Source organism: Labrus mixtus, chromosome 14, assembly GCF_963584025.1.
Source record: "Labrus mixtus chromosome 14, fLabMix1.1, whole genome shotgun sequence".
NCBI classification, from domain to species: domain Eukaryota; kingdom Metazoa; phylum Chordata; class Actinopteri; order Labriformes; family Labridae; genus Labrus; species Labrus mixtus.
Window position 1 is genome coordinate 4442207 of NC_083625.1, and position 408985 is coordinate 4851191.

The window sequence follows — 408985 nt, forward strand, 5'->3', positions numbered from 1 at the left end:
ACGTTTAAGGTGATTTAAAGTCATGAGCACATGCAACGATGCATGAATTTCAGAAACATGTATTAACATAATTGAATTGAGGAGTATTTAAGTACAAGATTGGCATGATAACATTTTCAATGCATTGTTCATTCTGCCGAAATGCTCCTTAGTGTGGATGAAAATACCAAACTTTATAAAGTGCCGCCTCAAAGAACTTAGAAAATGTCTTAAGATGTGAAATTGAAGTTAAAAAGTAGTAATTTCTGCCTTCTAAGACTATCATATAAAGAGCTCTGGGTGTTAAAAGACCCTGCTTGGCTCCTCTGTATGGATCAGTCTCAAGTGGTGTGCAAAATAAATGAGGAGGAGTGCAATCAGAACTGCTTGCAGATTAAAGGAGGTCCCAAAAGATGGGATCAGCAGTGTACAATTTGACCCCTGAACCCATAATAATGTTCTGAAATCCCCGCTGTAATCGACTACAAGGCTCCCGACAGGTTGTTGGATCAGCTCAGCCCTCCGAGAAAGTCACCACGAGGGCTCTTCACTTAATGAAATCTCTCAGCTTTCTTATTGATTTGCCTCAGGTACTTTGCAGTTGTGTGCAAAACAGGGCTTGTTTGGTACGGAGGAAACACAACAATGTGCGTTTTTTTTTATGTATCCCTTAGTGTGGAGCATTCAGGTTCTTTCCTTACGCACATCCTCTTACACTTTGAAAAACTTCTCTGTACAGATTTTTTTTTTTAAATCTTAAAATACAAATAAAAAATTCTCAACAGCTTATCTTTTTCTGCAGAGTGGATGTGCATTGCTAATGATTTGAATTGGGTGATGCTCATCTTCAATTGACAAAGGACGAGTATTAAATCCTTTCATCAGATGAACTTATTCATAGTGTTATTTAATAATGCATGTATGAATGCATTAAAGGCCTCTGATGTGTATGTGTGTGCAGTATTTATAGAATCCTTAACGTTATGAGATTGTAGATTTTCTGTGTTTTTTTTTGCATTTGTCAAGCAGTGTATTCATGATTAAGTGATTCAAATGTCTGCGAGTGTGTCTGGGGATTAATTATACTACATTTTAAGGATAAAGAAAAGCCTATGATGTCAGAACACAGCTGTGGTTTTGTTTCCCTGACATCTCTAATTCTATTCACAGTCTTACCAAGAACTTTGTTTTGCTTGTATTTTGATTTTGCCCTGCAGCTCCCATCGTGTCCGGGCACACAGAGCTGCAGGAGAGGCAAAAATGTTTGCCTAAATTAGACTGACGTGGATGCTGTTTCTGTAGGGAGAATCGACTTTGTTAGTTTTCAAGATTGTGATTCATTCAGGAAACAAAAATGTTAGGCCGCAGTTTCACCCACATGCAGAGCTAAGCCTGCTTCTGTTTCTTTTCAGCCAATGTTCAAATTATCCATTTGTTCGCTTTAGTGTGATCACAAACACTGAAGGCCTAATTAAATTATACACTTTTTAGGTCAGAGTAAATACAACTTCAGTTTACTTTTTTCTTCTGAAAACTTTTCAACATTAGAGTTGCTTAATGTTCCTACTTAAAATGTGAAAGAAGAAGAATAGTGCTTATAAAATGTTAAAGTAAGAGCACCAACTAATATAATTCATAAACCAAATCGTTACTTTTCACTTTTCTTTTTGGCTTAAAGTGATTATAAAAAAAAGAGGGTCATTTCTTAAAGGCAGGGTTGGACATTTTTGAAAACTAGCATGATTTTGAGCATGATTTTGTTGCCCTTCTATTTTTGGGGGCCTGCTGGTCCTACAAGTATATCAAAAATGACAAGTGGCTGTGATTTTATCACTTTTTGATTGCATAGCAACCAAAAAAAGGCCGCTGTGTGAATATAGCAAATTGGCAGTGTTTTCAGGTGGGGGAAACCAGGGCAAAGAGAGAAAGAGAAGTGGGCAGGTGTATCCAAGTGCTGCAGCCCCTGCCTTTGTTCTTCTGCCTATTCTGAAAACAAAGCATTTAAACCTGTGCTGTGCGTGAAAACTTTGTGTGAAGCATAGTGAAATGTGCCACACATCAGAGACCCTGGTACTCCCACATTCAGCCAGTTCATTCAAGTTGATCATATTATAGCCCTAGAAAGCAAATATTCTCCAGCGAGACTTTGGTTTGATGTCCTCTACAATGATAGCACATGCACACCCCTCTTTCAGCCTGTCTAATGGTGGTGGGAAAAAAAAGTGACACAGACATGGCAGCCTGTCAGTTGGCAGCTGTGCTTTTGAAAAGCTGGTTGTTGCCTTTGGAGCGGGTTCCACTGAATGTGCCCCGTTTTTCTGCATGTATCGCTGGAGCCGACTTTATGATCAAAATGATAGTAAATGAGGTGTGCCAGGGGAGACGGAGGAGACAGAGAGGTGAATGTATTAGTTGCAGCGTTTCAGAGTCAGCATAAAGAAATGATGGAGATGGAGATTCAAAGACTGGCAGGCCACTTTTTCCATTAGCATGCTCGTGGCGTTGCATCCCTCCTCTTCCCACAAAAGTACATGTTGGCTGCTCAAAAAGGCACTATAGACTTTGCCAAATGACATCAAATGCTGATTTGCATATCAATACCTTTGCTACAGCCCCCTGCACTTTGGAGAGGAAGGGGCTACACTTATTACAGGAGGCAGTGTGACTATTAGTACTTGATGGATTACACAAGTAGATGAACAGAGTCCTTGCACAGTTACTTGGTTTAGGAGTGGTTAATGTTGTTACCATTTTTTTTCCCTCCAGCTAGTAGAAAGCAGCCGGGTGAGGTAGGTGAAAGTTCTGCAGCCCAAGACTGTTTTAAGCCCCAAAGACCCTTTATTAGGGGTGGGTGGATTGGTACCAAAATATTGACATACAAATACTTTGTATTTAGAGATATGATCCATTGTCAATAAAAGGCCATTTTACGATTTACTCATTGGCTGTCTGGTTCAAACAGTCAGTGTGTTTCCTTGATCCCACCACTAAGCCACAGCTGCCCCCCAGACAGGTAGGTTCTGATCTTACAATATGTTACTACATATACTACTTACTATATCTTACTATGTTGTACAGGGGGGATTGACATGACGGAACCATCAACCATAAAGGTTAGCTGGTTGTCAATAACAACACCTAGGTACTGGGCATGAGTTTGGTTGGTCTGAGCTGGATTTTGAGCCGTGGTTGCATTGAATGACTTACTTGGATGACTAGGATTTCAGTCTTAGATCGGTTGAGTTGAAGGTGGCGTTCATTCATCCATTACGAGATATCGCCACGGCATGACAAAATTCTTACAGAGACTAATGTCATCTGGCGGGAATGACAGGAAGAGCTGGGTATCGTCTGCATAGCAATGTAATGAGAAACTCTGGGAACAGATGATTGCAGCAAGTGAGGTGGTATATTTTTACAGGTGGAATAGTTGCTGAGTTATTTGGCCATGTATATCATTAAAACAATATCAGAGAAAATGTCAAGGGCCTAAGGGTTGAATATGCAGTTTTTCATGACCTTTTCCACCTGAAAACATCTGTATATAACCACATTTGAGATTTACAGTTGTCTCTCATCTAATTAGAGAGAGTTAAAGTTGCTTGGTAGCCTGCAGGGTTACTCAATCAAGCAACAACGTTGTTGAGGTGTCAGAGTTCATTGAGGGATGTTACTTAATTTTTCTTCCATTTCAGCTTCATGCTCTGAAACTGGGTTTATATTCAAATTATCATTCTGCAAGTCTTGTTGCATTTGCCTTAATAAACCTCTAATAGTACATCATTTGTACTTTTGCATTGTACTTCTCTTGCACATCAGGGGACTGATGGTGTGCACAGCGGTGGGTTTACACACAGATATCATTGCCAGAAATTGTAAGGGGCCAAGGCCAAAAGTCTAATTATGTGGAATAACAAAAAAGGATGAGAAGCCTTAGTGAACCTGACAGCTAATTGAAGGCTTACATGATAGAAACTGGAGCTTGTGCACAGGTTGATATAATACTACACCTTCAAGTCAACTGAAAAATGTGAATTACCTCTCCCAAGGAGGACTTGGTTTTTTGCTGCCTGTTCGGTAAAGATCAGAAACTCATCACATTTGAAGCTGGGAGTTCTGCAATGCTTTAAGTAGCAACAATAAGAAATAAAATACTAGGGGGATACAGGGCAGCAGATTGGAATTGAAAGCATCATTTCTACAGATCTCAACTGTTTCAGAGGTTTGTACTCATGTCTTATTACTCTGACTCATCAGCTCAATTGATGGAAACCAATATCCGTCGTCTCACAGACTTTATAATCCAGAACAATCATGATAACTTCATTCAAATGTTTGTTCAGGACTAATATTGAATTCGATGAGGAGCACATGAGGATTTATTGGAAACTGGAAGCAGAAGTTTTCTCAATTTCAAATGGGATAAGCCAATCTTTACTTGGACTCACTATTGGTCTAAAAATGGGACCTGCTCCAGCTGGCCCCTCTGTCGGCCAAGTATTAGAAGGCAAGTTTACAAAAGCTTCAAGTTGCTTATAATGATTTCATGAGGATACTTTAAAAAAACAAATTTGATGGGGTAGTGAAAGTGAACTGTTTTCTTAAAGTAGGAGTCAATACTTTTCTTGCTCTTTTGAGAAACTTTATTTGGCTATTGAATGATCCTCAGTACTTTATTATAATGCTGCTAACAAATCCCAGTCATAGTTCTGTCCAATACCAGTCATCCCTGTGGACAGCTGTCTTTTATAAAATTGGACATGTTTTGTTTGTTTGTCTGCTTTTACCTTTTTTTTTTTTACCATGTTCTTTGTTCATGTTTCTTGACAACCCTGTCACGTAATTTGTAATTTTTGTAATTTATTTCAAGGATAGCCCCTTGAGATGCATCATCTCATTTTCGAGGGGATCCTTACAAAACATAAATATAATCATCAGTAATGCAAAATCAAAATGAAAGGTAAATCCAAAACATAATACCAAACATTTAAACACAAAGACACCCACACCACACACACTCACAATCACTCACACTTAATGCTCCCCCAAGCCTAGCCACCCACCCACCAACCAGCCAATATTACACAATCAGAAAAAATCTGAAGAAATAAAGAAAAGAAAAGAAAAGAAAACGTGTATGTCAATGATGGTGATGAGAATTTCAAACTGTAACAATTACTCGACAAACACATGCTTGATTGTAATCCATTATCACTGCAAAACAATAAGATCATGTTAAGATGTTCAACCTCAGAAGTTAAAATATGTTTTTTGAATACCGTCAAAGCTACTGTGAGGAACCTTTGGTTTGTATTGGTTATGGCGCCCCTGGTAGACAGCACAGTACCTCTTATCTCTTTGCTGATCTCGCCCTGAACATACTTAAGATTCATTTTAAGATGGTTACAAATCCCGTTCAAAATGATCCTTTCACATGAATCTTCTTGTGTGTAAAAAAAACAACAGTTTTTTTTTGGCAAGGTTCTGTCACTTGGCTCGTTTGAAACCTTTACCCCACGGCAGCGTTTAAAGGCATTAATAATAACTCTCTAGAATAAATAGATCTTGATGTTCATGCTCTCTTTTACGTGTACCTCACAATGAGGCATCAGTATTAATTTCAGTCAGTTTTGTAACCAGCTAAAAACTGCTCACTCAAGCTTTAAGGTGCTTTCCAATTATTATTTTTTTGCCTAATACTTTTTAATCAGTTATCTAAAATAATTAACCCAAATGTGGACCAAAAAATATCTTCTGGACTCGTTTTAAAACTAATTTACCACAATGTACCTTTATAAAACAGTTGATTCATGGAGTCCTACTAATGAAGAGGAATTTGGAAAGACCATGTGAACATGGGGATGAAGATTGGGGTGACAAGGCAGCACATGTACTGTACACTGTGTGCTGCATGTCCTAACTGAAAATAATAACAGGTTGTCAGGAGTAGTTGCCCAAGTCACTTTAAGATGCTGCATTCTTTGAACAAATGAAAAATAGGCTGATTTAAGTCAGCTTCCGACAAACGATAAGTGATCAGTCGTGGAGTATTTGCTATTTTCCAAACACACCGTGACACTGGACAGACTCTGTCAGATCTGATGTGTTTTTACATGAAACTGCATATCTGCGCTTTCAACACCACTAAGCACTAAAGGCTTGTTTTGGCAAAAATAGAAGTAGCTAATTGCACATGTTTTTTGTGACGACCCTGATCAGCTTTTAGTCTGTGATGATGTTGCAACAAGAGGTTCGCGAGGCACAGATGTCACTAAATTTAGAGTCATTTTGACACATCTGGCTGAGTACTGTGTGGAACATTTTCAGGTCCGAGATACAAATTAGAATTTCAAATCCATCACCTGATGTAGCAGGATCCTAAGAACCTTTTTATTCTCTCTTTTTGTCACCATTGGTGACAGTCTCTTATTCCAGAGGTGTGTCTGAACTTCTGTTCACAGACATCACCTGTCAATCACACAATTTGTTGCATTGCTCAAACAAAATACTCAGGCCTTCTTCTGTTCATTCAACACTAGATAGAAAAATACATTTCTGATCTTACCTGTCCACTAGATGATGTCGTCTTACGCTAACACCTGCAAGTATTCCCATTAGTTCCTTTAGTCATCATAACCAATAGAGATTTAACAATTCAAATCCCACCCAAGTTGTATTCTTTCCAAACTGAATCTTAGTGATGAAGCAATTTTTAATAGAAAGTTAAACCCACAAGGAGCCCTGTTCTGTTTTTTATGTATTTGTTTTGCAGTAGTCTACAAAAAGTAATTGAGATAACAAAATACGAAACAGTCCATCCATCCATCCATCCAACCATCCATCTCTCCATCCACCCATCCATCCCTGTTCTTCCACTTGTCCGAGGTCTGTTCACGGTGGCAACAGATGAAGGAAGTCTTCCCTCTCCCCAGCAACGTTTTCCAGCTCCTCCGAGGGGGATTCCAAGGTGTTCCCAGGCCAGATGGGATGCATAATCACTCCAGCGTGCTCTAAGCCTATACCCCGGGGTCTCCTCCCAGTTGGGCGTGCCTGGAAAACCTCCAAAAGGAGCCGTCCAGGAGCCATCCTAATCAAATGCCCAAACCCCCTCAACTTGCTCTTTTCGATGCCAAGGAGTAGCGGCTCTACTGCTGAGCTCAACCCCGAATGTCTGAGCTCCTCACCCTATCTCTGAGGCTGAGCCCTGCCAATCTCCACAGGAAACTAATTTTGCCCTCTTGTATCCATGATGTTATTCTTTTGGCCACTAACCATAGCTCATGACCAAAGGTGAGGGTTGGAACGAAGATCCCTTACCCCCCCTTGTGAACAAGACCCCGAGATACTTGAACTCCTTCACTTGACTCACTCCCCACCCGGAGTGAGCAATCCACTGTTTCCTGGCTCAGAACAATGGCCAGGGAGAGAACAAAAAACGACGCAGGAGCTTTATGAAGGAGAGTTAATGGGATGCATTAATAACACTGGATACTCATAAATACAGTATGTACCATATTTGGCTGTAATATAAAAGAAGACAATGAGCATGTTGTCGAATGTATTTCATGACGTACAGATGCAATGCCCTTCTTAGTGTCTTTGGGAAAGCCAGTGACTTAATACTCACATCATATGTTGTGTGATGAGGTGCCAGAAAACACTTTGACCTTTACTGAGCAATTATGCAATACTCAACGCATTATGTGAATTAAAACACACTATTATGTGTGGAGTTTTGATTTAGTTTAGGATATTTCAGGTTATCCTCAACAACTGCAACTCCTTTTAAGAATCCTAAAACTAGTGTATAAACAGTTAAAAGGCCACTTCACCCATTCAACACATTAATGTCAGTTAGCTAATTACATATCCTTTGAAGAGTAATACTCTCCCGTGGCTTTACAGGAACTTTGTAGAGTCAAAGGATTATCTTAACTTGTACTCGGCGAGTGATGGGTTTAACTGTTGCGCTACCCTCCTCCCTTCTCCGTTGTTGAAAATTCTACATGTTAATCTTCACTTCAGCATTTATATGATTTGCAAATGGGAAGCGTGTGTGAGTGTGAGTGTGTGTGTGTGTGTGTGTGTGTGTGATTCCAGCACGTAGAGACGCCTTTGTGTAGTATGTATTTTCGCTGTAAGCCAGATGGCTTTACATTACTCGAGCTTACAACGAGTGTGTGCAGAGCTTGTTAGAGGCTTGTTTATGTGGATGCGTTCTCCTCTCTCTCTCTCTCCTCTCTCTCACTCTCCTCTCTCTCTCTCTCTCCTCCTCCTCTTGTTAGTCTCTGCAGCCCCCGGAGCTCCCGCGAGCCGCCTCCCCGGAGGCTTAGCCAGATTGAGTCAGGCGGACGGTTATCTAGGATGTGCACAGCTTTGTCATAATTGCCCCCCTCATGAGCTCACCGCTGCCGTTATTCCGCACGCTAAACCCTATTAACTGTTGCATATGTTACCATGCCTCCCCTTTATTGTGAGACTTTGAACGCCAGTGCCAATTAGCTGGCCACGCACCAGGCCTCTCCTGGTGACGCTATTAGGAGTGCGTCCTTGGAATTACGGCTCATTAGTTCATTTGTTTACCCAAGAATTTTTTATTTTGCAGAAAGGTTTAGTTGTTTCCTTATTTGGTCTGACCTTTTCCCAATTAGTTTTGAGGAGGGTACAACCCCTATAACTACATTAAACCACCAAACGCTGCAATGTTTGCTTTTTAATGAGGGGTGGTATACTCCTGTTGAAACCTGGGTTTTTAAAATCCAAATAAAAGAAGCATAATTAGTTCTGAGGTTGGTGCTTTGTAAATCAAGTCTCTATAAATACTAACAAAAGATATTAAATAGTTAAAATGCTGATGAGGAATGCATGCCAACGAATCATATCTCCTACATTTTCTAGTGTGAGCTCATAGATCTTAAGCAAGGTTATATTAACACACTTGTAACTCTGAAACAATGTGGGGAAAGCAAGGATAACACTTTATGCCCTCTTGCAAATGGAGAAGGAAACATGTTCAGTGGGGTAATAATGATACATCAAACAAAAACTAAAGACATTGCATCACGCCCTTTTTTTTGAAAAATCAACGATGTAAAGAAAAAAAACCTACAAAACCTCAAACTGGTGCGGCTGTGTGGCTCAGTTGGTAGAATTGGTCGTCTCTCAACCAGAAGGTTGGGGGTTCGATCCCCATCTTCTGCAGCCACATGTCCGATGTGTCACGGACACTTAACCCCAAGTTGCACCCACTGCTTCATCAGCAGTGTGTGAATGTGCATGAACGGTTTACATAACAGCCCTGTGGTGTAAAAGCAGTTTGAGTTGTCAGAAAAGTGCTATACAAGCTCAAGTTCATTTTGCCATAAATAAAATATATTTTCAACTTCTAACCTTTCTAAACACATAAATAACTGATCACAGGTATTTGTTTGGTTTGTTCAATAATAGAAATGTTGTATCAAAGATGTTATGATTGCAGTTATTCATCCTGGTGTATAGCTCCACTTGTATCTTTGCTCCTGGAGGAAGGATGTATTGTGTTATTTAATTTGAGATCGTGTAATCACTTTAAAAGCCCAACAATAGACAAGAGTCGGAGATTAGCTGCAGCTATAAAGTCGAAGTGAAACACCTCTTTTCTGTGATAAAAAGTGAAATGCAATCCTGCTAATTGCACTGTCACTATCAAAAAGAAAATGAAAAGCGTTTATTTGATCCTAAATATCTGCAGCAGCATCACAACCACAAGTGTGTGATGTCACCCTCATCCACGCTATTGAAACACATCATCCACATTGTGTTTTTTTTTTTTGTATTTCCAAGAGGGCAAACCGCATGAAGAGTGTACGCGAACATGAATTTGACAAATTACAGCACAAGATGTCTCCTTAAGTGGAACGGAGCATGTTAACCTCTGCTGCTTCGACTGGAAGGCGCAGGCCTGAGCGAGTCCTCAGAGAGTATGTGTCCTCCTTTGGCATTCTGTGCAGTCCTTCGCTGACATACTGATACTTTCTTGTCATTGATCATGTGCGGGGAAGCAGGGCATTGCGTCGGTTTCATCATAGTTGCCAGACCCCGCTTGCCGCACTGGTTAACCTATCTCCGGTCATTCTACTGTACATGGTGGACTGGGACTTTTTTAAGGCCACAGCTATACTTCAGGAGGACGTCCAAACTTCTAGTTGTTCTAGTGTGACTTTCTCTCGTTTCTATCATTTTTTGAAAGCCAGTAAGATAACAGTATAGTGCCCAGAATGAGTGTAGTATCTAAGTCGTTTCAGAATGATAATCCAGCCATGTAATCCTCACAAAAAGGCATGAAAAGACACTTTAAATTGATTCTCATGCTGTGTCTTTAACTGGAGTCCAGCCTGGTTATGTGAATGGCTAATCCGCTTTGGGTTGAAATCACCACGCCACCTACTGTGGTTTCGCTTCCAACTGTGGCGCTCAGCGGGTCACCAAAATACCAAATCAGACCATGCTGAAAATTAAAGTGAAGTATTTTTGAAAGGATCCTCCAACGGGAGTCATTCGCTTTAAGCTTTAAATGGAACATTTTAAAATATCTGAATGTGGCGCTCCCAACTGATATTTTCAAAATAAGACACAAACGAAGACGCAAATGCTGCAGATCTGACAGTGGTGGGGGTGTGTTTGATTTTGTGTACTATTAATGGCCTGAATGCTGACATTTTTCAAACAATCACTTAACTAAGAGATGACAATCAAGCTGTCACTTCAAATGTGGTTTGACTTTTTGAAAAAAAAAAACATGCCATATAGAAGTAGAAGTTGTGAAATTAGATCAACAGCTGTCATTAACCCTGCCATTAGCGATAAATAAAGCCACCATTAGGGGCGCCTGAAAGCCTAGCTGTTATGTCATGTGCCCCATGTATGGAGGCTATAGTCCTCGTTCGAGTGACCGCAGGTTAGAATCCGACCTCGGACCTTTGCTGTATGTCATCCACCACTCTCTCCTCCATCATTTCCTGTCTCTCTTCAGCTGTCCTATCCAATAAAGGCGAAAATCCTTTTTTTTTAAAAGAAAGAAATGCCACTGTAAACTGGACTTTTGGTACAGCTTTGACCTGAATGTGTCTTCTATATTTAATGGATGAAAGGTGGGATTGACAATTGACAATGTCCATCTGATGTCTGAATTAAAAAAGTTATAATTTGTGTTATTATTTTTTTAATTGATGACATTACTTTTCTTAATTGTTATAATTGTCCCAGTTCTTTATCATTGGGTAATTTTGCTTAAATCTGCCAAAAAGCAAAAACAACGAGTTGTTAATGTGCCTGGCTGTAGCAGTGACTCAGCCCTTTGAACAGACTTCTCATTTACAGCCGCCACCACAGGCTATATGCAATGTGCAATCTCCATGCAAGTGGAGATGTGCTTTGGGAAAGGTTGTTATTGGGCTGGACTGAAATGCAAAAACACTGCACAGACAGCCCAGAAAATGAGACTTCAAGAGTCTGCTGATGGTTGTGAGTTCCAAGGGGACCGCTCACTACAAAGCTAAACTTTTTGTCTACTGTCTGTCCAATTTTTTTTTTCAGGCCAGAAGGGAACTAGAACAAAACAGATTATAGTGCTATAACTGTTCACCCAACATGGCAGAGAGAGCGGGGACAAATAGAATTGTGAATAAGGTTTTCTTATTTAGCTTCTTCTTCCACTTTCTCCCTTACTTTAATTCTTTATCTTATAACCGCACATTGTAATTTATCTCCCTAATCTCTTTTGGAATATTTCATATTAATATTTAATCAGTTGCTTTGCTACAGTTCTTTGCAAAAGTAAGTTATTGTAGTATCCCCCTGCAATCCCTCCGTTCATTTGAAGCTTGATGTGAAAATCTAAAATGTCCTCAGATGGATAACAGTCTTTCTCTTGTTTAGTCTGGGTACAGTTCCCATGGGAATACACGTGACCTCAAATACCATACATAACACGAGCTATTCAACTGTATAAAGTCTGTATCTTATATGTTGTTTGTAGAAGAATGCTCCCAGGGTCAACATGATAAAATGCCCAATTTGGTTTCCATAAAGGCAAAGACAAAAATTCAACCTCAAATACAAAATCAAACAAGAGGAAAGGGTCGAAAGTGATTAAAATGTTCAATAAACACAAAAAGGTTTAAAGATCCACCAACTCACATAAAGTGCTCCAGGCCTGTAGGTGGTGCTAAGTGTGACAGTTTAACAGGAGAGAGAGTAGGCACTGAATTTGATAATCTCAATGACAGGCCACAGGACAGGATAAGACTGAGTCTGGGAAAGAGACTGTATTGATTACTCTGCAAAAACACAACTCTATAATTTGCACAATATAACAAATGAAGTTTCTCACTTTGTTCTCTCTTTTTTGTTTGGTTTTTGAACAAATGGTTTCTTCTTTTCCTTGCCCAAATCCCTTAGGCAAGGACAAGGGTAACCCCATGTACATTTCAGTTCTCCCTACAGACCTGGAGCACTTCCGTTTGGGATGACTGCAGACTGCATATGCAGCTTTTTTTTTTTGTGGTTGCATGTGTTTGCTGGGCTGCACGGCGGCGCAGTGGTTAGCGCTGTCGCCTCACAGCATGAAGAACACATGCATGTTCTCTCCTGCTTCCTTCACAGTCCAACGACATGCTTGTTAAGTTAATTGGTGGGTTTAAATTGCCCTGTAGGTGTGTATGTTTCTTTCTATATGTCAGCCCTGTAAACGAATGGCGACCAGTACAGTGTGTGGCCTCCAGAACACCCAACGACCCACAGCAGGAAAGGCAAAATAGACAATAGCTGGCTGGATGTTTTCTGGGTTTGTGTGTTGTTCTTACTTTGCATTATGTATGTAGTTGCAGAGTGTTTGCTGTTCATGGATTTGTTTTGACTTTCTGCATTTTTTTTATTTATTTGCACCACATTTTGTGGTTGTATCTGCATTGGAATTGTATATATGTTGTCTTGATTTGGCCGGGTGTCTGACATTGTAGCCTTTTAGCGGCCTGATATCTTTTGGGCTGTTACAGTGTGTCTTAGCCTTGTTGGGGACCAACGTTTTTACTTATGTGGAACAGCTTGTGTCTTTAAAACACGTGAAATACAAGCGGAAGGGATGGAGAAGGTGAAAGTTCCCATGAATTCTGATTTAATTTTCTCTCATTGTGCCCAACCCCTGCCCGCAGTGACAGGAAATTAGACTAAAATTAGCATAGTTCTCTCTCTCTTTCTCTCTGATAGAAGGAAGCAGATTCAGTAATTTTAAATGTGTTAAGGCAGGACATCAAAAAAAAAAAGAAAAAGTATACAGGCAGAGAAATGAGAGAGAGAATTCTGAGAGACAAATCTGAACATCTGGTGTGAACAACAGCATCCGGTCTGGTGTGAGATTTGAGGGTTGAAGCTCTAAATATACATGTCATAGTGTGAAGTTCAGTGTGGTTTTAAGTTGCATGTCGTGTCTCTGTTTGAACAAAAGGATTTAGGTTGAACATTTGCAAAGTGCTCGTCTAATTTTAACTCGCCGCAGCTCAGATACGGGGAAATTCAAAGCGCATTAAAATCACACTCAATCTCTACGGTTATTAAAAATCATGGGATGTCCTGAGGTCCCATTCAAATAGGGTATTAAATTAGAATAATAGAGGTTTGATATTAGATTTATGGAGCTACTGGACTGCCTGAAGAAAAGACAATCTCTCAATTTACGCTCACTTTGCATATCTGATTATTATACTTGGAGGATTTGACATGTTATAATTTATATACGTCTTATTTCCAATAATGGGCCCTAATATTACATTCAATGCAATTACCGTGTAGAAGACATTCAGCAAAGGAAACATACTCTTTACAGTTATAGGCTGTCATGATGTTCACAGTCACTTGTGTGCGTATGTAAAGTGGGACTCGTCACACAGCCACACATCCCTGAGTTCTCAAATCCACTTCTCTTACACACTCGTGTATAAATATTAATGATGAGCAACAGAGGTAGGTTTGTGAGGTGGTCAAGGTTCTTTGCGCCCCTCGGAGAGCAGTGAGATTTTAAAAGTTTTTTTCAAGCTATATGTGTCTGGAGAGTGGGGTAGTTTGAGGAGAAATGGAAACAGGTGAAGTGGGGACAAATTAGAGATGGCACTTTGAGGAGTATTCCTGAGAAGTCTTCTTTACTTTATGCAAGTGAAAATCACCCCGTGAATTACATCGAGCATCTCTGCTGTACTCTGTGGCTTCACGGCAACGCTGCCTCAAGGCAAGGTGGCCCGAGGTTTTAACCCCATTCAGACCCAAAAGTCCTTTTTTTGTGTGTGACTTGCATGTTTTACACTTGTTCGAGAGAGTTTCCAGTACAATTTATTAAACTGTCAGAGCATCGAAAGACTAGTTTGCTTATTTCCAAAAAAGGCCATAGCACTTAAAGCAATATGTACTTATTTTTTTTTTAAATGGTGCTACTAATATTTTATACAAACGCATGTGTGAATTGGCTTTAATGAGTGAATGTGTGCAAGCAGTAAATGTTATATTCCTTTTTGGAGATGCTAGGCAAAAACATGTATAATGTGCATAAGCAATAAATGCACTCTATTGTTTTTTATTCCGTCAGAGAGATCATTGGTCTTACATGCAGGTTAACAGTACACTTACATAAAAGAGAAGTCATCACACTGTTCTGACAGCAGCACAGTAAAGAGTGGTATCCAGTCACTGTAGACAGTTAGGCTTCTCTTAATCTGTATTCAGGTCTGTACTTGTTCTTGAAGACATTTGAAAGGCCATCAGTCATGGAGAAAGTGCTGCACCAAGTCTAAATCTGTATGCGGCCAAGTGGAAGTCCAAATGCACAGAAGTACTCTTGCCTTGGACATTTCATAGCAGATGTTTTGGGAGCAGATTTGTATGAGCTCTGGCTGGTTGTTTTTTGAGAGCCTGCTTGAGCAAAAGGAGGAAACTGTGATTCTAACAGCCAGGAAGCCAGCTCTGTTTACAACATGTTAGGCGTAATCTACAGTATGGTCGTCCTCAGTGAGAACCGGACCATCATGATATTTCTGTGGCATCAAAAGATGGGATATGAGAAATTTGGCGAGATTCATGCACACAGAAGAACAGATTGAAAACGCCATGCTGTTATTGTAAATACCAAATGAGCAACTAATACCTGCAATCAGTGAATTCGAAGCAAGTTTTTTTTTCCCACACTGTCAATCATCTCACCCTGGCTGATTCCAAAAGTGCAACCTGCTTAAAAATTCAGCCCATATGTTTATTTTAATTGTTTTCTTTCTGCCCCCAAACCTTTTCTCCCAATTTGGCATGCTTCTTCTTCACACTTCTGTCGACCTGAGGGGGGGGAAAGAGAGATGTGTGGGTATAACACATGTGCATTGTGCTACCTCCATATGCACGTGAGGGCCAGATTTGCATATGTGAAAGTGCACGGCGGAATTACCCCGTGCTTTTCATTGAATTTGCGCCTGCAATCTGCGTGTAATTAGCGCTCGAATTGAGGCAGCAGGTTATTACACAGTCGACACCTGGGACCGCCTTCCAGAACATTCTATGAGTAAAGGAGAGCTCGGTAGGCTCAGTTCAATGGTGGGATTTTCTCAGAGGTACTCAAGCCGAGAAAATACATCTATATATTTTTGATTTTATAGAAATAAAACGATGGGGGGATTTTGGGAAATGAAGGAAATCCCTAACTGTGCTTCGAGTTAGCAGATTCAAAAACATGCACCTCACTGAAAAGTAACTCCTGGTCTGGAATACTATGAGCAGTGGCGATTCTATAGTCTACTGGGGCCCCAGGCAAGAAATAATTGGGGGCCCTACCACACGCATTTATCACAATTATGTCGGTCATTGTCCCGACGCTTACTCCTCTTCCTCTTTTTTCCTGTTTCTGATTTATCTCCAATAGACAGAGAATTCCTTTAAAATTTTCTTGGTTGACTTTCTTTGACAAACTTTGGTTTTCACAGCAATAAGGCACGCATCGCTGAGCAACGAGAGTGAGTGCTGTCAGATGGGGCACCCTTAGGGAGGTTTCCTACTGTCATTGCTAAATTTGCACATTTTGGGCCGCCGCTGCTGTGGCTTAAAGTTTGTGAGCCCTCAGGTGCCCCCTACTGGTCTGGGGCCCCAAGCTTCTGGCTGCCTTGCCTGTTGACAAGCAACGCCTCTGGCTATGAGCATAATATTCAATAACATACCGGTACATTTATTACACAGCTGTGTCAAATACTTGATTCTCATTGACAAATTATACAGAAAAAAGGCAGACGGTTGCTGTGAGCTGAGAGTACTTTACTTACTGTTTAAATTCAACCCCACTTTTATTTTGAAATAGAGTAAGGACCCTCTGGTAGATCTCAGGTTAGGACATTAAAGGTCCCATATTCAGCTTTTTCTGGTTTTATATGCTCTTTAGTGTGTTTTCCAAGTGTCCTGTGCATGTTTAGGCACATCTATGTGCAAAAAGTCAAAGTCCGCGGAAACGCAGCTTCTCCTATGTCCTCCTGTTAGCTGCAGCATTAGCTGCATGTAACGCTCGGTTCTAGCCCCCCTCTAAAAAAATTGCCAGTGTGACGTCTTGTCAGTGTGATATCACTGATCTAAGCCCATTGGCTCGTTGTGGCAAGCCCAGCAGCTCATGTTGCACGCCCATTAACTTCTGTAGCCCACGATATGCCGTAGCCTGCGGTAGCACAGTAGTGCTAAGGTGCTAATGTTTTTTGCTCCCTTTGGAGCCAAAGTGGCTGCATTCCCAATATGGTGAAAGGGGCGTGACATTTCCAAGAACCGTGCTGAGCGACTGACCAATTACAGCAGAGCCGACAGGCTGACCAATCAGATCAGACTTGGCACACGTGGGCACTCTGAACGTGGGCACGTCAGAAGCGAGCCGGTGCATGGAGCGGCAGTACCTGAAAACAGACACTTTTTTTAAACTTTAGCGATTGTGAACATACTTTAGTAGGTACATAGATTAAATATATGAACCCCAAAAAGGGCAGAATATGACCTCTTTCACTTATCTACGTAAAAACAAACTCATTACAGTTCAAAAACTAAATGAAAACAGTTTAAAGTGAACGAGGTTTGTTGTCATAAGGTGGATATTACTTTTGAAAGATTCGCCTAAAGGGAGAAAATAGACCGGGGTGGCTGGTGGTTAAAAACATAAATGTGTTAATTTAAGACCTTAATTAATCGCAATTAACTAGTTAATGCTGACAGCCCTCAATTACAAACATTTATTTCACAGCTTTGGCAAATACTTTATTCTTTGATTATCACATTATGCAGAGCAACAGATGGTTGCTATGGGAACGCAGCTCTAAACACAGACTCTGAAAGGCTAACTGTAATCACATCAATCTGCTGAAGGAAGTCTGGTCAATATGACGTCACACTGTTCACTGTGTAAAAAAGAGGAGATGAAAACAGCAGAGAAAAGAGAGAAAAAGTGGTATGTGTAGTAAACTGAACACGGCTTGGGATACAGCAGTGTTTAAAGACTGGTGAATCAAAAAGAAAATGTCTTCAGATTCTGACAGTGACGAGGCAGAAAACTCAGCCAGGTGCTACGCTGATTCATGCGGACATCTTCACATTTTCTCACCTCGACATCAGTGGAAATGTTTAATAAATGTGAGTGATGAAAGCTAGTGTAGCTGATTTTATTAAAGCTAATGGTATTAGTCGGAATGGACAAAGATGTAACTGTAGATTCCAACGGACTATACTTTATCAAAAAAATTATTTGCACATTAATATTTGGTCAAACTAGCGATTGTTAAAGGAGCAATATATAACTCTGACACCTAGTGTTTGAAATGGGTACTGCAGTCCAAATTCAAATCATTGCAGAGAGCTGTATCCCCCCGCCCCCTCCTCTCTAGAGTGGCTGCTCATGCAGGTTCCCATGTTGCTGACAATGAAGCTTCAGTGTTTATCCAGCTCTGCATCACTCTGTAAACCTTTCTGTGTTCTAACCTCTCTCCATTTTTCAAAAATCATCTCCAATATTGATCCTAGTTTGAGCACGTTTCTGCTCGTGGAGCTTATTAGAAACATGCAGAGGCTTTTTAGGTCGGGTACAATCACTTCTATCTGAACCACTTCTCTTGACCGCTTCCATCGCTGCAACACCTGTTCGTTTGCTGCAACCCGAGGGGGCGTCCTAAATGGCTGTGTGGGGGTGCCTTAAAACCGCCTACCTTGTCTCGTCCAAACAAATCCAGACAAAGGAGGACATACTGTGCTGCTGCATTGAGAAGCCAGCACTTCAACATAGCATGTTTTACTGAACGTCTGATGATATAGTAAGTTCATTTTATCATTTAATTCAGTAGATATTTTACTGAGTAGGTTCTTTAAGTAATTAGCCATGTAATAAGCTGGATAATTTAGTGAGTGAGTTGTCATAGTGGAGGAACCTGTCTTTGCCCTGAGGGTTTTTATTCTGCCAATGAGAGTAGTCAAGCAAGTTGTTAACCCCTGTAGGTAAATAGATTCAAGATTAATTTGAGACAATCCCTAAAACTTTGAGAGTTTCAACAAAAGACAAAGATTTTGACACCCACTGTAACCAAAATGCACCAACACTGTGATATTTTTAAATCAATGTTGATAGTTTGGTAATTACTGTAAACAATGATCCAATCAGTACGAGAAACAACAGCCGCAAAGGGATGGACCAATTATTTTCACAACAAAGGAATTCATTTTCACCGCCATTTCAGATCAAAAATGTTTTAAGAAAAAATTCAACCTTGCAATGAAGTAGAAGACTGAACTTTATTTCACACAGGCCAGACTTTGACGGACAAGTTCATTCGAGGATTGCTCTGTGCAGATATCTTCCTTAACTTTAAGCTTTTAACTCCATCAAGAGACTCTCCGCAGAATTTAACATGAAGCTCACTCAGTGCAAACATGAATTGCAAACTTGACTTCAAGTACCTGGTAATATATGTTTTGTAGCCTGAAGGCACCGACTGCTCATCAAAGGTCCAGGGCCTCAAGCAAAGTTGTTATTGACAGATGACAGTTTTGCAAAAAAATATATACATCAAAGTGTGGTATAAGTGTGGGTAATAAAATGGAGAGATAGCATGTTTTGAAGAAAGTTTCTCAAAATATACCTGCCAAGCATCAAATAATAGATAAACAAACTTGTTGACTCTTTGTTGGCTCTCTGACTGGTCTGCTGAACCAACAATCAGAAAGCTTCCTCTCATAGCAACCGTTGCTGCGGGCTACTTCCAGTTTGACAAACTTTTGCCTTGGTCAAGTCTTTTTCAGTGTGTCGCAGTGAAATTGTGACCTTCATTTTGTTACTACAACATGGTTGAAAGGTGTGCTTGAGGTGTCGGCAAAAGTGACTCAAGATATTCACATTGTAATCCGGGAGTTTTTTCCCCCACATGGATCTGAAGCATTTAGCACTAAGTGATGTTGCTGTGATTGTGTTATCATGCACATAACTCTCAACTGTATGTTGAAGGCCTTGTTGCTGACATTTAGAGGATATTTTAGACTGATCAGTTAAGTCAGTGGAGGTAAGTCAGCTAGCTGTTACAGGAGGACGGCTAATATTAGCCGACATTACTAGCATCAGACATAAATCATATTTTAAACTCTTTCAGAGAACGGAAAGCAAGTGGCAACCAGCGGTTTTGAAAAATGAAGCCAATGCAGAATTGTATAAACTGCAGTTCCTTGAATGTCCACTTGAGGCTGGCTATAAAAACAAGGAATCTTCATTTGGTCCCATATTAAATTGCCCATTTTAAATAAAAAAACTAAAAGTAAAAACACAAAAATAAAAATGTGTTTAGCCCAATTCAAAAATGTTTTTATAACTCATCTGTCTGATTAGATATGAACCCTGAGGTTTATTTTTTTATTGCACAATGAGGGACGGGGCTGAGTTGACCGACAAGTGGGCGCGTTTTGTAGCTGTTTGCCAGGAGGGTAAAGGCCCACCCCTGGTTTACATCTTTGCATGTTTTGGATTAATCCAAAGTAAAGTTAAAATATGGCTTCTGTGGTTGTTGGGCTTCAAAACAACTCTTTAAAAGCCAGAACTTCACATCACTGAGGTGACGCCCATGTTCTAAACAATCTCTGGTGGCTAGGGACCTTAAAAAGTAGGAATTTGACTGTTGAGTACGGTCAACGAGGCTGTCTTTGATATCTTATAAATTGACCTGTGCAGGTGGCTTTGTTTGTTGATACTGTAATTAATCCAATAAGATGTTTTCAGCATGCCCCAAAGTGACAAAAAAAAACTATTAAGCCATCTTTTGGTGTATGTGCAGTGTTATTTGATTTAAAAATGATCTAAATACATAATTAGAAAAGAAAAAATGAATTAACAAATTAGCATATAATCTGTATGAAAAAAGACAATATTTGTAATTAACCTTTGTGCAGTTCAGACTGCTCAGTTTGGAGAGAGTCCAAAACATAAAAGATGATAGGCCTAAAGGAAAAGAAAAGAGCACCATGTGTAACACTATATTCTATCTTATTAAAAACATCTCATGTCCAGTGTGGACTGGAACTGCTTTATTGTTACTGTGAGCCTCCCCGCGCTGCATGGCATGATGACCTTGTGATTTATTACACAGACGGCAGAAAATATGAACACAGCGCCTGAAAATAGCATCGCAGAAATGAGCATTTTTCATCGCCACTACATCAGTAGCTTCTTGACTTCACAGCGCATGGACAGCTGCCTGCGCATTCAGAGGCACTTTCAAGTCATTTCCTTATATATGAGCCCTCTGAATGAAAAGCATGCATAAATATAAATGCTTATTTTATCAAACTAATGCATATCAAGCCGGCGTTATAGTCTGCCGTGCTCATAACAAAGAGGGCTGACTTCGTTCATTTCGTTTTTTATGGACACTCAGTTCAACAACTGAAATTAAAAATATCTTCACAGCAGCTATCTGTGTGTCGCTTTGCAAACCACGACCAGGGGCTGTAAAAGTCTCTGAGCAATACGTCTGTGAAGGTTGGATTTAATGAACAGTCTTATCATTGAGCTTTTAGTGTGATTTCATGAGCCTGGCTGAGTGAGGGGAAACTACTGAGAATAGTTTTTCTCTGTTGTCTAAACAGCTGAAACAGCTAGATGAGTCATTATTACACCATTTAGTAAGTCGCCAACACGTGGGACCCCTGAAGAGCTGAACAACAACCCAGCTTCCGTATTCCGTTCACAGATTCATGCCACTGGTGTTAAATGTGCACTCATGCTGCATGTCCACAACATTAACCTCTAATACACAGTATGGAATTAGCTGGGTTTGAGATCAGAGAGACTTTGAAGAAGGCTTTTCTTTCAACAAATGGCAAGCTAAAATGTCCTTCCTAATGTAGTGTAATGGCTTTAGAGTGGCCAATAATCAGATTTGGAGTAGTGCTCATGAAGTATAATTGCTGGGAAGTATAAATGTACTCATCAGTTTGAGGGCAGTCCTAATTTTTCGTACCTTATCCTCTCACTGCTCAGGTTATTGGACAAAAATATGAAATATGTGGTTAAAGATAATCAGTAGGCCTTGGAACAGCTGTTTTCATTGGCTGTTCTAGCAGCACACGAGCAGCCCTCCCCTAACAACCCTGCAGAGTTCTGCCCCCCTGGAGCTAGCCAAAAAGAAAGAGGACACGAGGGGAGGGGGGCGGGGCTTAAAGAGACAGCAGGTTAAACGAACAGTTTCAGGCCGATGCTGAAACGAGGGTTTTACTGACGCCATGTATGAGATGAGGAGTTTTTTTGAGCTGCAAACTTTAGGTACTCTTTAGGTTTCACACCATGAAAGGTGAAAATGTGTATAATACTGGATCTTTAATTGCCTCTTATTACCCAGTTTCCTACATTTCACTCCAATATTATCGAGACTTACCCCACTAATTATAACAAATTATTACATGGCTGCATCAAATACTAGATTCTGATTGGTCAATTATGATAGGTCACCGTTGTTAAGAACCCACTGTTACTAAGAAGCAGATGGTTTCTAGGGATGGGGCTCTAATCACAGACTCTGGAGGACTGGCTGTAATCATATCAATCAGCGGAAAAATATCCAGTTAATTTGATGTTTGTCTGTTTACTGAGACAGAAAGAGAAAGAGGATAACAGTGGAGAAAAGTGAATACAACTGCAGGCTGCAAGAAATCTACAAAACTAAAAATGGCAGATGAAGTAAAGTCATAATGGAACAAGCTATAGGATATAGCGGTGTTTAAAGACTAGTGACTAGTTTAAAGACTGCTGCATTGTTACAACGAAGGCTACAACCAGAGACTGTAAATATGAATGGCCGAAGCCTGAGTGACGTCAGCCATCTGTTCCTGCAGAGGGCTCTGGAGGCTCATCGGCGGCAGACGCCATGCTGGAAATGCTGTCTCAACCTAACCTTCAGTCAACCTAACGACAGGCTGAGAGCTGGAGCTGAGGCACGTTTTAAGCCTATTGATGAACCTTTACACCGGGCCCACCTGTCAATAATGTCAGCCACCATCTAACTATGGATAACACGTATCGTTTTCAAAATCAAAAGGGAGCCATTTAAAAAACAAATCATCTCCTGTACAGTGTGTGCCAGTGATGACAATAACTAATCAGTTACGATATGATACACTTTATTGTCCCGTTGGGAAATTTGTCTTGTGCTGCCAAACCTTCAGCTGCTTCCATTAGAATCAATAAATAAAAACAATAGAAAAACCACATCCGCACATAAACAAAAAGGCACAACCAATACAGAACAGCACAACATATATTGCACAAGAAATGAGTAAGCATGAGAGATAAAGTAACAAAGGTAAGAAAATATTAACATAAAAAGCATACAGGGTCACCATGACGCTATTGCACAACCCACACAGTTATCCACATTGGCTTCATTTCACAAAGACGAAAGTTGTCGCAACGTTAACAGTTGCAATGGACACGGCTCTAACTGTAGATTCCAATTGTTTTTTTTTTGTTAAGCAGAATAAATAATAATTTTTAAATCAATAAAAGAATTTCTACATCAATATTTTGACTGATTTCCAAAGAAAGTAGCTGGGTATTAAGCTGGATATCCTATAGCGGTGGAAAATGGATGGATGGAAAAAAAGATCGCTATACGTCATTTCTGAGGCCAATCATAGTCAAGTAAAACGGCGAGTATATTTAGTATATTTAAATCACGAACGATAGAACGGGATGTAGACGAAGGTCAGCAGCAGACAACATCAACAGTGACAGGTTTAAGAGGTGCTTCGTCTGATCTGATCTCAACACTATAATAACCCCTTGAAGTGCTGCCATACATTTAGGTATGTTTACATTTTGCACGTCCTGAAGGAAGATATTCTTGATGTCGGCTAAGTTGGATTTATTCCTGATCTGCCCAACTTGTAAATATAATCTTAAGGACTCCAGGTGCACACAGATTGTGAGGATGCTCATGTCTCAGCTGCTTGAACATACAGATGAATACAAGTATGTATATTATAAACCCTAGTCTTTACAATCATGTTGGATTGTAATCATTTAAGGCAAAAATAGAGATGCTTCTGCAGCCGGCGTAAGTGATATTCATGCCTCTCTGTTCTACTCTTTGGTCTAAAGTCATATCATTAGCAGCTTCTAAAAATAAAGAGGAAAGTGGATACACCTTGTGTTTTCTGCAAGTAGGTAAGCAATTACTGGCAATACAGTCATAAGGACATGTTTAGCTCTCAGTCTGCAGCGTTAGCCATACAGCACAGTGATTTCTAAATGCAGCATTAAAGTCTCTCTGCAGTCTTTTCAAATTCTCTGTGCTGCATTGTGTTGTAGCCGAGATGACAGCGCGGCTCCATTTGCTACTTCAGAGGAAACTACATCAGTCTTCTGCTGATGCCTCCGCAAGGATTAGAACTGAGGGAACAATTTCCCCCAGAAGGACTTGTGCTGTTTTCCCACAAGTGAGATAATGGATGCATGCAAAAACGTCAGGAATATTTCTTTCTGTGCAGCAGACAGCTGAGCCGCTTCCAAACAGCCAGGCAGCCCGTTAGTGAGCTTGTAGCCTGGGACAGGTGGTGCATCCTTTAGAGTTTGAGTCTCACATCACTGAACTGAAGCACTAAGTGTTTTTTTTTTTCTACAGACAGAGACTTTCTGTCATACTGCTCTGACTTCTTTTTCCCAAAGGGATTCATCGCCCAAAAAGGCCCATGCACCAAAAAGAACCACCACTCGGATGTATCCACTTTTACTTTTCATCTCAGGATCGAGGGGGAAAACAGAACTTTCAAGCAGCGCTCATTAGGTTGTTTGAAAAGCTGATTTAAATATAACAATAGATCTTTAATGTTTTCCGGCTGGCTTGGTACTTTGGGATTGAAACGGTTTGGAAATGTATAAAATATGTTTATTAGTGTTGTCTCAAAGCCAAGAGAGAGTTATGCATTGATGTGTTTGTCAGCTCAGGACTTCTGAGTAACATCTTTACCTACACTCCCAGCTCCTCACTGGCAGGTCTCCTTGTCCTTGTATGCATATGCAAACCTCTGCAGATGATCCAGAATGCAACAGTGCCAACCCAAAGCAGCACCTGTCACTCTGCTGTTCATCTCCCTCTGCTGGCTCCCAGTTGCCCCTCAAATTCATCAAATTCAAAACCCTGTTGGCTGCTTACAAAACAGCAACAAAATCGACTCCTGCTTACCTGAACTCCCTCATCCAGGTCTGCACTCTTTACAGCCGACTTAGCTATGCCAATGTAAGGTGCCTGGTCCTACCTAGTTGCTGGCTAGACTCTTCTCTTCTTTAACCCCCCCCCCCCCCCCCCCCCCCCCCCCCCCAACTCACCTTGTGTTGGAATTGTGTCCTCCTGTCTAGATCGCATGTGTTGAACTTCCTCTCAGATGTATCCCACTCTAGATAAGAGCGTCTACTAAATGACATTTCACATTGAAACACATCTTAGAGTTTAAAGGGAGCATGTCTTCCACTTTCACCTCATAAATGTTACAATCTGACCATTTATCATAAACTTAAAGATTGTCGTCTCGTCATTGCTGGCATCTAAACTGCATTTAACTACAAAACATAATCTCCTGATCATTAACCCTGACTGCATAAAAATCAGTGCAGGTTCAAGACTGAAACTCGGTAGATGAAACATCTATATCAACTTTTGAGGGTCTTTTCTACATCTTAACTATTGTGAATGAAACTGAAACTGTTTAACACTGATGTACAAAACATGCTCACATTAAATTGTTTGCAATCCCTCGAATGTTTTAAATTTGGACTGCAGAACCCATTTTAAACACTAGGTTTCAGAGTTACACTTTGCTCCTTTAAATAACTTTAATTTTGTGTTACACCCTTGAAAAAACGTGTTTTTGCAAATCAAATCAAACAATTTTGTGAATAGAAATGTTATTTTCACCTGTTGATAGTTGAATTTTTTTGAAGCATCAAAAGTTTGTTTTTTTTACAATCAAAAAAAATATTTTTAAAGTTAATAAAGAGTTAATTCATTCAGCCAAATTACTTCTATCATTATGACTTAGAAAGAAACAAATCCAAACAAACTACTATAAAGTCCTTGATTGGGGCACTGGGTCCCTCCCCAACTAGGACGCCCATGTGTGTTGTAAAAAGCCCTGCTGCACAGAGTGAAGCTGCCTTACAAACAAAAATAATATTGCTTGTTAGATTCTGTCTCTCACCTCTTCTGTACACTTTTCCAGATTACTCTGCTGGTGGAAAATTGTGTGTATCTGCAGCAGGATATGCAACACCAGGTGCTCGCAGTCTCACTGAATCTATTCAGATATATTTGTCTCGGTGTTACATGCCTAAACTCTGCAGTTTGGAAAAAAAAGGGAAACTGGTGTCCTTGGGCAGGAAGCACCAGATCGCCAAGAGCAAATCTAAGGCTCTGCAAACGAGCCGCCAAGGACGGAGGGTGGTAAATTAGCTGAAGAGGAGGGAACAAATTTGGTTAATTGCTCCTCTGGCCCTCCTCAAACAACAGCTCGATGTAGGAAGAGATTTAATGACATAGGAAGGCCAGCCAGGAATCAGCCGGAGAAACAAAATGGCAGCAAATCGTAGGAGCCGCTTGATGACAGGGTTTCCAGCTGAAGCATTTGCAATAACTTCCTACAACAAAAAGAGTGGGTTTTCAGGGTAGAGGTCAGGATTTCTTGTAAGAAAAGTTGCATTTTCGAACAAATTCAGAGTGAAAAGAGAGAGAACAGAAAAACATCAAGGAAATGTGGGATTGTGTTACTCACTCACTTGTAGAGAAAGGTCAGTACATTGACTTTTTGTTGGAAATGGAAATGGTCTATTAGTCATGACAAAAAGAAACTTTGTAGAGAATTAATTTTTGAAACTAAAAGCTAGTCTTTATGTTTCTCTTTCTCTTGTTCTACCTGAGGAGGCAGCGAGGAAGTGAGAGAGAGCAGAGGAGTGTTGCATGACTTCAAAGGACCTGAACGCAAGTAAAATGAAACCAGATATTTTTGGTAAAAGCAAAGATTAGAACATTATTGATGAGCAAAGACGTAAAGTTGCCCAACAAAACAATAAGTGAGGCTTAAGTGAAACAAAATAGAAACAATACCTTCCAAACTAAACAACAAGTGAACAGCAGCCCTAACCTAGTGTTTCAAAAAACAACAAAAAAGGTCCAAACATTAATGGGTGGTGCTCCCAAATCTTGGCCCAATCCATCGACTTAAAGAGTGCCTCAAAACAACGAGGAAAGAATGAAAAGCAATAGAAGTAGTTCTAGTTGTAGAACTAGCCGAGTGAATTTACAACTCACTAAACAGTAGCAAGCTACTTGCACGCAAGGCACAGAGAGACAAGTTGATCTCAAAGCAAAGCTGCCTTTAGCCCTATTCGCATGGAATTAGTTTCAGACTCTTGTACATTTATTTTTATGCCACCAGTTGGTTGGCTGTTGAGCTCCACCATTGGTAAGTCCGAGAGCCACAAATAATTCTGACCAATCTAATATACATCTGGGTATTCACAGATTTCTGCATTTCTGCTTGTGATATTTAGTTGGAAGCCTGTGTTGGAGTCAATGTTGGACATTTTCATCTCTCAAAACCTAAAAGTTGCCGTGTACATCCATTCTCCTCTACTTCAATAAACAGGCCTCGTACCTCCTTTTGGAGGTTTTCCAACTCAATCCTTGATTCCATACTCCTCAAACAGACTGGCTTCCTAAAGTTGTTAAGGGGGGAAAAAATCAAAGACAACCTCTTCTGAACTTTCTTTGCCTAAAGTGTTTTGTGTTATGATCCTAACATTAAGGGATGATTTAGTTTTCCTTTATATGCAGGATTTGTATTAGTTCCCATCGACCTCCACCTATACACCCACTGAGTTTAACAAGGGCATCTCCTTTTTGTTAATAAGGTTAAAGATAATAGAGCAGTGATAGTTCCCACCTTTGCGCCACACTTCACTGATTTTACACTTTAGCTGGCGGTTCATCATGTTTTATCTTCCTCTGCTTCTCATTTTGCAACCTCTCAAAAATGCACTGACCCCTTCAGCTTATGTCAAGAGTCCTTAATCAAACCATTTACTTTACTGAAGGTTTTTTTTCCCCGACATCAATATGAAATCCCCTGCCTCAGCCATTGTAATGAAGGCAATAGAAGTCTTGAAGTCTGGATTTTGTCAACTAGTTGTATATTTTCGAGTCTTTGCAGGGGACTGTATTGCATTGGTTGCTATTATTGGTAATGGGGTCCCACAGGGTTTAGTTCTTGGTCCTTTTATTATTGACTTTAAATGTTTCTAAAAAAAATGGCTTTATTTGTCTCCATTTGAGTGGTTATGTGTTTATCTATCCAACTTTTTAGCAGGGCTGGCTAATTGTTTATGCTGCTGGCTCAGTTGGTAGACTCGGTCCTCTCTCAACCGGAAGGTTGGGAGTTCGATCCACAGCTCCTGCAGCAACTGTCTGATGTGTCCTTGGACAAGACACTTAACCACAAGTTGCTCCTGCTGCTTCATCAGCGGTGAATGAATGTGTATGAAAGGGATCAGTTACTTCTGATGGACTCTTTACAAAGCAGCCTGTGCCATCAGTGTGTGAATGTGTAGGTGTGACATGCGATTTAAAAGCGCTTTGAGTAGTCAGAAGACTAGAAGGGACAAGCTTAAGTCCATTTACCATTTACTAAGTGCATGCTGGAATGAGCTCAGGACCCATTTGTACCTACATAAATGATAAAATGGGACTGGACAGACAGTTTATAACTGAAAAGATCATTAGTCTTTTCAGATAAACCAAAACACTGATATACCTGAACTTTGCAAATTATCTTATTATAAATTTGAAAACATTATTGTTGCTATGTGATGCACATTCATGTATTAATTGGTTCCGAATTGACAAACCATCAAGGGTGTTAGCTCTGAGTGAAAACTCATTAAATCAAGAGTGTTTAACAAGAAATGTGATGAACTTAACGTGATGTTAACTTAGGAAAAACAGGGTTTTAAATCTGCAACACTAATTGAAAGTGATCAGGATGTAGAAGGTAAACTCGTACAGCTGTGGTGACTGACAGGAAACACAGGTTGTTGTCATGTTTGCACAATGTTACAAAAACTGACTATAAATGAGGAGCCATTAAACATCTGTGTTTACTGTCAGGCCACAGTCTAGACGCCAACATTAATTTGATGGATCATGACTGGTGTGAGAGCAGCCAAAATGTGTGTCGTTTTTTATAGTACCATAAAAAAAATGTGTATAGCAATATGTTTTTGTTGGCTTTATTAATGTTAGTTTGGCATGTCTTATTATATGTGCCTTATTGTATTACATCCTTGTTGCTTTTTATTGTTATTTTTCTATTTAAGTGAGCCTCTTTAAAAGCAGTTTATAGCCCATCTGCTTCCACTCTAGAGTACTTTTAGTCTCATCCTGTCATTTTTAAAAGCCTTATTTGAATATTGTCTTGACTTGACTTGTTCCTTGAAACACAAATCCCTTTAACATTGCATGTAGAACATTTGACCTTTCGTCAATTTTGTTTAGTTATGTATATGTGTATTCATTTGTCATTCACCCTTCTTTAAATCTGTGGAGTTCCAACTTCATGTTTGTGTATTTATACACCTTGTTTTCAAATGTGCATTACACATCTTATCTTTAAATAATTACCTACACCTGCCCAGTTCATTTAGTTGTTGTCTTTCCCTGTCTGTGCCAGTAATTATTTTTTTGACTCAATTGCTGATGTCTTCAGTTCGTCTGAGTTTTTTCACTTTTTTTCGAGACCTTGTTGGTGTTTCTTTGTCATGTTTTATTCTTGTCTTTTTTTCATGATGTCAGTCACAGTAAGCCACTTGTTGTAAATAGGGCTTAACAGTCTGCCTTTCAATCAATCAATATTTATTGATATGGCGCCTATTCATAACAAATGTTATGTAAAGTTACTTTACAAATTAGCAGGTAAAAGACCTTACTCTTTATTATATCATCTACAAAGACCCAACATTGGTAATCGTGAGTATTAAACAACATTTAAAGTTACAGTGACAAGAAAAAAACTTCCTGTTAAGAGGTAGAAACCTCGAGCAAACTTCTAGGTCCATTTTCTCTCTGATCATACCAAAGTGGGTAACATTAAAAGTTTTGGTCTTTACGGCACTAAACCACAGTCGGACCAACTAAACCGGGCAAAACACAACAATAATGCTGGATCAATTACAAGGCAAGCAAAATTTGTGCACATTGGTTTCAAGGTCTTTCAGGTAGTGGTGTTTGACTCTTCAGAGCATTAGCATAACGCTACACGTCCGACCTATAGGTAATGCCACCTGATGTGTGTCCCTGCCTATATTTCAGTGGCTAACAAAGCTCGTCAGTCAGCACACTTGTCAGCTGGCCTCAGTGCTCCACCAATTAGCCAAGTTATTATTAGAGTTCAGTTTTAATAGCAGGACATAGCATTAATTATAGGGAGTTGAATAGTCTATTGCCATGCTGTCAACAAGGCTTCACACACTACAAGAGAAAGTGGATGCTTTGAGAGTTAATGGTGCAGCAGAGCTATTAGAGAGCTGTATAACAGAAGCACGACGGCAGCGTCCTGCGGGTCTCAGGAACTGGAGGCCCAGCAGCAGTGAACGTCTGTGAGGCCTCAAAGGAAACAGAACAAGACTTCACAGACTTTAGTCTTACAAAAAACCATGAGGAAGAAAGGGAAGGAAAAGGATCTGAAAACACGTAGAACTATCATGACTGCTTTTAAATTATCTGTGAATGTTAAAGCTGAGTGCTGATAAACCCACTGGCTTTATTCTCTATTTATTGTCCCCCATATTATAGTAATTTTGCAACATAGATTGTAATGAAACCTTTACTATTTGGAAGCATATCTTTGGGGTTTTATGGTTAAACTCTTTATGGTTTAATTGTATAAAACATACTCTATATCTCCTGGTAGTTTGTCATCATTTGTGGAGGAGCCTGCATCATGTACATTTACATGCACAGGTAAGTCGAGTTAGAGTCGAAGCTTAATAGGGCTGAACAGTGTGTCTCCAGAGGTAAAAATCCCTTTCATTTTCACCATTGCGGATGATTAGATTATTTGCCAAAATGTTATAACCTTTCAGGTAGACTTACCATGAGCTACCGGAGTGTGAATGGATGGTTTACGCTCCTCAGAAGACACAGAATTGGTATGACATCAACCTCGTTTCAAGAAAAATATGGCTTCACAGCGAGCAGATCAAGTCAAGCTGGTCTATTCATGTGTAGTTTGTAACTTGTGGATGGTGCTTTCCAATTGATCTCATGCCAGCCTGATACGTCTTCAGGAGCGCCCCCATGAAGTCAGAATTCAGACTCGGCCACTCTGTGAACCTTCAGTAGCCCGAGTTAAAATCCAACAAGGCTGCTACATGCATCAGCAGTAACGTTTAAGCTGTAACTATTGTGTGTTTTTGTGTGATTAAATCAATCACACCATGAGTATTGTTAATTCTACCTGTGGACATGTTGTCATTTTATTTTTAATGCACAAACTATCAGGTAGTGATGAAATAAATACTCCTGGATGGACGTGTCCATGTTGCTTGGCCGACTTGCAACTGGAGCACGGTCAACTCGTGTGTGATGTCATTCGCAGCTCCAAGTTCAGAGGTAAATGGAACGCACTATTAATAAATTTAATTAAATACCAACTTGCAAACACTCAGAGAGTCAAACAGGTGACCAAGCTGCATTTACCCAAATTAGCTTCCACTTTAGTTAGAGTCGATTACATTGAACCAGGAAGCTGGATTGTTTTGAGTCACTCTTTAAGTCGCTGGATTGGGCCAAGATTTGGGAGCACACACACACACTCATGTTTGGATCATTTTTGCTGGATTATTTACAACAAACAGTTACCATAATTAATAATTATGTGACTAACTGTTCCATTTTTTTTACATTTCTAAAATGACAACAATTCTACTTTAATATCTTTAGCCATCAGTTCTATCTGTTATGACAAGACTGTAGTCACCAAAGTTTTAATAAATCATGTTTTACCCTTAAAAGAATCAGAATTCTATTTTAAAAATCAAAGTTAATAATTCAGATCTGCTCTTTTTCCTTCCTTAAGATGAAGTATTTGACTGATTTTTAAAGCCTGTGTGACTAACCATGTTTATAGTGAAATAATTACTCATAAAAAAAATAGAAATGTGTGCTTTCTATGGAGAAGAATGTGCAATTAACTCAATCTTGTGATAAAAAAAAAGATGAATTCATGTTTTGATCAGCTTTTTAAGAGCTTTATTGTTCAGTCAAGTAAACAACAACATAACACAACTTTATGCAAACCTAATTTTTTTTTCACATCCAATGCTTATTGTTTTTAAAGTTATTGCTTATGCAACAAGGATGACTGAGAAACGCGGAGAAAGAAGCTATGAAAAGAAGTTGAAGGGTTACGTAACTCTGAGCAGCACACTCATTTATGTGCAGAGTTGCTTTATTCAACCGTGTTTCCAAAATTAGTAACCCAACAATGTTTACTCATTCCAGCTGGGTTTTTTTTGGGCAGGAATTACCTCGGGTGAAAGTGTTATATTGCTCATCAACACTCTGGCTTTTTTGATTTATTATCTCTGCAGGGTTTTTTCCCCCAAACATGCAGGTGAGTCACCCTGATAAAAATGAGAATAGATTCATAATTATCTTATTTTATTATTATTATTATATATTATTATATTATTAGAACCATGTGCAGAGCAGTGATTGTGCCTGCCTCCAGAGACAAAAGCATCAGTTGTCTTAATGAACAATATACAGAGACTAACCTAAAACAAGCTGATTGCATATCAAACTGAGAGCGTCACTCTTGCTATCAAATGTTTGTGAGGGACGTATGTGCGGTGAAAATGAGAACAGGTAAGTCATATGGATTGTCATGGTTCACAAAAAGATTGCATGAGCTAAAAATCCAATTGCATGAAGATGAAAATCGAAGTGAGACCTGTGGGCTCGCAGGTAAAAGCTGAATGACATCCTCCACATTGACAGAATCCAGTCTGCGGAGGGTATTCACAGGCAGAACGTCGATAAAGAGACTTTTCACAGGGTGGTAAATTCATTCATTTGGAGCTCGTTTGACACTGAAGGGAATGTCATCCAGATTTGTATACCTTGATGTTTTAATAGAGATTTCAGATTTCTTCATCTCGCCTCTGCTTGTTTTAAAAGATCCGTTAATGCTCACAAACTCTAATTGAACAGTTTTTGACGTCACAGGAGTCCTCATGTGAACTTTGGCTCTGAGACAGCGGCGGTGTGAAAAACACCGCAGGGTGGAAGTCAATAAGTCTTCAAGGGGTATGTTTTTCGATTTCATCTTGCACCATGTGGAGTTCGGCTTTTAATGTTAGGACGCTGTTTCAGAGCTGGGATGGATTTCTTCTTCCTTTTCTAATCCTGAATATTTAATTGACATCGTAAGAACTTGGCAGGCATTAATACACAATAACTCTCTCTCTCTCTTTTTTTAAATTCTGGGCAGGGTTCCTCTGCCGAGAAAACAAAGACACACTCCAATTTTTGAAATAAATAAACGCCGTTATCATAGAGGCGGGAATAAATCTGTCAACTGCCAAATAAGTCCACACTTGAACAATGGCGTGCCCTAACATGCGGTGATATCCTCGATGTAGGGAAACAAGGCCGTGTGCCACCTCTTCTTCCTCATTATGAGCCCGCGGGGGGAAGCACCGGCGTCACTTCCAGAGATAATGTGACAGCCCAGAACAAAGAAGCAGGTAAACAAAAGGCCAAGCTTGAAAAAACACCCACTTTCTCCCGAGGGACAGTGTGGTAAGAGAGGGAGGGAGGGGGAGAGAGAGGGATGTGCAGCCCTGCACAGAAATAGAGAGTGTTTTTATACTGTATTTTAACGCCACACTGAACGCTACAGATAGACAATCTAAGCTGACCATCGGTAATCCATCTTGCAGATTTTGCCTGCGGTGCGAGGTTGCTGTGAATCATCTTGAGTAAAGACGCCGTCTTTTCATATTTATCATTCATAATGTGTGCTTATGTTCATGCTCATTCTGGTATATGAAAGTGGCCTGTATGTCTGAAAGGGGGCATCATGTTCTCAAATATAATTGCTCATAAACTGAAGGGCTCAATTCGCAACAACAGATGAGCAACAAACATTACTGAACTATCAAGAGGTAGATTTATTTTTCTTTTAGAGCACACAAAAACAATAATTTACAAAAAATGCATGAAGGGAAAACAGAAGTGTCTGTGCAAATCAACCAATCAAAATCATGAAAAATGAAGTCAATGCTTGAGTGCAAAAAAAGTGCAGTTTTGTATAGTGTTCTAAGATCTAAAATTTTTTACAGCCTGATAAAAGAAACTGTTTTTGGTCTCAATGACTTATTGTCTGATGACGACAGCTGAAAAAGGTCTGTGCTTTATGAAGAGGTAGGCTAGAAAAGCACAAAGACTGCTGACATTTTACAGAAAATTCCAAGACATTCAGGCAAGGATACACTTTTAGGACCTTTCCTTTCATTCATGTACTTCACTTACAAAGCTGTACAAAGCTTTGCATTCTCACATCTTAGAATACTCAGGTTGATTAGGGGTGGGGTTGTTGTTGGGGGTTAAGCCTGGGTACAGTGAGCAGGAAGAGGAAGAGCAACCATTTGTTGCTAAAGAGAACTTCTCAACATGGGGAATTTTTTCTGTCTGCATTCACACCGCCATGGTACCTACTCTAAGGAGGTAAAAAGGTTCCTCTGAACGGGGTTCTAGGAACTAAAGCAGTGCATAGTTCCTGCTGTGAGGAATCAATTAAAAAAAGGGGGGAGGGTTCCAACAGTTCCTAGAACTATGGAAAGGTTCCTGCAGACAGAAAAAAAAAGATCATTGATGAGAGAACTTACAACAGAATGATTGAGGTTGTGTGTGAAGGCCGACGCTTTGGTGACAGAACCAATGAGAACGCAAGACACTGGTTGTGGGTGGTGCTTTTTGCCTGGGCATCAAAGTCTGTCTCCCTATTTGTTGGCCAGGACCTCGGTAGCGGCGGCACATTCCTGATGAAAACAACACTGGTAGTAGAAAAAGGGATTGCTGTAACCTGCTAATTATGAACAATGTAACTATAACTAAGAATATATACAAAACAATTTAACACAGAAGATATTTCACAGTCTAGTGTCTCCTCTGTAACTCTCCTCATTCATATTGACCAAAGTGTTCCCGAGGTGATGATAATCAGTCGACTGATTCTGTTAACTAGCAGAACAGTGAGTGTGCATGTATCCATGTTTCTAGTTAGGCAGCTCCTCCGCACGAGGAAAGTCTTCTTATTGTTGAAGTCAAGGCTTTAATGTTTAATTAATGCCCCTGCGTTCCAGCTCGCTTAATGCCTTTACCAACTAAACTCGCAAATGCTAATTCAGGAAAAAAAATAACCCCCCCAGGCAAAAAATATGGGGGAAGGAAAGATGATTCATAAAGCAAACTGGGTGTTGAATCCCAGTCTAATTGAACTTTCTTTTCTTTCCTTTACTGTCTTTGACTGTGAAACCATCGCCCCAATTCACAGCAAAAGGCTTTTAAATATCCGTTTAAAGCGCTTGTTTGAATTATAACGCTTGGTTTTTATCTGCCGCCTGCAAATAGCCGAGCACTCTAAAGCTGAATGTCTGCCATCCGATGTGTCGCGACGCCAGAGCTGAGTCAGTCAATGGCGGAGAATACAAAGTTCCTCACAGTCAATGGGCTTTTGATTTGGAAGAACTTTGGCGGTATATGATTATTAATATGATAATTTGACTCTGCACATCATTAAGTGTTGCTGCTTAGCTTTCCCACATTTATTGCTCTTCTCTAATCCTTTGCATTTCTTAAAGGCAGACTGAACTTTTCATAATGCTTTGGAATAACATGTATTCGCTTCATTTTCAAATCCTGTGGTGTTTCATGTCATCACTTTCTTTCAGCTGTGAGGCGAGATTTGACATATAATAAAATATAATATTTCAGTAAAACAGGAACCCAGGGGCGCAGGTGGCGCAGTGGTTGGTGCGCACGTCTCTTGCATGGAGGCTGTGGTCCTCCAAGCGGGCGGCCCAGGTTCAAATCCAACCTGTGGCTCCTTTCCCGCATGTCATTCCCCTCTCCCTTTCTCTCCTTAATTTCTAACTCTGTCCACTGTCCTATCTCTCCAGTAAAGGCCCAAAAAGCCCCAAAAAAATCTTTAAAAAACACACAGGACAAATACTGCAAAGAGAGACGTCGTATTAGAAAACGCTTCGATGCTTTACTCAGAGAGACAATGAAAACGTTAATGCCTTGTGTTTTTATTTGTCGTCGTCAGTCGGTTTGATGAGTTTGAGTGGCAGCGTGACGACAACCAGCATCAGCGAGTTGTTCAAATGCGTACATGAACTGTATGTTGACCATCTGCGCCGGAACGGGAAAGCTCTAAAACACCAGTGAGTACTCTTTACTAAAGATGATGAAACACTGCCCGGCCTGGCTCTCATCCAGTTCACCAATTTGTTCACGATTCCATGAAAATGTAATTCCTCTTTGTTAAATTTTTCCACACATGACTTCTTAACCCCGATCACATTATTTCTAGCCTCCATTGTGTTCATTACATCGTGTCTATTTCTGTACGTCTTGTGTGTGCATTTTAACTTGCAAACAATGTGTGTGTGAGTGCTTTATAAATAAACTGAAGTTGAGGTTATTTTAGTGCTCCTGCTAATTTATGATATACTGTCTATCTCTCTTTTTCTCTCTCTCTCTTTTTGTGTTTATTATGCCCTGAGGATTAAATTACAACTCTAATATTTTCTTCTACATCTTTACTTTTTTTTTTTTTTCCCCCTGCTCTTTTAGTTCAACATATTTATAGCAACATGACAAGTTTTCTAAACTGGTAGAAAGAGCGAAACACGGTCGAGTTCGACAGTCAGTTCAAAAGAGGAGCAAGAACGAGGACCAGACAGAGACTTAGGAAAATCAATCGCGCCGTGGAAAAGAAAGCAATCTGTCAGAGCACATAACTACAACACAGTGATTGTAACACATGCAGTCAGGCAGAGCATGTTTGAAGAATGGCTTCGCCTGCTTCTCTCTATTGAACTGCGTCGGCCTATCAGGGGATCTCTCCATCGCTGAGGGTCGACAAACACCAGTCTCTATCTGAACCTTTAGCACAAACATCTGCAGCATTTTATCTCCAACCCCAAATGCCTAAGGATCAATACGACATCCCTTTGTGATCGATGAAACTTGACATTGAATGATTTTGTCATTACATTAGATTTTCAGTGCAAGTCTAATTGTGATAAACATTCAGTATTGACTGTTTTCTCAAGCTCAAGTTTAGCTTATCAAACCAAAACAGAAACATGATTAACATTCAATGAAGAGAATAATAAAGGGATTTTGACATAAACGCATAAACTGAAAACATTTGATAACATATGCAATACAACTGATCTGACTTTCTACAGAGACATGGTTCAGAGCTTGTAAAGTCTTATTCTATTTAGTGGTTCTTGGTTGGTTCATATAATAACGCTAACAATATCATGACACAAAAGATGTAAAAAACAAAAAAATGAAAGCATCGGCAGATTTGTTTTTTTACTGATTGAGTTTGAACTGAGATATTTGAAAGCAAAAACTAGAGATGAGCCTGAAAAAAAGGTGAAAGAGGCCAAGAAATAACCTTTGCCCCCATTAAGGTAGGTTTTGGTATTGTGTTGTATCGTATTGGGTCATTTTGTATTGTGTTGTGTTGTATGGTATTTAGTTGTATGGTATTGTATTGTATCATGTCGTATTGTTATTAAAATTCCCCCAGAAAATATTGTTTAATTTTTCTCTTTCCCTTTTTTAAATGTATCAAATGTTGGCCGGCCCCACCGAAGTTGCCAATAGTTATGGGAAATAAGCGAGAAAAGACATAACCAACATCATGTTCACCGGTTTGTAAGCCGTATGTTCACATTTTCAAACATCTTAATCACTTAAATTGTGAAGAATAAAAGATACACCGCCTAAACTGAAATGGTGGTTAGCTAGCAGGATGACAGAATCTGAGTCACTGTCCTTATATAAACCAACTTTGACTTGAATATCAGATCAGTGAACGTGCTCAAAATCCCACAGTCTAATGCATGCAAAGATAATGTATATTTGTGCCAATAACAATCAGCCTGAGTGAAGCTTCTCCTTCAGTTCTCCACTTTAGATTAAACTAAATGCTTAATCCATTCAGCCAGCAGCCTAAGGAGTTTCCTCTGTTCTTTATGTCCCCCGCTTGACATCACTTGGCATGTGATAGATGACTTTCAAACGTCTGACCGTTGGTGAACGAGCATCCTCTCTTTTTACTCTGACTGTGTTCATTTATCTGTATCTACAGAGGTCTGTCTCCCTCTCTGATATATTGGAGACCACAGGGACAGATTTATAAGCAGAGCACATGGCTATACGAGCTTTTATTTGGAGTTTCTTTTTCAGTTAGTGTGCTATGAGACTGTTAGCACTTTTTATATCTGGCACCAACTCTCCTGCAGAGGCATGTTGGAAGTGTCAGCTTCACTAAAGAAAGGAGCTCTTTAGGTTCCTGACACTAAATATGGATAAAATAAGTTGATTGTTCATGTTGTGACCTTAAGTAGTGGGATGTCAGCGTGCCTCGATTTATACAACTGCTCTATATTTCCAGTAGTATGCATCAGTAGTCAGCTAACTTTACAATCCAATAAAGAGTGTAGTTTCAACTGGGAGCATCAAAGACTTTTCTGTCACTTAATATCGGGTCTTTATCAATGACACTTAGGCCACGTTTACTTTTTTTTTTGATTCTCTTTTTATTGAATGGTTTTTTAAATTAAAACAGAAACAGGCAATGGGAAAAAAATACAAGGAAAAACTCTTAACATAAATTATTCAGAGGCTATATGTTCCCAAGCCTGTCTGCGAGTAAACCTCCTTGTGACATGATATGTTGTCAATGTTCCACATTTTAAAGAGCGATTGATTTACCTGTATACATTTTTAGTTAGAGAATACAGTATTTTATAAATTCCTGCCTGTTTATATATGTCTCTAAATACATACATATACACATATATATATACATGCACTTACTCACATTCATATACCCATCCTCACACATACATGAATACACATACTCAAAATGCACATATACAGTATATACATACATATGCAAGTGCCGACCATATACATACATTATTATTATAATATTCCCCTTTTCTTTTTTCTTCTTCTATTTTGCTTTTTCTTTCTTTCTTTTTTTTCCCATTTATGACTCAAGAACAGTTGTTCAATCGCAGATCAGAGTCAATACCGAGTCATATCATAAAAGAGAGAAAAGGGCCCCAGATTATGTCATATTTGTGCACACTAACACTTTTTCCAGTTTGGCTATTTTTCCAAGTGCGTGATAGTCTAGGGTGGTGGGAGCTGAAACGTCTTTCCATCTACAGTATATTAGCTTTTTAGCGACTGCAAAAGCCGTAGCCAGCCACTTGCTGTTAGTTTGAGATTCAAGTCTGGAAATTACACCAAGCAGGCGACTGCGGGGACTGGGTCTATTTGCTTACTTATTATTTCACTTACTTTTTGACGTACCTCCACCCAGAAGCTCTTAATTTTTATACAATCCCAGACCGTGTGCAAGTCCCTGCCTCAGATGAACATTTCCAGCAGGTGCCTGTCTGTCTGAGGCCTACTCTATGTAACTTACTAGGGGTCCAGTGGTATTGGTACACGGTTTTGAGTTGTGTTAATTTCAGTGAAACGTCTCTGGAGACTTCTCTTCTTCAGTTATGTCGCACCCTAAATCTGTACTCCACAGTCTCCTTGTTCCCTGAAAGTTCAATGTTATCTTGTTAATAAGTTCTTTATAGATTCCAGGTGTGTTTATTTTAGATTGATCTCGTTCTAGTAAGCATTTGTCCCAGTGTGTTGCAGACGGGTTCTTTTTACTATTATTCCTGAGGGATAGGCCACGTTTACATGAAAATGATCCACTGGAAACAGAATCGTTTTTCATTTAAGACACAAAATGCAGATTCCACCACCAGGGGACTCTCAATCAATACTACATAAACCAGCGATACTCAACCCAAGGCTCTCGAGCATTTGGGACTAGTTGTGGCTTTTTCAGGTCCTACTTGGAGAAAAAAAATCCAAAGTAATTATTTGAAAAAAAGGGAAACATTGTCAGCAGAAATTATTTTTTGCAAGTCATTTCAGTGTCTTTCCCACATATTTTTAGGAAAGAAAGAGATTTTTTGGTCAATGTGGCTCTTCAGTCTAACAAGGCTGAGTACCACTGACATAAACAATAGATGCAACGAGGCCGGCGGGCAAAAAGTAATAGACTGAATAGTTGTTCACCGTTAGACATCAATACAAGTCTGCATCAGCATCTTTATAAAACTTACAACCACAGGTCCTTACCACGACTCAGCAGTTTCACAACAATGAACAGCAAACAAATGGAATCATTAACCCTTTAACAGAACCGTATTAGCTGAAGAAACTACGAGATGTGTAATGAAGGAGATGAAAATGGTCGATGTATGACTTGAGTCGGTGCAGGTGCAACTATTCTCCATATGTAGTCTGTCAGTCGTGGGAGGAAACTGTAATCAGTTTGGGCCGAACATGTGCCTCACCATCACTCAGTTTCATCTGGAACTATTTCTAGAAGGTTGTGCTTCCTTTATCCTCATTGTCTCACTCATTGCAGTGACAGAAAGCAATATGTCCAGCTTCAAACAAAAGGTCTTTAGAGTAAGGCTGGATTGTGAACCTGACTAAGAGAACGTCTGCCCTCTCTAGGTTCATTTTGCTTCACTCAGTTTGTGGTAATTTGCAATGAAATCTTTTCCTTTGTGTTTGACCTATTGGCTTGCAAGTTTAAACCAGAAGCACCCTCCCAACTTAACTCATCATTGTTATTATATAACAAAGGTGTGGAAGGTACGAAAGCCCTACGCAGACATACAACTTGTGACAAAGAATGATCGTTGTTTTCTCGAGATCTCGACTTCTTTATCTTGTTTCCAGAGGGTTGGAAAAGCTTTACCTACCTCATTAGTGTGGGCAATGGTCTGGGATGTCACAGTGACCAGAGGATTGTTTCTAAGAAAAAGAAAAAAAAGTATCCCATTACCACAAGAAGACAATCTGTGTTATCTACAGATAATGGGATAAAGTGATCCATTATAATGGGTAAAGCAGCTGTGTTATCCCACGATGATAAGGAGATAAATAAGTTAAGATCTTTAGAAAACAGCAGAAATAAACTCATTATCACAGAAAATCTGCATCGTTATCTCAGGATAACGAGATAAATAAGTCTAAATACTCGTAATCTTGGGAAAATGTTTTGTTGCACGTCCAATCTGGACTTCCATTGTTGGCAACTTTTGACCATGGCACTGATAAAGTCCTAAATCAACTTCAACTTTATTTGTCCCCATAGGGCGATTGGTTTCGAAAAAGGACTCAGGACATTTAAGGAGCGGTACAATGTAAGAGGCAGTGAATTTAGCAGCCTTCAAGAAACAACAGTGATCCCTAACCGAGGCTCTTAACAGCTTCCATTAGAATTAAGTGCTGAGTCAACATGAAATATAAACAGGTCCCTGTTAAATATTCATCACTGGTGATAAAATTCAAAAGTGCACATTCCAACACATTCAAACACATACCAAAACAAAACCACAATAAATACAGACGTTGGCCTTAATAGTTTGACTAAATTAAATCCATGTATATCTCTACGCGTTATATACATTATATGATATACATACTATAACTATGTTATTACATTAGCTAGTTTATTATCTTTATTAAAACACATGCTGCCATATGAAATTGAATAAATTAAATATGGCACGTTGAGGACTTTTTTTTTGACTGGGGTGTCTCAACTGGGCCACTGACTTGTGCAGTGGTGGCATGAAGTATGTGCATACATAAGCACAAATATATCCTCAGTGGCAACATTTAAATCTTCTTGACTCAGACAGAAGATGTATCCACGCATTCACATTTTAAAGGTTGTCCCAACATGCAAAAAACGTTACAAGCAACTCGAATGAAATAGTTGATTTAGCACAAGGTCCCGCCTCTGACAAAACCCATAGTGCATCATAGATTAGGAAATTCAGGGTGGTCAATACGATTTCTAGGGTGGCCATGGCAACCCCTGGCCCCCCACCTGTGCAATTATCGTTTTCATAGTACTCAATAAGCACAGCACACCTAAAGTATCCAACGCATGTATTGGATAACAACAAAAAAATCCAGCAGCACTTCTTCTTCTTCGTCTTTGATCTTTTATAACCCTGTTTGTGATTCATTCATTTGGGTATTGTGCTCATCAGGTGCACATGAACAAGTAGTGCGATGCCTCAACTTGTTTTTTAATTTAATTGAACAACAACTAAAAACTAGGCCATATATATTTATAATACTTTTCAAATACAGGTAACACAATGTTTCACAGCAGGAAATAAACCAAAACAAAAGCAATGAAGCATTAAATCAAATATAATCATGGAGTTTGTAAAAGTAAGTCTTGAGTAGAGAAATAAATCAAAGGACTGAATCTACAAACCTGATCTCCTCTGACAGGCGATTCCAAAGTCTGGGTACTCTGACGGCATAAGCCCTGTCCCCCTTTAGTTTTCAGCCTGGACCTTGGAACAGCCAGCAGAGCTACCAGGGGATCTTAGACTGCGTCCCGGCTTATGGGGGGGGGATACATTTTGATCCCTTTATTTTTATATGTCACTGTAAAAGGAAGCACATAGGTATGGGAAGAATAAACCCTGCAGCTCATTTGTGCCCTAAAGCAGGATGATGTTTGTCTGTACTTCCCTGCACATTATTTTCCTGTAAGTGTTCACAAAGCTCACGTTTCCTTCTTCATTCTGTCTTTGAGTCCATCAGTATGCAAAGACAGCCGGAGATGTATCATATCAAAGTGCTTCATCCAGCTGTTAATGGCGCTTTACCAGCCCTATAGAGTCATTGTTTGTCAGACTAATGTGGTGATGATGGCACTTACTGTACATGATATGAACATTTTCATGTACAGACTCACTGGAGAATTACTTCAGCTTGTCACACACAGATCTGCCCGCACAACCAACACATCCTCACCATACTCTGCAGATAAAAAAAAAAATGCTCACGGTGTGTGTTACATTACTGCCACCATTTGGACACTGGATAAAATGCTCGGTCAATATTTAATTCCAGCTCAGCTCTGAACTTCCCAGAGCACATAAAAACTGGACCAAACAGCCTGATTTACCTTGATATTCTCTCCCTCATTAAAGTAAATTGTCTGTTGTTATACGAGAAGGTGCAGAGCCTTGGTTTCTTTGGCTGGATACTCCTTTTAATCCTAAGTAAAAGCACAACTTCCTGCCTTGTTATACCATAAAATTAAACTACAAAGTGACATGAGGCTCAGTATTAAAAGTCATAGCTCTACCTTTATCCCCTTTTTTTTGGTCTGTGTGAGCCTTTATTCCATATTGGGTATTAATGGTGGACTATTTTAACAGCCTTTGCATGACTAACTCCTCTAATTACAGCCACTCTTACTTTCTCCCAGTTCATTTGGCCTTTCAGCCCAATAGGAATCCAGTCTACTGTTGCTCTCCTTCATCTCTCTTTGCAGCTTTAACATGACAGCCATGTTGTCTGGTGTGTTTCTTTATTGTCCTCTGCTGAGTGGAGCGTTATTGTTTGTCCTCTACACTTTTATGTCGGACTACAGATGGAAATGAGCGGCTAAATGTGGTGCAACCATCTTTTCATTTTACTTTGCATAAATGATCAATGTCATTGCATACTGTACCTTGATGCATAAAATAAAATATGTGCAATGAATGGAGAGAAGGAGAGTACAAGTCTGAGTATCTGTGGAAGTAGAACTGTAATATAAATGTTTAGCATTGATCAGGCTTTTAATTAAATAAAAGAGAAACTAAATATAATCATGTTTATTCATGTAATGACCTTGCAGTGCCTCCAGTGATGATGACCTTCTGCTTGTTACCGTTTGATTTTTTTTTTTTCTGAATACAAGTGAATTACTTTTGCAGGTTTTTGGCTAGGAGTTACTTCAAGTGATGAATCGTAACAGTAAGATATAGGGCTGTGTGATTAAGCTCTGTAATTTATGTCTTCATTTTTAACACATTAATCCAGTACTGTTTGGTCTCTTTAGGCGCACTGTAGGTAAGCCACCGTGGCTTCTCCCTGTGGAACCAGTGAGCGAAACGAATCGCACTGCTGCTTCTTTGAATGGCTCATTTCACTTAAAAAAAAAAACTCCCAGAAAGCTCAGGTGAAAAGCAAAAGTAATATCAACTTTGTGACATCAGACATTTAACTTTTTCTACCCTTCCCTTTAGCTGACATGTTCCCTTTTCTATGGTTAAGTTAATGATGAACCCTTCAATCCTAATGAGGTTTTTACCCAAACAGGAAGTAAAATACACTCAATTTAAGACATTCAAAATAAAAGTATGATAAAAACAATTTTTGAATGCAAAATAATATACTTCATGTTCAATATACTCCATCATGCAATTAAAGATGCCATTTATCACAATTAACAACTGAAATTTAGATATTTGCGATTTAAATTGATTTATTCCATTTGACAGCTCGAGTTAAATCCACCGCGTCTAGATTACAGACGCTGTGACTTTAATTACTGATGACAAGGGAGGGTGGATGATGTCAGTATGCAGATGCAGTAACATGGATACTTAATGGGGTGGAGGCATCGTGTTGCCAAAGAGGTTAATGAGGACGATGAAGAGGAAGACTGTATGAACTGAACTTATACTGTAACTGAGTGTTGTGACCTTAAAGCTCGTCACTTTCAGTCGGCTGTTCGGCCCAGGCTAGCGATGGCTACAGCTGATAGGCAGCTGCTAGGTAGCAGCAGACATAGCGAGAGTACAGTACAGCTTAAGTATTAAATAAATCCACATTAACTTTTTGTATTGGCCTCGATGGATGACAATGTGTTTACTGTTGCTATGTTAGAAATCTGTCATTTCTAATGTATTCCTGATGTAATTGTCCTTGCACTGTATATTCTTCTTTTTATTTGACATGATAAATGAATCTCTATTTTCTGTATTTTGTTGTTTATCGTATCACGAATCGTTAGCCCCTGGTATAAACAATCATTAGCCACTTTGTCTTGTGTTTAACCAATGAGAGAATTTACAATCCACTATTATCCGCCGGACAAACGGCCTCCAGCTTCTCTTATTTTGTCCTTAAATGTTTTATTTTGTGCTTCAGACTCCTGATATCGCCTCAATCTTGAGTGGCAGTCCGATATTTGACTCCGTTCTGTCTTCTGCACTTGGCTTCAGCTGCCTTGCTCCTGATCAAACCCGATATCGCGGCCCGATTGGAAAAGGAGGCAGTCTTTACCTTTGCTATCTGTCAGCTTAATCCCCATGGAACATAACTTCATTTTCTCTCAACACTGTTTTGTTAGCCACCCTTGACTCCTTCCCCTAAATTCTCTTGGTGTTTCAGCACTCCTAATCATTAAAAGTTTCTCAAATCCTTTTCCCCTCTTCTTTCAAATCCTTTCCCCTTGATAGTGGAAGTGGCGGTTTTTCATCCCACACATCCAACAATGAGATTATTGCCTTATTTTCTTCTCAAACAAAGAGGCACCTCAACCCCAGTCAATTGGTCTCCGGTACCTGCTGCGCCTGAAGAAGGATCACACTTAGACGACAGTGTTTCCATTTCTTTATTCAAAAAGTCTAATTCTAAAATGTCATCAGGAGCAGACGTGACTTCACAAAGCTCCAGGGGCACAGCAGAGAAAATGAAAAGGGGATAAAAAAAAACAACCGCCCACATGCTGTCAAACATCAATTCAACTCAAAAGAATCGAGTGACAGTCAAAAAGTCCGGCTGTTTGCTTGTTACTTTTACTAAGCAAAGAACTTGTTGTCTGGCTTTGTTAGACTTTCTGACAATTCTTTATAAAACGAAGCGTTCAAGTCAACAAGTCTATTATGGCTTTTGTCCACAGACAGTGCTTTTTGCGCTGAAGACCTCCGTTTCAGAACGCTTCTCCCAAGTGCTCACTGTTGCTAGGTTACATTAGTTAACTTGTGCTTCCCTCGGTAATGTCCGTTAGGTGTGTTTCAGATATTTCTGTGTGCTTTAATTCAAGTAAATATCACCAAGAAAACATGAAAACGATGTAAAGTGGTCGTGCCCTGACATCAGCAGCAGCTCTACATCTGTAAATTGTAGCCTCGAAAATACGAGTCGGACTAGTGTCTTGTCCGCCATTGTTGTAAATAAAGCCTGATGTTGTAAGTCCCGCCCTGTCTTGATTCTGAAGAAGTGACTTTGACGAGCGTGGTGCTTTTCCAAAAGTTCAACTGTTTTCAACCAAGAGCGCTGTGAGTGTGTGTGTGTTAAGTGCCCCCGGGCGCTGAGCTACATTGGTTTTGTATTAAAAACATTATTGCCATCGCTAAAAAATGCTGGTTGTTTACAAAGGCCGTAAAACTACCCAACACAAAACAATAATTTGTAGAGTAATTTAATCTGACTCATTGTTGGCAGGAGGACTTCATTTGTTAGAGTCTTTCAAAACTGTTAAAAATCTGTGTTGGAGAAATAAAACCCTGATCATTATCAGTCTCTCCTTGAGTATGTTTACAGAGATATCGTGGAAAGGGTTGTCAAAGATAATCATTTTAATCACATCAACTGGGGTAGCTTCAGACCCCCGAAGAACATTTTGTCAGGTGCTTCATCTTACAATTCTAATTTTTCTTGACTTGATCAATCAATTTGTTTCGAAAGAAGCCATGTAATTGTTTTTTATTTGTTTTTTAATTAGTGCTTTCTAAGAATAGCAATGTATTTTGGTCCTGGGGGACCGCAATCAAAAGCACCCAATTCTGCTTATACAGTTTTAATAGATACAACTATTTATAGTCAGACACCTGGGTCCAGCAGACACACATTTCCCACGAGACACAAAATGTATGCAAGGTAAGTTTTTAATAAAACAATAGCTTGCCCTATTTTAAGATGGTTTTACATACATAACTAAGAATGTTCTAATAAGCAATAACTTATTGTTTTTCTAGGGTCAGCAGACATCCCAGTTGGTAATCATATTTATTTGTGAAATATCAAAGTGCCTTGATTACCCATCATGCTTTGTGCTGGACTAAATGCCTCATTTGTTAACTTTGCTGTTTATGTTTTCAACATGGGATTGTTACTTATTGTTTGTGTAAGTATAAAACTTACATACATGACATATAAAACAAGCCTAGCTGCACATTTTACAGAGAGAGGGACCCTAAACTGTATTTAAAAAATGGGCGTAGTTTCAGTGACGTCACCCATTGGTTACTGAAGGGGTGTTTTGAAGCCCAAAACAATGGCGGTCACCATATTGAAAATGATATCTCAACCTAACTTTTGGTCAACCTAGTGACAGGCAAAGAGGTGACGCTAAGGCGGGCCTTTAGCCTCCATGCAAACAGCTACAATGTGCCAGCTTGAAGTCATATCAGCCTCACCTGTAATTATGCATAATTTGTATCCTTGATAAAAGTGTAAACCAATGAGTTATGAAGAAAAAGACCCCCGTTGACCAGAGTCTGCCAGATTTTTCTGTCCTGAGTATTATTTTCCAGCTGTTTCCATGTTATTCTGTTCTGTTTCATGTCAGTCTAGAGGTCCCTGCACCAGGTGTTCTTCGTCCGGCCTTTCCATCTCATGCCTTGTGGGTTACATCTGAGGGCCTGGGTCTGCCTGGTAATGCTGTTACTGGGTTTCCGGAGTGTGTGGCCAATCCTTCCCAATTTTTCTCTCCTGATTTCCTCCTCCACAGGTTTTTGACCAGTTCTCTGCCAGAGGTCATTGTAACTGATGGTATCTGGCCAGTGGATATTCAGGATCCGCCTCAGGCAGTTGATAATGAATCTTTATACTTTTGTTATCGTGATCGTTTTAATCCTCCATGTCTCTGAACGATAGAGTAGTGTTGATTGGATATTGGAGGTGTAGAGTCGGAGCTGTGTTTGCAGGCTGATTATTCTTTGGAGCTCCAGATGTTCTTGAGTTGTATGAATGATGCCCTTGCCTTGCTGATTCTGGCTCCAGGGTCACCGGGTCTTCAACAAAGTATCAACCCATCCATCCATCCATCTATAGAAGCAGGCTAGCTAATGGTTCTTTGTCACTCTTGCTTTAAGTCGTTGAAAAACTCAAACGGGGACAGAATTTTGCTAACTTGGTTCATAGAGAAGTTATTTTTAGGAGCGAGCCTCTCACTTAGCTGTCAGAGAGAACATCATATAACAGCTTTCACAAGTCCTCCTAGAACTTCATGTGTGAAAGTAGTGGAGCGCCTCTTTACATGTGAGACTCAGCACCTTTAACAGTTTGCATTGAGGTGGCTTGGATTGTCATGTGTTTGCATTATTCCTGGTGAAATATTTCATCATAAATGGGTCGTAGAAAAGAGTCCATTTGGAGTGTCAATCAAAGTACACCACAAATACCTTTGTGAAAATACAGAGATGATGCAAACAAACTGGCTCCTGTGTGTTATCCATGTTCTATTTCTGTCAGTCATCTGTCTGTCTTTACTCCACACTGATCAGAAGGTTTCAAGATAAGCTCTCGACTACTTTTTTTTTCTTCCTTTTTTTGGTTTTACCCTCTCGATTTCAGCGGCAGAAGCAGCAGATGTTGAGCCTCCAGCTTTACCCGCAAATTTCTCTTTTGATTGAACACATGCGGGAAAAGAATATCACAAAGCCTCATGAAGCATTGAGGACGCCAGCCAGTCTAATCCGGACAAAGATCAGGAGTCAATCAAACATTTCTGTGCTTGAAAGATGTTCACTATGGAAAGTATGAGGGTTCAGAAGCTAAAGGATGTGGCTTTGAAGAAAGAATGAAGCGGACTCGTTTCAGACTCCAAAACCCTCCTGGGGATCTATCACCATTCCCTCTCAGTGCACGAATGAAACCTAAACGCTGTCATTTGCATATATTTCTCGTGCAGGCTGGAGAGAGAAGCAAGAAGCACATAGGGGAGGTTTTTAAATTAGGAATGTGTTTATTTCCTGGACTAGCCTGTTTAGCATTAAACGAAATCCAATCTCTGTTTAGACAGCAGCAAATTAGGCACAATTAATTATTTTTTCTTGTCTTGCGTATTGGGATTAACCAGCGCTGTTTATATCCATCCGTCTTCACTGATGCTCTAAAGTATTCCAAAAAAGGAGGCTGAAATGTTAATGTGCGCTCTAACAGATTTACTGTACACTGGTAAGGGGATTAAAGATGTTCAGCATGGCTGGGCTCAAGGAAATGACGAGAAGTTTTAAGTCCAAAAAACGTCTCGCACACACATCCAGAGTTCATTATCTCATTGAGGTGCTTTCCTCAGGAAACACAGCAGTGTTTTGACCACAGTGCTCTGATGTCTCCTTCATTATCTGACTGCTACCTCTAAGAGAGGCTTCAGTGTGCTCCAAGGCAGGGCCGTCTATTCTCACACACACAGAATAAGCATCAATTATTTAGAGATATGGTAGTTAGTGCAAAGTATATTTTGCTGACTTGGCACATCTTTTGGCACAATCAAAACCGTGTCATTTCTAAGCAAAGGGATGGATGTATGCAACCTAAATGATGAATTTACTAGTAAGCAAGGATGTTGAGTGTATTTAGAAGTGATTTTTAAACCTCTGGGGAGTTTAGTGAAACAGACTGAAATGTAAGACAGTGGCTCGGTACTTTGTAGTTATCTGCAGGAAATGAAGGGGTGTGGATAAAATTATTGTTCAAGGAGATATTTGGAATGCTGCCACAGGTTATGATGAGACTCATGTGTCTAAAATGACCCAAGCAAAACCATGTAACGGGTCATTTCTGTAACCACTCCAACCTACAGGGTCGTGTCAGAAACAAGTAGAAGTTACCGCACGCTGCAGAAACAGCCATAGCTTCTTTCTTTTTTGCTTTTTACGGGTTATTTGTTTGGTGTTTATGCCTCTATTGGATAAAACAGCTTGAGAAGAGAAGGGCAGGGAATGGGGGGTGAGAAAGTTGGGGGGGGGAGGGGGGGGGGGCATGCACTTAACAGCATCAGTAGGAGAACCAGGTGCCAACAATTTAAAAAGGTACGACACATTGCCGAAACATGGACATGATGCCGAAAGTTCATTTAGATTTGGATTATGTCCATCAGACCTGAAAAAATAAACATTTCTTTTGAAATTATTATTTATATATAATTTATAGAATTATTTTTTTAAATGCAAACAAACATCTGCACACTGAAAACTACGAGCTGCCTGTTGCAACACAGCCTAAGCCCAACATAAGTCACACTTCAGGCAAGGCAATTAGCCAATAATAGTCAATGATTTTGGGGGGGCCAATAAGATTTTCAAGGGGGGCCCATGCCACCCCTGGCCACTTCTCTGGACACGCCCCTGCTTACATTAGACGCTAAAGGACAACTTGTGTGTCTGAATTAGAGGCTTTAGGGATGCAACAAACCATCTGTGTATGACATGGGATCACAATCGAACATGTAGTTAAACCATTCATTACAGTCCATTGCCTGTCAGTATGCTAGGAGGTTTTCTTAAATTACCTTATTTAGGAGGCGAGCATTGGATGAGCAGATGTGATTATTACAGCATACACAGCATAGACTCATACAATCTGTGTCTGAAACTAGCAAATAAAAGAAACGACAAAAAAGTTCTTCCCACACTCAATTGAACTTTCCTTCTTTGAAGAGTCTCAATCTTTATTTTTTCCGCTCTCTCTGAAATGCGCCTGTCTGTGCGGCTTGTTTACACCAACACCATTCATAACAGCAGGATCAGCAGCTCTGCATTTAATACACACGTCCCGCAAAGATCTCCCAGCCAGCCCTTCTATGAAACTTCCCTTATTATTGCAGAACCTAAGAATGTAAGCACTGCATGGGATACTTTCAACTTGTATTCGATTGTGTTTGTTGTGACATTTCCAGTCCTATTTATTAATCATCCTCACAGATAGTAAACCCCAGTCTTTCAATAGTTCTCTGATCTCTTTGAAGCAACGGTTGGATTTCACCACAGGCAGACTAAAGGAAGCAACGTGTAGAGATCAGTTGCTCCATGCTGCTGCTCACTTCAGTATCCTGGTAGTTATGTTCTTATTGGATATTTACTTACCCTCTGCATACAGTATATTGTACGTTAAATGAGAATGCATGAAGAAGTGAGTTCTGTGTGTAGCAAGGTAATTACATTTCTGGATGTGGGTGTTGGTTGGCTGAGTAGCATGTGTGACCTCTGTGCAGGGAGCTGGATTTTGCATCCCATTACAGTCATACAAAGTCAGCTTTTGGGATAAACAAATTCTCACCCTTAATTGGGACCATTATTTGGTTGCCGCGGTTTTTTGATCACCTTGTGCAAACACTGAAGTAAGACAGATGAAAGACATGGCATGCAATGAGCAAAATCCCAGATGTTACAAAGCCATTTATTATTCTCTCTGCGAATAGGATTACCTGACATTACCTTACCCTTGACAACTCCCCTCCAACAGAGTTCCATGTGTATTCTAGTATGGGCCCACCTCTCCAATGGATTTTAGAGAAACTCTGCAAACACATTGCTATAATGAAAAATCCTGATATCCTAAGTTTATGGTATTTTCCATGTCAAATTGTGAGAACCCAATCCCTCTCGAAATTTCCTGGAATGAATAGTTTTTTTTTATTGCATTCTTTATTTATCCCCTCATTATGTACTTGCATTCTCTTCTTTGTCAGTTGCTGACAGTCCATGACATGCCGTAACAGCAAAGACGCTGCATTGCGGAACTTAGCAGGCTTTCTAGGATTTTTATGAAAAGGATTTTCTGGGATTTCTTGTTTTTTACAGCCTGTCATGCTGCCTCTCTCACTCCCGGGATGAATCCCTCCCTCGCCCCCCAAGAAACCCCCTCCACTCTGTCAGTCCTGTGCCTTCATCTGCAGATGGAGATGGGTTCTATATTTGATACACTCAAAAGTTTCCAAAATGACTGCTTGAGAGACTTAGAATTGGGGGATTTTACCCCCGTTTTGTTGTCTGGTGGAAATGGAAATAATTCAACGGTTGCATCTCCTATTTGGGGGGGATTTTCTTGCACCGAGTGCATCAGGGTGCAGAATGTAAATGGCCTAACTTAAACAAAAAGGCAACTATGAAGTAAAAACTATATATGAATGTACTGTAAAGATGTGGGCAAAAAGCAGGAACATATGACCCAAATGCAGACTGCACACAGCACAAAGACTGAAGAGCAGTATCGAAGATCAAGGTATGTTCAAAAAGACCAGCAGGCAACAGGTGTGGGCAGGGAGGTAAGCAGGCATGCCGGCAGGTTCAGGCTCAAAGGCAAAAATACCATAAGGTAAAACAGGAACAAAGCAACGAGGCACATGGCAACCAGGACGAACTGGCAAACGAACAAAGGAAACGGACCGGTTTGAAGTGAGACTGAAGAGGGAATGGAGAACAGGTGAGCAGGTAAATGAGAAAGTATGGTGGAAAAGTCTGAGGGCATCTGGTGGACAGCTCAAAGATAGGGAGCGGGAGACAAGTACAGGAAGTGGAAGGGTTTTATAGAGGGAGCTGGAGGGATGAGAGTGTCTGATATTTATAAAGATTGAGGCAAAATACAATTAACATACATGTGATCTCGCAGATAAACACATAAGCTCAAAAGCCATCAAATCTGTCAGGACAGATCAAAATATCACTTCATATATTGTTTGACATAAGTCACTGACAACAAAGCTAGTCATTCTTTGTTGCAGTGTCTGGCATTAACTTGGTCTCTTTGATTGGTCATTCACACATTCGTTTCTTAAGTGTTTTAATTTTTCACATGTCCTAAAGCCAGTGCTGAAATATACTGTTGTACTCTTTTGATAGAAGTACTTTCAGAACATAACTGATGTGGCACCTGTTAAGATTTGCCAATGTAATGAAAAGAGGTATGAATTTTAAAATTGGTTCCTAATCCACTTCAAATCCTCATCATGACTGTTTTTGAATTTAATCTCAAAAGTAAATATGATCTTTGTAAAGCCCCTCGGCTCTCAGGAGGAATAAAGCCTGGCTGCAGGGTACCCAGGTTTCATTATGAGGGTAATCGAAATGTAGGTTTTATTTCAAGACACCAAACTTATCCATTAGTTTTGTTGCAAATTGCTAAAAAAAAAAAAAAAAAAAAAAAAAAAAAAAAAGAATCGTACAGATTTGTTATTTATTTTCATTATTTAGTGGCAATTCCTCTTTCATGATTTTATCCTGCTCGGATTTCACAAGAACCAAACGAGACACAGAGACATGCCTCACTGGATGTGTTGAAGACTACCAGAGACCACTTTGAGCATTTGCAACCAACCTCAGGTGTTGATAAATGAAGCAATGCAAAAACCTGATGTTCCTCGAGCGCCCAAATGAGGCTGGCTGCAAAATCCCCAGAAGTTACACCTCATGGTAAAATCAGCATTAAACTTCTTCACAGTATGGTTCAAAAACATAATTTACACACAGTACACACGGGAGGGAGGGGGGGGGGGGGTCTGACTGATGGGTGGACACATTTTAGCTGTTTATCAGGAGGCCTAAGGCCGGCCTCAGCTCAGACTCTTTGCCTGTTACCAGGTTGACCGAAAGTTAGTTTGAGAATTTCCAATATGGCAACCACCATCCAAGGGCTTCAAAAGTGCATCCCAATGGGTGATGTCACTGAGACTATACGTCCATGTTTTATACAGGCTATGTTTAACGAAAAAAAAAATTGTTAAATAAAGTTTATCTTTATCTTTGTGAAACACAGTAATAGTGTTCCTATTTAGCTGGTTACGTTAACTCTACGAAATATGGAATCCTAAGCAAAAGGACTGAACATCACTGAATGTTTATGGAAGCAGAAATCTGTCTCCTGCATCTGGCACTGATTGCTCCATGTTTTGGGAGGTCAGATGTCTACAACATGAGTCTGTTTTCAATATACAAGAACCAAATCAGAATATAAGAGAGTTTCAAAGCCATCTACGTCTGCATCTAGTTTCAAGTTGTGGCTATGTATATGTAAATCAGGTCTGAACAAATCTGGAGAGAAAAGTGTGGACTACACAAAAGCACAAATTAGGTAGTACTGAGAGCAGCTGCGCCTTGTGAGAGAGGCAGCAGGAGGGGAGTGATGAATAGAGGAGCCACAGGTGTGTGAGGCTCTCTCTCTCCGTGTGTTTATCGAAGACGAAGTGAGTTTATGCTAGAACATTACACAATAAAGTATACTTATGGCAAGGAATCATGACAAAAAGAGCGGGTTTAAATGCAACGTTGAGAACCACTCCTGTTTCAAAGTGCAAGAAATGGACAGTTAAAGGGTCCTAATGGAGCTATAAGTGCGGCTCGACTTAACTGTGCATGTTAACGTACCGGGTGACAGCATATGCACAGGTACAGCACACAGTTAAGGAAACAAAGTGGATAAAGTCCTTTGAGAGCGTTATTAGAAGCTTGCACTATTGAAAAGAAAATAACAAACACAAAGGCTTACACCAATGGGATGTACAAACTTAATTTACTAACCCCCTTGTCAGGAGTGACAAGAGGATTTTATCAAGTTTTCATGTTAAGGATTGTTATCTTGTTGTTCAATACCTGTTTTCTCCATGCCAAGAGACGTCATACTGTAAATTCAATTGGAGTGGTAGCGCCCTGTTTTTGTCCACTATAAGAAAATGTAGCTTGCCATTAAACATTTACTATGTACCATCTGTCGTCATCCCTGTGTAAGCAGTATAGTTGTGTTAAAATAATCAAGATTTTAAAATGCCCCTAAGGGAACATGGACTTCACTGGGCACTAACACCGTTCTCAAAAGAAGGTGTCTTGTGCATATAAAACTCTTTGAGATATCTCTGAGTCACAGAGATGGCAATAGACCATTAGGGTCATCCTGTGAGACAGACGCTTCCTGGTGATAGCAAGACACTTTACCTCCTCATGACCGCGAGAAACTTTCCTCTGCTGCTCACAGAAAAGTTTCTGGTGCTCATGAGATAGTTTTCCTTGAGCACCTGAAACGTGATCTTCTTTTCTGCCCATGTCCCCCTTTTCATCTCTAATTGAAGAAATAATGATATTTGAATTGCGAGTAATGCATATAGGGCCCCCTCATCCGGTGCTGTTAATATGTTAGTATTTAGCAAAGCACAAATACACAGAGAGATACATTAAGGATTTCATGACACAAAAGGTTAGCAATAATAAAAACCTCTGTCTTTTTCCCACACCATGTAATACGAGGGCAGAGATTAATTCCCATACAAAACAAAATCTGCATGAAGTTTATCCATTTACTGAAACTTTGGTGATCCCTGGCATGCAGATTTGACTGTTGACTGATTGTCTTGCCAGCGCTGACCTTTGAGTGAACCACCAACAGCAAGAGTCTAAAACCGAGCAGGCTGCATTATTAGCTGTGTCAGACCCTGTTCTGCTGGGGTATAAACTTCTGTTCCAAAGATATGCTGTGTGGTTTTTCAGTAAATTGTGAGAAGGGAGTTGATGTAGCAAATCCATCGTGTTCCCTCGAGTTCACTGGATTAACATTTTGTCCTGTGAGCTAACCAGAGTGCAAGCAGTCTTCCAGCACTGCATTCTTCATGGGAAAGGGTTTTTGATTTGCTACTCTATGATTAGAGGGGATTTTAAGTTAAATATGAAACAGATTAGAAGCAATATTAAACATTACAGATTTAAGGATTAAAGGTTTGCTACAGTCCAACATATGAGCATTACTGGCCTCTCAATGCAATCTCTAACCCTGTAACTGTGCATCAACTAGAGGTGGGTGGTACACGGGTATCAATACTGTCCCCGGTATTACGTTCTGCCACCACATGAATTTTCTCAATACTGTCATTAACAGTTTTACTGCATCATTTGGTTGTAGTACAAACACGAGGCAACACCGATTGGTCAGCCACGGTGGCGGGTAAATAAAAGAAGTGTTACATCCGGATTTCGATTGAGACCCCCAGTACTCTGCATGTTCCAATCTGGCACTCATCGCCGGTCTCACACGCTCACCGACCACAGGGCTCCGCCTCCTCCTCGTGTCAGAGTGGGTGTCAATGTTTACAATGAAAGTGAACTGTGGCAAAGCAAACTTGGATACTCCCAAGGCTCAGCAAATGTGAGAGCCCAAGATATTTGACTCATTTTCGTTTGAAAAACCAAAGAAACAGAATTATCTCGAGATAATGACATTAATAACTTGATAAATCAGTAACACAGGAAAACAGAGTTTAATAAATGTATGGATGTACATTAGTCATCTTAGGGCTTTCGTGCAATAGGTATATCAGTTCATGCAGAATTGTAAATAATTCCAATAACTCTTCCTAGATATATCTCCTTTTCTTAAATGTTTACACTTTATTTATGTATAAATCATGAACATGGATGTGAGAGTTTTTTTTTTTTTTTTAGTCATGCCTACACCCTCTCTCAAACTCCGGACTAGCCCTTGACCTTGCCTCTGGTTGTGTCGCCTCCTCAGGCTTAAAAACAACCCTGTTTAAGAAGAGACTTTTTTTATATATATAAATGGATGCGAGGACAGAGAATTGATCAATACTTCATGGGAGGTCAGTCAGGTCAGTTGGATGAAGTTCAGCAGGGAGTATGAGCTAACCAGAGCTAGCGCCTTAAAAGAATCTTGTGAGAAGGAAAAAAGACTAAAGCTCTGACAAACAGGGTCTAGAGGGCAAAAGAAGCAGATCTGTCGGCATTGACCTCAAGGGACAGTGAGTAAGGCTTGTAAGGCAGGGACTACGAATGAGCACTGATATCAAAACACAGTTTGAGGAAAAGAATTGTTCAAAATATATCTGGTCTTGTTTAAGATAGGGATTTGGTTGGCCTTAAAGTTGGTCAATAGCAACTTTGTAAACAGAAGCAAGAGTAAACATTAAAGTATCATACTGAAACATCCCAGCCATGACTCGGCCATGGCTCCCAACTCAGGCCTTTATTTACACATCATCTTTCACAAATCACTCTCTATTCACAGTGTTTCGAGTCTCTCTTCAGCTGTCCTACCAAATAAAGGCAGAAATACAAAAAAACATTTAACTTTAAAAGAAGACAAAGTGGTGGAACCGATTGTCAAGCATGTAACCAAAGGTCAAACATGGTATCCTCACAAATACAAACGTTAATGTAAAAAGGAGAACTCCTGCAGTGACTTCAGGATTGTAGTGAGGCCAGTCATTCACTTCCATTACCTTGAAACCTCGTCCAACCGGCACCTCCTTCTTGAAGCAGTTTTCATACATATCCCCTCAAGGCTAATCTCACTACATTGCACTTAGCAGCAGATAGGAGCTCTGTGTATCAAACTGCCTCCCTGTGCGATGGTTAACAAGTCATGAAGATTTATCAGTGAGTTGGCACAGGGAAAAAGTTGTTATTGGATGCATGGGAATAGGAAAGGCAAGTAGACATAGGCCGGTAATTTATAGTCCCAGTACAGTTATTCTTCACGGCTGAGGCCATAAAGTTATATTATGATCAGACAGTCTGACGCATAATGGGTATAATTTAAATAACCGACTAGAGATTGTATTTTTCCTCCAACAAGGGGTTTGGACAGAATCAGCTGCATCGATTCATATGTACTCAATTAGGTTTTATTCTTTCAGTTAATGAGCCCAGGAGAGTCCTCAGTCACTGGTGTGTCTTGGGAGCTCTGTCAAAAATACCCAGGGCCCTTTTTGAATAAAAAAAGTGACCCATGCTGTGAGTTTCTGAGGGGGTTTTGTGATTAGCACTCGTTTCCTGTCATTCTCTGGCCCTCGGTGAAGAATCCAAATTTGGCTAAACAAATTGGAGCCTAGTACAAGCTGTAAGGGGGTACAGTCAAGCTGTCAAAGATGTTAAATCAGCACACATGCCCCAAAGCATACTCATGAACATCTACTTTATGGAAAAGAATTCTCAAAGAACTGCCAGGAGACATTAAAATCAACGATTAGTGGTCTCGTCCGGCATGACTTGTTCCAGTCAGACAATGGGTCCAGTTAACTGCATATGGAAATTATATCTCCTTCACCACGTTCAGTCCAGTTCAAACCTTATCATTAAAAAGCCCTGCTGTTAACAGCTCAGCAGCCACCTATCTGCAGCAGATTTATGACGTTGTGATTATACGTGGGGCTTTTTCAGTCACCCAATACGCTTTTTAACTGGGAAGTAAAACTCTCGGCTCAGCTGACATTGAAAGTGCTTTCAATCACCAAAAAAAAAAGGGAGCTCCGGAGAGAGAGAGAGTCTAAAAAAGCTACTGATGCAGTCAGCGGCCATGATTATTCAGTAAGCTCAGTTCAGTCTGAAGATTCAGAGTGGACTAAACAGTCATTTATATCCTGGCAACTGCAGCAGCTCACTTTCAATAACATTTAGCTCGAGCAACTGATCACAGGAGGGAAGAAAAAGGAGTGGAGAAAAATCACCTGGCCCATCTGTTTCTGTTATGTCGCTCATAAAAGTCAAGCTTGTGAATAGTTCTGTTTTCTGTCTTTGGGGCCATTTTTGCCTTTTTAGCTAAAGAGAGACGGGAAATGTTGGGAGGGGAGAGTGGAGGATGAGATGCAGCAAAGGATTTGAACCCAGGGCTGCTGAGACCATAGCCTCTGTACATAGGGCGAGCAACATAACCACTAGGCCATCAGGCGCCCAAGCTGCACTAAACTCTATTAGATCTTCTTGTGAATGGTTGCAAATCTAAAGTTACCCTCTCTCACAACACCTTTGCCGACATCAGAATGGCTGTGCTAAAAATGTATTCTCCTGTGTTTGTTTTTTCAGTCAGAGTTGTAACTTGTACACAGCTGCCTGAAATGAGAAATGTGAGGTTGCGGGTATGACATGCAGCGAATAATACCAGCTACAGTCACCATAAAACTCACCCATGAAGAATATGTGCCATAGCAGGTACAGTCTCAAGGACGCACTCACGATAAAGTTGGAGAAATAAAATTCTGAGACACACTGTATCGTGCTGATAAATACAAATCCTTAGCATGCACCTGGGATAGCAGCCTGGTTATTCAAGGATTTTATTGACTTGAGATAGGAAGTCGTGCTAAAACCGGCAGCTGACAAATTTGATGTTTCCGTAAATGAAAGTAATATTTCCACCTCGAGGTTTACTGTTATGGACACCTGTGTCATAGAAGCACAGGGCTGGTGATTTGGTTGTTTCATAGCCAGCTGCATTATGAGGATAACACTTCTACAGTCAAAAATAGCAAGCTACATTTGTGTGCTTGCAAAATGTGAGACTTTTGAACAAATTGACCCTAAACCAGGGATGCAGACGGCTTACTTTGCACAAGACAAATTGATGGACTTTGTATCATATCCGCTCTATGGATAGCTAAAAGTTAAAGTGTGGCTTGATTATTAACTCTTTGTCATTATAATGTGTTGTTTTGAATTAAACTGCATTAAGAGTGCAAATAACAATGCAGGTTCCTCAGTGGGACAGTGCAGATAGACACGTTTTTTAATGTTTTATTTATACTTAAAGGTAACATATTCTCCTCCTTTTCAACAAGTATAAATAAGTCTCAGAGTTCCCCAAAACATGTGTGTGAAGTTTCTTGTTCTAAATCCACTCTGATCCTGTATTTGATCATGTCTATAAACCCCTCTATTTCAGCCCTGATCAGAACAGACTGTTTCTGTGTCTGTAGCTTTAAATGTAAATGAGTTGTGTCTGACCACGCCCCCTCTCTGGAAGGACTTGGGTGGCTCGGGCTATCTTGCTCAATGCCCTATTGTTTAAGGTGAGAAGGCGGACTAACAAGGCAGAACCAACACCTAGCTGTGGGAGTGTCACCCACCTGGGGGAGGGGTTACTGCCCTTTGTGATGTCACAAAGAGAAAATCTCTTAACGGCCTGTTTGAGCACACATTTTCTGAAAAGAGGAGCAGGCAAAAGATGGACAGGATGGACTTTTCTATTTAATTGGGGGATTTGTAGACAGACTAGTGTTTGAAAACTATGGTAGAGTGTATTTTGCAAGTGAGCCCTTAATATTTTCAACCACTTTTTTCATTCATCAGCTCCTCTGACCCGTGGGCCGCCTGTGTGTTCACTCCGAGCGGCAAACTCTTGTGTTGAAAAATGAAGCCAATGCGAAAGTTATACTGCATAAATACACTTTTAATAACAATACCATTACATGATTTGTCCACCTCCTCTCAAGGCTAGTTTGAGCAGGCTGAATCAATCTGACACCTAAATACCCAGCATGCACAACCACCATTCATCAGTGAGCTGTGGTTAACAAAACGAAGTGGTGAAAGGTTGGTGGGCATACAACAAAAGTGGCTTAGTAAAAAGTTTGATGTTGATTCACCGGAATTGGCCTTTGGTTTTTAACGTGTGCAGTGTGCCTGTGTTTTTTTTCTGAGCTTTGTCTCTTATGAAAGCAGCTAATGGTGAATAGTTAAGGTGATTGAAAGCCTTTTATTAGTGGAAAAATGAAAGTTAAAAGCAAGGACAATTAAAAGCAAATATGGATATTTTTCCGCCAACCTGACCATTCCACCTTCCCTTTTTAAAAAAAAAGACCTATTACCCTTTTTGTGGGTTTTTATTCTGTTTGTGTCAATGCATGTCAGATTAGCGGATGTATGAAACGATGATAAAATGTGAAATGAATACATGAATAGAGTAAAGCTGTATTGCAAAAAAAAAAAAAAAACGCACGATGGCCTAACAGGATGTTAACACAGTCCTGCAACAAGATTAACCATGACATTGATTGTGAATGTGTGGCTGTGCCAGTGTATCTGATGTTGTATGTGATGTCAGAGTAATTTAAGAGCCTCTCTGTCACTGTCATAGTTACCAGCAGCAGCTATTGTGGCTGAAGCAGCTGAACGGACATTTGCGGGCTCTTTATTGACAGTTATCTGTGGGTGTCAGTGTGTCTGGCTTCAATCTTTCTTCCAAGCAACACTGTTAGAGCTCAGGTTTCCAGAAGGGGGGGGGGGGGGAGGAGTGAAAAAGCAGAGAGTTGTGCTTGAAAATAGCCAGTGGAAAGACTGAATTCAAGGACGTGATTTTGTGATTTCGTCTTTAAAAAAGTTACCTATGTGACCGTGTTGGGAAGGCCCCAATATGAATAAAAATCAACGCAGCTACAGCCAGCTGTAGAACATACTTGTTCTGGGTTCTGGTGCAAATATATTTTTCTTTGGGTCCTCCCAATTGCCCCCAATAGATGCGCACACTCGTTGGCACAGACGCACACAACCTTTCCAGACAATTCCACAACGGGCGACTTACGTCACCATGAATAAAAAACACCATGAAACCGTCATCCAAACCAGCCTCTGGATCAGCACCACGGACAGCACATTCACCCAAGCTGATCTAACAACCTGCATCAAACCACCTCAGTCTGATTAATTAACCCACCAAACATCTGGAATTGGTTTAATAGGCAGATTATACTGCATATTGTCGAGAATTAAACAAATTCCATCATACTCCGTATCCAAGGAAAATCTGTGCTCACCAATTAGAAGTTCTTCCTGCAGGCCCTGCACTCAGCAGAGTCTGACACAATACTGTTTGAATCCAGCTTCCTGGCTCTGCTGTTCTCTATTGACTGCATTGCCAGTCCAATGAATCTTTCTTGACCACTACGGTGAAATTATGAGGAAAATGAAAAGCAATGATACAATAGCTACTTGTGTTGTTACGGCTTGTCAAAAATAAATTGCCTTTATATGGATTCTGTTGTCTCAAATTTTCCAAAAGCATGTACTCTGACCAGCGTTACTCCCTGAAAATCTTCAAGAAAGCATGCAATCCTTCTTCTCCGAGCGTTCACTCCTTAAAAAGACACAGAGAAGAGTCAGGCAGTGAGCGCTCATTTTCAAATACACTCCGACACCCTAACTGGATACAAAAAAGAAAGACAACATCCAACACGAGAGGGTGTCAGTTTGAGTGGAAACCGCTGCACTGTAACATCCACATGGTTCCTACTACCTGCTTCACATCCAGGCGTGTTCACAGTCAGTCATTTTAATTAGCCTTCCCTGGCATGGCTGCGATGCGTCACGTGTGAAGAGAGAAACCGCTCTGAGGGGCTAGTTGTTAGCGCTAACAGCAGCCATGGTGGGGGCTTGTAGTAGTCTGTGAGCTTTTCAGGCAGATAGAAAGTGAGTCACGGCTGGTAAAGTGAACATAATTAACCTCAAGGGAGCAGGATGGGAGGCTGGAGTCTTAGCCCCTGATCTCAGGCCTGGCAGCTTGCAGGGTGAAGGAGTCAGTATAGATGGGTGTGTGTGTGAATGTGTGTGTGTGTGTGTACCTGATATATGTGATTAAAGTGTGAAACAGCTTCATTGGGTAACGCGATGTCATTTTCTCTCTGAATAACAGGAACAGAAAAACAGGAATAGAGTGGTATTGAGCCTTTCCTGCCAGATGTAGCTAGCCAGACATTACAGAGCGGATCGGCATGTCACCATCAGGTAAGATGAAAAGCTCTCGAAGGTTTGTTGATTTCTAAAGAAAGGCTTATTTACTGAAATGTCCGACCTCTTTAGAGGTCAAGGACTACTAATATTTACTTTTTATCCTGAACACTCCAAGGTTTCTTCCACCTGCACAACTTGTTCTCTGATATTTTATTCAAAAGATTCAAGCTGGGGCGCCGGTAGCCTAGCGGTTAGTGCGCGCAGCCCATGTATGGGCAGCATACATGTGGGCAGCCCGGGTTTGAATCCGACCTTTCCCGCATGTCATTCCCCACTCTCTCTCCTCGATTTCTGACTCTATCCACTGTCCTATCTCTCGAAAAAGACTTAAAAAGACCAAAAAATAAACCTGAAAAAAAAAGCTTCTTCAGATGACAGACAGAGCTGAATGCAAAACTTTGATCAAACCATAATCGCTACTTACAGATTTAGTCACACTTTACAATAAGGTACCTACATTTTGCTGAGGTACTGAGGTTGAATGAGGAACTAACTACTATGTTTGTTAATTGGTAGATATTGAATAACTTCCCATCAAATTCTATAGAGAAGCTAATGCATACTTAAAAGAGAAGGAAGTGGGACATTGTAATTGGTAATTACTCAGGAGTGAATCATTAGCTAATCATATAACAACATCACCAATCATGACATACCAGCTCCTATCAACAGTATTTTGAGGATGATTTATTCATCTTTATAAATATATATCTGCATAAAAGTTCAGCTAACAGTCCATTAGCGATCGAACATTTCAACTTGAGCCCCATCATGCACGATCAAACCGACTGCCATTAAAACATTTAAAAAGAGTCGATTTCTTCTCCTCTCGAGGGCAGACCTGACACAGTTTGACCGTTTTACTTTTTAGAAATCTGTATCATGATGTTCAGTTGTTATTTTGGCAAACTCGATTACTGTTTATTGACAGTAATGCACAAGGAAATGGGTTTCTTTTTTCCGGCTCAGACAGCTGAAACCAGAACTTTTTCTTTGTCTGCTCTATGGATTAGATTGTTTCCCTTTCAACGACCGTCTAGACTGTCCAATGGCTTTCAGAATAGTGCATCTGATTCAACACTGCCACTGCTGGAACTTAACTGTTGGACAATATTGAACCGAAGTTAGAGCAACAGGGTTCTTTAACTCCAAACGGGTCCATTTTTTCTACTCCACAGGAGCTCCTTCACTGGCCGGAGACGTAAATATCACAAAGAGGAGCAATTCATCACCATAAACTTGTGTGATCTTCTGTCATGCTAAAAATTACAAAATTAATACTATAATCCATCACAATTTCCACTTTCCTTTATCATGCTTCCTTCCATCCTGCACATTATAAAAAGCTGCTAGGACTCATTTTTCAGCTTTACATTATATTCCCTTATAGCAATTTCTTCCCCTCACCATTTGGGATTAATTATTTAGGTTGGGAAATAAAATTCATCAATCTCATCTCAACTCGTTTATCCATTTGTTACTACATGGCTGTGTTGAATGCTTGATACTGATTTGTCAGCAACTGCATTGGTCTGCTAATACTTCATAACTGACTGTTGCTATGAAGAACAGTTCACTTAGTGATGAAGCTCCCATCACAGACTCTCGAGTGCTAATCGTCATCATATCAATCTGCAGAAAGAAGTCTGGTTGATTTCACATCAGCTTGTTTCCGATGGCAAAAAAGGGGAGACAAGAAAGCAGGTGAAAACTCATGGGAGGTCTAAAGACACCATAAGGTGGAAGACGCAGAAGTCAATGGAATTGGAGATAACACTAATCAGAAATGGGGTTTTTGATTTCTTCTTTTTTTGGTTAATGGAAAGAAACATGTCAGACCTTAATCATGTGCCACAGTGAAATGTGGGGTCCCGTTCATTCTGTCCCACTTCCTCATTAGTGGAAATCTTGAGCTTTATCAGCAAAGTAGACGTAGAAGAGTAGAAGTGTTATCGGTCCCTGCAAGCAGTTTGAACAACGGGACTTTTTTTAAACAATGAAACAATTTTTGAAAATTTTGTGTCAAGTTTAACAATTGTGATAATCAGACTGTATATAGAAATGGACGTAGTCCCAGTTGGAAGACAACCACCTCTACCACTGATCCACAGCCGTAAAGTTTTCATCCGGGAGCAACTAGACAACTTTGTCCCAGACTGTTTGGACATCACATCTGCATGGTTTCTGCGGTCTTAAAAACAAACCCCATCTGTCACATCACCTCTCCATCCTACAGGGACAACCCAGCGTGTTTCTCAGTTAGGGTTTCCAACAGCAGGATTTTCTAACACTACCAGTGCCTCCAATGGATGACACATTCCTGCAGTGAGTCCAAGCTGTGCATAGAACAAGCTGAATGGGAGGCCGTTTGGCTCCAGGTATTTATAGGGCAGTGTCACACTGAACTGTTATGTGATGTCAGAGTGGGCCACCTGGGAAGCTGCCATGATTTAAAAGCCTTTCACCTTAAAAATGTTGGAGCAGCTTAAAGAAGATCTAAGGTCCTGGAAGGAGTGTTTTTGCTGACACACCTCTCCCCACAGTATACACTGTGCATAGGGCCTCTTCACCTCATGTTTGAACAAGTGTAAGTCTCTGCATCGGGCCCCTACTTTGGCCAGAGGCAGTCCTGCTCTACAGCTTCAGTTTATGACAACTTATGCAACAAAGACAAAAAGGTGAAAAAGATGAAACCTCCTATACAGGAGGCTGAATACAGAGGTGATTTTACATAAAGGTAAGTAACATCATTTTGTTAAGTAATGCAACTCAGTTATCACTTATTGACCTCCATTAGAATACAAAATGTAAAATTTCCAGGAAATTACAATTTTCCATTTTGAAATCTGATGTTTGTTTTTCAGCCTCTGAATGCTGCACAGTCACCAACAACTGATCTCCCATCAAGCAGTAACTGTGTGCATTTTGTGTGTTTCTGAAAACCAGCAGCCGCCCCTCGTCGTGAGGTCCTCGCTGCTCACGTCAGCTTGACACCACGAGCAAGTCAAGTGTGCGATATGGAGGAAAGTGCTGTGATTGATTCAGTGCAGGTCTGAGTCATCTTAAACAAACTTTTCATCTCATCTTCCAGTCCGAGTTTCAAAGGAGGCCACAGTCGTCTTTTTGCTCTCTTGATCTTGCAGCCAAGCATCTCTCATTATAACGAATACATTAGCGCCTTGGACCTTTTTTCTTTTTGTGTGTGTGCGCGCGCGTGTTTCTCTCGCAGTGTTCCTTTGCCAGCGAAAGATTCAGTGCATAATGTGTAAGCTGTGCCATGCATGGTTTAAACTTCACATGAGCGTTTGCCTTTCTTATAACAAAGTTTTAATAGAGCAGGATAACAATGGTAGAAGAGTCCAGGTCTGGTGGGTCAAAGATCGATCGCGGAATTTGTTTGTAAACTGGGATGTTCAAGTTTGGGTGATTATTTTACCAAGTTATAAAAATATGACCTTTTCGAAGTTTGAAGTCAAGAAGAGCGTTACACTTTCAGTTAAGCAGTAAATAATTGGTCTTTTTTATAGAATATAGTATCTAGGTATAAGCTTTTCAAATATTTTTGGGCTGTTGATGAAGCAATCTCCCTCACCTGGAGGCTTGTAAGAATCTGTCTCAGGGTCTTGCAGTTTAGACTTTTGACTTCTTTTTGGCAATCTTAATAAATGACCAACAGGGTACGCCGTGCACAGCAGCCTATACATTCTCAGGTGCGTACGGTTGCAGGAACATACCATGAAAAATAAATAAAACATCCATGGCACCCTGAAAAAGACCTCACAATGATGTTTCATTGAAGTCTTTTTCAGTGTGCCACAGATATTGATTTATTCTTTTTAGTGAAGTTGAAATTTTAACAACAATTGCATACAATTTGCACATCAAAATCTGAGTGCAGACTTCAAAAGTATATAATTATGTGACTTATATGTCATTGGAAACATACCTCTGCTAAAAAAAATAAGGGGCACTGGTGGCGCAGTGGTTAGTGCGTGCCCCCCATGGATGTTGTGGTCCTCCAAGTGGCTCCTTTTCCCGCATGTCATTCCCCTCTCTCTCTCCCTGATTTCCGACTCTATTCACTGTCCTATCTCTCCAATAAAGGCTCCAAAACACCAAATAATGAAATCTTTAAAAAATAAAACACACACCTCCTGAGCGGGCATTCACTGATTTACATTCTGCAGTATCCAGATCCACTGGTTTTACATCATTTTAGTCTAATGGTGCACATCATTTTCCATTTCATAAGTCAGTGTAGACCTCAGGAAAAGGAACACACCCCACACCCTTACTAGTGTTTTTTTTTTTCTCCTCGAGTCTCACACTTTTACAGAGGATGCTTCAGTAGTTGGTGTTGTGATTTTTGAAGCATCAACTGAGATGTTATACAGCAGCTCCCTCTAGTGTCAGGCTGAGGTACTGCAATAAGTAAGGCTGCCATGTCTGACGTTGAGGATTTTTTTTTTCCTCTTAAAGGAAGGACCACCATGACACAGCACAATTATGATTATGATTTTTATAGTTCTACATTTCTTTTTGTCTAAATATTACAAATGAGTTCATGTTGTTTTCTTATTAATGACAGGTTAAATAACTGGTATGGTTCATAATGGTTCAGTAATACCAACTTTAAACATGAAGAGCTACATATTTGGTGATTTGTTAGTAGATATTGAATTTGTTTCACATTTGATTTTGAAGTAATTGAAGTTTTTATATAAAGTACATTTTTCAGTAGTGAACGCTGCCTACTAAAGATAAGTATTTCCAGCCATCCATTTTCTCTACTGCTTTTTCCCGTTCGGGGTCGCAGGGGGGCCGGAGCCGATCCCAGCTGTCATTTGAGAGAGAGGCGCCAGGCAATCAGGGCAGACATATTTCTGTTAACTCTAAAAATGAGCGAGTGCTTAAAATGCTCAAAGTGCTCAGAAAACTGGTAAGAGAGACTTGAGTTGGGATTTATTTGTCAGGCAGGTTTTTTTTTTTTCCCCCAAAGTCAAGAATGAACTTTTAACTAAATGTTTGCTACTGTATTATATTTTTGTTCAGCCAAAAGCCAAAAAAAACAATGTCAATCAAGCCATGTCAATCAAGAAGCGGTTATCCCAGTTGGATAAGAAGTTCATTGTGCAAAGCCCTGGATCTCATCCCACTGGACGCTTCAGGGAAAATCTAAATCCCCGTATTAGCCAATAAGTAAATCTGACACATTAGAGACTAACTCTTACAGCTGATTTGGAGACACTATCTGGTGTAAGGACTCGAGATCATGTGACAGGCCTCCTACAACTTTCATTGTTTTCTAAAAACTTGTGCTGGAGTTGGAGAGAGAGCTGGACTATTTATTACTTTCCGTCTAAACTCAGCCAAGATGTGGGGTCGACTAAACCATTATTTTACAAAAAAAACAAGTCCTTCAGTTTCAGTGTACCATTGATACCATTTCAGTAAAGAGATGTTCAAGAGAAAACTCCTCAGTCTGCTCTCTTTTTGTTTCCAAATCAACCTTTTCTTTGTAACATTTGGCTCTTGTTAGGGTGATGCTATATATTCAATTATTTAATCAAAGAGAAAATAAAAACTTGGTAAAATCCATTCTTTTTACAACAATTGCCTTTGCACTAACAGGCTTGCAGAAACCAGGACAGCCAACTGCTTATCCTGCACCGCCACCTAGAGGAAATGTTATAAAACAGCATCTTAATAGAGCTGAATGACATTTTTGAATGCATTGAAAGCATGAGGACACCATTATCAACAACATGGAGGTCCTTGCAGAGAGTATCCTTTCAGAAGCTGATGGGTTTAACAGTTTAGAGTATTTTTCAATGGCTTTGTGTGAGAACATCTTTTGAAATGAGAAGTTTGGATGCCATGGTTTACTGAATAATGTTCTGCTCCGCTGTTCCACGCCATCATCTGTACTTTAATATTTAATTTCCACACAGCTTCTACCTTTATTCCTCCGTTTGCAGGAGAGAAAATTGGTTATCTAACAGACAGAAATGATTCAATTTTATTTTTTTTAAAACCAGAGTCTGAGTGTCAATTTGCATCTAATGTTTCATTGCCTCCAGATATTTAAGCTTCATAGTGGGCAAAATGATATTGGATCAGGGCGAATTCAGCAGACTGTGGACTCATTTCAAACAAATTAATATGAAGTGGTGCTGCACTTCCTTGACATTATACAACCCATTGTCCCATTTGGAAAGTCAAATCTTTTCATTTAAAAAGGAGATTGAAAAGGAAACCATCACCTAGAACTGTGCATGGTAGTAATTTCACTTATTTATCAAGTTTGCAGATTTCCAGTTCCGATTGTCCATAGGATGGATGATTGTGTTTTCTCAAATTAAATCAGAAGTATCTAAAGAAAATATGATAGTGTTAAATTATTTCCAAGCTATAGACTATGTTACTGAACTGTTCCATATCTAATGGAGCTTTTTTAAGTGGGGCAGCTTGTTTGCTTGGAACAAGAACCCACTTTTTTTCTTTTTTCTTTTTTGCAATTAAACCTTTTATTGATTTTCGCATCATTTACAACAAAAGTACAAACAAAAAAAGATAATATTGACGTTTTTAAATGTCTGGAATCAGTAAATTAAAAAGGAAGGAAAAAACAAACAAACAAAGGAGACACCTCTCATAAACACACAGAAAAAAAAAAAAAAAACACAACAACAAACAAAAAAATAACCATAAAACCCCTAGTAGGCAGTCCCTCATGAAAAAACATATGTAGTACCTATACACATGTGCATACGTATAGGCCTACCTACAAACAGGTAACCCTATCTCCCTATATTATATTTCATATAGTGTAAGATGCATTTGCACCTTCACTATTTTATCATTAGGGTTAGGGTCTCCACTTATCATACTTTACCCACTATTAAGGGTTCATAAAGTTGATATGTGTACAAATGTAAAAACACACAACAGAGTGGCAACATAAATCATCTATTATTCATGCATCGTACTCAAAGAGTAAATATTTGTCCGATAGTAGAAACAAACAGCTTCACTTTGCATCAGAAATAATTGGGGAAGTATCATTGGCCAATCATTATTGACTATCCGTCACACTGATATCTACTGCTTATTCATTTAATTTGAAGGTGAGGTGCATTCACTTCCTGTCAAACATTGGTCCCTCCTCCTTCACCTTGCACAGGATTGAAATCTCATTAAACTCTGACCTCCAGCCCGATGAGGCTCCCGCGTCCAAACATATCCGAGTGAGAGGGTGGAACTGACCTCTGAGTGGGGATAACATCGATTGTTGTCACGTCCCGTTTGTTCAGCTGTCTGTCAAAGAAATCCTGGAGAATAGCTGCAGGGACTCTGGGAGTGTATGGACAGTGATACATGGTGTGCATCTATTTATACGTATAATGCATCGACAGCCACGATAATAACAGACGAGGGCTGGTGCTTAATATTGCCTCCCATTCTAAAATGTTTTCATTCAGAGTGTGGGAGTCTATGATTAAACCACAATTAGCTGCAGACAGAGGAATGGAGCATCTGCTTTATGTAGATTTCGTTTCACGAGGGTTTTGAATGAAGAGAAAAAGCAAGTAAGTTAACAAAAGAGTGGAAACAAAGGGCAGAAATAGACAATGAGATAAAATAAATGCGGCACACTACAGCTCAAGCGGCACATTTTCAGAAAAGCAGACCCATTTCCCCGCAGCAGCACTCTTTACAACAGACTTGCCAATTAAAGGCAAGCACACTACTTACTGTATTCATATTGCAGAACAATCAGCTGTAGAAAAAAAAAACAATCGTGCAGTGATTGGACCTTTCACTTTCAGGAAATGAAGTGTGTTCTTCTGAATGAGAGCTTACAAATCATTGCACTGATTTTTTATTTTTTTTTTTTACACAGTGCCAGCAGCTATGTCATTATCTGCGTTTTCACACCGCCACAAAACTCCTGAAAATTCAGGATGAGCTGCATGTGTGGATGCAATTAATAAGGGGCGTCCATAGCGTAGTGGTTAGTGTGTGTACCCCATGTACGGATGCTGTAGTCCTCCAAGCGGGCGGCCCAGGTTCAAATCCGACCTGTGGCTCCTTTCCCACATGTTGTTCTCCACTCTCTCTGATTTCTGACTCTATCCACTGTCCTTTCTCTAAATAAAAGCTTAAAAAGACCATAAATTAAGTCTTCAGGAAGTCAACCCGACTTTAACTTTATCTTGAAATGTTCCTGCAGGTCTCCAGGTTAAGTTTGCCAATGTGTGAATGCAGCAGGCAACAATCAGGACGATTCACTATGAATGAGCGTGCAAGGGTAGTGAGCGTTGTGCATGTAGTGCAGCCGCTTCATATTCTTTCTTGTTTGAAAGTTTGGTCCCCTTTCCTTGTTCAATGATACTGTGACTACATTGATTAACTTGCAACATCGACGTAGAGTCAGAAGCTGTCATCATAGCGTTGTCTGCATAACCTTTTATTTATCCCTATTAACAAACATCTGCATATAATAGCAGTGTGGGAAATATCTGGCTTCTACCATCTTATTCCCACTTTAACTCATCATCTTGTGACTAGAGTTTCTGGTCGGACCACAATGACCATCACTCTGAAACGGAAGTCAAGATCTGGGTATCCTTTGTCACTTGGTTTAATAACTGCTGATTTGACCAGAAGCCCTGACAAATTGTCGGTCATTCCAAGAGTCTAAATTATGGTTGAAACAATGACCAATAAACTCTGAGATTGGCTTAAACATGAAAAGATTCTAGTCATTTCTCATCTACATGCCCGATGCCTGTACCATTGTTTCACATTGATCTTCTTTACCTCCGTCTAGCTTTAAGAAGTCACTCCAGCAATGCTTCTCAGTCAGTATGTTTTCTTTTCATTGCATTGTATTTTTATTCTCTTGCAGACTGTGAGGGAATTTAAGATCTACTGTTACATAATAGCTCTCATTGTGTTAGGAAATGTTGGATCAGATAAAGAAGTTGCGGATAAATGGTTTGAAGCCGTGCAGTTAGTGCTGTTTCCAAGTTGCCAGAAAACATTTTGTGTCAGCTCTGAAGCAGATAAGCCCCACCACTCATTCAGGTCCGCATGAAAATTGTCTGAATGAGGTATGTGGCTGGCAGATAGTTAGTGTCTATGGGATTATTTCTTCTTCTTTTTTTTCCTCGCTGGCTGCAGCTCACAGTGGAGTGTACTGTTCTCTTTTCAAATTGTCAGCTGCAGCCCGGCAACATGTTGCAATCTTCTTCCCTTGCTTATTATTTTTCTGCTTTATGATTGGAGCCAAATTGAACCATAAACATTCGTTCCAACATCTCGGTTTTTTTTTTCCTCTCTCTCTCTCTCTCTCTCTACAATCACAGCACTCCCTGTTGTCTACCTCAATCCTGCTCCTTGCTGGGATACTGCAAAAACAGTGTTCCAGTGGTATTGTGAGTCTGGAAAAACTAAACAGAATTCATAAAATGAAGTGGAAAAAGCACATTGTGACTGCAACACAAAGCTGTGGATAGGACAGTGTCTGTCGCTTTTAGACATCGGGTTTTAGAAAGATGTGTTTGGATGGGATGCTAGTACTACAACTGTTCTTTTCTAATATCCAAACTTTACAATTATAGAATAATAATTTAGCACAATACACATTCAAAAGGGTGGATGGATGGCCATTTAAAGATTTGTTGCACTATTTCTGGATTCTCGACTGTTTGTTTGTTTGAGTCAGTTTCATCATACTTTCTCTCACTATTTTTTTTAGAAAAAAAAGGCGCCATAGACACTGATTAATTGGAGAGTATGCGTAAATGTTACTGTCTTGGTGTGAAAATAGCCGGTGGTTATTGCTGCTTCCGAGCCAGTGGAAGCGACTAAAAGGTCAGTTTTCAGCTCACTTGAGGGTCGATCTGTTGCATCCAAATGAGGAAAGATCAATAGCTTTTTTCCTAAACTATTAAACCCTTTAATCACTATCTTTTATTTGACCTCCGCTCCTCTGTGTGGGGCTTCAAAAGGCTCATTTCATATCTTATCAGGTCAGCCCCTCGCTCCCTGTAAGGGCTGTGGTTTGGGTCCGGCTTCCACTACCACCTAACACCGTGATGAAGCTTTGCGGTGATAATAAGGGGTCGAAAGGAGGAGATTAATTTTTAATGAATGACTCCCCAAATGATAATGGTTTCCTGAGGACTATCATTAAATACTTTAATGATGACTTTGACCATTGCCATCCACAGGGCAATGTGCAGCAGTCCTTGGGGGTGGATGCTGTCATTAAGGTCTGATTTAAGATTTGTAATTTAAACTTGGCTTTCTAGCAAACAATGGGGTGTCAATGTGGAAACCACTGGGGATGAAGTGCAGTTCCTTAAATGGCCACTTGAGGCTGGCTCGAAAAGCAAGTCCAACCCAATTAGCTCCCATGCACAGCTTCGCAGGAGAATTAAACATGTTTACAAGTTTTAAAAAAAAGAAGGATTTTAGTCTTATTTTTTGGAACCCTAACTCAACATGTTTCAAGTTTTATCAAGGGTTAACTTTTTGCTGATTCGGGGCTTTGCTACTTTTATACTAACATTGGGACTCTGATGCTTTTGAGTTTGTGTTGAAGGTCATTTTGGCATTTTTCTTTTTCAGATAACATGGCTTGCAGTGTGGATTATTGTTCCAACAGACCATCAAAAGAATTTTGCTCTGGTTTTCTTGAGAGTGAAATGTAGTATTTGGCCAACATAGTTTTTAGTACTAATTGGCATGTTTCTGTGCTCACTGTATCTGGCGTTCTAGATGTTTGTTGTTGTTTCCCCATACATTGATTCATTTGTGGCAGCCAATGCACGGGAGTCAGGTTTGTTGTTGCATTTTGGCCTTAGTGGTGAGTACACCAGTTCTTTCAAATTCCTTGGTCTGTGTTTTACCAAGCGCTTGCTAACCCATCAAAAGTGTGGCTGCCAGATTGGGAAGTTTTTCTGCATTTTCAAGCTGTATCAGCTTTTGGTCTGATAATAAAATTACAGAAAAAAAAGAATCTTATTTTTGGGCATAAAGGTGGCTAACTAGGCCATTCACCATAGCCCGGGAAGCTTTGATGACTTGGTGTTTTGCTTACGCCTCTCCTGTGCAACTTTCTTGTTCAAATATGGTCACTTCTGATTCCAGAAAACCAACATGGACACAGCCAAAATACTTTGAAAATGCAAGGCAAGTTTATTTATATATCACATTTCAACAACAAGGCAATTCAAAATGCTTCACACAAGACATCAAATGCATCATGACAGAGGGAAAAAACCCCTGCCGATGCCGTAGAAAAGCCAATAGATGCGGCCATGATTCTGTGTGTTGTTGTTGAGATGTGCAAACGTTGCGTCATAGTGAGACAACCAGACAGGTTATAAAGAGTTAAGCATGTGTCAATTTTAGCACGAAATGATAAAAGAAATGCACCAGAAATAACAATTGCATATTGCCCAGTCTAAGAAAAGGTAGGTAATGCTAACACATGGACAGCGGTTTTGTGAACTGTGACATAGGACTAAAGCTCAACGTTTCAGCAACAGTTTTTGCTGCCTTCTTAAGTTTTTCCCCCCCAAAAAACTGCCTCATCTTTTTTCTTTGATTGATGCCATCTCAACTTGTTTAATGTGCAAGCAATGACGTCTTAACCCAAGAAAATATGATTTGTTTTGAGTTATTTTAGAACGAAATGGGCCCCATTGAGTTGACTTTAGATGATTGAAAAAAAATCCAAGAACAACAACACATTTACCGAGAGCAAAGTTAGAGTCTGTAGCCTACCTGACTTGAATTATTAGGACTGAGTTAGGTGCTTCAAATTGAATATGATGTGCAGGGGAACTCGTCACATATAAAGTGACAGCTGAAGAAAGACCAGAAAACCAAATGGATAACCCCCGACAGCGAGGGCAGAACCGCTTAGGCCACGGTGACATGCAGACAGAAACAAATACGTTAACCTCTTCTCTGGGCTTCCATCAGCTCCCGAAGAGAAAGTAAACACAGCCAAGCAAACCTTTTAAAAAGCCCCACAGAGAGTGACAACGGGAAATGGAATAGCAATATCTGTTCTTGTAAATAACCTGGACGCCCTTGTCAGCCGGACTCAGATCAGCACCTTGAGGGGCGTCTCACTGTGTGTCTGCATCCTGGCGAGGTGCCTACATAATGGAGGGCACATCAGACCAGGGGACTGCCAGCCACTCGCTGAAGTGGAACTGAAAGAGGAGGAGGAGGAGGCATGGACGGACTGAAGGGGGTGATTTTTGAAGTGTGGTCAGGCTGAGTTACTGACTCACATTCCTGCCTCCGTGACAGCCTGTTGACAAGTTTCAGCTGCGGGCCGAGGTTTCCCCCGCTGCTCTGAGGGAAGCTGCTGATGGGCGAGCACCGCTGGAATCAACATTTTGAGTTTCGTCTCTCTCCCTCGCCTGCCATGATGCACATGATTTGTTTGAGGCATCTGCAATTACTGCATCTCAGGCTCACCTTCCAGTTTGTCAAAGATGTCAATGATTGAATTTTTTTTGCGTCACTATTTTTCTGAACGGCTGATTTATTAGTTGCCAAGCATGGGTGAGGGAGTAGTGACCATTGTGTAATCAAACAAGCTGTTTAAGTCATCGTGCAGTAGTTTGCTGGTTGTGGCTGTGGTCCTCCAAGTGGGCGGCCGGCGTACAAATCTGACCGATGGCTCCTTTCTCGTGTATCATTCCACACACTCTCTCTCTCTCCCTGAGTTCGTTTTCTTTTTCAGAGTACATTCTTCTCTGCTCTTTTGTTGATACTGTGAATATATGAACCACATGAAGCACTCATATACTTGGATATAAAGTCAAAAATGTGCATTATTGCAGCAGTCACTGTTGCTTCGTCCAACACTTCCATGGCATTGTTTTTACATCATGTCCTGCCTCCTGAGAACCCCCCACACACACTGCTGTCCAACAGGCATTGCCTCCCACTGAGGTGCATGTGATGACAAGCAAGTCAAGGAGATTTATGATACAGCTAGCCTGAGTTTTCTAGAAATTGTTAGGAGTGTATATGAAAACGGCTAAAGATTTTATAACACCAGCACTAAAGCATACAGGTCAGACAGCCCGCAGGAGAGGATGTGGGGGAGCAAGAGCAAACCATCATCATGTCTTCCCTTAGATTCAACACTACTGGAAAACTGTCAGAAACAGCATGGAAAAGGTTTTAAAAACTAAGTCTGATTTTTGCTTTAAAGTCTTGTATCTGGGAAAGATGTACAGAATAATGTTGTTTCCTAGTAAATAAAAGCCATAATGGTTATGTCAAGGCCCACCGGTACTAGAAGACTGGTTCAATGTAATGCATTACATATTTAACATTTATTTTGAGACTCAAGAGTGATGTATTTGATGAATGTTGGAAAGGATGGACTGAGTTTGTAAACCCACATAGAAAAGGATTTCAGATAAAGAAGCTGAAGTTGTATTATAATTCATCTGGTTCTCTGCTACACATGGATTATTGCTGCTTTTTATTTTTCTGTTCTTCGTCTTTTATCGTCAAAAAATAAAAGAGATGTCTATTTAAAAATGGCATTCACCAGTTTGTCTTTTACTTGAATAAAAAGAAAATGTAAAAGAGACAGAGATGGCGTTGACAAAGTATCAGAGAAAGTGATATTCAGAAACGGCTGATTATCCACGAACAACAGCCCTTTAAGTTTGGCTCTTAAGCACCACATATTCTGAAATGACATGCAAATAAATAGTGGGACACTACCAAAGTTGGCATTACCAAAATATACCATCAAATTATTATGGTAGTACTAAATTATTAGTACTGCTAATGAGGGCAGCATGAGGCTTTTTCCCCCTCTGGTTCCAGATGAGTACCTTTAATCCTCCAGTTGTTTCAGACAGGAGACTTCATACCAGATCAAAAACTTTGTCCTTTAACTACGGCACATACTGCAGCTGCCCTTGCTGGGGAACATACTTTCCTTGCAGTATTCTTACAATGGGGGCTTACAGTTTCATCAGATCTCCTTGGACCCTCTTGCTCATCAGTGTGCTCGTACATCCGTCACAATCTGTTGGGCACCAGTCTGTGTTCTCTCAGCGGCTCAGTTGAAGTGATGCAACTTCAGCTGCACAGAGAGCTGCGGGTTGGAACAGCAAGGAAAGCTCAGTGGCAGGCAAACTGCAAAATGTGACAACATGCTGAGTATAAAACATCCTTGTGCTTTTGGGCTTTCTGCAGTTAACAAAAATGTATAAGGACATACTTAATAGGATGCATCCTATGTCCATTATTTCTCATCTTCACACTCTTCTGTCAACATTTGAACCACACATTGATAAAAATGACTCTTTTAAATTTGTATTATTTGGGCTTATTGGCCCTTATTTGATAGGACAGCCTTGGAGAGACAGAGAGTGGGGGCGACATGCACCAAACAGCGTCAGGCTCAGAAGTCGTACCTACGACCAGTGTGACGAGGACTGTGGCCTGTGTACATGCCCCGGTGAAAAATTAATCGACATCTGGGATTTTAGAAAGATAAAGGAGTTATCAGAATTAAATTAAGTACCATCCTGATTCCTGAAGGTAATGCACAGACAAGTTTGCCAACCTCCATTTAAAGTACAAGAAGAGATGAATGGGTCATGTTGAGACCAGCTTTTGGTCATATTAACTCAAACCAGAAGACATTGTGAAGCTGTGGATTATTTTGATCAGGAAGAAAATAGAGGACATGTTACAATTCACTATTAAAAATGTGAGGCTATGAGAAGGTAACTGATATTACCCTAAATAAATAAAATTTGATTGACATGCCAGGGTCTAAGGACATTTGTTACACATTTTGATTCAATGTCATAGGACACCTTCGTAGCCCCTCAAGGATCAGATAAGAAAAATGAAAGCAGTTTGTAAATCCATGACCATGGTTTACAAATCTGTGCGCAAGGTTTATAATCTGTTTGTTAACCGTGTTCAAGGTTAATGAAACAATGCCCACATTACAAAACTGTGCACACTGTTTACAGTTTTGTGCTCATGGATTTGCAATCTAATGTGTGCAGTTGTCTAATCTGTGGTGCGCACAGTTTTGGAAACCGTGCCCACAAATTGCAAATCCGTGCACACAGATTTTTTATTTGTGTGAATGTATAGTTCCTGATTTGTGCCCCATTCCAGTTGTTTGGTGGGGCTGATGCACCATAAAGTTATCTGCCAACAGCCTTGTCAAAAACAAAAGAAAGAAGAAGACAGCAAAGGTATAAAAAGCTTGAAAACCCCCTCTGAGGGTTGAGTGGCTGACCCTCAGCTCTGATGTGCAATATAACAAACATTATGACAGCAGTGTGCACAGAGGGGATGGATTAAGTTCTCTACGGTCTACACTGGGAGTTTACAGGTTTCATTCGTGTGCCAGGAATCACAATGACCAACTCTTAAAACATTCGGCTATCACTTCTGGTTTTACATGCGCTCAATCTCAAAGTCCTCATTTCTATTTTTTGAAGGAGAATCAGACAAAAGGGCAACACAAACTATTTCATCAAGAAAGAGCTGGATACTGAAATCCAAGAAGAAACATGAGCACCCAGCTTGTTTTGATTGTGAATGACAGCTGAAGCTGAATAAAGGAACATAATATGCATATGTGGAGAAAAGGAGGTGACTTTACAAATAAGATGCAGACGTGGTTGCTAACTTTAGCATGGCATAAAAATGCTCGAGGCTCAAACTGTTATTTTTATTAGACAGTTATTTGGAAAGAAAATTGAAATATTGAGAGATGGATGACAAAATGAAAGAAACGTAACATCTACAGTGAGGGGGATGTCGTTTAACAATACTATTAAATACATCGTCTTCTTATGCACGCTCTTTTCTTGTCTTTTAACTGCTGCAACAATCGAGTTTCTCCTCTGGGGATCAATAAAGGATTATCGTATTTTAATCACATATGGCAGGTTTTGGAGCAAGATGCAGGACTGGGCTCACCGCCAACGTCATCAAAACACCAAATGAGGTAATACCTTTTAGAAGAAGAGTGTTCGATCCATCTGGTAGAGTTTCAGAGACTTTATATAAAGGATTCGAGGCCCTACTCAAACAAATCAGTGAAACTTATTGACTGAATAAGGCGTTTCATAAATTTTGTGCAATAGAAAACGATTTCAGGGGTGGTCAACTAGGTCCTAAGCAGGAGTGGTAAAATAGTAAAATAGCTCTCAGGCCGATATTTTAATTCCAATTTCTTATTTATGCTTTATGATGTTCTTATTGCTCTGTTTTTTTAACTGTGTAAAGCATCTTCAGTCGCTCCATGTATGAATGGTGCTCTATAAATAAACCTGCCCTGATTTGAAATCTATGTCAAGGAGCATTTCAGCTGTTCAAGACATCAAGACGTTTGATGTTGGTTTTTCCTTCAGAGCAACAGAATGTACTGGAGTTTCAACGTCAATCTAGTAGAACAACTTTCAACGGGGTGAATAATATCTCCTCCATGTCCACAGCAACCTATTATCAGCAGTATGTAACTTCGAGGTCATCTCATGAGAAGTGTGAATGGCTTCATGGCACTGGTTCACACACAAGTCTTCATCAGCTTCAGTACTGTTTGATACAATGGCTGAGGGTTTAGAGGAAGAGGACAGTGATGGATGAAGCTAAGAGGAGAAAAAGAGAGAGCGACCGAGCAAGAAGCCGGACGACAGGAAATGGCTTGGACAGGTTGGTGGGAGCTTTGCGAAACAGCTGCTAGTAATTCCCTATGAGAAAGTTAAAATGTTAGATGTGGTAGAAAAACTGGTCACACTACTGCCCAGCAAGTAGATATTTTGATCTGTCTCTCAGTTTATTAGAAAGTAACAACCTGACAGCAGAGTGTGCATCCCTGCAGATATTACTCAAAAGAAATTGTGACGTAATGTTTGGCTGTATTGTTATGTATAATCGGTTGTCTCTTGTTTAGCAGCTTTACCAGGTAGAGAAAGTCATGAACACACACACATACACATACAGGATCCTATTGGACATGCATTAATGGAGAGGTCTCAGAGTGAGGGGGCTGCCCACAGCGAGCCCAGTGCTCAGGAAGTGGACTGGCACCTCTCCAGCCACCGGGCTAATTTCCGGACTTGAGCCAGCGACCCTCCAGTTCCTAACCCAGGTCCCTGCAGACTGAGCTACTGCCGCCCCAAAATCTGCGCACCGCTTGCTAGCTGAACATCTTTACAAGCGATACATTTGTAATTTTAGCCTTACAGCCCCTCTCTAGTCATTTAGCCACGGCCTATAGACCCAATGTAACAGCTGAATACACATACTCCACATGCTAATTGTTTGCAAACAAAGGGCAGTCCTCCAAGCAGGTGGCCGGGGTTCAAATCCGACCTGTGGCTCCTTTGAATTGAATTTATTTATTTAATAGGGACAATGCAATTTAACATAATACAATACAAAGCATGAAACTGATGTGCTGCATAAAGAGTGTATAGCTATTGCTAATTTCTCCCTCGTGTCCCCAGTTGGGCCTTTGTGTAAACAAACAGATTAAAATGTTCAACATTCAGTTACATAAAACCCCAAAACACGATATGAGGATACATTAAAATACATGTACAACAATACAAATGCTATAAACCAGTTTAAAATAAAGTTTGAAGATACTATTTAACAGTGGGTACAGCTCTGGCTTGCTTTGAGCATTTCACCTGTTTTATAAAAGATTTTAAGTCCGAGATTAATTTTATTTCAGGTGGTAATGTGTTCCAGAGTTTACAGCCTTTGATGGTGAAGGCTGATTGACCAAACGTAGATCTACGATGTTGTACGCTACAGTCTCCATTCACAGTGCTTCTTGTTACCCTGTTTTCGAACATCTCTTCCCGCATGTCCGTCCCCACTCTCTCTCTCTTTCGCCAATTTCCAACTCTATCCACTGTCCTATCACTAAATAAAAAGGCACAAAAAGCCCCAAAATAAACCTTAAAAAAAAAAATAGTCTTGCAGTATTAATGTACCTTGTCAGTGAACCTAGCTCTTTGGCCAATCACAACGTCTTTGCCCTCTGCTTGTCAAGAAAACACATGGTCCGTGAGGGGCAAGCAACAGCACTACTGTGTGTGTTTTACGACAGTGCAGTTGCATGAAGAGGCCATTGGGCGGCACCAAAGCGCACCAACCTGAAGTCCTACATAATGTTGCTACAACGTGTATGTGTTGTTTTCTGTCTTTTGTTATCCTTAAACATTAAGGCATCAATGAGATATACACACATGTTTTATAATATGTTAGTACTTATTAGCATTTTAAACAGGGCAGTAATGTTGCGCCACATTCTGACTCTGTCTGGTGTTTTACTGTAGTATTAAGACAAACATCTTAACACGCCATTTGAGGCTTCAGTCCCATTCTATCTCTATCCTCTCCATTCAAACAGTGGGGGGACTTAGTCATTCAGACACCTCTCGCTGTAATTTTCTGCCTAGTAAGCACACTGTACTTGAATCACTAAAACCAGTGGCCCAGAGTTAATTCACGTAGCATGTAAATTAAGTCCTTCTCCCCCGCTGCAGTGTAGCCGCTCTCGCACGTCACATTTTAAGACTTGATTTTCTCCTCGTCTCTGTCCCGGCTTTGCCTGTTGTTTTGTTTGACAGCTCTTTCAATCCATCTGATTTCCTTTTTGCATGTATTAATCACGTCACAGTGAATCAGGCTACTTGAAGAAAACGTTCCATTCACCGCCTGTGGATTAACCTCTTTTCTACGTGTCAATCAATGATATACATTTTGCTGTTAGACTGACTGCCGCTTTTTTTTTTTTTTTTTTTTAAATGTTGTTATTAATATACCACTTCAGTGTAGGTGTGATGACAATGTAAAGAACCAAAGATGAATTCTGTGTTCTTATTTGTAACTACCTTCTTCTATCATCCGCTGAAGCATCATAATAGTTCATCACATCTGTTGAATTGCCTGAAATCCTTCATAATAAAGTGTGATTTACCGGTCTAAAGGTCAGAAATGCTGATAGATTTGGATGAAATCCTTGTGTGCAGGCTCTTAAAGAGGCAGGAGCCATGGGGCTTGAACCTTTGTTGCTTCTTTCATCCTCCGTTCTTGATGTTATCTCTGTTTTTCCCTGTGAACGATTTGATAAAGAAATTCTAAAATATACTTTTAAAAAGGGCACTTCTTCAGGAACCCTGAAAAGGCAGAGGAAAAAGCGAACACACTGAGAGACTTTTGAAAATCTGCTGCTAAGCTTTGCTTTGCACAATGGCTTGAAAAATAGCCTTTTCAGTCTAGAAAGCTAACGTACATTCAATTTAAGATAAGAAAAACCCAAGACCTATCAAAACCAAATGGTCAGCTGAATATGTTTAGTTAAGAGATTTGTAGATAGAAACTACTTAAAATGAACCCAATACAATTTAAAGCAACACTGAGAGGTGAATTTTATTGATCTGGACGTGTTTCCTTGCGAGGAAATAAACCACTGTCCAATGCACTCTTTTAGTTTTGATTGTCAATCCGTTTTAAAGCCTACAAACGCTGCATGCCAACATGGTCACAAATGTTTTGCTTTCAAACCTTAGACTGTACATACAGATATGTCCCAACTTGCAACCAGATTATGCACAGTAGGGGTCAGCTGGAGGAGCCGCGGTATCAGCTAAAAACCCTCAGGTGGGTTTGGTCTAGAGCAGAGCCGATTCTTATGTAAGTCAGAAGCAGACACTCACCGTATGGAAGATCAATGACTCCTGTGTTGGTGCTCGTAATGTTTCCTCGTGCCGTTTCTGGTGTAGTGCAAATCTGGTCCACACAGTGTTGCAGGAGCGTCATTCATCAACAGAGCTGTCAATCAAGCTGGCATTTTATAGCATTTTATAGTGTTACGGCTGTGTGTTTCCCTGTGCTGTGTGTTCCTTCTCCATTTCCTGTTGTCTCCAGCCCAGGTGAAGCCACTAATTGAACAACGAGGCACACCTGGCCTCAGAGCTTAAAAGGCCAGTGCTGGCTGCAGAAAGAGAGGCGGAGTGGGCCAGCTGGGCTGATTTATTTGTCCTTCCAACGGTTCACTATTTGTTATTTTGCCTTTTTTTATTTTTGGAGGTAACCCTGGGTGGAGACCTGTTCTCTGTTGGGGGTAGGCGTGTCAGACATTTCAGTTACGACTGAAACTCTGATGTTTGTCTTTAAAGTCGCCTTGAGCCCGGCGAGCCTCTAAAGAAAGTCAGACTTTAGTTAAAGATACCAGGTGAGATTGCTTTTTGTTGCAGCACTCGGGAGCTTGCTCACTTTGCTCGCTGATGGAAGCTGTTGTGTGTTTGTTTAGCTGCAGTAAGTGCTTTGTGCGCAGTAACTTTTGGTTGTGACATTTTGAGGAGGCATTTGGAGTTGGGACTGCTGTGCCTCTCAGTCAGGGATTGTCTGTTGTCTTTTGTTAAGTTACTTTCTAATTTGATCTTTGTTACCATTGAGTTTAAGTAATTGTAATGAATCCCTTTGTTTTGACTTTTGTTACGGTGTTTAGTGTCTTTTAATGGGTCAATGTGTGGTTTGTTCTTAGCCCCATAGGACCGCCTTATGGCGGGGCGTAACAATAGCGTCAAATAACTAATTATAAAGAAACTTCTCAGACCAAATGATGACTTGAACACAAAATGATGAGATAGTATCATGACATTATTTGGTGTGCATTTTTTATTTTATAGTTTGACCCATGTCCTATCTGTGAACATAGTGGAGGCGGGGTTTATGACTTAGACTGCAGCCAGCAGGGGGACGCTCGATGTCTTTTAGCTTCACTCCCAGGCGGCTGTTTTTGCGTCCATCTTAATATACAGTGTATGTTCCTAACACACAGCTGCCTGCAATTACCTGGAGCCATGGTTTTAGGCACAACAAGGCTCCATCTGGTGTTCCTTGTCAGTACTTTGTGCATTTAAAACATTCCTTATGTCTCATTTAACAGTAAGTGTTTCGCATCAGTTGTGGTTGTGCAGAGCCAACGGAAAGCAGAAGAAAAACTGCACACTTCTACAATTCATGAAGCATATAGCAGCTTAAAGAGTTGGCGGGGGCATAAATGCAGCTTCTGAGCTTCACTGAGAGTGTTTCTCAGAGCTCCTTTTTCTAGGTGTGAAAAACTGTGACTCAGCATGAGGCAGGAATACAGACACAATATACAGGAGAAGATGCTTTTTTCCGATTTTGCCCAGCTTGGTGTGAACATGCTTGCGGGCTCCCCTGTCGTCTCTGGCAAAGAAACCCAACTCATCAACACCTATTCAGCATGTGCAAAGAGCCTGTGTTCATGAGAGAGGCAAGCAGAGCATGTCACAACCTGCTAAAAAAACATATGAGAAATAAACATACAAAACATCTGTATGCCAGACCACTTCTGCATATACAACTGCAATTAGTTTATCATTTAAGCCATCATGCACAGATGGAAGCTTTGCACCATTGAGTCTTCAGCCAAGCACATCCACCAAATATGTGAGTGAATGCCTCCGAGAGCTGCTGCTAGATCACTGATGTGACCTGATTCTGCTGCAGCTTTTTAGGTCTGCAAGTCTGCTCTTACCTATGAATCAAAGCCATGCAAATACATTTATTAGAGCCGTATCTTCCATGATATGCATTGATTTATGTCTTGATAGCTATCTTTTTTAGCCTATTGAATGTGAGTTTCTTGTAAAGAAGATCTCAAAACAAAGTTGTGATTTATCCAAATGGGCTGTAATTAGTGGTAAAGCCTAAGTATGCCTTTAGCACTGCAGTGCATATTTCTGAAGACAAACTATTTCACAGTGGTTCCAAATGTTTAGCATAAATGCATTTTCATTTTTCACTCCAGCTTCTCTTTTTCCTAAGTATTTCACAAGATGTCAGGAGCTGTTGGACATTATTGGTTTAGACGAAAGCCAAATGTCCAAATGACTTTTCAAAACTTGAAATAATGACCAGGTAATGTTGACTGATAAATGTTCTGGTGTTGGATTTGGACTGTGCTTCGCCTGAGGCCTGTACGAAACCAAACTTGAAGTGGTAAACTATTACACATTAACATAAAAACAACTGGCACTCCAGCCATACACAAGTGGTGATAAAGGCCTCGAAGGAAATGTCTCTGGTGCATCTTTACTGAGCTTGTCAACAGAGGTGTACTGCTGAGGTTTGTTCTGCGTCTGCTCTGTTGGATTAAAGCTTATTCTCGGTTCAAAAGGACATAGATAGGGCTTTCACACTTCAAACTCCTGATATTTGCAGGAGGAGCTGAATGTGTGAACGCAAACGGCAGAATTTTTCCCCCAGAGTTTCTCCTGCCAGACCCCCCCCTAGTATTTTTTCAGCAGCAAGTCAGCGTGAGCTGATGTGAGAACGCAGCAGAATATTATCCAGAGTTTATACACTGTGACTGGAGTTAGTGCATGGACTGTATACACGAGGTGTACTGCTGAGATTTGGACTGTGTCTGCTCTGTTGGATTAAAGCTTATTCTCAGTTCAAAGGATGTTAAGATGCTTTAAATGCCGTGTTGTTACTGTATCTGTGTGTCCGTAATGTGCATGTTGAAAATAGCTGAAATGATGCAAGGAGAACTTCAGACTGTGTAAGATAAAAAATCCTATCATGTCATATTACAATCAATTCATCTTTATTTGAATAGCGCCAATTTGTAACCAATGTTATCTCCAGACACTTTACATGAAGCAGCTAAAAGACCTTACTCTTTGTTATTTTATCTACAAAGACCCAACCTTGAATCCATCATGAGCACGAAGCAACATTTAAAGTCACAGTGGCAATGAAAAAACTTCCTTTAAGAGGCTGAAGCCTTGAGCAGAACCAGACTAATGATGAACAACCATCTGCTGAGACTGAGTTAGGCTTGTAAAGTGAGATAGATAAAGAGACAAGCAGAGCAACATCAACAGTGAAAACAAGATATAGCTACACTGTCAGTGGTAATAGTATGATGACATGTCGTATAAGCAGTAACATGTAAATGGATAATAGACTGATCAGCCTTATACTGTATTTACGTTAGTAACTGTAATGATGATGAAACAGGGACTCATTAAGTTATTTATTTGAAATGAAGCACTTTAATACTTATATTAACATCATAACAGATGTAAGGCTGATATTAATGGTTGTAGCTCTTAGATTCACTTTAATATGTATATAATGATAATAGATCTAAGACCAATTCAAAGTGCTTTAAAGTAAGCACAAAGAAATGGATTAGAGGATATTTGTTTGTTTGTTTTTGTTTCTTTGGCAGGCTTGCTAACAAAGACTTTCCTTTTCTATGTTGGACTACGTTTCTGAACAGCTGCCAGGAGGCATTTGTTTCTTGTTGTTGTAGATTCCAAATGTTTGCCTTTTAGACTCGTTTCATTTGTTGTTTTGGATCATTCACACAGTCGACTGCTTTTTGTAGTCTGGGAATTATTCATTGTAATATTGAAAAAAACTTTATTCGGTTTTGTAAGTGAAGTCACTTTATTAAACTTGAGGTAGTGCTTTAAATCACAGGTAAAATTAGAAATAGATCGTTCTAGTAAAAGTCATGAAGCTATGCAAATGTCTCTCTGAGTCATGACTACGAGTGAGAAGGATGAGTCGAGCCAGCTGTGTTGTTGTCAGCGCTGTGTTTACATCATGATTACATGGACGGCCGTAAGTATAAAGCTGTTTAAGTCAAGGACTAGAGAGAAGAAGATAACATAACATGCTCACTGCTTATCTCGATGGCATGTAAGTGTGTTTAGATCACGGTCATTCTGTGTCAATTTATGTGCAATATGAAGCTACGAGCTAACCATAGCGTGCTAACATTAGCCTGCTAACGCAACAACGCAGGACACGGGTGATTGCAGCTCGAGCAAAGGACAATACTGTCTGCCGCTCTCACTTAATGGTGCTTAATTATGGTGCGTTCTAATTCATAACTCCTTTGTGTGCCGCTGGAGGAGAGCGGAGGCTTCAGAATAGCGGAGGTGTCTCCAAACAGCAGTTTGTTCTGTTTGTTTCATGCTGGTGCTCAAGGGAGACATCTACTGGATCAACAAGTCGCACATTCTTCCTTTAAAGTCATGAATCCACAACCCCTTATGGACACATCAATTGAGCCATTTCATGATTTTGTCAGTTTTTGGATGTTTAGACCGTGTTTTTTCCCATGGTTTGTATTGAACATTGAACATGTGTAATTAGGGGGCATGACAGATTAGGATGGATTTGTAACTAAGGCAAATCCAAATTAAGCTCCATGGGGGGTCCTGGGGAAGACTTCTAATTTTACCCAAGAAGACTGTCTGAATGTACATCGTACAATTACACAGACTTGATTTTAAATGTTTAATTGCCATGTCTATTTGATTGGATTTGACACAGATGACAACATGCTGAATTAGTTACACATGTTTGTTCTTTAAACAGTTGGGCGGCGGTTCATCAGCCTATGACAACATTTCAAGCATGAAACGACGCGGCTTTATCAGGGTGTCACCTTGGATGTGTGATCGTCAGTCACGGGTCTAACTGGTGTAGATAGAAGGTCGCTCTGTGATTAAAATAATTTCAAGCTCAACTATGGTTTTTTTTTTCTCATTCAAAAACATCACACAGAAGTATATATATGTTGCTTGCTACCTTTACAGAAGCCTTTTCTGCTTTAAATCCACATGTGTCCATTCATGAGATTGTTGCAGATTATTTTAAGTGCAGTGGAAATCTAACCTCCTGTCATATATCATATTACATCATATGCCATTAATACTAGCGCTGTCAAATGACACATTTTTAAAAAATCCCATTAATCACTGAATAACCAGCAAGTATTTTTACATTTTTACATTGAGTTGACAAGCCTGAATAAATGTTGTTTTTCATTTTTCTAACCAGTAAGAATGTTAAGATAAATCCATAATGTATAAATCTCTTCTTATTCTTATTTTTTTTAATATTTTAAGTGCTTATTTACTATGTATCTATTCTTATATTGTTTTATTTTCTCTGATAACTTGCTGCTGTAACCACAATTTCCCAGTTTGGGATCAATAAAGTAATTCTATTCTATTCCTATTTCAACAGAAAATTGCAATAATCACATTTTTTATTGCATATTTGAAATTCAATTATTTCAAAACAGTTATGGTATTGTCTTATTTTAAATGTCTACTATAAAACAACCTACAGCTTTTGCTATAATATCGCAATCAACATGAAAAAAATGGACTAAACCTATGATTATATATATATTTTGTGTTGAGTACATACATTACCTCAAATATCTCCAACAGTTATGAAAGCCAGAGAAATCTGTATAGTTGTAATGCTCCTTGTCTTTCGTTGCAACCGCCATGACAGACAAGACATGTTAAGCGTTGCCGTGGAAACATCAGATGTTACGTCAAAGACAGCTTTATAAGGAAGTGTGAGCTGCTACTGAAAGCTGCCTTGCTGTTGCTGTATGTGCTGCTGTGATAAAACACCGTCTCTTCCCCACGTCTTCACTACGGTCAAGGGGGTGGAGTGGCAGAGAGAATCTCTCCCATGATCCCCCGCCAGCCTCGACGTCATATTTTGTCATTGTCTCAGTTACAAAGTGCTTCACAAGGGTACACTCCTTCCTGTTTGAATACAAATCAGATTTTATTTCAAAGAAAATTGCATCATAATTAACACTGACAGCCCTTATTAATAGATGTCAACGTTTGAGCCAATGTTCAGCACAAGTTTTCCATTTTGGAAAGTTAGTCGACCTTGTGAAAGGTGTTCTGCTATATTTTAAGCTCCAGGTCAGAGAGGCTCATCCGGCTCTATTTCCCCTTCAATGCAGCTAATACAATTAAATGCAAACGTGTTGAATATGTATCACATACTGTCTTTTGTTTTCAGTAGGGAGAAACTTCTACTCACCAATCAGCACCTAACTTTCAAGGAACATTTTTTAACATCTAGTAAATTGCCAAACTGTGTGAACTCAAAAAGATCATTCTCTTTCATTCTTCAACTTTTCAAACTCTATAAAAGTTGCGGGGAGAATTCTTGGCACCTTTCAATATCATCAATCCCAGCTGCCAAAAATGTTGGTGCAATTGTTTTTGTGTGTGACCCAAGTTTTGAACTCCACGTCAAAACAGAGCTGTTTCTTTCATCTGAGAGTTATTGTGAAAAATATCACTATTTGTGACTTTGCGCAACCCAGGATTGTTTTTGCTCTCCGCCTAGACTTCTAGATTTGTCCTTGCTGGCTTTAGTTCAAGGTCACTCTACTTCTCCTACGAAATTCTGTGAACACATCATCTCCACAAAACTTGGCTTCACTCCTCAGGCTTCCTGTTAACAAGAGGAAAAATAACATGGTTGTTATTACCTTAAAGCACATTTAGGTTTGGCTTCAGCTGTTTGCCACCTTAGACCCTTATAGCGTTTTGAATCCTTAGAATTTGATGCCTTGCGGTTCAGAAAAATCCACCATAGACCTTTAAAATGTAGGTTAAAATAACTCTGCAACATTAAATTTAATACTATCCTCTATGGTTTTGGTGCTTCCCCTTTGATGTGCAAAGGTTTAATGCAAATAACATGAGAAAGCTGTTCTGAGTGTCCTTTGAGGGATTTTTTAAAAAGAGATAAACTGAGCCCTTTTTAGTTCAAGGAGACTCTGGGATCACAATGCAGAGGGTGTCCTATTTTTAGAGGAAGTGCTCTAATTAGGCTGTGGATTTAAGCATCTTTTCAGACCCATATGACGAGACTGATCTCCTCCAGGCTGCGGCTGATTTTAATACTGTGAACTGAATGATGCAACATTACTTACTCACAGGTTACCCACACAGGAAATGTCATACGCCTTTTTTTTTGTTGTTGATTTGTTTTGTAAGGTTAGGCAGTTCAAGTATTCATTGTTTGAATTTAATATGTTTGCATCTAAGCTGCACCTAAACATTGAAAACATCATAATTCAGATTCTGCATCCCATTGAATCTCAACTGCATTAAAGCCTTCCCTCGTTCAATAGTGTGTTTTGCTTTCTGTCTCACCCTTGGATGTTTGACCTTCACTCTGCAGAATTATGTTTTTGGACAAACTTCAAGAAGGCTGCTTTTTGAATACAAGTTTAAAACATGCAACAACATGCATGTCTAATCCTGCTCTCATATGCAGTAAAGGCCTAGTACACATGTTTTTTGGAGGTTTTTCTGTGGTTTTTGGCTTTTTATACACACACAAACGGCGTATTAAGGACACTGACAGCTTCTTCTGGGGTGAAACTCCATTTAAGGTGTTTATATGTAGATTGGAAAAACAGAGATTCGGGATTGTTATGTCACACTATGCGCCAGTTTCTCCTCCGTTTAAAGTCATTGGACAATGTTGTCCCTTTTCTTTACATGCAGATTAGTGCAATAGCAGACGTGATCAAACTAATGCTGGTGTTAACGTTGCTAACTGGACTTTTTACATACCTAGACATATTGTACATACACAGTCGCTCTCCCACTATGTACAGAGACGCCTGAATGGACTATGGAGGTCACAAACCCAGCCGCCAACGTTGCCAGTTTTGGTAAAGACCCGGTCAGGACTTTGGGTGTTGGGACAACTTTAAAAATGAAAATGTCATTGCTGAGGGAAGGAGAGAAAATCTTTGCATGTGGACGAAGATGTTTTTGAGAACTGAACGTGTGTGGACGGGTTTCTTTTTTAAAACAGAGGAAAACCTCTGTTTACCTGCCTCCGTGTGGATGAGGCCTTAAACAAGTGGCATTTATAATCTTTTAGTCTCCAGTAAACAACTTTTTGATGTTGAGTTAGAATTTCCAAATAAAAATATGCATATCTAAGAAGCCTGAGCTTGTCGCTGAGGGAGAAGGAGTTGATGTCATTTTGTGTTTTCTTTTTTGCCTTAAAAGCACATCAGACACATGAATATTTTAAGCAAAGTATTTTTGAACATCTCTTGACATGGCTGGAGGGGATTTTGAGATTGTTGTAATTTCGGTATTTTCTTTTATTGAACTGCAATCCTGTTTTTCACAGCAACAGTTTTTCTGCAAATAAAAAACCTCTGATAAACCTTCTGATGGTTATCTGTGCAGCACAAAAAGGCAAACACTTAAGCATAGTGGATCATTTAGCTACAGAGCTATTTTTAACAGGATTTGTTGGAAACTAAACGGATACAAAAGGAGAGTTAATATCAATCTGTAATTTGTCAAATGGACGTAAATCTAAACTGCAAATTAATCTTAAAGCTAAAGCTTAGCCCGACTTACAAGTGTGTAGCAATCAATCACACTGACCTCTCTTTTCTAAAAATATCACTGGAGAAATCAAGTTTTTCAAGTGTCAATGAAGGAAGGTGCTGCTGGTGAGGCCGGCAGGCAGGCTGCTGGTTGGTGTGAGCCCCAGGTGTGCAGGGCAGAGGAACATGATGAGGACATCTGGTGGACAGGTGAGAAAATGACACAAACTTTAGTTCATTTATTTATTTTATTTAATATTATTATTATTATTTTGTAATTGTATTTCTTTTTTTTTTATAGTCATAGGTATTCTGGCCCACACTCCAGCATACGTAGGCGGCGGTGATGCATCTTCAAAGCTAGTTGCCACCCGCCATTAAAAAAAGAAGTAGAAGAAGAAGTGACAAAAAACAACAACGTTTTAATCAGTTTTTTCAGTCGCATATCCTAGTGCTTGTACAGATTCTTTGTCACACTCAAAGTAAGTGAAACTAGTAGGTTAGAGTTATCATAACAAACTGGAAATAACATTAACAAAGGACCTTTAGCATCAACACAGTCAAGAGGATTCACTGAACAAAATGGTGGACGGTAGAAAGCTAATCAGAAAAGTAACGACCCAGGTCAGTAACCGTATATCTGTCATTATTTAGAGTTGAGCAAACAAACTTCTGCTGCTGAAGTTGAATTAGATTAAATGTAGGCCATAGAGCAACCTCCTGAACACATAAGTGGGTTTAGATTAAATCCAAGATAATCCTTATGAAACTCTCGCATGCAGCGTGCACATTTAAAAAAAAAGGTGGGTCCATGTTATTCTTTAACCTCTCTGGCTGTGAAGCAGTATTAAGAGTAACTTCAGTGTGAGAACCTTAAAAGTTCAGCTGAAACTAAATCAAGGTCAGACTGAATTAGTCAAAGTGAGTGGCTCCCTCTCATACAGAGAAGGTATTAGCCTGTGTTTCATAGCAGCTAACGTGAGCTACAGAAGTTCTGTTAGCTCCTAATGCTAGGTGTCTCAGGTTGACTGTTCCTGCTGGTTACTTCAAACTAACATTTGAGCTCATCCTCTCTGATTATCAACTTGGTTTGTGGTTCTACTCAAACATTTTTCGGCACTCTGTTGCATGTTTCGCAGATACTGACTGTAGAACCCGCTAGCTAAACAAAGAGTAACATGTGGCACTTTATATCATTAGCCAATAGTACGCTAGTTGAGTTATTTAAGACCCTTTTTTTCTAGTATTTTGTTGTATTACATGTAATAATAGATGCTGAGTTTACTGCTTTAGATAAAACAGTTAATTTAAGGAAACACTCATGGAAATAACTGCACAGATTTTACGAGCAAGTTGTTCGATTTAGTGTCAGGAATTTAGAAAATGTCCCCATCTTTAAAGTGCTTAATATAATTACAAGGTAGGCTGTACCGTACCTGTACCTTTTAATATTTATATTTAACTTCATTAATATATGGCAAGCCGTTAAGGAAATTAATATATTGAATGAAACTTTGAACATATTGAATGAAACTTTGAACATATTGAACGAAACTTTGAATATATGGAATTGAAGCTGATTTCAATTATCCAAATCCACCAGTTTCATTGTTGTCATCCAAAAGACTTGGCTTGCCATAACAAGGCTTGCCATACTAACAGCTCTCATCTGATGTTAATGCATATTATGCTGAACAAAGCATGGAACTTCTCCCCAGTGGTATATAGACAATACCTATTACCTCTGAGGTGGAGTTAACGAGGTGCAGCTGGTGATGCAGGGAGGGTTGATGAGGGAACGAGCCACAGGTGTGCAGGGTAGAGTAACACACTGAGGGCATCTAGTGGGAGGGTGAGGAACTGCTGCTGCAGACAATGAACACAAATGTGGTCAGTTATGACATACTGCTTGTGTGTTTGTTGGTTAAGTTTAAATAGGTGAAACTGAAAAAAATAAAATGTAAGTTTGGAGATAATATTATATATACATATATATACATATATATATATATAGGTTATATATTCCAAGAAGATCCACTTAACAAAATGGACAACAAGGAGCAGAGAGCAAACAGAGGAACAGTGGCCCAGGTTGGCAAACACCATCTGTTTCTATTGATCTTAGCAAAAAAAAAAAGCTTTCAGACTTCTTGTACTAAGAGCCTACGTCTATCCTTTTGAGACTCTAACATTCAAACAATTTTGAACCATGTAATTCACAACACTGGCTGAGATGCAAATTGATTGTAGAGTAACAGCCGTGAAAGAAGCTCCAAAGTTTGACTTTTAAAAAGCTAATATTTGGTTGGACTGACTTTAAAATTGAGTGGCTCCCTCACACATTTTATACAGATAGTCTAGTGTTAGTTTCTATTAGTGTAGGCTACTTGTCAAAGCTTCACTGCTTCTTCTAATTTCTTTAGGGCTGTTCCTATACCACCTTCTTAAATCTGCAGCATTTTCGTTCTTTGGATCAAAGTAAAAGCTTTATTTCATAGGCTAGTTTTAGACTGGAGAAGCTAGCTGGCTAACAGGAGAGAAGCAGGTGGAAAGTTTCAGAGTTAGCAACCAGGTAGGCTACTGTAGCTAGTTTCTACTTTTAAGATTTTTATTTTTGGGCTTTTTGTGCCTTTATTGGAGAGATAGGACAGTGGATAGAGTTGGAAATCAGGGAGAGAGAGAGTGGGGAATGACATGCGGGAAAGGAGCCACAGGCTGGATTCGAGCCCGGGCCGCCCGCTTGGAGGACTATAGCCTCCATACATGGGGTGCACGTACTAACCACTGCGCCACCAGCGCCCCAGCTAGTTATCTACTTTTAAAGTTAAAGACGGACACGTTTACTCAAGAGTAAGGGACCAAAACAAACCAAACAAGGGGACACAAACAACGCCACCTCAAGTGAATGCTAATGCATGCAGCATGTAGTGAAGAGTTTTAACTATAGGCTACAAGCTAACTCTTGCAAGCAAGTTGGCCATATTATCAGTTTATGGTCGAAGAGGTTGTTGCAGTTTGCTTCACAGCTATAAAATAAGCAGTGCATTTAAAAAAATACATCTGGAAATCAGCAGCTGATTATAAACTCCATCACTTACTATTACTGTCAGATATAGCTAGCTAGTTTAAGCTAGAGTTGGGACAGTATTCAAAGAAAGACCTTGCATGACAGTCTGTGATGTTATGTTCCTTTTTCAATTTGACATTTTTTAATAAAACGTAGAGCCTTTAAGGTAGCCAACCAAAAAGCTCTTGCATATAAATTGTATGAAATTGGACTCAGACCAATTAATCAAAAATACCTCACCTTTTTTTTTTTTTTAGAAAAGTAAACTTGCTTTAAACTACTGGAAATAAAATGTAACATTACTTTATTTATTTATTAATGATTATTATTTATTTATTTAAGATTATGTGTTTTGAATTCAATAAAAGTGAGTTAAAAGTGAAAAAAAAAATTCACTATTTTAATTACCTTATTGGCTTATTTTTATTTATAATTTTATATGAATCAAAGCTTTAATTAGTCCACACATCGTTTCTGAAATAGTGTTAGCTGGTTTGGTGTGTAAGCTCAGTAATCCCAGTTAGAGCCTCCGGTGACCATCTGCTGTCTACACACACTGTGGCAGCTCCGCGCACTACTTTGTTACTGCATCACCTCAGCCCGCCCCCTCGGTGTTATGTATGTGTGTGTCTCCGAGTGTGTGTGTGTGTGTGTGTGTGTGTGTGTGTGTGTGTGTGTGTGTGCAGCCTATAGCCTACCGGGCGGAGTAATTCGCGCTGGTATCTATTGAGTGCATGTGTGTGTGTGTGTGTGTGCGAGTGCGTGCTACGGCTGCTCCTGCTTGTCACTCATTGTGCCGCGAACACGGGTAGCGACAAGGACCAAAATTCCGTCCGGTAGCAGATTGTCGTTCCTTGGGGGAAAAAAAAAACAAAAAAACAACCTGATATCTGTTTTATCCCCTCTTCAGTAGAGACACCTCGCTTGTTTAAAGTGCGTCTTCAAGGAGAATATCTGTGACACATTACAATGCTTCAAATAAGGGACCTCATCTGGGGATTGCTATTCATTGGCTTTGCAGGTAAGACGCTGACTTATTTATCATTCATACGAGGTTATGTTGGAGATTAATTTTCCAAGGCTGTGGTCGGTGCAAAATGTGAAAAAAAAAAAAAAAATGCAGGCCGAGCTGTGTTGATTTCTGGAGCAGCATCCTCTCTGGTCCCGCAAGCGGCATCCACTGCCACACTGACTCCGGACTACAGAGCCGAGTGCTCTGCAGAATCCACCACGTTTTGTACCAAAAGTTTCTGCAAGAAGTCGGAGATTTACCCGCTCTGTTAGCCGAGTGAAGCGTGAAATAAGATAGCAGTCTGCACGCATTTTTTTTTAAAATCTAGTTTCAGGGTGTTTTTTTTATTTTTTTTATCCCCGATAGTTTTAACCTCACAGCAGTCGCTTGAATCTGTGCAATTTTTTGAATATGTCCGCGCACTGCTGTTGCCATCACCGGTCCGGTTACTGAGTCAAAGAAAAGTGTGTGTTTATGACATTTCGATGGGAAATTAGTATCGACACGTGCTGCTGCGTCTTTGTGTGACTTGTGAGTTCATTTCTGGAGCTAAAGGTTTAGTGGATGCTGGCGGAGATGAGGACTTGTGATTCAGGGACGCTTTCGTAGCCTTCCCCCCCTCCTCCTCCTCCTCCTCCGCTCTCTCTCACTCGTCGCATATTGTTTATTCCCTCACTTTTTGCTTGTAAGCCACTGTTTTCGAATATATAAAACGCTGTCGCATAACCTTTTACTTATCGCCATATGTTCACATGTAGAGAAGCGAAGTCCCCCTCTCCCCCCTCTCTGGTTTCTCACTTGGTGCTTGGGTCAGCCCGTGACGCACCGAGGATGGAGTGTGTGTGCGGAGCGTCGCTCGGCTCTCCTCGGGGATGCTTTGTTTCGGTTCACAAAAAAAAAAACAGATTTAAACACATTCATTAGGAAGAAATTCGGTTTATTGTGTGTGTGTGTGTGTGTGTGTGTGTGTGTGTGTGTGGCTCTGAAGCACACACTTGAAGACTTCTCGTGGGGGTCGGATGAGATGTGTTCACCATTTTCCACCCTAGTCATCATCGGATTTTTGGCACACAAGCAGAATTCTGCGCGGACGTGTCAAGGAGGGATTTTTTCGAGTTTAACACCAGTGTGTTCATCTGGGTTACCAGCCTTTGACCTCCTTTGTGTCACATTATACTCTCTGTTTCTCTTCTGTTTTATATCTTTTAGTTTTCTGACTTCTTCTTCTCTTATTTTTTTTGGCGCAAAATGATGTTGACATTTGTTCAGAGTATTTAATTTTAGGGGGGGGGGGTCGTCGTCATCCATTGAAGACGACTGAATAGTCATTCAGTGTATACAATGGACTCCAATCCAAGAGGTCCCATAGTTAGAGCCTATAGAGCGGGAGGGGACCCCATTCTCCCCCATAAACCCCCACCCCCTCTGCTCCTCACATCCTCCTTCCCTCACTGCATCTGCTCCTCTTTCTATAGACTGCTACTGTGGGCTGCAAGTGGATTTCGAGGACCCCCAGGGGTCCTCAGAGAGGGGAAAATATACTTTAATAATAGAAAAGGTTAATTCACTATTTACTCCAAACATAATAATGATTCTAACCACACGTTTTGATTTCACAATTCCACCTGTATTATCTAAACGTCCAGAGTGTTCCTCTTGTCTGTTTATTCTCTGTGTTCAGCTGCAGTCTAACTTTTACACTTAACACTGAACGATTAAGCCCCTCAGATACTTTAATAAAGACATTATGACCAAAATATGTTGTTATTTAAAAGGATACTGACATTATAAAGTTGATAAATGAAGTTGTCAGTACCCTCTAGTGGACACACTGTTCTCTGTGGTGTGTTTAACTCTGTCAGTACTATTGACCTGGCTTGAATATGGGTCAGCATTGAATTAAATTCAGCAGAAACGAGGGTCTAAAATGGTTTGTGCATTCTGGATTTTTCTTTGATTCCTACAATGAGGTCTGTGGTGAAATCAAACTTGTGCATCCTGCTTGTAGGTTTCAATGGTTTTACATGTCTGAAGAAAGGCTGATGTGTAAAGCTGGATGAAGGAGGCTACAAATATTCCTTTGGCTTCTAAAGATGATCAGCAGTTTTGTTTCTTTAGTGGTGTTGGCTTTTTGCTTTTGGTGTTGCTTAAGTGGTGTTCAGTTGCAAAAAGAAAAAGTACAACAGTGTGTTTCCCACAGGGCTTGTTTTCTGCAGTATTTCAAATTTTGATGGAAAATGATGTTATTTTTTGTGAAGGGAACCAAAACCAAGCCATCCTGCAGCACCATATGTTACATAATGTGTGTAAACTTTCGGATATTTGGCTTGAAAATACTCACACACAAACATTTTCAACTGGACTGCAAATTTTTGAGTATTTTATTTTTGAGTATTTCCATATGAACTGCATTTCTTCCCACCTTTTCCACCCAAACACTGTCAGGGTGTCACTGTCAGTATATCGGCAGTGTAGAGGGCGGTGTGGCACCTATAAGACCTCTGGATGTGCTCATGCTTTTCTATATGATTCATGGTCCTGCCAGAATATTCTTGACGCCCTCACAATTCAGTGCACCTCATATGGAGGGAAAGTGAACGGAACCCAGAGGGAGATAATTAGACAGCTGTGCTTCAGCTCTGCCCCTGTTTCAATAGGGGCAGGAATTCAAAGAAATGGATCACATTATTTGATAGGCCCAGGGTTTATTAAAAGGGTAATGACAGTATCGCACTAGTCTGAAGGCTGAGCAATTTAATTACTCTTATTGATTTCCAGTTCCTGTTCCAGCTCAATGGTAATTACATTTTGGAGGTTAGTAACAAATACCGGAAGGGAACATCTCCAGCTTTTCAAGAAATGACGGACTAATGCCCTTAAACAGAATTTGATTCAGCAGCATCATGAGTCTTTCTTATCTTGTTTGCAGTCAGCTGGATGGAGTCCACTGTGTAATTCTATTTCTGACATTGTGTTATTGGAGCGCACTTTCTCTTGGTTTATTATGGATCGCAATCATACCCATGGTCATGATTCTGCAGCCTGAAATGTGTAAGATCAAGCAGGTTAACGAGTGAAACCAATCTATTCGTTACACCTATTGGATAGCGTGTCACACCTAAAGTTAAGTTCTATTAGGATGACATATTAACGAGTGTTACTTGATGACGTTTAATGCTGGAAAAAGGATTTAGATTATATTTTTGGCCGCAGAAATGGACTTTACGTTGCAGCGCTTGATCCAGATTTCTTTTGTCTTTGTGATGACTTGTTATGAAATCCTTGAGCGTTTGTAAAATCCCCTCTGATGGTATTATAAACCGCTGTCCAGCGTCTGGCGTCTGGCAGACTCGCATGCCTCTATGACTCAAACATGGACTTCCTCATTTGTATTTCTTCATTTCATCCGTACCTGAAACAACAAGAACCCCAGCGCAGCAGCTCTTGCCCGCTTAGGTGCTGACCACCCAGTTACCGCCATGCACCTGCCAGCCGGTTTATACAGCTTCCTGTAACTCAAGATACTATGAGCTCAAGAGCAAAGCGTAGCCATGTGTTTTCCCATCTTAACACAGAGCGAACTGTGAAGTCTACCGAATGATCCTCTAGATCTAAAACAATGTTTTCGGGTACCAAAACATAGAGCTGAACCCCTAAAAAAAGACGAAAAAGTTCAACTCCTTGAGGGAGAGAAAATACACAATTCCTAAATAGCTAACATATGGGACTTTAACTGCTGTGGGGAGTTCAAAGCCACAATGAAAATAATACAGGCTATTTTTGACTTATGGGAACTGGAAAAAGAAGCCAAACAAGGGGAAAATTATAAGGCGTTTTTTTAGTCTGCTCTCTGAATAAAACTCGTTTCTGCAGAAGTTCAGAGCCTCGCTCTGCAGTTACAACCAGATCCTCACTGAATTCATAGTGACATGTACGCATTTTGTATCAATTTATTACAGCTTTACGTTGATCAAATTCTCATCAGCACTGGAGCCGCTCAGATTACAGCGGCACCCCCCTTTGGATTCAGCTCGTAGTCAGCTATATACTGCATAGCTATACTGTACAGTTATTTTAAAAGCAAAGACAGCATCAAATGACTTCTCATTGAGTCATTATTGCAAGTCGAGTTAAATTGCCAGATGTAAATTTGACGCTGCTGCTGCTGAAATCTACACGAGCTTATTTCATAACTTTGCTTTCATCTTGTTCAATACATGTTTGATTCTTGTTGTACTTTGTATTTCTTCCCATCTTTGGTGTGTACTCTTATTATTTTCTCTTTGTAATTAGCTTAAGTGACATCAAATGTGGACCTACAGTAGATAGCCGATCGATGCACTTATGAATTTAGATTGATACAGTTTATGGAGGTGTATTCAAAATAAAGATTGATGACACTGCTGAAACAGGTGTGTTCCCCAAAATGTCAGACTACTCCACAACCAAATGTAGGCTGGGGCCGCTGAGGCTCAGTTGATAGCGTCATCGTCTCTCAACCTGAAGATTAAGGGTTCGAAACCCCAGCTCCTGCAGCCGCATGTCCGATGTGTCCTTGGCATACTCAAACCTGAATTGCTCTCGCTGCTTCGTTGGCAGCTATGAATGGGAATAGTTACCTTCTGATAGCAACCTGTGCCATCAGTGTGTGAATGAGTAGGTGTGACTTGTGGTGTAAAAGTGCTTTGAGTAGTCAGAAGACTAAAAAAGCGCTTTATAAGCTCAAGTCCATTTACCATTTATTCTGTTTAATTACATTTAAATGGTGTGCGGTAAGAGTAAACTTAAATAGAGGGGTTGGATCAAATTGAAACCCCTGATGTTCTCTTCCAGAACAGCTCCACAAAATGCTCCTCCTTACCTGAACTCTCTCACCCACTCCCTCTCACTCACTACAGGAAGTGACCTCACCTTCACAACAGGAACCTCAGGCACTAACTAGACTCTTCTCCTCTGTCGTCCCCCCCGGTGCTGGAATGAATGACCAGACTCTATTTGGTCTGCAGAGTCCCTTTAGACCTTTTTAAGAAGACGTTAAAGACTCAGCTCTTTCATGAACACCTTCACACTCGATGATGTTGATGATGATGATTTAAAAAAAAAAAAAGTTCTCATCCACCCTGTTCATTGTGTCTGTGCACTGCAAGCAGCACTTCCAATCTGACTTAAAGCTGTTTGTTGGCACCAGATATAAATATTCACTTTGGACTAAAGAGAAATCCATTTATGAATTGTGGTTTGCACAAGATACTTTATTAATATCCCTGATGTGACCTATAACAACAACAAAGAGCTGAGGAAACAGAGTAATACTTGACTAGTCTTAGCGTCATCAGTGACGTTATGCAGATTTGTGAAAATAATGTAAAGGTCAAATATTCTTTGAGGTTAGTATGAGATGTACTTCTTATCCATAAACTCATAAAGTCAACTCGCAGCGCTTCTTCACACTGAAACAAGAAGTGCAGATAGTTCCTCACAGAGAAGTTCAAACTGACTCTGCTGGCTGTTACACTTCTTCTCTGCTGACTGTTAGATGAGCAGAGGCCGTCTGTGCATATTAATCAGTGCATGAATAGGGACCATGAGTGATTTGCATTGTTTGTGCAATGATGGCGTCCTATAGGGAATTGAATGTAGGGGAATAAAGGGAAAAATGCAAAACGGGGCCTTACTCCCACCCCCCCTTCATCAACTCTTCTTCCCTTCAATGAGCTTTTTTTTTTCTTCATCAGCACAACATTACTTAGCAAAAATTGATTACAGCAAGTTAATGTGTAAACCCAAACAAGCTTTGATGTTTTTTTTTTTTCACTTGAAAAGTGAAGTCTCATTTTCAGTGGGCATTTCCACAAAAGAACTGCAAAGCCTTTTCCGAGAGATCCCTTTTCAACAAACACTTTCTGACAGATTAAGATAAACTTCAGACCCATGTTGGTGGTCCACAAAGTATAAAACATACTTTTGGATGAATTGCATCAGCTCCAACACTAAATAACTCGTCAGTTCTCTTCAAAGTTGGCTCGGCCCACTCAGCAGGGTCACATGGTATCAGCTTCTAATGGATTCGGATGAAGTGTGGCTTGATGCGAATGTGCCCCGAGCGCACATTCAGCCAGGTAAAATATGTCTGGGAGTGGTTCTGATTCCGAACAGTCTTTGAAGCTGCTGGCGCCTGAAGGCTAATAGCCCCCGCAGCGCAGCGAGAATGATGCCGGTTGATGGTGGACAGCAGTTGTTTGCTGTGACACGGAGCATCTTCAACAGAGTCCTTTGGCCTCACCTCAGCAGGCTTCCCACATCAGCACTGATGATCTGTGATGCCTTGGCTCGCAGCCTCCTGCAGAGCTCTGTTTAAGTGAGCCTGCCAAATCTGCTGAGGGAGCCCAAGGTGACGACGGACTACTTTACTGCGTAACAGAATCCCAGCATGATGTCTCTGTCCTCCTTCAACCGCCTGGAGAACTACAAGCACCCATTTTATTTGGAATAGAAACTGTTTGTATCGATGTTCCACTTTTCTTTATTGTCAGCAGGGGGGGCCCAGCGTTATTTATAGTGTGTCACTATTCTGACTTACTTCCCTCTGGACTGGCACTGGTGACCAGATGGTATTTTTATCTGTGAAAGTCACTTTGGAAATGTTCTTGTGTTTTTAACGTGGTTGAAAAAAAAAGAAGGTGAATTTATATTTCTTGAGTAAACAGCTTAACAGCACCAACAAATCTGACGCATCTGGCAGGAAAACAGTATCTATAGAAACAAACCCATTCTTCAGCTGCAGTTGACTTCAGTGTTTATACATTTTAATGTCATTATGATTCATAGTAATGGTTAGTTGTCATTTTATCTTTCTAAGCAACAAGTTCAGAGAATAAGCTTTCAAGTGATTACCAAAGAAAGCAGCATCATCTAGAGCCCGACCGATTAATCCCCCAGCCGATGACATCGGCCGATATTAACATATCCAATGACTATCGGCGCCCTTTATCGCAGATATGCACCGATGTTAATAGATTTATTTACCAGTGAAATAGCATTCAATTTGAGTTTCATTGTATGACACTAGCAGTTCTCGTTCACCAGCAGAGGGCGCTATATGGATTACTCCCCAGGGTGTCGAGAGGTGACTGAATGTTACTTTCCAGTTGAGTGACCGTCTGTTCTTCATTATAAATATTTTTCCACAAGTGTTCAATAACTGCATTTGAGGGATCAACACAACACATTTATCTCTACGGATCGAAGATAGATATCGGCCGATATATCGGTATTGGATTTTTTTCTCTCCCTAACATCGATATCGGTCCGGCCCTTGTATCATCCACATGTGTGCCTGGAAGAGGTGTTGCCAGTGCTTTGAAACATGAGCATACACTTAGTGCATATGCTTGTCTGCTGCAGGTTTTATCTTCTGCAAAGCTAAAAGGCCAGAAAAACTGATCTATGTGTGGAAAGTGTTGCAGATTTGTTAAGAGATTGTTGAAATTTGCAAGAAGTATTATGTATTGTAAAAGACTTGAGGCCAACACATACCAACCGCATAATTCACACATCAAAACACCCACCCGTTGTTTTCAATGCGGGCCCACACAGACGACATCTTCACACACTTTTTTCCTCGTCACCTCGGCAGAAAAAGTTTTTTTTTTTGAATCAATTCACTTTCCTGGTTTGGCATCACAAAACCGTGAATACTGCTTTTTTATAAACTACTTCTGTCTGTATTGTGAGTCCAGTGTGCCATACCATGTAGACACGAGTCAATGAATCTTTGATCCCACGACTTTTCCTGCAGCACTGCCACCTCGTCTCTCTTTTTTCCTGGACACACATCAGCTGCAGATGTAAACACTTCAGTCCAGGCACCCATCCAATTTAGTATAAACAGAACTGCTTGAGTGTCCATTGCCTGCCCTGCAGTCTAAGCCTGAGTCCATTTTAGACCCGTTTAAGCTGCTGAAAAGAAAATGCTCCAATATGACCTTAAACATCAGATTTTAGTTTCTCCTCTTCAGCCATCAACCTTGTACTAAATAAGTCGACCTGTTAGAGAAAAAACGATTTTATTATATTCATTTGAGCAGTTTATGAACTCATCATTGCACTTGTCTCAATGTCTCTGTTACCTACACTCCCTCTCTTTTTATCCCATGGTTTATTGGGAATAGATTAGGGAACTGATTTCGGGTTTAAGATGTATTTATTCTGTAGGGTCGCACATGAATACTTAATTTGACTTACAATCAGATGACTTAATTTGCGCATATTCAAATGTAGCACGCATCAGTAACTGACTTTCTTGTTGACATGATTGTAACCTCAAGCTCTGGCTTGATTCATAGTTGTTACTGAGATGGAGAGTGCCAGTCCTGTACTATTTTTCTTCCTTACTTCTCGACTTGTACTGCAGCTTAGGGACTCATTGAAGTGAAGGTGTACGGCAGTTGGAGGCAGTTTGTTCCTGGATTTCAGCAGCCTCTCTGGTGTCACACCTGCTGTATTTGTCTTCAATTCGAGGGAGGATTTCCAGCTCTGAAATCCTGCTTTTCAAAACCACCTGGAGCAGCAACTCATTTTCTTGTACACCTGGCGTCTACAGGGATAATTGTTGCTCATTTGAGATGCATGCAGCGATGTTTCTTCCTGTTCACTGTGATCGTGTCTCAGTTTTTGAAATATTTTCTTCTTTTTCATTGAATGCCTTTTTTCGTTTTGTTTGATAATCTTATTGTTGTTTTCTGTACTTTTCCTGACAAAGCTTTAATTAATGTCCCTTACAGCTAAGGTGACAGCGTGTTATCATACACTGTAGCTCGCTGCGGTTGATTGGCTGATCTGGTTGTCAGTCATTAATCCCTGTGTTTTCCTTGTGCTTGCCTAAGATGAATTGTGGATAAATAGAACTCCAAAACACAACTGCTGTCGTGCCGGTCTATTCTACACACTATTTAAATTCCAGACACAAGCGACACATGCTGCTTACCGACCTGAATAGACGGCATGTGCAGCAGATAGACAAAAAGACTACAAGAATGCAAGCTGCATGTCAAACAGCAGAGACTTTTGAACGGATTAGATGTTGTCCTCTTACTGGCAACACCTAAGAAAAAAATCCAACTTTTTCCTGCGGTAGTTGAATAAGTTGCTATAGACTATAGTTTCACACAGTAGTACACAGTTTGTTCCCAACCTTTGTTTTTTTCTTTGCCCCCTCTCTCTACTTGTGTTGAGGAAAAGCTGACCCACACGCAAAAAAGTAACGCTGCTGTCAAAAATAATAATAAGCATCAATATGCACAGAACTGTCTTCATGAGAATCTTAAACTTTGATAAATGTCTCTTCTTGGCGAACATTTGTTCTACCTACAGACCAATGGAAGAGGCCTAGTTGTTTTTTTTTTTAAATTTTTTTACCTAAGCCCTATTTCACAACTATCCAGTAAATGTGTTATCATTTTTAAAGTGAATGTGTGAGAATCATTCTGGCAACCTCAGAGCAAAAACAGACTTGACCTCCACCCCTCAGGCTAATTTAGAAGTTCTCCTCAACAGATGCTGTAACACTAGCCTGCATGTGCTCTTAGTGTATATGCAAAGTATTGATGATTGGCTAGAATTACCAAAGACATCTGTGCCACCACCCCCACCCCCATCAGCCCCCGACCCCAAACCAGAGATTTGCCAAAAGGACCACAACCAATTTGTATTGCTAAGCTGAGCTAATTAGTAGAAGAGAACATTGGGTTTTATTTAGATTTAATACCTCAGCAACACAAAAATGACTTTAATTATGCAAATTTGTCATAACATTTCGAAAAGTCATATAAAATAGGTTTGTCAAGATGTTGAAAATGTCCATACTGTAGTGGTGTTTGCTTGCTAATTATGGGACCTAAAATGAACAAATTACCCAATTAAAGCGGTTGATATTATCATATCAAAGTTTAAAACTGTAGTATCTTGACAGCCCTAATGTAACATTTTAAATGATTGTAATTAGAGGTGGGGAAAAAAATCGATTTATGTAAAAATCCAGATTCTTATCTTTATAAGAAATGATTTTAAATAGATTAATAACTTCACTAATCAGTTACTCGATGCTAAGTGCTAAGGCTAGCTCGTTAACTGCCAAATGGAGCAGCAGGAAATTCAGCCGGTCTCACAGAAGACTGGAGTGGATCCTAATGTTTGTTCTAATTAAAAAATAGACTTTGAATCCATGAATCCAGAAACGTTTTGAATCGAAAATATGTTCTGAATCGAATCATGATGCACCCAAAGACCCCCAGCCCTACTTCTAATAAAAAGTAGGTTATGGGGAGACACAGTACGTCCTTCTGTTTTCTGCCACAGCTGACATTTAGGGATGTTAAGGTGGCCTTAGGCGATGTGAGTATTTTGTGTCAACACATACATTCTGTATGTTTGGCACCCCACACTGCAAACTCAGCATCTTTCCAGCATCACTTGCTTGGGATGTCTTGGCACTGATATAGTTTACCTGAGCTAAAGTCGTCTGACACAATTTACGTTGCTGCAGCTCAGTGAGCGACTTGAGGATTATTCTTGCCTCGGTGATAGAGGGTGTTTATTGGATGCACATTACGAGCACAAAGACGGAGCGGGGCGTCTCGTGCGATTCTTACAATCACTGCTACATCATCCCACTTCACTTTGGCTGAGCTGTCATGGAGACGCACGCCGGCCCCATAATGTATTTGTTATGTATGCCTTAACCGTCTCTCGGTCCCAAGGAGTGACTCACCATCATGATGTAATGCCTAGAAACGGCAGTTAGCTCATCTCCGCGGCCTCTGTGATTGGCTGGCTTCCTCAGGTGCCAAGCTGCTGCAGCCTTTGTGTGAAGAAGGAAACAAACAAAAAAAAAAAAAAAAAAAGTGCATCTTCGGGGAGATAGAGAGAAAAAGCGAGATGTGCAGAATTCAGTGACTTGTTTACTTTCTAAATTGGCACGATCGTCAGAGAGCACATTCTTGCGGCGAGCGTCCTCTGTGGCTCGGCGGTGTTTTCAGAGCGTGCCAGCAAAAGTCCAGCATGACTTATTTCACTGCAGACTGTGTGCAACCTCAGGTGGCCGGCTCTCTTAACTGTTCTCCAAACTGCCTTGTCTCAGATTTTTATATCCTGTCCGTAGGCCCTAATTTTTAATGAAAATGTGACCACTATGAGTGATGTAGACGCCGTGCTTCCAATTGTTATTCAAGACTTGTGGAGATCTTTTTTTAAGTCTTGCTGCGAACTCAACCGGCTGTGTGTGCAGAAACAGCAGTCTAAAGACCAGCTGCAGCTGTGAGGAAGAAAGCATAATGAATACATTATTAAATCTTCTATTTTGTGGTACAATAAAAGAATATTAAATCAGTGTTTCCAGGTAATGGCCTCGTAAGAAAACTATTCTTCCCTGCAAAAGAGCTTTTCCTTTGCAGTTGAATCAAAATGGTAAAAAGAAGGCTGAGGTGTAGAACCAGCAATTATAACCTCGCCTGTTTGTGTGCATGGCTGTGAAATCCGCTGGGGGGGGTAACGCTATGGAAACGGGAGGAAACACAGAGGCACATCTAGGAGCTAACTTGTCAGCGGATGCAGCACAGACTCCATGGAGCGTTTGATCAAACTGGTGTGTCAGATATCATCTAATTAACTGGTAAAAATCCAGCCCACAATCTAATACTGGGAGCTGCTTCTAACCGGAGACCTGCTGCTGCCCATATGGAAATCACATGCTGAACCCTGATGAGGTCAGACTGATCAAAATAAATGGTGTTTTTGTTGTTGGGGCTGGTAGCAGGTGGTTGCAGGGTAACATCATCTCGGTGCCGAGAGGGAGGGGCTGTTGTCATAACAGAAACAAAGACTACCTGAATACATTTCATACCCTAAACCAAACCCACCTGTGTGTGAAGCCTCAAAACTTCAAATGAATGGAAAGCTGCCGATCAGAAGTTTGCTTCCCAGGCTTTGTAGAATATTTGTCTTTCTCTGTTATGCTTTGGGTTTCTTTATTGATGCAAGTTTCTGATCTAAATAAAATGGACTTGAGCTTGTATAGCGCTTTTCTCTTCTGACCTCTCAAAGCAGGTCACACACATTCACACACCGATGGCAGAGGCTGCTGTGTAAAGTGACCATCGGAGGTAAGGGTGGGGGAAAAAAAACGATTTATGTAAAAGTCAAGATTCTTATCTTGTGAGATTTTAAATAGATTTATAACTTCCAAAAATCATTTTTTTTGGGGGGGGGGGGGGGGGGCTAATCAGGCACTTCCTGCTAAATGCTAAGGCTAGCTCGTTAACTCAGTAGAATGACAAATGGAGCAGCAAGAAATTCAGCCAGTCTCACAGGTGACTGGAGTAGATCCTGATGTTCTCATTCATAAATAGACTTTGAATCCAGAATCGTTTGGAATCGATAAAAAGTTTCTGACTCGAATCATGACCCCAAGAATCGAAATCGAATCGTGAGACACCCAAAGATTCACAGCGCTAATCAGTAGTAACTAAACCCATTCGTACACATTCATATGCCGCCGACTAAGCAGTGGGCGCAACTTGGGGTTAAGAATCAGATCAGACAACACATCAGACATGTTGTTGCAGGAGCTGGGGATCGAACCACCAACCTCCCGGATGAGACAAAACAGACTCTACCATCTGAGTCACACCCTAGAGAAATGAAAATGAAGAGTTCTACTTGCAGAGCAGTGTGTCTTTAATCACTGATAACTCCGGTATAATGTAGGCTGGAGCATAAGCTACTTCATTATAGAGTGTATTATAAAGTGCCACTTGGGCTTTTCATACAGGAGGAAAAAAAAAATATTGATGCAGAGAATGTATTAGCAAAACCAGACAGCAGGATTACCACACCAAGATCAATTATTAATTTTCTAATTTGTGTGCACAGATTTATATGCTGAGCACTCAGCGTGACAATAAAGCGCACATAAATCAGGACGTGTTCATCGGGAGAGTGAGGGCTGTCGATATGAACCTCTGACCTTCTGAATCAAAGAGGTGAGGTGTTTTTATACCAACTCCAGGGGAGCACAGGTTGATAAACAGACGTCTTCTTTGATGCCTTCTTTACAGCATGTGCTTGACGATATAAAGTAAAAGCGTGCAATAGGTCACGCGCTGGGACCGATATCTTTTCAGGTCCGTTCAGTACAACCACCCCCATCTCCTCCTGCTGTTTCTTCAAAAGACTTATAATTCCATGTTTTTTTATTTTTATTGAAAAGAAGAAGTAGATGCATAAAGCACGAGCCTTGCTTCAAAATGTCCCATAAACCGTACACTAATTTTTCGACGCCAGTAATATTCTCCATATGCCCCCCAGCTTGTTCTGTAGCTTTTTGTGAATACAGGATGAACTGCTTTAACTCTTAGCAGAGTCTTCCTGTTTTTTTTTTTACGCATGAAAAACTTGACCCATTAAAAAAAAAAAAAAAAAAAAAAAAAAGGATTTGACATCTTTCTTCTGTGCGCTTTTTGATTTTTTCTAAAAGAATAACGCACTCAAGCTTTCATCCGAGTATCTGAACGCACAAGCACCACCCGGTTTAACCCAAACACAAACCCCCTTGAAGAGGTTTCTCTCTCCGTTATTGTGTGTTTATGGTCCGGCTGCTGCGTTTGATGAGATCAGGAGAGGTCTGTAATTTATTAGGGCTTTCACACTAACAGCATTGTGTAAGGTGCCGCTCCTGAAGAAAAGCTTCACGAGGGGGGGCTTGCTGTGAGGCGGGGGGGAGGCAAGACAAAGGTGAGGGTTGGCGGCAGGAGGGGAGGAGGGGTGGAGGAGGCGGGACACAATGCAGAGTGTCGTCAAGGAGGGACCACGGGGGCTGGCAGGGCTCTTCAACCTCTGGATTCATTGTTTCTATTTCTGTCGCTGCAGCCTCATTTCATGTCATAAAAAAGGAGCAGTAGGAGTGTTAGACGTGGATAAACGCTTTTTATTCTTTCATTTAATCCATGAATACAAGCGTTTCTTTAGTATCACTTACACACGTTACCTGACTCAACGCTAGCCAGTCTTTACATTTCAGATCTTAAACAATGTTTATAATTCCATTTCTAACACTTTTGCAGCTAAAAAAAAAGAACATTTGTTACTAAACTGATTGGAATGAAAAACCTCATTATGAAAAGAGAGATCTTTGCGTTGGAACGGTATGTGATCCATGTCTTTCTGTTCTTCATAAAAAAAAAAGTCTATAAATAAGGCGAGGTTGTTCTGCAGCCAAACAAACTGCTGCAAAGGGAGCAACTTTTTTTTTTTTTTTTTTTCTTCTCCTGTGTTTGGTGGCCTGATTATGTCAGTGGAAAAGAATAGCCGCTCTCCTGACTGACAGCTGTCTTGTTTTATCTGTGAGTCTTCTTCAGCATAATGCTCTGCTCGGCTGCTTTAATAAGCCTCGGTAACGGCAAAGTTCTGTAGCTTGCGTAATTATTTTGCTCGGTGACAGTTCAGAAATTATGCCTGCTGCACATGAAAATGGATACAGTAGACATTTTTTTTTTGGAACAGAATGTGTTCTGTTGATACATGAATGTTGACGGCTGATAAAGAAGCGCTCTGTAGTTTTTTTCTGCCCCCCCCCCCCCCCCCCCCCCCCCCCCTTGTTTTGTAGTTTCCCCCTCCCCATAGTATTTGGCAGCTTTTGCTGCACGACTTTCTTCAAATACTCAACATTTAAATGGAAATCCCTCCAATGAGTAAATATGAACTTTTGAATATCTGCAGCCTTCACTCGTTGCCTCATGGTATCGTTGCATTTTTGGCTGAATAATGCACCATTTGAAACGCTTTTACCAATCTATAAAACCTTCAACTTATTTCTCTGAAGTCCTTTAAAAGTTTAATTTCATGCCAGCAGCGTCTTCTTTCACCCCCCCCCCCCCCCCTGCCAAGGAACACGACCACAGAGCAGACCCAGTCAAACTTCTCGCTCACAGTTTAGAATGGGGAAGGCAGACCAATGAATCTTTCAAAAGGTGTTTTTTTTTTTGCTTTCATGCCTTGCGTATATTTTTGATGAAGCCTGCAGGTGAGAATAATCAAGAAGACCAATTCTATTTTCCTCAATAGTTCAAATGGAGTGTTTGATGCATTCACATGTTTAAATAGGATTTTCAGACTTCTCAGCATCCATTCGGACGGATTTGAAGGTAAAAGTCAAAAAAAGACCAGCGGCTCGTCTCGTCTGAACACCAGAAGGATTCAAATATGTTTACATTGCAGAAACAAAAGGGAGCGTGTCATGCTGCATATGATTGATGCTGGCTCGCGGTGCAGGGCAGCCAGATGGGGCGAGCTCGGGCGCTTCAACATGAGGGGGGTCGAGGGGCTCGGCCTTTTTTTTCTTTTTTAAACCAGCCAACAGCGGCCTGAGAGACTGAGCTGCCCAAAGGCTCCTGCACAGAGACTTGTAATGTGCTTGGCATGCCTCAGTGGCCCTCTCATCTCAGTGTCACTGCACTCGATCTGAGCATCAAACAGTCTATACTATACGATCTATATAGACCTTGAGCAGCCGTATATCTCTCATTAGATGCGCATATTGTAAAGCTGCCAATGTGGAGAGATAATTGCTCTTTTTCAGGAGTTTTTTTTTTTTTCCACTTGTAAGTGTCACTCTCCTGCAACACAGAGTAGGGTTATTTATGCCGGTCCATCTGACACCATCTTGACAGCTGTCTCTTGACACCCACAAGATATTAAGAAGAGAGATAAAAAATGGTCTGCTTGGTGTACAACTTTTTGACATACTTGCACTGTATTGTCATTTCCAAAAAGACTGCAGGGCTGTGAGATTTGGATGCATGCTCAATATGTTCAAAAAGCCTGAATATGCATCACAATAATCTGTAACATGTAGCATACAGTCTTTGTGTGTGGTAAAGTACCATCTTTCCACGTCTCCAGAGGAAACCTGAACCTAAGCCGGAGAATAATAATAATATAGATCCAGTGAAGTCCAATACCTGGAATGTCTCCAGTGCGAGATAATTGGAATATGGCTACCAAGAGGTTTTTACTAATTATCATATTCAGGTAGCATGTGCTCGTCTCTGCTGTTTCTACCATGCTGATATATAAAAGTGGATCTTTGACCAGATGTTGCCTCGCTGAAGTTTTAAATAGGTTTTGGTGCACATGCAGCTCGGCCTTATTGGTAGACATCCGTCAAGATTGACTGCTCTCCTTTTGAAAGCGATGGCAGTGTGTGTGTTTACTGAGTTATTGCTTTGCTCTTACAAGAATCCTTCATCTCTCTTGGCCTGTAAAAACAGTCCGCCTTTACTCCATCAGACGGTCTGGCAACCAAAATACTTGATATGATTTGTGAAGTTTTCATCTCTTTTTTTTTTTTTTGTGCAAAAATGAAATTTCAAATGAGCATTCATGCCCTTCTTAGGATGTATCCGTTTAGACACAGCTCAAGTGTCAAATGCAAAGATATCTCATTACGGAAGGGACAGAATGCCAATAAATTTAACGAGTGTCTCCCGTGTTGGAGACAGAACACTTAAGACGTTAATTATCCCACAGCCTTTCCTCCGGTGTGCACCCTGAGATTACCTCGACTGCAGTCGTAATAGCAGGGCTCTGAGATGCTTTACGATACCATCATGATATGGGGGTCTAATGAAGATTGTAGCCTCTAGGGGCTCCTTGCAGGACTTTGCAGGACTAGCCTCTGTCTTCTTCATTTCTCTGTTTTCATTTTCCGCCTTTTGTGAAACATCTATCTTTACTTTGAATACGACAGCATGCGTAGCTTATCTGTACACTCCTTTTTGTTTGGGGAATCATCATCGCGGTATTTTGTGTCTGTGGAATAACGATGATTTATCTCACGGCTGCTGATATCATTATTCACAATCACTGCGACTAGTGAGCCAAAAGGTAGATCACTTATCAGTGTCTGACCCACTGTTGGCATTGAAAGAGCAACTCAAAATGCCACATCACGCTCCATTTTTTTCCAGCGTGTCTTTCTCTGAATTTTTTTTCCATTCTGCAGTCTCAAAGAAAAAAGCATACTCTGTAGTGCCTCGACACAGAGAGAGAGAGAGAGAGAGAGAGAGAGAGAGAGAGAAAGCCCGCTGTTGTTTTCAACTGTGCTGTTTGATTCAGCTCCACTGCGCTCTGCAGCCGGCCAAGCACATCACTTAGTTCGCCACCCTTTGCCACAAGAAACCCTCCTGGGACTCTGTAGACTCCCCTACTCCTTGGATGCATCCCCCTAAAGGAGCAATCCAGAGCAAGAAAGAGAAAACCTCAAATCTTGCAATTGAGCACTGTGCAAGTCCGACCACAAAGCAAAAAAAATAAAAGTGAAACCGACTCAACGCTCCCTGTCAGGAGATAACTCGGATGATAATTTCCATGGGAAGCAGAGGACAGAAAATGAGGGAACAATGAAAAGTGGGAGATGGAGGGACACAAACGAGGCCTGGTGAGAATGGCTCGGTTGTTAGCCCTGAGATGCATGAGACCGGGGTTTGGATACAGTTTGTAGCTGACATGGCCAGTTTCCCAAGGACAGAGCCCTTTTTTTTTTTTTTTTTTAACAGAGGCATTTGCTCATTAGAGAGCACATCTCACATTGTTTATGGACTTTAATGAGCCTTGCCGCAACCAAGGCTAGAAAACAAAAGACAAGAAAATACGGACTCTGCATTCAAAAGTGCAACAGGTCCGCCGGCCCAGGACCGAAACAGAGGGAGCTGGTAATCCTGCCTCCACAGAGTCTTTGCTGATCTTTCTTTTTTCTGAACAGTACACAATCTTTATGCATTCGACGACACAGTCTCCAGGCCCCACCCCCACCTCTCCCTGTTTTTTTTCCCTCCCATGTTCCCCCCTCTGTCTTTCTCATTACTGCTATTGCAGAGAACAATCTCAGGGCACCATTTCTGCTGAGGACATTGAGGAGGCTTAATTAGTTCATTCGCGGATATGGCTTCTTCTCACTAGCCCGATGGCTTTTAGTGCCTCTGGAGGGCCTTAAATGCCAGCTCCCTCTCGCAGAAAGGCCTCAAACTGCACCAAATATAAAAATCTGTCAGGTTAATAAGGGAGAGCCCCCCCCCCTGCAACCCTCCTGCATTTATTTATCACATTTGCACCTGTTTTTGAAAGAAAGCAGAGTGGCTGTCTCTGAGCACTGAAGTGGAAAAAAAAGGACATTTACATCTGATTTCTATAATTCTCCTGTGGACACAACCTTTTAAAGTCTCTACTGTCTTACTGAGTTGATTTGCGGAGTTCAAAACAAGGCTAAAGAGACTGCTTGTAGGGCATGGGGTTTAAAAGTGATGAGGTTCAGCTGAATGAAAACTCTTCTAAAGGCTTACAAAGTTACACAACTGAATTATATTTTTCTGAAAGCAATTTCTTGTGGCAGGAATTCAATTATATGTATAAACTACTGACATGGCCTTCAATAACCACGTGCTTAAGAACGATCTGATAACTGTTTTTTTTTGCCTTTGATAGTAATGAAATTATTAAAGAAAAAAACAGACACAGTTGTATCTTCAACCCACAGCTGCTGTGAGCGAAAGAGAGAGAGAGAGAGAGAGAGAGAGAGAGAGAGAGAGCAGTGGTTGATTGACAAAGTGAGCACTAATGACAGCAAAGCAGTGATAAAGAGGAATGACATATTATATCTTCTGCTTGTTTCATAGCAGTGAGGCTCTAATGATCTTAGAAACACTTCCACACCTCTGCATGAACTCGCAGAAAGGTGCTGAAGTCACGCTCCATCCTGCCCGCGGCGTGTGTTTCTGCTCCGCCCTGCGTCACAGCCACTAAACCAGTAACTGTTTTATTCACCGGTCGACAAATACCAACATTTTGTGAAGTTCTCTAGGCATCTTGTAAATACAAACAAGTAAACCATAGTGTCTGAGGGTAGACGAGAGAGACAGCAATGCTACCTGGTCCCTATGTTTTCTATAAGCGCCGACCTGTGGCATATCAAAGACGCTGACACCCAGAAAATGTCCTAAATAAGAAAATGAGACCCTTTTTCTAATGTACAAGGTTGAAATCACTATAACAAATTCAACAATTTTTGAGTGCCTAAAAGTTTTTTTTTGTTGCTGCTGTATTTTTTCATATCATAGTTCAAACTTCTGGTATAGCAACAATTCTATTCTCAAGATTTAAACAGGGGAATCAGAATTCTCCCTAAAACTGAGGCTATGAATGATCGAAAGAGAGAAAAAAATGACGGATGCGTTTGCCCAAATTGTCTGTTTGCAGGATTTTTAGTATGACCCTTAAACTAAAGCAGCAGCTTCCAGTAATGTGATTTTTAAATTACAGAGCTAACAACTCCATTTGCATTGATTGAACAGTAGGTTTAGGTCTCCAGTGATGGGAAAATGATACCAAAAACTCAATAAATGCTGAACCAGGTGCAATTATGTCCGTCTTTTCATCCAATCTCCACTTTTCCAGTGACATCTGAACTCTCATTAGAGAGATGGGCTTCAGAAAATGGATTCAGCGGTTCTCGGGTTGAGATGGAAAAAAAATCGAGTTTGGAGGCTCGGGCTGTTTGCTGGGCTTCCTGTAACACTATCCTGTTTGTGGAATGGGGGGTATTCCTGAAATGACATTCAGTTTCTGGGCAACAGAGCAGCAGCTGTGCATATCTCTGTGTCCGGGATGGGGATGGGGATGGGGATGGGGGGGCTGCCGCTGCGTTGAGTTAAAAGCCCCTTGATGCAGCTGTGTTTGAACAGGGAGATTGCAGTTCGATCAGTGGCTCGAGGGTATTCTCTGACCAACAGTGTGCAGGGACAGAACTTCATAAGATTCCCATGGAGTGTTTTTTTTTTTCTCTCCAGATAAAAGCGGCACTAGTTAAAATACTGGAGCCGACCATAGAGTCTGAATGGATGACAGGTTTATGTTGCTTTCACACTGGGTGCTTGAATAAGAAAGCATTGTTTTTTTTGGCATCATGTGATGTCTTTAAAGTGTAGGGCCAAACTGGTTGGCATGGCAATTTTGAGAAATGAAAGACATTTAGTGATATTCCCTCCTACAATAAAAAAAGCCCAGCGTCACTGTTCTGTTCAAAGAATCTGTTTCATTTACAAATGCATATTATCCCTCGGAAATTGGTCTCTGATTTCAAATATCACAAGAAAAGAATACTTCACTAAAGAGTTGCATAACCATTTAATAAAATTAGGTTTTTCACAACATTAACTTGAAATGGAGAACCAGTTGAAGAAACATCTTCACTCACAAATCTTTGGTTGATTAGGAAATAGCTGAAATGGAGCTCCACAATTATGGGCTCATTCAATACAAATGATATTATTATCTATAACAGGTCTTGGCGATAATTCAGTTTCAGAGTTTATGGACCTTAGTTGGAGTTGTACCAGACTTTTTCATGAAATTCATATTTCTTTTATCCAATCAGTGCTTTTGGATTGAGACCATATACTCTTAACACATCCCATTTGATGTTACTGCACAGATTAGCCATGTCAGGAAATGTCATTGTTTAGGTGACATTGCCTAAATTATATAATGAATTTACATTTCAAATTCTAAAAATATCTAATCTCTTATATATCTCTTATAATATCTTATCTAATCTAAAGTTAGATGAAAGGCTAAAAACAACATGTTAAGACATATTTTCCCATTGCTGTGAGTGGGTAGATATTTTCTTTGTCTTTGGACCAATTTCATGGTACTTCTTTGGCATTCTTATCTGCCATTAATCATCTAACTTGTCCAGATATGTCGGCATTGATCGGCAGATTTGGCAAAGACCAACCATTTTTAGCTTCATTCTGTTCTAGCCAACTCCAGCGGTCTCGCCAGTGCGGCGGGAACTTTCTCTCCTTTCTGTTTTGTCACGCTCTCTCAACTCTACAGGTGATTTTCTTTTCTTTAAATGTGGATTATTTAGCGGACAACTGGTGGTTTCAAAAACATTTTACCATACTAGTTCTACTCTATATCTCAAATATGTGTCTTAAAATCTGAAGAACCAGTTGGGTTGGATTCTGGTTTTTCGGGGGGTGGCTGTGGTTCACTGGAGTCCATTGTCTCTCAACCGTAAGGTCGTTGGTTCGATCCCCGGCTCCTACAGCCACATGTTGATGTGTCCTTGGGGAAGACACTTACCCTCAAGTTGCTCCCGCTACATGAAAGTGTATGAATGGGATACGTTAATACTAAAGGACACTTTACATAGCAGCCTCCGCCATCAGTGTGTGACTGTGTAGGTGTGACCTGCGGTGGAAAGGCGCTTTGAGTAGACTAGAAAAGCACTATACAAGCTGAAGTCCATTTGGGGTTTAATATAGAGGCCCCTGCATAACTCAAATTCATTGACAACAGGTAGAACAAAATTCAACCTGTTTACCATTACTGCAGTCGAGTGCCATTGTCAACCTCTAATATTCTTGTTATGAAAATAATAAACATCTAGTTTGCCTCCAGCCATGTACCACCACCGTGCGACTGCAGCATTAAAACTGATAAGCACCGTTATGTTTCCAGGAAATGTATAACAGCGGACATCTTGGCAGTCATTAGTTACTTGTTGACACTCTTACTGCCGCAGCAGAGACAAGACTGGAGGTGGAGTATAACGGAGCCACTCTCCACTGGTGTGGCCTCATTAATCACTGTCCTCTCGCTCGCCATGGGTGGAGGGGCTCCTTTGTCTCTGTTTGGAGCTTTCTGATGCCGTGCTCAGATGCTGTAGCCGGCATCTCAGTCAGTTGGTGTCCAGAAAAATTGGCTGAAAAAGGGAAGTGTTCTACCTGCCGTTTGTGCTTTTTTTTTTGGTCTACAATATGAGTCTAAATGAGGACTTCATTAACCTACATGGAAGTCATGCAACATGCGCTGAGACTTTGCTGGTGGGTTTATATTACAGGCTGCTCTCTCTCTCTCTCTCTCTCTCTCTCACTCTCTCTCTCTCTCTCTCTTTCACTCTTGTCTGATCAGAGCTGTTTTAGAGACTTCTATTGCAGGGTGACGAGATTTGTTTTCTATTGTTCCTTCGTGCAGAACGCTGATGAGTTTCTAATTTTTCCAAGGGGAGGTTTTTCATATTAGAAAGGCACGAAAAAAAAAAATCCCACGGGAGTTTCATTATCATTTTATGAGGCAAAAGTGTCTTTTTAAGACAGATTAATTAAAATGAAAGATACAGAAACTGCAGCAGACCCATCATTTTTATTACCAAATTAAACTTGGTTTCTTTGCAGACTTCATCAGTTTAGAGAAGATATATGACGATAATTTGTCACCAAGCTCCACAGCTCTTAGTACTTGGGTTTTCACAAAGTACTCAGGATAGATGTGAACAAAAGCTTTACAAAGATGGCTGCTCTGTTGGTTCATACACAGAGCTCAGAAACCTTTAATGTTTGAGTATTTTGTCAGGGCCTTTGTGTCCTAACGACACTAGTTACTTCTGATTTATTGGCAGCTTAACCTGCTTATCGGGGTTGTGGGTGATGATGAGCATTAGGTCTGAAGGGGTCTCCATGACGAGGCTACAGCCCGGAAACCTGACAAGCATGTAAGGAAATCGATCTTCCACGGCCACTTAAACTTGTACATTCCTTGGTCTGACCTGCACAGAGTTGTAATCGTAATTTGTTGGTTAGATTGTGAATGGAAGTCATCTGTGAACAAATAGAATCATGTGTTGATATTATTGTTCCTCTGCTCAATGAATGGCTAAAAGTAAGATTTGAGAAACAACGATCTCAGAAAGCTCTAATTGCTATCGATCAAAAACCACTTTTAGGTTCATAATGGTCAATTTCCAGCCATAATTATTGAGAAAACCCTCCAGTGAATTAGTGATAATAAAACCACTTTACAGTGCAGCCTATTAGGATTCAGTTGCTATTGAGAGATTTTTTTTTTGTGAGAACCAGAATATGTCTGACACATTGACCTCCTCTTTTACATTTGGTGCTATGCATCAGTAAACCCAATGGCGAGTTCATCTGTTCAAGAGGAACCAATTAACATCGGGCTGCAGGATCCTTCCACCCTCGCTATAGTGTCCACAGTGGATTCTGAAAAAAAATTAACATTTCTCTTCAGACCATTAATCCAGAGTCCAGCACTGTCACCAGAACTGTATTTGATACTGGAGATTGTGTTTGTGCCAAGTGAGCCCTTTTGATTTGAAGGCGTTTGAGGCTTGAATCCATGGCCCATTGAAGGAGAAATTTTGGGTCGAAAAAATCTGCCACTTTTTTTCCATAACAACCATCGTCAGCAGAAGGAGAATGTGTTAATCATTGGCAGATCCCAGTGTGAAATTGTGAAACCATTGGAATGTGAATGAAAATATTGCTCAAAGTTTCGTCTATCAGATGATAAAGTATTGGTAACAATAAAACACTCAAATGTTTAAGGCAATTGTCTGTTTGCATTCACCAAAAAAAACCAACAAAAGCAGTAGGAGTTGTATTTTTGTCCAGCTGAGAAATGAAAGTTTAATATTCATTTTTGTCATTGTTTTTTTTTTACCCTCCTGCGAGTCATTAGGTACTGGGCTTGAAGTTTACAAAGTCTTAATCAGAACTTGAAGACATTTTGGGGTTATGACACCAAAACAAGGACGTAAATACAGCTAAAAACCTCAAACATTTAGGGTAAGAAGAACCAGAGTGGTAATTTACTCTGGGGTTTGCACAGCCCTTTAGTTAAATGATCCTTTGAAAATATTGATTACTGAAGCATTAAATTTACCCTCGGTGAACCCGGTCCTTTGACTAGCCAGCCAACTGAACAACAACAGAAACTAAACTAAAAGCAGAGATATCTCGTGTGCCATTTCTAATGCTGGTAAAATGAATAAGTAATGCTGAACGATGAGAACGAGGAAATGGCTTTGAAATGACATCAGTATAATACAAACACTGTTATTATATTTGCAGATGCTCTTGTCTTGAATGAGAACATTGTTTGCTGTAGTTGACAGTGTGATTAGTGAAAGGGAAGCAGGCAGTAGACAAATAGACAAGTTTTCCCCCCATTAGACTTTGGGAGGCAACAGCACCGATCACGCTGTCGCCACTGATCACAGTGCCCATAAACAAAACCCAATTAGAGATGTGGAAAAACAGCAGCGGAGGGAGGGATGGGGGGGGGGGGGGATTGATGGAGTGGGCGGGGCTGACTACTACAGGACCTGCTTGGGCTCCAGAGACGCCACAGATGCGACAGTGTCTGGACTTCGTCTGGAATATAATGCAATTCTGATGAATTAGTAATCATTGGGAAAAAGTCATAAATAATGAGGACCAATGTCTGCTTGGTGCTATAAGTTGAGCCATGCCGAGCCATGCTGAGTAGGGGTGTGGCCCGCACCACGTGACTCCTGACAGTGGCGGGAAGAAAGGCGCCAGACCGATATGCAATGTGATCCCAGAAGCCCCTGAGCAGACAGGGTAGAATAACGGGATTCCCTGGAGTGGGGAGGTTGTGATGGTGAGGAGGGGGGTTTGTTGTTCACAGATATGTGGGAAGGCGGGGCACTGAGGGGTTGGGGCGGCCATGTCTTCTGCTTGGCTTCACCTGAGACAATGAGTCAGCCTGGCAGATTAGTGCCAAAGGGGGGCTAAAGGTGATACTGAGCCAAGAGAACTGAAAACAGTGCAAACAATGTAGCACGCCAAGCGTACTCAATGTACATTTTCCACATACTGTGTATTCTTAAGCTGCATTTATGGATTTTCGTTTTGCACCAGGGAACAGAAAAACATCAGACACACAGCCCTAATTAATATTTTTCCCTGTAAAGTTCTAAGACTTCATTTACCTCTACATTGAAAGTTTGCTGTTTGTGGTGGACGGTTTTATCCGAGTTCCAAAAAGTTAAGATTTATAATATTATATTCATAGAAAAACTGTTTTTTCTCTGTTGTGTTTCAAGGCATCAAAGTAGTTTTGCCATACTGGTGAAAATCGTTTAGAGATTAGTTTTCAACAGTTGTTCAGCATCTCTAGGTTTGAAATGTCTGAATTCCTATTTGATAGACCATTCACAACAAATAGAGGAATGCAAACTTTCTGCTAGCTTAAATAATATTTTCCCATTTACATTGGACAAATATGAAATACAAATGAAATGTACCACTGCCAATTAAAATAAATCAAGTACAGTCCCTGCAGACATGATAGTTCAACAAGAATCTAATAAGCAGACGCCCACACCACTCAGAATATTATTTTAGTTTCCTTTTGTGCACCTCATCTTGTCTTCTTTCTTTATTTTATTCCTTGTTTTTTTGGGGGGGGGATCTGTCATATACCCTCTGCTCACTCCTTCCCCACTCTCAGTGGCCCTCTTTCCCTCGGCATGGTTCCCCCCGGCCGCGGCCCGTCATGGTTCCTCCATGCTTCATTTCTTCATTAGAAGTTCAGAGCATTTTGCAAAATAGATTTCCACTATCTGGGATCCCATGCTGCTCTGGAAGGCTGGAAAGTCTAGACAGTTTGGAAAAAGTCGGACAATTCACCTTCACACTTTGGACTGCAGTTGCTGTGAGGGGGAGAATTGCATCTGTAAGGGTAGCAATGGAGGCACACTGTTTGGTTACAGGAGTCCACGGGGATGATGAGGCGTCAATCGCTGCCAGACTTTCATCAGTTTTGATGGACGTAGAGGTTAACTGAGTTTTACCTTCACGTCTGCACAGGATGGCTCAATTAGCATGAAGCCAGGCTTGTTTTGGATAGAATTAAACAGAATTAGAATTAATCAAAGCAGGCTTTTACAGGTACAATGCAAAGATTAACTATTCAAAAATATAGTTTATAGTGTTAAAAAACAGAGTCTTAAGGAAAGTCTGTGCAGCCATGTTTTCTCCATTACAGTACCTCTTCTACACTGCATGATGCAAGCTGAATCTGATCCCTCAAAAGTTCAGTTTTATGGATAAAATCAATGCCAACCTTGCAGAATGATAAGATTAAAAACTGCAAATATCAGTGTGTGAGAATTTAGAGTTGACCAGAGACATTCAAGAAACAGGCACTTAATTGTAAAAGAAATATCAAGGTTTTTGGAAAGCTTGGCTTGTCCTTGCGCGGTTTCTCTCACCTTGTCTGCTCCTTTTAACCTCCAGTGATCTTGCGTTGCAATATCCGGACTCCATTAGCATGCATATTGTTCCCTTTCCCGTCAAATCCCTCACAATCCTTAAATATGTCAAGACAATTTACAAAACAACCCACAAATGAATCAATTGCATCTATAAAATGATCCTTTATGGTGCTGAATATGAGATTACAGCAACTTAAGTTTCCAAGGGAATAAACACTCATAAAATGTGTATTAGTCTGCAGTCTCTAAGTACCATTATTTATCTTTATTGAAAGTTTGAGGACCTTAGTGATTAGATCCAGCAGTAATTATTAATGTGACATTATGCTTAGTACAAAAGGTCGGATGAGAAATGAAACATGTTGGATGTCATTGTGTCGACGCCGGTGATTGGCTGAACAAAGCTACATTAACTACATGTTTCAGTCTCCTCGGCTTACCTATATCTTAACTAGAATATTCTGTCATTTCGCCCACACAAAAGCATTTCCTCTAAAATCCGATCCGTCTCAGGGATTTCATTGTCACTGGAAATATTCTGTATCTTGATGAAACACTTGGGTGAATTATTGTGGCTTCTGTTATTGGCAACAGGTTTAGCATTATTTAAAGCAAAATGTATCCTCCATAACTGATTTGACACTGATTTATTCAACTGACTCACTGACATGGAATTTGTGGAAGATGTACTCCTGTGAATTACATTGACGACAGACGCGTTTTCATATCTGTCTTAAGCTCGTTGCATTAATTTTCTGCTTGCTCTATCATTGATTTTATCTGGCTCTGGTTGTGATGGTTGTACCGGTGTTAATCCACACAATAAGCTTGATAAGACTGGGTGTGGTTGTACTCATTCCCCAGGAGCTCTAACACCTTCATAGAGATGTGATAACACTTGGAAAGTAATGCGTCACTGTCCTATGGGAGGCTTTTGGTTTGATCATCATTTTGGCAAATTGGCAGATTCGATCAAACTGATACTAGAGATGTTCCTATGGGACTAATTTTGTGACTAGTCTAAAGGTAAATCAACACTAAAAAAACATTTGAAATTGGCTCAATATCTGCAGGTAAACAATGTTCTTTGGTTTTCCAAGTGTGGCTAATGTTAGCAGTGCTAGCACCTCGAGCATGCGGCCCTTCCTGCAGGTTGAAGTGTGCATGCTCGTGCTAAATGTGAATAACACATTGATCCGGTTGAGATGCCAGTTTAACCTGACACAGCCTAACATTATATCTTAATCTAGTATATATAAATACTGCCAAATCTGTTTCATTGGCTCGTTTACATCTGGGTAGAAGAGCAGGGAGAGCAGGTCTATTAACTGGAGCTACGGTAATCATTGAATTGTTGGAACATTACCGTGTCATTTTCTAAATTAATTCTAAGTTGTTCTATTGAAAATATTAATCAGTGAAGGTTAACATCAAAATGTTTCAAAATTATATTTCTAAAGAGAACTTTTAATCAGCTAGAAGAGGTTTTGTGTGAAGCCGAAAGCAATTCTATGTGTAGGTTTTGAGTGTTTGTCGTGTGAAAAGTTTGTTTTATTTATTTTTTCTCTCATCATTGGTTATTACAGCCCTCATGGTGCTTGCAGCACAAACAATAAAAATTGCCGGTTTTGCTTGGAGTTACATTGTATTGAGTCCCTTGGTGGCTTTGTATCTTTAGGAGTATTTCCATCACTGTTTATGACCAGATGTATGTGCCATTGCCAGGTTTTTGAGTACCCTGGCAGATGTGCTCTTTTAGTAGCTCCTATTATCTATGGTGAAAAAGAGGAATAGTGTAGTCTCTCAAGCGATCCATGTACACACAATGCACAGCACCATTTATTTACTTGGATGCCACAGGATGGTAAAAAAAAAAACGGAAGAAGTAAACAAACACTTTAATTCAAAATGTCCTTGTTCCTGTGTGATTTAAACTATTTAGGGCTTCACACAGTGTCTCATGTGTGCTGTCACACCAGCCTACAGTAATTGCTTGTTCTCCTTACATCCCCTCTCTTTTTTGGAGAACAAGCAAACTATGTGGACATACAGTCTGAGCTGCTGGCACAGTCCAGTGAACCTAAAAGGGATAACAGTTGCACCTCTTTTCCATCAAAACTGAATTTGGAGAGAAGACAAGCAGATGTGCCTTCTATGTTTAAAGAGTGGAGTTAAAGCAGGGGATTGCTGGCAGCCTCTACCAGACTGTCTTTTTGAAAAGATGGCTTTCATTTTCCACAGAGCTGCATTAACTCGTGACTACTATTCAATTTTTGCACCACTGCAGATACAGAAAGCCATTCAATCCTGTAGCTGTGACTTTCCACTTGTTGCGCCATGTCTTGGGCGTAAATTGAACAGGACCCCTGCAAAACGGTGCATTCTTTTCCCTGTGACACTGCAAACATTAGAAATCTGGTAGTCAAAGCCAAAATTGCCCTTGGACCCTTCCAATGTTAGAGAGGTACCAGCATGAAAAGTATGTTTGTGTAGGACTTCCATAAGCACACAGAGTTGATATTGAGAAAATATCACTTTGTCTGCTCCGTTTGCATTACTGTCAGGAGCGGTAACTGGAGATGAGAGTTTCAGTTGGTGGTCCTTTGCCATGAAAGTGCGGGAATGTTGGGGGTATTCTCTGGGAACGTGGAGTCAATGTGGGGGTGAAGGGGGTGTGAATATGTCAGTCGTAGTGGCAGGAGTTCAATTTCACTGTGGAATGTGGTGTTGGTATATTTATGCTGTCGGTAAGGCCAACATACCTCGCCATGTACCCCTGCACAGTTCCAAGTGCTGTCCACAACTCATGCCAAGATATAAACGATTGGGTTTTTTATTTCAGAGCTGGACTTAGCGCCCTGAACCAGGCTGCTTGCCTTTCCATGCAAGTTGCCTGGTTAAGGGTGATAATACACCATCATACTGAAATATACTGGTGTTCAGAGAACTAACAAACAACACATCAGGCCTATAATAATCACAACAGCTGTTTGTTTCAATCTTTAGTGAAGCAAAGAAGTGTTACTCTTGAATTATTTAGATTTCTTTGTGCACAGTGTTGCAACCTAAGCTTTGAGAAGGCATCATAAGAAGGATGAGCAGTTTTGACAGACTATAAAAAATGGACATAGTCGTAACCCATTGGTTTCTAAAAATACTTTTTGAAGCCGAACAGTGATGGTTGGACATGCTATCTCAACCTAATTTGAAATATGTGATAGAGAGGTATAACTGAGCAGGCCCTAAGACTTCTGGTAAAAGGCTACAACTGCCAACTCATGTCCGCCCTTCTTGTTTTAAAAATCAAAACTAACGAGTTATAAAAAAACAATTCAGCCCTGCATTGTACGAACAGTGGGTGCCAGTGATGACAACAACTAGTCAGACCTATTTAGTTTTTTGTACCAAGCTGTAAACATGTTTATTTATGCTGTAAAAACTGCTTTTTTGCCTGTCACGTGTACATGTGACTTCCGATGTTACTAGAGGAACTGCAGGATTTTGCGCTTCCGCATTGGCTTCATTTTTTCCAAGACCAGAGGTTGCCGCTTGGTTTTTAAGCTACAAAGTTGTTATCGGGTGCTAATCAAAAAAGGCCATGATCCTATCTAGATCTGTACATTTAATTCCATGATTACATTCTCCTCAGTAAGTGGATATTTCTTTTAGTTCTAACTATCCTCCCCTTAACAAAGAACACTATCATATCTCTGAAAAAGCGTTAACTGCTGTAGTGTGGAGAACAAATGGCAAAACTCTGTTTGAGTTGCTGGGAAATAGCCCCAGTGAGCAGCCTCTAGGAGGTCGAGATAAATGGACTTGTCTCTTTGCAGCTGCTGTCCATTGTCTGACTGGACGACGGCTAGAATTCCAGCCCTGATGATGTTTCCTTTGTTCTGTAGCTGTTTGTCCAGAGCAATCCCTGTAGAAGGCTTGAACTTGCCTCAGTATTGCTTCCATTTGAACTCAATTGTCAGATCTTTTTTCCTGCTTTTGGTGGTTGAAATATATTTATGTAAAAAAATTGAGTCTTAAAAATTCATTTTGTTGGATCTTGAAGAGTTTAGCAGATCTCTCACGCTTTCATCTGCATTTTCTGCGTATAAAGAATTCGAAGCACATACTCATATCTCTGCTTCATTACTTGTTCGATTCCCTCCAATTTTAGGGTCGTCAATGATCATTTCTCATGCACTTATTGAAATGCCGTCCTCCAGCGAATTCACACTGCAGTCATTAACGGCTCTTGTCCTCAGTGGACCTCATTTATAAAGGATGCTTTAAAATAGTCCTGGGCACTACAGAGGAACACATTTATAAATATAGACAACTGTTTATGAAATCTGACACACCGTTATCCACATAGTCTAAACCACTGTGACTCACCGAACCGTCCTCTGTGTTCATCTCTGCAGCTTTAACAGGAAAATGAACTATTAGAGTTAAAGTTCCTCTTTAGAAACGCAGCTAATGCTCTTACAGCAAATTACAAAGAGTGCAACGGGCTTTCAACTTCTCTTTGGAAAGAAAATGATTGCAAATCAAGTCAGACTGTTATGATCGCTTATTTAGACTTCACTGAGTCCCAGCTCTTAGTATATGCCTGAATGATGGTTGCACTTAAAGCATATTACAGTGATTTACTCATGCAGGAAAATACGAGTAGATTTCTTCTTCTGTTCAATGCTCGTGTTGAGTATATTAATACCACAGTTGTTGAGATGCTTTGAGCTGCTTTAATAAAGGAGTACACATCTGCAATCATTTGTATGGCATAGTATACACTATGACTGGATTTTACAGTTACTGTATAGACAAGACGAGACGATTGAATAAGGGACATTGTTCCAGTGCTGATGCATTTTCCCAGTGCCAGTTTTGACATGTTGTTCTGTGATAAATCGATTTTTAGGTTTTTATTCTAGTCTATTTTCAGTGGTCAGTCTTCCTTTTTTCTATAAACATTCTCAATGCTTTTATGATTCATGCAGGAAAATGGCTGTTGATGGTGTTTTTATTATGTCTTGCATCCTTTTGTCAGACAGACACTTGAAGTAATGATGGCATGGGTAGATGAACTAAGTGGGTTAAAATAGGCAGTTTGCTTTTTTGAGTGAAATATCAAAAGCTGTGATACCAAAATGTTTTGCCTTGATACTTGTCTATAAATATTCCCAACAAGGTTTCTGCAAACATGAAATTACATCATTTAACAGTGAGCTTATCGAGTGTAGAAAGATGACACCTGTGCATCTGCTGACTTTAAAGCTCAGAAACGTTTCACTGGAAATAATGTGACATCTGATAATTAATGAGCCATACCTCTCTTATGAGCTGTGTGGACAAACATTGCTCCGCAACTCTCCTTCCTTTATCCTATTAGACCTTTTTATAGAAGAAATCCCCATGATAATATCCACAACCTGTTCAGACAACAACTCTGTTCAACACTCTTTGAGTTATTGCTTTTCCATTGCCGGTAAACATAGCTAAAAGTATGATGACAGATGGAAATGTTTTCTGATTGCCAAATCCTACTGTCATGTCTGAAAGCAGATACCAACATTGACATTTGAATCATCAGAGGTTAACAAGAGTTACTGATGGGCTGATAGGATGAAGTGGAATCAGCAGAGGCCTGACATCGACTTCGACTCGTTTGGTTATCAACCCAAAAACTGAGGAGAGGCATCATAGCCTGAATACTAAATTTCCACTTGTTTCTGCTTCATTATTCAGCTTAACTCTGTTCATGTAAGCCCTGTCTTACCTCGACATCATCTTCAGTACACACAAGATGTTGTTGCTTTTGCAGGCAGCAATCACAATTTACATTTGTCATATTGATCAAACCCCAATTTCTATCTCGGTTGTAGCTTCTGTATTGTGTAGTACTGGACATCCCTGTGGTACTGTAGCTGCAGTTTGGCTACCACCTCTCATTATTTTCTCACCACAGACATAAGAGGAATTCAGTTCAGCCTACAACAACTTGTATAGCTGCTACAGTCTCATCAATAAGTATGAAGACGTTTGAATCACTGATAATGGGCTGGTTTGTAGGTCTATAATCATGCTAAGGCCAAAAAGAGTGTGTGAGTGTCATTAAATGAAAATTTGCCATGATGGATCATGAAATCTGTTTAACATTTGTCTGAATCTGCAGGTGAGCTAAGGTAACAAAGCACCCCTGGGTTCTGCTGTATCTCTGGAATTTTCCATGACTCACCTCGGCAGTATTCCCAAAGCAGAGATCCTCATCTCCCCAGAGAACTTGGTTGACTTGATCTCTGATACATCGAGGTGGCGAAGGCTGGCAGGCTCCCGACTTTTCAAGGCCATTATCGCGACCACTGCCGCGTCACTACCTTCATCCACACTTCATTCCCTTAAGTGTGATTGATGGGAACGTCCTGCCTGGCCTAGCACCGTGTCATGGCACACAGCCCAGGGCAAGGACTCTTCTAAGAGGAAAGGAAAGGGGGTAGAGGGTCTGAACTTTCTTCAGTGCTACTACAAATCAGTGTGAGCGGAGTTTACACTTTACAGGATATATATACGAGCAAAGCCATGGCCTGTGACAACATGACGTCATGCCAGCAGAGGCTATAATATCTGAGGGACTCTGAGGAAGAGGCAGCACACGTCCAACAAGTTTACTGAGAGTTGATGAAGTACACCTGTGATCCTTTATCAAATAAAGGTCACAAAGCTACATTAACAGTTAGGGGAATTTCCAGAGGAATCCGCTGGCTGTCTTTTAAATAACATGTATTTAGTTTGATCCAATTAGTGTGTGCAGAACCACAAAAGACAGATTGCTGAGGAAGCGACATCAAATGTGGTGGTTGAAACTCATTCACTCAAGAACTTTAGTGTCAAGAGAATTTGTGTATAGGCTTCAGTAGACTTATTATACTTTTAATTCCAGTCCATTTATTTCAAACCTCTATATTACTGTAGTTCCTGCGTCTTTAGATTGAATGCCCCCTAGAAAGGAAAAACATCTCTTACTGTCCTTTCTACTTACAATCAAGTGAAGGGTTTTTGTTCCACCAGCGCCAAGTTGTGAATTGTAAGGATCAAAAACTCACCCCTGCTAAGTTTAGAAGAGGCTGAGAGACGTTTCCACATTCCTCAGCTGAAATTCCTTAACTCAAAACTGACTCCATTGGCGAGACCAAAAGTAGCAACCAAATCTGTCAGCAAAACCCTTCAGCCTGCTTTCCTTTCCATCCGTATGCTCAAATACGACTGATTCATGTCGTTGACAGGAAGAGAGAAAGAGTCAATGGCCGTAGCCGTACACACATTAAATCTGTTACTGTTGTTTACATCCATCACTAACTGAGGAGAGTGGGGGAGCCCATTCTTTTCCTATGGTGTAAACATAGTGATATTCAATACCCCTTCATAGAGTCGTTACTCCCAAAGGTGAACTGTGACCGTTGCCTTGGTGACCTGCATTCGCCTCACAGAGTGTCTCGCTGTACAACCACCAGCATCGATTCAAACATTCTCCAAGGTTGCTGTCTGCTGCGGGTCATGTGACTAACAACTGTTAACCTTGATTACATGGCATCTCTTTGGGAGGCACACTCGACATGCAGGGCCGGTGTGAGCGGTTGTTTGTGTGTTACTCGACCTCGTCCACAGACAAATGGGAACACAATGCACACACAATTAAAGCGTTACAATTTAACAGCAGTTATTTTACTCTATTGAATCCATTGTACTCAGTTGAATGTGGCCCTACGTGACTTGGCTGATCTATGTATTGAACATAATTTCCTCAAATTATACCATGCATGGTACTGTGAGGCATTTAGAAAATGTGTAATTTCATGTAGCCGATAGCAGCAGCAACGGAGTTACTTTTGTGGCCTTGTTTAAAGTTTGGGGCGTTCAATTTCAATAAGCTCAGCACAAGAGGGTTGACACCAGCAGCAGAGTAATTGAAAACACTTTCCAGGGTCAGGCGGCGTATAGATCTGAGGAGTAATTTTAGCCAGCCGAGATGACAGAAACAGAAGTCAATGGGAGTTATCGCCCTCCTAGTGGGGGAGTTCATTGCTGAAGATCAGAGAGGAGACAAATGACAAAGCAGGGAACCCAAGGGAACATCTAACTCTTAAACCCTCGTCCACCACCACGGCTGGGTGTGGAACCACAGAACCTTTATGAGCACTGACCGAGCAGTACCCAACGCAAGTTTGGAAATGTGTAAAGTACTGGAAATAGGCACAGAATGCTTGGACAGAAGCTGGGTTACTTGTTCTTTCATTGCTTGTTTCTGGGTAGAACTCATTGCTTTGTTCTTAATATTTTTGTAAATATGAGGAGTCTTTCGATCTTTCAATAGTCAATAGCAAAGCAATGAATACAAAAAATACAGATATCCAAGGATATCTATGATTCAACATAACGTTGGTCTCTATCATTTTTAATTATTGGCATTTATCATTAATGTTTATTGTGTATATTGGAAAACCACACGATTGGTCGACCAAGAAATACCATAATAACTAAGGAGCATTAGGATTTTCAGGCTGTTTTAAAGATCCAGTTTATGTCCCTTATTTGGAGTCAAAATTGAGAATGAGAAACAGAATTACAGTAACAATCCGTCATTGTATTCAATTGGTTTTTAAACTATAATGAACCAATATTTGGGTAGTTATTTGTTTCCTCTTTAAATGTATTCTTTGCTGTAAGATGTGTCTCATGCCTTTCAGCTGGGGTTTCTTTTCTTTTGCTATGTTTCATCTTCCCCAGTGATGGTAATTAACTGGTTAGCATAATGCTAAGTTATTTCATCAATGTCCAAAACTTCTCAGATAAGACTCCAATTTAAAGTCAGCATTCTTTTCAAACACTCACAAAATGACTCAAAGTCTCTCTTCACCATGTTTGGTTTGATCTATTTGTTGAATAGCCTGTCTACTCTGGTTTTCTTGTTATTTTATGCCTGTCACAGTCATTTTATGGCCTGTTGGTTTGATTATATGCCGTGTTTCCTCTTGCAAAGTGACAGAGTACACAGGGAAAAGCATGGCGCATCACAATGCATAATGACTTTATTAAAGGCAGGCAGTTTGGGAGAAATAGTGTGATTGCTAAACAAAGCTATGCTCTCAAGGGGGTTTGCCTAAAAATACTACATTCAAGGTTCATTTCATCTAATACCTTCACAGTAGCTCTTTTCTCCCGTTTTATCATTATCCAAGGAACATCAGTTGTGTCTTCGAGTATATTCTCGAGTAAAATAACATTTGGAAGTCTCTTGGGTTTTTCCTACAGGTAATTCTGCTGGTGATGGTGGAGATCAATACAGCACTCAAATAAACAGGGAAAGCATCTATTGTATGCTTTACCGAGTCGTCTTCCTTGTATTTTGCTTGGTCAAGCTCTGAGCACATGATCTCAGGAGAGAGGGATTACAGGAGTACTAAGCTCCAGATATTTTTTTCTATCTTCCATGGCTCTAATTAATCAGGGCAGGCTTCTACCAAGGGGCTTAGTTGGCCCCTTGTCAATTTGCAGCTATCGGCTTGCTCTGACAGGCCTCAACACCACCAACCCAGCTGCCATCTAAAGTACATTGCAACCTATCAACGGGCAAAGCTTCAAAAGCCGCTGTGATGCTGATAAAACAAAATACAACCAATGACGAATCTATGTCGGGGAATATAAGATGTTTGCCCTCTAAATGGATTTAATCAGTACTGTTATTATAAAGCTGCTATCGTATAATATTTAGTGATGCACAGATTCAACTTTATAAGTTCCGAAACCGTTCCGATACTTGGGCTTTGAGTATCTGTGAAACGTGGCAACAGGTTTAGCTTCAGGTATCTGCAATAACGTTCATCGTCTTAAGTTTCCTCTCTTGATAAGTATTCTCATACGATCTTCTAGAGGTAAGGCCGAGCCTAGAGTTTGCAAAATGCGCCGTGGTTCCAAGTGTTTGTCCCTTTAAAACCATCACTGGGAAGTTTCTTACATCTTTACAATTCAACCGACAAAGTTTTCTTTGTTCCTCTGCACCTCCTTTTGAGGTCGGACTTCTTGTTCCACCACCGATCTTATGTTCTACCAGCACAAGATTTGCAAGTAGCTGTAGAAGTTGTTGGCGTAACAAGCGAAAAAACACCTCTAAACTGCTTTTGTAGTTACCATCCTCCATGATGTATTGGCTCCACCTCACCAAATGAACAGGCCGACCAGAGCACTGATGAGAGTGACGTAGTAAACGCACATAAAACAAATTGATTCTGTGTTTATGTTGATGGTCCGCAACCATAAACCGATTCTCGATCTCGTTATTTGAGTCAGTATTGGATGGGTTCTCGATACCAGGAGTGGATCGGTGCATCTCTAATACTATTTCAGAGATGTTGTGAGTGTGCATCATTTCACAAGAACAGTGTTGAGAGAAAGGTTCAGGTCATGTGAATAGGCCTCAGTTCTGTGCAATTCACATAACTGTTCCTAATCAGGAGAAACGGGGGGGAAAGAATGTGACTTTATCTTTTACTGCTAACACAAACACCTTGGCTTGGACTGATTTCTCTGGTGCCGAAAGATTTACAAGCCTCAGGAAGAAGTGCATCTGCACTGCTCTGCATCTGATATCAAGTAGTTTAAAAGTGAAGTGTGGGTGGGTGGTTTTTTTGAATTTTTTATTCATATGTACTTTTTTTTTATCCTCAGCTTAATCTTTTAAAAAGCCAAGAGAAAAGCAAGATGTCAAGGTTTTTGGCAGCCTTTGAAGTAAGAGGGTATGCATTGACGTCACATTTCCTCCTGACCACGCCCCCCTCTGCCTGATCGAGTGGCAAAATATTCTGAAAACACTGCTGCAGTCAGTAGGGAACTCGACTCGACAAAAGCAGCACATTAGGAGATCCTAAGTACTAACTAAAGACACAGTGGACTGTGGACATTTACATTTCCGAAATCAGGTTTTCTGACTTTTATAAGCACCTGATTTCAAAGCCATGGCATGACACAAAGCAAAGCATGAAGACACACATAAGCAGGTTCAATCAGTGATGGGTGCAAAAATGAATAAACCTCATTTATTCAGAGTGTACTGATCCAGTTGTCTTTCAGTATTTCATGTATCTATTTGTTACCTTTTTTTCACTTTATCTTTCAGATGTGATATTAACAGAACAATCTTTTTACAGAGGGGACCTGGTGTAAATAACAAAGTCTCTGGAGATGTAAATTCTCATTTATTCCCACTTGCTCAATTTTTTTCTCTATGAATGGGATTCATTTGTCAGGCCTTATGAAATGCTCCATTACCTTTTTTTCTCCTGAAAAGGGGCCCATTTAGCTCATTAATAGTCCATTAATTGTTTCCTTTTAGTAGGGCTTCAAGCTAGAGCCAAAAAAGTGTCAGCAATGCCCTACTTCTATTATTGTTTTGTGAACAGAGCTGTGGAGCCAAGTCATAATGCAACACTTGTAGGGTTTAGTCTGCTAATCCATCTATCACTGCTAAAAGAGGGGCTTTCTCTGGAGAAATTCATGGGGGACAAACAGTACTTTTTAATCTGTTCACCTGAAAAACTTTTCAAGCTAAACATGACTAAAGTTATCTGTTAGACACAAACTGTAAGTGCCAACCTAAAAAACAAAAAGTGAATGAGTCTTTTAATCAACCAGTAATTCTTTAGTGCCTAGGGCGGGAGAGAAGCCACTGTGAGCTTTGACTCATCATATCAAAAACCAGAGATAATGAAATCTACTCAAAGCTAATAACAGACTGAATATTTCATTGGAGGTAATTTATCACCTGTTGGGCATTAATTGGCTTCTCCTCTGATCCCCTGATCCTGCGACACAAGTAGCTTCTGAGCTGCAGACACACACTCGAATGTGAAACCAAATGGTGCATGTTTTCTTTGGCACCGCTTACCTCGGGCCTTCAGGCTCTGTTGACAATCCAGTAGTATGTTTCAGATTTACTGGTTCATGTCCAGCCAGCACTTCTATTTTTACAGTAAGTTGGATTGTAGGATCTGAGGGGAGGAACATCTGTGAGCAATTGAGACCAAAGGAGGACAGGACCTCATCACGCGTGCCACAGACATTAGGCTGCTTTCTGCTTTATCACCACCCCCCCCCCCCCCCACCCCCCTCTGCCAGGAGTGTGCTTAAAGTGAAATAACAGCGAATGCTATAGTTGTGACTACTACCAAGGAAAAATTAAAAGGAAATGGCTGATACACTGGGCATTAAAAGAAAATGAAGAGGGGTGCATGTGACAGTATATGGATATTGTAATTTATATCATTAATGTAATAATGAACATGATTGGCAGTGGAATAAAGATGATCTACAATCATAAATTAAGTATTAAGTATAATATATTGAATTGTTAGGATTTTGGGGATTCCCATTGGTTTGTAGTTGCGTTCAACATTAGCTGTAGCTGCAGTGTTAGCCGTTTGATTCCTGATGCACAAGTCATACTCTTGGATGTTTACTTACAAAAAAGTAGATTTGAAACTATTAATAGAAGATTATTGATGAATATGTTGCTCATTGGCTGAATTTACCAGAAACAAAAAAGTTGTAAAAGTCTTCGTCCTTCGTTATCAAATTGCTTGTTTCCTTCCTTCCAGCTCTCCAGGATTAAAGTACGATCTGTTCACTGTAACATAAACTAAAGTCCAATTTTGAGATGCTGGACCCTGAGAGTCTTTGGCATTTCTGCTTAAAAATTAATTACAAAAAAAAATCAATTTTCATATAGGTTGCTCATCGTTTTCTTTTAACGGTCGTTGACTTAATTTAATCAAACTATCATTTTCAGTTCCACAATAAACGGCAAAAAGCCAAAAGTAAAAAATCCCTAAACAAGACTTGAAACATTGCTCATGTACCCAGACTAAACTCTGCCACAGGCCGTTGTATCTTTTGGCATCTGTCTCCTATCTTTGCCAATATGCATCTTTGCAGAGTTTTTTGAAGATTTGTATTTGCTGTCAAAGCATCGCAGACTGGCAGGAGGCTCTATCTGTTTACCGGCCAGCTGGAAAGGAAGAAAGCAGCGTTGTGATTAAGTGTGCCTATGAGGTGGAAGGCAGGAGATAGTTTAGACATGATAAGCCAAGGGACCCAAGCGTTGTTGTGTACCAGATGGATAGAGATATTGCACGTGGCTTAAGGCGGCGTAGAAAAGATGAAGGGATTAAAGCAGCCAATCTTTCCGTCAATAAGTGGTTTGGAGGCTAGAAAAAATTTACCTACAACAGAGTTTCCCTGAGGCGGCGACGTACACAAGCAATTCAATTTCAGTTGGAAAAGATCTGTGAAATAGGTTCCTGTTACATTTTATCATCGTGATGTCTCTAAATTTTTTGCAGATGCTTTTATATCCCGACTCAGTCGCTGGAAGGATTCCCCAGGTCTCCTATGTCTCTTTTGCCCACCTTCACTCACAAGAAGATCAAAAGTAAAAAAAAAAAAAAAAAAAAAAAAAAGTTGTTCCTCAGATTCTATCAAACAAACTGCACAGATTTGCAGTCTCATTGTGTTTGTTCCATCTGCAGCAGAGTTTGAATGACAGAATTCACAGCAGCCTAAACAAAGCAGCCAAAAGGAAGAATTCTGAACTTTTGAACTGCACTAAAAAAGGTAATGTGGGAAAGCTTCATTAAAATGCAACTTCTAGAAACAATGACAAACTTTTCAAAGGCACTCTATAATGCTGGGGGGGCATGAGGGAATATTAGCAAATCAAGAAGCAATTCTTTGACATTCTTTGTTACCACAGGGATTAAGTCTGCCAAAAAAAAAACAAAAAAAAAAACGACTTGAGCATCCTGTCACATTGCATTATTCCGTCTCTGCAATGCTCAAATAATCATTATTGTTTACATTCCCGGCTCCATCCGTGGTGATTTCTTTGTCCCAATAAAACCAGCTCTAAACCTTTAGAGCAGCATGCCATTAAAGGTGACAGGTCGATTGGAAAGGATATTAGACTGAGGTTTGGAAGCCATCGCTCACTGGTTCCTGACAGGTTAGTGATGAGAATCACAACTATTCCCCCCCCCCCCCCCCCCTCAGGGATATGTTTCTTGGAGTTGGGGTGGGGGGATGGGTGGGTCGGAGTAACCCCGAGTGATAGTGGAGGTGGCACTGACAAAGAGCATTTGCTTTTAAAAAACAAGTGTTGAGGACGCATGCAAGGCCTCCTCTTGTGGAAGTCTTCCGAGTTTCTTTTCAATTTTCATCAAACAGGAAAAAACCCTGGTGTCTCTCTGACCTCGAAATATTCCCCACATCTGAAACCAGTACTGTTTATTTTTTTGAACTCTTAATTTCCTGAACATCCTGGAACTTCCAAAAACAAACCCTTTTTTTAGACTATCAAACTGCAGATTTCAGGGGTTTCAGCTAACAGTGAAAACATCCAGAGATCTCATACTCAGTATTTGAAAACACTGCTGGAATATATTCCCCCTTCACAGCTTTATTTTCCTCGTACCTTATTATGTAACACAACACAAATACGCTTTTGATCTCCGTCTCATAAAAGAACCAAAAAGTTGTGTTTACTTTCTATCAGTACTAGCTTTTTAAAACTTTCATTTTACTCCCTTACTTGAACACATTTTCCCCATTAATAGACTTTTTTGAGATGTCTCCATTGACTGTATTAATATGGACAACATGTCTGTCAACTTCTGTTGTACAAAAATGAAGCCAAAATACCCTGAAATATCACCCTGGAGACATTACTTTGACTCAAGACATTCATAGAAGGGATCTGGCTGGTTGAATGATGGGATTGACCCCCCCCCCCCCCCCCCCACACACACACACACACACACACACACACACACACACACACACACACACACTTCTAACCCAGTCGCACATTTAATCTACCGATAAAATGTCAAAGGCAACCATTCGATTGGTACAGTCAACAACAAAAATGTTTTTTTTGTGATGGTTATGGAAAGTTTGACGACCTGTTTGTCAGCATTCATTACTCTTTCTTTCACCTTTCCTCCTCTCCTCAGCTGATCCAGCTAAGAACACTGCAAGGGACTGCTTTTTTTCATTGTACTTGATGACAGATTAATTTACAAATTGTCATCCTCTGTCGTAGATGTGCTCTATGTAGTTATTGTCCTTCGGCTGGACAAGTGACAATGAAAGCTGTTGGACACTTCCCCCCCCCCCCCCCCCTAGTTTGTTAGATGGATTCTCTTCATTTAAATTCCTCTGGCGCTGAATATTTGAGCGGATCTCTGTTTCCACCGGGCAGCAGTTTGATTGTTCATCACATCCAATACACTGCATTTCTCCCCTGATTCTGTCATATCAGGACTGGAAGGCTTACTGCAGTAATGATGGCCCTGTGTCGCTGCTCAATCATCAGCACTTCCAAAGGCAGGAAGGACATTTGGCTGTTGTCAGTGGTACAACACAAATACACACCGTCCTGCCTCAGAGTGGAGGAAGCAGTTATAACGAATTAAATAACTTTAGACCATTGCAAAGATTTCAAACTTCAAAAATGATTCAACTGAAGCATGGTAGAAACAATTCAAAAGCTTTACCAATCCAGTTAAAATAATAGTTTTGAAGGATTATCTTCAAGTCTGCTTTTTAAATTGAGAAAAACAAAAAGGCTTTAACACTGTTTTGACTCAAATATGTACGATGACAGCATTCTAGAAACTGCCTTTGCTAAAATAAAAGATCTTAACCCTCTTAGAAAAATCTCAGCAGCTTGATAAATGAGTACCTTTTCTTAGAACTGTATCTGAATCTGTATCTCAACCTTTTGTGGTGCATGTGAAAGATAAGCCCCCGTTGTAAGTTCTTCAGATCATTTATCGGAAGACACGAGGGTCATTGGCCCTATAAAAGCCTCTAATGATGTTACAATTGAATTCGCCGGGATCCAGGACAAAAGACAAAGGTACAGATAATAGAGGTTCCGATTAGGCATCTGGCTGTCCGGGCAATAATGAGATTGCAGAGGTATGAGTTGATTATGCTGTCATATTGATAAAAAATAATTGCATTTTCCATAATCCCCACGAGGCCTTGAGGTTGAGAGTTTTCAAAGTGATTCAACAGGGCAAACACACACGAGTTGTGTTAAATGTTCTCCGCTTCCAAAGGGCAGCTCATACCGGGTTTGTTAGCTGAGAAGTTCACCGACAAATCTGAGACACGGACCCTGGAGAGTTATTCTCAGATATCTGACCCATGTTTGAGGAAATCTGTGATGTCTGGATTGTTCTTAGTGTAGTGTAATTCATTTATTAAGATTTTAATCTTAATAAAACCTCGATCTCAAAGGTGCACCATCCTCAGTGTAAAACATGAGGAAAATAAGCGTTTGTTTTAGTATTTAATTCTTCAATCAGTCTCATATCAGAAGAGAAAGTTCTTAAACCAGAAAACACACAGAGTTCTGAATGCTTGTGTAAAATGTAATATAGAGAGGTAAAACAATAAGGTATATAGATGAAACAGATATGTAAAGAATATGATTCTTATGACCGTGATAGTGCAATTATAACGTATATGACATTATAATATTATATCTTGAATTCTAGTTCTTAATGCGTGTGGTGGAATGATATGTTTAGTAAGGAGATGAAACGCGGTATTGAATGATTTAATCAGCAAATGAATAAAGGATAGAAGGTGATTTTGGAAGGTGAAATGTTGGGATTCAATTTAGATTTCAAGGGGCTTGCTTTTTCTAGATTCGACTTATATGGATATTTTTCATATAAGTTGCTTTTTTCATGATGATGAGCTAATGTCTTGAGATCTTGAGAGAACAACCAAAATGTACTTGTATCACGGAGAAACTGTAAAATAAAAATGTTTGGATTCCTTTCATACTGAACAATGGTTGTTGCAAACTATTATTTATCATTTGCCAAATGGAATGGGAAATTACAAAGTAATTCAGCTTTGAACAGAGTGAGTTGTGCTATAAATGGTAAATTATGAATGTAAAAAAAAAAAAAAAAAAAAAATCCTCCCTAACATCCTGGTCCTGGTTTTTGTTGTTGGATTAACACTCAGCATGGTTGTTTGATAGACTCCACTGTCCCCTCCTGAGTTTTAACAGCAAGCTCATTAGAGGGAAAGCCGATTGACAGTGTGTGCAACTGCTTTGATAATTGCATACATAATTAAAGTTTTCAAAATTCTCCAGCCTCTTGTCTAAAAACTGATCGTTATTTTTGATTGAATGTGAGGCACTAATGAAACAGAAATGCTAAACAAATGAATTTGATGCTCTCCTGTCGAGTTTCAAACAGTGCACTGCTATTGCGCGGCAGTTCCTCGCAGCAGTAGGACTGGTTGTAGTGGCGGTGGCATTAGCATAATACAAGGCACTCGAATGTTTACCCACGTTGTTCTAAAGTATTGTCAACACCGTGCGCTTCAAAAGACAGTGTTTCTGGACGGCACTGGCCATAAATTACACATAGCCGTGGACTATTAAACAAACAGTGAGTGGAACAACAGGACACACTGACAAGTAAATGGGGTGTAACTTGGAATCAGCGGGGGGTTTATGTAAAGCGATGGCATGCTCCTCTAACCGAAGGTACTTAATAAACAGCATTTAAAATTTGTCGGTTTACCATCGAGACCCATCAATATTTAATGACAAACAATGTTCTGTCTGCTTAGCATTTCTATCTGAAGATGCGTCTGCTCTCTGTCTCAGCTGGCAACACTCAGATGGGAAACTCATGGGCTCCTTTTTCAGCTCGTATCCTGTCTGAAGCATCAGACACAGAGCAGCCTCACTTTTGACTGCTTACTTTCTTTCTAAGTCAGTCTGGCCTCTTTTTAAGACAGGGCCGACCTGACTTGTCTGACATCCTATTGATTTCCAAGCCTCGACTCCAGTAGCATGTCCTTCTAGTGCCCCTGTAGGCAAGTTTGCAAAAAATGAAGAATGTCTTGCTAGCCTTGGACATATTGAAAAGTTGGTACAGGTATACTGTAGATGTAAATGGTGTCAAGTAGGGATGGTACCTTGGGAGAAAGAGGAAAACCTGGTTGACGTGGTTGCTCTTAACTTTCTGATAGGCAGCTTAAGACTACAGGAAGCAAGAAGTTGGGTTTTCTGAAGTAGACTAGATTGCAATCGTAACTTTTTTCCGTTTTAGAAGTGTTTAAGGTGATTATTAAAAAGTACAACAGCATCTGCTTCCAACATGTTTCAGCTTTGAAAGACGGTTAAATCTGAGTTGCCTTGCACTGTCCTGTAATGTATACTTGCATATTTCTTTTGGCTCTGTCAAACAGATGTGACGCTTCTATGCCAAGTAAGTGTAGAAACAGTCAGGTTGTTGGTTGGTCCATGCCCAGTTAGGCCTGGACTCGGAGCAGTTTGGTATTAAGTCAGTGGCTTTGTTGGATCCACGAGAAAAGGTTTGAGGTCTTAATACGTCTCAGCCAGTGCTTAATCCTGTTATCTGTGCCTCTGCCACTGGCACACATTCTGCTCTGTTGTGCTTGTTTTCAGCCGTCAGCTTGGATGCCACCAAACAGTTAAGTTGGAGCTGTGAAGAGCCGACATGGTGGTGACTTCTTCAAATCACAAAAGCCAAGCTCTTTTGTGTTGTAGAAGCAGCAGCAGTTTGAAAGAGGAATCAGTTCCTTACCGTTTTGATTTACTTTGTTGAAACTTCCAAAAAAAAGACAAGCAGAGCGGACTTCTGACCAGTAGCTTTAAAGACGAACTGGATGCTTAGAACAGGAAGCTGGCTATCCTGTATATCATTTCATTAGCTCTGATTAATGCACTGGCAGAATAATTAAATACATAGAACATCCAGCCCTCGTTTATTTGTTCTTACTAGAAAATCACTGATAGTCTATGACGCTTGAAGTATGGATGGATGAAATTATTTGGATTGGTTTCTATAGACATACATAGCATCCTTGAATTACAGGTCATACACAATTGATCAAATATTGGACATTTTCATGTAGAAGCTTGACTGGATACTATTTTCCTACATTTGGCATTTTGAAGGTTTAATAACCATTACTTTGTATTTCATCATGGCCCCCTTAAAACCCTCATCTGCTGCTTTCTCATAGTTCCAAGTGCAAATTCATTCATTGTCAAGTTATACTCTGTCAGATTTCTGTCATATTGAACACATCTTTGTCACAATTCTCCATCTCAGGGCAATCAACGAGCTTCCACCTTGGTGGGAGTTTTCATAGTCTTTTGGAGAGTACACCTCTTCAGTACAGGTTTCTCATTTTATACTCAAGCACCAGAGAGTCCTAGAGATGACAACCTCCAATATCTTCCACCTGGTCTCTGACATGAAGCTAAATTCCCCTCGATGGCATTCGGTGAGCGCACATCCGAGCCAGCCACTTGGAGGGTTAACACCACCGGGTCACGTAGAATTACAGGTCTGGCAGGGGCACAATCATGGAGTATAGAGTCAAACCTGCCTAACTGGAACTTAAGCGGAACTTCAATTCTCAGGCTGTCTCCTGAATGAGTAAAGTGTGACTGCTTAGAACTGCTGAATTAGTAAAGCTAAAGCAGTTTCCTCTTGAAGAGGCCTCATTTACTCCACAAAGAGACTTCAGTTACCTCATGAAAAGATGCACAAGTAGGGGAGCTTTTTACATAAAGAGGACGTTTGTCCTAATAGTATGGTTTTCTATTACTATTTAACTTATTTAAAGCAGAATAAGTGAAGAGACTCACAATTTCCCTTTCATACAAAATAAAAACAACTCATTAACGTTACTAATTTGTTTTCCACACAACCAACTTAAAGTCTGCCCACGGACTACAATCGGTTTGTTTTGCAATTTCAAAACAGGCTGGCCAAATTACAAATATACTCACTGATGTATTTATCTGTACTGACAGACAATAACAACAATCCAGATCTCAGTTTCACAAGACTCGTCTCGTGACTTTGCCAGCTGTGAAATTACAGACTGCACACGCATTCTCAGAGTGCAATCAGAGCTCAGTGCTTTGTCTTGTGCAACACCGCTCACCAGCATCCCATCAACAATAAAAAAAATTAAAAAAAGGGAGTCCATGGTGGAAACACAAACCAGGTAAATTTATTGCCAGCTGTATTCATTTGAACATCTGACAACAGGTCTTCATCAAATATATATCCAATCATTTGTATTGCCATGAAATGGCCCATCATGGTGCTGATAGTAATTTCATGAATGTAATTGAATGTTGTGTTGTTTTGATATGACTCACAATCATTTTGCCAGATGATGTCAATACTCTAAGTGTGAATTACACACAAGGTTCTGTATTGGCGCTCCATATTACACCGACAGGTCAATACCATCTGCAAATATCAGGCGTGTCATATTAGCAGATTGCACAGGCATATAGAAATTATCAGATAATTGCATACTGTATGTGCTCATGTCAATTTCAGCCGGGTTACATTTTCTTTTTCTACTCAAGTCCCATGAGTAGAAGAAAATCGACATTTGACTGTACTGACATGTTCCATACATTTTCCAAAAAAAACCGATTAACAACCCTCAAGTAAACAAATGATTACAGGTGCAGCTCAAACACAGATAAACTATACAAGGACTAATCTAACAATACTCGACAAAAGCACACGGTCCCTCTTGGAGAAGCAGCAAGGCAACAGTCCATACTCCAAATGCCTCTCTCGTACTACATACTATCAAATGATTCACGATGACGTCAAATTAAGTATGTTGTAGGTTCTCAATTCATAGAGTGCAATTTTGTGAATGCCAGAAGTCCCCGGATGAAAACTAGATTGGCCAAAATTTTAAGTATGATATGATATAGGAGCTCACTTACTCAACAACCCCACATTACATTATGGCTCTTCAGTCTATCCATGGCAGAACTCTCTGACCAGCCACTAGGGGAGTAAAAAGAAAAAGAAACGTACTGTCATTCATCTACATGTGGTCAAATAATTAACATATTGTTGTTAAACTCTATATACGGCCCAATGGTTGAGCTAGCTTATTTAGCATAGCCTGGCCCACAAATACAATAGAGAGGGAAATTAGTATGGTGCAAATGGCATACTAAACATCAGGTTGGTTTGCAGCATCATTTGAGGTTTTTATCGGGCACAACTTGAGTATGTGGCTTCAGACACATCCTGGGTTTTTCAAGCACTGAGGCCTGTTGCACGTCGTTGTGCAATCAGTAGCTTCACCTTGGCAGAGCAGGAGACAACAGATAAGAGAAGGGTCAAACAGCACAAACAATACTAAATGCATATATGAGACAGTGGGGGTGCCCGTGTTTCTCGATGTCTGACTTTAGGTCTGCCCGATTCCACTGACGACATCATTTTCACGACTTCTTCTCTGGGTGCTTTTTGAAGTAAAACTCGTGTTGAGACTTGCAAAAAATATCATCAGAAGAGCTGAGAGTGACTGCAGATAGAATTGTTGAAAGATGATATTTCTGGCTGCTGCAAAGTGATGCTGCTTATGTGCAATCAAAACTGTGGGCGGATCCGTACAAACCGATTTCACTTGGAAATATCTGTGACCCTTTCAGCTTTTTTGCTTACTCCTATCACCTCAGAGTTACTTCCCCCCCCTCTCCCTCTCTCAGTTGCCCTCTGTCTGCCCTACTTTTCATGAGCACTTGAGAGGGCTGAGATGATTACCACTTTAGAAAAAGGAAAAGGACAGAAGGGGCTTTTTCTTCAGGTAGATTAATAAGTTGACCTTGGCCTTCACTTTCCTCAGCCTTTTCACTCGCGCAATACTGACGTGATTTGCTGTCTATTAAAGGGCATGAAAGAGGAAGTATTTTTATGGAGATTTCAGCTGGAGGAAACGGTGTGAAAGGGGACAAATCTATCGTCCAATCCACATGCAGCGGAGTAATTAGCACAGACAAGGAGCTCCGGCTGGTTGATTGCATGGCAAAATGAAGGAAATTATAAATTAACCAAAGTGGAAGGAACAAAAAAGTCCAGTTTTTAAACGAGTCAATATGTGGAGAGTATAGGGAAAAAAATCAACTCAGAACCTGCAGTCGGGTCATAATGAGATGTCGGCCCTTAAACCCTTCAAACTCATTTGTGCAGTGTTTACAGCCGGCAGCAGAGGATCACTGACCCCTCACCAAGACAGACGAGATGGAGCAAATATGTGTATTTAATTCCTCGTATGAAGCCCTGATTACAGCGCGACCTCTGTAGTAAAAAGGTTGTGATGTAACCTGAGACAGTGTTAATCCTTTAAGCTGACTTAAATTAAACGAGCAAACAATACCACGCAGCGCTGCAGGGATTTATCAGCTGGGAAAACACTGCGGCTCTGACATCACACCCTCCAAAAGTTCGCTTTCAAGAAATTGGTGCAACTTCATATTCCCAACGAGGCCTTATGCCACCGTGCCCTTGCTGCCGAGTTATTACCGCTAATGCCGGAGAACAATCATCCTTGCACAGGGTAAAAAAAGTGGTGAAAAGCTAAGACCTGACCTGCGGTTCACTCCAAAACTTTGACTTTACTCAAAGGTCAGCTGTTAATAGCTGTCTTTTTTTTTTCCTCTATCTCTCTTCAGGAAATGATCCAGTTTGTTGTTTGTAAAGCTGTTCTGCTCAAAGGCGTCTTGGCTTCATTCACCTTGAATCTGAAAGGCTTTTCATCTCTGACTTTGTGCACTGCATGTACCGTTTGAAAGTTGTTTACTGTGTGACTAATTTGTATTTTTTTTCCCTCCCTCTCTTCCTCCGCTGCTCCTCTGGATCAATTGGTGACTTCTTCTTCTCATGTCTTCTTCAATAGGTGAGTTTTTACTTCATTTCTACCATCAGTAAATAAGCCCTTAGGGGGAATCTTTGTGTTCAAACAGGGGTAAAACTACCCAAGGTGACTCTTTCTTGTGGAAATCAGAAAAAAAAGCCATTATTTATACAGCTGTTGCTAAATGCCAATTTCAAACTTTATTGTCTAGTCTTAAAGGTGGTGATTGTGTTCAGTCCGTCAGCCGTGTGTCTGCCCAACTCTTGGTTCAAAGCTAGGTGTCTTTAGGTGGAAAATCAAGATTTCCATTTTCTTACTTTGTTCCTAGTCCCCAGAGTTTGAGTTCTAACACTTTGATAAATACTTTCTAATAACGCCACCATCATTCAAGTTTTTGAACTTACGACAATATGTTCATTTAAATAGCAGACTTCCACCAAATTCCAGTTCAGGCACTGAGAGCACTCTTAAAGTAAAATCTCAATGATCTCTATTCACACGAAATATCTGTTAAAGCCACTCTCTCCAAATGAGACAAAACAATGGTGATTGACCAAATGGCCCCACGAATGAAAGCTCTTCCATTTGCCACATTGTGAACTTGATGTCTGTGGCACCATGTCGGTCGGAAATACTCTTAAGTGGCACACTGGTAATGAACCGTTTCCCATCAACCAGCACCGGTTGGTCTGCTTTAAAGAGGGTTAGTGGAGCTAAGGCAACAGGCTCTCTTCAACGCTCTCATGTTTGAAGTCGTGTTCTGATCTTTGAAAGTATCTCTGCTGATGTAAACAGATACCAAGGCTGAGGTACCAAACGCTTTGGATCACCTTTTACTGCTATAGATTTCACAGTTGAAGTTAAAACTCAAATCTGAAAAGTGTTGACTGAACCCAACCATACACAGGACACAGGGAAGCTACTATAGGGTGTCAATGTCACCCTTGTACATGAATGTGCACTTGACTCTTGCAATAACGCTACCTACAGTATATTCCTGCAAAATAGAAGAAAAAAAAAACAGTCTTTATAAAAACCTGTTTTTCTGTGAAGACTTACAGTGTATCATAGTGGTTTCTGGTACACTGGTCTGGGTGTAAAGGCCATGACAAAAACATCAATGCATCAAGGAGTAAATAATGCCAAAATGAAGCTGTCAGCATTCCTGTCATGGCTGGGTAAGTTGTAAACATGGCAGCTAGTGAAGGATATAACACATGACTGTAATGATTTCCTAGCGATAATGTTTCAGATAATAAATAGTATACAGCACACACACACACACACACACACACACACACACACACACATGCACAGGCCCTTGTCACAGTTGCCGTCTCACCTTCCAAAGACCTCATAAATTTTACAAGCTTCCCCAGTTTTGTTTTCATCTTACATTTCCAAAATCTGCTTGTGATTAAGCTACCCAGCGAGAGCCTCTGGATGTCATCCAAGCCCCCTCGCCGCACGGGTTCCCTCCTTAAACGCTCCCGTCTGCTGCCGGCAGTTCGCCACTGTGCACTTATTCAAAAGAGAGGGGCCCCATCAGCCCGCTAAAACCAATGTCTAAGGGGCCGGGGTCGTCTCCACGGGGAGTATCCCGTGTCAACCTCCTGATCCACGAGGCGATCCGTGATGGAGCTTTTGCTCAAAGCACTAAGGTTTCAGCTCTGAATTCATCATGGTCCACTCTTGCTCTCACAGCTTGGATTGCACAAAGCCACATGAAGGCTATTTTAAACGGAGCTGCTTGTCAGGAGAACTCCCCTGTCTAAAATTCAAGATTATGAAAAATATTAGCATTTTGAAGCACCAAGCTGTGTTCTGAATGAATGATACTCATATTTCTTTTAGCCTTGTAAAGGACCAGTTAATAATGATTACAAAATTGAATCTTATCATGGACTGGGATTTTCTTTCTTGGGTTTTGAGATTCCTGTCTTTGAGATTTCGGCCAAAACCAAAAATACAAACGTGGCCTAGTTTGAACGTAAATTCTACTTAAGAGGTTTAAGCACTGCTATGAAGTTATTGCACCAACTGAGATAGTTAAAACGACCTAGCTCCTAGAAAGTGTCAGGTCCTTTGTAAAATATGACATATGTCATGGTGTATCATTCTGAAAGGTGGGATAACTTGGAGGTTGAGGAGGAGCAGAAGGTTTTTACCGACTCTTTGACCTCCGCAGTATCTTCTTCTCTGCGATAGATTACATCAATTAGAAATGTACTCCTGCCGACATTTTCAGTTCATTGTACAATAAGGTTGTAGAATTCTTTATCACCTTTTCATTATTCCGTGTCATATTTACATTTAACATACATTTTTGTTGCCGTTTGTGAATAAATGGCAATTTAAAGAAGTTATTATCAGCCCTGAACCTCTTCAGAGACAATATGGCTCGAGGGGCGACACCTCGACGAACACTCCATTTAGAAAAAATACTTTTCACTGATTGGTCACATGAGGTTAAAACGTAATTCCTGCAAGAATATTTCAGTTAGTTTGGACGTTGTTCCCTTCTAGGTAAGATGAACCTTACGTCTCCGTGGTGCAACCAAACAATCACACAACTTAAGTTACTAACTAACTGATGTCATCGTTAGGTCTAGTTCTGACTTTACACAGAACATCACCGAGCTGGTCCATCAGGTCATCGCTGAGTTGCACCTCGATCGTTGCTGTCGTAGAAATAAAGATAACAGTAAAAGAATTGTGGTACCCCTCAGTCAAAGCAGTGCTGAGCAGCAGAAGAAAGAAAAACCCTGCAGCAGTGTGTTCAAAGCAAGGGGTTAAGAGACTAATAATGTGGGGCTAATTAGAAATAACGAGCTGCATGGGGAGCCCCTTCATACTAATAGTCATACAGAAATATTGGTTCACCATCATCAGCTTTGAAGACAAACAAATGTTAATGTATCTACAGCTCCTGGCAGCCATTTGTCCACTATGCAGGCTGAGTATCTAATTTCATTAGCAGACATAATATCCATATCCAATTCTGTGCACATTAAAATAACAATCCCCATTGTGGTATTGATTACGCCTATTATATAGTCATGGCAGGAGAAAGATGTATTATATTATTGAACAGGACTGCATGAAAAATGAAAGCCTCATGCGGTCGGAAAAATGCTGTCAAGAGGGACTGAAACATTAACTTAGAAGAATATCTGTGGAGCACTTATTCTTGGTTCTGTACAATGTAATATCCCTACTGTCTACCCCAACACATAATCCCCTATACTGTACGTCGAGTAATGAGGTCACCGTTTCTAGAAAGAGAGCCTGCTGGGATTTGGTGGAAAAGTAGAAATCTGACACATCTCCAGATCATTGTGTTGTTTGGTCTTTCATATAAGTCACAACACATAGCTGCTGTCAATTTTCTGAGGCTTTGAGTTGTGTTTTTCAATTTTAACATTCTTCAGGCACTTCAGGCCTCTATAAAGTTTCTTAAAACTTCAAAACTGTGTGATGGGTGCTCCATGACAACCAACACCATATCTCGGGTGGAAATAATCGTTTCATTTTGACAAAGAGCTCTTGATCGTTTGTTGTAAGTAACTCTCATATCGTAGCTGATTTGTTGAACTTGCTCTATTGACTGAGATTTGAGCAACAAATCCATTAAACCTCAACAATCGGCTCCCGCACCTGAGCGCCAAATGTGTCTTTCTAATTGGTACCATCAGAGCACAATAGTTTTCTTTGTACAATAATTCTCTGTAATGTGTAGGCGACCTCTAAGTGATGCGCACGAGCGAGCTGACAACTGTAATTCCAACTGAATACTGATTACGTGGCCCCTAGCATCAACCCGGGGGCTGGATTGACAGCTTCCTTTCAAGTCTGTATCACCTGTGCGTCACGTCTGCAGTCACCTGTATGCTCCAGGTTAGGCTGCCAGACAGGATAATTGCCAGAGAGAGGGTATAACCTAGGAAGAGAATGTTGAAAAGACTAAAAAAAAATAAAAAATAAAAAAGATAAGAAAAACACTTCTTGCTGCATCAAAACATCTTGGCATCTTTTGGCTTTCATGTTTTGAGAAGTATGACAGTGCATTGTTTAAAAGCTGTCATGGCTGACGTATCTGTTAGAGGATTACCTGCTGATGTGCAGAGTCTGCTGTCTGGGAAACGGAAGAAGAAAGTGAGAAATGCACTAAAAGTCTCCCGTTGTCTACAGACTGAAAGATATTATATAATCTCACACATGCACAGAAAACAAAAAAACAAAACTTAACAACCCAACACAGATATTTTCAAATGATTGGAAGCCAACTTTGAACTCACAATTTTGTAAAAAAAAAAAATGTCAATCTCAGTTTCCCTGAATGCAGTTATGTTTAAACGTTGATAATGAAATATGTGACTGATTTTATTCTATTCAGTTATTCCTATATTATACATTCCCTACATACTAAATCCTTTCCCTCTAATTCTTGACAATTGAAGAGGAGGCCTGCTGGTATTATCCTCTCATGCCTCCACTCATGTCACATTTTTTTTGCGGAAAAGCTCACAGTGGGTGACGAGTGGGTGTGGCAGTCGGGCATTGCTGCTGGGTAGAAAATAGCAGTAAGAGATGGTTGCCTTTTTAAAAGGTGGAAAAAACCTGAGGTGCTCAGGCAGGGGGTCCGCAGTCCCAGCTCCCCGCCTGTGCGAAAGCGCTCAGAGGCCTGTCTAATCATCCTCCGTCACAGCGCCCCAGCGAGCCCTCTCCGAAAAGTGAGCGATGAGAATGTTTACTCCTCCATTCCACACGGCCAGCCGTGAGCTGCTGTGGGCAGGCCCTGCTATTTTTGCACGCCCTCGCCCTATTGGACAGCTGTGAAGGATTGCGTCGGCCACTTGCAGCACATGGCATTCCCCCTCCATCTGTCGCCCCGTGTGCTGGGCCAGTCGCAAAGCAGGTCGCGCCAACAAACCCCCCCCCCCCCCGCCTCCCCACCCATCAAGTCGCCCTGCCCCGCCTCCTTCACAGCCATGATGCGGTAATGACTCCCCTACTCCAAAGACATCCAGATCATTTTCCAAGTCCCTCCCACAGGGCTGGCACACCCATCCCCAGCTGTCAGTCAAAAACACCAACATGCCAAAAACGTTGTAGACATTGTGAAAGGCCCTCATCGTCTAACAACATATTGCCGGTGCCCTTGCTTTTCAAACACGACCACACTCACACTGCCCCCCTCTAAAAAAAAGGGAACATGGGCTGCTGCCCTCAAAATTGCCCCCCTAAGTAGCCACAATTACAACCTTTAGAGGTTCGCTGAGCCTGCCAGCATGAGGGAGGAGGAGATGTTTTTTTTTTTTTTTTATTCAGAAAAACAGAAAGGGATCAGACGAAATGCGGTTGAGTCAAAAGACTTGACTGGTGTCGTAGTGTAGGGGGCTTTCATCTCAAGTTTAAAGAACATGTCATTATACAAGACAAGATATTTCCAACTGTATGAGCACGGAGAACAACAAACATGTTTTCCAGTGTCAACACAGATCTTGTTGTCACATCTTGATTTAATGAAAGCCTTAAGATTGCAAGAATCTCAGTCAGTCAACATTGTGCTTCCTCTCACAGATGGTGCACATGTAGTGTCCAATTACACACAACATTACATTACATTTTTTTTAATGCATATGCTTAAGTGTTAATTATTTCACTAACATTATAATCCCCCCGACTGTTGCACAGGGCTCCAAACTACTACAAGCCCAATGTATCAGCGCTGCAGAGTGTGAGCCCGTAACAGGCTCGTCCTCTCTGAGGCTCTGAGTCACAGAAAGCTGTTTACGCCTCAGACAAGTCAAATTGCACTGTGTCCCTTTCTTCTAAATAGATTACAGCTCAGCTAAAGTCTTTGTGTCTGGCGTGTAAACGGATAATTCTCATCTTTTTTTTCCACCCTAATCTCTCTTCTGTTTGTCATCGTAATGATTGATAGTGCTCAAAGTTTTTTTTTTTTCACTTTTAAAGCCTGACCGCTGTGTAGCTCCCAGAAGAACAATGATGTACAGTGAGCTTCAGGAGAGAGACTCAGTGTTCAAAAGCTACCCACAGAAACCCTTTTTCCTTTCAACACGATAACATCAGCTGCATGACGCGCTCTGGATTCTTTATTTTCAGCATTTGTTATGATGTTACATCAGTGCAGATTGAAGATATCTCTTATCCACTTCACTCTTCAATCATACGCAAACTTTGTCAATACTTTTTATAGGCTCTGATATCTCCGAACGCTTATCACAAAGTGTCGCGATGAGGGGAATGAAAACAATGTCTGCATTTGCAGGTAGAAGGATACGATGCTGAAACGAAGCTACATTTAATTTACTCAACATGTCAAGTCCAATTGTACGATTACAATAGATTGAAATGAAGTTCAGTTATTTAAAGGGGAAGTTAATGGCAGTACTTTGCTACCTTTTCACTAGAATGTACTAAAGCTGCCAAAAATAGTGAACACTTTTTGATACCACATGATTTAAAAATATACACTCTGGTATTTAAATGATCCCTGTTATTGAAAAATACCACTGCCTCAAAAAATCTGTTTTAACTAAAAGCTCCCACAAGCCATAGAGAGAGTGTATTTAATATGCAGGAGTTTACCTGCAATTTTTGCCAATTGTAAACTAAAAAATTACTCAAAGGTGGGTGACTAGGGCTGTTTGTTGCCGTGGTAACAAAACAGGTATCAATGTTGTCTTATTTTACAACTCTGGTGTCCTGAAAACCATGTGTGTGTGCGTGAGCAGAGCAGCCTCTTTCTCTTTGAGCTAATAAGCTTCAACTTTTCAATATTTTATGATAAAACAAAACACAATTGAGATGAACAAATGTCATGTCGGTTTTCTTTGCAGCAGTGTACAAGAATAAAGAAGCTGCTAAAATTAGAATTCTCCGAGGCGTCCACTCATGACTGTGATGAATGTGTTGAGCAACAATGATAACAGTGCAGAGAGGAAGCACAACAAGACATCTGCCCCCCCCCATACGTATTGACCAGAGCACAGATCTCTGCTGTCAGGATGAGCCGCAGCAGCTCGGCGCACACACATCACAGCAGCTCCTCTATGTGTGGGTGTACACTTTAATTGCATGAAGGCTAATATCAGCCTAATGGAAAACAGCTGCCAGGGGACCTGACCGACAGCAAGCTAGTACACGATAGCTGCTCGGTCAGAGATACTCCACACGTTAATGTGAGAAGCAGACGCTGAAGAGAACACTGGGACCTTGTCTGCTTTTTTTTTTCTTTTCTTTTTTTTTTTTTGAAGTGCAAAATAATAAAAAAAAAAAAATGTACCGGTAATGTACGATGAAGGCCTCCCACCTCCAGCTGCTCTCCAGACAATTTATAACCCTTTTTTTTTTTGTTCAGTTTTTCAGTCAACTCGAGCAGTCGAGTCAGGGAGGACAACATTAAGATACGATTTGTAAAAGTTGTTTCTGCACAGCGTCACGACAGAAGAGGGAATCGACATGAGGGAATTTTTGCAACATCGGTGTAAACATGTCGAGGCGAAAGGGAGAAAAACAACTTTGGCTACCTTACATCTTTTAATTCAGTCCTTGAGCCTTGAGGAAACACAACAGGAACAAATATAATTGATTTAATTCAACATTTTATTACTGGATTTGTTCGGAACCACAATCAGAAATTGCATGCTTGTATCTGTGTGATGCAGGACTGGAGATATCTGGTATTTACAAGTCCTACAGAACACATGGGAGAGCATGTGTGCCACTATGAATTGCGTTCTTTATTTTATTGAGTTTTTTTCCCAGGCCAACCTGAGCCTCCAGTTAAGCTTGTGTTGACATCAGGGATGTTCCAAGCAACTAATTTCCATGTTGATTAAACACAAATTTAAATTCAGACAATAATGAGAACATTTGAAATATCGGCTAATACAGGATCACAGTGTCTGCAGGTGAATGTCTAATTGGTTTGCTGAGTTAGCTAATGTTAGCAATGCTAGCACCACCGGCCTCTGGTCCTCCTAGCAGCTTAACGTCCATGTGTCTGTGCTAAATGTGGTTGTTTGGCTCCGGTCGAGTGGTTACATGCCAATTTGACCCGACACAGCCTACATACAACTTTATTTCCTTTGTCTAGATCACAATACTGCCAAATGGAGCGAGATGCAGTCAGTCTACTGTACGGGTTTACATCCAGGTAGTAGAGCATTAAAGAACCCATATCATGCCCTTTTTGGGGTTCGTATGTTTAATCTATGTTCCTACTTTTGTACGTTCACAATAGCTAAAGTCCAAAAAAAGTGTCTGTTTTCATGTACTGCTCCTCCTTGCTCCCTCTCCGCTCTGAGTCCGTCAGCTACGCTCTGTTGAGACCCCACGTGGGCCAAGTCTGCTCTGATTGGTCTGCAGATCCACTCTGTCGTTATTGGTCAGTTGCTCAGCACGCTTCTCGGAAATTTCAACATGAGCTGCTGGGCTTGCCACAACGAGCCAATGGGCTTAGATCAGTGATCTCACACTGACAATGACGCCGCACTGACACATTTTTATTGAGGGGGGCTAGAACCGAGCGTTACATGCAGCTAATGCTACAGCTAACAGGAGGACGTAGGAGAAGCCACGTTTCCGCGGACTTTGAATTTTTGCACATAGATGTTCCTAAACATGCACAGGACACTTGGAAAACACACTAAAGAGCATATAAAACCAGAAAAAGCAGAATATGGGACCTTTTAATGCACAAATTAGAGCTACAGTCCCGGCTAGTGGCGGGCAGCTACATTTAACAGGCCTCCCGGACCTTGATTAATAAAATGCTGCCCTTTAATTGTTTAGGCGGCTGATTGTGCACATCCCTTCTTGTCATTTGTAAGTTTTTGACTATTGTCAGGAAGGGTTAAAGTTGTTCTTCCTCCAGAGTCCATCATTTGGTTTGGTGACTGCTGAGGAGCGCTGCTGTGATCACCGATTAGACTTTTTTGTTTTTTTTTGGAGTGTTTTCTGTTGAAGTTCATTTGGATTGAAGGGAAGCCCATATCTGTGTCTTAACTGTTTAGTGCTTTTCTCAGTGACTCAGCATTCTTCTAACTTTCATCCATTCATCATTAAGTGAAGAGCGATCCTTAGGGGGTTCTGTCTCCAAACAAATGTTTCTTCTCCATCTAAAACCTACCAGACAGCTCTAACAGCTTTTTTGTATCATCTTGTTTCCCCTGGTTCCTCGAAAAACAATAACAAAGACAAAAGTTTAGCTGTATACCTTGATTGAACCTAATAAAATGAGCTCAAATCAGCTTGCCTTTTTTGCTTCTGCTGTGAGGCTGGCAGGAGCTGTGCTCATAGCCTGCACCATATGGTGCATCCAAGCGGTTGGAAATCCATGTGCTCAGGAAGCTGCTCAGCTGCCATCCTGTGCCTGCACCTTGAAGAGTGATGGGATGGGGGAGGCGAAGGTTCGGGAGGTTGAGCAGAAAAAAAGTTTGAGCACCCTATCCCACCCACATTCATCATAGGGAGCTCGTTGTCTGCATCTAATCAGATCTCTGCTGAGAGCCCCACCAAAAACTTGATTAAAGGCTGGACTCTTGCCGTTTTACTAGCTTTCTGTGCCACTTAAGCAGCCTTTCACCACCTGCCCCTGTAAAGTATCTGCTGCTATAATGTTTATTTATGTGTTTATTGGCTTTGAGCCATTAAGGGAGCTCTTCGTCTCGCTCTCTCTCCAGCTCAACCTCTGCACTACCCCACAATTTCTATCCCATAAACGGGCATGGCCTGTGGATGGGAGGTTTGTTGGAAAGCTGTTGGGGGCTGAGCTGCTTCGATTTTATTTAACCAGCTGTACTCATGTTTTCTAGAAAAGCGGATAATCTTTTCATTTTTTTCTCTTGAGCTTCAGATCTGAGCTATATGTATACAATGCAATTGAAAATGTATCATATTATAAAACCGTATGTGATTTCACCGTACTATAAAGAGGGAAACATATAGATTGACTGGTTGGAGTGTTAGCCCATCAGCTACTATTTGACGGTGCAAAAGCCTTTTTTTTTTCTTCTGGTGTAACTAGTGGCTATAGACTAAAATAGCGACTAGGGTTGGAGTTGAGGGACAACTTCAACAGGAAGACTGTTAGCTGCACTTAGAAGCAGATGTCTGTTTATATAGAGTCATAAAAAAGCTTTAGCTGATGGCTAAGGGGATTGCAATATGGCGGATGCATTCCACCTTTTATGCTCTCTGTACTGTTTGCCTGCATACAGCAACAGCCCCTTGAATTTATATTGGATCATAATACTCAGACTACAAACCAAAAGAAGGACACAACCACCTTCAAAAATGGTTTCCCCTTACCTTCACATTTTGTACGCAGATTTTGTTATAGTCTGCAAACAGCATCATTCCTATCATTGCACTGAGCCATGCCCCCTCAAAAACATCAAAGTTTCTCTCCGTTCCTCACTCAGTATGTGTCTGATAGCTTTTCTGAATCGTTCCTGAACAGGCCTACTTGCTAGGAATTTTCAGTCAAAAAGGCTCTCTGCGAGTATTCTCTTGCCCGCGGTCTTTTAAGTCATCGAAGGGAGCCAACTTCATTTTCCCATTCACAAATTGGGTCCCATTTTGCCACTGACTGTCAGTCGGCTCTGGGCATTTCAGCATCAGTAGTCGACAGTCTAGAGACAAGGTTGGGTCTCTGCATGACTTGATGTTCAGAGGAATATGTGTAGGCCTATTAATTAGCTGTCAAGAGAAGGCCAATGGCAAGACATTTCAGCTTATTACAGATAATGCCATGGATTCAGTTAAAAATAATTATGATGATAATGTTCAATCCAAGTCGGTGCCGCCATAAGAACAGATGGCAGATAATCAGTGCCTTCTCCAGTGTCGTGAAATGGAGCGAGGAAGAAAGAGCTGGTTGCCCTCATGCTGAAATTTAATTTGTCTGCCACTGTATACGTAATGAGTGGAAGTGTCTTTGAAGGGCAGAAATTGTCGGGGCTCTTTTCAAAATGAGTTTTACAACTGGCTGTCCTTCTGCTGTCAGGAGAAGTCTTCTTGTGCCCAGGAAATTGTCTCCCGAGTGTCCTGAAATCTGCTCTGTTAAATATTTGGATATCCAGATTGAGGTGGCAACAAACCATCGACTTTTGTTTGCTTCATTGGTTCTTGTCTCGGCGCGGCAGACGTGCTTCTGCTTCAATATGTGTGGAACTAGTGGTGGGACTTTGTGACTTAATTCACTGAGGGCTGCAGTTTGCACAAGGAAATGTAACAGTTAGATGGGCTTGAAACTGAGTTGTATCAGTCGAGGTTATTGAAGGGAATAATGGCTTCATTTATTCCTTTTTTTTAAAGTTGACTGACCGTAAAATTCAACTCAAATAATTTCCATCTTCACATGAGTATGTGGTGCAAATATCAATAACTGTTTCCATACCACAGCAACAGCAAAAGTCCTATGCAGCCCATATATGGTCATTTATTCTTTTTAATTAGCAACAATTACAAGCAAGCTCCTGAACGCTTTCTCAATTGCACAAATACATTGGCAATGTATCTGTAATGAAACCTTCCCAATATGAATTTTTGCGTCACTTCTGTTGTCACCTCCTCTTGTCTGTTTTGTAAGATACATAAACATTATGAGAAGCCATTTAGACTTGAGAAAAGTCGGTATTTGCCAACCTGTGAATTTGAACGGTCCATCACTGCTCTTTTACTTTGCTTTAAAAATATGACTGAAGATCGTTAGTACTTTTCAAGTTTGATACTTTTTAATGTGATCAAACAATTCTGATATAGTATCATTTAAAAACATGTGATATGGAAAATACCAAAGTATTGAACATTTTGACAACTATCTGCTCAAAAATCTTTAAAATGATATCTGTACTGACCCCAATGTAGTATTCCTGTTAAAACAAAGAGTCCATTGGATGATTCTTTGATTATGCTCAAGTGGCAGGAACCATTGAGGATTTAGATGATCTGGTACTATCCACCACAGCCTCCAATACAGTAGGTGCTACTGTAGTATTCAACCTAAAGGTTACATTGATAGCCTTCTATATCAGCATCTACAATCTGCCAAAATGATTTGCAAAGACTTTGCATATTGGATATTGGTAAAGCCAATGTATGTACTCAAAGTTGAGTTAAAAATTGTAATAAAAGAACTGCTGCCCACTTCAACATCCTAGAAAACTCCACTGATGTCTCGGGCCCACACTTTCAAGACTCTCTGCAATTATTGATCTTGACAGCCGAGGAAAAACTGCCAGATGCCGGCAGTGACAGCAGATCTCCAGGGCAGCTCACGTCAGTCACAGACGGCACCTAAACTCCTGTGGAGATGTTTTTGCAGGAAAGTGAAAAAGTATTTTCAAGCTGGAGAAGTACTTTAAGATACAAAGCCTGGCCTCGACTATTGAATCATTCGGGAAAAATAACTTAAGACTTCTTTTTAGATTCTTTTCAAACTTGGATTGGAAATGTGTTGTGAGGACGATATATATGAGGAATGGTGGTGGCATGGCATTTTTAAAGATAATGATCAGTTTGAAAAATGTACAAAAACTGAATAAAGATGATAGCAGTACTCGGACAGCAAAGACCTCATCAATATGATGCAGAATCCCTTGAATTTGCAGTTGTTGCAACAAAATATTTAGACGTAGGATAAGATACTTTAATCTTAATAATGATCTGCATAGGGATTGGCTTACAAAATGTTTTTTTGTATCTATCATGGCAGTATGTTTTGAAGGGATACTTGTGCACCAATCCTTGCCTAGAATAATCAATAAAGCAAAAGTCCAACATACAGTAAGAAACATAGGTTACAAGTATAGTTATCTCCACAGATGATTGTTAGAAACACTTTCACACTAAAAGAGGAGCTTTAGACGGAGAAGTGAGGAATATCTTGGGGGCATGTTTGCTTGACTGACTGGTAGCAGTCAAAATATCTCCCCTTCAAATGTGGTTTGTATCACCAGCCTGTCTCATCGCTTTACCCTCATTTTGACACAAAAAAAGAAAGAAGGATTCTCTTGCTCTAGTCAGATTGTGGGGTTGCAGCGATCAACTCTTCAAAACAAACCATTTAGAACTACACAGGAGACACAGACCGCACATAAAACACTATGATGTATAATGCCATACTGTTTAATGGTTGACATTTATCTCAAAGAAGTAATCTTCAGTTTGGACAAGCAAAAAAAAACAAGTTGATCTATTATCTTGATAAAAACACTGCCAGATGTGCTCCTTCTACGAGATGCTGTACAATCAATGTGCTTGTTTACATCAGAGCTCAAGAGCCAGAAGAGAAGTGCCCTCTATCAGTCAGTCTATGTCCACTGCCCCGGCTAGTGGCAGGCAGCTGTGTTTTAGCTTCGACATAATATTTGACAGGCATTGTGGGCCAACAGTTAAAAGTAGTAAGGCTGGTTAAAAATATTGATTCATCAATGCATTGCAATTATTATTTTTTTCCCAAATTCAATATTGATTCAGGGAAATCCTGAGATTGAATAGTTCAGTTGTAATGACACCCCGCACCAGTGGGGGCAATGTGGGCACCACTGTACTTCTGCATATTGTACTTGTGTTGCTTTTCTCTTATCAAATGATAACACAGCAATAAAATACACTTTTGAGTCAGTTTGTTCTAATGAACAAATTAAATTAATGAACAAATTAAATACGGTGATTAGTTGTCTGGGTATTTCTGACATCTTTGCGTATTGTTAAAACGAAATTGAAACATATTGATCAATATCGAATCGAATCGTGACCCAAAGACTTGAAATCAAATTGAATCGTGATATTGTGGACAATACTCAGCTCTAAAAAGTAGTAGTTAGCAGTTTAACCAACAGATCATTCTGTTGCTGACTAGAGAGGGTGACCATGTTTCACTGTTACTGTTACACTGAGTTGACTAAATGTTTAATCTTTTAATGAACTAAACACAAACATCCCTCATCCTAAGTAGCTTTAGATAAACATGTTTATCTTTCCGCTAAAGGATCTTAGCGGTGAAAAAGTTCTTTTGTGATGGGATAAAGATCCTCAGCAGCTCTTACCCTCTATCTCGCATATTACGCAAGCCTCAAAACCAGCACTCCAAGCCACATCACTGTGTTGTGGGACCCAATTTTCTACGTTGCTGTAATGAACTCTTATCAACCCCCCAGAATTTATTTCCTCGCAGCAGTACTTGTTTGAACCTCCCTAGCTGAGGGAGTATTTGTGCGAGCTTGCTTGTGGCCTGGTGTGGAGCAGTGGGGGATTAGAAGGTAGTTAATGCTTTCCATCCGTCCTGTGCGGTTAGGCTGAAGAATTGTAAACACTAATCCAAGCGCTTGCTTACTGACCATTGAGTGTGTTCTCCTTGATGTGAACCTCAAACGGTGTGAAAGTAAACTGTTCTAGATCTACTACAAAGGTTGGAAATAACAAACCCAGAGTAAATGCAATTCACTAAACTGCTGATTGGCAAAACACCACCTGGAGAAGATTGCCATGTAGGAATTACCAAGCTGATTTTAACAGAGTCCTGGGAGCTCAGGTAGAAGGCAAAGGGCTGATAGCTTTTTTATTTTTTTTTTATTTTTTATTTTTTTAGAGCTGGCTGGTGGGTTAAAGTGAGGTACTTTAGAAAAAGTAATCCCTGAGACCACAGTGTGAAGGATTGTTTCATAAATCAAGAAGCGGGCCTCGCAGCCTTGCCAACAATAATATCATCCATCCATCACTCCGCAATATAAAAAAAATGGCCCTTGCTTAAACAAACTGCATTAATTCAACTGACAATCCGCTGCCTTCAATCATCTGTCTGCACCAAAGAACTGCAGGATTATCTGTTTCCACTCTGTTCTACAAAGACTCTGCAGCTTTTTTGAAGGTTCTGTGGTTTCTCTTCAGCGGTCATTTACAGCACATGTCAGAGGGATTGCATTAATTCTATCACACTTGAAAAAAGGGAACAAGATCTCTCCTCTTCCACACTAACGAAGACAGGGAGCAGACGATGCCAGCCTTTTACTTTCCGCACACTTGGCTCCGAGAACAAAGCGAGAGGAACCTTAGCCGGCTCCTAGTTGTGCAGTTCCCCCCCCCCCCCCCCCCCCCCCCCCCCGGTGTCTGGGGGCTGATAGGGCACATGATAAACACTGAGAATGACTTGAGAGCCCAGAGGACAGCTAAAACAAAATGAGCTGACACTTCTCATTTTCACCGGCCCCAAATTTAGATTGTTATGATTTCAGTAATGATTCCCACTCTGCTGCTGTGGGAAAGTAAGTAATTAGACGTAATGAGAGGGAAATGTTAGAACTCAAAAATAGGCTCGCTTCTGGGCTGTTATTTTTAATACTTTGTTTTTAGGCACAGGTAAATGTTTTGTCAGCTGGGGCATTCCCCGAGCTAACGAGATAAATATCCATTTAGTGTGAGGGCTGCCATGAGCCACCCAGCTTTAATGTACATGTACAGCTATTGAGCAAATGTGAAACCAAACGCTCTTGATCTTGCGTGCACTCTTCACATTGCGTTTACGCTTCCCCTCTGCCTTGTGAGGAACAAAATTAAAGGCACTCAAAGTCCATAACTAATAGGATCAAAAATGGTGGGGCAGACTACATGTGGATAAGAGCCTGGGATAATTGAGTTTGAGCACAGAATCAAAATGGACTGCATCTGAGGAATGAAAGCCAGTAATCTCACTATCTATTGATCAGCAGCCCTGACCACACAGTGTACTGAGATCATTAAAAATAGAATGAAAACCTTTCAAACGTGCTCCATAAGACTCCACTGCTCATATTCTGCCTTTACACTCTGCAAATAAATAGATCAGCACCTTTGTTCCCGTCTCATTATTTTTCTCCAGCCAACGGAGAACATGCTGTTCTATAGTTCCAGTTCACTGCTGGGGGGGGGGTTGCTGTTTTTGGGTTCCATACTTGGTAGCCGGTCCAGTGTTTTTCACAATTCTCTTTCATGTGCAGTGTTGTTGTTCACTCACTGCACTGCACTTCTCCATCCTCATCCAACCCCTCAGCCCCCCTGCACAGATGGAAAAGCCCAGAAACATGTGTTGCGGAGTAAGGTTACATTTTTTAAGGCCTCACGCCTCCGCTCAAGTCCAGATAACTCTCCTCTGAGCTTATTGAACTTTGGGCAGTTGGAAACAGTAAGTCAGCCTAAATGAAGGCCTGTGCTCTCAACATGAGCCATTTGAGCAGCGGAGTCAGCCGTATATCCTTCTGTCCTGGTGTCCAGTTTAACTTCATTGACTTCATTGGATTTTTTCCCTCCAATTCTCGCCTACTTTTTTGTCTAGACAGCTGTGCACTGCTGGCGTCTTTGTGCTCTTATCCCATACAAGTGGTGAAAGGCAGAGACCCCATATGCTACCAGCTGCTAGACACATTTTGCTCTCAGCGCTAGTAACCCAACCCACCGAGAAGGAGGGGAAAACCTCTCTGAGCTGCCCGCCATAACTGAATTAAAGGGCAATCTGAGCTATTGCCTTATAGGTTATATAATGTCCCAAAAATGCTTCCTGCCATTTAGAGGTTCCCGTAACGTATAATAACATTTCAGGAGGTAAAATTGTCAGCATCACTGTAAATTTGTTTAGCATTGATTCATCCATCCTGAACATGACTTTTAGCCCTCACAAAGAAAAAGCAGAAATTTTCCCTCCAGGGCTGGTTAAATTCAATAAATTGTTTGCCTAAAGAACCGCAGGCTCCGTATATGGGTGAGTTGGCCTGTTTGTAACAAAGAGGGCCAGCTGCATCAGCCACGCTCCCGTTTTAAGAGGCTGCTTTATGGTAGAAGACATCCCTTTAATTTATGTCTCCACGTGGGCCCCCTTAAGGAGCGTATGAATCTGAGACACATGGGATGGATAGGGTGTTCAATGCCCCACAATGGATTTAAGACCCTCCTCACTGATGGCGGCAGGGAAGTACACATTACTGTGGTTCAGGTCAAGGGCAGCTTTAGAACAGGTCAAAACAGAATCAGCTCTCAGGCCAGAGCAAAGCATATACTCATAAGAGATTTTTAGTAGTTTGTGTTTTATTATCAACAAGTTATACTAATCAATGAAAAATATGGGATTCCTTAATGTGTTTGAGATTATCCATATATGAAGGACTATAATTAAAAAAACAGATAGTAGTATAGACAAATAGTCAAACTAATGCCTGAAATCACACAGAGATGAACTGAACACTTCAAAGCTGAACTCACCACAAACATCTGAGCTTTTTATTCTTAAATGCAGATGTTCTTTACTCCCCATTGTGTGCCTGTGAAAAAAAAGACGACAACAACATTGGCAAAGGCTATTTGCCAAATAGTAATTCAGACATTGCTCTCTGCCCAGAATATCACAATCAGTGCCATCCGCTCGTGGGAAGAAAACGGGAAACAAACTGCTGTCTCCTGCTGGAAATAGCATGCTTTTTACCTGTCACTTCTCTTTGACCTCGTGCCTGGGAATTTTTGGAAAGTCTTTGTAAGTGGCATGCTTTCTCCGCCTTTGCTCCAGACAGACAGGAATCCACTTGAAGTTTCACCCTAAAGAAGTGGGTGATTTTTTTTATACCCCCATTCGACTTGAGATTCTTTTTTTTAATGTTTTCCAAATCTCAGGAAACTCTCCATGGTGTGAGAATCACAGGGTAATTAAAGATGCAATACAGTACGTGATTTTTGGCCCCTGAAGACGATATCCCGATACAGCGTTTGTTGCCATAATTGATTTATTGCAAGACAATCGTGTAATGATACATCAGAATATCTGATTGAGTAAAGAATACAAAGTGCAGGATTAATGAAGTTCTTTCTCTACTATTTGGTGTCGGTTTCACCTCTGATCATGCTTCACCTCTTTACTACTTGACATCACTGTCTGATATTATCTTGCTGTCTTTTATCCACTGGTGTTATCTTCTCCTTTATCCGATTAACTGTTGTCCACATTACCCCCCGACATGTCATAAGCACCATGAGGTTCTTGAATTTGTAACACAGTGAGACAAATTGGCAGGGAATCTTGTTTAGAGCTCTGTATTAATTTTTATCATAATATCTATTCGGCACCAAAGATTTGAATGTTGTATTACACCAGTCTGGAACGACGATATGTTGCTGCATCAATATTTGGTCCTATCCCTAGTTCCAATGTCACCCACACGAAAATAAATAGTTTAATGTTTACAGATTAAAGATCTAAATATACCACATTTACATAATCCCTTTTTTTTTTTTATCAAACCCTACTTCCTCACGCTGCTAAGGTACAAATAAGCCCAGTGATGTTTAATAATGGTAAACATTATGATTCCAACAGAGGGAGCTTTTATTTATAACCCTGTCACCATGTGCTCTTTTCAGCTGGCAGCGACAAATTTCACTCCATTTGTTTTCAATATCCCAGGCCATAGGTCGACATTAATAACTACTACTGTTATCATTATTATTGCCAGACAGCTGTATAGATTTTTCTTGCTGTGTATTACACAGTGTTGGTGCAGAGACCTTCTCCTGATAAACCAAGCAGCAGACCAACATCTGTTTAGTGTTGAGCTATTTTTGTAGAGGTTTCTTTTTTTTCCCCGCCTGCTCTTTACCAGAGGGGCTTTAAAGTGGATCAGTTAGAATCCCAGCACCAACTATTTGCATCGTCTGTCTCATTGAAGCAGTGGAAAATTTCACTCCAGGCTTTTTTTTTTTTTTTTAGAAGCAACAGTCAAATATGGCATCTCCGACAAGTGACATAATACTATAGCAGCAAGAGTTGTAACTATTCTCGGGCCGCAGGGTAAGTGTGGGTGGTGTGTTGTTCCATCAAAGTGTACAAAAGCTTTCAGTACTGTCCAAACGGCCTTAGCAGAACAAATGAACAGATATCTATTTACATATCAGTCCACAGGCTTTTGTGGATGTCGTTGTTGTTTTGTGGAGCATGATTACGCACATTGTCATGATTTCCATGTATATTGAAAAAGCAGCACCAACCGGAATGCAAATTCCACCAAGGAGCATGAGGCTGCTGAATAAAAATGCCTTTGCCCTGCTTCTGCATTGTGGCCTCGACAGCTCTCTTTTATAGAAACCAGCTGTGACCACTCTTGGTATCGGCTCGCCTTGATGAAAAGATTATGGACCCCGAGCTTTGATGTACACACTCTTATACTGTAGTAACCGTCTGCTCAGGCTGAACCCACTGTTCCCCAGCTGCGGTCGGCATCAAATACACAGAGTCCTATTTGAATTCCAAGAATGGGTTATTGTTTGCAAAGATATTCTACATTTTCCTCACCCTCTTCCACGTCTTTGCAGCTGTGTACACTTAAGAGGATCCTGAAATATGTCATTGGTTCACCAGACCCCAACAGTCGTTGTTCTTATATTGTGCATGGCAGAGTCCTGGGGGATGTGACGCCTCAGAGGTGTGAGGAGTTTAACAGATGACACGATAGAAATGAAATATATGTCTGCTCTACCGGACCTGTGGCCTGGGCTGGGAGTTTGGGGGGGGGGGGGGTTGGAATGAGTGTGGGGGATGGAATTGACTTCATACAGAAATGCTTGCTACCAATTTCCATGTGCTTTGCAGCGTTGAGGCAGACTGTCAACTGGTCAGCCATGCATGGATCGCATTCATGCCTGTCTGTTATTCAGGCAGGAAAATTCTTCCTAGCTAATGTATCCACTCAATTTTTCTTGGTAGTCGTCATTGAAATCCAGTACAGATTATTTGGTTTAATTATATCATGCTTTATATCTTGGATTTCTGTTTCCTTCCTTAGGCAATTGATGTTGGAAATTAGACATAATACTAGAAAGAAGTTTGAATTGCTTGGCACGCCAGTTGTATAGAACCCAATGTATTATCTGAACAATCTTATGAAAGATAAGATCATTTCTCTTTTCAACGTAGAATTGCATGTGGTAAAAACTATTTGCCTTCGTCTCCCTGAATTCAAATCAATGAAGCACAAGTTTGTTTTACTACTGCCATGGACATTAAAGACTAGAAAGCTTACCTTTCACTCCTAATCCAAAGATCTCAGCCCTATCTTTATCTAAACTTTGTCCCACATGCAGCCTTGCCCTTTCGACCTCTCTTGATTTGTTTGGAACCACAAACCTCTTTGACTGATAAACTATTCATGGGGCATGGGATTTCACAAGCCACCCATTTGCCCACATGCAGGCCACATAGATAACTAGAATATAGGCATAGCCTTTAAGGAGTTTGGCAAGAGAAAGAGAAGGGAAAAGGTCGCTCTTATTTTGGATGGAAAAAGACACAGGGAGTGGGAGGGGTGGTGGTTCATGCTCTTTTGGAAGCACTTTGGAAAGTTATAAGTTACTTCCTAACCTCTGTCTAGACGGGTTAACAATTCCAGAGAGTCATCTGGAATATATGTGTTTGCCACACATGATCTAATTGGCATTTTACTGTACTGCCAAATATATTCAAAGATTTGTTCACTTGACTTAAAAAAAAAAAAAACACTTTTTACACCCGCTCATTCCTGATGACCGAGATCATTGGTTTCCATCTGGAAATCTTTTTAGGAAACTGGAATATTTTTAGCCTTCTGTCACAAGGGAGTCTGCCTCTTGAATTATTCATGTTGAAAATCAGTGCCTTACGCTGTGTGTTATCTTAAACTGTTTGGTTAAGAGTACGGTTTTAAGACCAAGTCGCAGCAGTGTAACTATAATCTCCATGTCAACTTCTGTGGAGCGGGTATTCTGTTAGAGGAGGCTCCCTGAGGCATGCTTTCAAAGCCTTCCTCCCGTTCAAGGCATTATGAAACAATAACAAATCAAGACACCCGAGAAGCGAACAAAGTTCCCATGCCCGATAGCACTTGTCACACTTAACCTCGTTGTTCTGACAAATTTTCCTGACAGAGCATTGTCGAGCAGCATGTGAGAGCCTCCCATGCTCCGGCACTCCTCTCATTCACTTTTGTCTCGTTGGCATAGAATTAAGAGGCAGCCATGTAAAAGCTCCCTATGAGCCTGGAGGATGAGAGGTTGTTTGGAGGTCATCACGGAAACCTGCAGAGTTGTAGGGCGCCAAAAGTCTCTGGGAAAGTGGTACAATGGATGCTTTGGTCATTTCAGAGGCCATTGAAGACAATGGACCTGATTGTCATCCCACCTTTGACCTTTGCTGCATTTAGCAGCAACCATGTAGACCACAAATTAATCATGTTGATAATGTCTCCATTCAAGCTGTGGATGGGGAGTCAAACTCATGGGCTTGTTTAAGTTAATGTTCAATTCTGTCCGTACACTCAGCGCTTTTCCCAAGACTCCAATTCATTTGTTTTCATCAATAATGACCTGTTGGAAACAATCATGCAGAGGAGAAACACAAATGGGGCATCACTTCAGATGTTACAGCCCTCATTGTAGTGTATTGATGTATTTTGCACCTCCACGTTACCCAGAGTTTTCCTATCTCATGTTATCACATGTATTCTTATGGGAAGTGGTGTCATTGGGCAGGAGCAAAATTAACAAAATGATGATTTTAGACTCTATAATGACAGTTGTTGCCTTTATATCAATGCTACATGTCATTGGACATTGTTGGTGTGTATGTGTAAAAGCACCATTATTCTTTCTTTCTTTTAGTTTTTAGTTTCTTACTGTTGTACTGTTCTGTTCTGAAAGCACATTTGTACTTATTATTTTCTTCCTGTCAGTTCAAAGCTAGGATAAATCTCCGAGATGATAATATGGCAAACAATATAAGAACAATACTGAAACAGAAAAAGAATACATTTTCAGCCTCCAGTCTTTGTTTTGGATGAGATAATTGGTAGCTTTTGGACTTCAAATGGAACAAGTGTTTGCCTTAAGCGAGGCTGAGCAAAAGGGGCAATCACACGATCTGATCTTTGGCAAACAGTCCTTTTTAAATTAATTAAAAGTGTGCCGCTCTCAAAATTGGGCCACTACCAAGCAATGGCATTGGAATCAACTGCCTCATTAATTGCTTGCGGAACTCGGCTCCGTGGCTTTCCATCACATCACTGAGCATGTATAGCCACCACGGAACGGTTGGCCAGCTTATACAATACAAATCCCTGTCTGTCATTGGGGGAAGGGCAGCAGTCGTAGATTGGTCGCCTGCCACAGTGGATAAATTGCTTCTGTGACTGAGTGAACATGTGTTCGCCATCGGGAAATCCATCATGCTCTTTTCTCCCTTAAGGTTTCAAGTGCTAAACCGTGACTTTTGGGCCACTGCTATGTGTAACTTACATGTGTAACTAAAGCACCAGGGGCAGTGCAGTCAGGTTTTTTGTATGAAAGACTTTTGGTAGACATACCTGTAGGTAGAGAATTCTTTAAATTCAGTCAATCCAAAGCTGTGGCAAGCCTGTCAGAAAGCTCGAAAGGCTCATTTTTAAGCTGAGTGGATTCATTAGTGTTGGTCAGCACTTCCCTCTGTGAAGACTTGTCCGCCTGAATGACTGTGCAGAGTGAATGAAGAGGTAAAACACAGTCTAGACATGAGATTTCTTGTGATTTCTCATGCCTCCCTCACAGTGTGAAGTAAGGAGCGCAACCAGGATGTTAACACGCTTCAATTCAGAGACCTTTAAGCAGGGATGAACCCAAGGCTTTCGGGCAGCGGTCCCGAGTCATCGGGGCGTGTCGAAAAATACAGAATAACAGCCAACATTGAATAACCAGAACATCCATGTGCTACACCAGTGCTTATTTGTGCCAGCGCTGAACTATTTCAGCGCATTTATTTTTTTTGCTAGTTAGCAGCAAATTCATCTCTTCTGGGATGAGCTGTGGTTGCCAGTCCCGAGTTTCTTTTATTTTTTCTGCTTCTTAAGCACATTGCCTTCGTCCTTTATAGCATTGTGAAACTAAGTGGCTGTTCTTTGGTTGTGAAATTTATCTTGCTTTAGCAGGTGGTGGAGGGAATCCACGAAAGGATAGTAAAGCATATCACATTTTTCATGGCCACGTTTAAATTGGCAGTAACAGGGTGTTGTTTTTGTTTCTCCCTGTGTGTTACACTCGAGGTAAATAAACCCTTGTGGGCAATTACTGTCTCTTTCTGCTGTGTCTGTCGGGTGTATGTTGTACACTTGATTCACATAATTAAGAACCAAACTTTTCTTGACTCCCCCCCCCCCTCCCCCACCCCCTCCCTACTGGATCAGTTCACTCCCCTGATGTATGACCTTTTCCTCAACACCCATGCAAAAACTCTGGATTAAGTGATCCGGTGGCACAGAGGAACTCTTGTTAACCGTCAGCAGCAATCATAATTGTAATCGTCACTGCTAATTGGCTGTACGGTGACCTTTCCGTCAAGTGTGTGCTGAAGCAAAGGGAGAACAAGGGGAGATGGAGCACAAGTGCAGGACAACACAGTCACGTCTGGGCACACGTTGAAGTATATTCTTGTATTTTTTTATGTTTGACTTTGCAGTTCAGTTTTTTTACATTGATTCTCTTGAACTCAATCTTAAATACAAAATAATAACAGCTAGCAGCTCAAGTCTATTTGATCCTTGTTTGCATAAACCTGTTCAAAGTTATCTAAATTCAAAACCCCAAAACTAAAGCATAGCTTACAAACTGTACATAACCATTACACCAGTGCTTCTCAACTGGTCGAGCCTCAGGACCTACCTCCAACTCCTTCCTTCCATTGCGACCAATATTTCTGGGGGATGTATATACGTATATATATATATATATATACGTATATATATTTCTACCTCTGACGGTAGAAAACATATGTCAGAACAAAGAAACTGAACAAAACAAATTCTTTTTCCAAAGGGTTTCATTGACTTTTGGACACAATTCTTTTTCCAGGCACACGAGTGCTTTTGGGACCCAAAAGCAGCCACCCACTTTGGGTTCCAACCCACCAGTTGGGAACCGCTGTATTACCCTGTATACAGATTTAAGGGATACAAAGAATTTGAAGCTGCTGAAAGAAGGAAATCACGGCAATTACTTTTTCTTTACACATTTGTTGGTTTACAAATGTAATGTACAAAATAATGGTATGTGTTAACTTAGCAATGTGATTATGATAAGTTGTTTGTTTTTGACACATTTCCAGTACTTTTATGTATCATTAATTATTCTTTTGCATATCCTTTTAGCTTGAGTTCCAGGGTTTCTATAGGGAAGTGGAGCATGTTGTTTATCCAAGAAAATATATCCTAATGAGCAAAATAACTCATTTTAATTGAATCAAAAGGTTAATTCATTGATCTCTTATTTGTATTGACGTACTATTCAAGGTACATTCGAGATAAGACTTCCTAGCAATTTTCATTTGCTTGTTTGTACTGGATGCAATAATCAGAAGTGAGTAATTGTGCATCATGAATAAGCTGTGGCCAAACAATCAGAGTCCCCAGCTCTACTGGTGTCGCTCATCACTTTTTACATCATGTTTATGACACATCGGATGTTGCAGCAGAGCCTGTAGCTAAGGTACCTCCACTTTTGACACTTGCTATTGGTCATCACAAAAATTGGCTTGTCAGAGTTCCCCAAAGTTAAACTCTGCACAAAAGCACTGCACCAATTTACTTTGTTTCCTCAAGCATCTCCGCAGCACTGATTTGATTTCAGTCCAGAAGAGCACTGTTTCAAATTTGAGTGTGACTGAGCCTTAAGCCAGCATAAAAGGCAGAGACAAACCAGAAAAAGGGAAAAAGATGAGTGGATCAATATGAATTCCCTGTCCTGGTATACAACAGAGAGGGCTTAGCAAGCAGGAGGGGAACTTATAGCCCAGTTCCATCACATTGCACACAACAGATTTGTGTTTATCAACCTTTAAGTTTCCATTTGTCACTCCCTGTGGGTCGGGAGCACTTACCGCCAGTGTTTATACACATGCCAGATGTTAATTTGTGCAAATAGCAGTAGGTCTGTGGCATTTCAATCAGTAGTATAGCTGCAGGTTTCTGTACTGCAGCCTTACTAATCACTGATAACCCAGCTGTACTTGTTGGAAGTACTATCCATCACAACACCTGCACTCAGCCAATCACAAGACTCATATTAACAGCATCTGCCTGCGGATTAGCTAGCCTCTCCTGAGGGTTTTGGAATGTGCACCAGGCGAAAAAGAATCCACACGTCTTGTCAGTTGCAATATTTCAAGTAGCCGTGCCGCGACGTTTATCACAAACCGTCAAGATGTCGGCACATCCAGTTGATCCATCTCCCCTGACAAGGCAGTTCTGGATGTGTAAGTCATAATGTCGGGATTCAGCCTGCCCACTCTGTGGAATTGATGCTGTTTGTCCACAGTTCACTTCTCCCCGGTTAATGGGTGATTAAGCTGGCACAGGAGACCACATGACTGATGAGGCTGCATGACTGAATTGCCAACTACAGTGAGAACTGGCTTTTTGATTTTTGCAGGGATATTCCTGTGTGTTTATGATTATATCAGGACTCTGCAAATTAGGTGAAAATGTGTCTTCATATATTTTGTAGAAATATATAAAGTCACGGTCGGTCAGTCAGTAATGGATAATGAAATGAATATACAATGTCACCAGCCTCTAGTATATTTAGGGTTCAAGAAAAAATCTGTCTGCTGTTAATGAGTTTTGTGATTGGCAAAAGTTACTTTTTTAGGTTATTTACCCACTGCTGTTATTTGTCAAGGATCTGATCAAACATCAAGTTCACTTACGATTAAGTTACATCAACTGAATAAGAAGGACTCACTGTAAAGCCCCTTCTCCTTTCAGTTCAAAAGTCTTTGTCCCTTCTTAAATCTAACAGCCCTTATGGAATGAACTTGATGAAGATTATGCACCCTGTGAAAATTGTCTCCTCAAGGAACTCGGCCAGCTCAACAGATATGCTCAGTCACCTGGCTCATAATCCTCCTGATCATTTGGGAAACTTGCACAGTTTGGCACAAATTGAAGCATATCAGGTGCAGGTGTTTCCATCCTTCACTGCACACATTTAAACCCTGGAGCCAGACTAAATCCCCATCAAAAAATATAGTGAAAAAGATGGCCATTTAGTGTATTCCTTATAGTTTTGAAAGCGAACTTTAGAATTACACTTGATGGGTGAAATTACATATCACAGAATTACTAGTGCGATATGTCTGTTACCGAAGAACTCAACATTTATTTCCACACTTTCTAGACAATACATTAACCCTCTGCCTTCATTTTCTCTTTCAAAAAAGTTGAGTGTTTGTTTAAAACCTGTCTGTTCCGCTGAAGACTAATTTCTCGCCCTGTCTCACTCCTTTTAAACAAGTTCCCTGATTGGGTTAATTACACATGCGTGCCATTTCCCCTGGAATCATGGCCAAAACTACAAACCGTCACAAATGAGCTTGTTTGTACAGAAGGTAATGCTACCTTAAACCCTAATGTGTCTCGTCGAGTTGTTGTTTTCATGCCTCCTACACCCAGATGGCCCTCAAATCTGTTCCATACTCGGCCAGTGTGCTGCAGGTTTATATCTTAAGTATTTAAATCTGAACACCAGGGATAACTTTGATGTTAAAAGGCAGCAATTGAACCCTTGAACCCAGCTACCTCGCACAACATTCCTAATCTAATTCCTAAAATCCACAGGGGAGTGTTTCCCTCCAGAACTGACCACATAGAGCCGAATGAGCCAGCACGACTGCTTAACAATATGTGTGTTTCTATGTGTGTGTGTGTGCCAACTACCAATGAACAGTCACAATCCCCATAACCCCTCTGACGTTCACAGGAGATATTAGGCAAAATCAATAGCCAACATCAAAGTGACCATCATTTACCATAATATTTGCCACAGCCAGCACATTCAGGGGATATTAAACGGTTTCAGTCCGTGCATTCCAGAGAGCAAAACAACAGATGAAGCAGATAACGTCAGATCCAACCTGAATAAAGACAACTTTGCTCTGCATGGGAGCTTTGTGCAATTCCAGCACCGAGTTCTTTCAACGCAACTACAATACAAGTTGTTCTTGGTCTTGTGCCTTCCTTTCTGAAGAAGTACTTCTTGTTTTTCAAAGCTGGGTTAAAAAGGGCAAACTGTGTTGTCATGGTAAGCTTTGCATTCTGTCATTTTAAACTGATGTGTTCTGATCCCATTGGTAGTAATGTCCTCGGTCTATATGTCCATTCAGAGCAAAACATCTCAACAACTAAACTGACCAGATGTAAACATATGGGTTTCCAGATGTTCAACAGCAGGTATCGGATTGATTTTCATGACCACTGATGTTTGCTTGGTGCCAACATTGGATCAAGATTTGTCCGTCATTTTCAACTAAAAGATGTGTCAACACACACTGGTCAGGATTACATAAAATGTTTGCTGGATGTACTGTACATTGTCCCCCAGTGAGGTTGTACAGTCATACTTTTTGATACCACATGTTTAAAATGAAACATCAGTCATTTTAATTATCCATAGCATCCAGCCTGTGACTTTTATAAGTGTTGCAGTGGAATTGAAACGGGTATATTGTTTGATTTGTACCATATGGTATCGAAGTTTAAAATACAGCTGCTGTGACAACGCTAGTCCCTGGTGGTTTGAACACCTGTTCAGGCTGTTTACCCACTGCCTTTTCCTTCATTTCCATCAACCCCCCCAATTTCTATAAGACTAATGGAATGCAAAACCCATCATCCATTGGTCTGAAATGAAATAAGCCCCTTAATTTATATGATTCTAGACGTTTCCCCTGTATAATCCCGAGAGTCATTTCCTCTCTCTATCAACCTTTTAGATCTAATCCTATCATGACATTTTCAGAACACGTCCTCCCTTCTGAGAGAATAACGTCTTTGATTGTAATAACCCCTCGTCATTTCCTTTTACTCCAAGCTAAGGACAAAGTTGCTCATCCCTATTTTCCACATTATCCTGTGTACTATTCTTGTATTGTAATGTAGCTTCATAATTTGAGCTGTTGTAGATACTTAAACCTGAATGAGCTGCTAGAGTAGCTTTTAGTCCTGTTTCACTATTGAGGAATATAATCCTTTAAATGTATCCACTCCCAACACTTGCATTGATTCCATGCTGATGACTAACCGCTCCGTCTTTGAATTTTACAGACTTGGTGTTGAATGTCTGAAGGTTTTGTATATTAACAAACAAGTCAACACTAAGAACAACTAATACTCACAGACGTACTTTTGTTACTACAATGATAATCCAACACACTTTTTATTTCCCTTTTGCTGTGCAGCCTTTACTCAGCCTGCACATAGAAGTCGTCTCTTTATAGCTGATGGTTATTGTGCTGGAGTTGTTCTTTTTCATTTTAAAGCACTTTGTATCATTGTTTAGTACTGTTCATGCGCACTGCTTGTACTTGCTTTGTAGACTTGCATATTGTTAACTTGAATAGTCTCCAACATGTTTATGATCCACAGTCATGGCATCTTGTGTGTGTGATTATCTAACAGAAGGTAATTTACTTGATGTGTTTGGAAGAGGAATGTGTTCATTTCCATATATATAGTAATAGTTACTATATAATATATATATAATAGTAATCAGAATGGTATATAATGCAGAATTGTATCTGGAAGACATTACTTTATATTTTAAAGTCTTGCTTTTATCATTGGACATGGAGTAATCCAACATTCACACACAGAAGCAAACACATTAGGAAGATGTTTGTGCAGTCCGACTTGGTGGATAAAAGTCTCCAAATGTTAATTCTGTGTCCATTGCTATTTTCTGTTGACCACCAACCACGGATCCGACCATTCAGCCCCATGGGCCATGTGTGCATGTGCACACAGGCAGAATAAAACCCTTTCTGAGTGCCATCTTTTTAGATTTTCCCCCTGCATAGGAAGGTCTAAAGGACTCATTTGCATATTATGTTTCTCCTTTTCAGCTTCCAGACCTCTCTGATTTATGATGACCCTATAAAAAGCCTAACTGTCAGGGATAGAGGCAGGGCTGACACATGCAAATTGCTGCCAAGATTTATTGACGAGCCGCTGCTTTGCAATGTTACTAACAAAGTGTATCAGTTTCAGTGCATTGCAAAGCCTCTACCACTTTCAATTTTAGTAAAAGGGAATCCATTTGCTTTAATAAAGCATGACTCCCGGGAACTTCAATACTTGGATAATTTACAGTCCTTAAGACTATTTTCTAAGTGATGGTGGCCAATGGTCCGATTAATTTAACAATGCTATAAAAATAACTGCTTGCAGTCACAGTTAATAATTTACAAGCTTTTTGTCATTAATGATTTGAATGAATGTTAGTGCCAACTAAAACACGACCGGTTGAGATATTATAAAGGGACAGTCCTGAAAAATCTGAAATGTTAGAAAGTCGAGCACAGAAAACGAAAAGTAAGCAAATGCAAAGAGTTTGAAAAGTATTATGCAGTTGGAATGTTTCTTTCACTGAAAATATTGGATTACTGTTCAGAACTGCATTAGAAGAGTTTTCAAAATGGTCCCTGCTACCCAGCTGCTGTTCTTAGGAACATTAAGTACAATACATTTCAAGTCGCTGTGAGTCGTTTTTGTATTGTCGAATAAATAAATCAAACCCTCGGAAACTTCTGGGAAACTAAGAAATCAAACTTAGAAAAACCTACCGTGTGCTTTAGAAATGTCTCAGCAGGAATGTTAAGTGTGTGTGATTTGCAGTTAATGGACTAAACTATGGAAAATGACTGGTACGGTCTTTTCCACATTGTTTATACAGCGCACCTCATGTGTTACACTTTTACAGTGAATGTACCATAAACTACAGCCCATATAGTGCGGCGGGAACTCAGCCAACTCATGTCTCTAGCTGTGTGTGTGGTGTTTTACGAGCAACAGGATGGTCTTATGCCTGAGCTAATAGTGATGAATGATTCAGGCCAGCATGGCACCCAAAGGCTAAAGGAAATCAGTAGCCAGTAAACACGAGAGCGCAGTGCTGCAGTTCATGAAACAAAAAGCTCTCCATCTGCATTCTGTTGGTGTCTCACACCCTATTTGTGTTGATCTTGTTTACTATCTGGCTTATTTTCAGAGATATAATACTTTTTTTTTCCGCTGCAAAAAATCCTACATTTTTCGATGAAGACCATTCCTGAGTCTGATTATGTGTTTATGACGCCTCGGATTCTTATTGTATCAGGATCGAGGGATGATGTGTACTGACCTAACATGGTTGGCATGTGGTGCAAAGGTCATATGTCAAAAGCGGCCTGACATGGTGCTCTGGTTAAGCTCAGTTGGTGGAGCGGGCACACAATGGGCCACAGTCCTCATCGCTCTGGTCGCTGGATTGACTCCCGCCCTCAAAATACAATCTCTTTAAATAAAGTAGGCTTCAATAGACATGTCTAGAGAGAAGGTCAAGAGACCATCAAAAACTTTTATTGAAACATCATGAAGCATGATATAAAAATCAATCTGAAAGGTGAACAAAAAAACCAAGCAGCAACTTCTGGTGTTGAAAAAGGAAGCCAAGGTGCAAATAACTGCAGTTCCTTGAGTGACCACTTGGGACTGGCTCGAAAAGGTGAAGAACTCTCATTATGTCCTATATTCAGTATTCATGTTTAGGATGGATGGATGGATAATTTGGTCCAGAGTCTAGACATATCATTTCTTTCTTGGTAAAAACTATACTGGGGGAGAAATACATTTACATAATAATAACTGTATGGGTAAGTTGACTGACAATCATGCATGTTGTAGCCGGTGTAGGCAGTGATTGGGCCGTTGTTTCGTTGTTTGTATACTTGTAGGGAAGTATTTATATTAATATCAAGATCGTCTTGTTTAATTTGCGGAGGACGTTGTTGGTCTGACTACCAGCTTGCACACCATTTACGACGTCATTTAAAGACACAGCATGACTGCTTACATCTTGAGTCACTCTTCAAAAAACCCACTAGAGCTTTGTAATATATGTGTACAATGTGTCATTTAACTAATGTTCTTTCTTTTTTTCTCTCTTTCTTTCTCCCATGTGGTGACCTGGATGGTTCTTTTTTTTCATCATGTCAAGGTAAGAGAACTTTATCCTTATCTCGCTAAGATTTTCTTTGTATTCATTTCAATTCAAGTCATTTCCTGGAGCTTTTTCCGAAAAACATGCCGAGTGAACTGGAGCACAAGAATAAAGCCAATACACTGCATTACCCACAAAGCTGAACCACCGCGCTTATCGCCCCAAGATGTCCCTGAAACCTCACCAAGCCTGGTATACATACCATACCTGCAGCGGGGAGTTAGTGAATATTACGGTATCCACTGAAGAAGGACGGTTATTATTGTTTCTGTTCCCAAATCCTGTAAACCCTCTCTGAAGTTCAGAGAGGAGCATTTCGCTGCGGTTCAGTGCCGGGCTCAGCCCTTACCAGCACACTGTACCTTGAGCGTCTTCATCCTGCTGGCTCTGTGGGAATTTTCTGATGTTCAAAGGAGTCCTAGTTTAGCTTCTCCTGTGTCATTTTGAGCAGAGACGAGAGGAATCTATCCCCCACCTCGAGTTTTTTTCCTCTACTTGTCTCATCCTCAGAGAAATGCCACTATTTGACTCCGCAGAGGGATGGTGTTTTTCCCTTTTGTCTTATTAACAATGTTTTTGTGGTGCACAGTATTCAACAAAGTGCATGTTAGAAAGCTGCAGCTTCTGCCTAACAAGCCTGTTTACTCTGTAGTGGAAGAAATATGTGTTTACCCTTGAACATTTGTCATTAGGGTTAGTTAAAACTCCTCCCGAGAGCTGGCGATGGGTCACTGAAGACATCTTAGCCTGTAACTGTTTGACTTCTTCCGTGAAGGCGAGCTAAATTGTTTTTTTTAAAGCATAAAAAATTCAGTAAAATTTGTCCCGAGCTCATTTCACCCTCTGAACCAGATTGATTTGAGTCGTGTCAAAGATGACTTTCTTTCTTTTCAACAACAACTTGTTACTGAGAGAGCCACACAAATGTCACACACTTACTGCTGGAATCTGCTTGACTTGTCTTTTCCATTGAACCTCGTACATTTTGTTCAGAAGTCAGAAAAGAAGTCACTTTTTTTTGAGTTTACAAACATGAAACATGTCTAACCTTGAGTCACAACCTTACCCCCCTTTTTCCCTCTTCTTACAAACTTGAAAAATCATTTTCAACAGTGATAAAGCTCAGTCTGTGTGAAACATATTAAATCTCCTATTCCCAACAAATACTCACATTTCCAAAATATTTTTTTCATAAACACTGTCAAAGTACATGTCCTTAGTAATACTCGACTCAGCTCAACTCAACTTTGTTTGTCCCCGAAGGGCGATTGGTTTTGCAACCATTCAGAACAAGATAGAATAGAGACAAAAGTACATCCAAAAAGCCAAAACGGCAAAAAGCACTGAATATTTCGAGAACAAACCGAGGCTCTTGACTGAGGCTCTTAGCAGCTTTCATCAAAATAAAGTGCATTAACATAAAATAAATGGCATACCAACTGACGTTATTTTTAAGTTACATAACCTAAGAATTATAGAATAGTTGGTAGGGTTGGGAATCTTAGGGTGTCTCATGATTCGATTCAAAACGATTCTGGATTCATTGATCCATGGATTCAAAGTCTATTTATGAATCAGTACATACTTCAAGATCTACTCCAGTCATCTGTGAGACTGGCTGAATTTCTTGTTGCTCCATTCGGCATTCTACTGAGTTAAAGAGCTAGCCTTTACACTTAGCAAGGAGTGACTGATTAGCCACATTTTTTTTAAATACAAATAAATAAATCGATTTTTGGAAGTTATGAATCGATTTTTAAATCTTAGAAGAGAAGAATCTTGATTTTTACATAAATCCTTTTTTTCCCCACCACTAATAGTTGGCATTCCTAGTTTTCCTTTAGACTAATGCATTAAGCCTAAAGAGCTCAATACCAAAGAAAACCCTGATATAAAACAAACGACACCTTTACAAGCCGTTCACTGCTGGCTTCATTACCGTTTGAGGACATTTAAATGGACTAAAGTGATGGTAATTTATGGGGCACAGTTAGAATCAGTGTCAGGTTTACTTTAGTGTAAGTCTTCTGGTTGAAGAAGTGAGCATGGACGTGGAAAAAACAAAGTATTGAGTATAGTAGTGTGAGCGTGCGTGCAAGTTTTAAGTGCATGTATGGCCTCCCATGACCTACTTGTTTGTCCTCCTTTTTCAATTCTCAGAAGGTGGGATTGAAATTCAGGTTAGGTTTTTTTCCTTTGGCTAAAGGCAAGTGGGGGATTCATTGTCTCCAGTCTAACAAGTCGTGGTTCACGCAGGGCAAGGCTGCTGTTGGTTTAATAATATTGCTACACAGACTGGGCAGCCGAGCTTGAACGTATTGAATTACAATATCCACCTCCGTGGTACCCACTATGTCAGAAAATACAGATCCGTCATATTTCTTTCTCTCTTCTCTTCTTTTGCAATCTCCAGCGTGACCACAGCCATGATCACGTAATGTTCTGGCTAAATGAATCTCCCGTGTAGGAAAAAAAAAAAAAACTTTATTTCCGAATTGGTATGTGTGATGCACAGCAGTGTGTGTTTGCTGTAAGCTAACCGAGGACCTTGCTGATGACTTTAAAGGGTTTGTACTTCTCCGTCTGGGAGGAGACGAGAAAGAAGGTTAGAACGGGAGAGGGTAGGTTAGAGGACATGTTAAATGCAAATACCTCTCCTCCCCTCTCCCGCGCTCTCGCAGAAACAATGGTCTGGTTTTCTGTTTGACATGGACGAGTAGTGCACTCTCTCTCTCTCTTTCTCTGCCTCCGTCTTCTTCCCTCTGAATATATTTCACAGCTGTCCAAGAGGGCCGAGGCGGGAGCTCACTGCAAATATTAGCATGCTGTAGCTGTGTCTTTTGTGGCAAAGTGTTCTAAAGCCACAGAGGCTTAGAGGACAAGATAGAAATGCGGTCCTAAGACTAGCTAATACAGATCTGGTAATGAGAGGAGGAGGAGGAGGAGGGTTGAATTCATGCCAGATTCACGTCACAGCTGAGGGAGTGGAACAGGATGCATTTCATGGCTCTCAATTGGATGTATTCGAGTGTTTTCACTTGTTGGGATTCATCCAGGTGCAAGACAGATGGCTGCCTCTGTTTTAAAGCTGACATGACATGACCCGAGAGTTACATCCACGATATTCCTGGACCTGTCAGTAGGGCCGTTTCCTCTTTACACCCAATAAAACACAAGTTGTGAGTCATCTGTACAGAGCTTTGTTGCCCTAATGTCTGCTAGACCCTGGCTGTTATAGCTTTTAATTGGAAAAAATCTCAACTTTTGCCTTCTGCCTTTGAAAGACAGACTGGTTTTATAGCCAAGTTCACTGCTGAATTGAGTCTTTTGGAAATCCCTGATCCATTAAGACATCAAGAGAACAATGGGAGTAGCACTTGTCCAAACCAGGCTCTCCCCTCGTGGCCACATTTTCAAGCTTAGGTAGATTTGCCAAATTAAAAGTCAATGCAAAGTAAGTGCTCTGTAAATAAGTGAAGTATCAATTAAAAACTGGGAAAAAAAAATTCTCTAAGTGGCTTGTTTTCTTACAAACTTTGTTAACAGCAACCCAAAAGTTCCTCACAGGAGCTTTAAAGAGCCCATATTCTGCCCTTTTTGGGGTTCGTATGTTTAATCTATGTTCCTACTTTTGTACGTTCACAATAGATAAAGTCCAAAAAAAGGGTCTGTTTTCATGTACTGCTCCTCCTTGCTCCCTCTCCGCTCTGAGTCCGTCAGCTACGCTCTGTTGAGACCCCACGTGGGCCAAGTCTGCTCTGATTGGTCTGCCGATCCGCTCTGTCGTTATTGGTCAGTTGCTCAGCACGCTCCTCGGAAATTTCAACATGAGCTGCTGGGCTTGCCACAACGAGCCAATGGGCTTAGATCAGTGATCTCACACTGACAATGACGTCGCACTGACACATTTTTATCGAGGGGAACTAGAACCGAGCGTTACATGCAGCTAATGCTACAGCTAACAGGAGGACGTAGGAGAAGCCGCGTTTCCGCGGACTTTGAGTTTTTGCACATAGATGTGCCTAAACATGCACAGGACACTTGGAAAACACACTAAAGGGCATATAAAACCAGAAAAAAACATAATATGGGACCGAAAACACTGACAAGCATCCCAAATGAATCTGTGTTAAAAACCAGATTTTCTTTTCGTCTGATTCTGTTTCCCAATAAAGTGCACCACAGTTCTCTTAAAGTGCACTGATTTCAACACTTCCAACGTAATCTGATTCCACCTTAAGTAATAAGTATTGTTACGGCATTGAAATACAAACAGAACTTTCAAAAGTCCACGTCTTAATGTGTACACAAATGGCTCAAAACGTGCCCAATGAATGGATGTAGGTCCGTTATTCATGCATAACAATGATTTGCCATTACATAATATTTGGATTTGGGCATCTTTTGTAATAAAGCTCACACAGTATCACACATAGTCAATATCCAAACATGCAGCTACTGCAGCTCTCCCACCATCCAGTGACTCTGCTCGGCCTCTTCTGCCCAGGCTGGGGGTGAACACATCAGAAGACCGAGCAGTACAAAAGATGTCTGTAATGCAATAAGGATGAATAAAGGGCTTTTTAATGAGGAGGCCCCCCTTCCGCTGCCAATCCAATTGTTTCATTATTCTGAGTGGGAAGGAAGAGCAGCAGGGCTTGGAGCGCTCGGTTTTACTGGAGGCTCAGGCCAACAAGGTCAGAACACAATCAGATCACCAGTCGAAAGGACATTTGATCATGTAGAAGTCATCCTTCACCTTGATCCAATACTGCAGCCAATATCCAATGCTCTGTTTCAAGTTTGTTCCATTTGATTAGTCATGGGATGCTTCCAGGAAATGCTTGATGTTCATTCATCTAAAAATAAACCACATTTGCCTCGAACAATAAATCATCCATGTCGTGTGCGCCATGTCAGACATCCTGAAGTGAAGATTTGAAAAGCTGAAAATCCAAACTTGGTCAAAGGAATAGAAGCTCTGAGAAGAGCTCACAGGCGATCGTGGCAGCATGTGAGGCTGGACGGCTGACAATGATAATCTGAGGCATCTGTCAGAGAAGCAAACAGACCCCGGATCAGCCCCCTCTGTTTGACTTGCCTTCACCACCCTGATGAAGGCAAGATGGCTCAAAACGTTTTGGTGTGTACAGTCGGGGGGGGAGCGGGGGAGGAGTTGTGTGACATGTTTTAATTTTGATGGACTTGCATTGAAGCTCACACAGTTCTGCACCTCAAAAGAGACCCAGATGTCTGAAAATAGAAACTGTGACATTCATTTCGCCTGACATTTGATGTCTTTAGGATGTAATGATCATTGTAGTCTAGATGAGTCACTTTCGATGCTATAGGTTTCTTATCTTTCTTTTTTTTTAAACCTTTATTTTACCAGGCAGAATTGCTTGAGATCAAATGACCTCTTTTTCGAGCAAGGCCTGGCCTGTTGTGTCATGTTGCATCAAATACAATCTACAGGTTTTTATGCCCATGAATTGGCATTGACATATGAACATTACACAGGTGCAGGGCAAAGAAAACTAGAACACCACCAACTACAAGGGAGTCCCTCACACTTAGACAGGGCATACACTCTCTGTGAATTCAGGCAGATTCTGACACCATTTTTTTGGTTTGAAGACTGCTTTTGAAGTCTGGCCGAATGACAGCTTGATTGCATGATGATGGCCATTAAGTGTACAGGGGAGTGCCCGAGCTGACATTTCACTAGTACAGTGAGAGTTGACATTCCCACACATCATCGAATGCCTGACCTTACTCCATCTCATAAAAAAAATATTTCGATGATCTGAATGTTTGAAAAATGGAAAACACCACCAAAATATATACATATATATAGATTATGCATCCCAATAGGATGAAAAACTCGGTCATGGTGGGTGGGGTTAACCATCTTCACCGCTTAAGGTTCCAAAATTGATATGTTATACAATAAGAAACAAATACAATACCATATTTTTACCAAAACCCCCAGAAACCACCATACAGTTTATCCCCCAAAATACACTCAGCAATCCACATTTCCTACATACAGAAGACGTATTTAGGACAATGAAAATAGGTAAACTTTTACACATTAAAGGCAATTTTACCCATAAATCTTAATTATGTTAGTTTTCTAGATGTATATATCTGATGATGGTTTAAGTGGTATGAATATTTTGTAATAATGAAACCATTTGAGTCGTGGATCGAGAGTGCAGGCCCGCTTTTCTTGTGCAAACGAGACAATTTTTCAACAGTAATGCTCGACTACTTCATTGAAACAATCGATAAATCCCCCCTCCAGGGAGTGACTGGCCCTAGAGCCCTTCTCGTTTTTGTGTTGGCAGCGTTATTTTTGTAGCTTTTAACCCATTTTGCAGGAAAGGGCCCCTGTGCATTCACCTCACACGCAACGTGTTGTTTGAGTTGGTCTTTAGTGCTCACAGAGGAATGGAGCGTTTCATTTCGGTGCCGTGGCTGCAGGGCATGGCTGCTGTTCAACTGGATTGAGTTATCAGCCATCTTTCGCCTTGTTGCACACCAGAGGGGGAGCTGTTTTGAGTCATTCAATCACTGATCATCCCTGAGAGCATTCAGGCTGCATGCAAGGGTCTGAGTTGATTAATCTGGTTCTTTGCTTTGTATCTGTATCTGTGTGTTTCCATTCATATTCATTGGGACTGAATGGGAGTGGAATGCTAGAGCAGCAAAGTTGTGTCAGCTATCAGATAATTGCTGCATGTATTTGCTGAGAGCTGCTGTACTGTGGATCTGAGAGCTGGTTTCTGACCAAGGTTCAAATTCACCCGACCAAATCCGGGGCAATTTTCTGAGCTATTTCTCCTTCGCTTATTTTTCATTTCACCTGAACTTTGAGGGGGTCAGGTTGATTAGAATTGGTGTTGAAATGGCTTTTTCTGGGACACTAGCTAAGCATTCTACAGTAGTTTCATGCTACCTGAGCTATTTACTCTGGGGCTTTTTGAAAGTTCTTGAGGTTCAAACTTTCTGTTTGGTTTTTGGAAAGCCCTCCCCCTAAATAAAAAAGATTTGTTTTGGAAGTATCATGCCTCCTTTTCAAGACCTGGCACCTCACCTACGCACTTAATGATGATGGTTTTATTTGATAATGACGATATTTAGGATGGTTTTGAAGAATTCTCCAGAACAGCTGCCTACGTTGTGCTTTGCCTCTGTGCTCTGCCTGTCAGCACCTGTTCCTGATGGTACTTAAATCTGTTGGTTTGCACTTCCTGACGTTGTTTCCTCCATGCCATCATTGCTCCTGTCTATTCTGTCAGTAAAACTATTCCTCACTTAAGCAAATCCACCGTGAGAAACAGTCCTGGTTCTTTCTTAGGCTTCTGGTTTATGAGGCTACAGCTGATTCAAATGGTTTCCTCTGTCTGAGTGTTCACATTTTCATTGTTATTGTCAATTGTCTGACTTCCAGGAAGTGTCATCATATCTAACACTGTCAGGGAAACAGCAAAAAAAAAAGGCATTTCAAACTGAAAAGACTTGTCTAACTTTGTCTAATCCAGATTACTGAGGTCTAAAATGAGTCTCTCCTCAACTTCAGGAGATGTTTGTTCAGGGAGAGACGACTGTGAGTTTTGTCTCTCGTCTCTATTCAAGGTGGGAGGGATCGCTTCACTGCCAGAATGTACAGGATGACATGTTTAAAGTCTCATTTAACGGCCTTAATATAAACAAGGAATCATATTTGTATAGACGTACAAGCTCAATTGCCTTTTATGGTGAATGGAGTTGTACAAACATCCCAATCTAACATGTGTTTTCTTTTGTTATGAAATATGGAGGGCTGGATTTGGGGAAAGGAATGAACCTCAATCTTCTTCATCCCTGGTCTTTTGAACAGCATTAGATTTTGTGAAGTAAGGCAGGTTTGTGTCCTTGAGAAATGGATGACGCCACTGTAAAGGGGATCAATTGAATGTATGAGAGGATTTATTGCATTTTCTGGTGAATGATTTTTTTTTTTTTTTTGGCCGGGAAGCGGAATAAATTAAGGTCTGTGGGTGAAACAGTATTGGATCTGATTTACAGTATGTAGCTGGAAAAGGCAATATAGTGTTCACCATGGCTTTCCCATGTGAGGTATGGTAAGTAATCGCTCCCAGTGGATATGCCTTCTCCTCTCATAAACAGAACACATAAAACAGCCAAAATTGATCGCAGCTCCTGTTTATGTATCCACCTCCATTTTTTTTTCCGGCTTTGTTTTTGTATCCTTCATGTTCTCAGACATTTTCGCTGCAAAAACACTTTGATGGATTTTTCGCTCCGAGGTGGAATTCCGCATGCAGATAAAAATCCTTCTTGAGCTCTCCAAAGGTCACTAAGTGCTTTGATGTTGTTTGACGGCAGAGTGCACAAATAACCCCTACCTGTCCTAAGCAAGCACGTCTGACATTTTTTCTCAAGAAACCGTGATGGATTGTCTGGGTAAACAATATGCATGAGGCTTACCATTCCTGAACGTCTCGCTATAAGGAGGCGGTGTCTGGAGACGGACCGGCACGTTAACCTTGGAAAGTGGGGGAAATGAGGAGTCATAAAATGATGGCTAAACAGTTATCATGAAATGTTAACAACTGTTTATCAACTTTTTACAATTAGGAATGTGAAGGATTTACTTAATCTTCTTTTGGAGTAAACTTTGTGAAACTTTCCTTTTAAAGGGAAATGTTTGCCCCATTTAACATCCATGTCTACTCAGTATGAAGCTGAGTGTAGTAAATTAAAGTAATACGTTCCTTGGTAAGTGTTGTATTCGCTGTGAAAACCAAGGCCGGAGATGTTTTACTATGTGTACTAGGGCTGCACCATTATGGCAGAAATCGTCGTCATGGTTACTTTGATTAATACTGAGATCACAATAATGAAACACTCTTTTCTGCACTTGTGAAATGTACATCTTGAGGTCTTAACTTGCCTGTCCCTGTCACGTAGCAAAGTGTAACTGATAACATTCGTTATTTCTGTGTTAAATCCTTGATTCTGATTGGTCAGTTACGCATAGCAACGGTCTGATATCCCTTGGCAGATCACAGTTGTTAAGGATACACCGCGACTAAGAAACGCAGACGGTTGCGAGGGATGCGGCTCTCATAACAGACTCTAGAGGACCCACTGTAATCAGATCAATCCGAGGAAAGAAGTCCGGCTGATGATAGACCCCTCCGCTTCGTGTCAGGGTCCTGCTCATCCTGCCCAGCGCTCCATTCCACAATAACAACGCTCACTTTAAATGTCCTTTAGTAAATGGTAGAAATGCACCGATTGGGAAAATCATGGCCGATATAGATATTTGAAATAACAAGCCTTTAGCTGATTCTGATACCAATGTTTGTTTCCTGACTTCTTTCGGTGTAAGACTCCCACAATGCCGCCAACTTTGTCTCATTTTTTTTGACATGAAAACAAGTCAGCTTCATGAACAGGTAACTCCATATGCTCAATAAAAAACCTACTCTCTGAATCAGTAGTTAGGTGTACAAGATGTCATCATTACATTGATTTGGCACAACAAATAAGCATCGGCTACTGACATCAGTTCATGCCACATTATCCGCCCATGTGTTGATGCCTGTCAACAGAAACCAACATCAGCTGATACCAGAGATATACCGATACATCGGTGCATCCCTACTTATCGGCCCTTCATCTCAGACCATTTTTGATAACTGAAAAATATTCTTAACTTACTAACAAATGTGTAAAACTATTTAGTTGAAAGCAGCCCTAAGATTTCCATTAATCATCATCACGTTTTGCACTTTGTTGCAGCCCTGCTCTGCTTGTTCTTGCATTATCATCTCAAACCACCAGCAGGAACATGTACTGCAGGAATTGTCTTTCTGAAGAAGCAAATCTTTTCTGACTGGTTACAAGATGCAGTGACTTTGAGTTTCTAGAATGATGTGGACATTTCTAAAGAGAGTACAATACATCCAACCTGGATGTCACATTAGCCGTTGTGCACCTTATCAGGCTCACTTTGGCTTGTGGCTGCTAGTTGGGTGCAACATCTGAAAACATACCTTTCATGTTGGTTTCTGTGCGGCCCGACTGTGTGATATGCTCTAATTTGCAGTCTGCCTCCTCTTCTTGTGGCTCCTTTGTAAATGAATCGCGTATGTAAATGCTGCGTGCGTTGGGTTTATTGCCCAGCCTTGGCAGCGAACCCTTATTACCTATGACAAGCAAAAGAAAAAGAATTGCCAATTTGGCTACTCTGAAATCCCTCTTCTTCTGGGAAAGCTACTTCAGAGAGAGACTGAGCCTGCTTTGTCTTTCTTTTATAATCACTCTCCTTTCTTATACAGTATATCGCCTCGCCTTGCGTTCCCTCCCTCCTCGCTCCCTCCCATCGCTCAGTTTTTCCCTCTATATCTTTGTTCTTACCTTTCTCTTTATACTTTAACTCCCACTTTGTTCTGTCCTTTTTTTTATCTGCTTCTGTTTCTCCATCTCTCCCTCTCCGATTCCCCGTCCCTAGTTTTCCTCTCTCTGGGGGAGTTTTGGATCAGAGAGGCGTTTTTTGGTGCCGGGCTGCGACAATACTTCACGTTAATAAAAAGGATGGTTGGAAACACAGTGGGAGCTGCACAGGAGCCATTTTTTTGTCCCCAGCTATTTCGCCATGCCCCGTTTTGTTGTGGTCTGAGAAGGAGTTCGCATCTGTTACGGCACTGCTCCATCATCATCACAGGAACCAGTTTGCAGCCGTGCTCATACTAATATTGTAGCTGCCGTGGATTTATTCAGAAATGACCTTCTCGTAGTTACACAGCTATAATGAAATTGATTTGAACTTGAAATTGGAAACAGAGCTACAAAATTCCCTAAATTGGCCTTCAGCAGCCAGTATGTCGGAGAGGTACCCAATGGGCTGCTACCTGCAAAAATTGCCTCTGTTATTGAGTGAGTTTACAGAGATATGGGGACATGTAGAGGCAACGCTTCAGCCTGCTTTAACCACGATTCCACCATTTCAAACACGAGTGACTTCTTATTAACCCGTGTGCTCCGTGTCATTACGCTCATCACAAACCCTGTTAGGGTGTTCCGGCAATTTAAGAGGTCCTCATTCTTACAAATCTCTAACCCACCCTCCTCCATTCCATCTTACTTTCCAATAACTTTCCACAACATTTCTTCCCAAAGCGTTTTTCAGGATTTTTAGCTCGTCAAAATGTATTAAAATGATATTTTAAGTGAACATGCTGCATAATGAATTTGTACCAACCTCTGGATCAGCATGGGGAAGTCAGTGCTGCATGCCTTCAGCTGCAGAAATTTAGATTCCCATTAACTACTGGCTCTAAATAAAGACATACAGAACAAAAAAGTTTAAGGCAGAGTGCTCTAAAAAATTGCAGGATACATATTTACAGACGTACTGTTTGTACTGTTTTATTTTATTATTTGTGGTGAGATCATTTACAATCACGAGGCACCTCTGACATTTCTAGATCCGCTGTTTTCCCATGAATCCAGCTTTTGAAATGAAAAAGATTTCAATTTCACAAGTCATCAATAAGCGGTCACACGCAGTCTTTATGGGCTGAGTCATCGTTTTGTAAACTGTTCCCATTGTGGTTGTTTAGTCACATCTCTGAAAAAATGCCAGTATGTGTCAGGACTTGTTTCACTTTCATTTCAAAAGAGAGACACTGTGATGAACCTGAGTTCAGCAGCCCATGTGTGTTCTTTAGGTCGGCTCCACTGAGTCGGCTGTAGATTTGTCTGCAGTGCAAACTCCTGTGGTATGGAGGGGATGGAGAACCGTTTCATTCAGTAGCAGTGTGTACACAGTGAATGTGGACAGTGCACACACGAGTCTGTGGAGGAGATGACTTTGGGAAAGAAACCGTGAGTTTGCTCAGACCTCAAAACCGCAAAAAAAAACCAGAAGAGAAGCAAGATGCTGCAGTCTTTACCCAAATCAGCATCCTCTGATAGAGATGGAAATATAGAGTAGGGAACCAAAAAAAAGCATGACTCAGCGTGTCTCTTCAGAAACCATTTAATGACATCACTGATGCTTTTTTCACATGTCAATAAAAATCTTTTCAAATAGATTTCAAGGAAAGCAGCTGCTTCAATGGAAATTCTGATGAATATAGATAGATACAAGTGCAGTGAAGGGCGGCTGTGGCTCAGTGGTAGAGTCGATCATCTCTCAACCAAAGGGTTGAGGGTTCCATCCCTGTCTCCTGCAACCACAAGTCCGCAATGTATGCATGTGCATGAATGGGATTACTTCTGATGGCCACTTTTCACAGCAACCTCCTTCTCGAAGTGGTCATCGTCTGAAGTCAGCACTGCTACTGTACTGGGCCATATTGTTATTCACGTAGTGTGTTCAGCTGCTAAAGAGGTTGTCATGGCAACCTAGTGTGTGTGTGTGTGTGTGTGTGTGTGTGTGAGTGTGAGTGAGAGAGAAAGGTGAGGTTGATTTCTAATTGTTGGAGCAGTTGACCTCAGGAGCTTTGTGTCTCTCTCTCTCTGATCCAAAGCTGCTGATGACACAATGAATCATACCAATGCAACATCTCTTTATCCTTTCACCGCCACTTCACAAAACATTGAAATCACAGCGACTAGATTGGGATCATTAATTCACCAAAAAAAAAAAAAGATGTCATGGAAGCAGCACAGACGCCTGTTGTCTCATGCCTGGAGCAGGGATGTGTCTGTGATCTGAAAACTGAATCGCTAAAAAGGACACCAGGGGAGAGTTTGATGTCTCGCATAAATTTGCATCCAAAAATGTTTGTGTTTGATTCATAATCTGTAAGTGAGACAGTTCCCTAGAAAGCATCAGCAAATGGATCGCCTTTGTATTAGTCTTTAGTTTTTGATTTGCGTCGTCTGCAGCAATTAACAGAACCGTAAGTGTTTGTCCTGATGTCATGGACAGTACTGCTTCTCAACTTACGCTGAGTCAACAAAGGACAAACCAAATATTTGGGCCCCAATTTATCTACAAACAAGTGAGATAAAAAATGTGTGAGCAGGAGATTAAAACAGTTCTTTACTAAAAATAAGAAATGTGAATATTTATCAAACAACATGCTTTGACTCAGAGCAAAGTGTTGGGGTTAGATTTGAGCTGTTGAGCCCAAATCAATTATTCTTTAAAGAAAATACTTTATTCATCACATTTAGTCTGCAAAAGCCGAAATGATTTGTTTTATGTTTTTATGAATTCTTTATTGAATTTCGTTGCAACATCCATGAATATCACTTGAATTAAAGACAAGAAGTTAATTGACGAGACATTTGCATAATGTCATAATAATACAACTTTGCGCTTGAAGCTTCTTTGAGGAACTTCCAGTTTGTGTCATTTTTTGGCCCCCATGTGGACACAGCGGTACGTCTCATCTCTTTACTGATCCTGTCCGAAACACGCCAAGTCAAAAATATAAATTTCATCTTGCTGTCAAACATATCAATCATTGAGAATCTTTGCCCTGGAAAACAGAAAAAGACTGTTCTAGCAGCGCACTGTTAATAACTCCATCTGACACCTACCCTGCAGCAGTGGCTTCAGGCATTAAAAAAACCTTTTGAAAATCCACTTTAAAAGTAAAGCGGTATCAATATTAATTTCGGTTTGTTTTATAAACAGAAAAATGATCCTCACAGGAGCTTTAAGGTCAGCATTTCATAAATTCAATCCAAATGTTGCCAAAAGAACAAGTTTGACTTTTACATTCTAATCAGACAGCCTTCTTCTTTCTGTTTTATATGTTGTTCATGTTTCAGTCTATTCCAAAAATGTATTCACGTTTGAGGCCTGGTCCTGGTGTTTCCATGGTTACTATATCTATACATTGTGTTTCAATTCAACAACACTCTCATGACATTTCATTTAATACAGGTTTACTGAACTGAAACATCATGCCTTATATGATCTGTATGAAATGTATTACTATTATTAAAAGTTGAGGCTTTTTAAAGAGTTCTTGCTTGTTAAAAATGACAGAAATGGTAATAGGCAATAGATATATAAAGGGTGGGGGGGTGTAGGGGAATACAAACGTCCCTTATGCACTGGCGTCGCTGCATTCCTTCCTTGTGGTGTACATCAGGTGACACATTCTGCTCTCTGGATGCAATTCTTCACCTGGCTTCCCTTGTGACACTTTGTGGGTTTAGAGACTGATGTGCTGTGTGACACAGACCACTTCTCCCAGATTGTTTTTTTTTTTTTTTTCTTTTTCTAAAACTACAATAGCGAATGCAGTTTGCATTTACTGCTCCCCCCAGCCTTGAAATGCTGGAGTTGCAGAGGAAGGAGGGGGTTACGGGGGCGGGGGTATTGCGTTATGATAGTGAACATTGCTCCAGATAAAGAAAGGCAAAACATGTCAATTCCAAATGATCGACATTAATACTTAAGAAACAAAACGTTGGTGGGAGGCAACATCCCTGATGAAGCTGAACATGCTGAAGCTTAACTGTAGACTGTAATAAATAGTGTTCAGTTGTGATGTAGACAACATGACAAAAGGGTTAGGCTTCAATAGGTTGTCACCAAACAGGGTGTAATTAATCTGAGGGTATATCAATATGAACATGGCGACTTTGCAGCATACACTTAGAGGGCCAATCGGGTCTTTTTAACATGACTTATCTATGTATATTAGAATTATAAATCTTAATGTATATCTTATATTGCATTTGATTGTGAAAACAGAATATATAACGTGATCAAGGAAGGTTTAGGCTGATGCCATATTATTAAAAATCTGTTTAGATCACAATGTAAAACAAATCCATGAAAGGGTTATTTGTTTCTCCGAGTTGTCGTCCTACCTGGTAACATTTCTTCAGAATACAAATCAATTGGCCAAATTGAAATCCCTTTTTACATGTTTTTAAAGGTGAGTGGTCCTTGTGGTCTTTCCTGGGATCATGGATAAAGCTTTACTGTACTGTGTGTTTTCATAAAAACATTTCAGATCAAAGGACTACAGCAAACAGACAGAAGTAGACTCGTGGAGTGTTTGTGGACATTTGTTCACCTAATGCCTGATAACTCGAGAGTACTTAGCACTTCTATGAGCTCACAGCAAGAGAAACATGAGTTAGATCAATAGCCCTCTCTTCTGTTCTTTTTATGTTAACAACAAGGTGCAATATGAGAACCATTTCAACACTAAGCCTTTGTGAATTTAGTTACGGTGCATCAAGAATGACTGAGCTCTTTTGCCCCGTTTGGGGTTAGAAAAACTGTTTGATTTGGTATTCCAAAGAGCTTGTTGAACATCTCACCAGTGAAAGTGTAAGAAAGATATATCTGACTTCAGAATGACAAGAACTTCTAATACATAACACAAATAATTGATCTGACTTTTCCCTTATCTGCTAATGCTAATATAAAGCTTTGTGTAGGTTTAACCAACACTAAATCATCCAACGTCGGCAAATCATTTACGTCATATGTCTTTGGTGTTTCACTTAGAAGCACCAAGTGTCCTTTTGCCTGTCAGCACATGGAAGCCTGTCTTCTTCCTGTCAAGTGTGGAAATACAGTCTGTGTGGTTAGATGGAGGATATAAAACAACAAGATGGTTAAAGTTAGCAAAAACACCAACAGGTAGGAAATCAACAGAACATTAACTTCTGTATTCACAGGAGAGTTGAAACCTGCACTGGCTTTCACACGCTATGAGTAAGTTACAAACATAGCTTAGTTTGAACATAATTTCTACTTTAGGACGGAGATTACACTTTACTAATATTTAAGGTGCAGATGGTTCATGAAGCACAACAAAACCATTTTGGAGATTCTTTTTCTTTTCTTTTTTTTAAGATTTTATTTTTGGGCTTTTTGTGCCTTTATGTTAGAAATAGGATGGATGATAGAGTTGGAAATCAGGGAGAGAGAGAGAGTGAGGATTGACATGCGGGAAAGGAGCCACAGCTTGGATTCCAACCTGGGCCGCCCGCTTGAAGGACTACAGCCTCCATACATGGGGCGCACACACTATAACCACTGCGCCACCAGCGCCCCCATTTTGGAGATTCTTTTAGGGAAAAATTGTTGCATTGCTTCAAACAAACCAAAGTTGACAGTCACTCAAAGTAGAGCTCAGTGGTCTCCGGTTTCATCCACCTCAACTTCCTTCGACCATTAGGACACTTCCTCCTTTATTTCTTACAGAAGCAAGTCATCACTCACATCGCCTCCAGAGGTCCTTGTCAAGGAAACACAGATTGTTCTAGCCAATTGAACATTGGATTAACGCTGTCATTTATCTTTCCAGACAGACTCTAACCTTTCCACGAGTCGAAAGCTAGAACTAGTTTGTGCTTGCTTCATTTAACACTCTTGTGAGAGAAAAAATATGCACCAGGACATTTTTAGAGGTGAGCTAGTAAATCAAGCTCTAAACGTGTGAACACAATACAGTGTGGATATAATACGCTTGTTAATACTGCTCATGACTGCCCATGTGTTAAATCAGTCACCAGAAAGCTTTTCTGCCTCGGCTGCTCATTGCTCACTGGTTTGTGACTGCCATACAACACAGCCTTAATGCAATATGGCGCTCTGTTAAGCAGAAGGACATCTGGTGTTGGTCACATTTAATACTGTTTCCTGATTAATAATGCAAGGAAATTGAACCCAACAATATGTTGCGTTGTAATTGCACGAGAGGAATTGGGAGCATTGTGGTGGAGGTGTTGATCAGGGCGAATGATTAAAACGTAAATAACATAGAAGTGGACCACAGTACCTCGATGTTGTAATAATTAAGATGTTCCCATTGGGGTCATTTCGGGGTGTTAGGAGGTTTAATGGGCTGGCGTAAACGCCGGCGTCTGGGGTTGCAGGATATGGCTCATAAGCCATTGGCGAGCCCTCCAATGCCTGGATCAATGAGGAACAAGGCAGCACAAGCCCATTAGTGGATCACCGCAGCTTCAAGCTACTGTGAAACACTTTTCTAAGCTCGCTCGCACACACACACACACACACACACACACACACATCACAAATGGCCAGCTTTATTTATCCGCTCTGTCAGATGAATCAATAGCTGCTGATTTTATAGCAAAACTGCGCTGATCATCATCCATCCACACGCGAGCACACACACACACGCCCACACACACACCCTACGGCCTTCCATTTTTTTGAGCCCCAGGGGGCCGGTGTGGGTTTGTGAAACCATTCAAATGAGCTTTGGATCAAGGCTGTTTTGTGAATTCTGTATGGAGATTCTCATCCTTTTGAAACCTTGTCTGATCACAACTTGAGAGAGAGATACCTTGACATTTGAATTTCAGTGTTTTTCAGCAGGGATCAGTAACCAAAGCTGCAAAGTCCTTTTAGGGAAACAGCAGGACACACGCCGAAACTTTTTCCTCATAAAATTCAAAATACCAAGCAATTACTTCGAGTGCTCTCGAGCTTGATTACCGTCTACTTTTTACGCCCCCATTATGCATGATACGAGTGAAACGCCTGGAATTGGATAACCTCCTGTGATCTGACCAATCCCGTGGGGGAGATGATGACACAGGCAGAGGCATTTGCAGAAAATATAACTTGATCTGTCTTTCTCAGTGTAAACCAAATGATCATCTCCCAGTTATGGAGATGATTGCATTTCCTCACTACATTACCCAGTAGTTCTTTGATTGATGAGAAATGATGTCAAAGCCGATTAAATTACAGTCTTAATATAAAATGGCTGAAAAGTAGTTATTACAGTAATTGCGGTACAATTTATGACCACAGGTGTTCTGATGTATGTTACATTTATAGCCAATGTGATTATGGTATTTATAGGTGACCCCATTCACAGGGGCGGCTGTGGCTCAGTTGGTGGAGTCGGTCGTCTCTCAGCTGGAAATCGGGGATTCGATTCCCCAGCTCCTGCAGCCACATGTCGATGTGTCCTCGGGCAAGACACTTAACCTCGAGTTGCTCCTGCTGCTTCAACGATGGTGTATGAGTGGGATTGGTTAATACTGTAAGTAGTCTAAAGAGTGGGCGGCTGTGGCTCAGTTGGTAGAGTCGCCTCTCAACCGAAAGGTCGAGGGTTCAATCCCCAGCTGGGCAACATGTCCGATGTGTCCTTGGACAAGAAACTTAACCCTGAATTGCTCCCGCTGATTCAGTGGTGTATGAATGGATTAGTGTTGTTCTTACTCTCTGATGTATGTTGCTTTGGTTAAAAGCGTCTCCTAAGTGAATTGAATTGCAAAGACTAGAGAAGTGCTATACATGCTCAAGTCTATTTGCCATACACATAGTCCAGCTTGGGTCTGAATTGATGGTGCAAAGCAGGATGGCCAGACTACATTATCATGTTTTTACACTGGTAAGGACTGTTTAAGTATTATGGTGCCAGCACTATTTCAATGTGGCCATGTTCAACTAAAAAAACAACAACATTTTATTCTTGCAAAATATGAGCAGACACCATATGCTAACACCCAACTTTTCAAACTTTCATTTTTTTTTCTCAACATTGTTTGAAAAACACCAACAATACCAAGAGTTTTCCCACCCTGGAAATGCCACCTGTTTCGGTCCCCACTGATAAAGGCTACCTCACTTGGAGCCGTACATCATTGCAGCTCCTATCGTTCTTAAAAATCTAATCTCTTTCTGTGCGCAAACATTTCCAAAACAGGGAAGGATTGAATGGCTGAATGAATCAGATATCTTTCTTCAAAAAAAAACTGAAATAATAATGTGATAAAGGCTAAAGAAACTACGATATGCCATCTGGATAGATAGCCAAATTTTGACTGTATCAATTGTTATTATTGTTACTCAAGATGGAAGAGACAGATGGCAAGGGATTTGGCCAAGCCATGTTTAAATAAAGACTTTATTCAGCAGACTCGGGTCAGATAGATGATGGCAAAACAAACTTTCTTTTCCATTCATACAGCTTCATTTATTTGTTAACAGTACAGATAAATATTGTCACAGAGGAAATGCAACAGAAGTAATGTATGAGTCCCATCTGGCTCAGGTTGATGTAGAGAAAACTGGAGAACAATGTTTATATTTTTTGGTCACACTATGTCCAGTCAGTGTCCTGATTTGGCCTCTAGCAGACTCGTCATTTGTGCTCATAAAATCTGTTCATTCTGATATGCTTACAGGAGTCTCACCGAGAGCGTACCTTGTGATGCTGCTGGATAAATATGAGATACGATGAGCTGAGTTTATCCGCATTGTCATTTGGCTGCTTGTGTAGCTCAAGAGCAGGAGCCTCTGAGCGGGTCACACATCGGCTGCAGACAGAAGGTTCAGTTGGACCGAGTCCATTTGGCAACCGAGGATGTGTTCCGCAGAGCAACTGTATATACAGGATGTTGGACAACTAAACAAAAGATGGTATCATGATGAGCCTCTAATAATCCATAATTGCATCATGGTACACAAGGTCGCGTGACAAAATGTCATCTTGGGTGACATGGCTTAAATTATCTCTTTTTTTTGCAAAGGAATAAACACTTCAGATACATTTGGAGCACTTTTTCATATATCATTACAGTTTGATTAGATAACATGCACTTGGTCTAAAAACTGATTAAAAGGAAAACACTCCATCGTGCTAGCTCATTATTCAGAGACAACTTTAAGTCTGCTCATAAAAACTCAAGAGCTCGGCTCAGACAGCCCCGATAGACCGATCAACCTTTGATCTGTCTAGTCTGAAAATATGAATCTACAGCTTCTCTAAGGCTAAATAATTCAGGTCTAGATTATTTGTAAAAACACCTCATCTGAAACATACTTTACTCTCTCTTCAGTGTCGACACTAACTTGACATGTCGGTTGCTTTTACTTTACCACTTACACTTTCACTTACACTTCGACTCCTTCCAGTGCTTTTACTTCAATTGACACTCCATACTTTTTTAATGCTTCCAATGCGTTTGGCTCTGGTCGCTATGGTGGCTATTTTAAAATCTCACAGCCACTGCAGCAACTGCACACAGATGATACATGCAAATAAATAACATTTCAAGACATGAACAACACACTTAAAGACACTTAATATGTCTTAAATAAGTAATTAGTTTTAAACATTTTCATTACATGCTTTATTTTTCCCCAAGGGGAAATGCTAGTTTACAATCTGTTATTGAGCGACATGCTTTTCCCACACAGGCCGAGCTACACGCATGCAAAAACATGATCTATGGACATGCATTTAATGGAGAGGTGTCAGAGTGGGGCTGTTGGGAGCACGCCATAGCTGTGGGGGGGTTTGCTTTGTGAATGATTTTATATTTGAGATTACAGCAATGCCTGCCTTTCAGTCACACAACTCTAATAGAACACACACACACTGCAGGTAAACAGCGCATTTATTGATGATTCAGCTGCTGCTGCTCCTGCTGCTGCATCGATTAGCATGCACTCGCTCCTGTGTGCTTCTGCTGCTCTTTGAAAAGGTTACTCTTGACATGACAAAGTGACTCTGGAAAACAACAATCTCAGGACATGGTAGAAAACGTGTAGTCGTGACACTTGTGCCGAGGTCTGAAAAGACAGTTTTTTACAAGAACAGGCAAGGTTAAACATTCACTTTTACTCGATAAACTACCTGCCTGCTCAGGGTTGCTCTCTTTTTAAAGGACACAAATTCCTATTGAACAATTGGCAGTAAAGATACAAAGCTGACTGAAATTGAATTCTGTAGCCCGCCCATCAGAATCCTGCTAGGACTTTATAAATGATTTGCAAGTTCCTCTCTTTGTGAAAATGCATTTTTTATATCAGTCCACTCGGGGTAGATTTTATTTCAGCAACACTGTTCAGGAGAGTTCTCCCCATAGACTGTATAAACATGGACGTAGTCTGTGTGACATCAGCATAGTCCAGTCATCCATTGGCTTCTGATGAAGCGTTTTGATGTCCAACGATGGCAGTTGCCACATTGGTAACGCTTTCCCCAACTAACTTTTGACCAAACTAAAAACAGGCAAAGAGATGTGGCTGATGCTGTCCTTAAGCCTCCTTGCTGCAACATACCATCCTGGCTGTCCACCACTCCCCTAATCGTGCAAATGAATAACTCTTAGATTTTATGCAACGAAAAAGGATGTGTTATTACAAACAAAAAAAACCCTGTTGAGTTTTTAACAATAAAATAAATATGTACTGTACCAGACTGCATACATGTTTTTCTTTCTGCTGTAAAAGTGTGCATTTAATCATGGGACCTAATGGGGATTCCTTGGCTTTTGGAGCCAGCCTCAAGTGGACACTTATAGAACTGCAGGTTTGTAACCCTTTTGGCATTGGGTTCATTTTTTAAACTCCAGAGGTTGCAGCTTTGGTCTCCCTCATTATTTTCTTCAAGGATTTAAAGCTCACTCGGATGTCATCAAGTTCGGCCACTGAATAGCAACAGTGGACTTTCCCAATGAACTTTTAGCCTAAAATATTTTACAGCCCCTCCCTCCTATAGACCCACACTGTACATCACATCAATATCTCCATCTGTCACTGTAACAAAAGCAGGGCTGCAAATGTGACCAGTATTGACTGTGTTCTACCTCTCACTCTCTCATGTGAGGTTTTTTTTTTCTCTCTCTCTGATTATGGAACAGCCAGGATCAATATTTTTCCATTAGCAACAGCATGGAGATTGGACGGCTGCATGGTCACAGATGGGCGAGCTGCAAAACAATAGGCAGCGGCTACAGCCACTTAGTTAATTACAAGATATTTGGTTTAATTCCCCTCTGAGAACCGCGACAGTGAAGGTCTCTTTGACCAACAGAAAAACCACCTCTGTGAAAAAGGCTTTTCAACATTCAAGCAAGGAACCAGAAACTGTGCAGGGTTTCTGCTGTGGCGTGCACCCTTTTTTTATAAGGATCCCAGAAAGCCACAGGAAAACACAGTTGTATAAAAAGACAATAATGCTGTGTGAAACATAGAGAAAAACAAGCTCTTAAATATGTTACCCACGGACACACCCAAGTAGCAGTAAAGGAGCTAAAAAAGCAGTTTAATTTGAACTACACTCTGGTGATGTTTTCATTAAAACACCAAACCGATAAAAGTGGCTGTGAACAATTGAGAGAGAAATCAATAAAGCTGGCTTTACTTTAGCGACAGATTGGTCCTATAAAGTCTGAGAGATGAATAACTTGTGCATCGCGAAGCTCAGACAGAAAACATTTGTTTAAGCGCAGCTGCCATTCTGGTTTAATTAACTGTACACAACAATTCCTCAGAAAAAACACAAACACAGTCGGAAGAGCTTCAAAAAAAAGTTTGAAAATTTCACACCAATAGTCACGCAACATCTTCATCATAACAAGCTTGTTTTTGTGTAGACAGGCAGTAAAAATAGCTTCAACAGTCGTCATTCTTTTTGAATTTCCACTACTCAAAGAAGATTAGCTGGCGATGGTTTCTTTCCGTAACTCATTTTCCAACAATAATCTGAAAACTCGTTTGCAACATTGTGCAAACATTGTCTCATGAGTTGAGAAATAGCTTTTGATGGAGTCCCCTTTGATGCAGTACGCTTCGTGATTGTTTAAAATGGTTTTATGCAGAGAAACTGAGGAGTGTTTTTACACACAATCTGAGGCTTACAAATACTTTGATAAAAAGCCTGTTGTGTCATTATATAACCATTATAAGCTACACTGGTGACTCATCATCCAATTGAATTTCTCTAATAGTCATTGTTTTTGTTGCTAAGTGTTTTTATTCCAATGGTCTGGTTCGCAGCACCAAAACATGTTTTTGTCTTCTCTTGAGGACACAAACATACAACGTGAAGGTATTCGCCATCGAGAGTGGAGGAACCAAATACACAAGAGATAACATCAGGGACTGAGAAAAACACAGGCCCATTTTAAGTGTTGACATAGATCTAAAAACAATTCCACAGAGACAATCAGACCACATTTGAATCCCCCAAGCATTCATGGGATGTTTTCTTTACTGTTGCATCAACCTCGGCTTCATATCTGGAGCGTTCTTAGCTTTAGGGACACACTCCTCAAATACTTCTGGCAGCTACAGCAATGTTTAAAACCATCATTCTAAATGATTTGGTACACTATGTAAGACGTGTCTCAGGATAAACTTAGGATGCAATGGAACCTCTGAACCCAGCAGCCCACCCAAGACTTTGAACCAAAATACCCTGACCAGTCTGCTCCAGTGCTCGGCCCTGTTAGCATTGTTTACTTACGTGTGAAAACTATTATCTTACATTTAAGGCCATCTTTTCAATGTTCAGATTCCCTCAGATGGTACCATATTTCACTACCGTACACTGGAGGGATTAGATTATAGAATATGTTAAGAAAGTACGATTGGTAACCATGTTGTGTGTCGTTCCTGTGGTGTTACCATTCATTGTGTTGTGCCAAGGTCAAGTCAATGCACGGTTGGCCCACTGAGCAATTAAACATCGGCACCCTTGCCAGTTGGACACACAATTACTAGTTGGGGAAACTAATAATTATATTATTAATAATAATAGACTTTATTTGGCATGGACATCACAGATACATTGGACGAACCGGATGCATTGTTTAAGTGTTTTAACAAGCATGCTAGTTCTCAACACCGGTCCACGGGAGGCTTTTGAAAGGAAAACAATTAAGATAGGGAGAAAAACAATAAGGAGAGAATAAATAAATAGACATAAACCGTGGGGCAAAGGCAGCATGATCAAACAATAAACCAGTCAGAAGCTGTTCATGTGAGCGCCTGTTGTTTTGATTTCAGCCATTGTTTGAGTCCTCTGTTAAAAGCATTACTGTTGCTCTTTAATTTTATGCCAGTGGGCAGAGAGTTCCAAAGTTTTGCCCCCTGCAGAGAAAGCAGACTGGCCAAAAGATGTCTTGTCTTGTTGCTGATTGAATATTTTCCACTAACCAGGGCTGTGGCTATGGTTAATGGGCCTACTCTCCTCTCTCTACTGTCGGGATGTCAACCGGATAGCATCTCATAAGTGGAGAAGTTTAAACAAGAAAATGGAGATACAATTGTGTGTAGTCTTGTCAGGTAATAAAAACCACTCAACTGGAACAATGCATAGCCTCACACGGGAAACAAATCTGACATCGTTTACCCGCAGACGCAGTGATCACCAGGTCAGCTGTGATAAAATAATATGTGCTCAATTTTGACTGTTGTCTGAGTGTCTTCTTAACTTTAGACGAATCAACTTGGCTGAATTTTAATTTGAGTTTATTCAACTGTGGAATTAGTCGCTATGAACATCCTTAGTTACTTCACAAATCCTTCTACATTATCCATTCTAACCTACCAGTAATCTCGACTATGTGACTGCTCATTCCCAATCAAAAGCTTTCATTTGGGGCATTAGGTTCAAATAGGAGTCCAAATGAGGCACCTGCATTTGGAATACACAATGAGAATACAGTGGCTGGGTAAGAGCGTGTTCAGGCCTTTCGCCTTTCACTGTCCATCTACAGCTTCATAATGCAGAAGTACTTGTCATTAGTACAAAAGGAAAGGAGCGCCTGCCCCTGTTATCCAGCCTGTTCAATGAGGAGTTTCAGGGGGTGGCGAGTTTCTTGAACAGTGGAGATAATCTGATTAGTAATGTGATACACTGCCCAAGGGAGGGAGGAAGCAGTAAGCCTTTTGAGGATAGAAAGTGGTGCACACCACTCCTCACGTCTTTGAAAAAAGGAGGACACACCATTGATGTGGCTAAGTGCTGTATTATGGGAGTGATAGACAACAGGCCCCGTTTTGTGTTTTTTTTTTTCTGTCCTTAAGAGGGTTTTGCAAGTTTCTATTTCCAGAGTACTCCACTGTGCCAGCAGGGATTGACACTTCAGCGATATGCACCATCTTTACATGAATATTTAAGGGGAACATAAATGGTATACTATTATCAAACTAAGCAATTGTATAACCATAGACTTCGCCACCTCTCACAGTTTCAAGTTTTATAGTGGCAGCTAGCCAAGATGGGGGTTTTTTCACGATCCCTACCAAGCATCAAAACGAAACCACACAAAGGCTGGCACTTCTCTTTCAAGGCCTCCAGGCTGTGAGCAGCAGAACATTTGACAGTGAGTACATACGTTTGATGCCCACTAAGAGCTTTGGATGGATTTATCCTGCGTATGGTGAAAGATGTTTCGTGGTCCTTTTGGACAGCAGGAGAAACTTTGACAGCTGTATCTACAGGCAACTTTGAGGCGATCATATTAAAAGTTATTTATTCAGGTTTTTTTTTTATCAGCTTTGCTCGGCTACGGGGGGAATCTGACAGGACAGCAGCAATTTAATCCTGCCCATCGGGGACTAATAAGATGTAGAGGAAACCTTCAGCATGTAAACTGTCTTTGCCATGCATGTTATCAGCTCTGCACATGAGGCCTATGTCCAGTTTGTTCTGCTTTACTTTAGTTAGTTGAGTGTGTGGGTAAGTGCTGCACACTCTCCACTGGGACATAGTAGGTAAAATGTGCTGGGAAGATACTGGTTTGCTGCAATGCAGAATGAATGTTGAACTCATTTATTTAAAAAAATGGTGTTGTCCTGCTTTTATTTATCATATCAAGACTTGCAAACACAAAACTACAAATGGTTTAATTTCCCGTACATTCAAACAGAGGCTGATAAATTGTTTTGATGCAATTAAGAGTTTTGTTGCAGGCATATTAGGGACATTACTGTTTTTGTTAACGAGAGCCCTTTAACATCATGTCCTCACACAAGCTCTCCCAGCGCATCAGCTTGCTTTTGCGTAGGTTTCCAACTCTGTAAATCAATTATTAAAGGTCAGGAGTGCTTTGCATAATTGTACATATTTTTGCTGCCTTCTGTTATCACCATGGACTATGCCAATGGCAAAACAGTGCTGCTTGTTGGTTCAGGCAGCTTTCGCTGGAGGCTTAATAGAAGGCCCAGTACCCCAGATGGACTGCTGAAGTTCAAAGTCTGAATGCTTGAGCTGTTAATGTTGTTTACACAAAGTTTTTGTATACTGTATGTATTTACATGTATTCATCTGTTTAATTTCTACAGGCCCCTGAGGTCTGTGCATCCTGGTTATTACTTATGCATAACCCCTAGACAAAAACCTGATTTTGTGTAGCCAGCGAAGGCTTTAAATGTAAACATCTTTTGGATGTCTATAAAGCTTCTGAGTCTATCAAATAGATGAGTCAAAGGCATCTATGGTTGCATTTTGGTCTTTTAGACGTCTGAACTCATCCAAAAGGGGAAACCAGTATATTTGACGAAATGGGAATGCCCCCCAAAAGTCAGTATGCCCAATTACTAGGACAATAACTAATCAGACTTATTTAGTTTTTGGTACCAGGCTGTAAACATGTTAATTTTAGCTGTAAAAAACGGCTTTTTTTGGCAGTGGTGTGTATTTGACTTCTGGCCTCTTGGAGCCAGCCTCAAGTTGATCCTCGACAAACTGCAGGATTTTGCATTTCCTCGGTCCTAGCTCCTCGTCTTTAGAAACAGTATTTAACATGTGAGATAGAAACACGTCTGTGGTTTAATAGCAAAAGATCCTTCAAAGAGTTACAAAGATCAAAGCTACAAGTCAAACAATGGCAGACAGCTCTAACCAGTAAACCCAGTGTACTTTTTTGGCTTGCCAAGTCACTTCGTTTGTTCCTCAGTCCCAAAAAAGTTAAAAAAGTAGAAGTTTTCTTTTTTAACTTTTTTGGGACTGAGGAGCATAAAGTCAATAAATAAACTAGCAAAGCTCTGAGCTTGGCTTCTGCATCACTTTGAATAATAAGAAACCATCTCATTCTGTTGGATCCTGCATAAGACACACTGGTCCATTCCATTCATGTTCCTGTGTCTGAGGCAGAGTTACATTCATAAGCCTCTTCTGCAATTCAAGGCTGCATTTGGGGCCTTCTAAAATGTTTGCCCACGGATGTTGTCTTCTCGTGAGTCTAGGGGAGGGGGGGAATCCCCAAAATACCCAGATGAAAGATAGCTGCCAAAGTGAATATTGTTTCTGATTTATGTGAAGCGAAGGGGAGCAATATCCTTCATCGAATTTCTTCCCTTCCAGCAACGGAATGAAATGCTTGTTTCCAGCAATGTGTCTGGCAGTTCAGCACAACATGATAAAGTCTGTATACTTTTATATCTTTAGTCTATATCTTTTTTTTTTTGCAGGTGTTTTCAATAGAAGCACATTGCATTGCCCCAAGGGAAAAGGGTAATTATGTCTTTCCTGACATTTCTGTCTGCAATCACGAGCTCTTTTATTGAGCCGTTGGATCTTTATCGTGTATTATGTGATGCTTTGTCACACATTGCATAAACACATTTGGATCCTTTTTATCTTTTGGTAAATCGGACCCTTTTTTTTTTAAAGAAATCAGAATTTTGTTGCCTCTGCCTTTTTGCAGGTCAACTATTCATGAAAACTCCCAAATTCCAATGTAATGCATGAAAACGTGACAAAGAAAGTTAGATTGGCTTTGCCAAAGCTTGCAAATTGCTTCAGGGCTGAACAATATTGGAAAATGGACATTGCATTTTCTTTTTCCTTCTGCAATATATTTTTTAGATTTTTCAAAATACAAAATGAAAATTCGAAAATATCTTTTTATGTGCATCAATTACAATTTCAGAATATCATACTTTTTATTATTTGGGTCTTTACGTCATATTCTGATTTTATATCCCTCCTTCTTTTATCACACTCTAGCCCTCTCGCAGCGTCTCTGGCACAGAGAAGTAGGGACAAACATGTGAACTGAGAACAGGAGGAGCGACATGTTTCATCAAAAACTTGCCAAATGAACTTTGTTGCTTGTTATTGTGTCCCTTATACAACATCGTCCATACTTACCGTCTTGGCTGCCTGACTCACTTCAATGTGTGGCCGCTAAACGTAAACGGTAAATAGTTTGACTTCAGCTTGTATAGCTTCTTTCTAGTCGTCTGACTTCTCACACCTACACATTCACACACGGATGGCAGAGGCTGCTATATAAAGGTCCATCCTTATTAACTAATACAATTCATACACATTCAATTTTACATTCTGCCAAGGAAGCAGCAGGAGAAACTTGGGTTTAAGTGTCTTTAAGGACACATCGGACACGTGGCTGCAGGAGTCTGGATCGAACCCAGACCTTCCGGTTGAGAGACGACCGACCCTACCAATGAGCCACAGCAGCCCCATTTGTATTCACCACAAATATATTTCATTTCTGCATGACTCTGCTACTTTTGTCTGACTTTGTATATGAACTGCATGGAGAGGATCGCTTTCTTGTGTCAAACAGGAAACTGTGGTGTTAGTTGTTTTGGTATGGATCAACAGCCTCTCAAATATATTAGACTAACTGAGTAGTATGCCACATTAAAAACCTTGACTTTACACTGAGTGTCTATACTTTATATGATGACATTAAGACTTTTCAAAGGATTGCTTAATTGGTGCTTTTGCTGCGTGAGGGTTGAGCATCAATTTATAGAAGCAGCTCTTCATTTCCCAATCCCAGCACACTGCTACATGGTGGCATTGAAGAAGTCTGGGTGTCTTTTCAGAGGCAGTGTGCTGATGCAAATGCATGCTGGCATTTGCTGACAATGGGGAAAAATCAGCCTCTAATGTTGGCTTGATGAGCCGTCCTGGGAAAAAAAAAGAGGAGAGCTCGCAGACTGGATCCACAAGAGCAAGCTGCGTCTGCACACATCCTCTGTTCATCAGCTGTGAAATCACGGTTATCCCCCCCCCCCCCCAACAGCACAATACCCCAGCCCCAGGTCTCAATTAAAGTTTGTCGCTGAAATGAGCACAAATAAGCTGCATTTCAGTGATCTGGTGCGATAAAAAAGGCGTCATATTCACTGTTCTCTTAAAGTCTCTGGGGCTTGTACTCACGTTCCAGTCACATAGAGCTTCAGGAAAGACTTATTTTTTTCTAAAACTTTTCCACATGAAACACCTCTGTTAAGATAAGCTTTAAACGTCACAACCTGCTTTGGTAAAGGATTTGTTCCAGGAAAGCCCGCTAGAGACTTTAGTTTTATTTTAGTTATGTAGGGAACATTACAGTGTCAGGAATCGATCCTCAGATAATAATAATCCCTTTTTATGTAGAATCTGACCATTAAAAACGTAATATCCTAATGATATGATCAAACGGCCTCATTGAGCAGCTGTTCTGAGAAAATGTTTTCTTCTCATTAAAAACCACTTCAGCAGTTTTCAAGAAATTCTGACATTCGTCATCAAATCAAAGAACTCTTTAGAACGCTCTTATGCACTTATGCGTGCTGATATGCAAGGGAAACATTCATTATTATGTTTTTTTCACATTATAACACTTTAATATTAATAATATTAATTTATACATGCTTTAAATATTCATGCAATGTCTGATCTTAACTGCAACATTTGAAGTTAAATTGCAGTTAAAATGATTTTGGTTGGGGCGCCGGATAGCCTAGAGTGCGTCCCATGTACAGAGGCTATTAGTCCTCAATGCAGCCGCTGTGGGTTTGAATCCGACCTCAGCTCTTTGCTGTTGGTATTGAAATGACAAATCATTACAGCGTCAGCTTTTACAATTAACCTATGTTTCTGTCAAATTGTATTGATTTAGAAACTTACTTTTTTACTCAACTTAACTTTTTTTTATTCACTACTGACACTACCAAATACAGTCTGTTTGTGTTGAATTTGAAGCAGCACTACGTCCTCTTTGAGACTACTTCAGTATTTCTTGGCGTTCAGTGTGCAATCTCTTGAAGATTAAACTATGTACATTCATGACGTCTCTCGACCTCTCTTTTTAGTCCAGTGCGACCTCTGTGTCTGCTGTGTGCACACGGCAATGCAAACTCATGCCCGTATATGGGCGTAAAAGAGGCATTATTCTATGCTAAAAAATCAAGAGCTTCCAGTTTACGAGGAACTGGCTTTTATCAAATTAGAAACTGTGAGTGCAAATTTAAGAAAAATCTTGAGAAAATATTCCTGAATAAGGCACATTGAGTATACTTTGGGTTCCACCAACAACAACTCTGCACATGGTGTCTTAAAAAGGATTAAATAAATATTCAACTAACTGAAATTATGCTAGGGACCCATTGGAACTGTGTCAAAGACCACCAGAGCTCCTAAGGCCCCACTTTGGCAACCACTGCTGCAGGAGATGAAAATACCAATTTAATTCAACCATCTGTTAAAATACAGTTCTGGAAGATTCTTTTCTCCTCCCAGACTTCTGTTGCCTCAATGCCCACAAATTATAAAAACAGATCCCCTTAATTAGAAACAAACGGTTCGTGAAATCTGAGGGGGCAAGCTCCTTAAATGTGAGTGGACTCTAATCCCAAAGACAGAGAACGGCAGTCATTGGCTGGGAAAAGTACCCAGGTCTGTGTGCGTCTTTTGTGTTTGTGTATATTTCCCAGCACCATTTATTTTTCAGAGTGGGTTGGATCGTCTTTGTTTCCTGCTGCTAAGAAAACATGCAGTCCATGTGAGGTGTGTTTATTTGCCATATCTGGTGCCCCTCAAGATTCCAAGGTCTGTCTTTGCCTTATTCCCTGTTTATCTTGGTTCAGTGTCTCATCTCAGGTTTTAGAAACTCACTCACAGAAAGCCTTGTTATCCTCCAAGGCAGCCATGAGCAGCCACATCACAACAATCCCACATAACCATGGTTGAATGTTGTTTTACCTGGTATCTCCAGTTGTTTGGTACACCTTGGAAGTTTGTTGAATTTTGTAGAAATTCTGTTGAAATAACAGGATACCCTATATCAAATCTAAAGACTTGTTTTCATTTCTAGTGATTTCAACCACTTCTGACATTCTTAACTGGTCCATTCAGAGTTTTCAGTCACTTGAGGCCTGCAGGGTAAAAGGAGTTTAGGAAAGTGGTGGAAACCGTTAAACACAGTGTGGAGCTGCAGCACAGGCATTTCAAGTGCTTAAAATGGTAAGGTACTTGCCAAACCACTTCGGCTTTATGTATTTTTTACATGGCTGGGTTGATAATGCTGCTGCTTGGGAAGGGAAGGCCAATAACGTCTTTATCATCAAAACATAGTTGAGTACTAATTAGATAACGATAACTATCAAATGCTAGCTAACAATAGTAACAGGATCAGTCAGTGTTCTGGGACAGTAGTGTAGTTAACTAACAGGCAGTAATATTTAGCTCAAGTTAACAGGCTTAGGAGAAGTCCGTTATTTTGTTCCCTCAATGGACAGCGAAGTGTCTGATAGCAATGTCGTCTTCAATCTGAGATGGGATTCTGTAGAAGCAAAACCCGGGCAAGTATCATTGTCAATTTGTGCAATTAATTGAACAACAACTGTCTTTCATTTAAAAGATATCAAATCAAACTGGTTAAAACATGTGGTACGCAACTGAGGCCTACACTGTCTCTGTAGCGTGCAGCAGTAGGTAGCCTATCTTGCCCTGTGGGTGGGTGTCTCCATTGGTGTGTGATGTCATGTGAAAAGAATAAATTAGTCAACTTATACCCTCGTGATAGACTTAACTGTTATCGATAGCAGATATTAGCTACCCATGGACACCAGGCCAAAACTGGAAGGGAGTTACAATCATTGCAAGGATGGCAGAGGAAAGATAAAGGATGTCATGCTAGACAACTTAGGAACACTCTTGTTGATCACTTTTATGAAACGAGTAAAGAGTCTGATGCAGTTTAAGTCCAATAACACCAACAGTTAATTTTACTCAACCCAGCCTTTTCCCAAGTTCTGAGAGAACACATGAAAATAATGCTCTATGAGGAAGTTTTGCAACCACCACACTTGCACCGGGTCCAATACAAATGTAGAGCCATGCTCAGTAGGACATGCACAGAATGAAATGGAGGTATTTAGGGGTGATAGGGTATGACACTACCAAGTCTCACATTACCAATTTTCCCTCCATGACTGCTGCTATAAGCTGATTCCAGGATGGAAACCAACAGTTGCGTTTGCCAGCTCTGCATGCTTGTGGCCCCACAGTAAGAAGTAATAGCAGGTAATCCTGAAAGCTGACTTCAGTTACTGTAGCTACACGCTCATAGGCTGTCTGTGATTCAGACATCAAAGAGTGCCAAAAGCAAAAAAGAAAGGCTAAGGACCGCTCCCTCTAGACAAAGTGCTTAGTCACTGCTGATTAGGAGGCACAGTATTTCACTTTAAAGATTCAATTCATTAGGGGTGTTGAAGTAACCATGCTGACTCAACACTTTCTCACACTGTTCTCTGGGGCAGAGCAACAGCTTGATTCAGGCTTATACAAATGTGAGTGTATTCTCTGACATACTTAAAAGGCAGTCTAGGTCATTAATTTCCAAGGAATACGTTTCTGATCTGCATCCTCTGGGTTACGGCCTACTTAAGTTGAACCGAAACTGCTTAGGTCGTAAGGGGAGGGCATGCCTACTAAATTTGGATGTCACAATTCTTGTTTACAGAGTAATGAAATTCTGAATACAAGACATTTGACGATAAATTTTCTCTCTCCCATATGAATATTTTACAACTTCTGACGACGGACTCAGTGACAGAACCTCTTAATATAATATCTGAACAGTCTAAAGCTGGATCTTTGCTGATAAACGAGATGTCAAAATTAGACATCTCTTGATCTGATGTGACGGGCAGAATGGTGACCAGCAGGCATCAGAATTACGTGTGGAAGGTTTCCAACTATTTCCTGGCCCACGCTTAAAAATAAATTCAAATGTTAACAGATGTTGAAAATGTAAGTGACCCCACACATGAGGACAAATGATGATAAATGTGTTACTGTAGTGTGTGGAGAGCAAAAAATGGAACCATACCACACATTAGCAGAATCAGTTCAACAATAACCAGCTGACTCAAAACTGGAAATGTTGTGAAAATCTTGATGTCAAACACGAGTTTACCAATGGGCTATGTAGCGCGAGCTGGTGGTGACTAAAAATGTATTTACAACGGCCTTTCTTTCTTCTTCAGTCAGCTCGCTTCCCAATTGGCTATCGTTATGTCCACGTGACAATCAAAGGAGTGCATGCTCGGCTGCCCTTGGGTCTCTAGCCAGGATATAAGATTGTTAATTTAACATGTTTAATGCATTTTGATTTGGCGTCAGTAGACTAGTAGTTAGTTTGCACACACCATTCTCCAATCTCTCTGCCTGATTTAAGACACTATACACTGTCCTGTATCTCTAATAAAGGTTTAACAGCCGAAAAAGGAATCTTTAAAATGTATAAATTTACAATTTCAAAATTGCGCGCCCCTGATGTCCTTCCGATTAGATCAAATCAGATCACTCTTAACACACCTCCCTTCACAGGACAATCTGTCAAATAATCTTTAGAATCATAAAAAATGGGACTTAGTTTACCCTAACCCTAACCCCATACTAATCCAATCACAAGTTTATATCTGTAACACAAAAGCTACAAATGCCTGCGGCCTTGAAACTGTTTCAGAGTTTTCTGCTCCACTTTAAATCACACACACGTTTCGTCTAATTGGACTGGCTTTCCTTGAATAGCGTACCTTACAATATAACCAAAGTTGTGTCAATGTCTTCTTTCAGTTCATTGGTTTTCTGTTTGAGTTTAGGAAGACTTCATCTCCTCTTCCCTGCTACAAAGACAAATGAATCTTTCATGCCTCAAAAACAATTCTTTTGGTTCCAGTCAAAATATTGTCTGACTGAGTTCGTATTGAGTCCTCAGGAAATTAGGAAAACACTGAGGGAAACTGCTGTATTTACTTGTCCCTATGTTCCTACCCAGGGCGTTTTGAGGAAACTTTGAAGAGCTCTGTGGCACAGAAACCAGACAATATTGTCATTTTGAATGGCTTATTCAGGTTTTCTTTTACACAGATATTGAATTCTGAAAGTGTATTTGCTAGCAGCACTCTCAATGAAGGGCTAAAACCTGTATTGGGCCTTCCAAGCAATAATCTTTGAGGCCAGAGAAGAAGCATACGAGAAATAACATCTGGAATACCTCATCTTTGCTCCGAATTTTCCCTTTTCTTCTTTATGCTGTGTTGGCTTTTCCAGTCATAGAGGAAAAATGAGTGCACTCTGGAAATCTGAGGACTCCACGTGGTTACCGCAAGTGGTCAAACCTTTCAGCCAGAGCCGGTGCTCTCATCATTGTGCTATGTGCGTTTGCATAAGCGAAACCTGTATGAAGAACTGTCTGAGTCATTAATAATAGTGGTCTCTGAATGACCGAATGAATGCATATGAGGTGGCTTTCTAACAGAAGCTCTCTCTGAATTGATGATAGCATAGAACACTATAATTGTTAAAAAAAAAAAAAAAACATCTGTTGGAAAAGACACATCAGATCACAGCAAGACCAGATTTCAACTCAATAAAACCTTTAAATAATATTGCTTAATCTTACACATTACTGATGAAAAAGCATCAGTAATGTGGACTTCTATTACTTATTTTCTGTTTTCAAGCTGTAACCATTAAACACTGGAAGTAGATCAAAGCTCCATTTGTTCTGTGTCTCTACTTGAACACATTTTTGCTGTCATATGTTGCTATTGCTGCCTGCAGCTGTAACAATTGCCTTCCCTTTGGCGGTTGAAAACAGTTTTTTAACTTGGCTGATGGATGCCTTTTCTTGATCGCCACATGTCTGCCTTATGTTTGCCAATCAAATAAACCAGGCAGGGTTTTTTTTGTTTTACAGGAAAACTTCCAGCAGTCCATCTGAAACTGCATTATCTGCCCCTGTTTTTGTATACAATGAATATGCAACAGCCCAATGGGGTTGCAAATGAAGTGAAAGTTAGGGAGAGTGCCAAAAGAGAACAAGCTGTGAAAACTTTTTGCCATCTCCGGCTTTCTTATCACCTCCTCAGGGACTTCACTCAGCTCCCAATTCAGGACTTATTTATTTTACCCTGACAAGACTGCAGGGCTGGCACTGAAGACATTGCATTATGCTAGTAATTGGGTTGTGCTTGTATTTACAAAGTGAAACCATGAATGAATTGAAACAGTATAGACAGCCACATTTAAGAGTTCAATCCATTAGATAGTTTTTTAATCTAATACTTGATTAATAAAAACATTTTATTCTGCCAAAATCGCCAAAAAAAAGTCTAAAATAGCAACAGAATATTTCTCATGTCATCCCCCATGTTTTGTAGCTCTTTGCCAGGAAGCGTAAGGCCCACTGCAGCTTCATCTCTTTGCTTGTTTCTAATGTTATTGCAAGATAGGTTGATATAGCATTTGCAATATGGTGACCGCCATTTTTGGGCTTTATAACGCCTCTTGGGTATCCAATGGGTTGCTTCCAGAGAAATCCACGTTTTATGCAGTCTATGGTTGTGAGAGTAGAGAGGCTCAACTTCATCCACCAATGAGCAAGCACTTGGCAACAGAGGAAATAAAAAAAACTGTCCGGGTCATGACAGGTGGCCGTCAAACATTTCTCATAATGCAAAGAATAATAATCTCAGGTTGGTATTTTATTTGACAGGTTATATGGAAACATTAAAAGTTAGCTTAGAAGCCGTCTTTTCTCCATTGTTGTGCCAACTAAGGCCAGACTACCTCCAAGTCTCCGGTATGCCATCATGTGTACAGTAGCATTAGGATTGCTGCATCACTTGACTTTCCAAACCAGGACAGATTGCTAACCTCCAAAAAGACTAGTTCCAGTTTTTATTTACTTTTCATTGACTACACAATAACTTCTGTTCCTGTTGTGTTTATGTTTTTCCATTGACTTGTGTTTTGCCGCAGTTCTTTCAGTTACTTGCTCATTTTCAAAATAAGAATATCATTTGTACAACAGTGGTTTCCCTTGTGACTTCTCCGTTAAGTGGAAGAGATCTCTGTCATGGTGGCTTCCTTTAATTAAAGAGAAAATGTATTCTAGTTTTGAGGGCATAAAAAATTGGACTGTACAAAGATGCTTGGCTCTGACATCCCGAGTTATCATGAAATGTGTGTAATGCACAAAGATAAATGATGTGAAACAATATTTTAATAAGCTCTCTGGGGCGGAAAATAGTGAGGCCTCATTTAAATCAGATCGGACATGCTTGTGATCTTTTGTCATGTTCTCTATTTTCTTTTTGCAGAAAAGAACAGCTTACATTTGCGTTGCAATATGAGATCTGTGTATTCATCATTTCTCTAGCCCTTGTGTAGCCAGCTCATGGTGCTGTGTTTAAATCCAAACATATTGCCTTGACGACATCGCACCACGAGATGTATTACATAGCCATTGACTGATCGTGTTACCCCCGGCCTCGCTTTGTCCTTGATGGCAGCACCCTTCCTTAAACTGTAATTTATTTGTTGTTCACTTGTCACTTTTGTTCGTCATCCACCATGCATTTTACCTCTAGCGACAGCTCATCCGTTTACAATTGCCTTAATAAGAAAGATGTTTGTTGTGGAGAGTAATCCCTTCAGCGTGCACAGGATGAAATGGTTTTCAGAGAAAGTATAGGGCTATTTTGCTGATAAATATGAACGATATAGAGAAGATTAAACAGTGCTCTCAGCAAAACAAGGGCCGGGAGGGATGAGGCCCTCAGTGGTGGATAAAGAACAACCAAAAAGACTGCAGACAATTATGAATACCCGGCTCCTGTGTACAGTAGAGGTTACACAACTGGCGTTTTCTGGTCAATAAACAAACAGACATTCAGATCAGCTCCAACATCTGTGCCAGCTTTTCTTTGTAGCCAATCGATAATTTTTCCATTTCTCCATGCCTTTTCCCGTTTGTTGAGTATTTGGCTGATACGGCAAAACATACTCATAAATAATTCCCCGAACTCACCTTGCAAACCACCACACAAACAGGCAAAATATATACAACTCAGACATGCCATGCAACAACGGCTCTGTGCTCTACTTTAGATTCCAGTTGTTTTTGGAAGGTAGGGGCATGGCTGAAAACTTGTGCAACCCTTAATTGTCTGCATTCAGAAACCAGAAAGACTTGCATCACAAGTAGGACTCCTCGTGGAAGAATTGATTTGTCACTCCAACCCCTTTCTCTCTCGCTAGTGCTGCTCATTTTCCTGTGTTACACAACTGCTATTGACAGTGGGTAAAATAGTAACCCCCTGTGAGGGAGGCATTGTAATAAATGGAGCCCTGTAACAATATTAAAGGTTTCCCTTTTGGGTTCAGGGTCCCAGGCTGTGATAATCACTTAATATGCATGCCTTAGGCCAAACAGTGATCACAGATTATCATCCTGTCTGCTAATGAGTTTATTTTCACAAAGAGCCTGCCCTTGTGTCTTTGGCTAACACTTGAATATGATCCATTTGGTGGTACAAAATGTTTCTATTCTTATTCTTATTATGCAGTATTTTCATATAAGAATTTAGTCTGCAAAACTAGGTTGCAAAAAAACACACGTGTGAGGTGGCCCAAGAGGACTCTGGGAGGAAGTGATAAAGTCGCTTGTTGTTCGACAGCATCCAAGGGTGAATAACACGCCCTGGTCACGACAGGAAGCTACTTGTGTTTCTTCCCAGTCTGTCATGGAGGCAGTTGTCTCATTTTTATGGAGGAGAGGCCCAGCAGGGACGGGGAGCAGAGATGTACTGTAGATTCACCCGGGCGATGCTTGTGTTTGCCTTAGGAATGCCGAGTTTGACACCCACATCACACTCACCCTCCACAGCCAGGCGGATCCCTCGGGGGAAGGCCCACTTCTCATTTGTAATCTTTTAGAACTATAGCCTGTATTCCAGAAACTAAGGGAGAACTGTGCCTTACATGCAGATCCTCAGAAAGAAACATCACATTTGTAAAGTCGTTCCGAAGAAAATAGGCTTCAAGAAGTCGTAAACAATGTGAGTTAAATCAGTATTCACCATTTGTTCATGTACTGAGGATGATTTGACATCTCGGAGAAGAGCAGAGGTAGCAACACATTGGAAATAGAATTAGTCTTTCCGAGAATTGAAATGTTTTTCAGTTGAGCATCACAGTCAGCGAGCATCAGTATTCTCGCTGTGGCTTCAGCTTTCCTAGATCATCTATAGAGACACTGTTTATCATCCCTCCTTGGTCACATTGCTGCATACTCACCATTTCAGCAACTCTGGCCTCAAACCGATTAACTTTGGATACGAGGGATGGGGAAAGCGGGATATGCGTGGATTGCACATGGAATGGAAATTGACCAGTGGACGCACATGACATGTCTCGTCACATGAAAGTGCTGATCCATTGCTGACTTTACTATGTGGGAGCCTGGGAAAAACTGTACTTATGATGGAGATTGGCCTTTGGTCGTTAAACCTTGTCCACATGTGCATCACCTGTTGTGGTAACGGAATATTGAGTGAAAAAAATGTAGGAACCCCCTTATATTAATAGATAACGGTAATGTTTTACCATATTTTCAATAGTCCAACCCTCCCCTCCCAGAATCCACCTCAACCATCACAGGTACAAAGTCATTCTGTGGGAAACACCGTCACACCACATCTGAGGACAGCCAATATTTCCAGGATTTCATTACAGTTGTTGCCTCTCATCTCTTTAGCTCTCCCATTGGACAGTTTTACTGCATACAACTTGAGACTGCTTAAATGCAATTGGAAGATATTATTCAGACTACAAATGGAAACCAGAAATCTTCTGAGTCCCTTACCTTCGAATTCTGCATCCAAATTCAGAAAATTGGTTAATAGAGATCATAATCCACCAACTAAGTTTTCCTTACCGGAAGGTTTGTTTGTCGCCTGCTCATGTGTCTTGCCCTGTCAGACTTCTGCACCTGACACATAATCGGTTTATCAGTATTGATGAACCTCTGCAGAAATGTCACCTTTTGTTTGCGCTTTGGGACCGCAAGCTCAAGCAATCAAAAAACCCGAGCTTGAGCAGCATCAATTCTAATCACTGCTAGCGTAATGCAATTATTCATTTCCCAAATACAGTTTGTGGTACAGACTCAGAAATTCTGCAGCAAACTTATCAGAAATCTAACCGCTCTCTTTATCCACTTAAAAAGCTCATTTCTGCCTGTATAATTATCCGGGCTTGCTACAGAGCTTTAGATCCCTGGACGGTTCTGTGACCTGTTTCATGAACTCCAGTGTCCCCTGGAAGCAAAAGTGAGTGAAGAAGAAACTGGATTGCCTGGGTGAAAGATCAGTGCATTCATTGGTGCAGCGGGTACTGCTCTGCTGCTCCGGTTGGACTGTTGCCACTTCTGATGGGGATTCAGACAGACACACAAGGCTTCTGGCATAAACACAGTCCTTTCCTCTGTACTTTGTGTCTTGTTGCTGGTTTTAATCTTCATCAGGAATCATGCAACAACAAAAGAGGCTTCAGCACTCATAGAAGCAAAGCTAGCCCTTCTCTCCCACGCCCGTCATGCTGTCGCTCTGAAATGTGTTGCAGGGCGAGAACATACGCTCGTGTCGTCACCCTGGTGCAATGCAGACGTTTTGCTGGATGTGTTACTCATCATAAATTGTTGAGGAGGATGCCGCGACAGTTTACACCGCTGCTGTATATCTCACACCTTCAGCAACTCATAAATCACTCACTAATTATCCCGCCAGGCTATTTCTGAGATGAGACCCTTTCCAGAGTCAGTCAGCGTTTGCAGCTTGCATCATTTTCCAGCACGGGAGTTTTATTTTTCCATCATTTTGTGATGCAACACAGTTTAAATGAGTGGTAACCTGTCTTGGACGTTGCATTGGTCACACTGGTCAACACTAATAGAGCTTTAAATCTGTTGCAGTAACTGCGGCGGTATATTTGATCTTGTCTCACGGTCTGTTTTGAATTTCTTTGAATTGCCAAGCATGTGTTTTTTTCCCCCTTTCGTCAGACTCGTGGCACATCACACATTTAAACATCATATGCAGTTTTCCTCGTTAAAATAGATGAAACCAAAGAACGCTCAACTTCCCCCAAGAGGACATTGGGACTAAGGAAGCTGAGCAATCCTCAGGTCTCTGAACACCTTTAGCAGAAGTAAAGTGCTATTAGGCAGCGTGCCCCGTATCATATTTCGCACTCCGTGAAATATTCTCTTTATTAGAATGCCAAGACATCCCACTTTAACAAGGCTCGGAGGACTTTCATCGTTCTATATCAAAACGACTTGAATGTTCTCGATGGCTGGTTCGCCGCCCAAAGATGTCGGCTGTGCCAAGTGAAAGATCCAGTCAGGAGTGAACTTGGTTCCACCAGAGATTTCACCGAGCTTTCCTTTGAGTTGTTGAAGAAGGGCATCTTAAGTTCCTTGAAAGATAAGATGTAAATTGAACTCTTAACAAACTCTACACTTTCTGCAGGAAAAGAGATGTATTCAAATTTTTGAAGAGCTCTGTAACAATTAAAAGCAGAACTTGATTGTGTTGGGTAACTTTTAATACAACTTTAGCAGTACACCATCGGTTAAAAAGCACATTTGCTAGAGGTGGTGCCCCACACTTCTCAGAAGCCCACTGTCATTGTGCCTAAACCAACCATAGTTTTGACACAGTTACCTACTTAAATTCATGATCTCAGTTGATTTTTTGGATTATAACTTTCACTATAGAATTGGCTGTTCTCAAAGCCAAGCCAATTCAACCTGAGCTCTATTTAAAAAAAAAAAAGAAGGTAACATCCTGTACGCTGAATGACATGATAAAAGGAATATTTCTGTTTCATGTTTAAGCTTCTACTATTAAATATGAATGGAGTATGATGACTAATTTTATCATCGTGTCTTAGTCATACAGCAGTCATAAATATTCATAGACATGCAGGAAAAAGGCATTTAGATATATTTTCAGAATCCCGTGGCAGAGGACTCTTTGAAGCCACTTGTGAAAATGAATCCATGCTTCAGATCAAATTGACAGCGGTGGTGCTGCTGTCGGAGATGTTTCCAAATTACGAGCTCAAAGCATGGCGGAGCCACCGGATAATGTGCGAGCATCGATTCAGCAGATAATCAGACGCATTGGACAGAAGATGTGTCCTGTCATTCATCATTTAGCCAAAGACAGGCTGTGCCAATTTGGCATCATGTCATTTATCATAAACATACAAACCCTGACTACTGGAAGACAGTGTAATGGCTTTATCAATAAGTCATCATCTGTGACCAGTACATCAAAATTACTGTTTGCTTCATTTTACTGAACAGGAGTCCATTCAATTCTGCACACAGATAACAGCTTGTCAAACAAACCACCTCGATGAGTTAGACAGGACCATGCGTTGCCATGGAAGTGCAGGTCACAGCTTTTAAGTGTGATATCTCCTGACAGTATCGACATTAAAAAAAAGTCTGTCACTGCCTTTTATAGAAGCAGCCACATTAGGCTGATGGAAATCTCTTTACAAAACCATTCACGAGCCACAGGAGAATGCTTTTGTTTGCTGTTCAAAGCATGGTCACAAAGAAAAAAAACCCTCCAGCAGGACATCTTTAGTCACACAAACGAGATTTTTCTGTTGGAGAGATGCGATCATGAAGCTTGAAGCCATTTGTCATCTCCTTATTTGCGCTCCCTGGCTTTTTCTCTCAGATGGAGCTATCTGTAAAATTGCAAAGGAAGTGGTCATGCAGCAGAAACAGAAGGTGATGACGGGCGTTTCCCTCTAAGTGATGAGATTTTGCCAGATTGAAAAAAAAAAAGAAAGTGTGCTGATAATGGAAACGTAGCTGTTATCCAGCACCAAGCTCTTCTACATCGACATAAGAGTTGTTGTTGGTTCACACCTTCATGGCAAAGTTGATTTCTCTTTTTGTCTTTCTCCGTCTGTTCGGCTGTGAAGACTTTCTGTGCTCATGTTAAGTGACTCTTTTTTTCTAACAAATCACTGTTATTTCCGACAGAGCCAGCACAATGTACACACGTTTTCTAACTTCACAACGCTTTGACAATCCTGCTCCGTGTGCAATCGTGTTATATGTATAGAAACACAAGTGATTTCCCCCGGTGCATTACAGAGTTCTTGCCATTGAAATATACCACTTCAGAAAAAAAAGCAAAGAAATGTTACTACCTTAAATTATATTTTACAAAATAATGGCACCAATTTTTAACAAAGAATTACCCTAACAGAAGTAAAACAGTGCATTTGTCAGAGATACCGCTTTTCCCATTCGGGGTCGCGGGGTGCTGGAGCCGATCCCAGCTGTCATTAGGGTGAAAGGCGGTACATCCTGGACTGTTCACCAGTCAATCACAGGGCTGACATATAGAGATAGACTACCAGCCACACTCACATTCACACCTACGGGCAATTTAGAGCCCCCAGTGAACCTAACGAGCATGACTTGCCACTATTGGAGGAAGCCGGAGAACCCGGAGAGAACTCCACTGAGAGGCTCCTGTCCAACGGGGATTTGAACCAGGAACCTCCTGGCTGTGAGGCAACAGCGCTAACCAATGCATCATCAGTGCACAGTGGGGCTGCACAATGGGGGGCCAAATAGAAGTCATATGTGCTCAACATTGGGTCATTTCTTGTTTTGCACACTGTCTAAATTGCACATAAACTTTGCCAACTCCTGTCAGGATTTTTTCTTTTTTTTTGTTGCAATTTTTGATGCACTGATTCCTCTCCTACTCCCCTGCCCTATGAAACAGTTTCAGTTATTTGTAAAGCTTCTGTACTTTTTGATGCTGTCGATCATTATAATAATGGAGAATGTTAAAACGTTAAAAAGTCACAAAGCATCGAACAGTTTGACAACTTTTCATATAATCACACTGTGTGTGTGTTGCTAAATAGGGACTTGTTAACTTTATGTGCTACTTCATAAAAGGTAGCTGTGTAAGTGTATTATATTTCTAAAAACAGTCGGGGACACAGTGTGCCAGACATAAAAAAAAAAAAAAATTAACCAGATCACATCAGTATATGAGTGTGCGTCTGCTTATTAGCGCTACAGTGCTGGAGGACAATTGGAAGTAAACAAACCTTTAGTTATCGAAAAAGTAAAACAAAGCTACCATGTGCTCATTAAACCTTCACGACTCAAGGCTTTAATAGACTTTGTTCTGTCTTTTTATCTCCTCGCTGGCCTTCTAGCCCACTCCTTAAAAAAACCTCTTTCACCGACGTAATTGGGGTATTATTTTTGCTCCTTTTATAACGACCTAAAATGGCCAATGTGCTTTGCGAGTGAATGGTCTTGTACAAAGAAGAAAAGAAAAAAAAACGAAGAGCGCTAGAGCTTTTTTTCTGATAATGGACAACAACTCAATCAGGGCAGCTCTCACACCATACAGTCTGTCTCTTTAGCAAACCCTCCACCCTCCCTCCCCTCTTCCCCTCATCCTTCATCCATGTTTGTGTTGGAGGTGGAGCACTGCTGGCTGTGAAGCATCTGTCTCTTCTCAGGGTTTGGGATTTTCTTCCTCCCTATCTCTTTCTTTCCTCCCATTGATCCTGTTTCTTGTCACGTCTCCAGGCCTGCTTATCCCTCACTTGCACAAACACCCCACCACTTTCGCATCCTTCCTTCCCTCCATCCCTCAGCAAATTCCACCTGCCTCCTCGCCTATCGAGACACGAGTGATCCTAAGCTCCCCCTCTTCGCTTGTGTAGAAGGGAGGGAGAGAGACATGAGCCAAGCCACAACAACATGTGGCGGGATTAACAACCTGCAAAACTTAACATGTCAGAACAAAGCTCTTAATGAGTATATTGAGACGACAACACTAAAATCAAACACTGGATTATGTGCATGTCGTTCTCTTTGGGTGCAGCTACTAGGTTGCATATTTTAAGCTAAAAACCCACACGTTGCTCTGTGATTTACAAGACTGCCAAACACTTCTCAAAGCATGCAATACATTTTGTAGATTGATTTCCTGCCATCCATTATTTTCAATGTGCTATAAAAATCATCCTGTAAAGAACGAAGGCTCATATCAAAAGCGTCATTCATCACAGGAAACATTAAGTTGCCTTTTTTTTCTTTCTTTTTCAAAGTGGTGTCCTCATGGTAATGCAAGTGGAACCAGTCAAGGACACTCTGAAGCTCACTCTTATCTGACATTTGGCCAAAGAACAACGTTATTAATGGCACAAATTATGTAATTTGCGTTATTCATTCATATATTATTGTAATGACAATGTTGGTTTCAGGACTTGATTTTAAGACAAGACGAATTAAATGCTGTTTGGCAGCTAAGTGTCGATTCCTCTGATGACCTTAAAAGCCCAACCGAGAACATATGTAGAAAATAATCATGCTGGGAGAACACAAAGAAAAATAACCAAAAGAGAAAATGCTACAGATTTCATGAATTTCCCAACCAAATTCTGAGAATACCCTCAAACAATCGAAGAAGAAGACAGAAATATATTTTGACAAATATGTTTTTAGTGGGCTAAAACAAAGAAAACCTTTTATCATTCTGAAGTAGAAACATTACAGTATGGTCAAGGTATTTCTCAGTTTCAGTGTAGTGTAGGTATCTGATGTTTTCCCAAAAAGCATCAGTGTGATTCAGGGTCTCCAGAGTGGAAGCGGAGATGAACATATTTCACAGGTTGTTCAGACTAATGATTATAAATCTACAGATTCCTTGATAGCAAAAACAATCATCTTGTACAGCCCAAGTAATTGTTTACTGTTCTCAGTCCAGATCAAGTCTTATTAAAACGTTGATTCCAAATGGAAATATCCCCCAACATCAAGGAGCAACATAATGTAATAGGCCAACAAACTAGTCCCCTATTTTCCCCAAAATAACAGATTTACTCTGTCAGACTCTGCCAGATGATTGCTCCCCTCATTTTTGCCTGCAAGGCTCCAGAATCTGTCCGTGTGTTTGTTCCTCCTATAGCTCAAACCTCCCTTTAGAATACCTCCATCTCCACCAGTCAGCATCCGACATCAGCTGAGGGCACACGCTGCTCCTTTGACTTGTAGCTATAAACTGTCCCAGGCACCCTGTGGGCAGCGGCTCAGTGGCAGGTGTATCTTTGTATGAATCAGAGGCGTGCTTGTGCCTCTGTGCCTGAGCTTTTGGACGAAACATCTTTTTCTTCCCCTGCGCCTCACATAAATTCTGTCCTGCAGACCCCGCTTCAGGTACAGTTTGTGTCAGAGAGGCTTCATGACAAAAGAGGAGATTTCAGCTTTCTAAGAACACACAGCTGCACCCGTACCTGTGTTTGCTTTCTTGTACCACCTCTACCCTCTTTTCTTTATATCACCGCTCAGCTGACAGCAGTTGACAGTTCTACAGCAAGTCTACAAGGCCCACAGTGGAGCCTCTTTCTCACTTTAAAGCAAGCGACTTTTTAATTTGTTAGGTTGCACTGAAGGAACTGGCATATCCAGGAATTAAAATAATTGGACTGGCATACTTTCAAAGGCCAACTGATCTATTAATCACTTAACTACTGGAGTGACAAAGAGGAACGTTACAGGGGGAAAATAGGAAGTTAGGATGTGGCGTTGATTTCTTTTGTTCATGCAAATGGAAAATAACATCCCTCGAGAAAGCTAAAACCAGCAATGATTAATATTAAGGGCTGTGAATGTGGTGGAAACCTTGGAGTAATTTTAGTCAGGCGTCGTAAATGTGTCACTTATTAATAGCCAGAGAAGCAGAAGTGACGGCGCCTGAACCTTGACAGTTCGACATGGTATTCATATTCATTTCACCTCTTATTTATATACTCTGCTGCCTTCAACTGGCCCTGACAAGCCATGTATGGACTATAGCTCTGATTTATTGCTACACATTCTCAATCCCAACTTGTCAAATAGAACAGCTTGGTCTGACGCCTGAAGCTAGATCAAATGGAGGTTAAGGTTTCCTTTAACATCATCTTGGCAAACAGATCTCTGCAGCCCAGGAATTATTTTATTACGCAATGTTTGTTTAGACAATCCTATTGAAAGAAGTCAAGCTAGCGAAATACATTGTATGTTACATGAAATACATACTTAGCTCATTAATGACATCGCCCAATAGGGACGTTACAGGTTACATACTAGGGATGTTCCAAGGCACCTAATCTTCAAAGTGGATTAAACACACATTTAAATTCAGAGCAGTCAACTGGTCTAAAGGGAAGAAATCAACCAGAAAGCAGTCCAATGAACGAGGCTTAACGCTAGACGAGACGCGATCTGAGGATCTCCAAGTGTGGCTAACGTTAGCAGTGATAGCAACGACCACCAGCCTTCGGTCCTCCTTGAAGGTTAACACTCACATGCCAGTGTTGGTGACACATTGGTCGAGTGGTTTAACTTGACACAGCCTTGAGACAACTTCATTTCCATTTTCTAAATCAAAATACTGCCAAATCACGCTGCTACGTACGAGATGCCATCCGTCCGTCCGTGGTTGCTTTCAACCAGTAGAGAATTATGGCAGAAGACATAAACCAGAGCTACAGCCCCAGCTAGTGGCAGGTGTCTGCGTTACAGTTTAGACATTGCATTTAACCGCCATTGAGTTGATAAAAATATTAATGATTAGTAATTCCTGGTGCCAGCTAGTGACAACATGTAAAACATTAGGACAGTTTAAACACATTTTCAAGAATAACATATTTAACAAATATAAAATTGAACAGTCAATGGGAAAAATGGAATCATTATCAGTTGAAAGGTCTGTACCATCTACCAATGAATGTGTGTAATACATTATATCTGTTGCTTTTGTTACTAAGTTATCTGTATTATTCAAATTTATTTTGTAAAGCTTAGCCTTGGATTAATTTATTAAGCTTAAAAAATAAAAATGGTAGGACTGGATAAGTTATTTAATTTCATCCTTTTCAAGTCACTACAGAAAGTATGCTTTGATTGCTGTTTGCTTTGTTTGTAATGTATATTATATATTAAATCTATATATATATATATATATATATATATATATATATTTAAAATAAATTGAGAAATGAAAAAAACGAGATTGTCGACTTCAATTGTTTAGCGCGCAGAGTCATATTTCGATTGGTTGACCTCTGACCAAACTGGTCGGTAGGGAGGTAGATGTCATTCTGACTGCGCTTGTCTCATCTGTCATGTATTTAAAAGGACCCATCTGTATTAAATCAAACTGTCAGGCTCAGTTACCGACATCCCTCTGCTTATTACCAATCCCTTACAAGGTTAAAATTAAAAAAAATTAAAAAAAACAGTTGACATGTGAGTAAAAAAATGCTTTTTGTCTTAGAGTGCAGCAGACCAAATCACCTATGCCGGACGTTGGGGTTGTCAATGCTGGTTCGGAGATCCGTCTGGAGAAATTTTGCCAATGCTGCAGTTGTGTCTGACAAGACAGCATTCCTCTGAGGGGTTAAGCATCATTCATATTCATGAGGGCGATGTTGGAGAGCTGCTGGGAGCCGAGCACTCTGTGGAACAACTGCAAGGCTTTTCCAGGCCTGGTCCCGTCATGTCATGTCTCCCTTTTTCTCCCCTGCTGACACACAAACAATACAGACCGCCGTTTTCTGTGTTAAAATTCATGAAAATAATCAAAAGCTGCACTCCCGCATTTACAAAGGCCAAATCAATACTTCACAGCCGCCTCAATCTTATTTTTATTTACTGAAGCTGATGTTTTCAGGAGGGAGGCAGTTTTATGTTATGTTAACTGTAATCTGTGTTTCATCAATTGTGTGCCTATCTTCAGGGCTGTTGTGTTGGCTGTTGTTCTCTCTCAGTGCCGGATTTCCCAAAGATCACCTGTCAGTCAAAGATGGCTCTATAGGGGCTTTTCGTTGGATTTTGAATGAATCACTCTTGAGCTAAGTTCTCTTCAGAAACACATTTGTTATTGATTAAACATTAACTGAGCTAATTTCTCTTATAGGGTTTGTGTTCATGTTTTTGCAACACTTCATAGAGTCAGACCTCTATGAATACCAAAATGTGGGTAAATTTCAGTTTCCTCTTCGAGCCAAATCAACCCATCCAATCCATCCCTATAATATATGTGCATGTCAAGGACCGGGCTGAAAGGGTGCAGGACACCATCCAGACCTCTGTGGGGGGCGTGGCACTTGACAAATGAGGTGTAATGAGGTACTCACAACAGAGATTTGTAAACACATTATGTGAATGCTAATCAAGGTTATTTGGCATGAAATGTCTGAAAGAGAATGAGGTTTTGGCTCACAGACCATTTGCAGTCATTTGCTGAGTTTTGGCAAAAATGTCTCTCTGCTGCAGGGTCATACTGCCACCATGGCACCAGATGAGAGCAAAAGTTACATTAGCCAAGTGAATATCATCGAAACTTTCCTGTGTGATCTGGATGCATCTCGGCAAGGCAAGGGTCCGTGCTCTACACTGTTTGAAAACAGAACATAAGGAACATCATGAAGCAAATTTAGATATGCGCGTTTTGTTGACCACACGGTTTAACGTCATGTCCATGTAAACATGGCTCTGACAACAACACTGCCAGTGGGACCCGAGCTTCTCACTAATTGTAGACAGTCATGAATCAGAGAGACATTTTCACAGGATATACTTGATTTTTGCGATATTTATGTTTTAAATGTCTCACATTCTTTCTTTAAAGGAATTGGTAACATTTTGGCCCAGAATGCAGATCGAATGTTATACTCAAACTGCAAACAGCCACCCACCACAATAGCCAGGGCTGTAGTCATAGACTGGCTGTTGAATAAGCCAATGTGCAAGAAACTAATTGATAAGTCTGTCATGTAATTTTTATGTGTCTAATTGTTGCTGTAAAATAACACCAATGATTAACTTTAGTATAAAGTCTCTGATGTAAATAATTTCAAATAAATAATGACATCTCACCACATGGCGTCAGGAAAACAACTGCTTGTTGCTCTCTTGTTTCAAACATGAATGCAGAATTAAAAAGGACAGGAGACTTTTTTTCATCCTTTTTATTTTTTTTCCATTTAATTACTTTTCCTGTGGAAATTATATTAACTGCTTTAAAGCTACCAGTTATGCACATTTAATTCCACATCTGGTTTCCAATTAAGGTCAGAAATACCCCAGTGATGGTAGATCTGTGAGGAATGTACTCCTCAGTTCAAAAACCTCCTCTTTTGTTTGAGTGTCGGCGTTTTTTTCTTGGAAGTCATATTAGTCATTCGGCATTTTCCATGAAAGAGTGCGTCCAAATGTCAGTAATTCATGCCTGAGCAGCCTGTCAGACTGTGACAGCTGCAGTAACAAGCCACAGTGGGTGAGAATATTGAATAATAACGAGGAAAACTCTAAAGTGAAATATTTCCTTAATCCTTAGCATGATGACTCATCCTTATGATTCAGGGTGGCAGGAATTCAAAGGGAATTGAATTTGTCCCTGAATTTGTTCAAATAAATAAAGTGAATGTGTGAGCTGTCGATGGTGCTGTTTCTGAATTAACAGGCCAATCAGGCAGTCTGTGGTAGAATTGTTGAATTGAATAATTCAGAGCAAAATTACTCTTCAGAGGGGCAGCGTGAATAATTCAGTGTATTATGACTTAAAAGAACTATCGGCTGCATACTGAACGGAGCGGGATGATGATTAATTCAACATCTGGATTAAAAGCGCTTCAGTCAGAGCGTCAGTTTACATCTCTGGCTGTCCCGCTCACCCTTCTTTACCCACTTTGAAAAAAACAGAGAGATTATTCCCAGCATTTTTCGGGCTCTGTGCCAGTTCACTCGCTGCGCCGCGTGCCAGCAGAAGAAGCAAAACAATCTGCTGAGATCCAAGTCTAGGAGTTTGACTTTTGTGGGTGACGGCGCAACGCAGCGAGTGCAGTGTGCTGTTAAGCCGTCGAGATAATTGAAGGAGACACGTCTAGCGCGCTGCCCATAATCACTGGAAATTATGGAAGGTGGGTAGTCATCCCAGCCAGAGAGACCTGCTATTCTGGTCGCTGTATATCATAAGTGTAAATATGAAAAGCAGCAGAGCAGTTATGTGAATGTACACACAGCGGGGAAATAAATCTAGAGGATGGAGGTGTGGCCAGAAGGTCAAACATTGCAATCAGCATACAGTACTGAGCAGAGAAAGTCCAATGAGTAACCCTCTCTACTCCCTCCCTCCTGACTCAAGTGCCCTCCAGCAAGGCTTTCAACACTTATTTGTGCAGCTGGAGTGGACTGTACCGTACTCTGCGGATAATTAGAGACACTTTATGTAGATTTTAAAGCAATTTATCATCTTTCAAGTTATTCTTGTATGTCCTCTTGGTGTCAGGCGTGACTTCTTCTGTGTCCTGCAGTGTGTGTTACCTCCTCGTGATGAAGGGAGAGAGAGTGAGCGCATTGAAACAGTTGGAATTGTATCAGACTCTTGTCTAATTGGTTGTTAATTGGCAGTGCCAGACTTTGCATTTCAACTGGACAGGTGCTTCCAAAAACTCTGCCAATAAATCTTCATAATACCTGCTCATGTGAAGTCTTTTGATCAGCATGCAAATGTTCACACACGCGAGCCAAGTGGATGTCTTTTCAGTGCTCAGTAAAGCAAGTTTTAACACGCCACAAAAGGAATACAGAAACTTTTTCAAGTATGGAGTTTAATGTGGCATTATTAAAATATCCAGATTGAAAACAAAATGGAAAATTCAGGTTCCTCCCAGTGATGAATATGCTCATTAAGGTTTTCATACAACTCTATTTCTCAGTGTTTACATACGCTTTGTTCATTTCCAGGCTCCTTCTCTTGGCTGAGAAATAAAAAGCACAGTTTTCTGGTTTTTGGTCCTTGACAAAGAAAACTGAATAATCCTTAAAAGAAAAAAATATCTTGCTGCATAATGGCTGCAGTTCCAGTTAAGAGATATACACCTGTACCCGACCTTCCAGAGAGGGGCTCGGTCAAACACGACTGATTTGCATTTAAAGCTACAGACACAGAAACAGCCTGTTCTGAGCAGGGCTGAAATAGAGGGGTTTATAGTCATGATCAAATACAGGATCAGAGTGGATTTAGAACAAGAAACTTCACACACATGTTTTGGGGAAATCTGAGACTTGTTTATACTTGTTGAACAGGAGGATAATATGTCACCTTTAAAATGGACAGCACTAAGTGCAGATATAAAACCGACATAGGCACTTGGTCCTACGTTTAACTCCACTGTCACAAAATTGAATGAATACATCCACCAATTAAACATGTTCTTGCTATTAAAGAATATATATAACGAGGGGTCTTCACACCCCATTGTCAGTTCATTAGCAAAGCAAACTATCACATTATCAGGATGTGGAATGATAGCATGAGGCTGATAGCTTTGGGCTCATTTGCTTGATCTGGGCTTCAACTCTGATCAGATCTGAACATAATGTAATCTGTAAAGGACTTAAGGACACAGTGTTGAGCTGTGCTGCTGAGTTAAAAGTTTGGCTATTATTGTGATGCAACTAAAGAAAGAGAATAGTTCATGTGATGAACTGGTCGTTGACTCCATTATTGTTATTATTCTGTATGTTTGGCAAGGCTCCATTCATTGATTTTTGGGTCGGGAGTGTGTGTAAGGGTTGCATTTGTGTACAAAAATTCAATTTTTGGATTTTGTTTTCTCTCTTGAAAAATCAATTGCCCTCCTCCACCCGCTGGCAGACAGCGAGTTTGTCACGTCCACAGCTCAACGCGTGATGAAGCACTTTCCTACTTTTCCAAATGGATCGGCTGCTTGTTTCCAAGGTCACTGCTCTAACTGCCATCTGTGGCTGTGTGCTTGTGCACACACTATAGTGAGGTGTGTGCAGACAGACATTTGTTGCTGTTTTTGTGCGTAGAATGCGGAGGTGATTCTGGTACATCATTCAATGATTCACACAGGATGTTTATGAATCACTGCGTATGAATCATGTTAGTTTGTGTGCCAGAGAATGATTGTAAATAACCATGGCAATGAGTGTGAGGATGCTGTAATCATTTGATATTATGAAACACGAACATTGTAACAGACACTTACTCTGTTTCTTCCAATAAAATCAATGGTAAAATGGTTTATTTACCCAAGTATGGTCGGCAACTGGTGAATATTTAAAAGTTCATGTGTTTTTGCCGTGGCTTCTTTCAGGGGAAACTTACATTTTTCAAGCTCAAATCAAAAATCTTAATTGAGCGACAGAATGGCCTCCATAATGAGGCTATTTCCCCTCTTCCCTTCACATGTAGGTCACTTTCAGCCTAACTGACCGCTGCGCCCTGACTGGCTTCTCTTGTTCCAGTTCCTCACTGTGTGGTTGAGAGTTGACAGATTCAGTGTGACACTTTGGTTTGGAACAGATTCCCAAAGGCCAGAACTGTGCTCTGCTTTATTTGTGTGACTGGCACTTAATATTCAGTTGACAAAAGGACACGGACACATGAACTCCGTCACTGTTCCAAACGTCTGGAGATTTAGTAACCTGCTTGTATGCCTCTTTACAAGTTCTCACATTCATTTGAAATTCTGGCATTTTTTTTTAACACAGTGTTGTTTTAATATTTCAAGATGAAGCAGTAAGACTTTGACAAAGAAAAACATTTGAAGTTAACTTTTATCAGCCCCCTTTTGAAAACAAAAACAATTCCTTATATGATTCAATACCAGGCAAGCTATTGAAAAGGTCTTTCAGTTTGTGATGCCATGATAGACACAATAATACAGAGAAGATATGCCCAGACACTGACACAACTTGAAGAGGTTCATCTACAGAGAGGGATTAATTGAATATGTAGACAAGGCAGGACCGTTTTTATTCACTATAGCAGTTCAAAATATGTACAAATTAAGTATTAATGCATTGAGAATAAACAAAGAAGTTGTCCTAGCCCGACAAGTGGTATTTTGACGGCAATTATATTTTGCAACCTGTTTGTTTAGTAGTTGTCAGAAATGTCCTTTTAAAAAAGTCTCTTCTTCTCAACATGACTGGTTTTTAGTTTCAGAACATATTTGAACATAATCTAAATCTTTTCAGGGTTTAGTTGTAATAAGGCTGAGGTTGGAAACTGATGCCAAACTCAAAGACCCCTGCTTAGTTTATTTTTATTTTGCAAGAGTTCATTCTTTCACTTTCAAATATAGATTTTTCTATGCTCTGGAAAGTATGCAAATGGGTTCAGCGAGTTTTTGCACAGCTATACTTCCAAAGTACATGTTGGAGCAACAGTGTAGAGAAGTATACACAACAACTTAATTGTGAGCATGCTGTGTTTGGATAGAACTAGAGTTATGAGATTAAATAGTCATGTACAGTTGAGTATCGTCTGCATAGCTATAGAATTTCTTGTTGTTTAGAAAGGTCTGGCATTACAAACGCATTTATACAGTTTATTAAAATAAAGAGGAGCTAGTATCATTCCCTGTTGTACTCCCTGGGCCATGTTGACTTCCTTGAACGTAAAATTCAAAATTTTATGGAGAAATTCCTATTTTGCGAGACTCAGACTTTAAAAACAACATGAAATAGGAAATAAGATTGCATCATGTGACAACAGTACACCACGGGTATATAAAAACGTCTGTAAACCATCATTAAAACCCACAATTATAACCATCAGTCATCAGAAGTGAGCAGGAAAACATCTAATCTACAGTATTGTCCTTACAATTCAGTAGTTTCATGGCCTGAGTTATAAATAATTATTCCCTCCTGTTGGACTTTACGTTTTGTATTCTGTATCTCCTGCCTGAAGGCAGAAGCTGTAACTCACCAAAGAGAGGATTTCAAGGACACTATAGGATGTAGCTGTCACTCTCTTAGGTTAGAGACATTCAGTTTATTTAACACCAATGATCTTATGAAAGTATTCATCACGAAAGTTTTATTAATGGTGCCAAACTTTATTGAAGTGAGATCTTCTAATGCCAGGGAAGACACTTTGGCTGTCCGGTTTCCACAAATGTATGATTGTGATAACCCATATGATGTTTTACTACAATGTGTTTTCTGCAGTATACATCTGTTTTTAATAGATTCAGACAGGACCAAAGCAGAAACCAAAAACGTTACCTTATTTGTCTTGAAAGACTCAGTCGCACAGCCAGTTGACCGTTTTTCCTCTGCAGGCTGTGTCAGCTCTGTGGGTTGAGTTTTTGGACGTCTTCTGTTCATATTTTCCCGTATGCACTGATTTGTTCACCAGTCACACTGTGCATGTATTACAACCTGTGTTTTTACTCACAGTTGTAGGAGAAAAAAGCAACAGTTTGGATTCAGTGAAGTTGAGTTTAGACATTTGGCGATCAACAGGAAGGCTTTTTAAAGTGTTCTAGGAATGATCATCACCTGCATGTGTTCACCAGAAAGTAGAGTTAGAGCAATATCAGTGGGCGGATTCGAGTTTCTTCTCCAGATACATGGTGGGAATATTTCTGCCATCTAATTTTCTCTTTGAACAGTGCTGAATGTTCCTGTTTTTAGTCATTGATATCACTTTTTTTCCACTTTTCAAACCATTCAGCTTCAGTTCATATCTTTTTCAATTCTTTTTTTTTAACCATTCATCGGAGAAAAAGAAACGGAATAGCCAATCAGACTGAAGTTCAATGTCTGAAGTCCTTGAACAGTGAAATGGACTTTTAACTCTCAGATTGAGGTCTTGTGTCAGAAAACTAATTTGAGTCCTTTTTCCCAACTCTTTATAATTTCAATTAGCATGTATCCCATCTGAAGGTGACATTCAAAAGCCTCTTACTCAACACATGTGTAGGGCATTGGCCCTGAATACTGAATACTGAATACAGAATTTAATCTTTCCAATTCTGCTTCAGAAATATTAATATTTCTGAATTTATTATAACTCTAGCCCAGGGCATTTTAAGGAGCTGCTAACAATGGCTAATTCATCAGCGCTAATTTGCTGTATTAGAAAGGGATTCTTGGTTACATTTCCACTTTACTTTCCATACCTTCCTTTTCCTCTTTTTCTGCCTTCCTTCAACAAATCCACTCAATCCCTTTTCACCCCCTTATTCGGAGCCCTGCATGTGGTCCAGACATGCATATTTGATGTCCTGCACATCTCACCCACTATGGGTTCCTGCTGAAAATGAATTCAGCTGCACATATATCCCAGAGTTGAGAATAATATTTCTAGGTTAGTTTAACTTTTTGGTGACGTTTTAAACTCTCCTGCAACAACAACTGGTTTTACAAAAATGATGTTGTCATGCAAAGATTCATGATGTGTTTTGGGAGCAGGTCGATATGGGTCTTGTAGCCAAGTAGCTTTGGCTCCTGAACTAACCGTAATGTGATGGCAGGTCAGGAAATAGTGACAAGAATCATTTAAGTAAAGTAAGTTGTGAAGTCCTTGGGGATGCATTTCTCTTACAAGAAAGAAATAATCTTAATTTGCGTTCATTGGGTAATGGTGACATCTGCACTTGCAGTCATGACGGTGCATGTCTCAGCATTTGTTTGTATGTTTGTTTTTGTTCTTTTGGCATATGCGGGCGACTGTTACTCGTTCTCATTTCTTCTCGTTTCCACCCACTTCCTCCGAAGCCATCCAGGGATTCAAACCAGCCGCCTTCTTCTCCGACCTTCATGCTCTATACAGGAGAAGTTTCTTTTGTCTTGACTTTCCTGTGGTTTGGGCCCCCGCCGAGTGTGTTTACTCTCATAGTTTGACACACAGTATGCCAATTCTACACACTCCACATCCCTCCATTAATATCTGCTGCTCATCTGGAAAGAGTGTGAAGGTCTGTGGAATATCTGAGGCCCTGGCATTCACTAGAAAGCATGGCTCTACTCCACAATTGTTTTATGAGTACAAATAAACAGCTGTGCTTTTAAAGAAACAAATGAGGTTGCCCCAGGGTTCATTACTCATTGTTGTGCAGAAAAAAAAACAGGTTGGGTTTCGAGGAACGGTGTTACTGAGAGGGGAGAATGTTTGTGTAACCTTTTCTCTTCTTTTCTTCTTTCATTGTTTCCTTCAATGTGTTGTTAGACTGTTTGCTCATCATTCCTCCCACTGCTTTTCTTCTTATTAATGTGTAATGCTTTCATTTTGTAAGGATAGGTTAAGGCTGTATATTCACATGCGGTGTCAAAACTGTGACTCAGAGTAAACTGAGAAATGTGAATTGTTGCTTCTGCATGAGTTAAATTAAAACCTAGTCAAATGGAAAATACTCCAAAGCCCAATTTTCGAGATCAGGACTGAGGAGTTATGAGGAGCCAAAATGATACAAGGTTACCAAGAAGGCACAGACCTTCTGTAAGAGTGCACATCCAATTTGAATTTCTTTTATTTCTGCATTTGGGTTCTGCGTTTCAATCAAAAGACTCAAAACTGGCAATGCTATCTTTCTCACAGACATGATAGTGTACTTACCCAGTGGAAGCCCTCTGTCGACCCAAACACACCAGGTTTCAGTATACCCAACATACCTAAGACAGGAGATAACAAACATAGTGATGCTATTTCTAGAAATGTCTAATTAACATTAAAACATTTGACTTGGTGTGGATAAAGGTGGAAATGTCTTACTTTGAACGAACACGCTTTTTTCTCTTGGTATTTCATCATTTGAGCTGAACTTACTTAACAAAACAAAAGAGTTGATTCATGCAGAGGAACAAAAAAAATGTGGAGAAGGTAAAAACAGGATCATTGGTCTTTTCTAGACCTATGGCCTTTTCACCAACGAGTAGCCTGTTCATCAATCAATAAATCTGTATTTGTATCGCTCCAAATGTATCTCAAGACACTTAAAAAAAAAGAGCAGATCCATACTACACTGTATTATTTGCAGAAACCAGGCATTAATACATCATGAGCTCAGCACTTGGCAACATTTGGCAACAGTGGCGCAAGGAAAGACTTCCTATTAAAAAGTCAAGACAAACTTTATTCAAACAGAACATTTCATACACAAGGCAACACAATGTGCTTCACAATAAGTGAAAAAATCTCAACAAGTCAACGACGTGCAAATAAAGTAAAAAAGTTCTACAAGAAAAAAGAAACCTCGATTAGAACCAGACTGGTGGAGCAGCCACCTGCTGGGACCGTGTTGGGCTTGGAAAGTGGGGTTAGAGGGAGATGTTGAAAGTGAGCAATAAAATATGTAGATGTGTATTACAAACGTTCTACATGTCTGTAGTTGCTGATTGGTGACGTAGTTCTGGTCTTGTGCGCTTTGGGCTTCCATAAACTCTTCCTATAAGTTGCACATGTGCATTAGCTCTAATTCAATTGTAAAGATTGGCGCATCGAGGAGGGCAGGACAATGAATGCAATACACACAAACACCCATAAGTAGGCAGCAGAGGGATACGTCCAATGAACTGAGACATAAAGAACGAGCCATGCAGCGTCACTGGATCAGAGCAGAGACTGTTATTTAGATCAGAGCAGCAGACCAGACTAGCATGACAAATGAGTTAGCATCAAGCTAACGACCTAAGATGTACATCCCAATCTATCTGTGAGTAACAGCACCCCCCCCCCCCCAAGAGAACAAGGCGCTAGCCGCCACTGATCTTTACACGCACTGTGAAAGATGGCAAAGAAAGGATCACTTTTCTGAGCAAAGCCTTCAATGTGTCTGTGCTGCTTCATCTCAAGGTATCTTTGTTTTTAAAGTTTCAAAAAAAGAACTTTATTACCGAAGACGGGACCTTTTGCTCTGCCGAGGCTTTGTGAATATGTTTCCCTTCAATGAACACACTTTCTTGTTTCTTTTTTTTTCCCAAGTGCTGTCTCATATGTGAGTTTCTGTGCAACTGTGCCCCAAATCAAACCCATTCTTCTTTGAGACAATTCCAAACGATTGAGTATAGATCTGTGCTCACAGAAAAGATGAAATATTTTTGTGTGATTATCTAACCGTTTTTTTTTTCTCTCCTCTCTCTCTCTCTCTCTCTCTCTCTCCTCTCTCTCCCTGCTCCCCCTTTGCTGCTGCCTGAACCCTTCTTGTGGTGCATCACCACTTCATGTCTACTTAAAGGTAAGAATCTTGTCCACTAAGAGCATTTGGAGAGCTTTCTTGTGGGAAATTAAGTGGACATGTGAATAATATTCGCTTGATTTTTATTCTTTTGGAGAGTAATTGCTCGGTTAAATCATTATACTGCATTTAAGAAATCCACCTTGATTTGTTAGCGTGGTTTCACATCGGGATGGAACAGGGTGAACTTTCCTCTAAGAGCGAGAAACCACAGGGCGAGGACTCCTGGGTGGTAATCCTGGGCAAGACGCCTTTTTACTTCAGACAAGCAGCTACTACTCTCGACATGAATCCCCAGGACAGGGCAGAACTTTTTGCCTGTTTTGGAGGAAGCTCCCTTATTAAGGAGTGAAACATTCTTAAATTAATTCTGGAAAAGGTTTGAAGTTAATCTCCTGAACCCCAGAGCTCCTCCACAGCCATTAGGAATCAGCCATCAGTCTTGCTGCCTTTGAAAACAATCAAAGCTGCTCTTCTGCTCATGCCGCCGCTGCTGCATTGACGTTTTTTTTTCGAGTTCAAAAAACTGCAGAGATTAATTTATCAGACTCTGTTATCCTTCTGATTCTGTTAGGGTGAAATTAAATGCACGTGTGAAGGCTGTTTCTCATCTGGGGCCCTTTTTGATATTAGCTATATTTGAAGATTAACGACTTACTTATTGGTTACAGCATTCAATCGTTCAAAAAAAGAAAATCACAGAGCATGTTACGGCATCAGTCACATCCGACTCAGCGAACATGATTAACCCTCCTCCAAAGCATGAAGTCAGAAAAGCTTCTGGGACTCATTCTGTGCAGTCACAAGTCTCCTTTCCTGCTCATCTCTGTATTCACTCAACATAGAGCTCTACATCTGTCACAGATCATGAAGCGAGGAGGGGGGGGGGGGGCTTCTCCTTTTTGTTTCTGGCTTTAAATGGAGCTGAATGTCAAAAGAAATGGGTAAACTGAGATTACAACAAAAAAGGGAGCAGATGTGAATAGTAGATTCAGCCTGTTATTCCTTTAAGATAACACGCTGCATCCTCAGCGTCGGCCTCCCACATTTCCAGCATAACTGTGTAATTTGTGGCGGAGGACGACAGGAAGTCATAAACAAGATAACTCGAGCACTTAACTACTTCTGCCAAGCCTTCCCTCGACTCCAAACAAACACTTGGAAACGACTCAAACTTCATTCCTGTAGTTTTATTCCACAAAAGAAGAGGGTCTCTCTCTCTGCTCCTGTTGAATCAGACAGTCTCCTGAAACAAAGCAGATTCAATTAGACAGATGCAGGAAGAAGAGGCACATATACACAAACCAGGAAGAGAAAAAAAAAAGAGTATTGCTTTCCTTTGCGTCTTATCTCCCAGGAGCCTGCCTCTGCAATCCTGAGTCTAATCTGCTCTTTGTTTCTACCGGCATTGTTCTCCCTTGTGTCCATCACTCTTTCTACTCCAGCAGTTTATCTCAAATTCAAGGAAATGTACACAAAAACACCTTGGATTGTTTTTTTTGGCTCAACAGTAGAGAGAGAGAGAGAGGGAAAAAAAAGAAGCTTTGGCCCGGTGAAATATCCAGGAGCCTCTCTTTAGAAAGCTTTGTATCTGTTTTCTGAAGGGACCTGTAATGTGCATGCTGCTACCAATGCTGGCACAGGACGCCGCATTCTTCCCTTTGCACAATCATAAAAATGTCAGCCATGTCAGCTTTCAGGTCACCCTGGCATGGTATCAGTGAATGCAGCAGCCTGCAGTCAGAGGCTGCTTTTCATACCCGTGTACAGCAGTACATGAGCCCAGGGCACATCCCAGAGGAGAAGAGTTTACAGGCTTTACTTATTAAAGAAGAAGAACAGCCCTGAAAAGATTCATGGCTAAATTAATCTCTCTAACTGGCAATCTCCACAGCCACCATGAGGCATCAGGCGAGGACCGAGTGATTCCTCTGAAACCATTTAAAGCTGCTCCACTGCTGCGTTCTTACACAGGGAGATGTCCTCAGATGAAAATCACACTGTCCACTCATTGCTCTTGTTTTCTTTTCTTTTTTTCCCCATGTTGGTCATGTCTTCTGCCGATCAGCTAAAAAAAAAAAAAAAAAAAAAATACCATAAAAATCCACACAGGCTGAGATGGATATTTAAAAAGACAGTAATTATACAGTGACAACCACAACAATCCAGCTGCCTGCAACTGTCCAATGTTTCAGCCCAAACAAGAGAGCACAGTAATCCAAAGCTACAAACTCTCTGAGCAGCCCTTTAGTTTCATGCTTTGCATTTGAATTATTTTCAATGGTATCATCTGCATATAATAAAACTCCCACGGTCGCACACAAAAAAAAAAGTTCCACAATTGCGAGGCGTTGCAGTAAGAATATTCTCTTGCACGTATTTGTCTCCACAAACCAAGCAGGAAGAAGACATCACGTACTGGGAGGTTTATAAGCTTTGCTGCGAGAGTAGCCGGGCTCTTTGCCTCGTGGTCCGAGCTCGGAGCTGTAAACCAGTGAATTTGAAGCATATTTCATTTTTAAGTTGTACGTTGATGTAAACACAGGCTGTTCTTTGATTCCTCTTTAAGACAACTGTATGACAGCTTCACTTATTTATTTAACTATACAGTATAACTTTGATATTTTGCCCTGATAGCACTTCCTTTAAGGTCTTTAATGAAACAGGGAGGGCTTTTTAATCATTGTAATGTGACTTAAAGGCAGGGTTGGTAATTTTCCTTCAGATACATTTTTTAAGATTTTGGTTGAAATTGTCTTTAGGTCCTGACAGACATTAATAACTCATGACCTCTGGAAAAGGAACAAAGAAAATCCGTCATCTGTATCAGTTGTAAGCGTGTAAAAACTTCGACCAATGTCTGCCACGTGGTACCAATCTGATGAACTAATCACGCGCCTCCCTGTCTCCCTGCTCGTTCTCTACCCTTGTGTGCACAAGTCCACACTCAAAGTGCGTCACGGATGACAGTGTTTGTCGTTGGCCGCTGTGAGTAGTAAAATAGTTACGTAGTTTCTAGACAATGCAAGCAATGAGCTGAGGTCCGCTTCTGGAGCGACGGCGCTCGTGCATGTAAGTGAGGGGCGTGGCTTTTGAGGGAGCACAGAATGCTACTTTCAAAATCATGCTAGTTTTAGAAAATGACCAACCCTGCCTTTTAATGTTTGGAGGTAGAAAATGCCTTGATGTCTTCCACACTTAGCAGTAATGGCCGCTCCTTTTATATCCCACCTTATCTCTACCGCTTAACCACTTTCATTAAAACAAGGTTTTAAGTTCAATTACCTCAAAAAGAAAGTATTTAAAAAAACTTTTGTTAGGCTACTGACTGACGGGGTGACTTTCCCTGTTGGTCACAGGTTTAAAAAAAGAAAAGAAAATACCCATGCCACTCTTTGGCAGGAAGATGGATGTGACCCAGATGTCTCTCCCCCCCCCCCCCCCCCCCCCTTCCTCTTAAACAGCTTCACTTTGTGCAGCAGTTGAAACACTGAGTCACTGTGACGCAGCAGCACAATCAGTCCAGATAGATCGCGATCCCTCTCTCTAAAACTCGACACAGGTGATTTATAATGACACAAACCCTGTTTCCATAAATAAACTCGCTCTTTCTGCGTTGCTCTTTGAGTCATTTCCACTCGTCTGATCATCAGCAGATGCTCAGCGGGGTCGGTGATTGGTGTCATGGTAGCAAACAGAGAGTGCAACCCATGATGGGAATTAAGGGAGTGCTGCGGAGAGCAAACACCACCGTCCTCTACAGCCCAGCTCCATAAGAGATAAGTGGCTGTCAACGGCAGCTGACACCTGACCGCTCCTCTCAGACGGAGACAAACTGCAGAGTCCAATTAAGAACATCTTCTGCTTTGATTTCTTCCCCTTCCTCATATTTACCTCCCCTGTTCATTTCTCGTCGTCTGAGTACTCGCTCATGTTCTCTCTGTTGGTCTATGACAAGCTGTTTTATTCTCTCTCTCTTCTTTGCTCTCTTGTGCTCTCACTTTATTTTTCTCATTTCCACTTCTCTCTGAGATCTTCCCTTCTTCATCTCCCTCCATTCTCTGCCTTTTTGAGGTCACTTTCCCTTTGAGTGAATGTCCCCTTGCTCCAGGAGGAATTGCTTATCTTTAAAATACAGAGGAAAGATTTTCTGACAGCTTGGGATTTAAACATTTTTTCCCTAAAACAATTGTCCTTTGTTTGAGCTAGGGACGGACCAAAACCTGAAAGTATATATACAGTACATGTTTTGGTTCTTGCAGAGAGTGAAGTCCAGCCTGCACTAAAATTGTAGTGATGGTAAACAAATATGACAGACAATTTGCAGGAAGAATTAGGGATCAAAGTGTTACACTACTTTTTACCCAAAATTCAAGTAGGAGTTCATTTTTTTCTTAAATGGCTGAAATTGTGGAGACAGTGAGAACATGAGCTGTCATCAACACGATAGGATATCGGATTGTAAATATCAAACTTGTTTTGTATCAACGATTTGAATTCAGAACCGTCACGATGCTCGGATCACTTTTAACAAAACGCACACCACAGGAAAATCTGGCAAGCTGATTTTGAGAATCATCACACAATCAGGACTCTGCTTAGTTGTCTCTGAAGGGGGGAATCAAAATCGGCCCTGCTTGAGATGAGACCACTCTTAAATCTGAACAATTCATATAATGGAGCTTTGCACAAGGACTGAATACATAGTGTAGGGAGGCAGACAGCTTCTGTGGTTTGTCCAAAGAAACCAAAATCCATTACTGCAACTTTAAAGCTCACTAATCCATATGTCATGTATGGCTTGTTAGTTTGTACAAAATGCAAGTTGATAAAATGACACACAATCACATTTTGACCCTTTTTTAATAGTTAACGAAGGACATCCTTTTTTAACGTCATCCTCGTCTTCTTTCTTCCTTCTCTCTGGTCTTTCCTTGTGTTTACCGTACTGTCTCATCTCATCTTTTCTTCACTTCTTACTGCTTGTAAACATTTATGAACTTCCTCCTTCTTTATAAAACTGTTTTTCTTAACTCCACTTTCTAGAGTCGCCCTCACACTTGCAGCGCTCTTCCTTTGCTCCATACCCACGAAAGAAATCATACATCGTAGCCTTTTAGTTCTCATTTATTTGTGTTCATGTTGGCTTAAAAGGTAGACCTCATAGCGAACTAAAAGCAGATGATGAGTCCTCCTGCAGCACTGACCATACACGAGAATCATCCAAACAAGGTCAATACACTGACAAGACAAGCAGAGATACAGGACAGCTGCAGCAGTGCATTAACAGCAGCCGCTTTTAATTTCTTTGACAAACCCATTGACCTGCTCCAAAGAGCAGATGGAAGCAGTATGACAGCATTAAATTATAGCGCGGGGCTTTTTTAATTTGCAAGTCTGTTCTCTTTTGGGAAACAGCTCCATTTGTTAGTGTGGCGATCCGCTCTACTGTTACAGAGCAAAGGATTCTGGGAGTCAGTTTTGAACAATATCAGAGGTGAAGAAGAACGGGGGAATGGAGCAGCTTTCAATCACGGTGTTTGTTGTAAACCGTTGGCCTCGGACCTTTGGGCTTGATTTCTATGACAAGCAGTTTTTTTTATTAGTTTTTCAAATCCCACATTACAAGCTACCTAGCATGCTAATCAAGACTAATATGAGACCTCTGAAACCTCGGGGCTGCTTCGCACTGGTCCATGTCCAAATGAAAACAGTGCTTATTATAATAAGAAGAAAATCCCAAATTGACTTCTTAAATAAACCAACTCACAATTGATGTACTTGCCAAAACCTCCAAATCTTTCTCAATCACTGCTAATAAGAAATTATTTTAAAAATTCCTAATGGCGGCTGTAATTCATGGTGAATGTTCGGCGAAGAGCCCTGGAGGGAAATTAGAAAATTATACAAAGCATGCCCAAGTGATTGGGCTGCATACATAATAACGTGAGCCTTTGCTGGGTGTGTGTGTGTGGTGTTTTTTTTTCTTTTCTTTTTGCTACCCTCACATTTCACACGGGAGCCATTTTTGATTGCATTGTCATATCTCAGCTAATTTTCCTGCCGTAGTTAGAGGGAGGGCGGACACTTCTACATCTGTTATGCAGCTTAATGCATGTATGGTGCTGCTAATTGAAATGACAAAAGGTAATTGGAAGTGGTCGAGGTGCAAAGTCAGCATACACCCACGTTGTAGGACATGTATCAGTGCAAATGTTCATTCTTTCTGGAAAGGAATAAATCATCCTTTTCAGGAAACTGACATTTTCTTGTAAATTACAGCGACATATCATCATGTTACTGAACCCGTCCAACACTGAAATTGAGGAGCAGTGTTTTAGTATTATCCTTGTGGCACACTGGGCACTGCGTAGGTGTTTGCAGCTTCTGAGTCTTGTTGGTGCCAGACTTGATTTAGTGACTTTGTGATGAGGCCACAAATGTTTGGATACAGCCGGTTCAGCTTGTGATTAAGGTTATTGCCGACAAAGCTGGGCATCCAGTCTTTCCTTCCACTTCCAGCCACCTCACAATCGAGGGCATGCCGAGGGAGGTCGGAGGTGTTGATCATGTTTACTGTTTGTTAGAAGTTTTAGGGTTTCTATGGGTCATATGTGGAACTTTAGTGAGCTCAAAATCCACAAAGTAATGTTAAAAGATTTCAGCATCCACCAATGTATCAGCCCACACTTTCCACTGTTGACAGCCCGTCTGCAAATAATGTGGCATGCATCGTTGTCAGTAGCGGATGTGTATCTGTTGTGTCACATCAATCACAAGCTGGCGAGCCAGTTTTTTATTTTTTATTTTTTGCCAGGAGACGTTACCTGTTGGACAAACTCAGATTTGCTTTCATGGTCAAACTTGAAAGAAAGCCTTATGGTGGTATTTAAGTGTTTTATCAGCTAGAAATCCTCCTGTATGTTTAAGGGGGTCCAGGACGGAAGCTAGTTAGCTTTAGCATCCCACTTGGGGATTTATATTGAATTTTGCTTTCTCAGTGGCAGGCCTCACCCCTTTGCAACAAGAGCCTCCACATCTACTTGTGAATTAAAACCACATCTAAACCATACAGCTGCTCTTAAGATTAAGCTAACAGCAGCCTAGAGCCTAACGATGGGGTATGTTTTTCCATTATTGGCGTAGTGCAGGAAATAACATCCGTTCAGCAATACCTCTAAAAGCAACATGCAGACTTCAGACCTATTTTTTACCCCAAATTGGACGCAATGTTCCTCCAAGACCAGGTGTGTAGGGAATGAAAGCACCAGAGTCAAGTGCCCTTTAGAATGACGTGCTTCAGTTTTCTGTCTCCACCTGCCACCATGTTAAGCTGTTTTCCCCCCCTGAAGCCCTGCTCATTGCATCCTATTCATAGGATTACCAGAGATGCAGGTGTTTCCATAGCAACTGCAGCACAGGCAGGGGCTACGGTGGGGCTTGGTGGCTGTAATGTGTGTGTTTGAGTGCATGTGTGGGTGTGTGAGAGTGTTTGTGGGAGGAAGACATGGAAAGAGAGGAAAGACAAAAAAAAAACAGACACTTGAGAATTTATGACCAGTTGTACGGCTGAAAGTAGGTTCATAGCCTAAAGCCGGAAGCTCTTGCACGCGCACACACACGCACACACACACACACACACACACACACACACACACAGAAAACTGCATCATTTCGGTGGCACAAAGCTAAGCTGCAAAGTTGCGGGGATGGCACTGTTGCATTCAGTCTGCTAACTTTGTGTGTGAGGCTTTCGTTTGTTACTTCTATCAAATTTTTTTTTTCCCCCATCTGCCGTGTGACTAGTGATGACAACTGTACGCGCCAGGATTATCCCGAAGAACATGCAGTGTTAATCACCTTAGCATAGGCAGGCAGTGTATCTGCAAAGAGGTGTACTCGCTAAGACAATCCGCCTTGCTGAAAATGCTGTCGAAGCATGCAGGGAATTAGCGGAGGGTGACATCATCATTATGGAAAACAGCTTTATATTGTTACAGCAAAACAGTGGCTGGTAAATACCATCCTGGTTATAATTGAACCGGAGGCTTTATTTTTCTCTTTCCATTATGTTGTTTGTTTTTTTTCTTTCTTATTCTTTATTCCTGCAAACAATGTTTAACGGCGGGTGAGAAAAAGATGCAGAGGTTAAATGGATGATGTTGCCTCAATGACGAACAGAAGCAGTAAATAAAGACTTGATAAGTTATGAAAATAACATGACCAGTGCTGAGTAAGAGCATGCATCACTGGCAGTAGAGGCTTCCACACATTGCTTTGCTGTATCATGTGTTTGAATAAAAACCGAGCCATTCAAAGGATTTGTCCGCTCACCAGAGTTTACAATAAACGATAATGTTCTTTCCGTCCCGTCCCCGTCCCCCCCCCCCCCCCCCCACGCCTCACACATTGTAGGCCTGATACACAAAACGATTGGGCGGCTGATGCACCCACTTAATTGGGCAACGAGTCAAAAATATACCGTCCAATTTACAAAACACACTCAAATGGTTAAACGCTCCCATAACTGTTCTTAAGAGCAAACAAAGAGCCTGTGAGCCGGTGCTTGTTGTGTGTATTCATACGAGCCATTATGCTGTCAATTGGGGGGAAATTGGCCCCTCTCCATTAAAAAATGAGCTTTGTAAATTAGACCTTTTGATATGGCAGAAAGTGGGAGCCATTATTTTTTTAGCTTTTAGCGACAACTATTCATTCTTAGTGAAACAGGTACAGAGTTTATAAAACATGTAGTCTCATTGATGTTTATGAAGCCCAATTATGGCGGTCGCCATATTGGAAATGCTATCTCAACCTAAACCTTCAATCAATCAAGAAACAGGCAATGAGGTGAAGCTTCCACTTGTCAGTCAACTCATCCATGAATATTTATGAAGAGGTATGACTAACTCTTAGGCCTGATCAAATTCAAAGAAATTAGAGGAAAAGATTTAGTTTCGGTACCTATTGTGGATTCCTCGGCTTTTACAGCCAGCCTCAAGTAGACACTTGAGAAACTGCATTTGTTGTGCACTTCTAATTGGCTTATTTTTTTTTTTCCTGGATTATGTCATTGGACGAAGAAAAAAAATCCCATTTTTAAAAGCAAAATGCGATGCAGCGTCACTTGTAAACAACTCTAATATGACTCATTCTTTTGAAATGTCCCTTCTCATTTTTGGGGAAAGTAAAAACACAGCAACATGTTACTCAGTTTAATCGTTTTTTATGATAAATATTAACATTACAGTAAAGCGGAATCAGTTCAGGAACAGGAATTTGCCGAAAACACTGGATGTGAATCAAAAAGGATGACCATATGGTCATGTTGGCAGGCACTACTTTAAACGGTGACAACATTAAAAAAACATGAAATATAAAACTTTCTTAAACTTTCCACACTTTAGTTGAATGCTGCAATTCAACCCCCCCCCCCCCCCCCCCCCCCCCCCTCCCATCTATATCATTGTTGGCTTTTTTCCAGTTAAAAAGACTACACAGCAATTTGTTCTTTTCTATTTTTGTCTCTCATCGTTTAATGTCATCATATATCAAAATGACTAAGATCATCCTGTGCACCATCTGTTTAAAATAACTCACAAAAAGGATCCCGGAATAGACCCCGCTGCTGGAGAATGAGTGTGTTAACACAGCGGATGTATTGGAATGACATATCCCAAATCAGTCTATATAACAATCTTACAAATGACTCACTGTTCTTCAAAAAAATATATGTTTTCTATTTATTCCTCTGGCTACAATCAAAAAATAATGCAGTAAATTATATGTTAAACGTATTTGAAGCTCTTTGCAGTAGAGTGGGTTGTCTCCCACGGCGAGATGAATGAGGGGGGGAATCTTCTTGACATGATGATATCTACTCCCCCACCAGTGGATTTACAGCAAGGACGCCCTCAAAGAGGCACCGAGATTAGACAGCCCAGCAACAGATAGGAAGCCGTGATAACTCAAATAAGGCTTTCATGTTTTTAACAGTGTAATGTGTTATTAAGACAAGCTGAATGCATGGTTAGATATTAACAACAGTCATCCAGTGTAGGTGTATCAGCTGGCAAGGGACGTCTTTGAAGCTATGCATTAAATTTACCATGATATTATGGATGGATATTCCAGTAGGCTGTTTGGAAAACTCAAAGTGCTTTTCACAGAAAACAATCTTAGTCCTTGATTATTTATTCTCAGTGCAAGGTCAAAGACTGTCTTCAGTATCAACTCCTCACTTTGTTGCATTCTGTGTTTTTATCAAAAGCTTCCATCTTCTTTCATTCTCCCACCCACTTTTGCATCATCCGCTCAGTGATGGGCATGAACATCCCAGAGAGATGGACAATGTGCAATACAAGGTCAGGAAAAGAGAAGCAACATATAGATGGACGCTTATGCAAGGTTTCTGCTGCTGTAAAAAAAATAAAAAATAAAGCCCTGAGACCTAATTGGCCATACGCTTATAAATACTGGAATAAGGCTTTTTAAAGATTTATTTCTGGGCTTTTTATGCCTTTAATTTAGAGATAGGTCAGTGTCTGAAACTTGGGAGAGAGAGAGAGTGGGGAACATCATGTGAGAAAGGAGCCACAGGTCAGATTTGAACCCGGGCTTGCTGCTTGTAAGCCTCCGCACATGGGGTGCGCGCACTAACCACTAGGCTCTCGGCGCCCCTTAATTCCTTTTTAAATAGTTTTCATAAATTGTTTGTATTTTTTTTAAAACCCTAATCCTATACACATTGCTTACTGGGTGTTGCCATTTTCACCTCTTTGGAGCTTTTTGGATCACCAGTAGCTATAAAAAAAATGTTTTTAAAAAGTCTTGAGTCTTAAGAAAATCTGAAATTTGGATTTCTGCAGCACAGAGATACTGTACCCCATTTTGTGTTAGAGCACCCTGAGGTCTTGTTGAAATTACATCCCTTTAAATGGCTTTCAGAAAGAAAAAAAATGTCTGAAACAGAAAAGGTAGGGACATGAAAGCAGTGTTAAAGAAAATCATTAGAGTAAAAAGTGGGAAAATATGGATGGATGATGAATGAAGAGAAATCATTTAATGGCAGGTAGTGTGTCTCTCTTTTTCCCTCTGGAGCTAAAACTGACCAGCAAACTGCATTGATGTCTGCTCTGGTCTGTATGAAGCAAAATCTGAAATTGGTCTCTAAACACTGTATATATGATGTGGGGGGGGGGGGGGGCTCAATGACACACTTCCTAGTTCCTAAACATAATCCCGCCCCCCCATTGGCCCAACAATATTAAAGCATGAAGCGCTTTAGCATCTTCAGTTATCACGCTTGATCGTGAGTTACTACAAGTTTCAACGACAAGTGCATCTTCCTCAGGTGTCAGAATTTGAATACATTTGAATGACAGCTTTTGACAGTTGAGAAAGGTGCATCTTTCCGGCGAGTGGGCGTGGCTTCAGCAGAGTCATCGGACACGCCCAACAGAGATTAATGCTTAATTTTTCATGTTTGAAGCTTCATTTTATATACTTATTCATTTGGCCTGATGGTTAAAAACAGCCTTCTTGTAGAATACACTTAAAAGAAGCTCAATGTGTTTAAAGATTTAATGCAGATGGAAAGGGGAAGTTGGCATTCTTGGGATGTTTGAGGAATAAATCCGAGTGAGGAGGCCAGCGTATAAAGGCGGCAGGGTTAACAGGCTGGCTTTCTACATAAAAGGCAGGGCCAGAGCTGCTCAGTCAGGAAACCCATTTAGCATCTATTTATCAGTCGTCCACTCGGCTGCTTTTTACTGATGTGAGTGGGTTCACAATGGGAAAAAAAAAGGAAATTGTCCACCCACCTCCACTTCCACCGTTTCAGATCAGTCTGTGATGTTTGGTGCATTCCAGCGTCTAATGAAGAGTCGACGTAGACTTTCATGTGGAAGACATTCCAGTCAGTGTGCCTCATCTACATCCATCATGGCTGCTGCTTTCAAAGCATGTCGGATATGTGTAACTGAAGAGAGTGACACCGATATGAATAATGATCCATGTAATTAGAAACAGTGAGAGTTTCCAGTCAGGAAAGAGTGAAACCGGCATCCCTAAGGGACTCAGTGGCTTATACTCCCCTTCCGAAGCCCCACTGAAAGTCTCCTCTGATCTGAACTTGTACATTTCCTGATCCCTTCAAGGCTCCTCAGAACTTTGAGATGTGTAGGTGGTGTGAGGTGGCTTAGCGGCTAGCCTTTTATTTAAAAAAAACTCACTGGCAGCTTTCTGTTTTGTGGCCTGGTTTGATAATGCTGTTCAACCAGCTGTGTGTGTGGGGGGGGGGGGGGATCCTGCGGAGGATTTCTCTCAGAGAGTCGCTCAGACGGCAAAAAACGTAGTTTGCTCTTCAGTTTGTCGGTGAAAGCAATTTAATGATTCTTGTTTTACTACAAATTCATCATTAAATGAATGAATCATCCACTAAGGATGCTATGATAAACTGAACTAAGGATACAATTTGCAATGCTGGTAGAAACCCAGTTTAAGCTACAGGTGAGAGATTTTCCCACACAAACGTCATCTGTCATTTGTGATTCTTTTATTTTGACTCTTTTCCTGCTTTTCACCGAGGTTAATGTGTTTCATTTTTGAATCGAACCGCCCTTGGAACAAATATCACTTTTCCAACTCTGACTTCTTAGACCACTCCACTTTAAGCAGATTCTGAGCTCTGTTAGCAAATAGACTTTTTTAAAGCTGCAGAAAGCTGTTTTTTTTTTTTTTTTTTAGAAGTAGAAAACTTTGAAATCCATTTTAATTAGCTTTAATGGTTGAGCAGAAAAGCTATAAAGATTTTGTTGCCTTCAAAGGATCAGTCGGAACAGTATGTCTTCAAGCTGTAGTTGGTGTGTAAACAGGATGTGCTTGATTCCATGCAGAGACAACATGGCTGACATCTGGTTGGCAGGGTTTTCATGGCTGAAATTCACTCGCACTTGTGATGTTAGCTGCATCAAACACTGTGTGTAGGCCAGTGACATACAAAGCCAAAATTGTATGACAAAGCCGTTACAATATTATAAGAACATAAAATAATAATTTGATTATTTTGCATGGCTTGTCTCTTGGTTATTTTGCTATATATTGTAAATGGGAGGCGGTAATTTATAGGGATGTAACAATAATGATACCTGGTGTTGAAATTAAGAATCTTTACAAATATGGACAATTTAAATCAATTGGACAAAAAAATATTTAGTTTTACCTTTTTAGCCAGCAGAGTGCACCATTTTCTTTTGGCTTCTCTTGTTTGACATAAGTGGCTGAAGAGGTGTACACAAATGGCAGAAACAAGAGAGTATTTTTCAGCTTAGACTTTGTAGCTTAGACTCTGTCTTGTTTTGAAAATGGTTCTCAGAACAAAAAAGAAATCGCATCCTTTTTCAGCATCAACACTGTCAACCATGGGTGGGTGTGACCTTTCCCTTAGACATGTGACTTAATAGAAAGCTGACATACATTTTTAGATCAAACTAGGTGGTCTTGATCTGTTAGAAAATCTCACAGATCTTCTTCAATTTAATTTCTGTACCAACGTATAAGAATGCCTTTTTATCAGTTGAATGCACTGAAACAAGCATTTTCTATTTTAGCCCCCATTCTCATGTCTCTAAGCCCACATACACTTTAGCTGGTGGATTGTTCCTGTCAGACATAATGGCTAAAGTGGAGTGATGGAAAATATTACTGTTATCAGGAATACATCATGTCTGCACGCTTCCATTTGGAATAACATTGCTGATATTTGCTTTAATGACTCATATATATATTTGGCCTGTATTTACGTATTTCCCAAGCAAAGAGAAACTGACAAGCGGCAAAACATTTTCCACTGCAGTCGCTACCCCATAAAATCTGTCAAGTTCTGGCATCCCATTAGAACATACTATAAAGGATCGAACAGTTTAGCCATGCATTAAAAGTATTAACAAACCCATATTTCAGCCCAACACTGTGGTGGGTTGTTTTAATTATGGAAAGACCTTGTTGCCGTGTGGAACAAATCTACGGTCGTCTGTTCTCATAAGGGCAGATATACAGCAGCGTGTCATGTCCTCACTCCCACTAAGTGTATTTCCGTGTTCATTTGTGCTCTCCTGGTGCCTGTGTGATTTGTCCAGATAACAAGCTTAAGAAACCATTGAGCAGAACATATGCTATAAACAAGAGTCCTCTAAAGACTTGCTAATTGGAAGGTGTAGGTGGATTGTTAGTGGATGTAAAAGACATATTTGTTAATGATTGTCCATGAGGGCTGTATCATTTAGTGGGAAATAATTCACCTCACGAGGGAAGGGTGGAGGGATCTTTCTAGCAACACATTTTGCAAGTTGACTGCATAAAACAAACGTTAAAGCGCCCTTGGGAAATTCAAAATATGTGTCCCAATTCAGGGGTTGCATCCTTGCTAAGACCAGGCCTATGAAGGCCCCAGCCTTTGTAGCCTGCGTAGACCGCTAAGGAAAGTCTGAAATGAGATGCTGGTCTATTGAGGATTTCCTGTTTGCATCATGAGCCCTTACCCCTGTCACCCAACATTGAAAGCTTGTAGTGAACTGGCTAACAACATGCTTTAAATTCCTTAACCTCTTATTCCAAAGATAGTTTGAAGGTTCATGGCCCCTTGTGTTTAACTTCCCTAGCCTTCCATATGAGTTTTAAACAATTACTTCCATTGAAAAGTGTGATCGTTTGCCGCTTGGAAGTCCTCCATCTCTTTGGAATTTGTGCGCAAGTTAATTCAGGATATGTTGGGCCCCAGGAGAAGTAGGATGTGTTTTAAGGGCACATTGAAGGAGCCTTCAAAATGGGGCAGCATTTGACTCAATTATGCCCTTTGAAGGATTCTGTCCCTACAATTGGACACAGCGTTTATGTCTTTTCTCAATCTGTTATGTAGTTGGATGTTGTGCAGAGGTTTAGACATTTCTGGTAAACATCCTCCTTTGGAATACAGTATGGATTTTTTTCTTAAATTTTAATCCGTAGCTTCTTATAGTCCATACAGCGGTACATAGTATTAATTCAGTTATTTCAAGTAAGTGTTGGGGGAGAAAGCCCTGCAGAGTTGAATTCAGCTGTTTTAAAGACAAATTGCCGAGCTCTTCAGGTGGCACTGCCTTCCAATTGTTGGAGATGACGGATAAAACCCTGTGCTTATGTTGTTCTGTGTTCAGATGCCCTCAAAGGAGTGTGACTGTCTGGAAAAATAAGAATGTTTCCCTTGCGTGATGATAAAGAAAGACTCAGCATAAGTGTATCAAAGAGACAAGGAAGACACCTCGGACAAAAAATGACTATATTTCAGAAAGTGCTTTCTCGCGGTGTTGTGAATGCAGAATAAACGCTGAATATAAAGTGAAGACAATAACATTGTACAAGAGCTGTTAATGATGCCCCACATTGAATTTTACCCTGAAGCAATCAATGATATTCATGGCTTTTCTGAGCATGGTATATTTCTTCTCATTACAGTACAAACACCCACACATTGTGGATTGTGCAAAGACATTTGGGCGATCTAGGAACACAGAGACATTGTCACAAAAAAAGTCAATGGTGTAATATTGTGTCTGAAGCTGCTTATTTAGAGGTACAAGTGAAAGGGAGTGCACCTGAAACACTAAGTGTCTGTTTGTCAAGATAAATACGCCCACACAACAGCAGCTGAGGGAGCCATCTTTATTTTCTTTTCCAAAAAAATCAGTTGACCTTCTTGTGTTTATTTCAAATGCCTTATTTTGTTGTTAATGTCTCTCGTAGGGATTCAGTTCAACATTAGTATCAGCTGACATCGGCCTGTTAGCTAATAATGTGGCATTCACTGATGTTGGTAGCCGACTTGTATCTGTGGTATAGCATCAATTTAATGCTGGCAATCTAGATTATCTAACTGCTGATCCAGAGAAGGGCAGAAGAAGTCACCTGTTGGTAAAAGTGATTTGACTTCATGCAACATGCAAGAAAATATCGGCAGTGTGGGAGTCTCTGACCGTCTCTAAGAAAGATCAGTGACATGGATGGTTAGTAAGACATGTGGCATCATACATGAAAAGCAGACACTAAGAAGAAGAAGTGATGAAAAAGACATTTGGTATCAGAGTTGGTAATCAGCTAAATTGTTATTCAGACATCGATATCAACCCTGATTTTCATTATCGGTGCAACTCTAATAACTCTAAGGGTTATTCAAAGGCATTTGAGTTGTAATTGTATGTACTTAGCTTTTGCAATGCAGCTTTGACCACACATCCTGAATTACATTTATTTCATGCTCATTCAAGTTGACCCACATTAAAAGTAATTTCAATCCGTTATACTGTTGACTCAGTCTCAAATAAATGTTTGTGTTCATCGCCGCCTGCTTTGCAAACTCCAGCCCTACATTTTAAAATCTCATACAAATGCATGAGGGGTCATAGCAGCTATTTCACTCACCGTATGTTAGCACTAACTCTTCATGTAGCGTATATATGAGAATTTATGACCCCTTAAATGGATTAGCTTTATTGAGCCACAAGTCAGAGCGACCACGGTTTTTGCTTTCTGTATCTATCCCTGTGATGTTTTTTTTCTTCCCGCTATCACGAGCCGGAATAGCTAAAAGCCAATATGTAAAAGCCAGGCTTTATGAATTAATTTTTTTATGCCAATCAAAGAGGAAACTTTGGTCCAGGCACCAAGGTTTTTCGGGGGACAAGACCAAAGGAAACCATTCAACACAGAAGGCGCACTTTCCTAAATAACCAACGGAAACTGTTTGTCTATCAAAGTATGTTTTGATGGTTTTAAGTTTCTTCTCATCCTGTCCCTTTGAAATGCAAACCCCGTCAAAAGTGGGTGTACATGGCAGGGCACGGTCATGTCTGCAGGGAACAACCGTTTTTAAGGGCACACAAATTCATTCCGTTTTTGTTTCATATGCATACATGCATAATTGGTGTAGGGGTTGCCATAGAAACCGCAATAATTCAGATAAATTCTTGACAGCAGTTGCAGTCAATATAAATGGCTTTGGGAATTGGGGCGCACTCCACATAAGCAGAGAACTGGAGGTAAATTTAGCTACCCCCAGAGAAGAAGGGAGATGCTGAACCTAAACCAACTAGAGCGATGATTCCTTTAGTTTCTTCAGAGAACAACGAAGGGTTTCTTAGAAGTGTGTGCACTGGTCTGCTAACAGGGGGAGCTGCACAGCCACATTATTCTCCATAAAGATGAGACTTCAGTTTCACAACGGGATATGTCGTTACCCATGAATCAGATAGTGGACCCATGGCTTCTCCTTGATAGATGGAGGAAGAAAAACAGTGGTTTGAACAGAAATGTTTCACTTCAGTGATCTATCTTGTAAAAAGAAAAGAAAAAGTCATAAAACTGCACACACATATACATGGACATAACTGAGGTGCTGATGGTTTCCATACTTTAATCAAATGTCCTTGTTACTTAAACTAAAGCGGTTCTTCATCCCTTCAGGTGGCAGATAAGAAATACTTTCCTCTGTTGCTTTGGCAGGCACTGTGAAAGGCCTTTTTAGTGTTTAATGGTTCAGGATATGTTGGATGTTTTTTTTTTGGCTGACTATGAGTATTGCTGGTGGATAGTGTTATCTATCTAAGTTACTTTTGGTGTAAAAAGTGTTGGTCTAGTGGGTCGAATTCTTTTTCCGACTTTGCTCTGCCCTAACAACATGACAAAGGCTGAAAGAAACACTCACACACACTAACCGTCCAACAAGCCAGATGTCCTTAAGTCACCTCACATGCATGACCTCGTGTGTTCTGTTGAACAAATGTACTGCGGTGTTTGAAAATGCTTGTATCTGTGCTGTCTACAAAAAACAAAAGGCAGAGAAAGCAGGACACAGGATGTGGATGAAATGTTCTTTGGCTAAACTGAGCTCTAGGTTGCGTTTATGTAGACCCCCCCCCTCAAATCTTGGCTGCCTTCGCTATGTACATCTGGACCCATGGGAGCCTCCCTTTGTCTCTGCGGCCAGAGAAAGACAATAGACACTCCGGGTAAAGCACACTAGCAAAGGTGTCTACTTACCATTACAAAGCTGAGGGCCATGCAGTGGTCACCGCTGCCGCAGGCAAAGCAGCTCGCCAACCCATAAATCCTTCAAGTACACACACAGTCACTTGGACAGTGAGGACTTGTGTGCATAAACAAGCATACAAACATAAAACCAAAGAAAAAATAGACACACACCCCATGCTGCAACACACCACCCACAGCCGACCACAGATATGCAGCACACAAGATGAGAGATTGGAAGCATTTGGGGAGTTCCAAACAATATTTCTCTTCTCTGTCAGTTTTTTTTTATTATTCATGTTACATTTGAGTAAATGTATTTCAAGCAGTACAAAGTTAAAGTACTTAAAGTCTTAACTTTTCTTTTCAAGTTAAAGGAGCTTTTCTCGTGTTAAAAAATGGTTTTGTACTGTAAAGTTATGTACAGTGTAATGTGGGCTTCAACGACATCTTAAGCTTTCTTCTCATGCATATATCCCTCCTCTTATTCCATCCTTTAAGATCCTGATCCAGACATCAGCGTATTTCTTTTTGTCTTCTGTCTTTGGATAAAATATCAAACATCCTTCTCAAATTCCTCTCAATTTAAAGCAGTTATGTGTTCTTTAGTACAAGGATAAACCAACATGAAACTCAAAACTGATCCAAGTCATTTAATGCAAAATGCTCTATACACATTTTTAGATTTGTTCGTATAAAGAGCTCATTTTAAAGGTTATTCCAGTACAATGTTTAAGATAAAAGCCAGTGTCCTAAGTGAATCCTCTCCATCACAGCTTGGCAAATGATCCTTGGATTGGGTTTAAGCAGTCATGCTAGTTGATGTCCAATTAAAAATGAGCCTTTGGACTTCTGACAAGCTTGCTGAGTGTTACCCAGCAGATCAACTCCCAATGGCTTTCCAGACTCCTTCTGTCATTGCTTACCAGGTCAATGGACTCCAATATGGAATACTCTGATACATAAAACGTCTTTGATTTCCCAGTTACACCAGGGATGGAGTGTCATGTTGAGTCAATGAAAGAAGTTGGTTAAGGTTGGAAAGATAGCAGTTATATTCAAACTTTTGTAATGTCCTGTGTAATGCTTTAAGTTGCTCAATGCGTTCTCATGCTCTTCAGTATTTCTGTTGTTAGTTGAATTTAGGATTATATCTTACATGTGATGTGCTTACCTGCTACATGGAAACCTGGTTATCCATTTCCCATCATACATGACCATCCAGGACTTTGATCGTGCAGTTTTGTCTTGACCTCGCACAAGTCCAGCTGTAGCAGACATAAGATGGTTTCTCAGGGGTTTCGAAGGAAGTTACTCACGCAGGAATCAGGATGTAAACATCTATTTTCTAAAATGCACTAATCCAGTACAGCTGTCCCACACAAGTTTCACAATACAAATAAAACAGTTTACTGCTGTCATATAAAATAAAATAAAAAATTCACACCTCACAGTGCTAGACAATTATAAACTTGGTTTTCCAATAAATTTGAATGTAAAATACAACTGGGTATGTATAAAGAGTGACTAATAGAATTAAAATGTAATTTTTTTCATGAGAGGTTTCTCTCATCAATTTAAACGAGAAAATTCGCATCCCTCATTAAACAAATCAAATACATCTTACACAAAGAGCTTATTTTTATACTGTTAGCTTCTTATCCAGTGCAGCCCGTCTTTAAAAGTCAGTAAAAATATAACAAATTACATAGAAACATATTAACAAACGTAGAATGCAGCAAAAGGGTACGTAAGTCAAACACACACATGGCCAATGGTGTGGTGTCTCTCTCCTGCAGACAGGAGGTGGAGGTGTGTATCATTAATCAGATCTGAGTGTAACTCTTATCCAGGTTTTCAAAACAAAGATAATTGCTTCTCTGTATTTTTCTAATCAGAAAAGCAGTTATGCATGCACTACAAATAAGGATACCTCAAAAAATCAAATCATAATAACCAAACTATTCTGCATAGAGAAGCATTATCTTTCAACTTCAGTTTTAGCCAAGACCAAAATGTTTTCCCCACCAAATCCAAGAGCTGTTAGTGCCTGACCAGAAATAAGTTGTGTCATGCTTTAGCTGCATTGAGCAGCATGGAAATGAAATACCCATTACAAAGTTCTTCTTCGCTTTGAACAGTGCTAAGCTGTTAGCCCTGAACAGTAAAGCCTGAATTATCCTTAATTTTGCTGCTAATGCTAAGCAGCTACTCAGAGCCTGCAGCTGTTGTGCAGTATTATCATGAAATTACAGATTTATCCGCTTCTTCTAATACCACAAAAGCTGAGGGGCATTCTTACAAAAACATGTTGACCATTGCAGAACATCCCCGTACTTTGTGTTCCTGTGAATGTTCCGGGATATTTCCAACTATGTGAGTCAACAGGGCGCGATGATGGAAGTTGTTTCTCTGAATCAGTGAAGAAGCTGCTAACTTCCATGCCATATGGAGAATAAACCAGACTGTTTACCCCCTTAGAAACTATCTGAGAAACAACATGAACAAACCAGGAAGAAGGAATAGTTTTAGGCCACAAAAGTTCTGACTGGCTGATGAAAGTGTATTACAAAGTCATGAAATTTGACATCTTGGCGCATCACCCTTGCATTGGCACATGTAGCCACGTTTGAACTAGTAAGAGTGCATATTTTCTTGTCCTTGCCATGTGCTACATTTAAGTGTCTCTGCCTCAGTATGTTCCAGAGAATATGGCAATTAAAAGTAGTTGAATAAATTTCAGTAGTCGAGCCTGCCCCTGAAGGCATGCTGCATACTAACTGTTACTGTTATCAGAATCTCCCCATGAGGATGAGCAGCCAGATAGTGTGTTGCTTGCTGCTTTGTTGATAACAGTGGTCAGCAGAGACAGCCAGGGCTGGCACTCTAGGCTGCAAACAGCAGATTGAGGAGATGAGGCAGGCGGCGGCAGAGCAGTTGGCTTCAGGAGCAAAAGGATGACACTATTTAAAATGTGGCTTCAGGCGTTCACAGGCTGAATTCTAAGATAGTGCCTGCGGACTGTGTCTCTGCTCGCATAAATGTATTTTTATGCATATTCTGCTTGATATGTACAATCCAAAATTGGGGCTTCTAGGCTCTGTGGTATGTGAGATTTGTAACTAAACATTATGTAGGCTTCTGATATTCCTTTATCGGATACTTTTCCCCTGATCAGAGGTTGATCCCCTAAAGACTTACCAATGTAGAAATCAAGTGGCTGTAGTAATGTTTGATGGGCCCAAAGGGGGTAGTAGGGTGAGGTTATTATTTATGGACAAAAGGTAACATGTTTAAATGTACCTCATTGCAGCCTGCCTCATCCCTTTTGATTTAATAAAGGAGAAGAGCTATACATAAGCACAAACTTGACTGTTGACTGCAAGTGAGTGTGTTGTTGCTGTTTGTCAGTCGGCTTAAGAACGCCTCAGCTCCATCTCTTTGCCTGTCACTGGGTTTAAAGATTCATTTTTGGGGGCTTATTTAATCTAATTTTCATCATTAAGGCACACACCACTAGCCAATTAATACTGTATATCTTTCATGGGCATGGTAGAAATTGTTAACGAAGTAGAAGTAGAAGGTGCGCCTGTTTTTTTTTTTTTACCTTAAATATCAAGTAAACTGCTTCTGTGCTGTCTTAAAATCTGTCTGCTGTAAACACCTTTAAGAACTGTTATGAACCGCTACATGGTGTGATATGAGGTCCTCTGACGAGCAGACGTCATTGCTTCCTTGATTACATACTGGCTGTCTCTTTAATGTAATGAAAACATAGTTTATGCCGATGACATCCTAGACATCTTAACTTGTAGTTCAGTTTAACCTTCTTACGCACTAATAACCATCAGTACTGACTTAAGGGCTAAAGAGAATATGCATTAGAGAGACCATAGGGACCCACTGGACTTCCAGCTAACTCCAATCTAATCCCATCTGCTGCAGTATTAGCTGCTCAGAGAAACTGCTGTTAGTGATGTTGCAGACAGACCGTTAATCCCCATTGGGGTTGGCTGTCAGGGTGATGGATAGACCAAACAATACAGGACCTTCACCCAGGAGACTAGGTTTCCTGTGTAAAACCAAAAGAATACTCAAAGATGTTGTTCAAACCTACACCTTGATGCTCTTCACAAACCATACGCAGGTAGTTATTGGGCCTAAATTTGACCAAATACACTGTTAATATAAACTAAGTGTTAGAAAGGAATACATCAGATGACAACATGAGCCACTAAAGAGTACTTTGTGCGTCGTGATAAGATGTCAAAGGGGTGGGACCAGGCATCTGTATGAGGCCACCTGGGAGACAAAAAGCCGAGCTTTGTCACACCCATTTGAGACAAATCAATGATAAATGAGCACAGGGCTTGGAAGGCAGAGTTATCTTTCAATGCTTTACTCTTTTGCCAGATAAAAAGTTGAAATTGATTCTGCAAACCCCTGACTTCAGTGAACATGGAGTACAAGGACTCCATTCTCTTTCTTTTTCATTGTCTATGTATGGAAAAGGGAGGTGGATAAGGTCTTGAAGATGATTATAGTTAATGAATTCAAATCATCCAGATTATGGCAGTGAAATGTTGGTGGAATTCCAGGTTTTTTAGCGCGACATAAATCCATCACATGAAAATTGATTCAGATCATCCATTTGCCGCCCCCGACATCCACACCATTAATTTCTTGATAGAGGACAAACTACTTCCAGCAATTGGAATTTAAATTGGTCCTTGACATAAAACATGATCTGCAGAATCATCCGGTGTAAACATGTATAATTTGACACAAGGATTCAGTGGCACAAAGAGCAAAACTGTCAGTGAGTGTGCGATATAGGCCACTCTTCATTATTTAGAAAGACTTCCCCAGTTGGCAGCTGGACTCTTTTTTTGTCCTAAGACGTTCAAGCTCTCATCTAACTGAACCACATAACTGAGCATCTGTAGAGACACTGACAATGGACTCTATGACCCTAGACAGTTGGTTAATAATAAAGTGTTGTGTCTCCAAGTAGACTGGCAGTCATCCTAGCGTGGCAATATTTCCTCTATCGGACCCAAAGCACGTGCTAATGATACTGAGCAGCAAAACATGGTTTGAAAAATCTATAAGTGGAGGCAGCTCTATATATACATCAGAACACCATATGTATATGTTCACTTGGGAACTAGAGTCAGCCTAGTTCTGCCTTCTTGTCCTCGTTTTTCAAGGGCAATTTTTTTTTCACACCAGCACCAGTGGGCTGCAGTCTGCAAAATTCTCCTCCTCTTCTCTCTCTATCTATTCCCATCTTACTCTTTCCTCAGTTCTCCTCCTTGGCACATGTTCCGTCTTTCCTCCCCGCTGCCTTATGTACATACATTATTTAACGCTCTGACGAGTGAAAATGCTATAATAGAGTGTCTGTGCGTCCAGCTGGACCACAGAGACATGTTATTTTTTGCCAATCTTCTTCGTCCCATTCAGAAGGTTAAATAATGTATGTGTTAGCAGCACATCCACTCTGCTGGATGCGGGGCGATACAGATGGGAGTCATCAGTATGCCAAGTGTGTCATTAGGTTGACACCATCCACTGACGGATTGCGGATTCCGGACGAATTTCACTGTGGGATACTTGCAGCGAAAATGAGATGAGGGTGGGATAGAGAGGTGGTGCAGGAATCTGATTTCATTTGCTGTCGACAAACCCCCATCCCCGTCTGTTTATTTCCTCTTCAGCTCACACTGTTGAGCTTGTATTCCTCTTCCCGCCGTATCTTTTATTGCATTCTAGGAAATAAAGAGTGCAGGTGTTGCTTTTCACTCGGTGTTTTTTCCTGTTCTTTCAAAGTCAGATTTGCTCTCTGGCATTACGTTAACAGAATGTCATGGTCCTCTGCCTCACCTCACTTTTCAGCAATAATCTCAGACATTCCTATCGCCACCTACGTGACTTTATCTCTGCGCCCTTTTTAAGCAAATTAGCGAAGAAGTTTCCCTTGATCCCCTGCTCCAAAAAACAGCTGCCTTGTGCTGCATTTCTTATCGAAATAGCTTCCTTAGAAACCCACACACCAAAACACTTGTATTGCCAAAAGACAGTAAATCAAGGCCTGAGTCCAAGTCCCCTTGTCTGAAAGAATGGACTAAAGCTACCGCTGAAGTTGACTCTCCTCATTGATATTCATGAATTCATTGGAGCCATTGTGTTCATGGTAACATACAGTCCAAAGGGCAGGTGTACTGTGAGGCTCTTGTATATGACATGACAGTGGATCGTGTCAAACATTAGTCAAGGTCACAGTCTTGTGTTTGTCCCATGACAGATGTCTCGGTCAACACATTAAGAACGACAAGGACCTTCTGCTTTTGTGTCGCTGTTGTTGTTGACCTCCTCATATGGCCCCTTAAATGACTAAGAGCCTTTTACGATGCAGCTCGGGCGCCATTGACGCAACTCATCCCGTCATCATAATGTTTCGCTGGAATAGTCCGAACTTTTCTAATATAGCTTTAGATAAAACATGAACCTTCAGCATTGATTATTTGCACCTGACATCAGTCCATCTGATATTTATGGAGTGAGCGTGCAAAGTAGAAAGTCACATTTCGTTAAGTGCTGTTATTATTCATCCATGGTCTGGAATTATTAGCAACAGGTGTGCAGCCTCCACAGTCACTGCTGGGGACTGTAGAGTGGAGCCATTATGAATAAACACAGTGATTAACTAATGTGAGAGACACACATGACATAAGTCATTTTAGTGACGTGATAAATATGTCTGCGTCTAATCTGATTCAGAAGGATGTTACAGGCAGGTTTTATTGATTGTTTTTTTTAATTATTGGCTGTTTGGCGCCATGAGTCCTGTATGTGACAGTTGAAATAACAAGGTTCAGTTCTCAATTTCACTTGCTGTTGAAATATTTCATATTTCCAGTACTCCCTCTTACTGCTGAAATCATACCAACTTCAACAGATAGTCAACCATCATTTTGTCTTTGCCCCATAATGAACCACTTCCCCACTATCACTCCCACACAGACGTTATGCTCATAGGTGGAGATTTTCTATAACTTGCTCATTGATATTAAAAAAGAAGTCCTTGTCTTCCTTTTTGAATGAAACATGTATAATACATATTTTGTGCCAATAGAAGGGATGGCATTTGCTTGTTATATGCAGACAGTGCTCCTGCTAATGCCTGCAACAACTCTCCTCCTCATACATAAACCATAGGTAACTCAAACATGTCTAATTTTCTAAAAGTAAAAAATCTCTTTAATCATATTACAGAACTTCCTGGAAAGTGCTTCCATCATCAGATTACAAAGGGCATAAAAAAGCAGCCACTATATTCTGTTCAACTACTGGGGCGGCTGCGGCTCAGTTGGTAGAGTCGGTTGACTCTCAACCCAGCAGTTTATGAATGTGTATGAATGGGATTAATTAATTCTGATGGTCACTTTAAATAGCAATCACTGCCATCAGTGTGTGAATGGGAAGGTGCAACATGCAGGTGTGACAGTATTCAGATGAATAGAAATGCGGCATACAAGCTCAAGTTCATTTACCACTTACCGCCGATCCTCAGGAAAGGACATTTTCTCTCAACACGAGAGCTATCAAGTATTAAATCAATGGTTCTCTGGCCTTTGTTGACGATGGCAAGTGTCAGGTCAGGTGTCCTTTTGAGGAAGATTTATTCCAGAAAGAGTTGGACTGAGAAATCCAATTAAAATGGAATCCGTCTGGAACAAAATCTCTTTAGATTAAATGTGAGGATTCTGCCTGACTCCCTCTCCCTTCACAGCTCAGACTTGCCAGATCATACATTTTCCTCACCAGCCACTCAGACAAACCATCTATTCTGTGTGTCCTCCCTTCCAACCTGTTTGCAAGCTGAGTCCAATGCCCGGCAGTCATCCAGTGACGTTCAAACACCGCGTTCCGCAGCCAACACTTGGAGTTATACATTTCCAATGTTCATAATCATGTTTAAACCAGACAAATTTATTGGGTAAGAGTGCGGTTGGAACGATTCGTGGAGGATTGAGAACTATGCAAAGTATGAGCCTAATGCATTTTAAGCACTGTCGTAAATTCCTTAGCATATATTTCATGCTGAATACATATTCCCCGTACCCTCGTGTGTCGTCAGTGCGAGCACAGTTTATTTTAAAGGCAGCAGATGCATTCTGGGAGAATAACTTTGGGGAATGGTGATGGGAATAAATTGCTGTAGCTACACTGATTATACAAAAGTTAAGTACAACTGCATGGCTAATGAAGTTGACATGGCGCTAATGCTTTTGATATAGTTTCATTCTCTTTCGTTGTAGATGGTGTAACAAGCTCAAACTCATCATACTAATATATTCAGCAGGCATATTCAAAAGCTCTGAACTGCTTTAATGAGAGATCCACTTTTCAAAACAGTTATTACAAGTATTACGCCTGGCCAGTGTGGACACTACGAGACATTACAATCATGTAATGTTTCATGGTGCTCTGTGGAAAGTGGAAATCGATGATTTGCTTTAGAGTAGTGATGAGAAAGTGCATGTTGTGTCTGCCACTTTAGTGTAAAATATCTGAAAGCATCTTTTCTAACTCTGTTCCTTGTTGATTAAACACACATTTAAATTCAGACAAGTCAAAAAGTCTAAGAACACTTGGGGATACAACATTGTACACAGAGGATCACAGCGTCTGCAGATAAACAATGCCACATTGGTATGCCAAGTGTGGCTAGCGTTAGCATTGCTAGCGCTGCCAGCCTTTAATCTTCCTTAATGTCCACATGATTATGCTTGTTAAGCATTGCTCCAGTCAAGTGTTTACGTGCCAGTTTAACCTGATACAGCCTATATATAACTTTATATCCATTTTTTATATCAAAATACTACCTACTGTAACCGCTCCAAACTGCAAGATTCTATCCTTCCACCCTGTTTGTTAGCATTGTAGGATAGCATTATGGCAGCATGGCAGTAGCCATTGATCAGAGCTACAACACCGGCTAGTGGTGGGAGGCTAACACAACATTTGACCATCATTGCAGGCCTGAATTAATAATTAGTTTAACCAACTTGTAATCCTGTGGCCGTCTAGTGAGGCTGCCAACATGTATTGGTTCAGTCGACTAACTACACACATCCCTAGTACTAGCCAAACTGATGACCCTGCTTTTCAACTGATTGTCCAAACTTCTAGATTCGTTGCTTGTCTGATTTCTTTTTTTTTTCTGTGCTTTCAACTGTGAGAAAATTATCTTTACACTCCAAACTCGTATTTGCATTTTCTTCCACATTGCAGTTCGATTAAGACTTCTGAATGAGAGGATTTCCACATTGGGCACATGCATACATTTCTATTAAGATGAAGGAGGCTTTTGTGTGAAAGCAATCACATATTATACAGATTATGACGACAATGTGCTACAATGAAAAACTATACACATAATCACATTAAATATTAAGATGTACATTCCTTGGTAACCCCTATACTTTCCAATTGGATGGAACTCCTTCAACGTGCGTGTACAAACAAGTGACTAAAGAGCAAGTTATAGGAATGAAGCCGTATGTGACAACTGTTTGTGTGTAAAAGCTTGACTTATTAATTATAGTGTGTTTTATTTAATGCAGAAAGCATCCGTTCATGGAAAAAAAGCATCAGTTTCAACCTCCAAACAGTCATTAGCTCAAATGTTTAGGACATTTTCTGTTATATTTACGTTTCCTTGCACCCTAAAAAGTCTTAATGAATCTGGACTACTTCAGTTTTAAGATTGATTTTACGTTTGTTCTTGATTGCTAATTTCTAGCTTGTTACAGTGTTAGTATGCAGGAGAGGATACACTCTCCATTGTCTCACATGGTGGTCTGTGGATGTTGGCTTTGATTGAGATTACAAATGCGCAGCGGGAGCTCAGCCAAAGTCGAAAGGCTGGATTAAGGTCTCCTCTCTTTCTTTTTTTTTTACTACAGCTGAAGGATATCCAAGTTGCAGCTGTGTGTAAGTAATAGACAGTGTCTCAGCAGCAAGAACAAGTCTTTTTTCAGTGGACCGGTATCATCACTCTGCAGGGTGATAGACGGCAAAGGGGTTCAGGAAAGGTTACAAGAAAGTTCTGCAGCAGACTCCCAGATTGATACCCCAGGCGATGTGTTTAAAAGCTCACGGATGAACGCCCCCTTTTATTTGTGGAAGAGCTGTCAACTGAAGCCCCCCCGTCACAGCAAGCAGGGCATAGCCAAACGGAAACGCTCAAGGGGAATGAATTAACAAGTCTCCCTTAATTATGTAAAGGAATTTCATTCTATCTCAAGCAGCCAGTGTGGAATCACCATCAATTATAAATCCAGAACCACATCCCAGCGGTTATGGTTTCTCTTTCTTCATATCTACTCTGCCTTCTTATTATATCATCCACTGGTATGTGAATGAGAGTTTTCTTTGGTATGCGTTAACGTCTGTGCGGGGATGATACAGAAAGTGCTTACCGAGGGGAGGATGTGTCTCTGCTCCTATGAGGGATGGTGTGAGAAATAAGCACAGAACTGGCCAGAGGCTGTAAAGCGATTGCAAAAGATTCAATTGGATTTAAGGTTAGCCTCTGTTCATGGATTCTGCCATATCCAATCCCCACTGCAGGCTCAGTTTGATTCAGTGGCCTGTATAGGCGGAGGTGCCCGAGCTTTTGGACACACGCCAAGTCTTATCCTCCCTTCTCCAGCGCCGGTTCAACTGCCCCATACAGATATACAAGTAACCCCCAATTTGCTTTAAAAGTGCCCATGTTTAGCATATTTAAACACCCATATATCACTGTCAAATTAATTGCAATACCTCTGTATAATTACCCAGAACAAATGAGAACATGGCTGAGGCTATTTCTCACATCAGGGGTATTGTTATTGCCAGTGTTTCTTCAAATTAAGATCCCTTCCTATGAACCTCATCGCTTCGTGCTGCAAAAAACCCCCAAAAAACAAAAACATTGCCACTTGCTTTCCTCCTTCTGTTGGGTCTTGCCCCTGGCGTGTTTGTTTTGAAGATTAAGAAGAGGGATAAGAGCTGAAATAGCCAATCTACATTCTAATTAGGACAAAGGAAGTATTAGCTGGTGTTACATGAACAACAGCATCTTTCCTCTTGTTCTGTAAAGGAGACTCTTGGCATCTTCATGTAGGGTCCAAGTGTTCCAGCTGTTGTTCCTCTTTCTTTATTTTGATTAGGGTTTTCCCAAACCATCAAGAAGTGTGTTGTTTTCTGTCAGCACAGAAGCAGGGGTAGTAGTTGCTAGGAGCAATCGACCTAATGTTTGTCATGACAAACTAAGAAGTATGATAGTTGTAACTGTTGTTCCCAACCTTTTTCCTTGTCCCACCCTATATTTATATAAAAGTAGAGAGAGAGACCCCTCATGACCCACACTTTGAGTGAGGAGAAATTTAAATGTTATAGACCTTTAAAGAATCCACTAAGTGTGCTATCATGATTGGAATTAATCATAATTTGTGACAGCCTGAGAAGAGACAAAGCTTCGTGCACCTCCTGACATCTTTGGTGCCCAGGTTCGACCCCAGGTTAGGAACTAATGGGTTACCTGTTGAGCTTTAAAGGGATGACATCCCCAATCTCACACGGATAACTGAGTGGAAGTGACGCAAATAAACCACTTAGTTTCAAACCTGCAGTCGATGCATTGAAGCCTGTAGCCTCTTTGGGTTCCTGCTGTACTGACTGAGCTACACGTGTGCCATTTGCACTCCGTCTTTGATAGTTTGCTCACTCCATGTAATGAAGAGGTTTTATTCTTGCTTACAAAGCTCAAATAGAGCAGGATGATCTGTTTGGATCACTCAACAAATCCTAGAAGTCAAATTAGGTGATTAAGTGTGATACAATACGGGAAAATCGTTAGAGTTTTGAAAGATATTTCAAAAGTCCAATTTAGGAATGGAAAACAAGAAATACACATTACAACTTTAACAGTTTTGAGGGGTTTTCTTACAATTCTGATCCATTCTGTCACTGCTTTCATTCCTATTACGCCAAACACAACCAGTGACAATGTAATTATTATCACCAATCATTAAATGTCTCTTGCTCGGCATTTCCCGTTATGAAGTAGGAGAGAAACATAATTAAAAAAGAATATCATCGACACATAAGGACGGACCCTAAAAACACACATGAATGTGTGGTTGATGCACGTAGTCCGCTATACATATAACACTGGTCAAATCAGTTCCCCCTCTGAAAAGATAAAGACCACACTACATGGTCACTATCCTTCACTTCCAGGTTTCATATCGTTTAATACTTTGATGCAGTATTTTTATTGCGAGATTGTAAGATTAAAGTTTCTTTTAGAAACAGAAATCTTGGACTCCAGATTTAGGTTACGATCGATTCACCTTGAATCGGTTTTATATTTTCTTCTAAATCTGGCTTGCTGTAAGAAATTGAACCAGGACTTGTACATTATCTGTCCCCTGCTTATGCAAACTTATAAATGTGACACAAATCCAGAGAGTGGTGTGTTGAACGGCCAGATGAGATAACCATTCGACCCTGGAGCAGAGGGGGTGTCTGAGGAGCCTGGTTGGGGGGGGAAGCGAGCTCTGACTGACTCCATTTCAGCAAGTTTATCTAAACCGCCCACTGCCAAAAAAAGCCTCTCGGGTCATTTAGCCACTGTCAACAATTCAGATGAGGCTGCTGGCCCATGAAGGATAACACAACGGCAGCTCCTCAGACATCCGGCGAGCTGGAAAAGCTTTTAGTCAAAAGTTGATGTGAGCCAAAAAGGGCAGAGTTTTGAATCAAGTCTGTTTTGGAAAGTAATTTATCTCTAATGTTCAAATGGAGAGATTATTTAGATAGATAGAATGTAACGGTAGTACTGCTCATTTCTTTTTGTTGAGTCGAACAAAGATTGTATGAATACTAAAAAGTGATGTGAAGCTTTTCCAAGGACAAGTGATGTGCTGCCCCCTCAGCTTCAGGTAGCTCTTTAGTCCTTTTAAGCTCGTTGTTTTCCCTGTTCAGAGCTAAAAGCAAAGTCAATATTGGACCCACATTTGGCGTGAGGACAAACACATTACCACAAATCTACTTGATGTGTGAATGGGCAATTGTTTTTCTTCTGCGAGGTTCTTCTGTCCCAATGGCCAAAAATCAATCAATGCAACTTTAAGGGATTCACATGAAAATGCAGCGTAATGTAAAAAAGTGTTAGATCCTGTATAATGACTCTTCTGTGGGATACGAGAAAGCTTGGATTATTGCCTGGGAAAAAGCAGCCAACTGTCCAGCAGCCACAGGTGGCTCCCATGTTACAATCCTGCTTATTTGATTCATTGTAAAACTGTTTGGAAATAATTAGGAACGGCTGAAGCACACTATAAATTGACATATTGAAATGAGACCAATTGGTGACATCTAGGGATGTTCTTCGGTGACGTATTTAAGAGTTGATTGAACACAAATTTTAAATCTGCCTAGTTGACGAGTCTAAAGATTAGAAAACATCCAGAAAACAGTCCAGACTGAGCAAAATGTATGTAACACAGCTTACCACGGGATCATAGCATCTTCAGGTAAACAATGTCAGATTTGTTTGGCCAGCGCGGCTAACATTAGCATCGGCAGCACCACCAGCTTTCGGTCCTCCTTGCAGGTTAACGCAGAGTCGAGTGTTGCCACGTTACCCCGACACAGCAACTTTTTCACCATTTTCTGAGATCGACGTACTGCCAAATCGCTCCTCCCTACGAGATGCCATTTGTCCACTGTACTAGTTTATATCTGGGTAGTAGAGCCATTCACTGGAGCCACAGCCACAGCTAGTGGCTAATCTGTTTAACCGACTAGTTACACATACTAGCAAGTATGATGACGTTTTGACAGCTAGTCCTGCACATCCCCAGTGACACCTGCATTATTCATGAAATTTAAAGACACATCCCAAAATTTCCCCTTCAAGTTTTAATATTGATAATTTTTCTCTGGATATGAAAATCACCTTTGAAATAGATAGTGATGGATGCAATAATACAAAATAATTCCGCAAAACAAGATAACTTACAACTTGCAGCTTTTTGGGCACTGAAGTAGTAAATAAAAAGTACAAGCTTATGAGCTGCATCACAAGCCCAGCCTTCTGGGACTGGTCATTTGTCTCGTATATTATTTATTGCAGGGCTCGCATACACACACCACCTCGTATCCAAGGACAAACATGACCTATTGTAAAGAGTGCAACCTTGCCTAGCAGGACGACACATCCAACCCAAGGTTCAAACACTTTTCCTCTGCACCAGGTTTTATTTGGAATTCATTCAGTTGGTCTATTGGTGCAAAAAGTAGATCCAATGTAAGCGATTCATTTAGAGCTAAACCCCAACATGACCAGGGGGGATGCAATCACAGTTACACGTGCTGATTGTGTTTCCTCTGACGTGTGGGAGTGCTCGTGTGGATAGATCTGTGTAAAAAGGAGCGAGACCCTGATATAGTCTGGATGATCTAAAGTGACTGCTGCTGTGCTTGGAATATTAGTTTCTTTGCATCAGCATGCCGGAGAGCATTCTGTTGCTCTGCAGTGATTATCAGCTTGGTGAGATGCAGGGCCACCTCAGGGTCAAACAAAGAAAGAGGATTGGGGCAGTGGTTCAGCCCCTTTGGCCTCATTAGTTAATTAGAGTGCAGACTGGTTATTTCTCTCACAATGGCCTTTGAGGACCCAAAGAGAATACATGAAAGATACCGGACTAACTGGTATGCCGGAAGCAAAAGCTACATTTGGATGGAAAAGATTAATAGAGACTGATTCAGTTTCTGCCTAACTAGATACAGTATATTTCCATTTTAACTGTCAAGAGAATTTAACAGAAAAGTTTGAGTTTTGCTTCTTGGATGTCAAACTGTCTACAGATGATCTTTTGCTTACATAAGATTGAAAGACTTTAGTGAAAGCATTGGGCATTTTAAAACTGGTCCTTTTTGTAAGCTGCAAGTGGGCAATTCCCCATGAACTCTTCCTGAATGAGACAGTAGGTTGGACAATTTGTAAGTTTATCATTGATAGAAACTTTGTTTATTTGTAATTCTGTCAAGTATGAGGAACAGCATGTTGGCTCAAAATGTCACTTATCAATAAATCCTTCAAGCAGGAGTGTAGGAGCAGATTATCAATATAATATGTGGTGTTTGTGTAAATGATCTCACAGGGTGATTGACGGTTATCTATATAAGGTAGGAACCTTTGTTACCGGCCAGGTGTTCCACCCGGAAGGGAAAACTGAAATAGGGTCATATAATATTAAAAATGTACTTTTTTAAAACCAGCTGTGACTAAGAGTGTTTCTAAATCAACCAGTAGTGGAAAGCAGAAGAGTTGAAATATCATACAAAGTGTTGAAGGAGGCCCATCACTTCATCTGGCAAGAAAGATAATAACTAGTAATCAAAGGCTGTTTCTCAAAATCACACACTCATTCAATACTCTACTCCCCATGTAAGGAGGCTATCATTTTACAATATTTTCCCTCATTATACAGAAAGCACTACAAAATGGCGAATTCACTTTTTACCATAAAATCCAAATCCACTGGTATAAAAGACACAGTCTGTTTTGGGGGGTCTACCAGGGGGAAAAGGTTTAAACTATTCTAGAAACTATTCTATTGCATTCAGGAAACACCATGATGTGCAGTTTCTGTGTAGATTTTTTCTTCCATTGTGTAGCTTCTGAAGTATACCAGCTGTTTTCACCATGTGGAGTTTGCACTTCTGCTAGCTACCAGTACGGTAGTTGAGCTCTCAGCCTGGTAACGTTGATAGATGTCAAGTCTGGACCCCCAGCCTACAATAAGTGCTGCCTTCTTCCGCTGATCACTTGTTGTCTCTAACTGAGGAGTCATTTCAATCAAACCAGCTCGCAGCAAGGTTTATTTACTTAACGGTATACCACTGTTTTATGTAAATACGTAAGTATGACCTAATGAGAGAGAAAAGCTGTTGGAAAGTGGCACCGCCAATCTGGTCACTATGTATCCCAGCACGTTGAGCAGTGAAGTGACTGCTTGCAATACACAGTGTATGGGGGCGAGTTCCTAATGGTGTCAGGTTGCATGTAATGTGTGATGGAGATGGCTGAACTTGCGGTCATGACGGCACCTGTCGCTGCATTTTTATTCTGGTATATTTTGCTCGCATCGGTATAAAGGAAGCGGCCAACAGGTTAAATGTAATGTAATGTAAAATGTAGGGATCAAAAATGCTTCTTGTACTGGATTTTAGTTCACTTTACAATGAATAGTGGATGATTTTGGCCGCATCCTCTGAATTTTCCAAACATGAATAGATTTGGGGTTCGTTAGACTCTCACAGGAATCAAAGCCAACGGAGAAATAAAAGGTAGAATTTCAATGCTGGTGATTTAACACATGTCCAGTCCATTTGATGTTGCTGTAACACTTTGCAGTTTTTCAAGGACCACTTTAATGAATGAAAACAACATCAAGTGTTTCTTACATCAACCACTCTTTGCTTTTACCAGTTTAATGGTGCTTCTGCACGGATTGGGTGTTTTTTCTGTGGAGTTTGTTCTTGAGAAATTGCGGCTGTAGAAGCTTGTGTTTCATGGTAAAAAACATATTTCAAGATTTTTTTGTAGTTTTACCAGTGAAGACCATTTAGGACTGAGAGCAAACCACCTTGCATTAAACAACCATGTTGAAGGGATCTTAGAAAACCATTAGCTGAACCTGATGTAGAGAATGAGTGCTGAAACAAGAGGGGAGGAAAAGGCACTCTGCTTAGTTTTTCATTGTGCCAGCAGGATTTTTTGGTTCTTGAAGAAATGGAAGACGCGAGTTGCCAACAGCCACCACAGCAGTTTGGTTTTATCCCTGGCATGGCTCAGACTCTGACTTATTTCAGGAACTGTTAGAGTCAGCAAAGACCAGAATAGTCTGGTTCTATGTTCATGTCTTTTCTGTGTTGTAAACGTTGATTTTGTAACAGTTATCAGGCTGAATATATAATTAAATCATTAAGAAAGTAATCTCCTTTCAGTGGGAGGTTGTCGTCAATTCTTTGTTTTGTTCTTAATTCCATCATGCCAATGTGATTTTTGTTTGCTTGAGAGAATTTGTCATAATTTCTACCCTCCCTGCATTTGAAACACATTACATTTTTCCTTTCCTAAATTATAGCTTGGCCTCACTTGTATTGCTGTTAATTATAATGTGGCAGGGGATTTGACCTCGTGACAGAAAGAACCTGCAGGAAGTTAATTGGTACGAGCTGAGGCATTTTCAGGTCAGACCTGGTGCAAATTACTTAGAAGTACTTTTCATGATCTGCTTTGGCTGAAGAGTGCGATGACTAGAGTTTCTGAAAGAGGAGACAATAAATTCGGGCCATGCAGAGCCCACTTTAGAACAGTGTCGGGCTGCATATCACTGTTTCAATTCCCACGAGGGTATTACTCACTCGTGTGGTATATCAGAGGGTCCCTAACTATATACTAATGTAGTTTTTACCATCAATTGTATCAAAGAAGTGGTTGAAACCTGATGCTTTAAAAGTGAAGCCAATGTAGAAATGCCTTAAACCTGCATTCTTGTTAATGGCCAGCAGGGGGAGATTCTATTGTTTGCCAAAAAAGCTAAGATTTTTCAAAAAACAGATGAGTAAATGTACCTACTTTTCATTCTATATCTCATGTAACACATTCCTAACCAATTATTGGTCTCAAATGCTAGTTTTTCGTCTTTGACCATACATCCTGATGTTCAGTTTGAAAAACATCGTCCCCTCTTGAGTAAGAAAACAATGTTAAAGAAATGTAAGCTTTAGGAATTGAGGATCTGTGATTGATGAGTATCTGTGAGGCCAACCAATTGTTGATATCACAACTTCTTTAATAAAGTCTTCGGCGTTTACACCGTTAGCTACATCATTTAATAAAGCTGCTGTCGGTCTCTTAATCTTAACATCCAATATTTCTATCCAGAACAAAATACTCAAGAAAAAGGAAGACATTTTGTTGAGGAATATGATGGATTTTCATGGTTATAAGAGGGGGTTAGTCATTTTTTTGGCCCCCATTTTTTTCCCTCCAGCATCATTTAGATAGGCGGTAATGTGTAGAAAGCAGGTTGTTATAGCAGAATGGCCGGGTTGTGTCCCGCCAACAGCTGCTTTTTACACGACTAGTTCCTTAAACAATCCAAAAATTGTGCATCTTTTAACGTCTTTCACCTCTCTTTTCAGCTCCTCCATTTTTTCCCATATTAACCAGACCAGATTAAATTCTTTGGACTTCTTACACAAATCAATATGACTACTTTTAGTCTGTCAGAGTCTGTCATAGCTGAAGTGTGTCCCTTGCACGAGCTGCTCTTCATACTAACAGTAAGTTCTTCTTTATAACAAAGTGCTTTTGAGGGATCGTTCCAGATTTACATGAAATTATTAGTCGAATGATAAATCAGAAAATCAGAAATCTGCCCTCTGCCTTTCGATCTCTAAATTTGACTCCATGTATGATCATAACTGTTTCCATTCTGAATACATGGAAAGCTTTACTTTTGTGCCATAATCAATACTCAATGTATACTTTGTACTCACCTATCTCTTAATGCACTGTACTGGGATGTCTGCCATGGAGTTTCCTGAGTACATTGTTTTTGTTTTTGTCCTCTGCTGCAGCTCCTTTGGGCAGCGAGCAGGGCTTTAGATCTCTGCCTTGTGTTTTGTAATTTTCAGTCCTTCCACCCTTCGCCCACTGTTTTGCATGCGCTCTATTCACTGCCAGATTTCATGCTGTAGCTGTGGTGTTTTTTCTCCTTCTGCTGCCCTTTTAAGCATTTCAGCCTTTTGTGCTGCATTTTTCCAAGGTTTAGTAATTAGGTGCCGTCAGATTGAGAAGACTCAAATTAGTCAGCGAAGAAAAAGGGACATTTAAAATGTTGGCCTCTGTTTAATAACCAAATATTACTAATGACAGCAGGGGAGTAGCTACTGGAATTATATCAAGGTTGTGTTTATTTGGAGATGATGAGGTGAGACTCTTTTTTAAAATTCAACAGGAGGGAAATTTGGACCTCTGCAAAGTAGCACATCACATGCTTGTTAGATTTGACTTCATGCACCGAAAGTTAGAAGAAAAACTGTTGATTTCTGCTGCACACAATTGTGCTCCTCCAGATTTTAGTCCTCTCCACTTATAATACACTTGGATGACAACTGGAGTGGTGGTGGGTTTTGGGGGAATGATGGCAACAACAGTAATCCTGACAAAGCTGTGTTGGAGAATGACTGAAAGATGTGAAGAGAAGGAGCTTAGCAGCTGACACGTCTGTGTCAATTTGATTAAGGCCTGACACCCACACACAGCACATGGAAACGGCTGCTTAATGCTTTGTGCACTTTCTCAAAGTACAGCAGGTTAATGATAAGTGGTGCAGGCAGCTTGGAATGTGCTTCTGAAAGGCTAATTTATCTGGCTCTGAAGTACAAATTGGAAACATAATGCTCAAAGTTAGCTCTGTGAGGAGGTGGAATTTAACAGCTGCTTTTTTTTTTTAATATTCTCTGTCACCTGCATTTTCATTTCTATTTAAAGTCAGAATGATTGAGAAAAAACGTTAAAGGTAACATATTCAATTCTATACCACTTTTAAAGTAGAGCTCATATTTGGGCCTATCACTATTGAATCATATTCACCTGAGTACTCATTACTGAAACTGATGGTTTTGACAAAGTGAAACCAAAACTCAAATGAAGGGTTGAGCCATTTTTTACTTTATTGTATTGCTCATTAGCTCACTCAGCTGTTCAAATTTGATCATTCACATTAAATGTTTGTGTTTAAGTTAGTTGTGTCATCGTTCACGCAGACCTTAATGCGTTAAATAGTTTTTAATGCAAATAAAACACGTAATTTCCCCACTTTGTATGCAAATTAACACAGAGCGCCATTCACCTTAATTATCCTTTGAAGAACATTAAATGATGATTACAAACCCTGATGCAGACTCGTCGCAGAGTGAGAGAGGATCATAAACAGACAGAATGTTATGAAATGTCTGTCCCCTGTTAATCCCCAGCACGTGGAGATGTAGTTTATGCATTATAACGGGTTGATCTGACCCAGTTGTACTGTTATGGGCTGAACAGTGACCTCTCTGTGTGGAGTTTGCATGTTCTCCCCGTGCATGTGTGGGTTCTCTCCGGGTACTTCCTCCCACAGTCTGAAGACGTGCTCGTTAGGTTAATTGGTAACTCTAAATTACCCGTAGGTGTGAATGTGAGTGTGGCTGGTTGTGTCTATATATCAGCCCTGTGATTGACTGTCCAGGGTGTAACCCCGCCTCTCGCCCAATGGCAGCAGAGATCAGCTCCAGCCCCCCGCGACCCCGAATGGCAAAAGCGGTTTGGATAATGGATGGATGGATGTTTTATTTGGACACATCTGGCAAAAAATGTGCAAAGTCCAGATGCATTGGTCCTGTGTTCGCATCCATAATGTTGAGTAACAGGTGCCTCTATATGTGTAGTGGTGTGCAGGATCAGCTGGATGGGCTCAGGTAAATTTGGCTAGAAGGCAGGGGAGGATCCAGGGGGTTTATGTTGGCCACCCCAAGTGCCAATTAAGAAACCCTCAACCTAATTTAGGCTGCTAGTTGCTTTTATTTGCATTTCAATGCAGTAAACATACTGGTATTTTTCTTCAAAGAGTGAAGAGTGTGATTCAGCCGTCCTGATTACAGGAATAGCCTGCACACTTTTACTCCTCTGATTTCCGGCTTCAACCTACTGAAGATGTATTCACACACTTGTAAGATGAGATGAGATATTGACATATTTAACTGTGATTAATCACTGCCTCTTATGTGATTAATCACATTTTAAAAAAACATTTTAAAATGTCAAAGTACTGGAAACTTGAATACAAACTTTTTAGTACAAACTTTTGAAAAACAAATTAAAAGATTAACTGACTGAATTTGAGGTTTTGAGTGTTTTTTAGGAGCAAGATATTTGGTCCATGACCAGTTGAACATATGAACACATGGCCGTGAGGAAACAACCATTACTCACAGTAAAGAAGACGACATGCTGATTTCAATATACTGTACATTCATCCAGCTTTCATCCAGCATTGAACTGAGACTGTCAGACTGATATAAATACAATTAACTGAATCAAACACTCTGAGTCTGACATGGTGATCCTTCATCATTTTAAGTCCTCTGAACACGCAGAGAAGATACCATCACTACATTCCCAATTTGAGGTTATCTATATATTTTGTATTTTAATGTCTTATTTTCATAAAATATATTTATCAGTGATGTCTTGAAGCACTTTGAATTGCCTTGTTGCTAAAATGCACTAAAGAAATAAACTTGCCTTGCCTTGTCCTGACATCTCGTTAAAGCTCCAATCTTCCTCTAGCTTCCTTGATTCTGCAGGAAGTATTTCAGACTATTACATATGGATAATTTGACTTGAGAAGGAAAGGTTTTGTCCTGATGGGAGTTGTCTCCGGTACGTGGATAATGTCCCTCTAAAAGGGGCACAAGGGCTCACTAAATGGTTTGATGAGATTCAAAATAACCTGAATTATACCGTCTGCTGTGGCCTTGACTGTCATCAGATCTCAACTGAATATCTCTGAAAGATTTTAGAGTGATTTTTCAGGAAGCATACTCCACGAGTCATCATCAAAATGTCAAATAAATGGGATGTTGTTTTGGTTGAATACCACCCCTTCTCTCAGAGTGTTTCAGGCTTATTCTGTTGAGGTATGACAAGAAGCTTGGTGGAGCAACAGTTAAATGCTTGTTTTATTGTTTCCCTTTTTGCATACAGGCGGCCAAGTTGTGTTTGAAAAGAAGAGACAATTAAACAATAGAAACATCATGACCCTTTTGTGTTGACAGACAAGTCAGAGGAAGAAGTGTTCGGAGGACAGAAGCAGCAGAGTGTATATACTGTAGGGGAGCAGTACAAAGAAGGCATGGCAGTGTGATGTGTCGGTGTTGCTGCAGTGCTGTAGAGTTTTTTGCTGGAGGTTTCTGGAAATGCCTGCCAGAACTCCTTTTGAAGTTTGTGGAGGAGCTTCTTCAGGCCTTCAGGGGTCAGAGGGGGGTTAGAGGGAGAGCTTGGTTGTTGGTCTGTGAAGTCCATTGAGATGTTCCACTCTGTGTCATATCTGACAGAAGAAGTGGAACGTGACTTGATGGACTTATTTTTTTGAGAAGAAGTCTCTGCAGGGGTCAAATCTGACATTCAGTTGATTGGTTATGGACGCATTTTTTTCCTACACGGTCTCTTTGAACCTTTTCAGCAAACTGTCAACTTGAATGATTGATCGCATTTGAAGTTTTTTTGTTTCTTGTTTTCCAATGAAGACGGTGTCTGTTTTATGAAACTGTGAGAATCCTAGATGCTGGAGGTTCAGAAGAATTCAGGGCATTTTTTTCTGTCACAAGCATAGACTGTACAAAACATGGACCAAATATCGGTCACGTCACCAATTGGTTTCTGAAGTCGAGTTTTGAAGCCCAACAACGGCGATTGCCATATTGAATATGCTGTCTCTCCCTCACTTCCTGCAGACCCTAACAACAGGTAAAGAGGTGCTGCTGAGGTGGGCCTACCTGTCAGTCAGATCAGCCAGGCCCCTAATCATGCATAACTCTGAACCTTAATATAATCAAAACTGACAAGTCATGAAAAAATGAACCCCTGTACAGCGTGTATGACTAAAGAATTTAATGAATTTTTAACCAGGCTGAATACACATTTATGTCTGTTGTGGTCATTGTAATATGGGTATTAGTGGGACTTGCTGACCTTTTACAGATTGTCTTGAGGGGCACTTATGTACTGCAGTGTTTTGCTCAAATGCATTGGCCTCATTTTCCGGTGGTTGACACATTGGTCACAGACTAGGACCTCGACAACAGCAATTGTATGACTGACTCAAAGTCAGAACCTCCATCCATAATAAAACACCCAACAATTATATAAAGGAGCAATTCAATTTAAAATAAATGTGCATTAATGTCCTTTCAGGTTTTAAAAGAAGGTTTTGTTAAGAGCGACGATAACGACTGAAAGAATACAAAAAATTAGCAAAATCACAAGTTTTTTTTTTTAGGTATTTGATTCCTCTTTTCCAACAACATTGAGAAGTTTGATTTAGTCATATATTCTCCTACCTTTACTCAAATTCCTTTAATACCCATTTTTGACAGGTTCATGTGAGGTGAATATGTGCATTCAAAATCATCATTCCAGGAATAGATCGTAAAGAGCTCACGGCCCCCGGTTCTCAGGAATACGTTTCTTTTCTCTTTTTGAAAAAGCCATCATATAACAGCTTAAATGAATCTCTGCTAAATCAAGAAAGAGTTTACTGAACAGTCTTAGAATCAGTTTTTTTTTTTGTGTGGTTGTGCCTTTTGCAAGAGATTGTAAGCCTATAGATCTTAAAGGAAACCAAATATATCTGTATTTGTGAAGCACTTGCAGTCATTTAATACGTGGTTGCAAATATAATCCCTCCCCGGCATGTCAAGTGGAGTTCTTTTGCAGATATGTTTGGCACGGATCATATTTTGAAGTGTGTGGGTTGAGCTTCTTCCAATTTTTTTTTTCTCCTTCCCTTTCCTTTCCTTTCCCTCTTCCCTTATAATTGTCAAATAATAGCAGAAAAGGCTTCAAATTATTCATGGAATGGCTTCATTTTCAAATCTAAATTGTCTCATCATATCTCAAGAATTAATTTCTCCATTACCTCCCCCTAACTGACTAAAGGGGAATTAAGGAGAGGGATGTCTACCTAATTGTGTAAGAGATGGAAAAAGACTTCTCTGGGGGGGCGTGGGGGGGGGGGGGGTTTCCGGTTGGAAAGCTTGGTCGCTGTGTTCTTGGATCCTGTTCAGGTCTCTGTCACCGTTGCTAATGTCTTAACCGTTTTTTTTTTAAAGCCACAGGGATTTACGAGCACTCAACAATCAAATTCAAAGCCTGCATTAGGCAGAGACAAGTGAAGCACTGTCCCAAAAAACACTATCTCTACTTGCAGTGTCCTAAGACATTTGCTCCCTATGCGTATGTGCTGGAGATGCATCCCCGGTGTGGCCCTGCATAATGTGTGCTTGCTCCGACATGACTTGCATGTAAAGCACCAACAGCTGACTGTTGTAGCCTCGTTGTAATGGAGCCAGTCACCACCGGCTGCCAGGCTCCAATTAGGCATGCAAACCTCCTGATCCAAGACGGGAGAGAGGCTGCCTCAAACTTTAGCTTTTCAACGGCAGAATCGGCCACTTCCTGTTTGTTCATCTCCAAAAGCTCAAAACACCCTGAAATGAAATGATAATGAACATGCGGCCTTGTGCAAATATTTGTGCTGTTACATAATTGTTATTAAAGAACTGCGGTTCTTGATGCTAGGACGCTAAAAGCCTATTATTTACTGCAGAAGGCTGTAAATTCAGTGATTCACTCCTTAGGGAACGGCCAGCACTCAAAGTCTTCACTCTGTGGTCGTTGTCATTTCACATCACTGTCATGTTTGCTTCAAAGTGAGGAGAAACTATGAGCAAATTAATACACAGATGCAAATACCCATTTTTCCTCATCTTGCTTTGATGTGCCCTTCCATCTAAATGTTGTCCTAACTTTTAAAAATGAATAGCTTGAATAACTAATCTGCTGGCACGCTATGAACAAAGCAAACACAGAGGAAGTGTTTGTCTGTGTGTGTGTGTGTGTGTGTCGTTGTATTGATGTGTGTGTCAAGGGGAGTTAATAAATCCATTCAGCTTGTAGAAAAGACCCTCTATCTCCTAGTTTTTGTTTTATGATAATACCAGTGTAATTTATTGTAGATTCTATTGCCCGTAATGTGGATGAAAAGTCAGTTTAGACTTTGAAGAGGCAGAAATAATGGAGAGTACAATTTGCTAGTTGCTATTAAATTGTATGATTTATAGTCAGGTAGAAATCTGGTGTTGCTTTAAAGGTATGAGATGCGACTTTCAGAATAGATGTCCTGGTGATGTTGCACTTTATAGCATCAGTCTCCAGTGTTGCCCCTAGGTTTACAGCTTTGAACCAAACACAGGAATCTTGGTGTTCATGCGTTACTTTCAATGACAGCTGTCCTGTTCCATCGGAAAGGTATCCTTAAATGACTTCTTTCCCTGATTTCCGACTCTATCCACTATCATATTTCTACAATAAAGGCACAAAAATACATTTTAAAAAATCAACTTGACCTTCAAGGGGGGCGGGGGGGGGGGGGGGGGGGGGGCGTTGGGGGGGAGCGGGCCGCCCCCCTCATATAATGGTAGGGGAAACACTGGTCTCTGTCAGACCAAACCAATCCATATATCTTTTACCCCCGCTGTGTAATATCTAATAATGTTTAAAAAGTTGAATATGATAACTATAAGATTGGAGGTAATGTCAGTATATCCAACTTCCAGGCTACAGCTCTGCTCTGCTCTGTACTGCATTCATTTGAACACTTCTTTTCTTTTCACTGTTGTGGATGAGTTATATGTGTAGTTCTTAGAAGACAGGGTTTGTAAGGAGATATAAGTGGGTAAACAGTTCCTGTGAGGAGAAACTGCAGGTAAACACAGTGGGACATGATCCTCCATGTGGATGCAGTAAAATAACTGTGGCTGTCTCGGGTTGCTGTGGCCTCTAATTACCTGTGTGGATGGTTTCAGGGAATAACCTGTCTTTCTGTATGTGTGTTTTTTTTGGGGAGAAAATGGAACTGGTTGCTCACTGATGGTGCAAACTGTCATCTCTGGTTATACAGTTTAGTGCCCCTCAAAAGCCGGCAACACAATGGACATGGCAGCAGAAGTCTGCAGGGAGGAAAAAGGCAGATTGGAGTTTTCATACAAACATTTTGTCGGAGGCGAAGCTGCTGTGCGGAAGATTTCATCCTCTGTGAATGAGTTAGAGCACGAGGTGAAGCAGATAAGCTCGGTTTCTCTGAGCTACATTGTAGCTGATGAACCCTGAAGTTAGCCAGTCAGCGTGATAAAAAAAAATGAGTGTGCGTCTGCGACAACCACACGGGAGCAGTGTAACATCCATTTCCTGTTTGTTTGTTTTTGTCATGCTTAATCTCTCAGCTTTATTCTAAGTGAAAGTAGTGTCTGAAATATTTAAGTCTCAATCTGCAAAATGAGTTCAGTGCTTACTTTTTGCCAACTGCTAAAGTTAGCAGGAGCTAAGCCACTGTTTGTTCACGTATGTAGAAGATGATTCATTTAATCTGCGCCGACTTTCTCTGGTACACTCACTACCTTCAAACTCAGTTGTATTTTTTTTTTTAAGAATATCCTAAAATATATTGTTGAACATTGTTGTCAAATTGGAGGACTCAAAAATGGTTTCACTTTGAATTAATGGAAGTACTTTCAAGCCAGTCAATGGAGCACAGAGACAGATTACTGTAGGGGTCCTACCATTGTCCTGTGAGGGCCCTAGACTGTATAAAACATGGACTTAATCTCAGTAACATCCCCCATTTGTTTCTGAGGACGTGTTTTGAAAACCCATGCCCACTTTGGAAGTGCTATCTCAATCTAACTTTCGTTCAATCTAGAAACAGGCGAAGAGGAGGAGGAGCTGAGGCGGGCTTTAGCTTACTGGCAAACAGCTACAACGTGCTCATCTGTCAATGAACCCCCCCCACCGTCACCCCGCCACAGTTTTTACGATGAAAAAATAAGCTATTTTTAACCATGACTGGTTTTTGTTGCAGGCTGTAAACATGTTTATTTCTTTCTGTAAATATGGGTATTTCAACATGAGTGTTAAAGTGGATTCCTGTGATTTGCAGCCAGACTCAAGTGGGCACTTGAGGGATTTCAGTATTTTTGCACTTCTGGCTCCATGTTTCAACACCGGAGGTTGCTACTTGTTATGGCCAGACCCTGTGCATTACCAGGACCAGAGCTGAGACCATCGTTACTTTCATACACTTAACAAATAGGCTTACTTAATCCTGCACCTTATTGATCAGGATCCTGAAATAATGATGAAGTGTTCTTTCTAAAATGGTTATTGCCAATACTAAGGGCTGGTAATTTGTTCCCAACTAGTCAGATGTAATAATCCCTTTTCCCTACTTTAATCGGTACTTTTAGTGGAAGTTTGTTTTGTTTTTCTACAGGAGCTGGTCCAAGTCGAGCCTCGAATCCTAATTTCAAGGCTGGTTTCAAGCAAAGTCGCACATTTACACCCAGTTTTTGTTTCCACATTTGTCTTAAAAACACAAATATTAGCGGCTGCAAATCAACATTACTGTGGAAATTAGGATGTTTGAACAGATCAGTGTTGTTGCCCAGTATGATCTAAATGAGAGCATACAGACATGCTTATGCAAAAACAAAGGATGATAATCAAAAAAATACCCTGCAGCTTTCTGCCGATACAAAAAAGAGGCACATGTTTTTGTCTATATTTCCAATGATTTCCAGAGTTGTCTTTCCCATATTCCCAAAACATTCCTCAATTTCTTCAAATCCACTGTTGTGAACGATAGCTGGAGTGGTGTTTTATAAATAGCAGGCTTGGGCGACTCTACGTGTCTAAGTGTCGGGCCGAGGAGTTAAGAAGGACTCTCGAGAGTAGACAGAGAGGTTTATGAGTCTTTAGAGAGGACTCACAGTGAGGGACAGGCTTAGTGCATGGATATTAGATTGGTGTCACGAGTGAACACGTCAGGGGCACAGATAGCCTCATCTTTTATCCGAGCTCCCTTCTCTCCATGCCAGACACCTCCTCTCTGTCCTTTCTGTTAATCTACACCTACTTCCCTTAAATCTCCTCTGCTTCCTCATCTTAGTTAACTTCTTAGTCTTTTAATATAGGCCAGGTCATTTCAGTGCTTTTATAAAAGAAAACGACCATGCTGGTGTTTTTGCACACTTCAGTATATTTACAGGAAATATCTTATAAATTAGATCACAGCTGGCCATTTTCTTAAACTTCAATACAAGTCAATTCAGCCTAAACAATTATGACAGTAATATCAGGCACAACAGAGTCTTACAGTTAGGGCTGTCAATGTTAATGGTTAAATATGATACATCTTGAGACCTGAACGCCATTTTTAGTGCAAGTGAATCATTCATATGCAAATGACCACAGAGCGCCATTCACATGAATCATTCTTTAAAAACATGAAATGATGATAACAAACCATGATGCAGAACCAGCAGATAGAGGGAGACCTATAGGACTTTCACACTCGCAGAAAAACTGTTGAAAATGTTCTGATATTTGCAGGAGGAGCTGCATGTGTGATCGCAAAGAGCTGAATTTTTCACCCACAGTTTCTCCTGCCAGACCCCTTGTGTTTTATTTAGTGTCTAAGTGAACTGATGTGAGAACGTAGCATGATGTCATCGGCACAAATTACCTCGAGTCAGGGAGAGTGCATAGACTGTATGCATGTGACCGCTGCTTTATGTTTTCTGTTCAGCAGTATGATGTTCTCACACTGTGATCCCGTTGAACTACACGTAGCATATATTCCTACTATAGTGTCGTATAGCGGACTCTGTTGCTTCCTCTGTGACTTCAGCATCGTTTTTTTCACATCATGTCTTGCCTCGGGAGACCCCACCTCCCGCACAGCAGCTCCTCCCGTCTGACTGGGATAGTCTTCCCCCGCTGTGAGGAGCATGTGTTAACAGCCAGGTCAGGAGAATTTCAGAAGCAGCCCCCCCCCCCCCGAAATGATTTAGATATTTTATGTGCCCGTGTTGCAGTCAGGATGATTGAAGTAGAACCCCGCTCACTGCAGAGAGTACAGTCTGTTTGTATGCGTCTTCACAGTGGGGTGTCACGCAGATCACTGGGAACCTGACCTTGCCTTGAGTACTAAGCAATGTCATAGTTGTTGTCTCTTTCTTCTTTTCTTGTTGATGTAGAGCAGGTGTTGTCAAAATATGTCGGTGCCAGTCTCTTAAATTAGAATAAAACTCTAAAAGAGGGAAGTCAACAGGAGTGTCTATGTTCTCTTATTTATGGATTTTTTTATTCCCAACATGTAGGTAAATGGACTTATACTGTATAACACTTTTCTAGTCTTCTGGCTAAAGTGCTTTTTTCATCATTGGTTCCACCTACCCATTCACCCACTGATGGCAGAGGCTGCTATGTTAATTGTCCATTAGTGTTATTTAATCCTGATTCATACACAATTTGAGGTTCAGTGTCTTACCCAAGTACACCAAGTACACCAGGTCTCTCAACCGACCTTCCAGTTGAGAGACTACCGACTCTCGACCACTGAGCCAAAGCCACCCCCCGATCTCAACGGACATTGTAGATGACGATAGTCTGTCTGTATTCAGATTCGATTGAGATGCGACATGTTAGCATTAGAGATAGCGACCCGAGCAAGATTAAAGCACACGCTCGCCAACCGTCATCTGCTCAAAGCTTTTGACATGAAACCCATTTTACCCAAAGAAGTATTTTTCCTTCTCTCTCACAGTCAGGTAGACAGCCCCCTTTGGTAATGGAGAAATTCACTTTTGAGCGAGAAAGCTTTGAAATTTGATGCAAATTGCAGCGATTTGGCGCGATGCTTCTCTTTTCTTTTCTTTTTTTTTTTTTTCAGTTCTTTCATATTTATCTGAATATCAGACATCAAATGTTTCATTTCAATAGAAAAGTGATATTACTGAAAAAGTCTTATTATCAGATGAAAGCTCCTGAGAAGTTTTTAGCTGGTTAACAAACAGACTCAGATGAATATTGATGCCTCTTTGAGATACAACAAACAAATTGTAATGGCGGCACACCAATCAGGCTTCAAGCTTCAGGGACACACTACTTACTAACACACACACACACACACACACACAGCTACACACAGGGAAGGGGGCGTGGCTGTGTCCATAACCACATTCTAATCTACTGCCTACTACACTCAAACTGCACACACTGCATACTGCCTGCCAATCTGACTGTTAGTATTCTGTTACATGCTATGTTGGATAAGCTAACACCAAGCTAGCACCAAGCTAGCCCAACCGTCAGTCCGTAAATAGAATGCAGTAGAAAACAAATATACATCTGTTTACTGATAACACAACTGTGTAGTCATCTTAAAGTACATGTGACTACATATTAAACATATTCCAGTATGGTTGGTTACTTTTATTTGTAAGCCACTAGTTGGTCAGCTGGCGAGCTCTGCCATTGGATAATCTGAGCCATAATGCATTTTTGGGCGGTTTAATATGACCAGCATATCATACTTAAAAACTCTGGCCGATCGAGTGTACATCTGGGCATTTCTTGCACATACAAAACTGCATACTATGATTTGGGAACATACTCAATATGACATCATATTTATGAATAATATGAATGTAAATGGTTTGGACTGGAGGCTTATTTTTGTCTAACATTTGTCAAAAACACAAACACATTTGTTATAAAACATAATAATGACCAAATGTCATAACTCTTGCATTTATTTCTACCTATATGGTGTACAATGTTGAAATACATTTCAACAAAACTAGAGAAAGAAAAGGCAGCTGATCAAATCGCTTTTGAAACCATTATAAACTGGGTTTGATGGCGAAAGAGGATTTTTAAAGAACAGGTGTTGATTTGCATGAGTTCTGTCATTAAACCTGAACACTTCTCTCGGTTTTTACACCACGATTACAACACTCGCAGTACACATGCTTTCAGCACAGCCAGAAAGTCACACTTTGGTTTGACACATGAGACTCAACAGCCACTTCATCCCGGAGACACAGCGCAAGTGGCCATTTAGAGAGAAACACTGAGAAAGTGGCTCTGGGAATAGCTATCTTTCCCACACCGCCTGAGCTCCTTTTTGTTTGTCTTTAGTGTTGCAGATATGATCAGTTGATTTCTGGCCAGTTGTCTTAGTCTTAGGAGGCATGGCTTTGGTTTGCAGCGTGATATCTGTGATCTTACTAGATGAGGGAAGGAAATGGATATGTTGTTTTCTTTGTATCTACCTTCAGCCTCGTACAAGCAAACACACTGTGGGTAGCAGGGCTCGGTGCCTCTGGAGCCTGCATTGCTCTCCTGGAACAAGGCAGAGGCAGTGTTTCGCTGCAAATCAATGCTTGTTTGACTTCTTGACTAGTCCATGAGGGAGATATTTTGCTTACCTAGAATATCTAATTGAAATGCCTCAGCAAGTCTGTAGATGTCTTCAGGAAGTGGACGTATCCAAATGTCACCAAGTGCTTTATATGCTATCGGTAAGAGTCCTGAGTTTGCCATTTAAGGACTTTTTTTTTTTCTTGGACAAAGCAGGATCTGCATTTCTATGTCTCTACCTGGTATGACAGGTTGCTGTGTTAGCAACTTGACAATCAATTGATATTCTTATCCATAGTCTGATATGAGACCAATATTTACAAAATGAACATCCTGCTGTTTTTAAAGACTTAAAACTAACAGGCGAGACCATAAAGTCAGAGGTACTAAAATAACTGAAAATTGTATTAATTTTGCAACCAGTGGAGTCTTCCCCTGCTGGTCGAAAGCAGGCTTTTCAAGTACAGCTGTTTGTCCTTTGCCTTTATTTGATTGGACAGCCAATAGAGACAGGAAGTGTTCCATTACACCTAGGGTTTGATATCATACACTCTGTAAATGTGGGGAGGAATGAGGACACCAAATATGGTGCGAGCACTTTAACCACTGTGCTAAAACGACCCCCCAACATTCACTTCTTTGTGTCTGTCGGTGCTTAAAGCTCCTGTTAGGAACTTTCAGTTTGTGTTGACTCTGGCGCCCCCCTGTGGACAATAACAAAGTGGTTCCCCTTAACTCTGCTGATATAGAGAACAAACCATATGACGTATTTTTGTAGGCCGACCCGGAAGTAGCATCGCCATGGGGTCTAACGAGAATTCACCTATGGGATGTTTTCATTGGATTTTGGATCATTGCAGAAAATAATCTCTGTGGCAAACGCACGTTTCTGAAGCGTAGGCGTTTTGTTCAGCAGGATAATCCTCACAGATGAACGCCATTTTTATGATGTTTGAAGCGTTAATGCGGCCGACAGAAGTAAAAAGCTAACGTTATGCTACGAGCTAACTACACCACGGTCGGATGATTGTGACGTCACTAGCGTTATGCTTCAGACGATCTCTGATAAACTAATCCACGTAGCTTAATAAATAGTTTACTAACATAATATTCACCTTAACCTGAAGATTAAACCTACAGGAGACATCTCCGACTAGTGAGAGAGTTCCCGCCCTCTGTGTCCGGCGTGATGACGTTTAATGTCCCCGACAACCACTGTAGTCACATTTAGCCACTTGTTAGCAACCGCCTTTTTAAAGACGAGTAAAAACTTCAAACTTCACAAGTGGAGGTATTACCTAACGTAGTTTATGTGGTCTAACAAAACACCAACATCTCTTCAGCTTGTGTTAACCACAGACCTTATTTCAGGCGTCTAACCACAAACCCATTCATAATCCCCGCTGACTTTTAGACGTTAGATCCCATGGCGCTCAAATGCTAACTTACTTCCTGGTTTTAGGACTCATTCCTGTGGCGCTCTATTGTCTTGTACATGTTTAGGATGTGTTTCTTCTGGTTTCTCTAAACCGTTGAATGCATCATTCATTGTAAGTCTTTTCTGACATCTATCCCCCCAGCACATAAAAAAACTCCTCATAATGCATTTTAACTAAAGTTTCCTTCTCCTTACGTCTCAGCTATCATTGTTGTGTTTTCTCTCAGCAGCAGAAGGTTGAAGTAGTGCGGCTCAGTTTTCGTCTTTGTGTCCCTGTTTCTGAACAATATCATTTTCACACGCTGGGGAATTTTGTGTCAAAAGGATTAAAAAAATCTTCAGCAAGAGGACGACACAATCAACACGGTTGACACTGGAGTATCTTCCCTGAGAGCTTCCAATTTCCTTAACCACTCAACATGGCGACCCTCTTAACACACTTCCACACAAAAGCTCATTGTGTACATCTACGCAGCTCTAGGTGCTGTTTACACTGTCGTCGGCTCAGCATTCTGGTCGCGCTTTAGCTTCACAGCATAATGATGATGGCTTTTCACAATATCCAGTGTGTAGGGGGGGAAAAAAATAACAACCAAGGCCACCGCTGTGAATGTCTCGTCTTAGTCACGGCTGTTTTTCTACAGCAATGAGCTTTTTATGCATTAAGCACCAATGTTTTTTTTGTGTTGTGTTGTGGTGCGAGTTGGCCTGCCCGGTTTTCAGCAGTGAGTCCGTGCGAAGCGTTCCCATGAATCTCCTGGTGAGAATTGGGCTGAGACAGACTCAGTCATATGTGTGAAGTACAGCGACACGCTGAAGGCTCAGTGGGATCTCTCTGTCGAGCGCCGGATCACGATTCAGCTGTGTTTCTGGCTCTGCAGTCTGCTCTTCACCCCCCCTGCCACACAGATATGAGACTTTAATTAAACCATGTCGTATCCCAAAAAAAATCATCACATCTCCTGTCACTCTGGTGTGCACGTGCGAGTAGCTGACTTCCTGATCGAGCCTTTTGAAAATTAGAGCACTTTTCATTGAGCATGTAAGAGTTTCTTTTTTAATTGAATTTATCAGCCTGCAGGAAGGAACAAACACCAGGTGTTTCTCTAGCACTCCTCCCAATCTCATCTGTGTCACTTTAGCTTTAGCTTTAGCTCGTAGATGTGCTGCATTAGAGTCGAAGGAAAAGGATTTCCTTTGAATTACGGCATTATGCCCGTTAAATCATCTGCCAGCAGAAGCAGGGATGAGGAAACAAGGATGAATACCCCCCTGCGATGGCTCAGTCAGGTGGCTTACATCAACTCTCTAAATACAGTGAATCTTTCCAGAGTGATACTGAATATGTTTCAGATCGCTGCTCAGAATGACGATCATCTTAGCCAGCACTAATTGAAAGAAACATAACAGCCGGAATATTTTTTTTTTTTTGGTTTAGTCTCTAATGTTGATGTGAGAACATTTCTCCAGTAGTGGCTACTCTTCTTTTTTCTCTCAGGGCAACGCTGTCATGATGTGACTACTCAATGCTCCGACCTTGTAAAGTGTGAGACAGTTGATTGTCAGAGGGGCCAATAGTTCATGGTAGCAAAAGCTGTGGTTTCTTGTGCATGAGCTTGAAACTGTGGAGTAAACTCGCCATCCATCGTGAAATGATCGAGAAAGGAATGTGATGTGTGTTGGAATATACATGCGTGTCTGAAAAACCAAAAAATAACAACATGTCAGACGTCACATATTGAGCGCAGAAATGTAGAAATGAAAGTATATCCTGTATCTCTGAGTAAGAAACACGAGTGGCTTTGTTGTTGTCGGAGCTGTGTTTACACACACACACACAATCAATCATAAAAAACACAGATCATGTTCACTTGCAGAGGTGGAACTACAGCTAGCCAGGAAGTGCTATCAGGATGTCAGCTTTCTAACCCTCTACATTCTCTCAGCCTTAATTACAGGCTACCATGATGTGAGTGTCTCTGTGATAGACAGTTTTATAATCACTTAGCCACAGCTGAGAAAATATTTTACAACACAGTCATTGTATTTTCACATGAGCCACCAGCAATATGAAAAATGTTTTTACACTTTGGTGTTGCTAGTTTGCATCTGCCTTCTATTCGCAATATACACCCAACAAGTGATGCTGCAGTTCAACAGGATACTTGTAGAAAATCTGGACTCCCGAAGACCTTCTGCATATGGAGATGTTGCACTCTAGTGAGCATGAAAATCTCATCCCCGAGTTCTCATTCATAGAGGGGTTTGTCTGAAACATGGTGGGTGTTTTACAGCAGGCAAAGCAATTTGATTTTGAGGCGCACATTTTTTGGTGCTTTGCCCCCCGTGTCACCGTTCATCACTCTCCAACCTAAGAGGCTAATGTATGCTTTGTTCTGTCTTCTTGTCTCTTTACCCCAGCTGCCATCCAGGTGCAAATCACCCCGGCACAAGGAGAGATCAGCGTGGGAGAGTCCAAATTTTTCCTCTGCGAAGGTAAGATTAATCTCAAACAAATGTCATGTTGCTGCAGATTGATTCAAATGCCACCGCCTGCTGTAAAGAAAAATGCAGGCAGTAATAGAGATCATTAGATGAATGGGGATTACAAGTCTGTTGGAATAATTCGACTGTTTTAGATCCAATACACTCTCGTTAGAGGTGAAGCATAAAAGAACGACAAAAAGAGGAGGCAGGGGTGAATTGATGGAGCAGTGTATTCTGAGGAGGTGGTGGGAAGTGGAGATCAGAGGCAGGTAAAGATGAGGGCTTAGCAGAGGGGGGCGAGAGACACAGCTTGAAGAGATAATGAAAGAGAGGTCTTGCACTTTATGGTGTTTTTTTTTTTTCCAGTATTGATTATACATGTACACTCGTCAGATTGTCTGAGGTAAAGGTGGTATTCACATCATATAATCTATTGTACTTTATTTCACAACAGTTAGTTCTGACCGAGTTCTCTGATTGGACAAGAGGCCTTTCATGACCTTTCAGTGTGTTTCCAGAAGTAAAAATCCAAATCATTTTCTCCTTAGCCGATTGGATTATTAGCCATGAAGTCAAATCCATCCAAGGTAGTTTGACCACGAGCTACCCGAGTGTGAAACAAATTATATTTGATCGTGTAGGAGACACAAGTTTGTATAGAAACCTCGTTTTGAGAAAAACATGGTTTATTTGCGATATCGGGGGAAAAGAACTACACTACCCACGATCAACGAGTCACAGCAAGGTCTCAGATTGGTGGAGCTCGCTGTTACCATGGCAATGTTTTCCACCCCTATGCGCCATATATATACATATATATGCAAACTGACAGTTTCGCTAGCAGGCTAGGTAGTTGGTTAGCGAACAGGAAATGTACTAATTACCTGGTCATGCTGCAGTGAATGTAGTTTATATATTCAACCACATAAACTACAGATAAAGATAAAAGATAAAGATAAACTTTATTGATCCTATAGCTATAACAACGACGTTACATGTAAAAAGAATATAATATAATGTATAATTTTATCGTTCGCAATGGATTGTGGGTTTGCCCCATTTCAAGGTGGCCTCTTCGCCCTAGCCATGACCGTGTCCACATTTTTCTTTTTATCCCTTCTCTTCACATTTTTTCTAACATGTTGATAATGTTTGTAACATTGTGTGAGAGAGACGCAGCTGTTCTTTTTTTCAGGGACATTTCAATTCACCATTGTATTCGGGATGTCATACATCTCAGAGTTGAATGCTGTATAACCTCACTAAGTAAAACTGAGCTGCACTGTATGGCCGGATACCACTTGAAGAAAGAACATGTTTTTTGAACAGACCCTTGAAAAAGAGCCTTTTAAATGAAACAGTACGGCGCCGACTCTAATTCATCACCTGTAGCTACATCACCACTTGTAGAAGAGTTTCAGTGGAAACAAGTCAGATAAATATATCGTCAATCTGTGTGCATGTAGAATTTAAAACCTTGACACTTTTTTTTTGTTCTATGAGGGAGAGCGTGTTAAGCGCGAATTCAAATTCTGCACATGAAAAGAATGTCAAAATGCATTTAGGAGCACAGTCTCAGCTTGCACTCGTCTTCATAAAACATGAATAACGTTGAAAAAGATGTTTGATTTTTCTTTCAGTAAGAGATGACTGCTACTAAATAATCCACTGTTTCCACTGAGAAAACAGAAATGATTCATATAGCTCCCCTTTTGTTTTAGTTTGCATGTTTCTTTGATTTTTTGGGGATAAACACTGAGGCGGGAAGGGATGGTTTTGATGTGAAAATAATGTTCCCCAATCATTTTCACTCGATAGAATTTTTGATTTAGAAATTGTCAATAATGTTCTTTTCCTCTGATCTTTCATTTTTTTCCATGTACTTGATGTTTATCATGCAATCATGGCGTAAACAAATTAGAGTAGTTACTCATCTCTGATGTTATATATTTTAAAAATATTGGTTCAGGAGCTTCAATTCATGTATGAGCTGAAAATGAACCTTAAATGGATACTAATAGCATTTGATTATATACAGTACTGCTGGGGGTTTGATTCAATCACATATCTTGGGAAGCACAAAGCGGCTAAACATTTTAACATTTAAATACTGTGATTATTGTTGCAGCTGTGATCCTTGCAGATTTCCTGCCTGCATCGCCTCATGCGTCATATTTTATGTTTCAGTGGTGGGAGATGCTAAAGACATTGACTGGTTCGCCCCCAGCGGAGAGAAGATCCTCCCCAACAGGCCAGACATGTTTGTGAGCCGCAGCGATGAAACCATGTCGACCCTCACCATTTACCACGCCAACGTGGACAGCGCCGGGATCTACAAGTGTGTGGCAAAGAACGGGGACAAGGAGGCCCAGGCCACAGTCCAAGTCAAGATCTTTCGTAAGTCTCTCTTTTTGATTAAGACTGGAGGTTTTCGTGAAGAATGTTATGCTTTAAAGTAGATTCAAACAACAGATGAACATAAAGATCTACTCTGTAATCCAAGACAACTAAGTCTTCATTAAAACTTCATTAACATATCCTCCGGTTTATTTTTGGCTGTGTCTTAAGAAGCTGAAGATTTTAAGACTATTTGATTTGACTTAATTTTCACGCCTAAAGAGAGCCCCGGGTTGGAATAATGCAAATGCTTCTGTGATTGTGTTGTTGCAGGAAAGAGATTGTAAGGAATGAAAAATACAGAAGCATTCATGTTATATAGTAATCTATGTGGTTGTAATTGATCAAGAAATGTTCTTGAATCACAAAGTAATTTTGGACCAATTTTTGCCCAAAAAGTTTGGGATGATTTTGGGTTTGCCCGAGGCTGAGCTGTGGTAAAATATATTTTTTTACCAATTGCACCAGTAACCCCAGGATGTCACATTGGAATAACCACAGCCAACACATCCAAGTATGGGTTTTAATGGGCTTCACCTTGTTATGTTGACTAAAATGTGGCTTTGAAGTAAGTTAGCATTGGGACCCACATGGGTTATACTCCAGAGTCCTCAGAATTGGGGATGCCATTGAAAGAGTAATGTGAGCGCTGTGGCAGAACCAATTCAGTTAAATGCTTCCCATGTAGACCTTATATGGAACAAATCGATTGCCCCTTATCAATCATTCTTGACTAACACATAGGGCCTCCATGGAAACCATATTTGGGCTTCCCAATATGTCCCCACATGTCTTAGCTAGATTGGAACTGGGGATTTTCAGATAGTCCTTGTGTATTTCTGAATGCAAGCAAAGCTTCTTTGAACTATATTTACCTGAACTCACACCATCTGTGATTATTTCAAATCCAAACCAGCTAAACATTCTTTAGAGAGGCAGACTCTAAACCATATGGTGGCTCGTTGCACCACTAATCACCTGTAAGATCTTTTTTTAAAGTGTGAATTTTCCACTTGACAGTTTCCACCTTTTGAAGTGACAGACTAATAGTTGAGATAGTCTTTAAATGCGTCATGCATGTGTTTTTTTCACATCTCCCTACAGAAAAGATCACCTTCCAGGACGCTCCCAGCCCACAGGAGTTCAACGATGGCGACGACGCTGATCTAGTGTGCGATGTGATCAGCTCGCCGCCGCCCACCATCATTTGGAAGCATAAGGGCGCCAAGATCCAGGCTGCCAAAGACGGTGAGCCAATTCAAACATCAAACTGTTCCAGTGCTTGAACTACTTTCTCACCTCCAACCCGTCTTCCCATCTCATCTCTCTGACTCCTCGAGCAGTAACCTCAGCATCCTGCCAGTGCTGTCTGCCAATTCATGCTCTCCAATCAATTTGCCACACTTTTCCTCTTCTCCTTCTCACGCTGCCCGACATCTATGAACTAAGCCATGCATTTTCAGCAGGGAAGTCTTAGACCTCATAGACGATGCTTGAACATGGAAACTGTATTTTTTTGGCCTAGCGAGGAGTGGATTTTGTCACCAGTAAAGATGTCTGAGGGCAGATTGGTCCTAAAATTACCCTAAAAGAGAGTGAAATACTCTGGAGGCTGAAAATATCACCAGCTGAAGCCCCAAAAAGAGTGGAACAGGCGAATAGTATATGTGTGCCACTGCTTTTACAAAGTAGATAAAGATGCAGTCTCGTCCTACGTTGTCACTTTATTGTCATTTTTTATTTCTTTAGGGTACGGCTCTACCAAAGTTCTCCCGACGGAAGAAACAGACACTAGCTTTTAAGAAGCACATACACCACCACCACCAGTGGCACCAAGTCTCACAGATGGACTGGGATGTAACGTCTTAGCTCTTCAGCTTAATGCTAAAACATAATGGCAATTTACTTTTAGATCGGTTTTTTTAAGTCAAGAGATTGATGATACTTTCTCTGCATCTCTACAGTCTGTAACGCTACAGTTGTGTCATTATCACAGTGGTCGAAACACTAGATGAAAAACATTAGATCACACCGATTTGCTACCGATGAAAGTTGCAGTGTCTGAGGTGAGAGCTGCGTCCAGTGGGAAACTGTGGACAAACCAATGAGGGAGAAGCCTCAGGTCACCTGCTTGGCAGAAGTTGAAGGGCTTACATACACTTTTATTTTGCCATTTCCCTTAACCAGGAAGTGTATGTACTCACACTGAAATGATCCAGTACGATTAGGAACTATTTTTAAATTTTTGCTGTAAGGCATTGTTCACATTACCTAATTAATTTATGTTAAATATGTTTAAGTCAGAAGCTTGGAGCCACCTATAACACATTAATCGTTTTGTTTCTCCCGTAAAAAATGGCAATTCTTACAGAGAAAAAAACATTTAAATTCAAGCCCCAGATATTATAATTGAATCTGTTTTGGACTCAAAAAAGAAAAAGAAATGATAAAAACTCACACTCACTCATTTCTGCTCCATGAAAGGGTTTGCAATCAGGCCCAGAATATTACAGAAACCTGATTTTCTTTCTCTGGGGCGACTTTGAAGGCTTTAAAGTGGTCAGATAAATATGTTCAAACTGTGATTTGTTTGTTTGTTCAATGTTCGGCTGATCTTCTGTGCTCCATTTTTAAATAGTGGTTACCCAAAAACGACTTTCTCTGTCATTCTGGTTATAACAGCTTGGCTATGAAACACCTCTATTCAGTCCAGACTTCTATATGTGTTATTGTCTACTTCAAACTGACATAGCACCCATTTCATGTTTTAAATCTGCACAGATATCTGCACTGAGCCTCCAATTGTCTCTACTTATATGCTCATTGAAATGTTGCTAAAAGCTATCCTTGTCTCGTTTGAACAGCATTTGTTCTCACGTACTAAAAATAACTATTTTCATACACCCTTCAAACAACATTACATCTACTTATTATGAGTATTATCTGCAACATAAAAGCACGACAGACCAGTCAAAGATATCAAGTAGTCCTCTCAGCCACCTCACAGCACACAATCAGGTTTTTGTGGAAGGCAATCCCCAAACCCTTTAACACCGGTGTATGAGTGTTTTTGGGCGTTCTCTGTTGGGGTGTAGTCCCCATCCCCATGGGATTGCCAAGTGTCTCTGCAGTATCTGTACTATTAAAGGTACTCTGTGAAAAATCCCAATATCAAAGAGAATTGCCTTTAGCAATTTTAGGCTTGAAAGGAGGTTTGGAAAAGTTTGCATCTTGCTGCAGCTCCAGAGGACTTAAGGCTGTAATCAGCTTCAATTTACAGCCGCACAATGGATTCTCATAGTGAGTCATGGTCACAGCAGGAATAAAAAAAACAAACCCGAACAGAACAAAAGCTCCGAAAGGTCTATAGAAACTTGTCAAACAACTCTGCATATTAATCCTTATTTTTCACTGGCGTTCCCTTTTGTTCTGAAACGTTGGTGCCAGTAAAAATTATTTGGAGCTTTGTTACGTGATGATCAGAACTAAAGCAATTAGTGCTGTTGTAGAGGAACTGTGAGGATTTTAACGAGACCAGACAAATAAGCACTGTAGAGGTGAATTATTCACTTCTTCCTCCGACATTTAGCAGGATTAGTTAGTGGAGATGTTGTGATATCTCAATATCATCTGTTTATATCATCAAAACATTTTTTAAACTTTTAAAATTGACTCATTTGAAGTTAAAGGCTTTATATTCAATTTTTCACACTTAAATATAATAGAAATCAAGTATATCCTCTGAAAATAACTCTGTGAGTCATGACTGTCTACAATGGGTGTAACACCCGAGTCCCACTGTCTGTGATGTTTTCAGAGTTTTCCTATCTTCACTTTGTTTACATCGCCGGGACGGCCGGCTGACTCCTCCCCTCGCGTCTAAAAGTTGTTTAATTGAGGGACTAGAGAAAAGAAGAATAACATACTGTACTCACTGCTTAACTGTGTTTCTAGATCACGCTCATTTCGGGTAAATTTACAATCAGTGTGACGATACGAGTATAATAAAGATCGCTAGCATTAGCATGCTAACACAACAATGCAGCGCGAGTTGTTTTGGTTTCATGCTGGTGCTCAAGGGCGACATCTGCTGGATCAAAAAATCACATATAAAGCCTTTAAGTAGATTAGTCAAAAGCAGATACTGTATGTCCCTGGTTCAAATCCCGGTTTGGCCAAGAATTAAGTTAGTTTCATGACGATTGTTTTTTTAATTGATACAAATGTATCTCACATTATCATCTGAAATAAGTGAACTTAACATTTTAAGGCAGCCTGGACTCTACAAATTTAAAGTTCAAACAACTATTTCTTAACTAACAAAATCAGGAGAAACATTAGGATTTATATTTTAACTTGGCACAACATGTTGGATAACCAATTACCATTTATAGTCAGCAATGCGCTAAGTGGTCCAAAACAGCAGGCCGTCCCCTCCAACGATCCAGAGAAAGCTTCAACATTTGTATGACTTTGAGCCCAGATCAAAACAGTAGAACGTTATCCAACCTGAACATGACGTAACAGGCAAACAGCCGCTGTGTGAGTATAGTGAACGGTGAAATGTGCTGCAGGAGAGGAGCTTTTCTGTGGACATTTTGAAACCATTGTAAAATCTATGGTTTACTGCAGCTGCTGTCCTCCATGAAGTAACAAGTCATAAACATTTCCCCCACCTCCAACTAACATGAGGAGGGCCTTAATGGTAGTATATTTATATATTTTCTTGTCCAATTAATTATTTAATCTGGCAACAACTGAAGCTGCAGCAGGAAACAAGAGTTCAGAGCAGCTTCACCTCAGAGAGTTCAACTCCAACTTCCCTCTGCTGCCTTTGTTTTACACTTGGCCTGGGCCTATTTTAACCTCGCAGTAACCCCTCCTTTTGGTGACCGCTGGAGAGCTTGCAGTCGCCACAGTGTTGTGCTAAGCCCGCCTTTATTCTTGGAGTCTGGTCAAGGAATGTGTTTTTCACTGGAAAAACCACTAATTGCAGCCGACAGTGAAAACTGAAAACTGCTTATGCAATCTTCCTCAGAGCAGCAGTTGACCTCACCATACGCTGCGTGCTGCGTTGTTAATGTTCCCATCAAAATGTTGTCGTTGTCAGACGTGTCAACGTATCATGGATTAACAGCTGGTTAAGGGAACGTAAAGCTCTCTCTTCTGTTTGGATTCTACACTGAGCCCACGCTCAAAGTTAGAAATGAAATATCTAGACATGAGCAAAATAAACCGAATAAAGATAAAAATATATTTTCCAAGTCTCTGTACCTAGAGAGAGAATTAAATCTATTTTACTCGTGCACAAGCCAGGAGACAGAATGAAGACAATTATATTACAATGATTTCTCAAAGTGAAAAAAAAACAGAATGTTCAAATCATAGACTGTAAATATTAATGGACGAAGCCTGAAGGCGGGTTTTAAGCCTCTTGATGAACCGCTTCATCGCGCCCACCTGTCAATCATGTCAGCTACACGCCTAACTATGGATAACACACAGCTGTACACAGTTTCCTCCTGATGCTGCCTTCCTATTGGCTGCCGAGCCAGGAAGCTAAACCAAACCAGCCATGAAAACATATGCATCATGAAGCAGATACAAATATCATTATCAGGAGTTAAAGTCCTCATAACAAAAGAGTCAGTAGAGGTGGAACTCATTTTAACTGCTTTATATGTTGGTTGGTTGGTTGGTTCATACCACAACCCTGAGCCCTTTCATAAGAAGATCAACATATTCTAGCATCATTTTGAAAGTGTTGAGCGTGCCTGTGCTGCTCGGTGATAGGTTTGTGATTCTGGGAACATGCCAGGTGGATGTGAGGGAGCCCTGCAGAGCTGGCAGATGTTGAATGTTAGAGAAGGATTCATTCAGCCGTACATTTATATCAGTTATATTCCTATTACTTCTACAGACAATAACTGTAATTAACACTTATACTAGTACAATTACAAAGTGCTGTATCATAGGGATTCCTATTTTGGGTATTAAGGTATTGAAAATATGTTTTATGATGAGATGCCCTGAAGCTACTGCTTAATATGCACTGCTAGAAGAAACAAAAATGTCTGACATTAACGCAGCAGCCTGTGTGGAATGTGGATAGTTGTCTCGAGGTGTCGTCCAGTTAGCCAATCAGCGTCAGGTTGGTGTGCAGCTGCTGCTAAGTCGCTTGTTCATGTAATGATTCAGGCCCCCGGGATAGGTGACAACACTGAAGTGATATGAACATGAACAAGGCAGACATAAGGATGACAGCCAAAGTGATTGCAGATACTCTCCTGGTTCAAAAACGAAATGTTAAACCGATAATGGGGCACCGATAGCCTCGCGGTTATGAAGCATTCCCCATGTACGGAGGCTATAGTCCTCGTCGCAGCGGCCTTGGGTTGGAATCCCACCTCTGCCCTTTGCTTCATGTCACCCCCCCCCCCCCCCCCCCCCCCCCCCCCACTCTCTCCACCACCCATCATTTCCTGTTTCTCTTCAGCTGTCCAATCTAATAAAGGCAAAAAGGCCCCAAAAATGTCACTTAAAAAATGGTGTCAGAGGGGGACAGATGTTTTAACAGATGAATTAAAATTATGATGCATGTGGCGAGGCAGTTTTTGGGATGATAGAGATAGTTTGCAGTAGTTAAGGATTGAGCTAAGTGGATCATACCACACAACACATCCAATTGAAACTGAAAAAAAGAAACAATTTTAATCCTCTTAGACTTGAAAGTAGCATCAAATTGATTTAATATGTTGTCAAATCGCTGAGATTGTGGAATAAAATGCTCAGACTCAGAAGTGACAAGGAGAAATGTTGGTTATTGTTTTGTATTGAATAGAACCTAGAATAGAAAATGACTTCTTTTTATACTTCTCCATGTTCAAAGGCAGAAATTAGACTTTGACATGACTAAAAAACACACAAGAAAATACATCATAGAGCTAGCTAGATTACAGCAGGGCAGCAGGTTCTTAATTATAATAACTGAAGAGGTGTAAAATAATAACATAACGGTCGTCGTGCAGGACGAGGCCAAAATCTATTCCAGCACTCAGCATACGATTATATGAATTGAGTTATTTTATCGCACATCTTTGGCTATAGGAGCACAAGTCTGGTACCCGCTCATTAGCATGGATATTGAACTTGTTACATTAGACTGCAGCGGAGGAGCTCCCGTCCCCAATGAGAGAACGAGCCTGCCTGTGAAAGAACCACCTAACAAGAACTCTATAAATAGCCGTTTACAACTTTGAAACTAGGGAGTTTTAAAGTACGTCTCTCCTGGTCATACCTTTCAGAGAAATGTGGGTTTTTTTCTGCAATTTTCCTCATTTGGAAAAAAACAAGAACGACCCAGATCCCCTGAAACGTGTGAGAAACAACACCTGGTTTCAGTTAAGACGGCGCACTCTGTTACTGTGTGTTTATGGCTGCTTTAATTATAGGTGCAACACTTTGTCGGTTCTCTATGACGGTTGTTAAACACGGCTGAAATACGTCTGGAGTGGCCACGGTGTCATGCAGGGCTCTCTGCGTTCTTCCGACCACTCGCTTGATTACCGGGGATAATTAGACCCTTTTTACTCTGGCTCCAGCTTCCTGTCTGAGAATTTAACTGAAGTATTCCAGTTTTTATAAATCATGCTCTTGAGCCTCTCCCTGATTTAAGTGCACTGTGAGGAGATTTCTTTTTTTAAACAGAAGGACATAATCAAACTTTCACACTTCAATTAAGGTCTTGTTGCCTTTTTTTAGATTTTGATATTCTTAATATTTAAAGCATTGAAGCCAAGGTTACAGACCATTTACAAAGGTTGACATAAAAGCATATAAAGAGCACATAACATATCCATCATTATCTGCCCGTACAAGCCAGATTTAAAATGAACTATTTTTATATCTTGATTACGGTGCCTGATGAATAACCTTCCTCTGTTGGCCTTTTGTGTTTCAGTGCGATTCAAGATCATGGGTAATGGCCACCTGCATATCCGCGGCATCAAGAAGACAGATGAGGGCATGTACAACTGCGAGGCTCGCGTCATGGCCAGAGGAGAGATCGACTTCAGGATGATCAAGGTCGTAGTTAACGGTGAGTACTGTGTCTCTTTCACGTTCACCTCCTGCTCTCCGCCCGACCTCCTAAACTAAAGGAAACAAAGTTGCTCAACATTTTTGGGGTGTCGACCCTGAAATATGTAGAAATGTTATTTTAAAGCCTTGGATTTGTAAACAAAAAAAAATTAATTAATTAATTACTGTATTTTTCCATGAACGTTGGTTTGATGTGATCTGTACATCTGTCATCAGCCAGTCCGTTTCTTTAGTCCACAGCATGACATCTGAACACATATTAGCAGGAATGTCATGTAACTTTGATTTTGATACCTATGACCCTTAAATGATTCCTATCCTGTCCATCCAAGTGCTCATGATGGATAGGCCGGATCTTTGTAACATAACAATAAGTAAGGTCTTTTTACCTGCTCTTTTGTAACGTTAACAGACAAAGAGTAAGGTCTTTTACCTGCTTTTTGTAAAGTGTCTCGAGATAACACTTGTTATGAGTTGACGCTATACAAATAAAAATTGATTGATTGATTGATCCTTTAAATTCTTTTTACAGAAATTCTTGTGGAAACACAAATATCGCAATATAATCAACAGGTAGAACAGTTACATTTGCAGAAAGTGGAAGGCTTTGTGATGTTCTGTAATGCTTACATACTTCTTCATGGTTGCATATTAAGGCAAATCAGAATTTAAATTCATTTTAAATTGCCCTAGTTTCCTGTAGTCGACTCTTCTTTTATTGTATTTTGTCATGTAGTGGGTATGATTCATGTTTTAAAAGAAAACACTTTTGGGCTTAAGGTGTGTAAAAGTTTTCATTTACTTCCAAAATCTTATTTTTTAACCATCATGACAATCAGTAATAAAACAGGAAGTACATCACACAGAAACGCCACATGATGTCATTTTTAGATTCATAATTTTATGCAGAGATTTACAGTTTACCTCATCAGATACTTTAAACAATCTCTGCAGGGGATCTTTAAAAATCCTGTGCCTAACCGTTGCCATGTCTTTTTCAGTTCTTCCCACCATCCGTCCCAGGCTGTTGGACGTCAACGCCACGGCGGACATCGGAAGCACGGCTCTGTTGGCCTGCGACGCAGACGGCTTCCCTGAACCCACCGTCACCTGGGCACAGTACGTCATCACTGCTGCCAATGGCATATGTGCTTAATAGAGTAGGATCAGGGCTGCATCTGAGCTGTCATAAATACTTACCCCCCAAAAATACTGAAAACATCACAGCAGGAATAAAGAGAAGACAAAAACCTTACACAGATCCTCGTAAAACATGATGATAAAAACACAAAAACAAACACTTGTTATGACATCTAATGCATTACTGCTGGTTCCACTTGCACTGTTAGATCTGTCCGAACAGAGAGGCCATTTGCATACGTTTGAATGGATTTCATAAATATGATATCCAGTGTAAAGCTGTGAATCCAACACTGCAACTCAAGGGCTGCCGTTTTCTTTTCTGCTTGCATAAGAAATGTTCCCAGAATAAGGATCAGACGACTAAAAAAATCATTATAACATCTCTAAATGTTGTTTTTTATAAGCTGCAAGGCTTCTGTTACAGATCTTTTATCACTCGGGTATCATGTTTGAGTTCAATCCTCAGAGTTATCTTCACTTTCTACCTAAAACCTCTCATTACTTCCACCTTAAAAAGTAGAAATGAGTTGTTAGCAGACGTCTGTATTTTGTGCTTTGCCTAAAGCCAGATCAAGGATTAAGTGAGGTTCGTCTCCTTTGGCTTTTCTTCCTTAGCATTTCGAGAAGTCCAGCTGTTAATCTAATGGTTGCAGTTAAGTCCAGGTTCACTTCACTTAGTTACACACTGTCCTAATCTAAGAAGACCTGAGGTTTATCTTTAGTGCAGGAGAGCAGGGTGTTGCTTTATCAATGACACTTGTTTAAAGGTGGGACTGCGCCCTTCAGGAACAGGATGCACTCTATTGACCGTGTCACAGGGATGTGTATTAATCAGGTGGACAGTTTCCTCGCTGGAGTCGTTGGGCTATCTCTGCCCTCTGTCTCCAGCTGCTGGACACAGTGCCAACGACAGGGTGCAGACACACTGAGGATAGAACTGGGTCTGATAAATGTCTTTCATATCAACATGTAGGACCCTAAAAACAAAGTTTCTGAGTTACTTTTGGCAAATATCAGTCATCTTATTGTTTAACATGCCACCCTGCGCCCAGCCGCCACCCTCTGACCGTGTCGTCCCCTCAACCACCTCCGTCCTCATTAACACACGGCCTGTCTGACCTCCACCTCGGCGCCAAGGAAGTGTGGACAACAGGAACGCGAGGAATAAAAAGGAGAAATCCTGCCTGCGTATCATCCCGTATGCTCTTTTCTAAAAGCGTCTCAAAATCACACTTGTTATGAATTGGCGCCATACAAATAATGATTGATTGATTGTAAAGATCAACATGATGCTTGAATGGCTCGCCAATCTGTAGCCAATTTTTCAGCCTAAAAAAGGAAGAGTAGACTTGGTTCCTTAAATTTTAAACATAGTTTTTTTCTTATTGTGCTCATTAAATATGTAAATCTAGAAGAGCTCCAAACAAGCCCTCTAAAAGGCTACTTCAAAACCAACCAGAAGTGCAAATTGTGTGTTCAGAACTAATCCACTTTTTTTTGCCCTCCCTATAAATTGAGCCTTCTGATCAAGTCTGAAATAAATGAGATGTAACATTTCTCCCTCTCCGGTGCTGCTGCTCTCTTCTCTGTTTTGCAGGACTCCATATGCACCACATATAGATTTCAGGGGAAGCTAGAGCTGTGAAGTGTTTGTAAATAGGGCATGAATATGGATTTGCGTGGCCTTGCCTTCAAGTAGTTGTGTGGGTGAAATGATGAGATTTACATGTATTTATATTTTCATCACTGTAACAAGTGCAAGAACAGCTCTGATGAGTGTTATTAGGCAGGTTTCCACTCTGCACACGCTCTTTCAATGCCATACCGTTTCCTCTGTGGTTAAATACGAGGCACTTGTGCATATTTTATTCAGAAGTGGAGGTGCACCTGGTCGCACAAGCTGCTTGTAAAGTTGAAATTTGGCTCAGCCGTAGCATGTGCGCAAAAATGCCTTGGATTTAAAATGTAAAAAATTCAAGCATTGGATTAAAAATATGACATGGTACTGCCGATGTGCATTTCTGAAAAAAATTTAATGGAGCATCGAAGGACCAATAGTATTCGCTCTACAGTAAAGTTATCTTCAGTGTGCCACAGAGTTTAGATTTTTTCATGTTATGTTCCTTCAACTGTGTGCACTTGAGACCATAGAGGCTTTGCACGGGGTATCTGTTGATCAACAGTGTTTATAGAGGAAATTCAGTAAAGGACTTCAGATGCAAAATATGAAAAATGATTTATCTTCTGGAATTTATTTAGTTTAAACTCAATAATTAGGAACTAAAACTCACAAATCAGAAAAATATTTTCATTTTGAATACCCTGATAGAATTATCATCCTGAAATGAAGCTGAACTAAATCAAATCTCACATATGTATTGGTGTATCTCACTAAAATATCAACAGCCAGGGTAACTTGCACATCGTATCTTTCCAACATCATCTCCAGACTTACCAAATAACAACAACAACAACAAGAGGGCTTAATGGAAGCCCCTCAGGACGACAGGATTTGTCAGTGCCACTGGCCATTGTTAAAGTTACTCGCTCGGATGATTCACACACCCACTCTGAGATCTGATGCACAAGGTTTAAAGACTCGACACTGATGTCACAACATGCCCACCTCTGTTCCTGACACACAATACAGTCATGATTCACACGACGGGTTAGGGGTTGCATTAACAATCTGTAGTTTAGGCATTTAATACAACTTATCCTGTCACTTTGTTGATGGGAGAGATGTTTTATGCATACAGGTTCTTTGTATGAATACTTAAGGTATTCATTTCTGACTTAGATTGGACATTCTGATGAGTAGTACAGACAAACTTAATAACCTTATAGTTTCACCGAACAAGAAACCTTTTATTTGTTCTGGTAATCTCAAAGGAGTAAAATCACAGTCATGCAAAAGTATTACATAGTGATGCTTCTTTCTCTAACAGATGATCTTTGGCAGGATAAGTAGAGACATTTTTGAAAGAGATTTGTCTGTATTTAAATACAGTTGGTCCAATTTAGAAACTGCCTCCAGTACAAATATGTGCTGGCAGTATCGTTAACTACATCAGTCCGTTTGGGGTCGCGGGGGGCTGGAGCAGATCCAATCCAATTTTAATAGAACTACTGTGACATTAATAGACGGAAGAAAAGAAGATAAACAAGTTCATAAAGTGGAATTGGTATCCAACAATCTCTAAATCACCTCAAAATAAATCGAGAATGACACCGACTTTCTGAACTCTTTAGATTCAAAACCAACTAGGAAGAGAGTAATGACTTAACACACAAGCCGTGTGATGGATTTTTGTATTAGACTAATATATCTCGACTAACTTTCTTCAGTGTAAATTGGGGATACTTGATCACCTCTCCAGTTTGACAAATACCAACCACCTATCATTTCTCCTCGTAAAGCTGTTTGCTTAGTGCGCTTACATATTCATGGTGCATAATTTAGGGCTGTCACACAGCAGCACCGGCGCTGTGCAGAGGAAGCAAATAAGACCATCGAACTCCCTGATGTTTCTCACAGCTGTTGTCCCGTACAGTAAAGCCGGTGGGTGACGTCGAAGCTGAGGTTCAGGGACACGCAGTGCCTTTCAGAGAGAGAGATTTGAGGGAAGCAGGGAGGTTGAAGCGAGGTACAGATGGGTGAGGCACTGGAAAAACAGACGGGTAAAGCTCTTGTTTGTTATTTGTCATTCACTGTCTCCCTGCGAAAAGGCTTCGGGAAGGTTGCCATTTGAGGCATACAAATACCTAATTCTCCTCAAACAGGATTGCAACCTCCAGTGAAGCCTCAGCTTCTCAGAACTGAAAAAGAACCACATTATAATCGAATTGGTGCATGGCCTCTCTTAAAACACAGATTTGTAAAGGCTAAAGGAGAGCTAGGGCAAACAAAAAGCTCAGGATGTGTTGGAGAACTTCAGCACAGGGCAGCTTTTTTTTGGGGTTTCCCAGTCTTTGTTGTGTACCAGCTGGTTTCCCTCCTGAGATAACCCCCCCCCCCCCCTCCCCAAACGCATCATTGTCAGCGTGTCAGAAAAAAGGAACTTGTCAGCTCCTCAAGATGTAAAAGCGAACATTTCCAAATTCTCACCCTCCCATGTCTTTTCCCTCTTTTTCTTTTTTTCTCCCCCCGTCTCTTACAGTAACAACATCGTCCTTGAAACGGGCGATAAGTACAGCCTGAACGAGGACGGATCGGAATTGTTAATAAAAGACGTCAAGAAAGTGGACGAAGGAGATTACACTTGCATCGCCAAGAACAAGGCGGGGGAGAAAGCAGAGGAAGTCAGCCTGAACGTGTTCGGTAAGAGAATAACTCAGTTTCTCCTATGATAGCTCAGTGGGAACGCTGAGGGTCTTTTTTCTCTCTCTCTGGCCTTTTCCTTTTGTACTTATTGACATTTGCTGTACGCGCCTCTACGGCTTATCCAGTGGCCGGGTGCAGGGTTACACAGCGTGAAGCGCAGGGGTTTTAAAGAAAGCGTGTCCTATTGAAAACTAATTAAGCCACCCCGAAGGACATTGAAAGATATCACACTAGAGTTTCTCCTCATGAGGAAATGCGCAGCAGCCTTATGTAATCATGTGCTTGCAGCTCTATTATGGGTCAATGGGGTATGAAACCACAACTCTAATGAAGCCCGTCTGTACGCTTTACTACGGCCATGCTAACAATATGTAACGGCTATTTAAAGCTGCACTGATGATAATGTTTAGAGAATGGGTAAGACTAAGCTCGATGGTGAAGATTCTGCAGAATAACACAGAGGATCATAAGCCACCTCTGCAGCAGCTCTACTGATGGGTTTTAGCTAATTATGGGTCATTATTTGTGTTTTTACTGCTCACTAACTCCACCACATTCAGACCCCATTTCTTCAGTTGCAGGATGATGTTCATCAGCGGGAAAAAAAAAAAAAAACCCAGCTCAGATAAAAATACACTTTACCTGCACAGATTTTAAACAACACAGCAAGCCAGCTGTTCAAGTAGGTCAAACATCCAGCTGCTAAGAATTCAGCTGTGTGTCCTCAGACGTTGGTAGAGACAAAAATAGTAGGGCCTGACGGATATATCAGTAATGAGGCCGATACCGCGATCTGGGAGAGAAAAAATCTGATACCAACATATCGGCCGATATCGTTCTTAGATCTATGTTCGATCTGTAGAGATAGATATATACATTCACACATTTATTACATATCTTTATCAATTGCCGTTTTCAAACACTTGTGGAAAAGATAAATAATGTAAACAAGATGGTCATTCAACAGGACAGTAACTGCCCATGTAGGTGCATCACTGCTTGACACTCTGGAGACTGATGATGTTTGTTGTAATCCATATAGCGCCCTCTGCTGGTGAAAGAGAACTGCTAGTGTCATACAATGAATCTCAAATAAAAAGCTGTTTGACTGGTGAATACATCTAGGGGATAAAATTAGCCGATACCGTTAGTCACTGGGTTTGCTAATATCGGCCGATACTATCTGCTGGTCCGATTAATCGGTATGTTCTACAAGAGGCCTGAAAGCATCCCCGTGAGTAACTTTATGTGGGGAAATGTCAGCTGTAAGGGAGCCATGCTACATTTTTTGTCTTGTCTTGTTTTACAGTGCAACCCAAGATTACCTACCTGAATAACCAGACTGCCGCAGAGTTCGACGAGGAGGTCACCCTGACCTGCGAGGCTTCAGGCGACCCCACGCCCGCCATCTCCTGGAGTTTTGAAAACAGGGTGTTCACTGAAGGAGAACAGGTACGACAGGACTTTTTTTTTTCTTTTGTAACAATGAAAGCGGTCAATGAACCTTCAAACAGGCAACCTATTCAAACACATACTGGAGTTTTACAATCTCTTAAGGCATCCTTCAATATCAGCACAAGACGTTTACACAGGCTGTTACATCTGGAGGTAGACCTTTATGAAGGTAGTGCATTTATTCAACAAACATTTCAAACATCCAACTTTTGTGTTCCACAACTCTCATGAAATAGCTCTGCTTTTTCATGTTGGATTATGCGCCCATCAAACCAAATACCAAACATGAATTTGCATTCTAATGTATCCCCTTTCCAGTGAATAAATGTCCCAATTTTTAATTTAATCCTGCGCGGTTCAATTGGACAAAAAGCTTGAATTGAAGTCCTCAAATGCTACAAGAAAATGTGGGCAAAGTGTCAGTGGTGATCTGCACTGTTCTGTCTTTAGAGCTCACACTCTGCAGACCTTGTTAACCAATTACATGTACTGTTAGTGGACTCCTTGAGGAACTGCTCTTCTAAACTTTGATTTATCCAAGAAAACCAGAGCATGACACCAATCTATTACATAACTGAAACATCCACCAATATTTACATATATATGTTTGAGTAATGAAGCCACAGATTGACTCATTGTTAGACTACATTGTGTTTTGTTTTCAGCCCATTAGTAGCCAATGAGTTGGCCCGTCAGCTCCAGCCACTCGCTGTGCCTCATACCCTCCAAACTGTTTTTATAGAATCCTGGATCACCACTTGAATTTAAATTTTAGCAAAGTTCGGAATCTTTTTCCTTTTTTGCTAAACTATCTGCAGACTTCTCTAGTACTGCTGGAATTGCACTAATGATTCTGTACGTTCCCATCACCAATGCTGGAGGGGGCAGGGTGCAGACTGCCATGAAAACCAATTTCCAGTCAGTGCCATGGCATGGCTTTCCCCCTGTGTGGCTCAGAGTTTATGTAACACTTCACTTCACATTCATCATTAGCATAAAAAAGGTGGAATGTCTCTGTAAAATAACTATGTGGACTCCTCATTGGGAATTCTCAGAAAATATACTGAGACTTGGTTAAAGCCACGCTAGAGTGATTTCAGTGATAAAGCTTAGTGATGGCAGTGTAAACACCTCCTGCTCCAGAGTCTCCTTCTATCTCAAAAACAGATGTGTAATGCTCACTTCTGCTGCCTCTGACACATTTCTGTGATTATACACTTTAAAAAAATGAGTCGGCACTTTTCCTCCGGCTGGACATGATATAAGAGTAAGGAAGTCTTTGCACATAAAGCCACATACGGGTTATGCCTCTTTGTCACGCTCTGGTATATATATCCTCGTTTTTTCCTCCTCGTGTCCTTCAGGAGCGGCAGCGATAACACTGGATTAAAGTGCTGGCTGCAGAACACTGTAAAAAGGCTTCTTAAGCAAGTGTGCTATGAATACCATCCTCGTGCATTTTTTCTCCCTTAACACTGGTCACAGTGTGTTCGGCAGTCGCTAGGCTGAAGAGAAAATCTCATCCCGGAGTCTATTGTTATGCTCTTATCTGTTCATTAAAACGGTCTAATTTTGAGAAATCCATCTTAATGGTGTCTTCTGACAACATGCGCCATGTGAGGAGTAGATGGATTAGTCACTTCAGAGGGATCATTTTCTGCTGTGAATGCACACTGTTAAGATAATTACCTTGCTGCCGCTAGCAGGTTTCTGGATCCAGGAAAATAAAAGAACTTGTATGTTGGAACATCAGCTTGCATTAAAACTACATAAACACCAATACACCTCCATGAAAGTTGTGTATCTCTTTTTTTTTTTTTTTTTCAAGGGTTTCCATCCTCTGGGCTACTGTTGCTAAAAATTGCCACCTGCCGCAGGGAAATATTATGATTGGGCCAAACTGATACATGCGTGTCACACCAGGTGTTCTATTCTTGGAGACATGCACAGTAAACGCTGTGAAAGCACCTGTCCTGGTATTTCCCACAGGACAGGAAGAGACTGAGTTGCACACTATTTGGGCCAAACCTGGCCTACTTTACCTCAGCGCTCTGTGCTCGCCGTGTTCAGCCGGTGCTGTGTGATGAATTCAAGCTGCCATGTAGAGCGTTATTTAACATCAAACACATCACTGTGAAATGAGCCGTTCTACTTTTTGGATCACATCGTCAAACTGTTAAAGACAGTTATGAATGTTGCACCATCTTTTCTAGCAGCATTGTTCAGAGGCATGTTGTTGAATCGTGCTGGTTTTTTAATTCCACACTTTTCATTGTCAAAGTCCACATAAAGACCAGAACCAACAAGGTGTTCAGTGTTGAAACAGCTGGGCCCCTGTGGCTTAGCGGGGACTATTTTTACCCCTCTTAGTATTTACAGCAGCGGGATGAAGTACAGCATGTGTGACTGACTCAGAATGAAATGCAGGCAAAAGAGAAATATGCTACATCATGCTTTGCCCTGTCAAGCCTCTCCTGTCCAAATGCAGAGTAAAAGTAGACACAACATGATTGCTTTTCAAGTCAAGGGACCGACAAGAATATGAACAAATGTGTTTGTTTCGATGCCTCTGGTTTACAATCTATGTTTCTTCTTTGTTTGAGAATTTTGAATACCATTAATGTAAAGAACAAACATCCCTTCAGTGTTTACTTGTTACTGCTTCCACAGTTTGTTATTTGTGTTTCATTCCAAGAGCAATTACAGCAATTTTTTTTTTTTGGGGGGGGGGGGGGGGGGGGGGAATTGAGTGGAAGCAAGCAGAAGTTAGGAGTGGTTGTTTCCAATCAAAGGCTCCATTAATTCTAACGAGAACCTTCCCAGCATCATGATTGATTTTTCTATTTTTCAGTCAGCCTTGTGCGCAGGTGACTGAAGACAAGTCGCACATTTTTTAGATTTTAGGAAATAAGGTCAGAAAAATGTGGCAAACTTTACACCACAACAAGCCTTTAAAATAGCATGCTTGGTGAAAGATTCTTTGATTGATACTTTGGAGAATGTGAAACGAGAAGAAGCAGATAATTTCAAGCTGATTAAGACTTTTAAGCAAATTAATTCCTTTGAAAGTAATCAAATGAAATCCAGAATTTTGGAGTGTGCACTAGACTTTGATCAAAGATTAAATCAAGTGGGAGCATGATGAGGCAACATTTTTACACAACTCTTTAAAAACATTCTAAAAGATTATTTATGCGCTCTTCACTTGTGAAAATAGATTCCAAGGTTTTACAGAATGTAACCTTCTCTACCCATACACTCCCATGTCATTTACAATGGGATGTACGTCACAATCTTTCATGGAAAAGTTCCACCAGTGTTCTTCTTCACTGTTTGTCGCTTGTCTGGCTTTAAGTGTCGGCGTCACTGCTCAACACGGCCCCCACGATCTTCGGTGGTATTGCAACGTTTGGTCTTTCCAGAAAACGTGCAGAAAAGACAAAGATGAAATAAATGCAGAGCACCATCAGAAGTCTCCTTCTGTATCTGCATGTAAATCAGGCGTAGAGTATAACTGAGCCGTAATGCAGCTCGGTGAAGACGGATACGCTGCTAAAAGCTGAAATGAACGGAGAGAGTTTTCTCTGCTGGTGGCATGGCTCCATCCTGGTTTCATAAAATGAAAAGCAAAAAAAAAAAGATAATTTCATTCTGAGTTAAGGTTTGACAGGATTGTCAGTAGTGTGCTGAAGTAATCTTACAGTCACACTTTGGTGTTTTTTTACTTTTAAATTGAATGACACAATGGTCTTGCTTCTAGTTCTTTCTGAAGGGCAAACCTTGATTTTTAAGAACGTTGATTGTGAAGGTTGTTCAGTAATAAAACATGTTTTTTTTGTGAGTGTTTGACTGTTCTTCCCATTTGTGCAGGAGGATTTATACATTTTATACAGCTAAGGTAGTCTCTAGTTTTTTTTTTCCCATTAACTGTGCCATTTATGACTGCCAATCAGTGGAGGCATTGACACAGCACGGTGCATTCACGGCCTGTTTTCTGAGCTACTGAATCTTATCTTCCACCTGCAACACACGACTTGCCCGTCCCCACTTGCAGTTGTCAACCAGTATCTCCACTTTTTTTTTTTTCTTTCCATTCACAGCCTGTCACCGTCCCTCTCTTTCCTATCTATCACTGTCAGATCAATTTTGATTAAATGCGGCTGTAATCAGAAAAATCCCGCTGATCATTTGGTAATAGCTGTCACTAATTTTCATCGGACGGTCATTCATCACCGCTGCGTTTCTGTTTGCCACGCTCTGCCTTCCCTTCACGTCCGTGTTCGACATCAGAGCGGCCGGGGCCACAAAAGGAACAGACATATTCATAATGAGAAATGACAAGAGGAGTCGTTTTTCTTTTTCTTTTTTTTCCGGCTGCTTCTGACTCTTTTGAATTTCACTTCTCACTTGCCTTGTATAAACTATAGCAGATGTTAACATCGTATCATCTCCTGAGAAGGGACTTCAGGTTCTTTAGAAATTAGCACCATTTGTCGTCCTATACCATGAGATAAGATGTATCTGTATATACGAGCTAATGGATGATAAGTGGTGCACGCCTGTGTTCTGTACATAAATGAACGACTTAATCAAAAACACAGAATGCCAGGATGAGAAAGCTGCTGATTAGAAAAACAAAGTCCCCAGATACGGCTAATGGCTCTCTTGTAATTAGTTTCAGCGCCCTGTTTTTTCCTTAGTGTGCCGCCAAATTTCCCCCCTTTTTTTTAAAGAGTATAATAATTAATAATCCACTGAGAGGCCCGATGCTTCTTGAGGAAAATATGCTCCAGTTTGGCATTGTGACCAGTTGTGGAAGTTCCCTAAAAGCAATTTGAAGTGCCAAGCCAGAAATCCTGACCCAACCGTAACAGTCCTCTTGGATTTCAAGGACCTTGAATCTCTTTTGCAACATTTAGACTTGATTTTTTTCCCCCCCAGCTATTTGCATATTTCCATTATGGTTTGCATTTTAACGACCACATGTGGATGACTTGTAGATAAATGTATATGCCTTTGAGTCCTTGACAAACAGTTTGGATAAATGTCTCTTTGTTTTTTGTTCTCCTCCTCCTAGGATGTAAATGTGTGTGGGTGTGGGTGTGTGTTTGTGTATCTTTAGATTGATTCATGTGTACAATTTCTTTGTTTGATTATGTGTTTCCGTCAAAAACATGTCGTTGAAAGGAATGAACAAAAAAGAAAAAGGAGGACCTTGAAATGAGCATATTTGGATAATATTATTGGTTATGCTCTGTTCTGCTAACCCTGCATAAATTATAAATGATTATTATGAAGTGTTTTATCATGTTCATCATAAATCATGTGCACATTACCAGCAGCGCTCCAAAGCATGTTGAGGTGTCGTCGGATTAGAATCCAAACATTTGTTTGCATTTATTCGACCTGAGGATAAAAGTCAGTGCTTACCACTTGAGTGATCTCTCACAGTGTTTTGAGCTTTAGGGCTGTAATCAAAGATACATTTTAGCATAAATAATACAAAAGTAAAAGCAGACACAAAGTGCTCCCTGATGGATTAGCTAACTCGCCCGGCAATTCCAGAGATACTGCAAGTTGATTTTCATGCATATTGAAACTGATGCATGTCCCAAATGATGAGGAAGGTGGGGAAATGCCGCTCAGGAATGACCTGGAAAAAGACTGACAGCACGAGCTAAAACTGTCAACATCACCACTGTATGTAGCACTTAGCAACATGAAGTCATAGCACTCCTACTGCAGGTGACTCAAGACTTAACAAAATCCAACGTTCTCCATTGTTCCTGGTCGTGACGCTTCATCAGGACACATGTATCTTGTGTTTATTTCCCATCCGTCACTGTTTGTCTTTGCTTCCTCTGTCCTCTCCAGGCTTCATGGACGCGACCAGACAAATATGAGGTATTGCTACTAACTATGGGTAGCCTTGACAGTAGTTGTGATAGCAGACTTACACTGTAGATCACCCGTCTTTGTGCAGAGCAGAAGTGTTGTCACTGAGTGTACATGTGATGCTCACGTCATATAGCTGTGCACTAAAAACTTAGAAAATTAGCCACGTAGCAAATGTACATAATCCATTTAGTTCCAGTGCACATTTAGACTTTCCCTATTTCCTTGTTTTTATTTAAATATTGTGTGTTTTTTAAATTTGTTTTATTCGATACGCTCAGAGAGTATCTCACTATTTCAAAAGTAGTAGTTCCTGTATTTGGCTCTTTAGAATGCTTTTATTTGCTGCTGCCTTGTATAAATAGATGTCAACCTTTTCTTGATTCAGACATGAACGTCTGCGTTGTGTTGTCTGTAGGCCGGCAGCTTTACAGGCTCATACATAAAACACTCTCTGCTCTGCTGTAGGTCAGTCTGAACTCATCGAGCTCTACTAAATCTTAACAGAGTGGTTTTAAATGGTGTATCCTCTCTCACATTATTAGCCAAGTGTCTGCATGTTTTACCTCCACTGCACTCTGAAGCAGCCCGGCACGTTCAGTCCGAGGAGGAATCAAACCACCCAGGGCCTCATTTATACAATAGTCTTACTGGGTCAGTTCATCCAATTAACAAAAACATAAGGTTTGCTCACTTGATCCTTTTTCTAACTAGCAATCCAGATAGTTTTGGATTTATCTGTGCAGATCCATTATGTAAGAAGTGGGAGAAATCCCATTTGTGGTCACATTAGGGGACCTTATAGAGGCTTACAGTTCTCTTCCATGTCTTGGTTAGGAACAAATATTCTCAAGAAACAACCTCCCAGCTTGCCACGGTAAAAGGGTAACAACCATGTTTAATTATAAATTCAAAAATCACTGTTTTACTCGAGCTCCCTGCTGTCGTGTTTGGCAAGAAACATGCAGACTGTTGGCCCTCCGCAGTGTGAGAACGACTGCCCTCAGATTGAACTGACGCAAAGTAACAAGCTAACTTCCCTCTATAGCACACACAACAAGGGCAGGACCTTTTTTTTAGGCTTTACAGTAGAAATTCTAATCAGCTACTCAAGGTGTTGACAAATGAAACCAATGCAGACGAGAGAAAAAAATGCAGTTCCCCAATAGTTCACTTATGACTGGCTGCAAAAGCCAATGAAATCCCATGTGGTCCCATATTTAAAAAGCCAATGTTTACAGGAGAGTAAACATGTTAAAAGCAAGGTAAAGGGTTAATTACATTTGCATAATACGGGGTGTGGCTGGGTCAACTGACAGGTAGGTGCATTGCAGCTGTTGGCTTAAGAAATGCCTCAGCTCCACCTCTTTGTCTGTTTATCCACATTCAGATTGAGATAGCAAATCCAATATGGCGACCACCATGGTTAGGCTTCATAACGTCTGTCCAGAAAACCAACGGGCAATGTCAAAATTCTTCTCTGTGCATGAACTCTGAAGATCAAAATTCAGAGTTTTAACTGCTGCTTTTTCTTTGAATTTGGGAAATTTATTTCAATAACCCCAACACTGCTCTTACATTGTTAAAAAACGAGTCACTTAGGTTTCAGGTTGTGTGATTTTAACGCTCTGCAGCAGGCTCTCTGACACATTTTTCAAACGACTGACTGATGTTTTAACAGTTTCTTTCCTGAATATACTTTACTTACAGGCACAGCCAATTACCTTTTCTCAAAGCTTACCTCGAAAAGTAAAAATGTGTGAAAAAAAGTTTCCTTGTTTAAACTTTGGAGAGAAGAAAGATGTTTAACCAAATGTCAATATAGTAATATATATATATATATATATAATATATATATGTATATATAGTTGAAATATGACGCCAATGCAGAAGTGCAAAAAACTATAGTTCAGAAATAGAAGACATTTACAGCCTGGTTCAAAAAGAAACTTTGGAATCAATAGCTCATGACTTGATTGGTGCACGCTGCACTCGAGGGAGGATTTTATTACCTCACCCATTTGGACACATTTGCATTATAAGGGCTCACGTCTGTTTACCTGGAGTCTTTATGACTTCCCTCAACTCCGTCTTCTTAGACCGGCCTGCACTCTTTGCTAATTGTTGAGCAGGCCTGAATGAATTCACAAAATGACCAACTCTGGTCCACGAGCCTCCTGTTGAATAGATCTGTCTGACCGCACTTTATGTGGAAAGTAGTGTATCTACACATCACATATAGGTGAATTAATTTACCTTTAATGCAGTATTTTTCTGAACTTTCCCCTTGCTTTTGTAAACATCTAGCTGCTGTTAGTAGATGTCAAATGTAACCTTTTGCTGTACTTCAGTTTTGCTCTTTTCTCAGGTGTTACAGTGCACGTCCTTGGCTGTTTATTCTTCTGTTTGCTCCGCTACACGCTGGTTTCTATTCTGTCTTTAGGTTGAGAAGAACGGGAGGTGAAACAATTTGTTTATCCTTTCTATCCGTATCTGGCTGTTAAGATAAAAGAATTGAAGATGTGGAAACCACAGACATTATTTATCTTCAATATTTTATGTGAGAAGATAACAGCACTCCGTGTTTCTGCACAGGGATAAAGACAGAAATGCTCCCATGTGAGATATTTTGATGCAGCCCACCTCAGAAAATCTCCTGTTGATGGATGCACCTCTAATAGCCCAGCATTGATCAAACTAATCCGTGTAGTCACAGATAATAGTTTTGGCCTTGCGTGCATTAGATGTTGGCTGAGTTTGGTCCTGTGATAGGTATAAATCACAGGCTGCTAACAAGCAGGCATTACGATTACTCATGATGATGAATGCAGCCTGAAAGGTGGTATTATGCCAAATCTTTAAAGTGTGTCTTTATTTCATGCAGAAGTGCACTTTAGAAAGCGGCCTGACACTTGAACCAGATCAGGGTCTGATTATAATAACCTGCCTGCTGAATGCTGTTCATGTCAGCGCTGCTGAATAGACCATTCAGGGTCTTCAACTCTTGACGTATGTGTTGTTTATTCCAGATATTTGTCTCAAGGTTTTTCAGTCATTGCTTATATAAAAACTCAAACTAGATCAATGACAAAGCTACTATACAATGTAAATAACTGCAGTCAGGCACAAACAAACGTCTTCTGTTAATGAGGAGCTTTTATATGCAGAGAGTTCAGCCCTGTTTCCAGTAATTAAGTTCATGTTTATCAAATATGCATCAGATCGTATACCATATGGCTAACATAGCATAGACAGAATTAATTTGTTGTAGTTTAAATGAGGAAGAAATGTTCTTTATGTGTCTGAGAAGTTGCAAAAAATATGAAGAAGGGACTTTTAAGAATATTGGCTACTGATGTCATATTTCTTTAGTTTTATGCCAAAATGCAATCATACACTTCACAAGTGAACATTCCTTTAAATACAGAAAAAGTCTGATGCATAAAATGTTTTTTATTAAAGATCAAACAAACCATGATCTTTTCTTCAACTCAAACATTTCCTTTATCTCCTAGACTAATGATGATCCTTTTCTGGCCTTGAATAAATTGCTTTTATTGCCTTATTTAACTACAGATAAATATCATAGATGGAAACTGTCGGAAACAGTCAAAGATTGTGGACACCCTCAGCGGTATTTCCAGCACTTAATACAAAGCCAGTATTTCATTTTAAAAAATGTGTCTGTGAACACAATGCAGCAAGAGATCCCATTGTCAACATAACATCAGTTGGAAAGCAGTTTAGTTATTTGCAAACCTAACTTTTGTGAGAGCGGTTCTGGGAGTTACAGATAAATGTATTACAGTAGTCCATTCAGCGCTTGCACATTGTGAACTGCTTTGAAGATTGATGGTGACTTCTCAGCGGGGCCATCTGGGCCCCCTGACTGTCGAAACCTTTGACTTTAGCTGACGAGACCCACTCGAATGGTTTTAGCAGACTGTTTAATATCTGTAGGAGGGACAAGTTCACCTTCAAGAGCCACATCCTGCAGGAGGATCCGGCCCCCTGACTCAGGAGGCTGTTATTAATAAGCCGTATTCTTGGTACAGTGGCCACATTGTTGGCTCAGCTTGTCAAACTCAGAATCTAAAGCTCTTAAGGAAACACACTTCTCTTTTCATCATCCGATTTGTCCTTTTCTACTGCAGGAATAAAAACAGTCTTACAGGAAAGGTATGTGAAGCGGAGCTATGATGACAGGATCTGATTTAGATTTCTGCACTGCTCAGGAGGTCAAACGTAAAACGCAGAAAGTGAAAAGGGTTTTAAAGAGTGCAGTCAACCCTGTGGTGTCCAGCAGATGTGTTGTCACATTACAACAAGAATGAAATCAAGAAAAGAGCTGATGAGGTTAACTTAAACTTAATAAGTACTAAGTGCACCTGGACGCGCCGTGCTGTTTTTACCCCGACACCCCCCCCCCCCCCCCCCAGGATGTGACGCAATATCCAATGCTCGTGATCTGTTAGGGCACAGTGTTTGCTTGATGTCAGACAGACTTCATCTTTGGAAGTATGTTATAACTATACAACGTCCCTGTGTTCATTTTCCTGCCCCGTGCTGTTTTCATGTCGAGAGCCCTTTACAGATTGTGGTTCTACAATAGCGTCATGACAAAGTCCTGGCGTCATTACGCCTTTGTATTTACAAAATTGTATCCATAATGGCCTAAAATTGGTGTCCCAGTTTGTGAATTCTCATGACTTCACTGCATTGCCAAAGCCAGGTGGCACTGCGTGTCATCAAACAGCGCTTCACTTTTACACACACACACACTCAGCCTCACCAGCTCTGACATTACACGCTGCCACCATCTCCCACAGTCCCCCCCCCCCCCCCTTTAACACCTCTGTTACTCAGAGTCGTAATGACTTCGACCCACCATTCCGCCTCCGTGCATTACACACAGCAGGCGTAACAGGGCTGTAAGTCATCCGCCTTCAAGTGTTCATTCTGTATGCACCAGAGGGCTGCGGTGGCTCAGCGGTGGGGTGGGTCGTCTCTTAATCAAAAGGTTGGAAGTTCAGTCCCCTGCTCCGGCAAGTCAAAGTGTCCTTGGGCAAAACCCTGAATCCCAAGTTGCCCCCAAAGTGTGTGACTATATATGAATAAGATAAGTGCTAATTTAGTTAGCATCTTCTGCTATCAGCGTGTGAATGTTAAAGTGGGAATGTGACATATAATTTATGTGTAAGTGCAATATAAGTGCAATCATTTACCATTTCTACTGAACCTCGTACAACTCCACTCTTAAAATGCTGAACTATCACTTTAATCTAAATGGGCTTCCTGGTTAAGTAAAGGTTAAACATTGTATGCACGTTAGCATTTGGGCTAACTAACCACTTCGTCCATATAGTCTCCCTGAGTTTATAGTGTGTGTCTGCAGACTCTTCTTCTGAAGATTAAACTTCTAATATGCCCTCCCTCTCTATTACAGTGTGGATACTCAAAAGATACAGCTGTCCCAAGTCTGCTTATGTATTCCAAGAAATCTATCTAGTCTAATATTAATGCAGCATATAATATCTTTTTATAGCGCCAGTCGGGCTCTCTGTGGTGCAGAGGTGATGAAATATAGAAGCAGCACATATAAAAGGGTAAACCGTGTTAGTTCCCTGCATCCGTGATAGACGCAGCCTGTGCAGATGGCGCCTGGCAGCCTCTCGGTAACAGTTGTATGACAAGCGAAACACATGTATTGACAGGTTATGTAACACAGAGCGAGTGTCTGCCCGCTGAAAAAAAAAAAACAGACACACTAACCACACAAACAGGAGAAACTGTGAAAAATAATGTGTCGGATGTTGTTTTTTAATTAATTTGGCAACGGATCAGTTTTATAATTAAAATGATTCATTTGAATTAATGAATAAATCCTGTTCAAAGGTCTGCCCCGTTCCCTGCTACCTCTGTTATATCATGACGCATTTCTCTCCATTAACCTTATCCACATTCCTACAGTGTGCAGCTCCTTTCTTGTGTCACTGCAGAAGCATAAGATTAATGCCGCCCTTTCAAAAATGTTCCAGGACACTCCCTCACATCTTCAGTAAACAGCACAAACGTTTCTGCCACATCTTGCCCCCCCCCCCCCCCCTTCTCTGCAGAGGATAACACAGCATGCCATAATGCTAATACAACAAATATAATTCTTTATTTTTTTTTATCAAACACAAATGCTGTAGCGCCTCAGAAGCATAAAATATTAATAAATAATCATGGCGGCTAGAAGGAAGATGTATATCCCCCTGTTGTATTGAACTGTGTGTCGCCCAGAGGCAAGAAAAGCTTTTACTATATTTTGAAAAGCTGGAGTTTTTAGAAAGCGTTCAACATGGCTCTTATTCATTATTGATGTTGTTTTTTTTTTCATGCTACCCTCTACAGCATATTTGCAGGAACATTTCTCAATGACTGCTGTGGTGGGAGGACTATGTTTGTTCTCTGGCAACATATTGTGTTTGTAAATGGTCAGAAATCAAAGTAGCAGACACTCCTTTGGTCACATCTTTTTGAACATGTACAGGACAAATCACATCGAGGTGCAGATCAAGATTAAAAAGGTTGGGTTGGTCATCCTCTGATTTCTGCTGCGCACCTTTGCTGGAAGCTTGTTCTTAACCGGGTATCCTCCCTGATCATGAATTCCCATAAAACAACAGGTTCAACTCCAAAGGCAGGGCAATCTGCTGAGAAAATAAAAGCACCGTTTAACAAGCCATTTGCCCCAGCTGCAATTACACTTTTCCAACTACAATTAGACTGGCAGTAAACCTGCAGCCAGACTGCTAAATGGTAGGAACAGTAATCGATGTACTGTAGGGGTTTGTAGTTTAGTGGCTCAGGCTTTATGCACTGGATGATACAACAGAAGGCAAATGTAGGGATGATTTACTAACATGTAGCTCCTTTTGAATGGATGGATGGATGGATAAATGGAAAATGGATGGATGGATGGATGGATATATGGAGGGATGGATGGATAAATGGAAAATGGATGGATGGATGGATGGGTGGATGGACGTATGTAAGGATGGATGGAAATATAGATGAACGTATGGATGTATGTATGGATGGATGACTAGATGGATATATGGATGGATGGATGGATGGATGGATTTAAACTTTTAACTTTAAATGTTTATCTTATTAACCTCACCACTGTTACTTACAGAAGCACAAAGCGGACATACATCCATAACTTTAATTTTACTGAAAAAAAAAAAAATCTACTCAATATTTCTGTGATGTGTCAGTTTTGTGAGTTAATTCACTACTTTTGACGTGTAACAAGCATTGTTGACCTAAGATAACGAGACGAATAAGTCAAGATCTCAAAATAATGTAATGTACTCTTTATCACTGGGAGAAAAAGTATGGATGCATGTCCTCTATGGGCCACCATATTACTGTTAAAGCTGTGTTTCTATTTTATTCTTAATTTTAACAAATCCTAACCTCCTACTGTTCATCTCATCCTTTCTTTCTTCCAAATTAAAGACACTCATTTACAATCTCTGCAAGATGTTATCATCTCTCTTCTTTCTCTGTGTCTCTGTTCTTGACAAGATAAACAATGACAAGACTGTTGTTCATCTTTGAATTTCCCAGTGTTCATCACTGTATCATATTTTTTCTGAGAACATTGTTCAGTTCCCGTTAGACCTTCTATTTTTGTTTTATTCTGTGTATTCCACATAAACCACAGAAATATCATCATTGCCTTTCAGGTTTGTTTATTTGCTCTTGATGTTTTTTGTTGGAAGCTTTCAGCCAAAAAAAATAAAAGCGTCACAAAACAAGCCGAGGGAAACATTCAGAGAGAAGCGAGTTTCATTTAAATGAATATTTCTGCCTCTGTTATGGATACTAACTACTTCCTCTTCTCTTATAGAGCCTTGATAGAAACATCGTGGTACGCAGCCACGCACGGGTGTCCTCTCTCACCTTGAAGAACGTCCAGTTCACGTACGCCGGCCTCTATCTCTGCTCCGCCAGCAACTCCATCGGACAGGACGACCAGCTCATGTACCTGGAAGTCCGCTGTAAGTCATCCGCTACTTTCTACACACTCATCCTGCTTGTCTTTTTAGAGCTTCAACACAAAACACCATCCCTTTGTTAATCATGAAACCAGGAGTATATCAAGGTTTTCCTGATACATTTTAATTTATAAGTTTCATTTCAGTCACAGGATAAAAGCCACTAAATGCTTCTCTGAAAATGTTGACTTATGTCTCAAACTGCATCGTGTTGAAGTCATAATTGGCATAATTTACTTTTTCTCAAGAGTTGTTGGAAGGTCGTTAAGCTATGAACACCTCTGAGAACCTTTGAATGCTCATAGAATAAGTTTCAATGGTCAATCAATCCATCAAACTTTATTTATAAAGCACCTTTCAATTACAGTTCAAAGTGCTTTACTAAAGTGAGTCACGAAAAAGTAGCTTGTATAAGTGTTGTAATCAAGACCACACTTACCGAGACCAAGACATATCTGAGACCGGAGTGCTTTGAGACCAGGACAAGACCAAGACATTAAGGGATCGAGACCAAGTGAAGACCAAGACATACCCGAGACCTGAGTGCTCCGAGACCAGGACCAGACCGAGACATTTAGGGATCGAGACCGAGTGAAGACCAAGACCAAGACAGGCTAGATCGAGACAAGACCAAGACATTAAGGGATCGAGACCAAGTGAAGACCAAGACATACCCGAGACCTGAGTGCTCTGAGACCAGGACCAGACCGAGACATTTAGGGATCGAGACCGAGTGAAGACCAAGACCAAGACATTAAGGGACTGAGACCAAGTGAAGACCAAGACCAAGACATTAAGGGACTGAGACCGAGTGAAGACCAAGACCAAGACATTAAGGGACTGAGACCAAGTGAAGACCAAGACCAAGACATTAAGGGACTGAGACAGAGTGAAGACCAAAACCAACACAGGCTAGATCGAGACAAGACCAAGACATTAAGGGATCGAGACCCAGTGAAGACCAAGACAAGACCAAGACATTAAGGAAACGAGACCGAGTGAAGACCAAGACCAAGCCAGGACTAGATCGAGACAAGACCAAGACATTAAGGAAACGAGACCGAGTGAAGACCAAAACCAAGCCAGGACTAGATCGAGACAAGACCAAGACATTAAGGGAATCATCCAGCGTGCAGGGGGCGTGTCACTCACTTAGACTGTAACACGGGGGAGGTTACGACCGTCACCAGGGGATAAAAATCTACATATGAATGTATTGAAGTTACTTTAACTTCTAGAGAGAGGTGTTTTCCTTCACATTCATGACGCTGGGAAAAAAAAGCCTGTCAGTGGTGGTCTTGATGTAAAATCCTGAGGCTGCTCAGTCTGAGACCGAGAAAAGATCAGAGTTAAAATGCTTTAGATTTCAAGACGAGACCAAGACCTTCAAAAAGTGGTCTCGAGACCGTTCTTAAGACCAAGACCGATTCGTGAAAAATCATTAAGAGACTGATGCGAGGCAAGAAAAATAATTTAATAAAATAACAATAAAATAAATATAGATGGAAAAAGTTTTACAAGAAGCAATAAGATAATACACACAAGAAAGGTTTCAAATTGTAGTAAAATAATAAAGACAATCCAATAATGTTAAGATTGAATTAATTTATAAATGTATAAATGCATGTAAAATAATAAGAATAAGATTGTAAAAATTATCATGTGTTAATAAAGTCAGAGAAATTAAATAATCACCATGATAATAAATACATAAAAAAACAAAAAATCTTAAATCAAACAGTTAAATGTTAATCTAGACATACTGATAACAACCTAAGTAAATTAAGAATATCCATAAAATGTACTAAGTGAGAGCCAGACAGAATACGTTTAAAAATCCTCATATTCTCGGCTCCTCTCACATCGTCTGGAAGTGTGTTCCACATTCTCAGAGCGTGCTATATACATTTAAACTTTCTCAGCTTAAGCAGAGGAAGGAAACCTTGTGACAGAAGTACATCAGTCTTTTGTTGGCCTTGATGTGGAAGAGCTGCTGCAGCTTGCTCCTGTCTCCTCTGTTTGTAAGAGAAGTGTCATGGAGTCATGAAGTTTCAGTTTGAAAGATTCCCGACTCGTCGTGGATTGTTTCTCGTCAGTCTCTCATGCTCAGCGTGTTCCAGCACACGTTCGGTGCCCAGGTGTTTTCTAGATGTTTCCATTTTCCCTCAGCTGTGTTTCCCTCTGCTCTCTGAAACAGTTTTTGACAGCATTATGAGAAAGTCTCTGAGCTTCCGTCATTAGCTGCTGATCTCACCTGCAGGCAGAGAAATCAATACCGCCGGCGAACAACAGAAGGAGTGAGACAGTACTTTCTCCAGTCAGGAAAAGCTTCAGGCTCGTTTTCTCTGAAGCTGATGTGGACGTGCAAAACCCTGCAGTTTTGTTGAGGGTCTGCTTGAGGCTGGGCTCCAAGAGACCTGGAAGTCACATTTACACCTCATTCAAAAGAGCCCGTTTTCACCTCAGACATTAACATGTTTACAGCCTGGTACAAAAAAACATATTGGTTTGAGTAGGTATTATCTTCATGGGCACACAATGTACATTTTTTTTACATTATGTTTTCATTATACAGTTTTTTTAGTTTAGTTTAGTTTTTTAGTTTATTATTGTGTCATACATACATCCATATGCCCAGCCCGCATGTGCTTACATGACATCATAAATTAAAAACGTTCCCGGATCAGAGTGCTAGGTATTCATTCATTCATTCTTAAGAAACATAAAGAGAAAGCAAAAGCAAGTCAAACTAATTAAACAGAATATCCTGTCTTCTTTTCCAAGCATTTGAAACAAAATTAGCAAGTTTAAACACATCAAACTTATTACAGTACTACAGTATGAGCGATACCAGTTGTCCATAGTTAGGTGTGTAGCTGACAGGCTGGTGCGATTTAACGGTTTGTCAGGATGCTCCAGCTCTCAGCCTGTCGTTAGGTTGACTTAAAGTTAGGTTGAGACAGGATTTCCAGCATGGCGGCTGCTCCCAATGAGCCTCCTGAGCCCCCTGCTGGAACAGATGGCTGACGTCACTCAGGCTTCGTCCTTTAATATTTACAGTCTCTGGTTCAAACCTGCCTTGTGACTGACTGTTATTAGACGATCCTTCTCTCAGCTTCTTTAACATGAGATGTCTCACTTTATGATTGTTAGGGTTAGGGTTAGGGTTGCACCAACATTAGTGCAGAAGAGGTGTTCAACTTTTTACACAACCTGGAGCTGGTTCAACAACGTCAGACTGTAAGACTAGACTGGAAAGGTATTCTGCCTTTAGCCTGTTGCACCAGCTTAAAATTATGTTGAGTAGATCTCAGTGACATTTGACTTTAACGATGTCAAACAAAAAGTCAAATGTCCATACTTTTAAAACTATTCTTGTTGTTTAATAACACAGAGTCTTAACAGTCATCTGGATTAACCATGTTGCAGACAGTGAAGATCTAAAACTATCCATTAAAACAAAATAGTAAAGAAGCTCACATTCTGACTCAACATCCAGCAGCTTCCTGTACTGTCATATGTTTTCACTAATCTTACAATTACTGTAACACACTTACACATTAACACAAAAGCAACCCCAGTGAAAGTCTTCCATCACTGCTGAAATATTCTGTTGAACTTGACAAGGTAACTTTTATAAGTTCACGTTACAAGCAACCAAGCAGTGCCGAAGGCAATCCCCATCGAGGGTGACATGAAGCCTCATGAAGTAACTGTGTCACGCAACAGTTATAGCGAGCATGTCGGTGTCATCACAGACGTGCAGATGTGTCGTCTGTCATAGCAAATGTGCTCCGGGTATAAATATCATAGATTTTTTTCTTCCCCTCTGGATCTTCAAACATGATTTCCACCAGTCTACAAGCAGAAAAGGAGTAACACTTTAAACTGCTCCAGGGAGAGAAAGTGTTATCATGACTCGACTTTGTCATTTTGAAGACGCAACCCACTTTTAGTCAGTTGTTGCATAAATGACAGAAACACTACAGTCACACCAAAGTGTGTTTGAACGCACATCTTGCACATATATCTTGCAACAGGCTGCTTTTCAGAAGCTGCACAAAGCTCTTTACTTTCTGAATATGTTAAGATAATTCAGTACTAGAAAAAACATAAATATGTCCTTTAGGTTAAACATTTACTTTGCAATTACTTCAGTAGTTTATAGATATGTTTTATAGAAAACCTGACACTGTTGACGAGGAGAGAAAAGTCCCAAATCCGAGGGAGAACAATGTGAGAGCTTGTAGAGAGTAGAGGAATGTGTGTGAGGACACAGTGTATAAGCTGTCACCTCTGCTTCTGGGGATAAACGGTGGGTGAGGGAGCCGAGTTTGCTGGGTCAATGGTACCACTGCGATTAGTTTCCATGGAAACAAAAAGGTCTCAGTTCTGACATAGCCTCAGGGTACAGTGGCTTTTGAGGCTTAGAATGACTCTGTGTAATTACCGAGGTCTTTGATCATCTTTACTCGGGACTAAAATGCTTTTTGCCACAATTCTGTCTCTTATTGACATTTATACACAGGGTGTATTAGAGAATGTCAGGGGCCTTAATTACACTTTTTTTTTGCACTTGCATGACTGCGCGGCTCTGTTAGGGTGCACATTATATCCAACGCTGGATATTTTCAGCCGCTCTGCAAAGTGGCTTCAGTCCGACAGTATTAGGAGAAAGATATTTCTGTTATGTTTGGCCTCTGTGCTTTAATGAAACCAAATACTTCACATTAATATTGGGTTAATGTGCCTCTATTTGTGCTCAACAGCAACAGCTATCTTGTTAATGTTAAGGTTAATGTTTGCAGAGAGACACTGTTTCTACATGTGTAATTAATTCCTTGTTCCAGACTCAGAAATAGTCTCAAGCCCTGGTATTTTTTCTAATAATTTATCTTCTTTTAAAGCACCTTGGTCTCATTTTGAAATCCATTGAATATTACTGCTAAGAACAGATAAACATGCCAATGAGCGCCTAATTGGATTAATATGCCCTGCTCTCAATACAGCAGCGGTTAGCGCAGATACAATCACAACGTCGCCGTTGATAGAGTCTTTTGAAGGGGCTGCAGTTGGCTCGAGTAATCAGCGAGTAATCAGGTAGCTGATTCACTGTTGCCAAGCAATTATTGATAAGAAAAGGTGCTTTGTCTTGAGCGCGGTTCTCACTCTCCATCCTCTCCATCACCGCTCGCCCACTCGCACAATAAGGACCTTATCTTGGCGTGGAACTTCCTATCTGCGGCACAGCGTGATCCCATTAGCGGATGGCTGAGTGTGTCTGTACGTGTGCTGCTGAAGGACTGACAAGGAAAGTGTTAATTCCTCCTGTTTGAGCTCAGGTTTGTCAGCAGACAGAGTTCATTTAGCATCAAAGTCTAATGAGAGCTCTGTTTAAGCTGCAGGCAGGTCGCTTCTGCTGAGCTCCTCGATGATCCATCAGGGCACACCTGACTGAAGAAAACATGGACGTAGTCTCGTTGACTTCACCCAGAGTTTTGAAGCTCAATGATAGCGGATGTCATATTGGAAATGCTGTCTCAACCTAACTTTCGATCAACATTGCAACAGGCAAACAGATGGAGCTGAGGCGGGTCTTAAGCCTCCTGGCAGACAGCTACTAAGCACCAACCTGTCAGTCAGATCAGCCATGCCCGGTATTATTAATAACACTTAGCCTTAATATCATAAAAAAAACAGATGAGTTTTCAGAAAGAATAATTCAGAAATTTCTGCCTGTAAAGAAATTAGTTATTCAGACCAAAACTCATGAAAGAGGTTGTAAACATGTTCCTTTCCGCTGTAAAAACATTTGTGTTTGGATGTGACTCATTCTGTTGCTTCTGCAGCCAGCCTCAAGTGGACACTTGAGAAGCTGCAGTTTTTTGCATTGGCTTCATTTTTCAAAACTGGATGTGGACACTCCATATGCACAACAAAAGTTATACACTTACTCTTCAACTTTATTCCTGTGAATGACAGAGTCCTTAATTCCTACATTCATATTAAACGTTCAACGGGGCGCTGGTGGTGCAGTGGTTAGTGCGCGCGTCCCATATATGGAGGCTGTAGTCCTCCAAGCGGGCCTCCCAGGTTCGAATCTAGCCTGTGGCTCCTTTCCCGCATGTCATGCCCCACTCTCTCTCCCTGATTTCCGACTTTATCCACTGTCCTATCTCTCAATTAAAGGCACAAAAAGCCCAAAATAATAAATCTTTAAAAAAATAAAAATGTACAATAATTATATTCAACCTCAGTCCTAGTTCTGCAATTAATCCAGTTACATTCCTCATGTGGTGTATGTATTTTACCAGCAGCATAAACATTCCTGGGTATTTTAAAAACATGTCAATAATCTCACCTAGACCCGCGCGGGGGGGCTGCAGAAATCAAACAGTCAGGTCACAGCACTGCGGGAAGTCAATGAGGCCCAAAAGCAGAACTGATAGAAGGAGTGAGAGTCTAATCAGAGCTGCAGGCGATGGAGCATCTATCGACTCAGCCTCGTCCCTCAATCCCAGCGGCTGCACTCCTGCCCAGTTTTTTTTTTTTAAGGATGCAGGGTCAGAAGTATAAAGCCCCAGCAGTGTCAGGGGGCCGCTGCATTTTCACAGCACTCAGCAATCGAAAGCATACTTCAGCACATCCAGAGGCGCTAATCAGAGATGTGAGCCACTTGTAATAAAAGAAAAGGAAGCAGGAACAGTCGGCTCCTGTTATAGCCTCTGACTTTTTAATGATGATTCCCATCAGAGCTAAAGGCTCAGGGTGAAGAGTTCTCACCGTGTGGTTTCAGCTCTGTTAGCATGTCGTTACATTTTACTGATAAAAGCATTCATTGAGGTGGTGTGTTCGTGTCTTTGCAGGGATACAAATGACACTCGTCTCAGCTTTATTTAAAATATTTCATGCTATCATGCAGCCAGAAGTACTTCTTATGGGAACAGAAATACAGAAAAAAATAGTAAAATATTGCAAGACCACAAAATAATCACTGTTGTTTGTCAGCAAAAGTTTGCTACTTTTTAATTTTTATTTTAACTTCTGGCATTGTGAGCCCCTCTTGTTTTGACCTCTCATGTCTTAATTGAAGAGATGGTTTTTTGCATCTATCTCAGCCTGTGGACCCACAAATTGTTGTGGAGGTATCTCCTCTGCCAAGTTTCCTCAAGTAGCAAGACACCTAAGAGTCACTCTGATGATGCCCAGAGTAGGCGAGGGTTTCATTGCACCAAGACCAAAAAATAAAACATTAAAACAATCAAATGTTACAAATCCATTTTTGAAATATCTGTTAATAGTAAGAAAACAAAAGACAGCATCAACAGTGGAGGAAGCTCCTTCTGAAAAGCTCCATGTACAGAGGCTGTGGTCCTCTAGGCAGGCGGCCCGGGTTCGAATCCGACAATCCTTTTTTCTGACTGTCCTATTTAAAAAAAAAAAAGGTATAAAAAGCCCCCAAAAATCTTGTGTATGTACTCAGGTTATAACCTAACAGAACAAAATGCTACATATTTCCTTTAAAAACACGTGGAGCTACCATTTTTTCATCAGGAGGAAGTGAGTTACTTAGTTTATAGATGACAAAGAGGTTTAGCGGTGAAAGTAAGGATCTAATGATCATCAAAATTTAGAATGAGCAAGATGCATTTTTTACAACTGTGGGTGTTGACATTTTTAATGTTAGTGTGTTATCTGTGTTAGCTCGATTCATGTTTGAATGCATGTGTGTGAGTCATGATTATTTGACTCTCAGCATTGTAATAAGTTCAGCCCTGTAAGACCTGCTGAGCTGGAGCATCTTGCATTAAAGAATTTACCTTCTGTAACAAAACAGGCAAAAAAAAGTGGTTATTTAAAACGTCCATTAAGCCAGCACAAATAGTTTAAAGCCTAAACAATGAATGTAGGGATTAAAAAGTGAGACAGTCTTAAGACCACACGTTGCATTTGTTTACCAGCCGTCTTCAGGAGTGTCTTTTTAAATGAATGTTTCTGGTAACACAGATGTCTATGGTCACGATAAGATCTCCTGTCAGTGCAGAGAAGATGAGTTTCAGGAGAAGATATTGCAGTCCCACAATTCCTTGCTCATTCAGTAGAAGACACTGAGCGGTCTTTCATTGCTGACGGATGTCTAACAGTGTTTGTAATGTAGAGCTGTGAGAGGTTTCATCAGAGTTTGTACCTTTTTGAATATAAATTGAATAGAATCAATAGAAAATCAGCTCCTTCCCCGTTCTCTCACAACACTGGAATGGATTCAGGAGGAAGCAACGCGATATGGAAATGTACTATTCAGGTAGACGGGTTATTGTACTTCGAGATGGAACTGTATCACACAAACGTTTGTGACCTGAAGCTAAAATTCCTCCAAGTTTTGACAAAATTACTAATGTTGTGCACATCAAGACGTGTTGCTCCTTTGTCAGCTCCTCCAGAAACTTGGACAGATTTCAAACAGAACACAGTGTTGTGTATTTAATGCACAACCTACTTTACTTAAAACACATGTTTTCAGTCAACACTGAGGCTGATAGTTGAATTTTTCTCGAGGCAGTTGTTCATCCTAATTTATAATCCTAACTTTGTCTTCAGAGCATTTCAAAATCAAAGCGGTCAAATAGAAGAAAATGTGACATATTTGTCTCTATAATCAGATTTATATAGTATAACAGCAGGTGTTCACCGTTGTCCAATAAATTAAGAATATCGTCCAGCTCAGCGAGTAAACTGTTCCAGATATATGTTCCAGTGTGGCGCTCTTTCCCGTGTTTAACCCCCTCGTGTGTTCCCCGCAGATGCTCCAAAGATCATGGGTGCCGTGGCGTGGTACACGTGGGAGGGAAACCCCACCAACATCAGCTGTGAGGTGGAGGCTCACCCCGGAGCCTCGGTGGTTTGGTTCAGAGACGGCCTCCCGCTGCCCCACGCCAACGTCACCAACGTGAAGATCTACAACACGCCGACCGTCAGCTACCTGGAGGTCTGCTGCGACACACGGACACACAACAGCACGACACATGACGCAACACCAGTTATTGTTTGGGCACAAATCAAAAAGTTTCATCTAGAGCCTCACTGATATGGGATTTTTTTGGGCCGATATCTTTCTTAGATCTATCCTCGATCCCTCAAATACAGTTATCAAACACAAAGCCAGAACAACAACGTTGCATTGATACACATTTTTTTCACTAATAATTAATATAATATCTATATAGGAACTGAATAAACCTGGTTCTATCGGCACAAATCGGAGAGAAAATTAGCCAATACCGATCGTCACAAGACATGCAAACATCGGCCGATAGTATCGCCCAGACGATTAATCGGTCGGGCTCTAGTCTGAACCTTAGCAGGGCATGTCAGCTTTCAAAAATGTGTATCAACAAAGGCTTGGCCACGTTATCAGATAAAGATCAAAATATATTTAAATTATTGATTTTTAGTATATTATACAAATTTCAATTGAGTCACTTTAAATGAAGGAATTAGAATTTGAGTACTCATCTCTAGGCTAGTTGTGATTCATGCAATGATCCTGAAAACACTTCCTATGATTTAAGTGACTCTCCTGAGCAATGAATAGCTGACCAGAAGTTTCACGAGCGCTCTGAATATATATAATAGCAGCAGTTTAGTTCAGGGTGTTACTATGCTGAAGACTTTGAACAAAAGATGTCCTTGCATGTGCTTCGACTGTTCTCATAAAGAATCGCTTTTAATCAGCTATGAGGAAACCTCTGAATGGTACACATCAGTTATTAATAATGAAGTCATAATGTTGACCATATTCAAGCTCTTGTTTATTATTTCTGTCCCTCAGGTTAGCCCTTCTCAGAATGACTTTGGCAGCTACAATTGCACCGCGGCCAACATGATGGGCACCGAGTCCAAGGAGTTCCTTCTTATCCAAGCAGGTTGGTCCATGAATCCATATTTTGATTTGTTTCAGTCTTTCATGTCTTGGTATGCTCTTCACCAGTCTTTTGCATTGCTGCTGGGTTATGCCACTTTATGTAGGCGCTCAAATTCAAGCAGCCCCGGCTTTGTTTGATGGCTTGTGGCCGTCGGTCTTCGCCTCGCTCACATTAGAAGGATGTAGTGTGCCCGTGTTGAAATCCAACGGAGACACTGGGATAGAACGGCTTCTATGCATGCTGCTGAAGGAAAACTTGAAGTGGTCTCTTCATTTTTCTTTTTTTCCAGAGCTGTAGATGGAACCACCCACACAGAGATAGGAGTTCAGAGGTCAAACAAACCCCCCAGTGTGAGGACATAAAGAGCTGAGCTATAAAAACTGAGACCCATTAGAAGTAAGAGATAACTTTGGTCGGTTAAATCTAAAAGCTATCAGAAGTCGTTGAAGAGAGCAGGAATATATGCAATATGCATATTTAATGTACTCATAATTTCCTTGAGACATTAAACATAGTGGTTGCACGGATAAATCGGTGTATTGCAGCATGCACAGTGACATTTATGTTGTGTTTATGTTTGGGATGTCCAACAGATGGAATGTAAATAGACAATATTAGCTGGACTTTGCAGAGGAGAGTTAGCCTGATCCACAGCTCAGACTCAGGTAATGAGAGAAACTTGAAACCGCAGTGGGACTGTCCTTAAGCTCCGGGTTTTTTGCTCGGCTTTAGGTTTGTGCTAGCTTCATTTGGTATGCAAATTGTTTAGGATCCATTAGAGAGAGTGGGTCACACGGGACCTTGTCTAAATACAGTGTAGTTGAATTAATTATGCTAAAAAACCCTCTGTTGCCACTGTGTAATATACTGCAGGCTATTGAAGGTGTTTTCTCAGTTTTTTTCCTCCGTTTGCTGAATGACTTATCAGTATGCCTGAAGTGACTCCTGCCAACCTCAGTTGGAATAAAAGAGCAGGAAAGAAAACCCTTCAAAGACGTGCTCACACTTTATCTTCCACATCGTTGTTTCCAACGGCATGTTGCAAGAGCTTCTCTAAACAAAGTCATTTCATTTTCAAGGGTAGTGGAGCCCTCTCTCCTTCACATGCTCGTGTGACATTATGCAGAAGTGATTAAGGAGATGTAACATTAAAGGGTCGAGAAAACATGTCGGCGGTGTTTCTGTTTACTGGATGCTACGTAGCTCGCTCGAGGATATCAGTAAATCAAAACGTCCATACATCAAATGATAATAAGATGATTCATTTAAAGAGGACATATTATCCCCCTTTTCCACCTTTTCAAACAGTCCCCCTGTGGTCTAAATGAAACATCTGTGCTGTGCTTTGGTCAAAGTATAACATGAATCAAGCACCAGAGGAGGTTTGTGACCCTGTATAAACCAGCTCTCTCAGAACGCTCAGTTTTGGTGTGTGTGTCTCTTTAAATGCAATGACCCCCCCCCCCCTCCCCCCCCCCGAGTTTTCCCAGTAGACATCACTCCTCTGTGGCGCGAATAAAAATAGTGGACCTGAGAAAAAGTTTTGCTCTAGGCTGGGGGTGGAGTCCATGGGTGGAGATACCAGGGCAGGGGAGGGGATTTTTTAAACCAGAATCCCATTGTGACATCACAAGGAGAGCAAATTAGAAACGGAGCATTTTCCTCTGTGTTGTAAGACTTATGCAGATCACAAACAAAGGACTGGATGGGTTTATTACACATGTTGTTGGTCTGTAGACACTCAGGTTACCCAGATATATGTTCAAAAACACTGTACAAGTGGATTTTTCATAATTTGTCCCCTTTAAATATCGAGAGTATTCTGGTTTAGGTTTGCAGTACATTTTTGTGGTCTGAGAAGTTTTAACCAATAATGTAGCTGCTGGATTTTTCATAATACGTCCCTTCAGAATAAATGAGTGAGTTTTCTTGCACTAGATCACATTTTCTTCTCTAAAAGTGAAAGTTTTAGCTTCACATAGACGTGAGGAAAAAAGTCCAAAAGTAGAACCATTTTTTTTTCACCCTCTATTAACCATGAATCTCAAGTATCTGTGTCTAAAAAGCTTGAGACCAAAATGGAAAGGATGAACAGAAACACCCAGCTGGCGTGATGATAATCATAATAAGTCACCCAGGAAATATAAATAACAGTATGTGAACGTTTGCAGACGACTCCTTAATTGACTCCAGTTTAATTTCTGTCCCCATCTTCATGACTCAAAGTGAAACTCCCGCCCGTCACTTCAGACTCACTCAGGCATGTTCAACAGATGTTCACTCATTTGGTGACCAAATGTTTTTCGGGCATTAGAGGCACGCCAGCACCGCGGAGAAGTACATTATCAGGCGGTGATAAGTGTTCGGCATCAAGCTCCAGTCCCATTCAAAGTCATATTAACATTAGCAGTGAAACATAACTTATTTCATACTACCTCAGACTGTTACCTGTGTATGAACAAGAACACAGGTACACACACTGATGCCTTTCCAATGATGAGCAGCTGTGTCTTATAAGCCACAGTGATGACAGACATTGACATATTGTGGAATGATTGAAATGACAGTGTGGTTCTGTAGATGACTGTAATGAGAGCAGCATGAGGGCTGTTCTGTTTTTGTAGTAAACAACAGCAAAGAATAGCTCAAGAATGAGTCACAAGAGAGATGAGGGAGCTGCAAACTCACTAGGAAATGTTACAGTTTTATGCAAAGTAAGGCGGCGTACACATAGACAAGATGACTCGGCCAAGTTTGAGCCCCATTTTCGCCCTCCGACAAAACCAAGCAGAGTTCTGATTTTAGATGGAAAGATGAGTTTATCCGATTTTCCCAAGCTGTGAGGTGTCTTAAGAGGGATCGATCTGTTTGAGAAAATCAGTGGTTACATCATTTTGAAATCGTTAATATGAAAAATGTTCAATATTTATGATCCTGTTGTTTTGGGCAACGCATTTGTTAAGTGAATGAAACGACGGCTAATCTGTAAGCGAGCTGACCATTCTGACCATTTCTTTTCTTTTTTTTTTTTTTGTCCTTTCTCTTTTACAGAGGTGCCATCAGCCCCAGGAATTCACATGGTGGAGCCATTCTCCAGCACAGCGGTGGTGCATGTCAGGGAGCCCGAGTCCTTGGGTGGAGTGCCCATTATCAAGTACAAAGTGGAGTGGCGTTTGCCCGGCAGGGAGTGGACGAGCAAGGAGCACGATGCTGACGAAGGTGAGTGATGCATTTCTCCTGGCCGAGGTTTTTTTTTTTTACTTTTTGCCTCTGCTTGACTCTCAGGAACATGTCTGAACAATCTTTACAAGAAGAGTGGATTTACAGACATCATTTGAAAAGAAACCTCAATCCAGACTTTTTTGATAACATCATATTTTGTCTTTTGAAGCCGATCAAAAACATCTGCAGTGGTGTAGACTTTTGCTTGATGTAAATAAGTGTTCAGTTAGTCTGTAAGACCAAAAAAACACTTCTCCCCTAAAATATCTTCAAATCAAATGAAGCGGATGCAAATGATGTCACTAGTGTTGCATAATCGAGAATGGCCTTGGTTTCAAGACCATGGTGTCTTGGTCTCGTCTGAGACTAGGCAGACTCTGGATTTTAAATCAAGACTCGTCAAGACCACCACTGGTTGTCATTACTGTGATTAGAAGGAAAACACCTCTTTGTAAAACAACATTTAACTTCAATTTATTTTAGTTTGATTTTTATCCACCGGTTACAGCTGCAACCTTCCCGGTGTTACATTCAAAATGAGTGACATGAGATGATCATTTTTAATTGATATTTATGGCCTAAGTCTTGTCTTGGTCTTACCCTGCCTTGGTCTTGGTCTTGACTCAGTCTCGCCCAGTCTTGGTCTTGGTCTTGGTCTTGGTCTTGGTCTTGGTCTTGGTCTTGACTCGTTCTCGATCCCTAAATGACTTGGCCTTATCTCGGTCTCTGAGTTCTCTTCCGATGCATCACCTGCGTCAGCTCCACCTTAGTCCCTCTTTAGCTTTTTAAATCCTGAACACCTAAAATGACACAGAAGTCATCTTGAAGAAGGAGCTTCTACTCTGACTCCTGTGTCTGTTGACAAATAAGGTCCATAAATCGGTTTAGAAGCCATGTAGAAAAAGTGCTAATTAAAAGCTCTGACTTTCCCTCTTTATCCTAATGTTTGTACTTTTAAAGTATTAAGGTAATCCTCTCACTTTTACTTTGACAGAATGAAGAGAAACAGAGCGGAGACGTTTCATGCTGCAACTTTCACAGAATATGATATATGAATCATACAGACTTTAACATACAGGGGGAACAACGCCTCTGATGTAACATTAGTAACATGGCTAAATTAGGTTATCTTTTTGTGCTATTGACGCAAAGCACCATGGGAACTGTAGTGCCAATACATTAAAGGCTTTATATGTGATTTTTTTTGATCCAGTAGATGTCGCCCTTGAGCACCAGCATGAAACCAAAACAACTTGCACGGCATTGTTGTGTTAGCATGCTAATGCTAGCGATCTTTATTATGCTCGTATCTTCACACTGCATGTAAATTTACCTGAAATGAGCGTGATCTAGAAACACAGTTAAGCAGTGAGTACAGTATGTTATTATTCTTTTCTCTAGTCCCTCAATTAAACAACTTTTATACGAGAGGGGAGGAGTCAGCCGCTGTCTGGGCGATGTAAACAAACTGAAGATAGGACTCTGAAAACTCTGAAAGCATCACAGACAGTGGGACTCTGGAGTCACACTCATTGTAGACAGTCATGACTCACAGAGTTATTTTCAGAGGATATACTTGATTTCTATTATATTTAAGTGTGAAAAATTGCATATAAAGCCAATCTCAAATGTAGGTTAGTTGTATGAAAACAATACAACTACATGAAGTACATGCAGACTACTTTATTATCATGGATCTCATATGAGTAGAAGCCTGACGCTCTAAACATCCATCCACATAAAAAACAATGATTTTACAATGAAAACTTTGTACAGTAGTGTTGTTGTTATATAAGGGTCTATCTCTCTTTAGAGCACATCCACTAAATGAAGCAAATACAGACTCAAAACTTCAGACAACCCGCCAGCCAGTCAACAGCAGTTAATCCAAACGCGACAGCAGCTGATGTCAGGAGGAGAGGTGGAACACAGTGTAGCCCTAAATGACAGCTCAGACACATGACAGGCCCCAGATAATATCCACGTCCCACTGAGGGGTTTGTGTGGCTGGTACAGATCTAGATGGCTCTCGCCTGTCTGCAGCATGGGACGTATCAGTCAGCGGCTGACAGCCCCCGCTGTCAGCTCAAGGCCCAAGAGCCGCCTGTCTACAAGCGTCTGCAGGAAACAAAACACATGCACCCACGCACCAACAGCGACTGTGACCAAAAGTAAAAAACCACACCAGCTAATCCACATCGGTTAGATTTTAAGGCGCTTCAGCACTGAAAGGACCTCGACTGCTGCACTCGACATTGCATGCATTTCTATTATCGCACATTTGCAACATTGAATTATAAAAATCAGGAATGGGAAAGACCTATGACATGCCAGTGAGGAAGAAGGTGTAAGGATGGAGATAAAGAATGATCAAGTGGAGGAAGAGCATCAAGAAAAAGCTTTTTGAGTTTCAAGTGTGTTGAACAGCAGAGTGAACCAGGGCTGCCATCACATGTTTGAAAGCAGTACTGCCACATATAGACACCACACCCACCACTGTGGCTCCATATAGAGACGTCCACATCTGCACTGTGCACATACCGGGAATTTACAGGTCAAAATTCAACATGCACATTCTTTTCCTTTATCTTTTCAGTCTATGCACGCTTGATATTTGATATGTAATGTGTCACAGATCTACATGTTCTTATTGCCTATACTGTCTGCACTGAATAATGAATACTCCCCAGCTTCATTTATAATGCAGACAAAATAAAAACATTCACCCTTTCTGTTGCATAATGCCAGCAGATTTGTTATTCTGCAGTGTAGAAGTGTCCACATGAGGTAATGATTTAATGTTTCTAATTATTTTGTCTGATTTTACATGCTAGAAAAAGTCTGGAGGTTGCTTTCAAATGTCTGACAGCCCACCACTGACCTTTCAGTCTCACCCCGTCTCGTTAACCAAAACAAATCGTGCGTCATCTGAGTTTTTATTGTCAAAGATCTCGACTTCATCATGGACAAACATTTTTTGTCATATTTTAAAACAGTATAAAGACTCCATGTCTCTATTTTTTTCTGACTTTTTAGTGTGTGGCAGTCAGTCCCCCAGCTGTTCGCTATTGTTTGATGTTTGATGGATAAATAAGTCACTAAAAAACAGACTGTAGTTTTATTATTTCTTTTGGAAAAATCATTCACCAGTAGTCAAATAAACAGTGTGTTCCTGTGGGACTAAATCTAGAAAGTGCACGAGAGATTGACTTATGATAAACGACTTGCTGTGCTCATGCTGATAAGACAGCATGGCACCTATTGAAATGTTTTTAATATTTCACAGGCAACATTTTAGTTTGTTAGCAGAGAGCACTAAGCTTTGTCAATCTGTGGAAACACAGACATGTTCAATGGAATAATGGTTGTTGGTTTGTTCTTTTCATGACATTTGTTGACAGTGAAACATTTCTTCAAAGCCTTATCCCTTTGTTTCTCAGCAGTCAGGGTTCAAATCCAGTCATAGAAACATTAGGCACAAAATATGTCCATCCATCCATCCATTATCTATACTGGTTTTCACGTTCAGGGTTGTGGGGGGCTGGAGCTGATCCAAGCTGTCATTGGGCGAGAGGCGGGGTTACACCCTGAAGGGCTGACATCTACACTCACATTCACACCTACGGCTAATTTAGTTTCACCAATTAACCTGACGAGCATGTCTTTGGACTGTGGGAGGAGAGAAAACATACAAACTCCACACAGAGAGGCCCTGACTCAAACCAGGAACCTCCTTGCGCTGAGCCAACAGCGCTAACCACTGCACCACCCACCCACAATATGTCCAATATTCAAAAAATACATACATATAAGGTAATGGTCTGTGAGTGAACTGTAGAGCTTAGTTATGTTTGCATTGTACATCTTATATTCCTCTTAATGTTTTTTTTAATTTGGACCCCAGGAAGAATATCTGAGCTCTCGGGTACAGCTAATGGGGTTCCTAGCAAATAAAGACATAAACACATTAGATATTTAATCAATATTTTTCCCCACTCATTTCAGTTAGGAATAAAACTGCTGTGTTTTTTCTGATACATCAGGTTTATTACTGGGCTGTCGTTCTTAGTATGACCCTGTCCTCCACAATGAAAGAGCAGAGAGAAAGTGCTTCTTGGTATGAAAAGTGAATTGCAGGAGAACATCCTCGGTTGCCTTGGTGTCTATGAAGTGCCCAAGATTTACCTCTCAGCGGCAGCAGTCATACAGGGACTTTGTGCAAACTAGTTTCACTTTGTCCTCAAATGTAGGTCTTTTTGATACTCTCTTCAGGATTTATTTTTTTAAATGTCATTTTTTCCCTGCTGCAAGCACAACAAATCAAACTCCCTTCAACTAAATCTTGTTTAGGTTGTTGCAAAGACATCTCAGAGATTTGAGCAAATAACCCATTAAAAGTTATAAACAGGCCCCCGCACTGTTGGACTTTAATGATTTATTTTTTGTTCTTTAAAGGGGGTGTGCCTTAATACCTTCAAAGATTGATTTTTCACACACTCCACACACTCCTTGATGCTGCAGTAAGTTTTGCACTGTGCTAACACAATGATTAAAAACAAGTCAGTGGAATGTGTGGCGATTGTTATGATTTGTGGCGATAACCTTTTTGGAGAAGCTGAGGAAAGCAGCGTGCGGTAATCAGCGCTAAATTACTCCGGGGCCCGGCTGGAAATCTCATCTGAACATGAATGGTTTCAGCAGTGGCATCATTTTTTTTACTGATGATGTTTTGCTGCTAAGAGCCGCGCTGTGGATCCATTTGGGTCTCGTGCTTTTTGAGCTGCAGCAGTTTCCCCCATTGCAGTCACTTATGCATGGTTAGTTTTGGAAGTTCTTCTCATTGAGATATTAATGTGAAACCCATTTAGAGTTTTCTCTGAGTCACGGAGATCGGAAAAAAAAAAAAAAAATGTTCCTCAGCTGTTTTTTTTTTTCACTGGGGCTGAAAATTTGTTCTGAGCCATGAAATTACACGTCTTTGTACTACACGATGAGATATGCAGTCAAATGGTCTTTGTAACAAAAGTGAGGAAAACACAGGTGTGTGTTTGTGTGTGTGTGTGTCATTGAATTCTCAATGGTGCCAAATGGAAATAACAGTGTCTGTCTAATGAAATGTGGCGTTTCTTAATAGGACATTTTATTATCTTTACCTGTACGCTAGAACGATGGAACAAAAAGTTCAATCTTTAAGCACTTAGCTGCATGCTACATTTAATGCTATAGCTTAAAAAATGGCGGTGGAATCACTTTATTCACCATTTAAGGGTTTGCAGCTGCAGGCCGATCTATCAGCTCTCTCTCCATATTTCATGTGACACTTCTTGTGTTAGCACCTCGCTTTAATTAGAACGTGCCCTTTGCTGGCCCGTTGCTCTTTAAAGATGTGTTTCTGCTCTTTTTCTTTTCTCGCCGTGCTAACTAGAAATCCTACATGTGAGGATCACGTTGAAACTTTTTAATGAAGCGTGCCTTCTTTTGGCTGATTAAATCTCCATGCTTAATCCACTAAGCAGAGTGTGTTTGCTTGTCTTGTACAGTGAGAGGGTACAGATGTGCTGACAATCTTGAGCAGACACACAAAAAAGAACATAAAAAGCACTCTGTGATAGAAAGGCAATCGTTTGAATGATTGTTGTTTATTATAGAAAGGAAGTAGGAAGGTTGTAACCGAGACGTATGAGTCATGTTGACATCCTGGTTGTGAAGGATAAAAAGAGATTTGTGTTCCCTTCTTACACTTGATATAAATTCTCTTGAGTTTTTTGACAAAAGGTCTCTTTGTCTTCTTTGATGCCTCGTAAACATGACTTTAAAAAAAGAAGAAGGGAAAAGCTGTTTGATTCCACACAAAATCTTTAAAGCCACAACCACATACAAGAAAACAAAAAAGATCAGCCAAAAGAAAACTATGTTAACTCTATAAAAGTCCACGCAGACGAGTCATGGTTTGAAATGTTTCTTTCTGCAGCAAAACTTTCTTTGAGTTTGCAGTCAAGGTTTATGATCTCGTCACTCCTCGCAGGTTTTTTTTAAAATGCAGGAATCTGAGAAGTGATGATCCACAGTCGGATCTTGCTGGTGGATGCTGCAGAGGTGGTAGTGGTTGAAGAGTGCCGTTGCTGACGTGGGGCAGCAGTGGAGCAGAGAGGGAGAGAACAGGAGCCCTGCAGCTCGTGATTGTGGATAATGGCACAGTCAAGTGTGTAGCAGTGCTGCTCGAGACTGAATTGGCTTGCAGGTGTCACTGCATTTGAGGCAAAGTGATGGGAAAAAAAATCGAATAATGAAAGTGGAAAAAGTTTAGTTTTTCGTTTAAAATTTCCAAAAAGAGTATTTGTTTGAAAGGAACTTTGTCCTGTTGGCGACTGTCCCCAATAGAGCAGATTATACATTAAACTTTTGGGTTGTATTTCCTCGTTTCTTCTTCTTTTTTTGAACAAGAGGAGGACATTGGACATGGACATTTTAGATGAAAAGGGCCGGACATAGACTATGCGTTTAAGGCCATTTTCTCAACCGAATTTTGAGTCACACATCTGAGTTTGAAGTCGGGCGGAATTTCTGATATATTTTGAATTTTGGTTGTACATTGTCATACTCTCGCACAGTGAGCCCACGACTTCAGCGCCTTTTCCCCCTGATTACCCCTGCGCTGAAATCTGAAAACAAGATGGCAACAGCAGTCCATGCCTGTTTTTGCCGTGTCTTCCCCCCTCCTATCACAAAAGATACAAACTAGAGAAACATCGGCAGGACCTTCAGCTGCCAGGGAATACTTAGCTAGCTAGTTAGCTCGTGTTTGTTGGTGATGCTAAGTGTGTGTGTTTGGATCTGAAATAGACATAAATCTGACTTCAACTTCTGCCTGTGGGAGTTTCAAAATAAACTTTATTGACAGTTGTCATTTCTCTGTCCTGATTTAACTCGTGCAGTCTGAGCACTCAGGATGTGCTGGAATCAGAGCGTACAGTGTGATCACATAAATCATGAGCTTTGGTTGTTCATCGTCAATGGGTCACTCGTTCAGTGTGAGATATATTCCACCCTGACATTTGCATCGTACAGTGTATGTCTTACTTTATCTTACAGCGTTAACTGTAAAAGGTTTCTTTGCATCCCACATAACACGTCCCTCTTCCCTCTCTTCCAGAGTTTAGGAATTTGATTTCGAACAACTTTGTTTCAAATTATAACTGTTTTAAATGATCTCAGTGGTTTTTGTCACAGATTCTGAGTGTTTGATGTGTTTTTGTGTCTTTTCAAGAATAAATAAAGGTTTGAAAATGAAAATGAAACACTTAATAAATGACAATTTTATTTCCTTTATTCCTCGTTCCTTGTATTGCCGTGTGTAATAAAACACCACCATCTCTTCCAACAGACTTGACCAAGATCACCATCGTTGGCCTGAAGCCGGAGACCGACTACGAGGTCAAGATGTCGGCCATGAACGGCAAAGGCGAGGGCGAGAGCAGCAGCGCCTACTCCTTCAAGACCGAGCCAATCCGTAAGTACAGAACCTCGCTGCTCCTGTCCCCTGCTCACCATAAACGCTCCTCTGAAGCCGAAGCTGTGAACCTGATACTGTTTCTCACTCCGCCGCCTGCTCATGTGTAGCTGAGCCAAGACGCTTCCCCCCCCCCCCCCACCCCCCCTCTCCCTTAACTCCTCTATCCTCATGCCAGAACCCCAAGTGCAACCTTTTTCCCATCCAGGAAGGAAACGATAATCCCCGATGTCACCGCCCGCTTTGTGATCCAACTTGTCTGATAGTTTTAACTAACCTGTGTATCCTCCCTCCCTCCACAGTATCGGTGTGCCTCTTTCCTCTTAATGTTTGCTTTGTGTAAGTCTGACCCTTCCATTTCTCAGAGCCCCTGCTTTTTTAAGACAACAACTCGTGTGATTTAGAGGAAAGCTTTCTGGAAAGCACTTGTGCATTCTCAGGGCTGATTCATACTTCAGTGCGAGGGAGTGTCAGCTCTGTATTTATAGTCCGGTGACAGCCTGCATTGTTAATACAGCAGCCAGAGGTCGAGCCCTGCTGAGGATTTGTTTATTTCTCTTAATGGAAAAAGGCAGAGTGTGATGAAACGCTGGAGGGTGACGGACATTTTGTACTTGTTTGTGAGAAGGTTTGAAAAAAAAAAAGAGTTTCACCTTAACAAAGATACGAGGAGAAATAACTACCTGTCAAACAGATGAGGGAAGACGTGACCAAGTCTCATTGGTTTGTCGACCGCCGCGACTCTCGCTCCAGTTCGCCCGGCTGTTCTGAAACGACTCGCTGTCAGGTTTTTTTTTCTCTGTGAATTATCTGGCGTCAAAGCACAGCTGTGTTAAACATATGGCCTCGTCTGCAACCCTTACAGCAGGTGTGCAACACCTGTCATCACAAATCAGAGTGTGTCGCAGTGACATAAAACGACGTGTCGACTTCCTGTTTGTTTATGTGCAGTCATGTTAGATGACGGCTGCTAATTACATTATGAGTTAGACCCAGTCTTCTCTGTGATCTGATTTGTATCCATCCAGTTAGTGTTTTACAGAAATACCAAATAACTGAGGAGACTTCTAACAGTTGAAGGAGAAGTTACAATGTGATAGTGGAGAGGATACTGTGCATTTTATTTTGTCAATGGATTGAATAGGACAAGAATTGACTCTGGGTTAGGGTTAGGGTTAGGGTTAGCTGTGAACATTCAGTTGTTATGGCTGTAAGGCCACACTCATTGAACCCAATAAGTCAGAAGCAAGGCAGCATGATAACCCCAAAACAAGTCCCCACAATCAAACAAGAGATCAAGTTTTATTTGAATAATTGTTTTTATCACAATTTAGATTTACTTTCACGATCTCAAGTATTACAAACTTAATCCAAAGAGTAGATTGACAACAATGATTGTTGCCAACTTCTTAATTTTTTTTTCTTCGTTTGACCAGGAAGGCCATGTTGAGATGATTAAAAATAATCTCTCTTTTGCTCCATTCTTGCAGCGTGTGGCTGTTAGCGCTGGTGTTTAATGGTTCACATGCAGCCATCACCTGCACATAGAGACGCTGTTTGCTCTGCTGCACAATAAGGGGTGCATTTAAAGCCCTGTGTGTGTGTGGGTTGTTTTTTTAATCAGACAGTGGCTTTTTGATTAATTAAGAAAGGGTTATTGGGTGCAAAAGCAGCACAATCCATTTGTGAATCTTACCCTCCCAAATTGTGTACCTGGTTTAGGTTAGGTTAGTTTAGGTTAGGTTAGGTTAGTTTAGTTTAGGTTAGGTTAGTTTAGGTTAGGTTAGGTTATGTTAGGTTAGGTTAGGTTAGTTTAGTTTAGGTTAGGTTAGTTTAGGTTAGGTTAGGTTAGTTTAGTTTAGGTTAGGTTAGTTTAGTTTAGGTTAGGTTAGGTTAGTTTAGGTTAGGTTAGGTTAGGTTAGGTTAGTTTAGTTTAGGTTAGGTTAGGTTAGGTAAGATTAGGTTAGGTTAGGTTAGGTTAGGTCAGGTCAGGTCAGGTTAGGTTAGTTTAGGTTAGGTTAGGTTAGGTCAGGTGAGGTTAGGTTAGGTTAGTTTAGGTTAGGTTAGGTTAGGTTAGGTTAGGTTAGGTTAGTTTAGGTTAGGTTAGGTTAGGTTAGGTCAGGTCAGGTCAGGTTAGGTTAGTTTAGGTTAGGTTAGGTTAGGTCAGGTGAGGTTAGGTTAGGTTAGTTTAGGTTAGGTTAGGTTAGGTTAGGTTAGGTTAGGTTAGTTTAGGTTAGGTTAGGTTAGGTTAGGTTAGGTTAGGTTAGGTTAGTTTAGTTTAGGTGAGGTTAGGTTAGGTTAGTTTAGTTTAGGTTAGGTTAGTTTAGTTTAGGTTAGGTTAGGTTAGTTTAGGTTAGGTTAGTTTAGGTTAGGTTAGGTTAGTTTAGTTTAGGTTAGGTTAGTTTAGGTTAGGTTAGGTTATGTTAGGTTAGGTTAGGTTAGTTTAGTTTAGGTTAGGTTAGGTTAGGTTAGGTTAGTTTAGTTTAGGTTAGGTTAGTTTAGGTTAGGTTAGGTTAGTTTAGGTTAGGTTAGGTTAGGTTAGTTTAGTTTAGGTTAGGTTAGGTTAGGTAAGATTAGGTTAGGTTAGGTTAGGTTAGGTCAGGTCAGGTCAGGTTAGGTTAGTTTAGGTTAGGTTAGGTTAGGTCAGGTGAGGTTAGGTTAGGTTAGTTTAGGTTAGGTTAGGTTAGGTTAGGTTAGGTTAGGTTAGTTTAGGTTAGGTTAGGTTAGGTTAGGTCAGGTCAGGTTAGGTTAGTTTAGGTTAGGTTAGGTCAGGTGAGGTTAGGTTAGGTTAGTTTAGGTTAGGTTAGGTTAGGTTAGGTTAGGTTAGTTTAGGTTAGGTTAGGTTAGGTTAGGTTAGGTTAGTTTAGTTTAGGTGAGGTTAGGTTAGGTTAGTTTAGGTTAGTTTAGTTTAGGTGAGGTTAGGTTAGGTTAGTTTAGGTTAGTTTAGGTTAGGTGAGGTTAGGTTAGGTTAGGTTAGTTTAGGTTAGGTTAGGTTAGGTTAGGTTAGGTTAGGTTAGGTTAGTTTAGGTTAGGTTAGGTTAGGTTAGGTTAGTTTAGTTTAGGTTAGGTTAGGTTAGGTTAGGTTAGGTTAATTGGTGACTCTAAATTACCTGTAGGTGTGAATGTGAGTTTAGCTGGTTGTCTCTATATGTCAGCCCTGTGAACGACTGGTGAACAGTCCAGGGTGTAACCCCGTCTCTCGAACGGGAAAAGCTGTAAAGATCATGGAATAATGGAGAAATTAATACCTAATCTTAAAACAAAACAAAAAAACGCAGCGCTCAAAGGAAACCAGATTTCCCCTTTCATCTGTCTATCCACGGCAGAAATCCAAAAAGAAGGCAACAGAGCCTTTTTTTTCCAGCCAGCGTTTTGAATCAGGGTCATAAATAAATCTTTGTTGTAGTGTGTACCTGCCTCCGTGTCACGCCTCCCATCTGTGCTACATCATCCCATTGCTTGTGTAGAAATAGCTCACCGCAGCATCCTCCTAAGTTTTGCATGATTCCCCAAAGCTGAAGAGAGAGGCTTTGTCCTACTTTGAGAGAGAAATCAGTGTCTGATGTAGTAATTGAGTTTACACGCAGTCGACTTTTTTTCCTTTTTAATGAACAAACTTTGGGTTGAGCTGAAACTTTAACTACCACCCAAAAAGATTAATTGGACTGCCATGTGAGCTTGAAGTCATTAAAAAAACACATTTCTTATTTGGAGGTTAATACAGCAGCTTTCTTAAAGTCAAAGTTAGCTGGAAAACGGATGTGAGACTAGATACAGGCAGAAAGCTCTCAAAAGAAACAGCAGCTGTGTCACTGAGGGTTAATGAAGTGGCAGGACAGAGTCGCCCTCTTCTATTATTCATATCTCTCATTTCATTGTCTCTGTTTCTTCTTTTTTTTGTTGTATTGTTTTCTCATCACCGTTTTCCCATCTGCTCTGTCTTCCATTGGACTTCTCAGGGCATTCTTTCACAAGTAAGTTTCTGTTCTGCCTCTCTTGTCTGCTTTGATTTTCCGCTGTAACTGTTTCCATACAAACCACATTCATTTGCTTTACGTCTCTGTATTATTACAACATTGTTTTAGAAAGAAATATGCTTCAAAAAATTCAATGTTGAAATGTTCGGTAACACTTTCAACTAAGGTCCAATTGTTCACTATGACCTAGTTGTATATTAGCATGCTAATTAGTAGCATACTGCCTAGCTTATTAGTCATTATAAAGCGCTTATTAGTACAGTATGAGCATAACAGACAGTTAATAGACCATTAACTAAGAGTTTGCCCTCCTAATGACTTCTTATTGATAGTAAGTTAGGAAGTTGTTGAACATGAATTATGATCTTAATATGCTTTGCTGAGTTTGGTATGTAGAAGTTAGCAAAAGCATATTGAGATCATAATTCATGCTCAACAACGTCCCTAACTTTCTTATCAAAATTCAATAAGCAGTAATAGATGGATGGATACTGTACACCGTCACAGCAGCAACTCCAGTCACAGTCAAGACACTCCATAAAAATGGAACAAATACCAATCAAGGCACATAAAAACAAGACATCAAAAGTAATAAGATCAGTTTTTAAAAACCTCAAATTTCGGGAATTTAAATAAAAGACATCCTAGAAATGTCATTACCATTTAGTGTGTAAAAGTATCCTGTGTGCAAAATCTGTTAAAAAGTAATAAATGAGTGTATTCATAAGGAGGCGGTTACAGTATATTGAGGGCAAAATCTTAGTTAATGACCTATTAGCTGGTCATGTATAATTAGGTACTAATAAGCAGCCAGTATGCTACCAATTAGCATGCTAATAAGCAGCTAGTTAATGGTGATTATTGTGACCTTATTTTAAAGTGTTACCAAATGTTGTTGAGGAATTCATTTTGTCATGGGTAAATTCCACAGACACCATCATTTCCCCCTGCTTTGTTATCATTTCATCATGTGTTGTTCTAACTTTCCAACCAACAGCACATTCTCCATCAACACTCTGATGTGGTTTCACGACCGACTTGACAGCCTGTAGCTATTTTAGTTATTTGCCTGGTGGTCTCCTTTAGTCCAACTTATTCATAATATCTTTATTATTTTAAAGATATTGATTAAAGGAGAGAAAATTAGTGTTATAAAAGGTCTTCAAAGGTAGTCTCAGAGTTAACACGGAAGAATGCAGGTGTATTATTATGTGGTTTTCTGGTAATAATGCTTAAAAGCTGGGAAATGGAGCGCATAAATGGCCACTTATTGGGAGAAGATGAGGGAACATTTTGTGCTTTCAATTCCCAAAAATCTACCTAAAGACGGCACACCTAAAGACTATAAATAGCTTCCAGTAATGTTGCAGGAAGGTTCTTAAAATGGTTTATATTGTTCTCAGGTCTGTTTAGAAAAAAGGGTTTTAACTGCTCTTATATACTGCTTTTTTTATTAACACAACTGAGGCCAATGACTTCAGGTCTAAATGATTTGGATGCAAATCTTGAATCTGTACATTATCTGTACAGAATGATCCTTGTTTTGGACATGTTCATCATTGCACAGCTTCAATACTCAGGTTTAAGATTCAGGTTAACATGTAGAGAAAATGTGTCCTTGAAAACGACTCATTGAAGCCTGCAAGAATAGTCGAAATGTCTTCGCTGGTTGTGTTGTATTTTATCTTTTGGTTTGGAATTCCATTTTGGAGGCAGAAGTTTAAATGCTTTTCTGAAAAGAATACCTTTTGAATGTTTTTTGCTTTTAGGAGCATACAAGTGTGTGTTTGTCTGGTGGGTGTATGCAAGACCTTTGAGAGTCTGACAGCTTCGTGTAATTGTTAGTTTTTGGGGAAACCATAACACAACAGTTGACACAAAAAGAAAAGTAAGCTAACACTGTACAAAACACATTGAAGAATAGGATGCTCGAAAAGAAGTTGAAGGCTACAAGGTCTGCAGAATAGTTGATAAAACACATGCAGTCATCAGTCTCACCTTTCTTTGTTCTTTGTTCATAAAAAGCTTACAGGCTTTCATGTTTTAAAAATACAAGGAGGTGTATTTGGTTTGAACTTAAAGGTAGAACTTTTGGGAAGTTATTCTCGGCATTTCTCCCCTTAACTTTTAAACAGCAGTCTGCAGCCACAGTCCAGCATCCAGGGACCAGTTCTTGTTCCAGAGCCAGGACCTTGGTCCAAGGCTAAGGGGTGATGTTTTTTTATTGGCCAGTTAAAAGTTGTACCACGCTGCAGATGAAGACAGGTCTTATAGCCATTCAATAAAAAAAAAGAAATGCCTGCAAAATGAAAACAGAATGTTTGTGTTTGGTATTAGAGGTGTTTTATCGGTAGGATACATTACAGTGATTATAGCGGGTTGACGTTTATGTCAGGGAGGATTTCTTGAGCCTGCTGTGTCCTCCCCTACCCCCCTTGCAGATCTGAACACCAACCAAGACCAGTTTGAATTTGCCTATCTTGTATTAAGAAATGGCGTTCTGTCTTATATGTCTAGGGAAGAACTTAGTTTAGTCACATTCAGTGACATTACAATGAGCCCTCAATCCTGAGTATGATGTCACAGGATAATGGCCGCCATGTAGACATGACAAGTTGAAGCAGCTGCTGTCGAACAAGTGGAGTCATTGTGCAACACCTGACCCCCAGCATCAAGTTTCTAACACTAATTACTTCACGACTCGAGGAGATCTTCAGCTCCTCTCACCATGTTTTCACCATCTTTCAGTTTCATCAGAGATCCCACCCTCTATCGCTACCACCAGTATGGCCAGTAGTGAGTATGCCAGTCATGCAGTGTGCAGTGTGTCTCTCTTCACCTCTACCTCTCTCACTCTGCTTGGACTCGCTGTTAGTGCAGATGTTCATGTGTTTCTGGTGTGGCACATAGGAGAGTTCAGTAGAGTGACACTGCAGAGAAATGACTTTGTCAACTTTAATCTTTGCTAACAGCCTTGTACTTTATTAGTCTCTGATTTTTACTAACATTTGTCAAGGACATGAACACCGTCCTTCTAACTGCCTGACTCTAGAGTTGTTTTTTTGACAGTTGTTTTTGACACAATTAACAAAGTGTGTTTGTTCCTTTTGGTAGGATACTCTAGATTGTGACGTTGAACACGCGTCTTTTTTGAGTGTTGAGGACATTGCCACTGTGTGTGTTACTTTTTAAAGGGGACATATTATGAAAAATCCACTTTCTGAACATATATCTGGGTAACCTGAGTGTCTACCGACCCACAAAATGTGAAATAAACCCATCCAGTCCTTCGTTTGTGATCTGCATAAGTCTTACAACACAGAGAAAAATGTTCTGTTTCAAATTTGCTCTCCTTGTGACATCACAGTGGGACTCTGGTAAAAACTCCCCTGGTGTCTCCTCACCCATGGACTATACCCCCAACTTTTGCGCAGGTCCGCTATTTTTATTCTTGCTACAGAGGAGTGATGTCTACCTGGACACCACTGCATTTAAAGAGACACACACACCAAAACTGAGCGTTCTGAGAGAGCTGGTTTATACAGGGTCACAAACCTCCTCTGGTGCTTGATTCATGTTATATTTTGACCAAAGCACAGCACAGATGTTTCATTTAGACCACAGGGGGACTGTTTGAAAAGGTGGAAATGGGGTATAATATGTCCTCTTTAAAGTTTAAATATTGTAAAATATGAATTTGAAAGGTAAAAATTGGATGGTATGAAAATGTCCCCTCTCCAAGTGGGGGCATGACGGTAAAAGTTTGAGAAGCACTGATTTAAGGTTTCCAAAAACTAACAAGCAATGCTCAGGTATCATTTTGCAGTGTGTAAGTAAACAGGGCTTGTGTGTTTGCAACAAGATGACAGAAAGTATTGATGTGAGTCTATCGTTGCTGCTTTTTGTCCAGATCACGATGTACTGTGTGAGAACTGTTTGTCCTCGCAGTGTTCCTAACCACATCCTTCACCTTTAATAATGTGTCTGATGCCTTCTCAGCTTACATTAGGTTGAACTAGGATGCAGTCGTTCGTCTATGTGCTCCGGCAGCTAACTCCGTGTTTCCTGCAAGTGCATCACTCAGCGCAATTGTCAAGAAATGCTTTTAGAGCCTCGTGGTGTTTTATGTGCTCATACTGTTGTGTGCATCATATTTAGCTGGCATGGTTTGTTTTTCTCCAAGCTGCAGAGTTTTTTTTCTGCTCTTGATTTACCCCATTTCCTCTTTGTCCAAGGGAAGCCAAATACACAGCTGTGTTTGTCTTCTTCTAATTTGACTAAAATGGACGTCATGGGGTTAGAGATGACCATAGAATAAATTCAGATTAAATTAAAAAAAATCGGTCAGCTGAAAAAATGATTGAATCTCTGGATGCATGAGGCAGTTCTTGGCATAGAGTTTTGGTTGTAACTTAAATCTTAACATCACAATAAATGTAGTTTTGTGTTTTATATTATAACTAATCTGTGTCTTTTAAAAATCCAAAACTCAAAACCTGTAACTGCTTCATACATTCTGCAACAAGTTCTTTCTACATGTATGTAAGAAAACTGTGTTTATGAATTTCTGTATTTCTCTTGGTTGTTTGTGTTTTTTTGTTTTTGTGTCATTTTGTGTTTAACATTCTTGTTCATTTGTTTATTCTGTTTTCATCATTTCAAAAATGTGTTTGTATGTTTCCCATTTGACCTCCCCGACTCCTCCCCCCCTCCCCCCCCCCCCCTTCCCTTTTTCCTATATTTTCTTTGCCACCAATCATGTGCGTGCACATCATGTGACTTTGTCATGTGGCGCTTGCATGGTGCTGATGATGTCGTCTTCGCTGGCCAACAGAAGGTAATTTTTTTGTTTTGTTTAGTTTGAGCAAAGATCATATAGGTTTAAAGGCGGGGGCATTCAAACACATGTTGACTTTCATGAAGCCATTTTTCATCCATCTTTAGGACTTTTTAGAAAACATGCACTATTTGACCCTCACAACATTTCATCATCTGCATACATGATCTCACATATTATCTCATTCATATTATTAGTATCTGCATTTCTAACAAACTAAGATAATTTGTTCTCGTTTTCCTTTCATGCCAAGAGCTGACTATACAACACTTTTTCTCCTCTCAGTGCCTTAACATGTAGAAACTTCACCTCAGGCCTACTTTCTGTATCTGTAGGTGTCTAAGATACCGTTATGTGATCTTCGACCTCATTTGTTCTGCTCTATTCTGAGCCGATCATATACTGTATACTAAGATGGACAGAGCAACAGTCACCTGCAGTGAAGCCAAAAATGTTTAGAGCTCCCCTTGCTGACTGGCTGCAATATAGGTCATAAACCCCGCCTCCTCCATGTAAACAGATGGGACAAGGGTTTAACTAAATAATTAAAATAAACATCAAATTCATTTTTTATCAAACCTGGATTCTCTTGTTAGTTAGTTGATATAAATGACAGCAGAAGTAACGTCATGATTGACAGCTCTGTTGTCACATAAGGCTCCTTGCAGCGATCTTTACCGGATTAGAAGAGTAGAGTAGGCAAGGCTAGAGATAACGTAAAAAAGACTAAAAATACTGATTGAACTTTCTATAAATTTGAATGTCTGCTCCAAATGGTCACAAGAATCTGTTGCGTATCAGACTGTACCGATCTGAGGGATCTTTGACTAATTATTATTATAGTACCAGCAGCCAGCTCCAATCTGCGCGTGTCACCAGCACAATATGAAGCGAGGATGTTTTGGCTTCACTTTTATACAACGGAAGCAGACAGACATGTTGTCCACATTTATATACAGTTTCAGAATGTCCTGAACTCTGATTCAAAGTAAACCACTTCACAAACAAGACTTTTCATTGCCCATCTTTGGACTGATTTTTCTGAATCAGTCTGAATCAGGAGCTGTTTCCATAGAAACACAGATACGATTTTAATTGGATTGATTACTCAATATATTTCTCAGGAAATCAACTAATACTTCTAAATAAATGAAAATCTATAAGTTCATTATAGGTGTACTTAATTCTAACAATGCCACATTAAGGATGCTGCAGGAATGTGCCTCACACATTACATTTACCTTATTCATTCTTACTTGGCTTTACTAAAACGCTTAAATTGTTGTAAGATTTCACAGGTCTTAATCAGCCATAGTGCTGTGCCAGCCAAATGTATGAGGCCTGTTTAATATGTTTCCCTCGACTCTCCCCTTGATTAGGAATCAAAGTTATTGATGAAAACTTGGACCAGGTTTATGAGGGGAGAGCAGGATTGACTTCGTGTCATTAAGGATAATACAAGCCTGGATTAGTCACAAATCAGAGTTATTGATATCTTTTACCAAGATTATGAAGAATCCAATAAGATGGAAACATTTAGCATCATATTATCCAGGAATAGTAAAGAGGCACAACATGGGTAGACATTACATTTCAAATGTATCCAACAAACAGTGATTGTTTGGCGATTAGGTCATATGTTGGTATTTGCTTTTGTAGTATTCCCATTGAGATACAAAAATCTGACCAAGACAAGAGTGCAAAACGTTTCCCCCAAAGAACAAACAACAAACAAACAACACACAAAAATGACATCAATCAATAAACACGTTCATACACTGCACATGATGCTGAATCCTGGTTTATAATCTTTCAAACGAACTTCCTGAAATCAGTGCATATGTTGATTTATACACTTCTTTTTTTTTCACCTTGTGTTGGGAGTCACATCTCAACATCATAGGAACACCTTCACTAAGTTCCACTCACTGCTATCTGCATCACACTCACACTGTTAAGAAGATCTCACACCCACCCGCAGAGCTAACTGATCTTATTTTTCCTCCTGAAGTTCTCTACTGTAGCTCACAGTCTTTCACTGGCTGGACTCACAGCAGCCCATTGCATTACTGCTGCATGCAAGTCTACTTCCTGTTTCTTGTTGCATCCCACTTCTTTTTTTCTTTTTTCTCCAAAGAAAATGTTTGTCCTGTCTGCATGTGTCTGTGTCTTTAGTGTTATGTCTTCTTAGCACTTGCACTTCTACATGTACATGAAAGCTGAAAGGGAATCTATTTCATCTGCATAATGCACTGTGTTAATAAAGTTTCCTCATGTGAAGGTTATGACAATAACATGACAAAGCTCTTAGTAATAATCTGTGATATTTTTAGTTCAAATCTGTATCTGAATTTTGAGAATTCAGTTCTAATAAAAACAGTCTGCTGCATTGATTTGGAAATTCAAATTCAAATGACTAGTAGTCAATCACATCATTTTTTACAGCAATTCTTTTTTGATCCAAACAAGCCCTGGTAGTTCATAATCATCAAAATTAATAATGTATTAAATGGAACAATCAATGCAAAATGGACACAAAAAAATGAGTTTTTTGTTTCAAACCGCATGTTTTAATAACTTTTGTTCAATTCACCAATCACAATGTACGCTGGAAGATAAAGACAGGATGCTGTTTTAGATCGAGGCTACATGTGGCACCACACCGGCCACGTCGTTGGCCGAGCTCCACCTGTTTCCCCTCTGAATATCAAACAGCATTCGTCATGTCCAGCCTGCATGACAACTTCCTTCTTCTAACCTCCCCTTTCTCTGTTTTAGCCTCAGACACTTATGACCTAACCCTGAATGATGCTTGTGAATAACAGAGCTGAATGTACAGATGTCCTCCCTGACACCATGTTTCTGCTGCTGTTACTAACAAACACTGTCTGATTCACTTCCAGCCTCTGTCACGCTCACTCCAGTCTTAGTGGAATGCAGTTTTTCAGGCAGTGTGCTCCGACGATTACAAACGATCAAGAAAAAAAAGTGCCTTCATGCATGTTTAATGATTAACCACAAACACTAACAATGATGTTTGAAATGTATAATATGTGGTCTGTAAAGATGAATGCTCAATGTATGCCAGTGTATTCTCCAAAAAAGGAACATGTTCGATTCTCCATCATGCCTTTGGTTACAATTTCTGAGGATCTTTTTTTTTCTGCCACCAACTTCCTGTATGTGCTGTTATTATGAGATTGTTAGCACAGGCCAAACGCTGTACAATCAGGAGGTAGTCCCCTTAATAACATAATAACAAGGCTAACAGTGTGTAGCCACTATGTACATAATTAATTTTCATTGTTAGCCCTCTACCTTACACTTCCTGCAGTGGCATGAGAGTTAAAGCCAACATCATTATACAAGCATATACAAAACACCTCCACCCCCCTCCCAACAGACTGTGAGTATATTATGATAAGTAATAGACCAACATGTCTGATCAAGGCTAACAGGCTCATTATGAGGCGGCCCGGCAGTCATTACTCAGAAGAGCTGAGCTGATAATGAGGAGCATCAACTCGACACACACTGCCCTCTGTCCGGTCAAGCTGCCCTTAAAGAGATGTTTTTTTCACCAAAAATCCTCCCTACACGACCCTTTGGGCGGGATAACGTTCTTTTTTTAAGGATTGTCCAAAAGAAATCCAAGAAAATAATGATTTATCGTGCGGGTTCGAGATCTGCTGCTGTCATGTTTGAAGTTCGGTTCAGTTTTATCCCAAACACATCTTTGTGAAGATCAGGGAGAGACCGTGGTAAAGATTAAAAGGTGGCTGCAGATCGCCTACTAGTGACCCAAATACTTCATACTTTTTGTCCTAATAATTCAACTTTAAAAGCTTGATAATCATAAAGGCAGATTTTACTGAAGTATCGCAATAACAAAAATTAATTTTGTTGTTTGTTTTTCTGTTAATCTTTAGTGATCTCAATAAATTAATCTTTATTTGTTTTTGCAATTCCAAATAGAAAAAACCTTCACACATCATTTCTTAAGACAGGTGTGTAGGAGAGCAATACGTCCATCACAAACTTAATGGTTAACTCCCGCCCGCTGTCGAACTTGCAAACAAACATTTATTGTCAACGTTTCGGTACTAGACCTTCATCAGACAAACAGTTTGTTAAAATGGGCATGACATCTTAAATAGGAAGTGGCCACAAGCCTGCAACCAATCATCATTATGACGTCAGCAGTGGTGTGGTGCTGGGTATACAGAGTATACCCACTTATTTTGCAGTCTCCACAGACCATGATTCCATTGATTTACTGACAGTATTCAGCAGGATGCTCCATTGTCTTTCCTAAGATGGGGAAGAGATGAGCCTTTCTACTCTGTCTCTGATTGGCTAGTACATACTGACTATGCAAGAGTAGTCTTACATATCACAGTTTATAACAGAGGCAGTTTTTAGTCTGCTGGACAGGTCACAGGGGGAAATTAAAGAGTATACCCACTTCTTCAGGCACCGCTACACCACTGGACGTCAGCCCTGAAACAACAACTTAACAAACATATAAACATCGGCTTCTGGGTTGAAAGTAATAACACCAAAAATAAAATAAAAACTGCCGGGCGCCCAAGAGGCAATTCTAAATAACTAATCAATTCATCATTTCCAGTTCAGGGGACACTGAAGATCCCAAAAGATAAATTAAGATCCAAACACAAAATCTGAAACGTTGCAGTGGATCAAACATTCAAAAATGACCAGTATCATATTTCATACTTAGTCACACATAAGTCCCCCACAAAATACTGGAATCATATAATAAGCCTCTGTCACATAAACAAACTTCTAAAAAATGTATCAACATGTTTAACACACCCGAATCACAGAAGCGCCAACTCATAGCTAATGTTATCTCCAGACACTTTATAAGAAGGTAAAAGACGGTCCTCTTTGTTTCATTGTTGATCTAAGCTGTTAAAGGATGAGCACGTCCACATCAAAGTCACAGTTTGGGTTTGACGCTCCGTGCTCTATCTTTAGTATAATATGTGTAATTGATGCTTCTTTTCTGCCATATAGACAAAGGCTGAAAGTGTTTTGAAAATTTAAAGCACACCTGAATGTTACCTTCACTCGTTCCCTGTCCATGTCTGGAGCTGTCTGGCACCGTTGTGTAAATGTTAGATAAAGCTAAAAGCTTTTTATTTCCTGCAGCGTGTGTTTGTGACAAAGCTTTTTTCTGGAGCTGCTGTCATTATGTATAATTTCCCCCATGCTCTTACATAAACTAGTCAGACGTGGCATCGTTTCTTTCAAAATAATTACCACTTTGGCAGGGTTCATAACTTTCTGTATTTAACATTATGTAAGCAAACCCTGAGATTACTCTGTGACTTTAATATGTTGTAGAATCTGCTATCAGCACATGATCGCGTGTAGCAGCAGAGTCAATGATCTGCAGATTTTTTTTTTTTTTTTACTGTTTCACTTTACTGTCTGTGTTCTCATCCTCTAACAGCTTAGTGCAGCCACATGGCAGAATCAAACTCTCTGTGTTAGACCAACAAAGGATGTCTTAATCACACTGGTGATTACTGCCTACACATCTGCAGCTCTGATTGCAGCGCTTGTTAGTAAAGCGACCGAAAAAAAACAGTATAGGCCGGAGAGGCAATCAGTTCCACTCGGCAATCAATTAAAGTTTGAGTTTAGTTGACCTTGAAGAAACGACAGATAGAAGGTTAGAAGCACAGTAGGTAAATTGCATTAAGATGAACCATACTTACATCAACTGATATGGATGCCTTGATTTGTCCTATGCAGGGGAACCCAGTGCTCCCAAACTAGAAGGCAAGGCCCAGAACGGGGGCAATGTGCTTAAGGTCAACTGGATCAAGCAGGACGACGGCGGTTCTCCCATTAAACATTACCTGGTCAGATACAAGGCTGTGAGTATACTGGGTAACGAGGTGACTTGTTACCATTTTATTTATTCACTTGTTTTTTTTAAAACACCTGAAAACAACTTCCAAGTACATCAATAGGCCTACATGTTTTAAGTTTAGTGTTCTAAATCCACCCTGATCCTGTATTTGATCCCCTCTATTTCAGCCCTGCTCAGAACAGGCTGTTTCTGTTACTGTAGCTTTAAATGCAAATGAGCTGTGTCTGACCACGCCCCTTTCCAAAAGGGGGCGTGGTTTGGCTTTCTCGCTCCATGTCCTATTGTTTACGGTGAGAAGGCAGATTTAGAGGGCAGAACAAACACCTAGCTGTGGGAGTGTCACCCACCTGGGGGAGGGGTTACTGCCCTTTGCGATGTCATGAAGGGAAAATCTCCAAACGGCCTGTTTGAGCACACATTTTCTGAAAAGTGGAGCAGGCTAAAGACTTTTTTATCATAACTGGGCGGTCTGCAGACAGACTAGAGAAAACATGGTAAAGTGGATTTTGCATCATAGGTGGCCTTTAAGATTAAAAACTATTGTACAAGGGAGGCGTGATCAAGGTATCAGTCTTACAAAACCACACACACATAAAAAAACCTATTTAAACAACACGTCATGAGAAAATAACAATTTTAAGCAATTGTTCAAAAACACAGTGGCCGTCAAGAAAATCAACCACATGCTTCTGTCAGCACTTTCTGTAAGGTGCTCTGCTCTTGTATTTCTTAAGAGTTATCACTGTGTCTATTTTTAACTCTTTTTTGAAGGTGCTCAAACTAAACGTCCTCAGGCAGAAATCCTCTTTTTCCACCTCTCAATTATTTAAATCTAAAATGATCTGAGTCCATCTCATTTGGTTACACAGTCGTAAAGTTTTTGATCCCCCCCCCCCCTCTACGTTCCCTCCTCAGAAGCACGTTTCCGACTGGAAACCGGAGATCCGCCTCCCTCATGACAGCGACTACGCGGTGCTGAGCGGCCTGGAGTGGAACACGGACTACGAGGTGCACGTGGTGGCGGAGAACCAGCAGGGGAAGTCGGAGCCGGGCATCTTCTCCTTCAGAACGGCTGTAGAGCCCACCACCATCCCAGGTACTATTCTCTCATCATCCCAACCCCGAGCATCCACACACACACACACACACACACACACACACACACACACAGCAGCCACAGTGCACAAAGGCCTCCACCGTGACCAGAAAACTCTATTACCTGGCCTGGCTGGTTCTTATTCAAAAGCTGGCTGGCTGTAGGCTCCGACATGGATCATCTGTCTCTGCCTGCCGTGTGTGTGGGAGGTGCTTTGTTTTTTTACAGTCCTTATTAGTGCAGCTGGTAACAAAAAGAAAATATGATGCAGTGAAGTCAAACTCAAGGACAGTTTTATTTGCTTAAAGCATCGAGAAGTTGCATGTAATTTAGAGGAATATTTGAATATTCTGCACTCTCTGATGAAACGTTAGGGAATAAGCACAAACTCTGAAATGCAAACTAGACATCGCAGTCAGAAAGAAGAGGAAAGAAGAAAAACACCTTCCACCATCTTGGAGGTTTATTATATATAACACTCAGATTGTTATATAATGAAGTTAAGGGCAAACAGAGAGAAATGCCATATTTAACAAGTCTGTAGGGAAGTTTTCTTGAAGTATATGTGGAAATAAATCAAACAGATTAATCAAGACTGAGGAGGAGTTGTTGCTTTAAAGGCCTCTTAAACTGTTTTTCTTATTTCCATGCCATGGAGCGATTAAAGAGTTTACAGTTGCATTAAAACAGTCACAGTACGGTGCTGTGTGTGCCTTGGAGGGTGATGAAAAGATTAACCTTCTGGCCACTCAAAGTACACAAGTTAAACCCGGGTCATTTAAGGTTAAGTCAGCGTTTGCCTCTTACCTGTAGCTATACGTGCTTTCACACTGTAACGGCTAAACTCTCGTCTAGCTCCTAGTTCTGTGTCTTCCAGCTAATCCTTCCTTCAAGGAGTCAAAGGATTCTTTGTTTGTCATGCACAGAGCTCCTCATTTGCATTTTAAAACATTGTGCTCACTCCACAAAAATTTCAGAAGCCAGGCTTCACGGGCTCAACAGCGACTGTTGAATCCACACGAGGAGCAGAAGCACGTTCTCTGTACTTTTCCTCTCCTCTTTGATGTTCTGCTGCTGCAGATAAAACTTGGTGCTATGCTCTCCTGCTCCTCTATGGCAGCTATAAGGCATCCGTCACTGCACAAGCTGCAGTGAGCAATCATTTCAGGGCAGATATCAGTCAGGCCCAGAGCTCTTTTTTTTTTTTTTTTTTTTCACACCAAATATGTTCTGAACCCAGGTGGTCACGGTCGGCCTTTGCTCTGTTGTTGTTGTTGTTGTTGTTGTTGTTGTGTGTAAGGTGTGCATTTGAACTCGGGCTGCATCCCCACGGAAACTATACCTGAGCCACAAAACAGGTTCAGCTTCTTCCTCATCCAGCAGCCTTCACATCTTCTATCAATGATAACTCTGACATGTTTTCATTCTCTCTGCATTATCATCTCTTTCTCACATTGTTACCTAAACTCTCAGGGTTGTCTCGACTCTCCGCGCTCTTCTCACAAAAGAGAAATTAAAGCGTCAAACATGATTCCTTTCAACTGTCAAATAATCATAAAGGAATGGATAGAAATGACACCAACAATAAAAAAATAGATTTGAATAGAATAAAGAGAAACACTTCTGTAAAGCATGGTGTAAAATGGATTATTATTGATTAGCTTTTGGGATGCATATTAAACCTTCATCTGAAGCCTTAGAGGCTGAATAGTACCCTCTTTAAAATCCAATTATTATTATATTATTCTTTTATCAGTGTACCAACTTAAAATGCATGATTCTTTTTCAAACTCAGGCTCATTATCGGTGATAAAGAGATTAAAATATAATGCAGGTTTCCAGCGTATTGATTTGTCGTGCATTGTGTAGAAATAAAAACTACTTCAACAGTAACTCATAAATAGAAAAACTGTGAACCTTGTAATGTTTGTGATTCATTTTAGTATTCTAATGATGCACCCTTAATCCCTAAACTAATCCACAGCTGCAAATGGTCCGCCATGAATGCAGCTTTTACTCCTGTTTGAATAATGTCTGCTCAACCTGCAGAGGCCAGGAGTTTAATAAACAAGGTCTCTGATGAAAACCATGAATGTATGACCTATTTTTAAAGTGCACATCGTCAGGAAGAGACACAGAGGTGAGGGGGAGGAGATTAAGAAAAAAGATGCACACATAAAAACAACATGTTGTATCTTTACTTATTTAAATTATTTCAATTAATTATTTAGAAAAACAGAAAAGGTAAATTAAGACTTCACCCTCTCTGTTTCTGACGTTTGATAAAGCATAATTAAACAACGTTTGAATTTAGGCCAATTGATTTATGAATCAAGGCAAGTTTATTTAAGCACATTTCAGCAACAAGGCGATTCAAAGATAGATAGATAGATAGATAGATAGATAGATACTTAGATACTTTATTGATCCCGAGGGAAATTCAAAGCATCCAGAAGCAGGTTACAAAGACGTACATGACATGAAACATTTGTTACAAATTAACCACAAAACCGACCCCCCCCCCCTCCCATACATATATATTAACCTGAAAAAAAGATTTAAAGAATACCTCTAGATGAATCAAACTTAAACTGTGCAATTAAAAATAGACTTATAACAAGAAATGTACATAACCCGTGCAGGGATAAAAATATATGTGTAATTTAAACAAGAACCTATAAACAGTTGAGGAAAAAAATCTGTAATTAGACCTGAATATAAAAAATAAAAATAAAAAGTGTTGACCTTCTGAAGTTGTGTTGTTTATATATGTACAGCAATGTTTAAAAAGCAGATAGTGCAAAAATATCAAAAAACAGACATTGAATAACAGGCAGTGCAAACATTAAATTAAAGGTGATTTAAATAATTGAGGTTATCATTAAAGTGCTCCACACACGTCATCAGGCCACCCTGAAACAGTTCAAATCTTTTCTAATCATATTTTTATTTCTTATTCTGTCAGAAGTCATGGTACCCAGCTCTCCATTTCCACTCTATTTTCATTCTCTCTATCAGCCCCGCTCTTACTCCTCCACTGCCAGGTTAATTGGCTCTCACAGTTCAGGGTCCATGACTGACCTGAATATTCGCTGTGTGGCCTGGTTAGGTGGGGATGCAGCCCCTTTTAACAGTCTTTGCATGGTGCCACTTCCTGCTGGATTAATTTTGTGTGTTCTGTACTGGAAACCCTTTACAAGCAATGGCTGCCAGTGCATGGCCCATAAAGAAACCAGTTATTTTCTTTTTTCATGCGCTTGCTGGGCAACAGCCATATAGCAGTGGGGAGGTTTGGATCATTTAAATACTCCAAGTGCAGAAGTTCACATGGGCTTCATCCAAGTCAACCCCCTTAATTACTTTAATTTGATTTTTGTTATGTTGTGTTTACTCCTGCCTCCAAGTCGCTGGTGTGTGTTTCTTTTTTTCTTCACTTCAAGGCATGTGGAAAACTGCTGAGGTTTATTTTTAGCTCCCAACATCTGCACTTAATTCCATTAGGTCTCACAGCTGTTCTCGGTAACGCTGCCTTCAAAACAGCTGCTCTTCTGTAAATACACTCTGGCTCGATACACTGAATTGGCACTGTGACGCAAATAGCAAAATTCAGGGTTGATGCAAGTTTGAGTTTTTTCCAAACAGTTGCTCAGGAAGCGCTCATACATACAGAATGCGACAGAGACAAATCTATCAAAAGGATATTTGAATGTCTTGTGGAATGAGACATCTTTAAAAAGAGATGTGTTGTAAAGAGGATCTTTAGAATTGTCTAAAAGCTTTTAAGATATTGTGCCTTGTGTAGTTTGAGGTCTCTGCAGGTACAGCAGGGCAGCATTTACATGCCTCAGACTCAGAGGACAAAATGCTGCCCAGCTGAGGAGAGATAAAACATCATCATTCATGTCATGCAAAAAAACAAACAAAAAAAAAACCAATGGTGATCTTAAAAGATCTGTGTACCTGTGCTAATAAGTACGCAGAAGTATCAGGTGCTCACAGCTGATCCATCCAAATCTCCCCAGCTAAGGTTGACATTGGGTTAAAACTACAGCTATTAACTTTTTGCAGTTTCGATAACATAACATCACCCATTCATCCATGTCATAGACCTGACCTTCATAACCAGCTTCTGTTCTGGATGTGTGGTTTTGCATGGGCCGTTCTCCCTGCAATGACCAGTGGTGTAATGTTAGCTGAGGAAGTCACCCTTCTGAGAAAAAAGGCTCCGCCCTCTTTTATTTTTTACATGTGCACACACATTTACACCAAGCATGCGTCTGATGACATACCCTGTTACAGCAGTCGAAGTCTTAGTGATGCAGTACTGCAGAACAGATATCTCATAGGTTCAGATCATGCTTTCTTTGGAGTTGAAAGTTAACAGCCACATTTGTTACAGTAAGCAATATGTTTTAATTGTTTTGACCTGCCGCTCCTTGTAATGTTCAGAAATATGACGTGCTTAGTGAGTTAAATATTTTGTAAACTGCAACAGTCTATATGTACTGTAGTCGTTTTAATCAACTGTAAATACAATTCCACTTCAGATCTATTGAAGTGGAATTATAAAATGATTGTGAGGAGAGGATCTCTGAGCTTCTAATGCAAGACAAATTTCTGTGCAAACGGACAATGAAGTGTTATCTTATCTTATCTTAAGTCCGTAAATTAACATAAAAGCAAACAGTCTCTGTCTAGATAAGCTGGTGCCTCAGAATCCTACAGGCCACCAAAGCAACCATCAACAGATTCTGAATTCACTAGATTCTGGATTTAGACTACAATTGAGCAGGAACATGTTTGTGTTACTTGTCCGTTCTAGTCAGTTCTGGTCAAGCTGCAGAACTAGTTGCATTGTTGCAACCCTAAATAATAATAATCAAATTACTGATAAATCTGTGCCCCCTTGTTAAAGTCTAGTATAAAATCAATATACCACTTCAGGTTGTGCTGTTATACTGAATATCAGCACCGCCTCAAGCCTGTGACCATATCACAGCAGTGCTTATATTCAGTATAACAGCACGCCCTCCACTTAGATATTACATGATGGAAGGACTGAAAACACCGCCCACTTTAAAGTTTAAGCATCTTACATATGATAAAAAGTTTCTGTTGGATGTATCTGCAAAGTTGCAAACTTTTTGGATTATTTTAAATGTATTGTTTAATAAGCTTTTAGTTAATGTTCCCTGTTACATTTTTCTAAACTAGTGATCCATTTGAGCAAAATCTACATTTCATAGTTGCATGCTTTCTGTATATTGCTGTTGTTTGCTAATGCTGAACCAGCATACCAATCACTGCTCTCGAGGTTCAGGAGAGAGCTTCTGATTGGATATTGCATCATTGAGTTTTTAGTTCCCGCCTTTTTCTCGCCCTCTAAAAGGCCCTGCTACAGTATGTCTCATGTCTGTCCATTTAGGTGAATTAATGCGACTCTTAGATCACATGTAAGAAGGCTTACACCTCACATTACACCACTGGCCATTATGAACGAGCGATAAGAGCCTGATTCTCGTGGATGCGTTCTTACATCCAGGTTGTCATCTATCGTCCCCCCTAATCGCTGCTGCATCATGACTGATCTAAAACTAAAGCTTAAAGCAAAGAGGTTGGACTGCAGTGTCTTTGAAAACATCTTCCTTTCTTTTTGTCATCGTCCATCCCCTTCATCCCTGTGTTCCTCCGCTCATGCCTGCCATGCACCACGTGTCATCCGCCTTGCTACTAACAAGCTATGACTTCTTTTTTTACTTTAATCCTCTAACTTAGACTTCCTTTTTTTTTTTTTATTCCTCAATTCAGTCTCTGATGACCTTTCAGACTTGTATTTCTGTATTTCTGACCTTATTTTTCTATCTCTCCCTGTTTTTTCCCCCCTTCTTTCTCTTCTGCTTCCCTCCTTCTCCGTGTCCACTTCCTGTCTTCATGTGTGATCTCCTTGGGCACCTACGGACCATGACATTACCATACACACAATTTTTTTTTTTGTTGGTTAAATTGTTTCTTTCTTTCTTTTCACACTTTTTCTTCTGTGGTTATCATTTAAAAAAAAACAAAAAACTCTGATGTGGATACTGAACTATGAATGTGTCTCCTTGGTGGTTTGGGTCCATAAACCTCAGCGACCCTCGGTTGCCTATGTGTGACGTACAGTCTGGCAGCTCTTCTGCTCTCCATGCTGACTGCGCTCTGTCTCTCATAAACTGATTTCGTTCGAGGAGAAAGAGGATGGTCTGAGCCTTTTGAAATCTGCGGGGCCCAGAATCCTTTGCTTTCTATGCCTTTTTTGACCCCCTTGTGCAGCCACACACAAGATATGAAAAAAAAAAATGAAAAAAAGATGAAGAGTCAAGACATTGGTTTCATGACGTTATTACAGGGTGCTCAGTACTTGCATCATTCTCAGATTTTTGGGGGATTTAGATTCTGTTTCTGATTTTGTTTTCATCTGTTTCCATGTTGTGTATGACTAGACTCAGAAAGGTAAAAAAAAAAAAAACTAAGAGGGTGTTATTGTTAATAATTGGACTTGGGTGCTCTTTTGAATTAGACAAAGTGTCGCTGCTTTGTTTTAGATGCAATTAGTAACACATTCATAATGCCTTAAAGTGATCTTAAAGAGGGACGATCAATAGAATAATTTGCGTACTCCGTCTGATTATGTGTCTACAATGTGCTAACCAGAAACGGCGACCGTAAAAGAGACTTTTTATTTAGGAGTTTTATTGCCTAATAACTGGACACGTCATTCCACTGCAAAGTCAGAGATGACACAAAAGCATGAACACTGCATGAGAGCTGTCACAAGGCATGATCCAGTATTCATGAATGTGCTATGCAGCTGCTTTTGAAGCCCCCCAGTCAAAGCATTATGAATGTGTTAACCAGGTGGAGAGTACATGCTGTGCCTCATTTTTTTTGTCTTTTGGATACAAGCTTGAAGTGTCCTGTAGTGCAAAGCGAAAAGGAAGGCAAACATTTACAGAGAAATGTTGGATTGGTTTTTGGGGTCAGAGAATTCATTTATCAAGACCTTTTTTTGTTGTTGTTTTCTTTCTTTCACATGATATAATGCTCACGTTCAGATCCATCATTATGTAACCACCTTGTCGGAAAAAGTACAGAAAGTTGTGCAGATAAACTAATCATGTTTGTGACAAAGTGTACATAATCTTTTCAAACTGACCTTCAAGACGTGCAAGAGATCAGCTGTTTGTTTTGTTTTTTTAAATGGATCATGTTCTCTTTTTACCTGAAAGCAGAGAAATGTCTAAAACACATTAAATGCAACAGCCGTTCAAACACTAAAAAAAAAAAGTTCATTTTCAATAATAATGTGAAATGATTCTATTCTCTGAGACATTTTTGTAAGTACATATCAGTGTGTTTCCATGTAACCATTGTAGGGTTGAAATAAATTGTGTTTCCTTTTCTTTCATGAAAGCGACAGCTTCCTGGAGCTTTAGCGACTAAACAAAACCGAGGGTGTGTGACTCAGTGCTGACTCTTACCGACTGTTCGAGAACCCCGATTGTGAAGCTGAATCTTTTGTCCCTATGGAGCTTTAACGAAATGTCTGTATTCTGCATCCAGTGTTACATTTCACCTCACAGATGTTGGAGGATGAGAAGCCCTGACTATAACCGAACTGAAGAAGCTACATAATGCATTTTAAACCAAACTGAACAAATGGTAAACTGTGCATAACATAGAGAGGCTAACATGTTGCTAAACTTAAAGTCACAGCTACCTCAGCTTCTGGTCCTTTTTCTCTTAATCCATGGCTCCTAATTTTCCTGCTAATTAAATACAAACTTTGAGTTTAACAGAAATACAACAATGCTATTGTGTTAGCAACAAAATCAACTCCTGCTACTTTTGAAATAACATTTGAGTTGTAGTCTCTAGATGTCTTTCTATGTGATTTTTCACACTGAAATATAATAGAAATCAAGTATATCCTCTGAAAATAACTCTGTGAGTCATGACTGTCTACAATGGGTGTAACACCCGAGTCCCACTGTCTGTGATGCTTTCAGAGTTTTCCGAGTCCTATCTTCAGTTTGTTTACATCGCCGGGACGGCCGGCTGACTCCTCCCCTCGCGTATAAAAGTTGTTTAATTGAGGGACTAGAGAAAAGAAGAATAACATACTGTACTCACTGCTTAACTGTGTTTCCAGATCACGCTCATTTCAGGTAAATTTACATGCAGTGTGAAGATACGAGCATAATAAAGATCGCTAGCATTAGCATGCTAACACAACAATGCAGCGTGAGTTGTTTTGGTTTCTTGCTGGTGCTCAAGGGCGACATCTGCTGGATCAAGAAATCGCATATAAAGCCTTTAAAGTTGTAGTCAAAAGTATATCAGTCGTTTTTAAGTTGTATTAAAGACAGGAAAGTATTATTATATTATAATTCAGGAAGCTGAAAAGAAAAGAGAAACCAACTCTAACCAAAAATACGACTTGTGTCCAGAAACACGTTCACAAGTTGGGTGAACTTCACACCAAAATTAAGGCTACTGTTAGACCGTCTCATCCCCAGCAGTAAGACCTCTAGTTCCAATCATTCAAATACTTAGTTGTGTAGTTTGAACATGTTGCTAAAGGTCGAGCAGCCTGGTACAAAACAAAAAACACATTACCATTTTAAATCTAACAAGCTAAACACAAAAACAAACTCAATGTGCAGCTGCAACATGACAGTGATGACAGTCTGAGCAAATGTTACAACAAGCTAACAAGCTAATGTATTCATCGTTTTAATCACATTAGAATATTTGTTCAGGGAAGGCAGCCTTCAACACGGGCAAGGCTGACTACAAGGTGGACCCTCATGGCTGACACATTTTTAACAAAAGCAGTGGTCTTCAGTTTACTTTTTAAAACGCCCTGCAAGCCGTTCTGATGTCCGGAGGCAGCGAGTGCCAAAATTTAGGAGCATTAAAAAAAAGTGCTGATGCGACATGATGCTCTTTATTGTACAAAAAGGCCCAGGGCACTGGGTGTCAGTTGCAGTTATGGAAAGATCTTGTTCATGTATGTAAACAGGAAATGTGGAGTAGAAAAGTTAATATCAGATACCATGTCAGTACATCCACACTGACTCACTCCTCTAAAGCTGTGTGTCTGTGGCCGATCGTTCTGTCTCTATCACTGACAGACCAGAGGGTTTTCTGTAAAGATAACTGATCACACGACTTATTGGGTTTATTTTCTTGGTACCATTCTCTCTACCTGTTGAGATTGTGCAGTCATATACATTTAGAAATTGAAACAGCTCCTTCTTAAGATTGGAAACTTAGTGATAAAGATGTCAGTATGTCCATCAGTGTAGGGTACTCAAAGCCATCTCTACAGTTTCCATTTGTTCAAGCATTTGTTCCACACTCTGCTCTACAAACCTGTGAAGGTCCTGCAGAGTCATGAGAGGACACGATGCATAAATGAAGGACTGGATTCATCTGCAGCCGTGATCAGAAACAGTTTAATGTGAGAGAATTAATAAAGCATTGATACATTTTCAGTAACCGGACAGATGTGACTGGTGATTGTTTTCTCTGTTGAAAAAAGGTACTAATTTGAGAGCCTTTATTATGGCAACCAGTGATACATTCTGCAGGACGTTTTCTCTCGTGACAGAAGACTCACAGAACGTACATTTAAGGGATTTTAGCCAACTGGCAACAAAAAGATGAGAATTAACAAACAATAAGGTGCACATGGGTTGGTGTTTCTGATGAGATTCATGAGAAGAGTCAATGAAAATGCATCTTTTTCACTCACTATTCCCAGTGGTGTAGTGGTGTCTAAAGAAGTGGGTTCTCTTCATTTTTCCTGCAAATGTTTTTGAAGTGTCCCGTCCAGCAGAGAATAAACGGCCTCTGTTATAAACAGTGACATCTACGACTACTCCTACATATTAAGTTAGTGCGTACTAGCCAATTGGAGACAGAGTATGGGAGGTCATCAGTTCACCATTCTAGGAGACCGTGGAGACCAAAAAATCAGTGCATACTATGTATACCTGCGTATAGGGTTAGAGTTAGGGTTAACCCCTGAGCTACACCACTGACTGTTCACTCTTTAGAAACAGGATGTTTTAGTTTGGTTGACTGTCATACCTGTCGTCTGGGTTTTAAGTGCTCAGACATCAAGCGTGCTTTGAACAACAGAAGCTGACAAGGTTTCATTTGAAGACGCATCAGTCCGCTGCAGACAGCACTTCACTTCTAAATAGGACAAAGTTGTTGTTTTTTTTACCATCTGATTTTTAACCTCTAAGAGCTTTGGAAGATGACGGGGTGCATGTTTCTCAAGAGGCTCTCTGAGACACAGAGGCAACATAAAACATGCTGTCTTTAACCAAACACCTCAACCGGGAGGTAAAATAAGATTTGAGGTGAAGGAATGTTTCCCACCCCCAAAAGGAAGGAGTTTTCTTCAGGCTCCTGCTCTATCTTTTCCCCATGGTTTGGATCTAGAATAAGTTTTTTTTTCTCCCTGGCACTGCTGTTTAATCTAAACTCAAATCTGTCTCACAGATAATAAGGGTTTAAGACACCCTCGAGGTGTTCCTTGTCACTTGTTGGTCCCTCCTGTTGTTCATCAGGGCCTACTGAGTAATGATAGCGCTGATCAGCGCTGAGTGATTTTCATTTCTGCTAATCAGGATCTTCATCTGAGTGTGTGCACCAGACGTACTCGTGTTGCATACAAACAGAATGGTTCTACCCTGAAGCAAATGGTGCAGTCGTCGGCTGAATACAGACTACAGCAAGTGCTGCCGTCACCGTTCCCAGTCGTTTGGGACTCATTTACTTTGCATAGTTAAAACATCCTCTCTTATTTATCTTGATGTGGGTAACGAGATGTTTGTATGGCTAAAATCAATTAAAGCCAACTCAGTGGATTTGCATAGAAAAATAATGAAGCTACAAGTTTTATTTATTCAGTAATAGAAGAGTGTTCATTTGTTTTTCACACCTTTTTATCTACATCATTAATTTCCAGAAATGATTTGTTTTTATTATAGAAGACTTAGCGGTCCAATATGTAAGATATGTACTAAATGAAATGATAAAATTACCTTACTATCTGATCAGACATTAACGAAACATGCTTTGTTGAAGTGCTGGCTTTTATGACAATAATGCAGCAGCCAGTATGTCCTCCCTCTCACTTTAGATTCTGATCCTGAATGCTCTGGATTTGTTTGGACCAGAAATAGTCCAAACAAATCCAGACGGCTGTTCTGGACGCCCCCTCGGGTCGCCAGGCAAACGGTGAAACAACAGGTGTTGCAGAGAAGTGGTTCAGATAGAAGTGATTGTACCCGACCTAAAAAGCCTCTGCATGTTTCTAATAAGCTCCACGAGCAGAAACGTGCTCAAACTAGGATCAATATTGGAGATGCTTTTGAAAAATGGAGAGAGGCTAGAACACAGAAAGGTTTACAGACCCATGCAGAGCTGGATAAACACTGAAGCTTCAGAGTCCGCGACAAGGCAACCTGAGTGAGCATCGACTCTAGAGAGGAGGGGGCGGGGGGAGACAGCTCTCTACAATGTTTTGAATTTGGACTGCAGTACCTATTTGAAACACTAGGGGTCAGAGTTATATATTGCTCCTTTAATGTTAGTTCTTTCATGATTGGATGATGATGATTCTGGGTGAAAACTTTGTAGTCAGCAAAAGTATAAATAAGGTATGTGTGGGGTCTGAAAAGTCTTCTTAACTAAAAATTCTTACATTTAATATTCTTAAATCAAGGCCTTACAAATAAATATAGTAGCATCATAAATAGAAATCAAATATATTATTCAAGTGTCTGTTTGTCTGTGTAAGTGCATTGTGCCCTTGACAGTGGAGGGTGCACTAGTGCTGGTGGGAATCAGCTGCCAAGAAAGAAAACTTAACATTCCTGTTACTCATAAGCTAAAGATTCTTGCCGACAGGAACCTGTGAGACTGTCCCTGTTGAAAAATGCTACCTATAAATGATGGCAGAGGCAATCTGTATCCCTTAACAAATATTGCTAACAGGACAAAATAGCTATATATTCATTGACTTCTCACTCCATGCTCATGGTCAGGCTGTGGTGATCATTACCTCATGGGAAGGAGCCAACATTTCATATTTTCAAAGTGAAAAAAGAAAATTCACTGTGTGGTCTCACTAGTAACCGAAATGTTCAGCATGAGGAGTTTCCAGAGATCCTAATCAGTCAGAGAGAGTAAGTTGTCAGCATCAGTCTGCTTCCACACGGCCCAAAGAAAGAGTCTGACGATCGTGTTATGATAATGGTGATGCAGTGCCACACTGTGGCTGAGATCTGATGGATGATACAAACATGAAGACATTTCATCAAGCAAACACAGACGATGCAATGCTGCAAAGAAGAAGAGTACGAGTTACAAAATAAAAAAATAAAAAAAAGGGAGATTGAAGTCACAGAAAAATGAACATTAATGCAAAACCATGACATAGACAGTTAAACATCAAGGATGAAATGTAAGTATTGACTTGGTCTGGGGGAATAGTTGGAGATATTTACATACTTCCAAGCATCATCAGTGACTGTCTCTTGGAGCGTCCCAGTCTTTAACAGCTGTGAAACTTGTCACAGCTGCAGACACTGTAAGGACACACTTGCAGAGCCTTTTGAGAGTCCTTAAGGTCACATGAAAGTCTTTAAAGGGTCGTCAAAAGATGTGGGGTCAGTCCAGATTCTAGAAGACTCACTGGACATTAACAAAATGATGATCGGCACACTGAAAATGCTCGAGATTTGAGTGCGATTTGATGTGCAGTGTTTTCCATACAATGCAAAACAGAAAGGGAAAAAGAACGCTTCTTGCAGTCACTTTCTGGTGTGGCTGAGACAAATGTAGATTCTTAAAAAAAATAAAGTTTAATCAACGTTTGTGAGAGCACAGATTATCTGGATTCCTCTGATATTATGCAGGAACCTTTAGAGGCATGCATGTCTGTGACTTTAATAGTTAATAGATTATAAAATGAGTGCAGTAAAGCACTGCGACTTGGCATCAGGGTATTCCCTCATAGGTACTTATTGGTTTGCACCTTTCTAGTGTGACACCTTTAACCCGGGTCAGGCCTCTGGATGAGCTGGAGGATGTGTGGAGGCAGTAATATATAGCAGTAGATGGTCAGTGTTGCTGTTATGTTGATTCATCATTATCAGGTTGAAGTTGTTGCCATGGCGATGCCACACAAAACATCTCCCCGCCTCCACAGCTTAATGGATACTTTGACTTAAATTGGCCACTGTTATTTATCGCTGCACCAATCTATCACCAGTTAGTGTTACAGACATGTTGGACATCGTTTTATACGATCCTTTCTTATTCACCTTGACATATTTGATAACTCAAACTAGATTTGATAAGAACGAATACATGTTATGTCTGTTAATGATATGTAAATTAGCTGCCAATATCTGTGTAAACAAGCCCGGCAGGTTGTCTGTGCTGGACGGGGACCAGTTATTGATTTCTCAGGAATTTGTGGTGTTCAGTGAAATTGGAGCTTATCTCACACAGGTCGTTATCGGCGCTCTTCTCAGGCCCTGCCTCAGTACTGTACCTGACAGGCCTGTAAAGAGAAATGTTTGTGTAGTCCATCCTGACACGTAGATTTGTGCTTTCTCCCTCAGTGAGAGAACCCCCCCCGAGGCATTGAATACATGGCACATGATTTATTGTGCCTGTTAAAATGCAAATGAGGCAACGGGCAGAGGAAAAACAAGTGCCGCCTGCTACACTATAGTCACCTATGAGTGCACAGAGCAGAAGCACACTCCTGCCATCAAGAGAAAATTAAGAATTGTAAACTACTGTGCAGCCAAGGGGAGGAAGATAGCGAGCATAAACAGAACGCCTAGATTGACCATGGGCTGTGTTTTCACTTGAAAATGCATCTGTCATGAAAGTGCAGTAAACACAAACATAAAAACGTGTTGGAGAGGCGTAAAGAATCATTTTAAATGGAACTATCAATCACTGCAGAGGCTGTGTAACAGTGGCTGTCTGGGGTTTTAAAAACAGTGCAAATCATGTGGCATCAAGGCCAAACGTCTACAGGATGAAGTCTAGCGCTAAAGTCTGTGTTTTAACGCTGAATGTGTGTCAACGGGGACTCCTGATTCGACGGCGGCCCAGTGAATCATGGATCATCACCCGCCCTCATTTGTATCAGTAACTTGTTTAATCGTGCATCGGGGCAGCGCTTGTCAGCTCGTAAAAAAGGCGGGACATTTACATGGCGGTGATAAATACGTCGCATAAACTGGACCGATGAAAAGTAATTGCAGGATGTTTATTATGAAGCCTGGAGTTAAAAGACAGAGCGTTACAGCACCGTTAAAAATCTTAGATGACATAACGAGAGAAATGATGAGATGTGGTGAAATGGTACCAGGTTGGTTTGGTTGTGTTGGAGTGGTGAGCTGGTTCCCCTGATACACATACGATTGAGTGTTTGCATGTCATGGTGGATCTTGAAAAATGCATTCAACTTATTTTAAATCCTCAAACATTTTGATTTTCTTTGGTCCAAATTGGCCACGATCTGTGTAAAAATGATCCCCAAGGACTCGAATCAGAGAAAAATAAGCTTTAGGAGAGATTGTTGAGAAAGTGGACGACCTTATCGGGCTCGATGCGGCAACGAGAAAAAAACATGAAGCCTGCAAGATTTAGACTCCATTGACAGCATCCGTCATATGTATGTGAGAATTGCACCATAAATGTTTTATTTCCTGTTTAAAGTATTGTGGTAAGTCTTCTGTTTCAGCCCCTGTGCAGTATGAATGTGACTCTGTCAATTTTCAACAATGAATGGAGAACAGGTTAATAACATGAGTACAAACTGAAGTTGCCTCGACACTGGACTTGTGCTGAAGGGAAGTTTTGACGCCATCAGCCCACGTTTTGGCCCTCGTGAAAAAAAGATAAATTCAAATGAACCAATCACAGAATATGCTACAAAAAAGACTTTGGCCCCCTGAAACACTGCGTTCTTATTCTTTTCCTCCATAAGAATCCTCCTCTGACATTTCCCTGGTAAATCGTGCTCTCAGGTTGCATACAAAGATGGGAATTTGGCGATCATTTATTTGTCCCAGATTTCCGAAATGTCATCAAATGCCAAGAAAACCAGTGATGAGAGCGTGGTAAGCAGTTGTTGAAATGCAAAGCCTCAAAAGCCTGAGCTGCCTTGGACTTTCAAATCCTGTTTATTCCATCCTGTCTCCGAACCGCATGAGCATTTATTTACGGGGAATAATCTGCGGAAGAAAATGACTCGCATTTGCTCTTTAGCCTCGGAGTGGAATTATAAATGTGATGAGTGCTTGCATGTGTTGAGATAAGAAGCGGCTCAGATAACCCCTCTTAACCTTTATGTTTCCTCTGAAGTTTTGGAGTTTGCTCAAAAAATGATTGAATGGCAAGAAAGAAAAAGAACAAGCTCGAAGTTAGGTCACTCTCTTTTTTGGATTGGAAAGGGGGGCAGCTGTGCCTCAGTGGTAGGGTCGGTTGACTCTCAACAGGACGGTCGGTGGTTCGATTCCGGGCTCCTGCAGCCACATGGGCAAGACATTTAACCCCCAAGTTGCTCCTCCTGCTTCTGCGGTGGCCTATAAATGTGTATGAATGGATAAATGACTTCTGATGGTCACTTTACACAGCAAACTCTACCATCAGTGTGTGAATGTGTAGGTGTGACCTGCAGGTGTAAAAGGGCTTTGAGTAGTCAGAAGACTAGAAAATAAATATACAAGCTCAAGTCCAGGTAGGAGGCTTCTTTAAGAAAAACACGTTTTGGGTTTTGATTTCTTTCATGTCTTCTTTGCTGATTGACTGTTAGTACAATCTATGTTTATTCAAGTGAAAATCAAGGGTAAGGGTTAGGAAAGTATTTCTTAATACAAACAAATTCTACCAAGTAAGCAGGTTAGCCTAAAATATTTAAATAAGTATCACTGAACATGTTTGCTGTTGTTGTATTCTCATCAGTAGGTAGTATTTACTCTTCCAACTCACATTTTCTAACCTTCAAACATCAGAAAATCTTGTTTTGTTTGGTCTTGTATTTTCACCTCAGGCCGAGAAATCTTAAACATGATGTATTATGTCAAGGTCGTACTTTCACTTTATTTCTTACCTTTCCATTGCTTTTTCTTTTTTTAACATCACATTTTTCTCACTTCACATTTTTTTGTTCATACATCTCTTCATTGCAGCAGGGATTTAATGCTGCTCTTCTGTTTTTCCATAAAACATTGAGCTAAACTGTGTCAGCTGTCTTTGAAAAAACCACATGTGAACAAACAGCAGAATTATTACCAGCAGGTTCAAGGTTGTTTTTCCATCAGGGAAAATATGTCAGCATCCATTAGATGGATTGGGTTGAACATTTGCAGACGGTGAATCATATAAAAACATGCCTCTTTGAAACATCACTTATGTATTACTAATTTATAACAGCAAACAAGACTTTCCCTATAAATCATTTGGTACTTTTCCCTCAGGTATAACTGATTTTAAAATGTTACTTTTCATTTTTATTGTTATATAAACTGATGAGTCGATGGGGTTCATCCGACTTCCTGTGGTAATCTTACATTTTTCTCTTGTGCTACTTTGCTCTTTGCAGCCACCAGATTGAATGCCATTAAATTTGGTACAGGTATTTATGTAGATATTGATCAGAAATGTTGACCTTGATGGTACAAGTGTGCTACAAAAGGTCCCGAGCTTTTCTTTTTTTTTTTTGGATGTGAAATGTCACAAAAAAGGTTTGTATTGAAGGTTTACTTCAGTGTAAAAGTTTTTTAGATTGAATAAAGTGTTGTAAGCCACATTCTTGACGGTAGAAACTACGGCAGGATTGTGAATGAGATGGATTCAGATGCTTATGCTTTTTTTTAATCTTTGGTATGGTTGTGAATGTGTGTGAATAAGAGCCCCTCAAGTGTGTCGGCCATGATGGTTTTCCAAGAGTAAATGTCAAGTCTGGATTACATTTTTTTTTCTCTGAATTCCCTGAGAATGAGCGACACACTTGAGGTCTTGGCAACTGAAACCTGAAGCAGTGTTAATGAAAGCTCGACCGCATTCCTCATCATGTCTCTCCCTCTCTCTCTCTAACTTTCTCTCTCTCCCCTCCCCTCCACGTTAAACCCCCTCTCCTCCTAACTCCTCATCTCCTCCCGTCTTTTTCTCGCCTCCTGCTGTGCTTTGTGTCTCCCCTCTTCCTGTCCCTCTCCTCTGCAGATGCAATTGGCGGGGGCTCGGGCCTGGGCACCGGGGCCATCGTGGGCATCCTCATTGTTGTCTTCTTCCTGCTGCTGGTGGGCGTGGACGTCACCTGCTACTTCCTCAACAAGTGCGGACTCCTCATGTGCATCGCTGTGAACTTCTGCGGGAAGGCCGGGCCGGGCGCTAAGAGCAAGGACATCGAGGAGGGGAAGGCTGCATTCACGTATGTAAACGTCCTCCCTTCCGGTTCACAACGCGCTATTTTGAATGTTTTTGTTGAAGCCACACTGATCAATAATTGTGTACTGACAACTATTGATTAGACTCCCTGAATACACACCGTTTTGCATGATTGGACATTGCTCTGCAGCCCCGTCACTGTCACAGAAACTTGAGTCCTCTTCTCAAAGGTCACCACTGTGGGCCTTGTTAACCCAAACACGACAACAACACATAACTTCAGCTCAGACAATGATCTTTATCGTAACCTAGCTGAGTACTTTTGGACCTGAAACCTAACCCGAAATGTTACCACTATCTGAATAAAATAAGAAACCTAAGCATAATAGATTTGGGCTCCAAAAAGTACTTGGTTAAGTTTTGGAGGAGATCATATGAAGTATTTTAAAACCAAAAAATAAGTAATTTCTTCAGTTTCAAAAGTATTTTTGTTCTCCTTCAGTTAACGTCCTGCAATGATGCTCAACCATTGTGCCTCTACAAACATCCTTGAGTGGGCGGGGCCGACTCTCTTCCCCCACATGGTCGCAGGTCTAATGGGTGGGAGGGGGGGAGGGGTTCACATGAAAAAAAAACTTTACTCTGAACTCTAAAACACGCTTGAGTCTGTGAGTAAAAACATAAAAAAAACATTTAAAAAACTGCAGTACTGTCGGTGTGAACACAGAGCTCACAACAACAAACCCAGAGGAAGTCTGACTTCACTCTAGTTTTTTTAAATGCATTACTCGACGACACATTTCTTTAGGATATATTTCATATCTGCTATATTAATGTTTAAAATGTTGCATATTTTACCTTTAATAGAAAACCTATTAGGTTAACATTTTGCTAGCTTAACCAGAAAAGGGAAGGCAACACAATTTGAGTTAAAGAGAACTTGTTTTAGGAGATGTATTTATTTGTATCAATGCATCTGCCACAGTATACTGTATAATGCCCAATGTAGGCCTACAGTAAATGGTGTATTTTTAGGGACTCCCCATGTTTAATGTGAAAAGATTTTGCTTATTGTAACAGTCAAAATGGGAACTATCATCAACTCTCTGTTCCCAGGATCTCTAGAGAGCTTTTTAGTGTCTGTCAGCTCATTTTTTATAAGTACTTAAAAAAGTGTAAAAAAAAAAGTGTACTAGTAAAAAAGTAAAGCTTCATAAATCCCCTGAACGCTACCTGTTCTGCTCTTATGACCCACAAAGTAAGTGACTAGCTGGTGATTTAGATGACCATAACTACAACTGTCATATGAGCATTTGGCAGTAAAATATTCACATCTGTTCTTTACCTTGTTAACGTCTAATCGTATCAAAATTCAGTGATTGCATGTAAGCCTCTGTTTGATCAAAAATTCTGTTCCATATATTGGACTGTCTTTGATTGTACCAGCGCTGAACATCACATCACAGCACAACAGAACAAATAAATATTTCAACTAAGCAGCTTAGATGAATCAGACATAATGAAAGTCAATAATGAAGCGTGCAGAGTTTATATTTGGCCCCGTCAAACAAACACTTTAAAGCTCAGCGCAACCACGGATCAGTGTGATGACAACAGACAAGCCCCCGGGGGACGCAGCTACACTCACAGGCTGCAGGTGGAGGACGATCAAATGTTTGAATTATAATGAGAGTGTGTTTGACAGCTTAAAAAGACTACACCGATGTGTTTTTCAATCTTGTTTCTTCATTCACAGCAGATCTAGTTGCTGATTTTCAGAATGTAAATGGAAATAAACTTTCCTGTAACGTGTGGGATGGGGTAGATTTCTGTTACAAAAGTAGATTATGGTGTTATTAGGGCAACCTCAATCTACCCGTGTGACCAAAACATAGCACAGAAGTCCAAGCTCTCCTACGATCTGCCGTTGTTAAGCGGCGAACAACGTTAGCGTGCTAGCTTGCTAACAGTCTGCTGCCCTCCGACAATAGGAAAGATGAGTCTAAGGAGCCCATTGTTGAGGTGAGAACGGAGGAAGAAAACACCCCCAACCAAACAGGGGGTCCCACTGAGCCCAACGAGACCACGCCTTTGACAGAACCTGAGTGAGTACAGAACCGAACCGCTGCCCCACGTCCAGGGAGCGTCCTTCACTGAGCTGATGTTTCTGTTTTTGAAATGAGGAATTTAGAGCTGAGATGGTTAAAGAGGAGGTGTTGTGCTGTTCCACTTTCATAGACATGCATAAATAGTTACGACCATTAAATCAGAATGTCCAAGTAATCAGTCTTAAGAGCTCAGACCGCTTGCTTGACTAAACACAATTAGCCTGTTGCACGGGTTATGCTTAAGTTCTGCTTTACGTTCTGGTTTCAAGTCAGCGCTTAACCCTTCGTTGAAACTCGTTAGTTTGTAACTAAAGTTCTGCCATTGTTTGGTTTCACCACGGCGACGTAAGGTACATCTTAACTAGGAGAGAGCTATGTCCAAACTGACCCAAAAGTTGTCACAGAATTGACAGAAGAAGGTGGGCTTTAAGGCCTTAAAGAGACAGTACCTCAAATCCCCTGTTTTAGTCAAAGCTGAACTGAGTGTTTTCAAAAACACCCAGGTGAGAAAACTAAGGATTTAAAAAGAAAATATGCAAAGCTCCTCAAAGAGGCTCTACAGAGTGAAAATGTGAAACTTTTAATGAGTATAAGTTTGCCCCTTTAAGGGTTACACATTTGATTGACTACTATAAAAGCAATGGGGTCTCTTATCTTATAAGAACGTATTTGTATAGATACCTGTAATCGTATCACACACAAAAGAAAGCATTGTGCAACGAGTTCTAAATGAGGTCCGCTCAGATCCAACCAACTAAACCCCCTCCGCTTCCTGGGTCTTTGCTTTATTTTAAACACTCTAGCATCCTGATCCTGAAACTCCCGTACTCTTTCTATAGTTATTTGTTGTTTTGTTTTTTTTGGTTTTCCCTTCACAAATATTTTGTTGCTAACATGTTGATTGTGTAGGTTTTCTGTTTTCACTGCAGCACAGTAGAACTCACTCTGCCTTGTTTATTCCCTGACTTGCACTCCCCCCCCTCCTCCCCTGTATTCTCTCTCTCCCTCACTTTTCTGTTTGCTCTATGCTTCCTCCCCTGTCTCCTCCACTCCTACCTCCTTCCTTCCTTGTTTGTCCCGCTCCTCCTCACCACACAGGCCTGCTGCTGCAGACACCGCCACCACCACGGTGGTGAACTTGCTCCCCTCCACTGCCACTAACTCAGTTGCTGAGAGCTTTAGCACGGCGCAGAGCAGTCCCGTTAGCGAGAGCACCACGCTAACCACCAGCGCCTCCAGCCCGACCAAAGCTGCCCCCCAAAACAGCCCCGCTGCACAATCCAAAGCTAAAACCCAACCTGATGTTGGGCCCCTGGTTGACCTGAGTGACACCCCTAAAGTTGCCCCCTCGTCCGACCCTACACCCCCCGTCTCAGAGCCAGTCAGCCCGCCCTCTTCTAATGCCGACGGGCCACAGAGCCAGCCCGAGCCAGTCAAAGCCCCCAGCAGCGCCCAGAGACAGGACTTACAAGTAGACGGCCCAGCCAAGGATGCACCCAATGCCCCGTGCACAGACTCGACCACACCGGCCCAAACTGAGTATGAACACTGCCATATCCCCATTCCTCAACATGTCACATCTGCTCTGCTAGCATCCCAATGATCCACAAGTGTGCCAGTTTGAAAAGGAAAACCCCACCCTAGATCGAACTTTTAGCTTTCATCCCAACACAAGTTGTTAGCGTCTCTTTACAATCCCAGAGTCTAAGACAAGTGGGTAACCTTAATTTTCTAAAATGAGTTGATTTTATAAAAGTTTTATTGATACGAGTAAAGGTTCAGGAAATGATTAAGGACAAATAGTGCATGAAAGATAGAAGAACTTCTTCACCTTGGTATTCACTTCACTCAAAAACTGAAGCACCTTCTCACACGCACACAAAAAAAACCAAGGGCTAACGGCCTTCCAACAAACAAGCAGTCTCGATCAAAAAGCTTTCTCATCATCATTTAATGGTGAAGGTGCTCGATTGTTCAAAACAAAGGTTTTAAAGATTTAAGGAGAGAAAGGAGTGTCTCTTAGACTTTCATCAGTATTTCTAAGCCCTCCTGTAAGTTCTGCGTGCCGGCTTTTGCCCGATAAATATTTTAGCTGCGGGCTTGGCAAACAACTTTCAATAAATATATTCTGTTTATATTGTAGGGGAAAAGAAAGAGAAGGAGAGACAGTGATGTGTCTACCAACAACTGCCTCTTTTTAATCCATGAATGAAACAGAGCCAGAAACTCTGTTGCAGTTTGTCGTGGGTGCACAGCTGTGATCGTAGCTGGATTTCATAACCTGTATGAAAAGCATTGGATTCAGTATTTTGTTCATAAGCCATCCTTATATTGAACACCAAGAATCGAAGGATAATTCAATAAAGTAACTAAAATGAGAAGGACATTTGGTTAAATAAAAATGTATTCCCAACCTCGAGTGTTTTCCAGAAATGCCTCGGGTGTAGGAATATATAAAGGGTGGAGTTTTCCTTTAAGTATTCAGGTAGATGGCATGTTGAATACATTGGGATGCTACCAGCCTTCATTCAATCTCCACCTCAACCCTCCACCCGTACGTCTGCTCACTTAACAGAATCAACCTCCCTCCTACCGCACAGTTTGTTTTGGTTTCAGCCGAATGATGATTTGCATGAAAATTAACTTTCCGGCTTTTCTTCCAGGAATACTTCCAAGAGTACAGCTGTCACACGACCTCCAGTTATCATAGCACTAGATGTTCTTAAATCCAGAAATATGTATATACTGCATACGTCAAGAAAATAGGAAATATAAGCTTTAAATTTATATAAACGACCCAAACGTGTTCCTCCTTTTTTAAGAGCAGAGAGACAACATTTGGTGGAGAACTCTACAGAATAGTATCGTCTCTCTCAGTTACTTGGGCTCGTTCAAGTTAATGAAAGACTTATTAGAGAGTGACCTTCAGCAGCACCACTTCTGTGTCCACTTGATTTTGATTAAAGATTAAAAAAACACATTTTGAAGGTTAATTAAAAAAAGGGGATCTCAGAATCTTTCCTGAACACATCTGCTTTCTGTTGAGAGGCCTTTTTTTTTTTTTTTAGATCTTGCTATGATGGGTATTATTTGGAGTTTTCAGATGATCTCGAGTCATGGTGAGAAAGAAGATGATGTTCCGAGGCTTACTGACAATCAGTCCTCTGTCTCCCCCCTCCTTCATAGTGTGCTTTGCTCACTCACATGTCCAGTAGCAGATGTCAGAGATGAAGAATGGAGTACTTAAAGCCAAGCTCTCTCTTGTCAGCTCAGCATCACCTTGATCTAACCAAACCTGTCATTGAAGGGATTTCTCTTCATATCTCTATGACAGGACAGAAGCACAGCCCTCCCTGTGATCTAAGTGGTGATCCTTCTCCAGCATCCAAACATTAGATGTCCTGTCAGACTTCCTGTGGGTTTATTGGATTTCTGAGGACCGTACTTGTTCTCAGGACCCATTATTCTCTGTTGAGGAGAGACGGTTTTTTTTTTAAGAAATTCCAGCATAGTCTGTATAAAGAATGGACAGCACAAAAAAAAACAGGAGAGAAGTGAAGCCAAAGGATTTAGAGCTCCCCCTGCTGACTTGCTGTAGTATAGCCCATAAACCCCTCCTCCTCCATGTTAATAGATGGGACATGGGGAAATCTTTAAAATTAAAATAAACATGAAATATATTTTGGTCAAACATGGTTTATGTCGTCAAAGTTAGTTCTTATCATGCTGATTTAAATCCAATTGTTAATTTTTCTGAGAACTTTAGTTTGAATTAGTTATTTGATGTAAAAAAAAAAAAAAAGAGCAGATGTAATGTCATGATTGACAGCTCTGTTGACAAATGCAGCTCTTACATCGTTCTTTACCGGATTAGCAGAGTAGAGGAGGAAAGGTGAGAGGAGGCGAAACAAAAACTAACACAAGAGTCATTCAACTTTCCAAAACTGTTAGTGTCTGCTTAAATCTGTGTGCTATGGACTGTAACGTCCCGAGGGATCTTTGACGTTTTATCTGTTTGTTTAAAGGGATAGTTGAGTATTTTTTTGAACTGGGGGTAGTATGAGTAGGGGGGTGCGGATAACCAGGATCAGTATCTTCAACGGTATGACGTTCTGCCACGACGTGGATTTAGGCCATACCGTCATCTCCAGTTTGAATTCACACTTATTGGTTGTAGAGCCCGAAATGTAACAAATTTCTTTTTTTTTTATCAAACTCAAAATGTAATAACTGCTCGATAATGTGACAAGACGCTGAGCTAAAAAGGTAATAACTTTTCAATTAAGTTATTACATTATGGAGCAGGCAAATTATGTTTCTCCTAATAGTGTAATCATTTGATTACATCACAGAGTGAGTCAATAATTCATGGATTAAAGGGCATATATGACAGTAACTCATTATTATTAGTATTATCAGCTATCGAGGTTCTCATGGTGACCTCGAACATTAAAGACGTTAAATCAGGGCTGATCTGTTTTAAGACTGTCTGTATTTATGGATCCAGTATATGGGGCAGTTCCTGGTCTAACTTTGCGAGGTCCACAGAGAGCATGTATATGTGTCAGCAGGAAGAGAAATGATTGATTAAAACTAAAGTTTGTATTTGAGAACTGGCTCAGAGGACTGAAAAAACGAGTTTTACTGTATGTGACACAACGGTGAAGAACGAAGAGAAGCAGCACTGTACTGCCAATATATTCCAACAAAGGTACAAACGCTAACACCAGAAAATGTTCGACTTAACCTAAGAACAGCTTTAAAGTCTCCTTCCCATTGTGTCCTGGCTCGGTCCAGACGGCGTGTAATCCTCTTGTGCATTGTAGTTTGTGTTGTAGGTTATGCCTCAGTCTCTCATTCCCTTCATGCATTGTGCGTACTGTACCGGCCCTGTCTCATTCCACATCAGCATTCATTGTTCCCTGAAAATAGCTGTGACATCCATGTACTCTTATTTGATGTCTGGCTAGGATAGTGAGCTTGATCCCATTATGTGTGAAATGCATTCAGTTCCAGGAGGGAAAACAAATTCCCTCAAAGCATCTTGCATGTTTTCTCCCCGTTTCTCTCTCGCTTCTTTCTTTGAAAAATGACACAAAAGGCAGCTCAGAGCAGACAGTTTAGCCGTGAGAGACAGACTTAGTGATTCGCTGTTAACTGAATCTTTTTTTTTTTTTTTTTTTTGTCTATCCCCTTTGCTGCTGCCGTTTGTCCCCGTAGCGGAAAGACTGTGAAGGACGATAACACCAAAGGCGAGACGGAGGTGAAGAACGCCACGGCCGAGGTGAAGACAGTTCCCAACGAGGCTCCCCAGACGAACGGCAACGAAAGTAAAGCGTAATCTCCTCGCCCCAAAAAACAGCGCGAAGAAGAGGGTGGTTGGGTTAGGGAGGGTGGGTGGGGTTGGGTATGGGTGTGGGGTTTTAGGGTTAACACAAGGGGGGGGTCACAGTCACTGAAACCTCAAAGCAATGTCACACACCACCCCATTGCATCAGAAAAACAACAAAAACAACAGAAAAAAGCTTAAAAAAAAAGAAATCATGGGTCTCTTTCCGCAGCGTCTTCTGACCAATGGAAAGACCTCGTGCACATGCCTTAGTTCGTTTTTACGTCCGTTTCAATCTGTTTATGTCACACAAGAAAAAAATATTTCCACACATACTACACCCTCTCTCTTGTATGCTATGTTAAATCGATAAACTGTTAAATACGAAGCAGATCTATACTATTTTTCTCTAGATAACCTCGGTTGGGCGTTAGCTTTACTTCACAGATTACTGCCCTCATGATTCACACACATGTCAAACTGGTACATTACCAATACTACTATTCTACATGCAGTACGGTCACCGTCGTGGTAATGGATTATGGGTCGTTATTTCTTTTTGTCGATATTTTGTTGTGTTTAAATAATGTGCAGATGGTACTGCCTATTTAGCTTCTTTTTTTTTTTTTGTAATGTGTTATTTCCAGAGCTTAGAGATTAGAACGTTAGCATGCCTGTCTTTGCAAAGTTACTGTATTTCTGTACATGTTGCTGTCATTTGGTTCCTCTTGAGATGTGTGTGTTTTTGTTGGGTTTTCTTTTTCATCAATGTTATCTCATTACAGTTCTGGTTCAGAAGTCATTCAGCTTAAGTTATGAGAAACAGAAAGAGACATTAAAGAAGGATTTAACATGCCATTCAAAGTCAACCCTGTCTTACTAGAAATACGTTTATACTGCCTTCATGGATTCGTAAATGGTTTCCTCCAATACTTTATGAAAGTATTTTTGGGGCTCTTTATGCCTTCATTTTAGAGATAGGATAGAGTTTGAAACCGGGTCGAGAGAAAGAGTGGAGAACGACATGCAGGAAAGGAGCCACAGGTCGGATTTGAACCTGGGATGCCCGATCTCGTGGTCTAAGCCTCTGTACATGGGGCGCACGCACTATCCGCTAGACTACCGGCGCCCCCTGAAAGTATCATTTTTGATTACAAATACGTTTTTTAGAGTAAATTAGGATTTTTTTTCCTGCATAAACCACATGGAATTTGTAGGGATGAAATCGTGATGCATGATTGGCGTACAAAGTCCGTCATCCCATATGTAGTCTTTTTTACGTCCACTTAAATAAGTAAGCAAAGAACTATTTTGTACTGAACCCAATCTTTTCTAAATCCCTACCTGAGTGCTTTGGGTCGTGTACACACACCTGTTAAAATGATAGTCATGTTTAATGCTCAAAGAGTGCAAGTTGTCCGAAAACAATTAGTTTTTTCTTTTTTTTTGTTGGGGGGGGGGGAGGTTCTTCTTTCTTCAACACGTTCATTATAAATATTAACTTATTATGTTCACAAGATATGGATCTCAATATATCTACTGTTTAAAATGAGCTGTTCATAAATGTCATTTTTACGAGACAGGGTTGAGTTTGGTTTAAGGAAATAGTCACATGTAAGACTAGAGCTGTGTTTTATTGACATGTCCTCATCCTTCAATGTCCAGAAAAATTCATATTGAGAAATGTGTCCTTGACTTTGCTAGAATTTGTCAGCTTGTGTTGAGAGAGGTGGCACATGTAATGGGACGCAGCTTATGTCAAAGTTGTTAATATTGTCATTTTTGTTTTCTTTTGGTCAAGGTTAGACTATATCCTATCCTTCTCACTCACTCCTCACGTTTTTTCCGGAGGTTTCCTTTAAGCTTTCGGGTCCAGCCCTTTGCCTGACAGGCTCGGTCTTAACAGTCACCTAAAAGGCAGCATGCGTTTTGTCGAAACAGTTTCAGTCAGCAGGTTCAGACTGAGAAGTAGACATGTTTGGTGACATGTTGGACATCTTCTTCTTCATACAACACTTTCTCTTACAATTGGTCTAGAACATCAAATTTAGTTCGCTTCCTTTGAGTTAACCAATTCTTCCAAATCTGTTCCCCCCTTGTTCATGGCCATTGTAGCCTTCAGCTTGCTAACCTCTATGGTTCACTGCAGATAACCGAAAGGTTGATGGCTCAGCTTGCCAAAACTGCCACGAGCTTGTGTCACCTCTGCTTCTCGATCTTTCAGTAATGTATTTTTATTTTTTTTGTCTGCAGTGTGCGTGACATGGATTGTAGGTTTAGTAACAATTGTCGGTTAGTCTACATAGTTTATCACTACATTCTTAGTAAAAAGGTAAACTTACTGGATATATGGAAAAAGTCTGGAAAATGTTAAATAAGCCACGTTCAGTTTGAATGTGTTGTCTTTATCTGTTACACCTGGCAAGATGTTCAAAACATGAAAAAACACAGGATGTAAGATTTGATACGTTAAACCACAAAGAGATGACAAATTGAAATGTTTTGGTGTTGACGTGTTTGTCTTTAATTGCACCACCTTAAAGGACTTCATTTATGTCTTTGAGCAATTCAACCCATTATTCAACCATATATCTCAGAAGTCTGACTACTTGATCATTATCTGTTTCTTTTAAATACATCTGTCCATTGTGCATGTCCATTACCAAACCGAAGCTAGCATTATGCTAAGCACAACTGAACAGCAAGTGCTGGGCAGCTAACCTAATTTCCAGTGAAGGAAACTGCATATTTGCAAGGTTTTTTTTAGCTAGCTTGGATTGTTGGCTAGCTTTAAAGAAGACATTAGTAATGTAATTCCTCCAAGCTCTTCAAGGGGATGTTAAAAACAAAATGAAACCAGAGGAGCACTCGGACATCCATCATGGCCATTGGTCCACCTTTCCAAGTGTAACAACCTTATAGTCTGGATTTATTTCCAAAAGTCCCAAAAATTAGATTTTATCAATTTCATTGCCATAAATCTGATTAAGTTCCACTCCACACTTCATTGGGCTCGTCATTGCCCTATGCTTCACCCATTCACCAAGATCCCCAAAATGTGGCTACTTATTGGCTAAGTTATTTCTCTTAATCAATTCTACTTGGGGTAAGCTAGCTAGCCAGCAAAGACACTGCCAAAACACTAAAAGCTAGTTTTTTAAACATGATCAGCTTGTTAAGTCACCAGCATATAACAGTTTACTGTTTTTATCAGTGAAGGAAGCTAAACTCGGCCTCGCTCTGTTTATTGTTGTAAATTTAAGCACATGCTAATGTTGTATACAACATTAAGCACATTTTGATGTTGTCTGTCAGCATCTTGATCTAATACACAACGTTCACCAGCAGCAGACTGTCTCAGTCCAGTTTGAATCAGTTACAGACCAGCTAGGACAAAAACAGTCGACTCCACCAATCTGCTCCAAGATACTCATGGGCCATACAATTGTGAGTTTGTTATCAATAGTCTATGGTTATTAAGCGTACAACATGCTAACATTTACAGTAGCATGCACACTGGACAGAAATACAGAGGAAACTTTTTTCAAATAGTCGTTTTGCAATTGGGAAGATTACCAACATTGAAGCTCTTTTAAGTTACAATAATGAAAAAACCCAAACAGTCACAGGTCCCCTTTGGAAAAAATAATGTGCTGAGATGCATAACTCTCAAATTTGGACTGAATTCAGACACTCATGAGGGGTCTGCGTAAATGAATGTACACTCTCAAGCCGTTAAACAGTCTCTCTGTGGTCCCCCCCCCTTTTTTTATTTTCCTAAAAACTGAATGAAGAAGACATTTGGAAATTAGTCTTTGTTGTTGAAAGTGTTCTTGTTATGGGTAGAAATTAAATGAAGGGATTTTAAGAAAATGCTCGTTCTCAAGCCATAGTGCCCAGCTGTGGATACAAAATGTTAAACAAACACAACTTTGACCATTTCTTCAATGTACAGTGTTCCTCTTTCTTTCTGTAGACTGCAAGCTAGTACACTGTGAATGTGTGAATCCATTGTGTCCTTTGTCATAGTGTTGAGCAGATAGTTTTCTTGTGAAAAGTCGTAGCTGATAGTAAGTGATAGAATCCCCGACGCCAACGTACAGAAGTCTGACAGCAGCAAACTGGAAAACGACACAGTGCCTTTGAAGAAGAAAATGGTGGCATGCATTCCATTCCTCTCAGTGTCTGTCCATTAAACAGTTTCACATCTACATCTTCTTGCTGATTTGCTTTTTCATTTCCTACATTTCACACGTCTAAGTTATGCAACGTTTTCTTCATATTGTGCCATATATTCAGAACGTGTTGTGGCTTGTATGATGGGTCTTACACACTGTCCTTGTCAAGGGATCATTCGGCTTTATCTTGTTTTGGTCGGAGTAGCTCAAACGTCTACTGTAAGAACGAACATTGTGCTCAACAAGTTAGTAAAGCAGTATCTCACTCAACGGTGTGCTAAGCTGAGTGCTGTTCTGATATTTAGTATAACAGCACAGCCTCAAGTGTGATATAAGAGCAGGAAATCAAAGTAATAGGTACAGTTCTTTTGTTTGTCTTGCGCCCAGTAAGATAACAGTCTGTTGCTTTGGTGGCAAGTTCGACTGAGACGTACCAGCAGATCATCGTGGGTAAAGACAGTTTGCTGAAATGTAAGGTCCCAGTTGCTGTTGTACTCTCTATCAGCGCTCATGGATTGCCCAATCAGATTACTTGGTTGGCACTGAATGTCATTTAAAGGTATAATATGCGACTTTCAATCTGGTAGATGTTTCCCTCAGCACACCGACTCCTCCCTAGTCCAAAGTTGATTCAGGAGTTATTTCTTTGAGTATTTTCGACCAAAAAAAGTAATTTCTTCGATTCCAAACGCCTGTAGGGTGTTTTTTTAATTCACTCTTGGAACAGAACTCGGCGATTGTACCACTAAAACCAGCGTCCGTGAGTAGGTGGGGGTCGTCTCTCTTCCCAACGTTGTTGCAGGGCAGATGGTTGGACAGGGAGGGGTTCATGTGAAAAAAACGTTTGAAACATGTTTGAACCTCTGAGTGAAACACAAAACAAGCAGAAGGAAGCGCTGTCCCATCAGTGTGAACACAGAGCTGAGAACAACAAACAAAGAGGGACTTTAACTTCACTGTTCTTTTTAAAGAATTCAATGAAGTTTAGATAAAGTTAGGCTATATTCGATGTCTGCTATATTGATGTGTTAATGTTGCATATTATACCTTTGAATGTTATTATCTGAGACAAAGAATGGAAAATGTTATAGCTCAGAAATTGTCAACACCAGTTGCAGTTTCCATTCTCTAAGTTCCTGGCTAAAATGTAAACTAAGTTCTCACTTTACTTTAGACAAGGATCAATAGACAAATGAACATGCTACGCAAATGCAACAAGCATCAATAAGACTGATTCATAAAGGGATGCAAGGTTTCTTATGTCCAAACCGAAAACAGAATTTCCCCTTGCGGGATCAATAAAGTAAATCTTAATCTTAATCGAAACATTTCAGGTGCACTCTGTTAAATTTTTGACAACATGTGTGATCAGACCCTGAAACTGATAGTTTAACTTGGTGAGTACAATGTTAGCTTAAAAATAAGAAATGCTAGCAAAAATCTACGATCACGATAAACCAGAATGACCCTTTAAACATTCGGGCATGCTGACACCTTCACCTGAATAACATCTCATCACATCAAGTTTCACACAAAACCACTCTTTGCTCAGGTCCCATGTTCTCGACAAAATATTTCAAAGTGTTGGATTAGTCAAAGCAAGCATGCGAGATATATTAGAAAGGAGATTATTATCACTTTTTTTTTTTGATATGGGAAAAAAGGTAATGAAAGCTTAATGTATTGTGTTGATCTTTTTTCAAGTGTTGTGTATCTCGTCCTGTTTCCCAAACTCTTCATTTGTGCTTCAAAAGAAAAAAAAACTGTTTTTGCTTCACAAAGCTCTGAAGTGTAATTTTAAAAAGCAGAGGGGAATCGAAAGCAAAATGTTTCTGTTTCTGCTGAAATACAGTGTGAAAATATACAAAAACATCGATGTGATCTTTTTTGTTTTGTCTAAAAACAAGCTTGACAATGTCAGCGTTAATGCAAAATGTGGGTTGGAGAGTTGTGCAAGTCATCATGAAAACTTTTCTCTGCCCGTCTGGACTTCTGGAATTCCTTCGTGGAGGACATCGGGTGAGAAAGTCGTCCTTGGTCTGATACCTCAAATATGCAGGAATGACACAGCCTTGCATTTTTTATCTCTGTGAATCAGCCTCTTGACTCCGCCAGAATACAGATTGTGAAATATTTCTAGGAGTTTGTGAGAAGCAGACAAAGAAAAAAGGGGAAAAAATGAAAAAAGAAAATGTTGAGGTTTGTCGTTTTACTGTAAGAAACCCGACAGAAATACTAAAAGTTTGCAGATTCTGGAAAGTCTGACCACGGTCACTAATCCAGAGCTTCTCTCTCTGTGAAGAACAGATCTCAGCGCAGGTCAGACATTGATTGTCTAGCTCTCCTCTGCCAATCGGTCCACTGTCACTCGTATAAATACTCAAAACGAACTGAGTGAAGGACAAAAGCTCATAAAGGTAGAGGTAAAAAAAAAAGAAGGTATAATACATCCGTCTACCTTTTCCTAAATGTGTCTTATACTTTCTAGCAAGTACTAACTTCATCCAATAAATGAGTACGTAAAATATAATCAATATCAGAGCAGGAATAAGTAAGGAATCAGTAGATGCCATGCATACAGGTTTCTAGTCGTGGCTAATTTGCAACCCCCTGACTCTGACTCGGCTTTTAGGATTTAAACAGAATTATTAGACTTAAAGAAATACAGAAACAGTGAGGCTATACAAATACAAACATCATAAAGTCAAGAGGAAACAGTTTCAGCCACTGTTTAACTCCTGTCTTAAAAACTGTTTTCATTGTGTATGATCACTTACAATGAAACTGTGTTTTCATGATACTTTTCTCTTTCTCCTCAATTGCATGCCATGGAGAAAACAACAACAGACAGAAATCACCTCCCTTTTTTTTTAATGTTCATGACTGTAGCGTGCAGTTCTGCATAATGACCACTAGAGGGCAGAGTGTCTCCAAATTACAGAGAGAGAGGCTGAAAGCTGATTCACACTAACAAACACAAAACCTTCTACATGGTACCACCTTGTTTTTGTTAATACTTTTAATATTTGATTATGATGCCTTTATTCCAGTATAAGTAACTACAGGTAATATAGTTTAGAGGATGTTCTTTAATGTCTGACAGGAGCATTATCTCCCCACATACCTTACAAATAAAATAATAATAAACCAGTAACGCAGAAAAAGGGTCCTCACTAAAACACAAAAGACTGTCGACCTAATGATTGTCTGTAATGTGAGCTTCAGAGAGATCTCCTGAGACGTGATCTGAGTTGATCTCATGTAGTTCCTGATCTCTCCAAAAGGTGGCAGACTAACTCAATTTTACAGAAACGTCCACATGGTGTGCAAAAAAAAAAAAAAAAAAAAAAAGGGAAGGGGATTTAAAAATGTTGGTTGAATTAGGAATATGACTGAACACAGATTAAGGGTAAAACATGCTCTTTGTAAAGCACACATGTCACAAAGCTGTTGTATTTATTTAAAGACACTTTGATTTCTCCCACAGATGAGTTACAGAAGAGATAAATACACATTTCCCACAAGCTTTCATTCAGCACCAGAGAACTTCATGTCTTGATTTTTACTCATATTTCCCTGCAGAAAAAGAACAACCTTCTGTAAACATTATGCACATTCTCTTATGTGGACACTGATTTCAGATTGTTTGGGTGGTGTTGAATTACCTTTTATTTCTCTGGGTGCTGTGTTTTATGTTTAAGCCATTTACAGATTTCAGTCTAACCCACCGACAAGCTTTTACATTTCCTTCATGTTCTTTCTATCTTGGCTTTTCATATTCTCGTGTGAACGATGCAAACTTAACTAAACTGGACACAATGTCATGCAAAACTCCTCGCTACATTTCTCTGTGTCCGTCCATGTTTTCATACAACAGCATGCTTAAAAAAATGTATTTGTGATGTTGGATCTCCTCTGCAGATTTATCTCAAACATATAGAAAAAGGATATCAGGACAATAAGCGAAAATAGAGAACAAGATCAACTGAGCCATATTACTCCACTAATGAATAAGAATAAGACAGTTTAGATTAAATAAGTAAAGAACAGCCTACAAAATTCCAGCCAATTTTTAAATTTCACAATATTTCAAAGAGAATTTTGCACTTTTCTTCACCAAATTCATTTGATAGCTTGAAAAGATTATGACTTTGAAACTTTCCCGATGTAAAACACAAGCAGCTCATGCTGATTGTAAATGGAGTACAAACAATGACGTCTACATCCCAAACTCATTCATCAATAATTTAGCGTACTGGAAGGACTACTTTCACAGCAGCAGATAACTTCATGTCTTCATTTTTACGCATTTTTCCTGCAGAAAAAAAAAAAAAACGTCTCTAAATGTTGTAACTTTGTTTGCACTGAACTCGTAATGGAAGCCGTGATGTGGGAATTTTTCATTCAAGTAAAAAAATCTCTGAAAAAGCCTCGACAAGAACAATGAAAGTGAACATGCACACACGTTCTGAAGAGAGCTCACATTCCTTTTTTTTTTAAAAATATTCCAGCGGGACCAAAAAGGCCTTAAATGTAATGTCAATGATCAGGTAACTTTTTAACTTTAAATCCGCAGAGCATCTATCATTCCTCTGCTGCAGACTTCATTCACTGCTCCACAACTAACACCAACTTTTTTTTTTGTGCACACAGCTTAGGGTCCTTTCAGAGGAGCCTGTCCCTCCCCCACCCCGTAACAATAGTGCAGTGTGGTCCTCTATGGCCGGGTCTGATCTTAAACACAGATAGAAGCTGAGTTACCTGTTTGAACACATTTACTTTTCCATTCACTCACTCACTCACACACACACACACACACACACACACACACACACAGGCCCGTAGTGAACCTTTTTAGTTAAGCTGTTTGGTACACACCTCACCTAGCTCTTTTTTTTTTAAGAGGGGACATTAGTCAATGTGTGGGAATGAGTTAATTAGTAAAGTGCTGGTGCCATTTCTGTGGCTTTGTGTTGAGCTGCTGTTATCAAAGGTGCCACATGCAGCTTGTTACAGCATTAATTCACAGCAGAAAAAACAAGCAAATGCAATTAATTCATTAGTGTCTGAATGGACATACTTGTTTGGAGAATCAAAATGCAAATAATAGGATAAGACACCTGTCAATCAAGTCAAAATAATCCCTGATATGTCAAGTATTTCACAGACAGCACCTTGTAACTAAGAGATCTCGCGGCATGATGACATTACTAAAGTGAATCAGGAAACAATACACAACAACAACAACAACAGTCGGTCAACATGACATGATTATATAATTTCATTGAGACTTGAAGATCCTCTGTGGTTAAAATGTAACAACAACAAAAAACAGATGGTAAAGTGGTTTGTTTCACATGACAACTTCCCCATTTCTCTTGCTGTTGCAACATTTCCTCAGTGACTTCCTCATAAGCTGATATTTGTGTTGAGGAACTTCCTGAGACCCTCGGAGTGCCGAGAGAGAGAGAGAGAGAGAGTGAAGCAACATGGCATGTAGATACCAGCGCTGCATCTTGTTCTGAAACATCACCTCAGACAGGTCCAAACAAACAACTGGAAGTGTCAGCAAGAGGTTTTAGACTTCTTAATGAAACGTTGCACACATTTTAAGATGTTACTTGAAGCCCCCTGTGAGGAGTTTGTGAGGAACAGACTGGAACTAATACTGATGCCTCTTAATGACCTGAAAAAGAAAACAAGACCATCAGGAAAAATACTGACTATTTCTATAAAGTCATTTTTAATGGCTGTTTTAACGGCACGTTACCACCATGCGCTGAAAGCACACGACCGGTGCGATCTCTGTGCACGTAATAAAGCGTCAAGATGAGTCCTGTTTTCCAGTATGACAGTTGTAGCTGTAGCCAGCCGATAGTATCCGCCGATATTGGCTTATCCAGTGACTATCGGTATCGGTTAATTTTATCTCAGATGCACGACGATATTTCTCCATTTATTCACCAGTCAAATAGCATTTCATTCGAGTTTTCATTGTATTACAGCAGATCTCTCAGAATATGCTATTAGTTTTAATGAAAGCATCGTCACCCTCCAGAGGGCCAAGCGGTGATGCACAGTTACTTTCCAGTTGAGTAACCATCTTGTCTTTATTATATATCTTTAACCACAACTGTTTAGTCCGCATTTGAGCGATCGATACAATTAATGTGTATACTGTATCTGAACATCAGAGTCAATAACAACAGGAGAATAATATGTTTGGCACTGGCAGGGAAGATTTGTCAAGTTTTTCATGGGCCGACCCACAAACTCAGCTCTGCTGCTTATCCCACAAACGCATGTTCCTAACAAAAGTGGCACAATTTCCAACGGTGTAAGATTTATTGCCATTCTTTACTTTACTTTTTGTGCGATGTTTATATCTATCTATCTATCTCTAACTGATTGAATCTTGATCTAAGAAAGATATCGGCTGATATATCGGTAACTGATTCTTTTTTCCTCCCCAATATCAATATCAGTAACGGCCCCAAAAAAAACAAAAAAATCGTTCGGGCCCTAGTCATTTTAGCGTCATATCCTGTTGTTTCATCCCCCGCTTCTAGGTTGTTCTTTTCACATCATGTACTGACTCCTGACATTCCCCCATCTTCCATCCAACAGGGAAAATGTCCTGCTCTAAGATGCGTGTGTACACAAGCAACTCAGGAAGATTTTGGGGGTGACTGCCTGAAAACTTCAAGAAATCAGGAGTGTATACAGTATGTGTAAAAGACCCTAACTCACCTTTATGGAAACGTGTAATGCTGTTTTTTCATATTATTCAAATTATACAGAATAAACTGTTAATCCCTCCCCTTCTGAAGAGCTGCAGTCCTGCGGTGTTAGAAAAGGATTTCAGCACTAAAAGGCTCTGTGTACTTACAGCGTCCTCCTCATCTGCCCGTAGAAGAATAAGCAGCCTGATCATATTCTACAGTGTTGATAATATTTGGAGGCAAACAGCTGAATCATTTTCCACTGTAAAAGCCTCCAAACTGGTGTAAACAGTCGAAGCGTATTCAGGAAGGCTGGCGGCACGCTGCTAATCAAGGTCAGCTTTGTTGAGAGGATCAGAGAGCAGCCTGAATGTACCTGAGACTGAGCTGCAGCTTGTTTAGAAAAACACACAGGCACATGTTTGCACAGCAGCCCTCATTCTCACTCTGATTCTATTTTTCACATTATTATTATTATTATTTGAATATTCGCTATTTTCCTGCAGAGCCACGTTTCAGCCCTCTCATTTCCAGCCTGCTCCTGTCTTGTCCTTTTTTTTTATTTTATTTTATTTTTTTTTAGCTTTTTTCGCTCGAGCACGGAGCCAGCCAGCCATGCATTCCTATCCAGAACACTCTGCTTCATCCCTGCTTCCCAACCTTTAAATCACATCAGTGTTACATCATAGCACACACACACACACACACACACACACACACACACACACACACACACACACACACACACACACACACACAACAACACACGCTCACTTCCTGCTGCGGCGAGCATGCCAAAAAACTTTTTTCCCCTCACACAATCTTTTTTTGCTGCGCTTCTTCTCCTTTTGTTCAAACACTTCAAAATTGCAAAGAATCAATTTATACATGTTTTGTCTGTTCTTAGAAGACGAAGAAGAAGAAAATGTTCCACTCACAAGTTTTCATTCTGTACAAAACAAAATAACTAGGACAGATATTCAGTAGAGAAATGGAGCAAGGAGGTTTGTATGACATTGTGTCTAGTTTAGTTAAGTTTGCATCGTTCACACAAGAATATGAAAACACCAAGATACAAAGAACATGAAGGAAATATAAAAGCTTCTGGTGAGTGAGGCTGAAATCTGTAAATGGCTTATGCATAATAAACAGCTCCCAAACAATGTGAAATCAGTGTCCACATAAGAGAATGTGCATAATATTATTTTTCTTGTATAAGCACATTTATTTGATTATGTCTGTTTATAGACAGAAACGACTCACGGCCTTAGATTATGATGCATCAGTATTTTGAGTTATTGCTAAATGAAGAGTGCTTTCACTGTTTTTAACAGGATGCAGACTTTGTCCCGTTTGTTTTTTATTTCAGTTCATCGTGCAGGATCTCTTGCACGATGTAACCAAATACAATTAGTCTGAATTGGTCTCAAGGACAAAGTGTTCCAAACAGAGAATCTGACAATTTGTGCAGACACGCTTCACTTCACTGTTTGTATGTTTATTTTCAAAGATGTCACCATAGTAACACAAACTTACCACAAAAAACTCAAACCGAGTCCTCACTCACTCAGTCACATGTGCACACGCCCACATGGTGCACTTTAAAATGAAAGTGTCTTTGATTACACACCGAGGCTTCTTATTTTTAATCTTAATTTAATTTAAATTCTTGCTACTTTAGCTTTATTTCCTTTGCTAAATGTTTTACACCAAAACACCAAGTCAAATTCTTCATATGTGTAAACGTACTTGGTATTAAGTGAGCTAGTAATACACATTTATTTAAGATTGTTTTAATTTTGTTTCTAAAGGCTCAAATACAGCTACTCTGTTATTATTTGATTTAATAAGTTATATTTATTTATAGTGTTATATATATATATATATATATATATATATATATATATATATATATATGAACTGGTTCTCTTGCCAGCTTCCATCGCTGCAACACCGCCGTGATAACTGCTCTCATATCTGGTAAACTGAGGGAAGTCCGAAACGGCCGTGTGGGGGAGCCTTAAAAGCGCCTACTCTACCTTCTCTGGTCCAGAAAAATCCAGAGCATTCAGGAGCAGAATCTAAAGTTAGAAAGAGGACATACTGGCTGCTGCATTGTTGTCAGAGAAGCCAGCACTTCAACGTAGCACGTTTCCTTAATGTCTGATCAGATAGTAAGGTACATTTATCTTCATTAAGTAGATATCTTACTGATTGGAACTTTAATTAAATAAAAAAATATCAAATTAAAGTATTAAAGGACACAGTTAGGAGGTGCTCTGCCCTTTGAAAATCACTTTGATGAAATATTTCCACAATTATTCAACAGAAATACCGACTGCATTTTATTTATTTTTTTTGCATTCCCTTGTTGAACTGGACTTTTCAAAGAAGTGCACCAGGAGCTCCAGCGAATGACAGAAGCGTCAGGTTTTTTGATCAGCAGATCTTCAGAAAGGGGGCTTCTTCAAAGAAATAACTTCCCACTTCACTTCTTAGGCCGAACAAAAACTCCTCCTAAATGAATGGCTTTTGCTCACAGCGTGTGGCCGCAGCTGGCTGCATTGTTGCCCACTCCCGGTCCTCCGGCCACAGAGCGCACAGACAGAGGATGAAGGCCGACGGAGAGGGGGCTGACACAACAGGTACACACATGAAACGACCGCAATTACTGTGCCCCCCCCCCCCACCACCCCCCCTTCACTTTGACACCGCCAACACCGTCTGAACTGACAAGGTGTTGGCGTTTTTTTTGTGTGATTCCCTCAGGATGCCAGGTAACCTACGATGACTTTTTAGTCTCACATCAGGATGAAAAGCTCTCGACGATAACACGTTTGATTCCCTTTTGTCTCTTTAATGAACAACAAGATATCTGAGACGCTCTGCAGGACATTAATCATCAACACAGGGACAGAGGTATGATTAAAAAAACAATAGATTAACCCCAAAACAAACATCAGGAGAAGGACATCGAAAGATGGTTTGTGTCTTTAATTTATCTTTATTTTAAATGTGTGCAAAAATTATTGACTGATACGGTTACCATAGTTACTAATTGTGTGTTTCTTTACCTATGACAGAAAGAACTTAAGTTGTTGCTTGTTGCCTGTGAGTTAGGGAGAAGAAATACAGTTAATGAACAATTTCAAAAAGAGTGGATAAAAAAACATCATCGCCTCCACCAAATTGCTTTTTCCTGAATAATACCTGCTGCGTTCTCACCTCGACTTCTTGCAGAAATTTCACTAAGGCGCAGGCAGGTAAAAATTCCCAATAAAGTCAGGGTGAAAAAAATCAGGCTGTTTGCATTCACACATGCAGCAGCAGCAGGAGTTTAGTGCATGTGTGAACAGGGCTCCAGAGTCTTCTCTATTCAGCTGAAGGCCCTTGTGATGACACTGGGGACAAAAAAAGCTCGAGGGACTCATAGGCCCTGACCTGGTTTGCTCCGTGGTACAAACAGGCCTGTGTCCAAGGATTATAGTATCGTAACAGTGAGATTTTTTTCAGATAACCCAGCTTTTTGTGGCCTGTGTGATCGCAGCCTGAGGCACTTCCACTTTTGGACCATGGCTGTTGTCACACTGTGCATTGTCCCCTATTACTCTCCCAATATGTGCTTAATGGTAAATAATGTTCTCAATGTGTGGAACTAGAATCAAGTAGCTTCATTAAGTAGCTTTTAATACTTTAACTTGTAAAACTACAAAGATGGTTGATGTAATTTACATGGCACTAAAACTGAGAACACAGATATGATTGACACTGAACACAGGGTCAATATATTTACTCTTTGACCTCCCACACAGACCAGTATTTTTATGATTCCACTAAACATGCACATATATACACTGAATACACATTTACACAAAGACCCTGAAGCTACCTTTCATTGCTGCTATTCGCTTGTTTTGATGGAGGTAAATTTGACTGCATTTGCTACTTTTAAGAATATTTTTGTTCCTAAATCACTTTCCATGTAGCAGAAAACAGAAATGAACACGAGACAGTGAGCGTTTGTAACGCCTCATAATAGATATTAAAGTATTTTATCATCTTTCATATCTGATGATGAACAGAGGGAGCTGCTGCAGAGCCTACAGGAAATGTCATGGTCCAAAAGTTTGTCTAACCTCGGGGCTGTGTTTGCTAGATTATTTTACGTCTTGTCAATGTTTATTTACCCTGCCAGACTCCAGATGACGTTAAATTAACAGATGCCACTGATTAAGCGGGTGAGCACAGTATTGTCTTTTGCAGCCGGAATATAGGCGCTAACCACAAATGAACACTTCATGTGAGTCGCACTCACATGAAGGTTTTTCAGACTCTCAATGTAAAGACTGCCATCACACCTCCAATTAAAAGATACGGGGAAGGATGCTGGAGTGATTTCAGGTATCTGTGTTAGAGGATGAACAAATCAAGGTTGTTGTAAATGATTCCTGCACTGACATTATAGAAAACAACATGGCAGAGAGAAGAGGGTGAAAGAAAGAGAGAGAGAGAGCGAGAGAGAGAGAGAGATGTGCTGTAGGATTAGCTGTGAGGAGCTTCCCCGCGGAGAGCAGGCCCTCTCTTTCCCAGGAACACCGGGAACACTGTAAGGTGATTACTGTGTCGTTTGCCATCGGTCCAGTGGTTAAGCACTATGGACACAAGAGCTTCACTGCCTCCACTCGGCACAATGGGAATCAGAGTTTTTTTTTTAGTTTTTTTTTTTACATGCCTTTGATTTAAGAAATGCTTAAAAACGTCTTCTCATGTTGTAATTTCAAACTAAATGAAAGTCAAACAGGAATGTGTGAGATTTCTGATCCATTTCAGCTTGTGTGTGTGTGTGTGTGTGTGTGTGTGTGTGTGTGTGTGTGTGTGTGTGTGTGTGTGTGTGTGTGTGTGTGTGTGTGTCTTGTTCGACGGTGAAGATGATGAATAAAAGGATATTGTGGGTGGGGAGTTGTTTTCTTTTCTTTCCTCTGAAGTGACCTTGTGACCTCTCAGTGTAAGACGCTGGACAAGAGGTGAAGGCCGACGCACACGTAGATAAACACTGAGCGTAAATGTACATTTAGCGGTTTCCCTGTGAACACGGTATGTTGTTGTGCTTCAATAACACACGCATCATTATGATGCATACAGAGCCAGTAAACTGGGGCATGTTTGTGTGAAAACTCTACATGAGCTTTAAAATGGAAGGCCATAACTCGATGCACCTATAAGGCGGCTTTTGTTCTCGTTTTCGATTCACAACAATAAGATATAAACCTTGTTTTTTATGCTTTAGAACAACTTTACATATCAGTTCACTTTAAATTGTTCAGTGTGAACAAATAAATTGTAATGCGATGACATTGACCAGTTGATGATTTAATTTAATCGCATGTTATTTTGTCCCTCCAGGCACACTGTATGTAAGCCACAGCAGCGTCTTCCTGTAGTCACCATGATGGAAGAGAACGACCTCTGCACTTTTGCTCATTTCACTCAACAAAAAAAAATACTCCTGGACAGTTCATTCAGTTGACAAACTATCTGGTGGCTATTCATACTAACAAATAATTACACAGATAATAGGTATGTGTATTTGTAAGCAACTTACTTAATATTGGAATATGTCATATCAGCGATATAAAAGTCTAGGTTAATATAATTTAATTAATACACTTTTCTCTTTCCATAGATATGTTGGTTTTAATACTCTATTATAAATGTCAGCATGTAATTTCAAGTTGTGTAACTTTAAATAATCTGAGCCAGCACTGTAAACAATAGTTATCTCTCAAAGAAAGTAAACATTTTGTTTTTTTAAAGTAGCAACAGGTGCTCCTAATAACAGTAACTATGATTTTTGCTTCATTTAAGTGATTCATCTAGTTACTGGCACCTGTGTTTTATCGTCATGTGACATTTCAAAATGGCTCATGTGAAAAAGTTCGACTGAGCATGTGCAGACAGAGAACACAGTGGTTCATCAAGCTAGCTGTTAGCATAAACAACTAGCTTAGTTCTGGTGACAATACTCATAAGTTCTTGGAACAGAATTAGCTAGGAAGACATTATGTAGCTTAAATAAAGCGTTAAGGTAGAGTTAAAGGTAGAACAGACCCTCCTCTTTAACAAAGGGCTAGCTGCTTCTCTCAACCATCATTCAGCAAAGCTAACACGTCCAAAACCCAGAAACTCCACTGAGTACAAGAAGATGGAATCAACCTCTCAGCTGCTCCTGGTAAGGATTTGAATTCTCACTGCTCTTGCTTGGGCTGACATTAAGAATTTGAAACTTTACAACCCAGTTTTATTTGCTCACAAACAACATTAATTCAGTCACCTTGCTTCATATCCACACGCACACACCTGCGCTTCTCCTCTTTTATTAACCGCGGCGTGCCCCGCCTAGCTCTCAGCCTGTATTTGTCTGCTCCTTTAGATCTTCATCAGCAGTACATTTAAACTCAATTACACATTTCTTGTTTTAATCACTCGATGTACTGTTAGCGCAACAGGTGAGCCTGTAGCAGGGAGGCATGTTATCAATGACACAGCAAAACTAGCAAAGAGAGAGACGAAGAAGTAGCTGCACAAAACCATTTAAACAACGGCATTAAGGTTCCTATTTAACATGTGAGTTGCGCTATGAGCCATGCCTACAGGGAGGGATGTAAAAAGCAAGCGTCTCTCTCTGATTACCTGCAGAGTTTGTGTCTGAAGGGTAGAGAGCGAGTGCAGATTGTCCACTGGATCATTCGTCTTAGTTGGCGATTTTTATACAGATAAAGAAAAGTGCTAAAATGGTCAACAAATACTGTAAGTAAGCCATAAATCATCCTGGGCGGTTTGGTTTTGAAAATGTTTGGAGAGTTTCAGGAGGATTGCCCTCTGATCTGGTTGTTCACTCATGCACCTCACAGCGGGTAACTGTCCCAGTCCAAGACATGACATAAAAAGAACGACGCGGACATGGTGGGAAAAGAATCAGAGTCCACTTAACATTATAATCAGAATATTTGACTTTTTGTCAATGCCACGTGAAGCACGACAGAATCACAACATCAGCAAAAGTGCGGGGAAGAACATACTGGTGAACAGCGTACGTACTGCAGCAGTTGACTTATGTGCACTGCTCTCGTGAATGCATCATGCACTGATCCAGTGTTAATCTTCACACCATTTTCTAATTTAGTCAGAGTCATAGTCTCCTGACGAAAATGTCCTTTTTATATTTAGTCAGATATTAGTCATTTGTTATTGATTTAATTTAGTCAATTAGTCACCGACTAAAATTGCACGTCATTTTTGTTGACGACAATAGAAGATATTTTACTCAACAAAATCAGACGCAAGCTTTTATTTTTACTATCAGAAGCTCCAGGGGGGCGGGGCTTCACGGACCTGCAGGCTGCACCTTGTTGCACTCACCACACACACCTTTGATGAAGTCTGCTGTGGTTTACAATGATTTTAGAACAGCTGAGGGGGGTACGTGATAATCCTCACTTGTAATGTAGTTTTCGTTTCGTCACATTTTCGTCAATTACATGATGAAGTTATATTATTTATCAAATCGTCAAATAGCGGAGTTTCGTCTCGTCATCGTCATAGTTGTCAACGAATATATTCGTCATCTATTTCGTTGACGACATTAACGCTGCACTGATCACAGAGAATAAACATCATCACCCACTCCCACTCGCACAAAGTGAATTCTCCTTTCTAGGGAAAACATATTAGGGGGCTGGCAGGAGAAACTCCGGATAAAGTCTGAGTTAAAAATGTGGCTGCCTGCGTTCACACATGCAGCCCACACTGAAAAACTTATTTCAGGAGTTATGTGCATCTGTGAAAGCACGATACAGTATGTGTGGGTAACACTGTTCTGCTACTATGGGCCTATACTGCTACAACTACTCGTCCCACTTTTTACAACAATGGTAATGCTAAAGATGCTACAACTGCTGCTCAAGACCTTTCTGTAAAATCATTAAGCCTAAAGTGCTACCAGCTGGCTAATGTTTCTACTGTTCCTACAGATCAAACTGTCTCTGATCATATTGATTGCAACCTTATTTAATTGAGAACTAAGGGACACCCAGCAGAAAGCTAATGTATTCCTACTAATCACTTTTTCTGAAAATTCAGCCTGAAAAAAAGGGGGAACGGCGGATTTCCCAATTTTCAAAGGATTTCAGTGTCTGTGTTAACTGGGTCACCTCTCTGTGCACAGTGTCCAAGAGGCAGGAAAAGCCTCCAGTCTCTCTCGCCACAGGGTCTTGTGTGAAAGTAGACTTGAGTGGGAAGAAAAAGACGGTGCAAAACACTGAGAAAAACAGAGCAGACTGATGGGGAGGAGGAGGAGGAGGAGGCTGGGGTACTTACTGATATAAAGATCCCGGATATTTTCTATTTACATCGTCATTTCTTTTCATGAATAATAACTGATGTGATGATTTGTTCAATCCATATAACTCTGTATCTTACCCCACCTCCTGGATGTTATTAAATGTGTCAGAGTATTGGATTAAGATATTGTACACTGTTTTATAAATTACCACTGAATCGAACACCTTATTCCACTCACTGGAGCTACATTTTAATCTCTTTCCTTTCTCCTCTTTTTTTTTTTCAATCACTGCTTGTTTCTCCACATTCATTTCTTCACCCACCATTTCACCAATCCAGTCCCTTCCCTTACTCATTACAGCGATGTGAGATTAATTTAAGCACACGGACTTGGTACTAAACTAGTCTATCTGTGGGCTTTTTGGCCCTTCCAGGATGTCCATGCAATCTCCTCGGAAAGGAAAGAGGCTATTAAGCAGCCCTTCAAGAAAGGATGGAGGGAATCAAACTGAAGGCAATTGAACACAGGTAGACAAACAAATTCGCACAGTGACACTGGGGAGAGATTGAGGTGTGTGTGTGTGTGTGTGTTTGTGCATGTGTGTGTGTGTGTGTTGTGTGACTGTAAGGTTTACTTCTCGCCTCAACAGCCATGTCGTACGGCAGTTTGTAAAATAATCAAAAAATGTAAATCACTTACATCAACACAAACTCCCCTCTTTTTCCTAGTCAGTCCCCACAAAGTTCAAACTGTTTTTTACCTGAAATTTTTATTTTTTTACCAGCTTTAAGAAAAGGGGAAGGCTTACAATATTAGGCCAGGAATACCGCTAGAAACAAGTAGCAAAGTCCACTGTTTCTAAATGAAGTGTCCACTAGAGGCTGGCTGCGAAAGCCAAGGAATCTCCATTAGGTCCCATATTATAATGCCCAGTTTTACTGCAGAAATAATCATATTTACAGCCTGGTTTAAAAGTGAAAAAATGTGTAGGTAACTTGTAGGAACAAGGTATTCAATATCTTGTGCACACAAATTTATTTATTTTTTACTTTTTGGGACTTCAGGGGCTCCGTTTTTTTTTTTTTTTATTAGAACACACTGTGAGGGGTTGATTTTTTTTAAAATAACTAGTTTGTTTTGATTTTATTAACCCTAAGAGTTATTATTTCAGCCTCTGTACATTAGGCACATGCAGTGGCGGTTCTAGACCACTTTTACTGAGGGGGCCAAACTGGGGCCAGTTGTTTTGTCAGAGGGGACATTAAACCCAAAAATAGACAAAGATGATCGCTTTAAAAAATAAAATAAAATGCCAAATAATACCACACATCATTAAATACCATGATTTATATTTGTTTCAGTAACATAATTGAATAATAGATTGTGAGTCCGGTTGTTGAGTCAAATTCTGTGTATGTGTTTTGAGAGGGGCTCTTCCTTTTTGGAGGGGTGGCCACAGGGGGGGCTCAGTGTTACAGGGGCACTGGCCCCTGTTGGCCCCTGCCTAGAACCGCCCATGGGCACATGCACCAACCGCTAGGATACTGGCGCCCAAGGCTTTGGTAGCCCAGTATTTCCCCACTGTCAGAAAACAAAGAAGTAATCAAATGTTTGAAATAAGATGATTAAACGCAGATTGGTCTCAGCTGTTAATTACCCGGTGCTTCAGCACATTTTGGTTTTTGCAGCTTTAAGGCTTTTTTTTTCCAAATCTTTAAAGGGCCCACGTCCTTCCCACACGCTTCAACAAACGGTGAGGGATCTGAAACAAGATTTCCTGAAGAAGAAGAAGGAGCTGTGTTCGATGTACAGTGAAATCCCCCTGATTTATTGGGTCAATGTCTGCCTCATCCACTCTCACTGTACAATGCTTTAGGAGCACCTGAGGCATGGGAGAGAATTGATCTCCTGTCAGACTGTAACCGGCGCTCCTCTCCTCTCAGATCACCACCTCTCTGTTGTGATTTCTTCAACCAAGGAGACCGGGCTCACATCGGTGAAGAGTGTAAATGGGTTCACACGCGTTAATTATTAATGAGAAAATTACCCCACCAAAGTCCATGTGGGGTTTTGTGTTTGTCTGGGCAAGGTTTGTGACTCCTTTTCCCCGTGTATCACCTGTCTGAACCAGAATAGAAGCAGACCTTGAAGCTTTGATAAGAAAAAAAATGTAAATCAAAATGTGAATACCTCAGAGATATAAGAGGCAGCCACTAAACAATCGGATGAACCCTGATCCCTCTCTTTAGATCAGTTAGCCTCTTTCTGTGTTCATTCGGCAAAAAGAAAGAGTGAAGTGAAGAGAGATGAAGCGGCTGCGTCCTGAAGGATACAAAAGTCCAGAGAAACACTTGAAGCTTCCAGAGAGAAGATGTTTTCTCTGCCCCTGAGCCTGCCTCTCTTCTATTCTTCTGCTTTTGTTCTTTACCTTTGTTGTTCTTATTGTTCAGAATAGTGTGCTCTCAGGAGCGAACGTACGAGATTAGAACTGGAATGAATCATCGAGTTAATGTTGTCTTGCCCTGGAATAAAAACAGCGGCCTGAATGTGGCAGCCTGTCAAATTCATACACACAGGTTTTTTGTATCAGCAACATGGCTACTCGTAATGCTAGATCACACTTTTGTTTTCAGTAACATGCCTCGATATCACAAAGGAACCCAGATTATTTCCAATGTAGCTGCTGGGATTTCTTAAAGTATTTTACAGAAGGATAAAGTATCTCATTCCTTCAACAATGCTCACTTGATTTGTTGTGTTTCATTCAGCTTTGAGGCATGTTTTTCTCTCTTTTGGTCAGCAGCAACGTCTGTTTACTCAAACAAATTAAAGCGTTTAACTCACAACTATTAAAAATAAAAAGTAACATTTGAACGCTCCCCCCTGGTGTTCATACCAGGAAGTTACCAGGAGGAAAAACAATGCTGCCATGTGGCCTCTTCAGGGTGAGGTTTTAGTGTTTGAACATATTGTGATGCAGAACTGAAAATGAAGGATATGAACTGATTGATGTTTGAAAACTGGAAAATGATCCGCTCACTTTTGATTGAAGTTTTTTTTACTTTACTGAATATTACAAAGTAGTTCTGCTTTACATGATCGTTGTGTTTTCAGTGGAAATATGGTGACCGAAAAGGTTAAACATATGACATTACTGAGGGCTCTGGTAGTTTAGTGGTTAGTGTGTGTGTGTGGATGTGGTCCTCCAAGCGGGTGGCCTGGGTTCAAATCTCAACCTGTGGCTCGTTCCTTGTATGTCGTAATCTGCTCTTACTCTTTCTCCGGTTTATGATTCTATATATCTACTGTTGTATCTCTAAATAAAGGTGGAAAAAAAACACGACAATACTGCTGATATGACATCAAATCAGACTGAAATTTCAACCCATCAATGATAATGAATGGTCTGAATCATCCTGAACCAAACAGTGTGTGCTGATTCTGCCTACTTCTAATTCTCTAGTTGAATCATTCAGGAAATATTTGTTAAATTGTGTTTGAAATTTAGTAATGTGTATTTTAAAAAGACCCAGAAAAAGAACAGTTTAGATACAGAAAGTGCTCTTTGCATTTCAAACAAGCAAGTTACCTTCAGCTGATAATCTTTGACTCACAAACTTCTCTTCCCCCCCCCCCCCCCCCCCCCCCCCCACATTGTAAAGGTCTATCACTGCATAGTTAGGAGATGATTGCAGAGTCTTAGGTCAAGGCACTCTTCACCTGAAACTGATCACACAAACCCAGTTTGTCGGGCTGCCATTCTTTTAGCGCGGAGGACAAGAGGAGTATTGATCCTGAGGATTCTCTTAAGCGCTGTAGTTTGTCCTCTGAGGGTGCAGCTGAAGGCTTGGAATGGAGAAGTAAACAGGCACTTGGTAAATAAAACACCTAGGTCAACAGAGCTATTCCACCCATTAACCTGAAGCAGGTTTGACCATTATGTGACTTGTGTGTGTATGCGTGTTCAAGCGGGAGAACCTGTATCCTGGTAAACATAAAGAGCTTGGTCATTCAGGGGTCAGGGGAGTTTGATCTGGAGGAAGCATCGGTCGATCTTGATTTTGTAGTTTACATTAAACCAGAAATATCATCAAAATCAGAAATATGTTATTCATCCTCAGGGGGGAAGCAGTTGCTCTTCAAAAAGTATCAGGGAGGGATAAAATATAAGAGACATAATCAGCAGTGAGAAGAATAGACAACAACAAATAAAAGAGTAGAGATGTATGAACTAGAAGTCAGAGATATAAACAACAACAGGAAATATTTACAACAGTACAAAAAGGAGCGAGTATGGCACAGCTGAGGTGAGGTAAATGAATGCTTAATAAATAATGATTATGAATAATGAATAAATAAATAATGAGATGCTGGCTGTGAGTTCAGTCTTCTCTAAGGAGAAGAACATGGGTGTGAAATAAGTGCGGGGCCACACAGAGTGTGCGACACTCGGAGGGAGTGGGACCTCTTTTCTCTTTTTTTCTAACCCAAACTTTCTTTAGGTTATAAAATAATTACATTTATTGTTCCTGCTAAATAAATTATCTTCGGCTTTATTACGATAAACTGCTTCTACTTTAACTTTATTTGCAGTTTTGTATTTGAGAGGCTTTGGGGGGTTTCTGAGCTCCTGGCTGTGATTTTTGGCCGTACGCAGGAGCACATGGCGAGCAAAAACTACATCCCGACCAAATCCAGCAAAGGTCAGAGGTGGGGGTCAGGGGTCAGAGAGGCGTGGCCTAGGCGCCGGAGACGCCCCCAGGTTTACACAAGTGTAAAAAGAGTCCATTCAGTCTGGCTGCATGTGCAGAGTTTCACAAAGGTCCACTGTGTGGGGCCTATGCCCCCCCCCCCAACACACACACACACACATACACACACACACCTCCTCCAAGCGCCATGCCGACACAGGACACAGACAATGGAGGGGGGGGGGGGGGGGGGGGGGGTTTCTGGTCAGCAGACCCACATATATGTTCACCTAAAAGACCTTCCTTCATTCAAACAGAAACTTTCTCCAGACTTGTGCATTCAGTTCTGTTTGTAATTTACACAAGAAAAGACAGACAAACCTTTATTTAGGGAGAATGTTTCACATGTTACAGGGTGATAAAGAAAAAAAAAGAGTAGTGAAAGTATAGCTTAGACAAAGGATATCATATAGATAACAGGGAGAGGAAAGAAGAATCTTATTAAAACAAGATGAATGAAAAATGACAAAATATGTTGTTGCATAATTTTACATTTCTTGTCAAAAAATAAATACACAGAATCAAAAACTCAAAATGTTTTATATTTAACCACAAATGTAAAGTCTATTTATTCCTACTGAAGATATAATTATTAAGAAAAATAGGGTCATTTAAAGTTTTATTTTCATCAAAGGTGCACTACGTAGATTTGGTAATGAAATTTTAAAGTTGGAGAAGTGAAATAATTGAATGCCAAATTACAGAAAATAAAAACTTCATTCAAAGGAAAGAATGTGTTCCTGGACACTGTTTGGAGCTAAAAAGCGACCAGGAGAGTTACGGTTTCTGTGTTGCGGGCCCACCACCATAACTTCTCACGTAGCATTTATATCTTCAGACAATGTTACAGGGACCAAAATGTTCCTCTGAGGACAGTTTGTGTATAAAGAGTTACGATCATCTACCACAGAATATGAACACTTCTCCAACTTTCACATTTCTCTACCAAAACTCCACAGTGCACCTTTAAAGACTGAATTTATCTCCTCGCTATGAGAGCTGCTAACTTTAGTTTATAGTAAACATCATCTAAACCAGTGGTTCTCAACTGGTGGGTCGGGGCCCACAAGTGGGTCGCAGAGCTGTTTTCAGCGGGTCGCAAAATCTGTGCCTGGAAAAAAACAAAAACTGTCAAAAAAGCCTATTCAGTACTTTTTAGTTTTGTTCCATTTCTTTTTTTTTTTTCACATGTTTTGTACTGTCTGAGGTCCAAACCGTACTATTTTTTTATGAACTCAATCTGATTAGTTAAATAGTATTTGACGTTTGGGTGACAATTTTCACAGGGAAGTTGGAAGTGGGACCTGAGGCTAGACCAAGTTGAGAACCACTGATCTAAACGGGACTTAAAGAGTCTATTTGATAGTGACTATTTAAGGCTATCTACACATTTGGCGCTCTGGTGAAAAATCATTTTCTCAAGACAACACATGACATTAACTTAAAATAAAACAAATATGCATGTGCTCATAGTAATGGAAATCATAAATACACTTTGGCCAATGATGGAGCTTCTATCAAGTTTGACTCCACAGACGATCCTTGTTAGTATATGATTAATTTTTTTAAACATGATTAGGTGATAATAAGGTGATACAAATGTAGAGTATCCTCTTTAAAGATCCATTTCTTCTTCCATGGGAAACAAAAGAAGCTATGGGAACACAATGAAAGCACATGCAGCCCACTGTAGGTAACATCCCCTGAATCAGACTGAAGCTCAGTTTTCCTCTCTGACAGTAAATGCTCTGATTTCCACCCTGAGCCACTAACCTAAACTTCCTCCAGGCAAGCCCATCTTTCTCCTAACTCTTGGTATTATTTTAAAGTGCAGCGATGATCTGCTTTTTATAATTTAGCCCTCATCTTCCTTTCCCTCTGTAAAACGGTGGATTATTGCCAGATTAAGGGAGTGCCTTTTTCTTTATCCCTGGGTAAGCCTGCACAGCACGCAGCTCAAAGGTAATGAAGCACTCTGTGATCCGTGCCCGGATGAATCTCAAAATTCCCAGAGCACCACTGTATTTTAAAGGAAATGAGATTTCCCTGAAAGCCCCCTTCAAACCTATGCTTTCCATTTCGAAACAGCTTTAAACTACTGTGATTACTTACAACCAGGTGCAGAAACCCAGACCTGTTGCTGTTTTTAGAATAAAACAAACACAAAGACAGAATTTTGATTTGTATTTTTTTTGTATGTGAGGGAAATTTGTTCTTTAAAGAAAAAAGCTCAAATTGCAAACACTTATCTAAACTGCCTAGTTACTAAATCTAAAAAAACATCAACATGTTTCCTGTTTCCACAAAGGACTACATTGTCCACTAATTGAATTGAGCACCAACATGTTTTGCTTTAGATTTTATATAGCACCTTTCTCATGAAGAAGGTGCTTAGGACCTTAAACTATAACATTGAAAAGAAACAATCCTGCACACTACTCTCAATCGGCATCACCAATTTATTAGAAAAAAAAAACAGGTTTCCTTCCCTCTGAACCTTTATCAAGTGTGTTCGATGATGTAGTGAAATCCCCCTTCAAGCAAATCTTCTTAGCTTGATTCTTTAGGAACTCAAAAAGTAAAGATTTATGTGCAAATTCACAATTTAAAGTACAGATTGTACCAATTGAATGCAAGTAAAGATTGCATTCAATTGGTAATTCTTATGGAAAGAGCCAGAATAGTCCCGCCTCTGATTAGCCCAATAGCCAATCTTAGATTTGGATTTTGGGGTGACCAATCAGATTTCAAGGTGGGCCCATGCCACCCCTCTGGCCACGCCCCTGCCAAACTAGGAATAACTCTGAAAGCAAAAGTTAATGGCAGAGTTTGACACAGTTCATGAAGGAAGCTAGGTTATAGCAATAAAGACTTTCCTTAAGAGCTGACAGCTGCAATGTCAAAGCTTTGGTTGTTATTAGTCGTTTTGAATATCAGTCAAAAGAGCTTCTGAGGTCAAAGTAGGCAACTCTTGAACACAGTGAGGAATATTGTTGTTGGGTTGGAGACATCTTTAGTTATTTCTTAATATGTTTCCTCCTCAGCACACTGCAAACCGTACCGCCCTGTCAACCAGTCCTTATCGATTGAACATGATGAGTGATCTGTTGCAGACGCCGCGTGACCCCCGCACTCCCTCTGATAGTCCACTGTGACCCCGCGCGTCCACTTCTTCCATTTTATCAGCCCCAGCCTCTGAAGTGTTGATGTGAGCCTGAGGCGCCGAGGTGACTCGACTCATCATCCTGGATGACGAGGCCTCCCAGCTTCTCGGTCTTACTGAAGTAATGTTGAAAATAAATTCTTTTTTGCACCACCTGGCAAAGCTCCCCGCAAGGAAGACGACAACTTTTGGCTATATTTATTTCTAACCTGCTGGGTTTTTCAGTCAGTCAGAGGGGAATTTAACCCATTGACCCCAGTATTCCCTGTTTGGTTATCACCACTCATACATTGACATCAGTGATCTATATGTCTTTAATCTTACTTAATCAAGAAAGTATGATATTTATGGGGGCATGCCAATATTAGATGTCCGGCAACAAAAAAGTTACACAAAGTCAGGATCGACCGTATCACCAAAAACTAGTTAATGTTGAAATGTGTTATCAGTCAGTTGAAAAGCTGTGCCCTGCTGGTGATATTAGACTAAGAAAAATGTTGGTATACTCCAAGCAGGTCATGGTTATTTATGGATAATCATCAAGTAAACTTTATAGAATTCATACACATGGACACCAATTCCAATACTTTCATAAAGTGACATCATAACACTGCTAACAGTAACATGTCGGCGCCATCTTTGGCCGTTTCTTCCAGATTTTTCTTAATGCTCTTTAACTCCAGATGGCGCTGCTCATTTCTTAAACGAAAACAAATCATTTAACCCAAACATTTATATGTTCCTGAACCTTACCAAGTAGTGAGTCATGAAGACTGTGTTAGAATACTTTGTGTGGCAGCTCCAGGTTGGGAAGCTTTAGGAAACAAAAGTACTTTGTTATCTTTGCATAAAATCATGCACTGTAAAACTGTTGCTGTGATAATCACAGTATTATACTGGCAGCTGGTTGCCTGTGACTTACTGTGATATACTTCACAGTAATGTTACTGTAATTGCAATTACAGTATAGTTTTGATTACTGTGAAGTCAAATACAAAACAGTACTGTGCTTGTTAACATTACTGTGAAATTGAATACAGTGCTTTGGTTTTTGACTCTTTGAGGTATAAAAAAACTACTTTGTACAGTACATCTCCATCAACATCCTTCCCACATAGACTTAGTTTTAGTCACCATTTTCACAACATCAACTGAAGGCTTTTCTTTTTTTACTCCGTTTGCAATTTAGTTCAAAAATGTTCTGACAGAAAGTAAAGGACAATTTGAGACGATGTGCAGGAGTCTCTCGATATTAAGTTGCGTCTATTTCACAAACTGTAGTGCGAAATATCGATACAAACATCAGAGATATAAATACACGTGCACAGTATCCTCAAAATTCCCCTCTTCCTTTCTCTGCTTCAGCCACAATTTTTTAAAACCAAACAGACAAAAACAGAGCACTTAAACGGGGGACAATTTGTATTTGTGACGTCAGGAACATGAACTAAGAGCTTACGCGGAGCACTTAAGGGGAAATCACAATAGAATGAAAATATCTAGGAAAATGAGTCCACTGGTTAAAAAAAAAGCCTCCAGTCAATGATCATCATTAAGTCAAAAAACATCAGTTAAGCTTATTTTCAGAGTGGCTCTAAAGGATGCTTTTACCATAAAAAGACTGAAAATATATCAGGGGAAGAAAGGAAGAACAAGAATGAGGTGTACCATCCACCGCATCGATGATCATCGGTCAACACAAAAAGCCAGAGGAAAATTAAAGCTATCCTAAGTGCTTCTAATGCTCTGCAAAAACATCAGACAAAAAGACATTCACAACATGGATCATTGAAGACCTTTTTTTTTGATAAACCAGACAAATAACTTCCACTTTTTTCTCTGAAATTTCTGTTTTTTTCTTTGTAGTCTTGATAGATTTTAACAAGACTTAAGGTCTTTGCAAACTGAGTTCAATTTTTTTTTCATGATTTTCTTTAGCCCCAACATCACCCAGAATTTTCCTTGTGAAGTAAAGGTGAGCCGATATGAGAACGCAGCAGGAATTATTCAGGAAAATTAGCCGCGAGCAAGCAGGCGAGAGTGATCACATTGATATCCTGCGAGCGGCATCCCTCCTGGTGCGATCTCTGGACATTTAATGAAGCTGCGTCATTATGTTTTCTGTTCCCGGTATGTGTTCTTCTCTGTTCTTTTACAGTGATTATGCCAAACTACACGTAGCATTGATATAAAAACATCTTTCTACATCATGTACTTCCTCCCGTCCGTCAGCGATATCCCCGCTGTGAGATACATATATGAACAATCAACTCAGGAAGAATTCAGGGGCAGCCTGCCTGAAATGTTCCTGAAATTGTCAGAGACTTTTTCAATGTCATTGGCTGCCACCGTGAGGCTCGTCCTTGTGGAGCTACAAGAGATGATACATACCAACATTGTTGGCATAAGTGGTCATATGGTGTGTTGCATGACGTGAATCCGGCTCACCGTTGACAGATGAAAAATCTGCAGACTGCTAAACTTGGGTATAGCTGAACATTATACATTTATGTGATGGAAATTATAACACCCCTGCTGAGCTACTAAACCTCTCTCTACAATCTGATCTTTTCTTGTCTCTTGTAGATTTGCATTCTTTTACATAATAATGTCAAATAAAAAATAAAAAATAGAATCATTTGTGATAAAGGTATGGAAGCCCTAAGAGGACATACAGCCATAACTTTTATTTAACTCCCTTTTCCAGTCATAATGAGTAGGCTACATTTTGGTTGTTTTTTCAAGATCTCAACTTATTTCTTTATCTTGTTTCCTCTGGAAAACAATGCTTGTGTTCATGTAATCAAGATCTCAAGAAAACTACTGAAATTAACCCAACACGGGAAAACCAGGGTGTTATCCTGAGATTAGGAAATTTCCCTCTTTAGCATAGAAAATCATTAATTTCAGTACTTTTTTTGAAATCCTGAGAAATAAACTTGTTTTCACTGAAAAACCAGCATAGTTCACCTGAGATATCAAGATAAAAAGGAGATCTCAAGGGAAAATATAAAATTAATTTAGTCTTTTATCAAAGGGAAACTGAGATATATAAAATTTATGGGTTCATGTCCTCTTAGGGCTCCCGTATAGAAGTATTTTGAGATGATAATTTTTTACTTAAATAGAGAAAAAAGTAGAACAAAGGTTTCTAATTGCATTAACAACAGCGAAAGATGGTTTTAAAAAAATAGCATAAATGTAACATACTCTGTGCTGGATTTTCACCTGTTGAATTGTGATGATGGATTGTTTTTTCCAGTAGATTTCAACACATGTTTTCAATTTGAATTA

General features: G+C 40.4%; 1 protein-coding gene across 12 annotated transcripts; it reads left to right on the forward strand.

Moving 5' to 3' along the window:
• The first annotated feature begins 94370 nt into the window (after positions 1-94370).
• Positions 94371-378587, forward strand: ncam1a (neural cell adhesion molecule 1a). Of its 12 annotated transcripts, XM_061056405.1 has the most exons (22): positions 94371-94687; positions 285724-285798; positions 287977-288186; positions 289291-289434; positions 296147-296284; positions 297288-297405; positions 301590-301750; positions 303063-303205; positions 309083-309112; positions 317007-317157; positions 325956-326140; positions 326984-327077; positions 330129-330296; positions 337684-337809; positions 341769-341783; positions 344535-344582; positions 352408-352532; positions 353444-353624; positions 370935-371142; positions 373091-373204; positions 374306-374746; positions 378428-378587. In XM_061056405.1, exons 1-22 carry the CDS (start codon positions 94636-94638, stop codon positions 378546-378548), a joined length of 3048 nt encoding a protein of 1015 aa, XP_060912388.1. In that variant the 5' UTR covers positions 94371-94635; the 3' UTR covers positions 378549-378587. The 12 variants fall into 12 exon arrangements, with proteins under 12 accessions (XP_060912388.1, XP_060912389.1, XP_060912390.1 ...); XM_061056406.1 differs by lacking the exon at positions 341769-341783; XM_061056407.1 differs by lacking the exon at positions 309083-309112 and having other exon boundaries at positions 94373-94687.
• The last annotated feature ends 30398 nt before the right edge of the window (positions 378588-408985 follow it).

Coding starts and splice junctions, on each gene's coding strand:
- ncam1a (XM_061056405.1), top strand. CDS start 94,636: ATGCTTCAAATAAGGGACCTCATCTGGGGATTGCTATTCATTGGCTTT. Junction 344,583..352,407: donor TACCACCAGTATGGCCAGTA/GTGAGTATGCCA, acceptor TGTCCTATGCAG/GGGAACCCAGTGCTCCCAAA. Junction 371,143..373,090: donor GAGGGGAAGGCTGCATTCAC/GTATGTAAACGT, acceptor CTCCGACAATAG/GAAAGATGAGTCTAAGGAGC.